This window comes from Mus musculus, chromosome 13 (genome assembly GCF_000001635.26).
Source record: "Mus musculus strain C57BL/6J chromosome 13, GRCm38.p6 C57BL/6J".
NCBI classification, from domain to species: Eukaryota; Metazoa; Chordata; class Mammalia; order Rodentia; family Muridae; genus Mus; species Mus musculus.
In genome coordinates, this window is record NC_000079.6 from 84,531,122 (window position 1) to 85,107,837 (window position 576,716).

Genomic DNA, 576,716 nt, shown 5'->3' on the forward strand with positions numbered 1-576,716 from the left:
TCAAATCCAGAGGGGCAAGGGGCGCAACTAAATAAAAGAAATGAATGTGAGAGAGTGATTAGAAGGGAAGCAAGGGTGGAAAGGACATTGCTCAGTAGTATGTAGCTTACCTAAATTCCCTGTGTTTAGTATCTAGAAATACCACAAAAATCTGGTGTGTGTATATGTACATAATATATGTATGAATCACTCTGTCAAAATAGAATGCAATTAATTATAATAATGTAATGCACATCTGTGAATTATTTCATGTACTATATAATATACGTGATCCACTTAATGAATTGCTATTATTAACTAAGATATAGCCATTTCTTCTTATTATACTTTCTATCATTTTTTTTTCTCCAGAAAATATGCAGGCATTAAAAGGCAGTTAGACTAAGTTTTCCAATCAGGCCCATCATTGCAGTACATACATAACCCTGCTGAGGGCTCTGCAGATATCAGATTGGGGCTCAAAAAAACCGTCAGACAGTAGCACCTGAAGCTACGTGTGACATCATCTGACCTGACTGTTCCTTCTAATTCTTTATTCACTTCTCAGTGATCTGATCATTTAAACCTTTTTATGTTTATTTCAACATCCTAAAACAAATTTCTCTTCCTTGAGAGATTTAAATTCTTTCTAGAATTGTTTGAAATATTTTAAAAGGAAAGTACCCCAGATTCACTATTTTATCTTGTCCATCATTAATAATATTCTTTAGATTCTCCTGGAATTTTTCTTACAAAATAATCCTCCTTTCCATAAATGAAGCATTTTTTCTCTTATTGGAAATACATTTTTATACAATATATTCTGATTATGATTTGGACTGACTCAACTTTTCCCAGTTTCTCCTCACCTTTCTTCTCATCAGGATCTATATAACCTTTCTGTCTTTCATTAGAAAACAAACCATAATCTAAGTAATAGTAATAAAATAAAATCAGGTGAAAAAAAATAGGACAAATCAAACAAGCAAAAGGGAAAGAGCCTAAGGAAAAGTATGAGAAATACATATAGAAAAGGAGACATGTATGTCCTCTGACACAGAAAACACATACAAACAGAGAATAAATATGTAAAAGACCTGTAAAGTTAAAAATGCACTGATAGAACTTTCTGAGAGAAGGCACTTCCAAACATGCTACTGAGTTCACTAAGTACCACTGCTGGGCTGGGGCCTACCCTACAAAGTGGTTTGTTTCCCCAGCGAGACTGCTTTGGAGAAAAGGCATTTTTCTATGAACTATCAACTGGAGATTTATTCCAGGTTAGGAATGGGGGCATGTATAGACTTCTGTCATTTCAAGGACCTCATCTGGTGCAAACCTGTGTATACTGCCATAGTCTCTGACAACTTATATGTGCGCCAGCCCAGTTGCATCTAGAATGCCTTGGGTATTTTTTTTTTATTCTCCATATCTTTTGTCCCTCCCTCCGTCTCTCTCTCTCTCTCTCTCTCTCTCTCTCTCTCTCTCTCTTTCTTTCTTTTGATTTTTTATTATTAGATACTTTATTTACATTGCAAATTTTATCCCCTTTCCACATTTCCCCTCTGAAATCCCCCTATCCCATTCCCCTCCCCTTGCTCACTAACCCACCCACTCCTGCTTCCCTGTCCTGGCGTTCCCCTACACTGGGACATCTAGTCTTCACAAGACCAAGGGCCTCTCCTCTCATTGATGTCCCACAACGCCATCCCCTGCTCCATATGCGGCTGGAGACATGGTTCCCTCCATGTGTACCCTTTGGTTGGTAGTTTAGTCCCTTGGAGCTCTGGGGGTACTGGTTGGTTCATATTGTTGTTCCTCCTATGGGGCTGACCCTTCTGTCTCTTATGCTCTTTTCTTGATCTATGAGTATAGAAGACTGTCATTAGGAGTCATTTTACTTTTCTTTTAACAGATCAGTGTTATTTGGACTGCCCCTAAGTCTCTGACCTATCTAGGCTTGGCTTCTTGGTGGTGTCAGATATGGGTTTCATGTCATGGAATAGGCCTCAAATCAAGTAACCTGGTTGGTTACTCCTTCAAGCCTTGTGCCAGGGTTGCACCAGTCTTTCAGGTAGGTCATGATTGTAGATCTAAAGGTTTGTAGTTGAGTTGGCCTTTCCTTTTCTCCTTTTTGGTAGCATGCATATCACCTACCAGTACCATAAACATTAGGTGAGCACTAGCTCATCTTCTCTATAGTCAATTAGCTGTGTAGGTATTGTTTTCAGCAACAGGTATTATTATAAGTATGTGGAGAGAACTCAATATCCTTGATAATTGCCTGGGTTGTTTCAGGATTCTTGTGTGAGCCATTTAACCAACAACCCAATTAAATGTAACTCATTCTTAGTACAGGAAGCTTCATATGATGGCAAAAGTTGTACAGTTGGGTTTCTGTCTCTCCCATTATTTGGAGATTTCATGTAGATAGACTTGATGTATGTATATGAAGAGAAGGGTATGGAACAGGGGAACTAGGGAATAAAAATGGGAAGGTACAGTGAAAACTATGAATAATTTTAGGAGTAGTATGGAATCCTCTTGTTTGATCCTCCTATCCCAGTCCCTCCTGCCTTTGTCCATCTATAGCTGTCCATTCTGTTTCACTTCCTAGAGAGATCTATTTATCCTTTCACCTTAGCCCCTTAATCACTGCCTTACCCCCATGTTATATGGTCTGTAGATTGCTTATCAATGACTTAGAAGCTAACAGTCACATATAAGTAAATACATACCATATTTGTCTTTCTGGGTCTAGGTGACTTCAATCAGAATGATTTTTATTCCTACCTCCATTCATTTCCTTTCAGTTTCATGATGGCCATTCAACTTTTCACCCCAACCAGCAATGGATGAGTGCTTCCCTTACTCCATATCCTTGCCAGCATAATCTGTCATTTGTTGTGTTGATCTTGGCTATTCTAAATGGGTGTAAGGTGACATCTCAAAGTAGTTCTTATTTTCACTTCCTGGTGACTAAGGATGTTGAACATTTCTTTAAATGAGTCTCAGCATTTATATTTTTACTTTTGAGAAGTCTCTGTTTGAATATATACCCTATTTTTAATTGGAGTATTTATTTTCTTGATGTTTAACTTCTTGAGTTCTTTATGTGTTTTGGATTTCAGACATCTATTGGATGTGGAGGTGATAAAAATATTTTATTCTGAGGCTGCTGATTTACCCCAATGCTGTTATTCTTTACCATACAGAAGCTTTTCAGTTTCACGAGGTCCTATTTATTATTGGTTGTTTTTAGTGCCTGTGCTATCAGTTTTTTGTTCAGAAAGTCTTTTCCCATGCCAATGAATTCAAGGCTATTACCCCACTTACTCATCTATCAGATTCAGTGTAGTTGGCTTTATGTTCTTTATGTTGAGGTTTTTAATCAATTTTGATTGAATTTTGTGCAAAATTATAACTACATGTCTACTTGGACTCTTTCACATGCAGTTGTCCAGTTTGACAAAAAACATTAGTTAACAATATTGTGTTTTGTTCTAGTATATTTGTCTTCGTTATAAAAACGAACAAACAGGTATTCATAGGTGTATGGATTCATGTTTAGTTCTTAAATTCTAGTTCATTGATCAATATGTCTATATTTGAGTCAATACCAGGGAGTTTTTATTGTTACAGCTCTGTAATATAGGTTGAGGTCAGAATGGTGATGCTGTCAGCACATCTTGTATTATTCTGGATTCTTTTAAAATTTAATTATTCTGAGTTTTTTGTGTTTCCCTAGGACGTTGAAAATTGTGTGCTGTCACTCACGCTGCTGCTGAAGCTTCCTGTGAGTCAGTTTTGCTCCTGTAATTTATATCTTACCCATATTACAGTAAATACCTCCAATAAAACTCATTAGATTACCAAATTGGACTGGAATGGTATCTGTACTTTGGTCTGTTGTGGGGTTTCTATTTGGGGTGAGTATTATGACTCCCTAGGAAATCCCTGTTACATAATAAGCTCCAGCCAGATGTTACTTCTTTATAATATTCAGCAGCAGCAGCAGCTAAAACTAAAGGATACCCCGGGTCTCATCACTAGTGATCTTGTTTTCCTTCCTTCATTTTAAAGTTTTATTTTATGTTTGTGTATTTGTGTATATGAGTGTTTGCGTGTATGAATGTGTACCTGGTGCCCACAGAGCTCAGAAGACAGAGGTTATTACTCTGGAACATGTAGGTACTGGAAACTATAGCTGGGTCCTTTGCAAAAATAATAAGTACTCTTAACCACTGAACCATCTCACTGGCCCCAACCTGCATTTCTTATATACCACATTCATTTCTTTCACATACTATATTAGGTTTTTTTTTTTTTTCTTATTTTGTTGTTTTGACAGGACAGAGTAACACCTTTTTATGTGACACAACCTTCTGAGCCTTTTGCTTTCTTCATTGATACTTGGAGAAATAGTTGATATGTATTTATGGTATGAAAAAAATGAATGTGCTTATTAATAGCTTAAATGTAAAATGAATTCTGCTGGCATTGGAAATTATAATGTCAAGTGGAGCCAGAAATAATTGATACTCTTATAGAGCTTTACCAAACTGAAAGACAGCATGAATAAATATAAACTTGCAAGGTATAGTAAGTGCGCATTGAAAATATGCCATTTGTTTTGGATACAGGTGAGTCAGAGAAGATGTTTCAGAGAAAATAAAGTTTGAGCTATAAACAATGAGATTATATGATTTTGTGTGAGGAGCGGATGTGGCGGCAGTCCCAAAGGCACCAGGGACTGCAGCTAAGTCGTATGACTTGCACCTGACTTCCTCATATAAACCACAAACATCTTGAGGGCTGCGCAGGTGTACCAGGATACCAGTGAATCCATTTTGATGGAGATATGCCCCTGCTGCCCTGATTAGCTGAAGCTGCGTGCCTGGTGAGGTGGCGTGGCCTGCTGTGCGTGGATGGGAACTGAGAGTATAAAAGAGTGAGAGGCCCAGGGTTCGGGGGAGATATAAACAAGGGAGATATAAACAAGGGAGATATAGAGAAAGAAGAAACAGGACTGAATAAATGTGTGCAGAAGGATTTTGTTGCAGCATCGTTCTTCCTGGCCAGTTGGGCATGCGCAAGAAGTGGTGCCGAAACCCGGGACGAGAAACATCTTCAGGCATGAGCGAAGACCCCCTGCTACAGGGAGGATTCAGAACTGCCTCACGGGGAAGGAGTGGTTAATAAAGATTCCCGTAAAACAGACTGTTGAGAAGGATCTGGCGTGGATTCAGAACTCTTCAGCTGGGGAATGGTACTGATGAAGAGAAAGAAGAAAGATGAAGACTGAATAAACTGTTGTTAGAAGGACTGGTGGTCGTGTCGTTCTTGCTGGTTGAGAGCGGACGCGACAATTGGTGGCCCGTATGGGGAACCAACTCCCCCACCGAGTTCAGAACTTTCAGCAGTCAGTGGTTGCCGGCAGGGTAAGTTCACGGTGAGTGAAACTTACGACCCCAGGAGTTTGGGAAGGACCTCAGATAAAATAGAGGCAAGTATAAAGTTGCCAGGAAGCAGGCACAAAGTAAAAGAGAAACTATGGGGACAAGTTAAGGTTCCTGGTTTTGGGACAAGTTAAGGAACTATGATAACCTCAGTGTAGTGATCAATAGATCCTCGCTGTGTAGTTATGCTTTTTTCTCCCATTGACCCTTTGTGGGTAGGTCTGATAGTTTTGGTCTTGTTTGTTCTGATATATGGACTCTGTTACTGTTTGAATCTGTGTGTAGAGACAGTCAAGACAGGTCAGAAAATCCTTATAGAGCAACAAGAAAGTATGTCGGAAAAGGAGAAGGGCTTAAAAAGAAAAAGGAAAAAGAAAGGAGACACAGTGTTATCAGGTGGACAGAAAGGACAAAATAAAAGAGCAGAGGCGGAGGAGGAAGGCGAATTAGCTTCTGCGCCTCCTCCCTATGCCTCCTCAGCAGCCACCTATAGGCGGATCTTCTGTCCGGAGATTTGGAGAGAGGTTAGATTCTCCTTGCTGGGATGTCCTATTTTCACTGACCAAACAGGGCAGAGATATCATGAGCCTCTAGATTTCAAGGTAATCGGGAATTTGGCTGAGTCCGTGCGGACATACGGCTTAAATGCCTCCTATACTGTGGCTCAAGTAGAGGCCTTGAATAGACACTGCATGATGCCGTCCGATTGGGCAGGCTTGGTGAAGGCATGCCTTTCACCTGGGCAGTATTTAGATTGGAAAGCCTTCCTTATTGAATTTGCAAATGAACAGGCAGCTGCTAACGCTGTTGCAGGAAATCCAGCATGGGATAGGGATATGATGCTTGGTCAAGGTCTATTTGCACAACAACAAACAGGATATCCACTGCACGTGTTTGAGCAGGTGAGTCAGATTGCTATAAGGGCGTGGAAATCATTGCCTATCAGAGGGGAAGTTAGTGAAAACTTGACTCTCGTATTGACTCCCCAGATGGACACACAGGTGATTGAGGTTATGGTCTCATTACCAAGAGGTATTGTGTCCATCCCCCCTGGGGATCGACCAGATCAGGTGTTGACATGGGCGAGAGGGTCTGTTTATGTGTTTCCACAGGACCAGGCGGAACCTCTTTGGGTGCCGGAGAGGTTGGTGAGATGCTGCAAGAATGAGGCTCCTGATCCAGTTGCCCCTGTGGATGTGGTGGATGATCCCACAAGCACAAACGATGGAGCAGAGATGGGAAATCCTTTCGGTGTTCCAGAAGCCGATACCAGCTCGACATGACGTTCAAATTTTTCCATGCCTTTTTGATCCCTGAATTCCCCTTAAAGAGATAGCCCCCCTGACTATCTATCCCTTACTTCAGGGAAGATGAGCGGGGATGAGAGCCCTGGGATGTATGCTTGTTATAGTGTGTGTGTGTGTTGTGTGTTTGGCACATGTGTTAGGTGCAGAGTGTGTGGGCCCGCACTCTCGCCATGGTAGCGTAGGCTTTTGCTGCAGTGGAGGCAGGACAATCTCCTCAGATTCGGTTTGCCGCTCTAAAAGAAATTATGCTGCATTATGCCTTGGGGTGCGAGGCTAAGCACTGCACAGAGGATAGCTTGCTGTTGGCATCCTGTGAAAGGCATATCTGATTGCATGAAGGTTCAGTGTCCTAGTTCCCTTCCCCCAGGAAAAACGACATGGGAGCTGGCCAAGACCTCTCTGGGTGATGAGCCCAAGGGATGGTTTTGTGTAGGGCCCCTATGCTTGCACACTGGGGATCAGACCTCTACCTTCACCCATGAGGCTTGCTTGCAGCAATTAAGATCTGGCCATAGATTAATCAACATCCTGGCCTTTTGATGCACCTGCCGCAAGCAAAACACAATCTCTCCAGGTGTGGCTTGGCATGATAGAGAGGTAGTCAGTGATAAGACTCCCTGGGCATGTCACCAACCTAAGACAGGGATCAAACCAATGCTGTTTGTCTCCCAAGGACGGGTAAGGGGCATGGCGGTGGGGGTGGGGGTGGGGCTATCTATAAACAAGTTCTCTCTGCCAAAAAAAGAAAAAGGGATATGTGAGGAGTGGATGTGGCAGCAGTCCCAAAGGTGCCAGGGACTGCAGCTAAGTTGTATGACTTGCACCTGACTTCCTCATATAAGCCACAAACATCTTGAGAGCTGCACAGGTGTACCAGGATACTGGTGAATCCATTTTGATGGAGATATGCCCCTGCTGCCCTGATTAGCTGAAGCTGCCTGCCTGGTGAGGTGGCGTGGCCTGCTGTGCTTGGATGGGAACTGAGAGTATAAAAGAGAGGCCCAGGGTTCGGGGGAGATATAAACAAGGGAGATATAAACAAGAAGAAACAGGACTGAATAAACTTATGCAGAAGGATTTTGTTGCAGCGTCGTTCTTCCTGGCTAGTTGGGCGAGCGCAAGAATTTTGACTTAATGCAGGGTTGGGGGCACAAAGTTTGAGCCAGGTATGGACATTCAAAAGAACTCCCCTGAAATTTCTTTTCTTTTTTCTTTTTCTTTTTTTTTACAGTTTTAATTTATTGTCAATATAAATTAACTTTAAAATTATGCAATCATATATTCATTTATACATAAATATATTAAAAATATATAAATATATAATTATAAGTTCACATTTCATTTTTTTTTGTTTTTTTATTAGGTATTTATTTCATTTACATTTCCAATGCTATCCCAAAAGTCCCCCACTCGCTCCCCCACCCACTCCCACTTTTTGGCCCTGCCGTTCTGAGGCAGATAAAGTTTGCACAACCAATGGGCCTCTCTTTCCACTGATGGCCCACTAGGCCATCTTCTGATACATATGCAGCTAGAGACATGATCTCAGGGAGTACTGGGTAGTTCATATTGTTGTTCCACCTATAGGGTTGCAGATCCCTTTAGCTCCTTGGGTACTTTCTCTAGCTCCTCCATTGGGGGCCCTGTGATTCATCCAATAGCTGACTGTGAGCATCCACTTCTGTGTTTGCTAGGCCCCGGCATAGTCTTACAAGAGAGATCTATATCTGGGTCCTTTCAGCAAAATCTTGCTAGTATATGCAATGGTGTCAGCATTTGGAAGCTGATTATGGGATGGATCCCCGGATATGGCAGTCTCTAGATGGCCCATCCTTTCGTCTCAGCTCCAAACTGTGTCTTTGTAATTCCTTCCATGGGTGTTTTGTTCCCAGTTCTAAGAAGGGGCAAAGTGCCCACACTTTGGTCTTCATTCTTCTTGAGTTTCATGCGTTTAGCAAATTGTATCTTATATCTTGGGTATTCTAAGTTTCTGGGCTAATATCCACTTATCAGTGAGTACATATTCTGTGAGTTCTTTTGTGATTGGGTTAGCTCACTCAGGATGATGCCCTCAAGGTCCATCCATTTGCCTAGGAATTTCATAAATTCATTCTTTTTAATAGCTGAGTAGTATTCCATTGTGTAAATGTACCACATTTTCTGTATCCATTCCTCTGTTGAGGGGCATCTGGGTTCTTTCCAGCTTCTGGCTATTATAAATAAGGCTGCTATGAACATAGTGGAGCATGTGTCCTTCTTACCGGTTGGAACATCTTCTGGAAATATGCCCAGGAGAGGTATTGCGGGATCCTCCGGTAGAACTATGCCCAATTTTTTGAGGAACCACCAGATTGATTTCCAGAGTGGTTGTACAAGCTTGCAATCCCACCAACAATGGAGGAGTGTTCCTTTTTCTCCACATCCTCGCCAGCATCTGCTGTCACCTGAATTTTTTAAAAATTATAATATTATAATTATCTTTAATCTTTTTTTACAGTTTAGTCATTATCCTCCTCTCGGTCTATCCTCCAACAGTTCCTCATTCCTCCTTCCCCATCTCTGAGAGGATATCCCCAGTCTCCAACCCCACACCACCTTCCCCAACCCCATCGTGACAGGCCTCCGTGGGGCCTCAAATCTCTGAAAAATTAGGTGCATCTTTTCTCACTGAGGGCAGACCAGGTAGTTCTCTGCTGTGTGTGTGTCAGGGGGCTTGGACCAGCTAGTGTATGCTGCCTGGTTGGTGGCTCAGTGTCTGACATAGATCTCAAGGATCCAGGTTAATTGGATTGCTGTTCTTATTGGGTCATCTACCTCTTCAACTTCTTCCAGCCTTTCCCCAGTTCAATCACAGGGTTCACCAGCATATGTCCATTGGTTGGGTGTATATATCTGCATCTGACCCTTTCAGCTGCTTACTGTGCCTTTCAGAGGGCAGCCATGCAAGGATTCTGTCTGTAGGCATACCATAGTATCAGGATTAGTGTCAGGTCTTGGAGCCTCCCCTTGAGGTAGATCCCAAGTTGGGCTGGTCACTGGGCCTCCTTTCCCTCAGTTTCTTCTCCATTTTCTTTCCTGCAGTTCTTTAAGAAAGAAACAGTTCTGGGTCAGAGTTTTTGAGTGTGGAATGGAAACTCTATCCCTCCACTTGATGCCCTGTCTTTCTACTGGAAGTGGACTCTACAGGGTCCCTCTCTCCCCTGATGGGAATTTCATCTAAGGTCTGTCCCTTTTAATCCTGAAAATCTCTCACCTCCCAGGTCTTTCTAGAAGGTTCCCTCTACCTCTCACCTTCCACTTCCTGAGGTTGTCTGTTTCCATTCATTCTGCTGGCTTTCAGGGCTTCACTCCTGTTCCCCTCCTCCAATACCTGATCATGTTCCCTTTTCCCCTTCTCCTCTGCTCTCTCATTCCAGTTCCTCCCTCCCTCTGCCCCCTTTCTTCTCTCTCCCAAGAGGGATTGAAGCATCCTCACTTGGGCCCTTTTCCTTCTTAACCTTGAGTTCTGTGGATTATATCCTGTGTAAATTTTTGGCTAATATCCTCTTAGTCGTGAGTACATACCATGCATGTCATTTTGGGTCTGTGTTACCTCACTCAGGATTGTATATTTTTGACTTCTTTGTCAAAGATCAAGTCTCCATCAGTGTGTGGTTTTATTTCTGTGTCTTCAATTCTATTCCATTGATTAACATGTCTGTCTCTGTACCAATACCATGTAGTTTTTTACATGACTACATAGTTTTTTTTTTCTTTTCTTTTTCTAAATTAGCATGGGATTTGGATTCTACCCTTAGCTTTAGTTATATGGAACATGCATTTTGGGGATATCTATATTTCTTTTCATCTCAGCAAAGCAGATATTTTCAGCCATTTCATGGGGTGACTTTATGTGATGTCTTCATATTTTAGTGAAAGGCATGTTAACGTGTGCATGTGTGGATTTTGTTCTCTTTGTCTTTGGGATAGGTGTTTCCAAATCAAAAGTCTATATTCATATTTTAATTATTCTTTCTTCCAATTCCCTGTAGCTATAGCAAATTTAATACATTTCTACTGAGTGGTACTGAATCTTCCTGGGGAAGTCCCCCCACCCTTCAAATTACACAGATCAAGATGTCTTTGGTCTTTTGAGGTGAACCTTTCTTTCTTACCATGAGTGTGACAACATTAGTATATATCATAGGCCCAATGAACAAATATATACCAGAAAATTAAAGGCATTTGTATTTGTGTGCACATTGCAAGTTGTAGGATGTTGTAGAATTCCAGATGTTAATACTAAGGCAATGGAAAATATTTATATTTTCAACAGACTTGACAACTTAAAGACTTATAGGAGGAAGCTGGTACCTTGCACATGTGATACAGTGGCAGATTTATTTGATGAAAAAGTAGTTGAGCCATGGAAAATACAGGTTGTTTTATGGTCTTGTTTTTCCTGAGATGTGTCCTGACTCTACAGGTTTGTCATAAGCTTTTTAAAGACCAAAATAAAGACCCTAATTTATAATTAGCATTTCTTTTTGACTTGTTTTTGAAGCTTAAGTTTTCAGGAATGATAAAGAGCAATAGTAATGAGTGAGAAAAAGGAGGTGTCAGAATATTCCTTACACCTAAAGGATGATACTCCCCCGAGATACTGGCTGTCATGCACTAGATTTCTCTTTGTATCACAAATCTATGAATGAGTGGTTTAGAATTACAACAACAAAATGACACTTATTGGCTGTTGCTCTAAGCACTTTCTCTTCATTGATTCATTTAAAAGTCAATAATTATTATCGATCCAAATTTACTGTATAGATCCCAAGGCTTGGGGAAGCTAAAAAGGGAATAATTTCTCCTTAGGAGGAAAGCACGCTTGAAATATCATAATAAGATTAGAATACATTAGAGAGGCAATGGAATAGAGCAAGATATTATGGCTGTGGAATCAGACCAAATCATGTGAGAATAGCAGTTCTGCAACAATTCTTCCAAAATCCTTGAACCAATTACTTAATCTTCTGAGACTCCAGCTTACTATCTGAAAATAGGATAAAATCATGTATGTAGTTTATTTCACATGTGCAAATTCAGCCCACCTGGCTAGGAAATGGGAATGAGGATTGTTTAGGATAATCTGTCTGCTACCAACAAAATCACAGTATCTAGTGATCTGCCCTCTTTGCGTTTCTTCCATCTATCTTTCCTTTCTTCCTTCCCCTACCCCTCCCTCTCCCCTCTCTCTTTTTTTCTTTTAAGTACAATATTTAATTGGAGCTAGTTTACAGGATCAGAGGTTCAGTCTATTATCATCAAGGCAGGAACAGGGAAGCATTCCAGCAGGATTGGTGCAGGAGGAGCTGAGAATTCTACATCTGCATCTGAAGGCTTCTAGCAGAATACTGGCATCCAGACAGCAAGGATGAATGTCTTAAAGCCCATGCAGCAGTGACCCACCTACTCCAACAATCCACGGCTACTCCAGCAGGGCCACATCTTCTAATAGTGCCACTCCCTGAGCAAAGCATATACAAATTATCAGATTCTACCTTCTGGCCCCAATAGGCTTGTTTGAACATATGAGTCTATCGGGGCCATCCCTAAACATAGCATAATGCAAATTACATTTAATCCAACTTCAAAAGTTCCCATAGTCTATAGCAGTCAAAACAATGTTAAAAGTACAAAGGTAACTGTAACCCCCAGTAACTTAACTATATATATAGTTAAGTTTTATATATATAAGTTATATAACATATATATGACATATATATATAGTTAAGTTATATATATAAATAAATACATATATATATTCATATATATAATCTGTTAAATCCATTTGTTTCATAACTTCTGTAAGTTTCAATGTGTCTCTTCTTAGTTTTCTGTCCATTGATGAGAGTGGGGTATTGAAGTCTCCCACTCTTGTATGAGGTACAATGTGTGCTTTGAGCTTCAGTAGAGTTTCTTTTATGAATGTTGGTGATCTTGAATTTGGAGCAGAGATGTTCAGAAATGAGAGTTCTTCTTGGTAGACTTTCCTTTGATGAGTATGAAATGTCCTTCCTTATGCTTTTTGATAACTTTTGGTTGAAAGTTGGTTTTATTTGATATTAGAATGGCTACTCCTGCTTGTTTCTTGGGACCATTTACTTGGAAAATTGTTTTCCAGCCATTTACTCTGAGGTAGCGTGTGTCTTAGACACTGAGGTGCATTTCTTGTACACAGCAAAATGCTTGGTCCTGTTTAGGTATCCAGTCTGTTGTTTTATGTCTTTTTATTAGGAAATTGAGTCCATTTATGTTAAGAGATACTAAGGAATAGTGATTGAGGCTTCCTGTTATTTTTAATGTGATTTTTATGTTTATGTGGCTATCTTCTTTTGGGCTTGTTGAAAAAAGATTACTTTCTTCATTTTTCTAGGGTGTAGTTTCCCTCTTTGTGTTGGTGTTTCCATCTATTATCCTTTTTAGGAATGGATTTGCGGAACGATATTGTGTAAATTTGGTTTTGTCATGGAATATTTTGGTTTCTCCATCTATGGTAACTGAGAGTTTTGTTGGGCATAGTAGCCTGGACTGACATTTGTGTTCTATTAGTGTTTGTATAATATCTGCCCAGGATCTTCTAGCTTTCATAGTCGCTGGTTCTCACATCAGAATTATACGTTTGGTATAATTCTGATGAGTCTGTCTTTATATGTTACTTGACATTTTTCACTGACTAATTTTAATATTCTATCTTTGTTTTGTGCATTTGGTGTTTTGACTACTATGTGACCGGAGGAATTTCTTTTCTGGGCCAATCTATTTGGAGTTCTGTAAGTTTCTTGTATGTTAGTGGGCACATCTTTCTTTAGGTTAGAGAAGTTTTCTTCTATAATTTTGTTGAAGTTTTTTGGGAATCTTCACTCTTCTATACTTATTATCCTTGGTTTGGTCTTCTCAGTGTGTCCTGGATTTCCTGTATGTTTTGGGTTAGGAGCTGTTTGCATTTCACATTTTCTTTGACTGCTGTGTCAATGTTTTCTATGGTATCTTCTGCACCTGAGATTCTCTCTTTCATTTCTTGTATTCTGTTGGTGATGCTTGCATCTATGACTCCTGATCTCTTTCCTAGGTTGTCTATCTCCAGTGTAGTCTCCCATTGTGATTTCTTTATTGTTTCTACTTCAATTTTTAGATCCTGGATGGTTTGTTCAATTCCTTCACCTGTTTGGTTGTGTTTTCCTGTAATTCTTTAAGTGATTTTTGTGTTTCTTGTTTAAGACCTTCTATCTGTTTACCTGTGTTCTCCTGTATTTCTTTTAGGGGGTTATTTATGTCCTTCTTAAGGTTCTCTATTATCATCATCAGATATGATTTCAATCTGAATCTTGCTTTTCTGGTGTGATCATGTATCCAGGACTTGCTATAGTGGGAGAACTTGGTTCTGATGATGCCAAGTAGGCCATGGTTTCTGTTGCTTATGTTCTTGCCCTTGCCTCTTGCCATCTGGTTGTCTCTGGTGTTAGTTGGTCTTGCTGTCTCTGACTGTGACTTGTCCCTCCTGCAAGCCTCTGTGTCAGTACTGCTGGGAGACCAGCTCTTTCTGAGAGGAATTTTGGTATGGGGAGCTGTGGCACCAGATCAGCTCAGGGGCACAAACAGAAATCAGAAGGATCCTGTTCCTGGATATTCCTTGGTTCCTGTGTTCTTATGGCTCTGTGTAGGTCCCTCTTAGGCCAGGAATTTGAGCAGGAGTTGTCATCTTACTTGTGCTCACAGGTGTGTCAGCACTCCTGGGAGAACAGTTCTCTTTTGCTGGTATTTGGGTATAGAGAGATGTGGCATAGGGTTAGCTCTGGGCACAGGTGGAAACTGGAAGATTCCTGTCCCAGTCTGCTCCTTGGTTTTTGTGTCCTGAGGGCTATGGTTGCATACCTCTGAGCAGAAGTGGTGGTCTTACCTGTGCTCACAGGCTTGTCAGCACTCCTGGGAGACTAGCTCTTTCCTGGCAGTATTTGGGTATGGAGTGTTGTGGCACAGGATCAGTTCCTTTTGCAGACTGCTGGTCTCTTCTTAATCACCCACTAATTTCTTAGCTCCAGCTAACTAGTGTTAATTGTTCCAGTATTCCATTGTATTCTAGACTTTAAAACTAGAGCCACATGTTGCCAATGTGCCAACTTCTCCTGCCTACTGGGGCTAGAATATGGTCCCTTGTTTTATTACATTATCACCAGCTTTCTGTTTTTCCAACTCCTTCACTGTTGAAGCTTGACTGTCCTGGTACTTGCTCTGTAGACTTCTTCCATGTCTCTTTAAGGCAAGTCATCCAACCTAATAGCCCACATGCTACTACAAGGACACATGCTCAACTATGTTCATTTCTGTTCTGTTCATAATAGTTAGAAACTGGAAACAACCCAGATGTCCCTCAACAGAAGGGTACTACATCTACACAAGGGAGTATTACTCAATTTTTAAAAAACAAGATATTGTGAAATTGGCATGCAAATGGATGGAACTAGGCAAAATCATCCTGAGTGATGTAACCAAGAAAGGTAAATATAGTATTCATTTATATGTAAATTCTTTTGTTGTTGTTGCCCAGGGAGACTCATAGTAATTCTCAAAAAATCCATGCTATTTCCAAGACAATGGCTTGTTTTCTGCAAACTGACAGAGAGACTCTGTTGTTGCCTTTACCCTATGTTATATTGTCTTTGGTGTGGAAGGTACTCTGCAAGCAATCAGAAGAGAAATATAAACACCAAAACAGCCACAAAACCTTTGACCTATGATCTGATCTGTTCTGTCTGCAAAACATGTGAGGGAAATGGTGGCACAGAACTTGTTGGAATAGTCAACCAGTGCTTGATTTGACTTAAGGCCGAATCCTTGAGATGAAATCCATACCTTGTACTTCTTAGATGACCAAGAACCAGAGACAAGATAGCCTTGAGACCTAAGGCCAGTGCTTTATTCAGTCATTATCAGAGAAGCTTCCTCTTGCAGCAGACAGAAACAGGTGCAGAGACCCAAAGCAAGACATTATGAAGAGGGAGACGGAGATGGAAAGAGAGTCGGAGAGTGGAGAAGGGGGAGGGAGAGACTGTCATTGGAACACAAAGCTCTATATAGGATGTCTCTGCTTTATTATATTTCTCCCCTCAGAGCACAGGGAACCTAGAACTGGAGGCAGAAACAATTTAAGATAAAGAGGGGATGAAGGATACCAAGATAAGAAGAGTGTCTGAATCAACGGAGCAAAGCTGATATGAACACAGACTGAAGCAACACACACAGGGCCTTCAGATGTCTGCACCAGATCCTTCTCATATATACTATATTTTTCACTTTAGAGTTTTATGAGTCTTCTGAGTATGCGATTCTTATGCCTGCTCTTGAGAATCTTTTACCTCCTTTGGGATGCCTTGTCCAAACTTGATGTGATGGTTTTATCTTGTTAGATTTTATTTTGTGATGAAAAATATCTTCTCTTTGACTCAGCAAGTGAGTATTAATCATGCTTATTTGTCTATCAGTTCTTTGCATTTAAAGTTTATTTTGTTAGCAAGTACCAATTGTGGGCTATTGACATGGAGGTAACCAACTGTTCTTCAGTTAAATTTGAAGGTCTTACCAAAGAAGGACTCCTTGTCTGATGTCCTAATCCTGGTAAGAAATCCATGGTTTCAGAGTTCTTAAGTAGGAATTGAACATGTTTGTTTAGCTAAATCAATATAGAGCCAATCTGTCTCCTAAGTATTTTTGTTTACATCCATAGACAAGTGCTATTATTAGACTTAATCAAAGACGCCTCTTCCTGGTGAATGATGGTGACCTCACAGATTCATAGCTACACAAGGAGCTGAGAATAGGTGATGAAAAAAAGCTCATGGGACAATGAGAAGAAAAGGTAAGAATGTAAGAGTCTAGAGGTGGGGAGAAGGGCAGAGAAATGCCATCCACTGGGCAAACATATCCATTTCCATCCTTGCAGACATGCTCAGCTGCTGGACATGATGCCTGCCCTAAGTTTCCACAAGAATAACCTTCAACAGTCAAGCATGGATGGGGAACAGCTTCGGAGACCCCATCCCTAACTGCTGAACTATTTAATCAGTTCCAGGAAAGGAACAGCTATGTTCTTTATTCATGTCCTTAGTGGTGACTTCACCAGGCCCCCGTGGATAGTTCCAGTCCACTGGTTGTACACATAGCCTGGTTAAACCAAATGAGCCACAAAGCAAAGTCAAAAGTTGTAAATCTGGGAAAGGGACTAGAAGGTAGGTGGAGGAAATGCGATAAGGATGGGATAAATAAATTAAAAAAGGTTGGATCAGAGAGCAATCAGAACGTATAATGTATATGTGTGAAAATTTCAATAAAAAGCTTAATATAAAATAGAAAAAGAGAGGAAAGGAAAAAAAATAAAAGAAACAGATTTAAAAGGTAAGAAACAGAGCAGGAAAAGTGGCTTCTTTAAGGGACACTAACAATACAAAGCCCTTGATTCCCAAGACTTCTTTCTTATTTATCTGAAGCATGTCGCTGTAGAATTGTAGGCTAAAGGTTCTCTGGTTAGCAACGTTTATGATGTACTGTGAAGGGACTGGCGTATCTCCTGGAGTTTGCTGGGTGTGGTCAGGTGATAGAGAAGAGACTTGTTCCAGTTGCCCGGTGAGTTGGTGTGATGAATATAAATTCTGTGGGTAACTTTCCATTTATACCATGAGAACAACAGACTAGAGTATGAGGGGAGGGGTAAGAAACAAAGGAACAAAGTTCATTCTCTTTCCCCAGGAAGGAATTGCCTATAAATTCCAATGTGTTTATTTGATAAGAGAATTGATTTAGGGTGAATATGATATGAATTTAAAGAATCAGGAAAATAGCTAGTGGGGACATTTGTCACTGAATTTATTCTGGAATTTGGGGGGGCGTAGAAAAGAAAATATGAAAGTGTATTTTTGTTGAACCTCCATTTTCTGTTTAGCAGCATTGTGTACACCATAAATTCTTAATAGATATCTGATAATTGACTGGCTATGTTGTCATAAGCAATGAAACTAAGACCTCTGCCTTTTGCAATAACTGACAACATGGAAGACAGAATTTTCTGTTCATACTATATAGATGAAGGCAGATGACATTATGATAATTTTTAAAGGACTTGGAAGTTGGAAGCTATGTCATCTTGGGAAATATTTTAGTAGTTGAATAATCTCTTTGCTGGATAACTGGCTTTAATTTCCACAGTCAAGTTATTCCATAGTAGACTAGTGATAGTAGTTTTGATAACAGACATGTTTTTGAAGTAGTATTCAAGAAACATTACTTTTACATTTCCCTATAGAAGAAAAATATTGAAAATAAACATCCAAGGTATTCCTAAGACAGAACAAAATTGTGTGTATATTTAAATTAAAATCAGGTTGTCTTCTTTAGAATCTGTGATAAATTTTTAATATATCACAGAAAACATACCAAAATGTGAATGCTGTTCTGTACACACCTTGGGAGTCTCCCAAAGAGGAAGAGACAATTCTCATTAGTTAGGAAAGATAAGAATAGAAATATTGGATTTAAATTTGAACAAGAAGCATATGAAAGATTGGAGAAAGAATTAATAGAAAGTCGACTAGGGAATGAAACCAATTTGTAGAAGAGATGATGGGATCCAAGTCACTTGAAAATTTGATGCTACTGTTTCACAAACTAGATGAAGAAAAAGCTGAGGGAGGAGACAGACCCTGTGCTAAAAAATGAAAGTGGATAAGGTGACCCACCAATCTCTTTTAGGCCTCCATTATGATGTGTGCATCCACTATTGATCTAATGTTCTTGATAGATACTCATGATGCAGGAGAGAGAGAGAGAGAGAGAGAGAGAGAGAGAGAGAGAGAGAGAGAGAGAGAGAGAGAGAGAGAGAGAGAGAGAGAAGCAGACAGAGACAGAAAGAAAGACCGAGAGAAAGACAGAGAGAAAGAGAGAGGTGAGCAGGCCAGAAAGGGCTCAATTCATGACATGAAGAAGCCTTCATTCCTCCATGGTGGGAAGTAAGGAACTAGAGACCATGCCTTTCTAAGACAGCATGGGCATCTGCGAGTTAGGTAATGACAGATCTTCTATTAGTGTGAGAGCCATTTGTGGTTGGGCCTAGTAGCCTGGGGATCATTATGTATATTTCTCCCTATAGTGCTGTAGGAACTGATATTATAGAGAAAGAGTTTTATTCTGTCCACCAGAAAGAAATGGTTCATCATATGGTGTGTATGTTTTATCGTAGAACTTCAGAAGAAAAGTACAGGTCTAAGAAGAGCTTTGGCCACATAGTAAGTTCCAGACGAGCCTGGAGTACAATGTTAGTTCCTGTTTCAAAACTTAAAAAGCAAATGAGAGAGAAAGAGAAAAAAGTTTTAAAGTTACATAAAGTAATTCTTTAATACTAGGGTAAGTGAGTGGTCCAGGCACAGAAAGATACCAGAGTCTTACAATTTTCTCCCTTCTCTGTTTAAGAATCACTGGACTGAGTTGTCCCATGAATGGAAACCAGTTTTCCAAGGCAAATACGGTCTGGAGAGAGTAACTGAGGAGGACAGAGAATTTTCTTGACAGCTTCTACAAAGTGGTGTTATTAAAACAGTTATAAATATGATGCCAGGACATTTTTCTTCTTATGATGGCCTACTTGGGTAGGAGTTATGAGTGTCCTGTAGAAATAAATGTACGTTTTAGTGGATTTAGCTTCTTGATCATGTGAGGTGAGGTCAGTGTCAGGGACAGAACTTATATCTATCTTTCTGGACTAGGGTCATGCCCATGCATTTCTATTCTCTGTGTATTGCCTTCATCAGATGATGCCTTTCCAAAGATGTACTGGTTACCTGTACTCTGTGTGAGAAGCACCTTTGTTACCTTTGTTTAGGGCTGTTTCTAACATTTGGAGATAGATTCTTTACTGAAATAATCCAGTATGAAATTTATGAATATCTGCAATGATTTAGGAAGAAAGTTGACATCTGGAAATAGAAGAAACAAAACATTATTGGGAAATGTTGAGCACTTAGCTTAGGTAGGAGGTTATGGAACGCAAAGACAATAGCATGTAAAGAGGTAATGGCGTTCACTCAGCCATCAACTCCTTTCCATTGTTTTTAAAACTTTCTTGAATCAAAATGGAGTGAGTGTTGTACCATAATTTGAAAATATTCATTCATGGGCCCTATCACTGCATTCTTCAGGCATTTATTAATATTAAGAAGACACTAGATGTAACTGGTTGGCAGTGGTTTTCATTTTCAAAGAACTCTTTAAGGTGAGCTCTCTCATTCTTTTTAAAGATTAGACAGAACTTTCTATTTTTACCTCATTAAAGATGAATGATGTTGGTTCATTTTTGCCTAGAAATATTTGGAAGGAAATTACAAATGACATGAAAGAAAAAACAACTATTGATACAATTTAACATCACAGATATTTCTCTTTATAAAAACTATACTTTCCAGTTTCTGGAAAGAACCCAGAAGCCCCTCAACAGAGAAATGGATACAGAAAATGTGGTATATTTACACAATGGAGTACTACACAGCTATTAAAAAGAATGAATTTATGAAATTCCTAGGGAAATGGATGGACCTGGAGGGCATTATCCTGAGTGAGGTAACCCAATCACAAAGGAACTCACAAAATATGTACTCACTGATAAGTGGATAATAGCCCAGAAACTTAGGATACCCAAGATATAAGATACAATTTGCTAAACGCATGAAACTCAAGAAGAACAAAGACCAAAGTATGGACACTTTGCCCCTTCTTAGAATTGGGAACAAAACATCCATGGAAGAGTTACAGAGACAAAGTTTGGAGCTGTGACAAAAGGATGGACCATCTAGAGACTGCCATATCCGGGGATCCATCCCATAATCCGCTTCCAAATGCTGACACCATTGCATATACTAGCAAGATTTTGCTGAAAGGACCCAGATATAGCTGTCTCTTGTGAGACTATGCCGGGGCGTAGCAAACACAGAAGTGGATGCTCACAGTCAGCTATTGGATGGATCACAGGGCCCCCAATGGAGGAGCTAGAGAAAGTACCCAAGGAGCTAAAGGGATCTGCAACCCTATAGGTGGAACAACATTATGAACTAACCAGTATCCCGGAGCTCTTGACTCTAGCTGCATATATATCAAAAGATGGCCTAGTCGGCCATCAATGAAAAGAGAGGCCCATTGGACTTGCAAACTTTATATGCCCCAGTACAGGGGAACACGAGGGCCAAAACGTGGGAGGTGTGGGTAGGGGAGTGGGGGGAGGGTATGGGGGACTTTTGGGATAGCATTGGAAATGTAAATGAGGAAAATACCTAATAAAAAATATAAAAAAGAAAGAGAAGTCATAATCAATTAATTTTCAGATTTTCTCATTTTTATCAGTTCTGAATATTATAGCTCCATATATGTTTATATCCTTCAGTTTATGTGTGTTTTCAAATAACTTACCTGCTTATTTTGTATTGAGAGTGTTTAAAATCCCCTTAGTGACTTTCAATACATTGGTATCAACTATATTTATCATGGTTACAGCTATTGTCATAATTTTTCTCAGAAAGTTTATCATTGGATCTGTGTACTAAACTATCTTTATCACTCTCAAAAAAAACTATACTTAATTATTCAAGTTATGCTATTGCATATATTTGGAGAGACAAGGGTAAACATGCTTTTGGAGTCGATGTCAAGCCTGATGTGAGGGGAACATATACTGAGGATGGAGTGAGAGAGACCCTAAGAAAATGACAAGTGATGCAGAAATCCACTCTCCAGCGGAGCTTGACCTTTTGTGGATATGATCAGCCTGACAGCACTAATTGGTTTTTATGTTCAAAGCAAAAAGCTATGAGTGTCTACACATGGGGTGGAATTTAGATGATATCTCAACTGAAAATCAATGAAATGGTATCATGTCAGTCAGATATAAAAATTCTCTTTTGTTTTTTGGTCTTCCTTTGCAAGATGGATGTACATATGTTTGCATAATATATTGTTTATACAGTTAGACAGGAAATTTTTTCCTTATCAACCAATTCAATCCCCCCAAATTTCTTAATAAGTCTAAAGGATATATTGTATCACAGTAGGTATTAAGGCCAACTAATTTTAAAAGCATTCTGAGACTAAAATAAGGGTTGGGAAATGAAATGTAAGAGGGTCCTGAATTAATTTGATCTATTTAATATTCTTGTTGTATGCTTGAATCTTGAGAAATTCTGAAGAAACTTTTCTGATCACTATCCTGTTTTCACACTCAAAAAACTTTATTTTTGTCTAAAATTCCATCTTCTATCCTCATCTTGTTCTAATCCATTAAAGATAACACACTTTTCTGAAAGTTAGGCACTTTCAGAAAAACTATTCTATGGCAATTTGGATTATATCTTTAAGTTTAAATTTGTGTGTGTGTGTGTGTGTGTGTGTGTGTGTGTGTGTGTGTATTTGTGCCTGTGTGATTTTGTTGAGTATGCATGTATTTGAATGTGCACCTTGCACAATCCATACACATATCTTTAAAGAACTAAAAATTTAGTTGTAAGATTCATATATTGCAGAATGTAACACCAAGATGCAGTTCTCACAAGATTCATCCTCAGGGATGCTGCGATGACCTGCTGTTCCAGCTTCCTACTTGATATTGCCTCACCTGAGGATGTTTCCAGAGACTTGCTCTTACAAGAGCTTCAGGAGTGGCCACTGAGTCCTGGTGACCTTGGTTGATCCAGCCTTTTAGACAAATCCAGTCAGGACTTCAGATAAGCCCTGAACTGCCTAGGCATACAAAGACTGGATAATAAATGTCAAAGCTAGCTTTCTTAATTCTAAATATTTTTTCTAATTTTTTATCCCTCCCAACCCCCTAAAAAATTCTTTGCCCTAATTCATCAGGAAGATGTTGTGCAAAGTCATCCCAACTTCTTGGGTTTGGATGTATGGCTATGGTTATTTTATAAATTATAGATAAGTTATCATTTTAAGGGATAATTAGAAATGGTCATAATTTTGGCCAGGGAGTAAACTAAATAGAGAGCTTAAACTTGGGGATTTCTATCTGTCCTTTTCTCTCCTCTATCTTTTCCTTATTAGGTAAAGGGATGTGGGTTGCAAAGAAAAGAGGTGGATAGAGTAATATTATAAGAAATTAGATATATGGGGATGGATTACTAAATGTATGGCTTAACAAAATGTTTTACAGCCATAATCTTACACTGGTAGAATCTTTACATTTTGATGCAGAATTGGAATTCTATTTTATTACTTTGGTAAGAAATTACATATTAATACAGGTTGAAGGTTTTCATTGATATAAATCTTTGTATATTGATAAAAATATAAAATTAATTTTGTTACCCTTAGATAGGCATTGTGCCTATGTAATTCATTTAGGAATAAAAGGCTTAGATCCAGTCCTTCTAATAGCTGCTATCACAAACTGTTTAAGATGATTAGGTAATGCAAATTAAAGGTCAGATAGTAAACTAATGGCAATATTGGATTCTGATTTATTTACAATAAACTGTTCTCAAGATTATTCAAGGGCTGGAGAGATGGCTCAGGGGTTAAGACCACTGATTGCTCTTCTGAAGGTCCTGAGTACACATCCCAGCAACCACATGGTGAATCACATCTATCCATACTGAGATCTGATACCCTCTTCTGGAGTGTCTGAAGACAGCTACAGTATACTTATATATATTAATAAGTAAGTAAGTAAGTAAGTAAGTAAGTAAACAAATAAATAAAAATGATGTTTCAAGTATTAATAGCTAATGAATGTTTTATAATTCACTTAAATATAGATGGTCTTCAAAAACATCAGAGATTCACAAAAATGGCATTTAAAATAATTTTATTATTAAATAGCTCTTTTGACTAGGATATATGTCTACTCCTGACAGTACCCTCATCCCACTCCAAGAAGATATTGAGCATCATTATCTCCATATGGAGTTGCTCACATTGTGGCAAGCTAGCCACTGTGCAAAAATTGCTCTAATTTCATCTGCAGACAAAATACTGCCTATACGACAAATGGATGCAGGATAGTTGACTGCTAAGCTCTGCAAAGGCAGGGTAACCTTCATGATTCCTGTTTCACTTAGGTCCATCAGATACTCCAACATTATATGGAATATTGGGTACTGTCCACGCAGTCAGCGATCTCAACAATGTATCTACATTTTCGAAGCTATGTCTTTATGTTTCTGATGGGATTCAAGACCAGATAGTCATAGTCTTATAACTCAACTGAAGTTGTTTAGCATTAAGGATGTTCTAGATTCGAAAGGATGGTTTTTCAGGTGATAATACAAGTTAAAAATCCAATATAATTGAGGTACAGAATTGTAAACTCTTTAAGTTAGGATAAATGATAGAATACTTTATCTAAATTGCCAAATATGATGGACTGGATGTTATAGGTGTATATTATACCATACAATTAATGTATTTTTCACAATTGTATTCAATGCATCTTTGAGAGAAAAGAGCCTTTCTAATTGGACAAAAATACTCCTTGGGTCCTATCTCTAGCCTCTTCATTGGGGTCCCTGTGCTCAGTTCAGTGGATGGCTGTAAGCATCCACTTCTGTATGTGTCAGGCACTGGCAGAGCCTCTCAGGAGACAGCTATAATAGGCTCTGTCAGTAAGCACTTGTTGGCATCCGCAATAGTATCTGGGCTTGGTGATTGTATGTGGGATGGATTCTCAGGTGGGGCAGATTCTAGATGGTCATTCCTTCAGTCATTGCTCTGAACTTTGTCTCTGTAACTCCTTCCATGGGTATTTTGTTCCCCTCTCTAAGAAGGATTAATGTATCCACACTTTGGTGTTCCTTCTTTTGGGTTTCATATGGTTTGTGAATTCTATCATGGATATTCCGAGCTCCTGGGCTAACATCAACTTATTAGTGACTGCATAGTATATGTGTTCTTTTGTGATTGGGTTATCTCACTCAGGATGATATTTTCTAGCTCCATCCATTTGCCTAATAATTTAATAGATAAGTTATTGCTTTTAATAGATGAGTAGTTTCATTGTGTAAATGTATCACATTTTTTGTATCCATTCCTCTGTTAAGGGACATCTGGGCACTTTCCAGCTTCTGGCTATTATAAATAACTCTGCTATGAACGTAGTGGAACATGTCACTTTCCACATGTTGAAGCATCTTCTGGGTATATGCCCAGGAGTGGCATTACTGGGTCCTCAGGTAGTACTATATCCAATTATCTGAGGAACCAATAAATTGAATTCCAGAGTGGTTGTACCAGCTTGCAATCCCACCAGCAATGGAGGAGTGTTCCTCTTTCTCCACATACTCGCCAGCACTGCTGTCACCTGAGTTTTTTAATTAGCCATTCTGACTGGTGTGAGGTGGAATCTCAGGGTTTTTTGATTTGCATTTCCCTGATGACCAAGGATGTTGAACATTTCTTTAGGTGCTTCTCAGCCATTACTCAGTTGAGAATTCTATGTTTAGCTCTGTACCCCATTTTTAATAGTGTTATTTGTTTCTATGGAGTCTAATTTCTTGAGTACTTTGTATATATTGCATATTAGCACTTTATTGGGTGGGTGAAGAATGGCTAAAGACCTTTTCCCAATCTGTTGGTTTCATTTTTGTCTTTTTGACTGTGTCCTTTGCCTTAAAGAAGCTTTGCAATTTTATGAGGTCCCATTTGTCGATTCTTGATCTTATTGTACAAGCCATTGGTGTTCTGTTCAAGAATTTTCGCCTTGTGCCCATATCTTTGAGGTTTTCCCCCACTTTCTCCTCTATATGTTTCAGTGTCTCTGGTTTTATGTGAAGTTCCTTGATCCACTTAGACTTGAGCTTTGTACAAGGAGATAAGAATGGATCAATTTGCATTCTTCTACATGCTTACCACCAGTTGAGCCAGCACCATTTGTTGTAAATGCTGTCTTTTTTCCAGTGGATGGTTTTAGATCCTTTATCAAAGTTCAAGTGACCATATGTGTGTGTGTTCATTTCTGAGTCTTCAGCTCCATCCCATTGATCTTCCAACCTATCTCTGTACCAATACATGCATTTGGGTTTTTTTGTTGTTGTTTTTTGTTTTGTTGTTTTTTTTGTTTTTTTTTTAAATCACAATTGCTCTGTAGTACATCTTGAGGTCAGGGATGAAAGAAGTTCTTTTATTATTGGTAATCATTTTCGTTATCCTAGGTTTTTTGTTATTCCAGATGAATTTGCACATTGCTCTTTTTAACTTTATGAAGAATTGAGTTGGAATTTTGATGGGGATTGCATTGAATCTCTAGATTGCTTTCAGCAAGATGGCCATTTTTATTATATTAATCCTGCCAATCCATGAGCATGGGAGATTGTTCCATCTTCTGAGATCTTCTTCAATTTCTTTTTTCATAGACTTGAAGTTCTTATCATATAGATCTTTAACTTGCTTAGTTAGAGTCCCACCAAGGTATTTTATGTTATTTGTGACTATTGTGAAGGGTGTTGTGTTCCTAATTTCTTTCTCAGCCTGTTTATGCTTTTTGTAGAGGAAGCCACTGATTTCAGTTAATTTTATATCCAGCTACTTTGCTGAAGCTGTTCATCAGGTTTATGAGTTCTGTGGTGAAATTTTTGGGGGTCACTTAAGTATATGATCATCTACAGATAGTGATATTTTGACTTCTTCCTTTCCAATCTTGTAACCATTTGAACTCCTTTCATTATCTAATTGCTCTGGCTAGGACTTCAAGTATTATATTGAATAGGTAGGGAGAGAGTGTACTCGTCTATTCCCAGATTTTAATGGAATTGATTTAAGTTTCTCTCCATTTAATTTGATGTTGGCTACTGGTTTGCTGTATACTGCTTTTACTGTGTTTAGGTGTGGGCCTTGAATTCCTGGTCTTTCTAAGACATTTATCATGAATGAGTGTTAGATTTTGTCAAGTGCTTTCTCAGCTTCTAATGAGATGATCATATGGTCTTTTTCTTTCAGACTCTTTATATAGTGAATTATATTGAAGGGTTTTTGTATATTGAACCATCTCTGCATCCCTGGGATGAAGCCTACTTGATCAAGATGGATGATTATTATGTGTTCTTGGATTTGGTTTGTGAGAATTTTATTGAATATTTTTGCATCGGTACATATAAGTGAAATTGGTCTGAAGTCATTTCTTTGTTTAATCTTTGTGTGGATTAGGTATCAGTGTAATTGTGGCTTCAAGAACAAATTGGGTAGAGTACCTTCCATTTATATTTTGTGGAATTGTTTGACAAGTATTGGTATTAAGTCTTCTTTGAAGGCCTGATAGAAATCAGCACTAAACCCATCTGGCCCTGGCCATTTTTGGGTTCAGAGACTATTAATGACTCTTTCTATTTCTTTAGGCTATAAGGGACTGTTTAGATCTTTAATCTGATCCTGATTTTACTTTGGTACCTGGTATCTGTCTAGAAAATTGTCCATTTCATCCAGGTGTTCCAATTTTGATGAATGTATGTTCTTGTAGTGGGATCTTATAATTTTTGGATTTCCTTAGTTTCTGTTTTTATGTCTTTCTTTTTTATTTCTGATTTTGATAATTAGAATACTGTCTCTGTGCCCTCTTCTTAGTCTGGATAAGGATTTATCTACCTTGTTGTGTTTCTCAAAGAATCAGCTCCTGGTTTGGTTGATTCTTTGTATAGTTCTTTTTGTATAGTTATTTTCCACTTGGTTGATTTCAGCCCTGTATTTGATTATTTCTTGCTGTCTATTCCTCTTGGGTGAATTTGCTTCTTTTTGTTCTAGAGCTTTCAGGTATACTGTCAAGCTACTATTGTATCCTCTATCCAGTTTCTTTTTGGAGGCGCTCAGAGCTATGAGTTTTCCTCTTAGAACTTCTTTCATTGTGCCCCATAAGTTTATGTATATTGTGCCTTCGTTTTCATTAATCTCTAAAAAGTCTTTAATTTCTTTCTTTATTTCTTCCTTGACCAAATTATCATTGAGTGTTGCTCAGCTTTCATGTGTATGTGGGCTTTCTATTATTTATGCTCTTATTGAATATCAGCCTTAATCTGTTGTGATATGATTAGATGCATGGATTTATTTCAATCTTCTTGTATCTGTTGAGGCCTGTTTTTTTTTTTTTTTTTGTTTTGTTTTTGTTTGTTTGTTTGTTTGTTTTTTTCCGGTTATATGGTCAGTTTTGGAGAAGGTACCATGAGGTGCTGAGAAGATGGTATATCCTTTTGTTTTAGGATAAAATGTTCTATAGATATCTGTTAAAACCATTTGTTTTCATAATTTCTGGTCATTTCACTGTTTCTCTTTAGTTTCTGTTTCCATGATCTGTCCATTGATCAGAATGGAGTGTTGTAGTCTCCCCATATTATTGTGCACAGTGCAGTGTGTGCTTTGAGTAAAGTTTCTTTTATGAATGTGGATGCTCTTGCATTTGGAGCATAAGTGTTCAGAATTGGGAGTTCATCTTGTTAGATTTTACCTTTGGTGTGTATAAAGTATCTCTCCTCATCATTTGTGATATCTTTAGGTTGAAACTCATTTTTCTTTGATATTAGTATGGCTACTCCGTCTTGTTTCTTTGGACCATTTGGTAGGAAAATTGTTTTCCAGCCTTTTACTCTGAGGTGGTGTCTGTCTTTGTCACTGAGGTGGGTTTCCTGTAATCAAAAAAAAATGTTGGGTCCTGGTTCTGTAACCATTCTGCTAGTCTATTTCTTTTTATTAGGAAATTGAGTCCGTTGATATTAAGAGATATTAAGGAAAAGTAATTGTTGTTTCCAGTTATTTTTGTTGTTAGAGTTGAAATTCTATTCATGTGGCTATCTTCTTTTACATTAGTTGTGAGCCATGATATGGTTGCTGGGATTTGAACTCAGGACCTTTGGAAGGGCATTCAGTGCTCTTACCCACTAAGCCATATTGTCAGTCACTTCTTTTATGTTTTTTTTTTTTTTAAAGAAGATTACTTTCTTGCTTTCTCTAGTGTGTAGTTTCACTCCTTGTGTTGGAGTTTTCCCTTTATTATCCTTTGATTCTCTGGATTTGTGGAAAGATATTGTGTAATTTTGGTTTTGTCATGGAATACCTTGGTTTCTCCATCTATGGTAATTGAGAGTTTTGCTGCATATAGTAGCCTAGGCTGGCATTTGTGTTCTCTTAGGGTCTGTATCATGTCTGCCCAGGATCTTTTGGCTTTCATCATTTCTGGCGAGAAGTCTGGTGTAATTCTTATAGGTCTGCCTTTATATGTTACTTGATATTATTCCCTTATTTCTTTTAATATTCTTTCTTTGTTTTGACTATTATGTGACAGGAGGCATTTCTTTTCTGGTCTTAACTATTTGGAGTTCTATAGGCTTCTTATATATTCATGGACATCTATTTCTTTAGGTTAGGGCAGTTTCCTTTTATAATTTTGTTGAAGCTATTTACTGGCCATTTAAGTTGGAAATCTTTACTCTCTTCTATACCCATTATCCTTAGGTTTGGTCTTCTCATTGTGTCCTGGATTTCCTGGATGTTTTGAGTTAGGATCTTTTTCTTTTATTGTGTTTCAGTGTTTTCTATTGTATCTTCTGCACCTGAGATTCTCTCTTTTGTCTCTTGTATTCTGTTGGTGGTAGTTGCATCTGTGGCTCCTGACTTCTATCTCCAGAGTTGTCTCCTTTTGTGATTTCTTTATTGTTTCTATTTCCATTTTTAGATCCTGGATGGTCTTGTTCAACTCCTTCACAAGCTTGGTTGTGGTTTCCTGTAATTCATTAAGGAATTTTTGTGTTTCCTCTTTAAGTGTTTCTACCTGTTTACCTTTGTTCTCCTGTATTTCTTTAAGGGAGTTATTTATGTCCTTCTTAAAGTCCTCCATAATCATCATGAGAAGTGTCTTTAGATCTGTGTCTTGCTTTTCTGGTGTGGTGGTGTATCCAGGACTTGCTATGGTGGGGGAATTGGGTTCTGATGATGCCAAGTACCTTGGTTTCTGCTGCTTTTGTTCTTATGCTTGCCTCCCACCATCTGATGTCCTCACTGTATCTGATTGGAGCCTGTTCTTCATGTAATCCCAGTTCAGTCTGAACTCCTCTGATTCCAGTTTTTCTTGTGATTCTGTGACTCTGGGATCCTGTGATCCTGAGGTTCTGGGTATGTCAGAGTTCCTGGGAGTCAAGCTGCCTCTGAGACCCTGAGATTCTAGTGTGACCATGCTCCTGGGGTCCTGGTATACTGGAATCCTAAGATCCTGGGTGTGCTAAAGTACCTTGGAGTGCTACCTCCTCTTGGGGCTGTGGGACTTTCTGCTGAGTTTGCAACCAAGGTAGATGGGGACAGACTGGAAGGACTCTAATATTCTTATTAGAATTTCCTATTCTTTGGAAAAATAAGAATTATCATTGATACAGTATGAAGACTTTACCTATTCATGAGTGGGAAGTATAAGCAAATCAGCAGCTCTAGCCAGTGTCTAGAAATGAGGAACTATCTGTTGGAAGGGACCAGGAACCTTATTAGGAGAAGGCTGCAAAAACACAAGCAAAGTTATTTAATGTGTTTCAAATGGTCAAGTGAGCCTGAAACCAAGGCAAATATCAATGTGTACTAAAGCCAGTGATGTTTCTAGAGGTATCCTCCCTAAATGCTGAGTGTTGCAATGATCATAAACTATAACCAAAACTATTTCTAGCTGAACAGTGGTTTGTATTTTTTTGTTTTCTCTACCGTATGTACACTTACTTTATTTGTGATGCTACATATCTAACTGAAGAATCACTATCAACTCCTCCACCCAAGTTCCTGAATCAAATATGAATATTTGTGTTTTATTCTTTATTTTACTTTTTTCTTCTTATGATATAGCCTCTGAAGGCAGGGTCAGGACTGAGAGGACAGGGCTGAAAGAAAGTTCTGATCTACATGCTCTCAGAAAGAACAGGTTCAGATCTTAGAAGCACCTTCAGAGAGTCTTCATCCTCACATTGCATTAAGTCAAAATTTTCCATTTAAGTTTTATATCTAAATGGATAATCCCCATTTTAATCACCTCAGAGGGTCATGTTCTTCATGGCATTTTTCTTATTCTCTATTATTTGACATTTCTTTCTTTGGCTACCATGACATACATGAGCTATCTTAGAATTTCTTGAATAAATATTCACTATAATCATTTCAAGGAAGGAAATAGTAAGTCACTGCATAAAGTCCTGAATTTCTTGAGTTTAAGAACTTTTCTCTTTTATCGTGTTTCAGCAAATAACTTGGAGTTATGCATTTATTTCTTTCCTACTTTATTTTATCACAAGGAAAATATTCATGGTCTTACCTCAATGACTTTATATGCAAACTGGGAATACTTATGTTTTTCTGTTGTCATAAAAGAGTTAGAAAAATTAATGTACTTTTTATTTAGATAATATATGTACTCCACAAATTAAATATACTTTAAGTAGGAGTTATTTCTAGGATTATTATCATCCATAAGGATTTAAATAGTGGCTTGTCAAGTGAAATTCTGAAAGTTGAAATTCAAGCTAATATATTAAAACAGGCTTGAGGGGATATGAACTTGAATGTCTGTCAATGACAATTGAATACAGTGAGTAATCCAATTTACTTCAGGAAATGTGTAACCGTGGCTGGGGTAAAGAGTAGGCACAAGGATGATAGAAGGCTAACAAAGGGAATGTATAGATATTTATTGATTCCTTCAGGAAGTAGTGGGAAGGAAAGGAAGTGTTGGAAGACATTTACCAAGGGAAAATGAAAATATAAAAGACATTAGAAAGTGAGAGAATGAGAGAGAGAGAGAGAGAGAGACAGGGATAGATAGATAGATAGATAGATGATAGATAGATATTTAAAAGTAGAATAACTTAAAGAAATGAGCAAAAGTCTCACCATAAAGATGTAGATGTCCAGAAAATATCAAATGACTTTCAAACAGATGTGATTTCAAGGAGAAACAATGAGCTTTGGCAAAAAGAGACAGAAGCTTCTTAAATATCTTCATATTTAGAACCAAAGTTTTTTTTAGGAGTAAAGGGAACTGTGAAAAAGTAGGAAACCACTTAAGTTTTGTATGAATTCCAAACCCCAATAGAGTAAACTTCTGGAGAAAAGAATTAAAGGGCTCAAAAGGCTGGGTGTCCTGTCCTTTTAGAGCAAGTTGAAAATCATGGTTCCTACCTGGAGAAGGTGAAAAACATGTACAAGACTGAAGATAGTAATATCATCAATATTTCCTATTGAGAAAGTGCCAATGCATTCTGTGAATGCTGTCTCTAACTGAAAGAAACTTGTCTTGAAGTCTGGAACAGGAGGAAAGAAGACATTTACATCCTATACTAATCCAATATTATTATTACTGATATGTAAATAGTATTTAAATATTGTTATAATCACATGTGGATTTTTGATTGTGATAGTGGTATTGGTCAAAATAACATCTCTGATGTTTCTACTAGAGCCCAATGTGTAATTGAAATATTCTCTAGAGATACCCAGTTGCTCTTTGTACTATAAAAGGAGAATAAATATTTTCGTGTTTTAACACGTTTTGTGCATGAGCTAATTTAAAAGTCAAATTTTCCCTTTTAGTGAGATAAGAACAACTTTGTGTTCTTTACCAGGGGAGGTAGGGGGCCATATCAGCTTGCCCTCTGAATGCACTCAGACTTTAAAGGAATTCATGTGATGTTTTGGATGAGCTATGTAAAATGGGGGTGGTGCTTTAGACTTACAAAGAAAGACTGTATAAATTCCATAATTTTATCAATTTTTAGAAAACTGATTGTTTAGGGCTAACTTCAAAGGAGAAAGGTTTCTGAAATCCTTGTGCAATGTCTGTTGGCAAAGTCATGAGCTGTACATGGCAATAGTAAGCAGGTCACTTATTTATTCAATGTGATTTTTTTTTTTACATGAAACAACAAAGAGGAGTAGTCTTGCTTACAATAGAGCAAAGTACTGGGGAACTACCATTATCTAACTAGCACCCATTAAAGGTGGAACTTAAAAAAAAGCAACAACAATGTTAGACCATTCTTCCCACCTCTAGAACATTTGCTAACACAAAGAGCTTTAAGTGATACTGGCTTGGAGCAGGTGCTTTTCAATTTCAAAGTAAAGCAATATTTTGATTAGAGTCTACTCATTTATCTCAGTCTGTTCTCAAAATTGTAATCCTCCTACTTCAGCCTCCCAATAACATGGATTATGTGTATATACTGCTACACTCTGAATTTCGTCTCCTCTGAGTTAAGAACTACTGATAACGAGAGAAGAAAAATACTGAGTATCTATAATCCAATGATGGTCATCATTATGGCAAGGTACAATGGAAGTTTGAAACATCGTGGACAAGCCCCTATGTAGACTAGATACAAATATTTTAGGCCAGGGAAAATGCAGATTATTTAAAGTTATTTTAGTAAGTAGTTAAAATTACATTTTGGTATAAAATTTACCATATAACTGCCTTGTCTGTAAAAATTAGTGCTTAGATAATTAATGGATAATACTATAAATTTTTTTCCTGAAAAATCTTCTAGATAAGAACATGTATTTATTTGATTTATTTGACTATATGCAGCACAAAGAACTTTAATACAGCAAACTCTACTACAGTAAGGTATGAACATATTTTTCTCCATGCTTTTAGATTTAAAAGAGAAATCATTGGATTAGAAAATTTTGTCTATTTGAGTCATAGGAAATCATTGCAAAAATGATTTGATAATTTCTCATCAAAATGACCATATATCAATAACTGGATTGAACTTGGCATTAGACTCAGGTTATTCTGGCCAGTTGCATGCTGTATTTTAGGTAGTATTATTAATGAATGCTGCCTGAGTGCTTTTAATAACAAGGGACTCAAATATATAACTTCCCTCTAGTAGTTCTAAATGGTGGCCTGGAGCCACTCCTTAATTAATATAGACTCGTACTTCAACTGTAGTTATGGGAAGGAGACTGAATGAAGACAGCACAGCCTGAGATCAGAGGTCATCAAAGGCATGTCTAATTGCACATGTATTCAGTTTTCTCCTTCTTAAAATCCCCCCTCCTTTAGTGTCATACTTCACAGTAGTTCTCAGCAGCAGGACTCTTTGCTTGTTAATACACAGCTGATTTTATTCTTAGCACATAAAATCAGTGTAACCAACATCCTTGCAGAGGCATGGAAGTGAGAAAACTGCACTTCATAGCAGAGAGGCCTGTTTGCTTTTGTAACATGAATCAATATAGAGAAATCTTTGAGGGCAGATTTTTCAAATAGCAAGCTTTTCCATGTATAATATTTTTCACAATTATATGAAACAAACATATCAAGATGAGAAGAAAGCATTCTACTCCTGCCTAGATCTTCAGTGTAAATGAATTGTTTGTGTACTTTGTTCATTAAAGACAATTGTCTCTCCACAGATCTGGAGATATAGGGGTGGGAATCATTAGTGTTGGTAGGCTTTCCAGTGTCAATTACTAGAAAATTAATTCCAAACCTATCATTAACAAGCAAAAGTTCTGTGTTTATAGTTTCCTTTTGTGTAGAATATGAGACCCAGTCTGGTGCTTAAAGGACAGGGTTGTGGGTAGAGTGCTTAGCATGTAGTTCTGAGAAGGCACAGACCCAAGGTCCTTTAGTCTGGTAACAATAGATAACTCTCTGCTATTTTTACTTAAAATTACTGTTTGAATCTTCCCAAATTCAAGGAGTCTCAATTTAAGTCTATGTGTTTAATATCTGAACTATTAACTAATGTGCCCCATTTGTGAGATAGAGAGAAGCTTTTACTCTAAGCATGTACTAGATACACATCTCCCATCATTATTCAGACAGCCAATGCCTGCAAGTGAATCAGAGATTTACAAACAATCAAAGACTGGTCTTAGGTTCTTATCAGTTTCTCAACAGATTCTAGGAGGCTTAAAACCGCTAGGCTTTCAGTCTTTCACCAAAGCAGATACAGTGCTGTTCTCTAGCTGGATTTTGCATTATTTCGGGCTGCAGTCTTTCTTTGTGGTGTCTCCACAAGAAACCGGCGATGTCTACTTTTTTATGAGTAGAATGCGTTGCATTGTTCTGAGGTTTATAATTACACATTTGTGACTTCATCCCCACCAGCCTCGCCCCATGAATACAGATAACATCTTACAAAAGGGAAGACTGGGAAGGACTCAGACAGACAGGGTGGGTGGAGAGGGAGGCTGATGTGCTCAGTGACCATCTCCTAGCAAAGCTCTGGGGCACCTATTAGAGGAATTCGGCTCTCCATGATTCTGGGGTGGCCTATGATCTAAAACACTGGCCTTCTGTTTCATTGGCTATGAATTTACCCTTGGGAAGAAGAAATACTCAACCTATGGGTTGACATTTTATTTATATCGCATCCCTTGTTGAAGCTCTCAGAAGAACCCGAGGTGTCCGTGGCAATCCTTCTCTTTATTCAGATGGTTACAGTTTAAAATTTGAATAGCTGTTTATGCTGGGAGGCTGAACACCCAATCAGTAGTCTTTGAATTGAAGCTGTATTGTTCACTCATGGAAATGCCTGTTTCATCTGTCAGCTCTCTTTTATAGTGAGCCTAATAATTTATGCTTGCTAAAGATGTTTTCTGACCTGTGATTCCATTGCCAGTTACGAAAGGGCTTTGGCAGTATTCACACTTCCTTTCGTAATAGGGGGCCAGTAAGGTACAATTTAGTGAAATTACTGCTCCAGTGCGCTAATGGCGCCCAGACTCAGACTGGGGAGGGCAGAGGGGTGAGGGTGAGGGACCTCGTCCTTTAAAGGGGGCCACTAAGACTCCGAAGAATGGTATCCTGGGAAGGAGGCTCTTTAGGAGTTATGTCCTTCCCTGGAGGTCGGCATGAACCTGAGGGGCCCTGATGGTTGAGTTAACACACCTGCAAAAATTCTACAGGGAACTTACATTGTGTCCAGCTAAAACAAAGAGATCTTATTTTGTTTCTCATATATATATATATATATATATATATATATATATATATGCACATGCATTTTACATTTTGAAGAAGTGACCATGATTCCATTATAGTGACTAATTCAAAAACTGACAGCAGTAAAAATCTTTTGTAAGGAAAGCATTCACATGTACTTTCACTACAAATTTTTCATCATATTACTGTTTAAACCATATTATAGGAAATGAAATTTCTATAAATGGGTCATGCTGCGTCATAATTATAAACCACCCAGCTCTTTAATTTATAAGCTACTGCCAGACTCATCCTGAAGAGAATTTCTCTAATCGCGAATCGAGTTATCCTCCAGGTGAAATATGTATTATTTTCCTCTTCTTTCATGAAATTTTGCTGTCATTTCTCAAGCAGAGCCTATCCTGTCTTCTGTGTACATCATTTGTGCACCCCTTTTATAGTCACTGCTTTGGAGTTTCTTGAGGTTGTGATCATGCAGTCTTGTCTCTATGTTTGTCTTTTGAAAATGACATATGAATATTGGTCAATTGATTTCAAGAATATTTTTAATAAATTTATTGTAAATTTAGAATTGTTCTCTAGCTTTTCTAATTTGTCTGCGAAGCATGTGAATAGGCAGTGATATCATTAAGTTCACTCAGAGTACAGACATTATGTATCACATGGATTAATAAAAGAAGCAAAGAAAACTATAGATAAGTTCTTCGAAAAGGAATTTCTAAGAGACCTTGAATAGTCTTGTAAAAATTGGCCAAGTTATTTGAATAAAATACTTTAAAAGTTGATTGTCAATAGCTTTTGACTTTGATTATTATTAGCCATAAAAATCTAAAATATTTCTATTGAAACTTGAGCTTGTGGTAACTTGAGCTTTGAAGTCAACAGAGGGTTTTCACACTGCGGAGCTACTTAGCCATCCCTTTCGGGGGGGCAGCTTGAGGCAAAGCTTTTGCCTTACTTGAGTGCACTAGATGAGCAAGGAGCAGAATTGTAGCTGAACACGAGGCTTGATATGAGGTCTACCCCATGGTTTCATCCATGCCTCAACTCTGCCTTTCAAGTTACTGTCATTTTACATAAATAAGCAAAATATAGTATTGGTATGTTTGAATATTGCACCTTTATAAAAACAGCACTTCATGGGTTAGAGGAATTGTGACAGCAAGACTTTTTATTTTGTAGTTGAGGAAAGAAAAACTTAGTATCTTTTTGTTGTTAATAGGATATAAAATTGATTAATGTTAACACATTTTGTTGCAATAAGAATTTTGAGATATTGATAATATTTATATTCTATGAATAAAAAAGGTGCAGAACTACTGTATCTTGAAACACACCTAAAATCTACACAAACAGATCTGCTGTTCTGCCACCCTCCCAAGTCTCCTTGACACATTTGCTACTTCTGCCCCACATTAACTACTGTAGCACAGTTAAAAGGAAAATTAATTATTCTGATAGCTTATAGCCCCCTTAAATACTTATACTAAACAGCCAGTAAGAATTGAATGAAACTATGCTTCTATCTTCAAGTTTCTTTGCCTGGTTTTCTTTTCTTGAACTGCTCTCCAGGACCACTAGACATTATTATTTAGTTTCAATTACGTGCGATTTGTCTTCCATATTTTGGATTATATTATTTGGGTTGTAGACTTAACAAAGTTTTCTATCTTTCAAATGACCAAGTGCAAAAGTCTATTAAGGAAAGTGAGAATGCAAGTCCTGAAATTCAGGAATGTGCAGGGAACAGGCACTGAAAACTTAGAGCTGAGGGATGGTTTCCAAGGCAGGTAAATTGTAAGAAGTATTTTGCTACATTGTCAGACAATGAAGGCTCTAAGGGTTGGATCACATTTTAACCAAAGCTCAGAATCAGCACATAATCTTCCAAATCCCAGAATTCTCTCTAGTAGTTATTTCTTTTAGAATTTATATGCAGAACACACACATACATACATGTATAACATGCCCCCTACTGCATAATTATTGTAGGTAGTTCTGAAGACTGTTTGTACACAAAATATATATTTTACTACTTATAGGTAAATTCTTGGTAAATATTTATTTGAACTGAATTCTAACTTGCAGATAAACACCAAGCACAGCTGTATGAAATAGTATGTTTATGAATTTTATTGACAATAAGTTTATTTTCCTGACAGATTCAAGAAATATTTAGGATCCATTCTAGTAGTGCTAGAGTTTAAGGTTTAAGACACAGGCACATTTACAGGAAGAAAGTATGTTTGGGGGAAAAACTTGGATCTCCATTTTTCTTAATAGAATGAGTATTGGCTTATTGCATGGTTGTTGTTCTGACTTACTATGTAACATTATTGTTACTGATATTTTTATGTCATCCCAAGTGAGTCTGGAAACGTGATTTCTTTCAAATATTCAAATTCAAATATACGTACTATGAAATACTATTATGTTTGCGTTTTAGCTAATCTTAATTTGGCTAACCTCATTGACTTGTTCTTGGGCTCTTCTGCCCCAACCCCAAGATGAGGATTTTGAGAAAGTTAATGTGTTAACACAGTTGTAACTGGTGTTAATGGTGAGAACCTGGTATTCTGCATTTTTTAAAACTAGTATCACACTCAACTAAAATTACTCAACTAAATTCCTTGGCTGTGGTCCCAGGGAATCCCACTTAAGCTGTTGACATAGATGGATCAGAAGTAGGTGTCAAGGAACAGCTTGTGGCTAGCTTCAGGTTATGATTTGTGAGTGCTGTGGGCTCATGTTTCCTGTCCCCACCTTTTGTTTCCTTCCTCTCACCTTCTTAGTCTCCTGTAGGGATGTAAGCACCACAGCTACTAATAAAACAATTTGGCTTTTTGTAGCAGATGGGGGCTTCCATCTGGTGTCAACATGTAGAGAGATGCCCTTGGTGCTAGTTAGTGGGGAATGTGGGAAGCAGGGTTGAACTGCTCTCCATAGCAGTGTGACCTGTGGAGAGCTGATTAATCATTACAGTTTATAGAAGCTATGTAGGTCCTCAAACCTAGCTATGACCTTGCAAAGGATGGTAGGAGCTATGAACCACAAACCTTCCCAGAAAAGAGTACCTGCTACAAGTTTGCATTGTATAAGGACTATGCTAACTTTAAATAAAGTATAAATTCTAGCCTCAGTATCCAAATAACATAAACTGACAGTCTAGTGTCAAACACACCACAGATGATTATTATTGAATGATTTTGTGAAATACAACTTTCACTGGTTCAACTGGTCAATAATGTCAAGAGTATTCAGGATAAAAGATAAGCACATTAGTTGGGGATGGAATTCAAGTTGGATGTAACACATTTTCAATATTGTTAGTAAGAATTTTTTTTTGCTTATATTACCTTTCTCCTGTGTGGCATCTGGCTTAGCTAAGTGGGGGATGTGGAATTTGGGATATTTTTCTGTTAGGTTTCAATTATCTGGAAAGCCCTGAGAGAGCAGTGTCATAGGGGGTGCTTTCCTAGATTGAAATATCTATTTTTGTAGATCTTAACATTAATTTTTGTTACCATGCTACTTCAATGCTTGTTTCTGTGGGCTCGGCACTGTGCCATGCTTTTCTGTGGAACTGATATTACTTCTCCATAAACAAAGTCCTTTGGCTATTTCTCTTTAGTCAGCTATTTGATGAAAAGATTAAAGAACAGAGCTGGATCTGAGGCCTATTCTGTAGCCTACATATATTTACATACATTCCTTCGAAAGTAAATAAGAGCTACATGAATAAAGTGTTGAGGACCTTTGAGATCCAAGGCAGCTATCTCTTCAAAGGGTGGAAGGAAGTCAGTCTGGGTCACTACAATTAAACTGACTACCCTAGTTCATTTACTATTTTAAGTGAATTTTAATTGAGTTGTGTCTCATTTTTATAAATGTTGTCTGTCTTCATTCTTGCGTGTATCAACATAAACACACATGCACACACATACACACACACATGAGAGAGAGAGAGAGACAGAGACAGAGACAGAGAGACAGAGAGAGAGAGAGGATCTACATATCAACACATTTAAGGAGAGTACTGTCTGTCCACATACCCTCAATCCAACTTATACACAGTGACAAATAATGCTATAAACATTAAAACATCCGACTCTGATAGGACACCCGTAAGACTGAGGGGGAAAAAAAAAACTTCTTTTAATGCATTTATTTTATAGACACAAAAGCTCAGCTAGTAATCAGTTTTGATAACTTTAGATGTCTGTTTCCCTGATGTAATGACTAGACTGGGGCAATAACAATACTTCATTATGCTATTCAAAGTGTATGGCAGGATTCAGTCAGAGCTAGACTGAAAACCTGGCCCACAGCTGAAAGCAGAGATGATGCATTAATCCAAAGCAACACCCCCCCCCCCACTGTTCCCCTCAGTATTCAGCCACTAATAATGGATATCATTTTTCTTCATAAAACTGGTAGTACTTGAATCAAGCACATGACAGTTAAGGTTTGTTTAGTCTTTCAAGCAGGTGATTACAGAATTGAACTTCTCAAGTGAGAAAGCCAATGGAATACAAACAGTTAAGAACACGTTTGAAGGGGGGAAAATTGTCCAGCCCCATCTGTCAAACTGTGCGTATGACATCATCAGATATTCTGCACTTGTTTGCAGCTATTCAGGCTGGCCCGCCCCGCAGTCTACGCTTTGTGTTCCAGTTTCCTTTACAGGGCCAGCGGGCTGGAAAATTACCACATGCTGTCACAGTTAGCTCAGCCAGGTCTTGTTATCATTGTTTCCAAGGAATCCATTCATTCCGTTATTTTACATATTGGGCAGACGTCCTGCCACTGAGGCTTGGGCTGCAGTAACTTGAAGGGCCAAACGTTAATGGGCCTCTATTGTTGATAGAATGGCAGTGCAATACGTGGGAAAAAATACCCAGACAGCTCCCTGACACTGGTGTAGGACCTCTAGACTTAGGGGGTAGCCTGTGAAGATCTTTTATGTAAACAAGCCTTCAATAAACAATGAATATCTCCTGTGTCAATATTCATAACCCATCAATAAAAAAATATATAAATCTTCCACTAGAAAGAGCCCAAATGTATTATGGATGATGGAGCCTTTCCTCAAGATAATCTATAGAATGTGGGCAAGCCTTCTTCTAAACACAGCTAATTTATGAGGGGAGGGAAGCATGGCTGAGGCTTTGAGGAAAGAAAGCATTTGGTTTGGACTGGCTGTGTTCTCATTGCAGGAGATAATGCAGCACAAATTTTGTGGCCTCTACTACTATTATGTTGGGATAAAGACAAGGGCCTTGGGCACTCGTTATATTTTCACTGTGTGGACGGCGATTTAAAGAAAGTTAGTGAAAACATGAGAAAAATCACCCAGGCTAAAGCTTAACTTTAGTATGAAATACGTTTTACGATAATTAAATCACAGGTAAGAATAAAGGTCATAGCAGTGAAGATCAGCAGTGCATAAAAATGAAGAAGTCTATATTGTATGAAAGATATTCAGGCTGCAGTCATGTTGCTTGCCATTATGGATGTGAAAAACTGACTTTATTCTCTCAAGATCAATCTAATCTTTTGATCAGACAGAGTTTTGGAAATGGCCCAATTCTTCTTACTAGCCTCAGAAAGAGTCCAGTTCTTCCTGGGACAAGAGAAGAGATATCAACTAGAACTGCTCATGGTCAAGGTGGGATAGCATGTGATCAAGTCGAAGAGCACTGACTTGAACTTGTATCATTTTAAATATTTTAATGATTAGTTCATCTGCAACACTTGCTAATTTGTTTTAGTGATTCTGCACAGAATTCCAAATGGTCTTATAGATATTTACATTAAAATGGTTCCCATGAAAGTCTTTTGAGGATTCAGAACTTGTGTCTCAGACTTCTGGAGTTGGAGTATCAAGTGAGAAAGGTGGGAGTGTCCTGGCTCTGAGAAACTTGTGCCATACTTAAGGTTAAAAAAAAAAAAGATAAATAAATGTTGCTCTGGCCCCAAACCAGGTTGTTTATAGTTTGTTTCTATAAAACTTATTCTAGTTCAATTAATATCATTTAAGATCTGGAAGCTAATTTTAAATGGTTTCCCTTTACATCTTCTATGAAGAACCAGTTAAGATAAATTTATAATTTTGAAACATTAATAGATGTCAGAACTAGATATTCTAAGCTAAGGCCCAGTAAACAACCACCATCATCCTGGACACCACTGGTAATGTTATTGTTGGGGTTAAAAAAGAGTGTATAAAATGTTATATTAAGGTACATATGAAAGTGTAACAATCCTTTCTCAAATGTAATATTTGATGAGACAACATCCAGAATTTTTAAAGGGGCAAATATATTTTGTAATCATTTAAAAATTTCCCCAATATTTAATTCAACTCTAAATTGGATTTTTCTGTCAGGATTTGATAAGATAAAACACATTATTGATAAAGAAACTACTTGGTGTAGCATTAGTTATCATACCTCAAGAACACTCACACTGGCAGAGTGGAAACGGCCTTTTGGATGAATCCACAGTTTTTAATAAATTAGGTTACTGAGTGACACATTAGTCCAGTAGAAATACTTTAAATTAAGTAGCCTTTTTTTTCTAAGAACATCTTACCTTAATCTAAACAAGCTCTATGTTTATCACAATAAAGTCTATGTCAAGCATGTTGCTTATCAATAAATTCAAAGTAAAATAACTTCTGACTTATAGTTCTTTAAAGCATACATTAGAAGTGACTTTTTTTTTCTTTTTTCTTTTCTTTTTTTTTTTTTTTTTTTTTTGAGACAGGGTTTCTCTGTGTAGCCCCTTTGAGAACAATCTATGAAGAGAAATGTTACACACAGTGGCTCTTCTCACAGAAAGTCAGAACTATAGCTACCTATCTCAATGTGGCTAATACTCATAATATTGATTCATAAATATTTCTGAAACTTACCTTTTAGCAAACAATCCAACAGCAGTGGTTCTCAAGCCCAATTTCCTCTTCTTTGTAACCACCTGGTTCCTATAAAGAAAATACTTTGAAGAAATCACACCAAAACAGCTTCAACTTTTTTACAACTGGGCCTTCATATCTCATTAGAAACTTCTCATAATTTAAGAATTTTCTTTCATTTTATATTAGAATCCATATAATTTAAGAGTTTGAGTTGCCTAACAAGATATGACCATGCAATCATTGCAGCAATTCTCATACCATATTAGTGAAAACAAATACTAATGTAATAGGATGCTAACAGAAAAACTCCTAATAGAACATGACAAAAGTTTACATATTTTATTTATGCATTCTGGTTTTTCTCCTCCACTTCAGCATTTTCCACTTCAGTTTATGAGGAAGTTGCATGGCTTTGCATGCTCTTGAATATCAATTAAATGATATTGTGATATAACAGCAATGCAAAAGTTAACAGCTATCATTTTGCTATTGGGCCAATATATTTCTCTGGGTCATCAAATCTTTATTTGAATGATAATGCTTTCATTAGTTTTGTTATTTATTTCAATTTAGTTTAGAAACTGAGTTGCTTGTAAAGATAATAAGAAACTCGTTGCCGTTGAGGGTTAAGGTGCAATGAGTTGAAGAAATAATACAATGATCTTAGTAATTTACTGTGTTTCTCCTACTCCAATATCCAGATAATTGAGATAAAGGTGAGCTTTGCCTTGAATTATGCAGGCAATTGCTTTGATTCTGTGCACAGATTCTCTTTCATTACATAGAGGACATTCATCCAAAGACTCTTTTTCTTTCACTTATTTCATTTGTACAGAGTTGCTAGCCATGTTCAGAAGAAAACAAGCTAGAAAGAAATACTCAAATGCCTCATCCTGACAGTCTACCAATAGCACTAAATAGTGGAGACACTGACAAAGGTCTTTTGGATCCTTCTTATACACATCGATAATTGTTTTGAGATCAAATGCAGCATCCTTCCAGGCAAGGAAAGGTCTGTCTTAATGGTAAAAATATTTTGGTCTTTTCAAAATTTGCTTGGTGAACTAAAGATATCAATAATACTTAGCAGACATAGCTAAAAGAATGGAGAATTTACTTTGTGGTGTCTGGCAGAAGACATAACACACCAACTTTGCCTATATTTATATGGTGACCTATTAAATTAAACAGAAATTTGGACAACTAAGAGCTTGGATTTCTCTCCTACCAGACGTTCATCCAGTGCACACATGGGTTATACTTTGTTGTGAATAGGATTCATATAGGACAATATCATCCTTGGAAAGTCCTATACAAAGTCCTATACAAATACATTGGAAGATATATTTATTACCTTTAACAAATACAACATAAACTGTCTTCTAGACTGCTCTTAATCAAGTAAGAATAAGAGGAAGACAGTGACTTGTGTTCAGTTGTCATACATTTAAAATACTCAGTCATTCAGTAGTGAGATATTCACATTGTGAGTGGCAGGTGGTAACTGAGACTTCATATTTTGTGGCTCGTGTTTACCTCAGGATGTCTTATCAATAAAAAGAATGGCAGGCAGAATTTTTTAATTTCTAAATTTCTCTCTGTCTCCCATTTCCATACCAACTCTATTTTTCCCCCTTTGCTGATTTGAATGAACACTCAAAAGTGAGTGTGCATGTAACTGCTTTGACTTAATTCTTTTGCCATTTTTCTGCCTTCTCCCAACATAAGCTCCCTATGGACCAGTATTAGACTCATTTGCTTACTGATGTATTCTCAGCACCTGGTTCAATGGGTAGTATGAGGCAAACACTCAGGGAATACCTGTTTCGTGAATTAATGAGTCCAACTAGTTTTGTGCTGGCAGATTCAAATGCGCTTAATAATAAAGCAGATATTGATGATAATACATACTATAGATGCAAGCACTATGGATACTCATGAAATCATTGATAATGGGGCATAAGGATATCATGTTCCAGTAGTACATTTTGAACACAGGCTGAGAGGCCATTTTGCCAGATCCTGTATAGGGTAAGTTTTATGACCTATCATGAAACTAAGAATTACTGGAGTACTGATAGCACCTAATAGGGGCCTAGCTTCTAACAATGTCATACCTAATACTCTGAGCTTATTTTCAGATAGATCTGTTGATGACTGTATACTCCTAGGAGCTTTTTTATTGCAGTCCTACCATATCCAGTGATGTAGCTTTTATCAGGAGGGAAAAAGACTATAATAAATCCTGAATTCAATCCCATGGCCCATGAGAGCAGGGTGCATGCTTATGATCCTAGAACTGGAGAGAGGGGCACATGACTCTGTCAGATTCACTGGCTAACCAGCCTAGTCTTCCTATTGGCGAGTTTCAGGTCAATGAAATATCCTGTCTCAAATGGAAAAGGCCGATATTGTCTGTAGAACTCAGTTGCTATGTCCTTTCAGATATACTACTGTTGATGAAGGAAAAAAAAATGTTGCATTCTCCAGCATTAAAAAAATCAAATAAGCCACTCTGCCTGGTCCTTGCTGCTGGGGTGGGCAGACCTCTAGTTGGTCTGCTCCCCTGAAGCCTCCATATCCTGATACATCCCTGCTGCACTCAGAACAGTTGAGGATCCATTGCTTCCAGAGAAGTTGAGGATCAGCAGCACTCAGCACAGTTGGTCAACAACTTGACAGCTCCATGGAAGACCCAACAGTCTGAAGGCCTCTCAGGAGATCTATTGCTGCCAGGGCAACAGATCAGCAGCTTCTCTGCTCCTGTGAAGAGCCTCTAGTTGGAAGGTCTCACAGGTGGTCTGATATAGCCAGGGCTGCTAGCCTACCAGGAGACCTGAAGCAATGCAAGGACAAAAGAGGCAGACCTCATACAGTCACCCAGATCAACAAACATCACGGATATCCAGATGGTAAAAGGAAAGTGCAAGACCATAAGCAACAAAAGCCAAAATACATGGGCATCATCTGAACCCAGTATTCCCACCACAGCAAGCCCTGAATACACCAACACACCTGAAAATCAGGAATCTGTCCTAAAATCCTATCTCATGAAAATTATTAATAGAGTTTTTTATTTTTTTATTTATTTATTTTTTTTGAGACAGAGTTTCTCTGGAGCCTTGTAGCCTTGGCTGTCCTGGAACTCACTTTGTAGACCAGGCTGGCCTCGAACTCAGAAATCCACCTGCCTCTGCCTCCCGAGTGCTGGGATTAAAGGTGTGCGCCACCACTCCTGGCCTAATAGAGTTTTTTAAAGGAAGATATCAATAACTCAATGAAACCAATAAAGGGAAACAGGTAAAAGGATTGAATAAAACGATCCAAGACCTAAAAATGGAAGTAGAAGTAATAAAGAAAACACAAATGGAGGCAAATCTGGAAATGGAAAACCTAGGAAAGTGGTCAGGAATCAAAGATGTAAGTATTACCAACAGAATACAAGAGATGGAAGAGATCAGGTGTAGAAGAGATTGACACAACTGTCAAGGAAAATTCAAAACACAAAAAACTCCTAACCCAAACCATCCAGGAAATTCGGGACACAATGAAAAGACCAAATCTAAAGATAATTGGAGTAGAGGAGAACAAATATTCTCAGCTTAAACGACGTGAAAATGTCTTCAACAAAATCATAGAAGAAAACTTTCCCAACCTAAAGAAGGAGGTGGACATAAAGGTACAAGAAGCATATAGAACATCAAATAAATGGGAGCAGAAAAGAAATTCCTCTCGTTACATAATTTTCAAAACACTAAATGCACAGAGCAAAGAAAGAATATTTAAAGTTGCAAGGGAAAAAGGACAAGTAACATACAATGGTAGACCTATTAGAATTACTCCAGACTTCTCAACAGAGATCATTAAAGCCAAAAGAGACTGGTCAGAGGTCATACAGACACTAAGAAAACACAAATGCCAGCCCAGGCTACTATACCCAACAAAACTCTCAATCAACATACATGGAGAAAGCAAAATATTCCAGGACAAAACCAAATTCAAACAGTATCTATCTACTAATCCAGCCTTATAGTGGATCCTGGAAGGAAAACTCCAACACAAGGAAGATAATGGCACCAATGAAAAGACAAGATATTAAGTATCTCCAAACAAAGTCAAAAACAGAAAGGTAACAAGCACATAAAACCACCTTCAAAAACAAACATGTCAGGAACCAATAGTCATCTCTCTTTAATATCTCTCAATATTAATGGACTCAACTGACCTATAAAAAGACATAAGCTAACAGACTGGATATGAAACAAGATCCAGCATTTTGTTGTATACAAGAAACACACCATAACAACAAAGACAGGCACTATATCAGAGTAAAAGGATGGGAAAGGTCTCCCAAGCAAAGGGTCCAAGGAAACAAGTAGGAGGTGCCATGCTAATATCCAATAAAATAGACTTTCAACTAAAAGTTAACAAGTATGATGAAGAAGGTCACTTCATATTCATCAAGGGGAAAGTCCACCAAGAGAAAGTCTCAATTCTGAACATCTATGCCCCAAATGCAAGATCACCCAAATTCATAAAAGAAACTTTACTAAAACTCAAAATTTACATTTAATCCCATACAATAATAAGGCAAAAAACACAGAATAGTGAAAACTGTTTTTAACAATAAAATAGCAGCTGGGGAAATAACCACCCCTGACCTCAAGCTTTACTACACAGCACTAGTGATAAAAACTGCATGGTATTGGTACTTAGACAGACATGTTGATCAATAGAATAGAATTGAAGACACAGAAAGAAAAGCACAAACTTACTGTCACTTGATCTTTGACAAAGAAACCAAAAATGTACAATGGAAAAAAGAAAGCATCTTCAATAAAAGCCCTTTATGGGATGTAGAGTTGGTAAAGATCTTTTCTCAATTTGCTGGTTGCCATTTTGTCCTATTGACAGTGATCTTTGCCTTACAGAAGCTTTGCAATTTTATGATGTCCTGTTTGTCGATTGTTGATCTTAGAGCACAAGCCATTGGCATTCTCTTAAGGAAAATTTCCCTTGTTGCCCATGTGTTTGAGGCTCTTCCCCACTTTCTCCTCTATTAGTTTGAGTGTATTTGGTTTTATGTGGAGGTTGGTTGGACTCGAGATTTGTTCAAGTCCAGTTGGACTTGAGCTTTGTACAGGGAGAAAGAATGGATTGATTTGCATTCTTCTACATTCTGACCTCCAGTTGAAGCTGGACCAATTGATGAAAATGCTGTCGTTTTTCCCACTGGATGGTTTTAGCTCCTTTGTCAAAGACCAAATAACCAGAGGTGTGTGGGTTCATTTTTGGGTATGTAATTTTGTTCCATTGATGTACCTGCCAGTCTCTGTACCAATACCATGCAGTTTTTGTGACTATTGCTCTGTAATACAGCTTGAGGTTAGGGATGGTGTTTCCCTGAAGTCCTTTTATTATTGAGAATAGTTTGCACTATCCTGAGTTTTTGTTATTCCAAGTGAATTTGCAAATTTCTTTTTCTAACTCTAAGAAGAATTGAGGTAGAATTTCGATGGGCCTTGCATTGAATCTATAGATTTCTGTAGGCAAAATGGCCATTTTTACTATCTTAATCCTGCCAATCAATGAGCATGGGAGTTCTTTTCAATTTCTGAGATCTTCTTCAATTTCTTTCTTTAGAGACTTGAAGTTCTTGTCAAACAACTCTTTCACTTGTTTGGTTAGAGTCACACCAAGTTATTTTTAATTAATTGTGACTATTGTGATGGGTGTTTATACAAAGAATCAACAAAACCAGGAGCTGGTTCTTTGAGAAAATCACCAAGATAGATTAAACCCTTAGCCAGTCTAACATAGAGACAGTATCCAAATGAACAAAATCAGAGATTAAAAGGGCGACATAACAACAGAAACCAAGGAAATACAAAAAAAATCATCAGATCCCACTACAGAAGCCTATACTCAACAAATGGACAACTTTCTAGACAGACACCAGATACCAAAATTAAATCAGGATCAGATAAACCATCTAAAGAGTTCCATAACTCTGCCTTTAATCTTTATCAGATTCTTGAAAAGCTACAACTCATTTTAGAATTTTTGAGCAACAATGCAAAGGATTAAACACCATAAAACAACTCAATTAAAAGCTAGATCATGGACTATATAAAAAGTTCTCAAATAATAATAAACAATTGGCTAAGAAACACTTAATATGTTGAATAAATATCTTTAGATATCAGGGAAATGCAAATTAAAACTACAGTGATATTCATTTTCCACAACCATGGCCAAGATAGAAAACCAAATGACAGCAGATAGAAGCATACTGGTGGGGAAAACAAGAACTTCAGTAGCACCAATTTTTAACATGAGAGTTAGGAGATTATAGATAAATTGGAGAGGCAAAACATATCTTAAAATAGTTCTAGCAAAAATATGTGTCAACCATCTAATTATTAATACAGCAGAAGTAAAGCTTCAAAGAACCATGGACTCTGTCCTTTTTCCCTTGTGTGGAATAGGAAACAATTATTTGAACAAATACATTATTTTTTATGCCTGGCTTTATATCTTAATTTGAAGGAGAACATGGTGAATTAATAAAAATAGATATTATGTTGTGGTTCTATGAAATTAGTTCCAAGTAAAGCTATGAATGAGCCAGTTGTTAAATTTGGCACTGCTGTTATATATCTTTAAAAGTATTTTTTATTTTTGAGAGTGGTTGTACAGGTTTGAAATCCCACCAGCAATGGAGGAGTCTTCTTTCTCCACATCCTCTCCAACATGTGTTGTCACCTAAAGTTTTGCTCTTAGCCATTCTGATTGGTGTAAGGTGGAATCTCAGGGTTTCTTTGCTTTGCATTTCTCTGATCACTAAGGACTTTGAACATTTCTGTAGGCACTTCTGAGCCATTCCAGATTCTTCAGTTGTGAATTCTTGGTTTAGTTCTATACCCATTTTTTTTTATTGGATTGTTTGGGGTTTTTTTGGTGATTAACTTCTTGAAATCTTTATATAATTTGGATATTATCCCTCTATTGGATGTGGGATTAGTGAAGATTTTTCCCCAATCTGTAGGTTGCCAATTGTTATATTGACTATGTCCTTTTCCTTACAGAAGCATTTAAGTTTCATGAGGTCCCATTTATCAATTCTTGATCTTAGAGTATGAGCCATTGGAGTTGTGTTTAGGAAATTTCCCCCTGTGCCCATAAGTTCAAGGCTTTTTTTCCACTTTCTGTTCTATTATATTCAGTGTATGTGGTTTTATGTTGAGGTTCTTTTATAAAGTTTGCAAGATCAAGGGGCCTCTCTTCCCAATGATGGCTGACTAGGCCATGTTCTGCTACAAATGCAGCTAGAGACATGAGCTCTAAGGGTACTGGTTAGTTCATATTGTTGTTCCTCCTATGGGATTGCAGACCCCTTCAGCTCCTCCAGTTCTTTCTCTAGCTCCTCCATTGGGGGCCCTGTGTTCCAGCAAATAGCTGACTGTGAACATCCACTTCTGTGTTTGCCAGGCACTGGCATAGCCTCAGAAGAGACAGCTATATCAGGGTCCTTTCAGCAAAATCTTGCTGGTGTATGCAATAGTGTCTGCATTTGGTTGCTGATTATGGGATGGATCCCCGGGTGAGGCAGCCTCTGGATGGTCTATCCTTTTGTCACAGCTCCAAACTTTGTCTCTGTAACTCCTTCCAGGGGTGTTTTGTTTCCAACTCTAAAAAGGGGCGAAGTGTCTACACTTGAATCTTCTTTGTCCTTGAGTTTCATATGTTTTGCAAATTGTATCTTGGGTATTCTAAGTTTCTGGGCTAATATCAACTTATCAGTGAGTGCATATCATGTGAGTTCTTCTGTGATTGGATTACCTCACTCAGGATGATCATCCATTTGCTTAGGAATTTCATAAATTCATTGTTTTTAATAGCTGAGTAGTACTCCATTGTGTAAATGTACCACATTTTCTGTATCCATTCCTCTGTTGAGGGACATCTCGGTTCTTTCCAGCTTCTGGCTATTATAAATAAGGCTGCTATGAACATAGTGGAGCATGTGTCCTTACTACCAGTTGGAACATTTTCTGGGTATATGCCCAGGAGAGGAATTGCTGGATCTTCTGGTAGTATTATGTGCAATTTTCTGAGGAACCACCAGACTGATTTCCAGAGTGGTTGTACAAGCTTGCAATCCCACCAACAATGGAGGAATGTGACTCTTTCTCCACATCCTCTCCAGCATCTGCTGTCACATGAATTTTTGAACTTAGCCATTCTGACTGGTGTGAGGTGGAATCTCAGGGTTGTTTTGATTTGCATTTCCCTGATGATTAAGGATGTTGAACATTTTTTTAAAATATTTTTTATTATTACATATTTTCCTCAATTACATTTAGAATGCTATCCCAAAAGTCCCCCATACCCTCCCCCCCACCCACTTCCCTACCCACCCATTCCCATTTTTTTTGGCCCTGGCATTCCCCTGTACTGGGGCATATAAAGTTTGCGTGTCCAATAGGCCTCTCTTTCCAGTGATGGCTTACTAGGCCATCTTTTGATACATATGCAGCTAGAGTCAAGAGCTCTGGGGTACTGGTTAGTTCATAATGTTGTTCAGGGTTGCAGATCTCTTTAGCTCCTTGGATACTTTATCTAGCTCCTCCATTGGGGGCCCTATGCTCCATCCAATAGCTGACTGTGAGCATCCACATATGTGTTTGCTAGGCCCCGGCCTAGTCTCACAAGAGACAGCTATATCAGGGTCCTTTCAGCAAACGCTTGCTAGTGTATGCAATGGTGTCATCGTTTGGAGGCTAATTATGGGATGGATCCCTGGATATAGCAGTCTCTAGATGGTCCATCTTTTTATCTCAGCTCTAAACTTTGTCTCTGTAACTCCTTCCATGGGTGATTGTTTCCAATTTTAAGAAGGGGCAGAGTGTCCACACTTTGCTCTTCGTTCTTCTTCATGTGTTTTGCAAATTGTATCTTATATCTCGGGTACACTAAGTTTCTGGGCTAAGCCATTCAGTATTCCTCAGTTGAGAATTCTTTGTTTAGCTCTGTACTCCATTTTTTAATGGGATTATTTGATTTTCAGGAGTCCTTCTTCTTGAGTTCTTTATATATATTGGATATTAGTCCCCTATCTGATTTAGGACTGGTAAAGATCCTTTCCCAATCTGTTGGTGGCCTTTTTGTCTTATTGACAGTGTCTTTTGACTTACAGAAACTTTGCAATTTTATGAGGTCCCATTTGTCAATTCTCGATCTTACAGTATAAGCCATTGGTGTTCTCTTCAGGAATTTTTCCCATGTGCCCATATCTTTGAGGCTTTCCCCCACTTTCTCCTCTATAAATTTCAGTGTCTCTGGTTTAATGTGGAGTTCTTTGATCCTCTTAGACTTGACCTTATTACAAGGAGATAATATTGGATCAATTCGAATTCTTCTATATGATAATTGCAAGTTGTGCCAGAACCATTTGTTGAAAATGCTGTCTTTTTTTCCACTGGATGGTTTTAGCTCCCTTGTCGAAGATCAAGTGACCATAGGTGTGTGGGTTCATTTCTGGGTCTTCAATTCTATTCCATTGGTCTACTTGTCTGTCACTATACCAGTACCATGCAGTTTTTATCACATTTGCTCTGTAGTAAAGCTTTAGGTCAGGCATGGTGATTCCACCAGAGGTTCTTTTATCATTGAGAACAGTTTTTGCTATCCTAGGTTTTTTGTTTTTCCAGATGAATTTGCAAATTGCCCTTTCTAATTTGTTGAAGAATTGAGTTGGAATTTTGATGGGGATTGCACTTAATCTGTAGATTGCTTTTGGCAAGATAGCCATTTTTACTATATTGATCCTGCTAATCCATGTTCATGGGAGATCTTTTTATCTTCTGAGATCTTCTTTGATTTATTTTTCCTCAGCGATTTGAAGTTCTTATCATACAGATCTTTAACTTCCTTAGTTAGAGTCACGCCAAGGTATTTTATATTATTTGTGACTATTGTGATAGGTGTTGTTTCCCTAATTTCTTTCTCAGTCTGTTTATCCTTTGTATAGAGAAAGACTATTGATTTGTTTGAGTTAATTTTATATCCAGCTATTTCACTGAAGCTGTTAATCAGGTTTAGGAATTCTCTGGTGGAATTTTGAGGGTCACTTATATATACTATCATATCATCTGCAAAAGGTGATATTTTGACTTCTTTCTTTCCAATTGTATCCCCTTGACCTCCTTTTGTTGTCTAATTGCTCTGGGTAAGACTTCAAGTACTATATTGAATAGGTAGGGAGAAAGTGGGTAGCCTTGTCTAGTCCCTGATTTTAGTGGGATTGCTTCCGCTTCTCTCCATTTACTTTGATGTTGGCTACTGGTTTGCTGTAGATTGCTTTTTTTATGTTTAGGTATGGGCCTTGATTTCCTGATCTTTCAAAGACTTTTATCACGAAAGGGTGTTGGATTTTGTCAAATGCTTTCTTAGCATCTAACAAGATGATCATGTGGTATTTGTCTCTGAGTTTGTTTATATAGTGGATTACGTTGATGGATTTCCATATATTAAACCATCCCTGCATCCCTGGAAGGAATCCTACTTGGTCATGATGGATGATTGTCTTGATGTGTTCTTGGATTCTGTTAGCAAGAATTTTATTATGAATTTTTCCATAGATATTCATAAGGAAAATTGGTCTGATGTTCAGTATCTTTATTGGGTCTTTATATGGTTTAGGTATCAGAGTAATTGTGGCATCATAAAATGAATTGGGTAGAGTACCCTCTGTTTCTGTTTTGTGGATTAGTTTGAGAAGAACTGGATTTAGGTCTTCTTTGAAGGTCTGATAGAACTCTGCACTAAACCCATCTTGTCCTGGGCGTTTTTTGGTTGGGAGACTATTAATGACTGCTTCTATTTCTTTAGGGGATATAGGACTGTTTAGGTCATTAATCTGATCCTGATTTAACTTTGGTACCTGGTATCTGTCTAGAAATTTGCCCATTTCATCCAGGTTTTCCTTTTGTAGAAGGATCTGATGGTGTTTTGGATTTCCTCAGGATCTGTTGTTATGTCTCCCTTTTCATTCCTGGTTTTGTTAATTAGGATGCTATCCCTGTGCCCTCTAGTTAGTCTGGGTAAGGATTTATCTATCTTGCTGATATTCTCAATGAACCAACTCCTGGTTTGGTTGATTCTTTGAATTGTTCTTTTTGTTTCCACTTGGTTGATTTCAGCCCCTGAGTTTGATATTTCCTGCTATCTACTCCTCTTGGGTGAACTTTCTTCCTTTCATTCTAGAACTTTTAGGTGTGCTGTCAAGCTGCTAGTGTATGTTCTCTCTAGCTTCTTTTTGGAGGCCCTCAGAGCTATGAGTTTTCCTCTTAGTAATGCTTTCTTTGTGTCCTATAAGTTTGGGTATGTTGTGGCTTCATTTTCATTAAACTCTAAAAAGTTTTTAATTTCTTTCTTTATTTCTTCCTTGACCAAGGTATCTTTGAGGAGTATGTTGTTCAGTTTCCACGTGAATGTTGGCTTTGTATTATTTATGTTGTTATTGGAGATAAGCCTTAGTCCATCATAATCTGATAGGATGAATGGGACAATTTCATTATATTATATCTGTTGAAGGCTGCTTTGTGATCAATTATATGGTCAATTTTGGAGAAGGTACCATGAGGTACCGAGAAGAATGTATATCCTTTAGTTTTAGAATAAATTTTCTGTAGATATCTGCTAAATCCATTTGTTTCCTAACTTCTGTTAGTTTCACTGTTTCTCTGTTTAGTATCTTTTTCCAGTATCTGTCCATTGATGAGAGTGGGGTGTTGAAGTCTCCCATTATTATTGTGTGAGGTGGAATGTGTGCTTTGAGCTTTACTAAAGTTTATTTAATGAATGTGGATGCCCTTGCATTTGGAGCATAGATATTCAGAATTGAGAGTTCATCTTGGAAGATTGTACCTTTGATCAGTATGAAGTGCCCCTCAATGTCTTTTTTGATAACTTTAGGTTGGAAGTCGATTTTATTCGATATTTGAATTGCTACTCCAGCTTGTTTCTTTAGACCGTTTGCTTGGAAAATTGTTTTCCAGCCTTTTACTCTGAAGTAGTGTCTGTCTTTTTCCCTGAGGTGGGTTTCCTTGTAAGCAGCAAAATGTTGGATCCTGTTTGTGTAGCCAGTCTGTTAGTCTATGTCTTTTTATTGGGGAATTGAGTTCATTGATATTAAGAGATATTAAGGAAAAGTAATTGTTGCTTCCTGTTATTTTTGTTGTTAGAGTTGGGATTCTGTTCTTGTGGCTGTCTTCTTCTAGGTTCATTGAAGGATTTCTTTCTTGCTTTTTCTAGGGTGTAGTTTCCATCCTTTTATTGGTGTTTTCCCATTATTATCCATTGAAGGACTGGATTCGTGGAAAGATATTGTGGAAATTTGGTTTTGTCATGGAATACTTTGGTTTCTCCATCTATGGTAATTGAGAGCTTTGCTGGATATAGTAGCCTGGGCTACTTTCTTAGTCTCTGGTGAGAAGTCTGAAGTAATTCTCATAGGCCTGCCTTTATATGTTACTTGACCGTTTTCTGATTATTATGCGTCGGGAGGAATTTCTTTTGTGGTCCAGTCTCTTTGGGCTTTTGTAGGCTTCTTATATGCTCATGGGCATCTCTTTCTTTAGGTATGGGACGTTTTCTTCTTGAAGATATTTGCTGGCCCTTTAAGTTGAAAATCTTCATTCTCATCTATACCTATTATCCAGGGGGTTGGTCTTCTCATTGTGTCCTGGATTTCTTGGATGTTTTGAGTTAGGATCTTTTTGCATTTTGCATTTTCTTAGATTGTTGTGTCCATGTTCCCTATGGGATCTTCTACACTTGAGATTCTCTCTTCCATTTCTTGTATTCTGTTGCTGATGCTCGCATCTATGGTTCCTGATTTCTTTCCTAGGTTTTCTGTCTCCTGTGTTGTCTCCCTTTGTGTTTTCTTTATTGTTTCTACTTCCATTTTTGGATCCTGGATGGTTTTGTTCAACTCTGTCACCTGTTTGGTAGTGTTTTCCTATAACTCTCTAAGGGATTTTTGTGTTTCTTCCTTAAATGCTTCTAGCTGTTTTCCTGCATTTCCTTCTTAAAGTCCTCCATCATCATCATGAGAAGTGACTTTATATCCATGTCTTGCTTTTCTGGTGTGATGGTATATCCAGGACTTGCTGTGGTTGGAGAGTTTGGTTCTGATGATGCCAAGTAACCTTGGTTTCTGTTTCTTCTGTTCTTATGCTTGCCTCTTGCCATCTTAAGTGCTAGCTGCCCTCAATATATCTGATTGGAGTCTGTCCTTCCTATAATCCCAGTTGATTCAGGACTCCTCAGAGTTCAGCTTTGTTTGTGATCCTTTGATTGTGGTCTCCTGTGAACCTGAGATTCTGGGTGTGACAGTTATTGTCAGTCAAGCTCCTTTGGGCCCCTGATATACTGGTATAACCCAGCTCTTGTTATCCTAGGATCCTGTTGTCCTAAAATCCTGGGCGTGTTCCAGTGCCTGGATGTGGTGTATCATTTGAGGACCGTGGAGCTGTCTGGTCTGTTCGAAACCTAAGTAAACCAGAACTGATCAAAAGGAACCCAAGCCTCTGGTCAGGAAGGGCTCTGGTGTCCTTGTTCCTGCTGTCACAGGCCCGTCACAATTGGATTGGAACAGATGTTGTGTACCACTCACCAGTGATCCTAAGATCGCATGGAGAGTCCTCTGGGGACTGTGGGGGTGTCCATAGATTCCGCTTGCCCAAAGTGACCCAGAGCTGGTGCTGATCAGAAGGGACTTGAGCCCCTGGTCGGGCCTTTTTTTTTTTTTTTTTTTTTTTGGCTTCCCTACTGCTGTCTCAGGTCCTGCTTGATTGGATTGGCTATGTTGAGGTTCTTGATCCACTTGGACTTTAACTTTGTACACGGTGATGAATATGGTTCTATTTTCTTTTTTTTTTAATTAGATATTTTCTTTATTTACATTTCAAATGCTATCCCGAAAGTTCCTTATACCCTCTTCCCCACTGCTCTGCTCCCCTACGCACCCACTCCCACTTTTTGACCCGGGCATTTCCCTGTACTGGGGCATATAAAGTTTGCAAGACCAAGGGGTCTCTCTTCCCAATGATGTAGGCCATCTTCTGCTACATATGCAGCTAGAGACATGAGCTCTGGGGTTACTGGTTAGTTCATATTGTTGTTCCACCAATGGGGTTGCCAACCCCTCCATCTCCTTGGGTACTTTCTCTAGCTCCTCTGTTGGGGGCCCTGTGTTCCATCCAATAGATGACTGGGTCTATTTTTATTCTTCTACATATAGACAGCCATTTAGACCAACACCATTTATTGAAGATGCTTTCTTTTTTCCATTGTGTATTTTTGGTGTCTTTGTCAAAGATCACGTGACAGTAAGTGTGTGGTTTTCTTTCTGTGTCTTCAATTCTATTCCATTGATCAATGTGCCTGTTTCTGTACCAATACCATGCAGTTTTTCTCACTGTTGCTCTGTAGTAAAGCTTGAGATCAGGGATGGTGATTCCCCCAGCTTTTTTTTTTTATTGTTAAGAATTATTTTCACTGTTCTGAGTTTTTTTGCCTTTCCAGATGAATTTGAGAATTTCTCTTTCCATGTCTTTAAAGAATTGTGTTGGAGTTTTGATGTGGATCGCATTGAATCTATAGATTGCCTTCGGTAGGATGGCCATTTTTACTATGTTAATTCTGCCAATCCATGAGCATGGGAGATCTCTCCACTTTCTGAGATCTTCCTCAATTTCTTTCTTTAGGGACTTGAAGTTATTCTCATACAGGTCTTTTACTTATTTGGTTACAGCTACCCCAAGATATTTTATATTATTTGTGGCTATTGTGAATAGTGTTTATAAATATAAATAAATGTATTTATCCTTTGTATAAAGGAAAGCTACTAATTTATTTGAGTTAATTTTATATCCAGCCACTTTGCTGAAATTCTTTATCAACTGGAGAAGTTCTCTGGTAGAATTTTTGGGGTCACTTATGTATATTATCATATCATCTGCAAAAAACAAATCAAAATCAAAACCTTTATTTTTTTCTTTGCCAATTAGTATTCCATGATTTCTTTTTACTGTCTTATTGTTCTAGCTAACACTTCAAGTACTATATTGGATAGATATGGGGAGAGTGGCCATCCTTGTCTTGTCCCCGATTTTAGTGGGATTGCTTCAAGTATGTCTCCATTTAATTTGACATTGCCTGGTTTGCAGTAAATTGATTTCATTATGTTTAGGTATGGACCTTCCCTTCCTGGTCTCTCTAATACTTTTAACATGAAGGGGTGTTTTATTTTGTCAAATGTTTTTCAACATCTAAAGAGATAATCATGTGACTTTTTAATTTAAGTTTGTTTATATAGTGGATTACACTAATGGATTTTCCTATATTAAACCAACCTTGCCTCCCTGAGATGAAGCCTACTTGATCTGGGTGATTGATGTTTTTAATGCGTTCTTGGATTTGGTTTCTAAGAATTTAATTGAGTATTTTTGCATCAATATTCATAAGATTGGTCTGAAATTTTCTTTCTTCATTGGGTCCTTGTGTGGTTTAGGTATCAGCGTAATTGTGGCTTCATAAAACAAGTTAGGTAGTGTTCCTTCTATTTCTATTTTCTGTAATAGTTTGAGGGAAATTGGTATCAGATCTTCTTTGGAGGTCTGGCAGAATTCTGTACTAAATCCATCTGGCCCTGGGCTTTTTTTGGTTGGGAGGTTTTTAATGACTTCTATTTCTTTGTGTGATAGGGGCCTGTTTAGATAGTTTACCTGCTCTTGATTTAAATTTGGTATGTGGTATCACTCTATAAAACTATCCATTTCATCTAGATTTTCCAGTTCTTCAGATAATTGGAAATAAATCTACCTGAAGACCCAGTTATACCACTTTTGGAAATATACCCAAAATATGCCCCACCATGCAACAGGGTCATGTGTTCCACATGGAAAATGTGGTTTATTTACACAATGGAATGATACTCAGCTATTAAGAATGAGGACACCCTAAGTTTTGCAGCAAATAGAAGGAACTAGAAAATATCATCCCGATAGGGTTCCACCGATAGGAACAACATTATGAACTAACCAGTACCCCAGAGCTCTTGACTCTAGCTGCATATGTATCAAAAGATGACCTAGTTGGCCATCACTGGAAAGAGAGGCCCATTGGTCAGGCAAACTTTATATGCCCCAGTACAGGGGAACGCCAGGGCCAAAAAATGGGAATGGGTGGGTAGGGGAGTGGGGGGGGGGTGAGGACTTTTGGGATAGCATTGGAAATGTAATTGAAGAAAATACGTAATAAAAAAAGAATAAAAAGAAAATATCATCCCGAGTGAGGTACCTCAGATCCAAAAGCACATTCAAGGTATGTACTCAGTAATAAGCGGATATTAGCCAAAACAAACAAACAAACAAACAAACAGACAAAAGCAAATACATACAGAATACCCAATATACAGTACACAGAACTCAAAAAGATCAACAAGCTGAAGTGTCCAAGTGAGGATGCCTCAGTCCTACTTGGAAGAGAGAAGAAAGTAATCACAAGTGGGGAGGGAGGGAGGGACCTGCAAGGGAAACTAGACAGGGGGGCATTGGGGGAGAAGGTAATTTTATATGGTATTAAATAAGGGAAAAGAACTGAAACCCTGAGGGACAGCTGAAAGAATGGAAACAGGCAACCTCAGGAAATAGTAGGTTGGGGGAATCCCCCAGAAAGCCCCAGAGACCTGGGAGGCAAGAGAATCTCAGGAATCAAAGGGAGGGACCTTAGATGAAATGCCCGACAGTAGTGAGAGGAAAGTTATAAAGACGACCTCCAGCAGGATGACAGGGCTTCAAGTGAGGGATGGGGTTGTCATCCCACAGTCACATCTCTGACCCATAACTGTTCCTGTCTGAAAGAATTACAGGGATGGAAATGGAGAGGAGCTCAAGGAAAAGAAGGTCCAGAGAAAGGCCCAAAGTGGGATCCAGCTCAAGGGGAGGTCCCAAGGCCTGACACTATTACTGAGGCTATGGAATGCTCACAAAAAGAATCTATCATGACTGCCTTCCGAAAGACCTAACAAGCAGGAGAAAGAGTCAGATGCAGATATTTGTACCCAACCAATGGACAGAAGTACCTGACCCCTTTTGTTGTATTAGGGAAGGCAGAAAGAAGCTGAGGAGAAGGGCAATCCTATAGAAGGACCAGCACTCTCAATCTAGACCCGTGAGACGTCTCAAACACTGTACTACCAAACAGACAGCGTTCACCAGCTTATATGAGGCCCCTAATACACACAGAGTAGAGGACTTCCAGGTCTGTGTTCATTCAGAGATGAGCCACCTAGCCCTCAAGAGAATGGAGGCCCCAGAGAGTGTAGAAGTCAGGTGGGGTGGGGGATGGGGGCATCCACATGAAGACAGGGGTGGTGGGGAGGAGGTGTGAGATGTGGAGGGTGGATTAGGGGAGCAGGGAATGGAATATGGAGTATAAAAATTAATTAATTAAAAATTAAAATACAAAAACCAAAAAAGTATTTTTTCTTGGTAATATGTTCATTTTTCAATTACTTGTCAGGCACGTTTAAGCTAATACCTTAATAGATAGTTCTGTGTCTTTTCCTTTCAAATTTAATCAGGAAACCTTCTTTTGCTGACCAAGCAATTAATAAATATTATAAATTTACTAGCATAGTTGCTTATTATATTGTTGGTACTTTCTGTGGAGGTAAAAAGTCTTAAAATTAAGAAATTACATATAGATGGAGGAATTTAGAAGTCACCATATAGTGAATATGTTTGCATGTACAGAATCATAGCAAGTATTTCTCAAATCATATCTACTTACTGTTTTATAATAACTATTCTGTGAACACTAAACACATTAAATTCATATAACAGAAATGATTCACTTGCTAATTGGAAATGAAATTTATTAATTATTATAATGGTTTTCATTTTTAAAATAATTTCATGCACAGTTTTTCATGTTATCTCAGTAACCAGGTAGGGAGGAACACACAGTTTTACATCTCAGAAATGAAAGAAAAGAGTCTCAGAAAGGTTAATAGATTTATTCAAGGTAGCCCAAAAAGTATATGTTAAAAAACAAGAAGCGAAATACATGTTTATGAAAATCTGACCTGGTAATTGTTCCATCATTGTTACTGTTAGTTAAGACAGGAAAGTGGTTGAAAAAATATATATGGCATACAGAAAGCAATAGACAGGATTTCTCAGAGGGACACCTCAGACTAAGATTCCTATATAATTAGATTTCTACAATGCAAAGCAAAAAGAGGAAGATTATATATTTAAAAAGAGGTAAAGTACCAGATTTATCTAGATAAGGATTCTCTAGTTGAAAAAAAAAACATTGTAAGCTTTATACTGGAATATGCTTGTGGTTATGGCTTTGTATGTATCTACACTAGAGCTGCAGAAATGTGAAGGAAGAAGATATAAATGAAAAGGTAGGGAGATGATAGAACAGTAAGATACAGAGAAACAAAGACATCTCTGCATTTTCCTTCCATGAAGTCAATTTTTGCTCTGCCAACAGTACCCAAATATATTACTGGGAATTCACTTCTCTCCAGTTCTATATTCATGTACACATGAATTACAAGAGGCTAAACATATCGTCTATATCACCCTCTCTAACATTCAGGGAATATTGGAGAAAAGAGAGCAGAAAGTGCAGAAGACCTGAAAGATGTGAGTGTATTATACAAGTATATCATCTGGATATGACAGCACCATTGTACCTGTGAAGTCACTGCAGATGTGTATCCAGCACACAACCTGCACTAGACTGGACCACCACAGAATGTAGAAAGGCTTATGAAGAAGTATTGATAGTTAATGGTGCTTGGATAATGGGTGTCATATTCTTTAGTAGAATAGGCAATGCTAAGTTGGTTTTGCTTTAGGAAATAAATGTTTATGCAACTAAGCCCCAGCTAAAACAAGTGTGTCACAAGCAAAGACATGAATGTAGAAGGGCATTTCTTGGAAGAACATTTAAAGTGAGGAAAGGGGAAAATCATAGAGGATAATAGGGGTTGAAAGTAACTAAAATCCATTGTATTCTTGTATGTAGATATTAAAGAATATAAAATAAATATAAAAAATTCTCAGTTAATCTCAATGCACAGGAATTATCTGGTAATTTATTTGAGCTGTAAATATAGGATGTAGAAATGCATTTATATAATTACTATAGGCATGGTGATTGTATAAAGTACATGTTTGCTACATAAACTGCAAAGTTTTACAATATCTCAACTCAATTATTGTATTTAAGAGCATTAAAAATATACTTTTCCTTATAAACTTACTATACAACTTTGAAATGTTTAATAAATCTTGTGTAAACTAGGATAATTAATTCTGTCTTCATGGAGTGCCTAAGGATTTAGTGAGTTCTGTAGGATGAGAATGTATTCAGTACACACTTGTAAAAATGTAGGTTCTTCATAATATCTACTGTCAGACAAGGATGGTGGTATATGCCTGTAAGGCAGAGGCAAGAGAACAGCATAATGTACCAGTCAATCTTAAACAATGATAGATAGATAGATAGATAGATAGATAGATAGATAGATAGATAGATAGATAGATAGACAGACAGGTAGATAGATAGATAGATAGATGATAGATAGATAGATAGATAGATAGATAGATAGATAGATAGATAGAGATAGATAGATGATAGATAGATAGATAGATAGATAGATAGATAGATAGATAGATAGATAGATAGATAGATAGATAGATAGATAGACAGAGAGACAGAGAGACAGAGAGACAGACAGAGACAGAGACAGAGAGAAGTAAATTCAGAATCACGAGGTAGGAGAATCTGGAGGTAATGACCAGTTTGACTAGCTTGGACTATGTAAAAGTTCTAGGCAGTTTAAGCTACACAGTAAGAGTTGTCAATAAACCAAAGTCTGGATAGTGTTGTTAATCCCCGAGTTGGTTACAAAGACACACACACACAAACATGTACACACACAAACATATGCAAACACACACACACAAACATAAACACAATGATATAAACTTTCTGAAGTGTTAAGATATTCTAAATGTCCTTAACAGTGTGACTTGATTTCTCTGAAGTAAATAGTAAATACTGAGCTCCATTAACAGAATTTAACACTTGAAGTAGTAGTTGTATGAGTTCTCAAATACATTAAAACAACATAAAATGTAATTGCTGGAATATTAAATATTCGTATAAAAGACTATAGGTAAATGAGACAGGCTAGATAAATTGTAGGCAATTGCTAAAATATAAACCAATTTATTTTAACATGAAATATGCAGGAAAGAGCTATAATTAGAAAATTGCCCCTTGGGGTAAAATAGCAATTTACACCCCTTAGTAACATAATTTAATGCAGCTCTAGAAGTAAAACATCTAAATTTGGTGAGCATCTTTTAAAGGATAAAGGGAAGTGTTTAATAAGGAAGGGTGAGTAAATAGTCAAACAAGACTTCTCTGTATGAAAAGAGGAATGCAAAGCGAATGGTGCCCTGAGAAGCATTTGTAACCCTGTGACAGTCTTCTCTCAGTGACTGAAATTATTGCATGGTATTTTATTATAGATGGACACCATGAAATAATCTGACTCATATTTTATTTTCAGGTGTTTATATTATATTCTTTTGATAATGTCCTTGCATTATTTATGACCAATTCTTAGGTATAGATATGAAAGTGGAGTGGTAGGTTAAAGTTTATGAATATCTTAAAAGCATTTGAAATATAGTATAAAGTTGACTTCAAGTTTCAGACTTTATGCTATATGATTTCTCTCAATCCCGTGAATATAAACATTTTGAGCACAGTTGCAAGTAACCCATAATGTTTGAAGGGTAAATGTACTCAGTGTGCTTGGACTTAGTGTTATTATAATTTATAATGGGATACTCCAGTGCAATACCTTAAAATATGGGAAGTGTCTATATTTAGTATAGAGTGGAGTGAATGCGATCAGTTCTCTAGGAAGCTTCATTAGGGATCATTCTTTTTTGTTTGTTTGTTTGTTTTGTTTTTGTTTTTGTTTTTTGTTTTTTGTTTTTTGTTTTTTTTTCGAGACAGAGTTTCTCTGTATAGCCCTGGCTGTCCTGGAACTCACTTTGTAGACCAGGCTGGCCTCAAACCCAGAAATCTGCCTGCCTCTGCCTCCCAAGTGCTGGGATTAAAGGCATGCAACACCACGCCTGGTTCATTCATTTTTGTTTTGTTTTAGTTTTGGTATGAAAATAAACACAAACTTTTTAAATATTTCAAGTTTTACCTTGGTTATCTATTCTGACACTCTTGCACTTTTGTCTGTGGCTGTTGCTGATCTCAATCTCTCCCTTTTGGGGGCAGAGTTTCTCTGAAGCCTAGGCTGGCCTCACATCAGAGTTCTTCCTCCTCTGATCATGCTCTTATTGGCATGCACCACCATGGCTAGTGATGCTCTTCTGAATTCGGAGCTAACATTTCCTAGATGTCTGCAAATCCCAAGTCATGAATGAAATATCTATGTCTATAAAAATGTTCCTACACAATATGAAAGAAACTCTTTAGAGGAGGAGTAAATGCTTGCAAACATTACTTTAGCTATATCAGGCAAAGAAGAGAAACAGACGTACTCATTTCTGGACAGTAGAATTTTCAGCAGGTTCCTTGTGTGGACTGATCTATTTTTTTAAATTCCAATCTATTTGTGAAAAAAGCTAAAAATCATTTCACATATACCCTACATTTCTTCACAAAGAAGCAAATAAACAATTAGGGATAGATTTAAAGCCATTTCTTTGATATTAAGCTTATTAATATTTTTCTATAGGTAGAATACATAAATTTCAAATAGACATTGTATCTAATGTCAATATAAAAGAGCCTTTATACACTAATGTTGATGTGAAATCTACTTTAAGCAACTGCATGACTCCAGCATGCTCATTAAATTTAAGGTAGAAAATACATATTGTATGTATACCAAAAAAAGGAGTAACCCAGTGAAGAAAGAATAGAAGTCATATGGAATTACAAAGCACAGAGAGGAAAACCAACCAAGAATCTTCAAGTATGGAGACCACACAACTGGTCATCTGAGAAGTGAAAGTAATTGGAGATGATTTTCATTGTTGCTAGAAAAGGTCTAGACATACATTTACTAATATACATATGAACTGAAGAATTTAGAAAATATTTGTAAATAAACATAGTATGTATAATGAAAATTTGAAGTTCATATTTATTATTTTCCTAATGCTTACACTAAATCAAAATTTAATTGTGTCCATAGCTATGGAAAAAATTTCTAACCTTGTTTTAATAATCTATTCAAATACAATATTTAGTACTTCTCATTACATTTTAATATAAATGTTAATTATAACCATGGCTTATAGTATAAAAGTGGTCAATGAGAGGAGCATAAAAATGAAATATTAAAATATCATTCACACATGTAAAATTTTTATGCCACCATTAAGAATTCAGATTTCAAGAAATAATCATGATAATATTAAATAAAATATAAATGCAAATATGACAAAGGTTACAACTTGAATATGAGGAAAAATACACTAGAAAAGGAGAGAATCTATCCAAAGGTGAATTTACATTTATTTAAAGCTTATATAATAGATAGTTTTAAGTAAACTAATTACTTATAATTTTGTTAGTTTTCCAAACAATATTTTTAAATTTGATATTTCCATAAGGAAAAATATCTGTCTTAAGTACAAACAAAAACTAAATACTCTTCTCTGGATGAAAGTAACTCATCTGTAAAATTATATACTACTCAAATTTCAGAGTACTCAATAAGGCAAGAAAAATTAATTTTATTTTATGGTACAGAGGTTCAAAATGAGAGCCATGCTTTGTGCTTTTGATGTGAATATTTCTCATATTGGCACCAGCAGCAGAATGTACACTACTTTGCATTTTTAGTTCATTTCTCTTAGCATTACATGACCTTATGCCTGATTTGCATAATTTAAATGATTCTTTTGAGTGGCATGCAGTTGCATAATTATTCTCTTAATTACAGTTATTAACTTGTTTGTATAATAGCAGATAATTTGAATAGATCATTTCACCTTTTACATTTTGCAGCTTCATATGCAATATAGAGAAAACTATATCCAAATGTTAAAATTATAATGGCAGACATAATGAGAACTATTGAGAGGCCTTTATAGTGATAGATTTGTCTTTCTCCTCTACATGCACAAAGGAAATACTGTTCTAGTTAAGTATGAAAATAAAGTACTATTTATCTGTTATAGTTTATGTAAGTTGTAGAAAATCATTCACCAAAAAAGCATGAATAAGTAAACAAGAGTAATGTATGATAAGTGGCTTGACAATATTAGACTGAATGCACTTTTTCTTATCTTAATAAAGAATTTTCCTTTATATGAAAAATTGAGAACCAAATAATGTATTAGTAAAATAGATCTGCTCAACTCCAGGTAAATATATAACAATCGTATTCAAATTCAAATGGATGCTGATGGTATTTTCATTCCTGCAGTTCTCTACATGCAACAATCTTTGCTTCTATTAATCCTTAAAATTAAAATTGCTATCCATTATTTTCACTCCGGATTTATTAACACAAACAGAAAGTTGTTAAAAAATGGTAGCATATATCAAGCTCTAAATTTTCATAATTATTTTCCAAGTAGACTAGTACTAAGGTTTGTGGAGACAAGGCAAATGTCAAATTTCCCACAAGGAATGGAAGATGGTTCTTTAACTTGTGATCCAGAGACTAGAGAGCTACTTCTGGGATGTTATAGCTATCTTGTCTTCCTATAATTAACTAACACTTCAAAAATATACCTGCAATTTTACATAAGGAAGCATTTGCTGTACTGCCACAATTGTAGGTGTTATAGAGGTAGTCTAGGTAAAGATGGCAGACATATGTCCTACTCACAAAGAGCTCGTGTTTCCACTTTCTAAGTGATGGGTTTGTATATGAAATTTTCCTGAAAATAAAAACAATATTAAGTCATTGTGAGCAACAAAATGTGGTATGTAGATAATTCTTTCCAAAGGACCAGGTAAGGGCAGGTGAAAGGAGTTTTGTAACAGGTGGAAGATTAAAGTTTGGCAGGAACAATTTAAAGCCCTAAGTCAAAATTAGAAAGATCCCCAGCGTAATGTTCAGCTGTGGTTTTCTGTGATGGTCTCCATTTTCTGTAAAGATGATTGTTGGGTTTTGTTTATTTATTTATTAATTTATTTTTGCTAAGGGGTGGTAGTTATGGTTTTTGTGGGTATAAGATACAATTTATTATGTAGTAAGGAATCATTATGCTATAGAAAAGTGGCAGTACGTATTCTTTTAAGATCCAATAGAACAACAATATGAACTAACCAGTACCCCCCCCAGAGCTCGTGTCTCTAGCTGCATATGTCTCAGAAGATGGCCTGATCGGCCATCAGTGGAAAGAGAGGCCCATTGGTCGTGCAGACTTTATATGCAGGAGAACGCCAGGGCCAAGAGGTGGGAGTGGGTGGGTGGGGGAGTGGGTGTGGGAGGGTGTGTGGGACTTTTGGGATAGCATTGGAAATGTAAATGAAATAAATACCCAATAGTAATTTGAATATATATATATATATATATATATATATATTTTAATAATTTAAAAAGATCCATGACCTCACTAGCCCCATGTAATGGCCTACGTTTCTGGTACTGTTATGCCCATTTTGGAAGCATTATAGAGGCCCAAAAGACCACCGAGGAGCCAATTCTGATGTAGTTACACTAGATTCTTTATTCAGGCTCGAGCTTGGGCTCACCCACCATTTCTGATGCAATGGGACAGGAGTTAGAAACCCCTTGCCCTCAGCGGGACAAGGTTTTATAGAAAATAGTGAGCAAGCAAGGGGGTGACTAGCCTGTCAAATATCTAAGTGAATGACTATTGTAAGTTGACAGGTATGTGTCTGAAGCAAAACCATGAGCAATCACAAACGCTCTGAAAGAACATCTGGAACTATCAGACTAATCCTGGTTGGCTGTTGCTAGGGAGTAACTCTGGGCTATGGGCCAGAGACAAGCTATGTGTCTCTTCCTAGAACTTGAGTGTAGCTTGGTTCAGTTGCAGGTTAAGTTCTCAGACCCTTTTTCTTTTAAAATGGAAGCCAGTTTCAAGATGGAGTAGGTTTGGTCTCTTATTTACCAGGCATGATTTTTCTCCTGTTGAGTAGGGCTTAAGGCCAATTAAACAACTGTTGGTTGCTACCAACATGTGAGTGCCACTTACTGCACCTTTTTGCATATCTTGTCATGCTAGAAACTGCTGTAGTAGTTCCTACAGGTTGCACCTAGAATGAACTGTTTTTTCTTTTCTTTATGTGCCAGTTTGAATAATATTTTCTGTAACCATGAATGATAGATTGTAGGAAAGTAATTTTCAGGTCACATCCAGCCGAAGTCTTACAAAATGTGTGCCCTAAATGTGCAGTGTCTTCAGGAAGAGAAATCCACCCTTGATCCTAGACTAAAGGCAACCAAGTCCTAGACTGTTTGGGGAGTTACTTGGACTACCCTGACCAGATGCTGAAAAAGAGATTTCTTTTGGCTAGTACTGTTTTGTTTTGTTTGCTAGTTTATAGTTCTTGCAAGGAACATTGTCAATCTAAGCAGTTTAAAGTGTGTGTGTGGTGTACATACACATATATGTTGTGGTGTATAATTTTAAGTGAATATAAAATAATGTAATTCCTCAAGGCTTTTTCAAACAATGTTGGGATTATTTGTCTCTTGTCCTGACTTCTCTTTCCGTATTGACCTCTAGAGTTTACTTCTACTCAATAAATGGTTCCTATATACATTCTTAGTTTCTGTGGCTACTCAATGCTATTCCTCACATGTAAGGATTTGAACCTATGAGCCACAAGCCACAGATGAGAGTAAGCATGTGGCATTTGCCTTTCTGTTTCTAGGTTACCTCACTCAATATATTTTCTGGGTCCATCTGTTTACCAGAAAGTGTCATGATTTCATTTTTCTTTCCAGCTGAACAGTAATTCATTGTATATAAGTACACATCTTTATCTTCCAGTCATCTGTTGAAGGACAAATTGTAAATAAAGCAGCACTGATTACGGCTGAACAAGTATCTGAATAGGATGGAGAATCCTTTGAACATATGTCAAGGTGAATCAGGTGGTAGACTGATTTTTAGTTTTCATTTTTGTTGTTGTTGGGTTTTTGTTCTTGTTTTTATGTTTGTTTGCTTGCTTTTTGAGGGTGCTTCATACTGATTTCCAGAGCAGCTGTACCAGTTTTTATTCCCATAATCAGTGAACGAGAAGCCTCTTTCTCTACAACAATCAGCATTTTTTTTTGTCAGTTGTTTCTTTGAACTTGGCCATTCTGACTAAAATCTCAAAGTTGTTTTAATTAGCATTCTCTAGTTGCTAGGGATGAAGAACACTTTTTTTGAGGTATTTCTTAGACATTTTTTATTTCTTTTATTGAGAAATATCTGTTTAGATCCATAGCCCATTTTTTAATTAGGTCATTTGCTTCCTTGACTCATGTGAATCGTGAAAATTAGTCCTCTCTCAGATGTATAGAAATCAGTAGATCATGGCAAGTTCAGCTCCAGCAGACACATCTACACCAACAACTACACCACAACTCCTATATCTTTGAAAAGATATTGAAAGGTTTTTAGAGCCATAAGAACAGGAGATTCTGTTGTAAAACTATCTTCCATAGAAATGTTTGCATAAACAGGATCGGAACAATGGCAATATCAATGAACATGGGGATATGTAAAGAGGAAAAATTCCAACCCTTAGATAAAGAACTATAGGCAACTGACTGCTGGAAAAAGGAGTTAGCCTCTTCCAGGTATGAGTCTTTTTTTTTTTTTTTTTGGTTGTCTAATGCAAACTGGACAGCCTTGAAATCATATACATACAAACAACAAAAACCAGACTTGGCAGGATATATTTACATATATATTTGTGCATATAAATGCATATGTATGTATGTTCCAATCATAAAGAAAAAGAGGCTATCAACTTGAGAGTAGGGGTATGACTGTGACTGAAAGGAAGAAGTGATGTAATCTATTTCAATTAAAAACATTAAAAACAAAAAATGAAAAGAGAACAATCAATCATTATCCTAGTCAGTACCATCAATGCTCAGTAAGACAAATCTGGTATACCTCTTACCCTCTGCTATTGCACTCCTGGTAAGTTAGGAAGCAAGCCACTTCTGTCGCTTTTGTACCTCTCCCACCTGTGCTTGTATGCCACAGTGTCCCTGCTTCTCTAAACTTAAATTAGAATCCCATTAGCTCCAAACTCAACTACTGCAATATTCTTGTAGCAGAACTCCTTTCTCACTGTTGAACCCTAATAAATCCTTCAAAAATCATTCTGGGATTAAAATGTGGCCATATTAATTTCTTGCTTAACATCACAGTCTCCTTACATTAGCTCTTATGTCAAAAACTACAGAATATCGAATACTGAACAGTTTTTGACCTACAAAGAGAGCAATCCTCTAATGCATCTGCTGAAAACTTCTATAAGTAGGTTTGAGCTAGAGATTACAGAATACCTATCTAAAATGACATTCAAGTGAAAACATTAATTATCTCATGTAAAATATTTATCTTTCAAAGTTATGCTACATAGCTTCCCGTTTGGAAGCTGTCTTATTATTTTCACTCACCTACCCTAAGTATAATTAACCATTAAATAACCTTCTTAGTAATAGCACTTATTATCAGAGATGATTGCTATCATAATATTTGTTTGTTATGTTTTTATAATAACCTAAGCAGTAACTATTTCTGGTTCATTGTGGTGTTCCTAGAGCCATCCTAAGCAAGGAGGTTGATTTTGTTCATAGTTTCAGAGTTCATCCCATGGTTGCTTGGTCAGAACACCATGGTGATAGAAACATAAGGAAGTAAAGATTTTTCATTTGAGATAGACATGAAACAGAGAGTACAACAGGGCCCAGGATCCACGTACAACTTCTGAGGAGCACCCCAATGAACTAATTCTTTCTGGTAAGTACACCTCCTCAACTTCCAAGATCCTCAAAATACAGTGCAACCAACCTGGAGGCAAAAGCATTCAGTCTGCTTTACTTGGCTTGCACTGTGGATAGCAGAAGGAAGTTCTCAGCACAGTGTATTAACTTTTTTTTTTTCAGTTTCACTTACAGTAAATAAGTAATAGTTAAAATTGTTGCCAAAAGAACTACCATTTGGTTTTAGGATTTGGCAATGTAAAGAGACATTAATACTGACTTTAGGATAAAGTTGGTTTGCTTGTTAACTAGCCATAATCAGTACAAAATTACTAGTCCTCAAAAACATTTCTTTTTTAAAAATTGTATATTTTATTTTACTTACATTTCAAATGTTCTTCCCTTTCTCGATTTCCCTTCTGTTCCCTATCACATCCCCCATTCCACTGCTTCTATGAGATTGCTCACCCACCCATCCTCCTCACTGCCCTGGAGTTCCCCTACCCAGAAACAAGGGCCTCTCCTCCCATTGATGCCAAATAAGGCATTCTCTGCTACATATGCAGCTGAAGCCATGGGTCCCTCCATGTGTACTCTTTGGTTGGTGGTTTAGTCCCTGGAAGCTCTGAGGAATCTGGTTGGTTGAAATTGTTCTTCCTATGGGGTTGCAAACCCCTTCAGCTCCTTCAGTCCTTTTCCTAACTCTTCCACTGGGATCCTCATACTCAGTCCAATGGTTAGCTTCAAGCATCTACACCTGTATTTATCAGGCTATGGTACAGCCTCTCAACATACAGCAATATCAGGCTCCTGTCAGCAAGCACTTCAACATTTCCTTTTTAAAGATCTTCTTCTTTTTTCCTTTTATTCTACTCATTCATTCATTCATTCATTCATTCATTCACTTTACATTCTGGTCACTGCCTCTTCTGTACCCTTCCTCACACAGTCCCACCTGACATGTGCCTTTACCTCCTGTGACAAGGTGCAGCCCCCTCCCCCATCCCTCTACCCTGACACATCAAGTCTGTGCAACGCTCCATGCATCCTCTCCCACTGAGGTCAGACAAGACAGCCTAGGCAGGGGAACAGATTCTACAGACAGTCAACTCTTTTAGGGACAGCCCCCTCTCCAGTTGCTGGGGGACCCACATGAAGGCATAGCTGCACATCTATTACATATGTGGTGGGGTAGGTTCATCCCACATATGATTTTTGGTTGGTAGTTCAGTCTCTGAGAGTATTCAAGGATCCAGGTTTATTGATTCTGTTGGTCTTCTTGTGGTGTTGCTATCCCCTTTGGGTCACTAAATCATTCCCCCAACTCTTCCCTAAGAGTCCCTGAGCTGGCCTTCTGGTTTCCTTCTGTGCCCAGAGCTGATCCTGTGCCACAGGGCTCCATACTAAAATAGCTTCAAGTCAAGGGAACCAAGGAGCAGCCTGGGACAGGAGCCTTCCAGTTTCCTTCTACACCCAGAGCTGATCCTGTGCCACAGGGCTACATTCACAAATACCACCAGGAGAAAGCTGGTTACCCAGGAGTGCTGAAACACCTGCAAGCACAGGTAAGCTCACCACTTCTCTTCAAATTCCTGGCCCAAGAGGGACCATCCCAGAACCATAGGAATCAGGAACCAAGAAACAGCTGGGAACATGATCCTGGTTTCTGCCTGCACCCCAGAACTGAGTCTTTGCCACAATTCTCCATACCTAAATTCTTTCCTGAGAGAACTTGTCTCCCAGGAGTACTGACACAGAGGCTTGCAAGAGGGAAGAGCCACAGTCAGTCACAGCAAGAACAGCTAATACCACAGATAACCAGATGGTAAAAGGCAATGGCAAAAATGTAAACAACAGAAACCAATGCTACTTGGCATCATCAGAACCCTGTTCTTCCAGGACAGTGAGCTCTTGTTACCCCTACACATCAGAAAATCAAGACTCTGATTTAAAATCACATTTTATGATGATGGTAGAGTACTTTAAGAAGGACATAAATAACTCCCTTAAAGAAAGACAAGAGAACACACATAAACAGCCAGAAGCCCACACAAAAATCCCTTAAAGAATTACAGGAAAACACAAGCAAACAGGTGAAGGAAATGAAAAGAGCCACCCACATTCTAAAAGTGAAAATAGAAATATTAAAGAAATCACAAAGGGAGACATCCCTGAAGATAGAAAAACCTAGAAAAAGAGATCAGGAGTCATAGATGTAAGCATCACCAAAAGACTACAAGAGATAGATCAGGTACAGAAGATACCATAGAAAACATTGACAAAACAGTAAAAGAAAATGGAAAATGCAAAAAGCTCCTAACCCAAAACATCCAGAAAATCCAGGACACAATGAGAAGACCAAACCTAAGAATAATAGGTATAGAAGAGAGTAAAGATTCCCAGCTTAAAGGGCCAGTAGATATCTTCAACAAAATTATAGAAGAAAACTTCTCTAACCTAAAAAAAGAGAGTCCCATGAGCATACAAGAAACATACAGAGCTCCAAATAGATTGGACCAGAAAAGAAATTCCTCCCATCACTTAATAATCAAAACACCAAATGCACTAAACAAAGAAAGAATATTAAAAGCAGTAAGGGAAAAAGATCAAGTATCATATAAAGGCAGACCTATCAGAATTACAACAGAATTTTCACCAGAGACTATGAAAGCTGGAAGATCCTGGGCAGATGTCATACACATCATAAGAGAACATAAATGCCAGCCTAGCAAAATTCTCAATTACCATAGATGGAGAAAACAAGATATCCCATGTCAAAAACAAATTTACAAAATATTTCTCCACAAATCCAGTCCTAAAAAGGATAATAAATGGAAATCCCCAATACAAGGAGGGAAACTACACCCTAGAAAAAGCAAGAAAGTAATCTTTCAACAAATCCAAAAGAAGATAGGTACACAAACATAATTCCACCTTTAACAACAAAAATAGCGAACAGTAACAATTATTTTTCCTTAGTATCTCTTAACATCAATGGAATCAATTCCCCAATAAAAATATATTGAGCTGCTGGCGGCTGCAACATATAGACTAACAGAAAGGATATGTAAACAGGACCCAGCATTTTTCTGCATGCAGGAAACACACCTCAGTGACAAAGACAGGCACTACCTCAGAGTAAAAGGTTGAAATACAATTTTCCAAGTAAATAGTCCAAAGAAACATGCTGGAGTAGCCATTCTAATATCAAATAAAATTGACTTTCAACCAAAAGTTATCAAAAATAGTAAGAAAGGACACTTCCTACTGTTTAAACAAAAATCTACCAAGATGAACTCTGAATTCTGAACATCTATGCTCCAAATGCAAGGATACCCACATTCATAAAAGAAACTTTACTAAAGCTCAAAGTACACATCCCAACCCACAGAATAATAGTGGGAGACTTTAATACCTCACTCTCAGCAATGGACAGAACATGGAAACAGAAACAAAACAGAGACACAATGAAACTAACAGCAGTTAGGTTGAGCCTCTCAGAGGACAGTCATGCAAACATAACAGAGTATTATTTATAGTGTTATGGACTGGTGCTTGCCCACAGGATGGGTCTTAATTTGGGTCAGTTATTGGTTGATCATTCCTTCAGGCTCTGCTCCATCTTTATCTGTTCCTTCATTTGTTGTAGACAACACAAATTTGTATCAAAATTTTTCTGAATGGGTTGGCATCCTTCTCTGTGGGCCTGGGTACCAGAGGTTTTCCATGAAGATCTCTGGCCAGGCCTAGTGTGAGGGTTCCGGGAGAAAGGAAGCGAATTCGGGCAGGGAGGAGAAGTTGCTTCCCTGCTTCAGGCTCCACCTCCTTCTCTACCATGCTGTAATTCCATGTGCCCTGCACTGAGTTGGGTCGGGCTGGTCCAACAAGAAACTGACTAGCCAGTGGGGAGTGTGGCAGGCTTAGGGAGAGCTGATCTCTCCTCAGGTATTACAGCCCTTAGGCCAAAGGCTCGAATGATGGAATAGTCCTCTCATGCCTTTTCTTCCCTGGATAGTACTTATATACAGTTTTGGAGATGATTCAGGGTTTGACAGCAGGTCTCATCAGCTTGGAAGGAGAGTTTGGGGAAACCATATTTGCATTTGCATGTGGGAGGGCTTGGTGCAGCTCCTACTTAATTGATGCCACATACATCTCTGCAGGGGGGCTTTGTTAGGTTGTAGTTGACAGGAGCCAGGTACCCAGGAGGCGTGGCTGAGCTCCTGCTGTCCAATGAAGGTGGAAATCACCACCAGCTAGCCAGCACTCTGGGGGTTCCAGACCGGTGCTCCACCAGAGCCCAGGCTATCTGTGCACAGTCCACCACACCACACTTATCTCTCCACCAGTGTTCCTGCCTAGCTACAGGAAGTGGCCTCTACAGACTCTAAATCTCCATTGCTATGAGTCTCATCTAAACTCACCGCCAAAGAATCCTGGGAGAATACTCCCAAGGTTTTTGGCATGTCCTGGAGATGCGTCTACTTCCCTACCAGCCTGCAAGCCACAAATCTCTAGTCACTCTTCTGGCCTTCTAGCCATCTTACCTGTCTCTCCCTATACCTAATCCTGATTCTCCATCCCCACCCACCCCCCATCCATTCTCCTTTCCAGTTCCCTCCCTTCATCTGCTTCCTATGACTATTTATTTGCCTATACATTTTATGATGTCTTTGTTTTTAATAGCTAAATAATATCCCATTGTGTAAATGAACCGTATGTTCTGTATCCACTCTTCAGTTGAGGGGCATCTGAAATGTTTCCAATTTCTGGCTCTTATGAATAAAGCTGCTGTGAACGTATTGTAGCATGCGTGCATGGGGGAATGGTAGAGATTCTTTTGAATATATGCCCAGGAGCAGTCCATAGCTGGTCTTTAGGTAAGTCTATTCTCAATTCTCTGAGAAATCACAAAATTGATTTTCAGAGCAGGTTATACAAGTTTGAACTGCCACCGGGAATGGAAAAGTGTTCCCCTTGCTCCACGTGCTGCCCCTTGAGTTTTTGACCTTAGTAATCTGATAGAAATAAAGTGGATTCTCAGAGTCATTTTCATTTTCATTTCCCTAATGACTAAGGATGTTGAACATTTCTTTAAGTGCTTCTCAGTCCTTCAAGATTCCTCTGTGGAGATTCTCTGTTTAGCTCTGTACCCCATCTTTAATTGGGTTATATGGTATGTTGATATCTAATTTCTTGAGATCTTTACATATTTTGGATATTAGTCCCTTGGTTGTATGTAGGGTTAGTGAAGGTAGTTTTCCAATTTGTAGGATGCTATTTTATTTTATTTACAGTTTCCTTTGCCTTACAAAGAAAGGTTTTTTTTTTTCAGTTTCATGAGGTCCTATTTATCAATTTTTGATCTTAGAGCCTGAGCCATTTGTGTTCTGTTCAGGAAATTGTCTCCAGTACCAATGCATTTAAGTGTACTTCTCACTTTCTCTTCTATGAGATTTAGTGTATCCAGTTTTATGGTGAGTTCTTTGATGCACTTGTACTTGACTTGGGTGCAAAGTGATAAATAAGAATCTATTTTCATTCTTGTACATGCAGACATCCAGTTAGACCAGAACCAGTCATTGAAGATGCTTCCTTTTTTCCCATTGTATGGTTTTATCTTTCTGTCAAAAATAAAGTGTCCATAGATATGTAGGTTTATTTCTGGGTCTTTGATATAATTTCACTGATCAACCTGCCTATCTCTGTACTAATAACATGCAGCTTTTATTACTATTGCTCTATAGTATAGCTTGAGATCAGGGATCTCATAGTTTGTTCTCAAAAGGAAGCCCTTCATTCAGAATTGTATATAATACATTTATGATTCCTAAAATAGTTTAGCATTTCTCACACTCATAGAAGTGCAGTAAAGTCATAGGTATCTGGTATCACTTATTCATTTCACCTCTCCAATTCCCTTTTCAAACTTCCTGTTTCCACCTCCCAGTTGAGAATCATTGAGGGTGAGTGCTGGAATGAACGGAATAGAGCTGAGTCTTGTCTTACAAAATAGAACACACTGGTAAAGATTTTATGTGACATATGAAGCCCAGGAGATCTCAACATTCAAGAAGCACTATACTGAACATTGCATTCCAAGGAGAAATAGCAATGAAAGGCATTTGTGTGCATATGTGCACATTTGCTCTTAGAAGCAAAGACACCAACTGAAAACTACATGATAGTCCAATAGCTAATTATTCAATCCATGGGTTTGAAAGATGGCTCTACCATATTGTATTTCCAGAGGACCCAAGTTCAGATCCCAGCACTCACATGGCTCAAAAACACCTGCAACTTCAGCTTCAGGGGTCTCATACCTTCTTCTAGACTCCAAGATCACGCTCACACTCACGTGAACATGTACATAAATACATACACAAAAGAATATTGTTAATTTAATTTCCATTGGTTACTCATGGCTTTGTTTTTTAGAAAGTTTACACAAATTTGTAGTGAACTAAAATATTGCAAACTGCAATTCTTTTTGAGGGAGATTCTCTACTCAGAGGTGTTCCATGACATTTAAGGAAGGATTTACAATCACTCAGTCTTATTACATAAGTTAGAAATTCCACAGAACATAGTGGAACATGAATCCTTGCTTTAGCTTGGAGCATCTTTTGGGTATATACCCAGGACTGGTGTAGCTGGGTCCTAGGGTAGGACTATTTCCAATTTTCTGAGGAACTTCCAACTAATTTCCACAGTGGTTATACCAGCTTGCAAACCCATCAGCAGTGAAGGAGTTTTTCTCTTTCTCCACATCCTCACCAGCATTTGCTGTCACCTGAGATTTTGATCTTAGCCAGTCTGACTGGTGTGATGTGGAATCTTAGGGTTGTTTTGATTTGCATTTCCCTGATAACTAATGATGTTGAACACTTCTTTAGGTGATTCTCAGCCATTCAGTATTCCTCAGCTGAAAATTCTGTTTAGCTCTGTATCCCATTTTTAATAGGGTTATTTGGTTCTCTGGAGTCCAATTTATTGAGTTCTTTGTACATATTGGATTTTAGCTTTCTATCAGATGTAGGATTTGTAAAGATCTTTTCCCAATCTGTAGGTTGCCATTTTGCCCTGATGGCAGTGTCCTTTGCCTGCTCCACTATGTTCATAGCACCCTTTTTTACAATAGCCAGAAGCTTGAAACAACCCAGATGTCCCTCAACAGAAAAATGGGTACAGAAAATGTAGTATATTTACCCAACAGAGTACTACTCAGCTATTAAAAATAAGGACGTCATGAAATTCACAGGGAAATAGATGGAACTAGAAAATATCCCGAGTGAGCCACAAAAGAATACAAATGGTATGTACTCACTGATAAGTGGATATTAGGCAAAAAGCTTGGAATACCCACAATACAACTTATAGACCATATGAAGTTCAAGAAGAAGGAAGACCAAAGTGTGGATGCTTCAGTCCTACTTAGAAGGGGGAACAAAATAATAATGGGAGATAAGAGTGTGGGAGGGACTTGGAAGTAAGGGAAGACGGGGAGAGGAAAAATCGGAGGGAAGGATCAGGTGTGGGAGGAGATGGGGTGAGGTACAGAGTGTCAGGAAACCTGACAGAGGTATGTAACAATGTGGGATGGGGAAGTGGGGGAGCCAACAGAAAGTCCCAGCCTCCAAGAAACAAGAGACTCCCAGGCCCCAACAGGGATGACATTAGATGAAATACCCAGCAATGGGGAGAGAGAACTTGTAGAGTTCATTTTCAAAGGTTAGGTACAGCTCCCAGTTGAGGGATGAAGCTTTCCAAGCGTCTCAAACATTTTAACCCAGAAATTCGCCTGTCTAAAGGAAATACTGGGACAAAATGTGGAGCAGAGACAGAAGGAAAGGTCATCCAGAAACTGTCCCACCTGGGGATCCATTCCATATGCAGCCACCAAACTCTCCAGTATTGCTGATGCCAAGAAGTGCTTGCTGACAATAGCCATCAGCTGTCTCCTGAGAGGCTCTTCCAGAGTCTGACAAACACAGATGCAGATGATTGCAGCTAACCATTGGACTGAGCACAGGACCCCAATGGAAGAGTTAGGGGAAACACTGAAGGAGCTGAAGGGTTTTGCAACCCATAGGAAGATCAACAATATCAACCAACTGGACAACCCCCCCCACCCCACCCCCACACACACTAGAGCTCCCAGGGACTAAACTGCCAACCAAAGAGTACACATGGAAGGACCCATGGCTCCACTGCATATAGAGCAGAGGATGGTCTTGTTGAGCATCAATGGGAGGGGAGGCCCTTGGGCCTGTGAAGACTTGATGCCCAGTTAGGGGAATGCTAGGACAGTGAGGCAGGAGTGGGGCGGGGGGAGAACCCTCATAGAAGCAGTGGGGAGGAAAGTAGGATAGGGGATTTGTAGAGGGGAAACAATGAAGAAGGATAGCATTTGAAATTTAAATAAATAAAATAGCCAATAAAAATTAAAAAAAAATAATTTCCACAGAATAATAATTTCTCAACAAATGTCTGTCTCTTCTCTATATTTTCAAATAAGGAACAAGCAGAAATGGCATTAGTATATAACTAGAACTTGCACAAGAGTCTCCTGAACTGCTCATGATGTGGTCTGGGAGGCTGCAGAGTCAGATACAGTTACCAGGATGTATCATATCATAGGACATAGAAGCCTGGACAGTGGAGCTGAAACAAACACATGCACACAGTCATGTGGAGCACACAGGAGCTGTTTTGGTCAAGGCTGAAGTCATTCCTAAAATTCAAATTGTCAATACAGGTATAGCAGGAGTAACTCTAGGTAGAATCAGCAGTGGGTAGTAAAAGTGTTCATGGAGAACATAGACATAAAGTTCAGTTCTAAGTCAGTTGCAGGATAGTATTAATACAGAGGAGTTTTGATAGCAAGGGTTCCTATTTTCTCTCGAGTATTGTCATTAAGTCCTTCCAGAGTGGCCTCCTGGGAAACCTACAGAAGAAGCTGGAAATGAAGAAGTAGAGCTATTAGTTACCATTAACTGCAAAGACTGCAGCCCAGACAGACTTCTGAAAACGTCTTCACCCCACTTCTATCTCTCAACACACTCCCACTCTTTTGCCCTCTATCACACACTTTTCTGAGTTTCTCACTCCACGAATGAGAGTCCTCCAAGAACCTTCATGCACACACAGGTATTTACTGACTCTTCTAAACAAGGACACATTGACACTGTTAACCAGCAACCTGCCTGTTTTTTATTTTACTTTTAGCTCATTTCTGACTAGCTCTTTGCTCACTCCTAACCACCAGCTTGCTCAGTTCACCAATATACCCAGTGTACTCTTGGACTCACATACTTTCCACATTACTTATATTTTCCTTTTTTTTAAACAAGTGTTTTTAATTGTGAGCGCTCTAAATATATAAGCTTCAAGTGGTCAGTGAATCTCTTGAAATTATAATGAAAATTTGTCTAAATTTCTCAATATAAACTGTTCAGATGACAACATTCATGATTTTCATCAAGGCTAGTAATATAAATGAAGGACTCAATTTATGACAGCTACTGATTCTTTGGCTTCCTTCCACTTTCTTTCATGTGAACAATAGTCCCTTGACTACAATCTCTAACAGAATCTAGGCTGCACTTTACAGTTTACAGAATTCTTTATAGGTTCTTTTGTGTTCATAGTTCTATTTGATGTCCATAGCATTCCTGAGCGAGGGCAGATCTTATCATATCCACTTACAGATGAGGACAGTCACATTCAAGATAACAAGCAGCCAACAAATAAGCAGGGTGGGGACTACCATCCATGTATCCCAACTATCTGAAAGCAAGGGGCTACACTCTGCATACTTATTTGTTTGGGATTCTTCTCTGGACTGCATTAATATTTTGTCTGTTTTGCATTGGTTTTGATTATATAGAAATGTTTGGTGTGTTTTAGCATAAGGACATATGCTTTTAATCTTAGCACCTGGCAGACAAGGCATGCAGAGCTCTGACAACTGGAGGCTTACTTGGTCTACATTGTGAGTCTTAGGCTGTTTAGGAGGGCAATATAGTAAGACCTCATCGATGAAGCAAAAACAAGAAGAAGTCTGGAAGTAAAGAAAAAAGGTTGTTGTTGTGTGTTTGTGTTCCAGAATATCTCTATTTTCACATGGAGAATGGCTGTATGAAATGTTCATATTTTTGAGACTCAGAAGTACTTTAGTATACATTAAAATTCACTCATTTAAAAGATTCAGAAAGCCAACGATTTAGGAAATTAAATGTGGTACTGTTTTAAATTTCCTGAATGACCTTATACAAAACAGTTCATCTTTTTTTTTTCCTCAATTAATATGTGAGACAAAGTTCGAACATTATTTCAGATGAGTAAAGTAACATTTAATTCATAGTACACTTAAAATTTACATAGACTATGTGAATAAAAATGTTTCCAATGCCATTTTGAATAGGTCAATATTTTCTGAACTAACTTAATAACAGTAAAAAGGTCTTGTGTATACGAAATTGAATGTGTAATTCACTCCTTGGTTAGACCGTTTATTAAAAAGTCACATTTTTTCTGCATTTCTGGTTGATTATTTCTCTCACTAAATTTACTGTCTCATCAAGGCAGTATTTGTTCATTTGGAGAATCATTTAGCATGGATTGTACTATGGGGACCTGAGATGGAACTTTTCCTACTTAAGAAAATAGCCACTCTGTATTTAGATTCCTGTAGGGGACACTTCAGGAGAGTGATGTTGCTATCTCATGCCTACAAATTCCTCATCTGGGTCTGGAGTCATTGCTATATCTGTTCATTCAAGATAGCAGCGGCACTTAGCAATTCAACAATTCAACACGATGTAAGTTGGCTCATCAACAAAGCCGGTACCCTCTGGGGGTTGGAACAACACTTCCTGTGTTTGACTCTGCTTGCTCGGAAGTTGTTTTAAGTCCAGCACTGCTGGTGAAGTTTCCCCTGGTGCACTGAATGCTCATGCCATGTCAAAAGGCCTTGACCTTTTCACTCATAGAACAAAGGGACTGGAAACAAATTATGCTCAGAGAACTGGTCAAAGGATAACAACTCCAACATGAAAGAAAACAAAGAGCCTGACCTCCTACACAAGCCATGAATACAATTTCTGAACTTGAAGTATAATCTTAATAGGACACTCTCCTTCACCAAAATTTATTAAGTATAATATGTGCATATGCCTCAGTGTGCTCTGAAACCTCCTACTTCTGCCCTGCCTCGGCTGTTTTTGCAGAACACAATGGACTAACTCCTGCTCGCTCTACTCCTCTGTCTGGCTGGAATGATTCCCATCTATGAGCTGTCCACCAAAGCAATGAGTCTTTGGAGACAGTGACTCATCAGCAAATTCTGCTCCTCCTTGCTAAGAGTATATTTAGTGTGAAAGTCTGGAGGATGTGACATAGCCAAATACATGAAGGGACAGAATTTGAGTGGGAGGGAGAGGACAAGGCTAAAATAGAACTGTAAGAAGCCACAGAATTGCAGCCTAGCCTAGCTTTCCCAGCAATGTGGCTGCAGCAACACCTACAGTTCCCTGCCAAGAATGGCATGCCACATTAATGCCATAAAAATTAGAAAATAAGAGCATTCTGGTGAATCCCTTTGAACAAAGAGAAACATTCTCTTTAAAATATTCCTAAGATACAAATAAAAATAAAATAATTGTGTGCTTTGTTGTGGTTCCCAACAGATAGAAACATACTTTTTCCTCATGCAAGTGCAATTAGGCAGCACCAACCAAGGGGCTAGCTGTGTAGAAATCTTTATTAAGTGGAACCACTGTAGATCAGATGTTTATGATGGAGTTTCAACAGAAAACCCAGTATAAATTTGTTACACTATCAGGAACCACTCTCCTCTTCATTCCCTGAGCTTAATTCTGTAACAGAACCTTTCACCTTAATTAATTAACCCATTGTTTATATGTACAAACACATGCATGGAAAATTTTCTATGATCTTAGGTTTTTATAGTCTTAGGTTTTTATGGTCTTAGGTCCTAGGCTTCTGAGCTCAAGTCAGCATTGGACAGCAGTGGTCATCAAGGATCCACGGCACATGGGACCCAAGTACATCTTTTTCTCATTTATTATGAAGTAAAGGTTTGTTAAAAAGTAATTAAATAATGTTTATTGTATAGTTTTTGATAATTGGAGAATATTCATTGTACAATATAATGGGTTTACTTGTGACTATATATGTATATACATTTATATATATATATATGTATATGTATGTATGTCATGCTCTCTGTTCATCACCTACCTTCCTCCTACCTTTGCCTCACAGTGATCTCTTTCCTCTTCTCAAACTGTCCCTGACCACTTTATATCTTCCTTTAATATTTTCTTCAGTGTATATTCTTTGTACAAAATGCTGTTTCTTATCTTGATCTTTATTTAGTGTTTCAAAATCAACCAAATCTCACTTTTGTTGTGCATGCTAGTTTCAAACACAGGATCTTCCAACGTCTACCTCTTAAATTCAGGGATTACACATTTGTAGCTACATGGGAACCACACGTAGCTTGGCTTTCTATCTTACTTTTTTCTTAAACAAAAACAAAACTCTGCTTTCCTCCCACTATTATCCACTTTTCTTAAATGATCATGACACTGAATTAAAGATTATACTAAAAAACATTCTGTAAATATCTTCAGAAAAGTTCATTATTTTCTGTGCTTTAATAATTCAAAGCCATTAGACTCAAAGTTTGTGTTCCTTTTTGAAAAGCTATTGAGGTTATTGTTTTTATGTGTATGTAATCTTTATTTATTTTATGTCTTGGTAAATCAATAGCAAAAGGAAAATCATCCATAATATATTTAAATAAATATTTAACTAAATAAGATTTTTAAAAAGAGTTAGGTAACACCCCATTTTTAGCCAAATAAATGAGGTGAGAAAAATAAAAACCCACAAAATGTTTGCAATGGTTCCACTAAAGTTTAAATATTTCTGGCAGGAGAGCAAGTTGATTCCATTTTCTCCCCTAACTCTACATTTATGTGTATATATACAACACTATTCTATAAGACTATGTGCTCTATATCCTGTGTAAGAACATGTGTATGTATATAAGCACTTATGTAAACACACATATATTTATATGTTTGAGCAAATACTTTCACTGTTAGAAGCTTGTCTTACTTTAATAATTCTTCATTTTGAGTAAGACCATAGACTAGACATTAAGATGTTTTTCCTAGCATTATTTATTTATTTATTTATTTATTTTTACTTTTTACTTTTTAAATTTTTATTTTATTTTTTATTTTTTATTTTTATTTTTGAACTATAATAAGCAAATAAATGATTATAAAGAAAAGTCTAAGCATATTTTCAGTTTTTAATGTGCTTGGTAGAATGTTACTTGGACAATGAATAATGGTTTGACCAAGATATTATAGCATGAAAGATGGTTAAGATATGATGTCACCATTATTCAATCAAAAAAACTATGTGTACAGAAAAAAAAAAAACACTTGAAGAAAATCATAAAGTTTTCAAGGTTTTCCTGCTACTGTGAGTGTTTCTCCACAAAACTTTTTATGTCATCAGTTTTTTATTAGTGTTTAAATAACTTTTTGAGACATATTTAAACAAATATACCATTCCCTATTCTCAATTCATCCATGAACATTGATTGTAGTGTTTCTGGGGGCTTTCATACTTTCATACATGGTAGTCATTTGGACCAGTACGGCTCCAGTGTCTTCCAAGCTTTGGAAGAATGTTTAAAGTTTTTACCAGTAACACCTAAGGGGGAAAATCATTTTTTCTTGCGCGCGCCTGACTAGCCAGCAAGAATGACGCTACAACAGGATCCTTCCACACACGTTTATTGGGAGAGCTTGATTGCAGAGGTGAAGAGACCCCAAGCCCAGAACTGGTGCTGCTTATATAGGCCTAGGAGAGGCGTGTCTCACACCCGGATTGGTTATGCATGGGTTATGCTTACCACCTCATTTACATGTCTACATCTGATTGGTTAACTTGTCTCTCATCTGATTGGTTAACTTGTCTCTCATCTGATTGGTTAACTTGTCTCTCATCTGATTGGTTCATTCTCAAAACATCATCTTGGCAAAAAAAACTTTACTGCCTATGTATGTGTGGTGGCCAGCCGTAACCAGCACCACCCTGCAACGGCACATGTGGCTTCCCACAATTTTTGAACATTTGACATCTCTTTATTTGCATCATTGTAGAAAATTCTTGAATCCCATTAAACAACAAATACTACTTGGTAAGTAAGTTAAAAATCCAATCCTCATCTGTTTTCTTCAGACAAAAATATGAGAAATAAGAATAATGCTTTATGAAATTCGATACCACTGTAAGGAAAGGGCAAAAATAAAATGGAAATATAATGTTTACCCTTATTATAAAACTTAGTGGTTTTTTTTTTAACTTCCATTTTACTTTCTCTGTTAGGCCATAGTGTATATCCAGGGCTTATATTTAACACAGACAAATGATATCTGAGCAATTATGATTATGAGTGTTGTGTTAACAACTACCGCTGTTCTATCAAAACTGTGAGCAGAGCATGAGTATTAATTAATGGGACACATTGCCAGGTGGGGCAAGTTGAGAGAGTATTCACTAAGCTGTCAAAACAGGAGCTGAATTCTATAGAATGGGTGTTCACATACCTGACAGAAATCGGTCCTGAAACTTTGCTTTTCCGTTGTTTTGCCCAGAAACAACATTACCCAACTTCTCACCTGTAATCTTTCAGGAGCTCAGAATAATGGTGTTCAGAGCAGGAAAACCAAAGATATTTTAGTACCTTGGGGATCAACAAAGCCATAGTGAATTGTTGTACAAGGGGGTTGTGCAGGGAGGGCTGAGACTCTTCATGGAAATGGTCTTACTTACAAGATTAAAGGCCTTAGGAAGAAAGTATGCTTTGGGGGATAATTGTGTCAAGTATTTCAGTAAAATAGTATTTTAAGTTATAATTCTGAAGATGTAATTTTTATTGAAACATGGGTTTAAAATTTATATGTGAAAAAGATATTACATAGTTTACACGAAGAATGTAAAAATCTTTAAAGAAAGTAAGTTATATTAGTCAAAATTATTTGTCAGTGAATGTGGTGAGGAATCACTTTAAAGTAGATAAAAGAGCAGTCAGGGTACCTTGATTTTTCCAAACTATCTCACAAGGGACACATAAGGCACAAGCTCAGTTTCTGTGACTTAAACATATGACAGTGTCATCATAACCCAGGATAGGGCTCATGGAGGTTTACACTCTGACAAACACCTAAAAGTGTGCTGTTTAAAACAACAAGGACGATGCTTTCAAAGTTCTTTTGGTTTTATTTATTTTTACTTTATATTAATGAGTGTTTTGCTTGTAAGTGTACATGTATAATTGCCGTGAGCCTGATGGCTACTGAGGCCACACACAGTGGCACCAGATACCCTGGAACTGGACCCTCACGTGGTTATGAGTGCTGGGAACTGAACCGTGGACTGGTGTCTAAGCAGGATGAACTCTCGGCTACTTAGCCATGTCTCCCACCCAAGAACCGTCTTTTTCACTGTCTTGAATTTTTACAGGAAGCTCTAAGGTTAGTTACCTCTTGGTGATAAGAGCATTGACCTTTTGTGACACGTCTGTCAGAACACCAGAAACACGGGCTATATTAGTAAATTATAACAGAAGAAATACAGACCGTTAGCATACACGGGGAGATGGTTTGCTTGAGTACTAATTGTAACTTATAAGATATTCTGGTTTTGAAAATAAGAATAAAATATGCATGTAAAATGTATTGTGTCATGCTTACCATTTTTAAAATATGCAGCTAAATGATTAAGAAAAACCCCCAACCATATCTGTGTGTTCAATAACCAGCACCACCCATCTTAAGTGTTTCCTGTCATAAAACTGAAACTGTGTTCGCTGAGTATGCCTTCTTTTTCCTTATCCTTTAGAATTCACTGTTCATTCTGCTCTATGGTTATACACTTTTTGGTACATTTAAGGAGTTAGTCCAAGTAGAACAACCAAAGGTTTGTCTCTTTCTCTTTCTCTTGTTTCTTTTACTTAGTACAATGCCCTCAAAGCTCATCTATGTTGTTTCATATACCAGAAATTGGTGCACATGTGGATTCCTTTACCATTTCAATTAGCAGATGAGTGTTGCTTCTATAGAGGCATACAAATTTTTTTTAAATATTCTTCTTTTAATTTTTGTATTTGTGTACTCAGAAGTAGAGTTGTGTAATATGGTAGTTCTAATTTTAAAAAACAAAATACTGCCTCCCACTGGGACTGCAGCACTTTCTATTTCCAAGAGCTCTAAAGGTAACTTGTACATTTCTAGCACAAATCACAGAGGAAAGAATATCTGGCACAATAAAATGCACCTAAATATCAATGAAGGTGAAATAGTATAACATATTTTGTTCATGTTATGAATAATTCCACTGCCACTGGCATGAAACTTAGATTATATGTATCAACAAAAAAAGTAGCTATGGAATACAACTGAGTTTCCAAAATAACATTGCGTAACAGCCTATGTAAATATTGTGTATTTATGTCTATAAGTGCATGCAACTTTGTACATACCTATGCTCTAGGTACAAGTACATCATGGCATTTTACATTGTTTTTCTATTATTTAGTATATTAAAATGTCAATAGATCATTTACAAAACATAATGCTATAAAATAAGGCATGTATTTATTGATATGTTAAGTACACTAAAAACTTTTGCTGCCTAGATCTTAAATCTCCAAATTGGAGCTGAAGTTGAACAGATCATTAGTGTTCATAAATCGCCTACCAAGCCTCAGTACATTGGTAGGGCTAGGATGAAAGCTAGCATTCGACAGATCTACATACTTTCCAGGTACTCACAGATTCATGGATGACATACACCTCTAAATGATCATTATAAATAAATGGGATGGATGCAGCAAAACTGAAATGAAAAGAACTCAAAGAATATTGAACAAGCATTAACAGGATGGGAGCTGGAAATCCAGAACTTATACAAGATAGGTAAATATTAAATATTATAGGCAAGTGAGAAGGCAGAATTTGTGGGAGAAGAAGAATGGGGAACAAAAGAACGGGTGGGGCTCACTGTGATTAAAAGTGAGGCGGAATGAGTTGGCTAAATGGAAGCAAAGTACTTCCAGGACTAGAATTTGGTCTTGATGCCCTGTTTGACCCAGGCATAAGTAGAACACAGTTCTATAAGGGTCTGTCTTCTCTTGGACTTGTTTTTATGAACTGATCCAGATGCCCGAATATACCTGTTTCTCATTGGCTTCTCTACCACTCTGCTCCTGGTATATTTTGATTCATGAGTAAAATAAAGAGTGACTGGGAGATCCACTTTGTTGTCTTTGTAGACAGATAGCTTTGCACATCTAATGGCTTTGCATTCCCACAAACTGTCATTTCACTGGAGTAGTCATCATAGGATGGACAGAGGGGAATGCTGCCTGAGAGCTGTCAATTTCTACATCAGTGGTTGCTAAGACAAGCATTGCTGTATATACCATAATTCTTCATTAAAAGTAGCAGATCCACATTCTTCTTGTGGAATGTTATTGCAGTACATATCAAAGTGAGAAGCTGTTTAGAATTTCCATTAAAATAGGAATTAGAAGACTGGCCTCAGTGAGATACTTGAAAATTACAAGTGGAAAGAAAATTAGGCTGATGTGCAAGTAACTTCAAAACCTAATCAGCAGAAATGCTGTTAGATACAGTTTTTCTTTGCACATAGACATGATTCAGCAGCTTTCTTCCCCAGCTCTGTCAACAGTTTTGAACTAGTAGTGATTTTGTTGTTTGTGATTTTTGGGTTTTTTTTTTTTTTTTGAGTTTTACCCTTGACAGGCATTGCTAATTGTAGCACCTGGAAGAGTGGTCTTCAAACATAGACAGAGTTCCACTCTACTTATTTGGAATAATTTTCATTTATGGCTTATTCAGAAAATTTAACTGACTGTTGTTCCACATTAGGAAAGCAACAGAGAGAAATGTCTGATTGCAAAACACTTGGCAATATAAAGTGCTGTGCAAATGCTACTTAATAATAACCCTCTAATGTCTCCAAAAGTGGATGGCTAATGTGCTATTTTAGAAATTTGAGACAATAGACAAACAAGAAAAAATTAAAATTATTTAACGTAAACTGTACACTTAGCTTTCACTGAGATAATTTTTATATATACTTACTGGACAATATATGAAACTTATTATAAAATATAAAAAAAAATGGATGGACAGCTAAAGGGAATACTCCAGCCTTTAGTGAGTTCTTCAAGTCTTTAAGTGACTCTGATAATGAACACAGAAAGTAAATTAGATCACTTTATTTAGTGACTCCCTCCAAGGGAGAGGTCTAGTTTAAGGAGGAAGTCTCAAGGTTTTGGCCTTAAATTGATGTGACAGTTTAATGCAGATGACCTTGGCTTCAGCCACCCTTCTAACATAAGATACATGATTTTATATGGGTAGTATGACTTCTCTGAAATAAACAACTAAATGTAACCTCTACAATGTAGGATTATGACGAAAGTGCACTGAAAGGGACACACAGAAGCTATTGGTTGGACACTGATTCCAGACTGTGGTCTTTTACTTACAGGATGCTAGGTCTCCTTGCTCAGTGCTTAGATGATTTGTCATCTGTGTCTCCAGTTCTTCATCTCATGGCAGATGGATAGCAGCCAAGGAGAAAAGGGTTCAATTCCCAGAACTCTCTGGAAATACTTCAAGCTAAAGTCTTTTCCTAGAGTTTGACAATCTCAGTCTACAACCCAAGGCTTACAGAAAATCTTCAGCAGAGATTATTGCTTATTTATCTAGTATTTTAAAGTATGTTTAGAATAAAATACTTATATTTTCAGAATGTGTTAATACTTTTAATAGTGTGAGATATGCATAAATAGATATTTTTCATAGATGTATTTTCTCCTATAGACAAATTTTGAAAGAAAACCTTACTTGGAAATAATTTGATACTTACAAAAAAATGCAAAAATAAAAAGAATTCAAAGGACACTCATAAAAATTTTGCCCAGAATCACCTGTGCAAACATGTTTTTCACATTATTTTATATTTTTATCTCTATCTATCTATCTATCTATCTATCTATCTATCTATCTATCTATCTATCTATCTACATATCCACTTAGAATATAATTCTCTAAACCATCTGCAAAGGGGTAAATTATATACCACATGGCTTTTTATCCACAATTATTTCAATATATATTTCTTAATAGGTATTCTCCCTTATGTATCAAGAGTGCAACAATTAACACTGTTTAATAGATTATTGGTACAGTATTTTAACTCTCTTGTCACTTTCCAATTTTAAAAAAATTTTTTACACTTTCTCTTTCAGTATAAAGTACAAATCAAATAATGCTTATATGTTTTGTGGATTTTATTTTTTGAAAGGCTTTTTAAATTAACAACTTTTTTGAACCTTGTTTAATCTTTTTTTTTTTTTTTTTGTAGTATTAGGAAGAGGACCCAGTGTCTTCTAGTACAATGGGCAACCATGCTCCCACTGCAGCATCTCCAGCCCTAATATCACTTTTTATTTTGAGACAGGATGTCATTAAGTTGCCCAGATAGTCCTTGAACTTGAAATCCTTCTGTTTTCGCCTCTCAAAAAGCTGCTATCATAGGTAAATGCTTTCAGAACATTGTTAACCCTTTACCTGGCACTAAAAATTAGAACTTTTCTCAGTATCATAGTTTGACTAAGAATGACTCCAATAGGCGCATATATTTGAAGGCTTAGTCATCATGGGTGCCACTTCCTTGAGGTGTGGCCTTCTTGGAGGAAGTGTATCACTTGGGGTGGGCTTTTGGGTTTCAAGTGCTCAAACAGACCCAGTGATTCTATCTTCCTGATACTTATAGTTCTAAGTGTCCCCCACTCTCTCTTTCTGCTGCTGTGCTCATGATGTAGAGCTCTCAGCTTCTTCTACAGCAGCATGTCTGTCTGTGTGCCACCATGTTTTCTGCCATGATGATAATGGGCTGAAATAAGCATACCTCAATTAAATGCATTATTTTATAAGAGTTGCTGTCTGCATGACATCTCTGCATGACAATAGAACACTGACTAAGAAACATACCTGTTTCTTCATGAAACTTCAGACACAATTGATGTATTCCTTGTAAAAACAATGCTTTTCCTACTTTGTTTCCTCAGGTAATAGCATCTAGGATATGTGATGCTGGTTTGTCCCTGTTGGTGGCAGTAGCTTTAATCATATGTCAAGGACTTCCATTTCTTTCCCTTCTGCTTGGTGTTTTTCGTTTCTGTGATATTAAATAGGAATTTGTGGCACTCAGGAGGTGGCTCAGCAGGTAACGGAGATTGCTGCTAAGCCCATTGGCCTTACCTCAATCCCCAGAACCTCATGGTAGAAGAAGAGACCCAGTGCAAGTTGCCCATTCTCTGCTTTCCTCGTGTGCACAATGGTACATGTGCACCTGCTCTTAATAAATAAATCAAGTGTAATAGGTCTTAAAGGAATTTATATGGCCTGATTTTGAGACAAAAGTAAGTATATTTCTCTTTGTTAAAACTTTCTCCTGGTTGGAACATTTTCAGATGAATTTTGTCTGACCTGTGCTTTGATATGAAGGTTATAAATGCCATTTATTTATTTCTGCACTTTTTGTACCTTTCTGATTTGCTAACTGGCATTTGCCATTAACTATATGTATTTTTTTCACAAACAAAATAGCTTTACTTAGAAACATATATACCTACAGTAACATAGATATTTTTGTTGATGTGCAAGATGTCTTCTTGTTGATTATAAAGAGCTCATACATGAAGCCAGAGAGCAAAGATTACTATATGTATTTCTAATTAATTTATTAATTATTGATCTTGGATCATGAATCTACCTTTGCAATATTTTAAAATACATACTATTCTCAATTATTTTATTTACAAATTTTCTCTGATTATGATGAATTGGAACATTTTCATGTATACTTCTCTGTTCTGTGTGACTTATTGTCATAATTTTTTAATATTTCTGTTCTGCATAATGATTACAGTTCAGCCCTGTAATAAGATACTGGCTTGAGGACACTAAGACAGATAAGCTGGAGGTTTTGTTTGTTTGTTTTTTGCTTTTGTGGGTCTATGTCTTGAGGCACTGTGTGTGCATGTGTGAATGCACATGTGGGTGTTGTTTTTGTTGTTAATTCAAAGATGAACTCTGACAATGGAATAACAGAAACTTGGTGATCACCTGTCCAACCCAATGATCATAAAAATATACCCTAAATATAAATCTTTAGTAAAATTAATTTAATGTCAGGATCTCTTGCAGAAAAATTTCAACTTAATGTTAGTTATATGACAAGTTCATAAAAATTTGGATCCATTTGTTTATAATTTAAATATAATTTTAATTTGGATCCATTTTGCCTGCCTTAAGATGTCATAAATGAATCAGAAATACAGTCTGACTCTTATCTTTTCTGACGTGCAGTTTGATGTTCGGAGACAATGTAGTATATGAGTTTATGGGTCATAGGTTTTCAATACATAGACATAATGTGACAGTGCTTAAATCCTGATCCTTAAATTATTAAACTTTAATAATTAGGCTAATAATATTTTATTCTACATTTAGTGTAAGGCCATGTGTTCCGTCAGGGATGGCCATGAACTATGAAATGGTTACCATAGGCTTATTTCTGAGTTACAGAATGCCATTTTGAGACAAATTAAGCATCCCCATGAATTGGACAGGATGTATCAAAATAAAAGGTAAACTATAGTCACTTGTCCACTATTTTCAGTGTGAAATCTCCCTAGACAATAAACCAAATAAAGTATGAGAGTTTTTTCTGGAAAAAGATGTCCCTTGGTTAAATGGCATGAAGCTGCCTTTAAGTACACAAATAAGTCACGGAACCCCTTTTCACATGTATGTGGGTTAAAGATGGAAAAGCAGTTAAAGGGTCAATGATTAAAAAAAACCCCAATGAGTTAAAAATATAATTAGTGAGAGAATTTCTCTAACTTGAGAGTATTATGCAAATTATTATTATAATGATTAAATCCTGACATATGACCATTAAAATGAACTAACATTTTTCTTAACAATGAATATGTCATGCTCTCCACTAGAGATGCATGCAGTCAGAGGGTTCATGCTGGAACAACCTTCCATACAATGGAGGCAGAGGGACCCCATAAATATGTTCACCTGTCACTATATAGGAGTCTTGGTTTGCAGCAAGTGTAGACATAAATATTAAGGCCTTATATTCATAGGCCTATACATTATATACAACATCATAGTATTTTATTGTATTTTTATAAAAAAAAAACACTCGTTTGTGAAATTTAAGAGCATTGGCCTTGCCAGCTAACTGTGCTATATGGAATGGAAGCTTCAGTACAGTTGTGCCTAAACACAACAGGTAAGTGGGCCAGGACTCACCGTGGTCCCTTTATTTATTCCTACCAGTTTTGTAAATCTAAATCTAAGTCCAGCCTTGTGCTGTGGTCTGCTGTGGGCTGACGATTGTGTAGCAACCCGCAAACGAATGGGAAAACGCCAGACTCCATCTGCTTCCATGAGGAAAGGAAAAGCTGCAGAGGCAGAATTAAGTTTTTAAGCTTAATGATAGTACATACCTGCTATTTTTATTTTGTCTAAAATTGGAAATTTATCTTTTTACTAAACTGTCTTTAAAGTTTAAAACAAATTCATCGGAAAGTATCAAAATAAGATTGGATGCGAGACACCTAAGAATCCAACAAAGAGCTTTTTTTCTCACCTACTGAAGCTCACCTGAGAGAATATTGGGACATATGGATTCCTTGAGAACTGTGGTTTTCTGAGTTTGCACCATGGCTGGCCCACTGTTTTTTGTTGTTGTTGTTGTTGTTTTTTGTTTTTTGGGGTTTTTTTTTGTTTGTTTGTTTTTTTGTTTCCTTTTCTGCTCCAATGCATGGTTTCCCGGGAACAGACAGGCACCTGCTCCTGTTGGGAGGGATGCCCTTGGCTTCTGTTTTGTACAGGCTGTGTTTGTAACAGTCACTTAGCAACCTGTTTTCCACTCCATGCTTTTCAACCTCCCCTATGTGCTTCCCACACTGATTTTGACTTTCATCTCTGAAGTCTACCAGCGCTGTTTGCTGTATTTTAAATGCCGGTATGGCTGGGTGACAATCTCTAGAAAGATGTGCGCAACGTTCCCAGGTTTTATATTATAGATTTGACATGTCATTGGTTGTCAGACATAGACCAGTGTGACTTCCAACTCAGTTCTTCGACATTTCAAGTTGAAGCAGGCAGGAAAATGACACCTGGGGAATTGTACTTTGTGATTAATATCCCCACATCAGCTTTCTTCCTATGAAAAGAGGGAGGGAAAAAGACAGGTGCAATCTTACACAAATACACACACACACACACACACACACACACACACACACACACACAGGGTTTTTTTTTTTTTTTTAAGCAATTCAATGGAAAGTTATTCCAGCTGCCAAGAAGTGTAAGGCACAATGTTCAAAATTCGCTAGGTCCCTCAAATGTGTTAAAAAGGAAGAGGTCACATCTCAATCTAATGTAGCTCACGTCCTCCTAGTTTAACTTTGCTTTGCCTCATCTCCGTTTCCTTATGTGATGTTGTTAAGCCAGGCAAGAGACCTCTAGCAGTTTGGCAGTGGGTGGGGGGGGGGGAAGCCATTTTCAGTATAATGGCCGTATTTCAGTTAACATGTTGTCAGTCTTTAATGACTAGTGGTGTAACAGCTGGTTTTGATGTAATTTCTTTTGAGACCACTAGATTACAAGCAGTTTATTGCATTCTTCCTCTCTGACTGCTCCCTGGATACAACCCAAAGTCAAAAGGTTAAAGGTCTAAAGCCATAATCTGAAGGATTTGTCATCATTTAGCAGGTCACTTGTTGCTATGTACTATGCAAACTGGGAATTTTTAGTTAGCTTGTCAGAATTGCTTAGTAATATTTTTTCTATTCCAGCTTGAAGGAATTGAGAATATTCAGCTAGAGACACATTCTCAGAAATCAAAGATTGCATTTGAACTTGTATATATGTGATAGTCTTTATATAGATGGAAGAATTTTTTTTAATAAGTTAACTTTTACCAAGAGGATCTGAGGGTGGGAATTTAATTTTTACAAGCTTGAATAAAATGGCATTGATCTTTGATGGAGCTATAGGCACCATATCCAAAAGGAAAAGTGAGAGACACAAAGGAATGGATCAGGCGACTTGAGGCGTGCTAAAGGTCATGGGCCCTATTGTTGGCCTTTCAGCCTGTCAGCAAGTGACAGTCCAGCTATGCTCTACCAGTTAAGGAACTCCTTTGTTTAGGAAGGAGCTGTTCTTTGAAGGCTGGACTTGGCAAAAGAGAAAAACAAAACAAAACAAAACTCTAGTGTAAAGTACACAAAGCAGGAAACTTTTTCCTTCCCAGCACCCAAGGCAGATTTTTTTTTTTGGAAAGAGGTTGACATGGTGTGCAACAGTGTGAAATGTGAAAGATACAGTGCTGACTCCTGTTGGGTGGGGTTTGCATTAGTTAGTTTAGAATATAAACTTTTAAACATGAAAAATTGCTATAAATAAAATTTTCGAAATTATTCTAGGCAGGTAGCAATCTTCCTAGTCAATCCATGGCTCATCCTCATCACTGGGAATGTTCCTCAAGATGGTGACACAACAGGTCACTAATCCTTTTCTGTGCATCTGTTGCCCTCTAGGGACTCCAGCATGCAAAGGAACAAGAGATGCAGCCCATTTGCAGGAATCAAATAGCCATTGGCTTTTCTTCCTGTCAGTCAAAGGGGATATTGGCTTCTATGCTTATAATCATATATTTATCATTTCAGATCTGAATGAGATTAATTTAATAATTCACTCAGAATTACTTTCCCAAATCTGAGCTAGATGGTAAACATTACTACCTGTCTTGAATATTTTCTACTTAATTCTGTAATTTTGAAAGTTAAAGAAACATACTATAATTTTGAAGTCAGTCTTTGAAATTTTGGAATCATGATTTTTATAGTAGGGCTTTCATAGAGAAAGTCTGGCAATACCCATAACTAACAGAAATACGTATGGAGAAAAAAAATGTTCCAGTAGTAATGGTCATACCAAAAAAAAAAAAAAAAAAAAAAAAAAAAAAAAAAAAAAACAAATAAAAAAAAAAAACAAGCTAGCTTTCTCTCTTACTTTTTTCTCTCCACCCCTCCCACTCTCTTTTCCTTTGCCTCTCCATTTTCATCTGCCCCTTACTCCTATCTTTCCTTTTTGGTGTGTGTGTGTGTGTGTGTGTGTGTGTGTGTGTGTGTGCGTGTGTATGTGTGTGTCTCTGTGTGTGTAACCCAGGTAACTCAGGTTGGCCTTGATACTAGAGATGTTGCCTTAGACCTGGCAACTGAAGAAATTACTGGCATGAGGCACTGCCTTTGGTTTTCTGTGTTTCTTTCTTTTTAAATTAGTCAATCTATTGTTTTTTTTAAAAAAGATTTATTATTTTATGTATATGAGTATACCGTCACTATCTTCAGACACACCAAACAGGATCCCATTATAGGTAGTTATGAGCCACCGTGTGGTTGCTGGGAATTGAACTCAGGATCTCTGGAAAAACACTCTGCTCTTACCCACTGAGCTATCTCTCCAACCCCATCTGCATTCCTTCCTTCCTCCCTCCCTCCCTCCCTCCCTCTCTTCCTTCTTCCCTCCTTCCCTCCCTCCCTCCCTTCTGTCTGTCTCTCTTTCTTTCTTTCTTTCTTTCTTTCTTTCTTTCTTTCTTTCTTTCTTTCTTTCTTTCTTTCTTTCTTTCTTTCTTTTGAGACAGGGTTTCTCTGTGTAGCTCTGGCTGTCCTAGAACTCACTCTGTAGACCAGGCTTGCCTTGAACTCAGAAATCTGACTGACTCTGCCTCCCAAGTGCTGGGACTAAAGGTGTCCACCACCACAGTCTGGCTCTGCATTTCTTAAAATAGTTTTCTGTCATGTTTTAGAATTCTGTTAAAGTTATATAAATCAACTATTGTTTTTGTGCATTGTAAACTAATCAGTCCTCCACAGGAAAAATAATAAACTATTTTGATTAGACGTATTTTCGGCTATGCTAACACTTCCTTCTCGGCCACAGCTGGCTATCTGGGCATTTGGAACTATGGAGAGTACTGAATAGTTGGTACTTGATCTTAAGAGTCAAGCAAGACAACTGAGCCAAAGTCATGGTGAACTGGAGTTACAGTGAAAGAAAAAATGACATGTAAAAAAAGATGTCATGTAAAGAAAAGATGCACAGTGAAGTCAACTTTCCTGAGAAACACTGAAGTAAGACCAAGAGGGCCTGCTGTGTTAAAGTAAATGGTAACTCACATTAAATAGGTCTGCTGAAAATATGTAGATGGGCTAAGCTAAGCAGAGAGCCCAGGGACTCACTATCCCATCCTGGCAGCTCTGGTGTTAGAGGTGGCTGTGGCTGAGTCTGGCTGTTATTCAGGTGCTAGGGATTTCATCTTAGGTCCTCATGGTTGGACAGTGAGCAATGGCTAAGCCATTTCCCCAGTCTCCATATTGCTTAAAATATTGAAGACTGTTGGCTCAGTTGTATTTATGAAAATCAAAGTGGTAGATAAACAATTTTAAAACAAAATCTAACCATACGTAATCACTTTAAAATATAAAGAATTACTCAAATATGAGGAATCACTACTATCTTTGTGAATATACTATGAACTGTACTATGGCCTTGACCTCTACTTCATTGTCCTGAATGCTGACTGCTTGATATTCACTTATTTTCCCCTCTCTGTTTCTTCTGAATTCTTTAATCCTTGCATTGCTGCTGTATATTTATTCATTTCTATCTTATCCCACTTTAGTTTTATTTTCTCTATATTGACTATATTATAAAGGACATGCAAGTTTAGGGTTGGTAAATCTTGTCAGGGAATGTGCTCACAACATATAACCTTCTATATCAGATTCTGTTTTTGTTTGTTTTAAAACTTGAAGCATGATTTGTCTAATATGTGTAATATTATACTATCTTCCTTGGCTTATTAATATTCTGGGGGCATTTTAAATATTCTTTCTGTTTTCTAATTTGCCTTTCTGTGCCATAATAATATGTTGCACAGAATATGAATATTGTGTACAGTTGTGTGATCAGTCTGGTTATGGTCTGAATACCTGTGTTCCTCTAAAATTCATGTGTTGAAACTACTTACCAATGAGAAAGCTTTCAAAAGGTAGTTTTTACTAATAAGAAGGTGAGGGATGTGGCACTCCTTTCAGCAGGATTGTGCTCTTACTCAGCCCTCAAAAGTGGCTTTATCTTTTCTGCTATGTGAGGACAAATGTAAACACCTTCCATCTGTCTGATGCTGTATCTGTGAATATCTTACTCTTGGATTTCTCTGCCTCCAGAATCGTTTGAAGTAAGGATGCAGGTGTTCCAAAATGCCAGGTTCATGCAGCATATTCAACTTCAGTATCCAGCTTTGAACGAGTCCACAGTCGTTAATTTTGACATGGTCTGAATCTTGATAACAGAACTTACAAAAATTACTCCTTGGTTTCACATTCTCAGTTAACAGTGAAACTAATCCTGTTGTCAAGGATTGCCCTCATTGCTGATTTTGAAGAATTTCTGGTTTTTTTTGTTGTTGTTGTTGTTTTGTTTTGTTTTTTTGTTTTTTTAGAGCTCAGTAATATATTTAAGAAAAATATATTTTATATGGCAACTATATGGATTAGAATGTGTTTTTCATAATTATTTATCCTCAGTGGAGTCTCATTGAGTATATTAATCCCTCATAAAGGCAGGTCCCATGCCCAGCAGTAGACAACCAAAGCAAAACAAACACAATGATTCTTTTGTAGACTGTTGGTCTCACATTGCTTTGTTTGGGCATTTTTAAAAATCTTACTACCCTTTTCCTTTTACATTATGGTTTCCAATTTTGTGTTTTTACGTGTTTTCTTCATATATGTTCTGTGTGCTTATTTCCTGAAAAAAAGAAAAGAAGAAGAGAAAAAGATGAAGGGAAAGAAGTGGGAGGAGGAAGAGGAGGAAGAGGAGGAGAAGATAAAGAAGAAGATGAAGGAGAAGTAGGAGAAGGAGAAGACAAAGGAGAAGGAGAAGACAAAGAAGAAGACGATGAAGGGAAAGAAGTAGGAGAAGGAGGAGAAGGGGAAGAAGAGGAGGAGGAAGAGGAAGAAGAAGAAGCTATATTATCTTTGCCTGTTTATTTTTTGAAGAAATAGAGAAAGAAATAGTATGTAGTTGAGTAGGTAGGCACACACACAGACACACACACACACACACACACACACACACACACACACACACAAACAGAGAGAGAGAGAGAGAGAGAGAGAGAGAAAGAACTGGGAAAATCTTGTAATAATGGGAGATGTGGGGATGGAATCTTCACAGGATTTTGAGGTGGGAATTAATTTGTATGCACTATATTTATTCATTATTAGTGAAATAACTTCTAATATTTTACAGTGCTAAAATCTCTATAATATCCTAGTAGATGGGGATATATGCATGCACATACACACTACTTGGCTGCCTTATGAATGTCAACAGCATGTAGCTAAAAAAAACTTTCAATTAGTAGAGAATCACATGGAGTGATCATTTATGTACAGTTTTTACTTAGAACTTTTTGTAATAAGTAGAGATAATTTGCATCTCTCTTTTCATCAAATATTTTTATTTGGTATGAACTTTTCTTCTCCCTGGTTACCCAAACTATTTTATCTCATTTTTTTCTGTTATTATTATTTATAAAATTGTACTTTAAATCTTCATCTCTTCCTTGTTAATATTTTATTTGTTACTGTCTTTGAACTAGAGCTTTGAGCTGTTGTGATTTAAAAAGTCAGCAAGAGTACATATAGGACCATTTAGACTCAATGGGATTGCTTAGGAGTTTCAGTGGGTTTAGCTACTCAGTGATCATATCAGCTCTGTAAGGAGTAGCTATATGCACTGTACATGCTCACTTCCTCTTCACTGTTCACACTCCTGTCTAGGCCTCCCACGGTAGCTACTGCTGTAAACATAGGCTGGAGTGAATCCACTTAGAAGGTACATTGCCATATTGCTTCCCTTTTCAGCTGCAAAAGATGATGTGGTCTGTTAGTGAGGGTCAGTAATGCAGAGCATTTGTTATTGGTCACTGCGAGTACAGAGACAGGGTGTGGTAGGTTTATCTCCCAAATGGTGGTTCTATAGATCATTGTCTCTTACTTTGAATTTAGATAAAAACTCTTGTTTTGTCCTCTCAAGTTTCTAAGAAAATCATTGCAGTGGCTGATTTATCTTCCTTTCAGTGCTATAAACCTTCTTTAAGATTTTAAATTAATTTTGGTCATGACTCTAGCCTTTAATGCCTGGTCCACCTCTCAGACCTAAATGGGATGTTTTTGTGGAATCTCTCCCCTCAAGGCTCAGTTATCTGTATGGAAGTGGTATAAGGTAAAAAGATTGTAAGAGCCAGATGTGCTGATGATTTCAAGAAAACAGAGACATTCAGACACAAAAGGGCTGATACGTGTATCAGTTAGCAGAGACTAACAGTATGTACTAAACCTATACAAGTTCAAACCTAACAAAATCCCAGGTCTGAGAAGAGGAAGTATACACAAAATCTCACACCCACCCAGGAAGCAGTTTGTAATTGATATCTGTTGTGAAAAGGGAAATGAGTTTTCTTCAATAGAATGTCACTGGTTATAACAACCATAGTCTAGGTCAGGCCCTAAGACCAAGAGTAGTTGGCCAACACAAAACACACTCCACAGGGTTTTTTTGTGGGATTTTTTTGTTGTTTGTTTTCTTTGTTTTGGGGAGGAGGTGTTTTGATATCTCTCTCTCTCTCTCTCTCTCTCTCTCTCTCTCTCTCTCTCTCATGGTTAGGCTTAATGAGAGAAAGAGAGAGAGAGGAGGGAGAGAGAAAGAGAGAGAGGAATAGAGAGATCTGCGAATAGTTGAGGGAGAGGAAGGATTACAATCAAAATATATAAGAAAAGTTTTTATTAAAAATAAATTTAAAAAACAATAGCAAAGTATGGCGGATATGAGTTGAGCTGTCACCACTCACAGATGGTCTTCAGGATCAGGTGGGCATTGAAATGAAGTGCATTATGCCTTACAATCTATGCCTTCTTTCCCTCTACAAGTATAGTCATTGTTCTTACTCAACAAATAATCCAATTTACTGTCATAACCAATGTCCTAGTGAATGTATTTGAGACATTGTGGGTATGGAAAAATAGTACTAAAATAAACGAAGTTATTTCATGCTTAGAAGCTCTGAAATATAAGTATACAATAATACAAATACACAAGGGTACATCATCTATATAAATTGACATATTGTGTGGTTAAAAAAAACCTCCATGAAATGGAATTGATTTTAAAACAAAGATGGAGAATATGCTTTTATTTTTCTGTATACTTTTATCTTTTCTAATATTACTGCTTACATTTTCTCTAAACAAAAAAAGTGAAAACTTTATCTCTCACATAGGAAATAAAAAACATTATTTTTGTATAAAAGAACTCAACATATAAAGGCATTTTTAAAAAGAAAACATTTTAAATGAGACTGTCTATAATTACAATAGCATAAATATTTATCTTTTTATATTCATAGCTGAGTTCTAATGCACAGCGTTTGGAACTTTGAAAGGTAATTATATTTACCTGTGTTGTGAGAGTAGGGAATCGGTGACAAGATGGATACCATTAAAAGAACAAGAAGTGGGCAGAGCCCACTCAGCCCAGTGCCATTTCACCACGCAGTGAAAGGCAGCCATCTGTTAATGAGAAGAATCTTCTCCAGACTCGAAATGTTCCAGTTTTAAATTCTGGACCTTTGAGACAGTCAAAAACATGAGGAATGAGTGTGTTTCAAAACTGGATTTTGTTCTAGCAATCTAAGTTAGACAATAAGTTATATGCAAGGAGTGTAAACGTATGTTTTAGCATTTATCCAAGGAATTACAGAATCCCTTCAAAACATGAAGATCTTTATGATGTCTTATTGAAGTACACTAGTTTTCTTTTCTTTTCCTACTAAATATCTTAAAGAAAAAAATTACTAGAGCCCCATGGTTTCCTTTAGTTCCTTTTACAAACATGAATTATTCAGACTACTGTTGCAAATGAATCAGAAGCAACTTTTTGCTTCTCTGTTCATTTCTGAATAATCGTGCACACATACAAGGATGATGGGAGTGGTACAAAATACCCAATCCATACTGACACCCTGAATATCAATAGGAGTAATAACACAACCTTTCCCTTTCCTTTGGTTAGGATTTATCACCTGCATACCATCATCATGCATCATATTGCCAGGGTGGATTAGTCAGGGAGAAAAGCAGTAGTTGCTATGGCAAGCCTCTTCATTTGAATGGTTATACTTGAGTGTATTTTTCATGGCTTTGTGGAAAAGAAGATGTAGGTAGGGAAGGAAGCAGAAAGACAGTTGTAATTCTTACTAGTGTTATTTCCCAGTTTGGTACAAATGCAAGGCTTGCTGTGTTGAGTTGGAGAATTTTATCTTCTTTCCATTCAGTTGTACATTTACTTGCTTTTAATTTGATTAGATGCCGATAAGGTTAGTGGCATGTGGGCAAAGTGTAAAACATCTCATTTGTAGCAGTTACCAATTTTTGTTATTCTTCTAGGGAGGCAGAACTAAAATACCAATTTGAGGTGACCAAATTGTAGGAAGGTGGCATTGAAAGATGAACAAAATCAGATTTTACTAGCTGGGTTAGCACTGACTCCAGCCATCTTGGAACATAAGCATTTACAGGGAAATGATTTTGTGTAGTTTATTTGTATAACTACATAAGCTACAGAATTTATGTGTGATACATTTGTTATATAATGCTCAGTAAAAATGGAACACTTAATATCTTAATCTTCCTGTGTCCAAAAGTGATGATCAGTTTCTTAGCCATCATGAAATTTTATATGAATTGTTGTATTTTAGATATTGGTTGCTACCTTCAGAGCTTGTATCTTGAAGGCTTGCTCTATAGCTGGTGGTACCATCAAGAGGTAATGAGATTAGGAAGGATTTAACTACATCAATGGGTGAAAGCATTGATGAATTCACTCTGAATTGGCCAATGGAATACTCCTTCTAGAGGGAGGGAGTAGAGGAGTGGCTGAGTGCCTTTGAAGGATATGACCAGTCCTAGTTCCTTCCTCTCTTTCTGGCACGTATTCGTCATGAGCCATGCTCCATTCACTGTATACTCCTGATGCCATGGTTCCTGCCTTACTTCAGGTTGATAGTAATACAGTCAACTTTACCATGACCCAAACCCATTGAAATTGTGAGCCCAAATAAGTCTTTCCTTTTTCCTTTCTTTCAGTTTATCAGATGGTTTAAATTTATTGACTTTTTTTTTGTTCTTTAATCTTTTTTTGCAGTCCATACTTTATCCCCCTCCTGATCCACCCTCTGGCTGTTCCACATCCCACACCTTCTTTCCCCCATCTGCCTCCACCACACATCTCCAAGAGGATGTCCCACCACCACCACACCTCCCCACTCCACGAGGCCCCAAGTCTCTCAAGGGTTAAGTGCACTTGCTCTGACTGAGTCCAGAACGAGAGGTCCTCTCATGTATGTGTGTGTGTGTGTGTGGGGGGGGGTGCTCATATCAGCTTGTGTATGCTGCCTGGTTGGTGGCTCCATATCTGAGAGATTATGGGGGTTCAGGTTAGTTAAGACTGCTGGTCTTTCCATGGGGTCACCCTCCTCCTCAGCTTCTTCCAGCTTTTCCCTAGTTCAACCACAGAAGTCATCATCTTCTGTCCACTGGTTGGATGTAAATATCTGCATCTGATTCTTTCAGTTGCTTGTTGGGCCTTTTGAAGGGTAGTCATGATAAGCCTGTTTGTAAGCACAACACACATTAGTAATAGTGGCAGGCCTTGGGGCCTCCTCCTGAGCAGGACCTCAATTTGTGCCTTTCACTGGACCTCCTTTTCCTCAGCTCTTCTCCATTTTTGTTCCTATAGTTCTTTCAGACAGGATTTTTGACTGTCGGATGGCATCCTCATCCCTCCACTTAATGCCATGTCTAATGGAGAGATCTCCCATGTTCATGGATTGGCAGAGTTAACATAATAAAAATGGCCATCCTACCAAAAGCAATCTACAGACTCAACATCAGGCTGACCTCAAACTCAGAAATCCGCCTGCCTCTGCCTCCCAAGTGCTGGTATTAAAGGCATGCGAAACCACACCCAGCTGCGGAAACAATTCTTAATAATAAAAAAGTATCCACCCATTGGTCTTCCCTCTTCTTGATTTTCTTGTGTTTTGCAAATTGTATCTTGGGTAGGGGAGCAGGGCGGGGGAGGGTATAGGGAACTTCCGGGATAGTATTTGAAATGTATATAAAGAAAATATCTAATAAAAAATAAATTAAAAAAAAGGAAAAAAAAGAGTTGTTTTGGTCATGGTGTCTCTAAAAACAAAATAAAAATAAAAAATAAAGAACTTCTACCAGGCATGGTGGCACACACCTTTAATCCCAGCACTTGGGAGGCAGAGGCAGGCAGATTTTTGAGTTTGAGGCCAGTCTGGTCTACAAAGTGAGTTCCAGGTCAGCCAGGGCTATACAGAGAAACCGTGTCTTGAAAAAAAAAAAAAAAAGAAAGAAAGAAAGAAAGAAAGAAAGAAAGAAAGAAAGAAAGAAAGAAAGAAAGAAAGAAAGAAAGAAAGAAAGAAAGAAAAGAAAAGAACTTCTGAGGGAATCACCATCCCTGACTTCAAGTTATACTACAGGGCAACAGTGACAAAAACTGCATGGCATTGGTACAGAGACAGTCAATCACTGGAATAGAATTAAAGAACCAAAAGTAAACCCAAACACCTATGGAAACTTGATCTTTGAAAAGAAGCCAAAAACATACAATAGAAAAAACAGTATCTTCAATAAATGGTGCTGGTCTAACTGGCTATCTATATGTAGAAAAAAATCAAAATAGATCCATATTTGTCACCATGCATGAAGCTCAAGTCCAAGTAGATCATGAACTTCAACATAAAACCAGGTACACTGAACCTGGTTCAGAAAGTGGGAAGGAGCATGAAACTCATTGGCACAGGGAGAAACTTCCTAAACAGAACTCCAATGGCTCTGGCTCTAAGGTCAAGAATTGATAAATGGGAGCTCATGAAACTGGAAAGCTTCTGTAAGGCAAAGGATATAGTGAATAGGACAAATCAGCAACCTACAGATTGGGAAAAATCTTCCCTTCTTAAAGTTGATTTTCTCAGGCATTATCTCACAGTAACATACAACTAGATTCTAAGCCTATTATTAATATTTATATTTTAACCATATGAGATGTTTAAGTAAACCTTCAAAAAGTTAACTCCCCCCAAAAAATTTCACTCTTCTTATTTTCCTGTATCTAGTCTTATGCACAGCAGCTTCTACAATTCACTGATAATTCAGTCTGATTATTTCTGTACTAACTCACAGCAGTGCCTTCAACTCACTGACAATCCCCACTCTTAAACTGAGCATCTGTAGAATCAATTGTCAAGTAAATTCACAAAAGATATGAAATAAGTTTTTAAATAATTGTCTATGGTAGATTTTCACTGATACGCGGGGTTCCATTTTGCAGATAAATTTTGCATAGGGACCTAAACAATATTTCTGATGTTCTTGGCGCTATTCAAGATTCTGTGACACAGAAGTGAGCAAGGAAGGTAAATCTGTCGATCTTACCATGGCTTACATTTGGAGGCTGGGATCAACAACAAGCAGATTACACAGTGGAATGCATAGAGATCATGGAGGCGGATATAAAAGAAGTTGGGAAATAGAAATTATAAATGTGAGAATGTCATTTTAGGTGGACAGACCGATACTGCAGCCGCAGCGAACAGTAAGCATCCTGGGTCTTGATCTTTGTCTTGCCCTAGTCTATGAAGAAGTCTACAGACAAATCCACATATCCAAAGCTAGAAAAACAGAATATTTCTCAAGCTCTTGAATAGGCATGTCTTTAGTCTGAGGCTACAGAGGAAAAAAAAAACACACATTAATGATGTGTTCCAGAGATAGTTTGTGAACAGTACAATCTATAATGAGGTGGCAGAGAAGTTTTCTTTGTATTCAGAAGAAAGGCCCAGGGACAAGCAGGTCAGCAGTGACAAAGGGGAGAAGCAAGCCTATATTTTCCCTTGCATCTTTCTTCTTTGCTAATTAAAACAAAATGAAAAGGCTAAATTGTTGGAGATTCCATGTAAAGATTTTAGGATAATGAGTTGGAAATTGGTCCTAGATGTTGGGACAGGTTATTGAAAATTGTGACATGCTTTCTCCATTTTCTGACTAAAGAAATTCCCAGAGATGTACAGAAAACTACTACAAACTCTCATGTCAGTTGAGGCGAAGATGAAAATGTACACAAGGTAGAGAAATGGCTACAAAGTTTGGAAATATTTTGGTAAGATGTAACTTCTCCAGATCTATCACTTACATATTAAGAATAATTAAAATGAGTCACTGTATTTATAAAGCTTTGCTTACCACTAACTAGAGAATAGTTATTGCCATGAATAGATAACATACATGACTCGATAAGTTTTGTCTTTGATTTCAAACATTGCAATGATTTCCACAATGAAGCAAATGTTGAGATGAGTATGAGCTGGAGATTTGGTGAGATATGAAACAGGCCTAGGAATCTATTTTATGCTGGAGGTTCAGTACCTGGGAATTCCAGTTGACTTCAGGGTGTTCATTTAGGCTAGTCAAGGAATGGACACATGTCATATGAGTGACTCACAAGGAGTTAAAACTTACTTCATATTCAATGTACAGAGAGGGACACTCCAAACCAGTAACAATTGAGAGAGGAAATTTATCAAAATACACAAAAGCCTTTTTATTTTTCTCTTTGACCAGAGTTTGGCAGCGTGCCTGTTTTCATGGGAGACTCTTGCTTATGATCTTTCCAGGACACAATATGCTACTTTTCTTTTTAACTTTACAAGTTTAATATGAAAATATATTTACAGAACTACTTATACTTTATCTTATTTTCATAACAATGCTTACTAAAATAAATCAGAAAAAATATTCTTTGATTTTTGCTTTTTAAAACACCATGGAATCCTAGGAACTGTGGATGTAGTGATAGAAATAAAAGACTATAAAAGGGAAAATTTTCAGTTCCATAGAAATTTGGGGAAATACACTCAGAGTACTTTGAGATAAATAATATTAGATCATTTGGAATTATCTATCATAGAGCATATCCCTCTCTCTGGTGGTTAGAACATCACCAAGCATGTGTTGGTTTACATAATGAGCAAGATTAAAATAACTTCTAAGAGTCCACATGCTGTCAAATTTGCTGCTATTTTTCCATATGAAGCAAATCTCAGACATTTATTCTCCATAAAATAGGTAAAAAAAAAATCAAAAGCCCTCTAATTGGTAGAAATTCTCAGGGCAGGTCTATAAAGTTCATTAGTGCTCAGACATTTAATAAGCAAATGTCTGCTCAGGGACACCAAATGGCCTCAGTTCCTATTGAACACAAGTCTCTTTTCAAACCATTGATGTGAAATGATTCTATTGACACTAGCTTTTGAAGAAAAACTTTAGTTGAAGGGAACTATGTCCAACATTTATCTCTATTGGTGGATTTTTTTTCATCTTATTTATTCTTCTTTTATTTTGTATGTGAGAAGGAAAAAACAAAGTCAGATCAAACACGCCTATGGAACAAAGCACCAGGATTCACACCAGTGTGCTAGGAATGGGAAGATTTTGCTCCCATTCGCTCTGAAAGGCTCTGATGAATTTTCCCATACCCTATGCACAGGAACAACAGTGGATGCCTCCTCCACTGGAGCACGATGTCTAAGAAATGCATCTCTCACTTCATTTCCAGTGTCCATGCTTTCCTGGACATGTACCTTAAGCTTCTTTTTCTCTTTCAGTTCCTTTCATTGCCAAAACGAAAGGTAACTTTGGGAGTGAACATGAGTAGTGAAACTTAGCTCTGGAGACAAGCAGTAACTTTTCATTTCAGAGTTTTGAAAATAGCTGGTTCTAAATTGTTTAGACGGACTGTTTTTACTTTGTTATGTCATGATATCAGTTGAGTAGAGACGGCCTTCTAGACGTTGCACAGTTTCTCGTCTCTTTGAAGTCAATGCTCACTACATCTCTACTCTCTGCTGGTCCTTTAATCAGTGTCCAGTCTGTCTGATGAGAATAGCCCCAGGATGGAGCCCGAGACCAAGCCATGGGCAGCACCCCTTTGTCCTACTCACATGGATGGGACATGATTCCACAGGATTAGCCAACAATTATATGCTCTGAACTGATCAATTCAGTCAATTTACTGTGCAAAGTAAATTGATCCTTCAGAACAAAGGTTTCTGTCAGCAGGGAGCTACCTGAGAAAGCAGCATGCCTGTGTAAACAGTTCTGTCCTTCTCCCAGTGTGGAGTGGCCCCACGCCATATGGTGCCACTATGAACTTATTAGCTGACGGATTAACTGATCTCTGCATTTGGGATCCCCAGTTTCCAGCTGTGAGAATGATTGATGGGCTAACTACTGCTCCAGTCTTGGAAGTTATTTCCTCCATTTAACAGAGTCAAGAAGACAGAAAATTGCCCCCTTTGTAAATGCTAATCTCACCACTCCTTCGAACACCCAACATAGCAATTTATTCAAGGCAAAGTCTTAAAATTGGTATAGTGCACATCAAATGCATACTAATTAGCAATTTCTTTTGAAGGCTCCATCACTTATTAAGGGTCTCCTTTTCCATATGTTCATCATGCCCCACTTCACCCTTTAATTACAAAACAGCACTTTCAACTAATTGCGAGAAGGTATATTGTGCCTGGAATCTGTATTACACACTATACCTTCTGATGCCTAATTTAGGGTCACATGGAAGGCAGACAGATAAGCAGGCGGAAAAGCTCAGAACCATCATCTGCAATTTTAGGCATATTTGGGCATTGTCAGGATGAATGTTTCATCTACAATGGTGTCTAGGACACTCTTCAGTGGACACTGTGCAGAAGAATGGGGTGAATATTAGGTTAACAATTGGGATCTTTTCCAGATTACAAAGATTATTGGATTGGATTATTTAATCCAACAGAATGATATTACATTTGTTACTTTACAATTTCTTCAATCCCAAATGTTGAAAAAAAACTTTTAAGTCCAATAAGCAGTCTTTTAAGTATAATAGCTGGATTATAGAAGGAAGAATTTTGCAAAATACACTGGAAGGATGCTCAAAAGAAATATTTCCTGTTGTATAATGGTGATGTTTTTCTTTATTAAACCACAGTTCTTATGCAATCTAAATGATCCTAATGGCTATCCCAATTATTGGTCTGCCACATACAGTCTGCCAATGTCACCTTCATCGCAATGCTGAGTGCTAAAGAATGGGACCTTTCTCTTGCTCCTTTTATGTAGTAGTCCCTGAAGAGACTCTGGTAATAATTCTTCCTTCTTAATGTTGGTCCTGAAAGCATTGGTGCAAGTTTAGGCTTCACGAATACTCAGGCTGCAAAATGATGATAGAATCAAAAAAAACTTGATTCATGGTGGTCGAAGATCAGGTGAAGTGTGACCCACACTCCAAAGGAAGTTCATTTTTCATAAGCTCCACAAACTTGATGTCATCACACACACCAGCAAATCAGTCAGGCCCAACCATCCTAAGTTAAGATCATTTCAAGTTAGTTTTCAAAACTGTTCCTAATTGTGAACTAATAGATGGGAGACATAAAAAGAGTGTAAATGGCAAAAAAGTCCCATTTTTTATGGAAAGAAAATTTAAGGACTTTTGAACAGATTTGGGATGTTTGCTGCCTCTAGCCACACAGCCTTTTCAAATCTGAGTTTCATCTCTATATAATAATCATTATTGCTTACTACTAATATTTTATTTTCTAAGTTCTCAAGTTTAGAATTGTCTTACTTGAGATTATGTTCCCAACTGTTATTGACCTAGGATTTTGTTGCAGGGTTTTTGAGGCTGTAATTTGGGGATGATTTGCTTTTGATTCTCAGCTTTACAATCTGGGACTCCTGGTGGCAGTCAGAATTCACTTCAGAGCTTTAGACTAAGTCTGGCTGGCTGGTTTATGAGTCTGCTAGGAAGCAAAGCTGAGGTCTGCTTCCTGCACTTACAGGCTGGGTTGGCATCTATAGTTTATCAACTATCAGCAATACACTCTTCATTCTTATTTTTCTTTTCCCTGAAGAGAACATAAAAAGTTTACTTAATATTTTTATAGAATTTTAAAACATAACCCCAAAATTCATATGAAAGCACAAAAGACCCCAAATACAATTTCGAGTAGCAAGAATGAAGTTGGAAGTACCACAATGCCAGAATTTAAGGCATATTGCATAGCTATAATAATAAAGACAGCCTGGTACTTGTAATAAAGATAAATACAGGCCCATGAATCAAATACTCAGAATTAAACCTATAGCCAATTGCTTTGCAACAAAGGAACAGCATATACCAGAGAACAGAAGGTATGTTCAATGAGTGATGCTTGGAAAATGACAGCCATGTGCAGCTTCACAGCAGTAACAGAATATTCACACAGCACAACAGGTGCTAATAGGGATACAGAGGAAAAGCAAGTCCTACCCACTGTAGGTGAGAATAGAAAATTACTATAGAAGTTACAGGGAACAATATAAAGTTCCTTGCAAAACCAAAAATTGGATCAATCACAAAGTCCAGGAATTTTACTTCTGGACATATATTCAAAGGAAATGAAATCATACCAGAGAGATATAAGCACACCCATATTTATTGTAAAACTATTTAGAATAACTAGGACATAGAACTATCTTGGGTGCCAAATGGCAGATGTCTTGATAAATAAAATATATTATATGTTTTATATATATATATATATATATATACATATATATATATATATATATATATATGGGAATATTATACAGCCGTAAAGTAGAATGAAATCCTAGAATTTCAGAAATTTACATGAAAGTTGAGAACATTATATTAACTGAAATAAATCAGACACAAAAGCTAAATAATTATATGTCCTGCCTTAATTCTGGAAATTAAAACAAAGCTTGATCTGAATATTTAATTATAATTAACAGATGGGGAGATGTGTGTATGTAGGGGAAAAATAGATCTGACCTGTGCTCTTGCGTAGAGCTGTGTTAATATATACTACTTAAATAAAATATTTTTTGCTCTTTTTGAAACAAAGACTTGTCAATAATTGCATCTGTTTATAAAATGCATTTTGTTCATATCCTTCTTCTCTGGCTTATCCACTTCCCCCTCCTGCTTCTGCCTCCACACAAATCCTGTTCCTATTTCCAGAATATTTTCTTTTGCTTTATTTTTCTTCTATGTCCAGAGCTTTCTAAGTGAGCCTGGATGGAGATCTACAGGAGTATGAGAGACTCACAAGAAGCCACACTGCTGAAGCCAATGAGTCCAGCAACCCTCCATTCATAGCCAAAAGTTCCTGCTGGAGGGGTAGGGCCTTTGCTCAGACATGACTGACCTCTGACAGGCCCAACATATACAAACAGAGCTATGATTTCAATATTATAATAGCTGCTTCTTAATAGTGCCCAAAAGATGACACAGCGGTGCCCTCCTCTCTACCTTATAGTCTTTCCTCATTTTCTGAAATGTCCTGAGAGGGGATGGATGGTCCCTCTTAGAGCTGAACACTAAGCAGTGATTTATTTTAAGCATCATGTGTCTCTGCATTCACTGATGGTCAATGTAAAAAGCAGCTTCTCTGAGTAAGGCTAAAAGCAATATTTAAGAGGCGATTGGATGCCATGTCTATTTAATAGTACAGGAGCAGCAAGTAACAGCCTGTGGCCTTGGCAGCCATGGGCTTTGATCAAGTTATGGTGACACTGGCTATGAATTTAACAACATTGTCATCAAAACAGAGGAAAGATGAAAAATACCTTATAATAGTCTCTCAATCAGAGTAAATTATGAAAAGTTGTCTTAAAATCAATGATTATCCTGCTTCATTGTAGTGGGACAATCACTGATTTTAAGATAACTTTCAAAATTGTGTTGCTTTTTTTAATCAACAATGAGTTTCAATGTTGATGTTTTGAAATGCAATGGGAAATTTATGCAAACTTGGTGTGAAAGAATGGTGGGCATATTTATCAAATCCTGGTATCAAAGGGAGCCAGTGGTATAAATGTGGCAAATATTGTGAAAGAAGAATGATGTCATCATTTTCTTCGGACTTTTATGTATTTCGTGTCAGCAAGTTTCTATGCAGTTGAAGTCCTATACATATGTAAACAGACCTTCAAATGTATTGATTCATTCAGTAGTAACTTTATTTGAGTTTTGAGGATCTGACCTTAATAAATGCCTATAGTATAAAGGGAATCATAATATTTTACAATTAGGTTGGATATATTCTGTTGGGATAGTAAAGAGGCAAGTCCCAATTTTCACTTTGAAATTAAATTTAAAATCCTACCTCTGATCTGATTATCTAGGCTAATTGAAATTTTCAACCCAAAATAGAAGCCACATGTGGTGCCTCATGCCTATAATCTCCCATAAAGCTGAGGCAGGAGAATCACCAGGACTTTGAAGCCAGCTTGGGCTGTAGAGTGGTTTACATTTTTTTCCTGGAGAATAAAGTATTATTTTTTAAGAATCAGACTAATTTTTTTTTTCTTATACCTTCTCTTCCCTGATTAAAGTAAATCTACTAGACTAGCGTTAAGAAGCCCATTTTTTCACTCTATATAAAATGACTCTTCACTGGTCACATACTAGCAATGATAAAGCACTCACACTGTGGTTTTTAAAGTTGCTGTTTGGTAAACCGCTCCCTCACCCTGATGGAATTTGTATTTTGGAGAGTTGACTATAAGTTAATGTGTCTGTCTTGTCTGAAAAACAAAAGGTTTCAATGAGTATGAGAAAAGGAGGTATCCCAACCTAGTAGAGACCTGGCTTTTTACTATCAAATAAGCACAGGTACCCTGAGGACATCCAGGTATACGCCAGCCTTACACACTAGTCTGAGCTGTAGAGTCTGACTCTTGAAATCTTACCTCTCTGAGGAGGACAGGCCATCTCCTCTCCCCTTCCCACCTTTCTAAACCCCACAGTGACTGGTTTGCAGAGAGATGACCATGAATCTTATGCAGGCCCCTTTCCAAAGTGTTATATGTGATCCTCTGTCACTTCCCTCATGTATATGCAGCTGCGTGGTGGCGACAGGAGATATGCACGAGTCACTAGATAAGGAATCACTCCCTTGAAACTTAGAGCGAAGTCTTTATCTTGGGAAGCTTGGTGAGTACTCACCAACTTATTAGGTATCTTAGGATGCACAAAAAGCATTAGCATTAGCATTTTATCTTTTATGAGTTCTGAAAAGCTAAACCTCACATTTCCTTAAGAGACATTTCTTCCTGTTGTGTGAAACTGTTTCTGAGGAGAAATGAACAAATGTTGTACCAATGACACATCAAAATGGGGTTACCTAAATTCCAGCTTGGTGAAATGAGTTTCACTGGGGTTACTTGTAAGAATCTGGATGATGGGTTACTTACAGCAGTAGAAATTATAGCACATCACTAAAGCCCACCCCAGCATGGGTGGCAGCTTAGAAGACCTGGAAATCTAGTGTTCACGCCACACTTGCAGGCAGCTTAGCAGGTTGGAGTATCTCTTTCAGGCCACTAGGCTGTTCCCTGTTTATGTATTGCTACTATCGTGAACTTCTATGCAGCCTAGCTTATCTGATAGCATCCCTTATTACTGCTTATACATGCTTGAAGAGGGAGGAGCCTGATGAATCCTGTCGGCTTCAGGTACTTCTGAAACCTTTGAGTTTACTTCCTAAGCTTAAGGAACTCCCATGCAGGGTAAGATGTTTCACCTCTCCCCAGATTTCTTTATAACCATCTCTCTGAGATGAAAGGTATCAGTTTAGAGGAAACTGATATTTTAAGAGTTCCTTTAAGTATCTGGACTGCTTAATTTCTAAGCTTTATCAATCCTTACCTGCCTTTGTGAGACTAGAAATCCCTCCCCCTCAACTAAGTTTCTAATGTGGTATGCGAAGTATAACAGTCAGAGTTTTCCAAATTGAGAGCATAAAGTTCATATGCGAGATTTTTACTTGAAAACGGAGAATCACTTTCAACAACTAACATATTTCTTATAAATACGCCGTAATAACTGGAGAAAGGAAGAGAGATGGCAGAACAATCAAATGTTGATCTTGTATTGTCATTCTAGGGATAAGGATCAGTGTACAACCAGCAAGTGGCCAACCAAAGTCCTTCCTACCTAGAAAAAATAGGACAATGCTTTCAAAGCAGTGCCAATAGAATTGTTTAGATGGAAGATAAACAATCCCAAGAACAAGCAAATCAGAAATGTATCTTAATTTATAAACAAGTATATTATCAATTTAAAAAACAATTTTATAAGATTACAGCATTTTGATTTCAGTGGTAACTTTTACAATTTATTCCATAAACTTCTAAAAATAACACATATAATGTGGCATAAAGTGTGATGGGCAGTCATGGAAACCCCAGCTGCTCTTATTGGAGACACTGATGGCATCATGCCATTCTCACAGGATTATTCTGCAGTTATTCTAACGTTTTTTTTTCTTTTGAGAGAGCATTGTTCTTTATTCACCCTTTTAAATATTTGCTCTGACATAATTCAAATGAATAGAGACACCCTTTATTCACTTGGATCAAAGTCAGCATAGGCAAAGTTTTAGGTCAACTCTCACACATTTTGTTTACAGCCGGGATAGGGGAAAGAAGCAGGGAAACCATACCTTTTTATTCAAAACTCTCCTTAAAGTACTTCAGATACTCTTCCTTTTCCTCTTCCTTTTTTTTTTTTTTTTAAATAATGGCCCCTGAATCATTGGTCCATATGACATGTTAAGATTTGGATCAAGCTTAGACGGCTGAGTTTAAAGTTCAAAAATTACTGTTTAAAATAGAAACTTGGAGACTATCGTCTACAGTGGTAAAATCTGTGACTGTGGTCAGGTGAGTGGTGAAGAAACAGTATTAGGGATGCAATTTAAGTTGTGTGTGCAAGGAAGAGAGGTGAGGGGTCATTTATGCTGAGCTACATTGCCACTATTTAAAATTCAATTCTTTCCTTAATCATCTGTAGGCATTTGATATTCAGTTGTAACTTGGTGTGATCAGACCTACTTCTGATTTCTCATAATTACTAATGCTTGGAGATGTACTTATTCCTAGCTACCTTATCAGCATTCAAATCAACTGGACATTTCTAAAGTGCCTAACGTTGTATCAGGTGCTTAGCACAATGTGCTAATAACAATAATGTTTCTTCTTTCTCTCTCCCTGTGTCTATCTCTGAGTCTCTCCCTCTCTTCCCCCCTCCCTTCCTTCCTGTCCTCTTTCCCTCCCTCCCTCTTTGTCTGCAGACTAAAGCCAAAGAGGAGTTGTGACATATACCTGAGATATTCAAATTTCTGCCTGAAGGTCAGTTGGATCGGCCAACATATGTTGCTGATTTTGCGACATAAAAGCCATCTGGAAAGAATAGGCCAGTGAAATGCTGCTCTCTGTTTTCTTAAATTCAGTTGTAGCCAAATGTTTACAGAGTGATCTGAAGAGTTTTGTGTTTTCTTGATATGGGTCTTATTAAAGCTTGGCAAACCCTTACAAGCCTATCAACAACCCACCAGGCATTTAATGTCACTATTCGAATACTTGGATTTTTATGTTTATTGAACAATCTTTAATTGGAAGCCCAAGGACCTTTTCTGAACAGTTGCCCACATTGCTACATGAAAGTATGGCATGCATACTCAGCTTGAAATGGCAGTGGCAGCTGAGGAGAAACAATGCCTGTGTAAGCCTAGGAGAGGGCAGGGAAGCAGGCCACCATTGAGATATCTGGAGAAGTGGCCTCAATGTGGGTGCTTTATGGCACAGAGAAAAAAGAAAGTATATAAACCAAGCAGTCAGTATGTTTCCATTTTGTAATGTTTTCACTTTTAAACCCAAAATACTAGCACATTGAGGAAGTGCTATTCATAAGCCAGGGTGTGTCACCTACACTAGGGTTGTGTGTCACATGCACGTCTGTTAACTATGTAGCACATTTGAAAAGGAAAAAAAATAATATGGTAGCAGTTTCCTCTCTAGTATCCAGAGTAACAGTGCCAGGTTTGTCATAACTGTTTTCAATGATTAAAACCTCAAAGAATTTCCTGTGCATTTACAGTAAACTGCCAAGTCTTACAGTCATGCTTCAAATCCTTCTGCCCTATAGCTCTGTCCTGTGCCCCTAGTCCTAATTAAAGTGCTAGAGTCTCGGCTCTGAAGCCATATCATATGGTTCAAATTCCAGTTCTATTCTTTACCAACCCACTTCGTTTCAGTTTGTTTTTATGCTTTTCGCTCTGTGAAACAATAATGAAAATAGGATTCATCCTATGTGATTGCTTTGGAGAATAAGTGAGTTGATTGTGAATGCTTTACCACAAGTTCTCTTTCTGGTGAGAGTCATGCTTTGTACATGCTTAAAAACACATTGAACAACCCAGTCCACCAACAATATTACATACTTTGTCATTCTCATTGTCTGTTGATCTCTCTAGAGTTCTTTTAAGCCCCCTGCATTGAATCTTACTCACCTTTTTTGAGGGTACAGTTCAGTTCTTTATTTAAAAGCTTAGACTTTTCTTCTTGAGGCAGATGGAATGTCACTCTGAGCTCAGGCTGGCCTCCAGCTCATGGCAGTCCTTTTCCTTAGCCTCTCTACTCAGTTGTTCAGTCATGGTAAGTTTCTCTATGGTGCTTTTTAGACTGCTTCAGGTTTACTTTACAAAACAAAACTATATCTCACTTGACAATCTTTTGTTTTTTAATCATAAACCAGTTTTAATTGCTAATATGGCAATGTGGGTTGCACTTACCTGGACAAGTTATTTGTTCTTTACCTTTTTTGCAGCTGAACTTGAAATAAATATTTAGTAAACTGGATTGAGTGGAATTCACAAACGTTGCCCTAGTCCTTCCCCCCACACCCCAATGATCCTTGGGGATAGAGGCTGAGAAGGCACAGAAACAAGGACTCAGACTCCTGGAGCCAGGTGAAGAACAGAAGCAGGAACAAAAGCAGACTCCTTTATTGTTACGATGGAGAATGCCTTTATCCCCTCCTCCCACTTCCTGTCCTCTTGGTCTGGGAAACAGATGGCACCAGTAGATTGGCTGCCCCATCACAGGCTCTGTCTTTATTTATCTCCAGGTGTCAGGCAGGTTCTGGATTAGTAAATGTGGAAGTGCCTGCTGCACATTTGTGGGGCATTGTAGGCCACTTAGTGAGAACATGCTGACTCACTCCTACTATACACAAAGTTATATTTTTTCTCTGTTAATATTTGCCACAATAATAGTTAAAAATATTTTAAAAGAAAGAGGTTTAGAAGGGAACAAACTGGAAAAATGTGAGGGATAAAATTTAAAAGTGTAGCTGCCCAACCCACAGTAGATTTTGCATCGTTTTTTAATTTCTATTTCATGTTTAAAATGTATTTACCAGTGAGAAAGCCAGATAGAAAACCGAACCAGTGCTTGAACTCCCATTTTCTATCATTATTCTGGTTTAAGTCATTCTAAAAGTTCTTTTACTTAAAAATCAAGTCCATCTTTCATTCTCTGATCCATTCAACCTCTACCCTATCTTCTACATCATCATCCCCTTTCAAATTCTTCTTCTTCTTCTTCTTCTTCTTCTTCTTCTTCTTCTTCTTCTTCTTCTTCTTCTTCTTCTTCTTCTTCTTCTTCTTCTTCTTCTTCTTCTTCTCCTGCTCCTTCTCCTGCTCTTCCTCCTCCTTCTTCTCCTTCTCCTCCTTCTCCTTCTCCTCCTCCTCCTTCTCCTCCTCCTCCTCTCCCCCGTCCTCCTCCTCCTCCTCCTCCTCCTCCTTCTTCTTCTTCTTCTTCCTCTTCTTCTCTACTTAGTCCATAAGTGCTGCCAGCATGTGTTATATGTATGGTGTAGGGCATCTACTGCAGTATAGATAGCTTCTTAGGGACCACATCCTTGAGGACCCATCCCCCAGAAGTTATCATTTGCCAGTAGCTCCTCAGCCAGTGATGGAGCTCTGTGTCCATCTGCCCTCTCTATGCTAGTATTTTGTCTAACATGTTCTAGCAGGGGTCCTGGGTATGTTATCACAACTACTGTGAGTTCATACATGCAACTGGCAAACCTTTAATAACAAGCTGTGTTGTATCCTGAAAACTCTTCTCACTATGACCTTCTCCTGCCTTTGATTGGCCCCCACAATCTCTCCATCTCAATCTTCTAGGATACCTGATGCTTGAGAGAATAAATGTGAGCAATTTAGGGTTGAGCATCCTATACTTTGATCATTTGTGATTCTCCATGTTATTCATCATCTACCGCTCAAAGAAGCTTTTATACAGAGGGCATGAGAGGCATTAATCTGTGGGTATAATAATAAATAATTAGGAGTCAGGTTACTACATCTCTCTGGCAGAATAATACTAGGTTCTCCCCTAGTTTCTATGACCTATCTTGTCAAAGTTTCTTGCTCTTAATAATCAACAAACATAGTTTTGTATTGTGACGTAATCAAGAACAATGACAATAGCTGGTAATGTTTCAGGTCTATAAGGCCTCATTGGCAAACAACTTCAGGACAGGTAACCCATTTCTGGTACCAAGACTTTATTTGATAATCTGTGATAACTAGGAGCAGGGCTATCTCCCATTATAGATTAAGTCCTTTGACATTGTTTTTAACGTGTATTGTTGTGGGATTATTTGTAATATTGTACATTTTGTAATTTTTTTCAGATTTGTTGACCATTGCTGAGAACTAGGATTAAATAGAGAAGTAGGTTGCTTCCCAATTTCATGAGAAATTGCTCTAGATAACTCTGCATCTAAATTATAATTTTCAGAATGGATAGTTCATTACCTTTTGATTTTTAAAAAACAGTGACCCTATTCTTAAATTTTTATATTAGACTAGTTTGTGTATATTCATAGTCCTTAGATGTTCAGATTTTATGCCAATTATTTCAGATTTATAATGAATCTGTCAACATTCCATTTTTTATATAGTGATCATTCTCAGCTAACTTACCAAAATCTCAGGCCATATTTATCAAAGATGACCTAATTATAGCAGCTATCATTTTGATGCTATTAAAATCATCTATGAAAATTAGCCTTTAGCAACTATATTTGCATTTCTATGTTTAGTTTAGAACATAGCTGGATGGTTTATCTAAAGTTTGAAGTAAACTACAGTAATACACACAGTGGGGACTTCAGTTGGATTTAGTTGACTTTTCTCAACATGTGAAAAATCTCTGTTCCTTTTTGTTGAAATTCCATACTGTTTAGATTCTCCTCTCATGTCTTCCATTGTGCTTTTCCTGAACCCAAGCTCTCCATTCCATCTTATATATAGTGCTTGAGATGATTCTTCTAGTGATTTCAAATTTTATCTCTGGTAGATCACTCTGAAATATTCATGTCTGCGTTCAAAATTCCAATGAGTTTCTCCCAAAGCCTGCTGTCCCCATCTTAGATGACATGACTACATTCTTTTTTTCCTTATTTATTTTTATTCATAACATTTTTCTTCTTCACAAAGGACCTGCAATATGACATGACTACATTCTAAGTTGAGCACATTTTGCAGTGTATCCATCATGCCCAGAGAATAATTTTCGCTTATTACCTTACTGTTTTCCTCTCACTCTTCAGGAAACCAGCACCTCCATTGGCTTCTCTCCCCTGATTCCAGGTCCACCATATCACTCACAATTTGATTATCTTTATATTTGCAGTCTACCATTCCTTCTGGCATGTCTCCTTATATGTCTACCATTAGATTGGCCCTGGAGACCAATGTCTACACTGGATAATGGCTGCTTGAACTGATAAATGAGTGTTCTTGCCTCAGTTTCTTTACTCCTTCAGTATATTCTAGAGTAACACTCTTTTTTAAATTATCTATTCCTTCAGTTGCGTCGATTGAACACTTTCACTGCTTTTACTCATGCACTTTTGCAGTGTTTCCCAGGTTTAACTTCACGAATAATAATATTATTATTATTGATCTGTGGTATGACAGAAACTTTAACCTCAAGAACAGATTATCTCATCAATTATCATGAACAATGTCTACAAAAAGTGATTATACTCCTAAATATCAGATAAGTATCAGCTGTGCCCAATCCATGTAGGTTGTTTTCTCCTAAACCATAGATCATGTGGTAAAATTTATATTCTGGACTCTGGAATGGAGCCTTTTTATAATATGTTCTAAATTTCTCCAGAAGAGTATTACTATTTGTATCTCTTATATAAAATTTTTCCACTTGTAATCCTCCATCTACAAATATGCATGATGCTATGTTTTTCCTTTTCCTTATAGAATTAGTTAGCTATAATAGAGTGCACCTTTACTCCTTTTTAATGGGGAAACAGAATAAACATAAAGCTTGGCCTTAATGCACACAACAAGCAGTTTGCTGTGCTTGGGAACTCTTTAGGGACCTGTATCTGCTTACCAACAATGACTCTGAATTCTGATGAATTGGAAGAGGTTGTAATTGTGGAGCAGATAGGATCTGAGGTGAGACATTCTAGCTTTGCCTTTGGAGGGAGTTTGTTTTGTGTGTGTGTGTGTCTGTGTGTGTGTGTGTGTGTGTGTGTGTGTGTCTGTGTGTGTGTGTCTGTGTGTGTGTGTGGGTGTGTCTGTGGTCTGTGTGTGTGTGTGTGTGTGTGTGTGTGTGTGTTTGGTATTTTTTTTTGGAAAAATGGAAAGTGACCATAATATATTTGTACTAAACACCAGATTACTGATCTTTAAAATGTGTTTTGTAAAATTTTAACTTGCACAACTTTGAGTTGTGCTTCACTTTGTTACATGGAATGAGAATACGCTGCCTCCAAAGTGACTGAGGTCGACAGAAAGTAGATGAATCTTCAAGACCAATCTGAGTATTCTTTGGACTTCATATTTTCCTTTTTCTACCTGCTGTTTCTAACAGTTTTTGGCTGCACCTCATATCCAGAACAGATTTGCTCTTCAACGTTCATGAATACCACCTAAAAGAAGTGATTATGCTCCTAAATATCAGATAAGTATCAGCTGGGCCCAATCCATGTGTGTGTGTTTTTTCACAATGCTAAATATCACAAATGTTAAAACGTAAGAGACATTTTTATGGAGGCAGATTAGATTTTCTCACATAGATACATCCTTCCTGCAGGAGACACCTTGCTCAGAGAACACAAAGAGCACCCACTTCGGATGAATCTATGCTCAAGGGCAGGCCAGTCACAGATGTTTAGTAAGAAGTAAAGGTCTGGTAACCCAATTGTATCACATCTAGTTCCACAAGCCAGTCTTTACCTGAACTTAGCCTCTGAACATTCTGAATAATCCTGAAGCATTTTAAAGAAGCAAAGATGACTTGAAGTTATTTTATGCCAAACTGGAGCTATGTTTTCCATTCTCTTCTAAATGAAGATCACTAACCATATCTGATAAATGTGTGCTTACAGAAGAGTACTTAGGTGAACAAGACGTTTGAAGATCTTCACCTTTTTGCAGCAAACCCAACTGCCTTCTGGTTGATTCCTGTGATAATCAATCAACCCTAATCAATTATCTGGGTGAAGAACTTGAATGTTTGGTTCCATTATCAATTGGCAGCCTAAATTTGGGTGTATGGTAAAGCAATTCATGACTCAGGATTGCTGACCCAAACCACTCATCTTACCACTGGGAAGAAAAAAAAACATAGAAAGAATCAGGGCTCTCACAGCCCCACCTGAGAGCATGTCCACAATAGAATAAATCTCCGACTAGGCCCCAACCCTTGAAGTTTCCACCATTTTGTCAGTTGTGTCAAAATGATGGCCCATTTTTTTCTTTTTTTAAACACATAAGTCTTTAGGGGGTTAGATATTCTGGACCTAAACAGTAACTATAGTTATATTTGTGAATTGTTCCAGCCAAATAATTTTTCAAAAAGTGCAAAGAAAGTGTCAATGGTAGGCCAAGTTATGATCCAACTCAAATGTCTCTGTTTTCTAATCCCTGGGACCGGTGATCTTATGATATAATTATAATCACAGGCCTTGAGCTAGGGAAAAGCTCTGAATGGTCAGTGTGCAACCAATCTAACCTCCAGATCCATAAAGAAATGATCTGTCATTAAGGAAAGCAAGATTGAATGCCATTGCAGAAAGGGGCCATGGTCTAAAACACAGAAACTTTCTCAAGCTGTGAAGGGCAAGGAAACAATCTTATCTCTGGAGTCCTGGGGGGCTGGGGGTTGAGGAGACAGCTTCTTGTCCAAAAACACTATAAAATTCCAAATTTATGTTGTAGTAACAACTCAGTTTTGTTTACATAGACAACCAAAAGGCACTCATATGACATTTTTCTCCAGAGGAACATGGGAAGAACACAAATTGATGTTTTTCTCTTTTCTTTCTTTCTTTCTTTCTTTCTTTCTTTCTTTCTTTCTTTCTTTTTTTTTTAAGTTATTTACTTGTTTTTTTTTTTCAGTCCAGATATTATTCCCCCCTACCCCGGTCTACCCTCCAACTCTTTGACATCCCATACCTCCTCCCCACCCCTGTCTCCACAAGGATGTCCACATAACCAACCCCTACCCCAACTGACCTCTAAACTCTCTGGGGCCTCCAGTCTCTTGAAGTTTAGATGCATCATATCTGATTGAACACAGACCCATCAGTCCTTTACTGTATATGTGTTAGGGACCTCATATCAGCTGGTGTATGCTGCCTTTTTGGTGACTCAGTATTTGAGTGATCTTGGAGGTCCAGATTAATTGAGGCTGCTGGTCCACAAGACTTTCCCACTTTTTCTTCTATTAGATTCAGTATATCTGGTTTTATGTTGAGTTTCTTGATCCACTTGGACTTAAGCTTTGTGCAAGAAAAAAAAAATATGTGTCTATTTTAATTTTTCTACATACAGACAGCCAGTTAGACCCGCACTATTTATTGAAGATGCTTTCTTTTTTCCATTGTGTATTTTTGTCATCTTTGTCAAAGATCAAGTCTCCATATGTGTGAGGTTTTCTTTATGTATCTTCAATACTATTCCATTGATCAATGTGTCTGTTCCTGTATCAATACCATGCAGTTTTTACCACTATTGCTCTGTAGTACAGCTTGAGGTGAGGGATGGTGATTCCCCCCAGCCGTTCATCTATCTATCTATCTATCTATCTGTCTGTCTGTCTGTCTGTCTGTCTGTCTATCTATCTATCTATCTATCTATCTATCTATCTATCTATCTATCTATTTTGTTTTGTTTTGTTTTGTTTTTTTTTCGAGACAGGGTTTCTCTGTGTAGCCCTGGATGTCATGGAACTCTCACTCTGTAGACCAGGCCGGCCTGGAACTCAGAAATCTGCCTGCGCTGCCTCCCAAGTACTGCGATTAAAGGTGTGCGCCACCTCCACTCGGACTCCTTCATTTATTTTTAAAAATAGTTTTGGCTATTCTGTTTTTTGTTGTTGTTGTTTTGTTTTGTTTTGTTTTTTGTTTTGTTTTGTTTGTTTTTTGTTTGTTTTGGTTTTTTTGGCTTTTCCCTTTCCATATAAGTTTGAGAATTACTCTTCCATGTCTTTGAGGCATTGTTTTGGGATTTTGATGGGAATTACATTGAATATGTAGATTGCCTTTGGTAGGATGATCTTTTTTACTGTATGATTTCTTCCAATCCATGAGCATGGGAGATTTCTCCATTTTCTGAGATCTTTTTCAATTTTTTTTCTTGAGAGACTTGAAGTTATTGTCATTCAGGTCTTTCACTTATTTGGTTAGTTACACCAAGATATTTTACATTATGTGTGGCTATTGTGAAGGGAGTTGTTTTCTTAATTTTTTTCTTCTCCTGAATATCATTTGTATAAAGGAAGGCTACTGATTTATTTGAGTTAATTTTATATCCAGCCACTTTGCTGAAGTTGTTTATCAGTGGAGAAGTTTTCTGGTAGAATTTTTGGGGTCGCTTATGTATAATATCATCTGCAAGTAGTAATATCTTTATTTCTTCTTTGCCAATTTGTATCCCCTTGGACTCTTTTTATTGTCTTATATTTCTAGTTAGCACTTCGAATACTATATTGAATAGATTTAGGGAGAGTGGACATCCTTGTCTTGTCCCTGATTTCCATGGGATTGCTTCAAGTATGTCTCCATTTAATTTGATATTGGCTGTTGGTTTGCATTAAATTGCTTTAATTATGTTTAGGTATGGGCCTTGAATTCCTGATGTATTTAATACTTTTAATATGATGAGATGTTGTATTTTGTCAAATGTTTTTTCTGCATCTTGTTTATATAGTGGATTACATTAATGGATTTTCATATATTAAACCAATCTTGTATCCCTAGGATTAAGCTCACTTGATTGTGGTGAATGATCATTTTGATATGTTCTTGGATTTGGTTTGCAAGAATTTTATTGAGTATTTTTGTGTCAATATTTGTAAGCGAGGTTAGTCTGAAGTTTTCTTTTTTTTTTTTTTTTTTGGTTGGGTCCTTATGTGGTTTAGGTATCAGAGTAATTGTGGCTTCATGGAACAAGGTAGGCAGGTAGTGTTCCTTCGGTTTCTATTTTATGGAATAGTTTGAGGAATATTGATAACAGATTTTCATTGAATTCTTCACTAAATTTATCTGGCCCTGGGTGGTTTTTTTTCTTTTCTTTTCTTTTCTTTTCTTTTCTTTTTTTCTTTTCTTTTCTCTTCTTCTTCTTTCTTCTTCTTCTTCTTCTTCTTCTTCTTCTTCTTCTTCTTCTTCTTCTTCTTCTTCTTCTTCTTCTTCTTCTTCTTCTTCTTCTCCTTCTCCTTCTCCTTCTCCTTCTCCTTCTCCTTCTCCTTCTCCTTCTCCTTCTCCTTCTCCTTCTCCTTCTCCTTCTCCTTCTCCTTCTCCTTCTCCTTCTCCTCCTCCTCCTCCTCCCCCCCTTGTCCTTCTCCCCCCCCTCCTTCTTCTTCTTTTTAAGTTGGGAGGCTTATAAAGACTTCTTCTATTTCCTTTTGCGATATGGACCTGTTTAGATAGTTTGCATGCTCTTGATTTAACTTTGGTATGTAGTATCTGTCTAGAAAACCATCCATTTCATCTAGATTTTCAAGTTCTGTTGAGTATAGCCTTTCATAGTTGAGTCTGAGGAGTTTTTTAATTTCCTCCATTTTGGTTATTATGTCTCCCTTTTCACTTCTGATTTTGTTAATTTGGATACTGCCTCTGGGCTCTTTAGTTAGTTTGGGTACAGTATCTATCTTGTTGATTCTTTCAAAGAACCAGTTTTTGGTTTTGTTAACTCTTTGTATTGTTCGCTTCCTTTTTATTTGGATACTTTCGGCCCTGAGTTTGACTATTTCCTGCTGGGTGAGTTTACTTCTTTTTGTTCTAAAGCTTTCAGGTGTGTGGTTAAGTTATTAGTGTAAGATCTCTCCAGTTTCTTTACCAAGGCACTTAGTGCTATGAACTTTCCTCTTAGCATTGCTTTCATTGTGTCCCATAAATTTGGATATGATGTGTCAACATTTTCCTTAAATTCTAGGAAGTCTTTAATTTCTTTCTTTATTTCTTCCCTTACCAAGTTATCATTGAGCAGAAAGTTGTTCAGTTTCCTTGTGTAAGTGGACTTTCTGTTGTATTAACTGTTATTGAAAACCAGTCTTAGGCCATGGTGATCTTATAGGATGCATGGGATTATTTCAGTCTTCTTGTATTGGTTGAGGATTGTTTTGTGACCTATTATATGGTCAGTTTTGGAGAATGCCCCATGAGGTGCAGAGAAGAAGGTGTATTCTTTCATTTTAGGGTGAAATGTTCTGTAGATTTCTGTTAAATCCTTTCAGTTCAAAATCTCTATCAGTTTCACTGTGAATCTGTTTAGTTTGTTTCAATGATCTGTACATTTGTGAGAGTGGGGTGTTGACATTTCCCAATATTATTGGGTGGGAGTCAATGTGTGTTTTGAGCTTTAGTAAAGTTTCTTTTATGAATGAGGGTGCCCTTGCATAGATGTTCAAATTTGATACTTTCTCTTGCTTGATTTTCCCCTTGATGAATATGAATTGTCCTTCCTTATCATGCTTGATAAGTTTTGATTGAAAGTCTATTTTATTGGAAATTAGGATGGCAACTCCAGCTTGTTTCCTAACCATTTGCTTAGAAGACCGTTTTCCATCCTTTCACTCTGAGATAATAGCTGCCTTTGTTATTGATGTGTATTTCTTGTATGTAGCTTAATGTTGGATCTTGTTGGCGTATCCAGTATGTTAGCTTATGTCTTTTTATAGGTGACTTGAATCGATTAATGTTGAGAGATATTAAAGAGAGATGACTGTTAGTTCCTGATATACTTGTTTTTGTAGTTGCTTTATGTGGTTGTGGTTCTCTCCTTTTGGCTTTGATGTGAGATGTTTTATATCTTGTCCTTTCTTTGGTGCAAGTAGCTTCCTTGTATTGGAGTTTTCCTTCTAGGATCTTCTGTAGGGCTGGATTGGTAGATAGATAGTGTTTGAATTTGGTTTTGTCCTGGAATATTTTGGTTACTCCATCTATGTTGATTGAGAGTTTTGTTGGGTACAGTAGCCTGGGCTGTCATTTTGTTCTCTTTGGGTCTGTATGACATATGTCCAGGATCTTTTGATTTTTATAGTCTCTGATGAGATGTCTGGTATAATTCTGATAGGTCTGCCTATGTATGTTACTTGACCTTTTTCCTTATTGCTTTTATTATTCTTTCTTTGTTCTGTGAGTTTAGTGTTTTGATTATTATGTGATGAGAGGATTTTCTCTTTTGGTCTCATTTATTTAGTCTTCTCTAGGTTTCTTGTACTTTTATGGCCATCTCTTCCTTTAAGTTGGGGAAGTTTTCTTTTTATTTATTTACTTATTTATTTATTTTTTTAAAAATTAGGTACTTTCTTCATTCACAGCTCCAGTGCTATCCCAAAAGTCCCCCACATCCTCCCCTACCCACTTCCACTTCTGAGCCCTGGCGTTCCCCTGCACTGAGGCATATAAAGTCTGCACAATCAATGGGCCTCTCTTTCCACTGATGGCAGACCAGGCCATCCTCTGATACATATACAGCTTTAGACACGAGCTCCAGGGGGGCCCTGGTTAGTTCATATTGTTGTTCCACCCATAGGGTTGCAGATCCCCTCAGCTCCTTGGGTACTCTCTTTAGTTCCTCCATTGGGGGCCCTGTGATCCATCCAATAGCTGACTGTGAGCATCCACTTCTGTGTTTGCCAGGCCCCAGCATAGTCTCACAAGAGACAGCTATATCACGGTCCTTTCAGCAAAATCCCTCTAGTGTATGCAATCCTGTCAGTGTTTAGAGGCTAATTACAGGATGGATCCCCAGATATGGCATCCCGCTCTCAATTCTAAGAAGGGGCAAAGCGTCCACACCCTGGTCTTTGTTCCTCCTGAGTCTCCTGTGCTTCACAAATTTTATCATACATCTTGGGTATTCTAAGTTTCTGGGCTAATATCCACTTATCAGTGAGTACATATCATGTGAGTTCTTTTGTGATTGGGTTACCTCACTCAGGATGATGCCCTCCAAGTCCAACCATTTGCCTAGGAATTTCATAAATTCATTCTTTTTAATAGCTGAGTAGTACTCCATTGTGTAAATGTACCTCATTTTCTGTATTCATTCCTCTGTTGAGGGGCATCTGGGTTCTTTCCAGCTTCTGGCTATTACAAATAAGGCTGTAATGAACATAGTTGAGCACGTGTCCTTCTTACCGCTTGGAACATTTTCTGGATATATGCCCAGGAGAGGTATTGCGGGATCCTCCCGTAGTACTATGTCCAATTTTCTGAGGAACCACCAGACTGATTTCCAGAGTGGTTGTACAAGCTTGCAATTCCACCAACAATGGAGGAGTGTTCCTCTTTCTCCACATCCTCGCCAGCATCTGCTGTCACCTGAATTTTTCATCTTAGCCATTCTGGCTGGTGTGAGGTAGAATCTCAGAGTTGTTTTGATTTGCATTTCCCTGTTGATTAAGGATACTGAACATTTTTTCAGGTGCTTCTCAGCCATTTGGTATTCTTCAGGTGAGAATTCTTTGTTTAGCTCTATAACCCATTATTTAATGGGGTTATTTGATTTTCTGGAGTCCACCTTCTTGAGTTTTTTATATATATTGGATATTAGTCCCATATTTGATTTAGGATATGTAAAGATCCTTTCCCAATCTGTTGGTGGCCTTTTTGTCTTATTGAAGGTGTCTTTTGCCTCACAGAAGCTTTGAAATTTTATGAGGTCCCATTTGTCAATTCTGATCTTACAGCACAAGCCATTGCTGTTCTATTCAGGAAATTTTCCCCTGTGCCCATATCTTCGAGGCTTTCTCCCACTTTCTCCTCTCTAAGTTTCACTGTCTCTGGTTTTATGTGGAGTTCCTTGATCCACTTAGATTTGACCTTAGTACAAGGAGATAGGAATGGATCAATTCGCATTCTTCTAAATGATAGCTACCAGTTGTGCCAGCACCATTTGTTGAAAATGCTGGTTTTTTTTTCCCCCACTGGATGTTTTTAGCTCCCTTGTCAAAGATCAAGTGACCATAGGTGTGTGGGTTCATTTCTGGGTCTTCAATTCTATTCCATTGGTCTACTTGTCTGTCGCTATACCAGTACTATGTCGTTTTTATCACTATTGCTCTGTAGTATAGCTTTAGGTCAGGCATGGTGATTCCACCAGAGGTACTTTTATCCTTGAGAAGAGTTTTTGCTATCCTAGGTTTTTTTGTTATTCCAGATGAATCTGCCGATTGCCCTTTCTAATTCCTTGAAATATTGAGTTGGAATTTTGATGGGGATTTAATTGAATCTGTAGATTGCTTTTTGGCAAGATAGCAATTTTTACAATGTTGATCCTGCCCATCCATGAGCATGTGAAATCTTTCCATCTTCTGAGATCTTCTTTAATTTCTTTCTTCAGAAACTTGAAGTTCTTATCATACAGATCTTTCACTTCCTTAGTTAGAGTCACGCCAAAGTATTTTATATGATTTGTGACTAGTGAGAAAGGTGTTGTTTCCCTAATTTCTTTCTCAGCCTGTTTATCCTTTGTATAGAGAAAGGCCACTGATTTGTTTGAGTTAATTTTATATCCAGCTACTTCACTGAAGCTGTTTATCAGGTTTAGGAGTTCTCTGGTGGGATTTTTAGGGTCACTTATATATATACTATCTTCTATGGTTTTGTTGAAGACGTTTTTATGTCCTTTGAGCTGGGAATTCTTCTCTACTCTGATTATTCTTAGGTTTGAACTTTTCATTGCATCCTGAATTTCCTGGATGTTTTGAGTTAGGAGTTTTTTAATGTTTTGAATTTTTTTGACAGTTCTGTCAATTTCTTCTATGGTATCTTCTTCACCTGAGGTTCTCTTTTCTATCTTTTGTACTTTGTTGGTGAAACTTACATCTATAATTCCTGACCTCTTAACTGTACACCTAAATGCTCTAGAACAAAAAAAAAGCTAAGAAACCCAAGAGGAGTTGATGGCTGGAAACAAACTCACAGTTGAATTCAATAAGATTGAAACAAAGAGAACAATACAAAAAATCAATAAAACCAAATCTTTGTTCTTTGGGAAAATCAACAAAATATACAAATTCTTATTCAAACTTAGTAAAAGGTATAGAGAAAATATACAAATTAACAAAATCAGAAACAAAAAAGTGGATTTAACAACAGACACCAAGGAAATCCAAAATATCATCAGGTCATTCTTCAAAAACTTATACTCTATAAAACTGGAAAATCTAAAAGAAATGAATAATTTTTCACAGATACCACTTATCAAAGTTAAATTAAGATCAGATAAACAATTTAAATAGACCTGTAATCCCTAAAGAAGTAGTCATTAAAATCTCCTAACCTCATAATGCCCAGGGCAAATGAATTTTAGCCCAGAATTAGACTTTCTAAGAAAAGCCAATGCCAATAAATCTAAATTATTTCACAAAATGGCAACACCCTGACATCCAAACCACACAGAAAGAAATCTATGAACAAATTTTCCCCATGAGTGTAGATGCAAAAGTACTTAACAAAATACTTGCAAACCAAATCTAAGAGCACATAAAAAGAATCATGTACTATAATCAAGTAGGCTTTATCCTTGAGATGCAGGGATAGTTCAACATAGAGAAATCTGTCAATGTAACCCACCATATAAACAACCTGAAAGAAAAAAAATATATGATCATCTCATTAGATACTGAAAAATACTTTGACCAAATCCAAAACCGTTCATGGTAAAAGTCATGGAGAGATCAGGAATACAAGGGACATAGCTAACCAAAATAAAGGCAATATATAGCAGGCATATAGCCTATATCAAATTAAATGTATAAAAACTCAAAGCAATTCTATTAGCATCAGAAATAAGAGAAGGCTATCAACTCTCTTTGTATCTATTCAATAAATATAGTACTTGAAGTTCTAACTAGAGCACTAAGACAAATAAAGGAGATCAAGGGAATACAAACTGGAAAAGAAAAAGTCAAAGTATCACTATCTGCAGATGATATGGAGCATACATAATTAGCCCCCAAAATTCTACCAGAGAACTTCTACAGCTGATAAACTTCGTCAGCAATGTGACTGGATACAAAAGAAATAAGTAGCCTTCCTTTGTACAAACAATAAATGAGCTAAGAAAGTATCCTTTACAATAGCCATGAATAATATAAAATACCTTGGTGTAACTCTAACCAACAAGTGAAAGACCTATATAATATGAACTTCAAGATGTTGAAGAGACAAATTGAAGAGTATATGATAAGATGGAAAAAAATCTCCCATGCTCATGGGTCAGTAGAGTTAACAGTGATAATAGCTACCTTACCAAAAGCAATCTAGAGATTCAATGGAATCTCCATCAAAATTACAGCACAATTATTTTCAGACCTTGAAAGAAAAATAGTCAACATCATGTGGACAAACAAAAAACCCAGGAGAGCTAAAAACAACTCTGTAAAATAAAAGAACACCCAGAGGTATCACTATCCTTAATTTCAAGTTGTCTCACAGTGTTATAGTAATTGAAACCACATGATATTGGCATAAAAACAGAGAAATTGAACAATGCAAGCTCATTGAAGACTCAAAAGTAAACACAAACACCTATGGATACTTGATTTTTGACAAAGAAGCCAAAAGTATAAATGAAAAAAGGAAAGCTGGTCCATCTGGATATCTGCATGTAGAAGAAAGCAATTAGAGCCATATGTACCACCTTGCACAAAACTCAAGTCCAAGTGGATCAAAGACCTCAACATAAATCCAGATACACCAAGCCTGATAAAAATGGTGAGGATAGCTTTGTACGCATTGATAGAAGATACAACATTCTGAATATAACACCAACAGTGCAGGTGCTATGATTAATAATAATAAATGTTACCTCATGAAACTTCAAATATTTTGTAAGGCAAAGGAAAACATCAATAGGACAAAATGACAGCCTACAGAATAGGAAAAGACTTTCACCTATTCTACATCTGACAGAAACCTAATATCTAAAATACATAAAGAACTCAAGAAACTGGACATCAAAAAAAAAAATAATCCAACTAAAGAAATTGGGTAAAGATCTAAAAGAGAAGTCTCAACATAGCAATCTCAAATGACCCAGAAACACTTACAGAAATATTTATCATCCTTAGCCATCATGAAAATGCAAATTAAAATACTCTGAGATTATATCTTACACCTGTCAGAATAGCTAAGATCAAAAACGCAAGTGACAGTTCATTCTTGTGATGATGTGGAACAAGGGGAACACCTGTCCACTGTTGGTGGAAGTGCAAACTTGTATAGCCATTTTGGAAATCAATGTGGTGGTTTCTCAGAAAATTTGGAATTGATCTACCTCAAGACACATCTATACCACTCCTGGCTGTATACACAAAGGATGATCCATCTTACTACAAGGACACTTTATCAACTATATTCATAGAAATTTTGTTCATATTAGCCAGAAACTGGAAACAACATAAATATCGCAGAGTTAAAGAATGGATAGAGAAAATATGGTATATTTACACAATGGATTATTATTCAGCTGCTTAAAAAATGACATCATGAGATTTGCAGGGAAATGGACAGAACTAGAAAAACATTCTGAGTGAGGTAACACAAGACACAGAAAGTAAACATGGTATGTACTCACTTAGTAGATATTAACTGTAAAGTAAAAGACAATCATGTTATAGTTCAAAGACACAGAGAGGACAAGTAATAAAGAGGACTGAAAATGGGAAGGGGTAATATAATAGATTTTGGGGGTGGAATGGAGGGTGGGTGGGGTGAGAACTGGAGGGATGAGGTGGGGGGAGGACGGAGTGATAGAGTACTAGGACAGACAACTAGAATGAGGGAGCATCTCTAGGAAGAGGTAGAAATCTAATTCAATGATTAACTCCCTGCAATCTACAAGGTTGATCCTAACAAAGACTCCTAGCAATGGCAGACACAGAGGCTGAACTGGCCATCTGCAAACAGGAAAGTCTCCAGTGGAGGAATTGGGATACCAACCCAGCCACATAATCTTTGACCTACAATTTGTCCTGTCTTCAAGATGTTCTGCGGTAAAGTAAAATTGCGGGAGTGGTCAACCAATGACTGGTCGAGTTTGAGACCCATGCCATGACACTCAACCAGGACTTAGAGGCTGGATAGCCAGAGACCCAGAATAAAAAATGATTTGTAATGGTACTCTGCCTAGCCCAATTGTCATTAGGAAGTCTATGCGTAGCAACTGATAGAACCAGATGCAAAGACCCACAGGCAAACACTAGGTGGAGCTCAGGGGATCCTGAAGAGGGAAGGAAGGATTGTAGGAGCCAGAGGGGTCAGGGATAGCACAAGAAAATACATAGAATCAACCAAACTAGGCTCACAGGGCCTCACAGAGACTGAACTGACCATCAGAGAGCCTGCATGGACTGACCTAGACTCTCTGCATATATGTTACATTTGTGTAGCTTGATTCTCTTGTGAGACTCTATATAGTGGAGTCAGGGACTGTGTCTGACTCTTTGACTGTATTTGGAACCATTTCCTCCTACAGAGTTGACTCATCCCGCCTCAATTCAGGATGAGATGCCTAGGCTTAACTGCAGTTTTATATGCCATGGTTTCTCAGTATCTGTTGCAGACCTGCCCTTTTCTGAAAAGAAACAGAAAGCAAGGGTGGGTGGGCAGATGGAAAGGGAGGCGGGGGAAGGAACTTGGAGAAAAGCAGTGAGTAGTACATGTGTCTATATATAGAAAATAAATAAATAAACATATATATGTTTTTAAATATGAAACTCTAGTAATCAAAACGTCAAAGGTCTTAGCACAGCTCTAGAACTTCATAATAATCCTAAAATAGTTATTTAATTTCATGGATAGAGTTTTCTATGATAGCTCCAATGTTTATCTCACCAGATTTATATTTTAGCGAAGGAAGTTAGATTTAAGAGATTTTTATTGGTATATATTCATTGTACAAAATGTTGGATTTTATGAATAATTTCTTTTAGAACTATATATTTGGACCATATTTATTCTATCCCCTCTCCTTTCTTCCTTTCCTTCTTTTCCTTTATCCTCCGCCTTGCCTCTTATCTACCCCCCCCCCCACTTCTGCTAGTCTTCCTTCTGCTTTCATGGCACATTCCATGAATGTACAGTCCTGTAATAAGCATGAATATATTATGCCTCTGTAGTATGTTGACTTAGACTCCCACAGTGAGTGGGATAGCTGGATCATACAGCAACTCTGATTTTGTTTTTTAACATACTTCCAAATTGAGTCAAAGGTTACAAATCAACTGATCAATCAAATGGAAGCTATACGCAAAAGCTGGTGTAGGTAATCTCATATCTGAAATAGCAAACTTCAAATCAAAACTAGCCAGAGGAAATACAGAAGGCCACTAGATATAAATAAAGAGAATAATTTATAAAATGATGTGTCATGTCCATCACAAATGCATTTCTTATTGATTTGCCACGTTGAGATGTGACCTTGTGTATCATAGTAGCAGAAATTCAAGTTCCTCTAAACTTTTACAAGATATTTGCAATGACAAAAAAAGTGATAATATGGTTATCATAATCATAAAATTTTAAAATAATATCATTTATCCAACATGGAAAACAGATTCACTTTAAAATCATGGTTCAGATCAAAGATAAATGGGTAGTAAAATACATAGTTAAGGGGCTGGGAGGATGGGTCTGTGGTGAGGAGCTCTGGCAGAGCCCCTGAGTTCAGTTCCCAGCAGGGAAGTTGGGCAGCTTATAGCTACCTGTAACTCTAGATAGTGTGATCTTACACCTTTTTCTGGACTTTGAGAGCCCCTGCATCATACAAATACATATACATGCACACACAAATGCATGCATGCACACACACAAAAACTGTGTAGCTAAAGTGTCTTCCTGTAGTCTATTAACTCTGCTTGGAAACTCACCACTGTATTAGTCAGGGTTCTCTAGAGTCACAGAACTTATGGATAGTCTCTAGATAGTAAAGGAATTTATTGATGACTTACAGTCGGCAGCCCAATTCCCAACAATTGTTCAGTCGCAGCTGTGAATGGAAGTCCAAGGATCTAGCAGTTACTCAGTCTCACGCAGCAAGCAGGCGAAGGAGCAAGAGCAAGAGCTAGACTCCCTTCTTCCAATGTCCTTATATTGTCTCCAGCAGAAGGTGTAGCCCAGATTAAAGGTGTGTTCCACCACACCTTTAATCCCAGATGAAAGGTGTAGCCCAGATTAAAGGTGTGTTCCTTAAACTCCGAGATTCAATCTTCTGGAATCCATAGCCACTATGGCTCAAGATCTCCATACCAAGATCCAGATAAGGATCTCCAAGCCTCCAGATAAGGGTCACTGGTGAGCCTTCCAATTCTGGATTGTAGTTCATTCCAAATATAGTCAAGTTGACAACCAGGAATAGCCACTACAACCACCAATGATTTTAGCTCCAAAAATGTAATTTCAAAAATAATATCTTTTCCATCGAGTTCTATTCCTTTAAGTGTTTCTAAGGATGGTAAGTACAAAATAGTAAGAACAAATTTTTATACAGCTTAGCTTTATATTAACTTTACTGAAAAAAAAATCATTCATAGTTGGTACCAAATCATGAAATATCCATGTGTACCTTCTGTATAGGGTACTGTCAGTGATGTGTTCTCCCACTTACATCCTATAGTGCTTCAATCTTCTTTGATAATGCCTTTTCAAATTACAGTCTTTCTGTGGCAATAGGAGATAATATAGTAATGAAGTTATTTTTTCCTCTGTGTTTATTGCACTGCTTAAAGGATACACAAAAGAAATAAAAATGCTATTTATTATGTAATGATAAATATAGCTTAATTGATTTTATATATTATTTAAATCATTCATACATTGCTTCCTCTACATTTTTCTGTTTTTTTAAAGTCTTCAAGAGTTTGAAGTACTCTACATAGATGCATACAGTTCTGTTGTGTTGCTTAACTGACAGAGTTCATCAGATAATTTTCACATTGTATAATCTGCACCACAGTATTTAGAAATCTAACTTTAGTTACTATCTCACACTGTTGTGGATAGCTTTGGGGCTAATTATATTTGAAGTTAATTCTGTTCTCCTTTGAGTGGCTGAGAACAAGCAATGAGTCAGTACTCGTGATTTCCTGTAAACCTGTTTCCCATCTTAATTTGTAAAATAAAGGAGAGCTGATGATTGGGCAGATAAAAGGGAAGGTGGAGCAGAAGGTAGAGGGAGAGGAAGGAGAAAATGGAAAAGGATGCAGAGGAAGAGGAAGAAGAAAAGCAGAGCAGAAGCACATGGCCTGGAGAAACTGCAAGTTCTAAGGGGTCTCATAGATGGAGTAGATGGTAGTGTAGCAGTAGATCTGCCCAATCTAGGAGCACAGCATGTATTGATATTAGTTGAGTTCTGTTTTCATTGCCTAGGCATATTTGGGTTGGAGATTTACCACAACGTCATACTCTTTTGTTTGAATGATATTTGAAATTTCTTAATTTTTCTAAATTCTTCACACTTGGTAATTATATCATTAATTTTTTATAATGCAAAGCAAATCAACCCTTGTATCTTCCCACTTTTTATTCTCAGCAATCTTGATTGCTGTGATTCACTGAGATTTTTTTATTTGCATGTACCTAATAACTAATGATGTTAAAGTCTTCTTGTGTTTATCAGCTCTTGGTTAAGCCTATTTACAGAAATCTGCATTCTTATCTATTGTATTCAATTATCTGTTATTGAATATGTATATACATATTTGTATGTATACATCCCACTCAAAAGTCCATTATCATATGTATTATTTGTAAATACTTTCATTCCTTTTAAAGGCCAGCGTTCAATGGTATTTTTGTACTATATTACAATATTTTTGTAATATTGACAAAATTTCACACATTTATTTTTTGCTGTCATTGCTGTGCGTTTGTTATACTATAAGAATTTAGTAATATATGGTCATGAAAATTTTCTTCTGTATTTTCCTCTGAAAGTTTGATTGTCAGTTGGCTTTAAGGCTTCTCTTTATTTCAAGTTACGTTTTGGTATCATGAAACGAAGGGTTTAACTCATTCCTCTGGTAGCAGATCACATTGTCTAATTATCTGGTCATTACTTATTGAAAAAACTATATTTTCTGACAAGTCTCGGCTCCACTGAGGGTAAAAAAGCCAAAGACAAACTACTTTTTTAAAAAAGAAAATTTCTCTCTTTATCTGTCTGTCTGTCTGTCTGTCTGTCTATCTATCTATCTATCTATCTATCTATCTATCTATCTATCTAACTAATTATTGGATATTTTCTTTATTTACATTTTAAATGTTTTCCCCTTTCCAGGTCTTCCATTCTTAACCCCCTAGTCCATCTTCCTCCCCCTGCCTCTATGAGGGTGCTCCCCTAATCACCCACTCCCGTCCTCCCTCCCTGGCATTCCCCTACACTGGGGCATCAAACACCCTTAGACCCAAGGGCCTCTCCTCCCACTGATGTCTAACAAGGCCATCCTCTGCCACATACGTAGCCAGTGCCATGGGTCCCTACATGTGTACTGATAGGTTGGTGGTCCAGTCCCCAGGGAACTCTGGAGGGTTTGGGCTGTTGACAATGTTGCTCTTTCCATGCAGCTGCAAAACCCTCAGCTCTTTCAGTCCCTTCTCCAACTCCTCCATTGGAGACCCTCGAGCTTATTCCAGTGGCTGTGAGCTTCCAACTCTGTATATCTGGCTCTGGCAGAACCTCTCAGGAGAGAGCTATTACCAGTTCCTGTCAGCAAGGACTTCCCAGCATCCAGAATAGTGTCCTGATTTGGTGGCTGTATATAGGATGGATGCCCAGGTGGGGCAGTCTCTGAATGACCTTACCTCTAGTCTCTGCTCCACACATTATCTCCATATTTCCTCCTGTGAATATTTTGTTCATCCTTCTAAAAAGCACTGAAGCATCCACATTTTAGTCTTCCTTTTTCTTAAGCTTCATATGGTCTGTGAATTAAATCTTGGGTATTTCGAACTTTTGGACTAATAACCACTTACCAATGAGGACATACTGTGTTTGTTCCTTTGTGACCGAGTCACCTCATTCAGGATATTCTCAAGTTCCATCCATTTGCCTGCAAATTTCATGAAGTCATTTTTTTTAATTGCTAAATAGTATTTGATTGTGTAAATGTACCACAATTTCTGAATCCATTCCTCTATTGAAGGATATCTGGGTTACTTCCATCTCCAGGCTATTATAAATATGGCTGCTCATATCTTCAAGGCTTTTCCCCACTTTCTCCTCTATAAGTTTCAGTGTCTCTGGTTTTATGTGAAGTTCCTTGATCCACTTTGATTTGACCTTAGTACAAGGAGATAAGTATGGATCAATGCGCATTCTTCTACATGGTAACAACCAGTTGTGCCAGCACCAATTGTTGAAAATGCTGTCTTTCTTCCACTGGATGGTTTTAGCTCCCTTGTCGAAGATCAAGTGACCATAGGTGTGTGGGTTCATTTCTGGGTCTTCAATTCTATTCCATTGGTCTACTGGTCTGTCTCTATACCAATACCATGCAGTTTTTATCACAATTGCTCTGTAGTAAAGCTATAGGTCAGGCATGGTGATTCCACCAGAGGTTCTTTTATCCTTGAGAAGACTTTTTGCTATCCTAGGTTTTTTGTTATTCCAGATGAATTTGCAAATTGCTCCTTCTAATTCGTTGAAGAATTGAGTTGGAATTTTGATGGGGATTGCATTGAATCTGTAGATTGCTTTTGGCAAGATAGCCATTTTTACGATGTTGATCCTGCCAATCCATGAGCATGGGAGATCTTTCCATCTTCTGAGATCTTCTTTAATTTCTTTCTTCAGAGATTTGAAGTTTAGCCTTGAAGATATGGGCACAGGGGAAAAATTCCTGAACAGAACAGCAATGGCTTGTGCTGTAAGATCGAGAATTGACAAATGGGACCTAATGAAACTCCAAAGTTTCTGCAAGGCAAAAGACACTGTCTATAAGACAAAAAGACCACCAACAGACTGGGAAAGGATCTTTACCTATCCTAAATCAGATAGGGGACTAATATCCAACATATATAAAGAACTCAAGAAGGTGGACCTCAGAAAATCAAATAACCCCCTTAAAAAATGGGGCTCAGAACTGAACAAAGAATTCTCACCTGAGGAATACCGAATGGCAGAGAAGCACCTGAAAAAATGTTCAACATCCTTAATCATCAGGGAAATGCAAATCAAAACAACCCTGAGATTCCACCTCACACCAGTCAGAATGGCTAAGATCAAAAATTCAGGTGACAGCAGATGCTGGCGTGGATGTGGAGAAAGAGGAACACTCCTCCATTGTTGGTGGGATTGCAGGCTTGTACAACCACTCTGGAAATCCATCTGGCGGTTCCTCAGAAAATTGGACATAGTACTACCGGAGGATCCAGCAATACCTCTCCTGGGCATATATCCAGAAGATGCCCCAACTGGTAAGAAGGACACATGCTCCACTATGTTCATAGCAGCCTTATTTATAATAGCCAGAAGCTGGAAAGAACCCAGATGCCCCTCAACAAAGGAATGGATACAGAAAATGTGGTACATCTACACAATGGAGTACTACTCAGCTATTAAAAAGAATGAATTTATGAAATTCCTAGGCAAATGGATGGACCTGGAGGGCATCATCCTGAGTAAGGTAACACATTCACAAAGGAACTCACACAATATGTACTCACTGATAAGTGGATATTAGCCTAAAACCTAGGATACCCAAGATATAAGATACAATTTCCTAAACACATGAAACTCAAGAAAAATGAAGACTGAAGTGTGGACACTATGCCCCTCCTTAGAAGTGGGAACAAAACACCCTTGGAAGGAGTTACAGAGACAAAGTTTGGAGCTGAGATGAAAGGATGGTCCATGTAGAGACTTCCATATCCAGGGATCCACCCCATAATCAGCATCCAAACGCTGACACCATTGCATACACTAGCAAGATTTTATTGAAAGGACCCAGATGTAGCTGTCTCTTGTGAGACTATGCCGGGGCCTAGCAAACACAGAAGTGGATGCTCACAGTCAGCTAATGGATGGATCACAGGGCTCCCAATGGAGGAGCTAGAGAAAGTAGCCAAGGAGCTAAAGGGATCTGCAACCCTATAGGTGGAACAACATTATGAACTAACCAGTACCCCGGAGCTCTTGACTCTAGCTGCATATGTATCAAAAGATGGCATAGTCGGCCATCACTGGAAAGAGAGGCCCATTGGACCCGCAAACTTTATATGCCCCAGTACAGGGGAACGCCAGGGCCAAAAAGGGGGAGTGGGTGGGTAGGGGATTGGGGGTGGGTGGGTATGGGGGACTTTTGGTATAGCATTGGAAATGTAAATGAGCTAAATACCTAATAAAAAATGGAAAAAAATATGGCTGCTATGAACATAGTGGATCATGTGTCCTTTTTACATGTTGGAGCATGTTCTGGGTGTATGCCCAGGAGTGGTATAGCTGGGTCCTCAGGTAGTACTATGTCCAATTTTCAGAGGAACTACCAGAATGATTTCCAGAGTGGTTGAACCAGTTTGCAATCCCACCAGCAACAGAGGAGTGTTCCCCTTTCTCTACATTCTCAAAGGCATCTGCTGTCACCAGAATCTTTGATCTTAGCCATACTAACTGGTGTGAGGTGGAATCTTAGGTTGTTTTGATTTGTATTTCTCTGATAACTAAGGATGTTGAACATTTCTTTAGGTGTTTCTGAGCCCTTTAAGTTTCCTCAATTGGGAATTCTCTGTTTAGCTCCGTTCCCCATTTTTTAATAGGGTTATTTGGTTCTCTGGAGTCTAACTTGTTAAGTTTTTTGTATATATTGATATTAGCCCTCTGTCTGATGTAGGATTGGTGAAGAACCTTTCCCAACCTGTTGTTTGCCATTTTGTGCTATTGACAGTGTCCTTTGCCTTACAGAATCTTTGCAATTTCATGAGGTCATATTTGTCAACTCTTGAGCTGAGAGCTTAAGCCATTGGTGTTCTGTTTAGGAATTTTTTCCCCTATGCCCTTCTGTTAGAGACTTTTCCCCACTTTCTCTTCTACTAGATTCAGTGTATCTGGTTTCATGTGGAGGTCCTTGATCCACTTGTACTTGAGCTTTGTACAGGGAGATAAGAATGGATTCATTTGTTTTTTTTTTTTTTTTCTACATGTTGACTGCCAGTTGAACCAGCACCATTTGCTGAAAATGTGGTCTTTTTTCCAGTGGATAGTTTTCACTCCTTTGTCAAACCAAGTGACAAGTATGTGGGCTCATTTCTGGGTCTTTAATTCTATTCCATTGACCTATCTGCCTGTCTCTATACTAAAACCCTGCAGGTTTTATTGTGATTGCTCTGTAGTACAGCTTGAGGTCAGGGATGCTGATTCCCCAGAAGTTCTTTTATTGTTGGGAAGAGTTTTCACTACCCTGGGTTCTTTGTTATTCCAATTGAATTTGAGAATTGCTCTTTCTAACTCTATGAAGATTTGAGTTGGAATTTTTATAGGGATTTGCATTGAATCATTGATTGCTTTGGGCAAGGTGGCCATTTTTGCTATATTAACCCTGCCAATCCACGAGCATGGGAGATCTTTCCATCTTTTGAGGTCTTCTATTTCTTTCTTCAGAGATGTGAAGTTGTTGTCATACAGATCTTTCACTTTTTGGATAGAGTCAAACCAAAACACTTTATATTGTTTGTGACTATTTTGAAGGGTGTCATTTCCCTAATTTCTTTCTCAGCCTGTTTATCCTTTGAGCATAGAAATGCTATTGATTTGTTTGAGTTAATTTTGTATGCAGTCACTTTGCTGACATTGTCAGTTGTAGGAGTTTTCTGGTAGAATTTTTGTGGTCACTTTATATTATCACATCACCTGCAAATAGTGATATTTTCACTTCTTGCCTTCCAATTTTAACTTACTTTTGCTGTCTAATTGCTCTAGCTACAACTTCAATAACTATATTGAAGAGATAGGTAGAGAGAGGGCAGCCTTTTCTAGCCTCTGATTTTAGTGGGATTGCTACAAGTTTCTCTCTACTTAGTTTGATGTTGGCCACAGGTTTGCTGAGTATTGTATTTTACTGTATTTAGGTATGGGCCTTGAATTTCTGATTTTCCATGACTTTTACCGTGAAGGAATATTGAATTTCGTCAAATAATTTTTCAGCACATAATGAGATTATCATGTGTTTTTTTTTTCTTTGAGTTTGTCTATACACTGGATTACGTTGATGGATTTTCATATACTGAACATTCACTACATCCCTGGGATGAAGCCTACTTGATCATGATGGATAATTGGTTTGCTGTGTTCTTGGATATGCTTTACAAGAATTTTATTAAGTATTTTGCATCAATATTCATCATGGAAATCGGTTTGAAGTTCTCTTTCTTTGTTGGGTCTTTGTGTGGTTTTGGTATCATCATAACTGTGGCTTCATAGACTGAATTGGGTAGTGTTCCTTCTGTTTCTATTTTGATGAATAGTTTGAAAAGTATTGGTATCAGGTCTTCTTTAAAGGTCTCATAGAACTCTGCCCTAAACCCATCTGTTCCAGGGCTTTTTATTGGTTTGGAGACTTTTAATGACTGGTTCTATTTCTTTGGGGTTATGACACTGTTTAAATGGTTTATCTGATTGTTGTTTTACTTTGGCACCTGGCATCAGTGTAGAAAATTGTCCATTTCATCCATATTTTCCAGTTGTGTTGCATAGAGGCTTTTCAAGTAGGAACTGGTGTTTTTTAAAAAAAATTTCCTTAGTTTCTGTTGTTATATCTCCCTTTTCATTTCTGATTTTGTTAATTTGGATACTGTCTCTGTGCCCTCTGGTTAGTCTGGCAACAGGTTTATCTATTTTGTTGATTTTCTCAAAGAACCAGCTCCTGGTTTGGTTGATTCTCTATATAATTCTTTTTGTTTCTACTTGGTTGATTTCAGCCCCGAGTTTGATTATTGCCTGCCATCTACTCCTCTTGGGTGTATTTGCTTCTTTTTGTTCTAGAGTTTTAAGGTGTGCTGTTAAGCTGCTAGTGTATGCTCTCTCCAGTTTCTTTTTGGAAGTACTCAGAACTAAGAGTTTTCTTCTTAGCACTGCTTTCATTGTGTCCCATAAGTATGGGTATGTTGTTCTTTCATTTTCATTAAATTCTAAAAAGTCTTTAATTTCTTTCTTTATTTCTTCCTTGAGCAAGTTATCATTGAGTAGAGCATTGTTCAGCTTCCATGTGTATGTAGGCTTTCTGGTGCCTTTGTTGCTATTGAAGACCAACCTTAATCCATAGTAATATGATAAGAGGCCTGGGATTATTTTAGTCTTCATATATCTGTTGAACTCTGTTTTGTGACCAATAATATGGTCAGTTTTGTAGAAGGTACCATGAGGTGCTGAGAATAAGGTATATTCTATTAATTTAGGGTCAAATGTTCTATAGGTATCTGTTAAATCCATTTGGTCCTTAACTTCTGTTAGTTTCACTTGTGTCTCTGTTTAGTTTGTGTTTCCATGATCTGTCCATTGCTGAGAGTGAGGTGTTGAAGTCTCCCACTATTATTGTGTGAGGTGAAATGTGTGCTTCGAGCTTTGGCAAAGTTTCTTTTATGAATGTGAGTGCCCTTACATTTGGAGCATAGGTGTTCAGAATTGATAGTTCTTAGTAAATATTTCCATTGATGAGTATGACAGTTTTTTTTCCTTATCTTTTTGGATGACTTTTAGTTGAAAATCAATTTTATCTGATATTAGAATGGCTACGCCAGCTTGTTTCTTAGGACCATTTGTATGGAAAATTGTTTTCTAGCCCTTTATTCTGTATTATTGTTTGTCTTTGACATTGAGGTGCTTTTTTTGCATGAAACTAAAATGATGGGTCCTGTTTATATATCCAGACTGTTAGTGTATGTCTTTTTATTGGGGAATTGAGTTCCCTGATGTTAAAAGGTATTCCTGTTATTTTTGTGTTTATGTGGCATTCTTCTTTTGGGGTTTTTGAAAAAAAGCTTACCTACTTTCTTTTTTTAGGGTATAGTTTCCCTCCTTGTGTTGGTGTTTTCCATCTCTTATCTTCTGTAGGGCTGGATTTATGGAACAATATTGTGTAAATTTTGTTTTGTCATGGAATATCTTGGTTTCCCCACCTATGTTAATGGAGAGTTTTGCTGGGTATAGTAGTCTTGGCTGGCATTGTGTTCTCTTAGGGTCTTTATGACATCTGCCCAGGATCTTCTAGCTTTTATAGTCTCTGGTGAGAAATTTGCTGTAATGTTACTTGACTTTTTTCCTTTACTACTTTTAATATTTTTTCTCTGTTTTGTACATTTGGTGTTTGGGAGGGATATCTTTTCTAGTCCAGTCTATTTGGAGTTCTGTAGGCTTCTTTTCTATTTATGTGCATCTGTTTCTTTGACTAGGGAAGCTTTCTTCTACAATTTTGTTGAAGATATTTACTGACCCTTTAATTTGGGAATCTTCACTCTCTTCTATACTATTATCCTTAAGTTAGGTCTTCTCATTGTGTCCTGAATTTCCTGGATGTTTTGGGTTATAAGTTTTTTGCATTTTGCATTTTCTTTGACTGTTGTGTCAATGTTTTTTATGGTATCTTCTGCACCTGAGATTCTCTCCTTCTATCTCTTGTATTCTGTTGGTGATGTTTGCATCTATGACTCCTGATTTCTTTCCTAGGTTTTCTCGAAGGTTGTCTCTTTTGTGATTTCTTTATTGTTTCTATTTCCATTTTTAGATCCTGGATAGTTTTGTTCAGTTCCTTCACCTGTTTGTTTGTATTTTCCTGTAATTCCTTAAGGGATGTTTGTGCTTCCTCTTGAAGGGCTTCTAACATGAGATGTGATTTAAAATCAGGTCTTGTTTTTCTGGTGTGTTGAGATAACCAAGGGCTTGCTGTGGTGGGAGAACTGGGTTCTGTTGCTTCCAATTAGCTTTAGTTTCTATTATGACCTTGCCTTTTATCACCTGGTTATCTCTGGTGTTAGCTGGTTTTTCTGTATCTGTGGTTTGTCCCTCCTGGAAGCCACTGTGTTCTCCTTGGAGATCAGTTCTCTCTGGGAGGTTTGGGCATGGAGAGCTGTGGTCAGCTCTGGGGTGTAGACAGAAACCAGAAGGATCCTGTTCTAGGCCCTTCCTCCTGTGTCCCTCTTGGGCTAGGAATTTGAAGAGAAGTGGTGATCTCACCTGAGCTCACAGTCTTGTCCATACTCCTGGGAGCCTAGTTCTCTCCTGGAACTATTTGGGTGTGGAGTCCTGTGGCACAGGATTGGCTCTGGGTGCAGACAGAAACTGGAAGCTTTAGTTTGGTTTTTAATTGGCATAATCTCTCATTATTTTCTCAACCTTGAACTATCACTTGTCCTCCTCTTTAACACAGCAAAAGAACATCTAATGGGGATCCATGCACGGACCATTCATCTCTGGAATGCTTTAGCCATGGCCAGTGCCTGTCTGTAGTCTATAGTCCAATTCCCCAACAATAGTCAGCAGCAGCTTTGAATGAAAGTCCAAGGATCTAGCGGTTGCTCAGTTCCACCGTGTAAGCAGGCAACGAAGAGAAAGCAGACAAACTACTTTTTTGATGACGTTTTCTGACATCATTGTACAGATATCAGTCAACTACACACACACAGACACACACACACACACACACACACTAAATGTTTCTAGATTCTTCATTCTATTCTGTGATCTGCATGTCTATGGCACCTCTTTATCTCAGACTTCTCATTACTCCAACTTTAAATTCTTCACTTCCTTTATGAAGTTTTCACACACATATTTTATGACTTTAGGGTAATAATGTGTAGAAGCAATTGTTGACTTTAATTCTTATGACATATTCATGTATACATGAAATCTATTTCTGCATATTGTTATTTTTTCTGCTTTATGCTAAACTTGGAATTTTAAAACAAATTCTAATAGTATATTTGAACATGTATCTGTGCTCTGGGAGTCACTATTTCGAAGATCATCCCATCTGTACACAGAAGCAGTTCTACTGTTTCTTCATAATACAGACTTGTTGGGTTTATTTTCTTATTGAATTCTATGGGTAGAGCCTCTACTATAATTTTTAACTGTGCAAGGATCACCAGTGTATTGTTACTAATTCTGAAGAAAAATATTTAGAATTTCGTCATAAAATATGGCATCAATAGAAATTTGTGGGTACTTTTTATTATAAAAGGAAAGTTAACCTTCAATTTTTTTATTAGAAATGGGTTTTTGATTTTGTCAGTTTTTGTTAATTTTTAAGACAATGGACCCTTGAGAAATCACAGTTGTAAAGAAGGCAAACTCTATGAAAGACTTGTTTGGCATGTTGAGATATTTGAACTGTATTGTAGCAGGTAAAAGGAAGACCCTTTTCACAAAAAGAATGATATGACTATATCAGATATGACTATCTCATTGTGTGTATGTATATGTGTATTTATATGCATATATACATATATATACACACTACACACACACACACACACACACATATATATATATACAGAGAGAGAGAGAGAGGAAGTGAGACTCACTATATAGCCCTGGCTGTCAGGCCATGGACTCACAAAAGTGGCAGAATTAAATGTGTGTGACACTAAACCTTGTCATATAGCTATATTTTCCATTAAAATATTTTCATACAGTATTCAGGTGTGCTGGGTAAATCTGGATACAGAAGATCATTTTGGATGTCACTAGAATGTAGTAGTTTTGGTTCATGTAATGAAGTGATACAGATACAGTAAATATGGACATACTTGATTGAAATCTAGAGCTACTAATAGCATAAAATTAAGATGACTTGGAGGCACAGAATTTGTTATCTTTAATTTGAAAAGGAGGATTTTCTTTTGTTGCTATCAGACAGACTTGAGTCTGTTTCTGCTGTAGAAAGGACCAGCCATAAAGAGAGGGACAAAATGTCAAATAAGGCAGTTGGCAAAGCAGAGGAATCATTGAGATGAGGAACAGAGAGTAGAGTTCATTATTCTCAGATGAGAGGCATTTCCTCTATGTCAAGCAGGCACTGAGTGCACATTTGAGACTTAGAAGAAGCCTAGACTCCATTTTCAAGGCCTTAGGGAAGGGAGTGACAAGTATAGAACAAGATGGATATGTCACTTCCACTGGAAAATTACTTGAGTGCCTGCCTGCTTAGCAGTGCTCATCCTTGTAGCGCTCTTGTATGGAAACATCTCTGTCTTTGTTAAATATGTGATGCTCTGAGAGGAACACAGTGAGACCTACATAGGGAAGAGACAGCCTAAGGAAAGAAGAGACAGCCTGAATACCACTAAAATACATAAGAAAAGGTCACAGGAGAGTAGCAAAGTGGGAATGTAAATTTAAAAGATTACCAATGACTGTTAATGCTACTATTAACTGTTGGAAATTATTCCTTTTGGTGATGCAAGTCTTTGCTACTATAGGGCATCACCATGCAGCTATTGGTTGCCCAGATGTGAGAGCAGAAAAGGTGATGACTAGATCCAAGGTTGGGGTTTTGTTAACTTATAGCAATAGCAGGCCATAGAAATCTGTGGTTAGAACGGGAAGGGAATAATTAAAAACTTTACTGAATCCTCTCTTATAGGTCTTGACAAGAGGCAGAGAGGATGGAAACATGAATAATTCATATCATAAATTGGAGGAAGACATGCTTGGAGACAGGGCCAAGGTTTGTGTTTGGTTCTGGTTGATTGTACTGTCTAGATTAATACACACTATATAGAATTAATAACATACACATGAAGACAGTACTCTATTCCAAATTTCAGATGAAAAAATAACATCTTAGAAATTTTGAGTAACTTGTGTAAAGTCTTATGTAGATATTAACAAAAACAACAAAATGTGTCATAGTCATTTCCTGTAGCAGGCATTGATATAGAATGTTATATTCTATATATTTTACTTTATCTTACTTTATTATTATTTCATACTAGGGATTGACCTGGAGCTCTCCACTATTTAGAAAAGTGATCTATCATTGAGTATAGATCTCAGCCCACAGTCAAAGTTTTAAAAGCTTATAAAATTATTTGAAATTATTATCACAACATTAGAGAGGAAACACAAACATTTTAGTAGTTATTTAGCAGTTTTATTGTGCAGCAAGTTCTAGGACCTAGAGTACATGTCAAAACTGGTTTACCATAGCTACTGTTTCTAAAAGCCTCTTGGTTTTGCCCATGAGAAGTAAACCTGATTTAAGGACTTTTAAAAGACATTATATTTAAGACTTTTTGAAAATCTGTCTTCCAAGAATATTAATCAAGATCTCAATCTGTGCAAAAGTAAATTTAGACAAAATGACATAGAAGAAATAGAACTGAATGAAATTCATATTATATCAACTGAAAATAAAACACACCATTTGAACCAGATACATGTAAAAGTAGAAAAAAAATAGAAAGAGAAGGAGATGATCAAATGTTAGGACTCTGTGGAGAGAGTCTTGGTTACTTTTTTCCTACCCATGACTTTATAGTCACTTCTTCCAACTGAGTAAAATGGGCACTTTGGGTTCTTTGTGAGAATGATTACATTTTTCTTACGGTGTCAGCTAAAATATAAGCATTTTGCAGGCAGGAATTCACAGCAGAAGCTTTTCCCATTATTGTTCCCTTGAATATCTGAAATGAATGCTCGTTTGATTATTATCCTTTTCAGTAGTCAACACAGCCTATGATAGTTCTTCCATTGATCCCAGGCCTGATATTTCTTTCTCCTCAATAGTCACTTCTACAATTCCTGATCTGTGAAAAGGACCTAAGGAAACCGTTCACCTGTCTCTTGACTGACTCATTACAACATAATTGTGCTGGAAGAAATTCACAGGAGGATGACAATTAGCTGTGAGTTTCTGTATAAATCTGTATTTGTTCCAAATAGTGACCACAATGATGACTTTATAAATAAAATGCAGAAATGAAAAAGAAGAAAGAAAAAAGAAATAAATGGAATGCACAAAATACCATAAATGCATTATTTTTTCTTATCAACAGTTTAAGGAAAGAAAAATCTGTATGGCTGTTGATGGAATTTAGAAACTTTCACCCATAAGTTCATTGTATCTCCCTCAGCTTCAGTCTCTTGTCAGTGCCACACCATCTTCAAAGAATCACCACAATAACCAAGCCCTCCAAATAATGATAGTAGTCTGTAGGAATAATCGGTCATGATGCTTTATAGTAAACCAGCTCATGATATCTCTTCATTTAGAAAACATACACCTTTAGAAACAGACACTAAGGCTATATTTGCTAGACATTCGATGCTAAGATCAGTGCAAACAGTTAAGTCAATGGAGCCTACTTAGCGTTTGACAAAGATGTTATTGGATAGTTGATCCCCAGTGGACTGAATGAATGGCTGCAGCACGGAGTCAGAAAAGTTTTTCACTAGCGTAAGTGCAAAGATACTGCACATGTACAACACATGTAAGCAGTCTATTGTAAATCAAAACGACCAAAGCATAGGAGCAAAATACCCTAATATCAAAGTTATTGCAAAGGTCACAAATAAATGAAATATGTAATTGTCCAAGTATTGCCTTTTTTAACAAAACATTTGGTGACTTTTATGGAAGATTAGTATATGATTTGCATGAAGTGGAAAAGACAGTAGATTTTTCTTCGTATGTTTACACAAACATACCATGCACACAGGGAGCTCACGAGACTAACCTCAAACTCTTAAAACTCTTCCTGTTTCAGGTTATTGAATGCTAGCATTATAAGCATGAGCCAACGTGCCAGGCTCAAGAGTAGGAAGGTCTTTATTTCCTTTAGTGTATATATAACACAGTCTTGTAACCCATTCTGATTTGTAGAATTTTAGTTCTAATATACTCTTATAATTAATTTTAATGTATCATAATAAAATTATTTTACAAATCTAACACATGGACAGGATCAGTATGGAGCTATCTATTATTTGGGCAGCATTGAGCTTTGAAGATAAGAAGATGGATATAACTTCCTGAAGGATGTACATGTTCCACTATCCCAAGGGGCCACCTCTGCATACCCTGTCTTAACTGATACCCATCTGGCTTCATTTATTCCTGGGTGGCCATTGGAATTTAAGGTTTTTGATTAAATGGAATAAACAAATAACCTGGGTATTTATTTTTGCAATACCAAAGTGTACAGTGCATGGCAAGCCCTCTTTTTATATTATAAGTAAATGCCAGGGATGCTAGAACTACAGTTTGGGATTTCAGAGCATTCTGTCAGTAACATAATCTAAATGGGGACGATTTTCACAATTCCCTCAAATGCTTAAATAAGTAGGAAAAAAGAATAGGGGGGAAAGAGTAAAAGACCACAGGGTATTCAATTAGGCAGAAAGAATTTCTGTCACCCTGACAGAAGAAGGGAAAGGGGGCACAGTGTCAGGTAGGAGGCTTTCTACTCACTGACCAAGTGATTGACCAGAAAGCTCCTGTGATCTGGAGCTGGCAGCAGCACATCTCCCCATTTGCACATGCATGGAAACACTTTTTGTTGAAGCTCCTTGAAAAGACTTAGTGTTTATTGTTTACCTGTCATTCTGTGAAGCCACACACAGACCGTTTAGGTTACACCTAATGACAGTTTCTCATTCATTGTATACTTTAACATTTCTTTCTATTTAGCTCTTGTTATGGTTTAACAACGCCTTTCATTTATTGGAATTGTAGACAAGTTTGAAATGTGAGTGCACTGGTAAGACAAACACACTTCATTACCTTTCCTCTCCTGTTGTGCAGCCTTTTGTGAAACCTGCCAGCAGATACTGATGCTTAGGAAGGGGCAGAGAGGGAGACATGCCTTCAGAACACCCATGCACTGCATTGGTATTTCTTTGAAAAGCATCTTCTAGTGAGATAAGGTACATCAGATGGAGGCTCTAAGTGGTTTGCCAAGTTACATGGTGATAATGGGATCTTTAACAAGAATGTTCTTGAAAATCTAAAGTCTCTGAGGAAATAAAGACTCAGCCTCTCCTCCTCTCTGGTGATTTACCCAACTATATAGCTTTTTAATCTTGAAGACGGTAAGAGAGCACTCTGTATTTTATCCAAACACAAATGAACTAAAACAAGGCATTAGAAGAATGGCTTTGCTACTCATACTCTTGGTATAGGACATTACTGCAAGATAACTAAAGAAATGTTTGTGTGCCTGCCTTCAGAAATGTTTGACATTCTTGATCCCTTATTATATTCCGCTATGGATGTGGGGAAAAAGATGCCACATGTTTAGTGTCCAGACAGAGGTCATGATACCCAAACAATAAATGCAAATATACTTCAGGGACAACCTGACATGACTGATAGTGGAAAATTGTTACCATCAAGATGGGAAATAATGAAAGTGAAGGGAAGGTACATTTAGCTAAGTTAGTTCTGATTATCAGCAGGAATTTGTAGAGTAGCCACGGCTTTCCTGACTACCTGCTATGTTACAGCATAGAGGAACAACCTTGTCTAAAAAGCACATTAGAAGATGCAAACATAGAGGACAAGGAAGGGGCATGATGAATTAAAGAGAGCTTAAGAGAGAAACTTGAGGGCCACAAGTCCAAGGTGAGGCAAAAAGGGAAGAAGGTGTTTTGTTCAAAGCTAGTTAAAACTACTGTCTAGATGAAAATAAAAATAACAAATGATCTCTGCTCTATTGCATGAGACTAATTTGAAATATATAATATATTAAAGTTTTCATTATCTTTTTTCCCTTTTTAATATGTGTGTGAGCATGTGTACACTTGGTATGTGTGTGTATCTATATCTATATCATCTATATCTATATCTATATCTATATCTATATCTATATCTATATCTATATCTATATCTATGCATGTGGAGCTAAGAGGTTGACTTCAGGTGTAATTGTTCAGGCATGATTCACCATTTAAAATTTTTCTCATGCTTCCTGTTTCCATCTGCACCCAAAGCTGACCCTGTGCCACCGGTCTCCATACATAAATCCCACTGGGAGAGAGCTGTTCTCCTAGGAGTGCTGACACACCTGAGAGCACAGGTGAGACCACCATTTCTGCTCAAATTCCTGGCCCAAGAGGGACCCATCCAGAGTCATCAGGACACAAGAACCAAGGAACAGGCATGGACAGGAGCTTTCCAGTTTCCTTCTGCACCCTTAGAAGGACATAAATAGTACCCTTAAAGACATACAGGAGAACACACGTATACAGGTAGAAGCCCTTCAAGAAGAAACACAAAAATCCCTCAAAGAATTACAGGAAAACACAATCAAACAGGCAAAGGGCATGAACAAAACCATCCAAGCTCTAAAAGTGGAAAGAGAAACACTAAAGAAATCACAAAGGGAGACTACACTGGAGATAGAAAACCTAGAAAAGAGATCAGGAGTCATAGATGCAAGCATCACTAACAGAATACAAGAGATAGAAGAGAGAATCTCAGGTGAAGAAGATATCATAGAAAACATTAACAAAACAGTCAAAGAAAATGCAAAATACAAAAACATCCAGCAAATCCAGGACACAATGAGAAGACCAAACCTAAGGATAATAGCTACAGAAGAGAGTGAAGATTCCCAAATTAAAGGGTCAGTAAATATCTTCAACAAAATTATAGACGAAAACTTCCCCAACCTAAAGAAAGAGAGGCCCATAATCATGCAAAAGCCTACAGGACACCAAATAGATTGGACCAGAAATGAAATTCCTCTGGTCACATAATAATCAAAACGCCAAATGCACAAAACAAAGACAGAATATTAAAAGCATAAAGGGTCAAGTAACACATAAAGGGAGAGCTATCAGATTTACACTAGACTTCTCACCAGAGACTATGAAAGCTAGAAGATCCTGGGCAGATATCATACATACCTTAAGAAAACACAAATGCCAGCCGAGGCTACTATACCCAGCAAAACTCTCAATTAACATAGGTGGAGAAACCAAGATATTCCATGACAAAACCAAATTTATACAATATCTCTCCACAATTCTAGCCTTACAAAGGATAATAGGTTGAAAACTCCAACAGAAGGAGGGAAACTACACCCTAGAAGAAGCAAGAAAGTAATCATCTTTCAACAAACCCAAAAGGAGATAGCTACACAAAACATAATTCCACCTCTAACAATAAAAATAACAGGAAGTAATAATAATTATTCCTTAATATCTCTTAACATCAATGGACTCAATTCCTTAATAGAAAGACATAGACTAACCAACTGGTTATGTAAACAGGATCCAACATTTTTCTGCATACCAGTCCTACATCCAATAGAGAGGTAATATCCAATATATACAAAGAATTCTAGAAGTTAGACTCCAGAGAACCAAATAACTGTATCAAAAACTGGAGAAGAGAGCTAAACAGAGAATTCCTAACTAAGGAAACTCAAATGGCTGTAAAGTACCAAAAGTTCAACATCCTTAATCAGCAAGGAAATGCAAATCAAAACCATCCTGAGATTCCACCTCACACCAGTCAGAATGGCTAAGATAAAAAACTCAAGTGACAGCAGATGCTGGCAAAAACGTGGAGAAACACTCCACCATTGGTGATATGGTTGCAAGCTGGTAAAACCACTTTGGAAATCAGTCTGGCAGTTCCTCAGAAAACTGGACCTATTACCACCTGAGGACCCAGCTATAACACTCCTGGGCATATACTCAGAAGATACTCCAACATGTAATAAGGACACATTTTCCACTATGTTCATAGTAGCCATATTTATAATACCCAGAAACTAGAAAAAAACCAAATGTCCTTCAACAGAAGAATGATACAGAAAATGTTGTACATTTACACATTTGAGTACTACTTAACTGTTAAAAACAATGACTTTACAAAATTCCCAGGCAAATGAATAGATCTAGATAATATTATCCTGAGTGAGGTAACTCAGTCACAAATCCTATGTACTCACTGATAAGTGGATATTAGGCAAAGAGAGTGAAATAACCATGATACACCTCACAGACCACATGAAGATCAAGAGGAAGAATATCAGAGTGATGTTTCAACAGAGGTACGTAGCAATGGGGGATGGGGAACTGGGGGTAGCAACAAGAAAGTCCCAGATGCCAGGAAAGCAAGAGCCTCCTAGGACCCCATGGGTCTGACATTAGCTGAATACCTCACAAAGCGAAGGAGAACCTGTGTAGACCATATCCAGAGGTTAGGCATGGCCCCCGAGTTGAGGGATGGGGCCAACCACCCATCTCCAAAATTTTAATCCAGAATTTGTTCCTGTCTAAAGGAAATATAGGGACAAAGAGTGGAATAGAGACTGAAGGAAAGGCCGTTCGGAGACTGCCTCACCTGGGGATCCATCCCACATGCAGACACCAAACACTATTGCTGATGCCCAAGAAGTGCTTATTGACAGGAGCCTTACACAGCTGTCTCCTGAGAGGCTTTGCCAGATCCCAACGAATACAAATGCACATGCTCATAGCCAATCATCAGACTGAGCACAGGTACCCCAATGGAGGAGTTAGGGGAAGGACTGAAGGAACTGAAGGGGCTTTATCTGTCATCAATGGGAAAGGAGGCCTTTGGTCCTGTGAATGTGTGATGCCCCAGTGTAGAGCAATGCCTGGCTGGTGAGGTGGGAGTGGGTGAGTGGGTGGGGGAGCACCCTCAGAGAAGCAGAATAAAAGGAATGGGATAGTGGGTTTGCAGAGGGGAAACTCGGAAAGGGAATAACATTTGAAATGTAAACAAACAAAATATCCAATTTAAAAAAGGAGAGAGAGAGAGGAAAAAAAAATACCTACATCATGTTGGCCTACAGGTGGAGAAATTTTCTTGATCAATGACAGATGAGAGAAAGTACAGGCCACTGTTGGAGATGCTGCCACTGGACAAGTGAACTTGGGTTTTATAGTTTGAAAAACAAGGGCAAGCTGAGGGAGACATGAGATCAACCTAGTAAACAGAGTTCCTCCATGTCTTCTGCTTCAGTTCCTGCCTGTGGTTCCTATCTTAAGTATTAGACTTGTAGAAGTTTAGATTTGCTTTTGTCTGACTGTAACTGGTCCCTGGTTCCCCTCTCTTGAAATAAGAGATAGCTTGGTTTTCATTGTGCAAGAAGTATCAGTTGAGAAACTTTAGACTTTTAAAGTGATATTGGATATTAAAGAATTGAAATTTAAAGTTGAATTTTTAAAGGCCATGGGGCTTTTACAAGTTGGACTGCAGTTTATATTGTGGTATGAGTATTAGCAACAAGTCTTGCGGGTAAACAGAGAAGGAAAAAGTTATGATTTAATAGGGATGTGCTTTTGTGTCATGGTAACAAGGTGTCAACTATGTTAGTCATCTTTTTGTCAATTTGACAAAAACAAAGGTGATTCAAGAAGAGAGAACCTCAATCATGAAAATACATCCATCACATTGGCCTCTAGGTAGGTCTCTAGGACATTTTCCCTCAATTATGACTGATGTGTAATGTACCCAGCATACAGTAGGTGGTGCCATAACCGAGCAGGTAGACTTGGATGTATAAGAAAGCAACCTGAACAAGCATGGGGTGCAAGCCAGTAAGCAGCAGTAGTACTCAATGGTCTCTGCTTCAGTTCCTGACTCCACATTCTTTCATTAAGTGCCTTCTCTGACGTCTCATCTTCTCATGATAGAATATAAGCTGTAAAATGAAGAAAACCCCTCCCCCCCAAAAAACCCACCAAATTTTGTTCATTTATTTGTTGAGAAAAAGTCTCTCATGAGCCTGGGGTCCACCAAGTAGGCGGGGCCAGCTGGCCAGTGAGCTCCAAGGATCTGTCTGACTCTACCTTCCCAAGTTAGGAATTATGAGTGCACTTGCTTTCTAGACCAGCTTCTTTGTGTGAGTTCTAGGGGTAGGGTTCGACTGGGGTCATTATGCTTAAAAGACAAATGGCTTACTAACTAAGCTGTCTCCTCACACAAGCTATGTTTTCATTGTTCTTCCTTTGCTTTTGCTTTTTTTTTTTTTTAATGTTTGTTTCTTTGTCATTTCAATGAAATTACAGGATGCTTAGACATACTTTTTATATTTTCGTAGTTTTTGAAGATTAAAAAATCAGTTTAAATAAAAGTTCTTTAATATGAGCTTATGTTCTTACAAGTTTGCATACTGGAGAGTGATTGTAGAAAACAATCTGTCTGATAAATGCAGTAAAATCGCCACCACATAATGAAGGAATTACTCACTGTGGTGAAGATGATCAATGGAAAAATGCTGATTGAAGACAGAGAAGTTGAACCAAACAAAATCCTCTTGTTGTATGCCAGAGAAGCTGTGGCAAAGGGAAGTCTAACATGACTTTCTAAAGAGACCCCTGCTGTATCCAAAGATGAGTCCATCTGAATGTCTGTCAGGTCAACAGACTGGGAAACCAGAATACCAGACTACTAGGTTGCAGCCAGATAACAGCCATTCTACTCTACACCTTGACTTTTCATCTTCAGTTGCCAGCAACCCAAAAGGGACTGGATAATGGTTGAGGGTAAGGTGAGTACAGAAGTTGGGTGGCTCGAGAGTTGCAGGTTGATTAGGAGTCTTCCTTTAGAATGATAGCTGAATGATTCCTTATTGTCTTAACCTTTTGAGGCTATGTGATTGTTTAAATGTAACCAAGCTCTATAGCTTAAGATAAATATGAGATGTTTTTGTTGTTGTGCTGAGAATGATTTTCACACAGTGCCCTTCATAAGTTTTTTTTTACAAGCTATTTATGTAAAAAATTATAAGCAGCATAAAATTACATTTAATTATATATCATGTGTTTTAGCATATTAGCTACAAAGGCAACTAAAAGAGAACTGTCTATACATTGATTTAGACAAAGGGCATCTAAAAAGTAGCTGAATGATCTAGGAGATGATATACTGACATCAAAGGACCTGGTGAATTAAGCAGTTTGTAGGTTTCCATGTGGTCCAAAGATGGTAGTCAAAAGTACTTAATTTTCTTCTGTTTCTTGTCTAACTAGAAAGAGCTTCTTTCTCCTGGCATATTCAATAGGAACCCCCATTTTCAACATTCTGCAGTCCACCTATGAAACTATCTGTGGACAGGAACATTGACTGCTGAACACAGCTCAGATGTCCAAGAACAATATCTCATTCCCTGGAGCCATGTAGGCACAAAAAGGATATAAGTAAATGATAAATGAATCCCAGATACATAGCAACAATGCCTGCACAAATCCTCACAGAAGTTTTGGAGATGAGATAATAATACCCTATTTTTGACATGACAAAATTTTCCTGTGACAGTTTGTGTGTAATGATTTGAGGTTCCAATCCATAGCCTTTCTAACTACATCTTATTTTACTACATACCTATGATACTACATCATCAGATAAGGTTATCCGACCTACTACAAGATTTTCTGGCTCACATTATTTGTGTTGTAGAAGAACATAGTAAGAAGTATAAGACCTCAAAAGGATAAATAAATAACTTCGTCTTCTAGGAACTGAATCTCTTATAAAACATAGATGAAAGGAGTTTTATCTGAAATGTGGAAACTTTAACAAGGTTCTTTCATTCTGCTTGTGGAAAACTCAGAAGAAATACATGAATCTCTAGGGCAAAGCTCTTGTTGATCTTAGTTAAAGTTGTCTAATAATCTCAAAGGCCACATGTCACAGTTATACTTTATTATTTAATTCTGTTTGGACTGCATGTGGCAAGGTGTACAGCTTGATATGTCAAAAAGGAGGTTTCTTAACTGCCAAACTGACTGGAGAACTCAAGAGCTCTTAGCATCATGAATGGAACCTATTACTTGAAAGAAAATATATTGCTGCAGGAATTTTACACTAGCACATTAGAACAAATTGTTGTCTTGGGCACTGTAGTTAAGTAAGAGTGCTTGGCTGTTAGAATAGATATTCCAGGGCAATGAGCTCAGGAACACCCACTGCTGTAGGCCTATACCTTGATGAGACTCCTTTGGGGGAAAAGTAACAGAACAAATTAAGCTCATGGTATAATGGCATATCCTCTAACCCACTTCTTATTTTAGAAATGCTTAAAATTATTAATTTACCTAAATACCATGGGAGACAGATGCTCAACATTTTGCTAATTGCCCAAAGAGTTGTATTCTAAAGCTGGAAACCCCAGGTGGTCCTACCTCAATTCTGAATGGCAAGAGAAGTGCTGTGGCTGTTCCCTTCAATTACCCAGCAGAACTCAGAAAAAGGGAGAGATGTTTGATCACTTTTTAACTACCTAGATCGCCATTACTTCTTCAGGATCATGTCAAACAAGATTCAAACTGACTGGCTGAACAATGTCAGCAGGGCTTTTAGAAAAAAAAAATCAGAAATGATTCTTTTATATTTAACAACCTCCTCGCAGCTAAGTTTCTGAATTGACACTTAAGTGAGGGTATGGGAGCCTATAACATAAATAGAATTTCAAGGCTTAGTTTAGTTAAATCTCTTTCAAGTAGAGTCTCATTTCTTACTTTTAAATCCCCCTTTTCTTCCCAATAAGAAAGATTAGGAAGAAAGAGGCATGGCTGCAGTGTCATAACTCCTATATAAATGTTATTATGAATATTGTTCATTTAAATCTGAAAAACTGGAAAAATTGTAGATATAAAACTCTGCAGAAAATGGAGATTTTTGTCCTGCATCTATAGGCAAGCTGCAACTACCTTGAAATGTAAAAGTCTTCAGGAACTCAAAGTCTTTAGGGCCTCTAAAACTAATGCCCTTTTAGAGACACTGACATATTTACTGAAAAATATAACACCAAAAATAAAGTTCTTTGCCTTGCTTTACACCCTGGAGTGTGATAAATTTTGTGGGCAGTGGAATAAGCCAGTCCTTGGTTCCTGAGAGGATTAAGCTCAGCATCAAATGTCATTGCAATTTTAGTACTCAATCTTTTGGCCTTTGGAGTAACCATTTGTTTTGTAGAGTACATGATGTAAACTCCTCTGAAATGTTATTAATACATTTAGCCACTTCCTATAATTATTTCAATCATGTAAAGAACATTCTTGTTTTCAAAGATTGCCATTCCGGTAAGGAACAATTTACAGCCAACATGTAACTCAACAGGAAGCCAAGAGAGCAATCACCAGGGGAATGAGATACTCGGGCTTCTCCAAACTACCACATAAAAGGATTTCTTGGGAGCTAAATTCAGTAACAAAAGGACATAGGATTAGTCATACTGGGTTGGATGCCTTAGCCCACTATTCTTTCCCTGGAAAGGAAGTGCCTAATATTCTATAGAAAATAGGGAGGTTTTGCAATATATTTGGGGATATATTCTACCAGTTCCTTTTTTTTTTTAAAGGGGAAGGATTGTTTGTAACATTTCTGTATAGAGAAAAATGGAAATGCATATACTGAATTCAAAGTTCTAAAAGTAGCCAATATTTAAGTTCTATGTCTGTGAATATGGAATTCCTGTGCACAAGGAATGATCGGGTCTTTTACCTTTCTAATTATGTCTGTATTTATTTTGTATTTCACAAATCCATGAGAAATTTGGCAGCATAAATTTTAAAAATATAAACATCTCTAAAACAATGTTTGGAACAAATGATCCTTTCAGTACCAGGAACATGGAAGGCCATGCCAGTGAGCTTCCCGCTCAGCCCTGGGATGGCCTTGCCCACAGCCTTTGGCAGCACCAGTGCATGCAGGGTTGGTGTTTTGGGCAGCTCCGCAGCCGTCACGCCACAGCTTTCCAGAGGGGCCATCCACAGTCTTCTGAGTGTCAGTGATGGCAGGGACCATGGTCATGATCCCTTCCGTGATGCCAAAGTTGTCATGGATGACCTTGGCCGGGGGGGGGGGCGGGGGCTAAGCAGTTGGTGGTGCAGGATGCATTGCTAACAATCTTGAGTGAGTTGTCATATTTCTCGTGGTTCACACCCATCACAACCATGTGGGGCATCATCAGAAGGGGCAGAGGTGATGACCCTTGTGGACCCACCCTTCAAGTGGGCCCCGGCCTTCTCCATGTGGTGAAGATGCCAGTAAGTAGACTCTGTGATATACTCAGCACCAGCATCACCCCATTTGATGTTAGCGGAGTCTCGCTCCTGGAAGATGGTGATGGGCTTCCCATTGATGACAAGCTTCCCATTCTCGGCCTTGACTGTACCATTGAATTTGCCGTGGGTGGAGTCATACTGGAACATGTAGACCATGTAGTTGAGGTCAATGAAGGGGTCTTTGATAGCAACAATCTCCACTTTGCCAAGTGGAGAGCAGAAGGCAGCCCTGGTAACCAGGTACCCAATACGGCCAAATCCATTCACACTGACCTTCACCATTTTGTCTACTGGATGAGGCTGGTACTGCACAAGAAGATGTGGCTGTCTCTGGGACAGGGAGGAGCAGAGAGCCTGCTGTGTTAACTCTTAATCCATAATGGACATACCCATTCTTCAAGATGTCTTAAAATAATAATCATTTCTTTCAGCAAAATCTCCAATTTGTTTTTCTAAACACTTGTTATTTTCACCATTAACAAAATTTTAAATTAGAGTGTTTTGTTTGTTTGTTTTGCTTTTAGTTTTGTTTTTACTTATTTGTTATGCCATCTAATTATTTGAACTCTGTACCTTACTTGGCAGGATTATATTTTAGACGAAATGGTCAAGCAGAAAGTATTGGGTATTCATCCAGTGTCCACAAAGGCCAGGGAGTTCGGGGACTGATCTACAGTGCAGCATTTGGAAGCTGACAGGCATGCCAGAGAATAGATAAACTTATTCATTGGCTCCTAAACAGAGCCTGATGAGTGATATAAGGGAAGACAAAGACAAAATGTAAATAAAAATCTTAAGCTTGAGGATTTTAAAACTGTCCAGGTTTTAAGGAGTAAAGTGAGCCTTCCAGAGTACCATGAAACTTGAGTTTTGACAGATAAATAGTATTCACATAATATCACAACATTTCTAACCTTTTTGATGTGTATGTAATTAAGTTTAACAAATTTTGCAATCCAATGCCTCTTTGGAAATGGCAGATTCAGATGTGCTAGGAAATTAGCTTATCAGACAATCCCTGGTGAGACCATCACAATTATTGTCTCTCCAGTTCTGTGATTAAGAGGCACATGTAAACCAGGGTTGACTCTGCTGAGTATTGATGTGTGAGTAGAAAAGCAACACCAAATTAGTATCTTTGTGGACATTTCACAAATCTAAGTGACCTCCTTGACACTGAAATGAGACCCCATAAACACATGAATACTGATAGACTAATGTTACATGGTCTCTTCATTGCAAACTGCAGGGTTAATTCTCATCTAGTTATATACTCTTAGACACTGAGTAAAGTTTAGAAACAGCCAAATGCTATCACTCAATACATGAATAAACTCAGAGACTAACTAATTCTTCCGAGGTCACAGTAACTTAGCTCAGACTAGAAATAAATCTTTACCAACTTGTCACAATGAAGTCAAAATAAAAAGAAACTTGTTTTAAGGTTACTGAGTATCTTAGGCTGGGCTCATTCAAAATCAGAGCCTAACATAAAAGTTTTCAGAGTTTATTTTAGAAGAGGATTCCAGAGAATAGTCATTCAGGCAAGAGAAAGTAAATCAAGACGAGAGAGAAATCCAATGCAAAGTACTTAATAAGTTGCTCATCCTATCTTGTACCAACGGAGGAGATGGTAGGAGCCTGTGCTCTCTGAGATAAGAGAATCTTTATGTAGTATGCCTACAAACCTAAAAAGCACTCAGCCACTGTCTCTCATTAGTGCTCATAAGCATTAATTGCTTAGAATCCATAGTGTGCATGCCAGAGCATGGCATAGATTCCTACCATGTGCTGTCTAAGAAATCCACAAAAATGGAGTGAGGCTTGGGCTTTAGATAAGGTCCCATCTGGATGTATCTTTGGGAAGTTCATGCAAACTGGCCATAGAATATCTTGCCCAAATATCTCTTCAGAAAGAAGCTGAAAACACAGGATGTGCAATTGGGGGGTGAGTGAAGAAGCTTCATGCAGTGAAAATAATGAAAATTTTGCTTGTGATTCCCCCTTTACAGGCCTCTGCCCACTCCCTGCAAAGCAAGTTTCTGTGGAATCAGTGTTCTAACATTTCCCAGGCTGCACTCCACGGACTAGTGCTACCCTTTCCTTCTCCTGGTAAGTTAGCTTTCTGTACAGGAAGTAAACATGACCACCAATGCTTCTCCAGGTCTCCTCTTTCAGCTTCATCTCAAGATCAAGAAGGAACATGGAATACATGATTGCAGTAGAGAAGAAATGTAATACATGGTGAGCAAAGCCGGAACCCTTGTTAAGCTAGCTCTGCATTTTGACTTTTGACTATTTTCTCTTAATACGAGCCCACCAGGAGGGATGTAACTCCAAATCAACACTGTAGTGTTCTTTCCACAAATTTAGATTACTTCTAAGACCAGAGATTGAGACCTCGAAGTACAGGAATATGACACAACAGTGGAGCAATACTATTTTTCCACTTTTACTATTCACCTCAAGGTTACCTTTACTTTGTTTTATGAAAAACTATGAAGGTATGGGCAATATGAAATAATATTAAGTACAAATATTTTAACTATAGCTTAATATTTTTATTTAAACCAAGAATCATTGCTGGGTTTTTTGTTTTGTTTCATTTTGTTTTGTTTTGTTTTTTTTTGTTTTGTTTTGTTTTGTTTTGTTTTGTCTTCCAGTAGTGTTTTTATTTACTAAAGTTATTTGCTTCATAAAATAGAACTCACCTAGAGATGACAAGAGTTTTGAAACTAAGTCTTCAAATATGAAAAATGTGTTGGTGTATGTTTTCTCTTTCATAAGAAAACTGATGATGAAGACAGATTTTAGTACTTAATCCATCTGTGTGAATTGCCATCTAAATAGTTCATCACCTGAGAAGAAATATCTATATCTCTATAGATATAGATATACACACATATGTGTATATTTATATACATACCCACAAAACCACACATACACATACATATACATATGCGCTTTTACTAAGTGCCATACCCTATGCTCCATGTTCACTCCCACATCCTCAGAATCACTCTGTGGGGGCTGAAGCTTTTCTCTCTTTTCCAAGGAAAGAACATGTGCGCTAGTTTATAACAGCTCATAAGTAACAGATCTGGGATTCATTCCAGGTAGTCTGGTTATGGAGTCTGCTTCTCTAACCTATTTACTACACAACCTTTGTGTTGACTTTTGAAATTGGTTGTAATGACACCATGCTGAGCTACTGTGTTAAAAGGGGGAAAATGTTTTTCAAATTAGTTTTTGATTGCAGACTAACTTTTTTTTTTGGTTTGAGTTATCCTGACCACTGCTTTTGCTATTTATATAGATTTGACATCTGTTAGGAATGTCATGTTAGTACGTGCCCTTTCCACACTCTGAGAGCTCTTGTGCTAATTTCATTTGTATTTTTCATAGTCATGAATACTACAGGGCAGACTTTTGACAAAGTAAACAAACAGGAAACACTGAGCATAAACAGCAGTAACCTGATCATTAGTAATTAAAGTACACTCTCTCACACACACACATGGAAGAGAGAGAGAGACAGAGACAGAGAGAGAGTGAGAGAGAGAGAGATTTAATATTTTTCTATCTGAACATAAGATAGAAATAAGCATTTTAGCATATTTTCTATTGTTATAACAATTTCTCTTCAACTTGTTAGATTTGAAGTGCCTTTTGACCTCATATTTTGTAGATTAAATTTAAGTATTGTCTATTCCATTGAGGATTATTATTCAAAAATGTCCTGAAGAAACCAACATAAATTTAAGTGGTGGTCTACCAGAAAAATACTATTGTCTCTTCTTTACTCTGTGTAATATCACCATGGAAAGATCTGGACATGTACTTATGAGTGTTGTTTTTATTTAGAATAGGTGTTTTCTTTTACATTTTCATCTGTAATTCTGTCTCTTGCAAACATTGGACCCACGTGAGATGAAATGTGTTATATTTTGCTATCATCAGTTCTACCTTGATTGAACACAGTGCATCCAGGTAGTTCAGCAACTATGCCAGGAGGTTTGTACATATGATTGTGTTTACAAGTTTAATGGGAAGACAGATCTACATTCTTTAGCATTAATCAGATGTCAAGTTTCAAACAAGCAGGCAAAAGTGATGGAGAAGCCAAAGGTTGAAAGTGAGAATGTAGAGTTGGGTGTTGGAGTGAAAAAGGGGGTGGGGGGAGGGGAAGCTGTGTCCCTCATCCCTAATGGCTAAGGCCTTCCTAACTATATGAATATTTTCCCTGAAAGAATGTTTCCTGGGTTATAAAAAATCTACTGGAGTCCAGTCTTTTGGGGATTTTGAGGATGAAATTTAAATTATCATAGTCTTGCACCAAATTTGGCATTATCCCAGTTGAAACGAAAGTACTTGAATTTAAAAAGATTTTATTTTTGGTTGTGAAGTGGGAGCAATTTATTACAGGTTGTTCTTTGCACTACAGCTCAGGAGGAACAAAAAGATAAAAAGGACTATATCTAATGAAGCAAAAATATCCTTTACTGGTTAGTGTTTTAAGAGCTAAATGACAATCTGTATCTCACTTTTCACAGTCAGGGCAAGAGACTGAGAATCAAAACTGTAAAATGTCACTTTGCTCTGAAATCTGAGTGCTGCTAGTTAGGTGTGTTGGATGCCAATGTGTTCTCCACTGGATCAACACAGATCACATGGCAGCCCTTGATCAGCCTGTTTAATAGCTTCAGGAGAGATGGGGGCAGACAGTTAGAAGCCAGATTCAGCATCAAAATAGCTACCAAAGTGCAATTAAGAAATCTGCAGGTTTATGATTATAAAAGATCCCCAAAGTAACGTCTGTGTTTGTGGATCACACTACCAAAATTTTATCTCAGAACACTGGGTATTAATAAGACTAGATGTTCATTACAAAAAGATACCAAACAATTTTACATAAATAGATTATTTTGTTCTAGATAACTGAATGTTTTAGAATGGAAAAAGGAAAGATTAGTGTGCCACAACATTCTCTGGATTTGGGTTCTTTTTATCCTGTAACCTAACCACCATTTGAAAATTTGAAGTTTGGGTTGTATGATATATCATCTTGCCAATAGCCATATAAGCCAGTGTCCAAGAGAAGTAAAATTTCAACATATTGGAGATGACAGAGAATTTACATAAATCACTTCTACTTACATCCCATCAGCTCCAACTTGTCAACATAGCACATCGATGTGTAACCAAAATGCATTTTCTAACTAGGAATTTACATAAGAGGCCTAGAATTATGTTGACACGTAAATTATACAAATTATTTCTCATTGTTACCATTATTAAAATATTTTTATTTCAATTTCTATTTCCCAGGAAATTTATCTCACAGGAATGTGGTATCATCTAAGCTTGGATACCTGACCTTTTCTGCTATCTCTGTTACTGCTGTCTTCCTACTTGCCCTGATCTATTTAACGTAGACACTTTACATCATCTTTTATTTCCATCCCATAGACTGTGTCTCCAACACACCAGGGATATCATCTATCTGCAGGTAGCTTGAAACACTATCCTCTAGTCTAAGAGCCGCTTCACCACTGCCATCCACATGTAAGTCACCATCATTTTTTCCTCATCCTTGTCTCTCTTTTATCTCAAAGCAATTTTCACCCCCACAGAGGATGGAATGTATGGTTATCTATGTCTTTATTCATTTTGTTTCATGTGTATGTCCATGCTCTTGATGGAGTTCATATGTATTACATGTATGAAGGTGCCTGGAGATGTCAGAAGAATGTGCCAGATCATCTGGCACATCGTAGGCAGCTGTGTTTCACAATGTGAAAGAACATTACTCAGGTTCTGTGTAAGGTAGTGACTGCTCATAACCATCGAGTCATATCTCTAGCCTTGAAATAGACATGGCACAAAACCATAAACTTCTCATGGCTTCACATAACACATAAACAAATATTTGTCCATCTTGGTAATGAGAGTGAGTATCTACCTGCCATGGAAGTGTGTCTCATTAACCCATAGACATTCTCAGACCAGCCACCTTTCAACCAAATTCTTCTAAAATCCAGATTATAAAATAAGAAACTGGAACATTCTTCCACCTTCTACAATCTGCACAAATTATCACAAATCAACACTCCTATGGAGACTAGTGTCATCTTTGGGTTACTTCAAGGTAAAAGAGTAACTCTAAAGGAATTGTGTGTCCGATGCAGACTACTTTGAAATGAAAGTTAATATCAAGGTTAAAGATAATGAGATAGAGTTTCTTTATAAGACATATATCTTATAAAGCAGGTCTTTTAAAAAAGTATTATTAATGTGTTGAAAATAACCACTTATTTGGGCTAATAGACACTTTCAAATATCAAGTAAAACATTTATTTTGTGTATTTTTAAATTGGAATGTAACTAACTAGCTACTAACTAACTAGTTACCCTAGTAACTAACTAGGTAAGAGTCACCAATTTAGGAAGGGACGTACAAGTCAGCCTTGCTTGGGAAGTAGTAAGTCAGTCCCTAACCTGACACACAGTCGCTGCCCTTCCTAATTCCTTCTTGTGCTAAAAGGCAGGAAGAAGTAAAACACAGTGATGTGCTTTTACCTTTACTCTCTGTTTGCTTTAATTTGTCATTTGAATAAAACCCAAACAGAAACTTAGACATTTTAATTCGGGATTTCAGATACAAATCTAAGCCAAGGAAGTTTGCATAAATAGTTAGGTTGTTGATTTTACCACATAGAGTGGAATGTGGAACAAATTTTGTAGACGCTTTCATCTTGGTTGACATGCTTACTTTGTCACTATCCATTAAATAACATCTACTTGGGTTAGTAAGTAATTTTTTTTAGGTCTTCCTCTGCATATAGATCTTTGGACCACAGGAAACTTGCATTTGTAATTGTGAAGACTAGCTAGACAAGAAGTTTTCTCAGTTTCTCTATTGCTGAGAATCATAGAAATAAACAAACCCTTTCCATTATAAGTTATATATAATGAAAGTGAAACAATTTCCCTTCCTGCCTAGATCATCAGTGTGACAACATTGCTGGTTACTCTCCCCAAAGTCATCCTTGATGGGGAGAGGAGCAGAACTGGAGACAAGCTTGCTTCTAGAATATGAGGAGGAATTAGCAGAAGGCTTTGGATCTTCACTCAAGATTCTGTATGGGACTACACCTGGACAGTAGTGGCTGAAACAGAGCAGATTGTAGGAATCTGTACAAAGTCAATGGTAAGATCTGCACCTTCTTTACTGGACTTCTGTGTTTAAGGTAGCATGGTTCATTAAAAAGTAAATAAAAGCAAATAAAAAATCATTGTGTAACAGAGTAGGTTTCTTAGTAAATAGAAGCAAAAGATTCCATTTAATTACCACCCATTTTTTTTTCCCCCACTAAAACACCCATCTTGAAATTGTGCTGTTTTCTCAGCCAATCACCTTAAAATTGTGGAGTCTAATTTAGATAGTTTCCTTCTGAACACAGTGTTAACACGCAGTCAGGTACAGGACTGACTTGTCCCTGCTGTTTTCACTATCCCACTGTTGCTGTGTCTTTATTATGCTAAGAAATGTCAATGCTACCATTGGCAGCATGGTGATGATGATGGGGTGGGGGGAGAGAGAGAGAGAGAGAGAGAGAGAGAGAGAGAGAGAGAGAGAGAGAGAGAGAGAGAGAAGAGGTGAGGAGAGGGAAAGTGTACATGAGTGCAAATGTGTGTGTGAGAGAGAGCATATCTCTCTCCCTGCCCCGTTTGTGTGTGTGTGTGTATGTGTGTGTGTGTGTGTGTGTGTGTGTGTGTGTGTTAAAATAAAAAAGATACAAACTCTCGGTGCTCAGGTGAAAAGTCTCATGAGCCATCACCCTGTATTTACTTTACTTCCTCAGAATAAAGGGGACCTAAAAACCCTGGAAATCCCTGACCCTGTTTACCTTCCTGCACACATCACTCTTCTGTGTCAGAAACAAATCATTTTCCATTATAATTTAGAACTACCCAGATCCCTAAATGAACCTGAGATTTTTAGCAACTCAGCAAAAATTTTATTTGCAAAGCACATGCCTGCTAGCTTTTGAGATTGCAGTTCCTCTTCATATGAATGCTGGCAATATTTCATTGTGGGGGTCAATTATGGTCATTTACCATGATGACATAATAACAACAGCAAAAAATGTGAAAGCGAAAGTAGGGTTATTATTACTGTTTGGAAAGTCTGTGTTCCCGATGTTCCTGCCAGGAGAGAGAAAAGCTGGAGTTCAGAGATAGCTGACAACACAGCCAGCCATTTAAATCACCACCGGATTGATCAATTTGCAAGACTGGGATGTAAGAAGAGGCTGAAGCCAGCATTTCAGTGGAAGGCTGCTTCCTTCACCTTGAACTGCAAGTCTTTTCCTTCTTGGCATGTCACATAGAAACACCCCCTGCACCCTATCTCCACTCTAAAGGAAAAGAAATACAGAGAATGCATTTGCCCATAGAGATGGGCCAACAGCCAGTGTCATTCTCTGATATATAGCAAAGGAGGAATTTATTTCCAACTAGTAGAGGTTTGGGGGTGGCGGTGGGGGTATAAAACTGTATAGCTTCAACCCTATGAAATAAGGTTAGTAAAATACATAAACTCTGAAACAGCACTGTGAAGTATGCCTGCAGTCAACTGCAATTCACCAATGGCTTTGTGATAGATATCCTAGCACCTGGCTGTGTTTTTTTGTCAGCTGTGACCTGTGTGTGCCTTTCAGCAAAGTTTGCCTTCCCAAAACCCTTCTTTTTCCCCACCTGGGCAGAGGTTTTGTGCTAGTACAGCCTTGAGCTTGCTGATTGTGGGGGGAGGGGTGGGAGGGATGCTAGCACAGATCTTCTGAGTGATAGCAGTCTGGTAGCCAGCATCTGCATGAGACAAAAGCATGCTACTTGTCCAGTGAAAAATACAGCAGCAGTTGAATAGAGCAAAAGGTAATAAAAAAATGCAGCTTTAAAAAAATCAGCTCCGATGTATTTTTTTTAATTAAATGGAGAAAAAAATCAAAGTAGGCAGAAATTCCTTTAAAAACAAAACAAAACAAAAAAAAAAAAAAAAAACCCACCGCATAGTCCTGTCGGTGTGATGTTGAACAAGTGCCATTAATCAAGAGCTGTGTTATTCATCAGACACAGTGATGCACTTGAATTGTTACTTTAGTATCATTGTTCCAAGCCTCTGCAACAGCTTTAAAGAAGAGGGGGAAAATTTACAGTTATGGTTTACAGCGAGGGTTGTGAAAGAACTTTCCTACTATTAGCCAAATGTTAAACACGGTGATAATAGTAATAATACCTTGTATTTATACAGGGACTGTCTCTGAGAAACCCAGAGTACTCAACAAACAGTAGTGTTTTCCCTGTCAACAACATCCTTCAGAAGAAAGCTGGAAGGAGGTATTATTATCTCGCCTTGCCATCAAGCCGATGATAGTCCCTTGTGTTTACCGTTATCACTGATGTGTGCTGTAGAGGACATGGCAGACAAGCAGGAGGGTGGGAAATTGTGTGTGGTGGGAGTGAAGAGTTTTGTGAATCCTTTGAAAAGAAACTGAGCTAACATGAATGCTTTGCTCTAGAGTGAGTGGTTTTGAGAGATGTGAAAAAATTGCAAATCATTAACTACTTTTACTGAACATCGGAAATAAATCACAGCATAGCCTAATCAGAACTATACCCTAGAAACTTAATTTGGCATATAAACGCGTGGCCCATTGAGGGAGGAAGGGTGTCCAGGATCTGGAAGATGTGCGGACACCTTAAGGCTAGATTGCTGCAAGTTTGAGTGGTCTGTTCCTTATCCTGCCTGCCTTCTAACAGCTGGTTGGGCCAGGACTGAGCCTATCAAATGCCTTCTCCTGGACCTTTTGAAATGACTTGTGGAGAGTTTAGTGACTGATTATCTGAAGAAGGTAGGTTTGTGAAAACTCTATTTGGACTATCTGAAAACAGAACATGAAAACAAAGCGTAAAAAGGGAAGACAGAAAAAGGTACTATTGCTGCCTGTAATGAGAGCCATTTCTGGTTTTGTGTGGCCGATACTGAGATCTGTCTAATGAATATCCATAAAGTCAAATGTTCCTTAATTCATGACTACATGTTCTCTAACCAAAGTAGGAGAGCTGTGTGCCCCTGCATAGCTCATAGCTATTACAGGTTGTTCTTCCTAAGAGAGGACCTTTAGTTACGCTTTAATTAAACTTATAACTTAACTCTAAAAAGGATACTATTGTGTTTTATTTGCCCTTTCCTCCACACTTTACTCTTTAGTTCTGATCCTATTTTATAATTGTACACTCACTGAAAAGTTAACATTAGTGATACTTTAGAGAAGCAACTTGAAAACACTTGGAAAAGATGAGCTTTCTTTGTGAATTGCATCCACCAGTAAGATAGATCTAGTAAAAGCCTTGCCATTTGCATCTTGGGCCAGCTCTTCCCTGATCTGAGAACATATCAGTTGGTTGCCAGTCAGTCAGTCCTGAAGACATATATACAAATATCACTATCCAGACTATATTTGCATATATGCATCCCATGATACTTAGTGGAAAAAAAGATGAAGGAAATGGGTGTATGGGAAAAATTGGAGGGAGGAAAAGGAAAGGAGAGTGACGTAATTATATTACAATCTCAAAAATAAAAGTATCAAGCTCTCAGTACAGAAAAAAAATGAGTTTTCTCTACTCTCAGAGATGAATTTCTAATGTTTCATGCTCAATATCATAATTCAATACCTGTGAGAAAATGATGGCCTTGAATTTTGATAGTACTTAATTTTTTCAATTCTTAAATTTTAAATTAAGTCTAAAAATAAATCTAAATAAGATCAGAAGTCCCTGTACATTCTGAAACAAACATAACAGAAATGTCTCCAACTCCTTCAAAGTGAAATTTTTCCAGCATAAAAACAAAAAACCAATGACCCAGAAGATCATAGGATTTCAGTGGCAGTAGAGTGACTTTTTAATACACTCTCATTTTACAGAGCTCTAGGAGTAGTATATGGAATTCATACTCTAGGATGAACACTGCTGGTCCCACTGCTAGGCAGAGCACCTGCATCCCCAGTAGTATCAACAGTTTATGTATGTCAACTGGCAACAATTAACCTCAGAGTCTCCTTCCAGATTCTCACAGCACAGAGCATCCCAACCTTAGAATTGCAACCACTCAGGTCCTCATTCAAAGAACCTGAAATTCAAACAAGGCATTTCTACATTAGTCATGGCATATAACTCTTTAGCATGGGTCTGAATTTATTCATATTTCTCAAATTTTACTGTGTTGATATATTTAGAGCCCAATTTCCTTAAGGGAATCTCTTTAAAATTATGAGTGGAATATTATTATTTATATATGCATTCATTTATTCATTCACTCACTGACTTACTCGATTGAAATGAGTCCTGGTGATGCAGAGTACCTCCCTGTGTCCTGATGAGGTGGAGCACCTCCTGTGTTCTGATGAGGTGGAGCACCTCCTGTGTGAAGCAGAACACCTCCAGGTCCCTCTCACTCAGACTCCCTAATCTCTATTAACAACTCATATTTGTGATGCAGAACTTCATGTTTCCTTTCTGGTCTGGGAAATGTCCTTTCTTTTCAGGCATCATGGTATTTGGGACTAATTCTAACCTCACTGTCTTAGGGTTTTACTGCTGTGAACAGAAACCATGACCAAGGCAAGTCTTATAAAAAACAAACAACATTTAATTGGGGCTGGCTTACAGGTTCAGAGGTTCAGTCCATTATCATCAAGGTGGGAGCATGGCAGCATTCAGGTAGGCATGGCACAGGCAGAGCTGAGAGTTCTAACCTTCATTCAAAGGCTGCTAGTGGAAAACTGACTTCCAGGCACCTAGGGTGAGAGTATTAAGCCCATACCTACAATGACACACCTACTCCAACCAGGTCACACCTACTTGAACAAGGCCATACCTCCAAATGGTGCCGTTCCCTCGTCCAAGAATTTAAAAACCATCACACTCACTATCAAGGCATAACAAGATCCCTACTGAAGTCACGTATCTTTTCTAATTTATTGTATTTATTTTAGATTCACCTATTATTTCACAATTTCATTCACATTTATAAAATATTTTGATCATATTCTTATCATCTCATCTCCTTCTCCTCCTACAAAACTCCAGTTTATTTCATTCTCTTTCTAAATTAATGTTCTTTTTTGTGGCCTACTACATTTACTTAGCATTATTAATTAAATAGCATAGATATAGATATATAGAGATACATAGATTAGATATAGATGTGCTCCTTTTCTGTATCCTTCACAAATACTGATTAAAGGCTCAGTGGAGCTTTACCCACGAAGGAAGTTGATAGCTCTGATCCTGTGAATGAAGTCACTGCTGCTAGGAGTACATGAGTTTAACAGGCATGTTGTGTACAGAAGAGAGTGCTTCATGACACTCTGCATCCTCTAGCTCCTACATGTTTCAGCCCCTCTTCTGTGATGTTCACTGAGTGCTGCAGGAGGAGATATAGACATCCTGTGTCCTGATCACTCAATAATTACTCATACTCAGCACTCTGACCAGTTATAACCAGCATTAATCACCACCCACTGCAAATAGCTCGTTCTCTGACAAAGGCAGAGTAACGCTGATGGCATAGTTGGCTTCTGTCTGGACACTTGTATTCTTTCCCTGCCACTGCCATGTCCTCTATGATGAGACATCTGAGATCTTATTTCTTTCTTCTATCTCAATAAGACAAGAACTAAACTCTTTCAAGTTCATGAAATTAGGCTTCCCTCTGTCTTCTAGGTTTCATAGCTATTCAGAATGTCCTAACATGTTAGGACACATAAAAGTTTTCTGATATTATGTCACTGTGTATATTCAAAGATCACCTAACAATTAAAGGATTAGTTTTATATTGTTTAAAGTATACTACCCAGAAAGGAAAACAAGAAAACATTTTTGTGTCTATTCATCAAAAACCAAGGAAGGCACCAGTTTATCAGAGAAGATGGCTTAGTGTCCCCCAAATAATCATTTAGGCATTGCCCAATTAGGTCAACAAAACCATCTAAGCCAGAAGTGATGGAATTGTACACAAATAAATTCATATGAAACTTTGAATTTCTATGCGATTGAAAATTTTTTTCTGAACAGATATCATTGGGAGAAAGAAAGAAGAAAAAACGTCATGCCTACATAGCAATGCCCTCAAATAGCCTTTGCCTACTGTTTAGTTGTGAAAGACCTAGTTATGGTTTATGGGCAGAAGTTTTTCACAGATCCATACTAAGTGAGAATGGCACATGCATTATTCTCCACACTCAGGAGACAAAGAACACACAATATCTTTCTGTTCAAGACCATATGGTCTATGTAGTGAATTTCAAGACAACCAGGACTGTGTAGAGGACCCTGTGCAATACAAGAAACATAGCAACACAGGAACATAATGAAATAGAAAAAAAATAATGGCTTGTAATGTGTCCCAAGTTATGGTGTTAAGAGGTAGTCCTGAGCCAGGCAGTGGTGGCACATGCCTTTAATCCCAGTACTTGCAAAGCAGACGCAGGAGTATTTCTGAGTTCAAGGCCAGCCTGGTCTACAGAGTGAGTTCCAGGACAGCTAGGACTATACAGAGAAACCCTGTCTCGAAAAAACAAAAACAAAAACACAAAACAAAAACCAACCAACCAACAAACAAACAAACAAAAAGAGTTAGTCCTGACTGTGCCACATATCCTAAAGTAGCTTACCTTCAGCCTGCTCTGTATGCCACATAACCTAGACTACTTTCAGCCTGCTCTTTGTGCTACATATCCTAGTCTATTAGTTTAGATTAAGCCTGTGCTCTGTATGCCACATATCCTAGATTACTAGCTTAGGTTCAGCCTGTGCTCTGTGTGCTGTACATCCTAGTCTACTAGCTTAGATAAAACCTGTGCTCCGTATACTACATATCCTAATCTACTAGCTTAGGTTCTGTCTCTGTATCATTGCTTTTCATTCCTTTTCTAATCACCAGAAACTGTCCCAAATCACATTTTCCCTCTTGGACTTCTCAGATTCTGACAATGTTTTATACTGTTTTAAACTCTTCTCAATAATGAACAAGTTACATTAATGCCATTGTTATCCTAACTTTGGCTCTCTTAGTTGAAGAAGTTTGCTTGAAAATGAGCTGGTGGTAAATAGGGCTATCAGAAGTGTTAGAAAATTTGAAGTGTTAGAAAATTTAGGAGGCTATAAATTCCTACGGTATGAGAAATGCAGCTGTGAGGATTGGCTTGAAGAACAAAGCAAGTCTGCAGCAGTACATAGAGACATGATTGGGGGGTTAGAAATGTAAATATGACCATAGTGTCAGTATATGACAGCCATGTGTTAGACCTGCAGACTCAGAGTTTTCTTGTCCAAAGGAAAGAGTTGTCAATGGGAAAAAGCAATATACACATTTTATGAAAAGAGTTCAAATAATTAAAGAACAAAGTAAAGAAATGGGGACAGTTATGAGGAAATAGTAGGTGATGATCTGACAAGGAAGTGCATTGCACTTAGTATATTCTATTAAATTGAGCAACTAATCTCATATAAGTATTAATTACTTTCCTATTGCTGGGAAGGGATACCATGTCCAAGGTAACTTATAGAAGAATTTGCTCATTGGGTAATAAAAGTTTCAGAGAATTAGAGTCAACGACCATCATAATAGGAAGCATGAAAGCAAGTAGGCTGGCAAGGTGCTGAAGCAATAGCTTAGAGCTTACAAACATTCAAAATGTAAGCATAAGGGACCTGTGTTTCAAACAACCACAATATGTGAATTTGTATAAAAGCTTAAGTTAAATGAAGTATAATATAGATAAAATGCAGTAAAAGACTCCTTGAGTTCGTCATAAAACCAAGTACTAATGAAAATAAATGAGATACCTTAAAAGTGTATTATATTTAAAATATTATTGGTAGAAACTATTTTTGCTTCCCTGAACATTATCTATTACTTGTTACTACAGTGCTAACCTCATCACAAATTAACTCATAATAATAAAAATTGTCAGTAGTTTTATTGTGTGTGGCATCAAGTAAGACATTGTTCTTCCTATGTGGCAGTTCAAAACATAACTTAGAAGGACTATTATTTTCTTTTTTAACTTCATGTGTGTCTGTGGTTTATCAAGAATTTTAATATCCCAAAGGTCAAAGATACATGGCCCATTGATATGCAGGTCCTGATATTTATATATTGTAATGTGTTGGGACCCATATTTCTTTCAGCAACATCATCTAGTTAGAAAGGGCAAAGTATACAGAATTATGAATAAGTTTATCTCTTTTATTCCTACTTTTTATCTGAAGAAAAGAGTGAAAAATGCATTAAGTATTTTAGAGCAGAGGAGAGTGAACTGCTCTCTTATTCTTTGAGGCTGACACTAACTACTTGATATTAAGGACTCTTATTTTCATTATTTCAATAATTATTGCTTAATTTGAAACAAGTTCCCCTTTATTCTAGGCTGCAGCAGCAGCTATGATCATTAGGGAATGATTAGAAATGGCCTAGAATCTTCATTCTTCTGCATTGCTTTTACACATTCTTTACACATTCTTCTTTAAATAAGAAAGAATCATCTAAGGATTATTTATCCAAATAATTCTCAATAGATATTATTGACTTGTTGACATGAAACATCAAAGCCACACAGACTACTAAAATATGTATTTCTAAGACTTGCATACCTTTGTATCATTAAGCTAGACCCCATAAAATGAGGGCTGGAGATCTGGGACAAAGTAGGTTTAAAGGAAGAGCCAGACTGTGAACACCATAGATGTGCTACACTGGTTTACCATGTGGGCCATTGGCTGTCAGGTGGTCAGGTTCCCTCTGCCAGGTCCATTTTGAAAGGTGCTTTTTGGAAATATAGAACACTGTTTCACAAAAGATGGAATTATCACAAAGTCAGATGGAATTATCACAAACTCAGCTCTCTAAGAACAGTACCTACTAGCATGCACCCAGCAAACTTTTGTTTATTTGTTTTATTATATTATGTTATTTTTTGTTTGAATTTCACCTATTATTATCATCATCACTATTGCTATCACTGTCACAATTAATATCATCATTATATACTGCATATGTCTGTTTGTATCCTGAAAAAGTGAACTTTACAGTGTGGATTTGGATGGTTTGGGAAGCAGGAAAGATCAGGGAAAAGACGGGGGAAGTAAACCATAATCAAAATATATTGTAATAAAAAAATCTATTTTTAATAAAGAAATAAAAGAAAGAAACATTGTAAATAACATTTTTAAAAAGTAATTTTCTGGCTTGAGACAGTTTTTCGTTCTAGGAAATCTATGGCAATATCAGCTCAAATCTATTAAGATATAAATATAATTCTTAAAAAGCTTATAAAACTTGTGGTGAGAGCACACTTTCAATTTAAGTCTTGCTTCTTCTCCTTTACCAATTTGACCCCAAGAAACATTTCATTTTATCTAAATCCCAATTCATCATTAAAAGATCACAGTTGTTTTCAAAAATGACTTATCAATATGTTTTATAAATTCTGAAATGACAAAATATTTTTAGCAATGTCAGATCTATATAATTATTATCTATCCTTAGTATATTACTATTTACAAACAATAACACTGAATCATGCCAAATATTATTTAAACATTCTCTCCAGTCATCTTTGGTTTGCTCCACTATTTTCAGTTTTAAATAACACTGAAATACTCATCTTACTACATTTGTATGTAGGAGCTACCTGTGGTTACTAAAACTTTAAGTATACTTGTATAATTAATATTCTTAACCATGAACAAAATATTTTTGAAAAAAATGTGTACTTTTGACCATGTCCCTGTCCACACCGAAGCCTTCCTCACCAGAGGCCAAGCCAGATCCTTGAAAACCAGGTAAGCCACCACCTCCTCCATCACCCCCACAACTCCACTCCCACCTACACCCCAACCCACCTACACTGCCATCCCCCATCTACTCGCCCACTCCTCAACACATGCACTCATCTACACTCCTGCTAAATGATAATCAAAACACAAAATGTACAAAAGAACAACAAAAATTATTAAAAGCTGCAAAGGAAAAAGGCCAGATAGTATATAAAGCCAGACATTTAGAATTGCACCAGAGTTTTCAATAAAGCCTTAAAAGCTCTAAGGCTCTGGGTAAATGTCTTGTAGACTCTAAGAGATCACAGATGCCAGGCCAGACTACAATCTTCAGCAAAATTTTCAATCACCATAGATGGAGAAAACAAGATATTTAATGGCAAAATCAAATTTAAACAGTATCTATCCACAAAATCAACTCTATGGAAAGTAGTATAAGGACAACTCCTACCCAAGGAGTTTAACTACACATGAAAATGTGGGCAAAAAATAATGTCACACCAACATAACCCAAAGAAGGAACACATACACACACAAAACCAATATCACTACCAATTACAACAAAATATCAAGAATTAACAATAATTGGTCATTAGTATGTCTCAAAATCAGTGGACTCAGTTCTCTAATAAAAAGACCTAGGATAAAAGAATGGATGTAAAATCAGGATCCATTATTCTGTTGTATACAAGAAATACACCTCAATATCAAAGATAAATATTACCTCTGAATAAAAGATTGGAAAAAGACTTTGCAAGCAAATGACACAAGAAGCAAGCTGGTATATCTCCTCTAATATCTAATAAAATCGATCTCAAACAAAAATTAACCAAAAGAGATAGGGAAAGACACTTAACACTCATTAACCCACTAAGACAACATTTTAATTTTCTACATATATGTTCCCAATGCAAGGGCACCCACATTTGTAAAAGAAACATTACTGCAGTTTAAATCATAACATCAGTCCTCACACATGAATAGGGGGAGACTTCAATATCCTACTCTCACTAATGGACAGATCAACCAGACATAAACTAGTGGAGAAGTAATGGAGCCAACAAATATTATGAATGAAATGGACCTAACAGATAACCACAGAACATTTCACCCAAACACAAAAGGACATACCTTCTTCACAGGACTTCACAGGACATTCTCCAAAATGGATGACATGCTAGATCACAAAGCAGTTCTTAACACAAGAAAATTGGATGTTTACTCTGCATCCTGCCAGACCATTGGAGAAGGAACAGAAAAGCCCTGCTGCCAGTGTGATGACCACGTCCACATAAACATCATTAAACAGCAAGTGGGGCTACACAGCTAAGCAACTATTGCATGAGGGACAAACTAAAGCCTACCTAAGAGCCTAGACATTGGTGACGCAGACAACAACAGCCACTGAGAAACTGCCACTTGGAGGACACACTTGCTTAAATGGGATGCAGGTGGAGGGTATAAAGGGCATTCTTGAGAATTAATAACTAAGTTTGCATTCTCACTTGCTCTCATACTCTGTGTCATTGATTACATGCCTTCTTATCCACTGCTTCAAGGGGCACACCTGGCAGAACTGAGGCAACATCATACAACATGTTAAAGTTGGATTACAACAATGACAAAAACAACAGAGTCTAAAACTCATGAAAACTCAACAACTCTACATGGAATGAATATTGGGTCAAGGCAGAAATACAAAAGATAAAAAGTCTTACTAAAATTTAATGAAAATTAATGCATGACATTTCCAAACTTCTCGGACAAAGCAGTGTTAACAGGAACATTCACAAAATTAAGTGCCTTCATAATAAAAATCAGAGATAGTGAATTCTAGAAACTTAACAGCACACCTGAAAGCTCTAGAACAAAAAAGAAGTATACACATCCAATAGGAAGAAACAGCAGGATTTAGTCAAACTGAGGGCTGAAATCAATAAAATGGAAACAAATAGAACAATACAAAGAATCAATGAAACAAAGACTTGGCTCTTTGAAAAACTCAACAAGATAAACTAACCACTATCCAAATTAATAGACACACAAAGAGTATTCATATTAATAAAATCAGAAACAAGAAGCATGAAATAACAATAGATACCATAACCTTTATTCCTCAAAATTGGAAAATATAAATTAAATGGACAATTTTCTCCTTTGAAAGCACTTACCAAAGTTAAATCAAGATCTGATTAAGAATTTAAATAGAAAAAGAAAATGCAAAATGTAAAAAGATCCTAACTCAAAACATCCAGGCAATCCAGGACACAATGAGAAGACCAAACCTACAGATAATAGGTATAGATGAGAATGAAGATTATCAACTTAAAGGGCCAGTAAATATCTTCAACAAAATTATAGAAGAAAACTTCAATAAAGAAATCTAAAGAAAGGGATGTCCATACACACACAAGAAGCCTACATGACTCCAAATAGACTGGACCAGAAAAGAAATTCCTCCCAAAGCATAATAATCAAAACCCACAATGACTAAATAAGGATAGAATATTAAAAGCAATAAGGGGAAAAGGTCAAGTAACATAAAGGCAGACCTATCAGAATTACACCAGCCTTCTCACCAGAGACTATGAAAGCCAGAAGATCCTGGACAGATATTATACAGACCCTAAGAGAACACAAATGTCAGCCCAGGCTACTATACCCTGCAAAATTCTCAATTACCATAGATGGAGAAACCAAAGTATTCCATGACAAACCAAATTCACACAATATCTTTCCATGAATCCAGCCCTTCAAAGGATAACAAAGGGAAAACTCCAACAGAAGGAAGGAAACTATGCCCTAGAAAAAGCAAGAAAGTAATCCTTCAACAAACCTAAAAGAAGATAGCCGCAACGAACATAATCCCAACTCTAACAACAAAAATAACAGGAAGTAACAATTACTTTTCCTTAATATCTCTTAATATCAATGGACTAAATTTCCCATTAAAAAAGACATAGACTGACAGACTGGCTACATAAATGGAACCCATCATTTTGTCACATACAGGAAACCCACGTCAGGGACAAAGACAGACACTACCTCAAAGTAAAATGCTGGAAAACAATTTTTCAAGCAAATGGTCCAAAGAAAGAAGATGGAGTAGCCATTCTAATATCAAATAAAATTGACTTTTAACCCAAAGTAAAAAAGACAAGAAGGGGCACTTCATACTCATCAAAGGTAAAATCTTACAAGATGAACTCTCAATTTTTAATATCTATGCTCCAAATGCAAGAGCAGCCACATCCATTAAAGAAATGTTAGTAAAGCTCAAAGCACACATTAATAGTGGGAAATTTTAACAACCTACTCTCATCAATGGACACATCCTGGAAACAGAAACTAAATAAAGACACAATGAAACTAACAGAAGTTATGAAACAAATGGATTTAACAGATATCTATAGAACATTTCACCCTAAAACAAAAGGATATACCTTCTTCTCGCCCCTCATGGTAACTTCTTCAAAGTTGACCTTATAACTGGTCAACAAAACAGGCCTCAACAAATACAAAAATATTGAAATTATCCCATGCACCCTATTAGATCACCATGGACTAAGGCTGACCTTCAATAACAACATAAATAATAGAAAGCTAACATTGACATGAAAGCTGAACAAAACTCTAGTCAATGATAACTTGGTCAAAGAAGAAATAAAGAAATTAAAGAATTTTTAGAGTTTAATTAAAATGAAGCCACAACATACCCAAACTCATGGGACACAATGAAAGCAGTCCTAAGAGGAAAACTCATAGCTCTGTGTGCCTCCAAGAAGAAATTAGAGAGAGCACACACTAGCAGCTTGACAGAACACCTAAAATCTCTAGAAAAAATGGAAGCATATTCATCCAAGAGTAGTAGACAGCAGGAAATAAACAAACTCAGGGATGAAATCAGCCAAGTGGAAACAAACAAACAAACAAACAACAACAACAACAGCATCAACAAGCTATACAAAGAATCAACCAAATCAGTAGTTGGTTTTTTGAGAAAGTCAACAAGATAGATAAACCCTTAGCCAGACTAACTATAGGGCATGGGGAGAGTATCCTACTTAACAAAATCAGAAATGAAAAGGGGGACATAACAACAGAACACAAAGAAATCCAAAGCATCATCAGATCCTACTATAAAAGGCTATACTCAACAATCAGGAAAACCTGGATTATATGGACAAATTCCTAGGCAGATACCAGGTACCAAAGTTAAATCAGGATGAGATTAATGATCTATACAGCCCCATTTTCCCTCAAAAAATAGAAGCAGTCATCAATTGTTTCCCAACCAAAAAAAAAAAAAGCCCAGGACCAGAAGGGTTTAGTTCTATTAGACCATCAAAGAAAACTTAATTCCAATTCTCCTCAAACTATTTCACAAAATAGAAACAGAAGGTACTCTACTCAATTCATTCTATGAAGCCACAATTACTCTGATACCTAAACTACACAAGGACCCAACAAAGAAAGAGAACTTCAGACCAATTTTCCTTATGAATATTGATGCAAAATACTCAAGAAAATTCTCACAAACCGAATCCAAGAACACATCAAAATGATCATCCATCGTGACCAAGTAGACTTCATCCCAGGGATGCAGGGATGGTTTAATATATTGAAATCCATCAACGTAATCCACTAAATAAACAAACGCAAAGATAAAAACCATATGATCATCTCATTAGATGCTGAGAAAGCATTTGACAAAATCCAACACCCCTTCATGAAAAAAGTCTTGGAAAGATCAGGAATTCAAGGCCCATACCTAAACATAATAAAAGCAATATACAGCAAACAATAGCTAACATCAAACTAAATGGAGAGAAACTTGAAGCAATCACACTAAAATTAGGGACTAGACAAGGCTGCCCACTTTTTCCCTACCTATTTAATATAGTACTTGAAGTCCTAACTAGAGTAATTAGACAACAAAAGGAGATCAAGGGGTACAAATTGGAAAGGAAGAAGTCAAAATATCACTATTTGCAGATGATATAATAGAATATATAACTTACCATGAAAATTACACCAGAGAACTCCTAAACCTGATAAACAGCTTAAGTACAGTAGCTATATATAAAATTAACTCAAACTAATCAGTGGCCTTTCTCTAATCAAAGGGTAAACAGGCTGACAATGAAATTAGGGAAACAACACCCTTCACAATAGTCACAAATAATATAAAATACCTCAGTGTGACTCTAACTAAGCAAGTGAAAGATCTCTAAGATAAGAATTTCAAGTCTCTGAAGAAAGAAATTGAAAAAGATCTCAGAAGATGGAAAGATCTCCCATGCTCATGAATTGGCAGGATCAATATATTAAAAATGGCTACCTTGCCAAAAGCAATCTAAGATTCAATGCAATCCCCATCAAAAGTCCAACTCAATTGTTCACTGAGTTAGAAACTACAATTTGGAAATTCACCTGGAATAACAAAAAACTTAGGATAGCAAAAACTATTCTAAAGAATAAAAGAACCTCTGGTAGAATCACCATCTCTGACCTCAAGTTGTACTACAAAGAAATCGTAATTAAAAACTGCATGGTATTAGTACAGAAACAGGCAGGTAGATCTATGGAATAGAATTGAAGACCTGGAAATGAACCCACACACCTATGGTCACTTCGTCATCTTTGACAGGGGAGCTAAAACCATCCAGTGGAAAAAAGGCAGCATTTTCAACAAATGGTGCTGGCTCACCTGGCCATTATTATGTAGAAGAATTCGAATTGATTCGTCCTTATCTCCTTGTACAAAGTTCAAGTCTAAGTGGATAAAGGAACTTCACATAAAACCAGAGACTCTGAAACTTATAGAGGAGAAAGTGGTGAAAAGCCTTGAATATATTGATACAGGGGAAATTTTCCTGAACAGAACAGCAATGGCTTGGGCTGTAAGATTGAGAATTGACAAATGGGACCTTATAAAATTGCAAAGTTTTTGTAAGGCAAAAGACACTGTCAATAAGACAAAAAGGCCGCCAAAAGATTTGGAAAGAATCTTTACCAATCCTAAATCAGATGGGGGACTAATATTCAATATATACAAAGAACTCAAGAAGCTGGACTCCAGAAAATCAAATAAATCTATTAAAAAATGAGTTACAGAGCTAAACAAAGAATTCCAAACTGAGGAATTGTGAATGGATGAGAAGAATCTGAATAAATATTCAACATCCTTAATCATCAGGGAAATGCAAATCAAAAGAACCCTGAGATTCCACCTCACACCAGTCAGAATGGCTAAGATCAAAAACTCAAGTGACAGCAGATGCTGGGGAGGACGTGGAGAAAGAGGAACACTCCATTATTGGTGGGATTGCAAGATGGTACAATCATTCTGGAAATCAGTCTGGCAGTTCCTCAGAAAAATTGGACATAGTACTACAGGAAGATCCAGCAATACCTCTCCTGGGAATATACCTAGAAAATGTTCCAACTTGTAATAAGGACATATGCTCCACTATGTTCATAGCAGTCTTATTTATAATAGCCAGAAGCTGGAAAGAATCCAGATGTCCCTCAACAGAAGAATGGATACAGAAAATGTGGTACATTTACACAATTTAATACTACTCAGCTATTAAAAACAATGAATTTATGAAATTCTTAGGCAAATGGATGGATCTGGAAGATATCATCCTGAGTGAGGTAACCCAATCACAAAAGAACACACATCAAATGCACTCACTGATAAGTGAATATTATCCCAGAAACTTAGAATACCGAAAATACAATTTGCAGAACACATGAAACTCAAGAAGAAGGAAGACCAAAGTGTGGATCCTACATTCCTTCTTAGAATGGGGAACAAAATACACCTGGAAGGAGTTACAGAGTCAAAGTTGGTAGCAAAACCTGAAGGAAGGACCATGAAGAGACTGCCCCACTCAGGGATCCACCCCATAAACAACCACCAAACCCAGACACTAGGCAGATGCCAACAAGAGCCTGCTGATAGGAACCTGATATAGCTGTCTCCTATGAGGCTTTGCCAGTGCCTGGCAAGTACAGAAGTGGATGCTCACAGTCATCTATTAGATGGAGCACAGGGTCCCGAATGAAGGAGCCAGAGTTATTCTTAGGGAGTTGAAGGGATCTGAAGCCCCCATAGAAGGAACATCAATATGAACCTATTAGTATCTTCAGAGCTCCTTGGAACTATACTACCAATCAAAGAAAATGTATGGTGGAACTTGTGGCTCTAGCTATATATGTAGCAGAGGATGGCCTCATTGATCATCAATGGGAGGAGAGGACCTTGGTCCTGTGAAGGCTCTATGCCCCAGTATAGGGGAATGCCAGGACCAGGATTGGGAGTGGGTCAGTTGGGGAGCATGGGGAGAGGGGAAGGGATAGGGTATTTTCAGAAGGAAAACCAGGAAATAGGATAACATTTTAAATATAAATAAAGAAAATATCTAATAAAAAAGTATTTAAATAGACCTATAACCCCCAAGGACATAGAAATAGTCAATAAATTCTCCCTCAAATAAAATAGCCAAGGGACAGGTGGTTTTACTGCAGAATAATTCTACCAGACCTTCAAAGAAGAGATACTACTGATATTTGTAGGGAGTTCATTTTGATGCTTTTATTTAATTGGGAAACTGTGTTTACTGATGCAAAAGGCCCTTGCCCTCAATTCACTTTTGATTTATCAATAAGATTGCCAGTAGCCAATGGCTAGCATGGGGTGAGAATCTGATAGTTGCATGTGTAAGACACAGTGAGAATCAGGAGGAATGAGGGAGTAGAAGGGGACTTGGTAGCTTAGGAAATAAAGCCAACCATCCATGTGAGATATTGGGATACTGGCCACTGACCACTTTCCAGACTAAGATTTAGGGGTGCCCAGTCACTGAGTTAGCCAAGGCATTTTATGAGTAACTGATGTGTGTGTATGTGTATGTGCATGTGGTGTGTGTGTGTGTGTGTGTGTGTGTGTGTGCATGTGGTGTGTGTGTGTGTGTGTGTGTGTGTGTGTGTGTTTCTTTTCTACTCACAGATCTGAGATAGCTCCAAGGTTGTTGGATGCATGCAACCTTCCAGGAGTACTAAGTGGGCAGTCAAACCACCTACACCAAATACTCCTCAAACTATTCCACAAGATAGAAACAGAAGGATCATTTCCTACTTTTTTTTTTTTTTATGAGGCCACGGGCAACCTAATACCCAAACCACAAAAAGACTCTAATACTCAACAATGAAAAGGAATTACAGATCAATTTCCCTCAAGAACATAAACTCAAAAACAATAAATTATTGCAAACTGAATGCAATAACACACCAAAAAGATAATTTACAGTGATCAAGTAGGTTTCAGTTGCAGGATGATACAACATACAGAAATCTGTCAATGTAATCCACCATATAAACAAACAAATTAAAAAAAATAAAATGAAAACAAAAACACATGATCATCTTACTAGATGCTGAAAAAAGCCTTTCACAGAAAGGCACCAGCACACCTTCATAAGAAAAGTTTTAGAGACATCAGGGATACAAAGGACATACCTAAATATAATAAATTTACAGAATAAACTTACAGCAAGTCTATAGCAAACATCAAATTAAATAAAGAGAAACTCAAACCAATTCCACTTCAACCAAAGACAAGACAAGGGCTGTCCACTCTCTTCTCATCTATTCAACATAGTACATGAAGTCCTAGCTAGAGAAATAAGGCAAATGAAGTAGATCAAGGGAATACAGATTGAAAAGAAATAAGTCAAAATATCACTGTTCACAGGTTATGTGATAGTATATATACTGACCCCCCAAATTCTACCAGGGAACACCTAAACCAGATAAACACTTTCAGCAAAGTGGCTAGATACATGATTTTAAAAAACCAGTAGCACTCTTATATATAAAAGACAAAGGAGCTGAGAAATAAATGAGGGAAACATCACCCTTCACAATAGCCACAAATAATATAAAATATCTGAGGTTAATGCCAACCAAGCAAGTGAAAGACCTGTATGATGAAAACTTCAAGTCTCTGAAGAACAAAATTGGAGAAAATATTTCATCTTATCAATCAGCATTTTAAAATGGCCATCCTACCAAAAGCAATCTTCAGATTGAACTCAATCCACATCAAAATTCCAACACAATTCTTTAAACACCCTGAAAGAACAAACAGTTAAAACAAGCCTGTACAATAGAAGAACTTCCATAGGTATCAGAATTCCTGATTTCAAATTGCACTTCAGAGCTATAGTAATAGAGCTGCATTTTATTGGCATAAAACCAGAAAGGTTGTCAGTAGAATTGAAAAAGTCACAGATATAAATCCACAATCTGAGTTTTGATAAAGAAGCCAAAGCTATAAAATTTTAAAAATAAAGCATCTTAAACAAATGGTGCTGTTATACCTGGTTGCTGGTATGTAGAAGAATCCAAATAAATCCATATCTATCACTTTGCAAACAGCCCAAACCCAAGTAGATTAAAAACCTCAACATAAAACCAGATACACTGAACCTGATACAAGATAGAGTGGGGAATAGTTTTGAATGCATTGGCACATGAGACAACTTCCCGAACAAAACACCAATAGCACAGGCACTAACTTCAAAAATTAATAAAAGGGATATTATGAAACTAAAAAGCTTCTGTAAGGCTCAAAACAACGTTGGTCTCAGAGAATAGACAAAATATTTAGATGACAGTTTGGTACATATTCATTTAGCAAAACAATGTTATCAAATTCCTCTGAGTTGACCTGTGCAGTCATAGGTTTTTGACCAGATTTACAGTGTCAAGCATGTATTTTACTCCATGGAACATGCCTTAATTAGATAGTAGTTGGTTACCCCATAACAGTTATATCACTATTGCATTAGTAGATAAGTGTGTATTTCTTTTCTTTTTCTTTCTTCTTCTTCTTCTTCTTCTTCTTCTTCTTCTTCTTCTTCTTCTTCTTCTTCTTCTTCTTCTTCTTCTTCTTCTTCTTCTTCTTCTTCTTCTTTTTTGTTTTTTTTTTTTGTTGTTTTTTTTGGGGGGGTTGGGATTTTGGTTTTGAGTTTTGGTTTTGGTTTTTGGTTTTTGGTTTTTGGTTTTTGGTTTTTGGTTGTTTTTGGTTTAAGACAGGGTTTCTCTGTATAGCTCTGGCTGTCCTGGAACTCACTCTGTATACCAGGCTGGCATTGAACTCAGAAATCCACCTACCTCTGCCTCCCAAGTGCTAGGATTAAAGGCATGTGCCACCACTGCCCAGCTCTTTGTATTTTTTAAAAATAATCAACTGACTATAAAATATGAAATGAAATCCAAAGAATTTCATTTACTCAAAATGTTAAAAATACAATTTAAAATAATTTTAAGCCTTATTTTCCACCTACAGTAACAAGATAACTATATAAGGCAAAAAAGAGAAAGAGAGAGAAGGGAAGAAAGAAAGGAAAGAAAAAAGGAAAGAAAAATGAAGTAGAATCAACCCTGAAATAGATTCACATATCAACTATCACTTCACTTGCATCAAAGATGCTGAAGCACTTGAGGATGAGAACTATACTCAATAAATCAGGCTAAAGCACCATACATGGAAAGTATCATTTCAACCTGGACTGCACATCTGAGGCACAATTTAACTCAAAATTGATTTCATAACAAAAACTTTAAGTGCAAATATCTAGAAGAAAATATAAAAGAAGAGCTAGGTGGTGATTTCTTATATGTGGTGTAGAGTGTGCACAAACTTGAAATATGGGATTCTGTAACTGAGTGGAGGAATGTTCAACCACTACATATACTAGGACCTGAGGTTTATCCTACAACATTTCAAAAACAAAATTATTTTTTGTTACTAATTAAATTAATTTTTCATTTTCTAAGTATATTGCTTTTGAATTGGAGAAGAAAAAGAAAGAATTTCTATGAATAATGGAGGTGCTGACTGTCTTAACTGTGATCATAACCAATTGATTGGAAATAAAATGAAAACTTTTTCTACAGGCTACAAGAATACTTGGAAAACAAATCTGATTATTATACAGACTGTATAAGAATCCTCCATATTATAAAGTCAGACCAAGTATGTATAGGCATGTGTGTGTATGTAGGATAAAGACCCAAATTGAATACATCCTTTAATACATAAAATGTATGTGAGTGGACATCAGGAAAAGAGTTAACAATTGGTACTGAGGCCAATCTGCCATCTACACTCAGGAGCTGAGGCTGTCCCACAGCCTGCTGTTCATAGGTCCCACCAGGAGAGAGATGTTCTTTAAGGAGTGCTTTCACTCTGATGCTCAGAGGTGAGATAGCCACTTTCCATACAATAACTGTCTGGAGCAGGGTAACAAGGAACACGTAGGGCACAGGAACAGTAGAGCTGCTGGAACAGGATCCTTCCAGTCACCATATGCACCTAGAGCTTGGGCTGAAACACACCCCTCTGTATACAAGTTTCACCAGGAGAGAGTTGGTCTCCCAGGAATGCTGTCACAGGTTGACAGACACATAGAAAGGAAAAGCTCCAACCAGAGACAGCAAGACGATCTAACACCAGAGATAACCAGATGGCAAGAGGCAAATACAAGAATGTTACCAACAGAAACCAAGGCTACTTAGCATCACCAGAACCCAGCTCTCCCAACACAGCAAGTTCTAGATACTATATCATGCAAGAAAAGCAAGATTCCAATTTAAAATCACTTCTCATGATGATGAGAGAGGACCTTAAGAAGGACATAAATAACTCTCTTAAATACAGGAGAGCTCAAATAAACAGCTATAGCCCTTCAAAAGTAATCAGAAAAATTCCTTAAAGAATCCCAGGAAAACACAAAAAACAGGTGAAGGAATTGAGCAAAACCACCCAGTATCTAAAAATGAAAGTAGAAACAATAAAGTAATGACCAAGGTAGACAATCCTGGAGATAGAAAGCATAGGAACGATATCAGGAGTCATATGTGCAAGCATCGCCAACAGAATACATGAGACAGAAGACAGAATCCCAGGTGCAGAAGATACCGTAGAAAACATTAACAAACAGTAAAAGAATACAAAAAGTTAAATACAAAAAGCTCCTAACCCAAAACATCCAGGAAATCCAGGACACAATGAGATGACCAAACCTAAGGATAATAGGTATAAAAGAGAACAAAGATTCCCAAATTAAAGGGCCAGTAAATATCTTCAAAAAAATTATAGAAGAAAACTTCATTAACCTAAAGAAAGAGATGCCCATGAACATACAGGAAGACTACAGAACATTAAATACATTGGACCAGAAAATAAATTTCTCCTGTGATATAATAATCAAAACACCAAATGCACAAAACAAAGAAAGAATATTAAAAGCAGTAAGGGAAATTTTCAAGTAACATATAAAAGCAGACCTAGTAGAATTACACCAGACTTCTCACCAGAGATGATGAAAGCCAGAAGATCCTGGGCAGATGTCATACAAACCATAAAAGAACACAAATGCAAGCCCAGGCTACCATACCCAGCAAAACTCTCAATTACCATACGTGAAGGGACCAAGATATTCCATAACAAAAGCAAATTTACACACTATTTCTCCATAAATCCAGTCCTTTACAGAATAATAAAAAGAAAACTTCAACATAAGGAACGAAATGACACTCTAGAAAAATCAAGGAAATATCTTCTTTTAAGAAATGAAAAAGAAGAGAGGAAAGGAGTCCGCCCGGCGCGAGAGCGCTTTGCCTGAGCATGAGCAGCAGACATCTTGGTTCTGGGACCCAGCCGAGAGTATTATGCACAGGTGAGAGTATGGAATACAGAAGCTAAAAGCTTCTGGGACAGGCAGGAGCCACAGAGCTTCTAAGGCAGCCCCCTTTTCGGGCCCCAAACAGCTGGCCACTTTCCCAGCCAGAGGATAGGGGTCTGCCCGGTCCAGAGCGCTTGGCCTGAGCATCGGCTGCAGACATCTTGGTTCCAGGACTCCTCCGAGAGGATTCTGCACAGGTGAGAGTGTAGAATACAGAAGCTAACAGCTTCTGGGACAGGCCAAAGCAACTCAGCTTCAGGACAGGTCCTGTTTTGGGCCTTCGTCTTCTGCCAGGAGGGAGGTCCTAAAGACAGATAGCTGTGCACCTTTCCTCTAAGAGGAGAGCTTGCTTACAGAGAGTGCTCTGACCACTGAAACTCAGAGGAGAGAGCTTGTCTCCCAGGTCTGCTGATAGAGACTAACAGAATCACCCGAGGAAAAAGCTCTAACCAGAGACAACTATAACAACTAGCTCCAGAGATTACCAGATGGCGAAAGGCAAATGTAAGAATCCTACTAACAGAAATCAAGACCACTCACCATCATCAGAACGCAGCACTCCCAACCCAACTAGGCCTGGGCACCCAAAAACAACCAAAAATCTAGACCCAGATTTAAAAACATATCTCATGTCCTAGCAAGAAGGACTTTAATAACTCACTTAAAGAAATACAGGAGAACACTGCCAAAGAATTACAAGTCCTTAAAGAAAAACAGGAAAACACACCAAACAGGTAGAAGTCCTTAAAGAAAAACAGGAAAACACATCCAAACAGGTAATGGAAATGAACAAAACCGAACTAGACCTAAAAAGGGAAGTAGACACAATAAAGAAAATCTAAAGTGAGGCAACGCTGGAGATAGAAACCCTAGGAAAGTAATCTGGAACCATAGATGAGAGCATCAGCAACAGAATACAAGAGATGGAAGAGAGAATCTCAGGTGCAGAAGATTCCATAGAGAACATCAGTACAACAATCAAAGAAAATACAAAACGCAAAAGGATCCTAACTCAAAACATCCAGGAAATCCAGGACACAATGAGAAGACCAAACCTAAAGATAATAGGAGTTGATGAGAGTGAAGATTTTCAACGCAAAGGACCAGCAAATATCTTCAACAAAATTATAGAAGAAAACTTCCCAAACCTAAAGAAAGAAATGCCCATGAACATACAAGAAGCCTACAGAACTCCAAATAGACTGGACCAGAAAAGAAATTCCTCCCAACACATAATAATCAGAACAACAAATGCACTAAATAAAGATAGAATATTAAAAGCAGTAAGGGAGAAAGGTCAAGTAACATATAAAGGCAGGCCTATCAGAATTACACCAGACTTTTCACCAGATACTATGAAAGCCAGAAGAGCCAGGACAGATGTTATACAGACAATATGAGAACACAAATGCCAGCCCAGGCTACTATACCCAGCCAAACTCTCAATTACCATAGATGGAGAAATCAAAGTATTCCATGACAAAACCAAATTCACACATTATCTTTCCACAAATCCAGCCCTTCAAGGGATAATAACAGAAAAAACCCAATATAAGGTCGGAAATACAAGGACCAATACAAGGCCCTAGAAAAAGCAAGAAAGTAATCCCTCAACAAATTAAAAGAAGACAGCCACAAGAACAGAATGCCAACTCTAACAACAAAAGTAAAAGGAAGCAACAATTACTTTTCCTTAATATCTATTAATATCAACGGAGTCAATTCCCCAATAAAAAGACTTAGACTAAGAGACTGGCTACACAAACAGGACCCAACATTCTGCTGCTTACAGGAAACCCATCTCAGGGAAAAAGACAGACAATACCTCAGAGTAAAAGGCTGGAAAACAATATTCCAAGCAAATGGTCTGAAGAAAAAGCTGGAGTAGCCATTCTAATATCGAATAAAATCGACTTCCAACCCAAAGTTATCAAAAAAGACAAGGAGGGACACTTCATACTCATCAAAGGTAAAATCCTCCAAGAGCAACTCTCAATTCTGAATATCTATGCTCCAAATGCAAAGGCAGCCACATTCATTAAAGACACTTTAGTAAAGCTCAAAGCACACATTGCACCTCACGCAATAATAGTGGGAGACTTCAACACACCACTTTCATCAATGGACAGATCGTGGAAACAGAAACTAAACAGGGACACAGTGAAACTAGCAGAAGTTATGAAACAAATGGACTTAACAGATATCTACAGAACATTTTATCCTAAAACAAAAGGATATAGCTTCTTCTCAGTACCTCATGCGACCTTCTCCAAAATTGACCATATAATTGGTCACAAAACAGGCCTCAACAGATACAAAAATATTGAAATTGTCCCATGCATCCTATCAGACCACCATGGACTAAGGCTGATCTTCAATAACAACAGAAATAATGGAAAGCTAACATTCACGTGGAAATTGAACAACACTCTTCTCAATGATACCTTGATCAAGGAAGGAATAAATAAAGAAATTAAAGACTTTTTAGAGTTTAATGAAAATGAAGCCACAACATACCCAAACCTATGGGACACAATGAAAGCATTTCTAAGAGGGAAACTCATAGCTCTGAGTGCCTCCAAAAAGAAACTGGAGAGAGCACACACTAGCAGATTGACAACACATCTAAAAGCTCTAGAAAAAAGGAAGAAAATTCACCCAAGAGGAGTAGACAGCAGGAAATAATCAAACTCAGGGGTGAAATAAACCAAGTGGAAACAAGAAGAACTATTCAAATTAACCAAACGCGGACTTGGTTCTTTGAGAAAATCAACAAGATAGATAAACCCTTAGCTAGACTCACTAGAGGGCACAGGGACAACATCCTAATTAAAGATCAGAAATGAAAAGGGAGACATAACAACAGATCCTGAAGAAATCCAAAACACCATCAGATCCTTCTACAAAAGGCTATATTCAACAAAACTGGAAAACCTGGACGAAATGGACATATTTATAGACAGATACCAGGTACCAAAGTTAAATCGGGATCAAGTTAATGATCTAAACAGTCCCATATTCCCTAAATAATTAGAAGCAGTCATTAATAGTCTCCCAGCCAAAAAAAGGCCAGGACCAGATGGGTTTAGTGCAGAGTTCTACCAGATCTTCAAAGAAGATCTAATTCCACTTCTGCAGAGACTATTCCACAAAATAGAAGTAGAAGGAACTCTACCCAACTCATTCTATGAAGCCACAATTACTCTGATACCTAAACCACAGAAAGATCCAACAAAGATAGAGAACTTCAAACCAATTTCCCTTATGAATATTGATGCAAAAATCCTCAATAAAATTCTCGATAACTGAATCCAAGAACACATTAAAGCAATCATCCATCCTGACTATGTAGTTTTTATTCCATGGATGCAAGGATGGTTTAATATACATACATACATCAACTTAATCCATTATATAAACAAACTCAAAGACAAAAAACACATGATCATCTTATTAGATGAGGAAAAAGCATTCAACAAGATTCAACACCCATTCATGATAAAAGTCTTGGAAAGATCAGGAATTCAAGGCCTATACCTAAACATGATAAAAGCAATCTACAGCAAACCAGTAGCCAACATCAAAGTAAATGGTGAGAAGCTTGAAGCAATCCCACTAAAATCAGGGACTAGATAAGACTGTCCACTCTCTCCATACCTATTCAACATTGTACTAGAAGTCCTAGCCAGAGCAATTCGACAACAAAAGGAGATCAAGGGGATACAAATTGGAAAAGAGGAAGTCAAAATATCACTTTTTGCAGATGATATGATAGTATATACAAGTGACCCTAAAAATTCCACCAGAGAACTCCTAAACCTGATAAACAGCTTCGGTGAAGTAGCTGGATATAAAATTAACTCAAACAAGTCAATGGTCTTTCTCTACACAAACAATAAATAGGCTGAGAAAGAAATTAGGGAAACAACACCCTTCTCAATAGTCACAAATAATATAAAATATCTTGGCGTGACTCTAACTAAGGAAGTGAAAGATCTGTATGATAAAAACTTCAAGTCTCTGAAGAAAGAAATTAAAGACATCTCAGAAGATGTAAAGATCTCCCATGCTCATGGATTGGCAGGATCAACACTGTAAAAATGGCTATCTTGCCAAAAGCAATCTACAGATTCAATGCAATCCCCATCAAAATTCCAACTCAATTCTTCAACGAATTAGAAGGAGCAATTTGCAAATTCATCTGGAATAACAAAATACCTAGGATAGCAAAAACTCTTCTCAAGGATAAAAGAACCTCTGGTGGAATCACCATGCCTGACCTAAAGCTTTACTACAGAACAATTGTGATAAAAACTGCATGGTACTGGTATAGTGACAGACAAGTAGTCCAATGGAATAGAATTGAAGACCCAGAAATGAACCCACACACCTATGGACACTTGATCTTCGACAAGGGAGCTAAAACCATCCAGTGGAAGAAAGACAGCATTTTCAACAATTGGTGCTGGCACAACTGGTTGTTATCATGTAGAAGAATTTGAACCCATCCATTCCTATCTCCTTGTACTAAGGCCAAATCTAAGTGGATCAAGGAACTCCACATAAAACCAGAGACACTGAAACTTATAGAGAAGAAAGTAGGGAAAAGCCTCGAAGATATGGGTAGAGGGGGAAAAATTCCTGAATAGAACAGCAATGGCTTTCTATGTCCTTTATGGACCTCATAAAATTGCAAAGCTTCTGCAAGGCAAAAGACACCTTCAATAAGACACAAATGGCCACCAACAGATTGGGAAAGGATCTTTACCTATCCTAAATCAGATAGGGGACTAATATCCAATATATATTAAGAACTCAAGAAGGTGTACTCCAGAAAATCAAATAACCCCATTAAAAAATGGGGCTCAGAAATGAACAAAGAATTCTCACGTAAGGAATATCGAATGGCAGAGAAGCACCTGAAAAAATGTTCAACATCCTTAATCATCAGGGAAATGCAAATCCGAACAACCCTGAGATTCCACCTCACACCAGTCAGAATGGCTAAGATCAAAAATTCAGGTGACCGCAGATGCTGGCGAGGATGTGGAGAAAGGGGAACACTCCTCCATTGTTGTTGGGATTGCAACCACTCTGGAAATCAATTTGGCAGTACCTTAGAAAATTGGACATAGTACTACCGGAGGATCCAGCAATACCTCTCCAGGGCATATATCCAGAAGATGTCCCAACCGGTAAGAAGAACACATGCTCCACTATGTTCATAGCAGCCTTATTTATAATAGCCAGAAGTTGGAAAGAACCCAGATGCCCCTCAACAGAGGAATGGATACAGAAAATGTGGTACATTTACACAATGGAGTACTACTCAGCTATTAAAAAGAATGAATTCATGAAATTCCTAGCCAAATGGATGGACCTGGAGGGCATCATCCTGAGTGAATTAACACAATCACAAAGAAACTCACACAATATGTACTCACTGATAAGTGGATATTAACCCAAAACTTAGGATACCCAAGGTATAAAATACAATTTGCTAAACGCATGAAACTCAAGAAGAATGAAAACCAAAATGTGGACACTGTGCCCCTTCTTAGAATTGGGAACAAAACACCCATGGAAGGAGTTACAGAGACAAAGTTTGGAGCTGAGAAGAAAGGATGGACCATCTAGAGACTGCCATATCCAGGGATCCACCCCATAATCAGCTTCCAAGCACTGACACCATTGCATACACTAGCAAGATTTTGCTGAAAGGACCCAGATATAGCTGTCTCTTGTGAGACTATGCCGGGGTCTAGCAAACACAGAAGTGGATGCTCACAGTCAGCTATTGGATGGATCACAGGGCTCCCAATGGAGGAGCTAGAGAAAGTACCCAAGGAGCTAAAAGGATCTGCAACCCTATAGGTAGAACAACATTATGAACTAACCAGTATTCAAGAGCTCTTGACTCTAGCTGCATATGTATCAAAAGATGGCCTAGTTGGCCATCACTGGAAAGAGAGGCCCATTGGACACACAAACTTTATATGCCCCAGAACAGGGGAAAGCCAGGGCCAAAAAAATGGGAATGGGTGGGTAGGGAAGTGGGGGGGGGGGAGAGGGTATGGGGGACTTTTGGGATAGCATTGGAAATGTATTTGAGGAAAATACACAATAAAAATATTAAAAATTAAAAAAAAAAACGAAATGAAAAAGAACATAGCCTCACAAACATACTTCCACCTCTAACAACAACAACCCCCCAAAAAAGAAGAAGCAAAAATCATTTTTTCTTAAAATTTCTTAATATCAATGGACTCACTTCCCCACTAGAAACACATAGACCAACAGACTGAATACATTCATGACCCAACATTTTGCAGCATAAAGTAATCCTACCTCAGTGAAAAAGACAGACAATACCTCAGAGTAAAAAGCTGGAAAAAAATTCTCCTAGAAAATGGTCTCAAGAAACAAACTGCAGTAGCCTTTCTAATATTGAATACAATCGAATTTTCAATCTAAAGTTATCAAAAAAGATAAGGAAAAATACTGATGAAAGAAAAATTCTAACCAGATGAACTCTCAATTCTGAGTAGCTATGCTCCTAATGCAAGGGCACCAACATTCATAAAGGAAATTTTACTAAAGCTCAAAGCACACATTGCACCTCACACAATAATAGTGGGAGTCGTCAACACCCCATTCTCAGCAATGGACAGATCATGGAAACAGAAACTAAACAGAGACACAGTGAAACCAACAGAAGTAATGAACCAAATGGATCTAACAGATATTTATAGAACATTTCATTCTAAAGCAAAAGAATATACCTTCTTCTCAGAACCTCATGGCACCTTCTCCAAAACTGACCACATAATTTGTCAAAAAACAGACCTCAATAGATACAAAAAGATTGGAATAATCTCCTGCACCCTATCAGATCTCCACAGACTAAAGCTACTCTTAAATTCCAACAAAAACAGTGGAAGACACACATACACATGGAAGCTAAACAATATTCTACTTAATGATAATTGGTCAAGGAAGAAATAAACAAAGAAATTAAAGGCTTTTTAGAATTTAATGAAAATGAAGACATATCATACCAAAACCGATGGAACACAATAAAAGCAGTGGTAAGTGGAAAACTAATAACTGTAAGTGCCTCCAAAAAGAAATTGGAGGAAGCAGACACTAGTAGCTTGACAGCACACTTGAAAGCTCTAGAAGAGAAAGAAGCAAATACACCCACGAGGAGTAGATGGCAGGAAATAATGAAACTCAGGGATGAAATAAACCAATTAGAAACAAAAAGAACTATATAGAGAATTAACAAAACCAGGAGCTGGTTCATTGAGAAAATAAAAAAGATTGATAAATCCACAGCCAGTCTAACCAGAGGGCATGAGAAATAATCAAATGGTGGAGGCAAGCATACAACATAAGCAACAAAAAACAAGGTTATTTGGTATCATCAGAACCCGGTTCTCCCACCATGACAAGTCCTAGATACACCAGCACACCAGAAATGCAAAATTCAGATCTAAAATCACATCTCATGATGCTGGTAGAGGATTTTAAGAAGGACAATAACTCCTTTAAAGAAATACAGGAGAACCCAGCTAAACAGGTAGAAGTCCATAAAAGAGGAAACACAAAATACTTTAATGAATTACAGGAAAACACAAACAGGTGAAGGAATTGAACAAAGCCATCCAAAATTTAAAAATGAAACTAGAAACAATAAAGAAAACACAAAGAGAGACAACTCTGGAGATAGAAATCCTAGGAAAGAAATCAGGAGACATAAATGCAAGCATTACCAACAAAATACAAGAGATAGAGGAGAGAATCTCAGGTGCAGAAGATTCCATAGAAAACATGGACACAACAAATAAAGAAAATGCAAAATGTAAAAAGATCCTAACACAAAACATCCAGGAAATCCAGGACACAATGAGAAGACCAAACCTAGAGATAATAGATGAGAATGAAGATTATCAACTTAAAGGGCCAGTAAATATCTTCAACAAAATTATAGAAGAAAACTTCATTAACCTAAAGAAAGAGATGCCCATACACATACAAGAAGCCTACATGACTCCAAATAGAAATTCCTCCCAAAGCATAATAATCAAAACCCACAATGCACTAAATAAGGATAGAATATTAAAAGCAATAAGGGGTAAAGGTCAAGTAACATATAAAGGCAGACCTATCAGAATTACACCAGCCTTCTCACCAGAGACTATGAAAGCCAGAAGATCCTGGACAGATGTTATACAGACCCTAAGAGAACACAAATGCCAGCTACTATACCCAGCAAAACTCTCAATTACCATAGATCAAGAAAACAAAGTATTCCATAACAAAACCAAATTCACACAATATCTTTCCATGAATCCATCCCTTTAAAGTTTAATAAAGGGAAAACTCCAACACCAGGAGTGAAACTATGCCCTAGAAAAAGCAAGAAAGTATTCCTTCCTTCGACAAATCTTAGAGAATAGCCAGAAGGACAGAATCCCAACCCTAATAACAAAAATAAGAGGAAGCCACAATTACTTTTCCTTAATATCTTTTAATATCAATGAACTCAATTCCCCAATAAAAAGACGGACTAATAGACTGGCTATGTAAACAGTACCCAACATTTTGCTTTATACAGGAAACAAACCTCAGGGACAAATACAGACACAACCAGAGTAAAAGGTTGGAAAACAATTCTCCAAGTAAATGGTCCCAAGAAACAAACTGGAGTAACCATTCTAATATCAAATAAAATCAACTTTCAACCTAAAGTTATAAAAAAAGACAAGGAGGGGCACTTCATACTCATCAAGGGTAAAATATACCAAGATGAACTCTCAATTCTGAACATCTATGCTCCAAATGTAAGGGCATCTACAATCATTAAAGAAACTTTAGTAAAGTTCAAAACACACATTACATTTCACACAATTAATAATGGGAGACTTCAACACCCCACTCTCATCAATGGACAGATCCTAAAAACAGAAACAAAACAGAGACACAGTGAAACTAACACAAGTTATGAAACAAATGGATTTAAAAGATATATAGATATCTGTATAACTGTTAAATCCTAAAACAAAAGATATACCTCTTTCTCAGCACCTCATGGTACCTTTTCCAAAACTGACCACATAAGTGGTCAAAAAATAGGCCTCAATAGATACAAGAAGATTGGAATAATCTCCTGCACCCTATAAGATCACCACAGACTCAAGCTACTTTTAAATTCCAACAAAAACAACTGAAGATACACATATACCTGGAAGCTGAACAACATTCTACTCAATGATACCTTGTTCAAGGAAGAAATAAAAAAAGAAATTAAAGACTTCTTAGACTTTAATGAAAATGAAGCCACAACATATCCAAGCTTATGGGACACAATGAAAGCAGTGTTAAGAAGAAAACTCATAGCTCTGAGTGCCTCCAAAAAAAAAAAAATTGGAGAGAGCATACACTAGCAGCTTGACAACAAACTTAAAAGCTCTAGAACAAAAGGAAGAAAATTCATGCAAGAGGAGTAGATGGCAAGAACTAATCAAACTCTGGGATGAAATCAACAAAGTGGAAACAAAAAGAACTATTAAAAAAAACAGGAGCTGGTTCTTTGAGAAAACCAACATGATAGATAAACCCTTATCCAGACTAACTAGAAGGTACAGGGACAGTATTCTAATTAACAAAAGGGAGACATAACAACAGAATCTGAGGAAATCCAAAAAAAAAAAAAATCATCAAATCTTACTACAAAAGTTTATACTCAACAAAACTGTAACACCTGGATGATATGGACAATTTTCTAGACAGATACCAGTTACCAAATTTATACCAGGATTTAATTAATAATCTAAACAGTCCCATATCCCCTAAGGAAATAGAAGCAGTCATTAATAATCTCCTAACCAAAAAAAGCCCAGGACCAGATGGGTTTAGTGCAGAGTTCTATTAGACCTTCAAAGAAGGCTTAATTCCAATTCTCCTCAAGCTATTCCACAAAACAGAAACAGTATGTACACTACCCAATTCATTCAATGAAACCACTATTACTCTGATACTTAAACCACACAAAGACCCAACAAAGAAAGAGAACTTCAGACCAATTTCTCTTATGAATATTGATGCAAAAATACTCAATAAAATCCTCGTAAAATCAATCCAAGAACACATCAAATGATCATTCAACACGATCAAGTAGGCTTCATCCAAGGGATGCAGGAATGAATGCATGTATGGTTCAATATATGGAAATCCATCAACGTAACCCACTATATAAACAAATTAAAAGACAAAAACCACAAGATCATCTCATTAGATGCTGAGAAAGCATTTGACAAAATAAATCCAACACCCATTCATAATAAAAGTCTTGGAAAAATCAGGAATTTAAGGCCCCTACTTAAACATAATAAAAGCAATATAAAGCAAACCAGTAGCCAACATCAAACTAAATGGATAGAAACTTGAAGCAATCCCACTAAAATCAGGGAGTAGACAAGGCTGCCCACTCTGCCCCTAACTGTTCAATATAGTATTCGAAGTCCTAGCCAGAGCAATTCAACAACAAAAGGAGGTCAAAGGGTTACAAATTGCAAAGGAAGAAGTCAAAATATCACTATTTTCAGAAGATATGATAGTATATAAAAGTGACCCCATAAATGCCATAGAGAACTCCTAAACCTGATAAACAACTTCAACGAGGAAGCTGGATATAAAATTAACTCCAAAAAATCATTGGCCTTTCTCTACACAATGGATAAACAGTCTGAGAAAGAAATTAGAGAAACAATACCCTTCATAATAGTCACAAATAATGTAAAATATCTTGGTGTGACTCTAAGTAAAGAAGTGAAAGATGTGTATCATAAGAACTTCAAGTCTCTGAAGAAAGAAATCAAAGATCTCAGAAGATGGAAAGATCACCCATGCTCATAGTTTGGCAGGATTCATACAGTAAAATTGGCTATCTTGCCAAAAGCAATATACAAATTCAATGTAATCCCCAACAAAATTCCAACTCAGTTCTTCACAGGGTTAGAAATGAAAATTTGCAAATTCATCTGGAATAAAAAAATACCTAGGATAACAAAAACTATTCTCAACAGTAAAAGAACCTCTGGTGGAATCACCATCTCTGACCTCAAACTGTACTAAAAAGAAATTGTGATAAAAATTGCATGGTACTGGTACAGCAACAGACAGGTAGATCAATGGAATAGAAATGAAGACCCAGAAATGAACCCACACACTTATGGTCACTTGATCTTTGACAAGGGAGCTAAAACCATACAGTGGAAAAAAGACAGCACTTTCAACAAATGGTACTGGCTCACCTGACAATTATCATGTAGAAGAATGCGAATTGATCCATTGTTATCTCCTTGTACAAAGCTCAAGTCTAAATGGATCAAGGACCTTCACATAACACCAGAGACTCTAAAACTTATAGAGGAGAAAGTGGGGAAGAGCCTCGAACATATGAACAAAGGGGGAAAATTCCTGAACAGAAAGCCAATGGCTTGGGCTGTAAGATCAAAAAACAACAAATGGGCTCTCATAAAATTGCAAAGCTTCTGTAAGGCAAAGGACACTGTCAAAAAGACAAAAAGGCCACCAACAGATTGGGAAAAGATCTTTACCAATCCTAAATCCAATAAGGAGTTAATATCCAATATATATAAAGAACTCAAGAAGTTGGACTACTGAAAATCAAATAACCATATTAAAGAAATGGGGTACAGAGCTAAACAAAGAATTCTCAACCAAGGAATATCGAATGACTGAGAAGCACCTAAAACTGTTCAACATCCTAAATCATCAGGGAAATGCAAATCAAAACAATCCTGAGATTTCACCTCACACCAGTCAGAATGGCTAAGATCAAAAACTCAGGTAACAGCAGATGCTGGCAAGAATGTGAAGGAGGAACACTCCTCCATGGCTGGTAGGATTACAAGCTGGTACAACCACTCTGGAAATCAGTTTGAAAGTTCCTCAAAAAATTGAACATATTACTACCAGAAAATCCAGCAGTAGCACTCCTGGGCATATACCCAGAAGATGATCCACCTTGTAATAAGGATACATGCTCCACTATGTTCATAGCAGCTTTATTTATATTAGCTAGAAGCTGATGTCCCTCAACAGAGGAATTGATACAGGAAATGTGGAACTCTTACACAATGCAGTACTACTCGACTATTAAAAACAATGAACTTACGAAATTCTTAGGCAAATGGATGAATCTGGAGGGTATCATCCTGAGTGAGGTAACCCAATCATAGAAAAACTCACATCATATGCACTCACTGATAAGTGGATATTAGCCCAGAAACTCAGAATACCCAAGATCCAATTTGCAAAACACATGAAACTCAAGAAGAAGGAAGACCAAAGTGTGGATTCTTTAACCCTTCTTAGAAGGGGGAACAAAATACCCATGGAAGAAGTTACAGATACAAAGTTTGGAGCAGACTGAAGGAATGACCATCCAGAGACTGCTCCACCCGGGGATCCATCCCATAAACAATCACCAAACCCAGACACTATTGCAGATGACAGCACGATTTTGCTGACAGCAGCCTGATATAGCTGTCTCCTGTGAGGCTCTGCCAGTGCCTGGCAAATACAGATGTGGATGCTCACAGCCATCCGTTGAACAGAACACCAGGTCCCCAATGATGGAGCTAGAGAAAGTACTCAAGGAGCTGAAGGAGTCTGAAGCCCTATAGGAGGAACAACAATATGAACTAACTGGTACCCCCAGAGCTCCATGGGACTAAACCACCAATCAAAGAAAACACATGGTGGGACTCATGTGTCTAGCTACATAAGTAGTAGAGGATGGCTGTGATGGTTTGTATATTCTTGGACCAAGGAGTGACACCATTTGGAGGTGTGGCCTTGTTGAAATAGGTGTGACCTGGTTGGAGTAGGTGTGTCACTGTGGGTGTGGGCACAAGATCCACACCCTAGTTGCCTAGAAGTCAGTCTTCCACTAGCAGCCTTTGGATGAAGATGTAGAACTCTCATGCCTGCCTGGATACTGCCATGCTCCCACCTTGATGATAATGAACTGAACATCTGAACCTGTAAGCCAGCCCCAATTAAATGTTGTTTTTATAAGACTTGCCTTGGTCATGGTGTCTGTTCACAGCAGTAAAACCCTAACTAATACAATGGCCTAGTTGGCCATCAATGGGAGGAGAGGTCCTAGGTCTTGGGCAGATTCTATGTCCCAGTATAGGCCAGGAAACAGGAGTGGATGGTTTGGGTAGCAGTGGGGAGAGTGGAGGGTATAGGGGATTTTCAGAGAATAAACTAAGAAAGGGGATAACATTTGAAATGTAAATAATGAAAATATCTAATAAAAAATGTAAAAGAAAAAAAAAGACACCAAAGGAAACTTGCTTTGTAAATTATGCCCATGGACAGGGAAATATTTTCTGGAAATAAAGGTAAAAACATGATTATACTATCTAGAAAATCTTGGATGTGTTTTAATTAAAAGAAAAACTTTCTTTTTTTTTAATTCTAAAATAGAGAATATTTATTATCACAAGTTGCATAAAAACACAGCATTTATAAAAACAATTTTATAGAAAAATAATTGACTACATTGTGATAATTGTGAGACACCACACTATTGCTGTAAAAAAACCTTTCATTCTGATAAAAGTCATTTTAAATTCTGTTCCTTACCATTTACTCTTTTTATTAAATTATCTGCAGTTATAAATAAAATAACATTTAGTTTGCTAAGGAATGGGTAGCACTAGTTGTTAAACTCAAAAGTGATCTATAGCAGGCAAAAATACTTCGGAATCCTAGATCTAATTAATTATATTTACAGCAAACAGTAACTATATCTGCACATTCTAATTATACTTTATCTGTGATACTTGAATAGATTGATTTAAATAGCACAGATAGAAAGGGAATTGTTAATAAAGAGAATGTGGAACAAACCATATGTCTTGATGTAAAAACTGTAGAAAAACAAGCATTTTACATTAAAGGAATTACATATATATATGTAATTACACACACATGTGTCACTTTACTCAATAAGTAAGACACTACTTTAAAATTATTTACTCTTCTTTCTGGAGGAATAATATTTTTAGTGTATTATTTAGCGTGTTTTGTAAGTTTCTTACGCCTGTTCGCAACCGGCCAGGAAAGACGCAACAAACCGGAATCTTCTGCGGCAAAAGCTTTATTGCTTACATCTTCAGGAGCAAGAGAGGAAGAGCGCGGCAAAGAGAGGCAGAGAGGAAGAGAAAGAGAGGCAGAGAGAGGGGCAGAGAGGGAGAGAGGCAGAGAGTAGAGGAAGAGAGCAGAGGAAAAGACGAAGAGAAAGAGATAGAAGAGACGAAGAGACGAAGAGAGGGAGTGCCAGAACCCCGTCCCTTTTAAGGAGAATTATCCTCCGCCTAGGATGTGTCATTCCCTGATTGGCTGCAGCCCATCGGCCCAGTTGTCATCACGAGAAAGGCAGAGCACATGGCGGGAAAACTGCCCCTGCACATGTGCAGATTATTTACTACTTAGAACACAGCTGTCAGCGCCATCTTGTAATGGCAAATGTGAGTGCAGCTCCCCACATAAGTTCAGTTTTTTTCTCCCTACAAATGTTAGTAATAAGTTACTAAATGTAAATGGTAGTTTTAAGGCAATAACAAATGCTGGCTAGCAGCTTGTGCATGGGCCTGTGTTTTTACCTGGAGAGGAGCTTATTTGTACCTCAGACATGTTCCACATCATATGTGTGGAGAAGTCTTCACTGTCCAAGGGGTTGACTTAACAGTTGTGTCCTCGTGGGTGTACTGTTTAAATAGCTGACAGAATAGAAGGAACAGTAAAACTTAGCTAGGAAATCAGGTGCAAATATAGCATAGCTCTCATTTGTGCCTAAGCTACTGGTAACAAACACAGAATTAACTTAGCATGTTTTGCTTTTTTAAAGAATTGAAATTTTATAGTTCATCTGATTGTTCTAAATTTCATGTCCCCAAACCACTTTTCCAGTAATTAGAATATTCCTGTTATGGGAAATATATGTGAGTTCAAGTCTATGACACCAATTTAAAAACTAGATAGAACGGTCTGCTCCTCATGGCAGTGAACACAAATACAGTTAGTTTAACTCCAGCTTTAAGTTTAAATTTTTAATTTATAATTGGGGTCCTAGAAATCCACAGGTCACATGTTTTGTTGAAAGCAGACATTATACATTTCATTCATCTCTAGGTGAAACTCTTGGTTTATAAATATGTGTCTAACAGTGTTTTCATGCATATGAACATTGTTCATTAAAATCACCCCCACTTTGTCTTCCAGATAACTCTGAGGAAGAGGAGGTAGAAAGGTTGTGAGAAGCAATATGGCAGGAAGATGGAACAAGACTGATGCTCATGCAAACTTAGAGGGAGTGTAGCAGCATGCACAGCCAGATATGGTTCTAATGCTGTAAGGGGACAGAGACACAAGCCTGTAAACCCAGAAGCCATCTCCAATTGATAACCACTCACAAAGGAAGAGTCAAGCTTCTCCAAGGGAGTCTCACTGGGTATACAAACCGTAAGTGTCAGATCCATGCTGAGCAGTAGATGGGAAACATGGAAATATGTTTGGCTGTTCATTTGTTTTTGTTGTTGTTATATCACAGTGCATTGGGCACTTAAAAAAAAAAAGAAAAACAACTTACAGATCTTTTGCTTACATATAGAAAAAATCTAATTTTGTGTTTATGCATTTTCTGTGTTTGTGACTGTGTGCGTTTCAGTGTCTGTATGTGTTTCTTGTACTTTTTCTTTGTCTCTTTTTTACCTGTTAGCTTGTTTTTCTCATTCTTATTTTAGATGCCTGTTTGAATTTTAATAAAGGAAAGGATTTTTTTAATTTGTTTTCATTTGTTTGTTTGTTTATTTTTGGGTGGCTGGGGAAGTGGGGAGGATGTGAGAGGATTAAAGGGAGGGAAAACTATAATCATAATATATTATAAGAACAAAGCTTTTTTTGAATTGAAAAATAAAAAAGTCCCTTTTAGCTGGGGAAATAATGGTCCAGCAATAAAGATATAGAGATTCAAGGGCAGGTTGGAATATTATAGTGGAAATGTAACTTACATTTGCCAGATGTTATTGTCATCTCAGAAGCTTACTTCTGAATAATCTCATACTTTCTAATTCTTTTTGAACTTTGCCTGGCTGTATCAACTCAGCTTTTTAGGCTCAAAGTCCTCTCCAATCTCACTGAATCAGTCTGACTCCTCTCAGCTTCTCACTGAATTGCTCTGCCTGGCCTCAAACTAACTCTGGCAGTTTGTTCTGCTTCTATGGCTCCTTCTTCTCTGGCTTCGGCTGCCTCTACTGACCTGCATTGCATGAACTACACAAATGGAATGAAACTCAGGAACAAACTTAACTGAACCCCATGATCTGCACTGACTGAACTGATTTAACTCTGTCTCTGTCTCTGTATCTCTGTATCTCTGTCTCTCTGTCTCTGTTTCTGTCTGTCTCTGTCTCTCTGTCTGTTTCTCTGTCTGTCTCTCTGTCTGCCTCTCTGTCTGTCTCTCTCTCTCTCTCTCTCTTGCTCTTAACTAGTTTTTCTTTACTGTATGTTCTTATGAGAGTTGGACATATCCTACTTCTAACTCATTCTGTCAAATCTTTTTCTGATTTATCACTTTGTCTACCCCTCAGTTAATTGTCATATTCAAACATGGCTGCTTCTTTTTTTTCTTCCTTTTCCTTCTTAAATTTTATTTATTTATTCACTTTATATCCCAATTAAAGCTCCCCATCCTTTCTTCTGAGTTCCACCCTTAGAAATCCCTCCTCTATTCCTTCCTTTCCCTCTTCTCAGAGGAGAAGTCCCTCTTGCATACCACTCAACCCTGGGACATCCAGTCGCAGTAATCCTCAGCACATCCTTTCTGACTGAGGTCCAACTAGTTAGTCTTGTTAGGAAAATGGGATCCAATGGCAAGTAACAGAGTCAGAGACAGACTCCATTCCTATTGTTAGGGATGCAAGTGAAGACCAGGTTACACATCTGCTACAAATGTGTAAGGGACCTAGATTCAGACCCTGCATGTTCTTTGATTGGTGGCTCAGTATTCCTGAGCCCTCATGGGTCCATGTTAGTTGACTCTGTAGGTCTTTTTGTAGTTTCTTTGACCCCTCTAGCTTACTCAATTCTATCCCCAACTCGTCTACAAGACTTGCTGCCCAACACCACCAGATGTTTGACTGTGGATCTCTGCATGTTTCCATCTACTGCTGGATGAAATTTCTTAGGAGACAGGTATGATAGGCTCCTGTCTACAGGCATAACAGAGTATGGTTGATAGTGTGAGGGATTAGCTCTCTGACATGAGATGTGTCTCAAGTTTGACCTGACATGGTTGGCTGTTCCTTCGATCTCTGTTTCATCTTTATCCCTGCACATCTTGTAGGCATGACAAATTTTGGGTTGAAGGTTTTGTGGGTGTGTTGATGTCTCTCTCTCCACTGCAGGTTCTGCCTGACTACAGGAGGTGGCCAATTCAGTCTCCATATCCCCACCTGGTAGGAATTTCAGCTAGGGTCACCCCACAGACTCTCTAGAACCCCCCCTGTTCCAGGTTTCTAGCTAGCCCAGGAGATGTCCCCATCAATTGTAGCTCTCACTCCCAGCCTTCCCCCAAGTCCCCCCTCCCCACACCTGATTTTTATCCCCATTCCTCTCCTCACCCTGTCTTCCATCTAGTTCCATTCCTCTATTCACTTCTGAAGTCAATTTTGCTTTTCTGTTCTGAGTGAGATTCACAAATCCTCCCTTGCTACCTCCTTATTACTTAATTCCTTTGGGCCTGTTGATTGTAGCATGGTTATCCTGTACCTTATGGCTAATGTCCAATTATGAGTGGTCATTATGTGAGTTCATACTATTCATGTCTTTCTGGGTCATGTTTACTTCATTCAGCCTGATATATTTTAGTTTCAACCATTTGTCTGTAAATTTCATGATATTTATGTTTTAATAGCAGAATAGTATTCCATTGTATAGATATATGGCTTTTTTTTTTTGATCCATTCTATAGCTGAGGGACATTTAGGTTGTTTCCAGTTTTTGGCTACTAAGAATAAAACTGCTAGGAAAATAGTTGAGCAAGTGCCTTTGCAGTATAGTGGGGCATCTTTTGGGTATATAGACTCTTTCTTTCTACAAAGTAACTTTACTTTCATTGTTTTGGATTAAAGATATATGTACTGAGGGCATGTTTGTATTTCGGCCAGAGGGATTTAAGGTGTGTCATTCCAGCTAGATCACATAGACCTAGGACTTTGGATGTAATCCCTTGCCAGAACAATCTCGTTGCTAGATTAAGTCCTCTGCAAGAGAACATTAGACTAATTCTTTAGTCAAAAGAAAATGTTATTTGAGAGAAAATATTCTAAAAGCAGTCCTTTTCAGATGCAAGCAGATTACCTGACCTACAGAGGCAGCAGTGAGGTGTGAGTCTTAGAATCAACCTAAGAAGCTGGTGTGTGTCTAGAGTGGCCCTGTTCCATGTACCAGGTAGTCATCTTGCTTCAGTATTGGATATAATTACATATTTTTCCAGGGTGATGATGGAAGACAAACACATGAACCTTCTGAGTATCATTGCTAATACCCGCTCCACTAAAACAAACAAACAAACATACCATTCTGGCTATTATTGAGCTTCTGAAAACCAGGGTAGAATCCTTGTCAGCAGCCTATCAGATATACTATTTGAAAACTCACATTTTGTCCCCAGAAATCTGCATTTATTGTCATCTTTTAGAAATGTGATCATTGTTTTTGTTTTGGAGACAGGCTGGCCTCAAACTTAACTTGTCATCCTCCTGCCTTAGCCTCTCAAATGCTGGAACACTGCTTAAATTGTCTCTGATCTATGACAAAAATTGGCTTTTATTTCTGGAGTCAGTCTCTTTTCTAGTACTTAAGTTCTTATAGTAAATGTATTATCTCATTTAATTATCACTGTACAGTGGGCTACACTGTTCCCTTTTTATGAAACTTGCTCATGGTGCCACAGTGCGACTGGAAAAGATAGAAGCTATGGAATCTGTTTAAGCATTGTGATGTCTATGCTATTTAAAGAATTGTATTTATTGATGCCTTTCTTTGTTGTGCTATCCCTTTCCTCGAAAATCAGTTGCCCAGAAAGACTTAAAGGATGGTCTTTCAGCTTTGCATGGATCTATACATCTAGACACAGACACTCTAGCAGCAGCTGAGGAGGAACACTGTAAGTCCTGTAAGTTTCTGCCTACTCTGGGTGACCTACAAAAACAAGAAAAAGAGGAGAGAAAGAAATGGTAGACTATGCTGGGGCCTAGCAAACACAGAAGTGGATGCTCACAGTCAGCTAATGGATGGATCACAGGGCCCCCAATGGAGGAGCTAGAGAAAGTACCCAAGGAGCTAACGGGATCTGCAACCCTATAGGTGGAACAACATTACGAACTAACCAGTACCCCGGAGCTCTTGACTCTAGCTGCATATGTATCAAAAGATGGCCTAGTCGGCCATCACTGCAAAGAGAGGCCCATTGGACATGCAAACTGTATATGCCCCAGTACAGGGGAACGCCAGGGCCAAAAAAAATGGGAATGAGTGGGTAGGGAAGTATGGGGAGGGTATGGGGAACTTTTGGGATAGCATTGGAAATGTAATTGAGGAAAATATGTAATAAAAATAAATAAGTAAATAAATAAATAAATAAATAAATAAATGAAAAAAGAAAGAAAAAAGAAATGGTAGAGGTAAAGGTAGAGGTAGAGGTAGAACGAGAGGGAGGGGGAGAGGTAGAGGTAGGACAAGGGGAAAGGGGAGGGGGAGGGGGAGAGGGAGAGGGAGATTTACTATAATTTTTAGCTTTTTTTCGTGTTCACATTTTTTTCTTTGTTTTAAGGTCACCTTCCTTTGCCTCTAAATTTGAATAAAAGTCAAAAAAGGGAGAAATGGCTCAGTAACTAAAAGCACAGAGGACCAGAGTTTAGATCCCAGTCCCTACAACCAGGCAGCTCCAGGAGGATCCAAGCATCTGTTTCCCTAATTTCACCTATACGCACATGTAAAATCCACACATGGACATGCACATATGCATGTAATTTTTAATAAAAAAATCAAGCTTGGGAAACTGACCTAGAAAGTATTTTGATGGCCCATTCAGGGCTGGTAGGATGGACAGATGGACAGAGTGATGTTTCTAAATTATATGGATTATCCCAGCACCCACCCCCCTCCTTGAAGGGATAAAATAGAACCACTATAGAATAGCTGCTCAGTGGTGAGGTTTAGTAGAGGCAGGGCATGGATAGATAAGGATAAACTTGAAAGCCTTCAATTTAGGGCAAGAAGAAGGAAATTATACAATCCCCACTGGGTTAGACTTCCATAGTAAGGACTATTATCTTTTATATTTTTTCTTGAGTTTGGTTTTACACTTAAATGTTTGCAAATTTTAATTTAATAAACTGTAATAAAAATTTGAAATGATAAACCTGTTACTTCCTGCAAGTTTAATAGATCCCCAGAATTTCTATTACATTACAAAGTCAAATAGCAGTTATTTGAACTTCATAGCCAATAAGTCATCATGAACCATTAATTTTTCTCAAATACAGAACAAATAATTGAAAGGCTAGACTAATGCACAATTTGAAGCACAAAGCAATTGGTATTTTAATATCTTTATTTAAGAAAGCTGTCTTACTTTAATTAAAATAATTTAACATCATTAACATTTTGTTCCTCAAAATAGTCAATGTAAGTGCTGTCTTTATTTAAAGATTAGGAAAATAAAACAGGTTATGTTTTATTCAGGATCTTGAACTAAACCAATAGGGGGAAATCCAGTTTTTTACTAAGAAAATTAAATGAAAATTGAGACGATCATACATATAATAAAAATCTCAAACGGCCAAGTTTTTCATTGATTGCATTTTGTTCAAATGAAGCCTCCTTTTTCTTAAGAGCAAATTCCTAAAGTAGGTATTTTTCTCTCTTTAAGAGTGGCATTATTTAATCACAGAACAAGCAAGATAGCTTGGGAGTGACTCACGCAACATTCCTTTTGGTACATCTATTTAAAGAAAGTCATCAAGGAGAAAAATCGCAGTATGGCAGCTGTGTTAATGACTGATGAAAATATAAAGTAGAGGAGTTCTTCTGTACACAATTAATCCTTAGGGAAACATATTAAGTAGCTTGATTTGATAACTATATTTTTCAGGATTTTTCTAAAATGAATTCTAATGTCCAATGATTAAATCTATACCCTAAAGCAGTTTTTAAAATGAATAAAATCATCTTAACTTCTATTTATTAGTAAATTGACTTTCCAAGAAATACAAGTTTTTGAACAGAGAAATACAGAAATTTGATGTAGAAATAGCGGAAGCATGAGTGCTAGTTGCCCTTAACAAGAGATAACAAGCCTAGCCTCCTTGTTTCTGATATGCATTACAAAACATAATAGTGCATCAATGTCCTGTGGAAACTATGTCTTAGCCTTAAATTACAGAGATCTGGTGACATTCACTTAGTCTTAACTTCCCATAAGCTATTTGAGAAACAGTATGCTCTCTCTCCTCTATCTCTTCCCTTCTTACTTTTCTGATTCCTCCTTTCTTTTTCCCTTCCTCTTCACCTTTTTTCTTTATGTCTTTCCCTTGAGAGGCTTGTGACTCTTGAGTAAATCTGAGCACATCATGGAGGTCAGGATTTAGTGAAATGCTGTGCTGGTGCCTACCAGCTGCTGTTGTCAGTATCAGAGATGGGAACTGACACCTTTGTGAATAAAATATAGAACATACACTCATAGATGAGATGAGGTTAAAGGCAACTTATATTAAGTCTTATGAGCTGAATCTTTTCCATGGGACCCACAGTGGAAAGAGAAAGCTCACCTCCACAAGCATACTGTGTGCATCACTGTGACACACACACACACACACACACACACACACACACACACACACACACACTCACTCACTCACTCACACACAGACACAATTTAAAATTTTTAAGTAAAAAATAGAATATTGTAAATCAACTAGGTTAATTGCTTTAAATGTAATCCACTGAAGTGAATTAGCTGAGAAACAAAGTAGGTAGATACTGACTTCCATTTTTTTCCTTCACTATGTGGAAAAATGTAATTATGAAAGTTAAGAAGCATAACTGCTGACTGTGGATCCAAGGCTAGTCTTCCTTTGCCACCTCAAAGGATACTCATGTGGAGCTTAATAACATCACATGGTCTAAATTTGTCTAGGATAGTGTCCTAGATGACAAGTTAGATGCCAGTCATAGGCATAGAGTCAAATGTAACTATGTGTGTAGTCGATAGAATATACTATTAATAACTTAATATCTGGTCATTTATATAAGAGTTTTTATTGCATAGAATTTCTTCGGTGCCCTTATATAAATACTGACACATAAGACTCTATTCCTGACATATACTATCTTGATAAAGTCTAGGTTAGATTGAGTAAAATGTTCATTTAAGAAAATATAATATATGGTGTGACTAAGAGCATTTGATGGCACCAAAAAATTATAGAAAAGGGTTTGGTTTCCAAACAAAAATAATATAGTCCATTATTGCTCTTGCTGCCAATTATAAGTAGGGGAATGCTTGGTTTTCTATTGATCATTTAAAACAGAGCACAAAGTAATGACAACACTATTCATATTTGATCAAGAACAAGGCCTTTCACAAACAATACCTTTTTTATTTTCCCTTTATTGCCCAGATATGAGCTAGTATTAACTAGAAAAATCATTCTACATTCTTCAGATGGAAAATGATTCTGCACAATAGAACCAGATGCTGTAACTTGCTCTCAAGTGTTCAGGTGCCTAGGTTATTATTGACAATATAATGATTGGCCTATAAACAAATGTTATTTGCCTCATTTATTCAAAAATATAGCATTCACTATTCCAATTCCATTTCACAGTGTCCAGAATGGAAGGATAAGAAGACAAGAGCCCAGTACATTTTATATTCAGAATGGCTATGACATACTTTGAAACCATGCCAAGATAACTGAGAATAATTCTGGAATCTGTCTGCAGTATTATGGTGTCCAAACATTCTTCTTAAGAGAGAAAGATGCCTTTTGGTCACTGGCCTCTTGTCCCTTTGTCCTTGTCACTAGACTGAGTTTTCTAAGATCATGTTTATTCATGTCTTAAATTTAATACAAGCAGCAAATAATTGCCATGTAGCTATGTACAGGGGATCATGGAAAGTACAACTATATTAATAGCACATGTGCATTGCCTGGACTAACAATAGACCTTTACCTAAAAGGGGATGGGTGAGTGCATACTGACCAAGATACAAACATGGAAGCTGCCTTCCCTGGAAATGTGGCCATCAAGTAAAAATGGGTCTCTGTCATTGAAAGAGACCAGAGCAAATAATTCAGCAGCAGGTGATCATGGTCTCTAACAACAGATAGAGATGTCTACTAGACATTTCTGTGACTTGACAATCAGCCAGCAAGTGTATACATTCCATCTCTTCTGGGTTTGACACCTATTCAAAGATAAGTTTAGTCCCAAATATCTTTAATAAGAGCGAGAGCGAGAGCGAGAGCGAGAGCGAGAGAGAGAGAGAGAGAGAGAGAGAGAGAGAGAGAATCATTCTGACAAAACTGTTATGAACAAAGACAAGAATGGTTGAACAGATCTCAGAAGTCACTTGGTCATGCAGAGGTAAAATAATAAGAGCTAATGGGAGTGAGGATAACTTTCTGGAAGGGAAGGCTAAGGATTCACATATCAGCTGTTCTTCAACCATCAAGGTCCAGACAGGACCTACAATTTCGATAAAAAAGAATAGGCACAATCTACTAATATTTTACTGAAAGAGGAACAATTCAGAAATTTAACGTTATGTTCCAAAGCACACTGGTGGTAACTATCAGAAACACGTGTCCAACTGACTGACATTTCTCAGATATTCAAGCTTGTACTTCCTTGGAAGTTTTAATGTCAAAAAATGTTTCCAATGGAGTTTCTGCAACACCTACTTTGCCCAAACAAAATTTCATTCGAAATATGTGGCAGTTAAAAAGGAACAAAAATGTTAGGATTGTATTTTATAAAAAGTTACAAGCTGATCTCAGACATTAGATTTTTAAGCTAAAAATGTCTCTTGTGAGGGACCATTGTGATAGCCCAGCTGATAAAGGAGCTTGCCACCAAGTCTGATGACTTGAATTTATTCCCTGGAACCTAAATGGTAGAATGAGAAGACATATTCCAAAATGACCTACAAACACACACACACATACAGACACACACACACACACACACAAACACACACACACACACACACACACACCTGCACATGTGTACACATAGATAGAAATGATTTTGCATATCTTTATAGCCCCACAAATAAAAAATATGCAGTTATGTTACCATAAGGACAGTCTAATGTGGTCCTTTGAGAGCCTCTTCCTAACACTTGTGTATAATACACTATAGGCCTTATTTGACTTTATCATATAGTGTGTGTGTGTGTGTGTGTGTGTGTGTGTATGTGTGTGTGTGTGTTTCTGTCCTTGTGCATGTGTACATGTGTGTTCACTCACCAAGGCTGAGATGCAGGCAGAGGTCAAAGGACAATTTGCAAAAGTCAATCCTTTCTTTTCATCATGTGGATCAAAACTCAGGTTGCCAGGTCTGGCTCAAGTCCATTGTCTGCTCTCTAGCCCTGAAGCCATGTTTTAAATACAGTAGTGATGAATAGTTGCTAAACTATTGTAAAAGTAAACAAATATCAAGGAAATCTGAAGAAAGATCAAAAGGGAGGTCTGGAAAACTTTGCAACTGGACCAATTTGATGCACATGGAACTGATGGGAATAAGGAAGGAAATATGGGTGGGTACGCTGCCATAGACAGGGCCAGGTGAATGCCCTGTACACATACTTGTCACAGAAAGAGGAATCCTAAGGAAATCCTGCTCCAAATCATCATGTTCTATTCTCTGATTTTGTCAGTTGCTTCTGCATATTAGAAAAATAGCTGTAAATCTCTCTGCTGCTTAAAACCTGCTCAGTGGTCCAGAATTTCTTCAAAAATATATGTTGCCCCTGAAGTCCATCAGCTGTAGTGATTAGAAATGAAAGTTTTATTTATTCTTTAATCTTTTTTTACAGTCCAGACTTTATCTCCCTCCAGTTCCACCCTCTGACTGTTCTACATCCCATACCTCCTACCCCCTCCTCAGTCTTCAAGAGGATATTCCCACTCCCCCCGACCCCACCAGCCCTTTCCACTCCCTGTGGCCTCAATTCTCTTGAGGGTTATGGGTTGTTTCCACACCATGAGCCATTAACTTGATTCAACAATGGATTCTTTTTTAATGTATTTATTTTTCATATATGCATATGTAGATGTACCAAGCATTCAATCCCCTGGAACTGAAGTCACATATGGTTGTGAAGCACCTCATAGGTGATGGGAATTGAACCTGGATCCTCTGCAATAGCACAAGTGCTTTTAACCACTATCTATCTATCTATCTATCTATCTATCTATCTATCTATCTATCTATCTATCTAGGCCCTCTTGGAGCTTTTTCAAATACCTTATTTATTTTACTTTCATACATCACATCCTAATTGCAGTTTCTCCTTCTTCCTTTCCTGGAAGTCACCCCCTCCCCCAGTTATCTCCTCGTTTTCCCTTCTGAATATGGCAGGCTCGTAGAGGGCTCAACCAAACATCGCATATAAAGTTTCAATAAGACTAGGCACTTTCCCTCACGTTGAGGCTGGCTGAAGTATCATGGTAGAACAAAAAGGGCCCCAAAAGCAAGCAAAAGAGTCAGAGACAGCTCTAGTATATTCTTATCTAAGGTAAAAGGATCAAAGTGACTGCAGAGACAGGGCATAGCTTCTTTAATAAAAATTTGAGGACAAACTCATTTAAAAAGTTATTGAAGAAGCAAAGCTGGAAAGAACTAATCCCTAAAATCTAAGCCATAATATATACATATATAAAGACTGTCCAAAGAACAATAACAAACAAAAGTTCCAGAGCAGCAAAATTTGACTTTTCCTGTTAGAGAAACACAGTGCTTTAGTGGGAACCCATAGTTGATCTTAAAAGCCTTCAGTAAAACAATGTAATACATAAGCGAAAAATCAGCTGCCACACAAAAGACAGTGCATCCATCCATCAACCCGAAAGCCATGACGTTCCTGGCATGTGCTCAGCACAGCCTCACTCATGGTCATGGTGTTTATAGTTTCACTTCGGGCGTCTTTTGATGGTTAGGAATGGCAAGAAATTGCACTGAGGTTAATGCTGTAAAACACCATCACTGTTCAGAGAAATGTGTCCACTTTTATTTTGCTCCTACAGTAAGATCACGAAGATCAGACTCACTCACCAGGTTTTGTACCAAGATTCCCAAGTCCCCAAGCTTCCATTGCCTGGTCTAGATAGAAAATATACATATCAAATGTATCAAGAATCTATTTCACTGTGATAGCTTACACCCAGCAAACAGTAACAGCGTTTCAGGAAGAAAAATACATTACATAAACATTTGGTCTTTATTAATAATAGGCAAATTCATTAGAAAGATTGAGGAAAACAAGTTTTGAAAAGTTCATATTTCCACTCTATTATAAATGTTACCCAATTTCAGAAAAAAATACTTATATAAACTATCATTAAAACTAACTGGTAGCCAAGCAGTGGTGGTGCACGCCTTTAATCCCAGCACTCTGGAGGCAGAGGCAAGCGTATTTCTGAGTTCGAGGCCAGCCTGGTCGACAGAGTGAGTTCCAGGACAGCCAGGGCTACACAGAGAAACCCTGTCTTGAAAAAACCAAAACCAAAACCAAACAAACAAACTAACTAACTGTTAACTGATCTTATTTATATATTTTAAAATATAATTTGCTGACCAAGATAACACTAGTATGAACATTATTTTTGTCTGTTGCTTATTTACTTATTGCGGTATAGGAGGTCAGAATCTGGACTTTGTCCATGATAGGTAAGCATATTCCCATTGAGCTATGCCTCCAGGTCATGTAGTTTATTCTTTTAAAAGGCTTTGAATATGAATATATATATATATATATATATATATATATTATATTTCCTATTTTTATAGTGTAAACCTCTATGCTATAGACCCAATTTCAATAACTTTGAGATAACATAATTAACAATATAATTTATGTGTTTAGATTTACTGTCATCTGAAGAATATTAACTACTATTCAGCATGATAATCTTGATCAGAAACTTTGTTTGTTAATATAAACAAAGAGAATTTGTTTTTCACTGGGCCCAAACCCAAGGGGAGTGTGTCAATTTGCTATGAGAATTCAAGTTTTGATCCATGCAGAACTTCAAAAGATGGAGTGTATGGTCTTAGAAAGAAAGTTCATCATGTGACAACAGAGCTGTGAGTATGGGTGTGAGTAATAACCCATCAATCATCAAAATCAAATACTTCCAATGGTCATCTACTGTACATCACCACTTAAAAGATGTTACCATTGCTCAAAACAGCTTTGAATGTCTCTTTTGATAGCCGTCTCCCGAAGCTACCACCATTCTTTTTGAACTTTTTTGTAGACATAAAATCTTTATCCAACAGAGGAAAACTGATTTGAGGAGACATGTAAAGTTTGGTGAACTCAGATATTCCAGCCCTAGATTTCAAAACTACACAATGTTACAAAGTAGAAATATTGAATTGCTAGCAAACTGGCTTTGAAAACAATTTCAAAAGATTTTCACAACTTTTTTGAACAATAAAATAAGGAGAAGGGATGAAACTAGATAAAACACACAAACTCACAATGGTGACTCTTTAAAAACTCATTAATTTGTAACAAGAGACAGAAAAAAATGTGCTGGTGACTAGCTTTACTCTTAGATTCCTCACTGGGACCTAGGACTGTAGCATACAGGGTTAAAGACTATTTAACTACTCAAATGTTCCCTTTAAGCAAAGGGCTACACCTCAGAATTGCTGTAATAGATGTTTCCAATTTACCTGTGCTAAATGAGAAAATCAATGTGTACTTTATAAATATATTTTGATCATGAAGTGGGTCTTATAATGTCAAAAGAGAACCTTCTGCTTGTATTCACAGAATCCTCCGCAGTTGTGATGAAACTGTAAGAGTTCTGCTGGGCGCTTATTTCTATCCCAGTGAATCTCTGAGAGACTCCAGCTGCTCATCCAAACATTTTCATCTGAAGACTCCAAAGAGAAAGCAAAACAATCTTTAAATCTAAGTGAAATAGAATATTAGGTGTTCTTTCCTAGAAACTAAATTTACTTATATTTTCAAAGAGTAGAATAAAGAGACAAGGCCAGTCTGGAAAGATAACCTTCACATGAAGAAAGCTTAATGTACATCCATCAACTTCAGAAACGACAATTGAAACTTATCATCAAGATTTTCTCCACTGCCACTACCACAAATAAGCAAACACTCTTATGAGATAGAAATGTTGAAAAGAGATGAGTAAAATATTGACGTCAAGTAAAAAAAAACTAAACAAAAAAAAACCCCAGAAAAACAAAAACAAAAACAAAAAAAAAAACAATGTTTATCTAATTTAGCAAAAAAAGTCTCTTTATAACAGTATTCCATCAAATTAAGTGAGAATTAGCTCTTCCCACACTCTAATAACATGAACTTGACAAATATCACTGGGAAAAATCATATTTAATCCAACAGAAACTATTTGTGGACTAGATGCTAATAGCAGTTAGAAATTTATGATTTTTATTATTCAGTTTGAAACAACTATTCAATTTTTAATTTGACATTGGATACACAGCAGGCTTTAAGGTGATGTTTCCCTAGAAGAGGAGAATAATACTTTATAAGTATATACATCACTATAATCATACAAGTTGGCCTTCTAAAAGAGATTAGTAAAATAGAGAAAACCTACTTTTTTATCATTTTGATCAATGAGTCATATAAGCAAAAATAAGCTTCATGTGGCTATGGAAGGGAAAGTCTGACTTCAGTGTTTGCGTCAATTTAAAATAGCTGAGTAAAATGGGAAGCAAGTTTCTTTTCAATATAGGTCTAATTCAGACTGGAATAATTTATAGTATGTTAGCTGTTATGATGCAAGCACAAAGAGTTTAAGCTAACTACCAGAAGTGACTAGCAGACCTTCTTTGTATTGTATGTAATTTGATCACCAAAGTCTACACAACACAATAACAGGGCAGAATTAAATTTCAATATTAAGGGTTCTGATAGGGATTGGAATTTTCATTATTATTTAATGCTGAAACCAAGATAGTTTCTGACATCGCTGAAACTTAAATATAATAGATGAAAATGTATTCAGGTCCAATCTTTCTGTGCACACAGAAGCATGGGCACAGGGCACATCCTAAATAAATATAGTAATTCTCACATACAAAGAAGGGCAGTGAAAAGTGCCAATAAGCTTGCTATTGGGAAATCTACTCCCCAAATTGAATTATTTTACTATAGTTTTTCCACTAAAAGTAAAAATTAAAATTGCAACATTTCTTGAAGTGGAAAAATAGGAAATGTATTTAATTAATGTATTTAAGAAGATTTAATTGAAAAGAATGTATTTGAAGTGAAATTCTGGTTATCTTACATTATACCTACTTGCTAGAAACAAGGAAGTCTAATAGTGTAATCTAGTGAGGTATTTAAAAAATAGATGTTTCAATTAAAAAAGTATTGCTATTTTTTTGTGGAAACACAAGTCAACAAAGAAATTAAATGAATCAGGGCGTGTATAACAAAAATCATAAGACACGTATTTGAAGGCATTAAATATAGTTAAAATTAGATTAGTAGTACATTTGTCACCTAACTAAATGTAGTCTGTATCAACTAACTTAGGAAAGCTGGAGAGATTTTGAACTGGCTGGCAGCATTTATAGAAATGTATGCAGAGAGTCATACTTTAAAAAATAATTAGCCTCTAACACATGACTTGGAAACTGTTTTGCAAGTCAACATGGTTTAATATAAGAGTTGGATACACTGACTTTAAAGCAGTAGCTTTAACTTTCAAATGCTTAATTTTCACTCAGAGTATTAGGAAGATGTGAGAATCAAAACAGGAAAGGAAGATTTATAAATCATAATATTAATGCCAAGTGTTTAAAGCTATTAAAAGTATATAAGTCCTAACTTCAAAAGTTAAACTTACAATTTCAGGAAACCCATGAGAGGAAAATATTGATAAACAGTAAGAGAGTTTTCAGTAAATCCTATGTAATTAAATAATAAAACTTAATCCAGAGATGCAATTAAAATTTAATTGAGGAAAAACAATACGAAGAAAGGAAAAATTTTCCCAAACACACTAGTTTTGTCTTTGTCTTACTTTCTATAGTTATTGTACCGGTCTGAGAAGCTTTTCTTTCTGTGTATATTTAGAATTGAAATCCTAAGCCAGGTCTTAAATAAAATAATCAAAGCTTTAGTGTTTATGCTTTATAATTTTTCTAGGAAATATTTTCATCAAAAACAAAGGGGATACTAATATTCTTTCAACAGAGTAACTGAGTTCATGGAGTTAACCGTGGTATTTAGAGTTCTATTTTCATCTCACACAAGCTTTGTTTCTGTAGTTTTCGCATGCAGTCAGAGTCGCTGCAGATATTAAATATCCTTTCTGTAAGTGCCATGATGCTACTCCAAACAGGTTTCTGAACTGAATATTATTTAACTTTGATAGTAAACTATTAATTTGGTATCTTTTCATCTAAGGAAATCTTTTAGTTATGACACTTCCTTTTTATTTTCTCTTTCTTTCTTTCTTTCTTTCTTTCTTTCTTTCTTTCTTTCTTTTTTTCTTTTCTTTCCTTCTTTTTTCTTTTCTTTTGTAAGTATGTAATGACAATTTCTTACACAAATGGTGGGTTTTTTTTTTTTTGCACCTGAATATTTTCTTTCCTTTTTCTTCACACATCCCACATCTTCCCTTTTTTATTTATGGAGGATTATAAAATTATTGAATCATATAGCTACCCAGAGCAAATGTTCTTACCTGTAGTCAAGAAAAATGAAACCCTTTATCAGATTCAATCTATTTAAAGTAAACAGTTTTAGTCTGGGTAAGGCCTGTCGACAAGGAGCAGAAGTTATAGCTTGGCACAGAAGTTTAATTTTTGTTTGGAAATTTTTTGGTAGAATGTTTTTCTAAAATGCAGTCTGCTGGCTTATTATTTTTTTAAAGGCTGACAGTTAATTAGCACTGAGTCTTATTACAGAAGTCTCCTGTTAAGCAGACATATTCTAGTTCTACTGAAGTGATTGTCATCAAGGGGTTGTTTGCTGTGGTGCTCACAGATGGCAGAAAAGACAGCCTAGGAACGCAAACAGCCTGATAATCAAGATAGCCTTAAAATATGGGTGAATTTTCAACTCTGGTTCTGGTAGCAATCGCTTTTCAAATATCTTGGGTTGTTATGTCCAAGTGGTTTACTTTAAAGCAGTCTTGTCATCAAAGGGGTCCCAGAGTCAAGAATAATTATGATAATTACCTAGAATTGCACCCCCAAATAATCATCATAATACTGAATCTTAACCAAGTACAATATTGTTTGTGCAATACACTGCTACATTCAAAAAGATGAAGTGCTAGACAGCTAAGATCTATTCTTGTCTGACAAAGCAACTATAATTGTATGACTTTCTGGGATAATGGTTTAAACAAAAGTAAATAGTAAAAAAAAATGCAACCCCCCCAAAAAAAAGGATTGGAAAGCTTAGCTGTGTTTAGTGCCCATTGATGAGAGCAGTGTTCTCTGATCCATGCTGCTATTGTTGGGTTTAGTTTGGCCCCCTCTCAATCAATATCTAACAGGGCATGATTTAATAAGGGTTTATAATCTCCAAAAGTGGGGGGGGGGGGGCAGGGTGGTTGTGGTATTGTCATTCATCAAAGGGGGCCTTTCAGGTTTCTTTGCTTTCACCTGCTGGGACCCATTTGGTCTCTTTCAAAGAGAATGCAATGACAAAATGAATGAGAAATGCTAGAATAAGAGTCCCTTATTCTGCCCAATAGTATAATCAATGGGTACTTGTAATCCCTATTGTACTGCACAGAGGTAGTTGTAAGACAATTAAATCTCGCTTCTCAGGCAAATGATTTTGGTAGTTAACCTGAAACAGCCAACAATATTGAAGAGAATGAATGCATTTGAAGCAATGATGTAATGGGATCCTGCCTGACCAGCAAAACATGCGTGCCTACTGACATGTGCATGCATGTATGTGTGTGTGCTTATCACAGTTGCTCCGTGTGCACATGGTTCATGAGTCATAGTATGACATGGTAAGCGGAAATAATTTCAAACAGTTTCACAACCTGTCTTTTAAATTTCTATTTTCAATAATTTAAAAATATTCATATTTCTGCAGTATTATACACTTTAAAATGTAGTTTCATAAACAGAAAACATTTACATAGTTAACATCAGTTTGATATGACAACCAATTTAGTTTTAATTTCATTTGCATCAGCTAAATTCAATTTCTCTTTCCCTCCATGCAGTTTCTGCTTAAATGTCAATGGGAACCTGTATTCTTCTGAAGGGATGCTCATTTTAACCTGTGTTACTTGTCCACTATCAATCAGATGCAATTCATATTTTATTTCCAGTATTATCCTTCAAGAAATCTTGTGGTTTAGCCTTTTTAGGAAAGAATAAAACCATGGACCATGATAAAATTGCAAATCACAAATTCTAAAAGATTTGTGAAGAAAATTATCCCATTATTGAGAAATGGCAGTGACTATTGAAAAATATAAAGGCAAAATAGTCAGAGTGGAGATAGCTGCATCAGATATGCGACAATGAATTTAGTTCAGAATCACATACGATGCACATATTTAATCTTTTAAATGTATTTAATTTCTCTTCTATTATGTAGAAGATATCCATAACCTATTACCCAAGTTGTCTCAGGAGCCTCAGTTGGCCTTTGTTTACAGTAACACAAAAGTCGTTTCTGGAGCACAGTACCTGTCACTAAACACACATGTGAAAAGAGAACTTTTATATGTAGAGGTGCATATTTCCTTCTCTAAAGGAATTTTTATTTTGATCTAGCAACTGAAATGTAACTGATGTATGTCTAGGCATAGGTATATGTATATTTTTCTGTGTTATATAGACATGTAGCTTCCTAATATGTAAGTAAAATAAGCTCTCTGTGTATGCCATTCCATATAATTTCCTTGGTAATCTAGAAACACTGAATACCAACTCTGACTATAAATGAACTAGAAACTTAGCCTCATAAAACTGCTAAGAGGTAATATTTGGTATTTCTAGGTCCTTTTAGGTTTTTTCTCCTGTGCTCCAATCATAGGGAAATAAAGAAAACTTCTAAAAAAAATAAGATTGACCTGAATAAAACAATGTATTCACACATAATGCTGCTTTTAGTGAGGAGTAAAGTGCCCAACTCTTCTGGATACTTCCAAATGAGTCCAGCTAATTGGGGTAACCCAAGCCAATGGCCATTTGAAAGACTGAAGGTCAGGTGTTTTATTGCTGGGATAGTATTCAAAAACATGACTGTCAGTGGTGAACGAAGAATTATGTCAAGAGCATTCAGCATTACTGCCACTAAAGAGAGAGGAGGGGAAAAACATTGTGAAGAAAAACATATCATTTTCTAAATGAGTGAGGAAGGAGCGGGGGAATAATGTGGTCTTCAGCTGTTGGTTTATTAGATTTCCATTCCGGTGATCCACATCTGCCTTAGGCAGAAATAGTTTGACTTTTAATACAGTTGCATTCAACTACGTTGGTTTCTTATAGAGTGAAAAACATGCAGATGAGGTTTATTCTTTGAGGTTGTTTGTTTCCCTATCTCCTCTTCTGTTTTCCTGCTTCTATAGCAAATCTGAGCATTGTTGTCTGATTTGCCATGGAACAGTGAACATTGCTTTTCCTAGCCAAATCACCCAGTGTTAAGTGCTATGTGATACAGATCAATAGGGCATCTACAGCTGTACAAAAAGGGCAATGTTGTTTCTATTAACCATTTTCAATAAGAGTGTGGCCTAGTGGTTAAAGGATTAAATTGGGTGTTGTGGCCTTTGATGTCTTGAATTCTATTTCTACCTAAGATATTGGATTCTTGATGATGCTGTTAGGAGAGTTCTTTTTCACTTTGCCCCATAAGAATATACTCAAGAGTTATGTACATGAGGCATAAATCTCATGTGATCAATCAGTGTTGAAATCTGGAAAAGTGATGAGAGAATCTGAAACACATTTGATGACATCTAATTTATGCTGTTTCAAATATTCAATTCAATTAGTTGCTCACATTGTATCTCACACATTTTTTATGTTTCATCCTTCTCTCCCATCATGTTTTCTGAATCTGAGCCCATTTGCAACACATTACATTCGTATGTGCATGAATGCATGAATGCATGAATGCACACACACACACATGTCCACACAGACATACACACACAGGCATGCATGCAGAAACATACATACACACAGGTATGTATGTATGTGCACATGTGCACATGACGCACATAACACAGAGGCAAGGGCTTCTCTTTACTTCCACAACAAGCCATATTTTGCTTCATGTGAGCCTCCTGTATCAGACATTTTCATCAAGTATGATGCAGAATATAGCCTAGGGAAAGAGGGTACGGTTTGATGTCATTACCATAGCCAGGCGCAAACGGTCCGTTCTAAAGACTAGTCACACACAGTAACCTTTCACTACATGTTGGAGCCCAGCCCTGTGTGAGTGTATTTATATGAAGTTACTTCGGAACATAGATCCATGTGAGAGAAAGGGAAAGAACTGGAGCCATATAAAAGGTTTATAGAGTTTAATATTAACTCCAGTTGGCCTTTAAAGGTAGGACAGGCCTTCATACCATGTTTTCAGCCAGAGTTCTGAGTTCCAGTTGTTCAGCTCATCCTTACCCTCCTATTTCCTCTCCTCTTTTCTTCTTCCCCGATCCTTCCTGGATCATGTTGCACATTTACAAACCATTCACTCAAAATGAAAGGCAAAAGAAAAAATCCTCCTTACGGGAATAACCCAGTACTTGGGAGGCAGTGTTTGTGACCTGATTAGACACTGTTAGACACTGGTCTCTGCAAGAGCAGAGAGGCAGTGCTATAGTCACTGGGAACTGCTGAGGAAGGTGTGGTGTGGTGTGTGTGTGTGTGTGTGTGTGTGTGTGTGTGCTCTCAGCTGGGCTTCATAGCCACTCAGCTTGACCCAGATGCCTGGGTAAAGCATTGTGAGAAGATGAAAACTTTGTGAGGAAATTTGGAAAGCAGAATTCATATACTGATAAATTAATTTTCTTAATGTGGGGGAAAATTGATTTAAATTTCAATGACGAAATTGAATGGCGTTACCAGCAAAAAGTTAGAATTCCTTAACTAAGTCAATGATGAAAACTTTTTAAAACAATATCACTTTTATGCTTCACAAACTAAAGATAAGTATTTCAGTCGTCCAAAGCTGTCAGCTGTGTTCCCTGTTGCTCCTATGCTTTGTACGGCCTCCTTGAAAGATTTATTCCTAACTTGTCCCAACTGAAGATCTTTATTGTAAAAACGTGACTCGAATGTATGGCTTCCTGAATTTAAAAAGGGTGATGCATAGTTTATTTTTCTTTCTTTAAAGGAGCACATCATTTTAAATAGTTCCAAAATTATTATTAGGTCCCTGTTAGCCAACTTTTAGGATCTTTAATGGTTTCCTAGGTTTTCCCTCGTGGGCTAGAGTAAAAATCAAGTGTCAGCAATTTAGGAGCTTAGTTCTGGGCAAGCATGACTCTGCTCTTTACTGTTTACTATTTAAAATCCTGGAGGTGACACTGATCTTTAATTCGAAAATTCAATTATTAAATGGTTTAGATTCAAAGAATTGTTTGCCTAAAAAGCCAACTCTATTTTGAAGAGGGGGCGAATATAAAGCATGTTTCAGAAAGCAAAATAAAACGTATTTTAAAAGCTAACTTCTATTAATCAAAGGAGAGCCTGGAAGATAGATTTTAAGATTGTATTTATACAAGCACCTGTTAGTGCTACAGAAAAGGAATTGAGGATGCATAGCTAACTCTGTTCAGTGTTCTTCCAAGTAAATTTGAATTTGGACTTTACTGCATTTAGATAAAAATGCACTTACAAAATGTTTTTCTATATTTATCTCTGGCTGTTTTGTATAAAATAATATCGCAAATTATATCCATTTTTGAATGCCAAAAGAATAAGCCAGAGTATTACTCTGTGTCATTGAAACTACCTCTCATCTACCACAAACACTCGGAAGTGTCTCTGCTTTGTGGAATAGTTAGAATAATTCATTTACATACAAGTTGAAAAGAACTTTTGGGGGGCAGGGTTACTTTACAGGGCAGAGATCAAACCAAGAGCCCAGAGAGTTTGCTAGGCAGAGAATCCACTTCATTCTCAGTCAGAGTTAAACATTTTTTGAAATGTTTTCAAAAAGGTTTCCATTAAAATCATTTTGATCCCTTGTGGAGCAATGTCCCTCCCAAAACCTGTAAGAAGCAGGTATTTTTCTGCAAGAGCTCAAATAGAACCAAATGAGCAGTTCCTCAAGGTAAAAGCTCACCCAGTCTGTTTCCAAGCAGAGCAACCGCATGCTGATCACCATCTTCGATGGTCAATAGTGAGAAGCAAAATGTGCTATGGTATCAGTCTTGTATGCCTATCACACTGACAGCCTAAGAGGGGAATCTCAGTTCTGGATGTATAGGGGTCCTGTTTTCTGATTTTTGTCTCTGATTTTCTATTGATCAGTCGCAACTCACTATGTTAAAACAATCCTAAGAACTTGGGGTTTATATCCAAACTAAAAGTGATATAATCAAATATAAGAGAAATTGAAGACATAACTTATTAACCGTGCCGTACGTTAACACCACAAATGAAGTGGAATTTTCTCAAACTAGAGACACCCAGAGAGCATACTGCACACAACATTGCCTGTGCAGAAAGTTTTACCACCATGGGACCCCTTGATTCCCCTCATATTTACATTTTAAAGAGCTATGATTATATCATTGGATCTTTGTTTTACTAAATATTTTATATAGATGTCTTCTTAGAATCTGTAGTTTTGATAAATTTATAAAAATCAAAGCTAAGAAAATATGTCCAACAAATTATCTTATTCTCAGATACTATACACGGGATAAAAAGCTTTACAAAGGTGGATACTGAAAACAGCCCCCCCAAACTTCAGATCTGTGAGATTTTAAACTGACATGATTTCATATCTATCAAAATTGTAAAGCCATTAGAAGTAAAATTAAATGTGTAGGTTATATAGTAGTATCAGTAGTACATGAAATAAATTATGCACTTCAGTTTGTCAATGCGCAGTATCATTTTTGATCCCATGTAAATCTGCTATGAGACGTTTAAAGGAATATCAAAAATATACCCCAACCACAACAGATTTGTCATTCATGCGCTGTTGAGCATGGAGGCCTAATTTACCCTTTTGCCATTATTTTAAATTAAGGCACTTATCCAAAGATCAAAACATCGTCTACAATGGACATTTTGTGAAGGCAGATAGTGATAACATCTGAAGGGATATGGTAATTGTTCCTGTTGTGGACGAACAGGGAGAGATATTTGATATGTATCTTGGGAAACAGGAAATGTTCCACATATAAAACTACAACTGCAAGTGTGGAGGGAAAGACGAAAGCGGCCCAGTGACCAGGCAAAAACTTTAAACGTATTTGCGAAGCAAGAACAAAGACATGCGTTGCCTGGCTGGTAGAAAGTGTTAAAGGGGATTGTCTCCTTTGCCACGGCTGTTTGAAATCCAGCATTTCATATTAGTCCTTAATGACAGACCCTAACAGCATAAGTGAAGAAAAACCAAGAGAAATTTTGATGAAAAAAAAAAAAAATCAAGAAAAAGAAATATGACTGCAAATGTGCAAACTTTGTCTGCAGTTGTTGCAGGCACAGTGGTGAAGGGACTGCTCTGTCCACCTATTAAGGTAGACCGCATAACAAATAGCACACTATCCCCCAAAGGGAAGAGAGTAAAGTTCTCAGGAAACCCCAGCAAACACTGACATGATTTTTATTATTCCAAATTTAATCCGACATTTTCTAAGTGTGTGTGGAAGGAGGACAGAATACTCCCTTTGTGTCCTGGAAAGTGTCATGCGACACAAAAAGATCTTTCTCAAAGAAAAGGCATCTTACATGATTAACACTGAGCTCCCAGCTTGAAAAGAATAAACCCCCAATGTCGCGCAGTGCAGGACGGCTGAGCAGGTCCAATACAGTGCTTTCATGCCATCTAGTGGTCATCTGAGAAGTCTCCCCGAGACCCGGGGATCTCAAGCAACTGGTAAAGAGGAGTAGCCATCCTCACCACCTCCACCACCACCATCACCACCATCACAACCATCACCACCATCACCACCATCACCACCATCACCACCCAAAAAAGAAAGAAAAGTAAAGAAACACGAGGTTGAAAAAACATATAAATAATTTAGGACACAAAAAAAATCTCATCAGCTTCAATAACCTGGCTAAATTTTTGATACCGTTTTAATTTGAGTGGAATTTGTTTCTTCTGGTCCTCTCTTTTCCTCCTTTTTTCTTTCCTCAATTCTTTTTCAAGTTTCCTTTTGTTTTCAGTCTACTTTCCGTTAGATTACACTTAGAAAAGAAACACAGATGCATGTTTTAATCATTAGTTTCTGAAAGAATTAAAACGTCACTTGCTTTCATACCTTGGTTTGGGTATTTTGAGACTTTTCTTTTAAATAAACCATCTCCCCACCACTCATATAAAATGTCAAGAAGCAAGACGGTACATAACTGAATTCCTCGGTAATAACTACATTCCTCCTTCTTGGAAAGGCACAGTACCTAAAATGTTCTCGACTTCTCTTCTGATGTCGGCCGCCCTATAAGCAGTCCTCAGAGTATTGAACTTTGAATTTTTTGAAAGCTAAAGTATTTTTCCCATTTTGCAAAATAGTTTTAAAATGTCATTATATGCATCTATGTCCAGGTGTGCTCTTTATACTTTGCCTAATAAATCATTTTCAAATACTGTAGCACAATTGGTTTCCTTTTCTAGTTGAGATTTATTTCTAAAGCTTAGGAATTCTTTTATTTCTCATTGATTCATACATTTTTATATTAGTTTTATTGTTTCTAAGGATTTGCCTTTTAAGGACACAAAAAGCTGATTTCTAATTGTGTAAAATAAATCTTTGATTTCAGTCAGCAACTAGTGTTTTTATCCGGGAAAGCCTCAGCCTTTTCTTTCTTTCTCTCTTTCTTTCTTTCTTTCTTTCTTTCTTTCTTTCTTTCTTTCTTTCTTTCTTTCTTTCTCTCTCTCTCTCTCTCTATCTCTCTCTTTCTTTTTCATAAAACAGTATATTTCGAAGGCTTCATGACATAAGAACAATACAGATTTTATAGTGGTTAGAGATCAGTAAGAAATACAAAGTGGAGTGGTGCTCAAATGCTGGTCCAGGCTTTAAATTAAAACAGATATTTATTTAAAAGAATTTAATAAACTAACAAAGTACTTGCAAATATTTCAAGTAATATTGCAGCAGAAAATAATTTTGTTGCTTATTTTTCCTCACTTTTGTCTTGCAAACGTGGGCGTACATACACTGGAATATTCAATGTCAATGATTCCATCATAGACAGAAATTAAAAGCATAAATGTAACATTTTCTGATGCATTTGCCATAGTTGTAGTCTCTATCAATGTGCATATTTTCATTTTGTAACTTAAACAAAGGTGCATATATTTTAAAGTAGATGTTCACCTCAAAACTAAGATTTAATTTTCAAACTATGTAGCAAATATAGTATATAGTACAAATATGCATAAAGATGCCAAATCTAGATTTTCACCTTCTAAAAGACTATAGAGCAAAAATTATGTCACTTAAAATGCTATTTTCCTCTTTTATCTCCATCTTGAATGGCAACATAATCTTAATCACAAAATATTTGCTGATTATATCTATATATTCTATATCTATGCATATCTATAAATTCAAGAAATGCTTGCTGATTATATCTATCTATTATATTATTTCTAATGATTGATGTTTTAGATTACTTTTAAATATAACTTTCTCATGGAACCTGGCCATTTAAAAACTATGTTCATTTTTGACATTTTTCTAATAACTGGTACAGACACAATTCTCCTTTATTCTCTATGTAAGCAGAACTAACTCATAACATCAGTGAAAGAGCGTGAGGAGGGATGCGGGAGGGATGCATGTGAGTGGTGTGGTGTGCATGTATCCAAGTGTCACAATGGGATGCATTACTTTGTTCGCTAAAAAGTCTCTTTCTATATAATAACTACTGACTTAATGTAAACATACTTCAAATCTAGCAGGTTTCTATCTTTTGAAGAGGATAATATTACAATAATAATATGAAGTGGGATAATGAAGATTCTTAAAATAATCACTTTAAAAAAACCTTGGCAGGTCAGAAACTTCTCTGTTGACTAAAATAATAGAGTGTGTGTTTTTTTTTTTTATTTCTACAAGTGGGTTCATATAAATGAAAAGGAAAAATAGAGTTCCAGAAGCTTTGAAATCATATCGACGTAAGATGCTACTTTCTGATAAAGATAAATTCAAGAGAGCTTTACATATTCATTGATTAAAGAAAAAGCAGAACTCAGGGAGGTTCTAGTGCAAAGAAAAAAGCATATGGGCGTCACGCCCGTCGCTGTCTGGGAACAGGACTGAATTTTGATTAGAACAGGAGGCTATAATTGGAGTGATAATCTTTTACACTGTTTTTAATTGTAATCAGTGCAGATGTTTGCAGCTTTCCGATAGGAAAACAGTGATGGAAAATATGTATAGCTGATAATTTTTAAAGCGGTAAGTTTCTCAACTTGGCTCATTTTAAAAGATATATTTGATACTCAGAATTACTGAAGAGCAGGAAATTCACAAGTATTAAAAAAGCAAATGAAAATCAACCAGTTGCCACCACCTGGAGTATATATATATTTCAGAAATACTAAGCTTAAGTACAAAATTTTCTTTCTTCCCTCAGTATTCGTTTTGTATGAAGAGATGTCAACAAAGAATCTTCTATCAGATTGGAGAAATGGATACTTTAAACAATGACTGAACTGTGTTTGATAAAGAAAAGATCGAAATCTTGATAATTTAACCTTCCTTTTTCACTGATGAGATTTTTTTAAGTTCATTCTTTAGGTGCTAGAATTAAATCCAGATGAAAATAATTTTACACAAATGTTACACTTTCTTTTTATTTTTTCTTTCTTGTTACTTACAGTAAGTTTATATCAAGAAGATAGATAGATGATAGATACATAGAATTTTTAACATGGACACAGATTTGTGAATTTTTGAGTTTTTTAATCTGGAGTTTTTAATGCAATTAATTGACTTTTGACATTCACATTATATACTGGAGGGAGGACCGTCTGTGTTTTATGGAAGAGTGACTTGCAATTTCATAAACACAAATCAATGGCGCCCTTGCCTCCCTTTGAGTAGGAGTGTGTTTGGTGTACAGAAATCTCTTAATGACATTGGTCTGTTGTACTTCAGCGAAAGCTGTCCATAGAGGCAGGCATTCCAGGTCGAGGTTCCTTTCTCAGTTTTCCTGGGCTGAGTTTTTTTTTTTTTTTTTTTTTTTTTTGGCTTCACAACAAGGCTGCAGCAACACCCTATTCTGTCTCTATAGTGAAACAGAAGGAGGAGAACCATACTGTACACAGCAGCATCTTCTGTATTTAACACAATACACATTCTCAAGATACAATAGGGCATTCTTGAAGAACAGTGAGATTTAAACATTAGAAGATTAATTTTCTCCAAGAATCCTAGGGGAAACTCTAATTTTTCTTTGTATAAACATAATAGTTTAAATTGCTGAGAGAGAGAGAAAGAGAGAGAGAGAGAGAGAGAGAGAGAGAGAGAGAAGCAGTTACGACCCTCTAGTAGTTAATGTCTATATTAAGACTAAGGATGAAGAAATTTAGGAACTATTTCTCTTTTTACAATGCTAGACCTCAGATTCCAAATAAAAATATTCTGGTTGCATGAGAAATTGAATCATTCGAAGAGCGTTTATGAATTTTACAAGGGAAGCTGCAATTGTCTTTGGACTGATTATGACCATTTTGATAATAATAGATGCTACTCAATGCTACCTAATCTCACTCACTGTTTTCTTATTACTGATATTTAGAACAAATCCACCAAATAAGAACCAAGTATACTTCACATGTAAAGATGGAGCTTGAAAAACTTGCCAGTGTCACTTACACTGGTTACTAGGCTATCAAACGGCAAAATAAATGTGGATCTGTGTCTTCCTGTATCATTCACACATCTCTTCCCTGTGTCTTATTTATTAATAATCATCAAGATTGTGCCTTTATTGTAGGCAAAATTTATTCTGTGTTCTCTACCTGTATCATTTGATTACTGAGCCTGTGATTTTTTTTCTCAATATTTCTTTCGTTAAATTGCATGTTAAAATGTTACTAATGATACACTTACAACATTTAACCAGGTATGTAAAGAAAACACAAGTTCTGGTTAAAATAACATTAACAATTCAAACAAACCAGATCAAATATAATACTAAAAAAGACTCAAATGGATGTTTTTGGACATTTTTTGTTTTTGCCCTATTCTATATGATTCTTCCATTTTATGACTGCCATGTCATAAAATGGTCTCCTCACTCACATCAGGCATTCTTGTTACCTGAATGTTCTTGGACTACCTCTTTCTTCTTCCTACCTCAACAAGAAGATGCAAGGTCTGGCAGAGCTTATTTGCTTCTGCTGTGACTGGGCTCAGACTTTCTTCAAGGTCTAGTACAACACTCACACTGGCCTCTCAGTCTGGCTTTGTCACCCTCACTGGACTGTCTTAGCACTATAAAGCATAAATTCCTACACACCAAAGTTTACAAACAGCTTCATTTCACTTCATTTCATTTCATATACCTGCTTCTTTCTTTAGTCACATCTAAAGGCTTTGAAACCTTTTTTTTTATTTCTAAAATATGGATTTATGAACATCTTCCATATCTATTAATATTTATATGAAGTCCTTCCAGTGTATCTCCTAAGCATAGATCCTCTGTTCAAGAGCCAGGAATGAGCCAGGGGGTTGACAACTCATCAAATCCATTTTCCAGTCTTAGAATGGGAACCAAAAACACTCCACTGTTACCAATCACCATGGCATTGCACTAAACGTTCACAAAATGCTGTTTGCTTAACATTTTCTGGATTGGTCTAGAGCCCAGAAATCTCTCTTATTATAATTTTATATCTATGTGAACATTCTATTATATTGCTCAAATGCTGAAGTGTGGAATATTTGTCCACAGTGAAAACTGACATTTTCTAGGCAAGATCTCACACTCAACATGCTAGGGATTTACAGTTAAAAAATTTAATTATATATATATATATATATATATATATATATACCTTTTACATAGAATTGTAGTTTAATTTTTGTTTTAAATGAAACAAAACAAAACAAAACACTGCATTGTGTTTCTTGCATTCTAAATTCATCTGGAACTGACCAATGACTTTTCTCTTCAGACTAGGCATCTTTTATTCCATTTGGGCCAGTATCCAAGTCCTTGCTATGTCTCAGGAAGACTCCCCCAGCCCACTGCAAGCATTCATTGTCTGCCTTCTATGTGTAAGCACTGAAGCGTTACTTCAGTAACACTTGATCTCAGCCTTACATTTTAAGCCATTTACAGGAAAGCTGAGTCATTCACCTGAGTTCTGGGTGTTAGTCACTGTGTGATGAGATACTCTGAAGCAAGTTACTTTTAGATATTTCAAAGTGATTTTCAAGGCAGTAAGAATATTCCATTATAAATTGTGAGCACATATATGCACATAATATAATTATACAGAGTGGCAACAGCATGTGTTGTTATATAAAATATCTTACCTATCACATTTTTTCAAAAGGTTAGATACATAGATAGATAATATATATCTTTTTTTAGTGAGATACACAAGGTGTTCTATCTGTATAAGAGAAAAAAAAACAGTTTACATGTAGAAGGCTTTGCCTAGTTGAGACGATTGGCTTTTAAAGCATGTCTTAGGGCTTGTCTTCTCTTGTTAGCTTTTGGTCTTGTGATATCCTGATGTGAGAGATGCCCAGCTCTGGAGAGAATACCGATGGGGACGGTCTTCAGATGCTGGGCCTAACAACTAGAAAGCTGAATAAGGGTGAAAAGGAATAAAACGATCTTACTGTGTCTAAGCACTGTCACAACCCTGGAGACGCTGAACCTGCTTTGAACAAAGTTCTGACCTGCATCAATACATATTTCTTCACTAAGTCAATCTTTTCTTAAGAATGAACGGGGGTGGGAGGGGGGGTGAGGCATGGAGGCACCGGCCTTTAACCCTAGTGCTGAAGTGGTAGAGGCAGATAGACCTCTATGAGTCCCTGGCCAGCAAGGTCTACATAATGAGTTCCAGAACAGTCAGGGCTACATAGTGAGACCATGTCTCAACCAACCAACCAATCAACCAACCAACCAACCAATCAATCAAACAAATATTGAGCTGGGCCTTGAAAAAAAGCTCAGTGTGTCAAATGTTAGTCTTGTAAATTTGAAGAAAACAGTTTTAAGGAGCCAGGCTCATGGTTATGAGCATTTACTTCTCTTGTAGAGGACATGCGTTCAACTCGAAACACCTGCACGAGGTAGTTTACACCCATGTAACTTCAGTTCAGGGGTATTATGGTGAATCCCTTTTCTATCTTCTGTGGCCACTAGACACATAGATGGGGCACATATGTAACATACAGACAGTCATTCAAATACATACAATAAGCATTAATAGCCTTATAAAAGGTGGGTTTGGGATTGCTTGGAGTGCAGTCCAAGCCCTGGAGAGTCAGAAATAGAAGAATCCCTGGGGCTTACTGAACAGTGAACCTAGCCAATCATGAGCTCTATACTTAGCAGGAAGCTTTGTCTCAAGAAACAAGATAGAGGATGATTAAGGGAGACACATATGTCTAACATTTAGCCCCCACCCCCTCACATCACACACACACACACACACACACACACACACACACACACACGAAAAAAATTATTATATATATAATTTCTTGTAGTTGTGTGTCAGATTTACCTCTGGAAATGTGAGAAAAGACAGAAAGTTTCAGTAAAGGTACAGTTCTCATAAGCCCACCTGCCACCATCATCTAGAGGAGCTTTTATCAAGACATAATAGAATGCTAGAGAACTAATTATAGTATCATTTTTCAAACATGACACTCTGTAGAGTTCATATTAATTTATTCCTTCAATAAGTGTTTTATGAATGCAAACTTGATGAAAGTCACTGAACTATGTGTTAAAGATGAGAGAAGGAAAGTGTGAAATCAAAGCCCTGCCCACCAGTGTCTTCCTGTCCAATTAGAGAAAACTCATAATGTAAAAACTGTATCTGAGTAACACAAGGGGTGTGATTGAGTGAATGGTGTGGGCCTTAGGATTGCAAGACAGAAGAGCTAACGAATATATTAGAAAGAGGTGAGATTTCAGTCAGCCTCTGAGAAGTGAGGAGAATAGAGACCTAAATAAGTTTTGGATCAGAAATGTGCTTTTGTTTCAAAGTGGGATACCCAGGCCTCTAAAGAATGTCTATTCTGGCAGGAAATGCATTAAGAAGGCAGATGGCAGTATCACTGGTGGAGACGTTTGCAGAGGTAAGTCTTATCTGATGAGTTCTAAGCTGAAACATAGAGGCTTTGTATGTCTAGGAAAATATCCGAACCCTAAGGTCTCAATATAATACACTTTGGTTATGAGGGTAACAGGACATACGTTACAAGATTATTTGGAAGAGTAGGTGAGGAGACTCTTTTTTCTTTTTCTTTCTTTTTTTCTTTTCCTTAATTTTTTATGTTTTATTTTATTATTTTTGTGCTCAGTACAGTCCCTGGTACAGTTATGCCACTCTATAAATGTCAGGAGCTAGCAGCAGCAGAATCCTGGAAGATGCATTTCAGTGCTGAAAGAGGAAGTTTGAACTTGACTGTGGACTGAAGTGAGCATCATCAGGCTGTGTTTGTTAGTGGTTCTAACATATATAAAGTTTTTTTTCCAGGGCTAGACTAATGGGTGTTAACATTCACTTGGAGAATGGGATGGAGAAAAAGAGAGAGGACAGCTGGGAGGTGATTTGCATATGGGTAAGGTGTGAAGAACTGGATGTCTTCATGGAAACATTTTAGAAAGGAAAATCTTGGGAAATCATTATCAATTTGCTACAACATACTGAATCATAACCCGGATGGGCATAAGCATCTTTGTTTACCTGGCAAAGACTATAGAGCTTCTCAAAGATAAAGATGTTCAGCTGCAAAACTGAATGTACTTTCAAGGGATCCTTCAAAGCCTTGTTTTGGAAAGGCAGAGGACAGACACAATAATCAAAACAGAATAAGGCAAATAAACTGAGTCGATCATTTTATATTTACAATATTGAATGGTTTGTTTATAACATGTAAAATTTGCAATTTTAGTTTTCCCCATAGAGTATTGTAATATTTTTTTATCTGGACTTACAGGAATCATTTGTCCTTTGATCTGTTTCCTTTAACCAGTGCTCCCATGTCCTCTCCTGCATGACTGCCAAGTGCAGGACATCCTACTCAGTTCTATATTGTTGGATCACAACTATAGTGTCTGGAGACTTGATGTGTAAACCTCCTGTAGTAATCCAAAGATCACTTAATAAAAAGTGTTTATGAATTTTTTCCACCTTCAAAATTTAAATCGGTTTGGGAATTTTGTCTTTGCTGCTTCTTACATTCAATTCTAAAGCCATGGAAGGCACATAGGGTCTACATCATCAACCTCACCTTCATCCTCCATTGATAGACCCTTCTGCCCAGCTATTTCTACATCATTGTATAATCAAGATGCTAAACAAGAGCCCAAGATCACCAAATTGATGTATCCACCCTTTCCATACGAATCACTGAGAAACCAGAGGCAGAGATTTTATATTCTCCTGCTATCAGCCTTGGCATTCCCTGTAGATGCTCTAAGTATCCCCCAATGGCTCCTTTATCATGCCCTATATGTTTACACAAACTGCTTTAAACTTCATTCTGACAGACAAGAAACATATGGTGGTTGTATCTTTGTTTAAAACTGTATATGTATAACAGAGGATATGAAGCTAAATTTCTGCTAGTAATAAAACCATTTTCTCTGCATCCTGTTAGTCCTGAAAGGAACCTCAAATAACTACTTACCAAGATTTTACTAGCAGTTCTGAAAGGCAAAGGTGGAATAGTGTCATTCATTTTTGAAATTCTTAATTACATGGATGTGCCTTTTAAGTTGTAGCAATTCTCACTGTGAATTTAATTCCTCTAAAGATAGACATAAGCATTAGAAAATGGCACTGCAGTATCTTAGGGCCCCAGAAAATGCTATCCTCATCACAAGGACAATGTGATTACTCTGAGACTTGATAAAGATTTAGGTTTTACCCTAACAGTTTGTCTAAGACTTGGATTGACAGTATCAACAGTTTCTTCAACTTCTTTAGAGATTTTAATTGGCGTATTTTTAAATGTTTTTCCTTTGTGGATACAGCTTTATTTCAATAATGATTGATGCATGGTACTCTCCTTTGAGTTCAAAGGTAACACAGAACTTGATCAAGATACAATTTAACCGAACTAACCAGTTTAAGTTTAAAAGTAACATTTGGACTTAAGATAAACCAAGCCTAATGTCTGGCATCTTAGACTCTTTGTGTCTCATTGGCCTTGGAGCAAGCATAGCCTGTAGAGACCAACAGACCCTGGCTGGCCCTGAAGTCTGAGTATTGTGCTCTCTGAATGCTGAATTCCTCACTTAGCATCATTGATGTCATTTTATTCTATAAAATTAGAATTGAAGTATCTTCCTAATTTTTAAGGTAATTGCCAAATGAAATAAAGAGTAAAAACTATATCTAGTGAACAAGGAATTAGTATTTTAATATTAAGGAATTGGTATCTTTTAAAGGTTAGTATTCTGAGGTAGAATTTTTTTTTGATGAGTCACCACCTCTTTTTCATTCACTGACTCTTCCCTTGTACGCCTATTTTTCCCCAGACTTTTCACTCTTGTTCTCTGTCATCTTTTCTGGATAAAGCATTGGAACTATTTCTTTTTCAGAACTGGTTAAAATTAGATAGAATGCAATATCAAATAGCAAGAAGCCTTAAAGAGTATGTATAAAATTCTAAAGAAACCCCTTTAGGCATGTGGGCTCCATCCAGGGACTTGTGTTTTATAAATGGGTTTGATAGAAGTCTGTGAGTAGAAGTATGTGAATTAACATTTAACATTTACACAAACTAAGTAAACATGGTGGTGTTAAAGGGAGCCTCTGCCTGCTTCCCCTTCCCATGCTTACAAAGGAGGCTTTGCTCTACTAAAATCTTAATGTCACAATAGCAGCCATGCAAACTTTGTGCATCTTCTAACTCCCAGGCTGGGCATGAACTTGGCATCATGAAGCTGAGTAGCTAGGGAGTTGGGAAGACAGTTAGAATGGGACTCTTCCTTGAGTTTAGAGACAAGGTGTGTACGTGGTGGGTGCCACTGTACCTGGTTTCCTTTCCTGTCAGTTTTGGGGTCACCAAGGTTTGGTTTGGTTTAGTCATCATGTGAGCTAAGTACAATGCTAATTAGTGTGGTTTTTCTGCACTGCTTGCTTTCCTACACTAAGGTTCTTTGATCTTCTACATCTGAAGCTTAGTTAGTCATCTGCTCACCAGCAAGGAGAGAGAGCATGCATCATTGAAAGAGGAGAACATAACTTCATGTGAATTAATGAAGATAACTGTTGCAAGCCAACAGACTAATGAAGGATAACAGAGAGCAGTTTTGTTCAGCAGTTATTTTTATATTGAAGTTAGTTATGAGCAAGAATGGCTAGAGCAAGCCATCTTCCAGGTTTCTCCAAAGGATTGCAGAGACATTTATTCCATTACTTCTCTTAAAAACTACTGTAACAGATAGTTAAATTGATGTGCTTATTTCAAGAGAAAAAATATAATTTTATAGTTTGTTGGGATCATTTTCTGCAGAGAACACAGTCTCCATGCATGAGTTCCAGCTGTGTCTGAGGGGGAAAAGGCTTCTTGGACCATTACCTATCATTGCTCAACAACAGAGTAATTAACTGGGCAAATACAGATAGAGTTAGTGGATCTACATGTACAGTAACTGGGCAATAGAAGCTTGCACACTCTTTTCCTGAGAATGACGTGCCACTAGTTTGATATACTTGTGGGCTGTGTTAGTGGTTTTCATGTTGACTTTACCCATTCCAGATGGTTTTGTTAACTTTCATGAACTTACCTGTTGTCTATCACAAAAGATTTAGAAATTGTCAAATTTGGACTTTGTGTCTACTTTTAAAGGAATAGATTTCCGTCTTAGCCCTGTGAATTAGCAGTTTTATAAATGATATAATAATCGCACTAAAATGGTTTAAATCATCATAAGGATTGTGTCTTCTAAAAAGGTAAGTTTTAAAGGTCTTATTTATTAAAGTGTTATCTATGCCTTCTAATCATTGTATAATACTAATATTATAACTTACATTTGCATTTAAATATAATAAATGGAATAAAAATATATCACTTGCTTTCAATAAAGTGATGAATGTTAGGTCATTGTCCCCTTGTAACAGTTCATTATAAAATACAGAAAATGAGTTTATAACTGTTTATTTTAACATCAAAGAAGAGATATAGCCAGGCGTGGTGGCGCACGCCTTTAATCCCAGCACTCCGAAGGTAGAGGCAGGCGGATTTCTGAGTTCGAGGCCAGCCTGGTCTACAAAGTGAGTTCCAGGATAGCCAGGGGTATACAGAGAAACCCTGTCTTGAAAAAAAAAAGAAGAAGAAGAAGAAGAAGAAGAAGAAGAAGAAGAAGAAGAAGAAGAAGAAGAAGAAGAAGAAGAAGAAGAAGAAGAAGAAGAAGAAATATATTTAAAGGGGGAAGTATTTGTTCTAATTACTGTTTTATAAAGTAACTCTTCTAGTGGCTAATAAGAATTTAGGCTATAATTTAGACAGAACTCAATTTCCCACTATCTTCACTTCTCAGGAGGATAAAATGATGATGGTGATGGTGATGATAATGAAGAAGGAGGAAGAGGAGGAGGAAAAGGAGGAGGAGAAGGAGGAGGAGGAAGAGGAGGAGGAGAATTTGGCTCTGATTATATTTTAATCCAGATAACAGGACTCACTCTCTTAATTCAGACTTTCTGGTAAGGCTCAGATTGTCACAATGTATAGCTTTCTTTCCTTTGATAAGGTCAGTTTGCCAAAAAGAACAAAATACATATGAGTAATACATTACTCAACCTCTTGTATACTTACATCTATTTTTCTTACAGGTCTCACTATTCAGAAAGGTACAGACATTGCACCGTGATAAAAAGGGTCATTTAAAAGGCTTCACAGAGGCTCTGTACTGTGAAGGATTGAATTCTCACTTGAATGCCTACATTTTCACGTCTTTTTTTTTTTTCTCTCAAAAATATTCCCTTTGAATGGCAGACTGCAATTGGGTAGGTTTTTTTTTTTTTCTTTAAGTCACTGACCAGGAATATATAATATTAAAAGTCATTTGTCCTGGAGGAAGAACATAGCTCACTGAGAGCTATGAGGTAGTTATTAAAGAAGTTATATAACTTTTCTTTTCACATTGGAGGGTTGCTTTTGACAAGAGCCTCAAGTTCAGTCAAAGTGGAACATGAAGGTGTATGACTTGCAAAGGATAGACAATTTAAATAATGTATGAAATCATTAGCCCAAAAGCCATCCACTGGGTAATTTTTCATGATCATTTGGAATGTGTACTTTTATCAGCACACAGTACTGACTCCAGTTTGGTTCATCTATCTGATTCCTGTGACATTTGATCACAATTATTTGAAATATGTTCATGGCTAATTTGTAAAACCTTTCAACTTTTCTTAGCACTTTTTTGTCTTCCCTAAATACATTTCAAAGAAGAAGACAGAAATCTTTTAAATAAACACAGTAAAACATCTAACATTAGTTACTAAATTCTCTATGGAGTTAATGTTAATTCAATTGAATGCATCAAATATTTCTTGATCTCCTACTGTAAGTAAGGGATTATACCAGGATTATGAAAAGGTATAAAAATAAATAAAACATCTTTATCTTGAAATTTTCTACCATCTTGGAAAAGGCATATGAATTTCAGCAATAATAAAGGGCAGAAAATGATGAGTTAGATCAGGAAGTTACAAACTTTTTGTCAAACTCTATGAGTGAGATTTGTTTGACATGACTTAAGGAAGACCATAGAGAATAACATGATTAAATACAATTTTAAAAGGATTTGTTTATTCTTTGGGGGTAGCAGTGAAAGATAGGCAGGAATAATATGATAGAAATGATTCATCCTAGACAGAAAGATGGCAAGAGATAAAAATCGAGGCAGGAAAATAGAAGCTTTTGTCTGTGCTAGAGGGTTGCTGGGCTGGCCTGGGCTGGCCTGGGCTGGCCTGGGCTGGCCTGGGCTGGGCTGGGCTGGGCTGGGTGTAACCTAGCATGCTTGAGAAAGACGTGGAAATCAAACTGTGGACCTAAGCCAACACTTGATGGGTTTGCTAACACCTTGGCTGTGATTCTACAGGCCACAGGCAATTTTTGAGCCAGAGAGTATCTATCAGGATTGTGGTTTGTATGACTTATAAAATATTGCTCCTTTCCTCTCATGCATAATTTATCTGTTTTTTCCTTTACAACTAAAGGTTTTTCTTGAACTTTAATTCTATTTTTTCTCTCCTGTCAGAACTACAGGAGAATGCAGAAATCACCAAAAATACATTGTATACACAATTATTCATGTCCATTTGGGAACCAGACTATATTGTTAAGAAACTCCATAGTAACTATAATGGTTCTGTGAATCTAAGTCTAGTGAAAATTGCATAATGTTATGTTATAAAAATACTTAGAATTACTTCTGAGCTGTATGGGAATCCAGAAGAAATTTGCCTTCACTTGAAAGCAGAAGGATGTCTTGTTCATATTCCACAGCAAAAATAATGGAAAGATTATTTCGTGGGCTTTTGAATGCCTACCTAAATAAGAGTCATTTATTTATAAACTTTTTGGGGGGAATGCTATAAGGACAAAAGTACTTGGTTCAGTTCATAAAGAGTGAGTGGTTCTCAAATAAAGCATTCTGTAGGTTTCACTGACCAACTCAAATTTATTTCCTCTCTAACATACTCACAGCTAATCAATAGGCACCTGCATTTTACAAACTTAAGCTGTAGTTAATGGAAACAAAGATAAATGTGGTCCCTTCTAGATCTTACATTACTATTGCTATTGTTATTAAAGATGAGACAAAAGCAAGTATATTTTTTAATGACACTTTTGAAACAGAGGGTAAAGAATCAATACCAACTGTGAATTTCATCTCAAAGTAGGTTTTAGATAAAACAGATTACTGTACATGATATCAGTACAATTGGAAAATGAGCCCAAGTTAATCTGATGGAGAAACAGGTCAGTTGTGTGTAGTGTACACAGGTGAATACCAGATCTTAATTTGTTCTATTCATTAAATAGCATATAAATTTAATGCAATAAATTGCCAATTAGCTATTATGACAGTTATAACACACATTCTGACATGAAATATTTGAATCATTTCCATGGTTAGAGTAGGCAGATGTAATGGAGAAGAGGGAGGACAATGGGATGATAAACCTATATCTCTATCTTTCATTCGTATGTAAAAGTGAAGAAGTGTCCATATTTGAGTATATATGGCACTAGTCATTGTTATCTTAAGACAAATAAACCATTTCGGTTTACTTAAACATGAGAGTAATATCATTAGTTTAGAAGCTGCTCCTTGACTTGGGACTGTTGACATCATCTCACAATAATTTATATCCTATTGTATTGAAATTGAAATCTAGTAAAGAATATAGTTGAGACTCTTGTGAATGCAATATAATGACAGATAATGTAGAAGCAAAAATGTTAGATAACTCATTATGTCTCAAATCTCATAGTCTTCTTCATTCTGGTGTTCAGCAGAAACTAAACTAAGCATTCTTAAATCTACTTAAATTCTCTATTAATTCTGCTTCATGAGGAATATAGTTCTACTAATTGTTTATGTTTATTTAAATCTCCAAATCATGTGGTCAGGCTGGGAATACCTAGTATTTAGTCATTTTTGTTAAAAAGTTTGTGACTTTCAAACTTTCTTGTCATTCATAAGTTCAGAGAATTTAATCCATGTTCTTGTCTATTCTCTTCCTAGATGATGGTTGATGCAACTCATGCTGTCCTGGTGTCTTCTGTAGGATGAGATTTCCTTTATTTCCCAATGTTTTGTTCCTGCCTCTGACTGCTTCCTGTTTTTTGTTTGTTTGTTTGTTTGTTTCATTTTCTATCCATTTCCATATTTGTCTTTCTCTTTGAGTAGGTTGTTGTCTTATTGGAGTATTGGAGTGCTGCCACAGAAATCCTTATTTTCTGGTATGGTGTGTGTGTGTGTGTGTGTGTGTGTGTGTGTGTGTGTGTTGGATTCACAGGGTAGTATGGTAAAACTGGAGTTACAGTTAGCATTTTTAGTGGATTCTTGACTTACAGTATGTTTCCCTTCATGTTCCTTAGACATTCACTGCTTCATTTTGGATCTAGGAAAATAAATGATTGGGTATGGAATTCCATGATAAAACTTCATATTTTTACCTTCAGATTTAGGAAACTCATTTCTAGTTCATTTAGACTAGCTCTAAAATGTATGGTCTAGAATATGCAAATGTGATAACAAATAATAATTACTGATTAAGTAGGTATTTTGTACAATGTTCCCTGTCAGAAATATATGAAATATAAATCATGAGGCTACTGTCATTTATGTAGGCATTACAATTTATATAAATAAAAACAAATGATATAAAGGCATAAGAATACTAAAAGTGTCATGATAAACCGTTATTTTGTATGCTAATTTAAAATTGTTTTTAAAATGAAGATATTGTTTGTGTACTGGTTAGTTTTGTGTCAACTTGACACAGCTGGAGTTATCACAGAAAAAGGAGCTTCAGTTGAGGAAATGCCTCCATGAGATACAACTGTAAGGCATTTTCTCAATTAGTGATCAAGGGGGAAAGGCCCCTTGTGGGTGTGACCATCTCTGGGCTAGTAATCTTGGTTCTGTAAGAGAGCAGGCTGAGTAAGCCAGGGGAAGCAAGCCAGTAAGGAGCATCCCTCCATGTCCTCTGCATCAGCTCCTGCTTCCTGTCCTGCTTGAGTTCTAGTCCTGACTTCCTTGGTGATGAACAGCAGTATGGAAGTGTAAGCTGAATAAACCCTTTCCTCCCCAACTTGCTTCTTGGTCATGATGTTTGTGCAGGAATAGAAACCCTTACTAAGACAGTTTGCAAGACATTTTTTATCAATAGTTAATTTTAAATGAATACTAAGGCATGTTGCAAGAGTCTGCAAGTGCAACTGTATGAATTTGTAGGTCAGCAGAATATCTGAGTATCCACAAGAAACTGCCTTGGGAAAACCTGAGTCCATAAGAAACAAGGTCAATAAGGAAAATATGAATCCCATAGCTGGAAGTTATCTGAGTTCTTGCCTAGAAAAAGAGAGAAAGTCTTGGGAAGAGTTTAGCTCCTAACCACAGGGCAGCTGCAAATTCCTGGCTCAGGAATGGGCAGGGGCAGCCTTCATGCTTTGCATGCTGTAATTTGAGAAGCAATACCAGAGGGTACGCTTCGGATCCCTAACTTGGAAACAAGATGAAGAAAGACACCAAGTGGGTATAAAAGGGGGTGTGTGACTGAATGAAAGAGCCTTCTTACAGTGTTACCTGGGGAAGAGAGAGGGGGATCATGCAGGAAGCAGCACAGTGGCTTAACTGAGGCCTCCCTCTCCCTGAATTGGTTTCACAATTAGTATCCTGGATCACTGTTCTCGATTTAATCTCTTTGACCACAGAAAACATCGAATACTAAACATAGGGCTTCTACATTGACTTATAACTTTCATTTTAGGATTTTTACTGTGCACTGAAAGATGAAACACATGATAGAGGAGAGAACATTTTAGTCCATGTAATATCTCTATATTCTAGCATCCTGACTGAATTCAATTTAATGAGATAATTAGTGGAATAATTTGTCCTAGTCTTAATTATATACAAATTTCCATTCACACAGTCCATGGAACCTGCGAACTCCCCTCTTTCCTCAGAAACTTGTCAAATTTCCTGTGATCCAGGAGAAAGTCCATACACAATACTTGAGTCGGAAAGCTTGCAGCCTTTTAGAAGTGACAGGCTTTACTTGCTAAGGAGATCGCTCAAGAACTAGAAGATTCTAAAACACACCCGTCAGCAAAATGACAGTGGTTTGGACAGTTTGGGAGTGATATTAGGAAATGAAAGAATTTGGTTTCATAGATAGCGGCAGCATCACAGAGGTAGGGTCTGTCAGGAGCAGCTGTGACATTACAAAATTGGGTGGATACAAGGACCTTGCTGTCTCATGCAATGGACATAGCACTCTATCATCATGAAGACCAGTTAGAAGTTCTTATGATGACTGAATAAGAGAGATTTCTAAATCCCCAGGGTTGATTAGCCCTCTATTCTCTTTTCTTTTTTAGAAAAAAAAAAGTGAAGTTGTAAGTTCCAACATGGCAATATGGTCTGGTGAGTAAGGACACTTGCTGCCATGGCTAACAAACTGAGTTTCATTCTCCAATTCCATAATGCAGAAAGAGAAGTGTCTTCCTGAAGCTGTCCCCTACACATGTTCAATTGCATGTGTGTAAAAGTATATACAGGTATGTGTGTACTAATACTAAGTACATAAACAAATAAATGTAAAATTAGATGAGTTCCCATACTCTAGGAGTTAGAGAATTAATGTCATAAGGGGTTTAAATAGTTGGTTGCCTACCCAGAATCTAGCAACTGTACAGTAGGCAAAGGCCTATGTTTTAAAATACTTCAATAAGATGGATATTTTTACAATGATGCTTCAGATGAAAAGAATAAAACTGAAAAAAGATGCCATCCATCCAGCTTTAAGCATCTTGATACATAAATGATGAAATCATGATCCAATCTTCAGTTTCAAGTTGAAATGTTCACATAAAAATACAGTTCCTCTCCAAAGTATGGTTTTAGGAGAAAGAATCAAAAGACAAGCCATCCATCCATCCATCCATCCATCCATCCATCCATCCATCCATCCATCTATCCATTCACTCAACAGCTCTAAGAACCCATTAAGATAAATGGAGTGTTTATCTGAAGGTTGGAGAAATAGTAGCCAGGAAAACTAGCCCTTACTGGTCTCTCATTTAAATGTAGTTGGTAGAATGTTACATTTTAAAATACTGTAGGGAAGTGTAGAAAGTCAAAGAAAGCAGTGGGGTAGGAGTGGGGTGCCAGAGGGTGGTATGGGTACTTTTTTACAAGTGACCAGTAAACACACTTGTGACAGTGACATTTAAGTAAAACTGCAAAGTCTGGCAAATACAGAAGTGGATGCTCACAGTCATCTATCAGATGGAACATAGGGGCCCCCAATGGAGACGCTAGAGAAAGCACCCAAGGAGCTGAAGGGGTCTGCAACCCTATAGGTGGAACAACAATATGAACTAACCAGTACCCCCAGAGCTCTTATCTCTAGCTCCATATGTAGCAGAAGATGGCCTAGTGGGCCATCACTGGGAAGAGAGGCCCCTTAGTATTGCAAACTTAGTATGCCCCAATACAGGGGAATGCCAGAGCCAAGAAGCAGGAGTGGGTGGGTAGGGGAGCAGGGCAGAGGGAGTGTATAGGGAACTTTCGGGATAGCATTTGAAATGTATATAAAGTAACTATCTAATTTTTAAAAAATACAAAAAAGAACCCTGCAAAATCACCCATGGGAGGAAGACAGTACAATAGCAACTATGCAGGGCCCAGGCAAGAACTAATGTGGTTGAGGACTGGGCGGGTTAGGGAAGGAGGAAGGGGAGAGAAATGTGCACACAAGGCTGGAGGAGGCAACCCAAGACTGCTGTCAAGGCCTGAGAGAAAATCCAGACACCAAGACCTCTGACTTGAACAGAAGGCCTAAGATCTTTGCAAAAGTAGTTTCAAATATTTTTAGCCAGTTTTGACTCTGGTTAACTAGGTACAAAGTCATTGATGTGGTTTTATAATTACTTTGTAGGTATTGGCAATAAGGCATATTTTCTCTTAAAGAACCAAGAAGAACCACTGTACAATGATTTTTTTATGTCTCCATATAAAATAAAATTAATGGTCCCTCTAGCTTAGTGTTTGTTTGAGGGGGTCATTATATTAGAGGGAAGATAATTCTCGTTTTTGATGACTAAGCAAACTGATTAAGGATAAATAACAGGTAAGCTGAAATATGATATTTAAATGGAATAAAACCAAGCATGCATGGCTTGGCTTCCTTATTTTAACTTGAAAATCTGTAGAGTTTAAAAAGAAAATCTTATTTTGTTCTTATTTGCTACCAAGGGGTGACCCTCAAGTTCTTTTCTACCTGGATATACCATGCTTTATGGGGCAGAGCAAATCTTCCAATGGGGTGAAAAAGATTTAAATAATATTCCATTCTGGTAGTATAATGTTAATTAGGAAAATGACAAATAGAAAAGTTAATTTCAATTTTACATGACCTGCTGTGTGTCTTAGCTTCTAGTTCATCCAGAGTCTGTCTTCTGCTTCTCTAGCAGAGCAGGTACTCCACTCGGGGATGCCAACTGAATCGAAATTAAATGAACTGCTCAACCACAAGTGCCTGAGGAATTGCAGAGGTAACTTTCATTAACCTTGATCTTATAGTAGAAAGCCCTTGAATGTCAATGGGGGACTAGACTCCGTTGAGCTTATATTCTTTAATATTCTATGATTAATCAAAAATGGCAATAAAACATTTATCATCAGAGAGTTATACAGAAGTTTCTTAAAATTTTGAATGGAATAAACAAATTGAGTCATTAAAATGGGTCAGAGGTCATTGTTACTAGCATCTTTGAAATTAACTGGTTTTTAAAAAGGAAATTTCAACACAGCAATGTTTCTGATATCCCTGATCAGAAATTATCAACTTTAAGGTATTTTATTTTTTAAGTTTTTGACAATTTTGTACATGTATACAATGAAATGTGATTGTATCTTTCCCACAGTTTTCCCTCATTTCCCTCATACCCCAATTCACCATGTTCCCTTCCAATGCATTTTTTATTTTTGTTTTTTTTTTTTAAACAACCCACCAAAATCAGTGCTGTTCATATACAGGTGGCATCATCTGCTACCTACTAGTTGCCATTTTCTTTATAGAAATCATGTGTAGTAATTCAGAGTCACCTGCCTCTAACCTTAGTATAGCATCTAACTCATGTTTCTCTTTCACCATTATTATGTGTCTGAAAAGTAGCTGAGGAATTCTGTACTGTACTTTATGCTCTTTGTTCTGTGCCCACTGTGGCACTAGGAAGGTGAATATTAAATATACTAAGAGGTGTGGGAAGCCACATGTGCCGTTGCAGGGTGGCTCTGGCTACCTCTGGCCACCACGCATACATAGGCAGTAAAGTTTGGTTTTTTTTTTTTTTTTTTTTTTTTTTTTTTTTTTTTGCCAAGATGAGGTTTTGAGAATTAACCAATCAGATGAGAAATAAGTTAACCAATCAGATGAGAGAGAAGTTAACCAATCAGATGTGAGACATGCAAATGAGGTGGTAAACATAACCCATGCAGAACCAATCCTGGTGTGAGACACGCCTCTCCTAGGCATATATATAATCAGCACCAGTTCTGAGCTTGGGGTCTCTTCGCCTCTGCAATCAAGCTCTCCCAATAAACGTGTGCAGAAGGATCCTGTTGCAGCGTCATTCTTGCTGGGGAGTCAGGGCGTGCGCAAGAAAGAGGAATTTCAGAATGTCCTCATCTTTCACCCACTCACCCCTGCCTTATGCATTCTTCAATAACAAGACCTCAGTGACCAGATTGCTAGGGAAGTCCACCATGAACTTCAGAATCTCGTATAGTAACCTCTGTCTCTTGTTGGCTACAGAACAACTTTACACTAGATAAGGATTAAGAAAGATCTTATGCATCCAAGCTGCAGAGGAATAAGAGATGTAAGTGTGAAGCTCCCACTCTGAGGGGTGAGTACCTGAGAGAGAACTGGACAGGAGTGAGCAAAGAAAGAAGCTTCCCAGAGTTGGCCAAGGATAGCCTTCATCTCCAAACCAGACAGTTTTAGTATATAACAAGGGATTTGGTTTAAAAAGACCAGCAAGTCATTTTATTGGTAATGGTTTTGCCCACTTTGTGAGAGAAGAAAACAAATGAGAAAAAAGTTAGATGCTTAGATGTCAGAGTAGGCAAAATCATTCCATTAACCTTTATTGCTTCTTCAGTATTGACAGAAAGCAGTGATTTATAGATGTGGACTCTATATGAGTCCACATCTATATGAGTGACTGTGTGCATATATGTGTTCACCGAGATACTTGTGTGAGTAAGATGGAGGAGGAAGAAGGGAGGCAGAGAGTTTCTTGCCCTGTGGCAAGCAGGTCTCAGGTGAAAAAACCTGGCCTTTAGTTTTCCTGAAGTGCTACCAGAGATTAGGATCTTTGTTCAGAAAACAATAATAGTTTTAGATCATGATGTCTTTTTTTTTTTAATGGCTCTTTGGTGTGTGTTATGTACTGGTACTGAAAAGTTTCTCTTACTCAGATAGATCCTGAAATACCATGTTTATTTTGTGCACAATATAAGCTGGCACAGGCAGATTATGGGCTACTTTTCATCAAGATTTTGTAGTATCCATGGCAAATATTTTCAGGACAAAATTAGAAAGAGCAAGAGGAAAACTTACCTAGCAATCCATGGGAGGAAGGAACCAAAACCAATTGCCTAACCCAGTGAGAAGCAAAAATGGCCATATAGCAGTTTGTTCTTCCAAGACTGACAACTGGGTCATCTTGATAATTATTTCAAGTCACAATCACCTTGGTATCAATAGTGAATTTTAAAAAATCCACAAACATATTGATATTAGCAATTATGCTAAATTTTGCTCTATCAATGCTGACTTATTCAAAATAATATATAATTCAAAGTCACTGCTAGTGTTAACTAATTAGATGTTATGTATTCTTTTACAAAATATGTAACAAATGGGAGGAAATTAATGGTTTGATGTTTGTTGATTTAAGTATTTTCTGTAATTATCCTAGTTTCCCTTTGGGCCTGAAAGTATGCCAGAAATATACTCTGGTGGCCTTGAGTGGGTGACAAGCTTCTGTAAAACATCATATCTATCAAACCTATCGTTTCTTTCTGGACAGGCTGAGTGTTTCCTGGATACAGAGTGGGTATCCATACTGGAACCAAACTGTTCAGAATTGCAGTATCCCTCGGCTGCTATTCACCCAGGAAACTCTGGGCAAATAATCTAAATATTCAGTGCTTTTATTCGGGTATCTATAAAATGTAGATGAAAACAACAGTACATAACTCATGGGTTGTTTTGAAAATTAAGTTATCAGCTATATTATGATTAAGAAGGCAATTGTATATATAGTTCTCCATGCTTGTATTTCTAACCAATCCATGTTGTTAGCAGACACTGGTCTTAGAAGAAACTGTAATTCCTATAGATTACTGGGCTCATTTTCTCTCATGGAAACAGCAGTGCACAAAATTCAAATTCCTATGCTCTGGCTTTCTTCTGCTCCGTTTCTTTCTAAACCCATACACACAGGGAGGTGGGTTCCTTGGTATTTATCTAAAGTTGAATTGAACAGCTCTAATGTCACCACAAATCACCTCTTCCATTAACAGTAGAATCTCCATTTAAGCAGTTCTACAGAACTAGATATCTTACCTATTCTAAAGTAAAAAGAAAAACAAAGGTGAGTTTGTTCATGCCCAAATGTCTGCATTCCCTCCCCTGTCTGTCTGTTCTGTCTGTCTGTCTGTCTGTCTGGTCTGTCTGTCTGTCTGTCTGTCTGTCTGCAATTGGCCTGTGACCATGGACAGCAGACCTCCTTCAGGCTGGGGGACATTCCTTAAAATGCAGCAACAAATGTAAAAGACAAGAAACATGCTGATCTATCATAAAAGAATGGCTGTCTTCCTTTGCATTTGCTTTACTCTAGAGCTCACTTTACCTTGCACAGCCCAGGTGGTAGCTTCGGCTGCAGAACAGGGGGACTAACCCCATTCTCACTTGGAGCTCAAGCACATCCATAACTTAGCATATTTAATTCCATAGTAAAATCATCCTATAATGTCTTGTGTTCAGTAAAAAAAAAAAATCTTAAGCAAAACTTATTTAAAACATCAACATTCAAGCATGATATAAATAGAGGTGTGGGGAATTAATTCAAGGAAATATCAACACATCTAAGAACTGACAAAAATATTCTTAGTGAAAAATAAGTTGTATACTAGTATAATTAATTTTTTATGTTTCCAAGAACCATTGTATAAACTCTGTCTCAAATTATCTACTATTTCAAAGGACACTTTAAAAAATAATTACAAGGGATTGTTGATAGGAATACTTATAAATTGGAAACATTTTCCAAGAAATCTCCAGTAAGAAAAAAAAATGTATATTTATGGGGAGATATTTTTCAGCTAACATTTAAATTTTAAATTTTGAAATCTGTATTCATTAACAGTCATCATTTGGGCCCTTTCTAACGAAGCCAGTTGGAAGTATGCAGCTTAGGCTCACTGCTCATGAGCAAACATTGCAGGAAAGCAACAGCCCTGGGGGCTCAACAGAGAGTTTGTGCCCCAGCTTCTCAGTGCATCAGTGAGTTGGACAAAGTGAAAAGGAGGTCGTCTTTCCCCTGAACTCGACCAAAGAGCACTTTCTCTGTCTGTAGCATAGGAGAAAGGAGGTCTGGAGCACATTGTTTGTCTACCATTCCATCACTTCTGCAGGTAGCATGTTGTCAATGTTTTCCACACTTATCAGTCATCTTATTTTGTCTTTCTACAGTCAACTCTCATTTTACAAAACAGAAACTGAGTCTTTTTGCAGTTGAATAATTTCCTCAAGGTCACACAATGGAAGGGAAGAAATGGTATCTGGATCTCTAAACTGTTCTTCTTTAAGTAACAGCATGAAAAGTGCATGCTTATGGAATAGCTGGGAGGATCGGACGGAGCCATCAAATTCCACATCCTCTCCGCTTGCCCAAGCTAACCATTTTATTGATATTTCTCTTGAATGATTAAAACATAAAAATTGCATTTTGCTTCTTATAACGCTTGTGATTTATGAGTTGTAAAAGACAATAAATAATAATGATAATCTCTCTAACTCTACTTCTTAGAATGAACTCGCATATCGTCTATTAGGCATTTACTTCAGTACTTCGCTTAGCACTTTCAATGTATTATTTTACATTTAAAAAGTGGCCATAAATGTTGGTATCTAGAATGCAGATGAAACTGAAACATATATTCTACTTTTAAAATAAAGATATGGACACTATTTTCTGTTTCTTTCATTTTATCCTTTATTTCAAGAAGACAGGTTTTCTATTGTCCAAATCTGGTCCACCCAGGTCTAAAGTGAACCTACAACAAAGAATATGCAGAAGGTGCTGAAAGTGGTGCAGTCAGCAGGGTTTAGCAAAGCCAGAGGCACAAAGACCATCTGAGAACTAACTGAAATCCAATTCACTTCTCTTATTTTGTTTTTCACCTGCTTGTACCAGGTGGCAAAAGCTGGCTGCACAGTATTTTTCTCAGCACTCAAACAAGTTAGCAGGCCAGCACATAGTCACCCTGGGTGAACAGGGAAAGTAATTCTGCCCTTCTCATTGGTGCAACATTAAGGGAAATGAATCTCATTCCGCTCATATTGGGGAAGTAATTTATCAGATGATTTATTTACAGTGCAGTCTGCATGACAAGTAAACAAATATGTTATTTTTGCCCACTGTAGTCAGATTTTTAAACAAGAGAAAGAGACAGAGTGAGTGTCTTTCTAAGATATGGGAGTAGGTCTGACAACAGCTTTGAAAAATAAAGGGACTCCATTACAAGGAGTTTAGCAAGAACTGATTTACATACGAGAGTAGATCTTTCATGAATGCTGTCAGCTTAGAGTGGAAAAGGGGAGGGGAAAAGGCTCCAATTGCGTGCTACCACTGTGCATGTTGATGAATCCCCAGGCACATGTTAATTAATGCCCTATTGTGTTTGGCAGACTACCAGGGACTGTGATTGTACACGGGCTGATCCTTTAAATGGAGAGCAGCTTACTCTATATTGAAAAGAAGAAGAAGAAGAAAAAAAAAAAGAATTGTATTTGTATAAGCCACAACTATTCCTTAGGAATAAGTGTTTTGCTTTTAGTACAGTTAGGAGAAGAGAACTGCCATCTATCACAATATTTTATCATTACACTCTAAAAAAATACTCAACTCCAGGAAAGTAAGAAATCACAGAAATGCCATTGTTTGTAAGAAACAAAAATGCAATTGCTTCCATTGTCTTATATGAACCATGGTCTAGATTTCACTTGAAAATACTGACAATTAATACTGGTGTCTGCCATCTTCAGTGGCTGAAGAAGAAGAATTGTACCCCAGCAATTCAAAGGATACCCTCATAATAAACATATGGAATGAGTGGGAGAAAATGTCACTTGGCTACAAAGGTAAATAGTTGGGGGAGGGTAGAATTTCAAATATCCTGGAAAAAGAATACAGCCTATAAAAATCTAATGCCAAGCTAGAGTTTTAATTTTGATCATAGGGAGAAAAAGACTTATTATTTTCTCAGCTCTCATTTCTTATTTGTTTTAATGTGCTTTTTATTACTTGTACTGTGAAGAGCTGTTGTCTGAAAGTGTAAGAGGCCTGAAAAAACAAATTGCCTCCTATTATTGCTTCTTATGAATAAAATTGACGTCTGAGAAGCTCCTGCTGTACTCTCACCCAAGAAGATACTGCAGCCTAACAATTAATTCTCTGAATCATTTAAATAAAAACAAAATTTGCCCCCAGCTGATTAAGGATCCACCTTTCCCCTAATGTCCACTGCTTTTGCCAAAATAGGCTGATGTCCTTTTCCGCTCATGCCTTAATAATTTCAGTCCTTTGGGCTTCCGCCTAAGTGGAACTCCCTTCAGATTTCCCTAGGATATGAAAGCTTCATTTATACTAGAGAGCCTTGGGCTACAAGGACAGCAGACACTGGAGACACGGGGGAAGCCCTCTCTTATAAGTGAAAAGCTTAGGTTTAATGTCTAGATGGCTTACCTGGCTTGGAATTCAGCCAGTCTAGGCTGGTCCCGCTCATTTGCTTTAACGAGAAGCCAAGCCTGCTTCTAATCTTAAATGGCTTCCCTTTCTTTTCTAATCATCTAGTCTTTTTGCCTCTAGTCTTTGAAGTAAAGCTTCAACTCCAGGAGCATTTGCTGTCTTTGGGAGAGCTTCCAACTACTATTACTCTGTTCTACCTTCTTCAAGGAGAGAACAAATAGATGAAGTCCCACCTGTGGGTTTCCCTGTCATTGCTGTCAGAACCACTGCACAATGGTGACATTCTCAGGGCTAAAGTAAGGGAGGTCCTGCCGGTCTATTTCAGAGCTGAGAGCTCTGACAGAAGCTTACCGTTATAATATTGCACAACACGGTTACAATAGATGAAGTCACTTTCAAGAGAAACCAGAGCCTGTACCCAGCCAGTACTTTGTTTAATGAGCCCAAGACAAAAATAACCGCATCTAATGGGCAGGGAGGCTTAGAGGACACAAACCGGTCTTTACAGAGTGCAACTCTGAAATACAACTTAAGTCACACTGCAAAGGGATCTCCAGGTTCTCGTTTTGATTCAAATCATCCTGCTTTGTACAATTTTCCGGACCGAATCCCAAAATTCTTCCAAAGCGAAAGCATTCTCCTCATGCTTTTCCACTTCTGCATCCTCCCTCACACAGTCTCCTGTGGAATCCACTCCAGATGCTCCAGGGGTCGGGGCAGCCAGTTGATGAGAAGTACGGTGATGGTAAAATTCACCTGTGTTCCTTTAGAGGTATAGCAAGGCAAGGACACACGGGGCCAAACATGGGTGCTTTTCATTACACCCATAACTCTGAACATGCTTCTCCAGATCCTTAGGTGGCTTGATTCATTACTGTTGACTTGGTCCATCCACTTAAACTTGTTTTCTGAAGTCTCACAGTTCTTCCATGTGTGCCAAAGCTCCGTTCCTGGACTGTATAATCAACCCATAATCACTAGACTTGATTTTATGGACACTATGGTTGTGGCAATTATTTAACTAGAGAATTATGAGTGAGCCGTAAACCTCACCCCAAACTTTCCCTTGTTGTTTTAGGACTTCCTCCTCTTCTGCTCCTGTCCTTGACTGTTTTTCAGTTCTGCTTTTTTTTTTTTTCATTTTTTTTATTAGATATTTTCTTCATTTACATTTCAAATGCTATCCCCAAAGTCCCCTAAACCCTCCCCCCGCCCTGCTCCCCAACCCACCCACTCCTGCTTCCTGACCCTGGCATTCCCCTGTACTGGGGCATATGATCTTCACAAAAACTAAGGACCTCTCCTCCCATTGATGACCGACTAGGCCATCCTCTGCTACACATGCGAATGGAGACACAGCTCTGGGGGTGTGGAGTACTGGTTAGTTCATATTGTTGTTCCTCCTAGTGGTTGCAGCCCACTTCAGCTCCTTGGGTACTTTCTCTGTCTCCTATATTGGGGGCCCCATGTTCCATCCAACAGATGACTGTGAGCATCCACTTCTGTATTTCCCAGGCACTGGCATAGCCTCACAAGAGACAGCTATATCAGGTCCTGTCAGCAAAATCTTGTCAGCATATGCAATAGTGCCTGGGTTTGGTGGTTGTATATTGGATAGATCCCGGATGGGGCAGTCTCTGGATGGTCCTTCCTTCCATCTCAGCTCTGAACTTTGTCTCTGTAACTCCTTCCATGGGTATTTTGTTCCCCATTCTAAGAAGGAACGAAGTATCCACACTTTGGTCTTCGTTCTTCTTGAGTTTCATGTGTTTTGCAAATTGTATCTGGGAAATTGTAAGTTTCTGGGCTAATATTCGCTTATAAGTGAGTGCATATCATTTGTGTTCTTTTGTAATTGGGTTACCTCACTCAGGATGATATCCTCCAGGTCCATCCTCATTCTTTTTAATAGCTGATTAGTACTCCATTGTGTAAATGTACCATATTTTCTGTATCCATTTCTCTGTTGAGAGGCATCTAGATTCTTTCCAGCTTCTGGCTGTTATAAATAAGGCTGCTATGAACATAGTGGAGCATGTGTCCTTATTTCAAGTTGGAACATCTTCTGAGTATATGCTCAGGAGAGGAATTGCTGGATCTTCGGGTAGTGATATCTCCAATTTTCTGAGGAACCACCATACTGATTTCCAGAGTGGCTTTGCCAGCTTGCAATCCTACCAGCAATGGAGGAGTGTTCCTCTTTCTCCACATCTTCATCAGCATCTGCTTTCACCTGAGTTTTTAATCTTAGCCATTGTGACTGGTGTGAGGTGGAATCTCAGGGTTGTTTTGATTTGCATTTCCCTGATGATTAAGGATGTTGAACATTTTTTCAGGTGCTTCTCAGCCATTCGGTATTCCTCAGGTGAGAATATTTTTCTGTTCTTATATTGCCCACTGCAGCTATGAGTGTATATTTCTCCAAGGAGCCATATGCTTCCTCTTTTCCAGTGCACAAATGTTTACCAGGGATTTATTTATTTATTTTATTGGATATTTTCTTTATTTACATTTCAAATCTGTTCCCCTTCCCAGGTCTCCCCTTCAGAAACCCCCATCCCACCCCTCCCCCTGCCTCTACCAGGGTTCTCCTCTACTGCCTCCTCCATTCCTGAGGCATATGCTTCTTGGTGTTAGGGTACTAGTCTTATTTATTTTTCCCATTGTCCACTATATTTTGAATTAAATCACAAAAATAACAGCAACATTTGACATTTAGTGAAACACATGTGTTTTAGGCTCTGTGCTGCAAGGCACTCACAGTGTTTAATTGAATCTTTTCCAGAATCCTGTGAAGTGGTCATTATTACTCATGTGTAACCAATGCAAATGCCAAATCTTAGAAGAATCAGAAATTTTTCTAAATTTACATAGTTCATATTTGTGAAAACAAGGTTCTAAACCAGGGCTAACGTCTGAAATTCTTAATCACGGTGTGGAGCTTTTAGTGATTTGGCTGATGAGTAAATTGGAATAAATTGCTAAAATAGCAAGCGAATTTCAATAACTCTAATAAATGTATTACATTTTCAATGTTTTTGAGTATCAAACTTATCCTGGAAATGACTTTCCTCAGTTTATGTTACATTTGGAGATTTTTTCAAACTTAGCCTTGGCAAATAAACTACCTCAAATTAAAGATTCAAATAAAATTAGATTCCACCACCAATGTTAGACAGAGAAATGCAATCGAAGAAATATTGGTGACTTATACAGAGTAGACACCCATAATCACTGTATAAAGGATATTGAGATGATGAACTATCTAATCAATGAACATTGAAAAGCAGCCTTTATAGAATATTTGTTTTCTAACAGACCAAAAATCATAGTAAGTATGCAAATGTTCATGAAAACAACTATGAGAATTCCTAGAATATATGCTTCATAGAAATCTTAGAGCCAATAGTCAAGAATATCTTTTGTTTATAATGGAGATGGCTAATTCTCCTCCACTGTTATTATGAGGCTAAATGTGGCTTGTGTGCATAGGTAATTTGACACATACTTATATCTTTTGTGGGTACCCTCCTATCTTAATCTTTAAAGAGATGGTAATAAAAAAATCTTTTTGAGACTTCATTTTCTCTAAAGTCTTTAGTTTTTGTTAATAGATCACAAACATGAGAAATTACATGTAATTTCCTGAGAATTCTTCATTCCCCTTATAGAGGAAAATGAAGAATTACCATGTTTGTGGTGTTCTTCACCTTATGTTCAGCAAAATCTTTGTTATTTAAATATCAGATACAAGATAATAAGCAATGAAAGGGATTTTATTTGACTTGTAAATTTGAAGGTCTAAGAGCGTTACCTCGACTCTAGCATTAGGCTTCCCATCATAACATGTTAGAGCAGCGGAATAAATGGCTGACTGCAGAATCTAGCTTTGCTTTGCACCAAACTGCTCTTTCAAGAATTAATTTCCTCCTTGATACTACCATTAACACCAAACTGAACAATGTTTCTTTGTCCAGCTACCTCCCACTGAGACCCACATCTTAAATGTTCAATTGTCTTTCAATATTGTCACTGCAGGGATCAACTTTCTATACAGAAACGTTGGGGGGACATACTCAAACTCTATTGAAACATACAAAGATATTTTCAAAGGAGGGCAATGTGTATGCTTCCTCCAGACTTCATAATTCTCAGGGTTGAAAGGAGAATTGTAGTTTCTAGTGGCACTTAGAAGTCTGAATTTGACCTACAGGTATATGAACTTGTCAAGATATAGTTCATGACTTTGAACTGCAACAATCTTCAGGGATCAAAGGAGGCTGAGATTCTCCATCTCTAGATCTTTAAACTTTTCTCTAAACACTCTTCATCTTACTCTGATGAAAGTCTGACTCTTCCTGATAGGAATGCCATCTGCCAGTTTCCTTTAGTAGTCTCTGGGCTTTTGTTTGTTTGTTTCTTCCTCTACAACCTTCATGTTTCTGGAACTGGGATAGGTAGCTGTCCTGATCTTCTATTGCCCCTACACATGACCCTACCTGCCATAATCACCGTGTTACTAGACCCACTAGACACTTTTTATTCCTATTATTAACAGTTAACAACATGTTGTTCACCTTGATCTTCATCTTATTCCCAGTACACAGCCATCTCCTGATTTTTCCTTCATGTCAGTGATTGTTCTTTTTTTTATATTTTCTGCTGGTTCCTCAACAAGCCCAGCAAACTAAATGGCACCCACAGATCAGCTTCTATATTTTATTTAAGTCCATCAGGTTTATCTTTTCTAGTCCCATGCTTTGGAGTGCTATCTACATGTTGATTTTCCAAGTTTACATTTCTAGACTCTTTTGATTTCTACATCCATTTAGTTAATTTTCACACAGTTAATTGACTACTCAACATTTCCAGTTGGAGCTGTAGTAGAAACCTTACATTTAGTACTGCAAATTCAGCCTTCCATGCCCCAAATTGTGCCATCTCTCAATGAATCCAGCCCTAAACCTACAAGTGATCTTTGTTTCTCTTTTGTTTTTATACTTCACACTATTTAATATACTGTGTTATTTAATTAACACACTAGAAGATCCTGCTGACTGTTCTAGGAGATACACCTCGGAAAGGATTATTTCCACGTACCTGTACTGCTGTTATCCTGGACCAAGTTACAATCCTCAATAACATTGCCATAACCATCTTCCACTGGTTTTGTGCATTTCTTGCCATATCACTCTAGTTTTAGAGCAGCAGTTAAATAGTTTTCAAAATAACAGTTAAAAACATGTAACCCCTGTGTCTAAACTCCACCATTTCTTTGTACCTGAGGACTGTCCCTTGGACTTGCAACCCTTGGCATATCTTTGCTGCCTCTCAGTACTTGTTCAAGTACCACCCCTCACAAGGAGATCAGCCCTAAACCACATCTCTGGTGAATTTTTCAATGATCCTTCCATTTGTAGCATTTTTTATATGCCTCTACTTTTCTCATTACTTCTATCACCTTAAGTACATAGTTGGGACGTTTACATTTATTTATTTATTTATTTATTTATTTATTTATTGCCAACTGCTTGTTGCTATCTCCAATGCTCACATGACAGTTTCATAAGACAACAGTTTTTTTTTTAATTTAAACACTGCTTTAGATTTAGCTTTATTGTTTTATTTTATGTGTATGTGTGTCCCCAACTGTGTGTATACGCATGATGTGGGCACAGGAAACAATAGAGGTCAGAAGATGTCAGATCTTTTGTAACTAGAGTTACAGCTTTTGGGAAGCTGCCAGGAAGGATCTGGGAGCTGAATCCGGATCCCATACAAGAGACAAATGCACTTGATGACCCAGCCATCTCTACTGCCTTAAAAACACAGAATTATTTCTTTTCTCCCCTTCAATTGACTCAAGAATCTTCAAAGTACCAGTAATATTTTGTACTTATAGTAATAATTTTTGAATAAATGTTTGATTTGTATAATATTTTACAGGACACATCATGCATTAGGGAATTTATGCCCTTAAAGCTATCCTTTGCTATGGACTAGATAATAATTTTTTTCATTATTATTTCAACAAGGAATGTGAGGCTAGAGAATTTTTGATGCCTCTTGAATTAATGTAATGATAATTTTATTATTATTGTTATTATTATTATTTTGCTTCATTGGTTACCTGGTCAGTGTTCTCAAAGATTTGGCTTAATCTGTAACTTAAAAGATTTACTGGGTTGTCCCTATTGTTTGTTGATAATAGTACACAAGCACAAAACACAGGTCACAGTCTGGAAACCAGTTACTACACTAGAAAGTTATGGCTGGGCCTTGACTCATAACAGAAAAACACATTTTTCCTTTAGCAGCAAATTTCCATAGAGCCCATGTCAGTCAATTCTTTTTGACTCACAGCCACTTGCATCCTGCATTTGGTTTGACACATTCAGATGAGGTCTTTGATCTCAGCATAACTCTGAGATGACACCTTACAGGGTGACTAAAATAATATTTTTAAGATCAGATTTTGGTAATTTGCCAGCATTTACTCACTTGACAGGAATAGCAAAGGTCTTTTGGTATCTGTGATCATAAAGTTTAATACTGTGATGACCATGTATTGCAATTAAATGTGTTAACCATATTTAAGGACCAGTTCTGTGGTTGGTGACCAAAGTCAACCTCACCATTACTTGCCAAGCCTATTTTGGAGAAACTCTCTCATTAGAAATTTGGAGCCTCTCTTCTCTAAGCTGCAGCTAGGACTTTACTCTTGACTTCAGTTGGGAAAGCATTCACGCTCTATAAAGCTTGCTTAACTGATACCAAGAAGGATTGCTCAGATGGCAAATACTCTTCACCTTTTTAAATTGATTATTTTTAAATTGGTTTTGCATTTCAAGTGTTGTCCCCCTTCCCAGTTTCTCCTCTGCAAGCCCCCATCCCATCCCCTCTTCCCTTTGCCTCTAAGAGAGTGCTCCCCGACCCATCTACTCACTATTGCCTCACCACTCTAGCTTACCCCTACGCTGGGGCATTAAACCTCCACAGGTCCAAGGGCCTCCCCTCCCATTGATGCCAAATAAAGCAATCCTCTGATACATATGTAGCTGGAGCCATGGACCCATCCATGTATATACTCTTTTAGTTGGTGTTTTAGTCCCTGGGAGCTGGGGGGGGGGGGGGTTCAGCTAGTTGATATTGTTGTTCTTCCTACGGGGTTGCAAACCCCTTCACATTTTTAAGAAGTGTTATTTGTATTCCTGGCTAGCTGTTGATTTATCAATTTTCTGTCAGTCATTGACTTAAATACTCCTCATTAAAAACCTGATATTTCTGACCAAAGGGAACAGGTCAATTAATCCCAGTAATCGAGATTGTCATCAAAGTATTAACAGTTACTGTAATTGTTTGTGGCTGGCGAAAGGAGTGTGGAAAGGCTTTTATACTTATGGGGATTGCAGGACTCAACAGGCCACAGCTCTTTTAGGTCTTTGTTGAATCTCAGTAGGATCTCAGCAACACCTAGAGAAAACTGTGTTCAAGGGCATTGTGCAGACCAAGAGATTACAAGTCAGAGAGATCAAGAAGTTCTGCTAAGGTCTGAGATATATAGACAGGTAAACAAAGATCTACAGCCATATGTCTAGATTTCCTTAAAGCTCCTGGGACAGATGTGCTGAGCTCTTTTATTTAGGCTCTCATCCACTTAGCATGTAGATACATAAACAAATGAATACAAAATAAAAGCACAATTGGAAGGGATATTACGATGAGATTTCCTAACAGATGAAAAACATGACTGGAAATATCCTGAGCCATGTCTCTCCCCTGAAAGACTCAGGATGTCTGGGTGAATTTGGGTCATTTTGGTTCGGTCCTGGTCTGTCCTTACTTCTCAAATAACGTTTCTGAGTATTCTGTTTCTGACTGTCTCCCAATGAAAGCAAAATCACAGCTCCAAATCACTAGTGTGAATCTGATGTCTTTATTGGTTTAATTTGATTATTTTGGATTGTTATTATTGTTGGTGTTGTTTTCAATGCCATTGAAGGATTTTTAGATGAAGCCCATCCTGACTTGTTCTACAAGTCAGGATCCCAACACCACTGCTCAGTTGCTTAGCTTCTGACTCCATACAAATGTAATATTTGCTTAGGCCATAGATACATTTAATTTGCAATTCTTATTTAAGATAAAATCAACACTAATAAAATTTAATGGTAGTTTAAGATGCCTTTAGGAATATGTACATAAATTCATCATATACTATATTTAGTTTTAAATCTCATTTCTTCCTTTTAAAGTCATGCTCCATTACTTTTACTCATGTACACTGAGTACAATGAAAAGATCATTGGGAAGTTAGTGGCCTTTTTTCTCTATAACTGTTATGAATTTCACAGCATCCTTTCTGGGGAAAGAATTTTCCTAGCACATAGACTTGGACATTCATCTATCATTGATAATTTGGTGGTTTCAAAAGTAAAGTTAACTGTAACCTTTTCAGTACTGTATAAACCATCTCATCTTTGTGTCTATAACACTCAGCTCTAACAACACAGGTAGTCCTGGGTAATGTCAACATTGAAGGAATGCATATGAAACACAAGCTTTAACTCATTGTAAGCATTTAGTAGTTAAAACTGATACTCAAGTGATCAATAGTAACATATACAGTTATCTTTTTCTATCAGGCTCTCCTTTGGTGGAAGGAATCAAATGGTGAAAGACATGATCCTAGTGGATACCTAGGAAAGGAAAATAGTTTGAATTAAAAATATAAAAGAAAATATTTTTTAAAAACAATATTAAAACAGAAACCCACTTTCTTATTTGGAGTAAGAAAAGACAATATAGTATTCTTAACCCAAGGCTAATTTCCGTGTGTAAATGATTATTACTCCAATGAGGTCTTTTAAATATTATTTCTTGTTGTTTTCCTTAGTCAAATTACTGAGGTAGATTTGAATATTGACACAAAGGTCATATTTTATCATTTTAATGACTTTGTTTGCTATAACTGAACTGAAGGGTCTAGTTCTTCATGTAGATCTATTTGTCTGTCCTTGAAAAAAAGTTTAAAGTAAGTCTAAGTACTTCTAATACAGATATCAAAGGAAAAGCTAGTTTAGTTATTCGCAAAGTCAGAGATTTGCTACACTTGATTTATTAAACTTCTGTAAACTATCAGGTATTAAAGCCATTTAAGGAAAGGATATTTGTGTATTAGGTGACTAAAAACCAGCATCATATTCTTGAACATATCAAAACTGAAATCTTAGAGCTAAGAGAATAGGCTGCTGTCAGGGCAGGTTGTGGGTGGTGCATCCAAGTCTCCCAAGACCTTAACCATTGTTAATGTTTTTCACTGCTACCTACTTTTAAAGAGTACAACATAACCTAAACAGATAACATTTCTCGGGCTAGTTTGTAGGAGTAGGACATCTTGCTTTGTTGTTTTAGCAACCCTGTAATATAGAGACTACATCTCTATTTTACTGATAAGTCAATTATAAATTTCTGTATTGAGAAGGAATTACTTGACAAACATCACTTTACAAAGTCAATAATCTAATACAAAGTCATTGTTCTTAGGGCTGATCTTGTTATGAACTGGAAAAAAATCATAAGCTAGTCCACAAAGTTGTATACAAAACAAAAATGTACTGATTGGCTTTAATCTTTATAGTTTCACTATAAAGATGTATAGTTTCACTATATAGATAAAGTCCAATATTTATGTAAAATTTAGAGCCTGTGTGCACCATGTGAATTTTTATCTATAGGAAACTAAAGAACAACTAATTTGTCCATTGTAAATGAGAAAATTAAGAGCAAAGAGCCAAGCATTTTCACAGAGGGATAGTTGTACAATTGAGAAAGAGTCAAGTGTCTGCCTTAAACTCTGATGTTTACTATTTTACACGCTCTGTGGAAGGAAAATGTGCCAAAGTGAAAACCTGTTGAGAGAGTCACAAACCACCACAGAGAGATGAAGTATTCATAACGCTTAGGACAGCAGTTTTCAGACGAGGGCTGTTTGATTGCGGCTGACTTCCAAAGGGTTAATAACAATACTAGTTTTCCAATAAGTCTTAGGAGAGACAAGTCACAAAAATGTGGCCTCTCCATTTGCCTGTGAAATTGGTTACTTTTTAAAATTCTGCTATGTCCTGCAAGTGAAATGTACATTTTGTTGGGCAAAATGGGAGGAAAACAATCGTGAGTGGAAATCCTCATCGCCAATGACTTGTATTTTCTCCTCTCTGGGAATCTTTTCACTGTATTATTTTAGGAGGAACTGTTTAAGCAAACAGAAAGACGTCTATAGTATATTTAGCCCTTTCCACATATCAAGTTTAACTTATTTTCCTGGCGAGAATGAGGTGGCTATAAATACCTTTACCACTTGATCCTGTAACCTTAAATGAGGGTGAAACTCCCCTTGGCACTAACAAGAATTTTGCCTGTGAATAGTTACAGAATTGAGTTCTGGACGATTAAGAAGCAATTTGATTCTTTCCCAAGAGATAGAAAATCCTGCACAATTTTCAGATGGAATACGCATACTAGCATCTTGTCCATATTCCTAATAATAACAAGAACGAAAGGGGAGAAAAGCCAGAAATTCTTGCAGGCTTTAGCAGGCTCGTTTCAAAAGCCTGTCAGCTAAACAAATAAAATGAAATGCTGGGAGGAAGAACCAGGAAATTAACTGCTGAGGGCTAGAGCTAATGAGTGGCCTGTTGCAAAGGAAGTTATGGTCATGGAACTGTGTGCACAGAATGAGAGAAAAATTAACACTATCAAATAGATTCTTATTTAATTCTGAAGTTTATTGCTTTCTGGGGGATGTGCCTCCCACCAGCTACTGAAGTTTCCCCCCAACTCTATACCCGCACCCCCAAATAAGGTGAATGAGATCAATCAAATGATGGGAACTTTGAAGCATGGTTAGGCTGCTGGGTAAAAGCATGCAAAATATGTCTGAGACTTCATTAAAAAGTGCCTACCCAACACCTTGGGTAAAATCCACAGTAGCTTGGCATTGCCGCCTCATTAGTAGCAAAATGAAGTGGACATTCCCTGAAGAGTGCCCCTGCTATACTCTGACCATTCCCATGAGTGGCTTTCTCACGCTCAGTGATTTAAAGCCTTGTGTCTATAGATCCTCTCAGCTTTAGTTAGGCAAGGATCTACTTGTTTTAGGCCATGGTGGCTCAAACAAGGGCAATTTGTTAATCCAAGACTCAGTTGGAATCTACACCGCTGATTACATGTGCTCTGTGAATCACTCCTTGCTTTATTCAAAAAATTGAAAACAAATAAATTATCAGCAACTTATCTGAAACAAACAAAAACACAAAACAACAATAACAATACCACCTAAACTGTTCTTCCAAACAAAGGCTTCTTTCGCAGTATTGAGACTTGAAGACAGTTCACAGAACAAGGCATTCTTTTCTTTTCTTTTCTTTTCTTTTCTTTTCTTTTCTTTTCTTTTCTTTTCTCTTCTCTTCTCTTCTCTTCTCTTCTCTTCTCTTCTTTTCTTTCTTTCTTTCTTTCTTTCTTTTTTTTTTTAAAGTCACTATCAGCTAGGATCTTTTTTGGGGAGGGTTACATATTTTTTCTTTTTTATTAGATATTTTCTTTATTTACATTTCAAATGCTATCCTCTTTCCTAGCTTCCTCTCCGAAAATCCCCTATACCTCCCCATCCTGCTCCCCAACCCATCCACTCCCACATCCTGGCCCTAGCATTCCCCTATTCTGGGCCATAGAATCTTTGCAAGACCAAGGGCCTCTTCTCCCATTGATGTCGACTAGGCCATCCTCCCCTACATATGCAGCTAGAGACATGAGTCCCACCATGTGATTTCTTTGATTGGTGGTTAAGTCCCAAAGAGCTCTAGGGGTATTGGTTAGTTCATATTGTTGTTCCTCCTATAGGGCTGCAGATCCCTTCAGCTCCTTGGGTACTTTCTCTAGCTCCTTCATTGGGGACCCTGTGTTCTGTCCAATAGATGACAGTGAGCATCCACCTCTGTATTTGTCAGGCACTGGCATAGCCTCACACGAGACAGCTATATCAGGGTCCTTGTCAGCAAAATCTTGTTGGCATATGCAATAGTGTCTGGGTTTGGTGGTTGTTTATGGGATGGATCCTTGGGTGGGGCAGTCTCTGGATGGTCCTTCCTTCAGTCTCAGCTCCGAACTATGTCTCTGTAATTCCTTCCATGGGTATTTTGTTCCCCATTCTAAGACGGAACGAAGTATCCACACTTTGGTCTTCCTTCTTATTGAGTTTCATGTGTTTTGCAAATTGTATCTTGGATATTGTAAGTTTCTGAGCTAATATCCTCTTATCAGTGAGTTCATATCATGTCTATTCTTTGTGATTGATTGGGTTACCTCACTCAGGATAATATCCTCCAGATCCATTCATTTGCCTAATACTTTCATAAATTCATTGTTTTTAATAGCTGAGTAGTACTCCATTGTGTAAATGTACCATATTTTCTGTATCCATTCCTCTGTTGAGGGACATCTGGGTTCTTTCCATCTTCTGGCTATTATAAATAAGGCTGCTATGAACATAGTGGAGCATGTGTCCTTATTACAAGTTGGAGCATCTTCTGGGTATATGTACAGGAGTGGTATTGCCGGATCTTCTGGTAGTACTATGTCCAATTTTTGTGGTCCTCTTTCTCCACATCCTTGCCAGCATCTGCTGTCACCTGAATTTTTTATCTTAGCCATTCTGACTGGTGTGAGGTAGAATCTCAGGGTAGAACAAGGCATTCTTGGTAGAAATCTCTTATCCGTCTACCGGAAACCACATTGAGTTAACCAGGGAACTGTAGCAAGCATGATGTGGTTCCTGTGACAAGTGGAATGGGGTCTGTCTCAGTCTCTTTTCCCTGCCATTCGATTCCCTTTTTTACTACTTGGACTGCTTGAACGGGCCTCAGTGGGAAAGGGGGTACATAGACCTGATGGGACTAGATGCCCTAGAATGGGATCATACCAATGGACGGCTCCCCTTTTTTGAGGAGAAGGGGTCACGGTAGTGGGGATGGGATTTGTAAGGGTGTCATTGTGAAGAGAGGAAGGAGGGGTTTGTGAATAAAATAATAATAATAATAATAAACAAGCTACTAAGATCTCCGAACTGTACATGTCTTCTGCCTGTATGTTCTTGATAATTGTTCTTATTAGCAAAGTAAAATTTGAGGTTGATCCCAAAACTTTTTAACAAGGTTTGACAAAAATGTCAATGGGTGAAAACCCATGAAAGTCTGAGGGATGCTTTTGTCAAATGTTCCCAGTAGGGGACAGCATCGGAGCAATGATAACACCGTTTATCAATTTCATTCTACTTGAGCTTTTACTCTTAAGCTGCTCTTTGTCATTATGGTACCAAGTAGCAAATGATGAAGTAAAAATACCCTAAGTAAAGAGTATAGACTCTGAGACTTAGCAGTAGACTGGATTCAACAGAAAGTGGTCTGAGCAGTTATCCTAGTTATAGTCTTGAGAGTTATATCAGTAACCTTCATGACAGACTTGGTGTTGGACATTGACAACATGCTATCAGCAAAGGTTATGATTCGTATGCTTGCTTCTTGCTTCAGAGTAAGCCTTTAGGAAATATAATTTATCCCGCAAAAGACAGACTGCACCTAGACAAACATGCCTCAACTTATACTATTAATTTCCAGTCAAATCTTCTCACAGTAAACACTGAGCTCTCAAGAACAAAGTCAACATCAGAACCGAGTTAGTACATGGGATAATTCAGATTATATGCTATTGAAGGGTGGGCACTTATTTCCTCTACCTATTATTAACAGCTATATATTTTAATAATTTCTTCTTGTGTTCATATCTTCGTTGTGATTTTATAAGAAGTACAATAAAATTATTGCCTAGTCTAAAGCCTAAGTAAACTGTCATTACTAAAAGCCATACATATTAAACAGACCAAGTCTTGGTGTTTTTATCTTTAGTTTCTATCTCACAGTAATGCTATGATATGTGTGTGTGTGTGTGTGTGTTTAAATCCAGAGTTTTGCAAACAGAAGACTACACTTTCCAAGAAATAATAAAGGTCTTATGGTTAATTAAATGTATGAAATAATTCATGGAACAAAATTATGCAATTTCCTGTTTGGCCCTTAGGACATCCAGTATTTTAAAATGTGTTAATACTATATTACTAGGGATATAATAGAAAACATAATACATAATATTAGGCACAGTATTTTGTCCTTAAAGAAAGGGACATATCAAGTTGCATTGTCTCCAGTTAGAATCTAGAGGTACGTATGTTGAGACTCATTAACTAACCTAAATTTCAGTGCTGTTTACATTCTCACTCGCATGGGTCCCACATGATATGACCCAGAAAAACACACACACACACACACACAGTATACTAGGATGTTCTCAGTCTGTACTACATACTTTTTTCCCCACAAATGCAAGTTCTGCATTGTTTGCTGTTTTGTCTATTGATCTTGCCTCCTAGCTGGACTATTGTACTTGGCCCTGTGAATCATAGCTAGCACTGCCTTATGTGACACACCATCTAGAAGTCTCATGAACATAGTGGATAGTAACTTGCAGCTTTGTTGACCTATCCTGAAATTAAGTTTTTTTATGTTTTAATGATATTGTTCTGTTATATCAGAATCTGATGAGGTAATCAGCTTACATTCACTAGGATGGTCTCTGGTAGAATGTCAAATATATGTTCATTTCTATAAATGATTAATATAAGTACTTCATGAATATAATTGTCATGGTAAAACTAATATTTGAATTTTTGAAAATTGAAAAAATTATATTATCTATGCTAGATATTTGTTTTTCACATCCCAGAAGCCAGTATAAAAAAAAAGTCCAAATGCTGATGGGCCATTAATTTGGTCCTATTTATTTAGGCCATTTCCAATGAGGTTCTTAATGAGACTCAGCAAATGTTTGTTCTTGACCATGCAGGTAATGTTGAAACTGTTGATTTATCAAGTATCCAGACCCCTTACCCCCACAGTTTGGCGCTGGAGCTTACAAGAGTGAATCCTGCTTCTCAGCTCTTTGTTCTGTGTCTTTCCAGCACAGATTGCATAATTTTTTTCACTACAAGAATGTTTGTACACTCTTGTTTAATGTGAAACTTATTGGTTACATTCCCTCATTTTTACTAGAATAATGAATGCTTTCTTGTATTTAGTATTTTTGCACAGATATTTAAAAATTAAGGAAAGGAAAAATACCCTTTTAAGCTCAGAAATGTTTAACATTCTGTGCCTACACCACGTGGTAGTAAATCGTGATGGAGATTCCCCCACTATACCTTTTAGGCTACTTAAAATTTCTTCCTTGGAGTTTGGTTCTTGTGCCTATAATCCTGGTTACTCAGAAAACTGAGGCAGGAGACCGCTTGAGTCTGAGTACTTGAAGCAATGCTCAGCAATACAGTCAGCTACCAAACAACAGTAACACCTTCCCACCCTCAAACAACAAGAAAATCCTCCAAATGTTTCTTCTGATTGCCTGGTGAGGAGACTGCCCATATGCAAGAAAAAGTCTCCAGAGTAATTAGTTTTGTGCTGAATTTAAAAACAACAACAAAAAACCCACCAACCTGTCAAATGCTTAGAGAAAAATGTGACTTTTAATAGACTGTGTTTTATTTGCTTCCTCAGGATCTACCACTATACATTCACAGATTCACACCACCAAACTGATTTACTTAGGGAAACCTGGAAATAACTTAGTACCTTGAAGGAGCAGCTAAATGGATGAGGGGAGCAAATTACTTCTTTGACTACTCAGAAGACATTTATCTTAGATTGTTGTGAAACCCTGACTTAGGTGATTTAGTCAAGTACCCACCTAAAGGCAGAAAACAGCAAAAAAATTATTTACCAATATCCTTTATTATGTTAACTTGATTAAAATCCGTGTATTTCAAGAAACAAGAAAAGTTGCCTTTCACTATAGAGTTTGGATCCAACGAGAGACATTTTGTTCTCAAGCAGAAAGGTCAAATAAAAAGGTAGGAGTCAGATTTCAAAGTCAAGGAGATGCCTGCACATACCTATCAAGGTTTTGACTCCCACCCTGTCCTCTCCTGGACACCATTAGGAGAACCATCAAAACTGAATTCAACTGCTATGTATTATGCATGACTGCACTGTTTACTGCACGGCATCCATCCGTGCCATTCAGTTCACCTAGATGAAATCAGGCAAAGGAGGTAAATTAAGTCTACGTTCAGAATGCCAGACTGCTGACTCTTATGAAAATTGATTTACTAGTTTATCTAATGTTTTAAAAACTCATTTTATTAAGTTGTAAATCATATCATTCAGGACCACTACATCAGAAGGTAAAATTAATGATCGCGATAAGGACATTAAAAAAAAAGCCACAGCATGGTTACATGACAACATGAAAAACATTGATGAATAGCAGCTTAGGAGCAGTGACACAGAGTTCAAATTTAATTTGAATGGTGAAGGGCATCATCTTATGGAGCAGACTGGATAAGGGTAAGTTCATATTGGCACATGGTTTGATGTCATCATGGGTGATATGGATGAGTGATACAGTGAGAAAATGCCATGTGGAATTCTGAAGGCCTGAGAAATGAAAATTTGAGGTTATCCATGAAAAACAAAAGGTTCATTTTCTTTGCCAGATAGGAAAACCAAACCAAACAAAACATAACCCTGTTTACTAATCCTTAAACGTAAAGTTGGATTTTTTTTCTTCTTCCTAGAAGGTGTCTAAAAGGAAGGCAAATTTTATAGCAGAGATATGGGGTCATGTCAACTATAGAAATTATATGACAAGTTTGGGACTTGAAGTTTTATGTCAGTAAGGTTTTACCAGAACGAAGGAAAAAGCTTCATAAAAATACAAGGTCTTTGTTGGGAATTTGAGTTCCTTTCAAACGGCAAATGGTTCCCATACTTTAGTATACCACTGTTAATGCATCTCGAGGAAGAGATGGCTTAAACAAAGGACAAAAGGATTTTTAATTTATGTCATAGGAAAGTTGAGAAACAGAAGGCAGTGCTTCTTATGTGAGATTCTAGATGAAAAGGATGAGGTTACCTCAGCAGATTGACTAGTTCATAGCATTAGCTCTTGGAACCATGCAGTGATTCCTTCCAGTCTAAGGCAGCAACTTCTAGTCATGGTGCTGTTTGGTCATTGGCTTGCCCTGCATCAGGAGATGACTTATACAATGACCAGCTAACTACATACCACCACTACTGAGCCTGAAGCCAAAGCACACAGAGGAAAGTCCCAGACTGTAGGTGGCCACAGTTTGAGAGCCTTACATAGTACATCCCTGAGTCAAGGAGTGCTGATGAAGATCAAAATGCATAATTCTGTAAGTGCAGAAAATAATAGAGAAAGAGAAATTGTCCCTCTCTAATCACCAATAACAAATCTAGAAAGTGAATTCCAACTCTCTCCCTGTGATAATAAGCCTGATCACAACAAACAACAGCCAGTTGCCTTATTTCTTTTTCAAGGAAGGGATGACGTCAGTATGTCAAGAAAGGAAAATATCTCTTTTCAGAGGGAAAAGGTGACACAGTGTAGATTAATCTGTATTCTATTAATCCACCAAACTAAATTTCAAAAGATAATATATACTAATAACGTTAAAATCAGCATAAACAAATCTGTAAAAGTAACATGATATTGAAACCATCACAATGTCAGAAACAAAACCAATCTACACGTGCAGCAGTGAAGCTGGAGAGATGCTAATCTTGAGAGCTGTGTATGTGAGTCAGGCCTCCTGCTTGATTTGAAATGAACACATTTAAGGCCCAGTGCATGTGACTCTCTCCTGGTTTATGAGTGAGACCTAGGCAAGTGTGCACTTGCCCAAGAAAAGTAGACCCCTCCAGAACTCTCCTCTGACCATTGGAAGAATCACACTCACAGCGTGAAATAATCAGATCTCGGCTCATAAAATAACCATGCTCTTACTTCTTTATTTCCTTAGAATTAAAAACTTATTTTTAATGATGAGCAAACATATCTACCTTCAAAATGGAAATGAGGTTTATAAACCTTTTATTTCTTTACATGATACATCCTGGCTCCTGACTAATCTGCAATAATAATATTTGAGGCTAGCACCTCAGTATCTAATATCGGACAAAGGAGCATGCTCAAGTCCTACAACTGTCTCAAGGGGGGTAGTCAATGGCAAACATGCATCAGCTTAACTTTTCTTCAATACAAGGGTTAGGACACATATGAAAAACAGAAATATGGAAAATAAAACTAGAAAATAATACAGGGGTATGGCATCGTGGGCTCACATATGCAGTTCCAGTACTTAGGAAGCAGGGGCAAGCAGGAACATCAGAAGTCTGAAAACAACTTGCTCAACATAGAGACACCCTGTCTCAAAAAAAAAATAGAGTATGTTAAATAAAGTTCCAAATCACAATAAAGTCTAAACACAAACAATGCTTCTGTGGGGTCAGGGGCCTGAGATAGTGTGGTGAAGCTGCGTTGACCTTGCACATTTCTTGACTTCTGCATTAAGATCTGTACTCATTAAACTCTTCTGAACTCAGTCTTAATCTCATTGCTTACAGGTTGGCCTTAGATAATAAATTCACATATCCAGGTAAATGTAAAGTTCTTATTTTATCTTTAAAATTTTAATAGATAATGAAGCATTAAAGCAGCTTTTTATTCTCCTTTATTTGTTCTCAATACTATTAATTGATGCCCACAATGCGTTAATTGGAAACAGACAAGTGATCCTGGGTAATAAACCAGAAATGGAAATTACTTTACCCAGAGACCTGTGTAAATAAACTCAGTGGCCCTGTAGCTGGTCTTCTGAAGATTGGAGTCACTGATTAGATCATCATAGAAATTAAGCTGATGACTCAGATAGAGTGGTAAGGAAGATCTGAAAGTACCCATGGACCTTTGGGTTGTAGGAGCATGGATTGTTAGCAGGAGTTGGCCCTCTAGTACATCTTACATTAAAAAGAAGAATAAACATATGTAATATGATTTTCATAGCTTTAGCAATAAAAATTAAAGGTTCAACAAAAATATAGAATAAAGTTATATATTGATGCAAAATTTATTAGCTCTACTTTATGCTTCCTGTTAGTACAAAGTGTCACACTATAAGTAGTCTAGCTTGGAATTTGTCGTCACCTTACTTAGAATGTGACTTTCTTCCTTTGGTTTAAAAGATCTTCCTTGAAGAGTGAAGGGATTCTGTCTTAGCTGTTCTTTTAGCTACATATTTTCCTAAATATGCACAAATAGACATTAGCTGTTTATAATTATCATACTTTGGCTCTATGAACATCAAAGATAATCATTACACACAGAAGACATGCTTCAGAAGGGACGCTCTGTTTGCTGCTTGCTACTCTCTCCTCAGCTTCCAGTTATTTCACAGGCAGACAATATACAACAGTGCTAGGCCTCTCAATATTCCTTCAAAAGCTGGATGATGCTGAGGGGGAAATCCACAAGGTCAGAAGAACTCATGTACCAGAATTCAAGTCTCCTGAGTACGGCTGTATGTAAAGCTGCCCATTAGCACACACAAAGGTCCTCAGTTCTTACCCTGCAGGACTGGGCAGCCAAAGTGCCTTCAGACCCTTCTCCCATAATATGTTAGTGAATGAATTCTTAAAGACAAAAGACGTCCCTACAATCTTTAATAAAGGCAGGGTTCCCAGTAAGTGTATGAAAGCAGGATAATGAATGAGTGAGCTTTTACAAAAAGAAATCTAAGTACTTTCAGCTGTTCTGAAATACAGCATAAATAGTCTATTTGGCTTTATATTTTGGTAAATGTTGTGCTAAGTCCTACAAAGGAAATAAAAATGGCCCTGTTTTCTCATGGATGAACACTATTTTCCTAGTTATAGCGCAGCAATACAATGACTAGAAGGGTCAAATAACCAGAGCCTGGGCTGCAGGGACAAGCCACTCCTTTTTCCTTTCATTGTTTGCCACATCCACAAAAGCAAACTGTGCAATCCTCTTTCCTGAAGCAAAATAAAAAATAATTCAATTCATTTATATATTGCTTATCTTATTTAAGAAATCCTCATATCTAAGGAGTTACTAAATTAATATTAAATATAAAAGAGTAAATATTTTTCCTGAATCTAATCTTTTATTAATCTGCATACATGTTATTCCAAATATATACATGTGGATTGCAACATATATATGTGCATAGAATGTATAAATGCATATATATTATACATGAATGATTTATTACAGAAATATCAGTGTTTCTAGATTACACTGCATACTTGATGAGCTGTCATTAGTGCAGAAACGATACATAGCTTTTCAACAAAAGAAAAGAATGAGGCTGCCAGAGTATGCAGTGGTTTAGGCTTTTTTTTTCTTTCTTTCTTTCTTTTTTTTTTTTTTTTCAGCATCCATCCCTGCCAATCTCTGCACTGCCAGTAGGGAAAACCATATCCATGGCAACCAACCGTACCATTCCAACCCACATCAATGACGCCTCCAATCTAAACTGTCAAATATTCTATGCACATCATGTAAAATAGGTCTCTTTCCCCTTATACCTCTGTGCATCTCGTTTCCGTGGCTACATGTTTATGCAAATGAGAATTGTCCTTTCTCTCTCAGGTTGATTGAACACTGAATTTGTTTTGCACCTTGGCAATGTAAAACCATGCTGTCTTGCCACCTGGTCTACCACATAATTGCAAAAAATTACATTATAATGATAACTGTCCCTAAATTAGCCTGATAACACCATCTACCTGCCTTGTGAGTGAAAGAAACAGTATGCAATAAAGAAGGATGTTAAAACAGAGTCGAGATAGGGGAATAATATTTAATTGGCTCTCCAGAGTCTACTAATTTTCAGAATTGGAAACCTAGTGTTTGATTTGTTCTTTTTAGTCAGTGAGAAGAAAAAATATCCTTCATAAATTCTGAATGACAAATTTGTCCATCCTTTTTTGCATGTGGTTTCAGCATCCCTGGGAATCTATAGTGTCATTTCCCCCTGGAAGAAAGGAAACACAAAACATGCTGGCCATGTGCTCTAAATTTTCACTCAGAGTCAGTTTTAGCCATAAATTTCTCTCAATCCTCATGTCTCTCTCAATCTTTTCCCCCAATCCACTCTAAATCTTGCATCAATACGCTTCTTTTAAAGTTAAGATACAGAATTTTTACAAGATGACACATATTGAAATAAAATGAAGCTCTGAATCTAGAAAGGCCCTATATGCACTCCCTTAATCATCTGCTTCCTACACAATTATGTGTAGGAATGATTCGCTGGTGGTGTTGACAGTATTTTATTTTAATTCCAGAAAAATATCAAGTGTATAGAAATGAGAAAAACAATTAACTGCTTTTGTTTAGTTAATTTAAATTATATTTTAAAAATATGATTTTAAGAATTACTTTTATGTTAACTTTTTTTTTTACAAAAAAGACAATAGTAGTAGGTAAAAAAGTAGAACATAGTAATTTTACTCTAGAGTGTAAGTGAAAAATAGAAAATACTAACCTCTTTTATAACAAATACTGCATATATGTTTTTCTTTTTCCATATTTACTACCTGTCTTCTCAAAATATCAAATCCATCCATATTGAAAAAAATGTGAAATTTCACAAGATGTTTCCCTCACATTAATTTTTTGACGTTTGTCTACATTGGACTGGAGTCACTTTTGATGAGATTAGGGAGAAACAAAGTTGTCAAACGTAGCTAAAATCAATGTCCAGTTAACCGAAGATCTGCGAATGTTTCCTGACCAAGATTTTCCATCAGCTTTCTTTCCACCTCCCTTTGTAAACTCTACATACCTATTGGGTTCAGCTGAGAGCACACGTTCTTCCTATTTCTGCCTAAAGAGGTATCAGAGTCTAACTTGATCTCTTGGCAAGCTCAGAACAGTTGGAGCATGGATGGAGGATGTTCATTTCCTGTTTGTATGATCAGTAGTAATAATGTAAACCTCAGGACAGAGTACAGGGGAAACTATGCGATCTCTCTCTCTTATGTTTTATTCTAAAAATAAACTATCTTGCTCAGTTAAAGTGAATACCAAGTCTTGATTGTCTTGAACTTGGGCAGGGGAGATATTAGACAGTAAACAGCTAATAAATATGCCTGAGGCCATGGGAAAAAAAACACCTCTATTTAAGTATTCATTATACTCAAAAAAAAAAAAAGAATCATGTCAAGTAATTTACACAGGAAATCATAATCTTTTTCTTATTGAGATTTACTTTTAATAAAGAGATTATAATTTTAAAAATAATATTTGAAAACAAAACAAAACAAAAACAATATTTGAAAGAGATGACATTCTGAATAATCTTGTTTCATTGTTGCATATACAAACATATACATGCACTCAAGCTCACACACATGCATGTGCAAAAATACACAAATACACACATGTATAAGCACACATGCACACACACACACACACACACACACAGAGATACATACAAATGTTTGCTGAGAACACTCTATGAAGATCATAACCGAATAGGAAAATAAACACATCACATAGAGGTGAGAGAAATATTTAAAATCATGATACCAGTCATCATGTCATGATTATCATACCAGTGATCTTAGCAATGGAATAAAGAGAATATACAAATATTTTGAGGAAAGATTACTGGGTTTATGTTCTTATAAAAGGGAAAGGACAGTTTGAATCAATTTACCTGAGGAAGACAAACATTAAAGAGCCAAAGTTGTTATTAACTCAACATTTTCCAAACTGAGTGTGCAATATGATCAACTCTCAGACTTAGAGAACTCTGATCTTTTAAATCGCATTACTCTAGGCACAAGAAACTTACTTTCAGAACAATAGCAGACAGCAGCAGAGTAAGAGAAGGAAGGAGACAGGGACAAAGATCTACTTCTAGCTAAGACTTAAATCTTAAAATTTTCACAACCTTCCAGAACAGTGCCACCAGGATAGCATGAAACATTAAATAATGAGTACATGGAGACAGTTCCTATTCAACTGATGGCATCATTGAAGCTTCAAGCTCAAAATAGGGCTTGGCACTCACTGTGTATCCAATAATACTTGGATACACAATGAATGAGCCAATGTGTACATCAAGGTACAAATATACCATGAACAATCTATATCACTGCTGACATTATAGTTAATAATATTTTCAATAACAATATTATGAATAATTTGATTTAACTTGTTGAACAATTAAAATAAAAGGGAAGTTGTGTTCAGAAGACAGAAGTTTAGGTTTTAATTCTAAATGTTTGATTTTATTATTACAACTTTATTTAAAATATCAAGAATATAAATATTTTAAAGGAGAAGAACCTATGGGGCAGAAATGAAAAGACAAACATTTTAAAGATATTATTGCAAGATCTTCCTTTCAGAATTGAATACCTGCTCCTGTTCATCCTAGCTACATAGCATTAGCATGCACACACACACACACACACACACACACACACACACACACACTGTAGTGATTATTAGTTTAAAGTAGGTAAGACAAATGAGGCAACTGCTACTCATGTGAACATGTTATTTCCTCACTTGTGGACTCCATACTCATATTTTCTGCCCTTATGTTTGCAAGTTATATTTCATTTCTTCCTAGTTCATATTATGCAAAAGAGAAAAGAAAAAGAAACAAAGTTAAAGGTAAAAGAGACTACTTAAGCACAGGACCCTTGGAGAGAACCAAGTTCTGATACCATGAGCTAAAATGAATCTTTACTTCCTCTTGCTGTTTATGTCACATGTTTTGCTTCTGCAACACAAAAATAACTAAAATAAATAGTGAGTAAAGGAAAGCTCTTATATTTGTGGAGCTCATGTATAATAAAAGTGACTAAAAGACAAAGAAAGAATAAAATGGGGGAGGAAAGAGAGGGAGATGGGGACATGGGACACAAGGTACAGGGCAGGAATAAAAAAGACTCCAAGAAAAGTGTTTTATAGATGCAATAAGACGGATGCACTGATTGATTCATTGATTCATGTCTGAATTTGTTAGGTATTTAATTTAACATGGTGATTACTTGATCATTATTTCTTCAGCGCTTGTCTGTTTTCAGTACTGCCCACTTCTTCACTCATGAGATGGTTCTAGGATCTGGATAGATGTCTCAGCAGTCAAGAGCATTGGCTGTTTTCCCAGAGGGCTGAGGTTATGTTTCATTCCTAGCACCCACAAAAATGTTCACATCTGCAACTCCAGTTCTAGGATAGCCTATGCCCTCTTCTGGCTTCACACACATACATATAGGCAAACACTCATAGACAAGAAATAATATTTTAAAAAGACACAATTCTGTAAGACTGGAAACATGTTCTCATGAGGAAGCAATACCTCACCCACTAGCCCCAATTCTTCAAGCCTCTTTTTAATCTTTGATCTCTTAGAATTCTTTTATCTCCATCATATCTTTTTTTATTTAATTTAATATATTTTTTTTGAGACAGGGTTTCTCTGTGTAGCCCTGACTGTCCTGCAACTCACTCTGTAGACCAGGCTGGCCTTAAACTCAGAAATTTGCCTGCCTCTGCCTCCCAAGTGCTGGGATTAAAGGCGTGCACCACCATGCCTGGCAACTAATTTAATTTTTTTTTCACTTATTCACTTTACATCCCACTCACTGCCCCTATCCCGGAAACTCCCTTCTACAGTCTTTTCCCCATTACCCGTCCTTTCTACTCTGAGTGGGTGAATACCGCCTGGGTATCCCCCAGACTCTGCCACTTAAAGTGTCTGTGTCTCCTTTTGCATTGAGGCCAGAAAGGGCAGTTCAACTAAAAATAAATAATAAATAAATAAATAAATAAATAAATAAATAAATAAATACTAAAAAAAAAAAAAAAAACATATCCCATATACAGACAACAGCTTTTGTGATAGCCCCAGCTCAAGTTGTTCGGGAGCCACATGACCCAAGCTATACATCTGCTACATATGTGCGCGGGGGTGGGGGTGGGGGTGGGGACTAGGTCCAGGCTGTGGATGTTCTTTGGTTGGTGGTTCAGACTCTGAGAGCCCAAAGGGTTCAGGTCAGTTGACTCTGTTGGTCTTCCTGTTCCTCTTTCCTTCAGGGCCTTTAATCCTTCCTCCCATTCTTCCATGAGTCCCCAAACTCCATCCACTGCTTGTCTGTATTGTCTGAGTCAGCTGCTAGATAGAGCCTCTCAGAGGACAACATGCTCCCGTAAGCAATCGTAAAAGTATAGTTAATAGTGTCAGGGATTGGTGCTCTCTCATGGGAAGGGTCTCAACTTGGGTCAGTTATGGGTTAGCCATTCCCTCACTCTACTCCATCAACTGTGCCTGTATTTCTTATAGAGAGGATAAATTTTGGTCGAAAGTTTTGTGGTTCAGTTGGTGTCTCTGTCGTTCCACTGTGATTCTTGCCTGGCTACACTAGGTTGAATCTTCAGATTCCATATCCCCAGTTTTGTGAGTCACAGCTAAGGTCATTCCATTGATTCTTGGGACCTCTTTTATCCCAGGTCTCTGTCTCATCCTGGAGATGCTCCCACGTCCTCTGCTCTCAGTTGAGAGTTTCATTCACTTTCATGGCCAAGTGGCCATTTCTCCTTTACTTCCCTGTACCTGATCCTGAACAGAACATCTCCCTGTCTATTCCCTATCCCTCCCAGTTTCCTCATTCCATCTGCCTCTTGTAACTATTTCCCCCTTTAAGTGAGACTCAAACATCCTCTCTGTTCCTTCCTTCTTGTTTAGCCTCTTTTAGGTCTGTAGAGTATAGCATGGTTCCTGTATTTTTATGACTAATATCTACCTATAAGTGAGACCATACCATGCATGTCCTTTTGGGTCAATATTACCACACTCAGGATGATAGTTTCAAGTTCCATTCATTTGCCTGCAAAATTTATAATGTCTTCTGTTTTTAATAGCTGAATAGTATTCCATTGTATAGATACACTACAACTTCTTTATCCATTCTTCAGTTGAGGGACTTCTAGGTTGTTTTAAGTTTCTGGCTATTACAAATAAAGCTACTATTGAACATAGTTGATCAAGTGTTTTGGGGGGATGTAGGAGCATCTTTTAGGTATATGGTCAGGAGTGGTATAGCTTGGTCTTGAGGTAGACTATTTCCTGTTTTCTGAGACACTGCCAAATTGATTTCCAAAGTGGTTGTTCAAATTAGCATTTTCACAGCAATGAAGGAGTGTACCCCTTGATCCACATCCTTGCCAGCATGTGCTATCTCTTGAATTTTTGTTCTTATCTATTTTGTTTCTCTGTCACACTTTAAACAGGCCTTTCTGTACTCTTTCTTTTAAGACTTCTTTATTTTATTATTTACTTGTCTTGTAGAAATTATATTTTCTAATTAATTATTTTAAAATTTTCAGTATTAGATTATATTTTAGATCCATTTATTTCTCTACAAGGGCCAACTCCACGAGAAAAATCTTCAGTTGATACTGATGGCAAAATTTCCTAGTCCTACAATGGTTAATATCAAAGCCATTAGGGCTCAGCAGCAGCGGTCGCCATCTTGGTTCCGGGACTCCGCAGAACTTAGGAAATTAGTCTGAACAGGTGAGAGGGTGCGCCAGAGAACCGGACAGCTTCTGGGACAGGCGGAAGCACAGAGCCGCTGAGGCAGCACCCTTGGCGGGCCGCAGACAGCCGGCCACCGTCCAGACCAGAGGACAGGTATCCACCTGGCTTGGGAGGCAGCCTCAGCCTCAGGAGCAGCGGTCGCCATCTTGGTTCCGGGACTTGGCAGAACTTAGGAAATTAGTCTGAACAGGTGAGAGTCTGCACCACAGAAGCTGACAGCTTCTGGGAACTGCCAAAGCAACACAGCTTCTGAGAAAGGCCCTGTTTTGGGCCTTCTTCTTTGGCACACCTTCCCTGAAAGAGAGCTTGCCAGCAGAGAGTGCTCTGAGCACTGAAACTCAGAGGAGAGAATCTGTCTCCCAGGTCTGCTGATAGACGGTAACAGAATCACCAGAAGAACAATCTCTAAACAGAGTCAACTATAACTACTAACTCCAGAGTTTACCAGATGGCGAAAGGTAAATGTAGGAATCTTACTAACAGGAACCAAGACCACTCACCATCATCAGAACCCAGCACTCCCACTTCGTCCAGTCCAGGACACCCCAACACACCCGAAAACCTAGACCTAGATTTAAAAGCATATCTCATGATGATGGTAGAGGACATCAAGAAGGACTTTAATAAATCACTTAAAGAAATACAGGAGAACACTGCTAAAGAGTTACAAGTCCTTAAAGAAAAACAGGAAAACACAATCAAACAGGTAGAAGTCCTTACAGAAAAAGAGGAAAAAACATACAAACAGGTGATGGAAATGAACAAAACCATACTAGACCTAAAAAGGGAAGTAGACATAATAAAGAAAACTCAAAGTGAGGCAACACTGGAGATAGAAACCCTAGGAAAGAAATCTGGAACCATAGATTTGAGCATCAGCAACAGAATACAAGAGATGGAAGAGAGAATCTCAGGTGCAGAAGATTCCATAGAGAACATCGGCACAACAATCAAAGAAAATGGAAAATGCAAAAAGATCCTAACTCAAAATATCCAGGAAATCCAGGACACAATGAGAAGACCAAACCTACGGATAATAGGAGTGGATGAGAATGAAGATTTTCAACTCAAAGGACCAGCAAACATCTTCAACAAAATTATTGAAGAAAACTTCCCAAATCTAAAGAAAGAGATGCCTATGAACATACAAGAAGCCTACAGAACTCCAAATAGACTGGACCAGAAAAGAAATTCCTCCCGACACATAATAATCAGAACAACAAATGCACTAAATAAAGATAGAATACTAAAAGCAGTAAGGGAAAAAGGTCAAGTAACATATAAAGGCAAGCCTATCAGAATTACACCAGATTTTTCACCAGAGACTATGAAAGCCAGAAGAGCCTGGACAGATGTTATACAGACACTAAGAGAACACAAATTCCAGCCCAGGCTACTATACCCAGCCAAACTCTCAATTACCATAGATGGAGAAACCAAAGTATTCCATGACAAAACCAAATTCACCCATTATCTCTCCACGAATCCAGCCCTTCAAAGGATAATAACAGAAAAAAAAAAAAAAGAAACCAATACAAGAATGGGAACAACGCCCTAGAAAAAACAAGAAGGTAATCCCACAACAAACCTAAAAGAAGACAGCCACAAGAACAGAATGCCAACTTTAACAACAAAAATAACAGGAAGCAACAATTACTTTTCCTTAATATCTCTTAACATCAATGGTCTCAACTCCCCAATAAAAAGGCATAGACTAACAAACTGGCTACACAAACAAGACCCAACATTTTGCTGCTTACAGGAGACACATCTCAGAGAAAAAGATAGACACTACCTCAGAATGAAAGGCTGGAAAACAATTTTCCAAGCAAATGGTATGAAGAAACAAGCTGAAGTAGCCATCCTAATATCTGATAAGATTGACTTCCAACCCAAAGTCATCAAAAAAGACAAGGAGGGGCACTTCATTCTCATCAAAGGTAAAATCCTCCAAGAGGAACTCTCAATTCTGAATATCTATGCTCCAAATACAAGGGCAGCCACATTCATTAAAGACACTTTAGTAAAGCTCAAAGCACACATTGCACCTCACACAATAATAGTGGGAGACTTCAACACACCACTTTCATCAATGGAAAGATCATGGAAACAGAAACTAAACAGGGACACAGTGAAACTAACAGAAGTGATGAAACAAATGGATCTGACAGATATCTACAGAACATTTTATCCTAAAACAAAAGGATATACCTTCTTCTCAGCACCTCATGGTACCTTCTCCAAAATTGACCACATAATAGGTCACAAAACAGGCCTCAACAGATTCAAAAATATTGAAATTGTCCCATGTATCCTATCAGATCACCATGCACTAAGGCTGATCTTCAATAACAAAATAAATAACAGAAAGCCAACATTCACGTGGAAAGTGAACAACACTCTTCTCAATGATACCTTGGTCAAGGAAGGAATAAAGAAAGAAATTAAGGACTTCTTAGAGTTCAATGAAAATGAAGCCACTTCATACCCAAACTTATGGGACACAATGAAAGCATTTCTAAGAGGAAAACGTATAGCTCTGAGTGCCTCCAAAAAGAAACTAGAGAGAGCATACATTAGCAGCTTGACAACACACCTAAATGATCTAGAACAAAAGGAAGCAAATTCACCCAAGAGGAGTAGACAGCAGGAAATAATCAAACTCAGGGGCGAAATCAACCAAGTGGAAACAAGAAGAACTACTCAGAGAATCAACCAGTTGAGGAGCTGGTTCTTTGAGAAAATCAACAAGATAGACAAACCATTAGCTAGACTCACTAGAGGGCACAAGGAAAGCATTCTAATTACCAAAATCAGAAATGAAAAGGGAGACATAACAACAGATCCTGAAGAAATCCAAAACACCATCAGATCCTTCTACAAAAGGCTATACTCAAAAAAACTGGAAAACCTGGATGAAATGCAGAAGTTTCTAGACAGATACCAGGTACCAAAGTTGAATCAAGATCAGGTTAATGATCTAAACAGCCCGATATCCCCCAAAGAAATAGAAGCAGTCATTAACAGTCTCCCAACCAAAAAAAAGCCCAGGACCAGATGGGTTTAGTGCAGAGTTCTATCAGACCTTCAAAGAAGACCTAATTCTAGTTCTTCACAAACTATTCCACAAACTAGAAACAGAAGGTACTATACCCAACTCATTCTATGAAGCCACAATTACTCTGATACCTAAACCACAAAAAGACCCCACAAAGATAGAGAACTTCAGACCAATATCCCTTATGAATATTGATGCAAAAATCCTCAATAAAATTCCTGCTAACAGAATCCAAGAACACATCAAAACAATCATCCATCCTGACCAAGTAGGTTTCATCCCTGGGATGCAGGGATGGTTCAATATATGGAAATCCATCAACGTAATCCAGTATATAAACAAAGTCAAAGACAAAAACCACATGATCGTCTCTTTAGATGCTGAGAAAGCATTTGACAAAATCCAACACCCATTCATGATAAAAGTCTTGGAAAGATCAGGAATTCAAGGCCCATACCTAAACATGATAAAAGCAATCTACAGCAATCCAGTAGCCAGCATCAAAGTAAATGGTGAGAAGCTTGAAGCAATCCCACTAAAATCAGGGACTAGACAAGGCTGTCCACTCTTTCCCTACCTATTCAACATGGTACTTGAAGTCCTAGCCAGAGCAATTAGACAACAAAAGGAGATCAAGGTGATACAAATTGGAAAGGAAGAAGTCAAATTATCACTTTTTGCAGATGATATGATAGTATATATAAGTGATCCTAAAAATTCCACCAGAGAACTCCTAAGCCTGATAAACAGCTTCAGTGAAGTAGCTGGATATAAAATTAACTCAAACAAGTCAATGGCCTTTCTCTACACAAAGGACAAACAGGCTGAGAAAGAAATTAGGGAAACAACACCCTTCTCAATAGCCACAAATAATATAAAATACCTAGGCGTGACTCTAACTAAGGAAGTGAAAGATCTCTATGACAAGAACTTCAAGTCTCTGAAGAAAGAAATTAAAGAAGATCTCAGAAGATGGAAAGATCTCCCATGCTCATGGATCGGCCGGATCAATATAGTAAAAATGGCTATCTTGCCAAAAGCAATACACAGATTCAATGCAATCCCCATCAAAATTCCAACTCAATTCTTCAACGAATTAGAAGGAGCAATTTGCAAATTCATCTGGAAAAACAAAAAACCTAGGATAGCAAAAACTCTTCTCAAGGATAAAAGAACCTCTGGTGGAATGACCATGCCCGACCTAAAGATGTACTACAGAGCAATTGTGATAAAAACTGCATGGTACTGGTATAATGACAGACAAGTAGACCAATGGAACAGAATTGAAGACCCAGAGATGAACCCACACACCTATGGTCACTTGATCTTTGACAAGGGATCTAAAACCATCCAGTGGAAAAAAGACAGCATTTTCAACAAATGGTGCTGACACAACTGGCTGTTATCATGTAGAAGATTTCGAATTGATCCACTACTATCTCCTTGTACTAAGGTCAAATCTAAGTGGATTAAGGATCTCCACATAAAACCAGAGACACTAAAACTTATAGAGGAGAAAGTAGGGAAAAGCCTCGAAGATATGGGTACAGGGGAAAAATTCCTGAATAGGACAGCAATGGCTTGTGCTGTAAGATCGAGAATCGATAAATGGGACCTCATAAAATTGCAAAGCTTCTGTAAGGCAAAAGACACCGTCAATAAGACAAAAAGACCACCAACAGATTGGGAAAGGATCTTTACCTATCCCAAATCGGACAGGGGACTAATATCCAATATATATAAAGAACTCAAGAAGGTAGACTCCATAAAATCAAATAACCCCATTAAAAAATGGGGATCAGAACTGAACAAAGATATCTCACCCGAGGAATAATGAATGGCAGAGAAGCACCTGAAAAAATGTTCAACATCTTTAATCATCAGGGAAATGCCAATTAACACAACCCTGAGATTCCACCTCACACCAGTCAGAATGGCTAAGATGAAAAATTCAGGTGACAGCAGATGCTGGCATGGATGTGGAGAAAGAGGAACACTCCTCCATTGTTGGTGGGATTACAAGCTTGTACAACCACTCTGGAAATCAGTCTGGTGGTTCCTCAGAAAATTGGACATAGTACTACCGGAAGATCCAGCAATACCTTTTCTGGGCATATATCCAGAAGATGCCCCAACCGATAAGAAGGACACATGCTCCACTATGTTCATAGCAGCCTTATTTATAATAGCCTGAAGCTGGAAAGAACCCAGATGCCCCTCAACAGAGGAATGGATACAGAAAATTTGGTACATTTACACAATGGAGTACTACTCAGCTATTAAAATGAATGAATTTATGAAATACCTAGCCAAATGGATGGACCTGGAGGGCATCATCCTGAGTGAGGTAACCCAATCACAAAGGAACTCTCACAATATGTACTCACTGATAAGTGGATATTAGCCCAGAAACTTAGGATACCCAAGATATAAGATATAATTTGCTAAAAACATTAAACTCAAGAGAACGAAGACCAAAGTGTGGACACTTTGCCCCTTCTTAGAATAGAAAACAAAACACCCATGGAAGGAGTTACAGAGACAAAATTTGGAAGTGTGACGAAAGAATGGACCATCTAGTGATTGCCATATCCAGAGATCCATCCCATGATCAGCTTCCAAACGCTGACACCATTGTATACACTAGCAAGATTTTGCTGAAAGGACCCAGATATAGATGTCTCTTGTGAGACTATGCCAGGGCCTAGCAAACACAGAAGTGGATGCTCACAGTCAGCTATTGAATGGACCACAGGGCCCGCAATGGAGGAACTAGAGAAAGCACCCAAGGAACTAAAGGGAACTGCAACCCTATAGGTGGAACAACAATATGAACTAAGCAGTACCCCGGAGCTCTTGTCTCTAACTGCATATGTATCAAAAGATGGCCTAGTCGGCCATCACTGCAGAGAGGCCCATTGGACTTGCAAACTTTATATGCCCCAGTACAGGGGAATGCCAGGGCCAAAAAGGGGGAGTGGGTGGGTAGGGGAGTTGGGGGGGTATGGGGGACTTTTGGTATAGCATTGGAAATGTAAATGAGCTAAATACCTAATAAAAAATGGAAAAAAAAGCCATTAGGTACATGTGGCTTTTGTGAACTTAGAATATGGTATGCATCAATTAAGGTTTCTATAGTCATAAAGTACACACTGAATTACAAAACATAGATAAAAGATGACAAAATTTTATATTAAAATGACTTTTGAAATAGTTACAAAATATAATACGTTATTAAAATCAATCCATGTTTCTTTTACATTTTAGGGTAGCTATCAGAGTTACAAATATAGCTCACACGGTATTTTTACTGGACACTGATGTTTAACCACTGATGTCTAATGAGCAGCAGTCTTATCCTGACCTTAGTTAGCATATGATGTATAAATTATTGGATGAGATATTGCATGTAAAAGGAAAAAAAACATACAAAGTGGCATAAACTATATAAAATGTGCTGTTGGTGAACAATATTTTCTCAAGAGATGCTGAAGATAATTAGTTTGTTACAGTCAACCAATATAGTTTTGAATGAACTCAGTTTATGCTTTCTTTTAAGTTTGTTTGTTTGTTTGTTTGTTTGTTTGTTTGTTTGTTTTTTAAGACAGGGTTTTTCTGTGTAGCCTTGGCTATCCTGGAACTTACTCTGTAGACCAGGTTGGCCTCAAACTCATAGATTTATTTGCTTCTATGTTCTGAGTGCTGGGATTAGAGGCATGTACCACCACTACCTGTCTTTAAATCAGTTCTTATAGTTTGGATTCAAGATAATCTATTTTATTTGTTACTAAGAACACACTTGGTTTTTATTTGTGTTCTTCTCATTCTTCCTACCCCTTAAGCCTTCTTTCTGGACCCCTCCCTATAAGACCTCCTTTTAATTTTATGCCCTGTATCTCCTTGCCCCTTTCTTCTTAAAAGACACACAGACACATCTTCTGTGTGTCTAAGGGAACTACAATTTTTTTTTTAATTTTTAAAAGAGTTTAACAAAATGGTGTTAAAATTCAAATTTTAGTAAACCAAAATATGTCAATGAGTCAAGGAAGATTTGAAACAAAGGATTATAACGTATTAAGCATGCAAAACAAATTATGATACTTCAAAGACTAAAATACATTGAAGCTGTGCTAAAATAGGGGATAAATAGAAGAGAGCAGGAGGTTCAGACCTGGATGAAATATAGTAACAGTATCCAGATAGCAGTATCTAATTAAGATAACATTTCCCACCAGTCAGAAGAATGTATATTTTGACTCTTTTGAATCAAATGATGGGGTATTCAGCTTAAGCTGTCAAGAATAAATTTAGACTTAAACTTATCTTAACATAGAATACATTCTAAAAATGAATTAAATATTAGTAAAAGTAATGAAATAGATGAAGAAAACTCAACATGAGGCAAAAATAAAGTATATAATAGGATAAATAGGTGAAGATGTTTCTGTTTGGAAAACACACAATCATGTGAAAAAAATACCAACTAAGAAAAAGTATAAGTATGAGTGGCCAGTGGGTTAATGAATTCTCTACAAAATTGAAATGAAATTGACATAATCAACTAGGCATAAAACGTAAATAATAAAATTATTAAATTTACTTCTTGTGATGGTTTGAAAGAGAGTACCTCCCACAGGTTCATGATTGAAGGCTTGGTTCTCTATTAATAGTATTGTTTGGAAAGAAATAGGAGGTGTGGCTTTGTTGGAGGAGATGTGACCTTGATAGAGGTGGTATGGCACTAGAGGTGGACTTTTAAGTTTCAAAAGCTCACACTAGAGTAATTCTCTCTTTTTCTATCTTTTTCTGCGTCCTCAAGATCAGCAGGTTCTTACCTCCTGCTTCATTGCCATGCCTGCCTACCTACCTGCTGTCAAACCATAATGGTGGTCATGCATAAACCCTCTCAAACCCTAGACAAACCCCCAATTAAATGCTTCTGTGGCGGCTTGAATAAGAATGGCCCCCAAAGGCAAATACATTTGAATGTGCAGCCATCACAGAGTGGCACTATTTGAAAGGATAGAGCACAAGATCTTAATGGAGGAAATGTGTCACTAGAGGTGGCCTTAGAGGTTTCAAATCCGACTGTACTCTGCCATCAGATCAGAATGTAAGCTCTCAGTTAATTCCCCAGCCCTGTCCATGCTTCCTTGCTCTCTGCCATGATGATCATGGACTAACCCTCTGAAAGTATAAGAAAATCACCAATTAAATGCTTTCTTTTATAAGAGTTTCCTTGATTGTGGTGTCTCTTCACTGCAATAGAATTGTAAGCCAGTCGTTATAGCTATGGAATATTAATAAGCAACTAATAAAAATAAAATACTATATTTTATAAAAATGATTTATAAAATATGATAAATATATTTAACCTTATTGATAATCATAGTCATAAGACTATCATGTGTGATCGTATCATTTATAATCTATTAAAGCATTTAAGAGAGGTTATTTAGGCATACTGCTGTATCAGAACACTGAGGTTCTGTTCTCAGCATTCATGTTTAGAAGCTCAGAAAAGCTTATAACTCCAGTTCTAAGCTTTCTGACATGCTTTTTCTGACATTCAAGGAAATATACAAACATAAAAACACACCACATAAAAAACAAATGGAGTTAAAGAAGAAAAATGCTCAGCATGACTGAGCATGAAATATACACTTAATGTTGTTTAAAAGAAGCAGAAATTGTCCTAAATTTGAAAGATATTATTAGAATGTTTTTCTCAAAATTTCAGGTTCCAAGGATTTTCCTCATTTACCGTATGGATTCCTAAAGATGAAGATATGAATGAACACTGAAATATCACAATTTCTGAAAACCTAGGAATAAATGAGCTACCAAATATTCACATGTAACTGAATGATATTCAGCCAATTATATGTTTCCTTTGCATCAGGATTGTCTCACAGTTATATCACCTAGTGATATTTAATTTGTGTAAGTATCTCAGTCATGATCACATCACAACAGTGCCAAATATCCATTTCTGAAAGAAGGTCTAAATTGAACTTATTGCTTGAAATCCACCCAATCATTAAAATCATGGACTTTATCCATTCATGTCTTGGTATACTAAAGACACATTACTACATGATGAAAGTAGTTATGTCAAAAGACAGCAACAAAACCCAACATCTACTCTGATCCTGCTTGAAAGATGCATATATTTCATCTGTATCACTGGAAACAACCTACAAGAATACTCAACAAAATGCTAACAGTAGTTATACTGGAAATACGGATGAAATTACTGTATGAGGTAAGGTTATGGGTACTTTTTCTTGTTTCTGTTGTGCTTTCCACTTATTTTTTGCATAAACAGAAACTAGTTGAGTGTTTTAAAGTTTGAAAAAACTATTCATATTTTGAAACATGAAACATTTTGAAAAAGAAGTGGAGTAGTGTTCCAATGTCAGAATCCAATTGTGGCATGTTTTTTACCTTTATGAGACAGTGAATTTTCAAATCCACAACATCCTTCATTTATTTATATCAATGTGGCTATAGAAACCTAGATACATCTGGTTTGACTGTTGGAAGAAAACCTTTACTGTGCCTCAGCTCAGTACCTAAGCCCAAATGAATATTCTCTCTCTCTCTCTCTCTCTCTCTCTCTCTCTCTCTCTCTCTCTCTCTCTCTCTCTCTCTCTCTCTCTCTCTCTCTCTTTCTCTCTACCTCTCTCAGAAAAAAGAGAGCAACAGCAATAACAAAAAAACCCACCTTTGCTTAATGTTTCCAAGTAAACAGAATGGTACATGGTAGTCTGGGGACATATCTCGCTCCAAGTTCACTAATGTAATATTAAGACAAGAATAAAATGTTTTAGTTATTTAAATAGATATTTGTGTGTTTTTAAAAGAACTCTTTGAGCTTGGTTGGTTGCCTTTTTCTTTCTAATTACGTTAGGAAAAATGAAGTTCACAGAATTTATATAATTTTTCTAATGTGAAGATTCAAACACAGCAACTTTTGCTATAACCCCTTGGTTGTGTTCCATCTTGACACACAGATTTTGTGTCTATTGTTGACAAAGAGAGCCATAAATAAACTTTAAAGCAATATAAACACAAAACTTTTATTATAAAATCTGATTGATAAGAAATGATGAATAATCAGTTAACGAAATTAAAACAAAACAGGTGGAACTAGACATGGTGGTGCACACCTGTAATCTTGACACCTAAGATTCTGAGACAGCAAGAAGACATAAACTCTGTGGTGTGTGTGTGTGTGTGTGTGTGTGTGTGTGTGTGTCTATTTGGAGAAAAATTTACTTAACACTTTTAAAGCAGGGGACTTTTCTAAGTTATTGAATACTATCAAGACTTCTGTTACTGGTCAAACAAAGCTAGAATAAATACACTGCGCAACCCAGTGCTTTTCTATACATTTATATGTACATGTACATACTCATATACATCCTGTATTAATTACAGATGATGTGCTACAATGTAAACAATGGATTGCAGAAAAATATATATGATAGAATTCTGTAAAGTGTATTGTTCACCTGATTCAGCTTATATTCTTCAAGCATAATAGAGACTGCCATTTTTATGTTGTCATCCAAGTGTCCAATCAGTTTGCTTCTGTAATGAGTCATGCCCTGTTCCTGCCAGCTCAAATCATTGACTTTATGTCTGTGTTGAATGTGTTAATCAGTAGTTCCTGTATACAGCTTCACCAAAAATAACAAATAAGCATAACACTTGATCATATGGCTTTACTCTTTGAAACCCAACTGTTTTATTTCCTGGGTCAATGCCAAACAATTTCTCTATTAGGAAAAATAAGGTTTCATCACTATGTGGATCTGGCATGCACTTTCTCAAGTGACTAACAAATGCAAGTTTAAGCTTGGCTTTTTATATGTATTCCAGTTATAAAGAATAGTCAATTGGGTATGTTGTGTCAGTCTGGCGGTTCCTCAGAAAATTGGACATAGTACTACCGGAGGATCCTGCAATACCTCTCCTGGGCATATATCCAGAAGATGTCCCAACCGGTAAGAAGGACACATGCTCCACTATGTTCTTAGCAGCCTTATTTATAATAGCCAGAAGCTGGAAAGAACCCAGATGCCCCTCAACAGAGGAATGGATACAAAAAATGTGGTACATTTACACAACGGAGTACTACTCAGCTATTAAAAAGAATGAATTTATGAAATTCCTAGGCAAATGGATGGACCTGGAGGGCATCATCCTGAGTGAAGTAACACAATCACAAAGGAACTCACAAAATATGTACTCACTGATAAGTGGATATTAGCCCAGAAACTTAGTATACCCGAGGTATAAGATATAATTTGCTAAACACATGAAACTCAAGAAGAACAAAGACCAAAGTGTGGACACTTTGCCCTTTCTTAGAATTGAAAACAATAACCCATGGAAGGAGTTACAGAGACAAAGTTTGGAGCTGAGACAAAAGGATGGACCACCTAGAGACTGCCATATCCAGGGATCCACCCCATAATTAGCCTCCAAACGATGACACCATTGCATACACTAGCAAGCATTTGCTGAAAGGACCCTGATATAGCTGTCTCTTGTGAGACTAGGCCGGGGCCTAGCAAACACAGAAGTGGATGCTCACAGTCAGCTATTGGATGGATCACAGGGCCCTCAATGGAGGAGCTAGAGAAAGTAACCAAGGAGCTAAAGAGATCTGCAACCCTGTAGGTGCAACAACATTATGAACTAATCAGTACCCCGGAGCTCTTGACTCTAGCTGCATATGTATCAAAAGATGGCCTAGTAAGCCATCACTGGAAAGAGAGGCCCACTGGACACACAAACTTATATATGCCTCAGTACAGGGGAACGGCAGGGCCAAAAAGTGGGAATGGGTAGGTAGGGGAGTGGGGGTGAGGTTATGGGGGACTTTTGGGATAGCATTGCAAATGTAATTGAGGAAAATATGTAATAAAAAATATATAATAAAAAAAAACAAAACAAACAAACAAACAAAAAAAGAATAGTCAAGAACTTTCTCAAGGCTAGTCAGTTTTAGTCCGTTCTTCATATTTATACAAGTTCATTTATGTATGGACCCATTTTTCAAGATACTAATTTTTAGTGAGTTCTACGCATTTGGTAAATTAAGATGGTCTAGAAAAACAGAAGAAAAGAACATTTAGCACAATAGTATAACAAATGCCTATTAAAACCTTGTCTTTTACAAATAAGTTTAAAATATACTTTGCATTTTTAATATGTGTCATTTTTTCTCTCTGTTGCCCTATAGGAATAAATATAGGAGTCAAAATATTTGGTTCAGAGCAAGCCTCACTTGAACTACTCATTCAAGAAACTAGTTATTCTCTATTTACTTACTTCTAAATCTAAAATACCTTACAATTTAGCACTGCCCTCTCCCAAAATTAGGCACTGAGAAACACCAATTTCTGTCTCATACATATCCCCACTGCCTTATCTTGAGGAAGCAATAACTCATATTCCAAGTTTTATCAATTCTTTACTGTATATGTACATAATATGTATAAACTCTATAGACATACTAAAAAGGCTCTCACATGTGGTTTTGTGTGTGTGTGTGGGTGTGTGTGTGTGTTTGGTTTGGTTTTTCGAGACAGGGTTTCTCTGTGTAGCCTTGGCTGTCCTGGAACTTACTCTGTAGACGAGGCTGGCCTCGAACTCAGAAATCCACCTGCCTCTGCCTCCCAAGTGCTGGTATTAAAGACATGCGCCACCACACCTGGCTGTGTGTGTGTGTGTGTGTGTGTGTGTGTGTGTGTGTGTGTGTGTGTGAGAGAGAGAGGGTGAGGGAGAGAGAGAGAGAGAGAGAGAGAGAGAGAGAGAGAGAGAGAGAGAGAGAGAGATTTATATAAGTTTCTAAAGACACATTTTAGTTCTGGCCTTATTAAAAGAGAGCCTTACAGAGTTGTGATTTTATAAAAGTTCTATTCTTGGGTATTTATTTTTCATTTAATAATATTATCACAAAGAGTTATTCTCAGTGTTGTTTATCACTTAATGCTATTTATTACTACTTTCATATAACAAACTACACTTTGTTAATCTTGTCTTATTTAAATGGGCATTTGAATTGTTTTCAACTATCAATTTTAGTCATTTCATGCTATTTCATTAATTTCCTTTAAATAGGTTTCTATTTGGAAATTTTAGTTGAATATAACAATATGTTATATTAATCAGAATTTGAATAAATGTTAATAACAGATACTTTACCTTACTCATGAAGAAATAAAGTTACTACATTAAATAGTATGAAAAAGACATATCCTACGTTTTATATTCTGAATGAAAACAATGTTTTAAGTACTCTACCCAATTTTATTGTTACTGATTATATAAATATTTGCATTTTGGTTTTGCAGGTCATACGATTTCAACCAACCAGTCAATCAATCAATATTGGCGTCTAAAGAAATATGATATGCCACATTTGATTTGGTAATGTTTTAATAGACACAAAGGTAAAGTATTTGAAGTTAAATGATGGCTAATAGCATAGTGAAATTCTAAGTGGATGACAGTGTCAGTGGTCATTGTTTACTCTCAGTACTGTTCTCACCTTAAAGACAGAAAGCTGGGGAATTCCTGAAGCACAATCTCAGATTGCTGACATTGCAGTTAATATTCCACTAGAATACATTGCTGCCAAAGTAATTAAATATAAAAAGCAAGCCAACAAAGACTTTTGTCTTATGGAAATTTAGAACAGTCTTTTTAAGTTTTCATAGAATTTATAGTACAAGTATATTGTGGTATCAAACATAAGCACGCATTCACCATTATTTTGAAGTTTTATGGATAATGGTCTCTTTCTCTTTTACAGTCTTGCCACTTGGATTTATTCCTCACAGTATAATTTACTCTGGATTTAGAACACCGTTAATACAGATATGCCAAACTGTACTGTCAGAATTCATACTTTCTTCATCAGTGACATTTTCTGAATAATTCTCATATATCAAAATTTTATTAATTAGTTTTGATATTTTATTTTCAACATCATCCTTTTTCTCCCTGTATTCAGTAATGCTCTTTGTTGTTTATATCATATTGTGCAAAGTAATGTACAATGCTATGTTGTACCATTTACATAAAATTCTGCTACAATTTTCATACTCTAAGAATGGTCCTATTACTTAGCTGTGGAAACATAAACAGTGAGCACACTTGCCAAGCACTCACTAACTATAGCCATTCTCTTCTCCATCACGATAACTATGGAGACAATTGATGCTCATGCTGACTTATGGTAACTAACCCTTCATGTCCCCCGGCTCCAATGCACACACGCATGCATGCACCAACAAACAGTTGAGTATGGAATAAGGAGTTTCATTATGGTTTCTTCATACATATATGTGTCATTATGCTTGGCCTTGGTGATTAACGCAAGTGACTTTACCCATCATAATTTCAAGTGACCCCCATCTTCTAGCTCACTTTGATCTCTACCTCACTTGTCTCATGATTACTGTGCCCAAATCTCTCTGCCCACCATTATAAAGTTACCAACCATTTTAGAATTGTATGAAAATTGATATTTTTGTAGGTCATTCATTATGCATATGAGTCAGAAAGTCTGTAAAACAAATCCACACTTTTACTTTTGTCTTTATTTTCTTTCCTGATCTTCCTTGGGAAAACTGAGCTTTGCTTCAGTTCTGTTAAATAGAAGTGTGGCCATAGAACATGTTTCCATTTCTCTATGTCAAAAATCTATTTCTTTGGCTGTGGAGGGATTTATGTCCACAGATTTAACAAATCACAGAGCCTCTCACTCTTTTTCCTTAGAAACTGAACTCTGGAATACCACATTTACTTAGTAAAACATTGATATGCTATATTCATCTGTCTTTACAGCCCTGGCAACATAAACATTTCCAGGAACACAGATTGGTTTTATGAGCACAAAAGATGGAAGATGAGCCCTTTAACATACCCTTCTCAATGATAAGCCTACTTTGCACTGTAACACATAATGCATTTTCTCAAGGACTTTCTGTATTGTACAGACAAAAACTGAGGGCATTTAGTAGATAAGAAAGTTGACTGACAGGAAGCTGAAATAACTACTGTGTCAACAAACGGGCAGTCCCTGGGAAGTTTTGCTCAGAGCCTTGACCTTCTCATCATTTTTTCTCTAACATTATATAGAACCTTTAAAACTCCAGACAGAATGAAGGTTTTTCCAAACATTGTTTCCTCCTTAGTTCTCTTGATGTACAAACACCTGTCAATACTAAGAGAGTATCAAGGGAAAGAATTCAATTCCATTCAAACACCACCTACAAACAGCAAAATAAATGTAGACCATTTTAAACTGCTGTATTCTGTACCTTTATACAGAATACATAAATTGTTAATTTTGAAATTAATTGTTTGCCCATTAGAATGTAGTTTTTTGTTTTCAATAAAAATCATATCTATCTTGTAGTTATGTGGTTGGAAAGTAATTTTAAAAGAATAAAAACTTATTGAATACATAATACACTCACAGCTACACCTAATACTTTTTGCATGCTATTTCACATCTTCCATGGAAGGAAACATTTCAAGCTCCAGGCTTTAGCACCAGAACCACTTAAAAAGCATACATGACACATTCTCACAATGAAAATGAAGATGACTCTGGTAAGTTAGGCAGAGAGAACTTAAAAGCAGGCTCCCAAGTCTGTGTTTCTCTAGGATAAATGACTTTTCCTAACAGCTTAAAGCACACTAGACAGCTCGCAGTATCCCTGATTTGAAAAAGAATGCTTAGTCTCTCTCCTCTGGTGGCAGCGGTGTTCCAGAGGGTGACCTCCTCTCATTCCCACATAATCTGTGCAAGAGGGGTTCCTTCTGATGTAGAACACACGGCACACACACAAGAAGCATAAGTGAAAAGGGAAGAAACATGACCGGCCAAAGGCATAGTCCACGTGAAGAATGTGTTTGTAGAAAATAGTCCATTAATCATCATAGTAAAAAGAAAAAGTGAATTTAAGTGAGAATAGTGTTTAAGTCACACTGTAATAGTCCACTAGGAACATCTACTAAAAAAAAAACTTTCTATAATTTTTATTAGTGCTTATGTCTCCCTGCGCCTCCCAGTCTAGTTTTCACTTTTTACAGCAGTCTTGAATTCTCAAAAGGTTCCAATTTCAAGAACCTCTATTATCCTTGAGAAGAGTTTTTGTTATCCTAGGTTTTTTGTTATTCCAGATGAATTTGCAGATTGCCCTTTCTAATTCGTTGAAGAATTGAGTTGAGATTTTGATGGGGATTGCATTGAATCTGTAGATTGCTTTTGGCAAGATAACCATTTTTACTATATTGATCCTGCCAACCCATGAGCATGGGAGATCTTTCCATCTTCTGAGATCTTCTTTAATTTCTTTCTTCAGAGACTTGAAGTTCTTATCATACAGATCTTTCACTTCCTTAGTTAGAGTCACGCCAAGGTATTTTATATTATTTGTGACTCTCTGGTGGAATCACCATGCCTGACCTAAAGCTGTACTACAGAGCAATTGTGATAAAAAATGCATGGTACTGGTATAGCAACAGACAAGTAGATCAATGTAATATAATTGAAGACCCAGAAAGGAACCCACACACCTATGGTCACTTGATCTTCGACAAGGGAGCTAAAACCATCCAGTGGAAGAAAGGCAGCATTTCCAACAAATGGTGCTGGCACAACTGGCTGTTATCATGTAGAAGAATGCGAATTGATCCATTACTATCTCTTTGTACTAAGGTCAAATCTAAGTGGATTAAGGAACTTACATAAAACCAGAGACACTGAAACTTATAGAGAAGAAAGTAGGGAAAAGCCTCGAAGATATGGGTACAGGGGAAAAATTCCTGAATAGAACAGCAATGGCTTTCTATGTCCTTTATGGACCTCATAAAATTGCAAAGCTTCTGCAAGGCAAAAGATACTGTCAATAAGACAAAAAATGGCCACCAACAGATTGAGAAAGGATCTTTACCTATCCTAAATCAGATAGGGGACTAATATCCAATATATATATAAAGAACTCAAGAAGGTGGACTCCAGAAAATCAAATAACCCCATTAAAAAATGGGGCTCAGACTAAACAAAGAATTCTCACCTGAAGAATACAGAATGGCTGAGAAGCACCTGAAAAAAATGTTCAACATCCTTAATCATCAGGGAAATGCAAATCAAAACAACCCTGAGATTCTACCTCACACCAGTCAGAATGGCTAAGATCAAAAATTCAGGTGACAGCAGATGCTGGCAAGGATGTGGAGAAAGAGGAACACTCCTCCATTGTTGGTGGAATTGCAAGCTTGTACAACCACTCTGGAAATCAATCTGGCGGTTCCTCAGAAAATTGGACATAGTACTTACTACCAGAGGATCCCACAATACATCTTCTGGGCATATATCCAGAAGATGTTCCAACTGGTAAGGAGGACACATGCTCCACTATGTTCATAGCAGCCTTATTTATAATAGCCAGAAGCTGGAAAGAACCCAGATGCCCCTCAACAGAGGAATGGATACAAAAAATGTGGTACATTTACACAATGGAGTACTACTCAGCTATTAAAAAGAATGAATTTATGAAATTCCTAGGCAAATGGATGGACCTGGATGGCATCATCTTGAGGTAACCCCATCAGAAAAGAACTCACAAAATATGCACTCACTGATAAGTGGATATTAGCCCAGAAATTTAGAATACCCAAGATATAAGATACAATTTGCTAAACGCATGAAACTCAAGAAGAAAGAAGACCAAAGTGTGGACACTTTGCCCCTTCTTTGAACTGGGAACAAAACACCCATGGAAGGAGTTACAGAGACAAAATTTGGAGCTCAGATGAAAGGATGGACCGTCTAGAGACTGCCATATCTGGGCATCCATTCCATAATCAGCTTCCAGACGCTGACACCATTGCCTACACTAGCAAGATTTGCTGAAAGGACCCAGATATGGCTGTCTCTTGTGAGAATATTCAGGGGGCTGGTAAACACCAAAGTGGATGCTCACAGTGAGCTATTGGATGGATCACAGGGCCCCCAATGGAGGAGCTAGAGAAAGTACCCATGGAGCTGAAAGGATCTGCAATCCTATAGGTGGAACAACAATATGAACTAACCAATATCACCCGGAGGTCATGCCTCTAGCTGCATATGAATCAGAAGATGGCCTAGTCGGCCATCAGTGGAAAGAGAGGCCCATTGGTCGTAACTTTATATGCCTCAGTACAAGGGAACACCAGGGCCAAGAAGTGGGAGTGGGTGGATAGGGGAGTTGTGGGGGAGCATGTGGGGGACTTTTGGGATAGCATTGGAAATGTAAATGAAATAAATACCCAATTTGAAAAAAAAAAAGAACCTCTAACATGTCAAAGTTTCTTTCTTTCTTTCTTTCTTTCTTTCTTTCTTTCTTTCTTATTCATTTATTGTTGATTTTTCTATTTTCTTTGGTTTGCTCTTATTTTCTTATTTACCTAGTTTCTTAAAGTAAAATTTTATGTTAAAAACAAGTCTGTGAGCATAGGAAAAACCACAACTGCTGCTCAGAGGGTCCCACCTGTAACCCTCAGGACACAGGAACCAAGGAGCCGCCTGGGACAGGAGCCTTCTGATTTCCTTATGTGCCCGAAACTGCATACACAAATACCACCAGGAGAGAGCTGGACTCCCAGAAGTGCCAACACAACTGGGAACACAGGTAAGACCACCACTTTTCTTCAAATTCCTGGTTCAAGAGTGACTCTGCCAGAGCCATTAGGAAAGAGGAACAGCTGGGGACAAGATCCTTCTGTTTTCTGTCTGCACTCCAGAGCTGACACTGTACCACAGCACCTGATTCCTAAATTCCTCCCTGAGAGAACTGATCTCCCAGGAGGACTGACACAAACACTTGCAGGAGAGACAAGCCACAGTCAAAGACAGTAAGATCAGCTAACACCAGAGATAAACAGATGGCAAGAGAAAGGGCAAGAACATAAGCAGCAGAAACCAAGGCTATTTGGCATCATCAGAACCCAGTTCTCCCATCACAGTGAGCCTTGGATATACCAAAACACCAGAAAAACAAGACTCTGATTTTAAATCACAACTCATGATGATTATGATAGAGAACTTTAAGAAAAACATAAATAACACCCTTAAAGAAATACAGGAGAACACAGATAAAGAGGTAGAAGCCACTAAAGAATAACCACAAAAATCTACTAAAGAATTAAAGGAAACACAACCAAACAGCTGAAGTAATTGAACAAAACCATCCAGGGTTTTCTAAAAATGGCAATAGAAGCAGTAAAGAATTAACAAAGGGAGACAACCTGGAGATAGAAAACCAAGGAAAAAAATAAGGAGTCATAGATATAAGCATCACCTACAGAATACAAAGATAGAAGAGGAGAATCTCAGCTGCAGATGATACCATAGACAACTTTGACACAACAGTCAAAGAAAATGCAAAATGCAAAAAGCTCCTAACCCAAAACATCCAGGAAATCCAGGACACAATGAGAAGATGATAGGTATAGAAGAGAGTGAAGATTACCAACTTAAAGGGCCAGTAAATATCTTCAACAAAATTATAGAAGAAAACTTCCCTGACCTAAAGAAAGAGATGTCCATAAATATACAATAATCCTATAGAATTTCAAATAGAAAATTTGACCAGAAAAGAAATTCCTCCCATCACATAATAGTCAAAACACCAAATGCACAAAACAAAGAAAGAATATTAAAAGCAGTAAGGGAAAAAGGTCAAGCAACATATAAAGGCAGACCTATCAGAATTACACCAGACTTCTCACCAGAGAGTATAAAAGCCAGAAGATTCTGGAGAGATGTCATACAGACCCTAAGAGAACACAATTGCCAGCCCAGGCTACCCAACAAAAGTCTGAATTAACATAGATGGAGACACCAAGATATTCCATGACAAAACCAAATTTACACAATATCTTTCCAATAATCAGCCATAGAAAGGATAATAAATGGAAAACACCAACACGAGGAGGGAAACTACACCCTAGAAAAAGGAAGAGAGTAATCTTCTTTAAACAAACCCAAAAGAAGATAGCCACACAAACATAAAAATAACAGGAATCAACAATCACTATTTCTTATTATCTCTTAACATCAATGGACTAAATTCCCCAATGAAAAGACATAGACTAACAGACTGAATATGCAAACTGGACCCAGAATTTTGCTGCATACAGGAAATGTACCTCAATGTCAAAGACAGACACTACCTCAGATTAAAGGGCTGAAAAACAATTTCCAAAGCAAATGGTCCCAAGAAACATGCTGGAGTATCATTATAATATCAGATAAAATTGACTTTCAACCAAAAGTCACCAAAAAAAGATACGGAAGGACACTTCATACTCATCAACGGAAAAATCTACCAAGAAGAAATCTCAATTCGAAACATCTCTGCTCCAAATGCAAGGGTACCCACATTCATAAAGAAAACTTTACTAAAGCTCAAAGCACACATTGCACCTCACACAATAATAGTGGGAGACTTCAACACCCCACTCCCATTAATGGACAGGTCATGGAAACAGAAGCTAAACAGAGACACAGTGAAAATAGCAGAAGTGATGAACCAAATGGATCTAACAAAGAACATTTCATCCTAAATCAAAAGAATATACCTTTTTCTCAGCACTTCATGGTACCTTCTCCAAAACTGACCATATAATCAATCTCAAAACAGATCTCAACAGATATAAGAAGATTCAAATAATCCCATGCCTCCTCTCAGATCACTACAGATTAAGGCTGGTCTTCAACAGCAGCAAAACCAACAGAAAGCCCACATACAGATGGAAGCTGAACAACACCTTACTCAATAATAACTTGATCAAGAAAGAAATAAAGGCTTTTTAGAATTTTATGAAAATGAAGACACATCATGCCAAAATTTATGGAACACAATGAAAACAGTGCTAAGAGGAAAACTCATAGATTTGAGTGCCTCCAAAAACAAACTGGAGAGAACATATAACAGCAGTTTAACAGCACATCTGAAAGCTCTAAAACAAAAAGAAGCAAATACACCCAAGAGAAGTAGACATCATGAAATAATCAAACTCAGGGCTCAAATCAACTAAGTAAAAACAAAAAGAACTATACAAAGAATCAACAAAACCAAGAGCTGGTTCTTTGAGAAAATCAACAAATGGAAAAACCCTTAGCCAGAATAGCCAGAGGGCACAAAGACAGTATGCAAAATTAACAAACTCATTAATAAAAATGGAGATAAAACAACAGAAACTGAAGAAATCAAAAAAAAAAAAAAACATTCTATGATACTATAAAAGCCTATATTCAACAAAGCTGGAAAATCTGGATGAAATAGACAATTTTCTAGACAGATACCAAACAACAAAGTTAAATCAGCATCAGATAAACCATCTAAACAGCCCATAACCCTAAAGAAATAGAAGCACTCATACAAAGTCTACCAACCAAAAAGAGCCCAGGACCAGGTAGGTTTAGTGTAGAATTCTATCAGTCTTTCAGCGAAGATTTAATACCAATATTCTGCAAACTATTCCAATAAATAGAAACAGGAGAAATACTACCCAATTCATTCTATGAAGCCACAGTAATGTTGACACAAAAACCACACAAAGACCCAACAAAGAAAGAGAGCTTCAGACCAATGTTCCTTATGAATATTGATGCAAATATACTCAATAAAATTCTTGTAAACTGAATCAAAGAACACATCAAAATGATCAATCACCCAGATCAAGTAGGGTTCATTCCAGGGATTCAGGGATGGATGGTTCAATATAAGGAAATCCATCAATTTAATCCACTACATAAACAAACTCAAAGGAAAAAAAAACCCACAGGATCATTTCATTAGATGCTGAAAAAGCAGCTGACATAATTCAACACCCCTTTATGATAAAAATCTTGGAAATATCAGGAATTCAAGGCCCATACTTAAACGTAGTAGAAGTAATATACAGAAAACCAATAGCCAACATCAAACTAAATGGAGAGGAACTTGAAGCAATCCCACTAAAATCAGGGACTAGACAAGGCTACCCATTGTCTTTCTTCCTATTCATTATAGTACTTGAAGTCCTAGTCAGAGCAATTAGAAAACAAAAGGAGGTCAAAGGGATACAAATTGTTAAGGAAGAAATCAAAATTTCACTATTTGCAGATGATATGATAGTATATTCAGTGACCCTAAAATCTCTATCAGAGAATTCCTATAGCTGGTAAACAACTTCAGCAAAGTGGCCAGATATCAAATTTACTCAAACAAATCAGTAGCCTTCCTATACTCAGGCTGAGAAAGAAAATAGGGAAATGACACCCTTCTTAACAGCAATATAATGTATCTTGGTGTGACTCTAACGAAACAAGTGAAAGATCTGTATGACAAGAACTTCAAGTCTCTGAAGAAAGAAATCAGAGAGTACTCAGAAGAGGGAAAGATCTACCATTCTTGGGGATTGGCAGAATTAATATAGTAAATTGGCCATCTTGCCAAAAGCAATATACAGATTAAATGCAATCTCCATTAAAATTTCAACTCAATTCTTCATAGAGTTAGAAAGAGCAAGTCTCAAATTCATTTAGAATAACAACAACAACAACAACAACAACAAACCCAGGATAGTGAAAACTACTCTCAACAGTAAAAGAATTTCTGGAGGGAATCAACATTCCTGACCTCAAACTGTACTACAGAGCAATCATGGTAAAACCTGCATGGTACTGGTACAGCGACAGACAGGTAGATCAATGGAATAGAACTGAAGACCCAGAAATGAACCCACACACCTATGGTCACTTGATAATTAACAAAGAAGCTAAAACCATCCACTGGGAAAAAGACAGCATTTTCAACAAATGGTGCTGGTTCAACTGGTGGTCAACATGCACAGGAATGCAAATTGATCCATTTTATCTCTGTGAACAAAGCTTAAGTCCAAATTGATCAAGGACCTCCACATAAAACCAGATACACTGAATCTAGTGTAAAGAAAATTGGGACTCGAGCCCCGTGCTACCTTGCCAGCAGAGTCTTGCCCAACACCCGCAAGGGCCCACACGGGACTCCCCACGGGACCCTAAGACCTCTGGTGAGTGGAACACAGCGCCTGTCCCAATCCAATCGCGGGGAACTTGAGACTGTGGTACATAGGGAAGCAGGCTACCCGGGCCTGATCTGGGGCACAAGTCCCTTCCGCTCGACTCGAGCCCCGGGCTTCCTTGCCAGCAGAGTCTTGCCCAACACCCGCAAGGGCCCACACGGGACTCCCCACGGGATCCTAAGACCTCTGGTGAGTGGAACACAGCGCCTGCCCCAATCCAATCGCGGGGAACTTGAGACTGTGGTACATAGGGAAGCAGGCTACCCGGGCCTGATCTGGGGCACAAGTCCCTTCCGCTCGACTCGAGACTCGAGCCCCGGGCTACCTTGCCAGCAGAGTCTTGCCCAACACCCACAAGGGCCCACACGGGACTCCCCACGGGACCCTAAGACCTCTGGTGAGTGGAACACAGCGCCTGCCCCAATCCAATCGCGGGGAACTTGAGACTGCGGTACATAGGGAAGCAGGCTACCCGGGCTTGATCTGGGGAACAAACCCCTTCCGCTCCACTCGAGCCCCGGGCTACCTTGCCAGCTGAGTCGCCTGACACCCGCAAGGGCCCACACAGGATTCCACACGTGATCCTAAGACCTCTAGTGAGTGGAACACAACTTCTGCCAGGAGTCTGGTTCGAACACCAGATATCTGGGTACCTGCCTTGCAAGAAGAGAGCTTGCCTGCAGAGAATACTCTGCCCACTGAAACTAAGGAGAGTGCTACCCTACAGGTCTGCTCATAGAGGCTAACAGAGTCACCTGAAGAACAAGCTCTTAACAGTGACAACTAAAACAGCTAGCTTCAGAGATTACCAGATGGCGAAAGGCAAACGTAAGAATCCTACTAACAGAAATCAAGACCACTCACCATCATCAGAACGCAGCACTCCCACCCCACCTAGTCCTGGGCACCCCAACACAACCGAAAATCTAGACCCAGATTTAAAAACATTTCTCATGATGATGATAGAGGACATCAAGAAGGACTTTCATAAGTCACTTAAAGAATTACAGGAGAGCACTGCTAAAGAGTTACAGGCCCTTAAAGAAAAGCAGGAAAACACAGCCAAACAGGTAGAAATCATTAAAGAAAAACAGGAAAACACATCCAAACAGGTGATGGAAATGAACAAAACCATACTAGAACTAAAAGGGGAAGTAGACACAATAAAGAAAACCCAAAGCGAGGCAACGCTGGAGATAGAAACCCTAGGAAAGAGATCTGGAACCATAGATGCGAGCATCAGCAACAGAATACAAGAAATGGAAGAGAGAATCTCAGGTGCAGAAGATTCCATAGAGAACATCGACACAACAGTCAAAGAAAATACAAAATGCAAAAGGATCCTAACTCAAAACATCCAGGTAATCCAGGACACAATGAGAAGACCAAACCTACGGATAATAGGAATTGATGAGAATGAAGATTTTCAACTTAAAGGGCCAGCTAATATCTTCAACAAAATAATAGAAGAAAACTTCCCAAACATAAAAAAAGAGATGCCCATGATCATACAAGAAGCCTACAGAACTCCAAATAGACTGGACCAGAAAAGAAATTCCTCCCGACACATAATAATCAGAATAACAAATGCACTAAATAAAGATAGAATATTAAAAGCAGTAAGGGAGAAAGGTCAAGTAACATATAAAGGAAGGCCTATCAGAATTACACCAGACTTTTCACCAGAGACTATGAAAGCCAGAAGAGCCTGGACAGATGTTATACAGACACTAAGAGAACACAAATGCCAGCCCAGGCTACTATACCCGGCCAAACTCTCAATTACCATAGATGGAGAAACCAAAGTATTCCACAACAAAACCAAGTTCACACAATATCTTTCCACGAATCCAGCCCTTCAAAGGATAATAACAGAAAAGAAGCAATACAAGGATGGAAATCACGCCCTAGAACAACCAAGAAAGTAATCATTCAACAAACCAAAAAGAAGACAGCCACAAGAACAGAATGCCAACTCTAACAACAAAAATAAAAGGGAGCAACAATTACTTTTCCTTAATATCTCTTAATATCAATGGACTCAATTCCCCAATAAAAAGACATAGACTAACAGACTGGCTACACAAACAGGACCCAACATTCTGCTGCTTACAGGAAACCCATCTCAGGGAAAAAGACAGACACTACCTCAGAGTGAAAGGCTGGAAAACAATTTTCCAAGCAAATGGACTGAAGAAACAAGCTGGAGTAGCCATTTTAATATCAGATAAAATCGACTTCCAACCCAAAGTTATCAAAAAAGACAAGGAGGGACACTTCATACTCATCAAAGGTAAAATCCTCCAAGAGGAACTCTCAATTCTGAATATCTACGCACCAAATGCAAGGGCAGCCACATTCATTAGAGATACTTTAGTAAAGCTCAAAGCATACATTGCACCTCACACAATAATAGTGGGAGACTTCAACACACCACTTTCTTCAAAGGACAGATCGTGGAAACAGAAACTAAACAGGGACACACTGAAACTAACAGAAGTTATGAAACAAATGGACCTGACAGATATCTACAGAACATTTTATCCTAAAACAAAAGGATATACCTTCTTCTCAGCACCTCACGGGACCTTCTCCAAAATTGACCATATAATTGGTCACAAAACAGGCCTCAATAGATACAAAAATATTGAAATTGTCCCATGTATCCTATCAGACCACCATGGCCTAAGACTGATCTTCAATAACAACATAAATAATGGAAAGCCAACATTCACGTGGAAACTGAATAACACTCTTCTCAATGATACCTTGGTCAAGGAAGGAATAAAGAAAGAAATTAAAGACTCTTTAGAGTTTAATGAAAATGAAGCCACAACGTACCCAAACCTATGGGACACAATGAAAGCATTTCTAAGAGGGAAACTCATAGCTCTGAGTGCCTCCAAGAAGAAACAGGAGACAGCACATACTAGCAGCTTGACAACACATCTAAAAGCCCTAGAAAAAAAGGAAGCAAATTCACCCAAGAGGAGTAGACGGCAGGAAATAATCAAACTCAGGGGTGAAATCAACCAAGTGGAAACAAGAAGAACTATTCAAAGAATTAACCAAACGAGGAGTTGGTTCTTTGAGAAAATCAACAAGATAGATAAACCCTTAGCTAGACTCACTAAAGGGCACAGGGACAAAATCCTAATTAACAAAATCAGAAATGAAAAGGGAGACATAACAACAGATCCTGAAGAAATCCAAAACACCATCAGATCCTTCTACAAAAGGCTATACTCAACAAAACTGGAAAACCTGGACGAAATGGACAAATTTCTGGACAGATACCAGGTACCAAAGTTGAATCAGGATCAAGTTGACCATCTAAACAGTCCCATATCACCTAAAGAAATAGAAGCAGTTATTAATAGTCTCCCAACAAAAAAAGCCCAGGACCAGATGGGTTTAGTGCAGAGTTCTATCAGACCTTCAAAGAAGATCTAATTCCAATTCTGCACAAACTATTTCACAAAATAGAAGTAGAAGGTACTCTACCCACTCATTTTATGAAGCCACTATTACTCTGATACCTAAACCACAGAAAGATCCAACAAAGATAGAGAACTTCAGACCAATTTCTCTTATGAATATCGATGCAAAAATCCTCAATAAAATTCTCGCTAACCGAATCCAAGAACACATTAAAGCAATCATCCATCCTGACCAAGTAGGTTTTATTCCAGGGATGCAGGGATGGTTTAATATACGAAAATCCATCAATGTAATCCATTATATAAACAAACTCAAAGACAAAAACCACATGATCATCTCGTTAGATGCAGAAAAAGCATTTGACAAGATCCAACACCCATTCATGATAAAAGTTTTGGAAAGATCAGGAATTCAAGGCCCATACCTAAACATGATAAAAGCAATCTACAGCAAACCAGTAGCCAACATCAAAGTAAATGGAGAGAAGCTGGAAGCAATCCCACTAAAATCAGGGACTAGACAAGGCTGCCCACTTTCTCCCTACCTTTTCAACATAGTACTTGAAGTATTAGCCAGAGCAATTCGACAACAAAAGGAGATCAAGGGGATACAAATTGGAAAAGAGGAAGTCAAAATATCACTTTTTGCAGATGATATGATAGTATATACATAAGTGACCCTAAAAATTCTACCAGAGAACTCCTAAACCTGATAAACAGCTTCGGTGAAGTAGCTGGATATAAAATAAACTCAAACAAGTCAATGGCCTTTCTCTATACAAAGAATAAACAGGCTGAGAAAGAAATTAGGGAAACAACACCCTTCTCAATAGTCACAAATAATATAAAATACCTTGGCGTGACTCTAACTAAGGAAGTGAAAGATCTGTATGATAAAAACTTCAAATCTCTGAAGAAAGAAATTAAGGAAGATCTCAGAAGATGGAAAGATCTCCCATGCTCATGGATTGGCAGGATCAACATTGTAAAAATGGCTATCTTGCCAAAAGCAATCTACAGATTCAATGCAATCCCCATCAAAATCCCAACTCAATTCTTCAACGAATTGGAAGGAGCAATTTGCAAATTTGTCTGGAATAATAAAAAACCTAGGATAGCAAAAAGTCTTCTCAAGGATAAAAGAACTTCTGGCGGAATCACCATGCCAGACCTAAAGCTTTACTACAGAGCAATTGTGATAAAAACTGCATGGTACTGGTATAGAGACAGACAAGTAGACCAATGGAATAGAATTGAAGACCCAGAAATGAACCCACACACCTATGGTCACTTGATCTTCGACAAGGGAGCTAAAACCATCCAGTGGAAGAAAGACAGCATTTTCAACAATTGGTGCTGGCACAACTGGTTGTTATCGTGTAGAAGAATGCGAATCGATCCATACTTATCTCCTTGTACTAAGGTCAAATCTAAGTGGATCAAGGAACTTCACATAAAACCAGAGACACTGAAACTTATAGAGGAGAAAGTGGGGAAAAGCCTTGAAGATATGGGCACAGGGGAAAAATTCCTGAACAGAACAGCAATGGCTTGTGCTGTAAGATCGAGAATCGACAAATGGGACCTAATGAAACTCCAAAGTTTCTGCAAGGCAAAAGACACCGTCAATAAGACAAAAAGACCACCAACAGATTGGGAAAGGATCTTTACCTATCCTAAATCAGATAGGGGACTAATATCCAACATATATAAAGAACTCAAGAAGGTGGACTTCAGAAAATCAAATAACCCCATTAAAAAATGGGGCTCAGAACTGAACAAAGAATTCTCACCTGAGGAATACCGAATGGCAGAGAAGCACTTGAAAAAATGTTCAACATCTTTAATCATCAGGGAAATGCAAATCAAAACAACCCTGAGATTCCACCTCACACCAGTCAGAATGGCTAAGATCAAAAATTCAGGTGACAGCAGATGCTGGCGTGGATGTGGAGAAAGAGGAACACTCCTCCATTGTTGGTGGGAGTGCAGGCTTGTACAACCACTCTGGAAATCAGTCTGGCGGTTCCTCAGAAAACTGGACATAGTACTACCGGAGGATCCAGCAATACCTCTCCTGGGCATATATCCAGAAGATGCCCCAACAGGTAAGAAGGACACATGCTCCACTATGTTCATAGCAGCCTTATTTATAATAGCCAGAAGCTGGAAAGAACCTAGATGCCCCTCAACAGAGGAATGGATACAGAAAATGTGGTACATCTACACAATGGAGTACTACTCAGCTATTAAAAAGAATGAATTTATGAAATTCCTAGCCAAATGGATGGAGGGCATCATCCTGAGTGAGGTAACACATTCACAAAGAAACTCACACAATATGTATTCACTGATAAGTGGATATTAGCCCCAAACCTAGGATACCCAAGATATAAGATATAATTTGCTAAACACATGAAACTCAAGAAGAATGAAGACTGAAGTGTGGACACTATGCCCCTCCTTAGATTTGGGAACAAAACACCCATGGAAGGAGTTACAGAGACAAAGTTTGGAGCTGAGATGAAAGGATGGACCATGTAGAGACTGCCATATCCAGGGATCCACCCCATAATCAGCATCCAAACGCTGACACCATTGCATACACTAGCAAGATTTTATTGAAAGGACCCAGATGTAGTTGTCTCTTGTGAGACTATGCCGGGGCCTAGCAAACACAGAAGTGGATGCTCACAGTCAGCTAATGGATGGATCATAGGGCTCCCAATGGAGGAGCTAGAGAAAGTAGCCAAGGAGCTAAAGGGATCTGCAACCCTATAGGTGGAACAACATTATGAACTAACCAGTACCCCGGAGCTCTTGACTCTAGCTGCATATATATCAAAAGATGGCCTAGTCGGCCATCACTGGAAAGAGAGGCCCATTGGACTTGCAAACTTTATATGCCCCAGTACAGGGGAACACCAGGGCCAAAAAGGGGGAGTGGGTGGGCAGGGGAGTGGGGGTGGGTGCATATGGGGGACTTTTGGTATAGAATTGGAAATGTAAATAAAAAAAAAATAAAAAAAAAAATAAAAGCCAGAGCTTGCATGAGGAAAAAAAAAAAAAAAGAAAAAAAAGAAAATTGGGAATAACTCTCGAATACATGGCCACAGGGGAAATATTCCTAAACAGAACACCAATGGATTAACCTCTAAGTTCAAGAATTGACAAATGAGACCTCATAAAATTGCAAAGCTTCTGTAAAGCAAAACACTGTCAATAAGATAAAACAGCAATCAACAGATTGGAAAAAGATCTTCACCAATCATACATTTGATAGAGGACTTATATCCAATATATACAAAGAACTCAAGTAGCTAGACTCCAGAGAACCAAATAACCCTATTAAAAATGGGAACAGAGCTAAACAGAGAATTCTCAACTGAAGAAACTTGAATGGCTGAAAAACACCTAAAGAAATGTTCAACGTCCTTAGACATCAGGGAAATTCAAGTAAAAACAACCTTGAAATTTCACCTCACACCAGTCAAAATGGCTAAGATGAAAAACTCAGGTAGCAGCAGAAACACTCTTCCATTGCTGATGGGATTGCAATCTGGTACAACCAATCTGGAAATCAGTCTGGCAGTTCCTCAGAAAATTGGACATAGTACTATCTGAGGACCCAGCTATACCATTCCTGGGCATATATACCCAGAAGATGCTCCAACATGTAATAAGGACACATGTTCCACTATGTTCATAGCAGCCATATTTATAATAGCCAGAATCTGGAAAGGACCCAGATGTTCCTCAACAGATCAAGGAGAACATGTGGTACATTTACACAATGGAATACTATTCAGGGACTAAGAACAATGACTGCGTGAAATTATCAGTCAAATGTATGGAACTTGGAATATCATCCTGTGTGAAATGACTCAGTCACAAAGGAACAGTGTATGTACTCACTGATAAGTGGATATTAACCCAAAAGTTCAGACTACCCAAGATTCAGTTCACAGACCATATGAAGCCTAAGAAGAAGGAAGACCAAAATGTCGATGCTTCAGTGCTTTTTAGAAGGGTGAACAAAATACTCACAGGAGGATATATGGAGACAAAATATGGACCAGAGACTGATGGAAAGGCAATTAGAGACTGCCCCACCTGGGGATCCATCCCATATACAGCCACCAAACCCAGACGTTTTGGTGGATGTAGGGAAATGCTTGCTGATGGACGCCTGATATGGCTGACTCCTGAGAGGCTCTGCCAGACTCTGAGAAATACAGAGGCAGAAGCTGGCAGGCAACCTTTGAAGTGAATTCAGAGGTCCTTGATGAAGGAGTTGAAGAAGAGACTGAAGGATCTGGGGGGATTTGCAGCCCCATGGAGGGAGCAACAATGTCAACATGCCAGAGCCCCAGAGCTCCAGGGGACTGGACCAACGACCAAAGAATACACATGGAGGGACCCATGGCTCGGGCCACATATGTGGCCGAGGATGGCCTTGTTGGACATCAGTGGGAGGAGAGGCCCTTGGCTTGAGGGTTTTTGATGCCCCAGTGTAAGGGAATGACAGAGAGGCAGGAAGGGAGTAGATGGGTAGGGGAACCCCTTCATAGAGGTAGGGGGAAAGAGATGGAATAGGGAGTTTCTGAAAGGGAGACCTGGAAAGGGGAAAACATTTGAAATATATATATATATAAAAAATTTCCAATCAACACCCAAAAATCTTATATTGCCGATTTGAGATCTTACCTGACACAGGTCTACGAGGATACACTCTTTCTGAATTGCCCTTGTACTTACTTTTGATTTCTTTATGATTTTTTTCTTCATTCAGTTAAATGCACTTTTAAAATTTCCTTTTGTGATTCCTTTTTAAATCCATGGAAAATAAAAGTTGCATAGTTTAATTTCTAATTATTAACACATTTTCATGAACTGATTTATCACCAAGTTCTAATTTTTTTAAGTTTTGGATGGTAAAATTTTTAATTTTTTTATTTTCTTGTACTCCAGATTTTATTCCCCCACCTCATTCCACCCTCTGACTGTTCCATATCCTATACCTCTTCCCCATCCCCCTCTCTCCAAGAGGATTTCCATTCTCTCCAGTCCCCACCCCTTCTAACCTTTAAACTTCCTGGAGCCTCCAGTCTCTTAAGGATTAGGGGCATCATCTCTGATTGAACACAGACCCAGCAGTCCTCTGTTGTATATGTGTTAGGAGCCTCATATCAGCTGGTGTATGCTGCCTGGTTGGTTGTCCAGTGTTTGAGAGATCTCGGGGGTCCAGATTAATTGAAACTGATGGTCCTCCTACAGGATCACCCTCCTCCACAGCTTCTTTCAGCATTTCCCTAACTCAACCACAGGAGTCAGCAGCTTCTGTCCACTGGTTGGGTGCAAATATCTTCATCTGACTCTTTCGTGTGCTTGTTGAGTTTTCCTGAGTGCGGTCGTGCTAGGTCCCTTTTTGTGAGTACTCTATAGCCTTAGTAATAGTTTCAGGCTTTGGGACCTCCCCTTCAGCTGGATCCCACTTTGGACCTGTAACTGAACCTTCTTTTTCTCAGGCTCCTCTCCATTTCCATCCCTGCAATTCTTTCAGACAGTAACAATTATGAGTCAGAGATGTGACGGTAGGATGGCTACCCCAATCCTCCCTTGATGCCTTGTCTTTCTGCTGGAGGTGAGCTCTACAGGTTCCCTCTTTCCATTATAGGGCATTTCATCTAAGGCGCCTCTCTGAATCCTGAGTGTCTTTCACCTCTTACATCTCTAGTGCATTCTGGGTCCCCCCAACCTCCTTCCTCCTGATGTTGCCTGTTTCCATTCTTTCTGCTGGCCCTCAGGGCTTTAGTCCTTTTCACTCACCCAATACCATATCAGGTTCCCCTCTCCCACCCAACCTGCCACATCTAGTCCACTTTCCCTCCCAGGTTCCTCCCTACCCTCCCCACTTGTAATTGCTTTCTTCTCCCTCTCAAGTGGGACTGAGGGATTCTCACTTGGGCCCTTTAGCTTGTTGACCTTTTTGAGTTGTGTGGACTGTATCATGGGTATTCTCTTTCTTCTTCTTCTTCTTCTTCTTCTTCTTCTTCTTCTTCTTCTTCTTCTTCTTCTTCTTCTTCTTCTTCTTCTTCTTCTTCTTCTTCTTCTTCTCTTCCTCCTCCTCCTACCCACCCCCTCCCATTCCCCTTCTCCTTCTCTTTCTTCTTCTTTCTTTCTTTATTTTTTTGACTAGTATCCACTTTTTAGTGAGTAGATACTATGCATGTCCTTTTGGGTCTGAGTTATCTCACTCAGGATCATATTTTCTAGTTCCATCCATTTGCCTGCAAAACGCAGGGTGTCCTCATTCTTAATAGCTGAGTAGTATTCCACTGTGTAAATGAACCACATTTTCTGTACCCATTCTTCTGTCCTAGGACATCTGGGTTGTTTCCAGCTCCTGGCTATCACAGATAAGGCCACTATGAACATAGTGGAACATGTGCCCTGTGGCACAGTAAGGCATCTTTTAGGTATATTCACAAGAGTGGTATTGCTCAGTCTTCAGGTAGATCTATCTGCAATTTTTCTGAGGAATCTCCAGATTGATTTCCAGAATGGTTGTACCAGTTTGCAATTCCACCAGCAATGGAGAAGTGTTCTCTACATCCTTGCCAACATGTGCTGTCACCTGAGGTTTTGACCTTAGCCATTCTATTGGTGTAAGGTGGGATGTCATGGTCGTTTTGATTTGCATTTCTCTGATCACTAAGAACTTTGAAGATTTCTTTAGATGATTCTCAGCCATTCTAGAAATTCCTCTGTTGCAAATTCTCAGTTTAGTTCTATACCCCATTTTTTGAATGGGTTCTTTGTTTTTGTTTTTTGTTTTGTTGTTGTTGTTTGATTTTTTGATTTTTTGTTTTTGTTGTTGGTGGTGGTGGTGGTTAGCTTCTTGAGTTCTTTATATAGTTTGGATATTATGCCTCTATCAGATATTGGGTTAGTGAAGTTTTTTCCCTGTAGGTTGCTGATTTGTCTTTTTATCTATATTCTTTGCCTTACAGAAACTTTCCAGTTTCATGAGGTCCCATTTATTAACTCTTGATCTTGGAGATAAATGGCATGAGCCATTGGAGATCTGTTTAGGAAATTTCTCCCTGTGCCAATGAGTTCAAGGCTCTTTCCTACTTTCTCTTCTATGAGATTCAGTGTATCTGGTTTTATATTGAGGTCCTTGATCCACTTGGTGTCTGTCTGTAACACTAAGATTGTGTGTTAGAGACAGAAAGTATAGCTGACTTAGAGAATCCCTGGTTCAATAAAGATGTTAGCTCAAGATATAAGCTAGAGGTGGAGAAGCAGACAGGATAGCCCACGCCTTCAACCTGAACACTTGACTTCAGAGCAAACCAATATTGGTGAGTCTTAGGCCAGCGCAGAGTGAAACCTAGTCTCAAAATAGAGGAGGAAGAAGAGAAGAAGAGGAGAAAGAGAAAGAGGAGAGTAAAGTAAGGAAGGAATGAAGGATAAAGAAAGAGAAAGAAAAGAGTAATAGAGGGAGACTTCAGCATTGATCTTTGGCCTCCACATATGTGAATACACACATACACTATATCTGTCTAATTTAGATAGATGATAGATAGATAGATGACAGAGAGATGATAGAATGATTGATTGATAGATAGATAGATAGATAGATAGATAGATAGATAGATAGATAGATAGATAGATATCTTCCTGTTTTTAGGAAGATTCCTGTGTTCTGTTCATCTGGATGTTTTAGAAACTTCATGTCACTTATAATTTCTTTTATGACCAAACAATGGTGTTGCATTATTCACAACAACACAGTGTATTCCTTTTCATGTTTCCTCCCTATATTTTTGTTTGTGCCAATTAAAGATTGAAAAAATAATATCTGGTGGCATTTCCTGAGAGAGAGGAGAGACTGATTTTGTCAGTTTGGTTACTATACAACAATATCCACTAGCGATATCACTGGTAGACTAAAAAAAAACCCAACATAGACTGAACATGTATAATCTAAAAATCGGAAATTCCAAAGTCAAGGTCTGAAACTCTGTGAACCTTAACACAATGCCACAGATAGAATATTCCACTCCTGATCACATCTGTCAAAGGACATGTGCACTAAAAATAGTGTGTGAGTTTCTGAAGCCTATGAGTATAAGACTTATGCAAAAACATAAATGAACATGAAGTTTGGATGTCAATCTCATCCCCAAGATATCTCATTATGCTCAAGAAAATATTCAGAATCTGAAGTCCTCACCACTTCTGGTTCCAAGCATTTTGAATTTCAACAAGTAGTGGTAATTTGAAGTCTCTCCAATCCACTATTAAGATTCTCACATTTTTATCTCTATCAGTTGTATGAAATTACATTTCAATATTTTCTGAAATAAATTGAGCCTTAGAAATTCTCTCCTGTTCTCAGATTTAGACTTGTGAATACCTAGTGACTTACAAAACTGTGTCCATTTTATTTTGCATTTTGGAAGCTATTAACTCAAAGTTGAAGAGAGAATTTATTCATCCACTCATGGTTTTTAACCATGTTTACTGTATACAAGAAGTACATACAGGATATAGAGCTTCAAACCAGACTGAACTATGGCTTACATCCCACTGCAGAGGAGAATAACAGAGAAAAAAAGTCTTAGTATAACTGTGAACAGTTGCTCATTGGTTGTGAAGTTTAGATATCACCTAAACCTTACTCATTGTTTCTACTTCATCAAACTACTGTTATTATTGCCTGATGCATACATATCAGTATATATATATATATCGATAACATTTCCTTCTTGCTTGTAGTATTAGTCTTATTCCAAAAGAATACAAATAAAATCATACTTTAAAAGTCCAAATGACGTTAACAGGGCATAAAAACTAGAATTATTTTCCAAGTGCGGTTGTATTGGTCTAATTTATACACATTTCAAAATGCTGCTCCCCTTATAAAATTAACATGGTTAATGTGGTCATCAGCACCAATGTACAAAGCTCTCAGGAGCAGAGCTGCTCAGTACCATGACTGCTTCACTGCTCATGTTCAGTTGTGCACTGCTGTGTGTGAGTAATGCAAGCAGAAATCCATATAATGCTGGCTTCTTTATTAAATCTCCTCTGAGCTTATAAAAACAATCCACATTTTTGAAAAGCAATATATATCTGCATCTAGGAACTATTTAAAGAATGCACTTTGTAAACACAACCACAGTAGTACTTATCATGTCACAGAAAATGTTTATTTCCTGTCTATACTTGTGGTACTTCTATGTCCCAGCATAAAATAAAGTATGAAATACATACAAAATGGGAATTGTATAGTAGAGATCTATTGATTGCAGTTTATACCTCTGATTCTAGGTAATGTAATCTGCTGTATCCATGGGATATCTATGTTTCCAGGAAACGAAATGGAGCCCTGCATTGACTCCTGCTGAAGGTATCAAAACTCTGTTTTCACTCACCCTTAACAATGCTTGACTTTCACGTTGTAAAAATTTCACAATTTGTAGTGTATTTCAACATTCCTTTTCTAAAATAAAGTAAAAGATTTTCCTTTTTATACAACTAAAACAAGGATTTTGTTTCCCTAGTACAGTTTTATCTCATGTTCTACTCCCCAGGTTTAACTTTGGGTCACATCAGTTCAAGTTATGAATTTTATCACTTATAACACTATACAAACACTGGAGGTACCTGAGTCCATGTCATGGACTAACTAATAATGTGATCCTTTAGGAAGATCAAGAATTCAAAGCCCATACCTAAACATAATAAAAGCAATATACAGTAAACCAGTAGACAACATCAAACTAAATGGAGAGAAGCTGAAAGCAATCCCAATAAGATCAGGGAGTATACAAGGCTGCCTACTTTCTCCCTACCTATTCAATATAGTACCTGAAGTTCTAACCAGAGCAATTAGACAACAACAGGAGATCAAAGGGATAAAAATTGGAAAGGAAGAAGTCAAAATATCACTATTTTCAACAAGTCCCTTCTGGTCCACTCAAGCACCGGGGTGCCTTGCCAGCGGAGTCTCGCGACACCCGCAAGGACCCACACAGGATTCCCCACGGGATCCTAAGACCTCTGGTGAGTGGAACACAGCGTCTGCCCCAATCCAATCGCGCGGAACCTGAGACTGCATTAACTAGGGAAACAGACGACCCAGCCTGACCTGGGGCACAAGTCCCTTCTGGTCTACTAGAGCACCAGGGTACCTTGCCAGCGAAGTCTCCCGACACCCACAAGGGCCCACACAGGATTCCCCACGGGATCCTAAGACCTCTGGTGAGTGGAACACAACTTCTGCCAGGAGGCAGGTTCGAACACCAGATATCTGGGCACCTTCCCTGCAAGAAGAGAGCTTGCCTGCAGAGAATACTCTGCCCACTGAAACTAAGGAGAGAGCTAGCCTCCCAGGTCTGCTTAGAGAGGCTAACAGAGTCACCTGAGGAACAAGCTCTAACCAGAGACAACTATAACAGCTAGCTTCAGAGATTACCAGATGGTGAAAGGCAAACGTAAGAATCCTACTAACAGAAATCAAGACCACTCACCATCATCAGAACGCAGCACTGCCACCCCACCTTACCTGGGCACCCCAATACAACCGAAAATCTAGACCCAGATTTAAAAACATTTCTCGTGATGATGGTAGAGGACATCAAGAAGGACTTTAATAACTCACTTAAAGAAATACAGGAGAGCACTGCTAAAGAGTTACAGGTCCTTAAAGAAAAACAGTAAAACACATCCAAAGAGGTGATGGAAATGAACAAAACCATACTAGAACTAAAAAGGGAAGTAGACACAATAAAGAAAACCCAAAGCGAGGCAACGCTGGAGATAGAAACCCTAGGAAAGAGATCTGGAACCATAGATGAGAGCATCAGCAACAGAATACAAGAGATGGAAGAGAGAATCTCAGGTGCAGAAGATTCCATAGAGAACATCAGCACAACAATCAAAGAAAATACAAAACGCAAAAGGATCCTAACTCAAAACATCCAGGAAATCCAGGACACAATGAGAAGACCAAACCTACAGATAATAGGAGTTGATGAGAATGAAGATTTTCAACTTAAAGGGCCAGCAAATATCTTCAACAAAATAATAGAAGAAAACTTCCCAAACATAAAAAAAGAGATGCCCATGATCATAAAAGAAGCCTACAGAACTCCAAATAGACTGGACCAGAAAAGAAATTCCACCTGAAATATAATAATCAGAAAAACAAATGCACTAAATAAAGATAGAATATTAAAAGTAGTAAGGGAGAAAGGTCAAGTAACATATAAAGGTAGGCCTATCAGAATTACACCAGACTTTTCACCAGAGACTATGAAAGCCAGAAGAGCCTGGACAGATGTTATACAGGCACTAAAAGATCACAAATGCCAGCCCAGGCTACTATAGCCGGCCAAACTCTCAATTACCATAGATGGAGAAACCAAAGGATTCCATGACAAAAACACATTCACACATTATCTTCCCAAGATTCCAGCCCTTCAAAGGATAATAACAGAAAAAAAAAAAAAAAAAAACAATACAAGGACAGAAATCACACCCTAGAAAAAACAAGAAATTAATCCCTCAAAGAACCAAATAGAAGACTGCCACAAGAAAAGAATGCCAACTCTAACAACAAAAATAAAAGGAAGTAACAATTACTTTTCCTTAATATCTCTTAATATCAATGGACTCAATTCCCCAATAAATAGACATAGACTAACAGAATGGCTACACAAACAGGACCCAACATTCTGCTGCTTACAGGAAACCCATCTCAGGGAAAAAGACAGACACTACCTCAGAGTGAAAGGCTGGAAAACAATTTTCCAAGCAAATGGTCTGAAGAAACAAGCTGGAGTAGCCATTCTGATATCGAATAAAATTGACTTCCAACCCAAAGTTATCAAAAAAGACAAAGAGGGACACTTCATACTCATCAAAGGTAAAATCCTCCAAGAGGAACTCTCAATTCTGAATATCTATGCCCCAAATGCAAGGGTAGCCACATTCATTAAAAACACTTTAGTAAAGCTCAAAGCACACATTGCACCTCACACAATAATAGTGGGAGACTTCAACACACCACTTTCATCAATAGACAGATCGTGGAAACAGAAACTAAACAGGGACACAGTGAAACTAACACAAGTTATGAAACAAATGGACTTAACAGATATCTACAGAACATTTTATCCTAAAACAAAAGGATATACCTTCTTCTCAGCACCTCACAGGACCTTCTCCAAATTTGACCATATAATTGGTCATAAAACAGGCCTCAACAGATACAAAAATATTGAAATTGTCCCATGCATCCTATCAGACCACCATGGACTAAGGCTGATCTTCAATAACAACAGAAATAATGGAAAGCCAACTTTCACGTGGAAACTGAATAACACTCTTCTCAATGATACCTTGGTCAAGGATGGAATAAAGAAAGAAATTAAAGACTTTTTAGAGTTTAATGAAAATGAAGCCACTACATACCCAAAACTATGGGACACAATGAAAGCATTTCTAAGAGGGAAACTCATAGCTTTGAGTGCCTCCAAGAAGAAACTGGAGAGAGCACACACTAGCAGCTTGACAACACATCTAAAAGCTCTAGAAAAAAAGGAAGCAAATTCACCCAAGAGGAGTAGAAGGCAGGAAATAATCAAACTCAGGGGTGAAATCAACCAAGTGGAAACAAGAAGAACTATTCAAAGAATTAACCAAACGAGGAGTTGGTTCTTTGAGAAAATCAACAAGATAGATAAACCCTTAGCTAGACTCACTAGAGGGCACAGGGACAAAATCCTACTTAACAAAATCAGAAATGAAAAGGGAGACATAACAATAGATCCTGAAGAAATCCAAAACAGCATCAGATCCTTCTACAAAAGGCTATACTCAACAAAACTGGAAAACCTGGACGAAATGGACAAATTTCTGGACAGATACCAGGTACCAAAGTTGAATCAGGATCAAGTTGACCATCTAAACAGTCCCATATTCCCTAAAGAAGTAGAAGCAGTTATTAATATTCTCCCAGCCAAAAAAGACCCAGGACCAGAAGGGTTTGTTTAGTGCAGAGTTCTATCAGACCTCCAAAGAAGATCTAATTCCAGTTCTGCACAAACTATTTCACAAAATAGAAGTAGAAGGTACTCTACCCAACTCATTTTATGAAGCCACTATTACTCTGATACCTAAAACACAGAAAGATCCAATAAAGATAGAGAACTTCAGACCAATTTCTCTTATGAATATCGATGCAAAAATACTGAATGAAATTCTTGCTAACCGAATCCAAGAACACATTAAAGCAATCATCCATCCTGACCAAGTAGGTTTTATTCCAGGGATGCAGGGATGGTTTAATATACGAAAATCCATCAATGTAATCCATTATATAAACAAACTCAAAGACAAAAACCACATGATCATCTCGTTAGATGCAGAAAAAGCATTTGACAAGATCCAACACCCATTCATGATAAAAGTTTTGGAAAGATCAGGAATTCAAGGCCCATACCTAAACATGATAAAAGCAATCTACAGCAAACCAGTAGCCAACATCAAAGTAAATGGAGAGAAGCTGGAAGCAATCCCACTAAAATCAGGGACTAGACAAGGCTGCCCACTTTCTCCCTACCTTTTCAACATAGTACTTGAAGTATTAGCCAGAGCAATTCGACAACAAAAGGAGATCAAGGGGATACAAATTGGAAAAGAGGAAGTCAAAATATCACTTTTTGCAGATGATATGATAGTATATATAAGTGACCCTAAAAATTCTACCAGAGAACTCCTAAACCTGATAAACAGCTTCAGTGAAGTAGCTGGATATAAAATAAACTCAAACAAGTCAATGGCCTTTCTCTATACAAAGAATAAACAGGCTGAGAAAGAAATTAGGGAAACAACACACTTCTCAATAGTCACAAATAATATAAAATATCTTGGCGTGACTCTAACTAAGGAGGTGAAAGATCTGTATGATAAAAACTTCAAATCTCTGAAGAAAGAAATTAAAGAAGATCTCAGAAGATGGAAAGATCTCCCATGCTCATGGATTGGCAGGATCAACATTGTAAAAATGGCTATCTTGCCAAAAGCAATCTACAGATTCAATGCAATCCCCATCAAAATTCCAACTCAATTCTTCAACGAATTGGAAGGAGCAATTTGCAAATTTGTCTGGAATAACAAAAAACCTAGGATAGCAAAAAGTCTTCTCAAGGATAAAAGAACTTCTGGCGGAATCACCATGCCAGACCTAAAGCTTTACTACAGAGCAATTGTAATAAAAACTGCATGGTACTGGTATAGAGACAGACAAGTAGACCAATGGAATAGAATTGAAGATCCAGAAATGAACCCACACACCTATGGTCACTTGATCTTCGACAAGGGAGCTAAAACCATCCAGTGGAAGAAAGACAGCATTTTCAACAATTGGTGCTGGCACAACTGGTTGTTATCGTGTAGAAGAATGCGAATCGATCCATACTTATCTCCTTGTACTAAGGTCAAATCTAAGTGGATCAAGGAACTTCACATAAAACCAGAGACACTGAAACTTATAGAGGAGAAAGTGGGGAAAAGCCTTGAAGATATGGGCACAGGGGAAAAATTCCTGAACAGAACAGCAATGGCTTGTGCTGTAAGATCGAGAATCGACAAATGGGACCTAATGAAACTCCAAAGTTTCTGCAAGGCAAAAGACACCGTCAATAAGACAAAAAGACCACCAACAGATTGGGAAAGGATCTTTACCTATCCTAAATCAGATAGGGGACTAATATCCAACATATATAAAGAACTCAAGAAGGTGGACTTCAGAAAATCAAATAACCCCATTAAAAAATGGGGCTCAGAACTGAACAAAGAATTCTCACCTGAGGAATACCGAATGGCAGAGAAGCACTTGAAAAAATGTTCAACATCCTTAATCATCAGGGAAATGCAAATCAAAACAACCCTGAGATTCCACCTCACACCAGTCAGAATAGCTAAGATCAAAAATTCAGGTGACAGCAGATGCTGGCGAGGATGTGGAGAAAGAGGAACACTCCTCCATTGTTGGTGGGAGTGCAGGCTTGTACAACCACTCTGGAAATCAGTCTGGCGGTTCCTCAGAAAACTGGACATAGTACTACCGGAGGATCCAGCAATACCTCTCCTGGGCATATATCCAGAAGATGCCCCAACAGGTAAGAAGGACACATGCTCCACTATGTTCATAGCAGCCTTATTTATAATAGCCAGAAGCTGGAAAGAACCTAGATGCCCCTCAACAGAGGAATGGATACAGAAAATGTGGTACATCTACACAATGGAGTACTACTCAGCTATTAAAAAGAATGAATTTATGAAATTCCTAGCCAAATGGATGGACCTGGAGGGCATCATCCTGAGTGAGGTAACACATTCACAAAGAAACTCACACAATATGTATTCACTGATAAGTGAATATTAGCCCCAAACCTAGGATACCCAAGATATAAGATATAATTTGCTAAACACATGAAACTCAAGAAGAATGAAGACTGAAGTGTGGACACTATGCCCCTCCTTAGATTTGGGAACAAAACACCCATGGAAGGAGTTACAGAGACAAAGTTTGGAGCTGAGATGAAAGGATGGACCATGTAGAGACTGCCATATCCAGGGATCCACCCCATAATCAGCATCCAAACGCTGACACCATTGCATACACTAGCAAGATTTTATTGAAAGGACCCAGATGTAGCTGTCTCTTGTGAGACTATGCCGGGGCCCAGCAAACACAGAAGTGGATGCTCACAGTCAGCTAATGGATGGATCATAGGGCTCCCAATGGAGGAGCTAGAGAAAGTAGCCAAGGAGCTAAAGGGATCTGCAACCCTATAGGTGGAACAACATTATGAGCTAACCAGTACCCCGGAGCTCTTGACTCTAGCTGCATATATATCAAAAGATGGCCTAGTCGGCCATCACTGGAAAGATAGGCCCATTGGACTTGCAAACTTTATATGCCCCAGTACAGGGGAATTCCAGGGCCAAAAAGGGGGAGTGGGTGGGCAGGGGAGTGGGGGTGGGTGGATATGGGGGACTTTTGGTATAGCATTGGAAATGTAAATGAGTTAAATACCTAATAAAAAATGGAAAAAAAAAAAAGTCTTGGAAAGATCAGGAATCAAGGCCCATACCTAAACATGATAAAAGCAATCTACAGCAAACCAGTAGCCAACATCAAAGTAAATGGAGAGAAGCTGGAAGCAATCTCACTAAAATCAGGGACTAGACAAGGCTGCCCACTTTCTCCCTACCTCTTCAACATAGTACTTGAAAAACTAGCCAGAGCAATTCGACAACAAAAGGAGATCAAGGGGATACAAATTGGAAAAGAGGAAGTCAAAATATCACTTTTTGCAGATGATATGATAGTATATATAAGTGACCCTAAAAATTCCACCAGAGAACTCCTAAACCTGATAAACAGCTTTGGTGAAGTAGCTGGATATAAAATTAACTTAAACAAGTCAATTGCCTTTCTCTTCACATAAGGATAAACAGGTTGAGAAAGAAATTAGGGAAACAACACCCTTCTCAATAGTCACAAATAATATAAAATATCTTGGTGTGATTCTAACTAAGGAAGTGAAAGATCTGTATGATAAAAACTTCAAGTCTCTGAAGAAAGAAATTAAAGAAGATCTCAGAAGATGGAAAGATCTCCCATGCTCATGGATTGGCAGGATCAACATTGTAAAAATGGCTATCTTGCCAAAAGCAATCTACAGATTCAATGCAATCCCCATCAAAATTCCAACTCAATTCTTCAATGAATTAGAAAGAGCAATCTGAAAATTCATCTGGAATAACAAAAAACCTAGGATAGCAAAAACTCTTCTCAAGGATAAAAGAACCTCTGGTGGAATCACCATGCCTGACCTAAAGCTTTACTACAGAGCAATTGTGGTAAAAATGGCATGGTACTGTTATACTGGCAGACAAGTAGACCAATGAAATAGAATTGAAGACCCAGAAATGAACCCACACACCTATGGTCACTTGATCTTTGACAAGGGAGCTAAAACCATCCAGTGGAAAAAAGACAGCATTTTCAACAAATGGTGCTGGCACAACTGGTTGTTATCATGTAGAAGAATGCGAATCGATCCATACCTATCTCCTTGTACTAAGGTCAAATCTGAGTGGATCAAGGAACTTCATATAAAATCAGAGACACTGAAACTTATAGAGGAGAAAGTGGGGAAAAGCCTTGAAGATATGGGCACAGGGGAAAAATTCCTGAATAGAACAGCAATGGCTTGTGCTGTAAGATCAAGAATTGACAAATGGGACCTCATGAATCTCCAAAGCTTCTGCAAGGCCTAAGACACTGTCAATAAGACAAAAAGACCACCAACAGATTGGGAAAGGATCTTTACCTATCCTAAATCAGATAGGGGACTAATATCCAACATATATAAAGAACTCAAGAAGATGGACTTCAGAAAATCAAATAACCCCATTAAAAAATGGGGCTCAGAACTGAACAAAGAATTCTCACCCGAGGAATAACGAATGGCAGAGAAGCACCTGAAAAAAATGTTCAACATCTTTAATCATCAGGGAAATGCAAATTAAAATAACCCTGAGATTCCACCTCACACCAGTCAGAATGGCTAAGATCAAAAATTCAGGTGACAGCAGATGCTGGCAAGGATGTGGAGAAAGAGGAACACTCCTCCATTGTCAGTAGAATTGAAAGCTTGTACAACCACTCTGGAAATCAGTTTGGCCGTTCCTCAGAAAATTGGACATAGTACTACCAGAGGATCCCGCAATACCTCTCCTGGGCATATATCCAGAAGATGTCCCAACCGGTAAGAAGGACACATGCTCGACTATGTTCATAGCAGCCTTGTTTATAATATCCTAGTGACCACAGGTGTGTGGGTTCATTTCTGGGTCTTCAATTCTATTCCATTGGTCTACTTCTCTGTCTCCATACCAGTACCATGCAGTTTTTATCACAATTGCTCTGTAGTAAAGCTTTAGGTCAGGCATGGTGATTCCACCAGAGGTTCTTTTATCCTTGAGAAGGCTTTTTGCTATCCTAGGTTTTTTGTTATTCCAGATGAATTTGCAAATTGCTCCTTCTAATTCGTTGAAGAATTGAGTTGGAATTTTGATGGGGATTGCATTGAATCTGTAGATTGCTTTTGGCAAGATAGCCATTTTTACAATGTTGATCCTGCCAATCCATGAGCATGGGAGATCTTTCCATCTTCTGAGATCTTCTTTAATTTCTTTCTTCAGAGATTTGAAGTTTTTATCATACAGATCTTTCACTTCCTTAGTTAGAGTCACACCAAGATATTTTATATTATTTGTGTCTATTGAGAAGGGTGTTGTTTCCCTAATTTCTTTCTCAGCCTGTTTATTCTTTGTATAGAGAAAGGCCATTGACTTGTTTGAGTTTATTTTATATCCAAAAGCTAGAAAGAACCCAGATGCCCCTCAACAGAGGAATGGATACAGAAAATGTGGTACATTTACATAATGCAGTACTACTCAGCTATTAAAAAGAATGAATTTATGAAATTCCTAGCCAAATGGATGGACCTGGAGGGCATCATCCTGAGTAAGGTAACACATCCACAAAGGAACTCACACAATATGTACTCACTGATAAGTGGATATTAGCCCATAACCTAGGATACCCAAGATATAAGATACAATTTGCTAAACACATGAAACTCAAGAAGAATGAAGACTGAAGTGTAGACACTATGCCCCTCCTTAGAATTGGGATCAAAACAGCCATGGACGTAGTTACAGAGACAAAGTTTGGAGCTGAGACGAAAGGATGGACCATCTAAATACTGCCATATCCAGGGATCCACCCCATAATCAGCTTCCAAAAGCTGACACCATTGCATACACTAGCAAGATTTTGTTGAAAGGACCCAGATGTAGCTGTCTCTTGTGAGACTATGCCGGGGCCTAGCAAACACAGAAGTGGATGCTCACAGTCAGCTATTGGATGGATCACAGGGCTCCCAATGGAGGAGCTAGAGAAAGTACCCAAGGTGCTAAAGCGATCTGCAACCCTATAGGTGGAACAACATTATGAACTAACCAGTACCCTGGAGCTCTTGACTCTAGCTGCATATGTATGAAAAGATGGCCTAGTTGGCCATCACTGGACAGAGAGGCCCATTGGACATGCAAACTGTATATGCCCCAGTACAGGGGAACGCCAGGGCCAAAAAAAAAATGGGAATGGGTGGGTAGCAAGTGGGGGGAGGGTATGGGGGACTTTTGGGATAGCATTGGAAATGTAATTGAGGAAAATATGTAATAAAAATATTAAGAAAAAGAAAAAAAAAGAAAAACAATATCACTATTTTCAGATGATATGATAGTATATGTAAGTGACCCTAAAAATTCTACTAGAGAACTCCTAAACCTGATAAACAGCTTCAGTGCAGTAGCTGGATATAAAATTAACTCAAACAAATCAGTGGCCTTTCTCTATACAAAGGATAAACAGACTGAGAAAGAAATTAGGGAAACAACTCCCTTCACAATCGTCACAGATAATATAAAATACCTTGTTGTGACTCTAACTAAGGAAGTGAAAGATCTGTATGATAAGAACTTCAAGTTTCTGAAAAGAAAGCTCAAAGTAGATAAAACACTAACAAGCAGAAGGGGACACAAAATCCCAACCTTAACTAGTAAGCTGTTTACAAATTATACTTACTGGAAAAGGAAAAGCAATCAGTTCTCTCCAGTAGAATAATGCTGGTATATCAACCACACGCAAGGGCATGCACGACCCATGCACAGGAGTAGCTGACCAACAATAAATTGACTTTATGCATTTTGTTTTGTTTTGTTTTGTTTTGTTTTGATACTTTTTGTCTCTGTGTTTTCTTTTATTCATGGTTTTGTTGGTTTTAAGAAGATATCAAATATATGATCTCATTCTATATTGATCAGTAGAGTAAAATTTATATCTGAATTTTCCCTAAGATGCCAAAGCAAGAACAACCTGCTTGAGGTAGACATCTAAAAAGAATTCTAGTTTGTTTCAAGTTTAAGTTATCTGACTAAATCCCTGCTCTTATTTCCTATACAATGAGTAGAAATGAGAAACCTCATGTGAAATCACTTATGGTTTAGGGGATAAAATTTAACTAAAATAATTCCTTTGGTGCTAAATACCCTCAAAACAACTGGAGCTGTTATTTATTTATTTATGTATTTATTTATTTATTTATTTGCAATAAAAGGCTTTCCTGAGACTGTGAATTCTCATTCTTTGCATGTACACTCTGCAATTTTCCTGGAAGAACATTTTTATAAATATCAAAGTCACTTTAAAATAAAATTAATTTTGATAAATAAATACAGTATATGCATATATCTTCATCCATGCTGAAACTGGCTTGAGTAGACATTAAACATTAAATTAAAACTTACACATTTAAATTAAAAATAAGTAACTATCCTGACATAAGGTTAGCAAGTCACCATTTTAACTGATGCAAAAACAGTTTTAAAAATCATTATGAAGCAACTGAAGTTAGAAGTACAGTATTAAATCTTGTTTTAAATAAATAATTTAGTAGAGAATAGAATGTACCCTAACTGGGTTTAAGAATACATTTTGGATAAAAGATATGGGTACATATTTAAGACACTAGGATTACTGGGCTGGTGCATAGGAATCCGACATCTTCCTCAATATAGGATTAGTGCCTTGGAACTGATTTGTTGGGAAAGATTTTTTTAAAAACAAGAATGCAATTTGAAGATCATAAAAAATGAGATAGAATATATATTTGTGTATATAATGATATCAACATCATCAAACCAGAACATAATATTTTAGTATTTGCATAAGTAGAGGAAATACCTTATTCAAAATGTAAAATTGTTCAAATATAATATAAACAGATATTTATAAATTTTGGTATGTGAGCCATTTTGATGAAGCTCAAGAGAAGACTTCCTGTCATACTGTTTTTGAACACATACAATTTCAAATACTTCAATGGGAAGCAATTACATTAAAATGTCATTCTAAAGACAAAATTGGAGAGAGGAAGACAAAGTGGATAAAGTTCTTGCTGTACACATGTAGGGACCAGAGTTCAAACACAAGTATATACACTATAAAGCAGGCATGGTAGTGGGCGTCTTTAACCCCCAGACTTTTCGGAAAGATGTGAACAGAGACAGATGGGCCCCAGAGACCTTTGGATCAGCCAGGAAATACAAACATGTAGACTTACTGAGACTCTTTCTCAGAAATAAGAGTAGGCAGCAATAGAGGAAGACATCTATTGACTGTATCTGACCTCCATTCACTAATTTGTATGGGCATATACACTTATTCAACACACACAAATGCAGATGTCTCCAAATATAAATGTTAAAACACTGTGGGACTCAATAAAGTGGTCTCTGCATTAAGCATTAAAAACTAACCTATATAAACATATTTATTACTGCCATAATTTTTAATCTTCATGAGTATGAACTAAATTCCAGGTACCTGTAGTAGCAAGCACATGACACAAAACAACCTGTGTTCGGTATTGACCATCTTCCTAGTTTGATGTTGAAAATGCTAAATTCTAGGTAAAGCATTCTACATTCCTAGACTCCTGAGATCAATGAACAGATATCTTAGAGTTCTCTGGGCTTCAAGTTAAGAGTTATTGTAATAAAACTTTATTTATAGCTCCTGTTATCATTTTTAAAATTCTTCTTTTAAATCAGCTTTAAATGTATTCTTTGAGATTTTCATACATGTTTATACACTGTCTCTTGGTCATAATCACTTCTAGTGCCTTTCTAAATTCCTGTTTACAAAAGAGACAAAGGCCTAAGATTCAGTAGCCAGGTAAAATGGACCTCAAGGGATATCGCAGGGGTGAGCAGTATTCAGTAAATGCTTTGCAAAGTCTCCAACGTAGTTTCAATTCCATTTATTCAAAAGAGAAGAACATGAAGAGATGTACTTAAGAGTTTAACTGTCCAGGCATGGAAATGGCTGATCACACTGACTCAGAGCTCATCTCATGAACACACCTATCTGCAACTGAGAATAACAAACAGGTGAGAGCTGTGCACAAGAGAAGGGAGATTACACAGAAATATTTGGAGGCATCAGTGGCCTGGAATACTGACCTACAACTGTACAATACCCAGAATAAGATGTCCTGGCCTAGGAGTTTTTATTTTAATGAGTACAAGTAGTTCTACAATACCAAACCAAACCTTCACTTCATTTTAATGATTACATGTAATCAGGTGACGCTTATAGAGACAAAAGCGTTACTGTTGTAAGTAAAACCTTTTAAAACCTACATGAAGAACAGATTCTTCAAGTTGCATCAAGTCTTTAAAAACTTTTAAAACACCAGGACCCATTAATTTAATTTCTGTGGATGTTTTCCTTAGGAATAGAACACATGTTCATGAAAAATTATTTCTAGAACCTTAATGTAAATAAAAGTACGATTATTTAATCGTTGTCTTAAACGAATTACAGCAAATAAAACTTCAATCTAGCAATCATTGAATCCTACCCATATAATACATTATTGTAAAAGCCTCATTAAATAATACCTTAAATCTCTTGTCTTCTTAATATATTTCAGTAATAGTTACAATAGTGTTCCACGCCCTAATTCCTCACAATGCCTTCCATCTATTCACCTAATTTGTATGTAAAGAAGCTGAATTTTGATTAAGGCTGACTGCATTGTTAACAGTTACTGAGCTACAGTTCATCTCTGCTCATCAAACATTCTTTAAAAATTTTTATTTGTTAAGAATTTTATACATAAATGTATTGTTATTGGTTATCTCCACTGTACAATAATTCTTCAACTCCTTCAGATATGCATCCACCTCGTTCCACCTCTACCTGTATGTCTTCTTTTCTCTACATATAATTTCTGGTGAAGCCAGTAAAAACTGAACTTTCCAGACATTCCCCTCACTTGCAATTCTTTACTCTCTTCCCAAGTCTCTCAAATTCATTAACCCCATTATGTCTATACCTACACAGTAGCATTGCATAGAATGGTTAGGAATTAGAAAGATGGATTTTACACCTAATTCTTATGGATGTTCAGTCGAATTCATTGGTATCTGAAATTGTTGTCTGTGCTGGAAAAATAGGAGCTAATACTGTGTTTTATTTCATAGAGCCTTTCTTGAATTAAACTATATAGCTCATAAGATCATGTTAAAGGTGTAAAATTCAGAATTATATATATACTAAATTCACACCTGTACATAAAAAATCTGGTAATTTTATGTGATGATTGATAAGTATAATAAAAAGAATTGTAGGATAAACCAAACTCAGCTGTGGCTAAGATGGAAAAGAAGAGAAATATGAAAGAGTGCATCTTCAAATTTTATCTTTGATTTGGGGAATATTACACAATGAACTTAGGTTATTCAGTATTTATGATCTGCTGGTTATTAATCTAAGGTGTTTCTCTCACATATTCTTAAGTGCCAATCTATGAAGCAAGGACAATAATTATCTTCACTTCATGAATAATAAAATAGACTATCAGAGTACCATATAGTTTATAAATAACTTATTGTATAACCAGTACAGCCTGAATCATCATGAAGATCTAACCTAAAAGGAAAATGTGGAACCCTTTGCTCAAAGATTTTTAATATTTTGAAGACACTAGAGCATTAAAAGAAATGTGCATCCCCCTTTAACCACAGAGCACCAGGCCCCTGCACAGGTTACACACCGGTACCAGAAAGCCTACTCTGCCTCCTTTAGTTTGCGCCTCAAATCTTTAGAATATGTTTTCCCTACTTGAGGAAGTTATTAGATGGTGAGGTTTCTGGAGGGCACCAGAGTCCTTGTGTGGTTATCAATTGCCCTGAACTGCTCCTTTTCATACCTGGGTGGTAACACATCTGCTCACTGACAGAATTTAGATGTTCAGTCCCACCTCTCTCACACAGTTTCTGTGAGATATCAAAGTATTGTGAAGATTTGACACTCCCTACTGAGTACCTGTCTGAAAATAGAAAATGACTGGAAGAAAAAGAAGCCCTTGCTGTGCACCAGGAACTACAGCTGAACACCAGTTAGCCCCCTGTGGCTCCTTTCCCCATATGATCTAATGGCAAGTATCATTGCATGAGATTAACACTGAGCTAAGGTAACCCCTAGATGACAAGAAATATTAGAACTACAAACCAAAACAGGCTTTTGTTGTCGTCATTGTTGTTTGCTTTTACTTTTTACAATAAATGTAAGGATACACCTTAATACTGAAGCTACTACCATAACTAGAACATAGAGCTGCTGAATAAAAATGCTTCTTCACACTGAAACACACTAACTATGAGCATGGCCAAGTAGCATGAAGTGAAGACATTTTCTGAAGGATACTTCTGTTATTCCCAAGAACAAGCGACTACACAGATTGACTATTACCATCCTTGCATGATACATGATTGGGACTTGTGTATCATTTTATTATAAATAAAAGTGCAGAGTAGTATAATCTGGTTTTATCGCAAAGGTTAGCTTCCATTCTAACAGTTCACTTTGTGCTTGGGTAGTGCTGGAAGCGGGTGCGGGTGCAGGTGCATGGGCCAAATGTTTACTGCCTTGCCTGAGCATGCGCAGTGAGGCTGCATGCGTGGGCTGTCTGCCAGGCTGGACTGTTCTCGAGATCCAAACCTGTCAGCCTATCGGTGACCGACCTGAGCTCGTGCCTGGAGCATGTGTGAATTCTGATTGGATGAGGTGGGATGGAGCTAGATGAGGTCAGTTGGTGGGAGTATAGGAGGTTTTGTTGTTTAGCCTTTGCCCTAAGTAGAAGCTAGTTGTAGTAAGAGAAGCTGTTGTAAGGGGAGTTGTAAGTAATGCTGCAAGAGGTAGTAGAAGAAGCTGCTGGGGAAGAGAGCTGTAAAGGAAAAAGCCCGAAGTAAAGAGGTTGCTGCGTGAACCCGCCTTGGTGTCCATGTAGTTCCTGTCGCCAAAGGCTCGAAGGACCTGTAACAGGGTAAAGTTTGAACAACAACAACAACAAAATGGTTGTCACTGGTCTTTTATGTTAGCCATAGTAAAAATATTTGCACCTTGTGTGTACTTTTTTTTTTTTTAATTTTCACATCAACAGGAACAGAGCATTGAAAATACTTATAAACTCCATAGGATAAATTCGTCATTAGAGACAGCATAGATGATGTCAAATGGGTGTCACATTTTCATTGACTACTTGTGGCATTTTAAAACAAAAAAATAAGCAAACTTCTGAAATAAGAATTCTGATTCTGAACTTAGTATAAATGTTTTTCATGTATATATTTTAATTCTTCTTTCATATATTACAACCTGACCACAGTTTTCCTTCCATCACCTGCCCCACTCACCCAGTCTGTGCCTCAGATCTCCCATTTCCTCTCAGAAAAGTGCAGGACTCCCAGGGACACAATCCAAACACAGTGTAAAAACCTACAATAAGACCGGACACATACCATCACATGAGTGCTGGACAAGGCAACTCAGTAGTAGGAAAATGGTGCCATAAGTAGGTACCAGAGTCAGGGACAGCCCCTGCTCCCACTCTTAGGATTCCTATAAGAATACCAAGTTACTTAGCCATAACACATATGAAGAGGACCTAGCTCAGATGCCTACAGTCTCCCTGATCTCTGTGAGTCCCCATGAGTCAGTTGAGTCTGTGAGCCATGTTCTTTTGGTGTGTCCCTGATCCCTCTCATCCAATTCTCCCTCTCCCTCATCCTCTCCATCACCTTCCCCTCCCTGCCCCCCTAAGACACACAAACATTCTCTCTTCTCTCTCTCTCTCTCTCTCTCTCTCTCTCTCTCTCTCTCTCTCTCTCTCTCTGAAGAGGAAGCAGAAGCAGCAGCAGAAGAGGAAGAGGAAGAAGAAAGAAGGAGAAGAAGAAGAAGAAGAAGAAGAAGAAGAAGAAGAAGAAGAAGAAGAAGAAGAAGAAGACGACGAAGAAGAAGAAGAAGGAAGAAAGAAAGAAAAAGAGAAAGAAAGAAAGAAAGAAAGAAAGAAAGAAAGAAAGAAAGAAAGAAAGAAAGAAAGAAAGAAAGAAAGAAAGAAAGAAAGAAAAGATTCAGGTAGGTTCTATTTCCAGACTTTTCTGCAGGCAGGACAAACTGTAGGTCGAAGATTTTGCTGCTGGTTCGCTATCCCAGTCCCTCCACTTGAGGATTTCCTGGTTACAGAGATGACCAGTTCAGGCTCCCTTTCCCCCAGTGCTAGGAGGCTTTGCTAGAGTGCTAGAGTTACTCTCATAAATTCCGTGGATTTTCCATTGAACTGTTATAGTATTCCACACCTCCCCTAAAACCCCTTCAATTCTAGTAGTTTCTCCTTTCCTCCACACTCTCCCCTCTACCTGATCCTTCTCCTTTCCACCTGATCCCTCCTATACTTATCCCCACCTTCCCCAATTCCGCTGGTAAAATCTATTTTATTTCCCTTTCCTGGGGCTATCCTTGCATCCTTCTTTCTTAGCTTCTCTAGGTCTGTGGACTGTAGGATGATTTCCTTTACTGCAAATATCCTTTTATAAGTTAGTAATAGTCTTTCTGGATCTGGATTACCTCATTCAGGATAATTTTTTTCTAATTCCATCCATTTGCTTGTAAATTTCATGATGTCATCATTTTTAACAGCTGAGTAATACACCATTGTATAAATGTACTATATTTTCCTTATCCATTCTTTGGTTGAGGGACATCTAGGTTGTTTACCGATTTTTGGCCATTATAAATAAAACTGTTAGGAACATAGTTCAGTAAATGTCCTTGTAATAGGATGGACTGTCCTTTCAGGATTTGCCCAGGAGTGGTATAGCTGGGTCTTGAGGTAGGACAATTTCCATTTTTCTGAGTAACTGGTTTATTAACTTCTAAAGTGGTATAAGTTTGTGCTCCCATAAGCCATGGAAGAGAGTTTCCCTTGCTTCACATCTTCAGCAGCATGAGCTGTCACTTGTCTTTTTGGTCTTAGTCATTGTAGCAGGTGCAAGGTAGAATCTCCAATTTGTTTTAATTTGCATTTCCCTGATGGCTAAGGATGTTGAACATTTCTTTAAGCACTTCTCATCCATTATATATTCCTCTGTTGAGAATTCTGTATATATCTGTACACTACTTTTAAAAGTGGATTGTTTAGTTTGTCTAGTTTCTTGAGTTCTTTATATATTTTGGATATTAGCCCTCTGTCAGATGTGAAGTTGGTGAAAATCCTTTCCCATTCTGTGAGCTGCAGTTTTGTTTTATTGACAATTTTCTTTGCCTTACAGAAGCTTTTCAGTTTCATGAGGCTCAGTTTATTAATTGGTGAGCTTAGTGCCTAGTCTCTTGGTGTCCTGTTCAGGAAGTTGTCTTAAAGTGGAAGTTTCTGGTTATGTCATATGATGCAGACTCCTGTGGTGTTTTGCTGAGGCAAGTCTTATGGGAGGACACATGATGTTTAGAGAGAGTATAAATAGGACTGAATGGACAGTGGAGGGGCATTTGCACAGATAGATATGGAGCTTCTGTTGGTTTTGAGTATTGGCTGATCTTCACTTCACTGAGAGAGGCAAGGCAGAGAATGCCTGGCATTCTGGCTGGTCCTGATCATTCCTAATGATTTGTCCCAATTCAGCAGAGGCCTGGTAGTTTCTGCTGCCTCTTAGCACCATTGCTAATCTGTGTTTGGTGGCACTTTTGAACTGGATTCTTGGTACCTTAACACTACTAAAGTGGACTGCTGGTATCCTGAATAATGGAGATTAGAATCACCCAAAAAAAAAAAAAACACTTGCACAGTCCTTGTCCTAGTTATCATTTTTTTCTCCTACCCCTTTGGACGATGGGGTAGGAGAGGAATCGAAGCATTTGAGAACCCTTATTAAAGTAGTTTTTGAAAAATCTAAGCCTATGTTGTCTCATGTATCAATTTGTCCAAGGCTCTCCCCAACTTTCTGTTCTATTAAATTTAGTATGTCTGGCTTTACATTAAGGTCTTTGATCAACTTGAGGGTTTTGCAGGGTGATAGATATGAATTCATTTGCATTCTTCTACATAGTGACATCCAATATACCAGCACCATTTGTTGAAGACGCTTTCTTTTTCCATTGTCTATTTCTAGAGTCTTTATCAAAATCCAGGTATCCATAGGCGTGTGGATTTACATTTAGGCCTTTGGTTGGATTCCATTGATCAACCAGCTGGTTTTTAGCCAATGCCATGCAGTTTTTACAGCTATGGTTCTGAAGTAGAGATTGAAATCAGGGATGGGGATATCTCTGGAAGTTCTTTTGTTGTACATGATTGTTTTACCTATCTTGAGATTTTATTTATTTGTTTATTTATTTATTTATTTTTGCTATATGAGGTCGAGTATTGTTCTTTCAAGGTCTATAAAGAATTGTCTTGGAGTTTTGATGTGGATTACTAGATTCTGTAGATTGCTTTTGGTAGAATAACCATTTTTATTCTTCAATCCTACAGATACATGAGCATGGAAGATCTTTCCAACTTCTGTAATCTTCTTAAATTTTTTTTCTTCAAAGACATGAAGTATTTATTATAAATTTATTATAAATAAATCAACTAAGTCTTTCACTTAGTTGACAAAGTTAACCCAAGGTATTTTATATTGCTTGTGAGTATTTTAAGGGTCTTCCTTCCAGGATTTCTGTCTCAGCCCATTGATTATTTTCCTTTTGTTTACTATTCACTTTACATTTTTATCAAAGCACTCCTCCCTCCTCTCCTTTCAGTCCCATCCTCACACCCCTCCCCTTCTCCTATGAGAAGAGAAGCTCCACCCAGTAGGTACCAAAAGCCCTGGCACATCAAGTTGCATTAGGACTAAACACACCCTCACTCGAGTGAGGCCAGCAAGGCAGCTCAAATAGTGAAAAGGGATACAAATGGAGGCAACAGAATCAGAGTCATCCTCCCACCACTTGTTAGGGGACTCACATGGAGACCATGCTATGTATATGCTATATATGTGTAGGCAGCCTAGTTACAGATCTCTTTGGTTGGTGGTCCAGTCTCTTTGAAACCCATGGGCCCAGGTAATTTGACTCTGTTGACCTTCTTGTGGTGCCCTTGATCCCTATGGCCCCATCAATTCTTTCTCCTATTTTTTCTCCAAACTCTCCCAGCAATATCCAATGTTCAGTTGAGCAACTCAGTATCTGCTTTTATCAGCTATTGGATGAAGCCTCTCAGAGAACAGTTAAGCTAGACACCTGTCTGCAAGCATAGAGGAGTATCGTTAACAATGTCAGGGCATTGACTCTCCCATGTGATGAGTTTTAGGTTGTACCAGTCATTGGCTGCCCATCCCCTCAATCTCTGGTCCATTTTATCCCTGTACATCGTGTAGGCAGGACAAATTTTGGATGGAATAATTTGGGGGTCAGTTGGTGCCTCCTCCATACACTGGAAGTTGGGACTGATTACATAAGGTGAGCAAATCAGCCTCTATGCCACCCACTGCTAGGTGTGTCATCTTGGGCCATCCACACAGATTCCCAGAAGGCTGCACCAACCCAGAGTTGCCCCAACAACATTTTCCCTTCTCTCTCCTAGCCATTTAAATGTCTTCCCTCTTCCCACACTTGATCACCACTCCTGTTCAGTTCGCCAAACCCTCTACTCCCCAGTTTCCTCCATCTATCCACCTCTGGTGTCTATTTTATTTCCCCTTCTGAATAAGATTCAAGCATCTTCCTTGTTACTTAGCTTCTTTGTATCTATGGAATGTAGCATGGTTATCCTGTACTTTATGGTTAATTTCCACTTATAAGTGAGTACATACCATGAGCATCTTTCCCAGATTTCTGAGAAACCTCCATATTAACTTCCAAAATGGCTGTACAAGTTTGCACTCCCACCAGCAATAGAGGAGTCTCCTCTGCTTCACCGAAGGTGGTTATCAGGTGTAGCAGTTTCCTGGTAGAATTTTTGGTGTCAGTTATGTATACTATCATAACTATCTGCAAATAGTGAAACTTTGACATCTTCCTTTCCAATTGATGTTACCTTTATTTCCTTCAGTTGTAAAATTCTAGCTTCAGCTAGAACTTCAACTACTCTATTGAACAGATAGATATGGAGAGAGTGGACAGCTTTTGTCCTATTCCTGATTTTAGTGAAATTGCTTTGAGTTTCTCTCCATTTTATTTTATGTTGGCTTTCAATTAGCTGTATATCCTTGATTAAGGTTAGGTATAGCCTTTGTATCCTTAATCTCTCCAAGACTTTTATCGTGAAAGGTGTTGGATTTTAGCAAAGTTTTTTTTTTGTTTGTTTGTTTGTTTTTGTAGTAGTTTTGTCTTTGTTTTATTTTAATCTAATGAGATGATCATATGGGTTTTCTTTTTCTTATTCAGTTTGTTTATATGGTAAATTACATTGACAGATTTTTTTTTTTGTATGTTGAACCATCCCTACATTTCTGGGATGGTACCTGGTTAATCATGATGAATAATATTTTTGATGTGTTTTTGGATTCGCTTTGTGAATATTTCATTCAGTATTTTTGCATCAATGTTTATGAGAAAAATTTGTCTGTAATTCTCTTTCTTGTGTGTTTCTTTGTGTGGCTTGGGCACTAAAACCATCTAGTCCTTGGCTTTTTGGTTCAGAGATTTTAAATGACTGCTTCTATTTCTTTAGGAGTTATAGATTTAATTAAATTGTTTATCTACTTTTAATTTAACTTTGGTAAATGGTTTCTATTCATATAACTGTTAATTTCTTCTAGGTTTTCCAATTTTGAGGAGTACAAATTTTTGAAGTATAATCAACTGATTCTTTTGATTTTCTTGATATCTGTTGTTATACTCCCTTTTGTTTCTGATTTTGTTAATTAGAATATTCTTTTCAATGTTGTTTAGTTAGTTTGGATAGGGGTTTCTCTATCTTGTTGATTTTCTCAAAGAAACAACTTGCTGACTCATAGATTCTTTGTTTCTATTTTATTGATTTTAGCCCTCAGTTTGATTATTTCCTGTCTTCTACTCCTCTTGGGCATGTTTGTGTCTTTAATTTTCTAGAGCTTTCAGGTGTGTGGTTAACTTGCTAGTATTAGATCTCTCAAATTTCATTATGAAGATACTTAGTGCTATGTAATTTCCTTTTAGCACTGTTTTTATTTTATCCATCAGTTTGGATATGTTGTGCATTAAATTTCATTGAATTCTAGAAAGTCTTTAAATTATTTTTCTTTATTTCTGTCTTAAACTAGTACTTGTTCAATAGGGATCAGTTGGCATAATGTTTTTGTATAACTGTATAAAGATTATTCTTGTATCCTTCAAGTGCTGATTTCTCTGCTACCATATCTTGTTGCAATCTGGACATGGCATTACAATGCTTATTCTATTGTCTCCTGTTTCAAGTTTGTGTAGACATTACTTGCCATTCATTCTCTGACTTTTGAATAAAAAGCTGGCCAGACAGTGACTGGGCAGAAGAAATAATAGGGTAGAACTTCTACTCACTAGGAGAGGGGAGACAGAGGGCAGAGGAAACAACGATTCACTAAGAGAAAGGGGTCCCAGACACATCATGGCAGAGCACACATGAAGCCCAGAGAGCCAGGCAATAATAAATGCAAATACCAGTGGGATTTTAGCTGGCAGGTACCCATATTAATTGAGGGAGGGAAATACTGCAAGTTTTTAAAATGCATTTACATGGAATTATTCAGTTTCCATGGATTTGAAAGCTTTCTTTGTTTTTTTTTTTTTTTTTTTTTTTTTTGTTGTTGTTGTTGTTGTTGATATCCAGCTTTAATCTCTGGTGGTCTGGCCAAATACTTGGGCTTATCTTACACGCGTTCTCGCGACCGGCCAGGAAAGACGCAACAAACCGGAATCTTCTGCGGCAAAACTTTATTGCTTCATCTTCAGGAGCAAGAGTGCAAGAGAGCAAGAGCTCTATTGCTTACATCTTTAGGAGCCAGAGCGCAAGAGCGCAAGAGAGCAAGAGCAAGAGCAAGAGCAAGAGAGAGAATGGCGAAACCCCGTCCCTTTTAAGGAGAATTATCCTCTGCCTAGGACGTGTCACTCCCTGATTGGCTGCAGCCCATCGGCCGAGTTGTCGTCACGGGGAAGGCAGAGCACATGGGGTGGGGAACTACCCTTGGCACATGCGCAGATTATTTGTTTACCACTTAGAACACAGGATGTCAGTGCCATCTTGCAACGGCGAATGTGAGGGCGGCTTCCCACAGGCTTATTTCCATATTCTTTGATATATTTAGATTTGCTTTGAGACTGAGTGTGTGGTCAATTTTTGATATAATCTATTGTGTTTGGGTGAAATGTTCTGTAGATATCTGGTAGGAGCATTTGATTTATAACAACTGTTAGTTCCATTATTTCTCTGTTTAATTTTTTTTTAAGGACAATCTGTCCATTGCTGAGAGTTGGGTAGTAAAGTTTCCCACTAATAATTTGTGTCATTTGATGTGTGATGTAAGCTTTAGAAATATTTCTTTTATGAATGTCGGTGTGTTTGAGGCATAGATATTAAGAACTGAGACATTGTCTTGGTGGACTCTTTTCCTTTGACGGGTATAAAATATTGTTTTCCATCTCTTTTGATTAGTTTTGTTTTGAAACCGATTTTGCTAGATATTAGAATAGCTGTAACAGATTGTTTCTGGGTTCATTTGGTTGGAAAATCGTTTTCCAACCCTTTATGCTCAGCTAATGCATATATTTGGTGTTGAGGTATATGTATTTCTTGTATGCAGCAGAAGATGGAACCTGTTTTCCTATTCATTTTGTTATCCTGTGCCTTTTAATTATGGAGTTGAACCTATTGATAATGAGAGATATTAATACCAAAGACCGCTAATTTCTGTTATTTTGTTTTGGGTCATACTAGTGTGATGTAGTGTGTGTGTGTGTGTGTGTGTGTGTGCGTGTGCGTGTGCGTGTGCGTGTGCGTGTGCGTGTGCATGTGCGTTTCCCTTCTTTGAGTTTTGCTGGTGTGAAAGTATTTATTGCTTGTTTTTGTAGCTATGTTTAACCTCTTTGGTTGGAGTTTTCATTCTAGCACTTTTGGTAGGGCTGGATTTGTAGATAGACATTATTTAAATGTGATTTGTCATGAAATATATTGTTTTCTCCAGTTATGATGATTGAAGGTTTTGCTGGTTATAGTAGTCTATACTGACATTTATGGTCTCTTAGAGTCTATCTTAGTCTACCCAGGCCATTCTGACTGTTAGAGTCTGTTGAGAAGTCAGGTGTAATTCTAATAGGCCTGCCTTTATATGTTACTTAGCCTTTTTCATTGGAAACTTTTTAATATTTTTGTTGTTATTATTGTTCTATATGTTTAGTATTCTGATCATTATGTGAGATGGGGGCTTTCTTTTCTATTCCAATCTATTTGATGTTCTATAAGCTTTTTGTTCCTTTACAGAAATGTCCTTCAGGTTAGGAAATTTTTCTTCTGTGGTTTTGTTAAATGTATTTTCTGGGGTTTTGAGCTGGTCTATTTCTACTTCTGTCTGTATTATTTGTAGGCTTTTTTAAAAAATATAATATCCCAGATTTCCAAGATGTTTTGTATCAAAAATGTTTTATATTTAGCATTTTCTTTAGTCAAAGGGCTGATTTTTGACCAACTTATTCTGTCAAAATCAATATCTGAGATTCTCTTTTCCATCTGTTGTATTCATTTGGCAATGCTTATATCTGTGGTTTCTTTTCATTTACCTAGATTTTCCACTTCCAGAATTCCTCTCAGTTTATGTTTTCTTTCATGCTTATATTTCCATTTTCAGATCTCAAAATATTTTCCTTTACCTGTTTATTTATTTTCTTTTCTTTTGTGGGGCGGGGCATTATTTAAGAGATTTATTGCTTTCCTCTGATTTGTTGTTTTCCTTATCTCAATTTCTTTAAGAGTTTAAAATAATTTCCTCTTTAAGGACTTCCATGAGCTTCAGAATGTTGGTTTTAAGCTCATTTTCTTGTCTTCCATCTGCCTTGAAATATTCAGGCCTTGCTGTCATAGGATAGGTGGGCTCTGATAATGAAAACAAAAATTAAACAATACATTTCCACTAACCTAACCTTGCAGAGGATACTAGAAGTAAAACTCCAACTCAATGATGCTAACTACACTAAAGAAAAATAAATAATTTCTCACCATTAAAACCAAAAGAACACATACACACACACACATACACACACACACACTACCACCACAAATATCAAAATAACAGGAAGTAACAATCATTGGTTATTAATATCTCTCAACATCAGTGGACTTAATTCCCCAGTGAAAAGACACAGGCTAACCGAAAGGATGTGTAAACAGGATCCATTATTCTGTTGTGTACATGAAGCATATCTCAGGAGCATAGATAATATCTCAGAATAAAGGGCTGTAAAATGGTTTTCCAAGCAAGCAGACCTAAGAAATAAGCTGGTGTAGTCATTCTAGTATATAATAAAATAGACTTTCAACTGAAAGTAATCGAAAGAAACAGGGAAGGACACTTCATATTCTTCAAAGGAAAAATTTACCAAGAGGACATTTCAGTTCTGAAATTCTATGCCCCAAATGCAAGAATATCACATTCATAAAAGAGTCATTACTAAAATTTAAATCACACATTGAGCCCCACACATTAACAGTGGGAGATTTCAACACTTCCCTTTTACCAATGGACAGGCCATTGTGACAGAAACTAGATAGATAAATAATGAAACTAACAGTGGTTTTGATGAAAATGGACCTAACAGATATTTATAGAACATAGATATACACAAAAGAGTATACCATTCTTAGATCCTCACATAACTTTCTCCAAAATTGACCATATAATCAGTCACAAAGCAAGCCTCAACAGATCCAAGAAGATTGAAATTACCCTGTGCATCTTATCAGATCACCATGGATTAAAGCTGGACTTTAGCAACAACAGAAACAGTAGAAATCCTACATATTGGTAGAAATTGAACAACTCTCTTCTCAATGATCTCTGGGTCAGGGAAGAAATAAGTAAATTAGAGTTTCTAGAATTCCATGAAAATGAGGGCACCACATACCCAAATTTATGGGACACTATAAAAGCAATGCTAAGAGGAATGTTCATAGCACTAAGTGTTCCCATGAAGAAATTGGAGAATTTTCACACTAATGAATTAAAAGTATACTTGAAGACTCTAAAGAAAAGAAGCAAATATACTCAAGATGAGTAGACTGCAGGAAATAAACTCAGGAAAGAAATCAATCAATTAGAAACAAAGAGAACAATACAAATAATGAAATCAAGAACTGGTTCTTTGAGAAAATCAACAAGATAAGCAAATCCTTAACCAAACTAACTAAAAGGCAGAGTACCAAAATTAGCAAAAGCAGAAATGAAAAGTGAGACTTAACAATGGACACTGAGGAAATTCAAAGAGTCATTAGATTTTGCTTCAAAAGCCTGTACTCTAGAATTTGGAAAATCCGATTGAAATGGTCGATCAATATAATAGATTCTAAGACCCTCAAATAAATCACACACCTGTGGACTCTTGATTTTTGACAAAGAAGCCAAACCATACAATGGAAAAGGAAGAGTATCTTCAACAAAAGCTGCTGGTCAAACTAAATGTCTGCATGTAGAAGGTTGTAAATAAATCCATATTTATCACCCTGCACAAAACTCAAGTCCAAATGGATCAAAGACCTCAAAGTAAAACCAGATACAGAAAATCTAACATAAAAGAAAGTGTACTTGAACTTACCAGTACAAGGAGAGAACTTCTTTAAAAAGAACACCAATGGCTCAGGTACTAAGGCAACAATCAATAAATGAGATCTTACTCAATTGAAAAGACTTCTGGAAGTCAAAGGACACTATCATTAGGATAAAATAACATCCTACAGCTTAGGAAAAGACCTTCACCAACCCTTGATCTGACAGAGGTCTAATAACCAAAATATATAAAGAAGTCAAGAAATTAGAAACCAACAACCAAATAGTACAATTTAAAAGTGGGGTACAGAGATAAACAGAGAACCTTCCACAAAGGAATCGAGAATGTCCAAGAGGCACCTAAATACATGTTGAGTGTCCTTAGCCATCAGGGAAGAGCAAATCAAAATGACCCTGAGATTCAACCTACACCCATCAGAATGGCTAAGATCAAAAACTCAAGAAACAGCACATGCTGACAAAATTGTGGAGAAAGAGGAACACTCCTCCACTGGTGGGAGTACAAACCTGTACAACCATGCTGGAAATCAATTTGGCAGTTTCTCCGAAAATTGGGACTACTTCTACTTTAAGACTCACCTATACTACTCCTGAGCATATAACCAAAAGATGCTCCACCATTCCACAAGGAGACTTGCTCAATTATGTTCACAGCAACCATATTTGTAATAGCTGAAAATTGGAAATAACCCAGATGTCCCTCAGCCCAAAAATGGATGAAGAAAATATGGTTCATTTACACAATGGAATACTACTCAGGCATTAAAAACAAGGATATCATGAATTTTACAGGCAAATGGATGAAAGTGGAAAATGTCATCCTAAGGGAAAATGTCATCCCAGTCACAAAAGAACACATATGGTATGTACTCACTGATAAGTGTATATTAGCTAAAAAGTACAGGAAAAACCATGCTATAATCAACAAAACCAAATAAACCAAATAACAAGGATGGCCCAAGGTAGGATGGTTGAATTTTCTAGGAAGGGGAAACAAAACATATATCAGAGGTCAATGGAAGGATGGAACTGGGTGGGATTGGAGATGGAGCATGGAGTGGGGGGATCAATTGTAGGGAGAGTAGGGGAAAGAGAAAGAAAATTGGAGGTGGAAGGAGCAATCTCTAGGAGGAGTCAGGGACCTGGGGTGTGTGTAGAGTCCTAGGAGGTATATAGGGGTGACTTTAGCTGTGACTCCTAACAGTGGGGGATATGGAGCCTAAATTGGCCACTTCCTCTAGCCAATAAGGACTTCTAGGGGAGGGTTAAGAACAGTAACTAATACACAATACCTTTTACCCAAAATGTGTCCTGTCTGGGGATAAAGATAAAGCAGAAACAAAGAGAATAACCATCAATGACTGCCTCATATTGAATCCTATCTCATGGACAATAATCAATCTCTGACTCTATTAGTGGTACTTTGCTATGCTTGTAGACAGGAACCTAGCATAACTGTTCTCTGAGAGCCTCCACCCGGCAGCCAATGGAAAGAGAGACAGAGACCCACATCAAAACATTGGACTGAGATTGATAGTTGTATGGAAGAGTTGGGAGAAGGACTGAGGGACCTGAAGAGGGCAGGGTCTCCACAAGAAAGACCAACAGAGTCAACTAATCAGGACCTTTGGGATTCCAAGAGCCTGAATTACCAACCAAAGAGAGAGCACTGGCTGAACCTAATCCCCAGCATATATGTAGCATACGAATAGCTTGGACTTCATGTGGGTACCCCAAAAACTGGAGCAGGGGCTGCCCCTGAGGTTGTTGCTGGCCAGCCTTGGTTCACCTTGTCTGGCCTCAGTGGGAGAACATGTGCCTAGTCCTGCAGAGACTTGATGTTTGGGATAGGGAATATTGTAGGGGACTAACTCCCAGAGGGGACTTCCTTAGCAAAGGAGAAGGAAAGGGTGGAATGTGAAGGAGGAGCTGCATGAGTGGATATTGTGTGGAAAGTGCAGGTGATATGGGGATGTAATGTAAATAAATAAATTCAATAAAAATTTGTCCATGCTTATTCTACCAATAAGTTATTCCATCTTTTTATGTGCAGCATTATATAATATGGGCATATCATAACTTAAAACATTTTATTAACATGTAATGATTTTGCAAAAAGGATTTACTGTAATACTTCCATACATGCACACAAAACATACAAATCCCATGCACTGATGCTTCTGTCCCCATCTCTCCCTCCCTGCCACACTTTTAGTCCCCAGTAATGACACCTCCTACTTTAGAATGGCTTCTGCTGCTTCCACATAGAGAGTAAAAGTGATACTTATCAACTTGTATCTGGCTGTTTCACCTAACAAAATGTCCTCTACTTCTATCCATTTTGCTACAAATGATAGTATTTCATCCTCATTATATTTGAATAATATTCCATTGTGATACTATGCCATGTTTTCTTTGTCCATTTTCTTGTTAGTGGGCACTTAGACTGGTTTGTTTTTCACCTTCGCAAGAATAATTGACACGTAAACAGAAACATGCAGATATCTCTTTTGTGTGCTGACTTCATTTCCTTTACATATAGAACCAAAAGTGACATCACTAGATCGTATCTAATTTTAGCCTATCAGGGAACCCCCCATAGTGCCTTCCACAGCCTGTATTAATGTATATTCCAAACCAACAGTGCATGAATCCATTAACTTCAAATCTTCTTCAGCATATTTTAAACAATTTATTTAATTTTTTAGTAATAATAATTCTAATTGGGGGAAAGATGGCATTTAAGCGTAGCTATGATAATATGACCATGATGACTAAATACACACACACACATGTACGGTATGTATGTTTTATTCATTTTTGGCTACTTATAGTTATTGTTTCAAGAAATATATATCCAAATAAATAACCTATATATTAATTAAATCACTTATCTTGATGTTAAATATTCAGTGTTCCTTCTATATTCAGGATATCACCGCTTTTTTGAATATCTGGCAAATACTTTCCACTATTCTGTAGGGTATCTTTTTCCTATTCTGGTTAATTCCTTTGTTGTCCAAAAGCTTTTTAGTTTAATGTAATTCTACTTTGTTAATTTTGCTGTTTTCTGAGAGGCTTTGCTTCCCCACTGCAACTTCAGAGTGGTAGATACTTCATTTAAATCTTTGATTTTCACTGATTTAGTTTTAGAATGAGGTAAGAGATAAGGTGCCAAGTTTCCATCTACTGCATGGAAACATCCAGTTTTTCTAGCTTTACTGGCAGAGGAAGTTGCTTTTGCTTTGATGTTATGTTTAGAGCACCCCTGCCAAGAATTAGTTTGCTATAGATGTTTGGGTTTGTTTTAATTTAGATCACTTCTCTTATTCCATTATTAAGCTGTTTAGTGATCTGACTTCATTCTGGTATTATGATGCTTCCATTTTTTTTCTTTTTGTCAAGAATGCTTTAGTTACTGAAGTCTCGTGCTTTCATGTGAAATTTTAGGGTTGTGCTTTCTATATCTGTGATGAATATTACTGGTATTTTGATAGGGATGGATTGAATCTGTAGATTGCATTGTTTAGTGCGGGTATTTTTAAAACATTAATTCTTCCCATCTGTGAAATGGGTAATTCAGACTTGACCTTTATCGGCAGGTTATTTTCAGTGACAGGGTCGTGAGAAGGAAGGCCCAAGGTTTCAGAAATAAGGAAGATACAACTGGTGGACTCAGGAGATCTTTACAAACTATGTCTTAGGACAAGCAAGCTTAATAAGACCTACAAAATCTTACATATTTTTCCATGGGAGATTGAAACACTGAGACAAAGTTACACAGGGGACAACACAGGTTATCTTAAAGACATTGTATACCAAGCACACAACAGCCTTGAAAGTGAAACCCATGTGCTTGTTATGTTGGAAGAATTTGGTTCTCAGAAGCTGAAGGTGAAGCTCCTTCCAGAGCCCTGATCCAGGACATTACTGGCTCTGCAAAGCATATTCCTGACTTTAGAGAGAAACTATGGTTCTCAACTTTATGGCAAGGCCTCAGGGAAAGTCCTGGATCAACCCAGCCCTCAACATATACTACCTTCCAATGTCTTCAATGTCTTCATTCAGTACTTTCAATTTTAAATTATAGACAACTTCCATTTTTAGATATTTATTTCAGGCAATTGAAGGAGTATTGGGAATATTTCACTTGAGAAAATACCCCTATAGAATTGGGAGGGAGGCAAGGGAAATTTCTTAATTAGGGACAGATGTGGTGGGAAGTGCCTATTGTGGGTGCTTCCATCATTAGCACCTCTGTCCTGTGTTTTATAAGAAATCAGGCTAAGGAAGCCATGAATAGCAAGTCAGTAAGCAGGACCCCCCCTCCCCTATGGCCTCTGCATCAGCTCCTGCTAGGTTCCTGCTATGTTTGAGTTCCTGTCTTAACTTTCATTAATGATGAACCATGAAAGTGTAAGCCAAACAACCATTTCCTCTCCCAATTGCTTTGTCCATAGTTATTTATTTTAGCAACAGTAACACTTAGACATCCTACAACACATCTGTCATCAAGCCACTCAAGTACACACACAAGAAATCATGTATAATTGCATACACTTACATTGCTATCTCTTTTTTTCTTTATTGGTTATTTTGTTTATTTACATTTCAAATGTTATCCCCCCTCCAAGTTCCCACCCTGAAAACTTTCCCACTCCACCCCCCTCCCCTGCCTCCAGGAGGGTGCTCCTCCCACCCACCCACTCTTGCCTCAGCCCCTTATAATTCCGCTAAGATGGGGCATCAAGCCTTCACAGGACCCAGGGCTTCCCCTCCCATTGATGTCAGGCAAGGCCATCCTCTGCCACATATACTGCTGGAGTTGTAGGTCCCTCCATGTGTACTCTTTGGTTGGTGGTTTAGTCCCTGGGAGGTCTGAGGGGTCTGGTTTGTTGATATTGCTGTTCCTTCCATGGGATTACAAACCCCTTGAGCTCTTTCAGTCCTTCCTACAACTCCTCCATTGGCTTTCCAATGCTCAGTCCAATATTTGGCTGAAAGCATCCACATCTGCATCCATAAGACTCTGACAGAGCCTCACAGGAACCATCTAAATCAGATTCCTGTCAGCAAGCACTTCCCTGCATCAGCAAGTATCTGGGATTTTTTTTCCAATTTTTCATTAGATATTTTCTTCATTTGCATTTCAAATGCTATCCCGAATGTCCCCTATACCCTCTCCCCCACCCTGCTCCCCTACCCACCCACGCCCACTTCTTGGCCCTGGCATTCCCCTGTACTGGGGCATATAAAGTTTGCAAGACCAAGGGGCCTTTCTTCCCAATGATGGCCTTTCTTCCCAATGATGACGAGAAGAAATGCCATCTTCTGCTACATATGCAGCTAGAGACATGAACTCTGGAGGTACTGGTTAGTTCATATTGTTGTTTCAACTATAGGGTTACAGACCCCTTCAGCTCCTTGGATACTTTCCCTAGCTCCTCCATTGGGAAACCTGTTTTCCATCCAATAGATGACTGAGAGCATCCACTTCTGTATTTGCCAGGCACTGGCATAGCATCACACAAGACAGCTATATCAGGGTCCTTTCAGCAAAATCATGCTGGCATGTGCAATAGTGTCTGCATTTGGTGGCTGATTATGGGATGAATTATGAGGGGGTAGGGTAGTCTCTGGATGGGCCATCCTTTTGTCTTAGCTCCAAATTTTGTCTCTGTAACTCATTCCATGGGTATTTTGTTTCCTATTCTAAGGAGGAATGAAGTATCCACATGTTGGTCTTCCGTCTTGATTTTCTTGTGTTTTGCCAATTGTATCTTGGGTATTCTAAGTTTCTGGGCTAATATTCACTTATCAGTGAGTGCATATCAAGTAACTTCTTTTGTGATTGAGTTACCTCACTCAGGATGATATCCTCTAGATACATCCATTTGCCCAAGAATTTCATAAATTCATTGTTTTTAATAGCTGAGTAGTACTCCATTGTGTAAATGTACCACATTTTCTGTTTCCATTCCTCTGTTGAGGGGCAGCTGGGTTCTTTCCAGCTACTGGCTATTATAAATAAGGCTGCTATGAACATAGTAGAGCATGTGTCCTTATTACCAGTTGGAACATCTTCTGGGTATATGCCGAGGAGAGGAATTGTTGGATCTTCCAGTAGTACTGTGTCCAATTTCCTAAGGTACCACCAGACTGACTTCCAGAGTGGTTGTACAAGCTTGCAATCCCACCAACAATGGAGGAGTGTTCCTCTTTCTCCTCATCCTTGCCTCTGTTCATCTGCTGTCACCTGAATTTTTGATCTTAGCCATTCTGACTGGTGTGAGATGGAATTTCAGGGTTGTTTTGATTTGCATTTCCCTGATGATTAAGGATGTTGACATTTTTCCAAGTGCTTCTCAGCCCTTCGGTATTCCCCAGTCCAAGGAGCTGAGGGGATCTGCAACCCTATGGGTGGAACAACAATATGAAGTAACCAGTGCCCCCCGGAGCTCGTGTCTCTAGCTGCAGATGTATCAGAGGATGGCCTGGTCGGCCATCAATGGAAAGAGAGGCCCATTGGATGTGCAGAGTTTATATGCCTCAGTGCAGGGGAACACCAGGGCCGGGGGGGGGGGGGGGACTTTTGGTATAGTACTAGAGATGTGAATGAAGAAAGTACCTAATTAAAAGAAAAATAAAGTAAAATAAAAAATAGGGTGTAGTTAGAGCCTTGCAAGAGGAACGCTTCTTTCAATTAATCCAGATCAGAGAGAAAAGAGTTTTGTAATACTCAACTTTATATTGATGGCATGTAATTACTCTTACCTGGACCATGATCTCATAAACAATACTTTAAAATTTTGTTTCATTTATATTTATTTGCTACATTAAATCATATGAATATATTTCAGCAATATTTTCATATGTGTAAATGTAAGTAAATATGCTCAACACATTGTATTTTTTATTGTATGTTTTGATTCAGCAGAGAAAAATAATCTTCTATATGACATTTAATCATACATTGCTACTGGATAGTTTAGTAACATCTTACAGTATTGCCCAAAAAGTTCCATAAGTGTTCAAATTTTTTTCATAATTTTTCTGTCAGTAATTTTGATGTTGGAAAGTGTGGAGACAGACTTTGGAAGTGTTAAAAAATTAGAAACAATCAACAAGTTTTGACTAAATCTGTAAATCAACCATAATATGTTAATCATAGTAATAGATTTAATAATTCTTTTCATTTGTTATGCACACAATTCATACATAAATAATTAGAATTTTCCTTCTTGCAAAAAAAAGAGAGAATTCTTTGTTTAGCTCTGTACCCCATTTTTAATGGGGATATTTGAATTTCTGGAATCCAGCTTCTTGAGCTCTATTTATATATTGGATATTAATCCCCTATCAGATTTAGGATTGGTAAAAATCCTTTCCCAATCTGTTGGCAGCCTTTTTGTCTTATTGACAGTGTCTTTTGCCTTACAGAAGCTTATCAATTTTAAGAGGGTCCATTTGTCAATTCTAGATCTTATAACACAAGTTATTGCTGTTCTGTTCAGGAATGTTTCCCCTGTGCCCATATCTTCCAGGCTTTTCCCCACTTTCTCTTCCATAAAATTCAGTGTCTCTGGTTTTATGTGGAGGTCTTGCTTTGTACAAGGAGATAAGAATGGATCAATTCACATTCTTCTACATGATAACCACCAGTTGTGCCAGCACCATTTGTTGAAAATGCTGTCTTTTTTTTTTCCACTGGATAGTTTTAGCTCCCTTGTCAAAGATCAAGTGACCATAGGTGTGTGGGTTCATTTCTGGGTTTTCAATTCTATTCCACTGATCTACCTCTCTGTCGATGTACCAGTACCATGCAGTTTTTATCAGATATTGCTCTGTAGTACAGCTTGAGGTCAGGCATGGTGATTCCACAAGTGGTTGTTTTATTGTTGAGAATAGTTTTTGCTGTACTGGGTTATTTGTTATTCCCAAAGAATTTGAAATTACCCTTCTAACTCAGTGAAGAATTGAGTTGGAATCTTGATGGAGATTGCATTGAATCTGTAGATTGCTTTTGGCAAGATAGCCATTTTTACTATATTTATCCTGCCCATCCATGAGCATGGGAGATTTTTCCGTCTTCTGAGATCTTCTTCAATTTCTTTCTTCAGAGACTTGAAGTTCTTATCATAAAGATCTTTCACTTCCTTAGTTAGACTCACACCAAGGTATTGTTTATTTTTTGTGACTTTTGTGTTGGATGTTGTTTCCCTAATTTCTTTCTCCTCCTGTTTATCCTTTGTGTGAAGAAAGGCCACTGATTTGTTTGAGTTAATTTTATATCCAGCTACTGCACTGAAGCTGTTTATCAGGTTTAGGAGTTCTCTGGTGGAATTTTTAGGGTCACTTATACATACTATCATATCATCTGCAAATAGTGATATTTTGACTTCTTCCTTTCTAATTTGTATTACCTTGATCTGCTGTTGTTGTCTAATTGCTCTGGGTAGGACTTCTAGTACTATATTGAATAGGTAGGGATAAAGTGGGCAGCCTTGTCTAGTCCCTGATTTTAGTGGGATTCCTTCAAGTTTCTCTCCATTTAGTTTGATGTTGGCTTCTGGTTTTCTATATGTTGCTTTTGTTATGTTTAGGTATGAGACTTGAATTCCTGACCTTTCCGTGACTTTTATAATGAAGGGGTGTTGGATTTTGTCAAATGCTTTCTCAACATCTAATGGGATGATCATTTGATTTTTGTCTTTGAGTTGGTTGATAGAGTTGATTAAGTTGATAGTTTTCTGTATATTAAACCATCCCTGCATCCCTGGGATGAAGCCTACTTGGTTATGATGGACAATCATTTTGATGTGTTCTTGGATTTGATTTGCAAGGACTTTATTGAGTAATTTTCCATGGATATTCATAAGGCAAATTGGTCTTAAGTTGTCTTTCTTTGTTGGATCTTTGTGTGGCTTAGGTATCAGAGTAATTGTGGCTTCATAGAATGAATTGGGTAGAGAACCTTCTGTTTCTATTTTGTGGAATAGTTTGAGGAGAATTGGAATTAGGTCCTCTTTGAAGGTCTGATAGAACTTTGCACTAAACCCATCTGGTCCTGGACTTTTTTGGGTTGGGAGACTATTACTGACTGCTTCTATTTCTTTAGGTGAAATGGGATTGTTAAAATCGTTAATCTGATCCTGATTTTACTTTGGTACCTGATATCTGTCTAGAAATTTGTACATTCCATCCAGGTGTTCCAGTTTTGTTGAGTATAGCCTTTTGTAGTAGGATCTGATGATGTTTTGGATTCCTCATGTTCTGTTGTTATGTCTCCTTTTTTATTTCTGATTTTGTTAATTAGGATGCTGTCCCTGTGCCCTCTAGTTAGTCTGGCTGATGGTTTATCTATCTTGTTGATTTTCTCAAAGAACCAGCTCCTTGTTTGGTTGATTCTTTGAATAGTTCTTTTTATTTCTACTTGGTTGTTTTTCACCCCTGAGTTTGATAGTTCCTGTCGTCTAATCCTCTTGGGATAATTTGCTTCCTTTCGTTCTAGAACTTCTAGGTGTGCTGTCAAGTTGATAGTGTATGCTCTCTCTACTTTCTTTTTGGAGGCACTCAAGGCTATGAGTTTTCCTCCTATGACTGCTTTCATTGTGTCCAATAAGTTTGGGTATGTTGTGCCTTCATTTTCATTAAACTCTAAAAGGTCTTTAATTTCTTTCTTTATTTCTTTCTTGACCAAGGTATCATTGAGTAGAGTGTTGTTCAGTTTCCATGTGAATGTTGGCTTTCTATTATTTATGCTGTTACTGAAGATCAGCCTTAGTCCATGGTGATCTGATAGGATGCATGGGATAATTTCAATATTTTTCTATCTGTTGAGGCCTGTTTTGTGACCTATTATATGGTCAGTTTTGCAGGAGGTACCATGAGGTGCTGAGAAGAAGGTGTATCCTTTGGTTTTAGGATAAAATGTTCTATAGATATCTCTTAAATCCATTTGTTTCATAACTCTTGTTAGTGTCCATGTGTCTATGTTTAGTTTCTGTTTCCAGGATCTGTCCGTTGGTGAGAGTGGGGTGTTGAAGTCTCCCACTATTATTGTGTGAGGTGCAGTGTGTGCTTTGAGCTTTACTAAAGTTTCTTTAATGAATGTGGGTGTCCTTCTATTTGGAGCATAGATATTTAGAATTGAGAGTTTGAAGTCTGGAGTAATTCTAATGGGAGTAAAATCTAATAGTTTGTAGATTTTACCTTTGATGAATATCAAGTGCTGCTCCTTATCTTTTTTGATAACTTTTTGATAGAATTGAAGTCAATTTTATTCGATATTAGAATGGCTACTCTACCTTGTTTGTTCAGACCATTTGCTTGAAAGATTGTTTTCCATCCTTTTACTCTGAGGTAGTGTCTGTCTTTGTCCCTGAGATGGGTTTCCTGCAAGCAGCAAAATTTTTGGTCCAGTTTATGTAGCCAGTCTATTAGTCTATGTCTTTTTATTGGGGGAATTGAGTCCATTGATGTTAAGAGAAATTAAAGAAAAGTAATTGTTGCTTCCTGTTATTTTTGTTATTAAAGTTGGGATTCTGTTCTTGTGGCTGTCTTCTTTTAGGTTTGTTGAGGATTGCTTTCTTGCTTTTTCTAGGTTGTAGTTTCCATCCTTGTGTTGGTGTTTTCCCATTATTATCCTTTGAGGGGCTGGATTCTTGGAAAGATATTTTATAAATTTTGTTTTGTCATGGAATACTTTGTTTTCCCCATCTATGGTAATTGAGAATCTTGCTGGGTATAGTAGCCTGTGTTGGCATTTGTCTTCTCTTAGTGTCTGTATAACATCTACCCAGGATCTTCTGGCTTTTATAGTCTCTAGTGAGAAGTCTGGAGTAATTCTAATAGGCTTACCTTTATGTTACTTGACATTTTTCCCTTACTGCTTTTAATATTCTATGTTTATTTAGTGCATTCGTTGTCCTGATTATTATGTGTCAGGAGGAATTTCTTTTCTGATCCAGTTTATTTGGAGTTCTGTAGGCTTCTTGTATGTTCATGGGCATCTCTTTCTTTAGGTTTGGAAAGTTTTCTTCTATAATTTTGTTGAAGATATTTGCTGGCCCCTTAAGGTAAAAATCTTTAATCTCATCTACTCCTATTATCAAGAGGTTTGGTCTTCTCATTGTGTCCTGGATTTCCTGGATGTTTTGAGTTAGGATCTTTTTGCATTTTGTATTTTCTTTGATTGCACCTGAGATTCTCTCTTCTATCTCGTGTATTCTCTTGCTGATGCTCATGTCTATGGTTACTGATTTCTTTCCTAGGGTTTCTATCTCCAGAGTTGTCTCCTTTAGGGCTTTCTTCATTGTTTCTACTTCCATTTTTAGATCTTGGATGATTTTGTTCAATTCCAACACCTGTTTGGTTGTGTTTTTCTGTAATTCTTTAAGGGATTTTGTGTTTCTTCTTTAAGAACTTCTAACCTGCTAAACAGTGTTTGCCTGTAGTTCTTTAAGGACTTGTACCTGTTTACAGTGTTCTCCTGTATTTCCTTGAGGAATTGTTTTATGTTTCCTCTTTAAGGGCTTCTACCTGTTTAGCAGTGTTCTCCTGTATTACTTTAAGTGAGTTATTAATGCCCTTCTTAAAATCTTCTACCACCATCATGAGATATGATTTTAAATCCACGTCTTTCTTTTCGGGTGTATTGTGGTACTCAGGACGCACTGTGGTCGGTGTACTGGGTTCTGATGGTGCCCAGTGTTCTTCGTTTCTGTTAGTAAGATTCTTACATTTGCCTTTAACCATCTGGTAATCTCTGGTGTTAATGTTCAAACTGTCTCTGGCTGGAGCTTGATCCTCCTGTGATTCTGTTAGCCTCTGTCAGCACTCCTGGGATTCCAGCTCTCACCTGAGTCCCAGTGGTCAGAGCACTCTGTGCATTTAAGCTCTCCTCTTGTAGGGCAGGTGTCCAGAAGTCTGGAGCTCTGATTCACCTCCTGAGTCCTGGGGTCAGAGCCCTCCCTGTAGGCTGACTCTTCTCTGGCAAGGAAGGTGCCAAGCAGTCTGGGTCTCATCTCTGCCTCCTGGGTGAGAATGAAGGCCCAACGGGACCCTGCCTAAGAAGCTCTGTTGCTTCTGTCACCCAGGTGCTCTCCGATGATCAGGAGGTCCTGGGTGTGCTAGGGGTCCTGTGGCATGGTGAGTCCTTTGGGGCCCTCAACACCCTCAGCAGGGTTCACGCAGAAGATGGCAGGGCTGGCCCTGACTGGAACACTCTTGTTGGGCGGGGTTCCCCTGTTGCTGTTCCTGCTGGCACAAGACCCTCCGCGATTCTTTGGAGCTGACATTGTGTTCTACTCACCTGTGATCCCGAGGTGATCCCGTGGAGAGTACTCTAGGGCCCCTGGCCAAGTGTCTGGGTTTTGTGGCTGCACATGGGATGGACCCCCAGGTGGGGCAGTCCCTGGGTGGCCCCTTCCTCAGTTTTTGTTCAACTCCTTGTCCCTGCATTTCCTTTAGACAGGAGCAATTCTGGGTTAAAATTTTGTAAAGGGTGGATGGCCCCATCCCTCAACTGAGGACATTGCCTAACCTCTATATATGGTCTCTACAGTTTCTTTCTCCCCTTTGTTTGGTATTTCAACTAAAGTCATCCAGTTGGGTCCTGGGAGCCTCTTGCTTTTCTGGAATCTGGGACTTTGTGGTGGCTAGCCCTGTTTCCCATCCACCATTGCTATACACCTCTGTTCAATTTCCTGACCTTCTGTATATCTTGCCTGTCTCCTCCCACACCCAATCCTGTCCCCACTATTCTCCTTCCTCTCTTCCTTCAAAGTACCCCCAACCCCATCATCAACCTTCCTAACCTAAAAACGTTGTTGTTTTTAATGGCTGAGTAGTACTCCAATGTGTACCACATTTTCTGTATCCAGTCTTCTTTTGAGGTACATCAGAAAATTGGACATAGTACTACCTGAAGATCCAGCTATACCATTCTTAGGCATATTCCCAAAAGATGCCCTAACATAAAACAAGGACACATGCTCCACTATTTTCATAGAAGCCTTATTTATAATAGCCAGATGCTGGATAAATTAGTATCTTATTGTTTACTTTATAATATTCACAAAAAGAAGGTACAGATCTTTTTAAAATATAGGAGTCAGAAGCAAATACCCACACCTCAATGACATGCTTAGAAATATGTTAACTTTCTTTAAATTAGTTTATCATCAGCAACCACAAAATTGATATTCCTAAAATTTAAATATGACTTAATATTCTAGGATCGATTACATGTTTAAACTAATTAGATGCTATTTAATTTTAGAACAATAATTGTTCTTTTTGTGGCTATACATGTTACAAATAAGTTCAAGGAAACTATAGGTAAATATTAAAAAGGAAAAAAATTCAGAAACTCAATTTCAATTAGTGTGAGTCTGTCTAGTGATAGGCTGAGTTGTGTGTGGTAAAACCAACTGTACTTCGATTATGACCACATTTTATCCATTCAATATATTTGCAGAGTTTCAAAACTTTATATTTAAAACACTTCAGTACATCTTAATTAAAGTATACTTAAATCACTTTTAACTCTTCTCTTTTCTCCCTCTAGACTCTCCCAGATCCCCTCCCTATAAGCCCTTCCATGTTTCCCCTCCTACTCACAGACTGATAACATCTTCTATCCCTAATCTTAATCTTACCCATTAATGCTACACAAGGCTTTAAAACTTTGAAAAAGACTGTGCCTCTTTTGAAAGCTTGAAAGAATGAGGGTAGCATTTTTATTGATTAAAAAATGGACAAGTTTCAGTAAGGAGCATTCTCAATAGAGACCAGGCTCCAGCCCTCACAGCTTTAGCTTCTTGTTCCTAGATGAAGGTTCAGGGTCTCATTTTTAATGTAATCAACAATTGTTATTATATACTGTATTAATATATAATTATATGTTCCTTCCCCAAATATCCCTTTATAAATTGGATTATAGCATAAAAACTTACTCCTAATTATTAATTTCATGATTAGTATAAAATAATCTTAGATTTATATAATTCTTACAAATAGGAGAGATTCTAAAACACCCTGAGAAAGTTCATTTTGCTTGAATTTCAAAACAGGTTGGTATTTCTTCCCTTTAATGAACTGTTTTCCTGTGTGGCAATTTAGACACACCCTTTTACTAACACTGGGAGAAGAGTGTGGAAGTACCAAAGGAACAGAAGTACAGTCCATATTTGGCTTTACTTGTGCCAGATATTATTGATCTTGCTTCTTTGCCCTGAGAAATGAAGAACAATGTTAAGTGCATGTCAAAGTTGGTCAAACACTGAGTTATTTTTAGACACAAGAGCTGACTGACAACCACTGGTTACAGCTGTTACATTGTTCTGCCTGGTAAACCTGCCAGCATCACTCAAATTAACAGGTTGAAAACTAATCTCATGTGATGTTATATGAAATGCTTCATCTGTAGAGGTTCCCCACACAGCCATTTGTAATGGGAATAGGGAATAAATGTTTGAGTTTTTCCAAGTCATATATGTTAGGTTACTTCATTCATTAGTTCACTTTGGGTTTTTAATTTCTATTATTGCAAAAAAGTATTTAATCCCTATTGTGCAAAACAAAACAAAACAAAGTAAAACAATGCAAAACAAAACAAAAAATAACCCTAAACCAACAACTTTGTACAATGCAATACTATATCTTGCCCTTTCAGACTTGTTTTTATGCGATATATATGCAGGCTATATTCTGCCTGTATCATGCACTGACTCATCTCTCACTATAAGATAAGGTATATTCCGTGTAGTCATCCCCAGTTAAATTAACAATAAATACCCTTAAAATCCTAAACTTGCTGATTATAAAAAGGTTGGCCAAACTCACAAACCTGATGGGAAAGTGGGATGATGAGTGATTATCTGTGTAACACAATCATGTCTATAGATGAGATGCCCAAACTGTCAACTCTTACCTCTTACCTCCTGTCAGAATCTATTGACAACATGCTTAATCACCAAGTTTCTGCATTTGAGAAGCTTCACTCATTTTTCTGTTTTTTTTTTTTTTAATGTCTTACTTCTACCTTTCAAGCCAGCCACAAAGCTGTCAATTTTCTGATATACTTTTCTTTCTCTGGATGTCTACATTTGTGATGGTTCCTGATAATTCAAATAAGATATAGCTAGCACCATACTCTAAGAAAATCCTTTCAGTTTCACCTATCAAGTTTAATAAATTTTTAAATGTCTTTTTTCTTGGTATAATTAAACTTGTCAGTTGCCAGAGGACATAGTGAAAGTCTGAGGTAAGATAAAGACAAACATTCAACATTTTAAAACATGGAATTCAGCTCTTTTACATTGTTTACAAAATAATGATCTTCATGAAAGCATCATTTGTTTCTTCTGTCTCCGTTTCTTATTTATCCATTTACATGCATTCTTAGTCAATGGTAAGAAGAACTTACAGAGGGTGCTAAGGCTCTATCATCCCCTGACAGATCTTTCAGGTAGGAAGCCGCCTGCTTCTAGGAAGGTTGTGATTTCACAGGTTTAAATAAGAGTATTGCAATATCTCAGTTTGCTAAAGGGTTACTCTGAGATTCCATCAGTTCTATATATTGACTGAAATAAACAATGCTTAGTATTCCCAGAACTGGTATGTTTCTATTAATATGATAAACACTATATTAGTCATTTTTTTTTTGTGAAGAAACACCATAACCAAGGCAACTTATTTTTTAAAAAATCATTTAAAATGATTTGTAGGGTTGCTTATACCTTCAGAGGGTGACTCCATGGTCATCATAAGAGTAAGTATGACAGCAGACAGGCAGGCATGACACTGGAAAAGTATTTGAGACCTTATATTTTGAGAGGACAACCCAGACAGAGAGAGAGAATGGGAGGGAGGGAGATAGATAAATGATAGATAGATAGATAGATAGATAGATAGATAGATAGATAGATAGATAGAAGAAGTAACCTAAATGGCATAGGCAGCTGGGATTGGTGGCTCATGCCATTAATCCTGGCACCAGACAGGCCAGCCTTATCTACATAGTGAGTTGTTCCAGGACAGACCGAGGAGACTCAGTCCCCACCAAAACTAGAAAAACAAAAGCAAAACAAAACAAAAATGATGTGGACTTTTGAAATCTCAAAGACCAGTGCCATTGACAGACCTCCTCCAACAAGGGTGCAATTTCTCCAACAAGGCATATCTCATAATCCTTACTAATCAGTCTTACCAAGTGGAAACTAAACATTACATAGATTAGCCTATGGGGTATTTCTCGTTCAAACCACCTCAAAAACAACTTGAGGAGGAAAGGGTTTGTTTGACTTGCATGTTTTAATTGCAACCCACTATGGAAACAAGGACAGGAACCATGGGAGGAGCAGAGGCAGAGACCATGGCAGATGGTCTAGTTTTCTACTTCTCTACTGGCTTGTTCCCCTTGCGTTGCTCAGCCTGCTTTATTATACAATCCTGTACTAATTGCCCAGAGTTGGCGCTGTCCATAGTGAGATTGGCCCTTGCACAATATGTAATCATGGAAATGCTCCTACAGGCTTGCCTACAGGGGAGCTAATGGAAGCAGTCCCTCAGCTAGGTTCTGTCTCTCCAGATAACTAAGCCTCTTATGCTGACCAAACAAACAAACAAACAACAACAAAATACCAGCCATTGTACATCTTCAATGAAATAGTACTTACATCTTCCACAACGTCAGCATGTCTTCCCAGTTCTATGTACTGAATATTTTCTGAGTTTGTCCATTTTCACTTCTCAATGCTATCTATTTCTACACCTATATTTTATCTGTCTCATTTTTTTGTACTAAAGCTTTTAAATCCCCTGACCTTTATCTAGTAGCTGGAAGAATAATTTAATTTGGAAATATGAGAATGCATTGTCCTGATTAAACTTTGCAGCAACTTGCATTTTCCATAAAGTAAAATAAAATTCTGACTTTCACCTCTTGTTATCTCCGTTAATTATGTATTTATTCTGTCTGTATATTACTCTATTAAAAAAAAACTCTATCAAAAAAAATGTAACAGAGGAAGGATTTATTTTGACTTACAGTACCTGAGGATTACAGTACATCAGGACAGAAAAGGGAAAAGGCAGGGAAGACTTGGCAGGAGCAGTAGACCGTTTGGTCACCCTTCATCCACACTCAGAACACAGAGAGAAGAGCAACAAGGATGGGCAATTGCACTTCAAGTCCTTCTCCGAGTGATATACTCTCTGTACTGCAACCTTTCTATCAGCCAGGGACTAAATGTTCAAATATGCAGTGCATTTCTTGGTTGTTTACACAGACAGGGTTTCTCTGTGTAGCCCTGGCTGTCCTGGAACTCACTCTGTAGACCAGGCTGGCCTTGAACTCAGAAAGCCACCTGCCTCTGCCTCCTGAGTGCTGGGAATAAAGCTGTGCACCACCACTGCCTGGCTAGATATGCAAGGCATTTCACCCTGGAACAATAACAGTGGCTTATACCTAGACCTTATCCCAGTCACCTTCTCTCCTCTTGTCTTAATTTTTTTAAAACATTTTATTCTTTTTTTCCCTAGAACTTTATCAAACACTTTCACAATTTATGTTGTGCTCACTTTCCAAGTGAAGATGTGAACTCATTACAATGTAGCCGTTTGCTTATATGCTCCTGTTTCAACTGCCTGCTATCACCTCCAGATTAGATTAGAATCAAATACACAGCAAGTTCAGGATGGATTTATTAGATAAATGCATGTGCCACAAAAGAAATCATTAAATTCTCTCTTAATTGCATGCTAAAAATGTTCATGTAAATCAAAATAAATGATCAAAAACATGTTGTTAAAATGTATTTAGCACACAAGAGGAACACTTTCAAATTTATAATCACTCTCATATAAATTACAACACCATTTTAAATTTTTTTCTATACTAGGATACCTGCATCATTTAATCACTTAGTAAATGAATGGTTTAATGAGTATCTTATCTAACTCAGGGCATGGGGACTTAGAAAACATGGAAATATGCTGTTTTTACCTGCAGGGTAATTGTACTGAAGACAGGAGATACTCATGAACAATGGAATTTATTAAAGTCACTTAAAGAGTGGATTTTGTGATATATAAGAGGGAGAAAAAGAATACAAGGTAGTGAAGCAGAGCATAAAGCAGACATATGTCTTCTTAAAGACATATATAAAAACTTATATACCCCATATCACTGAGATAGGGATTGGACTGGCCACTGATTTCAAAAACTGCATAGAACATTTATCCAGGATTTTTCTTTAGCACAGTTTTTATTGAAAAATATTTTTCATATAAAGCATGCTGATCATGCTTTCCCCATACCCCCAGATCATCCCTACCTTCCCACTCATCCAATGCTACACACTCTCTCTCTTAAAACAAACAAAACCAAGAAACATGTACATGTAAACTTCCATTAAAACATTAAATCTGAAACCATAATATACAAACAAACGACCAATTAGACAAAATATGTAGAAGACAAAGTTAAACAAAAGGTCTAAAAAAAAATACCAACTCTTTTGGGTTACCTATATACTTCTGAGTATATAACCTACCCTCAAGTGTGGTTAATAAACCAATGAAACATCTGTATATAAACTATTTTTTCTTTCCAAGTACATTACAATTTGAAGGTAGCTACTTGATTAGGAGTAGGAGCCTGTGTCTACTTCCCCCTCCCTAAACTAGGATCCCATCTGACTTGAACCTGCACAGTTACCATTCATTCAGCCACAATCTTTATGAGTTCATACATGCATCGTTCATGTTGTGTCTGGAGAGTGCTACTTCTTAGTATCTTCTATTCCCTCTAGCTCTTATAATATTTCTGTCTTCTCTTCAGCATAGCTTTCTGAGCCCAGAGGGAAGAGCTTTGGTGAAGACATAACATTTAGGACTGATTTCTACAAAGCCATTCTCTGTACACTGTTCAGTTGTAAGTCTCTGTGTTAGCTCCAAGCTACTGCAAGAAGTCTCTTTGACAATAGCTGAGCAAAACACTGATTTATTGGTACAGCAGAATATTATTAAGAGTCATGGTATTGCTGTGTTCCATTTAGAAGTGCAATAGAATTTGATTTTCCCCTAAGCCCATGGCCTATCCAGCTTCAGGTTCTTGGCCACCCTAGCAGTATCAAGTATGGGTTTTATTTCAAGAAGTGGGAATAAATGTGATCAAATATCAGTTATGCCACATCATGTATGCCACTATTGCTCCAGCATATTTAACAGGTATCTCACTAGTTTTGTAGCTGGGTTAATGACTACCCTTCTACTGGTGTGCAGAATGGTGGAGCACTGTGATTGTTAGTGACTGTTGGTGAGGCCTCTAGGGAGGCACCAGCTTGATCATTCCACATTCTTTGAGATTTTCAAGTATTCTCTTCAGCAATAGACTTTTTAGGTATGACTTTAAAAAAAACTGAAAATACTTCTCCAGTAAAGATCTTTGTAGAACTAATGTAGTAGGAACAAATGGATAATTTAGCTGAAAAGAAGCAAATATAGACTTGAATACAGTATTCTGTAAATTTGCATTTGTATTAAAAGTTACATATTTTCTTTAAATATATAAATACCTGTCAAAATTATGAAAACATTGATAAATTGCAAATAATAGATGCAATAATATGAGCAATGTTTTTAATTATCATGCAGACAAGATTGAGTGAGAAACAAAGTTTCTTAAAATTATAAAGTCACTGAAATGTTTACCAGAGAACCAAACTCCTTTCATCTCAGAATATAGTGTTGAACATCAAGGGATCTCATGACTTCTGAATGGCTGCTTCAGCTTCACTCATCAGGCACATGTTCTGGGCAGTAGAGAGAGAAAGGAGTTAGAGCAGAAGACTGTGCCCTGTAGCTAAAGGACTTTCCTAGAAAACTCAGTTAACTCCCTGCTGTCTATATCTTACGTAGTAACTCGATGTGAGAGGGAAGCTAGGAAGTAGTTTTAGTATCAGTGCTTTGACACCAAATACCACTGAGTTTCCTTTTTTAAGGAAAAAGAAATGAGAGACAACTGAGTTTATCACACAAATGTTCACAAACTACCATCAATGAAGAAATAACTAAAGTGGGACATCTATGAAAATAAATTATATTCATTTCTATCACTGTTATATCCCCAAAACCTGTCACAATGCCTAGATTCCAATAATTTATTCAGTACCAAACACATTAATAAACCAGTTCGTGGTGTCATGATTGGTGTGAGCTTTAATTGACATTTACCTAGATAGGGTGTGTGAGATTTTTCTGTCACAGACTATTTCTCCTCAAACATCTAGTACATCATTACATGAGTCTCATCTATACAACTATACTCCAATTAATATCAGTTTTATACTTTCTCATGTGAAGATCAATAGGCTAATAACATATTGCTCAAAGATTTTTATTTCAAAAAATCAACATGTGTACCAGTTATATCTGTATAAAAAAGGAACTTCTGTTGCTACTTCCCAATGGGTATATATTGGCAAATTACATCATGCCAATAGGCTATGGTTTCTATCTTTGTATGCAATTTACTTTTAGATTTAGTGATTTTGATAGAAAAGAACAAGTATGTCATGTTTACTCAAGGGTTATGGGTCACACTTTCCTTCTACACTTTGAACTCGAATGTCCAGAAAAATTCTAAATATTTAAAGCTTGGATCCTGAGGATTCTAGAGCCCACCCATAAAAGGAAACTGGGATATTGGGACAACACCACTGAAGGAGATAGAGAACTCTGATATCTTTCTTTTCCTTCTCTCCTCTCCTCTCCTCTCCTCTCCTCTCCTCTCCTCTCCTCCCCTCCCCTCCCCTCCCCTTCCCTCCCCTCCCCTCCCCTCCCCTCCTCTCCTCTCTCTCTCTCTCTCTCAAGTTCCCAGTCTATGTTACATAAATGTATTCTCTCACTAATGGTTCTACCATGATGCATTTCAACAGGCACAAATCTATGGACTACCCAAATAAGCCCAAATAAGCATTTTTGTCTTTAAATTGATCAACCCAAGAATTGTGTAAAAGTAGTGGAAAACTGACTAATATTTACCAGGAGTTGAACTTTAAAAAATAATTGTGTTAAATAATGCTGTTTTTACTCCATTTTTTGACCAACAATTCAAGAAAAAGTAAGTGACAGATATCTTGAAAATTTAATCTTCTTTTGCCTCCACTTCGATTCTAAACTATGTACTTATAGTTGTGAGATATATATATATATAATATATATATATATAATACTTCCAATTTGAGGGGTGTTTTGCTATACTCTTTACAATTTATGAATTTTAAATTATAAAGATTTGAATAATATACAGCTAGTATATGTGTAATGATGCATTCTAGGACCTGAAAATAAAATTTGCAATGGTTCAAAGTTATAGTATGTTACCCATAGAAACTGTATATATTTATGTATATGTATACACACACACACACACACACACACACACACATATATATATATGTATATATATATACATATATATAATAAATTTAAACTTGTCATTTCATGAATTTAGAAGCAAGAAAGTAATGAAGAAGCTAAGCAATTTCTAGTAAGTGGAAAAACATGGAAAAAGAGGGAACTTAAATTTAAAAGATATATACATGTACAACACATGTATGAACATGTACAACACATGTATGAACATGTAGCATAAACATCAGGTATGGAGATGTTGCATGGGTCAAGGGAATGTGAGAAATCCAAAAGCAAATTTAAAGAAGCATGTTGACATATTCATTTATGCCATGAGTTTTCTGTGAGGTACTAGCTGATGGAAAGACCAAGTTCTCTGTTTTATTAAAAATATCAGCATTTTTCTTACTCAAAAATCCTAAGGTTAAAAAATTAATTGAAGAAATCATAAATGTCTACTCATTGGTAGATTAAAACATATTTTAAGTCTCATGCATTATTGATTTTGAAATTTTAAGTACATTTATTTGGCAGATAGAAGTTATTGTGTAGGTATTGTTTACAACTTTAATATATTTTCAGTGAGCTGTATGAGCTAACTTTAAAGATGAAAATGAGCACTCAATCCACTGCCCTCACATTTGCAGTGATTCCCGGAGCCTACCATAACCTTGCTCTGTATGCAGCGAGTGAATGGATAAACCCAGCAAGAATAGGTGACAAGTCTATTTAAAAGAAAACGGGATGTGTTTGTAGCAAGTTAAAACAATACAGTGCCTGACTTTGATGAATTCATGGGACCCTTTTAACATGAAGTGAATTCAAGTTCATAGTTCAAGTCCTGTACATCGTGATTATCATAGGAATCACGTAATTTTATTTCAAGTTTTGAGCAGAAAACAAACAAGAAACATGGAACAATTGCCTAGTACTTACACAACAAATACTCAACTATCTATTCACATTTAATTTTCTTTTAAAATGCAAATTGAATAATCCCAGTATGATTCTACGTTTGATATAATGGCACTCATATAGGCCTGGTGGCTTAGGTCTGAATCCTTTTTACTTAGGAGGCTAATTTAAAAAGATCATAGGAAATTCCAGGACAGCCTGGGCTACATAACATAATTACAATAACATTACATGATCAATATTAGCAGGAGGTTTCCACATGACCTATATGAAATTTGAAATTAGACAAATCCAAACATACTAATTTTGTGGCCTTGAATAAGCTGTTGATAATTTATACATGAACTTGTTGGTATGCAATCATGCAAGTGTGTGTGGGCACACACACACACACACTCACCTCATTGAGATTATGAAAATTAAATGAAATGATTAATATAAAATATTGGCATTATGTCAGAACAGTTCAATTCAATAAATGTGCAGTGTTGATTGTACCACATGTCTAGAGCTACATGAGCATGTCAAAACATTTCAGGCCATTTTATCTAATCTGTTCTTAAGATCACAGAAAATATGTATGTGATCAGGGGAGTTCAAAATGTAACATGAATGAAAAATGTTAATTAGCAGTAATAGTCATTTTATGAGTTGTGACAGAAAGGAAGAATTAGGAAGTTTGTGGTTCTGAAACCACTAACGTTGTAGTAGACAAAAGCTGATCTGGGGACTAGGACTTTATGTAGTGTGAGGAGAAGTATGGCATGTAGAGGAAACTGTCACTATAGAAACTCATTCACTCTGAGTCCTGTTCCTGGGACCTTTGTAGTATTTTGTTTTAAATTTAAGCAAAGGGTAAAATACTGTTGAGCATGACAGAATTTTATTCTATCAGTTTGACTTCTGTGGCAAGGAATCACATCCAATGTAAGATATGGCTGGAATTCAGACACTCTACACACCTTTAATTCCTCTAGCTGGAATACAGGCAGGCTCTTACCACATACCTTTAATACCAAACAATGATTTCTAACTAATAGGCAGACAAAATGATGAATCAGAGAAAGATTTGGCAAAATGAATCAGAGATCCAGGACACATCCAGCTTTCATAAGAACAGACAAGAAAGAGAGGCTCCTCCAGAGAAGCTGGGTTGAGTAAGTTTGTTTTAGAGGAGTTAGAGCCAGAACAACTCAGTTGAACCAGACATCCAGACTTCAGAAAGAACTAGAAAGGGTGAGTTTATTCAGCAGTAAATCTTGAAGTCTGAAACATTCTAGGCCTAGGTTAGCAGATGGAGATTGAAAGCTGAAGTCATCAAGGTCCAGACTTACAGAAGATTATATTGTATGGAGGGTAGAAGCTTCCAGGCCTAGTCTTAGGGATAGTTTTTACAGAGAAGAAAACACTCTGGGCTCAACCCAAGCCATGTATCCAGACTGCTTGGATATGGCTCACATCTCATCCCTTCCTCAGAAGAAATAACATTTAAGTTTACATGAGTGTCACTTATCAGTTTAGAGATATCATGAGTATGAAGATAAGGACCATACTGTCTATCATCTCATTGCATATTATGGCAATTACTGACAGCTATTGGTTTTGCATTTTTAACTTTAAAATATTTGAGAATTTCAGACATGTATACTGGATTTGCATTTTTTCCATCTCTATCTCCATCCAAATACTCCCATGTCTCCCCAAACCACAAATTAATGACTTTTTCTTTAGATGTTGTTGTTACAATATATGTACAACTACATGCCCTATCCGTATTTAAAGATGATATGGTATTATCCATGAACTCCCAAATTTTCCAGTAGGAAACTTCTAGAAATAATCCACACTTTCAGCAAAGTGACAGGATCCAAAATGAACTCACAAAAATCAGTAGCCTTTTCCTGTATCAATAACAAACATGCTGAGAAAGAGATCGTGGAAATACTACCACTTATAATAACCTCTTAAAATCTAGTACAAATCTTACCACTTACAGTATTATGGGGATTCTGGTTGATCATAAAAACAAAGTCTCCTTTTTGTTCTTCAGTGGGTGCGAGGTTATGCTCACAGTGTGTTAGGTGTCCCTTTCTTGAATACCTAGTAAAAGTGAATATCTGCTTGTTGAATATGGATTTATAATGCTTTGAGAAGTGTTTTTTTTTAAAAAAACTGTTTGTTCTTGGATTTCTTTCTTTATTTTTCAACATAGTATTTTAATTGGTCCTTTGGGAATTTTACATCATGTATCCTGATCATACACATTTTCAATTCTTCTGTGACCTCCATCCCATACCCCCCAAAATGAAAATTTAAATTTAAAAAAGAGGAAGAGGAGGAGGAGGAGGAGGAAAACAAGTCCAATATGTGTTATCTATATATTCTCTGACCTGTCTCTTAAATAGAACTGTGTTGTTCCCCTCCTGCACCACCTGAAGCCATCTTTTGTGAAGACTTCTTCAGCATCCTATCACACTGTTTAAGAGTTCTCGTTGAGAGTTTCCTGTTTTGGATTCTACTTTTTGGGGATTTGGGGGTGGGGTGGAGGGAGGGATGAAGGTTGAGGTTATCAGGGAAGCCTTTTATGTCCCTCTCTCTCAACTATGCCATCATGGATTTCACTGAAAATGTAATTCTCTTGCTCTTTACAGTCAATGATAGCCGAGATTAGATGCTTCCACATTGTTTCTGTAAGTAGAACACACCACTAACATGGTCCCTGGCTGCAGTAGGACCATGAGCCCAGAAAAGTTCCTTGGAGGCAGCCTGAATAGAGGAGGACATTACTTTGAAGCTCAGATGGCTCTGCAGACCCTGGTAAGCAGCACAACCCACACATAAACATGGCTTCAGGCTGCAGCCCAGACCATAAACATCTGGTGGTCTTTGGTGACAGCATGGACCAGGGACATCAACATACACCTCAGCTGAAGTAGGAACTCAGACCCAGATTTGGTCCTTGGAGGTAGTACAGCCAGAACATGACCGCAGGTAGCAGACTCACATCAGCCTGGTCCTAACACCGTCCATCTCCAGGTCTACCTCTCTCAGTGCAAGTACTGCTTCATTTGACTATTTTCCCTTTTTCTCCATTTACATATTTGTTCCTTGTAGTGGTGCTGTCATCCATGCCCTGATTTCTTGAGACAGATTTTTCACTATGTAGTCCAGACAGCTACCAAACTGTCATCATCCTGCTTCAGCCTCCTAAGTACTAGGATTATGAGCCAGTACCTCCATGCATACCTTTTTTTTTTCTTTTTTGTAGTACTTTTACATATGTGGGTCTTAATCTGAGGTTCTTAAGTGGTTTTGATTTAAAATTTTAGATATATTTGGAACCCAAATCTCTTGTGAATACCATGATTAGCCTTCTTTTGTTTTTATTAGTTCTGTTTCACCCCACTCCCTGGGCATTTCTGTGAATTGTTTTTATATTAAAATAATTGTCACCTATTATTTCTTCCTATTTATTCATACCTAAATCTGTTGTTTTCAATATTAAAATTATCTCAATTAGGAGTCAGTAAGCAAAGATTAGCATTTCCAGTGAAGAGTAAAAAGACGATGTATATGAAGGCCTAAAGTTCTGCTTTGTCTTTGTTAATACAGAGAAATAAAGTATAAAAATTTTGACACATAAATATTTCTATGCAAACTAAATTTTTATCCTGACCATCCCCTAACAGATTGGCTCCTGTGAGCTTCAGTACTTACAGAAAGTTGTTATGATTCATTCTTCGCAGAAAGAACAGAAAGATAAATGACATTAGGTGTTTGATTTATGAAATATAAATACTGGTAATATAATACTGTATTTTATAAATAAAATATAACTTTTTTCAGAAAAAATACTTATATTCTTCTAAGACCTCATCTGTGGTTTGAGTCTATTGTAGGCTCTTCTATCATGTAACTCAAATCTACTGTAAGATAAAATTGCTATCAGGTTGCACAAATGTATTATAAGTTAATTATAAGTAAAGCCCCTCAAAAATCTTGATATTGCTACCTCTAAAATATAATTTGTTGTCTCAGACATATCAAGAAGCAACCATTATGGAGACAATATTCTCTTTCCCAGTGAAATCAAATCCTCTCTGGGGCATATTATAAGACTTATTAAAGTAGTCTGTTGGTAGGCAAAATTTTTCGCACTGTGACCAGAAGACTTCAAAATTGGTGGCAAAGGAATTTGGATAGTCTCAGAGAAAAAGAATCATAAGACTGGTTATTTGAAGTTCAGCTTAATGGTCTAATTTCATGTGAAAATATAGGCACAAGCTCAGACATATTTTGAAACAAGTATCTGGGAACTGGATATTGAACTAAACAATTTACAGACCTTGGAGTCAGTAGAAAATTACTCTTGAAGCCACGCTAAAAAGAAAATGTGAAATTGATCACATTGGAATAAAAATAACCAGGGCCAGAAAAACTATTTTCAACATGTATGATTTGTTTATAATTATTTTATATATCTTAGAACATGGATACCACATAGTACCATTTAAATAATTACTTTCTTCTTTGAAAAATTATGTTAAACTTTAAGTAAATAAATGAGCTAGAAACTTTATTAGTATGCAAAGTCAGTATACTGTGAATCAAAAGTGTAGGGGGTCTGTAGCTGAAAAATCTGATGTTACAGATGTCAGTCAAGGTTATTATGTTCCTCTAGACAATAACTTTAACAAGATGCATTCTTCAAAACATTCTAGCTTTAAAAAATATTTGCATTAATCTCTAGTAGTTCTATTGCGTAGGGTAGTTGGCACATTTCCTTAGTTAGGTCTCCCCATCTACTGGTCGAGGGCAACTGCACATATGCACACTCTTCCTCAAGCAAATGCAACCAGTGAGGAAGGAGGAAAAGCTGGGAACCCTATGACACTGGGAGCATCCATTTATTAACCAATAGTTTCACTCGGTTTGATTTTAAACTACAGCAGGAATCTCATTTCACTACAACAATTTTCATACAATGTGCCAGAATCCTGGAATAATTTTCTATTAGTTCTGTTTGACTTTGAGATAATTTTACCATGAGTGGCCCACTCGCAAATATCAACTATAAAGGAAGAAAAGAAGGAAGAACAAACAAAAGAACAGTAAAATCTCAACCAGTTGGAAATGTCAATCTTGTTCCTCAGTGTCAGGTTACCTCTCTCTCTCTCTCTCCTCTGTCTCTGACTCTCTCTCTCAATCTCTCCCTCCTCTTTCTCTCCCTATATTTTATTAATATATTTATGAAACATAAAATCTATGTAAAATTTTACTATGTGTTATATATAATAAAGCTTATTAATTAAATTAATTTATTATATATAACAATGAGTACTTATATATGTATATAGACATACACACACACACATATATATACACACACACACACACACATATATATATAGAGAGAGAGAGAGACAAACAGACAGACAGACAGACTGACAGACAGACAGTGAGACAGAGAGACAGAGAGACAGAGAGACAGAGAGCCTCCCCATTTTTTAAAATGGGAATAAAATAATTTCATGTAATATGTGAACTTTTCATCAATATTTTGTAGGCCATCCACATCATGCATCTAATTCTTAGGACCAATTGTTTCCTGTGACATTCTGCACATTATTGAAGTTTCATTAAAAAAAAAAAAAAACCTTTCTTTGAAATATCACTGTGTAATTAGGAATTGACAGGTAAAGCTGCATTCCAAGTCTGCAGTCCACTTATAGCAATGGGACATGTTAGAGATGTAAATCCTTACACAAAGAGAGTTTCTAAATAAATAAATCAATGATTAGCATTTCATTTTACATTTCATTTTATGTTTTGTGGGCATTTTCTTAATGTCTGCAATAGAATCACTTTATAATAGAAGAATAGTACTTCTGGGATAGAAAAGTTCAAAGGTGTCCTCTAAGGACATTGTATGCAATATAGTTTTAAAACCAAACTTTCTCTTTTTTTTCCATTTTTTATTAGGTATTTAGCTCATTTACATTTCCAATGCTATACCAAAAGTCCCCCGTAGCCACCCAACCCCACTCCCCTACCCACCCACTCCCCCTTTTTGGCCCTGGCGTTCCCCTATACTGGGGCATATAAAGTTTGCGTGTCCAATGGGCCTCTCTTTCCAGTGATGGCCGACTAGGCCATCTTTTGATACATATGCAGCTAGAGTCAAGAGCTCCGGGGTACTGGTTAGTTCATAATGTTGTTCCACCTATAGGGCTGCAGATCCCTTTAGCTCCTTGGGTACTTTCTCTAGCTCCTCCATTGGGAGCCCTGTGATCCATCCATTAGCTGACTGTGAGCATCCACTTCTGTGTAAAACCAAACTTTCAAAACCAAAGAATAAATAAATATTATAAATCCTGTGAAAACTCCCAAACTGATCCTTTGAAAAGACTGGAAACAAAAAACACTTCCTAAAACATGCAACGCAACAGTGATGATGATGATAATGATGATAAAATTTAATGACAAATATACAAAATACATGAAAAAGAGTGTATTGAGTATACTATTCTTAGTTATAGTAGTTACATAGCATCATTATTGCTAACTGAAAATGTAAATAAAAGAATAATTTTCTGGAAAACTATAAATTATCTAAATACAAAAGAAAATTCAAGTTACCCAGTAATTTTATAGAATTTCATTCCATGAATAAGATGTGTCCATAAATCTAACCAGCAGAGCTGATCAATCAGAGTAAAATTCCAGTCAGGAAAACAACACTGAAAACAAGACCCTTCTTTCTTCTTCCTTGTGTTTCTCTGTGGTAATGAACATAACTAGCCAATCCATTCATAAGGTTGTCAAGCCAGACAATTTGTTCCTCTCAATGTAAATACAATTTAAGAAAACTAAAACAAAGTTTCAAGTGTATTTGCCATGTTAAGAAATGGGTTCTTGTATGATAAATGACAGAGGGCACTGGGTGGACATGTGTGCATGAAAGTGTTCAAGTCAATCACTTGCAATACCAGGCCAACTAAAATTGTGTACAATAGTCTATTGTCATTGAGAACATTAGTGTGTTCTACAGACACCTGGATTTGTTCAGGGAACCATGTGATATGAACATGTACACCTATAGTATAAGGCTTCACTTCATGCAAACTGATTTAGTTTTTACTCAAAACAAAGACACTAACTACTTGCAATTTTCTGTAATAATTAGTGGTTTTACCAATGATAAGTGCACAACCATAATTACTATGTTCTTCATTATTAAAAAATATAAACAAAAGATAAAAACAAGGGTGAGGTTATAGTACATATTAAATCTTAGTCACCAACTATATTTTGACAAAAAATTAAATAAGAAAAATGCAAATTATTTTTCCCTTTTAGACAATGCTTTGTGATGTAATTCTACTTGTAGAATGATTTCTACCCAAAAGTTACACAAATGCTAACAAATAAAGTGAGAGATGGCAAGGTAACTCATGTCTAGGAGGAATCTTTTACCAAAACAGAAGGTAAATTTTATGGCAACTCACTAGATCTTTATTTTTTTACATCCTTTACATATATATCCTTTAAGAAATTTTACTAATTGACATGAATAACTATAAACAGAAAAAGATAAAAGAACTCAATGTATCACCTTAAATTATACATTCCATATCTGTCCAATCAAAAACAGTTGGATTAAAAAAATTCCATTTAAAAAAATTTTGTATACCTAAAATAGAATTATAAATGAAATTATAGAGCTATAGACAGATAGGTTCGTCTTGTGAAATTATAGTTTACTCATTTTTGGTTTGGAAAGTAATTTGGACTATTTTAAACCAAGTGAAACGAAAAAATCCATTGGCTATATTTATCCACTTATATGGAAGCTATTAAATAAGAGGATATTGCTTAAACAATGTTCTTTAGTGGAATGATTCCAAATCTACAGTTTTGATCTGGTATGATAAAGATTCTATGATGTTTATTACAGTTGTAAACATTTAGTGGTTGATAGTTAAACAGAATCCTTACTGAATTCTGAAACTTTTAAATAAACATAGCACACTACAAATGTGAGATTTAAATTACCACTCATAGTTACATGTAGCACATGACCACTGATATGATCGCATGAAATTCTTAGATAAATTTGTCATTTCTTCTCTTTTTAAACAACTTGTCTTTGAATTCCTTAAATATGTTTTTGTTAATTATTTCAACAACAGATAGCAAAATGAAATGAAAATATGTTCACATACATTTACTGTGAATGAGGGAGTATTATATATGTGTGCTTTATAAATACTGATAATGCAAATCTAGCAAATTTAAAAGAGAAAAAGTGAAAATAAAAACACACCCTCACTTAACTACAAAATAATTCAAACAGAAAAAATAGAAAGTATCCCAGTTGTGTCATTAAATAAATAGAAAGCAAATTTGTCTTTATATTCAGAACCATATAGAACTCAAATATTTGCAAACTATTAATTAAAAGTTCATGAAGTACGTTAAACTCTCAACAGTTATTTCAAGGAAACATTAAAATTTTCATATGAAATATGCAAATGCTGAGAGAATTTCCTCTGTATTTATTCATTCCTAACGATGCTTTTGATACTTTTGTACCTGTAATGTGTAGGAAGTATGGTGACTGTAGACTTTCATAGTTCATTACACACAATGATCATGCATTTCTTAATATATAGCCCAAAATGTTAAATTGAGCTACAATACACTATAGAGTAAAAAAAAAAACAAAAATGGAGTATGCTAAAAAAAATTCCACTGTAATGCTATAATACCTGCAATATTTTAGAGTCACAAACATTTGCAGTGAGAATCTTTACAAGTGAGGAATCTGACATGAGAAAAGCAAGCAGCAAATATTCACTTGACTAACAAAGAATTGCTTGATCCTGTATTTCACATCTCCACAAGCATACAAAGAGGCATGACTTATTTTTAGTAAATTATGGCAGTGAGTTACGCCCTAATACCCAAATTAATTATCCTGGCCATTCTTGATTAATAATTCTTATGTTACCAATGTATTGCAAAAAAGAAAAAAAAACTAGTAATTTTTAAAATCTGTAGGTGGGCTGCGAGAAAACTATAAATAACATATTCAACAAGAAATAATTTGTCAGGTCATATATGCTCATTATATGCATATCTTTTACCGTAATTGCTTGTGACACTTTTAAATAGATGAAACAGTCTCAAAGTTATCATTCAAAGAGGAGATTTTGATAAAGAAAATAGATGGATCCTAGCAATGGAGCTGTTCAGAGCTCCATATGCATACATGTGACAGTTTCTTATTTACATGTCGCTCATGTTTATGCATGTTCAGAAGACTACAGCTGCTACCCCATTCTCCAGAAATCACAGACTCCGGTTAAGTCTATAAACAGCCACATTTGAGCTTGTAATGTATTTATCATGAAAAACTTGAAGCTCTAATGGAAGAGGAGGGGGTAGCGGTACAATTTGCTTTGAAAAGATAACGGGCATTTTTTCAAAAACAAATACTGTATATTTAATTCAGCTTTTTTAGGTGCTTTCATGTTATAGGAATTCTGCTGGTGATGAAAAGAGCATCCAGCCAATCAAATAGAGTATCCTTGTGCCATCTAAAGTAGAAGCCTAGTGTTTAAAATAACCCTGATGAATTATTCATAGAACTGATGTTTATGCAAATTAGAGAATCATGCATCCACCTGACCACCAGAGAAGAAAACACACACACACACACACACACACACACACACACACACGGTGTGGAGGGGGAACCACCATGCTTTTAGCATTCTCCAGAATCTACGTAATCAAATGATAATGTTCTTTCATTAAATACATCAAGGAATTACAATCCTTACCTGGTTAGTTTGTAGAGCTTTCAGATTTTCTGGATGAAATAACTGACTGTGCATGCAACCAATAAAACTGAACTGAAAAGCTGATTAAGGGCACTTACTTAATGCAAAGCCACTCACTGAATATTCATTTGCTGTCCGTGTTTATGCAAATTAAAGTAAAGCAAGTCCAAAGGGATTGGTTGCCATAGCCCACAAATACTGTGTACAGCAGAAAATATAGAGATGAGTTACAAATAAATCTCGAAATTCATAGCTTTGAAGTCACAAAGAAAAATAGTAAAATATTAAAGGCTAGGTGAAGTACAGCTTTAAATTGTCTTATTTAATCATATTACTTTAGTACTACTGGCTATTTTATAACATAATGCTCTATAATTACCTTAATGTCAAAAGATAGCACCATTTGTGTTTGTCAGCTTTGTTTATCCCACAAACATTTATCTGAATAGATTTTTGAAGCATAGGAGAGCAAGAGGAAACAATTATAATAAAAATATAATAACTAAATACAAGGCTACTGTGTCCTGGTGTCTGATCCCTTCAGATTTGATCCTTTGGTGTTTATATCCAGCACAAGTAACTAAAACTGCCGGCATGATGTTGAGCTTCTGATGCCTTGATGCTTACAGGTATCTGCAACATTGGAGATAGTCTATTGTGTGTTCAACGAAATATTGTTAAACATTTGGCCAAAAAGGTTTCCAAAGAAAGCAGCCTTAAATTCCAACAATTTTCTTTTTGAGAATTCAAATGCAACACTATTTTCTGAAAGACATGTTGAAAAACATTCAATGTCCCAATAAAAAATAAATTATGTGTGTTCACAAAATCATATTTATGTATATATATGTACATATATATAAATGTGTGTTTATGTATGTGTGTGGTATATATATATATATATATATATATATATATATATACATATATATATATATATATGAAAATGGAAGTAGGCTATTTGGAAAGAGAAAAGGAACTTTCAAGTGGAGGTAGGGAGATATAACAGGGTAATAGGGAGTGAATATGGGTAAGATACATCTATCTAAACAAAAATATAATGAAACCCATTAAATTTGTTTACACAACAAATATATTCTAGTAAAACAGTTTTAAAAATGTGAATTTTTACAGCTATTTGAGAACTCATCCCATGTATTGAGATGGGCCATAGTATATAAACGATATGCAGGGCTACAGAGATCCAGTCTCGGTACTTAAGAACACTGACTGCCCTTGTGGAGACTGGAGTTTGACTCCCAAAACCAACATTATGGTGCTCACAGCCACCTACAACTAACTTTAGCTCCAGGAGATCTGACACTTCCCACTGGCACACCCATGCAACTGCACTCACATGTATACCTAAACCCCAACGCAGAGCACCCATGCATGAATGTAATCAAAATTCATATTTAAAAATTAAAATAGCTAATGGATGCTTTCAGGTTTGGCAAAAAAATGTAAAAATACCATGGATCTTCTTCACCTTCCATTTATTGAGTTAAAGTGAAAATTGTTAAAGATGTTGGAATATATCCAATAAGCTTTTTGTACATTTTCTAGTTCATAGTTTCAAAACTTATGCTATAATAAGATGATATAATAAGATCTACACTTGCTCTACTTATCAACACTATAAGGACTAGTCCCAACCTAAACATTTTTTAACTAGAAAAAGACTTCTTTGTTGAACTTATTTTTGTCTGATTACAGCTCTCATGGCTGCAGATAACTTTTGTTTTCAGGTGCTCTTTGGATTTTCACGAGAGTACTCCTCACGGTATACATTTATGTTCATAGATACAGGTCCCTAAAAGACATTTGTTCATTGGAAGTTATGTGTTCTCACGAAGACTCTTGCTATTCTCCAGAACTGGACTAGAAACAATGACACTATCATATCCAGAATTAACATTGTACTGGGTTTTTACCAGTATTTAGGAACTGTATTTCTATTATTGCCTACTGATTATTTCTTTGTTAATTATTACATCCACATATACCCATTATAAAATGTACAGTAAAATTAATGAATTACAAGTAATAAATCTCCTTTTCTTATCACACAATTCATTTTAATTGACTTACTATATAATACAGAAGATAGATTGGTCATTCGTTAAAGGTTTTAATTAAAGAATCTTAAATTAAAAACTTCTAGGAAACAATGATAAGCCAATATGCAAACAGTTGACATTTATTAAGCTACCTTATCTCTATAAATTTGTACTTTTTGAAAAGAATCAATTTTAAACATCAAAACATTTCTAGTGTTCAGATTAAAATTGAAACACATTTCTATAAAGGCCACTCATTGTCTGATTAAGCTTGCCTTGCTTTTGGTTGCAGCAAAACTAAGGCTTGCTTGAGAAAGGCATTTCAATATTCAAAGAAAATGTACCTAACACACACATAATCTGCTAGAGGGAAATGTAAGTGGATATCATTAATGTCACCCTTTGTCCAATTCCTGATATCATTAGTGGGATTTCTAGCCTTTGCTTGAGTTGCATCTCTTAAACTCTGGACCCTGTCCAACTCTGGGGTATTTCTGACAATTTTAAAATATTTATAAGCAAAATCCAAACTGCCCTAGGCCATGGCTCCCTCAGATCTCTTTTCCTACATCTGTTCAAGATGAGACCAGCTTAGTCAGTGGTGTGAGTTCTGTAAAAATATCAAAATAGCCTAGTTCAGATGAAATAAATGAATGCTTCTAAGACTTATAACTACTTGAATTATGGATTCATAATTTCCAGATGCATAACCTATCCAGATTCTTTTTTTGTGTGAACCTGACAAAATCCTAAATGGATATTAGTACAATCTTAATAGGGTTTAATGAAGAGATTAAGTTGAGCAGATTTTTTTATTTACATTAGAAGTCTTAGAATGATATTTTCCCTCTTGAAGGAAGAAACTTTTTTAGTGAAGCCCACAGTTAAGAGACTTTTAATTGTAAAGACTTGGATTTTTAAAGAGATGGATATTTTAAAGAGATTGAAAATTTAAGAATATGTAAAGACTGTGAGACATTTAAAGTTATTTAGACCTTGGGGATGAATAAGAATGTAAGGGTTGAGGCTTACTAGTGATGTGTTTGTGTGTCAAGTTGACAAGGGGTCAATTGTACTGGCTAGTTTTGTGTCAACTTGACACAGCTGGAGTTATCTCAGAGAAAGGAGCTTCAGTTGAGGAAATGCCTCCATGAGATACAACTGTAAGGCATTTTCTCAATTAGTGATCAAGGGGAAAAGGCCCCTTGTGGGTGGGACCATCTCTGGGCTGGTACTCTTGGTTCTATAAGAGAGTAGGCTGAGCAAGCCAGAGGAAGCAAGCCAGTAAGGAACATCCCTCCATGGCCTCTGCATCAGCTCCTGCTTCCTGACCTGCTTGAGTTCTAGTCCTGACTTCCTTGGTGATGAACAACAGAATGGAAGGGTAAGCCAAATAAACCCTTTCCTCCCCCCAACCCCCCCAAAAAAGAAACTCTTATGAAGCCAACTCTTTGAGATTTATGCTATCAAAAAAGGCAAATGAATATTTATAGACAATCAAACTTTCATCAATCATTAAATGGAAATTATAATCTATTTTTAAATAAAAACTTATTTTCTATAAAAGTTTTTAATTGACACTACTTACTAATATTCAATATCAGATTATACATATATACAAAATATATAAGCTTATATAGTGGTGTGTGTGTGTATAATTTTACAAATGGCGTCACATTTCTGTGTTGACATTCTCATAGAGAAGCAAACCACTTGGAGCCAAGTGAAAAATGTGCATCACAGTGTGTTCCAGGCCAGAAGCCTCACTAGAACAACTCTCTGTCTGTCTGTTTAGTATGTCCATATTTGGATGAGAGCTATGAAATATGAAATAGCCTAATTTTTAAAACCTTTCTAATCCACAGCATGTCTGACTTTTATTTTTAATTCATTTTTAACTTGTCACACAAAGAGTTTCATCATGTAACTTTAATAAATGCACTCCAATGTACATGGTTTTTCTTTATCTGCTCTCTCAGTGTTCGCTCCAGTCCTTTAATGTCCCTGTCACTGGCCTTTTTCCCTCCAGATAGTCCCTTCTTCTGCTTTCATGTTTCCTGTATTCTGTCACCCTCTGCCTCTTCTCTCTTCTGCCTTAAACTATCTTGCTCCCCTCTTATGATCCCTTTCTAGTTTTATCTCTCATACACATGCACACACACACAAGTGTGTTCACATTCACACAAATGTATGGAATATTTGGAGTCCTGTATGTTTTGTCTGATGGGTTCATGTTTGGGAGCGCATTGTATATGTAATCTAGAATGAATAGTATTCTGCACAGAATGCAGACTACCAGTAGTTTCGGGTTGTTTTAAAATTGACCTTTGGATAATTCTGTTTAGGCCAAACATTTTATGGTATGTTTTAAAAGTGTATCAATATCTTTAATGAAAAAATGAAATAAAAAATTTACTGATATTTTACAGTTTAGTTTCTTATAGGAAATTTAAATACACACACATTAGCTGGTTCAAATATCCATTTATTAAGAGCTCCAAGGATAAGGACCAAGTTAAATTTACTTCTTGGTTTACTTTCAAACACTTATATTTCCTAGTAATTTTTGTCACAGTTCACAGTACTTTAGCTCTTCTCCTGGGTAGAAGCAGAAAAGAAAATCCTTGTGAAACACTCTTGTTGTCCACCTGCTCCTTTCTTTCCTGTGGACAGAGCTCAAAGAGAAAACCAGTGCCATAGGAATCAGCAGAATTAACGTTTAAAATCAACTTTGGTTTAATTGCTTCCAACACATGTGTACTTACTGTAGCGCTATGCACAATAGCTAAGTTATAAAACCATGTAGGTGTCCCATAACACAGAAATGGATAGGCAGATGTGGTTTATGTATAGTGTGGAGGTTTTTGCAACCATAAAGGAGAATTAAGTCATGTCATTTGCAATAAAAAGACTGTAACTGTATATATCAATTTATGTAAATTAAATCAGTACCAAACAGACAAATATCCCATGCTTTCTCTCATTTGTGGGAAGTAAATTATGGATATTTTAAATTACATGTACTGTTAACATGCAAGCCGATAACAAGCTGAGGAACAAAGGAAAGTAGTGAGAGTGGGAGGGGAAGCCTATGAAGTGAGAGAGTATAGAGCATTGGAAAAATATGCTCAAAATACTTTATATATACAAAATGGCCTTATGTACTCTTATGTAATAATAAAAACAAACGTACAAAAAAATCTTCTCTTTTTAAGTGACATTTACTGTTCCTATTTTGTTTCACAGAACCTCTGACCATTTTTAAATCTTTGAAACTATGTTATTTTTCACTAAATATAGATTGGTCATTCATTCTAGATGATCTTTTTCCTTTCACATGATAGTAAATGCCACTTTGTCTGATATCAACAGTATTCTGCTACAGAAATGTCTGTCTCCCAAGTTTTCCATTGTTACCTCAGCTAATAGGAGATAATCCAGTAGGACAACAAACTAATGAACTCTTCTGGCACAGACAGTAAAAGGTTTGTACACATTGTGGGTGTATACACACACACATACACACACACACATATGCACATATGTGCACTCAAATGATGAGATGTCAAAAGTTTACAAATAATTCAGATCTACAGTAGTATCTCTGACCCTCCTTATAAAAATTCATACCTATTCATTTTAGGAAATTAGTTTGAAGAGCTTCTCAAAATGTATACTGGTTTAATGAGCAAGTAATTATTTTAGACTAGAGAAAAGTGCTCATCCTCCCCCATATCTACCTCTCACAATTCCCCTTTAGGACAGTTGTCTAAAGTTGATTTTTAGCTTATATTCTGTCAGTTTTCATAACCACAATCTCTTTAAAATATTCAGTAGCATATTGACTACTCAGTTTGGGGGATTTGGGTGTTTGAGTATCTTAAGCAAATGGGAGAGTTCACATAATCTCCAAGTGTTAGAAGGAATGGATGATTATCCTTATAAAAATTTTGGGCTTTTTTTCCTGCATTTTTAGATCATTAGGTGATTGGCTCATTTCTAAAATGACAGTTAAAAAGTGGTCTCTCAGAGTTAAGACAGATTTCATATCTGATTCTGAGTGTCTCAGATCATTTCAGTTGTCTCTGGAGGCCTCTTTCATTTTCTTCATCTATCTAGTAGTAGGAATAGCACATTTACCCATTCCTTGTGATGGGGTTTTAGTAATGCATTCTATAAAATTAAAACATCAGGAATTCCAAATACACAAATTCTAATTCTACCTCCAAAAACATTGTTCTCAAGACCTGCCTTCAGCATCTGAAGGGCTCAGGTCTCAACCACATTATAGGTGACTTGAAGAAGTGAAGATTTCCAAAGATTCATACCAGGCAGTCATCTTTCTTTCTTTCTTTTTTTATTTATTTATTTATTTATTTATTTTTTTTTTTTTTAGGTATTCTTTTTTTTTTCCCATTTTTTATTAGGTATTTAACTCATTTACATTTCCAATGCTATACCAAAAGTCCCCCATACCCACCCACCCCCACTCCCCTGCCCACCCACTCCCCCTTTTTGGCCCTGGTGTTCCCCTGTACTGGGGCATATAAAGTTTGCAAGTCCAATGGGCCTCTCTTTCCAGTGATGGCCGACTAGGCCATCTTTTGATATATATGCAGCTAGAGTCAAGAGCTCCGGGGTATTGGTTAGTTCATAATGTTGTTCCACCTATAGGGTTGCAGATCCCTTTAGCTCCTTGGCTACTTTCTCTAGCTCCGCCATTGGGAGCCCTATGATCCATCGATTAGCTGACTGTGAGCATCCACTTCTGTGTTTGCTAGGCCCCGGCATAGTCTCACAAGAGACAGCTACATCTGGGTCCTTTCAATAAAATCTTGCTAGTGTATGCAATGGTGTCAGCGTTTGGATGCTGATTATGGGGTGGATCCCTGGATATGGCAGTCTCTACATGGTCCATCCTTTCATCTCAGCTCCAAACTTTGTCTCTGTAACTCCTTCCATGGGTGTTTGCTTGATCTCAAAATGTTCTCTACGTGTCTCCATTAAAGAACACAGGTCTTGGTTCCAGGACCCCGCCGAGTGTATTCTGCACAGGCCCCAGACATCCAGCCACTTCCCGGCCAGAGGAAAGGGGTCCGCCTGGCTCGGGAGTGCTTTGCCTGAGCATCGGCAGCAGACATCTTGGTTCCAGGACCCCGCCAAGTGTATTCTGCACAGGTGAGAGTACGGAATACAAAAGCTAAAAGCTTCTGGGGCAGGCGGGAGCCACAGAGCTTCTAAGGCAGCCCCCTTTTCGGACCCCAGACAGCTGGCCACTTTCCCGGCCAGAGGATAGGGGTCCACCCAGACCAGGAGCACTTGGCCTGAGCATCAGCTGCAGACATCATGGTTCCAGGACTCCTCTGAGAATACTCTGCACAGGTGAGAGTGTAGAATACAGAAGCTAACAGCTTCTGGGACAGGCCAAAGCAACTCAGCTTCGGGACAGGTCCTGTTTTGGGCCTTCGTCTTCGGCCAGGAAGGAGGTCCTAAGGCCAGATATCTGTGCACCTTTCCTGTAAGAGAGGAGCTTGCCTGAAGAGAGTGCTGTGACCACTGAAACTCAGAGGAGAGAGCTAGTCTCCCAGGTCTGCTGATAGAAACTAACAGAATCACCTGAGGAACAAGCTCTAACTAGAGACAACTATAACAACTAGCTCCAGAGATTACGAGATGGCGAAAGGTGAACGTAAGAATCCTACTAACAGAAATCAAGACCACTCACCATCATCAGAACACAGCACTTCCACCCCACCTAGTCCTGGGCACCCCAACACAACCGAAAAGCTAGACCCGGATTTAAAAGCATATCTCATGATGATGGTAGAAAACATAAAGAAGGACTTTCATAACTCACTTAAAGAAATAGAGGAGAACACTGCTAAAGAGTTACAAGTCCTTAAAGAAAAACAGGAAAACACAACCAAACAGGTAGAAGTCCTTAAAGAAAAACAGGAAAACACATCAAAACAGGTGATGGAAATGAACAAAACCATACTAGACCTAAAAAGGGAAGTAGACACAATAAAGAAAAGCCAAAGTAAGGCAACACTGGAGATAGAAAACCTAGGAAAGAAATCTGGAACCATAGATGCGAGCATAAGCAAGAGAATACAAGAGATGGAAGAGAGAATCTTAGGTGCAGAAGATTCCATAGAGAACATCGACACAACAGTCAAAGAAAATACAAAATGCAAAAGGTTCCTAACTCAAAACATCCGGAAATACAGCACACAATGAGAAAACCAAACCTATGCATAATAGGAGTTGATGAGAATGAAGATTTTCAACTTAAAGGGCCAGCAAATATCTTCAACAAAATTATAGAAGAAAACTTCCCAAACCTAAAGAAAGAGATGCCCATGAACATACAAGAAACCTACAGAACTCCAAATAGTCTGGACCAGAAAAGAAATTCCTCCCGACACATAATAATCAGAACAACAAATGCACTAAATGAAGAGAGAATATTAAAAGCAGTAAGGGAGAAAGGTCAAGTAACATATAAAGGCAGGCCTATCAGAATTACACCAGACTCTTCACCAGAGACTATGAAAGCCAGAAGATCCTGGACAGATGTTATACAGACACTAAGAGAACACAAATGCCAGCCCAGGCTACTATATCCCACCAAACTCTCAAGTTCCATAGATGGAGAAACCAAAGTATTTCACGACAAAACCAAATTCACAAATTATCTTTCCACGAATCCAGCCCTTCAAAGGATAATAACAGAAAAAAACCAATACAAGGACGGAAATCATGCCCTAGAAAAAGCAAGAAAGTAATCCCTCAACAAGCCAAAAAGAAGACAGCCACAAGAACAGAATGCCAACTCTAACAACAAAAATAAAAGGAAGCAACAATTACTTTTCCTTAATATCTCTTAATATCAATGGACTCAAGTCCCTAATAAAAAGACATAGACTAACAGACTGGCTACCCAAACAGGACCCAACATTCTGCTGCTTACAGGAAACCCATCTCAGGGAAAAAGACAGACACTACCTCAGAGTGAAAGGCTGGAAAACAAGTTTCCAAGCAAATGGTCTGAAGAAACAAGCTGAAGTAGCCTTCTAATATAGAATAAAATCGACTTCCAACCCAAAGTTATCAAAAAAGACAAGGAGGTACACTTCATACACATCAAAGGTAAAATCCTCCAAGAGGAACTCTCAATTCTGAATATCTATGCTCCAAATACAGGGGCAGCCATATTCATTAAAGACACTTTAGTAAAGCTCAAAGCACACATTGCACCTCACACAATAATAGTGGGAGACTTCAACACACCACTTTCATCAATGGACAGTTCGTGGAAACAGAAACTAAACAGGGACACAGTGAAACTAACAGAAGTTATGAAACAAATGGACTTAACAGATATCTACAGAACATTTTATCCTAAAACAATAGGATATACCTTCTTCTCAGCACCTCCCGGGACCTTCTCCAAAATTGACCATATAATTGGTCACAAAACAGGCCTCAACAGATACAAAAATATTGAAATTGTCCCATGCATCCTATCAGACCACCATGGACTAAGGCTGATCTTCAATAACAACAGAAATAATGGAAAGCCAACATTCACGTGGAAATTGAACAACACTCTTCTCAATGATACCTTGATCAAGGAAGGAATAAATAAAGAAATTAAAGACTTTTTAGAGTTTAATGAAAATGAAGCCACAACATACCCAAACCTATGGGACACAATGAAAGCATTTCTAAGAGGGAAACTCATAGCTCTGAGTGCCTCCAAGAAGAAACGGGAGAGAGCACACACTAGCAGCTTGAAAACACATCTAAAAGCTCTAGAAAAAAAGGAAGAAAATTCACCCAAGATGAGTAGATGGCAGGAAATAATCAAACTCAGGGGCAAAATCAACCAATTGGAAACAAGTAGGACTATTCAAAGAATCAACCATATTAGGAGTTGGTTCTTTAAGAAAATCAACTAAATAAATAAATCCTTAGCCAAACTCATTAGAGGGCACAGGGACAGCATCCTAATTAACAAAATCAGAAATGAAAAGGGACATATAACAACAGATCCTGAAGAAATCCAAAACACCATCAGATCCTTCTACAAAAGGCTATACTCAACAAAACTGGAAAACCTGGATGAAATGGAAAATTTTCTAGACAGATAGATACCAAGTACCAAAGTTAAATCAGGATCAAGTTAACAATCTAAACAGTCCCATATCCCCTAAAGAAATAGAAGCAGTCATTAATTGTCTCCCAGCCAAAAAAGCCCAGGACCACATGAGTTTAATGCAGAGTTCTACCAGACCTTCAAAGAAGATCTAATTCCAGTTCTGCACAAACTATTCCACAAAATAGAAGTAGAAGGAACTCTACCCAACTCATTCTATGAAGCCACAATTACACTGATACCTGAACCACAGAAAGATCCAACAAAGATAGAGAACTTCAGACCAATTTCCCTTATGAAAAGCGATGCAAAAATCCTCAATAAAATTCTCGCTAACCAAATCCAAGAGCACATTAAAGCAATCATCCATCCTGACCAAGTAGGTTTTATTCCAGGGATGCAGGGATGGTTTAATATACGGAAATCCATCAACATAATCCATTATATAAACAAACTCAAAGACAAAAACCACATGATCATCTCGTTAGATGCTGAGAAAGCATTTGACAAAATCCAACACCCATTCATGATAAAAGTCTTGGAAAGATCAGGAATTCAAGACCCATACCTAAACATGATAAAAGCAATCTACTGCAAACCAGTAGCCAACATCAAAGTAAATGGTGAGAAGCTTGAAGCAATCCCACTAAAATCAGGGACTAGACAAGGCTGTCCACTCTCTCCATACCTATTCAACATTGTACTTGAAGTCCTAGCCAGAGCAATTCGACAACAAAAGGAGATCAAGGGGATACAAATTGGAAAAGATGATGTCAAAATATCACTTTTTGCAGATGATATGATAGTATATATAAGTGACCCTAAAAATTCCACCAGAGAACTCCTAAACCTGACAAACAACTTCAATGAACTAGATATAAAATTAACTCACACAAATAAATGGCCTTTCTCTACACAAAGAATAAACAGGCTGAGAAAGAAATTAAGGAAGCAACACCCTTCTCAATAGTCATAAATAATATAAAATATCTTGGCGTGACTCTAACTAAGGAAGTGAAAGATCTGTATGATAAGAACTTCAAGTCTCTGAAGAAAGAAATTAAAGAAGATCTCAGAAGATGGAAAGATCTCCCATGCTCATGGATTGGAAGGATCAACATTGTAAAAATGGCTATCTTGCCAAAAGCAATCTACAGATTCAATGCAATCCCCATCAAAATTCCAACTCAATTCTTCAACGAATTAGAAAGAGCAATCTGCAAATTCGTCTGGAATAACAAAAAAATGTAGGATAGCAAAAACTCTTCTCAAGGATAAAAGAACCTCTGGTGGAATCACCATGCCTGACCTAAAGTTTACTACAGAGCAATTGTGATAAAAACTGCATGGTACTGGTATAGTGACAGACAATTAGACCAATGGAATAGAATTGAAGACCCAGAAATGAACCCACACACCTATGGTCACTTGATCTTCGACAAGGAAGATAAAATTATCCAGTGGTAGAAAGACGGCATTTTCAACAAATGGTGCTGGCACAAGTGGTTGTTATCATGTAGAAGAATGCGAATCGATCCATTCCTATCTCCTTGTACTAAGGTCAAATCTAAGTGGATCAAGGAACTTCACATAAAACCAGAGACACTGAAACTTATAGAGGAGAAAGTGGGGAAAATCCTTGAAGATATGGGCACAGGGGAAAAATTCCTGAATAGAACAGCATTGGCTTGCGCTGTAAGATCTAGAATTGACAAATGGGACCTCATAAAACTGCAAAGCTTTTGAAAGGCAAAAGACACCGTCAATAAGACAAAAAGACCACCAACAGATTGGGAAAGGATCTTTACCTATCCTAAATCAGATAGGGGACTAATATCCAATATATATAAAGAACTCAAGAAGGTGGACTCCAGAATATCAAATAACCCCATTAAAAAATGGGGCTCAGAACTGAACAAAGAATTCTCACCTGAGGAACACCGAATAGCAGAGAAGCACCTGAAAAAATGTTCAACATCCTTAATCATCAGGGAAATGCAGATCAAAACAACTCTGAGATTCCACCTCACAGCATTTAGAATGGCTAAGATCAAAAATTTAGTTGACAGCAGATGCTGGCGAGGATGTGGAGAAAGAGGAGAACTCCTCCATTATTGGTGGGATTGCAAGCTCTCTGGAAATCAGTCTGGTGGTTCCTTAGAAAATTGGACATAGTACTACCTAAGGATCCAGCAATACCTCTCCTGGGCATATATACAGAAGATGTCCCAACCGGTAAGAAGGATACATACTCCACTATGTTCATAGCAGCCTTATTTATAATAGACAGAAGCTGGAAAGAACCCAGATGCCCCTCAACAGAGGAATGGATAAAGAAAATGTGGTACATTTACACAATGGAGTACTACTCAGCTATTAAAAAGAATGAATTTATGAAATTCCTAGCCAAATGGATGGACCTGGAGGGCATCATCCTGAGTAAGGTAACCCAATCACAAAAGAACTCAAATGAAATGTACTCACTGATAAGTGGATATTAGCCCAAAACTTAGGATACCCAAGATATAAGATACAATTTGCTAAATGCATAAAACTCAAGAAGAGTGAAGACTAAAGTGTGGACACTGTGCCCCTTCTTAGAATTGGGAACAAAACACCCATGGAAGGAATTACAGAGACAAAGTTTGGAGCTTTGACGAAAGGATGGACCATCTAGAGACTGCCATATCCAGGGATCCACCTCATAATCAGCTTCCAAACGCTGACACCATTGCATACACTAGCAAGATTTTGCTGAAAGGACCCTGATATAGCTGTCTCTTGTGAGACTATGCCGGGGCCTAGCAAACACAGAAGTGGATGCTCACAGTCAGCTATTGGATGGATCACAGGGCCCTCAATGGAGGAGCTAGAGAAAGTACCCAAGGAGCTAAAGGGATCTGCAACCCTATAGCTGGAACAACAATATGAACTAACCAGTACCTCGGAGCTCTTGACTCTAGCTGCATATGTATCAAAAGATGGCCTAGTCGACCATCACTGGAAAGAGAGGCCCATTGGACACACAAACTTTATATGCCCCAGTACAGGGGAACGCCAGGGCCAAAAAAAAATGGGAATGGGTGGGTAGGGCAGTGGGGGGGCGAGGGTATGGGGGACTTTTGGGATAGCATTGGAAACGTAATTAAGGAGAATACGTAATATATATACATAAAGAACACAGGTCTTCTCCAGCTGGACTATCCTTTTCTATTTCACTTTTTTTCCTCCTGGAACCATCATGATGAAATACAGAGAATTTTACTTACCTTATTACATGATGCCTTTCTCTCTCACCCAGCCAGTTCCATGGTATTTAGCAAATATGTACTTGTAGGTCCTCTGTGAACATGTGAAGTGAACCTGCTGTTGACTTGTTGCTAGAAATCTCTAGGAGTTTATGAAGAGATCCTTTGCTGTAAAACCTTGCTTTCTAAAACCTGCTTTTCATGCAGCAAGTATCTATCCTGTGATGTCAAATACAATTGGTACCTACAGATTGGCTTTCGAACAAACTAGGAACATTTTAAAAGAAAACAGAAATTAAGGGAGGAAATAAAATATATTTAATGGTTATAAAATATAGAGTTCAATTTATCTGGGGAGGGTTATCTGTACCTTGTAAACCTCCCCATATGAATTATCTGTTGGATTTAGCTTTACATGTCTTTAGTGTTTGTTCTTAGCATGCTTGCATTTTGAAATGTGTTATTAGCAATTTTTCCCTTTTTATCATTATCCTTCAAAATCCCCTTTAATCCTCCTTCTCTTGAAATATGTTTACTATATTGTGATAAAATACTTTTCATGTTTCATGTCTGAATGTATCAGGTAATCTTCATAGTCACACATGGTAGCCAAAGTTACTGTCTTTAATATAAAAACAAAGAACCAGGTACTCAAAGAAGTCTTCTCAGGGACAATGGGGTTTTGTTTGTTTGTTTGTTTTTGAGAAGTAATTCATCTCTTGCACAATCTTTTTTATTAGATATTTTCTTTATTTACATTTCAAATTTTGTCCCCTTTTCTAGTTCCTCCTCCAAAAATCCCCTATCCCCTCCTCCTCTCTCTGCTCCCCGACCCACCCACTCCTGCTTCCTGGCCCCGGCATTCCCCTATACTGGGGCACAGAACCTTCACAGGACCAAGGGCCTCTCCTCCCATTGATGACTGACCAGGCCATCCTCTGCTACATATTCAGCTAGAGCCATGAGTCTCTCTGTGTGTTTTCTTTGATTGGTGGTTTAGTCCAAGGAGCTCTAGGGATACTGGTTAGTTGATATTGTTGGTCCTCCTATGGGGCTGCAAACCCCTTCAGCTCCTTGGGTACTTTCTCTAGCTCCTTCATTGAGCACCCTATGCTCTGTCCAATGGATGGCTGTGAGCATCCACTTCTGTATTTTTCAGGCACTGTCAGCAAGCTCTTGTTGACATCCGCATTAATGTCTGGGTTTGGTGGAAGTTTATGGGATGGATCCATAGGTGGGGCAGTCTCTGGATGGTCATTCCTTCAGGCTCTGCTCTGAATTTTGTCTCTGTAACTCCTTCCCTGGGTATTTTGTTCCCCATTCTAAGAAGAATTGAAGTATCCACACTTTGGTCTTCTTTCTTCTTGAGATTCTTGTGTTTTGCAAATTGTATCTTGGGTATTCTGAGCTTCTGGACTAATATCCACTTATCAGTGAATACATATCATGTGTGTTCTTACCAATCCTAAGTCCAATAGAGGGCTAATATCCAATATATGCAAAGAACTCAAGAAAGACTCCAGAAAACCAAATAACCCTATTTTTAAAAGGGACAATGTTTTTTTTAATTCATGCATTATATATGTAAATTTTATATTCTTAGCCATTATAAGAACCATCCTCATTATCATTATATTTGAAAACTAGTAGTTTTAATCTTTAAATATTTTAGATATATTCCTACTAACAATATAAAATAAGAGTTCTAATCAAATGCAAAATATTAAAAAAAAGCCATTTGGCTTTAACATAGTCTCAACAGTTCTAACAGTGAAAAAATAATCTAGCTATACAGATCATACTTTCAGCAAAATGGTAATAAATGTAACAACTAGAATGAAAACATTTCTCAAGTGTTTGTTCAACTGGAACTTTAAAAGACATTTAAAAATAACTCATGATCTAAAATTAGTCAGCTTGAAGTGAACAAAGCCAGACACAGAAAAAGAAGTGTCACATATTTTCTCTACTTTGTAGATTTTGAAGACAGAAATAAAAAATTCAAGCTAAAAATAATAGATGAACAACTAGGGTAAAGTAAGGACACCAGGGAGAGAGGAGGATAAGAGAGGGTCACAGGAGGGTGAGTGTGAGCAAGGAAGCAATATATGCATGTATGGAGAAAGCACTGTAAAATCTATTTGTATGAACAATTAATATGCATTAGTAACTATAAAATGAAGGCCTTAAAAGAAAAATCAGAGAGTAATGGTGTTGCAGCCACACATGTTAACTTCTTCAGAATCAATAACACTTATTTATATGAATCGAGAAGAGTGAGATATAAATAACTATAGAAATAATGGACTTGATTTTGTCTGATGCTCTGTTCAAAGAGCAGATGCATGTAATTCAAAGAGCTAGTTTCTGTTAGTTTTGCTGCTCCTCAAGATTAAATTCACTGCATTGCCTAATGAACAGACTATATGTTTTAAAAGATGGATTATGGTTTTCCATTTTTGACAAAAGAAAAAAATCATAGGAGGTACTTTCAACCAAAGAAGTTAGTGAAGCCAATCAGAGGAGGGCTTATCATGAAGCTAACCAAGCTGAGTTTTTGGGTTCCTTTTTCATTTTGCCTTGTAAGGCAAATATCCAGTTTTGTATTATTTTTCTGAAGGAAGAAGCCATAAGACATAAAGATTAGACATTCACAAAACATGTCACCCACCAAAAATCAACGAATGAGTTCAAGTTGACAGTGAAGCAAAATTATATCAAGATCAAGCAGAACTTTCAGAGGCAGGTGATAACAGTCTTTGAGGCTGGTTCCTCTATTTCTGAAGAGATTTTCAAATCTAGAAGGAAGATGCAGAAAGTGAGAAGAACTTTGAAAGCTAATCTAAGACAGAACAACCAAACTGGAATCCAGAGCTTGGTTGGCATGGTGGAGTTCTTCTTAAGTAAAGTGCCCTGCCCTCAAGCTCTAGCAGTGTACATTAACAGGGGAATGGTGGACAGAAAGCCACCCAATGTATGTAAGAACTGCAGCAGTCATGCTGTAAGTAAGCTGGGTTGTAGGAAATCCCAGAGTTTGAAACTCACTTAGGGAAAGTTGTTTTAGCCATGCCCCCAAAATGCTGTGCAAGAGCAAAATAGAATCACCTCTGAAGGCAGACCACCAAATTAGGCTTTACATCATTTCTGTAGTTAATTTTAAAATGCAATTTGCTGAACACACACAGAGAGAAAAGGGAGAAGACAACAACACAAACAATTATCACAACAACAAAAAAAAATGAGTTCTACAACTTAAAGGAACTCCCATGCACAGTCTATACAACAAATGTGCTTCCTATGTTCTTGGAATCAAAAGCATGATTTGTAAATGTTAGCTAAGAGCTGGAAATTATAAAAAATAAAAAAAATAACATAATAACTAGAAATTCTAAGGCCAAAGTGCATAGGTGAATACTAAGAAAGCTCTGAATTGAGTCATGGCAAATGACACATACAAAAAGAGAACAGTCAGAACAAATCATCTGCTGTAGCCTACATGACTTCCAGACGATTGCAAATACTCACCGATGGGAAATTATCCTTACATTTATTTATTACTACAATTTCATGGAGAAACTCCCTCTCCTTCACTACCAATTCTAATTGGGAACTACCATGACATAGGGTTTCCATGGTGTATTAAAATACAATAATGTAAAACAACTTGGCGAGGAAGAGGTTTATGTAATCTTACAGTTTGTAATGCATCATCCAGAGAAGTCAGCACAGGAACTCAAGGCAGGAACCTAGAGCCAAGAACTGACAAGAGGTTGCTGAGGAGTTGCTTTGTACTGGCTTGTTCCCTGTGCCTTGCTTAGTCTGCTTTCTTTCTTTTTTTCTTTTTCCAGAGTTGAGGACCGAACCCATGGCCTTGCTCTTGCTAAATCCCCAACCCCTTAGTCTGCTTTCTTGATGGACGTATCCAGTTCCATCAGTCCAGGGGTTGGCACTACCCACAATGGACTGGGCATTTCCATATCCAATACTAATTCAAAAACCACTCTAAAGGATTGCCTACACACTAAACTTATAAAGACAATTTTCTCAGTTGAGAGTTTCTTTTCTGAAATGACTCGAACTTGTGTCAAGTGGCATACAACTGGCCAGGACACTCAGAATACTTTGATAGAATCATATGTTTTCAAGAATTTACTCAAATATAGTCAACAATGACCAACAGTGTCCTGCATCTTTATCTGTCACCTACCATAGAGTAGAACAGGATACAACTAGAAATGTGAAACGTAGAAGCATACAATCTTTCATAAGCAGTTTGGGGCTGGCTAGATGGCTCAGAATATGCCCCCCACCACAATTAAATGCACACACACACACACACACACACACACACCTAGATAAGTAAAAATGTAATTGAAACAAAAAGAATGTGATTTTGCCTTATGAAACTGTCTAACAACAAATTATTTGCCTCATTAAAGAACTAGCATAAGAACACTTAGAAAATAATTAACTGTCTTTATTTTTTTTTCCATTTTTTATTAGGTATTTAACTCATTTACATTTCCAATGCTATACCAAAAGTCCCCCATATTCACCCACCCCCACTCCCCTGCCCACCCACTCCCCCTTTTTGGCCCTGGTGTTCCCCTGTACTGGGGCATATAAAGTTTGCAAGTCCAATGGGCCTCTCTTTCCAGTGATGGCCGACTAGGCCATCTTTTGATATATATGCAGCTAGAGTCAAGAGCTCCGGGGTACTGGTTAGTTCATAATGTTGTTCCACCTATAGGGTTGCAGATCCCTTTAGCTCCTTGGCTACTTTCTCTAGCTCCTCCATTGGGAGCCCTATGATCCATCCATTAGCTGACTGTGAGCAAACTGTCTTTATTAACATTCAGAAAAAAACATTTTTTAAAATATAAAATTTACCTGCTACTAGCTAGTTTTCTGCTTTCTTGCCTGTACAGAGTGGTCTTTCAGTTTTAAATTCACTGAACATCTCCATTGTGTGATATCTCCATAATGTTAGAGATAATGTTGACTTCTCTTCAATGTTGAAAGTCTCAAATTTTTTTCTATATGCATTCATGTCAAATTTAGCCTCTTATTATTTTAATTCACATTTTCACTAATTAAATTTTTGACAAATGCTTAGAGTATATCACATTTCCTCCTTTACCTTACAGTCACTCCTGTTAACCTCACCACTTCCATACAGGTCTCTTTCCAAGACTCCTGCCTTTTGTTTTGTTCTGTGGTCCACTGATGTACATTGTACCATTTGTGTGGTCTTAGGTTTGGAACTATCCTATTGAGCTTGGCAGACTAATCATTTGGTACTGTGAAGGCAATGACTGTACCTCCTGAAGAATCCTTCAGTTGACATAATTCAGCAGGGATAAGGGATAGGTCCATTGTCCATCACAGACCCATGACTGGCTAATAAGTGATTATCTTGTGAAGACCCATTACAGACAAGTGAAAGTGTCATGAGGTATGTTTGCAATAGCTGTATCATTACCCTGACAATAGTATTTCCCATTACTCTTCCTTTCTCCCAGCTCTCACATACTTTCTATCTCTAATGTAGTGTTCCCTATGCATTCCTAGTGATAATGTAAGTGCCCAGCTTAGGGTTGTACGAATTTGCCATTTATTCTCATCAACTGGAGAAGCCATGAGTATTCACTACCATTCCATACAGGAAGATGCTTCTATGACTAATAGAAAGAATAATAATGTCTTTAGATGTTGCCATTAATAAGACAGTTTGGTGCTATGCCAATTCAACTAAACAAAAGTAGAGAATCCCATCTAGGCTCTATGAGTTCATTATGAGTTTTTTGTGGGATTTTAGTATCAGGAATATATTCCCTCTAGCAGATCATGCTTCATACTAGTTTAAGAGTAAATAGTTATCCAAACAATAGTCATGCCAACCTTGTGCCAGTGAGAGCATCTTGCTTCATAAGATGGCATTTTAGTTTGCAGTGGTTACAGCTGAGTAACAGCCCTTAAGCCTTGTCTGCCATAGCAGCCTTCTGGTACCATGAAAGTTATGCAACAAAGATAACTTTTCCATCTTGCTTTCTCTATATTTTATAAACAACATGTGCAGTGTCTTTAGAAGTAGAGCCTTATCTAGTTCTGCTTGGGCAAACAATGGTAATGATAATAGTATCTGAGGTCTTTCTTAACAATTCACAGAAAGTGTCTGTGGTGTTTTGAAAGAAAAATGCCCCCTATTGGATCAGGCATTTGCCTGTTTGGTCCAGTTTGTGGTACTATTTAGGGAGGTTTAATATGTTGCTCTGCTGGAAGGAGTCAGTCATTGAGGATGGTCTTTGAGATTTTTGTTTGATAAACAGTAGCTTCTGGGAATAGCATTATCCAGTGATGTAGAGTATCTCACCTCTAACTTTTAACTTTTATTTTTAGTGGAATTAAAAATTAGTGGGTATTCATATAGCTTTCTCCTAGATCTTTCACTTTGATTAGTCTGCCCAGCCCCACAGTCTCCTCACCCATTCTCTCTTCTCCTCTGTATTCCTAACTCTCATTCCATTCTTGATTAAACTTTTCTACCCTTTTTATTCTCCTGCTCTATTTCATACAACTGTGTTCTACTAGACATTCCTTTTCTTCAATTATTCCTTTATTGTCTCCTGGTTGCTACAAGTGGTCTAAGTTAAGCATATGAAATTGAAGGTTTGTAGTTAGCATCCACATGTGAGAGATATATTAGTCAGTGTTCTCTAGAGTAGGAGAACTTATAGAATTAATCTCTTTTTCACAAACACACACACACGCACAAATATATATATATGACCAGCTGAGACATCCAGGCTTGTAGAATGAGCAGCTTCTGGATTCTTGGATTTTCCATTCATTGCCTACCATTGTTTGATAAGTTGGACTATCCCTCAAGATCTGGAACAAAGGCATATGCCTTCCTATCTTTTTTTTTCAATTGTTTTACTGGATATTTTCTTCATTTACATTTCAAATGCTATCCCTAAAGTCCCCTATACTCTCCCCCCCACCCTGCTCCCCTTCACACTCACTCCTACTTCTTGGCCCTGGGGTTCCCCTGTACGGGGGCATATAAAGTTTGCAAGACCAAGGGACCTCTCTTCCTACAAATTAAATGCAATCCCCATCAAAATTCCAACTCAATTCTTCACTGAGTTAGAAAGGGAAATTTGCAAATTCATCTGAAATAACAAATAACTTAGGATAGAAAAAACTGTTCTCAGCAGTAAAAGAACCTCTGTTGGAATCACCATGCCTGACCTCAAGCTCTACTACAGAACAATCTTGATAAAAACTGGTATAAGGACAGACAAGTAGACCAATGGAATAGAATTGAAGACCCAGAAATGAACCCACACACCTATGGTCACTTGATCTTTGACAAGGGAGCTAAAACCATCCAGTGGAGAAAAGACAGCGTTTTCAACAAATGGTGCCGGCAAAACTGGTGGTTATCATGTAGAAGAATGCAAATGGATCCATTCTTATCTCCATGCCTTCCTATCTTAAAGGTCCAGACTAGAAGAGGATTCACTTACTTTCAACTAAGCAAAAAGAAAATCCCCCATCAGTACACCCTCATTTTCTGGACTGTTGTTGATTTCAGATGTATTCAAGTTAACAACCAAGGGCAGTCATAACAAGACAAACCATGCAGAATTTTTATGAATGACTAGTTCTCCTTAATTCATGTAGTGTAGAATATTACAACAAGAAAAATAAGTGCAGGATGTGTGGGAAGTTTCAGTATGGTCTCCATACTTCTCTGTATATCTAAACATTTAAGGTTTTGTTTTATTTATACTCATGTGACTCTTGAGTGTGAGTGTGTGTGTGTGTGTGTGTGTGTGGAGAGAGAGAGAGAGAGAGAGAGAGAGAGAGAGAGAGAGAGAGAGAGAATGGACACATGTGAGGACAGTAAACAGTGTATGCAGATCCAGAGAGGGACTACTTGATCACTGGGAGCTGCTATTAAAGGTGGTGGTGAGCCACCTGATATGAGTCCTGAAAACCAAACTCAGGTTGTCAGGAAAACTAGTACATATTCTTAATCACTTAGTAAACTCTCCATCCACAAATCTAAGCATATAAAAAAGAAATAATTTTATTTTAAAACAGACTTTATTGCCTATGTAAATATCAGGTAGATGAAAGCAAAAAACCCACTTGGGTGCTGTGTAGTATTGCAATACAGCAGAGTTTAACTATGCACCCATTCTCCATGTACCTCAGTCCATGGGGGACTGCTTTTATCACTTTGATTAACAAAATATTCCAAAAGACAAGAATTTCTTTTGTGTGTGTGTGTGTGTGTGTGTGTGTGTGTGTGTGTGTGTGTGTGTCTTAATTATTAATTAATTTCTTTATTTTTCTTTTATTATTTTTCTTATTTATTTGTTTATTTATTTTAAACTCCAGATTTTATTCACCTCCCTGTCCACCCTCCTACTCTTCCACATCCCATACCTCATCCCTGCCCCCTGTCTCCACAAGAATGTCCCCACCCCCAACTCCCACTCCACCAGACCTCTAAACTCCCTGGGGCCTCCAGTCTCTTGAGAGTTAGGTCCATATTTTCTGACTAAACCCAGACCTGGCAGTCTTCAGTTGTATATGTGTTAGGGACCTCATTACAGTTGGCGTATGCTGTCTGGTTGGTTGTCCAGTATCTGAGAGATCTCCAGGGACCAGTTTAATTGATATTGCTGGTCCTTCTACAGGGTCACACTCCTCCTCAGCTTCTTCCAGCTTTCCTGTAATTCAACCACAGGAATTGAACCACAGGGGTCAGCAGCTTCTGTGTGTTGGTTGGGTGCAAATACCTACATCTGACTTGTTCAGCTGCTTGTTGGGTCTTTCAGAGTGCAGTCATGATAGGGCCCTTTTTGTGAGTGCTTCATAGCCTCAGTAGTAGTGTCAGGTCTTGGGGCCTTCCCTTGATCTGGATCCCACTTTGGGCCTGTCTCTCAACCTTCTCCATCCCTGACCTCAAGCTTTACTACAGACTAGAATTTCTTTTATTGTTGTTTGTAGAACATGATTTTAATGTTTGCAACTGTTGATATTCAACAACCAGAATAGTTATTTTAAGATATGCTTCATCGTTTTCTTCTTCATATAGTTCATATTGTTGTTCCACCTATAGGGCTGCAGACCCCTTCAGCTCCTTGGGTATGTTCTCTAGCTCCTCCATTGAGGGCCCTGTGTTCCATCCAATAGCTGACTGTGAGCATCCACTTCTGTGTTTGCCAGGCACTGGCATAGCCTCACAAAAGACAGCTATATCAGGGTCCTTTCAGCAAAATCTTGCTGGTGTATGCAATAGTGTCTGCATTTGGTGGCTGATTATGGGATGGACCCCTGGGTGGAGCAGTCTCTGGATGGTCCATCCTTTCATCCCAGATCCATAATTTGTCTCTGTAACTCCTTCCATGGGTGTTTTGTTCCCAATTCTAGGAAGGGGCGAAGTGTCCACACTTTGGTCTTCGTTCTTCTTGAGTTTCATGTGTTTTGCAAATTGTATCTTGGGTATTTTAAGTTTCTGGGCTAATATCAACTTATCACTGAGTGCATATCATGTGAGTTCTTCTGTGATTGGATTACCTCACTCAGGATGATCATCCATTTGCTTAGGAATTTCATAAATTCATTGTTTTTAATAGCTGAGTAGTACTCCATTGTACTACATTTTCTGTATCCATTCCTCTGTTGAGGGACATCTGGGTTCTTATCAGGTGAGTTCTTTTGTGATTGGGTTACCTCATTCAGGATGATATCCTCCAGATCCATCCATTTGCCTAGGAATTTCATAAATTCATTGTTTTTAATAGCTGAGTAGTACTCCATTCTATAAATGTACTACATTTTCTGTATCTATTCCTCTGTTGAGGGACATCTGGGTTCTTTCCAACATCTGGCTATTATAAATAAGGCTGCTATGAACATAGTGGAGCAGGTTTCCTTATTACCAGTTGGAACATCTTCTGGATATATGCCCAGGAGAGGTATTGCTGGATCCTCCGGTAGTACTATGTCCAATTTTCTGAGGAACTACCAGACCGATTTCCAGAGTGGTTGTACAAGCTTGCAATCCCACAACAATGAAGGGCTTCTAGATGTTTACCTGTGTTTTCTTGGATTTCTTTAAGGGAGTTATTTATGTCCTTCTTAAAGTCCTCTATCACCATCATGAGAAGTGATTTTAGATCTGAATCTTGCTTTTCCGGTGTGATGGTGTATCCAGGACTTGCCATGGTGGGAGAACTGGGTTCTGATGATGCCAAATAACCTTGCTTTTTGTTGCTTATGTTCTTATGCTTGCCTCCCACCGTTTGATTATCTCTAGTGCTTCCTGCCTCGCTATATCTGACTGGAGGCTGTCCTTCCTGCGATCCTGGTTGTGTCAGAACTCCTCCAAGTTCAGCTGTCTCTGTGATCGTGTGATCCTGTGATCCTGTGATTCTGGGATTCTGGGATTCTGGGATCCTGAGATCCTGAGATCCCGGGTGTGTCAAAGTTCCTGGGAGTCAAGCTGCCTCTGAGAATCCTGGGATCCTGGGATCCTCTGGACCTGGCCATGTTAGAGTGCCTGAGAGTGGAGCTTCTTCTGGGTGTTGTGGGATTGGCTGCAGAGTTAGCGCCCAAGATCTGCTCAGAGCATGGGATCAGACCGGAAGGAACCTGTGCCACTGGTCAGGTGTAGTTCCTTGCATCCTGCTGGTCACAGTTACTCCTGGTGTTGGCAAAGATGTTGTGTCCTCCTCACTGCTGATGCTATCTATGATCCTAACTGAGTTAGAGCACTTGGAAGTGGAACTTCTTCTGGGGGTTGTGGAACTGATTGTGGAGTTCATTAGACTAGAATATCTTAATGTTTACAACTTCAATTTAGTAAAAAGTCTCTGAACTTCATATGTAATTAGTAGGACACTGATCTACTAATGTGGCCAATGAAGCATGTGTTGACAGCTTGGTTTAATCAAATCCCAGTTTCCCTGAACGTGCAGTACCGCACTAGGATGAACCAGTAAAATTGATTCTGCAGAAGACACTAACTTATCTTCAGCTTCTACCCTATCTTACTTTATTTTGGTTTTACCTTCGAGCACATCCTTGATGAATTCCTATGATTTGAGATCTTAGTATTAACACTGGAAACACTTAGTATTATCCCTATGCTTCTACTGGCTGTTTTCATCAGAGCACATCTACAGCCTTCTGCAGTAAACTTCAACATTCCCAGTGCAAGGATTCAAGAATCTCAAGACACCTGTATCTAACCCAACGACACATTCACCGTTAGATCTGTTCCTGTTCAGATATTTTGTTTGCATTATTTACTTAGTATGTGAAATCACCCCTGTGTCTTAGTATCTTCCATTCAAATCCTGAAGTAATGACCCACAGAGGTGTTGCTTCCTAAAACCAACTAAATTTGTCCTGACACAGAAAGTAAAAAAATGTCTGAGTAATTCATACACAAGGATTATTAAATTGGAAAAGTAAGTGAACTTGAATTTTAAAAGTTGCTACTTTTTGAATGTTCAAGGATAAATACAAGTTGCAGTTGCAGCTAGTCTCTACTGCTAAGGTAATCTAAGTACAGCTCCGAGTGATTTGATCATTTAAAAATAAGTATTAGCACTGACTAATTGTACAGGTCTTTATGACTGTTTTGAGCACCATTCCATATCCTACTGCATTGTGCCTTTCTTGCTGAGAGAACATTCACATTTTACTCTTCCGAGTTCAAACCTTGGTTTAAGAAGAAACATAATTAAGAACTGAGCTGAAATAACTTTGGATTCAATTTTACCCAAACTGATTTTTTCCTGTTTTAATTGCTCCCTAATTTCTCTATTATTGCTGTGTGTCCTAAAATAAGTTTTCCATCTGCTCTTTCCATGTTTGATTGCCATGTTGGTTCCCTTTGAAACTGCTAAACAAGCAGCTTTTCTAATCACAGTTTGTGGCTGTGCTCACTCTGCATACAAAAAAAGCTTCCTGCATTAAAATAAAGAATAGATTGAATACAATGAGATAATTCTGCTTGTGACCAGAGATTGCACTCAGCAGTTTTAATTCTACATCGCACTGGGTAAGCAATTAAAAGAGATCAGAAGGGTTATTCCTCTCCTCTCCAAACTTCTTCACATTTCACCAGATTCCTCAGGGTTTTCATTTGAAAGTTATGCTTCATGTTTGCTTTTAAAATGAGCATTACTACTTATTCAGTCATGAGTGAAGATTCCTATTGAAGGATAAATGTGGCCATGTGAATTCGCTCTTATGGAATATGCTAACATTAGTGTGTTTGTAGTAACAACACTATTTAATAAATGCACTCATATGTAAAAGAGATAAAGAACATGTCAAATTATAAAAATTAGTAATTATGAACACATTCTTTAATGGCAAATTTAATATTGTATAGAACCTTATAGAAAAATGAAATAGCTTGGCCTATAAGGCACCCATGATCATTGATTTTTAAACTAAGATTTTGACCGTACAAATGCAATAATCGTTCAATTCTTCAATTCAGGGACAGTCATATCTCTGTGAATTTGAAACTAACCTGGCTTATGTAATGAATTTCAGGCCTGAAAAGGTTGCAGAAGACCTTGTCTAACATATCAGAAAACAAAAAACAAATTCAATAGTCAATACAAAATAAACAAGCCTTCCTGTCAGGATAGTGGGTTAGAAATTTTGGGCTCAGTGATTTCCCTTCATACTACAAAGATAATAAACTCATCACAAGAAATTATCCCTAGGTAGTAAGCAGAGATATATACAAAAGCATATATCCAGGGTGGCATTCCAGGGCTATTACATTAACCCATTGTGAATGATTTAATTGTTCAATAAGATTTAATTGGTTTTATAGACCCATGTGTGGAGAATAATTTAAAATTTAAAAAATCACTTTAGAAAACACATGAACTCTGTAAACATTCATATGCGAATAATGCTATACATTAATAAGGCTATAATTTGTTAATATATAAAATTTGTAATACATAAAGATTATGTACATAAAAATTATGATGACATTAATGAAAAATTATATTGTTCTATAGAACTATAGGTACGTTAAAATTTATCCTATTTCTGTATATTTTCTAGCTTTCTACAATGGTAACATTGTTTTTAATTACAGAAAAGCTTCAAAGAGTATCTTTAAGAATTTTTATGTCATAAATCAGTACTTTATGTGCCTTCAGAGATATGGTTGGACAACAGCTTAATTCATCAACAGCACTAGTGTGGAAGGAAAATATGGACATACAACCTTAAGCGAGAGCAATATGCCTGGATGAAGTCAGGAGTTTGTAGTATTGCTTCAATTTTAGAGTTGTTCTCAAGCAAGAGAGTGGTAGGGGTTACCTTTTCACCTCTTGCTTTAAACAGAAATGTGTGTGTGCAACCTGAATCTTTGGGATATTTCTGTACTTGGGGCCTGTCAATCCCTCACCTTTCCAGAACACTAAATCAATAAAGTGAATTATTTTTAAGAATAACGAAACAGAGAAAATGTGATCCATAAATTGACTTCTTTGTTCTGGCAATTGACTAAGTGACACTTAGTCATCTCTAAGTGCCTGGAGAAAATAAAAGGCATTTCTTTGTGAGGCTGATGAACAATTAGGCGATTGTGAAGCGTTGAACTTCAGAGTGCAGAATGCACTGGAATATTATTTTTTTTCTTTTTTTATTTTTGGAAAAAAAAATGCTTGAAGCAGATATTTTACTCCCCGCCTCCTATTTTCTAGCTTTTAAAATAATGATGAGCACTTGCTCTGGCTAAGAGGGAGGCATAGGAGCCATGGTTCAAGGAACGAAGTTGTTTCTCTGAGTCCTGCGGGGCACTGTTGGGCAGGGGGTGGGATGCTGCCAGGCTTTTTAACTTTGTTCAAAGTTCATGCAGTCTGTTAAGTACATCCTCATTCCACTCCCAGTAACAACAGCGAGAGGTTTATTCTGGGGATTACAGGGCACTGTTGTTTGCAATATGCACTTTTTTTCAAATGCCACTGGGATGGTTACAGGGAGTTCTTTCTGAAACCACATTTCTTTTTTTTTCCATTTTTTATTAGGTATTTAGCTCATTTACATTTCCAATGCTATACCAAAAGTCCCCCATACCCACCCACCCCCACTCCCCTACCCACCCACTCCCCCTTTTTGGCCCTGGCGTTCCCCTGTACTGGGGCATATAAAGTTTGCAAGTCCAATGGGCCTCTCTTTGCAGTGATGGCCGACTAGGCCATCTTTTGATACATATGCAACTAGAGACAAGAGCTCCGGGGTACTGGTTAGTTCATATTGTTGTTCCACCTATAGGGTTGCAGTTCCCTTTAGTTCCTTGGGTGCTTTCTCTAGTTCCTCCATTGGGGGCCCTGTGGTCCATTCAATAGCTGACTGTGAGCATCCACTTCTGTGTTTGCTAGGCCCTGGTATAGTCTCACAAGAGACAACTATATCTGGGTCCTTTCAGCAAAATCTTGCTAGTGTATGCAATGGTGTCAGCGTTTGGAAGCTGATCATGGGATGGATCTCTGGATATGGCAATCACTAGATGGTCCATCCTTTCGTCACACTTCCAAATTTTGTCTCTGTAACTCCTTCCATGGGTGTTTTGTTTCCTATTCTAAGAAGGGGCAAAGTGTCCAAACTTTGGGCTTCGTTGTCTTGAGTTTAATGTGTTTAGCAAATTGTATCTTATATCTTGGGTATCCTAAGTTTCTGGGCTAATATCCACTTATCAGTGAGTACATATTGTGAAAGTTCCTTTGTGATTGGGTTACCTTACTCAGGATAATGCCCTCCAGGTCCATCCATTTAGCTAGGAATTTCATAAATTCATTCTTTTTAATAGCTGAGTAGTACTCCATTGTGTAAATGTACCACATTTTCTGTATCCATTCCTCTGTTGAGGGGCATCTGGGTTCTTTCCAGCTTCTCAAAGGCTCTGAAAGGTGTCAGTCATAAGAATGACCTTTGGTTACTTCAGAACTGCCTGTCTCTTTATTGATAAGGCAAACTCTGTGCTATGGGATCACACGGAACTAAGTATTTGTTTTCCTTCATCACTTACTTGATGTATTCACATCTATAATGTTTGCATAATGATGTAACATCAATGCTTTGGTTCTTATTTTCAGCACTTGGCCCATATACCTACTAGACAAATGTATGCATTTTTAGGGCTTACTGACATGTAAAACTATTAGCAAATTAAAATCTGTACCAAAATTTATTTACTGGTAAAAATAAAGAGAGAATAGACAGAATATAATAAAAAGATAAATTCACTACAAATGTTATTTGCTCACATATGGATCAAATTCACAGTAAATTCAGTGAGTTCTAAGCAACCCACAGGGTGCAGGCAACTGAATACATGCTAAAAGGTACAGCAACCCATTGGAGGAGCTACAGAAAGTACCCAAGGAGCTAAAGAGGTCTCCAACCCTATAGGTGGAACAACATTATGAACTAACCAGTACCCTCGGAGCTCGTGTCACTAGCTGCATATGTATCAGAAGATGGCCTAGTCGACCATCATTAGGAATAGAGGCCCATTGGTCTTGCAAACTTTATATGCCTCAGTACAGGGGAATGCAAGGGCCAAGAAGTGGGAGTGGGTGGGTAGGGGAGTGTGTGTGTGGGAGGGGGGGTCTGGGGGACTTTTGGGATAGCATTCGAAATGTAAATGAAGAAAATACCCAATTAAAAATAAATTTAAATTAAAAAAAAAAGAAAAAAGAGAAATGGAAAAAAATACTTAAAGAACACAGAAGATGGAACGGCAGATGGCTCAGAGAGTAAGAGCATGTGCTACCAAGCCTGAAAATCTGAGTTCAGTACTCAGGGCTCACATGGTAACAGGAGAGATTGGATATATACAAGCTGTAGCCATCAGATTTCCATAAATCCACCATGATTGGATATACATGTGTACATTCATATATACACATAAACAAATATAATTTTAAAAAGAGAAATAATCAATGTAACTACCAAATGGCTGTGTTAACATAGTTTTTTTCTCTCTTTACTGGCCTGAAGGTAAATATAGCTTGACATCAACTAATGTGATCTGGATAGGCAGAAAGGGAAACATCCTGATGAAATTCTCTATTTTTGCTATGAACATTGAAAAATGAACACTTTTATCAAATGTGTAGTGCTGCAGAGACAGCTTAGTGGATAAAAGCTCTGACTGCTCTTCTAGAAGACTTGGGTTTCCAGCACCCACACAGAAGCTCACAACCATCTGCTACTCCAGTTCTAGAGGATTGGATGTCCTCTTCCCACCTTCTCGGGTGCTGCATGCACATGTGTCAGGAAAAGCATCTACCACACATATAAAATAAAAATGAAAAAGACTGAGGGCAAACCATGCTTTTATTTTGTGTGGATTTTTTTGTGTGTGTTCTGTCTTCATTTTTATCAATCATAACAGAAATTGTGGAGTGGAAGCTGCTCAAGCACCAACAAAAGAGTGCTGCTATAATCCAGAGAACTTCTAAGAACATGGGGACCATATCATGGTGCATAGTCTGGTTCGTTCTTTCTTTCTCTCTCTTTCTATCTACTTCTCTCTATCTTTTTCTATCTCAATTGCTTTATTTCTTATCCTTCCTCCCACCCTCCCTCTCCCCTTCTCTCTCTCTTTTTCTCTCTCCCTGTCTGTGTTCACCCTTTTTTTTCTCTCCTCTCCCTCTCCCTTTCCCTTTCTTCCCCATCCCTCTGTTTCCATTTCTCCCTCTCTTCCATCCTCCTCCTCTCCCTGGACAAAAGAAATGAATGGTAGAATTATGGAACCTAATCTCCATCTTTTGCCCAGAAAAGCAGGAGTGTTGGTGCTTATGGTGATTAGAAATGATTGGAAAGATTGAAAATAGAAGGAATCCCAAAGAAGCAATCTTGTAAAGTTGGTCATGTACACAACACAGGGCTCATTCCTTAACTACATATGTGAATATGATCCTTGAATACCATAGAAAGAGGTCAGAACTCAACGTTTAATCATGGCCCAGGTTTTAGATCAACAACTAGTATACATTTCGCATCTAGGATTATCATTGCAAATAATTTAAAGCCAAAAGTTACATTGAAACTGCCACAGACTTACCCCTTCTGGGTGTCCTATCTGCACGGAACGGGTTCTGGTTGTAGGTGGGCAAAAGAGTAGGTGAAAGTGAGGAGTGACAAACAGACTCAACACAAGGGAGAGTGGATCTGAATGTAATTTGTCAAATCTAGCATCAAACTTTTTATACAGAAGAAAATAAGAAAGTTAGGTGAGACACCGGCAAGGTACAATGAGGTTACTGGATTCTTAAATAAAACAGAGGAATGCAAACATGGAAGGACTGGCAGGAACCAACTTGGATAAAATTCAATGTTAACAGCTGGGAGCAAAAAGCAGCCCCACCTAAGGTCATCTTAATCTTAGAAGCCAGGGGCAAGGACTTCGTGCCCTTGCCGTAGTTCCTATTCTAGTCTATTGTATAGTTAGTCTACCTTCACCCTAGGCCATTGTAAATACTTGTGTATGGGTGTAACTCATCTATCTATAGTTCTAAGTATCTACTCTGGTTCCTCCTTAGATCACAAACTTCTTTCTTCCTAGATAGTGGTAAATTCCTGCATAGGGCAGTGACTTAGCTATTTATGCCCAGGGTTGGCTCAAGGACTGCCTAGAATCTAACTTAGCTATATGTCAAAAATTCAATCCTTAGAAGCACTTATAATAAGGCAATATTAAGGGAAAGCACACAGGTCCATTTACCAACCAAAGCAAAGACATTGGAGTATTCGTTATACAGGATGCCGCGGTTCCAGGATACTGTTTCAGTGAACTTTTCACCTCGGGACTGTGGAGAGCCAGTACGTGCTGCGAGCAATCGCATGTGTGCCGCCAGTAATCTCTGAGGAGAGCCGTGTGTGCCGCGAGCAATCGCCATTATAAGATGGCGCGGGCCTCCGCTGTGCCTAACTAGTAAACAAGCCTTGTACGCAGGTGCAAGAGTGAATTCACTCCTAGTCACTCCCATTCTCGGGGTGTAATAGTGGGGTGATGGGCAAGCAACGAATCGGGAGCTGTCACGCCATATCAGGTGCTGAAACGTCACGCTGCGGGTTATAAAAGCAGCGCCATTTTCCCGGTTCGGGATCTTCCTGAGAAGCAAGCAATAAAGCTTTTGCCGCGGAAGATTCTGGTTTGTTGCGTCTTTCTTGCCGGTCGAGTGGGACGCAATACTGGACAGCGCCCAGGTTTTGGGGGCCTGTCACACTTTTCACTACTGGAATGCACGTAGCATGAAACCACACACACAAAAGTGAAACTAATAGGCAGTGCTCTACAGAGCTAATTTCCTGATAAAACAACAACCATAGGAAACAATCACAATCTAAACAACATGATATTTTCATGACAGAGTACTCTATAGCTTCACAGCACAATGCTGAAGAGAGCCAAATTACTCAGCAAATAACATATCAGAAACACTTTTTACAGAAATGCTCCATAGTAACTTTACCAAAATAATTCTGATATACTTTATTAACCATAATAATCGAGTTCTGAGAGAATAAAAAGAACTTAAAAAATTGGAAGATAAAAATCTGAATAGTGAAATAGTAGCTATTTGAATCGTAGTATCTTTAATATGGTGGTTATACATTTTTCTTAAAATACCTCTTACTTTTGAAGAGACTGAATCTTTGCCAAACCTTGAACACAGTTTATAATATATCCTGAGATTATTTATGACCATGTAGTTAACCTTCTAGCCTACTGGTACTCTACCTATTTAAGTTTAACCTGCCTTTGAGAGGACAAAGTAACCACCTTACTACGTTTTGATTGTCCATGTAATCAACTTTCACAACCTAAGCAAAATGTTTCACTTTAACCTTAAATGATGTGTTCTTCAATGCCCCAAACCAGAATAATATATGTATAGTGTATGTTATGGCAATTATCTGCTGAATGCAGCCAATAGGATGATAAAAACCTTGAACAAAAAATGCCTGGTAAATATCAAAAGACACATGAATATAGATCCAAAGTAAGTAATATTTGATTGTAACTTAAAGGGCTGGTTTGGGTCTGTGAAATAACTTCCTCCCATATAAAACTTGGTTAAAATGTTCTATAAAAGGGATTTCTCATTTTTTTCCTGTACCAATTTTTCTGTGTTGTTCAGTAAATACAGAGCAATGCTCTTTGTTAGAGACAGGCACAAGAGATAGGCAAGGATAGATCATACAAACACACACACACACACACACACACACACACACACCAAAAGGATACAGACAACAAACTACAGACAGCTGAAAACCACAGGGAGAGAATCTAAGAATTCAAACTTGGGTCTGTGCTTAATAATCTACTCCAAGAGAATCTCCTTAATATGTTGTTGTTGTTGTTGATGATGATGATGATGTCTATTTTTTACTGAGACATCAATGTACCATATATGGTGCCCTGCTAAAGTTTCTTTAATGTGTAGTTAACACAAGAGTGAAAACTGATACAAATGAAATCAAAATGTCCATGAATTAGCACAAAACATGATTGAAGTTATGGGGAAAATTCATGATGGAAGTGTTGTACCTGATCAGGAAGTGTTCACAAACCCCAAAAGACCACCAAGAAGCTGATTCTGATGCAATCACACTAAGGTCTTTATCCAAGCTTTCACTTGAGCTCACTAGCAACCTTGACATAGCAGGATGGAGGGCAGGATAGAAGGAGAGTGCAGGCAGAGGTAAGTGGTCTCATATCCGTTGGCTTTTTGTTAGCAAAAATCTACCTGTTGTCTGGAGAGAAAGGGTTTAAGGCAAAAAGGAGGGACCTCTAGGAAGGCTTGCCAGACTAACACATAAGGCCCTTGGTCTGGGTGGCCAAGTTTGGGTTTAAAAGAAATGGTCTTCTCAATCCCTTGGACCAATCCCTGGTCAAAGGATTCCTTCAGGCGTCAGCTGGGGTTGAAGGCAGGCCATTCTGACCTACAAAATGTGGTTAGTTATCTTTTCAATGTCGACAGAATCTGTCCCCTAGTCTTAATATCCTTAAAATGACTAAGATGCAATTCCAGTGTAGTTGAAAGCACCTGTCCTGTGTTAGCATCTGTCAAAGTCAAAGTCACCCAGTATCAAGAAAGATAAGAGTAAACACCACAACAGAAACAACAAATAGAAATGTAAGGGTCTTGGTTCCTCAACTCTCTGCCACAGGACACGGCCCCTTGGGGAGGTGGGACACCACAGGAGTTGACTGCACTTATCCCTCGCTATACCAGGGCAGGTGCTGTGCTGTAGGGAAGCCCCTGGATGCCACTCCTGGAGGGTGGGCACAGGACAGCCGGAGCTGGCTCGAGGGTCCCTGGGCCTGCAAAGAGGCTGGATCTGTCTGGTTCTCAAGCTCTCAGACACCCAGGTGAGCTGCTGGAAGCAGGGAAAGATCTGAGAATGGAGTGCGGGCCTTCGGGAGCTGGATCTAGCTGAGGAACAGGGGTGGAGGGAGTAGGGAAAAGGGGAAAGCGTTGGCTGTTCCCATTGTGATTGTCCTTTGCTTAACTGCAGGCTTGGGCTTGACTTGAGCTTGGTTGTGGTTGTGGTTGTGGTTGTGGTTGTGGTTGTGGTTGTGGTTGTGGTTGTGGTTGTGGTTGTGGCTGAGAGCACAGAAAGGCCTACAGACTAGATGTTGACTCTATAGGCGAAGGCCTTCTCCATGCCTTCCCAGGGCAGATCCCGATGAAAAGCTACAGTCCATGGTTTTCAGACATTTATTGTCATGGCAGAAAGTGGATGTGTAAAACCTACCCCACTTCTTAGGGTTGGCCTGAGATTAAATACTTTTTTCAGGGAGGAATGTCTGGAAAAGAAAGCTTATTCACTAAGCCTTCCAGGTCTCATTAAAATGGAGATCTCTGTCTCAAGCCTATGTGACCTGTAGTCAGGTCCTCTACATGTGGAGGACCTTAGGTTATTGCCTATTTATGTGACTGATGGTCACAAATATGGGGGGCTGTTGCTAGAAACAGGGGCCTGGTGCCCAGGAGCAGCAAAGCTACTATAGTCCCTTCGGGGTCTCCGGGGCTTCTAGCCTTAGCTCAACCGAGGGCTATGCTACATTTTAAGGATCTACACATAAACATGAGATTTGTCCTCCTCTCTGTCAGAAGGAAACAAAAAAAATCAGACAGAAGGTGCTCACAGTTCCCTGAGCCTGCGCTCAACCCAAATTGAGACACCTAAGTTTCCCTATTGGGGCCTGGAAAGTTTTCCAGCCCCATGTGACTGTGACTTTCCAGGGCATCCACCTAGTTACTTTGACTATGAAAAACAATTTTTTAGGCCTCTTTTCAGAACAGAATTACTGCAGACCCTGATGCAGCAAGACAGGAGGGTGAAGCCCTGAGCCCTCAACTGGACAAGGTTTTATAGGAAATGCTGAGCAAGTAAGGGAGTATCCAGCCTGGCAAGCATCTAATTAAATGACTATTTTAAGTTGACAGGTGGATGCTTTGAAGCAAAACCATGAAGAATCCCAAAGCTCTGAAAGTACATCTGGAACTACCAGACTAATCCTGATTGGCTGTTGCTAGGGAGTAGTTAGGGAGTAACTCTGGGTTATGGGCCAGAGACAAGCTATGTGGTTCTTCCTGGAACTTGGGTGCAGCTTGTGTTCATCTATAGGTGAAGTTCTCAGGTCCTTTTTCTTTTAAAATGGAAGCCGGTCCCAAGATGGAGTATGTTTGGCCTCTCAGAAGTGAAGGAACATTCAGGGAATCTTCTATGTACTTGAATACAGAGTGGTAGAAATTATCCTCTGAATAACAGAAAAATATTTTCAGAAACTAGAGATACAGACACTAGTGGGTCAGCCCTATGATGTTTTGTGCTATGTTAAACATACCTAGAAGCAGTCAGAACAAAATACATGCAAAATGAATTTTTGAGTATATAATGAGGTAAACTTCCAAAATTAGAGAAAAAAAAGTACAGAAATAGAGTTTCAAAATTTTTGATGAAGTGCTACTTATAGCTCCAGTGTTTGGCCAAAGTTTCACTATAGGTTCAAAGCCACCCTTAACACCATAATGAGATCTTTCTTAAAACACAAGAACAAAACAAAATATGCATATGACATGACACAGTTATGAGAATGTCTGTAAACTGAAGAGGAAGAGTCTTGAAAGTAATGATGCAAAAATAAATAAATAAATAAATAAATAAATAAATAAATAAATAAATTTAACTGGTTTCTCATGCTAACCCATGAAAACCAGAAAGAAACAGAGCAACACATAAAGTGTTGAAAAATAAATATAAACAATAAACTGTAGATCTGCAGAAGCTTTCATTTAGGATAAAAGGTGAAATAACAGCTTCATAGGAGGAAAGTTTTTAAAAATCTGCAAAATGTCATAAATGAAAATAGGTGTTAATGAAAATACATAAAATAATTCTTTTAGTTAAAATCTAAAGCATGAAGAGGAAATTTTAAGTAAATATTCTAAAATAAAAAGCATCAAAATTAATGAGAAACAGCCGAGCAGTGGCTGAAATAGTAAGTGCTCACACAGAGAGGAATGGTCTCCATCTGCTCTATGTTTCCAACTGAAGAGACAGGAGGAAGAGGAAAATAAACTGAGAAACCTACAGAAGACAGAGACTACAAAAGTAAATGATATCAGTCCAAACAGACATCAAAGAGTTGAAATGACAAAGATCAATAAAAACAGAAATATTTAAATAACTTACAGAAAAGTCCTATAAAACCAATAAATATCTAGCAAGCTAACAAAAGCAGAAGGAAGGAAAACGACATTGACGCAAGGACAGAGCAGGTGAGGGAGTAGAATTGAAGAGAGAGGGTGGAAAGAAAGGAAAGAGCAACCATGAAGGAGAAAGAAAGAGAAAGAGGACATGAATCATCAATGTACTATCATTTCAGATCTAGAGATATAAAAGAATGATGAGTACTGTTTTATACAACCAAGTTTGACGATTTGAAAGTCTTGAACAAATTCACTAAGAGCCACAAACTCTAAACGTTCACACATTTTAAAAAGGATTATTTTATCCATAGTCACTGGAGAAATAAACATCATAGTTAGAGAGAAATAATTTTGTCTCCAGTATGAATAGTATGAATACTATATATTTACTTCAGAAACTACAAGACATTTCTTATTCATTAAAATATCCAATACAGTGTTCATCCCAGACTAAAGCTATAATTATAAGAAGTGATATTCATATATTAATAACTTTTCTGAGCATATATACAATAATTCTCAATATCTGTAACAGAATGGAGTAATGTGTGAAAAGTAAGATAACCAAATCCAACCTACCTTATAAAACAATACTAGTTATATATTTTACATTCATACAGTAGAATACATTATACTAGCAAATTAAGAACAAAATGAATATTAATATGCAATTTGTATAGAAAATGAATTTGACAAAAATTTGACATGTATTCTTGACAGTAAGAACAAATTACAAATAGAGTGTAGATTTCTTAACCTGCCAAAGGTATTTACAAATAAAGTCATAGTTAATGCCCAAATTAGGTGTAAAACACTAAAAAGTTTCCATTAATACTAAAATAAGGCAAAGACATTTGCTATTTTTAATCTTAATTGATATTACATTATAGGTATCATCCAAGACAACCAGAAAAATGTTTAAAATCACAGAGACCGTAAGCAAATGAAATTGTTCATTCTCACTCATAATAGGACTGTCTACTATTTTATATGATCTACAAAGAAATAAACAGTAGAAACAATAAAGAAATCACAAAAGGAGACAACTGTGGATACAGAAATCCTAAGAAAGCAATCAGGAGTCATAGATGCAAGCATCACCAACAGAATACAAGAGATAGAAGAGAGAATCTCAGGTGCAGAAGATTCCATTAAAAACATGGACACAACAATCAAAGAAAATGCAAAATGCAAAAAGATCCTAACTCAAAACATCCAGAAAATCCAGGACACAATGAGAAGACCAAAAATAAGGATAATAGGTATGGATGAGAATGAAGATTTTCAACTTAAAGGACCAGTATATTTCTTCAATAAAATTATAAAAGAAAACTTTCCTAACCTAAAGAAAGAGATGCCCATGAACATACAAGAAGCCTACAGACCTCCTAATAGTTTGCACCAGAAAAGAAATTCCTCCCAACATATAATAATCACAACAACAAATGCACTAAATAAAGATAGAATGTTAAAAACAGTAAGGGAAAAAGGTCAAGTAACATATAAAGGCAGACCTATTAGAATTACACCAGACTTCTCACCAGAGATTACGAAATCCAGAAGGTCTTGGACAAATGTTATACAGAACCTAAGAGAACACAAATGCCAGCCCAGGCCACTATACCCAGCAAAACTCTCAATTACCATACATGGAGAAACCAAAGAATTCCATGGCAAAACCAAATTCACACACTATCTTTCCACGAATCCAGCCTTCACTGAATAATAAAGGGAAAACTCCAACACAAGGATGGAAACTATACCCTAGAAGAAGCAAGAAAGTAATCCTTCAACAAATCTAAAAGAAGATAGCCACAAGAACATAACCCCAACTCTAACAACAAAAATAACAGGAAGCAACAATCACTATTGCTTAATATCTCTTAATATCAATGGACTCAGGTCTACAATAAAAAGACATAGACTAACAGACTGGCTACATAAACAGGACCCAACATTTTGCTGCATACAGGAAACCCACTTCAGGGACAAAGACAGACACTACCTCAGAGTAAAAGACTGGAAAACAATTTTCCAAGCAACTGGACCTAGGAAACAAGATGGAGTAGCCATTCTAATATTGAATAAAAATCAACTTTCAACCAAAAGTTATCAAAGTAAAAGTCTACCAAGATAAATTCTCAATTCTGAACATCTATGCTCCAAATGCCAGGACACCCACATTCATAAAAGAAACTTTACTAAAGCTCAAAGCACACATTTCACTGCACACAATAATAGTGAGAGACTTCAACACCCCACTCTCAGCAATGGACAGATAATGGAAACAAACTAAACAGAGACACAGTACCAAATGGTTTTAACATATATTATAGAACATTTCATCCTAAAAACAAAAGAATATGCCATTTTCTCAGCACCTCATGGTATCACAAAACTGTCCTTAACTAGTACAAGAAGATTGAAATAATCCCACGCATCCTATCAGATCACCACAGACCAAGGCTGGTCTTCAATAACAACAAAAACTACAGAAAGCCCACATACACATGGAAGCTGAACAACACCCCACTTAATGATAACTTGATCAAGGAAGAAATAATGAGATTAAAGACTCTTTAGAATTTAATGAAAATGAGGGCACAACATACCCAGACTTATGGAATATAATGAAAGCAGTGCTAAGAGGAAAACTCATAGCTCTGAGTGTCTCCAAAAAGAAACTCGTGAGAGCATACACTAGCAACTTAACAGCACACCTGAAAGCTCTAGAACAAAGAGAAGCAAATACACCCAAGAGGGGTAGATGGCAGATAATAATCAAACTCAGTGCTGAAATAACCAAGTAGAAACAAAAAGAACTATGCAAAGAATCAACAAAACTAGGAGCTAGTTCTTTGTGAAAGCCTGTCCTTCCTTCCTTCCTTCCTTCCTTCCTTCCTTCCTTCCTTCCTTCCTTCCTTCCTTCCTTCCTTTCTCTCTCTCTCTCTCTCTCTCTCTCTCTCTCTCTCTCTCTCTCTCTCTCTCTCTCTCCCCTCCCTCCCTCCCTCCCTCCCTCCCTCCCTCCCTTCCTTCCTTCCTTCCTTCCTTCCTTCCTTTCTTCCTTTCTTTCCTTTATTCTTTCTTTTTTATCAAATATAGTCCAACAGGACTGAAAAAAGAAACTTTAAAAACTGAAAAAGGAAACTTTAGTTGAGAAAATGTCTTCATCAGATTGTCTAGCAGGAAAAGATCATTGAGTATATTTTTGACTGGTGATTTTCTATTGCAAGTGTCATCCCTGAACAGCTGAAATAAGAACCCAGTGTGCACAAGATAGTGATTCTATTCCTTCATAATCTCTGCTTCAGTGCCTGACTCCAAGTTCATGTTTGATTTCCTGTCCTGAGCACCATTCATAATGTACTGTAAGATATAAGATGAAATAAACTCTTTCCTCAAGAAAAGAAAAGAGAAAGAAAGGAAGGAAGGAAGGAAGGAAGGAAGGAAGGAAGGAAGGAAGGAAGGAAGGAAGGAAGGGAAAGAAAAAAATTGGATGATTCCTTCAGCATTCTGAATACTAGCAATTTTCAAACCGTAAATCTACAAGGAAAACCGCATTCATTGTGAATATAAAATTAAGTTAGTTATTTTCTTTCCCCTTTTTTTTTTTTTTTTGTTTTGTTTTGGTTTTTCGAGACAGGTTTTCTCTGTATAGCCCTGGCTGTCCTGGAACTCACTTTATAGACCAGGCTGGCCTTGAACTCAGAAATCCGCCTGCCTCTGCCTCCCGGGTGCTGGGATTAAAGGCATGCGCCACCACACCCGGCATTAAGTTATTTTCAAAAGATGAAATACCTTGAAATGATTAGCCTATATACTTTGTCAGTGATCTTGTGGGAAATACTCTCCCACCAAACACAGCAAATAGTAATTGAAATCCAGCTTTGAGAACAAGGACTAGATGATGAAACTCAAACTTTTTAGGATTAAAAGAGAAACTGTAAGTAGTTCAATAAAGATAAATATCCCAGTGTTTTAAAAAAAGGACAAACAACCTATGGGAGCCTACTTAACTTACTAGAACAGTCACCTCAGAGCATTTGTCACTGTAACTATAGGTGTGGCATCATGACAGGGAATATCAAAAGTGATTCAGGGGGCTTGAGCAGGAGCGTAATCCAAAAGAACATGGTGATTGTGATAAAAACTGCATGGTACTGGTATAGAGACAGACAGGTAGACCAATGGAATAGAATTGAAGACCCAGAAATGAACCCACACACCTATGGTCACTTGATCTTCGACAAGGGAGATAAAACCATCCAGTGGAAAAAAGACAGCATTTTCAACAAATGGTGCTGGCACAACTGGCGGTTATCATGTAGAAGAATGCGAATTGATCCATTCCTATCTTCTTGTACTAAAGTCAAGTCTAAGTGGATTAAGGAACTCCACATAAAACCAGAGACACTGAAACTTATAGAGGAGAAAGTAGGGGAAAGCCTCGAAGATATGGGTAGAGGGGGAAAAATTCCTGAATAGAACAGCAATGGCTTGTGCTGTAAGATCGAGAATCAACACATGGGACCTCATAAAATTGCAAAGCTTCTGCAAGGCAAGAGACACCGTCAATAAGACAAAAAGACCACCAACAGATTGGGAAAGGATCTTTACCTATCCTAAATCAGATAGGGGACTAATATCCAACATATATAAAGAACTCAAGAAGGTGGACTTCAGAAAATCAAATAACCCCATTAAAAAATGGGGCTCAGAGCTGAACAAAGAATTCTCACCTGAGGAATACCGAATGGCAGAGAAGCACCTGAAAAAATGTTCAACATCCTTAATCATCAGGGAAATGCAAATCAAAACAACCCTGAGATTCCACCTCACACCAGTCAGAATGGCTAAGATCAAAAATTCAGGTGACAGCAGATGCTGGCGTGGATGTGGAGAAAGAGGAACACTCCTCCATTGTTGGTGGGAGTGCAGGCTTGTACAACCACTCTGGAAATCAGTCTGGCGGTTCCTCAGAAAACTGGACATAGTACTACCGGAGGATCCAGCAATACCTCTCCTGGGCATATATCCAGAAGATGCCCCAACTGGTAAGAAGGACACATGCTCCACTATGTTCATAGCAGCCTTATTTATAATAGCCAGAAGCTGGAAAGAACCCAGATGCCCCTCAACAAAGGAATGAATACAGAAAATGTGGTACATCTACACAATGGAGTACTACTCAGCTATTAAAAAGAATGAATTTATGAAATTCCTAGCCAAATGAATGGACATGGAGGGCATCATCCTGAGTGAGGTAACACATTCACAAAGGAACTCACACAATATGTACTCACTGATAAGTGGATATTAGCCCAAAACCTAGGATACCCAAGATATAAGATACAATTTCCTAAACACATGAAACTCAAGAAGAATGAAGACTGAAGTGTGGACACTATGTCCCTCCTTAGAATTGGGAACAAAACACCCTTGGAAGGAGTTACAGAGACAAAGTTTGGAGCTGAGATGAAAGGATGGACCATGTAGAGACTGCCATATCCAGGGATCCACCCCATAATCAGCATCCAAACGTTGACACCATTGCATACACTAGCAAGATTTTATCAAAAGGACCCAGATGTAGCTGTCTCTTGTGAGACTATGCCGGGGCCTAGCAAACACAGAAGTGGATGCTCACAGTCAGCTAATGGATGGATCACAGGGCTCCCAATGGAGGAGCTAGAGAAAGTACCCAAGGAGCTAAAGGGATCTGCAACCCTATAGGTGGAACAACAATATGAACTAACCAGTACCCTGGAGCTCTTGACTCTAGCTGCATATGTATCAAAAGATGGCCTAGTCAGCCATCACTGGAAAGAGAGGCCCATTGGACATGCAAACTTTATATGCCCCAGTACAGGGGAATGCCAGGGCCAAAAAGGGGGAGTGGGTGGGTAGGGGAGTGGGGGTGGGTGGGTATGGGGGACTTTTGGTATAGCATTGGAAATGTAAAAGAGCTAAATACCTAATAAAAAATGGGGAAAAAAAAGAAAATAACATTTCCCAGAAAAAAAAAAAAAAAAAGAACATGGTGGGAAGTAAGGAAGGGAGAAAATGGGGGTCACTTCTCGCAGGGGATGGTATGCATATTTGAATAGTCAATGAATCTGAAATGAACAAGGAAGACACAAGAAGAGCTCATCTCAACTCCCTACTGATGGAATGGTTAAACAGCTGCTAAGAACAAGGGGCCATGGATTAGGAGGGAAAGATAAGCAAGTGATGCACATAGAAATTTTAGTGTATGCTATTTCAAACCACCAGATTGGTGGGCCATATGAGATATCCTGGACTTATAGAGAGACTAATGTAGATTTTAAAGATGAAAGGACCAAATGGATCTCCATCTACAGGATAGATTAGAAAAGTAGACTTAAAGGGGAAGGCTTTTAATTGCAGGTGGTGCCCTAAAATAGGTAGGAAGAGTGAAACCTGAAAGAAAAAACAGAATCAAGGCAGCTCGATATTAAGTGTGCTAGAGAAGTTATGGGTCTGAACCCATCACCGTGTCAGATAAATGTAAGATCACATGCTTGATTTCATTCACCATGACTCTCTACTGATCCACTGAAATCAGAATGTCAATGTAGCAAAATTAGTGGTATAGGCAAAAAAGGTAACCTTTTGTCCTGGACAATAATGCTGTTTATTCTCTGGGTTGAATATTGAGGAATATTTTCTAAAGAGATGGGGAACAAATAGGAATGCTATTGCAAGAGAAAGAGAATCATATGGTTGGGAAGAATGTCTTGAGATTTGAAACAGAGCCCCTCCTTAAAATTAGCTGCTTGTTAAATAACCTGGGAATGCTGTTATTTTCCATCAGGTGGATACGCACTTGGTTTACCAGTGAACCATGCCATGCAGCTGGCCTGGGAAATCCCAGGGTGCAGTAACTCAACAGGTACTGTGAGTCCTGAGGGATCATACCAACTGCCAGGTTCTGCGCTTTGATGGTGGTTCTCCACCAGAAGACATCTCCATGTGAGTCAGAGAGGCCTGGTGGGCATCCTCTAACTCTTACCTGGTCCATACTCCTTCTCTGCTTCCTGAATCACTGTTCAACAAAGGAAACCCTGAGCTTTCTCTTCTCCCTTATCCGGCTGCAGTAGCAGGAAGGAGGCTCTTGATCCTCTCCCTCATTTTCTGGAATTGTGAATACAAAGGTAGAGAGGGAAGAATCATGGCAAGAAAGAAAGATGCGATTACAAACAAATAAACAAACAAAAAACCCAACAACAACAAAACAAAAAACAAGAACAAAATACAAGCTTTGAAGCATTCAGATCATAATTTATTTTCTGTATCCCAAACTATGATGTTACACATGCAAATCATGATATTTAAAAAAAAAAAGCATTTTCCCCTTGGTAACAAAAAAAATAATCAGAGCTAAGTCAGATATTTGACTATTGCAACTAGGAAATGAAAGCTTTTGTCTGGAAGATTCTTAACTACTTAAAACTTTGTTTCATCCCTTAATGGCCTGTTTTACAAGGCAGGTCACATCCCCAATTTAATCATCATTACCCAAGGCTTATTCACTTAATAATCTCTTCTTCAACTTATTTATTTGTCATAGAGGTAGGTTATATCACAGTTCTGATGGCTTCATAATCAATGAAAGGAAACCCTGATATTTATCTTGTCCCCAGAACAAATTAGTATTTTAGATGTGTGGAATGTTATCATTTTTATTTATGTAAATTATTAGAAACTTTTTAAAGATTTGACATTTCCCTTTAGATTATGATTATAATCATCAAGGTAGTTTAAAATAGGAATCAAAATAGAAATATCACGAGGCCATTAACATTATCAGTTTAATAAATATTCCTTTTAGCACAAACTAGAATTAAATACCGGAATTTTTTTCTGTTTCACCTGGATACGTTCAGCCCTATGTGCAAAATGTTAGTCAATTTAAAAAGTAACTTTATTTTCTATTCGCAGCATAACATAAAACCATTTAGAGATGTGGAGCTCGTCTGCCTGACTAGGAAAAGCAAGACAATTTACACGAGGTCTTGTGCTGATGAAAACCATATATGCTCTTTGCACTGTGTGTCACATTGCATCTTTTTTTGTGTGTGACAGCACTGGACTCAGAAATTAAGCACAGCAGGAAGGAACCTCTTGCATAGATTCAAAATACATGTCCTGACATTAAAGCCAGCCTGCGTTAAGAAGGGGAGAGTTGGAGAGGCCCTCTACGGTCGTTAGAGGATACTAAACTGAAGTCAGTGATTCTCCCCTTTAAAGAATGCTCAGAGGGATCTTGCCAGCAGCAAGCCTGGTGTGTTGCAGACACATTCCTACTGGAATGCAGACAAGACTATTTCCAGTATTGCAAACCAAAATTTCCTGACATTAAAACAAAAGTCATTTCCACGATACTATGTAAAGTTGGTCTGCGTCCTTATAGCCAATCTCAGTGTGGTCATTCATTCACGGGGCTTCTGAACTCCACCTCCCCCATTTGTTGGCATTATTGGCCAGCGATCCACAAGAGCAGAAAGAACCACAGTCGTTATGGCAATTTTTCTAGAATTTTTGCTCATCTAATTGTTTATATTTAATTTCTTTTAAGCAATAGGTTCTAGGGTTCACTTTTCATTTTCATGTGTGTGCATGTTAGAAGGCACCTATGCACATCTTTGTCCCTGAAGGTCAGAGAGGAAGTAACATTGCTTGGAGCTGGAGTTACAGGTACTTATTGCAACCAGAAGGGGGTGCTGTGGACTGTATCATGCTTCTTTGTAAGATAGGTAAGTACTTGTAATGGCTGAACTAGGCAGGTCCCATTAATAATTTGTTTATCTCCATAATTTCGTACAGCTTTTATTATTGGATATTCAAGTCATTATATACAGTGTCATTAACTAGAAATTCCCTTTTTGTTGTTACAAGGTACTTTTATATTTTTTTTCCTTAAAAGTTGTATTGCAATATCCATCCATCACTACCTCCTGTGATCAACTAACTACCTGTAGTGCCTCCATTCCATCACCCTCCCGACTTCATGCTGTCTTGTCATTTTTCATTCTTTGGAATATGGCTACTGGCAGGTTACTCACGCCCCCACGGGTACCCACAGACCCATGGACCCATTCAGCAGCACTAGTCAGATTTAGTGGGTTATTGATAACAAGAACTTGCCAAAAAATTTTTTAACAAGTGGAATTTTGACTTATCAAAAGCTCCAATTTATTTCTATAAGAGGCTTATTTTGCTCCCTTGACACAGAGTCTTACTTGGTACCTAAGCTGTCCCAGAAAATGGTTTGTTTGCTCTAAATTTTAAAATGTATGGGGCTGGAGACATGGCTCTTCCAGAGGTCCTGAGTTCAACTCCCAGCAACCACATGGTGGTTCACAACCATCTGTAATAGGATCAGATGTCCTCTTCTGGTGTGTCTGAAGACAGCAACAGTGAAAATTATACATAAAATGTATTAGCACAAAATTGTTCAAAGTATTAGAACCTTGAGTCTAAACAATAAAGCCTATTTTTTTTCAAGGTCAAAATATTTTGAGTGGAAAGTACACTGGTTGTCTGTGTTCTTTTTTATTTTTTTTAATATTTTTTTTAATTAGGTACTTTCTTCATTCACATCTCCAGTGCTATCCCAAAAGTCCCCCACACCCTCGCCACCCACTCCCCCACCCACTCACTCCCACTTCCCGGCCCTGGCGTTCCCCTGCACTGAGGCATATAAAGTCTGCTTGGCCAATGGGCCTCTCTTTCCACTGATGGCCTACTAGGCCATCTTCTGATACATATGCAGCTAGAGACACGAGCTCCAGGGGGTACTGGTTAGTTCATATTGTCGTTCCACCCATAGGGTTGCAGATCCCCTCAGTTCCTTGGTTACTCTCTCTAGCTCCTCTGTAAACTTATCCAGTCCCAAATTCTATGTGTTGCAGTGAATTATAGTTAGCATAGCCCTCTAACGCCAAGGAGCTCTTGTAGGTTCTATGCTTTCACTATCAACTACATATGTATGTACTCACGCATCACAAAAAAAAAAAAAAAAAAAACAACAAAACAAACCAAAAAAAGGGGGGGGGGGACAACAGAGTTGAAACCAGAAAAATAGCCAATTAGCTTTAGGACATCTTTCACAACATGTGTCTTTCTGTCTGCATTCCCCCTCTCTCGTTATCTAATGCTCTTTTGGCCACCTTCTACATGTTCTAGTGTCTTAGGGTTTTTATTGGTGAGGTGAAACACCATGACAAAGAAACTTGGGGAAAAAGAGTTTATTTGCCTTCCACTTTTCTATCAATTTTTCTTCTAATAAGCAGCAAGTATCTTACATTTCAGACTCTTGTTTCACTTCTTATGTAATTTTGATTTTAAGGTCATTTAAAAATTATATTTTGGTTCTTTGAGGCAGGATCTCATGTAGCCAAGCTTGTGTCAAATTTACTATGTACCCAAGGATGCCTTTGATGTTCTGACTCTCCTATTTGTCTTCCACATGCTGGGAACCCAGTGTAAAACCCCACATCTAGACTATATGAGCTTTAAGAGCAAAGCTATTGTTTTCCATTCTGTTAAAGACACAGTGGAATATATAAGGGCAATAGTGATACAAGTGGACAAGAAGGAAATAAGCCAAGTTGACAGCTTGGTATCAATAAATGATAAGAATTAAAACTGAAAGTCACACACACACATATTTATACACACATATGTGTCTAAAATCCTTACTCTCATGTCATCATCTACAGTGTGTTTAGTTCTGATTATAACATCTTTTTGTCAAAATAAGATGCTATACTATGCTATACTATATTAAATATGTATATTAGTTGCTTGATCCAAATGACATAAATATTAAAATATCAACAATCAATTTGAAAGTTTGTAATTATACATACACAGGAGCATTTTCCCTAAATAAAACACTTGTGTGTGTACACACAGCAATAGCCTGTGAACCATTTACAAAGACTGACTTCCATCTGGCATCGATGCACATAGACTTGTCTCTTCTAGATATCCTTCCCACTGTTCGTCAACAGATGCCTCAGGCATTTGGTGGCACAGAGCAAAAGGGAGAGAAATATCCACCCATACTTCAATATTTGGCAGATTAAAGCACCTACCATCTAAAATATAGTTTTTTTAAAAGTCTAAATACAGCTGAAAATCTGTTACATAATTATGGGGGGGGAAAGGAAGAAAGATGTAACAACTACATTTTTGCATGGAAATATTTAGCTGTTCTGGGTGATATGCAGGCTGAACAGAGGGTCAGCTTTAAGGACCAGAGTTTCTCACTGTTGCTATTCACTTGTCACAGTAGTTATTAGACTCATACCTACTAGGTGTTCTTGCTGTTTTACTAGCCTTTGAAAATTTAAATTATCTAGAAGCAAAAGAGAAGTAAAAGGCTAGAAAAACTGAAAAATTAAACTTTTAAAAGACGTGTTTTTTGCCTGGTGATCATCAGTCAAGCACCTAATAATAAAATAAATATAGATTTTTCTTCTCCAGATAAACAGTCATTACTTTCATCTTACAGTGAACACACAGTAAGTGGGAGAACAGTGCACTCAGTGCACTTCATGATCATGTGTAAATGATTTACCCTGCCAATCCAAAGGAGTAATAAACCTGTGTAGCCCAGGGCTGGAGCTGTCTGTGTGCTTGACCAGGTGTGGTTCTGTACATACACAGCCACCTGTTTTCTGGATCACAATGTAAGTGCAGAAGAATACCTGGCTGTGGGTTTCTATCAAATATCAGGACAATTCAAAAGCTTGTTTAGTTTTAACAGTGTTGTCATTTGAATCAGTGCACAGCAAAATGACAATGCAGAACTTTAATAATCTGTAAGTTGAGTGATAACAAGTGATAGCTGTAAAAATAATAAATACAAAGAAAGAAAAGCGAAAAGCAAAAGTGCTGGATACTAAGAGTTTCACATGCTTGCTGAGGCATGTACATATATGTACACATAATACACACCACACATTAAAATAGATCTGGCCTATTAAGAAAAAAAAAAGTATGTCCTGAAATCGGTACTATTACACTTCTATAGTGGTATCCAAAAGTCAGTAATGGCACTTCAAAGAGCCTGTGAGAAACAGAAAACACAAGTTTGGAAAGTGACATGACGTTTGTGTGGCACACCTGTTTTAAGTTGCAGAAGTCAGCTGTGCATGGATGTGTCTGGCTACAACATGAATTCACATTGGTGGAAAACAGCTGCATATCACTTGGAAACATTTTTTTTCAAAACTGAAATTTCTTCAATGGAAAAATAGAGCCATCTTCATAAGTGAGAATTCTTTATTATCTATAGGCTATTTCCCATATAACTTAAGTTTTAAAATGCAGTTTTATGGTCTAGGAATTGTCTGTTCTTAAAATAAAAAACCCTAAAAAACTAAAAAAAAAAAATCTGCAATGAATAGATTCCTTTTAAGATACACTTTACAATTTGATAGTGGGAACTGTTCTTTATCACTAACAAAGCAGGGGAGGGAAGATAAAGTAAGGACAGAGGGGGAAAAATTAAGTTTTTTTTTAACTGAAAAAATAACTCCCCTTTGAAGTATTTGTTGCTGCTTCCATCAGTAATTAAGATCACTGAGTTTGCAAAGAGCCCCCAGAGGCTGTCCTTACAGCTCCCAGCCTTTCTTTCTTCACAGGTTTGTTCATATTGTGTTGCAATCCACTCTTCTTTCTATATAAGAAGATGAGCTCTCTCAGTTCGATTAGAATTAGAATTCTTTCCCTTGGGTTTTTGAGACTGAAGATCACAAATATGCCAAGGTTTCCAAGGAGATATATGAGGATATGGAAATGGATTACCTTAGGAAAACTAAAGGAACAAACTCAGATCTCAAAGTAGCAGTCCCTAGTGCTCAAGTGGTCTATGGTTACTATAGTCTGTCCTTTCTAGAAAAGATAGCTAAAATAGGAAGACCTTAAGATATGAAATGGTGCGATCAACATTTGTCCTCGTCTACCATCTATCACCGTGTTCATTATTGCATGCAGCATCGATGAAAGAAACTGAGAGGCAGACAGAAAGCATGAATGCTAAAATATAATCTATGAATTTCTACTGAAAAATGAATCTGGCTGCAGTATAAGGATGGTTCCTCCACAAAGACCCACAATGTGCTTTGTTTACCAGCTGCAAAAATAATTTGCATTCCAACTAAGGTGAATTTAGGCAGGGAAATTGTGGCTGAAAGTTATACTTCACTGTACTGTACTACACTGTACTGCACTATGCTATGCTAACCTACTTATGGTTTGTAAGTCTATCAAGCACTTAGTATTTTACAGTTCCTTATCTTCTATACCTACCATCCTACTGAAAACTTTCATGTGATTTGTGACATTGCTCAGCAAAGTAACTGTTTATTTTCAATAGGCTAGTCTTCCAGGGCATTGCTGAATAGATACATGCTGTTAAATATCTAAATGTCTCTTCTCATTCTCCATAGCTCATCACTGTCGAGCTATGTCAAGTAGTCTACTGTCTGCTAGGCTCTGCACTGTGGAAGATGATGCCGATTAGTCGACTATTATCAGCCAAACCTACTCCACAAAAAACATATTATCTTAAATTATATAAAAAGAACAAAATAGTCCAATTAAGAGATAAAAGAAATAAATTTTGTTCTTTAAATTATGATCCACTGCATTTTTCTAAACTACACAATAAATTATGGATTGGTAGAACAGGAGCTTTGTGTTGATTGAACTGATATGGAGATCCATAACACCATCACCTAAAAATAGACTCTGGCTTCTCTTCAAAAGGAACACTCAAGGATGCACTGGGGTTTGGGGTAACTATTATGCTATTGCATGTAATTACCTCAAGGCCAAAGCTGTCCCAACAAAATTGCCAGTTTTGAAAGTTTATATGGTAATGTTGTTTTATACATTAGTGTTAATGTGACATTTTCTGATTGACATTTTCTGATTTTTCAAAAACAAATGTACTGACTGACAGAAATATATTTTTAATAGTATATAGGAGATTACCTATAGAACTTTTCAGTTACTTGTTAGTTAAAAACTCAGTTGACTTGAACATTTCATGTTAACACTTGTCTATATGCTTGCCCCTCTTTATCCTTATCTTTTCTATTTAAAAATAAAAATGAGTTTTACATGAAGAAATAAATACTTTGATTAATGAGATGATCAATATATTTTAATAAATATTTCAGAACAAGTAACACATTATTTGGTGTTTAACTATTATACAATGTCCATTTTTAAATGAATACAAAACATCCATGCTTCCAGACAGTTTATATATTCATTACCATCATAAACATCAGATAGGATTTAAATTATATGGGACCTGAGAAAAGTTGAAGCAAATCAAGTGAAGAACACACAGTATCATTTGGATTGAATCAGACTTAGATAAAATGATAAAAGGTTTTCCGGAGTTTAAAAACTTTTCTGTGGAAAATCAAATAACCCCATTAAAAAATGGGGCTCAGAACTGAACAAAGAATTCTCACCTGAGGAATACCGAATGGTGGAGAAGCACCTGAAAAAATGTTCAACATCCTTAATCATCAGGGAAATGCAAATCAAAACAACCCTGAGATTCCACCTCACACCAGTCAGAATGGCTAAGATCAAAAATTCAGGTGACAGCAGATGCTGGCGTGGATGTGGAGAAAGAGGAACACTCCTCCATTGTTGGTGGGATTGCAGGCTTGTACAACCACTCTGGAAATCAGTCTGGGGGTTCCTCAGAAAATTGGACATAGTACTACCGGAGGATCCAGCAATACCTCTCCTGGGCATATATCCAGAAGATGCCCCAACTGGTAAGAAGGACACATGCTCCACTATGTTCATAGCAGCCTTATTTATAATAGCCAGAAGCTGGAAAGAACCCAGATGCCCCTCAACAGAGGAATGGATACAGAAAATGTGGTACATCTACACAATGGAGTACTACTCAGCTATTAAAAAGAATGAATTTATGAAATTCCTAGCCAAATGGATGGACCTGGAGGGCATCATCCTGAGTGAGGTAACACATTCACAAAGGAACTCACACAATATGTACTCACTGATAAGTGGATATTAGCCCCAAACCTAGGATACCCAAGATATAAGATACAATTTGCTAAACACATGAAACTCAAGAAGAATGAAGACTGAAGTGTGGACACTATGCCCCTCCTTAGAATTGGGAACAAAACACCCATGGAAGGAGTTACAAAGACAAAGTTTGGAGCTGAGATGAAAGGATGGACCATGTAGAGACTGCCATATCCAGGGATCCACCCCATAATCAGCATCCAAACGCTGACACCATTGCATATACTAGCAAGATTATATCGAAAGGATCCAGATGTAGCTGTCTCTTGTGAGACTATGCTGGGGCCTAGCAAACACAGAAGTGGATGCTCACAGTCAGCTAATGGATGGATCACAGGGCTCCCAATGGAGGAGCTAGAGAAAGTACCCAAGGAGCTAAAGGGATCTGCAACCCTATAGGTGGAACAACATTATGAACTAACCAGTACCCCGGAGCTCTTGACTCTAGCTGCATATGTATCAAAAGATGGCCTAGTCGGCCATCACTGGAAAGAGAGGCCCATTGGACACGCAAACTTTATATGCCCCAGTACAGGGGAACGCCAGGGCCAAAAGGTGGAGTGGGTGGGTAGGGGAGTGGGGGTGGGTGGGTATGGGGGACTTTTGGTATAGCATTGGAAATGTAAAAGAGCTAAATACCTAATAAAAATGGAAAAAAAAGAAAAAAAAACTTTTCTGTGCACGAACTTCTTGAGGGACTCAGATGTTATGCAATTGTCTACAGTTTACAAAGAATTATAGGCCTCAGTACTATCCATCTTCAACATATAACTTGGCTTTACTAGAAGATACATTAATCACAAATTAGATTTACCTTGAAATTTTTATTTATGACAATAAAAAGGCATTTGTTATCAATATTACAAACATGAAACAGGATAAAATCATTATCAAAAGAGAGTAAGACTTGTAGCCCTAAGCATATTAAGCCTAAATCTCAAGCATAGTTGTTGCATATATGTTCAATATGACAGTGTTAAGACTTGTAAATTTTGTGTATATGTACACATGTTAGGATAATTCTTCTGATCTTTGATCATTTGAGTAAGAAAATTAACAAACTTTCAGTTGCATCAGATAGAATTATGTTAAAGGAATAATGTCATTGTATTATCAACAAACTACAACATTCATTAATAACTTGCTTGATATAAACAATGACCATATAGGAAAAAGAATATTTTTTTCATCTATAGCTATTTCTGTATTTAAATGTGGCTATGAGTATTTTAAAAATATTACAAAGCTACTGCGTTTAAATTTTATTCAATAAACATCAGCTACAATAATTTCCCTACTTTTAGTTACCTCAGAAACTATGTTACATGATTTAAAAGCTAATGTCCTATAATTGTTTCACTTTCTTTTAATGGACTTAGAGTTATATACAGAAATTGAATGAACATGGAAACCAAATCTATAGTAATATGAATAACAATAAACCCAAATAATATGATAGGATAGAGGAAACACCCCTGCTTTGATGGTGGGAGTGCAAACGTGTACAACCACTATAGAAATCAATATGGTGGTTCCTCAGAAAACTGTCTGTCAATCTACTTCAAGACCCAGCTGTATCACTCTTGGGCATATACCCAAAATGAAGACACTTGATGAGCTGTGTTCAGAGAAGCTTTATTCATAATTGCAAGAAACTGGAAACCACTGGGATGTGCCTTAACCGGTATATTTACACAATGTACTATTACTCAGATGTTTAAAAACTGATACCATGAAATTTGCATCGTGAGTGAGATAATCTAGACCCAGAAAGACATATATCATATGTACTCCCTCATAAATGGATATTAGCTGTTAAGTAAATGATGATCATGCTACAATCCAAAGAGCAAGAAAAGATAGGTAAAGAGGGGAACTATAAGGGAAAGCATGGATCTCCCTGGAAAGAGAAAATAGAAAAGACTTTTCAGGTTAAGTTGGGACAAATGGGAATAGGAGTAGGAGAGATTAGACACAGGGGTTGTGAGGAAAATGTATGGGAAGAAACAACTGAAATTGGAGGGCATTTGGGGGGACAATGGGGAAATGCAGTGCAATAGAGTTCGAGAGAGGACTCCTAGGAATGAAAGATTTGGAGCCTGAACAGGACATCTTCTGTAGCCAGGCAACTTCTAGTGATATGACTGGGACACAAACCCAGCAATGAAACCTTCAGCCTGTAATATATCCTTCCTGCAAGATGTACTGGGTCAATAAATGCACAGAACTTGTGTGAGGGGTCAATTGAGGCTCATGCAAGAAAAGACATCTCATTCCTGACACTGCAAGGATGACCAGGAACCAGAATCTATATAGCCCACAGACCTAGGATTTTAAAAAAATCAATAAAATGATTCCTAATGATAGTCTGCTATACTCATGATCAGTGCCTAGTCTAACCGTTATCCAAGGGCTCCTTGGGCAGCTGATAGTTGCATGCAGAAATCCATAGCCAAACATCAAGCAGACAGAAAGCCCTAAGTGGAAATCTCTATCAGGTCTCTCATCTTGGAGCTTGGAGAAGATCACAAATGAAGAAAGGGAGGAGGAATTGTAGGAGCAAAGGGGTTGAGGATGCCAGGAGATCATAGCCCAAGAATCAACTAAACAGGGCTCATACCTGCTCAGAGACGTTATGGCTGTGTTTTGTGGCACTCTCAACTGTGGGAGAGAGGGTATCTCTGACTCTTTCAACTTCTCCTGGGACCATTTTCCTCTTACTGGCTTGCCTCACCCAGGCCTGTTAGGAGAGTTTGACTAGACCTATTGCCTCTTCTTATACTGTGTTCAGCTAATATCCCTGGGAGAGCTATTCTTTTCTGAAGAAACAGAGGAGTAGTGGATCTGGAGGAGTTGGAGGAAGGGGAACTGGAAGGCGTAGAGGGAGAGGAAATTTCAGTCAGAATATATTGTATAATATATTGGGAAAACATTCAATGAAATATAATACAATATCAAATGCAATTTTAGGTGTTTTTACCCCATTTATGTATGTATGCACATATATACATATGTGTGCACTCATGCCACAATGTGTGTGTTTAGATCAGAGGACAACTTGTAGAAGCTAGTCCTCTCTTTCTACCATGTGGATCCCAGAGATTGACTCAGATCACCAGACTTGATATCAAAGTCATTTATCTGCTTAGTCACCTCACAATTCTTATGAAATAAAGGCAAGAATTGAAATAAAAAATCCTCAATGTACAATTATATCAATTTTTATTTCAATGTTTTTTAATCAAAAACAGGACCCAAAGAGAGAAAATCTAAATTTAAAATGTGGATATCATTGAACACTAAAGTTTAAGAAGTTACTTAAAGTAAAGGCTTATAAAAGGTTCATTCTTTAGAGATCATGTGCATATGAAAACAGAAATTATTTACTGCAGAGAACATTATTTACTGCTAATAGAGACAGAATGACCAGAGAGTGCTTGCCAATGTTTTAGACCTTACTATTTCTAAGCTATAGTTGTTTATTCACCATGTAAGTTAGCTCAGTTATTTCCTGACTTTCATATACTGTTAAAAACTCATTTCTTAGGATCATCAGTTGGACTAAATAAAGTTTGAGACCTTTTTTTAAATTGAGAAGAAATAAGGCAAAGAATCTCAGAGTTCACATGACTGAAAATAATAGAATCCTTTGAATAATACAAATTATCTTCTCTTTATCGACTAAAAAATATTGATCATTAAAAAATAATTTCCACAGAACACTGTTGGTGTGCATAACTTGATTGTAACAAGCTTCTGAAGAGTGAAAGAAGAGCCAAGTGCCTTAACAGTTTAGAACAGTGGTTCTAAATCTGTGGGTCTCAACTACTTTGTCAAACCTCTAACTCTAAATGTATTTATGCTATGACTCATAACAGTAGCAAAATTACAATTATGAAGTAACAATGATAATAATTATAGTTGTGGGTCATCATTTTATGAAGAATCACAGAGTCACAGCATTTGGGAAATTGAAAACAGTTGATTTAGAGGCTCTTAAGAAAGGAATTCCGATAGATAAACCCTTAGCTAGACTCACTAAAGGGCACAGGGACAAAATCCTAATTAACAAAATCAGAAATGAAAAGGGAGACATAACAACAGATCCTGAAGAAATCCAAAACACCATCAGATCCTTCTACAAAAGGCTATACTCAACAAAACTGGAAAACCTGGACGAAATGGACAAATTTCTGGACAGATACCAGGTACCAAAGTTGAATCAGGATCAAGTTGACCATCTAAACAGTCCCATATCACCTAAAGAAATAGAAGCAGTTATTAATAGTCTCCCAACCAAAAAAAGCCCAGGACCAGATGGGTTTAGTGCAGAGTTCTATCAGACCTTCAAAGAAGATCTAATTCCAATTCTGCACAAACTATTTCACAAAATAGAAGTAGAAGGTACTCTACCTAACTCGTTTTATGAAGCCACTATTACTCTGATACCTAAACCACAGAAAGATCCAACAAAGATAGAGAACTTCAGACCAATTTCTCTTATGAATATCGATGCAAAAATCCTCAATAAAATTCTCGCTAACCGAATCCAAGAACACATTAAAGCAATCATCCATCCTGACCAAGTAGGTTTTATTCCAGGGATGCAGGGATGGTTTAATATACGAAAATCCATCAATGTAATCCATTATATAAACAAACTCAAAGACAAAAACCACGTGATCATCTCGTTAGATGCAGAAAAAGCATTTGACAAGATCCAACACCCATTCATGATAAAAGTTTTGGAAAGATCAGGAATTCAAGGCCCATACCTAAACATGATAAAAGCAATCTACAGCAAACCAGTAGCCAACATCAAAGTAAATGGAGAGAAGCTGGAAGCAATCCCACTAAAATCAGGGACTAGACAAGGCTGCCCACTTTCTCCCTACCTTTTCAACATAGTACTTGAAGTATTAGCCAGAGCAATTCGACAACAAAAGGAGATCAAGGGGATACAAATTGGAAAAGAGGAAGTCAAAATATCACTTTTTGCAGATGATATGATAGTATATACATAAGTGACCCTAAAAATTCTACCAGAGAACTCCTAAACCTGATAAACAGCTTCGGTGAAGTAGCTGGATATAAAATAAACTCAAACAAGTCAATGGCCTTTCTCTATACAAAGAATAAACAGGCTGAGAAAGAAATTAGGGAAACAACACCCTTCTCAATAGTCACAAATAATATAAAATATCTTGGCGTGACTCTAACTAAGGAGGTGAAAGATCTGTATGATAAAAACTTCAAATCTCTGAAGAAAGAAATTAAAGAAGATCTCAGAAGATGGAAAGATCTCCCATGCTCATGGATTGGCAGGATCAACATTGTAAAAATGGCTATCTTGCCAAAAGCAATCTACAGATTCAATGCAATCCCCATCAAAATTCCAACTCAATTCTTCAACGAATCGGAAGGAGCAATTTGCAAATTTGTCTGGAATAACAAAAAACCTAGGATAGCAAAAAGTCTTCTCAAGGATAAAAGAACTTCTGGCGGAATCACCATGCCAGACCTAAAGCTTTACTACAGAGCAATTGTAATAAAAACTGCATGGTACTGGTATAGAGACAGACAAGTAGACCAATGGAATAGAATTGAAGATCCAGAAATGAACCCACACACCTATGGTCACTTGATCTTCGACAAGGGAGCTAAAACCATCCAGTGGAAGAAAGACAGCATTTTCAACAATTGGTGCTGGCACAACTGGTTGTTATCGTGTAGAAGAATGCGAATAGATCCATACTTATCTCCTTGTACTAAGGTCAAATCTAAGTGGATCAAGGAACTTCACATAAACCAGAGACACTGAAACTTATAGAGGAGAAAGTGGGGAAAAGCCTTGAAGATATGGGCACAGGGGAAAAATTCCTGAACAGAACAGCAATGGCTTGTGCTGTAAGATCGAGAATCGACAAATGGGACCTACTGAAACTCCAAAGTTTCTGCAAGGCAAAAGACACCGTCAATAAGACAAAAAGACCACCAACAGATTGGGAAAGGATCTTTACCTATCCTAAATCAGATAGGGGACTAATATCCAACATATATAAAGAACTCAAGAAGGTGGACTTCAGAAAATCAAATAACCCCATTAAAAAATGGGGCTCAGAACTGAACAAAGAATTCTCACCTGAGGAATACCGAATGGCAGAGAAGCACTTGAAAAAATGTTCAACATCCTTAATCATCAGGGAAATGCAAATCAAAACAACCCTGAGATTCCACCTCACACCAGTCAGAATGGCTAAGATCAAAAATTCAGGTGACAGCAGACGCTGGCGAGGATGTGGAGAAAGAGGAACACTCCTCCATTGTTGGTGGGAGTGCAGGCTTGTACAACCACTCTGGAAATCAGTCTGGCGGTTCCTCAGAAAACTGGACATAGTACTACCGGAGGATCCAGCAATACCTCTCCTGGGCATATATCCAGAAGATGCCCCAACAGGTAAGAAGGACACATGCTCCACTATGTTCATAGCAGCCTTATTTATAATAGCCAGAAGCTGGAAAGAACCTAGATGCCCCTCAACAGAGGAATGGATACAGAAAATGTGGTACATCTACACAATGGAGTACTACTCAGCTATTAAAAAGAATGAATTTATGAAATTCCTAGCCAAATGGATGGACCTGGAGGGCATCATCCTGAGTGAGGTAACACATTCACAAAGAAACTCACACAATATGTATTCACTGATAATTGGATATTAGCCCCAAACCTAGGATACCCAAGATATAAGATATAATTTGCTAAACACATGAAACTCAAGGAGAATGAAGACTGAAGTGTGGACACTATGCACCTCCTTAGATTTGGGAACAAAACACCCATGGAAGGAGTTACAGAGACGGAGTTTGGAGCTGAGATGAAAGGATGGACCATGTAGAGACTGCCATATCCAGGGATCCACCCCATAATCAGCATCCAAACGCTGACACCATTGCATATACTAGCAAGATTTTATTGAAAGGACGCAGATGTAGCTGTCTCTTGTGAGACTATGCCGGGGCCCAGCAAACACAGAAGTGGATGCTCACAGTCAGCTAATGGATGGATCATAGGGCTCCCAATGGAGGAGCTAGAGAAAGTAGCCAAGGAGCTAAAGGGATCTGCAACCCTATAGGTGGAACAACATTATGAGCTAACCAGTACCCCGGAGCTCTTGACTCTAGCTGCATATATATCAAAAGATGGCCTAGTCGGCCATCACTGGAAAGAGAGGCCCATTGGACTTGCAAACTTTATATGCCCCAGTACAGGGGAATACCAGGGCCAAAAAGGGGGAGTGGGTGGGCAGGGGAGTGGGGGTGGGTGGATATGGGGGACTTTTGGTATAGCATTGGAAATGTAAATGAGTTAAATACCTAATAAAAAATGGAAAAAAAAAAAAAGAAAGGAATTCCAAGATGAGAATATCAGAAAGGTTACCTCTAGAGAGCTTGTCAAAGTTCATCGTTAAGCAATCATATCAGCAATAAAGACTCACCTTTCAACTTTTGATGTTGACCAAAAGACAAAGATCCCCTAGGTGAAACTGATCTGAATCACTCTTTCCATGTGTAGTAGCTTTTATGGTACCCACAAACACCATGCAAGTTTTCAAAGGAGTCATGCAACCAACAGTTCAACCCAACTATGACACCAATGCATCATATCAATGACCAACATGGCATGATAATCTTAAAGGTGCAGTAGTAACTTGCATATCATGGTGGTAGCCTATAGTTCTCTAATCAAACTTGATTAGAAAAAGTACTCAATGAAGGAAAACATAGCTAGCACTGGGAACCTAGCTAACTACTCAGTGCTAGTGAATTTGTGGTTTCTGGAGGCGAATCTAGAATCATTAATTTACAAAACCAGCAAAATCTCTAACAACAGTCTGTAAACATTTGACCTTATATTGACAGATAAGTATAGTCTTCAAGGAAACTTCTTTGTGTAATAGGTAAAGACCACTACAAAAAACTATAACCAATAAAATGCAGAGTTGTGGAACCCAGTCCCAATGAATACATCTGTAAAGTACATACCTGTGGGTAGGGAACATTGAGAAGGGGATGTAAAGACTGTAAGAACTAGAGGACTGGGAGGGGGTTACTATGTTCTGTTCTAACAATAACAGAAGCTTCACCCATAAAAATCTCACCAAATGCCAAAAGGTGAGCTAACAAGGATGACAGCCATGGGCATGACAACTGAGTGGAGAACATCGCACAGGTCTCAACCCTACACAAAGGACTACAGGATCTGTGGAAAACTGCAAGTGGGAAAAGTACTCTTCTGTAGGGAAGCACATAACAATTGATTGTCCTGTGTCAAATGGTCAGCTCTGAAACCACACATAGAAGCCTCATTAAAGGACGGAGAAGGTTATATTTAAGAATGTATGTATGCTATATATATATACACATACATGCATACATACATACAACAACTATTAATGAAAAAGGAGGCCAAGAATTTGAAAAAAAAAAAGAGGGATGAGTTTGTGGGAATGTGTAGAGGAAATAAAAGTAAGGAAGAAATGTTGAAATTAGATTATAATCTTTAAAACAATAAACAGTAATATTCACAGTTTGAATCACTTAGGCACCCCACACACCATAAGGAATGTCACAGTAAGAACACTTGGTATTCCATAACTGTAGAATAATTGTTCCCTAACTGTATGTGAATTAACACAACTCGGTTCAGAGTCTCTCCAAGTTTACAACACAGAGTACACAGCATAAACTTCTAGACTGCCACATTTAGCATCGGCCTGCTCTGTATCAAATGTGTACTGAAGAACTTCAACAGGAAGAGTACACATGGGGCAGATTCTATCTACTCTCCTACATACAAATTAATTTTTTCACATGTTAATGGCACAGTAACTATTTATTTCTGTATTTTCAAAAATACAAAGAGAACAAGGAGAGTATAGGAGACAGGTTGGAAGGAAAGTGGTAATGATATAATAACATTAAAATTTTTAAAATTTATATATATATAACTGAATTTCTACTCACTTTTAATCTATTATCATCTGAGGCAGATTAATGTTCACAAGTTTTTCACATTAAGATAAGAATATGAATTCTAATTGAATTTTTGAAATCCTTTATCTTCAAGTAACATAAAGATCTTTTCTTTTAAAATACAATCACATGTTAATGAGTCATGTATACTACTTTTGATGACATCTTCTAGAAGACAGTTACCTTTTAAAAAATGAAAATATTTACTAGGTTTATAACTTAGGAATTTTTCCTAAGTGTGTGTGCCTATACCCATTTGTAAAGAAGGTGACATAGACAATCTTTGATAGTTTTTTTCTTCTTCTTCTTTTTTTTTTTTTTCAAGAAAACCAAGATCCTCAGGGCCACTGTTCTCATAAAAAATGACAAAGTGATGTACCGGGTTTATTCAGCTCTGAAGGCAAGAGTCTCTGTTTCCTCTCAGGAGAGCAATGCTTTTAATGACTCAGGAGACAGGGTTGTTATTTGGAAATCAACAAACAGAGTCTGAATTGACAGTGGCCTCTTTGTGTTTTACCTTTTAATGGGAACTAATATTTTCTCCACTTTTTCATTTTTCCCACCTACAAATAAGCTGCTATAAAGAGTGAGTTGTAATGCTTATCCCATTCACTTCTGTACTCAAAGTAGCAAAGCTGACGTGCCAAGTCCCTAGACTAACCCTTTATTTGGAGACAGAGACTTTTTTCAGAATAAATAAAACCAGAAATTCCATCTTAATAAGGCAAGTGTAGCCCTCTGCTGCTGTTCCCACTACTGATAAATGATCACTGTGTGCATCAATTTAGTCCTTCTTGGAATGGAAAATAACTCTGGCTTCTATCTGAAGCAATAGAGAGATCACTAGGAATACACCTCCTCAGAAAATAGAAACAAATGAACAAAGATATATGTACTGTATAATATGATCCTCTGTAGAAATACTCAGCTAGGAAAACTTAGAAACAGTCACAAAAGTATTTCAAAACTGGTAAGACAATAATCTAATAGGTTTTTTAAATGATATTTATTTACACAATGCAACTTTAGCTCTATAAGGGCTTTTTTTTTTTTTTTTTTTTTTTAGTGCAACAGCCTGTTATTTTTTTATTCTTTCAGACTCAGACTTCTCAGGAAATTATGAGTCCATACAGCTGAAAAGTATCAATTTTCAAAGATGTAGCTGTAGAGATTCTTTTTTTTTCTACCATGGTACATAATTGAGGCATAACTAATAAATGAAAAAGAATGTAATTTCATCCACTCCTGAGGGACAATGTTGCTTGCTCTTTTAAAGACAAAATATTGACTGTTGATAATAATTCCACTTTTGTTATTTGTATAAGTTGTTCATTAGAAAACAAGTGATAAACTTAAGGGAGGAAGTGTGTTTGTCATATTAGAAGAAAGTGAAAATAGAATCAATGCCAGAGTTAATTCTGAATTCCCTCATGAATAAATAAGGCCCATAGTGCAGTCTCTAATGTTTTGGAGGCAAACTGAAGCCACTTATAGCAGGAATACCTGGAGTGAATGCTAATAACTCATATTTCTAGACCTCATCTTAGATGTAAGAATTGCATTTTATGGAATCTGAATTTTATGTATTCCCTTAGAATTTCCTGTGCTTGAGCTGCGGAAATTGTTCAGCAGGTAAAGATGCTAATGACAAGCATAAGGACCTGAATTCCTTCTCTGTGTCCCACATAGTAGCTGAGGATGGAGTCCCATAAATTTTCCTCTAACTCCCAAATGTGCACTCTCTCCCTCTCCCTCTCATCATCTCTCTTCCTCTCCTTCTCCCACTCTCCCAACTCTCTCACAGACACATGCATACATGCACACAGAGAAAATGTAACAAATATTAATCATTTTCAATAACCGTATCTATGATATCATTAATATTTTTAACTTATACACAATACATATGGCTAAATTCACAAGCTGTCTGACTTTATTTATATGCAAGAAAATTAATTTATTCTCATGACTTTTAGAAACAATATTGAACAAGATGTAGACTGTGAATCAAAGCTACAGAGCCTTGCACATGCCCAGAGAACTCTCCTAAGAAAATATAGGAAAGTGGAAATATAACTGATACACAAGTGGGAAAGGATCAATGTTTTAAATAAATAAATAACATCTCTGTTAGCCGATATTTCTACAAGTCTGTGCTTATTGTACAAAATTAAGCTCTCTCAAGGACACCCACTTACAATGATGTCTTTGACAAATCCAAGATACAGACTTATTCATGGGAGACCCTGAAGTGCTTTGATCGTATGTGGCATCCCAGGCAGTCCCAGAAAAATTGTAAAACTAGACATTTGAGCATTTTCTGAACGTATATTAAAGGAAAAACGAGCCACGGGAATTACAAGTGAGCGAAGGGAACACTGAGGGCGTCTGGGCATGAAGTTGGGGTTGCATATTGGGGCGGTCTACTCTGTGCTCACTCAGAAAACATAAATACTCTCTGGACAACTCGTCTTATTTTGTTTGTCAAAGTTCAGCAGCTCGTTTTAAATCTGGATAGCACCTCAGTACTGGAGTTGTTTCAGAAGAGAGGCCCCAAGCTTCTTTGTATAGACTCCAGGCTGTGAAATCTGGAAAGGGCTGTGCTGCGGGGTACAGTCAGAACGAAGTTCCCTGTGGCTGGGCAGTGTATTAGCTTTCATTCACGACTTACTTTCACACCAGGAAAACTTGGAGGAGGTTAATCATGCATGGCCTTTGTTCCTGGACATTATTCCCAAGCGGCTTCAGATGATGCTCTTTTACACGGTGTTATTCTGCTTTCCTGTTTAACTCCCTGCCATGTTACACTTCTGATTTGTGTCCTCACTGTAGTGTTAAATTCCATGAAGGGATAAATTAGTTTCTTGTGGCTCCCACAACAAATAGCCACATTTAGATGCAGAAGACAAAAAGACCTACTCTTTCACCATTCTGGGGGACTCAAGTTCTTAGTTCCATGTCCTTCCCGAGGCTGTGGGGAGAATCCTTCCTTGCCTCTTCCAGGTCCTGACAGCAGACATACCTCCTGTCATTACAGGGTTCATAGGCATACCCTTTCACCTCTGTCTCAACTTTCATATGACTTTCTTCCTGCATGTACACTTCTGTTTCTTCATCTTATATAAAGAGCTGCTATCTGAGTGAGCAGTTTTATACCTATAATTTCAACATCAAAAATGGTGTAGCAGGAGATTTGCTGTGAGCTGGAAACCAGACTAAGCAGGAGACAGACTTTAAAAAAAACAAAGGACAAAACTTTCATTGAATTTATGGCCCATCCTAATCCAGGAAGTTTCTATGTCAAGACACTCTGCTGGATTATTTCTGTAGAAACCTTTTTTGTTCTAGTAGTTGTTAGCATTTCTTCTTTCGCATCAATATTCATAAGGGAAATTGGTCTAAAGTTCTCTATCTTTGTTGGGTAATTCTGTGGTTTAGGTATCAGAGTAATTGTGGCTTCATAGAATGAGTTGGCTAGAGTACATTCTGCTTCTATTTTGTGGAATAGTTTGTGCAGAACTGGAATTAGATCTTCTTTGAAGGTCTGATAGAATTCTGCACTAAACCCATCTGGTCCTGGGCTTTTTTTGGTTGGGAGACTGTTGACTGCTTTATTGCTTTAGGGGATATGGGACTGTTTAGATCATTAACTTGATACTGATTTAACGTTGGTACCTGGTATCTGTCTAGAAATTTGTCCATTTAATACAGGTTTTCCAGTTTTGTTTAGTATAGCCTTTTATAGAAGGATTTGATGGTGTTTTGGATTTTTCCAAGATCTGTTGTTATGTCTCCCTTTTCATTTCTGATTTTGTTATTTAGAATGCTGTCCCTATGCCCTCTAGTGAGTCTGGCTAAGGTTTTATCTATCTTGTTGATTTTCTCAAAGAACCAGCTCCTCATTTGGTTGATTCTTTGAATAGTTCTTCTTATTCCACTTGGTTGATTTTGCCCCTGAGTTTGATTATTTCCTGCCGTCTACTCCTCTTGGGTGAACTTGCTTCCTTTTTTCTAGAGCTTTTAGGTGTGTTGTCAAGCTGCTAGTGTGTGCTCTCTCCCGTTTCTTCTTGGAGGCACTCAGAGCTATGAGTTTCCCTCTTAGAAATGCTTTCATTGTGTCCCATAGGTTTGGGTATGTTGCGGCTTCATTTTCATTAAACTCTAAAAAGCCCTTAATTTCTTTCTTTATTCCTTCCTTGACCAAAGTATCATTGAGAAGAGTGTTGCTCATTTTCCACGTGAATGTTGGCTTTCCATTATTTATGTTGTTATTAAAGATCAGCCATAGTCCGTGGTGGTCTGATAGGATGCATGGGACAATTTCAATATTTTTGTATCTGTTGATGCCTGTTCTGTGACCAGTGATATGGTCAATTATTATTGGTTATTATATGGTCAATTATATGGTTGTGATTATTATTTGGAGAAGGCACCATGAGGTGCTTCGAAGAAGATATATTCTTTTGTTTTAGGATAAAATGTTCTGTAGATATCTGTTAAGTCCATTTGTTTCATAACTTCTGTTAGTTTCACTGTGTTCCTGTTTAGTTTCTGTTTCCACGAACTGTCCATTGATGAAAGTGGTGTGGTGAAGGCTCCCACTATTATTGCGTGAGGTGCAATGTGTGCTTTGAGCTTTACTAAAGTTTCTTTAATGAATGTGGCTGCCCTTGCATTTGAAGCATAGATATTCAGAATTGATAGTTACTCTTGGAGGATTTTACCTTTGATGAGTATGAAGTGCCCCTTCTTGTCTTTTTTGATAACTTTAGGTTGGAAGTCGATTTTATTCTATATTAGAAGGCTACTCCAGCTTGTTTCTTCAGACCATTTGCTTGGAAACTTGTTTTCCAGCCTTTCACTCTGAGGTAGTGTCTGTCTTTTTCCCTGAGATGGGTTTCCTGTAAGCAGCAGAATGTTGGGTCCTGTTTGTGTAGCCAGTCTGTTAGTCTATGTCTTTTTATTAGGGACTTGAGTCCATTGATATTAAGAGATATTAAGGAAAAGTAATTGTTGCTTCCTATTATTTTTGTTTTTAGAGTTAGTATTCTGTTCTTGTGGCTGTATTTTTTGGTTTGTTGAGGGATTACATTCTTACTTTTTCTAGGGCGAGGTTTCTGTCCTTGTATTGGTTTTTTTTTGTTATTATCCTTTGAAGGGCTGGATTCATGGAAAGATAATGTGTGAATTTGGTTTTGTGGTGAAATACTCTGGTTTCTCCATCTATGGTAATTGAGAGTTTGGCTGGGTATAGTAGCCTGGGCTGGCATTTGTTTTCTCTTAGTGTCTGTATAACATCTGTCCAGGATCTTTTCGCTTTCATAGTCTCTGGTGAAAAGTCTGGTGTAATTCTGATAGGCCTGCCTTTATATGTTACTTGACCTTTTTCCCTTACTGCTTTTAGTATTCTATCTTTATTTAGTGCTGTTGTTCTGATTATTATGTGTCGGGAGAAATTTCTTTTCTGGTCCAGTCTATTTGGAGTTCTGTAGGCTTCTGTTATGTTCATGGGCATCTCTTTCTTTAGGTTTGGGAAGTTTTCTTCTAAAATTTTGTTGAAGATATTTGCTGGCCCTTTAAGTTGAAAATCTTCATTCTCATCTAATCCTATTATGCATAGGTTTGGTCTTCTCATTTTGTCCTGGACTTCCTGGATGTTTTGAGTTAGGATCTTTTTGCATTTTTGTATTTTCTTTGATTGTTGTGCCGATGTTCTCTATGGAATCTTCTGCACCTGAGATTCTCTTTTCCATCTCCTGTATTCTGTTGCTGATGCTTGCATCTATGGTTCCAGATTTCCTTCCTAGGGTTTCTATCTCAAGCTTTGCCTCACTTTGGGTTTTCTTTATTGTGTCTACTTCCCTTTTTAGGTCTTGGATGGTTTTATTCAATTCCATCACCTGTTTGGTCGTGTTTTCCTGCAATTCTTTAAGGGATTTTTGTGCTTCCTCTTTAAGGTCTTCTACCTGTTTAGCAGTGTTCTCCTGTATATCTTTAAGTGAGTTATTAAAGTCATTCTTTATGTCTTCTACTATCATCATGAGATATGCTTTTAAATCAGGGACTATCTTTTCAGGTGTGTTGAGGTGCCCAGGACTGGGTGGGGTGGGAGTGCTGCGTTCTGATGATAGTGAGTGGTCTTGGTTTCTGTTAGTTATATTCTTACGTTTGCCTTTCACCATCTGGTAATCTCTGGATTTAGTTGTTATAGTTGTCTCTGGTTAGAGCTTGTTCCTCAGGTGATTATGTTAGCCTCTATCAGCAGACCTGGGAGACTAGCTCTCTTCTGAGATTCAGTGTTCAGAGTACTCTCTGCAGGCAAGCTCTCCTATTGTGTGAAGGTGCCCAGTTATCTTGTGTTCGAACCTGCCTCCTGGCAGAAGTTGTGATCCACTCACTAGAGGTCCTAAGATCCTGTGGAGAGTCCTGTGGGGACCTTGTGGGTGCCTGCAGACTCCAAGCCCAAGGCACCTCAGTGCTGGCGTGGACTGGTAGGGACTTGTGACCCTGATAAGGCCGGGTTTTCTGATACCCTAATTAGTGCAGTCTCAGGGCCTGTGCGATTGGATTGGAGCAGAAGCTGTGTTCCACTCACCAGAGGTCTTAAGATCCCATGGAGGGTCCTGTGGGTACCTTGGGGGTGTCCGCAGACTCCGTGCCAAAGGTACCCTGGTGCTGGTGTGGATCGGAAGGGACTTGTGACCCTGATCAGGTCGGGATTTCTGAGGAGGTAGCTTTTGTAGCCTCTGAAATCATTGATACACTCAATCCTTTATGTATAAAGGACTGGCTTTAATACTTCTATTTGTTTTTAAAGTTAAATGATTTATTAGCATATTGAACCTTCCAGAAAATATTGCTTTGTGGTCTGTTGGGAAGCAGTAAAGGAAGTGCTTGTACTTAGTCAGTATTGACAGTGTGCACTTCTAAATCCCAGCCCAGGTGTTTAACCCTCATCTTCATAGCTGCAGAATATGGTACTGGATTAGGTGGGTGGGTCAGCCCTGCTACTCGTTTTCAACACTGAAGCTCAAGTCATTCCATGGTTTTCACTTTAATAAAACTCAAGCAAGTGGTGAGCTCTCAGCTGTGGTGAGCTCTGAGCTCTCTAAATGAAGTCTCTTCCCACAGGAGCAGTGCCTAAGGAACCTTTGGTCCCCACTTCCTTGGTGGTGGAGGAAGGGCAGGAAAGCTGTGAGGCACAAACAGTCTTTATTGGGTTCACACCAGGAGTCCATTGGTCTTGAGGACCTCTATGAAATTGCAGATTTTCTTCTCCAGATTCTTTTTTGCCTATTGAAGTAGCCTCAAAAGCTGCTTCTTCTTCCAATAGTGGATTTGGCCTTTTCTTTCCATCTCTCCTCTAGAGTGGCTGTCACTGCCTGGAACTTCAACATGACCTCATAAGCCAGATGCACCAGGTAAGCAAACTTTCTGGTAGGCTTCAGACAAACAACCTTGAGGGCAGCAGGGACCACCATCCACTTTTTCTTGTCATGAGATGGAGGGATCCCATCCAACACCTTCAGGCGCTGCAGGGCAGCCTGGCCTTTCTTCGTCTTGTGGGGTAGCATGCCTCACACAGAGTTCCAAAAAATGGGACTTGGGGCTCAGAAGTGGTAGAGATCTTGAGAGGGATTGGTATTCATCTGCTTTTGGAGAAAAGCCAGATACTTTAACTTGTTTCTGTAGAAATGTTTAGAAATGTTAATGCCTTCACAGTGTACAATAACCACCTTCAGGTCCAACAGTACCTGCTTGACCACATGCCTCCAGAAGGCCTAGAAGATGGCCTTGGCCACCCAATACTAGAACCTGCCCCTCCACCATCTTCAGCAGCCATTTGGGTGACAAGAGAGATAATCTAGGATGTTTTATATTGTTTTAATATGGGTCGATCATGAAATTTTGACCCATATATTCATTTTAATCAATTTGACCATTAATTTACTCTGTTTTTCTCTCTGAATCTCAGAACTTCTATGCCCCATAAGGAAATGAGCTATTGATAGATATCTAGGTGGTCCAGAGTGCATGCTGCCAAGAGAGTTGTGGATTCTTTTCCCCCTTGTGCCCTAGTAACTTACTGATCAATAGTCATATTTACAGAATTTTAATGATGTTCTAAGTGGCTCTTATGATTATAAGGTGACACATATTTAAAGGCATGTTAAAAGTCAAAAATCTTTCAAGTTATTTTTCTTATCATCTTAGTGTCCTTAAGCCTATATAGTCTCTTTTGAATCCACTGTTCAGATATCACTCTCCCAAGCCTATGCCCACATAATAATGTTAGATCTAATGCTCATTATCCTCCCTTTGTTTTTCTTAATTTTTTTATTTCTATTTTGCAGTTTCATCTCCCTCCCCTCCTCTCTGTCATTCTTCTTCCCACCTTCACACCCTTCCACTACTCCTTTTCTTCTCTTCAGAAAGTGTTGGGGGGGGGGTGGCTCCCTGTTGAGGCTAGATGAGGAGGAAAGAGTCCCAAAGTCAGGCAACAGAGGCAGAAACAGTCCCTGCTCCCATTGTTAGGAGTCCCAGATGAAGACCAAACTACATAACTATAACTAACATATGTACAGAAGGCCTAAGTCAGTCTCATGCATGCTTTCTGGCTGGTGATTCAGTCTCTATGCATCCCTGTGGATGCAGGTTAGTTGATTTGTAAGTTTTCCTGTGTTTGACCTCTGACACCTACAATCCTTCTTCCCCCTCTTCTGCATAATTCCCCAAGCTCTGCCCAATGGTTGGCTTTGGGTCTCTGCATCTGTTTCTATCAGTTGTTGGGTGAAGCCTCTCTGATGGTGATTGTGGAGGCTCTGTCTGCAAGTATAGCAAGATATTCTTTGCAATGCCAGGGGTGGCCTCCCTCTCACAGCATGGGATTTAAGCTAGACCAATAATTTGTTGATCATGTTCTCAATTTCTGCTTTTATTTCCTCCTGTCCATCTTTTAGGCAAAGTGAGTTATAGGTAGGTTTTGTTGCTGGGTTGATATTCCAAACCCTCCATTGCAAGTCTTGCCTGATTTTAGGAAATGGCAATTTCAGACTGTGTATCCCTCATTGCTAGGGTCACTCTTACAGATTCCTGGGTGTTTCCAATGCCCTAGATTGTCCCTCCCATTCCAGTTGTCTCTCCTAATACTCTCTCCCTCTGCCTTCCCTGAACTTGATCCCTCCTGTTTCCATCCCCTTCCACTATACACCCACTGTGTCTATTCTAACCCCCTTCAATGAGGTTCATTAGTTCTTGCCCCTTGTAAGCCCTCTTTAAAATGTAGCTTCTTTGGGTCTGTAGGTTGTAGGATGCTTATTCTTTACTTTCTTCCTACTATTCATTTATGAGCACACATGATGTTTTGTCTGGGTTACTTCACTTCATATGATCTTTTCTAGCTCCATCTATTTGTCTATAAATTTTATGATATCATTGTTTTCAACAGCTGAGTTATACTTCATTGTGTGTATGTACCATATTTTCTTTGCCAATTCACCAGGTAAGGGAATTCTAAATTGTTTTCAGTTTCTGGTGGTTATGAATAAAGTTGCTATAAACATAGTTGAGCAAGTGTCTTTGTGGTATGATGGACTGTCCTTTGTCTTTATGCCTAGGAGTGGTAGCACTTGGTCTTAAGGGTTGAACTATTTCCAATTATTTGAGAAACAAGCAAATTTGCTTACAAAGTGAGAGTACAAGCTTGCACTCCGCCCATCAATGGATGAGTGTTCTCCTAGGTCCACATTCTCACCAGCATGAGATTGAAAATTTGACCTTTGCCATTCTGACACATATAAAATAGAATCTCATAGTTATTTGCTTTGCATTTCTCTGATGACTAAGGATGTTGCACATTTCTTTTGGACATTGAAGATTCTTCTGTCAAGAATTCTGTTTAAATCTGCACCTCATTTTTAATTGAATTATTTGGCTTGCTAATATCTACTTTCATTTTTTATCTAAGATTTTTTTATAATTGGGTATTTATTTCATTTACATTTCCAATGCTATCCCAAAAGTCCCCCACACCCTCCCACACCCACTTCCCCACCCACCCACTCCCACTTCTTGGCCCTGGCGTTTCCCTGTACTGAGGCATATAAAGTCTGCACGACCAATGGGCCTCTCTTTCCACTGATGGCCAACCAGGCCATCTTCTGATACATATGCAGGTAGAGACACGAGCTCTGAGAGGGGTACTAGTTAGTTCATATTGTTGCTCCACCTATAGGGTTGTAGATCCCCCCAGCTCCCTGGATACTTCCTCCAGCTCCCCCATTGGGGGCCCTGTGATCCATCCAATAGCTGACTGTGAGCATCCACTTCTGTGTTTGCTACTCCCCAGCATAGTCTCACATGAGACAGCTATATCAGGGTGCTTTCAGCAAAATCTTGCTAGTGTATGCAATGGTGTCAGCATTTGGAGGCTGATTATAGAATGGATCTCTGGGTATGGCAGCCACTAGATGGTCCACCCTTTCACCTCAGCTCCAAACTCTGTCTCTGTAGCTCCTTCCATGGGTGCCTTGCTCTCAATTCCAAGAAGGGGCAAAGTATCCACACCTTGATCTTCGTTCTTCCTGAGCTTCATCTGTTTCACAAATTGTATCTTATATCTTGGGTATTCTAAGGTTCTGGGCTAATATCCACTTATCAGTGAGTACATATCATGTGAGGTTTTTGTGATGGAGTTATCTCACTCAGGATGATGCCCTCCAGGTCCATCCATTTGCCTAGGAATTTCATAAATTCATTCTTTTTAATATCTGAGTAGTACTCCATTGTGTAAATGTACCACATTTTCTGTATGCATTCCTCTGTTGAGGGACATCTGGGTTCTTTCCAGCTTCTGACTATTATAAATAAGGCTGCTATGACCATGGTGGAGCAGGTGTCCTTCTTACCTGGATAGATGCCCAGGAGAAGTATTGCAGGATCCTCCAGTAGTACTATGTCCAATTTTTAGAGGAACTGACAGCCTGATTTCCAGAGTGGTTGTACAAGCTTGCAATCCCACCAACAATGGAGGAGTGTTCCTCTTTCTCCACATCCACGCCAGCATCTGCTGTCACCTGAAATTTTTATCTTAACCATTCTGACTGGTGTGAGGTGGAATCTCAGGGTTGTTTTGATTTGCATTTCCTTGATGATTAAGGATGCTGAACATTTTTTCAGGTGCTTCTCAAACATTCAGTATTCCTCAGGTGAGAAGTCTTTGTTTAGCCCTGAGCCCCATTTTTTAATGTGGTTATTTGATTTTCTGGAGTCCACCTTCTTGAGTTCTTTATATATATTGGACATTAGTCCCCTATCTGATTTAGGATAGGTAAAGATCCTTTCCCAATCTGTTGGTGGCCTTTTTGTCTTATTAACAGTGAGTTTTGCCTTGCAGAAGCTTGGCAATTTTATGAGGTCCCATTTGTTGATTCTCGATCTTACAACACAAGCCACTGCTATTCTATAAAGGAATTTTACTCCTGTGCCCATATCTTCGAGGCTTTTCCCCGCTTTCTCCTCTAAAAGTTTCACTGTCTCTGGATTTATGTGGAGTTCCTTAATCCACTTAGATTTGACCTTACTACAAGGAGATAGGAATTGATCAATTCCCATTCTTCTACATGATAACTGCCAGTTGTGACAGTACTATTTGTTGAAAATGCTGTCTTTTTTCCACTGGATGGTTTTAGCTCCCTTGTCAAAGATCAAGTGACTGTAGGTGTGTGGGTTCATCTCTGGATCTTCAATTCTATTCCATTGGTCTACTTGTCTGTCGCTATACCATTACCATGCAGATTTTATCACAATTGCTCTGTGGTACAGCTTTAAGTCAGGCATAGTGATTCCTCCAGAGGTTCCTTTATACTTAAGAAGAGTTTCTGCTACCCTAGGTTTTTTGTTATTCCAAATGAGTTTGCAGATTGCCCTTTCCAATTCATTGAAGAATTTAGTTGGAATTTTGCATCGATATTCATAAGAGAAATTGGTGTAAAGTTCTCTATCTTTGTTGGGTCATTCTGTGATTTAGGTATTAGATTAATTGTGGCTTCATAGAATGAGTTGGCTAGAGTACATTCTGCTTCTATTTTGTAGAATAGTTTGTGAAGAACTGGAATTAGATCTTCTTTGAAGGTCTGATAGAACTCTGCACTAAACCCATGTAGTCCTGGGCTTTTTTTGGTTGGGAGAATATTAATGACTGCTTCTATTTCTTTAGGGGATATAGGACTGTTTAAATCATTAATCTGATCCTTATTTAACTTTCATACCTGGTATCTGTCTAGAAAATTGTCCATTTAATCCAGGTTCTCCAGTTTTGTTGAGTATAGCCTTTTGTAGAAGGATCTGATGGTGTTTTGGATTTCTTCTAGATCTGTTATTATGTCTCCCTTTTCATTTCTGATTTTGTTATTTAGAATGCTGTCCCTGTGTCCTTCAGTGAGTCTGGCTAAGGGTTTATCTATCTTGTGGATTTTCTCAAAGAACCAGCTCCTCATTTGGTTGATTCTTTGAATAGTTCTTCTTGTTCCACTTGGTTGATTTTGCCCCTGAGTTTGATTATTTCCTGCCATCTACTCCTCTTGGGTGAATTTGCTTCAGTTTGTTCTAGAGATTGTATGTGTGTTGTCAAGCTGCTAATGTGTGCTCTCTCTAGTTTCTTTTTGGAGGCACTCAGAGCTATGAATTTTCCTCTTAGAAATGCTTTCATTGTGTTCCTTAACTTTGGGTATGTGGTGGCTTCATTTTCATTAAACTCTAAAAAGTCCTTAATTTCTTTCTTTATTCCTTCCTTGATCAAGATATCACTGAGAAGAGTGGTGTTCAGTTTCCACGTGAATGTTGGCTTTCTATTATTTATGTTGTTATTGAAGATCAGCCTTAGTTCACTGTGATCTGATAGGGTGCATGGGACAATTTCAATATTTTTGTATCTGTTGAGGCCTGTTTTTTGACCAATTTTATGGTCAACTTTGGAGAAGGTACCATGAGGTGCTGAGAAGAAGGTATATCCTTTTGTTTTAGGATAAAAATGTTCTGTAAATATCTGTCAGATCCATTTGTTTCATAACTTCTGTTAGTTTCACTGTGTCACTGTTTTGTTTCTGTTTTCATGATCTGTCCATTGATGAAAGTGGTGCGTTGAAGTCTCCCACTATTATTGTGTGAGGTGCAATGTGTGCTTTGAGCTTTACTAAAGTTTCTTTAATGAATGTGGCTGCCCTGGTATTTGGAGCATAGATATTCAGAATTGAGAGTTCCTCTTGGAGGATTTTACCTTTGATGAGTATGAAGTGCCAGCTTGTTTCTTCAGACCATTTGCTTGGAAAATTGTTTTCCAGCCTTTCACTCTGAGGTAATGTCTGTCTTTTTCCCTGAGATGGGTTTCCTGTAAGCAGCAGAATGTTGGGTCCTGTTTGTGTAGCCCGTCTGTTAGTCTATGTCTTTTTATTGGGGAGTTGAGTCCATTGATATTAAGAGGTATTAAGGAAAAGTAATTGTTGCTTCCTATTATTTTTGTTGTTAAAGTTGGAATTCTGTTCTTGTGGCTGTCTTTTTTCTTGAAGGATTACCTTCTTGCTTTTTCTAGGATGTGGTTTCCATCCTTGCATTGCTTTTTTTTTTCTGTTATTATCCTTTTAAGGGCTGGATTAGTGGAAAGATAATGTGTGAATTTGGTTTTGTCGTGGAATACTTTGGTTTCTCCAGCTATGATAATTGTAAGTTTGGCTGGGTATAGTAGCCTGGGCTGGAATTTGTGTTCTCTTAGTGTCTGTTTAACATCTGTCCAGGATCTTTTCGCTTTCATAGTCTCTGGTGAAAAATCTGGTGCAATTCTGATAGGCCTGCCTTTATATGTTACTTGACATTTTTTCCCTTACTGCTTTTAATATTCTATCTTTATTTAGTGTATTTGTTGTTCTGATTATTATGTGTTGGGAGGAATTTCTTTTCTGGTCCAGTCTATTTGGAGTTCTGTAGGCTTCTTGTATGTTCATGGGCATGTCATTCTTTAGGTTTGGGAAGTTTTCTTCCATAATTTTGTTGAAGATATTTTCTGGCCCTTTAAGTTGAAAATCTTCATTCTCATCTACTCCTATTATTCGTAGGTTTCGTCTTCTCATTGTGTCCTTGATTTCCTGGATGTTTTGAGTTAGGATCTTTTTGCATTTTGCATTGTCTTTGATTGTTGTGCCGATGTTCCCTATGGAATCTTCTGCACCTGAGATTCTCTCTTCCTTCTCTTATATTCTGTTGCTGATGCTCACATCTATGGTTCCAGATTTCTTTCCTAGGGTTTCTATCTCCAGCTTTGCCTCATTTTGTTTTTTTTTTTTTTTTTTTAATTTCTTCCCCTTCCCATTTTAGGTCTAGTATGGTTTTGTTCATTTCCATCACCTGTTTGGATGTGTTTTCCTCTTTTTCTTTAAGGACTTGTAACTCTTTGGCAGTGTTCTCCTATATTTCTTTAAGTGAGTTATTAAAGTCCTTCTTGATGTCCTCTACCATCATCATGAGATATGCCTTTAAATCTGGGTATAGCTTTTTGTGTGTGTTCGGGTACCCAGGACTAGCTGAGTCGGGAGTGCTAGGTTCTGATGATGGTGAATGGTCTTGGTTTCTGTTAGTAAGATTCTTATGTCTGCCTTTCATCATCTGGTAATCTCTGGAGTCAGTTGTTATAGTTGTCTCTGGTTAGAGCTTGTTCCTTTGATGATTCTGTTAGCCTCTACCAGTAGACCTGGGAGACTAGCTCTCTCCTGAGTTTCAGTTTTTAGAGCACTCTCTGCAGGCAAGCTCTCCTCTTGCAGAGAAGGTGCACAGATAGCTGTTGTTCGGATTTGCCTCCTGGCAGAAGATGAATGCCCAAAACAGGGCCTGTCCCAGAAGCTGTTAGCTTCTGTAGTCCACACTCTCACCTGTGCAGACTAGTCTTGGTGGGATCCGGGAAGAAAGATGGCTCCCTTGGATGCTCAGGCAAAGCCCTCCTGGGGGAGGTGGACACCTCTCCTCTCGCAGGGAAGGTGCACGGATGTCTGAAGCCTGTGCAGACTAGTCTTAGCAGGATCCGGGAACCAAGATGTCTCAGGCAGATGCTCTGGCATTGGCCTCCTGGGCCGGGTGGATGCCTCTCCTCTGGCAGGGAAGGTGCAGGGATGTCTGGAGCACGAAACAGGGTCTGCCACAGGAGCTCCGTGGCTCCTGCCTGTCCCAGAAGCTCTTAGCTTCTGTAGTCCACACTCTCACCTATGCAGACTAGTCTTGGTGGGATCTTGGAAGCTAATATCTACTTCCTTTAGTTCTTTATATATTTTAAATATCAGCCCTCTCTCAGGTGTGATACTGGTAAAGATCATTTTCCATTCTGTAGACTGCCATATTGCCTTTTTAATCAACCTGTCTGGTTTAATACTAATACTATCCTGTTTTTATTACTATTGTTCTGTAATATATAGCTTGAAATCAGGGATAGTAATACCTCCAGAATATCTTTTATTATGCAGAATTGTTTTAGCTCCTACTTTTTGTTTATTTTGTTTTTCCATATGAAGTTGAGTACTGTTTTTCAAGGTCTGTATAGAATTGTATTGGAATTTTGTTGGGGATTGTGTTGAATATTGCTTCTGGTAAAAAGGCCATTTTTACTATGTTTATCGTAGTGATCCATGAGCATGGGACATCTTTCTGTCTTCTTGTACATTCTTCTATTTCCTTCTTCAAAGAATCCATGTTCTTACCATATAGTTCTTTCACTTGCTTGGTTAAGGTTACACCAAAATATTCTATATTATTTGTAGTTATTCTGAAGTGTATTGTTTCATGATTTCTTTCTTAGCCCATTTATTATTTGTATATTGAAGAATGATTGGGTTTTTTTTTTTTAGTTAATTTTATATTTAGCTACTTCTCTGAAGATGTTTATCAGCTGTAGGAGTTCCCTAGTAGAATTTTTGGGTTACTTATAGGTAGTATCATATCAATTTTTGATAGCAATGCTTTGACTTTTTCATTTCCAACTTGTATCTCCTTGATCTCCTTTGGTTGTCTTATATTTCTGTAGGTAAAATAGTCATGGACTCTATGATACTTTGTTTTTCTGTAGGAAGGCTTGGGATGTACTTAGCAAGATTATATGAATCTGATTTTTACCAAGGGTTTAATTGCCAATAAGACTTTCTGGAAAGAAGTTTTTCTGCAAAGTCCAACTGATTAGAACTGCAGTGATATGTAGAGATTGGAATGTTACAAGTTTAGAAGAAAATTACTTTACCTCTGGCTAGTTTCAGCACCTTGAACTTGTCCACATCTATGTTAGATCTAACATTCTGTAACTGAAAAAATCAAATATTTGGACTCTTATTAACTTACTTGAATCCAACTTCCACGTAGCCAAAATCTAAGATTGTAATTAGTATCTGAAGCACAGTGGGGAGCTTCTCTCATCTTCCTGTAAATATCCGTTTACTGTTTCCATCAACATATTTTAAAACTGTCTTGATTTATGGGTTCTTTGTTCTATAACACTTCATGAAACTGTTTCTATATTGCATCGTGAAATATGAGGCAACCTAGATTTGTATTTTCAGGCCATAGTCACAAATATTTGACTTTGTCTCTTATTCCTATTAAGGTGAGAGCTATGGAATGGTTTGGTTTTTTGTTTTGTTTTGTTTTGTTTTGTTTTGTTTGTTTTGTTTTGTGTCAGCAAAGCTATAAAACCAGTGAGTTTGTCCATCCTGTCTAAATTGGTTGAGAATCACTGCTTGGATACTACAACTAACAAAAAGACTTACTAAGCTTTTCTACTTCTGTGAGACCAAAGAAGTAGGCATAACAGGAATTCCAGAGTATTCTAGCCTTCTAGAAGTGGCGCTGATTAAGCAACAGAGGGCTCAATCTTCATTTCAATTGTGTGCTAAATGCTAAAAATTTTGTTGAAGCAGCTGTTAGTATTGGCCAATGGTTCTTACCTGGGAGATAGAGGAATGCCATTTTGCCCACCAGGTGACATTGGCTAATGTCTGAACACATATTTGATTCTTATAGCAATTGTTAATAATGGCAACTTAGGCTTTTAGTAAATGGAAGGCAGTGATACAGTTAAGTATCTTTCAATGTACAGAACATATACCAACAACAAAACGGTAGTTATGAAGAAATTTAGACGCCATCGCATAAGCTTTTGTACTACAAATGTCAGACATGAAGAGTCTCTGAAGAATTGTTTTGGAAAAAGAAGGTAGAATTTTCAAAACATTAGCACAAAGGACCAGGTGTCCGCCCAGCCCAGGAGGCTTTTGCCTCAGGATCCGCGAGAGCCATCTTGGTTCCAGGACTCCGCAGAAAGTAGTCTGCACAGGTGAGAGTGTAGACTACAGAAGCTAACAGCTTCTGGGAAGGCAAGAGCCAAAGAGTCCATTCATTTACTTGTTAAAAATTGTCCTCTAAATAAGAAAGAATCATCACTGCAAATTAGCAGATACTAGTTGAGTAATAAAAGTTTACTAAGAGGCATGATGAAACTTAGAGCGAAAGTCATGTTCAAGAAAAACAACTGTCAGAGACAGTAGCAAGAGAAGGTCACCATTTAAAGATGTATTTCCAAATGCAGTATGAAACACAGGTAGAAAATGAAAGCAAATGAAAATAAAACAAAGACAGCAAAGCTCTGTCTAATGGAGGAGTTTTGTTCCTTTACATTGGCTGTGGATTCAATGGATAATTTTTGATTTACCCTTCAAATCGCTGTAATAGGAAGATACATGGTGTTTGTCTTACTGAGGCAACAATATTTAGGGGAGATAATAAGACCTAAGTTCTGTACATATTAAAGCCAAATTGGACATGTTTAACTGAGGAGTTTTAACCACAGCTTCTTACCATGCTGATCCTCGTACAAACTAAATGGAAGTGGGTTGGATGCTTTCCTATGGTGAAATGCCCCCTAAAGTACACACTCAGTTAAAAGTAGTTAAGGAAAAATATGTTCAAACTAGACTGCCTAGATTGTAGGTCCTGTTTGAAATAAATTCATAAAAACTTCAGGTTTTTATTTGTCAGGACAGTTTTCTTTAAAAACTGGCTTTAAACACAAACATCAATTCTATATTCAGCATTCATTCTTTTAAATGGTCCTCCATGAACTATTTTTCTAATACTCAACAAAAGTGAAGAAGTTTCAATAGGTAAAAAAGACTTCCTATTGCCAGCAAGCAGAGAAAAGGACATTTCCATGAGAGGAGGCCTGCCATGGAAGTATTTTTCACAAAGCATCTTCCATAGTACAAACAGGCAAAGACTGAGGTACAGAGATATGCATATAACAATGTACAATGTCTGGTAATAAACAAACCTGTTTCATTGTAATATGAAATCTTTTAGCTTTCTGCCTGGATGATGTTGTATAAGGCCACAATAATCAACAATTTCAGCATGCTCAGTAGATGCAAAAGCCCAAATATATCAGCAATTTTTTAAGAAAGTGCAAAATGCCAAACAAATCAAGAATTCATTAACTAGAGATAGCACTGACATTTCCCATGGCTTTTGGAAAACTGAAACATTCATTCCTGAGTCTTTATCCAGAGAACAAGTGCTCTTTGATAGATCTATTAGTATGATTTTTGTTTTGACTTCTTAAAAATCATCATCTGATGTTCATACTACCATCAATGTTTACTTGAACCTGGCAGGAGACACACAAGGTGGTAGACTAAGCATATCTTATTATATCCAATTCCTAGTTATTGCTTTTTCTATGGCCACAAACTATAAAATATTAATATTACCTTTAACTTCTTTTTTGTTCTGCTTTTATTATACAAAGAAAATGCACTAACTCCATGGGTCTAAAACATCCACAGCCTGGAATGTCAGAAAGGCTAAAATGGTGGCTTGAGTGGTAATTGCTCTACAAAACGTTCTCTGTTCTCTAACTCATACTGGAGCAAATAAAGTAAGGAAGAGGCAGGTTAAGAGAGCATCAAGGTGGCCAAACAGCCTGATTTCTCTCTCACATCTCAAAGCTTTCATTAAGATGTGCATCATGATGCTGACTTCAGTAGCAAAGCATTTCTTTTTTCATATCTGACCAAAGAAGCCAATACTCTCCACTTGTGTCAGGTAACCTTTTCTTGCTCACAGTAAGTGCTCACATGTGAATGAGATTGACCACTGGGCATTGTACTTTTGCATTCCAGTAAGGTGAGATCCCCCTGTGATAAAACTGCATCCTACTTATTAAAGCTGGCAGGGTAGAAGAACCTATTCTCTTTTTGCTTATTTTCTTAGTGAGCTTAATATGAAAGCTATCTATACACATTTTTAAAAGTGTGCATTGATATTAAAACTCCCTTCATGATTTCTGAAAGCATTTGGGGATAAAAAATTACTAATAGACAACAAAAATAAACATTTTAAAATAGAAAGCAAGCACGCAGATTCACACACACAGCATATTAAAGCAAGTAAACTTATCTATATTGTTGGTTTTGGAAAAACATCTGATTTGGAGAAAAACCAAACAGCAACCAATGTAGAAGGAGACCATGAACTTGAAAGAGAACAAGAAATGGAATAGGAGTGGTTTAAAGGAAGGGAATAGAAGATGGAAATGATGCATTTATAATCCCAGAAAAGTAAAAATAAAAGAAATAACATCAATCCTTCCGGTCCCCGCCAACACCAGGGTAGCTTGGGTGTGGAGACTGCTGACACCCGCAAGCTACCCACAGGACCCTCCACAGGATATTAAGACCTCTGGCGAGTAGAACACAGCTGCTACTCCAATCCAATCGCATGAGACTTGAGACTGCATTAATTAGGGAAGCAAAAAAGCCGGACTGATCAGGGGCATAAGTCCATTTCAGTCCCCGCCAGCACAGAGGTAGCTTGGGCATGGAGTCTGCTGACACCTGCAAGGTACCCACAGGACCCGCCATGGGATCTTAAAATTTCTGGTGAGTGGAACACAGCTGCTGCTCTGATCCAATCTTGCGAGACCTGAGACTGCATTAATTAGAGAAGCAGAAAACCCTGCCTGATCAAGGACACAAGTCTCTTCCAGTCCCCGCCAGCACTGGGGTAGCTTGGGCGCGGAGTCTGCAGACACCCTCAAGGTATACACAGGACCCTCCACGGGATCTTAAGACCTCTGTGAGTGGATCACAACTTCTGCCAGGAGGCAGGTTCGAACACCAGATATCTGGGCACCTTCCCTGCAAGAGGAGAGCTTGCCTGCAGAGAGTACTCTGAACACTGAAACTCAGGAGAGAGCTAGTCTCCAAGGTCTGCTGATAGAGGCTAACATAAACACCTAAGGAAAAGATCTAACCGGAGGCAACTACAACAACTAACGCCAGAGATTACCAGATGGCAAAAGGCAAATCTTACTAACAGAAACCAAGACCACTCACCATCATCAGAACCCAGCAACCCCACTTCGCCCAGTCCAGCGCACCCCAACACACCCAAAAAGCTAGACCCTGATTTAAAAGCATATCTCATGATGACGGTAGAGGACATCAAGAAGGACTTTAATAACTCACTTAAAGAAATACAGGAGAACACTGCTAAACAGGTAGAAGACCTTAAAGAGGAAGCACAAAAATCCCTTAAAGAATTGCAGGTAAACACAACCAACCAGGTGATGGAATTGAATAAAACCATCCAAGACCTAAAAAGGGAAGTGGGAAGTAGACACAATAAAGAAAACCCAAAGTGAGGCAACACTGGACATAGAAAACCTAGGAAAGAAATCTGAAACCATAGATGCAAGCATCAGCAACAGAATACAAGACATGGAATAGAGAATCTCAGGTGCAGAAGATTCCATAGAGAACATTGGCACACCAATAAAAAGAAAATACAAAATCCAAAGAGATCCTAACTCAAAACATCCAGGAAATCCAGGACAAAATGAGAAATCCAAACCTACTGTTAATAGGAGTAGATGAGAATGAAGATTTTCAACTTAAAAGGCCAGCAAATATCTTCAACAAAATTTTAGAAGAAAACTTCCCAAACCTAAAGAAAGAGATGCCCATGAACATACAAGAAGCCTACAGAAATCCAAATAGACTAGACCAGAAAAAAAATTCCTCCCAACACATAATAGTCAGAACAACAAATGCACTAAATAAAGATGAAATAATGAAAACAGGAAGGGAAAATGGTCAAGTAACATATAAAGGCAGGCCTATCAGAATTGCACCAGACTTTTCACCACAGACAATGAAAGCCAGAAGAGCCTGGACAGATGCTATACAGACCCTAAGAGAACACAAATGCCAGCCCAGGCTACTATACCCAGCCAAACTCTCAATTACCATAGATGGAGAAACCAAAGTATTCCACGACAAAACCAAATTCACACATTATCTTTCCATGAATCCAGCCCTTCAAAGGATAATAACAGAAAAAAAAACACAAAAAAAAACCAATACAAGGACAGAAACCACATCCTAGCAAAAGCAAGAAAGTAATCCCTCAACAAACCAAAAAGAAGATAGTCAGAAGAATAGAATGCCAACTCTAACAACAAAAATAATAGGAACCAACAATTACTTTTCCTTAATATCTCTTAATATCAATGGACTCAAGTCCCTAATAAAAAGACATAGACTAACAGACTGGCTACACAAACAGGACCCAACATTCTGCTGCTTACAGGAAACCCATCTCAGGGAAAAAGACAGACACTACCTCAGAGTGAAAGGCTGGAAAACAATTTTCCAAGCAAATGGTCTGAAGAAACAAGGTGGAGTAGCCATTCTAATATAGAATAAAATCGACTTCCAACCTAAAGTTATCAAAAAAGACAAGGAAGGAAACTTCATATTCATCAAAGGTAAAATCCTTCCAGAGGAACTCTTAATTCTGAATATCTATGCTCCAAATGCAAGGGCAGCCACATTCATTAAAGAAACTTTAGTAAAGCTCAAAGCACACATTGCACCTCACACAATAATAGTGGGAGACTTCAACACACCACTTTCATCAATGGAAAGATCGTGGAAACAGAAACTAAACAGGGACACAGTGAAACTAACATAAGTGATGAAACAAATGGACTTAACAGATATCTACAAAACATTTTATCCTAAAACCAAAGGATATAGCTTCTTCTAAGCACCTCAAGGTACCTTCTCCAAAGTTGACCATATAATTGGTCAGAAAACAGGCCTCAGCAGATACAAAAATATTGAAATCATCCCATACATCCTATCAGACCACCATGGATTAAGGATAATCTTCAATAACAACAGAAATAATGGAAAGCCAACATTCACGTGGAAAATGAACAACACTCTTCTCAATGATACCTTGGTCAAGGAAGAAATAAAGAAAGAAATTAAGGACTTTTTAGAGTTTAATGAAAATGAAGCCACAACATACGCAAACCTATGGGACACAATGAAAGCATTTCTAAGAGGGAAACTCATAGCTCAAAGTGCCTCCAAAAAGAAACTAGAGAGAGCACACATTAGCAGCTTGACAACCCACCTAAAAGCTCTAGAAAAAAAGGAAGCAAATTCAAAAAAGAGAAGTAGACAGCAGGAAATATTCAAACTCAGGGGCAAAATCAACCAAGTGGAAACAAGAAGAACTATTCAAAGAATCAACCAATCGAGGAGCTGGTTCTTTCAGAAAATCAACAAGATAGATAAACCCTTAGCCAGACTCACCAGAGGGCACAGAGACAGCATTCTAATTAACAAAATCAGAAATGAAAAGGGAGACATAACAACAGATCCTGAAGAAATCCAAAACACCATTAGATCCTTCTACAAAAGGCTATACTTAACAAAACTGGAAAACCTGGATGAAATAGACAAATTTCTGGACAGATACCAGGTACCAAAGTTAAACCAGGATCAAGTTAACAATCAAAACAGTCCCATATCCCCTAAAGAAATTGAAGCAGTCATTAATAGTCTCCCAACCAAAAAAAAAAAAAATCCCAGGACCAGATGGGTTTAGTACAGAGTTCTACCAGACCTTCAAAGAAGATCTAATTCCAGTTCTGCACAAACTATTCCACAAAATAGAAGAAGATACTCTACCCAACTCATTCTATGAAGCCACAATTACTCTGATACCTAAACCACAGAAAGATCCAACAAAGATAGAGAACTTCAGACCAATTTCCCTTATGAATATCGATGCAAAAATACTCAATAAAATTCTCACTAACTGAATCCAGGAACACATTAAAACAATCATCCATCCTGACCAAGTAGGTTTTATTCCAGGGATGCAGGGATGGTTTAATATACAGAAATCCATCAATGTAATCTATTATATAAACAAACTCAAAGCCAAAAACCACATGATCATCTCGTTAGATGCAGAGAAAGCATTTGACAAAATCCAACACCCATTCATGATAAAAGTCTTGGAAAGATCAGGAATTCAATGCCCATAGATAAACATGATAAAAGCAATCTACAGCAAACCAGTAGCCAACATCAAAGTAAATGGTGAGAAGCTGGAAGCAGTCATTAAAATCAGGGACTGGACAAGGCTGCCCACTTTCTCCCTACCTATTCCACATTGTACTTGAAGTCCTAGCCAGAGCAATTTGACAACAAATGGAGATCAAGGGGATACAAATTGGAAAAGAGGAAGTCAAAATATCACTTTTTGCAGATGATATGATAGTATATATAAGTGACCCTAAAAATTCTACCAGAGAACCCCTAAACATGATAAACAGCTTCAATGAAGTAGCTGGATATAAAATTAACTGAAACAAGTCAATGGCCTTTCTCTACACAAAGAGTAAATAGGCTGAGAAAGAAATTAGGGAAACAACACCCTTCTCAATAGTCACAAATAATATAAAATACCTTGGCCTGAATCTAACTAAGTAAGTGAAAGATCTTTATGATAAGAACTTCAAGTCTCTGAAGAAAGAAATTAAAGAAGATTTCAGAAGATGGAAAGATCTCCCATGCTCATGGATTGGCAGGATCAACATTGTAAAAATGGCTATCTTGCCAAAAGCAATCTACAGATTCAATGCAATACCCATCAAAATTCCAAATCAATTCTTCAACGAATTAGAAAGAGCAATCTGCAAATTCATCTGGAATAACAACAAACCTAGGATAACAAAAGCTCTTTTCAAGGATAAAAGAACCTCTGGTGGAATCACCATGCCTGACCTAAAGCTTTACTACAGAGCAATTGTGATACAATGGCATGGTACTTGTAGAGCGACAGACAAGTAGACCAATGGAATAGAATTGAAGACCCAGAAATGAACCCACACACCTATGGTCGCTTGATCTTCAACAAGGGAGCTAAAACCATCTCGTGGAAAAAAGACAGCATTTTCAACAAATGCTGCTGGAACAACTGGTGTTTATCATGTGAAAGAATGTGAATGGATCCATTCCTATCTCCCTGTACTAAGGTCAAATCTAAGTGGATCAAGGCGCTCCACATAAAACCAGCGACACTGAAACTTATAGAGGAGAAAGTGGGGAAAAGCCTTGAAGATATGGGCACAGGGGGAAAATTCCTGAATAGAACAGCAATGGCTTGTGCTGTAAGTTTGAGAATTGACAAATGGGACCTCATGAAACTGCAAAGCTTCTGTAAGGCAAAAGACACCGTCAATAAGACAAAAAGGCCACCAAAAGATTGGGAAAGGATCTTTCCCTATCCTAAATCAGATAGAGGACTAATATGCAATATATATAAAGAACTCAAGAAGGTAGACTCCAGAAAAATCAAATAATCCCATTAAAAAATGGGGCTCAGAGCTAAATAAAGAATTCTCACCTGAGGAATACCGAATAGCTGAGAAACACCTGAAAAAATGTTCAGCATCCTTAATCATCAGGGAAATGCAAATAAAAACAACCCTGAGATCCCATCTCACACCAGTCAGAATAGCTAAGATCAAGAATTCAGGTGACAGCAGATGCTTGTGAGGATGTGGAGAAAGAGGAACACTCCTCCATTGTTGGTGGGATTGCAGGCTTGTGCAACCACTCTGGAAATCAGTCTGGCAGTTTCTCAGAAAATTGGACATGGTACTACCGGAGGATCCCGCAATACCTCTCCTGGGCATATACCCAGAAGATGTTCCAACTAGTAAGAAAGAAACATGCTCCACTATGTTCACAGCAGCCTTATTTATAATAGCCAGAAGCTGGAAAGAACCCAGATGCCCCTCAACAGAGGAATGTATACAGAAAATGTGGTACATTTACACAATGGAGTACTACTCAGCTATTAAAAAATGAATTTATGAAATTCCTAGGCAAATGGTTGGACCTCGAGGGCATTACCTGAGTGCGGTAACCCAATAACAAAAGAACTCAAATGATATGTACTCACTGATAAGTGGACATTAGCCCAAAAACTTAGAATACCCAAGATATAAGTTACAATTTGCAAAACACATGAAACTGAAGAAGAACGAAGACCAAAGTGTGGACACTTTGCCCCTTCTTAAAATTGGGTAGAAAACACCCATGGAAGAAGTTACAGAGACAAAGTTTGGAGCTGAGACAAAAGGATGGACCATCTAGATATTGCCATATCTAGGGATCCATCCCATAAGCAGCCTCCAAACGCTGACACCATTGCATACACTAGCAAGATTTTGCTGAAAGGACCCTGATATAGCTGTCTCTTATGAGACTTTGCTGGGGCCTAGCAAACACATAAGTGAATGCTCACAGTCAGCTATTGGTTGGATCACAGGGCCCCCAATGGAGGAGTTAGAGAAAATACCCAAGAAGCTGAAGGGATCTGCAACCCTATGTGTGGAACAACGTTATGAACTAACCAGTATCCTGGAGCTCTTGACTCTAGCTGCATGTGTATCAAAAGATAACCTAGTCAGCCATCACTGGAAAGAGAGGCCCATTGGACTTGCAACTTTATATGCCCCAGTACAGAGGAATGCCAGGGCCAAAATGTGGGAGTAGTTAGGGGAGTGGGGGGAAGGGTATCGGGACTTTTGGGATAGCATTGGAAATGTAAATGTGGAAAATACCTAATTTAAAAAAAAAGGCTTTCATCAGATTTCCTTTAACAACACAGAAGGAAAAAAAAAAAGAAAAGAAAAGAAATAACACCAAAAGAGAAGAACATGGTCCATCTAAAACTGTAGGTTTCTGCTGGGCTCTACTTGATGAGTAGTCTTCTACTCAGTTCAATAAGGTATTAATTCACCTTTTTATATATTGAAATCTATAGTACATTGGAACTGATCATGTAAAGATTTCTAAGCTAGGCACTCTACTAGTCATGATGTTGCAGAGATGCCGTGACTACTTCAACTCTTATATAGGAAAACATTTAATTAGGGCTGGCTTACAGTTAAGGAATTTAGTCTATTATTATCAAGAAGCATAATGGTGTGAAGGCAGATATGATCCTAGAGAAGGAGCTGAGGGTTCTACATCTTGATCCACAAAGTATCAGGAAGACAATTGACTTGAAATTCTGAGACCTCAAATCCCAGCCCCTAGATACCTCCTCCAATCAAGCCATATCTACTCAAATGCCATTAAACCTGCTTAGTCTGTATAATGATATTGTATGTATATTTGTATATGTATTTTCTGTGCTGATTGTTTGATGTTAAACAAATGGTAGTGATTCCCTGTAGAAAAGTCTTTCTTATTTTCTCAGTATTCCTTAGTTCCTATGGTTCTTCATGTATAGTTGAGTCCTCATAGACTTTCCACCATCCACTTAGCATGTCTATCCTTGTTCAGCTCATGTTTAAATAGTCATGTTAGCAATACTTTACTGGAGTAGGTCTGGGAGACACAGTCTCACTCCGAATTCCCTGGTCTTCTGGCTCTTATAATCTTTTCACCCCTCTTCAAAAATGATTCCTGAGCTTTGGTGAAGAGTTGTTTTATAGATATATACCTTTGGAGTGAGCTGTATAGCTGCATTTTGGTTGATTGTACTTCTCTATACTGGTCCCCATCTGCTTCAAAAGCAAGGTTTTTGTTGTTGTTGTTTTGTTTTTTGTTTTGTTTTTATGGGGTTTTTTTGTTTTTTGTTTTGTTTTGTTTTTTAAGAGGAGTGAGGTCCACATCTACTACAAAGACAAGTTTCCTTGAGGAGGGCTGAGTACTGCATTTATCTGTGAGTATAAGAACAAATATTGATAATGTAGTTAGTGATTGTCCTGGTTTAGTAAAATGTTAATTATAGGTTCTCTTTGAAGAACCATGAATGCACTAGCCTAAGTTTTCAACAGCAGTCATGATTTGCCTCTTATTGACCAGGTCTTATGTGTAATTAGAGAGCTGTTGGTTACTGCCAAGGTATGTATGTCACTACTACATCCTTGCAATTATCATGCTATACTGGTCATTGATGTGATTCATTAAATATTATAGCTGTGTTGACTTTTGTGTTCCTGACTCCTTTGAATTTGTACATAGCACATTACTGTACCATGAAAAACAATCTCCAAGGAGGAAGCTTTTCTGGACTTTGAACCTGGCTTCTAAAATTCATATTCATGGTATCTTTAGCAAATAGGGTCTTACCTCCACCTGTGGACACAAGTAAAGATAACTAGCAATAGCCGAAAATGTTTTGAGAATCTCCTGGATAACCCTATGAATTCAAGAGAGGCCTTCCCATATTCAGTGTTGGGGTTTTTGTTAGTCTTTGGCTCTTTGCAAAAGCATTGTCACCCCAGATGGAAATTTTTCATTTCAACTGTATATGAATGTTTATATACAAACTTATGTGCATTACAGGTTTGTATTAGTTAAAGAGTAATATTATGATTCCTTATCATGTTTTAAAAAATTCTTACTATTATTTAATTCTCCTTCTTCTGGACTAGCTCTCTTCCCTAATTAGCACCCCTTCTTCCACATTTCTTTCATCAGATCACCTGCATCCTGCTATGTTCCTCTGTATTGCTCTCTGACACACTTTATCAATGTCCCCCTTTACTTTTCTGGTTCCTTTAATTAATCCAGGATACATATTCATATCTGAAGATTTTGATTGCAAAGTTTTCAATAAGAAAAAGTATGTGACTTTGACTTCCTGAATTACCTCATTCAATATTATCTTTTCTGGTTTTATCAGTTTAACTGAAAAATTAATGATTTCATTTTTCCTTACAGATAAATAATATCCATAGTGCATATGAACTATGCTTTCATTATCCTTGCTATGGTTGAAGAACATATAGGTTTCCATTTCTTAGCTATTGTAAACAGAGGAACAATAAACATGTCTGAGCGAGTGTTTGTAGAATAGGATATCAAGACCTTTGGGTATATGCCAAAGAGTGGTATACCTGGGGCATATAGTAGATATATTTTTAGCTTTTTGAGAATTCTCCACACTAATGTACAGTTTCTGGCTTTTGAAAACTTTCTATTGATGTCCTACAGGCATTTTTTCTGTTTTGAATAAATCATGTATCTTGTTTTAAATCTTTGTTTTTTTCTTTGTACACCCTAGATAGCAAACTTCTGTGATATATGGCTCTTTTTCTCCATGTGGGCATCATGCAGTTTTTCTGGAACAATTTGTTGAAGATGCTTTCTTTTCTCTAGCTTGTGTTTTTGAAAACTTAGTTAAATATTAAATGACTCAAGTTATGAGTAGTCATTTGGGGGTATTTGAACACTCACTGTGGGACACAGGCTAGATGGTAAGAGTTGAGGAATATATGTGGAGGAAGAGATCAGGTAGAGCCATTGATGAGTGTAGACCTGCACATAGAAAGGATGTGTAGGGCTAGACTGGGTATGGCAGTTGGATGTGCTCATGACTCTCATTTGCTAACTAGTACCAACTGGCTTCTAAAGGTACTGAGAATGTGTTTATTATCTCTATGCAAATGAAAATGAGTACACATTCTCAAGGAGAGAATCAAGATTCAAGCATAGATTATTTTTATATATCTCACTTATTTTAACAGTAGATTAAATAGCCAAATAATAGAATCAGCCTGGTCAGTTAGTAGATGAATGGATAAAGAAGATGTGATATATTCATATTTTTCTGCCATAAGAAGAAATTGCAAGAGAATTGATGTAAATGGAGGTCATTATATTAAGCAAAGTAAGTCAGAGTTAGAAAAATATATGTCACATTTCCTAGATTTTTACATAGGGAGAGAGAGAGAGAGAGAGAGAGAGAGAGAGAGAGAGATGGGAGAAAGGGGGTGAGAATGAATATGAAGAAATTATACAATGTGTCAGTACTATGAACAATTAATATGTACACATGTCATCAAAATGGCAAAAGTTTGATTTCCATACAAAAACACACCTTATTCAGTTTTGGGATGGATTGCATCACAAAACATCACTTAGAACAACCTATTTGGCTATTATTGAAGAAAATTCTAGCAGTTACATGTCCTTCTTTTCTTGTATCATGACAAAAAGATGAAAGATCCATTGTAATGAGCCTCATTCAAGAAACAAAAGGGGGAGATGAAGACAGTATAAAGACACCATGACGTTTTCTAGAAAGTAACTGTGAATTAAAAAGATATGGTTCAGACAGCTGTGCTACCCAGAAGGACCCAGGTTAAGACACACAACCAGTTACTGAGGCAAAGGGTCTATGTCCCAGGTCAGAAAAAGCAATACATCTATAAACCTGTAATATGACTTATCTGACTTATGAATCAAGGGTATTTTGAGGAATTCTTGTTTCTTTAAGCTATACATCTTCTTATAGCAAATGCAGTGCAATGAGAAAAATAATTCTCTAGGTGAATGAATTGCTCCCAGATGTGACCATCTTTTTATGCCAAAGGCCAAAGAAGAACTAAAGAGCTGTGGAAAAAAATCAGAATAACACAATGCTGCTTGAAAGATTCAATATTATTTACCAACAAAGGTGTTAAGACTTGCCAGCAGTCAGGCTTCATATTTGGCCTTTTGAAATGTATTGAAATGGAAACCAACATGATGGGGTGCAGCTTATAGAACCATCTGACACTGAAGCTGTTCTTGATTTCTCAATACTGATAACAAATATATCTTAGGCAAAAACCCAATTCAAATAACTGCATTTAAATGAAAAAGTTGAAAGAGCCAACTCCTACGATCATAATGTATACACAAGAATTACCTTTCTTACTTGTATGAAACCGAAAGATTTTCTTACCTTTTGATTCTGATCTGTTTCTGTATCTCTTTTCTGATTGACAAGGTGATGAGAAAGCAATCCTTTCTGTAGGCATTGTCTAAGTTTTCAGTAATTCATAGTTTTAAGATCCAACGAGAACTGATTCATGAAAGGCCAAATAGTTGCGGAAACCTACAAAAGTATTCATAAAGACAACAGGTAAGTTCTTACAGTGGATACAGTATAATATTTCAACAGGGATCATATTACATTTTAGAAAATAACTGCAAGTTTTAAAATTCTTCATAGAACAATATCCTTAGTTATTATTCCTTTATAATGTTAATTGCTAAATATAAAATGTAAATATTTGTATAGTTGTAGGATATAACATTTTATGTAATCCTTCAACTATGAATATCATCTAGTGCAACAAACATTTTTCTAATAACGTATTCTGGTTTGAATAAACCCTGACATTATTACTGATATCATGGTGTGCTTGCAGACAGGAGCCTACCTCTGAGAGGCTATTCCAGCAGCTGACTGAGTCAGATTCAGATACTTATAGCCAACTATTAGACTTAGGTCAAGAATCTGTATGGAAGAGTTAGGGAAAGAATTTAAGGAGCTGAAGGGTAGGGCAATCCCATAGGAAGAACAACAATATTAGCTAACCTGGACCCCTCAGAGCTCCCAGAGAGTGGGCCACCAACCAAAGAGCACACACGGACTGGTCCATGGCCCTGGTACACATGTATCAGAGGACTGCCAGGTCTGGCCTCAGAGAGAAAGAATGCACCTAATCCTGTAGAGACTTGATGCTCCAGTGAGGGGGGATTCTGGGAGAATAAGGTGAGGATGTGGGGTTAAGGAGGTTGGTAGGGGAGTGAGAGAGCACTCTCTCAAGCAAAAACGGGATGGCATATGGGATGAACAACTCTGGGAGGGTAGACCAAGAAGGGGGACAGCACTTGGAATGTAAATAAAATAATTTAATAAAAAATGGCCCCCATAGGTCTATAGGGAGTGGCAGTATTAGAGTATTAGGGAGGTGTGGCCATGTTGGAGTAGGTATGACTTTTTTGAAGGAAGTGTATCACTAGAGGATGGCCTTTGAGATCTCAGAAGCTCTAAAACAGGCCTAGGAGTTCACAGTTTATCCAGATGTTATCATGTTTGCTTACATGAGGCCATGCTTTCTGCCACGATAATAAGGCACTGAATCTCTGAAGCTATGAGCTAATTCCAATGAAATGTTTTCCAAGAGTTGTAGTAGTCATGCTGTTTCTTCACAACAATAGAAACCTTACTAAGATAGTAACTAAGTATCACTTTATTATTAGTCATTTATATTTATCTAGCATTTTGATTGCTAATAATCAAAGTAATGTTTCCCCAATTTTTAAATTGTTTTAATGTTCTGAGAGAGAGAAAGTGAGAGAGAGAGAGCTGTAGCAGAATTTTTCCTGTCCAGTCGCTTTAAATATTAATGCAATGAGAAACCTGTGATTGGACAGGGAAAAAGGAGGTGGAGCAAAATTTGCAGAGAGAGAGAGATGGAGAAGACAGGGAAGAGAAGGAAGCGAGATGGGGGACAAACAGGATGATTCAGATTCCACGTGGTTTTAATAGCCACAGGTAGATATAATATTGTATAAGAATAGAATAATTGGGGTAACTTGTCTAATCTAGGTGGGCAGCTTTTATCACTATCAATTCGCCCTGAATTTATTGTGTGAGCATCTTGTATATTGATAATTTATTGATATATAAATCTGATTGATTAATTATAAGCTTCTAGAGTTTTGATTTTACCTGGTTGCCGGGAAATGTAACAGCTAGCTGTGAGGTGGGCAGTCTTTACATGGGGCTGGCATGGCAAAAACCCACCAAGGGAACTTGAAAGCTCCAGACCAGAGAGTCTGCTAAGATGAGAACACACAGCTGGAGCCATGTGGCCTTCTGGTGCCCAGTGTAGGGCAGCAACATGCCGTTCTTTTTTAATATTTCCCACAACAAAGAGCTTTCTATTTTAGTCTTATTTTAGAAAACTAATTTTTCGTTAGAGGTCATTTTTAATTCCAAAAGTTAATGTATTAACAAATTACACAGACCCTCCTTAAAATGCAGCTTTTGCTTCAGGATTGCAGAGACTCAACACTTGTTTTAATTATAGCTTTCATATTTTAAATTTTAAATATATTATGATAGTTGATCTCCATTATCAACTTGGTGACATGTAGTACCACTTGAGAGACAGGCCTCTGCTTTGCCTGTGGGAGTTATCTTCATTGGGCTAATTATGGTCAGAAGACCTGTGATTGTGTATGGTACCTTTTCCCAGGCTGAGATAAATTAGATAGATAATAAATCAGATCAGATAGATAGATAGATAGATAGATAGATAGATAGATAGATAGATAGATAGATAGATAGATAGATAGATAATAGATTATACATAGTTGTTAAATAAAGACACATGTTAATTTAAGTTGAAAAGTTTACAAAAAGCCAATGGCAATAATATAAACCAAAATCCAAAATATTAAATTAGTTGCTATTTTGATACAAGATTGTTTAATATCTTTTTTTAAGATTTATTTTATACACAGGACCAATTAGAAAGTCAGCAGAAAAAAAAAAGCATCAAATCTCATTCAGATCACTATCAAAAAGATCTGCAATTACTAAGCGCTCCAGAACACAACACGTGAACCTGTTACAACTATCACTACTTCAATTTGTCAGAAATATTATTATGTTGTTCTGAGTTTATTAGGCAAATACACTCTACTAAATCTGCATCATAACACATACAAATAACGAACTATAAAGAAAATAAAATTATAACAAAACAACAAACAAAGTTTTTGCTATTTACAGCCTTGCGCATAGGTCTCCTCATTGGTCCATAATCTGTCTCTCTGGTCAAAGAGAGAATATCTGTTCAAGAGTGATCCTGGATCATTGAGTTGGCAATGTCGTGGAGATGTTGCATCTACAAGGACAAGTCTATAACTTAATCAGAAGGCAGCAGAAGACTTGTAGCTTGAGCTATGGAGACCTCAATGACCACTGTCACAGTGATACACATCCACTATCAAGGCAACACCTACACTAATATATCCACACCTCCTATTAGTGCCACTCTCTTTAGGTCATGCATCCAAACACATGAGTCTATGAGGGCAAACCTATTCAAACCACCATATTCCACTCACTGGCCCCCAAAGACTTTTAGCCATAACATAAAGGAAAACGCATTTGGTTCACCTTCAAAAATGCCCATAGTCTGTAAAAGTACAAAGTTCAAAGTCCCTTCTGAGATTCATGTAATTGCTTAAATATAATGCCTTATAAAATTAAAATAAAAAACAAATCACAAAGTTCTAACATTAAATGGCACAGGACATACATTATCATTCCAAAATGTAGGGAAGGGAGCACCAGAGAGGAAATAAATACTGGACCAAAGCAAGACCAAAATCCAGCTGAGCAAACTCCAAACACTTCATTTCCATTTTTAAAGTCAAAGGGCTCTTCAGATTTCCAACTTTCTTCAGCTTTGTTGACTGCAACACACTTTTTTCTCTTGGGCTTGCTCCACTCCCTGATAGCAGCTTTCCTTGGCAGGTATCCCATGACTCTAGTATCTCAAACCTCTTGCGAACTCCAGGGCAATCCAGGCTTCTCCTCACACAATGGTCTCTCTGGCCGTATATGAAGGAACACCTGTGCCATATACCAGGCTTCAGTGGCTTTCCATGGTCAAAAACAGGGATTCTATTACCATATTTTTTCTATACTTGACTCTAAAGCGTGGATCACATGGCCAAAGCTGTCAAGTTCTTCTGCTTGCTGAAGATAGAACATGGCCTCTTTCAAATATATCTTCATCAAGTTTCTGTTATCAATGGTTTCCTTCATTGCCTAAACTTGGCTATCCGGGAACTTGCTCTGTAGACCAGAGTGACCTTGAACTTCTGAATGCTGAGACTAATGCCTTTTTTGCTGGAATTAATGGCCTATATGAACATGACTGAACCTAAATTATTCACAACATGAAAACTTAGCTGGTAGGATTTTGCCCTGAGGTCCTCAATCCCCTTATTCCATTTAATATAGCTTTATTTCACATCAGGTACCCATTGAATACTTGAGCCTATATTTTGTTTGTTTGTTTTTTCCTTGCTCAACTTTCTCTATTTCATCAAATTCTCTCCATAAAAGTGAACCACAAGATAGTGTCTATACACAGATATTTTGAGGTCTTTCTTTGCCAGTGTAATTAACCTAAATATCTTCACCTTAGCCTCAAGTATACTATTAGAACAAGGGAAGAAAGCAGCCACATTCTTCACCAAAATATCACAGGAATGATCTCTAGGCTTCATATTAAAATTCTCCTCCTCTGAAACCTCTTGGGTCTGCTCCCATAGTTGAAATTCCTCTCAGCATCTCTGTCTTCCATGTTTCTACTACTATGTCCCATTAGGCCCAAATAAAACTTTTTACTACTTTTCGTTTTTTTAAAACCTGGATACTGTCTTTATCTACACTTCAAATGTTATCCCCTTTCCCAGCCCCCACCCCAAAACCTCATATCCCATGCCTGTCCCCCCTGCTTCTATGAGGGTGTTCACCTATGCATTTCCACCTCTCTGGCCTGGCATTCTCCTACATGAGAGCATTGAGCTTTCACAGGACCAAGGACCTCTCCTCCCATTGATGCCTGACAAGGCCATCCTCTGCTACACATGCAGCTGGAGCTATGGGTCTCTCCATGTGTACTCTTTGGTTGGTGGTTTAGTCCCTGGGAGCTCTGGAGTGGGGAGTTTCTGGTTGGTTGATATTGTTGTTTTTCCTAAGGGATTGCAAACTCCTTCAGCTCCTTCAGTCCTTTCTCTAACTCCTTCACTGGGGACCCCATGCTCAGACCAATGGTTGGCTGTGAGTATCTACCTCTGTACTTTTCAAACTCTGATAGGGCCTCTCAGAAAAAATCTCTATCAGTCTCTTGTCAGCATGCACTTCTTGGGTTTGGGTCTAGGTTTGGCAAATGTATCTGGGATGGCTCCCCAGGTGGGACTGTCTCTGGATAGCCTTTCCTTAAGTCTCTACAATTTCTCTCTGTACTTGCTCCCATGAGTATTTTGTTCCCCATCCTAATAGGAACAAAAGCATCCACACTTTATTCTTCCTTCATTTGGGCATCATGTGGTCTGAGAATAGTAATTTGAGTATTCTGAGCATTTGGGCTAATATCCATTTATCAGTGAGTGTTGTTGTGTGTTGTTTTGTGATTGGGTTACCTCATTCAGGAAACTATATTCTAGTTCCATTCATTTGGCTAAGAATTTCATGAAGTCATTGTTTTTAATTGCTGAGTAGTACTCCATTGTGTAAATGTATCACATTTTCTGTATCCATTCCTCTGTTGAGGGACATCTGGGTACTTTTCAGCTTCTATTATAAATATGGCTGCTATGAACATAGTGGAGCATGTGTCCTTATTACATGTTGGAGCATCTTCTGGGTATATGCCCAGGACTGGTATGGTTGGGGCCTCAGGTAGTACTATGTCAAATTTTCTGAGGAACCACCAGACTGATTCCAGAGTGGTTGTAACAGCTTGCAGTCCCACCAGCAATCGAGGAGTGTACCTCTTTCTCCACATCCTCAGCAGCATCTGCTGTCACCTGGACTTTTGATCTTAGCCATTCTGACTGGTGTGAGGTGGAATCTCAGGGTTGCTTTGATGTGCATTTCCCTGATGATTAAGGATGTTGAACATTTTTTAGGTGCTTCTCAGCCACTCAGTATTCCTCAATTGAGAATTCTTTGATTAGCTCTGTACTTCATTTTTAATACGGTTATTTGGTTCTTTGGATTCTAACTTCCTGAGTTCTTTGTATATATTGAAAATTAGCCATCTATCAGATATAGAGTTGTTAAATATCTTTTCCCGATTTGTGGATTGCTGTTTTGTCCTACTGACAGTGTCCTTTGCCTTAAAGAAGCTTTGCAATTTTATGAGGTCCCATTTGTCTATTTTTTATCTTAGAGCATAGACATTGGTGTTATGTTCAGGAAATCGTCTCCTGTGCCCATGTGTTAAAGTTCTTCCCCACTTTGTTTTCTATTAGTTTCATTGTATCTGATTTTATGTGGAGGTCCTTGATCCACTTGAACTTGAGCTTTGTACAAGGAGATAAGAATGGCTCAAATTCGACAATCACTCAAGTCAAGTAGCTTTGACCATAGCAGAAAATCTGTATCCAAAAATCGTGCCTACAATTCATTCCTTGGCACAGCAGAACTGTCAATTCTTAGGTAGTCTTCTATGGAGGTAAAATCCTTTGATGTGAGGGACATTCAAGTACAGCCTTATTACAATGAACTCCAATATGCAAAAGTTATTCTTATTTTGTGTTTGTACCACAGTTATAGCCAAAATTTTAAGCTCTACTTAAAAACAAACAAAGAAACAAAAAGACTTTAACTATTTATGTTCAATAAAAAACTAATAGTGATAAAAATATTTTAAAATATCATACAGTTAATATATTTGAAGTTACTTAAAATTTATACGGAGAAAACCGTATGTATTTTCAGAATTGCTGTAGACAAACATCTATGTAAAACTGTTCAATTGAGATTTTCTATCTGGGGTCTCTCTGAGTCAGGTCCGCACAGGAGAGCATGCAGCAGTCTGCAGAAGCAACAAAGCTTCTTGGACAGAGTCTCTTTTGGCCTTTATCCTTAGCCAGGAGGCAGAACGGGAAGAGAGCTTGCCTACAGGGAGTGCTCAGAATGCCTGGGAATCAGGAGAGAACTGGTCTCGAAAGAGCTCTGACAGAGGCTAACAGACTCACAGGAGGAACAAGCTCCAGCCAGAGACAGCTAGAACTTCTAACACCAAAGATTACCAGATGGTGAAAGGCAAATGTAAGAATCTTACCAACAGAAACCAGGACCTCTTGATATCATCAGAACCCAGTACTCCCAACACAGCAAGTCCTGAATACCCCCAACTACCGGAAAAGCAAGATTTGGATTTAAAATTATATCACAGAATGCTGATAAAGGAATTTAAGAAGGACATTAATAACTCCCTTAAAGAAATACAGGAGAACATAGCTAAACAGGTAGAAGTCTTTAAAGAGGAAACACAAAAACATCCAGGAAATCCAGAACACAATGAGAAGACCAAACCTAAGGATAATAGGTATAGTAAATATCTTCAACAAAATTATAGAAGAAAACTTCCCCAACCTAAAGAAAGAGATGCCCATGAACATAAAAGAAGCCTACAGAACTCCAAGTAGTTTGGACCAAGAAAATGAATTCATACAGTCAAATAATAATCAAAACATCAAATGCACAAAAACAAAGAAAGAATATTAAAAGCAGTAAGGGGAAAAGGTCAAGTAACATATAAAGACAGACCTATGAGAATTGCACATGACATCTACCCAGAGACTAAGAAAGCCAGAAGATTCTGATGACATGTCATATAGATCCTAAAGAGACAACAAATGCCAGCCCTGGCTACTATACCCAGCAAAATGCTCAATTACCATAGATGGAGAAAACAAGGTATTCCATGAAAAACCAAATTTACACAATATCTTTCCACAAATCCAGCACTTCAAAGGATAATATATGTAAAACTCAAACACAAGGAGGGAAACTATGCTCTAATAAAAGGAAGAAAGTAATCTTTCAACAAACCTAAAAGAAGATAGCCAGATGAACAAAATTCCTACTCTAACAACAAAAATAACAGGAAGCAACAATGACTATTCCTTAAAAAAATGTCTTTCTTGGAAACATGTTGTGTAAATTTGGTTATGTCATGGAATACCTTGGTTTCTCCATCTATGGTAATTGGGTTGGCATTTGTTTTCTCTTAGGTTCTGTGTGACATATCCCCAGGATCTTCTGGCTTTCATAGTCTCTGGGGAGAAGTCATGTGTAATTTACATAGGTTTGCCTTTATATGTTACTTGACCTTTTTCCCTTACTGCTTTTAATATTCTTCCTTTGTTTAGTGCATTTGGTGTTTTGATTATTATGTGTCGGAAGGAATTTATTTTCTGGTCCAAACTATTTGGAGTTCTGTAGTCGTCTTGTATGTCCATGGGCATCTCTTTCTTTAGGTTGGGAAAGCTTTCTTCTATAATTTTCTTGAAGATATTTACTGGCCCTTTAAGTTGTAAATCTTCTTTCTCGTCTATACCTATTATCCTTAGGTTTTAGTCTTCTCATGTATCCTGTTTTTCCTGGATGTTTTGGGTTAGGACCTTCTTGCATTTCGCATTTTGATTGTTGTGTCAATGTTTTCTATGGTATCTTCTGCACCTCAGATTCTCTCTTCTATCTCTTGTATTCTTGTTATTCTTGCATATGTGGCTCCTGATTTCTTTCCTAGGTTTTCTATCTCAGAGTTGTCTCCCTTTATGATTTCTTTATTGTTTCTCCTTCCATTTGAGATCCTGGATGGTTTTGTTCAATTCCTTCATCTGATTCAATGTGTTCTCCTGTATTTCTTTAAGGGAGTTATTTATGTCCTTCTTATAGTCCTCCATCATCCTCATAAGAAGTGACTTTAGATCTGTATCTTGCTTTTCTGGTGTGATGGTGTATCCAGGACTTGCTATGATGGCAGAGTTATGTTCTGATCATGCCAAGTAATCTTGGTTTCTGTTGTTTCTGTTCTTATGCTTACATCCTGCCATCTCATTATCTCTTGTGCTCCCTGCCCTTGATATATCCAATTGGATCCTGTCCTTTCTGTAATCCCAGTTGAGTCAGATTTTCTCAGAGTCCAGCTTTCTTTGTGATCCTGTGATTCTGGGATCCTGTGATGATGAAATTCTGGGTGTGCCAGTGTTCTTGACAGTCAAGCTTCCTCTGAGACCCTGAGATCCTTGTGTAACCAAGCTCCTGAGATCCCAAAATCCTGGGATCCTAAGATCCTGGGTGTGTTAGAGTGCTTAGAAATGATACCTCCTCTGGGGACCATGGTTTCCACTGAGTTGGAAACCAAGCTAGACCAGCACCGACTGGAAGAAACCTGAGCCACTGGTATGCCAGGATCCCTGTGTCTGTGCTCCAGCTGTCCCCAGGCACCACCGGTTCTGTTAGAACAGATGTTGTATTCCACTCACCAGTGACCCTAAGAGCATGGATGTGCTAGGGCGCCTGTGGGGTGGAGAGTCTTCTGGAGACCTTAGGACTGTCCGCCGATTTGGGGCCCAAAGTCCCCAGAGCTGGTGCCAACTGGAAGGAACTGATAAATTGAAATTATGTATCTTTTCTCATCATAATGCAATAAAACTTAAATCAAAGGGAAAAAAAAAAGAATAGATCATTTTGCATTCTTTTACATGTTGACTATCAGGTGAACCAGCACCATTTGTTGAAAATCCTATCTTTTTCCACTGGATGGTTTTTGCTACTTTGTCAAATGCCAAGTGATGATATGTGTGTGAGTTAATTTCTGGGTCTTCAGTTTTATCCCATTGATCTACCTGCCTATCTGTGTACCAATACCATAAATATTTTCTCACTACTGCTCTGTAATATAGCTTGAGGTCAGGGATGGTGATTTCCCTCAGACTTTCTTTTATTGTTGAGAATAGTTTTTGCTGTCCTGGGTTGTTTTTTGGTTTTTGGTTTTGGGTTTTGGGTTTTTGGGTTTTTGGGCTTGTTATTGGTTTTTGTTTTTTGTTTTTGTTTTGTTTTTGTTTGTTTTGTTTTTTGTTTTGGGGGGTTTTTTTATTCCAAATGAATTTGCAAATTCATCTTTCTAACTTTATGAAGAATTGAGTGGGAATTTTGAATCTGCCGATTGCCTTTGGGAAGATGGGCATTTTTATTATATTAATCCTGTCAACCCATGAGCATGGGAGATCTTTCCATCTTCTGAGATCTTCTTTGATTTCTTTCTTCAGAGACTTGAAGTTCTTGTCATACAGATCTTTCACTTGTTTGGTTAGTCACACCAAGGAATTTTATATTATATGTGACTATTTTGAAGGATGTTGTTTGCCTAATATCTTTCTCAGCTTATTTATCCTTTGAGTAGAGGAGGGCTACTGATTTGTTTGAGCTAATTTTATATTTGGCCACTTTGCTGAAGTTGTTTATAAGGTTTAGGAGTTCTCTGATGGAATTTTGGGATCACTTAAGTATATTACCATATCATCTGCAAATAGTGATATTTTGACTTCTCCCTTTACAATTTGGATCCCTTTGTCCTTTTGTTTTCTAGTTGCTCTGGCTAGGACTTCAAGTACTATAATGAATAGGTAGAAAAACAGTGAGCAGCCTTGACTAGTCCCTGATGTTAGTGGGATTACTTCAAGTTTCTCCCCTTTTAGTTTGATGTTGACTACTGGTTTGCTGTATATTGCTTGTACTGTTTAAGTGTGGGCCTTGAATTCCTGATCTTTCCAAAACTTTTACCATGAAAGGGTGTTGAGTTTTGTCAAATATTTTTCTGCATCTAATTAGATGATCATATGGTTTTTTTCTTTGAGTTTGTTTATATAGTGGATTACATTGATGGATTTCCATATATTGAACCACCCTGCATCCCTGGGATGAAGTCTACTTGATCATGCAGAAGGATCATTTTAATCTGTTCTTGAATTTGGGTTGCAAGAATTTCATTGAGTATTTTTTTCCATTTGTATTCATAAGGGAAATTGGTGCAAGTTTCTCTTTCTTTCCAGGGTCTTTGTGTTGTTATGTATGAGAGTAATTGTGGTTTCATTGAATGCATTGGGTAGAGTTCCTTCTGCTTCTATTTTGTGGAATAGTTTGAAGAGTATTGGTATTAGGCCTTCTTTGAAGGTCTGATAAAACTCTGCACTAATGCCATCTTGTCCTTGGACTTCTTTGTTTGAGACTTTTAGTGACTGCTTCTATTTCTTTAGATGTTATGGGACAGTTTAGATAGTTTATCTGTGGCTGATTTAACTTTGGTTCCTGGTGTCTCTCTAGAAAATTGTCCATTTCATCGAGATTTTCCAGTTTTGTAGAGTATAGGTTTTTGTAGTAGGATTTGGCATTTTTTTAAATTTCCTCAGTTTCTGTTGTTATGTCTCCCTTTTCATTTCTGATTTAGTTAATTTGGATACTGTCTCTGTGCACTCTGGTTAGTCTGGTGAAGGGTTTATCTATCTTGTTGATTTTCTCAAAGAACCAGCTCCTGGTTTTGTTGATTCTTTGTATAGTTCCTTTTGCTTCTACTTGGTTGATTTCAGCCCTGATTTGATTATTTTCTGCCATCTACTCCCCTTGGTTGTATTTGCTTCTCTTTGTTCGAGAGTTTTCAGATGTGCTATCAAGCTGCTAGTGTATGCTTTCCCCAGTTTCTTTTTGAAGGTACTTAGAGCTATGAGTTTTCTCTTAGCATTACGTTCATTGTCTCAAATAAGTTTTGCCTTCATTTTCATTATATTCTAAAAAATCTTTAATTTCTTTATTTCTTCCTTCACCAAGTTATCAATGAGTAGACTGTTCTTCAGCTTCCATGTGTATGTGGGCTTTCTATTATTTTTTTTATTATTGAAGACCAGCCCTAATCTGTAGTATTCTGATAGGATACATAGGATTATTTAAATCTTCTTGTATCTGTAGAAACTTGTTTCATAACCAGTTATATGGTCAATTTTGGAGAAGGTACCATGACGTGCTAAGAAGGCATATTCTTTTGATTTAGTATGAATTGTTCTATAGATAACTGTTAAACCCATTTGTTTCATAACTTTTTTAGTTTCACTGTGTCTCTGTTTAGTTTGTGTTTCTATGATCTGTCTGTTGATGATAGTAGGGTATTGAAGTCTACCACTATTATTGTGTAAAATCCAATCTGTGTTTTGACCTTCAGTAAAGTTTCTTTTATGTGTGCTAGTGCTCTTCCATTTGGAATATAGATGTTCAGAATTGAGAGTTCTTCTTGGTAGATTTTTCCTTTGTTGTGTATGAAGTACCCTTTCTTATCATTTTTGATAACTTTTGCCTGAAAGTCTACTTTATTTGATATTGGAATGGCTACTCCAGCTTGTTTCTTGGGACCATTTGCTTGGAAATTTTTTCTAGACTTTTACTCTGACGTAGTGTCTGTCTTTATCACTGGGATTTGTTTTCTTTACACAGCAAAATGCTGGGACCTGTTTATGTGTGCAGTATGTTAGTCTATGTCTTTGGGGAGAGGGAGATATTAAGTCGATTGATATTAAGAGATATTAAGAAAAACTGATTGTTGCTTCTTATTTTTGTTCTTAGAGATGGAATTATGTTTGTGTAACTGTCTTCTTTTGGGTTTGTTGAAAGAAGATTACTGTCTTGCTTTTTCTAGGGTGTAGTTTCCATCCTTGTGTTGGAGTTTTACATCTATTATTCTTTGTGGGGCTTGATTTGTGGAAATATATTGTGTAATTTTTTTGTCATGAAATATCTTAGTTTCTCCATCTATGGTAATTGAGAATTTTGCTAGGTATAGTAGCCTGGGATGGCATTTTTGTTCTCTTAGGTTCTGCATGATATCTCCCCAGTATTTTTTGGCTTTTATAATCTCTGGTGAGAAGTCTGTTATAATTCTGATATGTCTGCCTTTATATGCTACTTGATCTTCTTCTCTTACTGCTTTTAATATTTTTTCATTGCTTTGTGCATTTGGTATTTTGATTATAATCTGATGGTAGGAATTTTTCTTCTAGCCCTGTCTTTTTGGAATTTTGTAGGCTTCTTGTATGTTCATCTCTTTATTAAGGTTAGAGAAGTTTTCTTCTATAATTTTGTTGAAGATATTTTCTGGCCCTTTAAGTTGGGAATTTCACTCTCTTCTATACCTACTATTGTTTTCTTTGGTCTTCTCATTGTGCTTAACCTGTGTTTTACCTGTTTAACTTGTGTTATCTTGTATTTCTTTAAAGGAGTCATTTATGTCCTTCTTAAGTTCTTCTATCATCATCATGAGAAGTGATTTTAAATTGGAATCTTGCTTTTCTTGCATGATGGCGTGTCTAGAACTTGCTGTTGTGGGAGAACTGGGCTCTGGTGATGCTAAGTAGCCTTAGTTATTATTGCTTATGCTCTTGTGCTTTCCTTTAACCATCTGGTGCTACCTGCCCTTGCTTTCTTTGACTGGAGCCTGTCTGTCCTGTGATCCTGGTTGTGTCAGAACTCCTCAGTTGCCTCTGTGATCTTGTGATTTTGGGATCTTGTGATCGTGAGATCCTAGATGTGTCAGAACTCCTGGGTGTCAAGCTGTCTCTGGGATCCTGAAATCCTGCTGTGACCAAGCTTCTGAGATACTGTGGCATCAGAGCTCCTTGAAGTCAAGCTTTCGCTGGGTGTTGCAAGGGTTGGTGGGGAGCCAGAGCCCTACGTTTCCTCCAGGCATGGATGCAAGCTGGAAGGAACCTGTGCCTGTGGCTAGGCTGGGATTTTGTTTCCCTGTTCTTGTGGGGGTTCCAGTTACATTGCATGTAGGGAAAGGCATTGTGGTCTCAGTTGTCATCTTGAGTGTGTCAAAACTCCAGTGCTCCTGGGTGTGTCTGATCTCTTGGGAGCTGAGATTCCTCTCTGATCCTGTGATCTTGTGATCCTGGGTGTTTCAGAGCACCTGAGAGTTGGGCTCCCTTTGGGTGTTTTAAGATTGGGTGCAGAGCCAGCGCCTCAGGTCTACTGGTGCAAGTTCAAACTGGAAGGAATCCATGCCACTGTTTGTTTGTGGGGTTTCTGTGTCCCTGAATGCCGGGGACCCAATTACTCTGGGAGTTGGGGCAGATGTTGCAGCCTCCTCACCTCTGATCTTGTGCATGTTAGAGTACCTGGGAGTTGAGCTTCTTCTGGGTGGTGTGGGACTGGGTGAGGAGCCAGTGCCCAAGGTCTGCTAGTGGCACAGTGTTTAGACTGGAAGGTCCACTGCTTTTCCTAATCCAAAGTTCCAAAATCCACATTTCTGCAAAAAGAAAAAAAAAAAAAAGGCATGGTCAGGCCTATCACAGCAATACTTAGTCCCTGTTACCAACTTCTGTCTTAGTCATGCTTGTATTGCTGTGAAGAAGTATCATGACCATGGCAACTCTTATAAAGAAAAAACATTTAAGTGGTGCTGTCTTACAGTTTCATAAGCTGTCTATTTTCATCATGTTGGGTAGCATGGATGCAGGCAAACAGTAATGGTTCTGGAGAAGGAGCTGTGAGTTCCACATCTTGATCCAATGGCAGCAGAAAGGGACTGAGTGTATTTTGAGTATAGGAGACCTTAAATTCTGGCACCACAGTAATACACTTCCTCCAACAAGACCACACCTCCTAATAATACCACTCCCTATGGGCCAAGTATTCAATTGCATGGATTGATGGGAGCTATACATATTCAAACCACCATAATATCTATTGAATAAATAACAATTCCATTCAAATATCCAGTCCCATCATAATTTTGTCCCCTTCTTATTAAGAGAAGTAAGCAGCCATCACAGAACATAGCTATTTTCACACATAGTTTATACTAGAGACTTTGAAACTTAATTGTCAAAAATTTATTGCCTCTTTTCCAACTGTCTGGTGCCTTTTTATGGCAAGTGTGCTTGGGGAGTCTGAGAATACAGACGAGGACCTCCTATTAGTTCAATACAGCAGAAAATTATCCTATCTGGTTTATAGACTACAGTAAGAGACATGCCATTAATATAACACAATGAATGGTTACATTTTAAGGAGAAAATTTTCAAGCTAAAGTACTGTTAGAACTACAATGAGTGCACTACTTGCTGGAAACATTTTTGATAAATAAATACTAAGTAGAACATCTGTCATCTTCTATTTCTGTCATTTGATTGATATAGTTCAGAAAGGATCACATAAAGCTGACAGAAAAAAATGTTTAAAAAATATATCAAATGGATGTCTGCCAACATGACAGGCTAAACTGATTTAAATAAATATTCTCTGATTACAAGCACATAGGCTGGATGTTATATGACAAATTACTTTCAAATGCATCGATAAATTCAAAATATGAGAGAGACACAGAAACACCTACTAGCCATCAGACATAAGAGAGTAATAAAAGAATAATTGAAACTTTTCAGGTAAATAGATATATCTAACTAACTATAGGTCCCAGGGTTATGAAGACAGGAGAGTTAATGATGATGTGAGGGAGAATATTAACACAAGCTCTAGGACATGAATGACTTCAACCATTACCTTGCATCTGCTGACAATTCTCACATCTATTTCTATAAACAAATCCTCAATATGAGCTCTTCTATTTCTTATGCTTTACCTCTGTGAATAGCCAGCATCTAATCCATTATGCTAGTTAGAGTGAGCTTCATGTAGCTGTATACAGGAATGGAGTACATGGGATCAAGGCAGAGTATAAAATTCCAAAATTGATGCAGAAGGAAAATGGCTCTGAATAAGTTTCAGGAGTTAGGCTAAGTGGAAGGCTTGCTACAGAGACATTCAGAGTGGTTAAAGGAAAGGCAGCACTGAAGAGAACTGAATAATACCAAAGGTAAACAGGATGAGGCAGCATGTGCACCAGAGATAAATTACATCAAATCTTGAAATTACTGCTGGTAAATAAAGTCTATCAGTATTCTGCTATCTTCAAATATATTAAGAATAATAAAAATGGTCATAATTAATATATGTATGTATGCATATCTATATACACATATCCTCATATCTACCAAAGCAGTGAACACCACAGACAGGCACTAGAACATTGTTTTAAATGGATATCAGGCTAACAAGATGGCTCAGTGAGTAAAGGCACCTGCCACCAAGCCTGATAATGCAAGTGGAATTCTACATGGTGGAAAGAGAGAACCAATTTTTTAAAAGGAAAGTTCAGATTTGTCTGGAATATACTGTTAGGCTTAAAAGCTTCAAGAACAATGAGTTCATGCCAAAAATACCATACAAAGCCAGGAATCAGATGCAAGGAATATCAAATGGTCAAATCCTGAGAAGTGTAACCTTCAAATAATAATGCTGGAAATATATTGTGGCCTACTGTATAAGATGGGAAATCATAGGTTAGGTTGATGAATGAATAAATTAAAGGTTTTAGAAAAATATTTATCCAGCATTATTCACACACCCCCAAATCATACCCCAAATACTTACTAATTACACAGTTAAAAGATTAACTTTAATATGTATATCTTTGTGGTATCATGTAGCTCAATTGATACAAGACTTGCCTAGCATACTTACAGCCTTGGGTTCAATCCCCCAGAACCACATAAAACTGAATACAATAGCACCTGTCTGCAATACTAGCATTTTGGAGGAGAAAGCAAGAGGATCAGAAACTAGAGATCATCTTTGGCTACATAGTGAGTCCCATGCCAGCTTGAGCTACTTTAGGCCCTGCAGCAAGAATGTATTTGATATCCTGGGAAACATCACTTTATTAAAGGATCAAAAGGAATATCCACAGTGTCAGGACAAATCAAGACTTGCTCATCACTGTGTTTGATACAGTGGCAAGAACACTGATGCATTGTGTGATACTTTTGTCAAAGAAGTCCAGAGTGAATCTGTTTCTGAGAAAACATCACATTAAAAAATACATTCTCCTGTAGTCTTTCCAGGCGTTAAGGTCATGAAAGCCATAAAAAGATCCATAAGTAAGCCAGATGAATGATATCCCACAACCAAAAGCACATGTGATTCTGAAATGTAGCTTTTACACTGAAGGCATCATCTGACAATAACTGTTGAAACTTTATTGGCTTCTGAAGATTATGCATAAATTATCAATATCAATTTCTTATTATTTAATATGGCATTATGATCATATCAAAAATAAGTAAATTTGAAATGTACACAAGGGTATTTTGATTTAAGGATAGGATAAATAGGAAATAATTCTCAGATGGTTTGAGGAAAAAAATTAATCTTTAATTTTTTTTCCTTTTTATGCTTTTACTTCACTTTACTTCAAGGTTTTTTTAAACATACACAGTAAGACATTGTTTATTACATGTCAGTATTTCATGGGCATAAATGGGACAATTTCAAAGATATTCATATAACCTAAAACTACTTAACACAAGGAATGACAGAAAAAAATAAGAGCACATCTACATCAAATTTCACTAACTGAATTTCAGAATGACACTATGAGAGCCATAAAGGCAAGCTGGAGGCACATGAAGGCTATATAACTTGCCCAAATCCTAAAGGAAGTATTAAAGATAGGCTTGTGTTTACACAATTTACTTATAACATTTCTAGACAATTAGACAATAATTGATTCACAATAACTTTACTCTGGGATATACGTTAATACTGCCTATATTCATTTGAAGATTCTTTGTTTTTTTTTTACAGACTTAATTTGCATTTATATCTGAGTACCCTATCTGCATGTATGCCTTCATGCCAGGAGATGGCATCACATCACATTATAGATGATTGTAAGCCATTATGTGGTTGCTGGGAATTGAACTCAGGACTTTTGGAAGAGCAGCCAGTGCCCTTGATTGCTGAGCCATCTCTCCAGTCCATCATGATCTTATTAAACTATTAAGTCAAATTTAAATACAGGATGTTTGTCAATGTTAAGATGCTTCCTTCCTTTGAAAAGGAGTCACAGAAAAACTCCCTTCTCAAAGACTACAAATGCAGCAGTGAGAGAACAGGATAACTCATTGGAGAAGTGTTTTTAGCACAGCTGCCTCAGGAGCTCGCTTTCTGCTCTGTGGTTTCCATACTGGTAGAGCATGGTCACATTCACAGACAAGCTTGATTTCAGGAGAAGACAACCTGGAAGCTATTCTCTCAAAACAGTGGGAAAACTTTAGAGGACAGTCTTGAATGAGTAGTGAAAGAACAACAGTCAAAATCACTTAGGCCTTCAATGGAAACTGAAAAAAAAGGCAGAAAACAAAATCAGTTCTACTCAGAAATCAAATATTCGAAGTTACTTGCATTTCAAATACAGCCCCACTTTGAGTGATTCATAACCTGCCTGTCCTATGTATGTGCATAAGAGGAGACAATTACTTCTCCTTCCATCTTTATCTCTCCCAATTTAATTACCCTGAAAAAATTTTAAACTACTTAAAGTTTTTAACTGGAAATTAACTTTTAGTTTATAAACATTCTGACAAATAGAATATTAATTTTTTAAAAAAATTGTTCATAGGAAAAAAAGATTAAAATAGATGAGACTAAACATGTAGAATAGATCCATTAACATATACACAATGGGAAAAACATATAGTCTGTTAAAGAAAAGAATTATTGAATTGTTAGGAAACACTTTTAAAATTATTAAAATGAAGAAGAAAAATTTCCAAGGTGGTATACAGAAAATGATACTGAAACACTGTAATTAAACTGTCAGCACTATTCTGGTCAGGTTCTAAACTATGCTATCCCTTCCACAATGTTAAAACCCACATGAATGCCCTGTTATTTGACAAATTAGTGCCTCCTGGACAGTTTCTGCTATAGCTGTTTGCCTTGCTGTAAACTTCTTTTGGTCATATGCTTCTGGTTCATCCCACCTAAGGGCAACCTCCTTATCCTCTTTTCCTCTCCTCCTGATGACTTCCTGATATCACCTACTTGATCTCTAGTGCTGCCTTCCTCTCCCTCCTGCCCAGTCGCAGGCTCTAGCCTTCTATTAATGAATCAGAAATTATTGGGGAGCATTCTTTTCAGCACAATGGTCAATATAATGCCCATGTCCAGACTGAAACCTGCTCTTGGGCACATAACTCAGCACCTGAATACACAGTGCACAAGACCAAGCTAAACACAGAATAGTTATGAAGGGCTCTACATAAAAGAAATCCTTCTAATGAAGCAGGCTAACACATTCTCTGAAGGGTTCATCTAACTGGAATGAATGTGATGTATCACTCTACACCAACATATAAGCTATAATTAACAGTTTACATGGATGGACAGACACATGAAATCAAACAACTGGAAAATCTCTAGGAATGCAGAGTACAGAGGTATTTGTGGCCCAAGTGTTCACAATGACCAGCAGTAGAACACTTCTATAAACAAGTGTCCCCAATCTGATGACACTAGTTCACATCTTTATCACCTAATTTATTGCTCGGCAAGATCATAGTAGAGTAGGCATATCAAAAGTAGAAGAGACTTCTATAACCAAATATGGCTTTAGCCAGTTGTTGGTCTATGTACTGATAGGTCTACTTTCTGAAAAGCAACTGGCCTGCCATTTTATAAATGGAATAGGTTTCTTTGTAAAATGAAATAGTCAATTAACTATTCTCACTGAGATAGGAATTGTTAATATATCCTTGTATTTACTGTTGTCAAGGTTTCTGCAAAAATTAGCATCCGTAGCATTTAATGTGACAAAATGAGTTTTGTGGCTAGGCTAATGTCCCAGTCCCACTGCTAGGACCATTGTCTAGTTATAGAAGATCTCCATATCCTCTATTATAAAGAGAGTTTGCTAGAGTCACTTTCATAGACTCCAGGGAAATTCTACTGCATAGAAATCTATATCATCCCCCAGATGCCACCAATTCTAGTCATCTCGCCCAGAAATCAATCTCTCCATCCCTCCATCCCCAACCTGAACCCTCCCATTCCTATCCCCACTTTCCTCCAATCCACCCACAAATCTATTTTTCCTTCTCAGAGAGTTTCCTAGGTCCCACACACATTGAGACCTCTTTGTTACTTAGGCTTTATGGATAAATTTTGTAGCATGATTATCCTTTACTTAATAGTTAGTGTCCACTTACAAGTGATTATATGCTATGTTTGTCTTTCTGGGGCTAGGTTACCTCACTCATGATGATTTTTTTCTAGTTTCATCCATCTGATTTCAAATTTCATGAAGTCATTATTTTTAACAGATGAGCAATACTCCACTGTGTAAATACGTAAGTACTGAACATTTTTTAATCCATTCTTTGGTTAAGGGACTTCTAGGTTGTTTCCAGTTTCTGGCTGTTATGAGCAAAGCAAATATGTGCTGGGATAATGATGACATAGAACTGTGAGAGTGGCCAATAAATGACTAGTCCAACTTGAGGGTCACATCATATGATGGAGCTTATGCCTATCACTGTTAGATGGCCAGGAACCAGAGGCTAGTTAGCCCAGAGATCCACAATAGAACTGAATATGACTAGCAAAAAAGAGAGGGAGAGAGAGAGAGAGAGAGAGAGAGAGAGAGAGAGAGAGAGAGAGAGAGAGAAAGAAAAGAAGGAGGAGGAGGAGGGGTGGGGGAGGGGAGGAGGAGGAAGAGGAGGAGGAATAGGAGGAGGAGGAGGAGGAGGAGGAGGAAAGGAGGGAGGTATGGAACAAGGAAGGGTAGGAAGGAAAAGAAAGAATAAGAGAAAGGAAAAAGAAAGAAAAAGAAACAACAGTCAATGAAATGATTCATAATTATATTCTGGTACACTCATACAACAGTACCTAGCTCAATTTTCATGAGAAACACATCAACCAACAAATGATAAGAGCAGATGCACAGATATACAGCCAAATACCAGGACAACTCCAAAAGTGATGGGGAGGAAAGATTCTAGTAGCCAGAGAAGTTGAGGACACCAGGTGAACAAACACAACCCACATAAATAACTAAGCTATGCTCATAGGGGCTCATAGAGACTGAAGTGAACATCACAGACTCTGTCTAGGTCTCAGCTAAGGCCTCTGTATATATGTTAATATTATACATTTGGTGCTCTTATGGAACCCCTAACAGTGGAATTTGAGAGTACATCTGACTCTTCTGCTTGTGCTTGAGTCTTTATCCAGCCTTCATGTGAGAGTTTGTGCCTAGTCTTATTGTAATTTGTTACGCTATGTTCGATTAATATTCCTGAGAGGCCTGCTCCTCTTTTGTTTTTGTTTGCTTGTTTGTTTTAAGGTAAATGGAGGAAGGATGGATCTAGGGGAGAAGGGAGGTGTATGTGGGAATGGGAGGAAAGGAAGTAGGGAAAACTGTAGTGTATTTTATGTAAAGAATGAAAATAAAATTAAATAATGATATAGTGTATAAGTCCAAATGAGGAATCAATTTGTAAATGTTGCTTTTAAAGATGATAATTACACCACTTCCCATTTCCTTTCTTTCCTCCAGAACCTCCCAATGCCCCCCTACTTGCTCTTTCTTCAAAACTATGGCCTCTATTTTGAGTCAGTTGTTGTGATACAGTGTGTCAGTGATCATGGGACATATCCTTCTTACCATCACTTTAAAGTTCTGTTAAATCACTGCAATAGCTATTCTTTAAAATCCTTTAAAACCTTGTTAACTGGCAAGTTCTTAAATTCCTGGGGCAATGTCCTCAAGGATACAGTTTATATTCTGTCTATTAACAATGCATGGTGTTATCTAAGAGCCACAATGTATGGGTCCAAGGACAAAGGCAGGAAATGGGAATAAATTCAGTTACTTCTGTTTTACTAATAAATTAGTAAATGTTCTTTATCTTGTCCTACACGATTGGCTTTGCTTATCTTAAATGAAATGTTTCATTAAGGGTCATAGTAATAGTTTACTCAACCTGAACATTGAAACTGTCACATGACCATTTTTAGCTGCTATCCTATTAAATTAACAGGCAAAGAAAAAGATTACAGTATTACGAATAGGTGGATACCTACTGAGGATGTGGGGAATCTGGATTGCTAATGTAATAGAAGTAAGAAGGGGATTGTCCAGAATGCAAGAGATGTCCCTGCTGACAATGCCTCATATTGTAGGGTTAAATACTTCATGTTAAAGGCAACAGGCAGCTAAAGATTTCAACAGAAGAATTGCCACTAACCGCCTAAGCCATTCTGGAAGAAAGATTTTGGTAACACTCCCAGGTAAGAAGCTCAAACCAATTAAGATTAAAAAAGGGGGGGGGGGCATGGAATTTCAAATGAGTGCAGTGCAGTAAATTTGCTTTATTAAGTTGGTTGGTTGTCATGTATAGGTTTGCCATTTGACTGGGCTTTAAGAACACGTTCCAGCATTCAACATCATGAGTGTTTCCAGTTACAGCAGCCAGACAACCACTTATAGGAGACTGAGAAGGCAGAATGAGGAAGTAGTCTAGTTTTTCCTAGTCCAAAGCTAGACATACTACTTCAACCTTGGGTGAATTTTCAACAATCCCCCACTCCACTTTATATTTACAGATCTTCCAACATTTACCAAATCTTGTATCTCAGCTTCTCAGAGTTTCAGAATAGAAAGAAATGCAGATTTTTAGTAAAAACCTCTCCAGTAGGTCATATATACAAGGAAAATCAAAGGTTTAAGGTGGGATGAGGCAGTGAGAATGAAAAATGTGAGAGGTTTCCATCAGTCACATTTTTTTCAGTTATTCATTTTTTTCTTGATTATTTTCTTTATTTACGTTTCAAATGTTTCCCCTTTCCAAATCTCCCCTTCAGAAACCCTATATTCTGTCTCCCATCCCCCTGCCTCTGCTCCCCACCCACCCACACTCTCCCAGTCTTCCTGCCATGGCATTCCCCTACACTGGGGTATTAAACACCCTAGGGCCTCTCCTCTCACTGATGGCCAATAAAGCCATATTCTGCCACATATGCAGTCAGCTCCACGGGTCACTCCATGTGTATTCTTTGTTTGTTGGTCCAGTCCCCAGGAGCTCTAGGGGGTCTGGACTATTGACACTTTTTCTCCCTCTAAAGGGCTGCAAACCCTCTCAGCTATTTCAATCCCTTCATCCAGTTCCTCCATCAGGGACCCCAAGCTCAGTCCAATAGTTGGCTGTGAGCTTCTACCTCTGTATTTGTCAGGCTCTGGCAGAACCTCTCAGGAGACACCTCTATCAGGTTCCTGTCAACAAGTACTTCCCAGAATCCACAATAGCATCCTGGTTTTGTGAGTGTATATAGGATGAATCCCCAGGCAGAAAAGTAAGTCTCTGGATGCCATTTCCTTCAGTCTCTGCTTCACACTTTGTCTCCATATTTCCTCCTGTGAGTATTTTGTTCATCCTTCTAAAAAGCTCTGAAGCACCTGCATTTTGGTCTTCCTTCTTCTTAGGCTTCCAATGGTCTATGAATTGAATATTGGGTACTCTAAACTTTTGGGTTAATATCCACTTATCAGCTAGTAAATACCATGTTTATTCCTTTGTGACTGAGTCACCTCACTCAGTATATTTTCGAATCCCACACATTTGCCTGGGAATTTCATGAAGACATTGTTTTTAGTGGCTGAGTAATACTCCATTGTGTAAATGTACCACATTTTTTGTACCCCTACTTCTGTTGAGGGACATATGGGCTGCTTCTAGCTTCTGCCTATTATAAATATGTCTGCTATGAACATAGTGAAGCATGTGACCTTATTACATGTTGGGGCATCTTCTGGGTATATGCCCAGGAGTGGTATAGCTGGGTCATCAAGTAGTACTATGTCCAATTTTCGGGGGAACTGCCAAGCTGATTTTCAGAGTGGTTGCACCAGCTTGCAAACCCACCAGAAATGGAGAAGTGTTCCTCTTTCTCCACATCCTCACTAGCATCTGCTGTCACCTGAGTTTCTGCTCTTAGCCATTCTGACTGGTGTGAGGTGGAATCTCAGTGTCATTATGATTTTCATTCCCCTGATGACTAAGAATGGTGAACATTTCTTTAGGTGTTTCTGAGTCCTTCGAGTTTCCTCAGTTGAGAATTCTCAGTTTAGCTCTGTTCCCCAATTTCAATAGTGTTATTTGTTTCTCTAGAATTTACTTTCTTGAGTTCTTTGTATATATTGGATACTAGCCAATTATCAGAAGTAGAAATGGTAAAGAAGCTTCCCCAATGTATTGGTTGCCATTTTGTTCTATTGACAGTGTCCTTTGCAATTTTATGAGGTCCCATTTGTCAATTCTTGACCTTACAGCATAAGCCATTGGTGTTCTGTTCAGGAATTTTTTTTCCCATGTGCCCATATTCTCAAGGCTTTTCCCCACTTTCTCCTCTATAAGTTTCAGTATCTCTTGTTTTATGTCACCTTCTTTGATCCACTTAAACTTGAGCTTTGTACAAGGAGATAAGAATGGACCAATTCGCACTCATCTACATAATAACTGCCAGTTGTGCCAGCACCATTTGTGGAAAATGCTGTCTTTTTTTCCACTGGATTGTTTTAGTTCCTTTGTCAAAGATCAAGTGACCATAGGTGTGTGAGTAAATTTTTGGGTCTTCAATTCTATTCCATTGATCTACCTGTCTCTCACTGTACCAATACCATGCAGTTATTATCCCTATTGCTCTGTAGTACAGCTTGAGGTATGGGAGGCTGATTCCCCAAGTTCTTTTATTGTTGAGGATAGTTTTCACTATCCTGGGTTTTTTGTTATTCCAGATGAATTTGAGAATTGCTCTTTCTAACTCTAAGAAAAATTGAGTTGGGATTTTGAGGGGAATTGCATTGAATCTGTAGATTGCTTTTGGCTAGATGACCATTTTTACTATATTAGTTCTGCCAATCTACAAGCATGGGAGTTCTTTCCATTTTATGAGATCTTCTTCACTTTCTTTCTTCAGAGACTTGATATTCTTGTTGTACAGATCTTTCACTTGTTTGGTTACAGTCACACCAAGATACATTATATTGTTTGTGACTATGGTGAAGGGTGTCATTTCCCTAATTTCTTCCTCAGCCTGTTTATCCTTTGAGTATAGGAAGGCTATTGGGATGTTTGAGTTAATTTTATATCCAGCCATACTGCTGCAGTTGTTTATCAGCTGTAGAAGCTCTCTGGTGGACTTTGGAGTCACTTAAGTATACTATCATATCATCTGCAAAGAGTGATATTTTGACTTCTTCCTTTCCAATTTGTATCCCTTTAACCTCCTTTTGTTCTCTAATTGCTCTAGCTAGAATTTCAAGTACTATATTGAATACATAGGGAAAGAGAGGGCAGTCTTGTCTAGTCCCTGATTTTAGTGGGACTGCTTCAAGTTTTTCTTCATTTAGTTTGATGCAAACTACTGGTTTGTTGTATATTGCTTTTACTGTGTTTAGGTACGGGCCTTGAATTCCTTACCTTTCCATGAAGGGATGTTGGATTTTGTCAAATCTTTTGTCAGTATCAAATGAAGTAATCGTGTTTTTTTTTTTCTTTGAGTTTGTTTATGCAGTGGATTGTTTTGGTGGATTTCCGTATATTGCACAATCCCTGCATCCCTGGTATGAAGCCTACTTAATTGCGGTGAATGATCAATGTGATGTTTTCTTGGATTTGGTTTGTAAGAATTTTATTGAGTATTTTTACATCAATATTCATAGGGGAAATTGGTCTGAAGTTCTCTCTCTCTCTCTCTTTGAGGGAGAGGAACAGCATTTTATGTGTGGATATGCATGTACTTACATATGTTTTAAAAAAGCTTGAAATAGCACAGAATAATAATATCATAGTGGCTGTCTTGGTGGGAATGAAATCAAAGTCTACAAAGTATTTTCCTTGAGATTTCTGTATTTCTACCAGTTTTTAAAACCACTACATTTTTATTTTATGTACTTACTTATTTTATGTATGTGCATCTTCTTGGAAACCTTTAAACACTGAATTACTATCATCATTTTTTCAAGGCACTTACTCTGTGGCCTGAGTTGGCCCTGAGCTCCTAGTTCTCCCACCTCAACCTCCTAAGTTGGGGTTAGTAGGTTTGTAACACCACACCTGGTTTCTACTATATAGTCATGTTCTCTTTCCTGAGTCCCACACTTCCTTTTTTTTTTTTTTAATTTTGTATTGGATGTTTTCTTCATTTACATTTCAAATGCTATCCCCAAAGTCCCCAATACCCTCCCCCCACCCTGCTCCCCTACCCACTCACTCCCACTTCTTGGCCCTGGCATTCCCCTATACTGGGGCATATAAAGTTTGCAAGACCAATGGGCCTCTCTTCCCAATGATGGCTGACTAGGCCATCTTCTGCTACATATGCAGCTAGAGACACGACCTCTGGGGTACTGGTTAGTTCATATTGTTGTTACACCTATAGGGTTGCAGACCCCTTCAGCTCCTTGGGTTGAAATTCTCTTTCTTTTTTGGGTCTTTGTGTGTTTTAGGAGTCAGCATAATTGTGGCTTCATAGAATGGATTGGGTAGTGTTTCTTCTGTTTCTATTTTGTGGAACAGTCTGAAGAGTATTGGTATTAGGACTTCTTTGAATGTCTGATAGATTTCTGCACTAAACCCATTTGGTTCTGTGCTTTTTTTTTTTTTTTTTTTTTTTGGGTTGGGAGACTTTTGATGACTGCTTCTCTTTCTTTAGGGGCTATGGGACTGTTTAGGTGGTTTGTTTGATCTTGATTTAACCTTGGTATTTGGTATCTGTCTAGAAAATTATCCATTTCATCCAGATTTTCCAGTTGTGTTGAGTATAGGCTTTTTAGTAGGGTCTGATTTTTTTTTAATTTCCTCAGTTTCTATTGTTATATCTCCCTTTTCATTTCTGATTTTGTTAATTTGGATACTGTATCTGTGCACTCTGGTTAGTCTGGCTAATGATTTATCTATCTTGTTGATATTCTCAAAGAACCAGTTCCTGGTTTTGTTGATTCTTTGTATAGTTCATTTTGTTTCTACTTGGTTGATTTTAGCCCTGAGTTTGATTATTTCCTGCCATCTACTCCTCCTGGGTAAATTTGCTTTTTTTTTTGTTCTAGAACTTTCAGGTGTGCTGTTAAGCTGCTAGTGTGTGCTCGCTCCAGTTTCTTTTTGGAGGCACTGAGAGCTATGAGTTTTCCTCTTAGCACTGGTTTCCTTATGTCACAGGAGTTTGGTTATATTGTACCTTCATTTTCATTAAATTCTAAAAAGCTTTTAATTTCTTTTTTATTTCTTTCTTGACCAGGTTACCAGTAAGTAGTGTATCCTTCACCTTCCCTGTATATGTGGGATTTCTGTTGTTTTTGTTGCTATTGAAGACAAGCCTTAATCTGTAGTAATCTGATAGGAGGCATGGGATTATTTCAATTTTCTTACATCTGTTGGGGCCTGTTTTGTGGCCAATTATATGGTCAGTTTTGGTGAGGTACCATGAGGTTCTAGAGAAGGAGGATATTCTTTAGATCTAGGATGAACTGATCGATAGATATCTGTTACATCCATTTATTCTATAACCTCTGTTAGTTTCACTGTGTCTCTGTTAAGTTTCCCTAATCTGTCCATTGATGAGCAATCATTTTTTTTTCTGGACAAATTCTGGCTGTATGTCCTTTGCTTTTTGCAAAGTAGAAAAGAAATATCAAAATAAGACCATTTTTATAGTTTGTGCAATATTTTATAATCTAAGCACCACAATAATTTCCTCTGTATATATTCTCAATTGTTTGGCCTGTCTGATGAAACCCTTTTTTTTTTTTATACAAAAATGTTTTATTTGCTGTTCATATTTCTTCTTCTCATACTGAGCCCCTGACCCAAAACCCAGCCAGCTTCTAAGGCATCTGGTTCTTGAATGTGGGGCACTATGAAAATGACTAGACATTGTAAAAGTGGGAGTCCCCCCGCTCCCACCAGAAACAGAAGTTGGAAGAAGCTTTCTTGCCTGGCTGAAGCTACAGAAGCTTCCCAAGGTGGTCCCTTAAGTCAGAGGGTCCTCCCCACTGGATGGATGTGAGGAAGAAATAACATGTCTTTCAGAGGCCTGGAGCTGAACCAGTAGTCTCTTAAGACAGAGCTCAGAAGTAAGGGGTGGGTGTGTGTGTGTGTGTGTGTGCCTGTCTGTGTGTGTGACAGAGTGTGTGTGTGTGTGTGTGTGTGTGTGTGTGTGTGTGTGTGTGTGTGTGTGCATGCCTGTCTGTGTGTGTGAGAGTGTATGTGTGTGTGTGTCTGTGTGTGCTCATTGCAGTTTTAAGGTGCTAACCAGGAAGAGGTTGGCCTAGTGGAACTGAGATGTGAATGTAGGGATAGAACAGGAAAAGAGAGGATGTGTTTTGAGCAGGGCCACCTGTGAAGAACAGTTATAGCCCTTATGGGAGTGGTCATTACAACTACCAGGAAGAGGAAAAAGAGAGTCCTGTCCTCTCCTAGACAAAGGACAAATGACACAATAAACACTTTTGGTCTGAGAGTGCCAGAAAAGGGCACTCATTGGCACAGAAAAGGGCAAACAGCCCTCATCTGCCAGACACGGGCTTGGTTACCTCACAGACCACCACAGCCCACTCTGGGTACCATCAGCCCTGTCTCTGCCATTCCTGCCCTAGTACAAGCTCTGTCGGAGACTAACACTGCCAGTCAGACTCTGATTGGTGGGCAGAAGCAAGGGTCCTGAAGTGCAGGGTCCTGATTCTGACATGAGGCCTACCAATCGCTGTATTCAACTTGTTTCCATGGCCTGGCTGCTTCTAGCCAGACATACACAGCTCTTCAAGGCAGACACTTGGCCCACAGACTCTGTCAGATGAGACCCAGAGGTATGCTCTCAGGAAGAGCCATAGACAGATGTACATTTGTCTTTCCCATCCTAGGACCTGCCCTGCAGGCTCAGAAGTCCGAGTCTGCATCCAATATCTCAGCCTCCATTAGGTTAGTGCGAGAATGAATGGATCCCAGCCCCTGGAGGCGGCCCTGAGCCCAGACCCGGGGGGCTGAGGCACCAGGGAGAAATGGATCTTGATGGGGACTAGGCTCTGGGCAGAAGGGGTTGGAGACAAGAGTCCAGGCTCCCTGTCGGCAGGACTCCCCTGTTCCCCAGGCGTTTGCAGCTACCAGGCACTTCTGCTGAGGCAGCTGAGGCAGCCGAGGAACTGCACTGGTGGCAGGAACAGGAGCAGAGTAGTGAAGCTCAGGGGCTGGCCCCAAGGGGCACACCTCCTTCTTCCTCTTGATTAATAAAGAAGAAAATCTGCTACTCATGACTTGGAAGGGAAAGTAAATCTTTTAAGGCAATACATTTTATCTCCCTATACAAAGAGAATTGGGGAGTACAATATGATATATGTATGTATGTAATTTAATATATATGCATATATATGCATACTAGTATACCAGAGTTAGTAGAAGATCAAATAAAGAGGTCCAATGACCCATCTAAGTCCTTCCTCGAGTCCCTGATGTGGTGGTGATAAGGTTTATATAGATGACAAGGGCTATGCATAATACTTATCCCTGGTCAAGTGTAATCCAGCCCATCATTGAACTGTCATTGTCAACTCCTCTCACACAGGCAACAGTTTTTGGGATAGCCACCTCTCTGATTGTTCAGAACCCACATGAAAACAAAGCTGCACATCTGATACATATGTGTGGGAGGCCTTGGTCCTGCTCATGTATGTTCTTTGGTTGGTAGCTCAGTCTCTGAGAAATGCAAGCATCCAGGTTAGTTGACTCTGTTGGTCTTCCTGTGGAGTTCCCATTCCTTTCAGGCCTCCAATCCTTCCTCTTATTCTTCTGTAAGAGTCCCCAAGCTCCATCGCTGTTTGGCTGTGGGTCTTTGCATCTGTCTGAGTCAACTGCTGGTTGGAGCTTCTCAAGGGCAGCCATGCTAGGCTCTTGTCCACAAGCATAACAGAGTACCATTAATATTGTCAAGAATTGGTGCTTTTCTGTGGGTTCATTATTGGTTGGCCATTTCCTCTGTCTTAACTCTGTCCCCCTGAGCCTGCACAGCATTTCTTACATGCAGGATAAATTTTGGAGCAAAAGTTTTGTGGGTGGGCTGATGTCCCTATCCCTCCATTTGGGTTCCTGCCTGGCTACAGGAGGTAGCCTCTTCAGGTTTCATATCCCCAATGCTGTGAGTTACAACTAAGGTCTTAAGTTCCCTTTGTCAGGGTATTTTTTGCAGCAATAGGAAAATAAATAAGATACAGCAATACAAAGATTGTCTCTTTGCCTGAAGAGAATGAAACCCATGCATTCTCTGATCTATAGATTCTATGGATTAGACTGAAGCCAGACTACTGTCTAGACCACATTGTCTGTTCTCTGCTTTATCCTCCTTTTTTTTCCTCATTTTCTCTAGCTCATTTCCCAATAAATCCCTTAAATAACAATCTCCAATTCATTTATTGAAAAAAATGTCCACACACAATCTATTTTGATAATTTTATCTCCCTTAACTCCTCCCAGATCCTTCCTACCAAACTTCATATTCTCTCTCTCTCTCTCTCTCTCTCTCTCTCTCTCTCTCTCTCTCTCTCTCTCTCTTTCTTGCGCACAAGCACACTCAAACTCCTTACTGACAAATTCCTATATCTATAGAACAGTGCCTTGTTCAGTCACCATTAGGAAAGCTTCTTGAAGTAGATAACAAAATTCCACAACTAGACAAAGAGTGAGAGGACCTTGGAGCACTCATACCTAAATGGATGTCTTCAGCAAACCCTGCAGAAGGAGAGACAGAAAGGTTGTAAGAGTCAGAGGTAGTAGATGACTCCAAGGAAACATTGTCTTCCAGACACAACAGGACTGGTGCATATATGAAATAAAGGCAAGTTAGCAGTATAAACAAGACCTCCAAGGTTTCAAAAAAGACAAAATAATGTATCTTAAGATATACTTTCAAAACTGCTAAGTTGGGTGCTTATTTGAATATTCTGTTTAAACAAATGCTAAAATAAATTAAAATCCAAACTTTGAATCCTGACTGGAGCTTAGGTTTCACTGTTTAGCACATATCTTACTTTCTGAGGTTGAACTAAGCCTCATAGAAACAAGACAGTAAATTTAAAACTCAAACATAATCAAGTTGTGATCCACAAAACCATATCAACATGATGAATCTTGGGAAACATGAGAGTCTTATATGATAGTCTCTTGTCTGATATCAAGAGTGAGAGACTAGAGAAAGGGGTAGTTGATTCCACAAGGCTTTCTGTTCTAGAGTCTGGCACTTGGGAGCATAGCATGATGAAACTCCTTACTTTAAAACAAGAGGGACTTTGGTATATATGTTGTAGAGCAACTATAGTAATCTGATTAACATTTCAGTCAATCCATGCTGTCATTTCCTTGTCATTTGAGCATCTGCTTTTCTAGCAATTGTTACTTGGTTATATATGTTTTTTCAGCAGGAGTAAACATCTGACTATGGAGTTGACTTTCTTTTGTGTAGGCAAAAATAGCTCTATTGTTTTCAAGTATTTAAAGCTATAACAACACTGATTCAGAGTTGGTCTGTTTCTTATACTGTGTACTAACAAATGAAATAATATAATAAAATTACTTTGATTTCAATTTGTTTTCTCTATATCCCAGTCAAACACCACTGTTATGACTAGTTTTAATTTACACAAAACTTCAATTGTGCAATCTTTATAATTATTATTTAAGTAAATATTGCATTTTTCTTGGACACTGATTTAGGGAATTCTTGTTAGAAGCCATCAAGAAATGGTATGCAAGAAAGAACTGGATTCAGGTGCATGAATTTATTTGGAGAATCATGCTATTATATTATAGATCTTTAGTCGACTTTCACTACTGCTTGCTCCTTCAGCCTCCAGAAGAATATATGTTTGTCTTCAAAGAGTAGAGTGAAAGTAAATAATGGTACTGTAACCATTATAAAAACAAAAGTCCAGAATGTGAGTTATCTCAAGTCTATTGGTCTATGTTACTATATAAGATATAAGATAAAAGTTTGCAAATGACAAAATATAATATCTGTGTATTTTGTATATGCATATTATATATGTATATATAATATATATAATGTTTGTGAATATAAACAAAAAACATAAAAAAGTCAGTGAAATACACTTATTATAGTTAAATGCAGGGGGTTAGGTGTAAAAATTTATCTACTAGAGTCAAATGAATAAGCTCACTCCTTCCTTCCTTGGTGTGTCTCTCATAATGTACACATATGGTGTAGTGCTGGCTTTCATTGTTAGAAATTCTGAAGTAACATTCATCACCTTATTCTTATTAAAAATGAAACACTGAATTTTCATTTAATTGGTTAACACAAAAGTGATTTTACAATGCTTCTTAAAACTGAGTTGTAAGTTAATAATGTTATTAATTAATAGTAAATATATGCAGATACTTATTAAAGCATAAAGCCATGTGTCTTTGTTTACATACATGTACGTATTTTTGAAAAAAAATCACCCTTATAGCACTTACATTAAAATGGAAATTAAAGTCTGCGTGTCCAATGGGCCTCTCTTTCCAGTGATGGCCGACTAGGCCATCTTTTGATACATATGCAGCTAGAGTCAAGAGCTCAGGGGTACTGGTTAGTTCATAATGTTGGATAAATATATATATATATATATATTGTTGGATAAATATATATATATATAAGTGGATATATATATATATGCATATGTGTATATATATATACACATACATATATATACACATATGCATGATGTTTTAAAAATAGCAACCATGAGAAAGAGCTACATACTAAAACTGAAAAATGTAAACAACATAGAATAAAAGTAAAAGTTATAGACTTAAATGTCTTTATTGGAAAACAAAGTATATTAATATCAAGGTAATTAAACTTTTAATTGAGTCAACTGGTATGAATATTAGCTATATAAAAAGGAAAACACTAACAGCTAATAAATATAGTAGAATAGTTTCAATAAATATAAAAACACCATAAGTATTTGCAAAATTTTATGTATTATATATTAATAAGTATAAAACACAAGAAGTAATTATTTGAATAGATTACTTTCTTAGTCAAAGCTTTCTTGCTGTGAAGAGACATCCTGACCATAGTAAATTTTATAAAAGGAAAGCATTTAATTATAGAAGATTTACAATTCAGATGGTTAGTCCATTGTCATCATAGTGCGAAGCATTGCAACATGCAGGCAGACATTATACATTGTGTCAGAGAAGGAGCTTAGAGTTCTATATCGAGATCCTCAGGTAGCAGGAAGAGAGATACAACAGGCCTGGCTTGAGCATTTAGAATCCAAAAGTCCACCCCCCAAAAACAAACTTCCTCAGACAAGGCCACAACCTCCTAATCTCTGTGAAAAGCACCATTCCCTAATGATCAAGAATTCAAACATATGAATCTATGATTGTCATTCCTATTCAAACCATCACAATTAGTAATGTGAAAAGACAAGAAGCATGAAAAGTGCATACATTAATTTCAATCAGAACTGCAAATTAGAACAAGAAGATTAATATTTTTCCCAACAGACAGGAAAATATATTGCTGTTAACTTAAGAAAGGGAAGTTCTCTTTATCCCCTTTCCCCAGTATTCATGCTATCCAATGAATAAAGGAAGAAAAATAGGAAAAGTGTGAAATGCCACCACATTTTCATAAGATCTAAAAAAGGCAAAAGAAACCAATGACTAGAATTCCGACTCAACGAAGACAAATCATGTATCAACTCCTGGAATTAACTCAATCACTATAAATTCAGATGCCAAAAAAAAAAAAAAAAAACACATTAACATCCAAGACAATATGCCTCCACTAGAACCCAGTAATCCTACTACAGTAAGCCCTGAGAAATGTAATGTAGCTGAAACACAAGACAAGGATTTCAAAATAGTGATTATGAATATGTACAAAGAACATAAAGAGAATGTAAGCAAATCCTTCAAAGAAGTGTGTTGTATGAAATATTTAAAAAGCAATCCTTACTATGCTGGCAGTGCACCAGTGGGCAGGCTTTCTGACCCAGAGCTCCTGTGGTGGGTCATTGCCATGCCAGCCACATGCTTCCAAATTCCCGTGGCTGTCTGGGGTACCCTGCCACCATACCTTTTCTAGGGAACTCAATTGAGTCACTGCATGAAAGAAAACACCACACAATCTTAGGTTAGAATCAAAAGGGAACAAAATTACTGGGCACAACAACTAGCATCCTAATGTGTAAGGCATTCTAAGTTAAATTCTCCAGTAGCAGATCCCAAAGGATCTACCACCTGAACGGGGGCCACTACCTTCATTTTGAATTTGATCAACTCCCTGTCCAAAAAGAAGTATCTGTCTCCTGTCTCCTCTCTTCCTCTTACTGACACAGAAGTCCTGCCTACTTCTTGCCCAGTGATTGGTCTCCTGAAATCTTAATTCATAAGGGGGGGGGGTCTGTCACACAAATGTATAAAAATACAAACAGTAAAATGAAATGATGAAAAAGTTGGAAAGTCAAACAAAAACCTCTGAGTTAAGCTTTACCAATTAAAAAAAAAAGGAAGAGAGAATCTTACTCATTCAAGACAAGGTAAAAGAAATAGACATCTCAGTTAAAAAAAAATCTTAAAAGTAATCTAGGTATAAAACATCCAGGAAATCTGGTACACTATGCAAGGACCAAATCTAGGAATAATAGAAGTTGCAGAGGAGAAAAATCCCAAAGCAAAGGCATAGAAATATTTTTTTAACAAAAATCATGCAAGAAAATATTCCAACCATAAAGAAGAAGGTAGCAATCAAGTGTAAGAAGCATACAACAGCAAATAGACAGGACAAGAAAAGAAATTCCCCACTAACATAGCAGTGAGAACACTAAGCATATAGGATGCAGAAAATATGTTAAAAGTTGCAATGAAAAAAAAAAGCAACAAATACAAATGAGACCCTCAGAATAATATGGCTTCTCAGTGGAGACTATGAAAGTCAGAAGATCCTTGATGAATATTTTACAAAGTCTAGGAGACCACATATGCCAACCCAGATTACTATACCCAGCAAAATTATTAGTTATAGAAGGTGTGAGAAAGAAAAGCATTCAAAACAAACAATCAAACAAATTTAAGCAACATCAGTCCACAAATACGGTGTACAGAAAACACTACAAGAAAAACTCTAATTTGCAGCAAATAACCACACCCAAGAAGACACACACTGTGATGGTTTGTATATTCTTGGACCAGGGAGTGGCACCATTTGGAGGTGTGGCCTTGTTGGAATAGGTGTGACCTGGTTGGAATAGGTGTGTCACTGTGGGTGTGGGCTTAAGACCCTCACCCTAGTTGCCTGAAAGTCAGTCTTCCACTATCAGCCTTTGGATGAAGATGTAGAACTCTCAGCTCTTCCTGTGCCATGCCTGCCTAGATGCTGCCATGCTCCTACCTTTATGATAATAGACTAAACCTCTGAATCTGTAGGCCAGCCTCAATTAAATGATGTTTTTTATTAGACATGTCTTGGTCATGGTGTCTTTTCACAGCAGTAAAACCCTAACTAAGATACACACTCACACACAAATAATTCTAGGAGGGTAAATGAAAAGTGGAGGGCTATTCCACATAACAAAATAACAGGAATCAGTTATTACTGGTTATTGTTAACTCTCAATATTAGTGGTCACAATTCCCTAATAAAAAGACACGGACAAAAAAGATTAATTTAGAAAATAATATCCATCTTTCTGCTGCACCAAAAGACACACCTCTCCATTAAGGATAGACATCACCTCTGGGTAAAATGATATACAAAAAACAAATGTAAACAAAAGTCATGCCAGTGTAACCACTTTAATATCTAACATAATACACTGCAATGCAAAAATAAAATGAAGAGACAGGGAATGACATAGACATTATGTACTCATTAAAAGAAATAATTCTCCAATAGGATATTTCAATTTTAAATATTTATCCATCCAAACACAAGAGCATCTAAATTCAGAAAAGAGACATTTCTACAGCTAAAATCACACATTCACCCCTCACACAGTGATAGAAGATGACATTTATAGCTCAACCTCCCCTATAGACAGGTCATCCAGAAAAAAACTAAACCGAAAAATGATGGATTTAAACAAAGTCATAAATAAAAAAGACCTAGCAGATAATTTCAGAACATTTCACCCATACACAATTGGATATACCATCTTCTCAGTGCGAAACTATCTCCAAAATTGACCAAATACTTGGACACAAAAGCGGGTTTTAACTGAAGTAAAATAATTAAAAAAAAAAAAAAGAAAGAAAGAAAAAGAAAAGAAAGAAAGAAAAAAGAAAACTTCATCTGAATACCACTGAGTAAAGCTGGATATCATCAACAACCAAAAGTACACAGACTCATGGAAAATGAACAACTTGATATGAAATGAAATTTGTCAAGAAAAAAATGACAAAGGAAATTTTGACATTTTAGAATTTAATGAAACAAAACATGCCTGATCCAATGGGACAAATGAAGACAGTTCTGATAGGCAAGTACATACCACTGAGTGTGTACATTAAAATGGAGAGACCCACATAGCAACTTAGTTGTACACCAGAAAATTAAAGAACAAACAGAAGAAATAATACTCCAAAAATGTTAACAGCAAGAAATAATCAAACTCGGGACAATATCAGTAAAATAAATAATAATAATAATAATAATAATAAAGAATGAATGAAATAAAGAGTTGTAAGTTTGATAAAGTTTTAGCCAAATTAATTAATTAATAAAATTATAGGTAAAAATAGGACATCACAACAAACACCAAGGAAATTCAGAGAACTATGTGAACATACTGTATTCCAACAGCCGGGCTTCTGACCTGCCAGGTCGCATGGCCTGCCCAGCTGGTGGGGAAATAATGCGGGTAGGAGATCCGCATCCCGCCAGAGTTCTACTGCTCTGGGCAGGCTGAAATGGGGGACTGCCACACACTCTACGCAGCCCAGGTGGTGTCTGGCTGTGGGAAGCCACAGAACCCCAGTCCACGGGGGTAGATAGGGAGCAATCCAGGGTCTCTGGGCATCGTGGAGGCCAGAGTTGACTGGTTCTCAGTCTTGGACTTCCCAGATGTTGCTCTATGTCGTGGAAGCACTGAGAATGGACTCTCAGATGGACTCTGGTCTGGGGGGACGAAGGAAGAGTAGAGGGAGAGGCCTGGCAGTTTACCACAGGATGAAAGAATCTGACTAGCTCAGGCTGCTACCTCAGAAGGTGGCTTGGGCTGGCTGACAGCCATGGCTGGAGCACAGGAAGGCCTTATGGTAGGAGATTAGACACGGCTCTTTAGAGAAAAGCCCACTCTGTTCCCCCAACACAGCAAGTCTCAATGAGCAGAGATGGTCCATGGTATTAGAGCTTTATTGTAGAAAAGCATAGAAAAAGAGAGAAGATAGAAAAGGAGAGGCCATGTGGGGGGGGGGTGATGGGACGGGGAGGAGAGCTAGAGATGAGACTAAGAAAGGTAAGAGCTTAAGAGAGCAAGGAGGGGCCAAGCAGCCCCTTATATAGTGGGCTGGGCTATCTTGCAGTTGCAGGGTAGCTGAGCGGAAAAGAATACCTGGTTATTGTCAGGCAACTGTGAGGGTGGAGTCTAGTCAGAATGCCAGGAGCTTGGGACATGACTAATAGTCACAGGGCTATGGAGTTGGGGGGCTCCGAGATGTCAGGCACCTATATCTGTCTGGGAGAATGGCTCACTTCCCACGTGTAGAGTTTCTACTGGGTCTCCAGAGTAAGTCTCACTCGACCAGAAAACAGGTTGCCTTTCAAGGTCCTACTTCCAACCAACTGAAAAACCTAAAAAAGTGAAAGAAATTCTTCTTAATCAGGACCAAGTAAAGTTAAATCAAAATCAAATAAACAACACAATCCTTAGTGATATAGAAGCAATAATTAAAAGTCTCCCAACCAAAAAAAAAAATCCCAAGGCCATATGTACTCAGTACAGAATTCTACCAGATCTTCAAAGAAATTAATGCCAATACCCCTCCTATTATTTCACAAAATAGAAGTTAGAGGAACATTGTCTAATTCTGTTTTCAAAGCCAATATTACCCTATAAGCTAAATGATACAAAGACCCAACAAAGAAAGAAAATTATAGACCAACATCCCTTATAAACATAGATGTAAAAGTTCACAGTAAAATATTTGCAAACCAAATCCAAGAACACATCAAAAGGATTTTCCACTATAACCAAGTAGGCTTCATCCCAAAGTGGCAGGAATGGTACAACACATGTAAATTAATAAACATAATCTTCCATATAAAGAGACTGAAAGATAATAACTACATAATCATCTCATTGGATACAGAAAGGTTTTGACATAATCCAATGTCCCTTCTTGATAAAAGTCCAGAAAAAAACTAGGGATGCAAGGGACACATCTCAATAAAATAGAGGCAATGTACTGTAAGGCAACAGCTCAGATAACTACAAACAATGAGAAACTCAAAGCATTTTTACTACAATCAAGGACAAGACAGGGATGTCCTCTCTCTCCCTCTTCTCTCTGTCTCTCTCTGTGTCTCTCTCTCTGTCTCTCTCTCTGTCTCTGTCTCTCTCTGTATCTCTCTCTCTCTCTTCCTCTCTCTCTCTCTCTCTCTGTGTATCTATTCAATATAATACTTGAAGTCTTAGAGCAATAGAAACTGAAGGAGATCAATGAATTACAGTAAGAGGAAAAGCAGTCAATGTATCTTTTATGTTCAGATGAAATAATTTACAAGTAAAAGGACTCTAAAAATCACAACAAGAAACTTTTATAGTGTATAAACACTTGGATTAAAGTATTGGTGTACAAAATTAACACAAAAACCCAGTAGCATCTGTATATAGAAATGACAAGCAAACTGAGAAAGAAAGCAGAAATATAGTGCCTTTCACAATTGTTTCAACCTTGGGATAACTCCAACCAAATAAGTGAAAGACTTGTATGAGAAAACTTTAAGACACTGGGGGTCGGGGTTGGGAATTGAAGAAGAAATACCTCCCATGATTATGGACCAATATGATAAATAGAATAAAAATGTCAACTCTACTAAAGGCAGTCTACGTATTTTAATGCAATTTCCAACAAAATTCTTCACATAAATAGAAAAAATAATTAAGAATCAGTTTCATGTGGAAGCACAATTCTAGGATAGCTAAAACAATCCTGAATAATGATGAATTGCTGGAGGTAACATCATCCCCAATTTCAAGATATCCAACAGAGATGTGGTAATACAAACATCTTGATACAATTGTATTGAAGACACAGACTAAGTCCATGTACCTATGGATGCCTTAGTTTTGACTAAAAAACCAAAAGTAAATACTGGAAAAAAAAAAAAAAGACAGCCTGTTCAGTATACGGTGCAGAACAACCTGTATAGCTGTATGTATAACAATATAAATAGATAAATAATCACACTCTGAACAAAATTCTACTCTAAGTGGATCAACATCAGACTAAATACCCTGGATCTGTTAAAAGCGAAAATGCTTAATCTCCCTGGAACAGAAAAGGACTGGGATGGACGACACAGGAACTAAGAACAACAATTAATAAATGTGATATAATGAGGCTGCAAAGTTTCTATGTCCTAAATAAAGCCATCATTCAAGCAAAGTATCTGGCAACAGAATGAAAAAAAAATTATTTTATTTTATTTTTGGGGGGTGGGGGTGGAGTTTCGAGACAGGGTTTCTCTGTATAGCCCTGGCTGTCCTGGAACTCACTTTGTAGACCAGGCTGGCCTTGAACCCAAAAAATTCACCTGCCTCTACCTCCCAAGTGCTGGGATTAAAGGCATGCACCACCACCGCTGAAAAAAAAAAATTTTTATTGTGCCCTTCCCCCAGCCTTGAGTTGGCTAATCAAGTCTCTAATGGCTGGAGCCCAGCACCTGGCCTCACTGCATTTGTATCTTTCTGCCTGAGCCTTGAGGAACTGACTGCCTACTGAGCTTACTTTGCAACTCAATCCAGCTGAAACAAAGCAACTGAATCCAGCTGGAACAAAGGATGGGCCTTTGGGTTTTTCCCTATATATTCAGAGTTAAAAATTTAAACATCGAACCATGATCAGAGTTTTGTCTTGGCTAGTTATTTCTCTCTTCTGACCATCCCATTCCATCCCCAGCTCTCCTTCCAAGTGTATTCGGTTCTCCATGGCTGATGGATGGCTACAGGTGGCACCTCCCATACACCCAATGTCCAGATTTTGTGTCTGATCATTGCTAATTTGCAGCTGAATTGAGTACCTGGGACATCTTCACAGACAACCTTAATCCTGTTGTTTTTAACTTTTGACTTTGTATCTTAAGCAGATTGATTGCCTTCACATTAGATCACCTTCATCAAAGTTCAGTTATTCACGATGGCAGTTATTTATTGGTATGAAGAAATGCATTGAGTGCATAATCATATTTACGTCGGGGCTTTGGGCTGAATGGGGAAAAAGGTGTGCTAACAAAGGCCAATGGTCAGAGACTGGCAACTAGGGTTCTTGAGATCCTACCAACCTGAAACAGAGGCAGCACCAAAAGGCTGTGTTTGTTCATAACAAACACTAAACCGTGTTTGTTCAAATAAACATAGCCAAGCTGCAAGTGTACTTAAAGACGAGTAAGAAGGATTATAGACCCAGACCTAAGACAGGTCCAGTTGACAGCCACCATATTTCCCAGACAGGATCATGGTGCATAAGTAAATGTTGTTCTTTCTATCCAGTTTATTTTTAAAAAATAAAAAAGGGGGAACTGTGCCCTTTCCCGAGCCTTGAGCTGGCTAAACAAGTCTCTGATAGCTGTAGCCCAGTGCAGGGCCTCAGGGCATTTGTATCTTCCTGCCTGAGCCATGAGGAACTCACTACCTACTGAGCTAAACAAAGCAACAGAATCCACCTGGAACAAAGGATGAGCCTTTGGTTTTTCCCCCTATATATTCAGAGTTAAAAAAATTTAAATATCAAGCCATGATCAGAATTTTGTCTTGGCTCATTATTTCTCTCATCTGCCCATCCCATTACATCCCCAGTTCTCCTTTCAGGTATACCTGGTTCTCCATGGCTGACAGATGGCTACAGGGCATCTTCCCATCTGATAAAGAGTTAGTTATCATAGACCATATAAAGAATAAAAGCACTGAACATCAAGAAAAAAATCAAGGAGTTCTGGATACATGCAGGGCAACAGGTAAGGGACCCTCCCAACAACCACAGCACCTGGAAACCCCAAGGATCCCAGTGAACATGAGATCCAACACTCCCACCCCATGCCCTCCCCAGACTCCACTGCTGATTCTGAACTCTGCCTTCCACCAGGGCAGATCAGTACCTTGAATGCTCCTGTAATGACCCCACCATCTGAAAGCCCCCCAGGAGAACAGTTGTGCACAGGGCAACAGATCATAAGCTTGTCTGCTCCTTTGAAGACCCCACAGTATGAAGGTGTAGGGGGAAGTGCTGATTTCCTAATTTGTTCTTGATTTGGTCAGTAAAGAAGGCTAACAGACTGGATACAAAAATAGGATCCAGCATTTTGGAGCATACAAGAAACACACCTCAATAACAAAGACAGCCACTTCCTCAGACTAAAAGGCTGGGACAAAGTCTTCTAAGCAAATAGTCACAAGAAAAAAGTGGGAGTTGACATCCCAATATTCAATGAAATAGATTTTCAACCAAAAGTTATCAAGCAAGATGTGGAAAGAAACTTTATATTCATCAAAAGAAAAATCTACCAAGAGAAAGTCTCAATTTTGAACATCTATGCCCCAAATGCAAGGGCACCCACTTCATAAAAGAAGCTTTACTAAAGCTCAAAACACATTGAACCCCATACAATAATAGTGGGTGAGAGTGTTCTGATCTTGTTAATTTGGATATGGTCTCTGGAACCATTAGTTAGTCTGGCTAGGGGTTTATCTATCTTTCTGATTTTCTCAAAGAACCAGCTGTAAATCAACTATTTGATCGAATAGTTGGTTAACAAAATCAACACCACACTCTCAAAAATGTAGAGATCATTGGATCAGAAACTAAACAGAGACACAGTGAAACTAATAGAGGTTAAAAACTAAATGTATTTAACAGATATATACAGAACATTTCACCTGAAACAAAAGAATGTATTTTCTTTTCAGCACTTCTGGTACCTTCTCCAAAACTGACCATATAACTGATCACAAAACAAGCCTCAACTGATTCAAGAAGATGAAATCCTATCAGATGCATCCTATCAGATCACCATGGAGTAAGTCTAGTTTTCAATAACAATGAAAACAACAAAAAGCCCTCATACCCATGGAAACAGAACAACTCTCTACTCAATGATAACTTAGGGTGAAAGACCCCCGAAGGGAGACCCTCACTCAAGCCTCGGGATGTGGCACGGACCCAAGAGAGACGCAGAGACCGAAATGGCGTACACACAAAGCTATTTAATAAAGCGGGGGTGGGGGGGGGGGAAGCCAGCGCGCTGGGGCCGAGACTCGTACACCTCTGCATAGGGTAGAGGAGTCTCCACCACGACTCAAATTTTTCACAAGCTTTTAAAGGCAAAAACCACAAACTGGGAGGGGGAATGGGGAGGGAATAGGGGAAGTTTAACAACCACAAGTTTACTCAACCAAAGAGTCATCCCTATGTTTGGCAATACACCTGGCCTGTTGAAACATTCTGTGGTTGTTCCAGAAAATGTTTTTCTCAAGTATGTTTTCCAGATGGGAGGGGGTGGGCTCCGAGGTGAAAAGTTCATGTTCTCACAAGAGGCCAGTAATTTTCTATTCTTCAAGGGAAGAAATAAAGAAAGAAATCAAAGACTTCCTGGAATCCAATGAAATTGGTGACATGGCATACCCAAACTTATGGGACACTGAAAGCAGTATTAAGAGGAAAATTCATAGCACTAGTGCCCTGGTAATGAAATTGGAAAGATCCTACACTAGAAACTAAACAGAATACCTGAACGCTCTAGAACAAAAAGAAGCAAACATACCCAAGAGGAGTTTAGGAAGGTAATAGTCAAACTCAGGACTAAAAACAACCAAATATAAACAAATAAAACAACACAAAGAATAAAAAATTTAAAAAAACAAGCTTGTTCTTTGAGAAAATCAAAAAGATAGATAAACCCCTAGCCAGACTAACTAATGGTCCCAGAGACCATATCCAAATTAAAAAGTCAGAAGTGAAAAGGGAGACATAATATAATATGAGAAAATTCAAACAATCATCAGATCCTACTACAAAAACCTATACTCAACAAAACTGGAATATCTAGATGAAATGGATGATTTTCTAGACAGACACCACATACCAAAGTTAAATGAAGAGTAGATAAACTGAGCGGTCGCCATCTTGGTTCCGGGACACAGCAGAACTTAGAAAATTAGTCTGAACAGGTTAGAGGGTGCGCCAGAGAACCGGACAGCTTCTGGGACGGGCGGAAGCACAGAGCCGCTGAGGCAGTACCCTTTGCAGGCTGCAGACAGCCGGCCACCGTCCAGACCAGAGGACAGGTGTCCGCCTGGCTCGGGAGGCGGCCTCAGCCTCAGGAGCAGCGGTCGCCATCTTGGTTCCAGGACTCCCTGGAACTTAGGAATTTAGTCTGCACAGGTGAGAGTCTGCACCACAGAAGCTGACAGCTTCTGGGAACTGCCAAAGCAACACAGCTTCTGAGAGAGGCCCTGTTTTGGGCCTTCTTCTTCGACCAGGAGGAGGTCCAAAAACAAGATATCTGCGCACCTTCCCTGTAAGAGAGCTTGCCAGCAGAGAGTGCTCTGAGCACTGAAACTCAGAGGAGAGAATCTGTCTCCCAGGTCTGCTGAGAGACGGTAACAGAATCACCAGAAGAACAATCTCTAAACAGAGTCAACTATAACTACTAACTCAAGAGATTACCAGATGGCGAAAGGTAAACGTAGGAATCCTACTAACAGGAACCAAGACCACTCACCATCATCAGAACCCAGCACTCCCACTTCGCCCAGTCCAGGGCACCCCAACACACCCAAAAACCTAGACCTAGATTTAAAAGCATATCTCATGATGATGGTAGAGGACATCAAGAAGGACTTTAATAAATCACTTAAAGAAATACAGGAGAACACTGCTAAAGAGTTACAAGTCCTTAAAGAAAAACAGGAAAACACAATCAAACAGGTAGAAGTCCTTACAGAAAAAGAGGAAAAAACATACAAACAGGTGATGGAAATGAACAAAACCATACTAGACCTAAAAAGGGAAGTAGAAACAATAAAAAAAACTCAAAGTGAGGCAACACTGGAGATAGAAACCCTAGGAAAGAAATCTGGAACCATAGATTTGAGCATCAGCAACAGAATACAAGAGATGGAAGAGAGAATCTCAGGTGCAGAAGATTCCATAGAGAACATCGGCACAACAATCAAAGAAAATGGAAAATGCAAAAAGATCCTAACTCAAAATATCCAGGAAATCCAGGACACAATGAGAAGACCAAACCTACGGATAATAGGAGTGGATGAGAATGAAGATTTTCAACTCAAAGGACCAGCAAACATCTTCAACAAAATTATTGAAGAAAACTTCCCAAATATAAAGAAAGAGATACCTATGAACATACAAGAAGCCTACAGAACTCCAAATAGACTGGACCAGAAAAGAAATTCCTCCCGACACATAATAATCAGAACAACAAATGCACTAAATAAAGATAGAATACTAAAAGCAGTAAGGGAAAAAGGTCAAGTAACATACAAAGGCAAGCCTATCAGAATTACACCAGATTTTTCACCAGAGACTATGAAAGCCAGAAGAGCCTGGACAGATGTTATACAGACACTAAGAGAACACAAATTCCAGCCCAGGCTACTTTACCCAGCCAAACTCTCAATTACCATAGATGGAGAAACCAAAGTATTCCACGACAAAACCAAATTCACACATTATCTCTCCACGAATCCAGCCCTTCAAAGGTTAATAACAGAAAAAAAAACCAATACAAGAACGGGAACAATGCCCTAGAAAAAACAAGAAGGTAATCCCTCAACAAACCTAAAAGAAGACAGCCACAAGAACAGAATGCCAACTTTAACAACAAAAATAACAGGAAGCAACAATTACTTTTCCTTAATATCTCTTAACATCAATGGTCTCAACTCCCCAATAAAAAGACATAGACTAACAAACTGGCTACACAAACAAGACCCAACATTTTGCTGTTTACAGGAGACACATCTCAGAGAAAAAGATAGACACTACCTCAGAATAAAAGGCTGGAAAACAATTTTCCAAGCAAATGGTATGAAGAAACAAGCTGGAGTAGCCATCCTAGTATCTGATAAGATTGACTTCCAACCCAAAGTCAAAAAAGACAAGGAGGGGCACTTCGTTCTCATCAAAGGTAAAATCCTCCAAGAGGAACTCTCAATTCTGAATATCTATGCTCCAAATACAAGGGCAGCCACATCCATTAAAGAAACTTTAGTAAAGCTCAAAGCACACATTGCACCTCACACAATAATAGTGGGAGACTTCAACACACCACTTTCACCAAAGGACAGATCATGGAAACAGAAACTAAACAGGGACACACTGAAACTAACAGAAGTGATGAAACAAATGGATCTGACAGATATCTACAGAACATTTTATCCTAAAACAAAAGGATATACCTTCTTCTCAGCACCTCATGGTACCTTCTCCAAAATTGACCACATAATAGGTCACAAAACAGGCCTCAACAGATTCAAAAATATTGAAATTGTCCCATGTATCCTATCAGATCACCATGAACTAAGGCTGATCTTCAATAACAAAAAAAAATAACAGAAAGCCAACACTCACGTGGAAACTGAACAACACTCTTCTCAATGATACCTTGGTCAAGGAAGGAATAAAGAAAGAAATTAAAGACTTTTTAGAGTTTAATGAAAATGAAGCCACAACGTACCCAAACCTTTGGGACACAATGAAAGCATTTCTAAGAGGGAAACTCATAGCTCTGAGTGCCTCCATGAAGAAACGGGAGAGAGCACATACTAGCAGCTTGACAACACATCTAAAAGCTCTAGAAAAAAAGGAAGCAAATTCACCCAAGAGGAGTAGACGGCAGGAAATAATCAAACTCAGGGGTGAAATCAACCAAGTGGAAACAAGAAGAACTATTCAAAGAATTAACCAAACGAGGAGTTGGTTCTTTGAGAAAATCAACAAGATAGATAAACCCTTAGCTAGACTCACTAGAGGGCACAGGGACAAAATCCTAATTAACAAAATCAGAACTGAAAAGGGAGACATAACAACAGATCCTGAAGAAATCCAAAACACCATCAGATCCTTCTACAAAAGGCTATACTCAACAAAACTGGAAAACCTGGACGAAATGGACAAATTTCTGGACAGATACCAGGTACCAAAGTTGAATCAGGATCAAGTTGACCTTCTAAACAGTCCCATATCCCCTAAAGAAATAGAAGCAGTTATAAATAGTCTCCCAGCCAAAAAAAGCCCAGGACCAGACGGGTATAGTCTAGAGTTCTTCAGACCTTCAAAGAAGATCTAATTCCAGTTCTGCACAAACTTTTTCACAAGATAGAAGTAGAAAGTACTCTACCCAACTCATTTTATGAAGCCACTATTACTCTGATACCTAAACCACAGAAAGATTCAACAAAGATAGAGAACTTCAGACCAATTTCTCTTATGAATATCGATGCAAAAATCCTCAATAAAATTCTCGCTAACCGAATCCAAGAACACATTAAAGCAATCATCCATCCTGACCAAGTAGGTTTTATTCCAGGGATGCAGGGATGGTTTAATATACGAAAATCCATCAATGTAATCCACTATTTAAACAAACTCAAAGACAAAAACCACGTGATCATCTCGTTAGATGCAGAAAAAGCATTTGATAAGATCCAACACCCATTCATGATAAAAGTTCTGGAAAGATCAGGAATTCAAGGCCCATATCTAAACATGATAAAAGCAATCTACAGCAAACCAGGAGCCAACATCAAAGTAAATGAAGAGAAGCTGGAAGCAATCCCACTAAAATCAGGGACTAGACAAGGCTGCCCACTTTCTCCCTACCTTTTCAACATAGTACTTGAAGTATTAGCCAGAGCAATTCGACAACAAAAGGAGATCAAGGGGATACAAATTGGAAAAGAGGAAGTCAAAATATCACTTTTTGCAGATGATATGATAGTATATACATAAGTGACCCTAAAAATTCTACCAGAGAACTCCTAAACCTGATAAACAGCTTCGGTGAAGTAGCTGGATATAAAATAAACTCAAACAAGTCAATGGCCTTTCTCTATACAAAGAATAAACAGGCTGAGAAAGAAATTAGGGAAACAACACCCTTCTCAATAGTCACAAATAATATAAAATATCTTGGCGTGACTCTAACTAAGGAGGTGAAAGATCTGTATGATAAAAACTTCAAATCTCTGAAGAAAGAAATTAAAGAAGATCTCAGAAGATGGAAAGATCTCCCATGCTCATGGATTGGCAGGATCAACATTGTAAAAATGGCTATCTTGCCAAAAGCAATCTACAGATTCAATGCAATCCCCATCAAAATTCCAACTCAATTCTTCAACGAATTAGAAGGAGCAATTTGCAAATTCATCTGGAATAACAAAAAACCTAGGATAGCAAAAACTCTTCTCAAGGATAAAAGAACCTCTGGTGGAATCACCATGCCTGACCTAAAGCTTTAGTACAGAGCAATTGTGGTAAAAACTGCATGGTACTGGTATAGACACAGACAAGTAGACCAATGGAATAGAATTGAAGACCCAGAAATGAACCCACACACCTATGGTCACTTGATCTTCGACAAGGGAGCTAAAACCATCCAGTGGAAGAAAGACAGCATTTTCAACAATTGGTGCTGGCACAACTGGTTGTTATCATGTAGAAGAATGCGAATCGATCCATACTTATCTCCTTGTACTAAGGTCAAATCTAAATGGATCAAAGAACTTCACATAAAACCAGAGACACTGAAACTTATAGAGGAGAAAGTGGGGAAAAGCCTTGAAGATATGGGCACAGGGGAAAAATTCCTGAATAGAACAGCAATGGCTTGTGCTGTAAGATCGAGAATTGACAAATGGGACCTAATGAAACTCCAAAGTTTCTGCAAGGCAAAAGACACCGTCAATAAGACAAAGAGACCACCAACAGATTGGGAAAGGATCTTTACCTATCCTAAATCAGATAGGGGACTAATATCCAACATATATAAAGAACTCAAGAAGGTGGACTTCAGAAAATCAAATAACCCCATTAAAAAATGGGGCTCAGAGCTGAACAAAGAATTCTCACCTGAGGAATACCGAATGGCAGAGAAGCACCTGAAAAAATGTTCAACATCCTTAATCATCAGGGAAATGCAAATCAAAACAACCCTGAGATTCCACCTCACACCAGTCAGAATGTCTAAGATCAAAAATTCAGGTGACAGCAGATGCTGGCGTGGATGTGGAGAAAGAGGAACACTCCTCCATTGTTAGTGGGATTGCAGGCTTGTACAACCACTCTGGAAATCCGTCTGGCATTTCCTCAGAAAATTGGACATAGTACTACCGGAGGTTCCAGCAATACCTCTCCTGGGCATATATCCAGAAGATGCCCCAACTGGTAAGAAGGACACATGCTCCACTATGTTCATAGCAGCCTTATTTATAATAGCCAGAAGCTGGAAAGAACCCAGATGCCCCTCAACAGAGGAATGGATACAGAAAATGTGGTACATCTACACAATGGAGTACTACTCAGCTATTAAAAAGAATGAATTTATGAAATTCCTAGCCAAATGGATGGACCTGGAGGGCATCATCCTGAGTGAGGTAACACATTCACAAAGGAACTCACACAATATGTACTCACTGATAAGTGGATATTAGCCCAAAACCTAGAATACCCAAGATATAAGATACAATTTCCTAAACACATGAAACTCAAGAAAAATGAAGACTGAAGTGTGGACACTATGCCCCTCCTTAGAAGTGGGAACAAAACACCCTTGGAAGGAGTTACAGAGACAAGGTTTGGAGCTGAGATGAAAGGATGGACCATGTAGAGACTGCCTTATCCAGGGATCCACCCCATAATCAGCATCCAAACGCTGACACCATTGCATACACTAGCAAGATTTTATCGAAAGGACCCAGATGTAGCTGTCTCTTGTGAGACTATGCCGGGGCCTAGCAAACACAGAAGTGGATGCCCACAGTCAGCTAATGGATGGATCACAGGGCTCCCAATGGAGGAGCTAGAGAAAGTACCCAAGGAGCTAAAGGGATCTGCAACCCTATAGGTGGATCAACATTATGAACTAACCAGTACCCCGGAGCTCTTGACTCTAGCTGCATATATATCAAAAGATGGCCTAGTCAGCCATCACTGGAAAGAGAGGCCCATTGGACACACAAACTTTATATGCCCCAGAACAGGGGAACGCCAGGGCCAAAAAGGGGGAGTGAGCGGGTAGGGGAGTGGGGGTGGGTGGGTATGGGGGACTTTTGGTATAGTATTGGAAATGTAAATGAGCTAAATACCTAATGAAAAATGGAAAGAAAAAACAAAAAAAAACAAAAACAAAAACAAAAAAAAAAGAGTAGATAAACTATCTAAATGATCCCACATCCTGTAAGAAAAAAGAAGAATTCATTAAAAACCTCCCAACCAAATAAAAAAGTCCAAAGCCAGGTTATACTAGTACAGTATTCTACCAGATCTTCAAAGAGGATAGCAATACTCCTCAAACTATTCCATAAAATAGAAACAGATAGAACACTACCTAATTCATTCTATGGAGCCACAATTACTCTCATACCTAAACCACATAAGGATCCAACCAAAAAAAAAAAAATCAGACTAATTTCTCTTATGAAAATCAATGCAAAAATACTCAATAAAATTTTCACATACCAAATCTAAGAACACATCAAAACAGTCATTCACCATGATCAAGTAGGATTCATCCCAGAGATACAAGGTTGATTCAATATATGAAAGTCCGTTAATGTAACCCACTATATAACAGTCTCAAAGAAAAAAAAATCACATGATTACTTAATTAGATGCTAAAAAAGCATTTGACAAAATACAGTACCCCTTCACATTAAAAGTATTAGAGAAATCTGGGATTTGAGGCTCATACTGAAAAGCAATTTACAGAAAACTAACAGCCAATATCAAATTAAATGGAGAGATACATGAAAATATCCCTCTAGAACCAATGATAAGACTAGAATGCCTACTCTCTCCATATCTATTCAGTATTGTACTTCAAGTTCTAACTAGAGCAATAAGACAACCAAAGGAGATCAAGTAGATACAAATTATCAAAGAAGTTAAGATATCACTATTCGCAGATGATATGATAGTATACATAAGCAACCCCAAAAACTCTACCAGAGAACTTCTACAACTGATAAACTACTTCAGCATAGTGGCTAGATATAAAATTAACTTAAACTGATTAGTAGCCTTCCTTTATACAAATGATAAATGGGCTGAGAAAGAAAATAGGGAAACAACACCCTTCACAATAGTCACAGATAATATAAAATACCTTGGGGCAACTCTAACCAAACAAGGAAAAGATTTGTATGATGAGAAGTTCAAGTCTCTCAAGAAAGAAATCAAAGAATATCTCAGAAAATGGAGATATCTCCCATGCTCATGGATTGGCAGAATTAACATAGTAAAAATAGCGATCCTACCAAAAGCAATCTACAGATTCAATGCAATCCCCATCAAAATTCTAACACAGTTCTTCAAAGACATGGAAAGAAAAATTCTCAAGTTTCATATGGAAAAAGAAAAACACAGGATAGCAAAAACAATTCTTAACAATAAAAGAACTTCTAAGGGAATCATCATCCCTGACTTCAAGCTACCCTGCAGAGCAATAGTGGTACAAACTTCATGGTATTGGTACAGAGACAGACACATTGATCAATGGAATAGAATTGAAGGCCAAGAAATAAAATTCATATTTGTCACCTTGCACAAAGCTCAAGTCCAAGTGCATCAAAGACCTTAGCATAAAACCAGATACACTGAATCTACTAGAAGAGAAAGTGGGAAAGAGCTTCAAACTCATTGGCATGAAGTAGGATTGGATTTCCTAAACAAAACTCCAATGGCTCATTGTCTAAGATCAAGAATTGATAAGTGGGTCCTCATGGAATTGAAAAGCTTCTGTAAATCAAAGGACATAGTCAATAGGACATATCAGCAACCTACAGATTGGGGGGAAAAATCTTCACTAGCCCCAAATCTGATAGACGGCTAATATCCAAAATATATAAAGAACTCAAGATGGTAACCTCCAAAAAGACAAACCAATAAAAATGGGATATAGAACTAAACAGAGAATTCACAACAGAGAAATCTCGAATGGATGAGGATCACTTAAAGAAATGTTCAAAGTCCTTAGTGATCATGGCAGTGCAAATCAAAATGACTCTGAGTTTACACTTTTCAAAAACAATATGGCTAAAATCAGAAATTAAGGTGACAGCACATCTTGGCAAGAATGTGGAGAAAGAGGAACATTCCTCCATGGTGGTGGGATTGTAAACTGCTACAATCACTTTGGAAATCAATCTGGAGTTTGCTCAGAAAATTGGAAATAGATCTACCTGAGACCCAGCTATACCACTCTTGGGCATATTCCCAGAAGATTTCCCACAATGCCACAGAGACAAGTGCTCTATTTTGTTCATACTGGCCTTATTTGTGATATCTAGAAGCTGGAAACAATCCAGATGCCCCACAAAGAAAGAATGAATACATAAACTGATTCATTTACACAATGGAATAATATTCAGCTATTAAAAATGAAGACATCATGAATTTTGCAGGCAAATGAATGGAACTAGAAAATATTCTGAGGTAACTCAGACCCAAAAGGACATGTGTGACATGTACACACTGATAAGTGGATATTAGCCCCCAAAGTAAAAAATACCCAGGATAAAAGCCACCAAACTCAAGAATGTTAACAAGCCAAAGATCTCAAGTGAGAATGCCTCCATCTCACTTAGGAGGGAGAAGAAAGCAATCACAGGGGGGATGGGGAGAGAGGAACCTCAATGGGAGTGGGGACAGGGAGAGGAAAAGGGAAACATGATCAGGTATTGGGGGGACAAGAGTGAAGCCCTGAGGACAAACAGAAAGAATAGAAACAGGCAACCTTGAGAGGTAGGAGGTAAGGGGACCCTCCAGAATGTACCAGAGACCTAGGAGATGAGAGACTCTCAGGACTCAAAGGGAGGGACCTTAGATGAATGCCCAGTGGGAAGAGGGAACTTGTAGAATCCACCTCCAGTAGAAAGACAGGGCATCAAGTGGAGGGATGAAGTTGCCATCCCATAGTCAAAAACTCTGACCCAAAATTGTTCTTGTCTAAAAGGACTGCAGGGACAAAAATGGAGACGAGAGTGGGGGAAAGGTGTTTCGATGACTGGCCAAAATTAGGAGCCAGCTCAAGGGGATGTTGTGATTACTGATTCTATGGTGTCCAATTACTGACACAATTACTGATTCTGTGGTGTGTTTACAGACAGAAGCCTAACACCGTTGCCATCCATGAGGCCCACCAAGCAGCTTAATGAATCAGAAGCAGATACTTATACCCAACCAATGGACAGAAGCCAGAGGTGCCTGTGGTTAAATTAGGTAAAGACTGGAAGAAGCTGAGGAGGAAAGTGACTCCATAGGAAGACCAGCAGTCTCAACTATCCTGGACCCCAGAGATTTCTCAGATACTGAGCCACCAACCAGGTAGCATACATCAGCTGATACAAGGCCCGTGACACATATACAGCAGAGGACTGTCTGGTCTGGCCTAAATGAGAGAAAATTCATGTAACCCTAGAGAAACTTGAGGCCTCAGAGAGTGGGGAGGCCTGTTGGGGAATATATCCCCTAGGAAATGGCAGGGGGCTGGGGGGAATTGTATGAGGAACTGTCAGAGGGCTGACCTGTGGGGGAATAATGACTGGACTGTAAATAGAAAGTTTAAATATAATTAAATTACATTTAAAAAGAAAGAAAACAAAGAATCTAAAAAAATAGAGTAGAGAATGAAGCAGAGAGTTCTCAAGAGATGAAACACAACTTGCTGAGAAGCACTTTTAAAAGGGTTCATCTAGAAAATAAAATTTAAAACTGTTTTGAAATTTTATCATACAATAGTCAATGAAAGCTCATGCTGGCAATAATGTAGAGAAAGGGTAACATTTATTCAATGCAGTTGTGAGGCAAATTTATACAGCCACTATGGAAAACAGTGTGGCAGATTTCCGGGAAGCTGGAATGAGCCTACCTCGAGATCCAGTTAAATCACTGTAGCACATTTTTGGTTTTGTGAGACAGTGTTTCATTGTGTAGCCTAGGTGTTTTTTGAATGCCCTCTGTAGATCAGCTTTCAGGTTGGTTTTGAACTCACATAGATCTGCCTGCCTCTGCCTCCCAAGTGTTGGGATTAGTGGCATGTGTATATACACACATGTTCCTAAATAAAACCACTACCCAGCACTTACTATTATCTTTAAGTTTATAATTGAATTATATTTCTATTTTCCCTTTCCTCCCTCCAAGCCCTCCCATGTACCATGCCCTACTCTCCTTAAAACACATGCCCTTTCTTGCATGTGTATATACACACATATTCCTAAATAAAACCTGTTAAATCCATATACTGCTATCTATAAAGTTTTCAGAGCTGACTATTCAGCATAAGGCAACTAATTTGTTTGTCCTTCTGTGATGGTTTGAATAAGTTTGGCACCCATACACTCATATGTTTGAATGCTTGTTCCATAGGGAATGGCATTATTGGGAGGTACAGCCTTGTTGGAGGAAGTGTGTCACTGTTGGGGAGAGCTTTGTGGTCTCCCATGCTCAAGTTTTCACTAGTGTGGAGGCTAGCTAGGCTCCTCCTTGCTGCCTGAGGACCAAGATGCAGAACTCTCAGTACCTTTATCAGCACCATATCTGTCTGGATGCTGCCATGCTTCCTGCCATGATTATAATGTATTAAACCCCTGAAACCATAAGCCAGCCCCAGTTAAAAATTTTTTCTTTATATGATTTGCCTTGGTCTTGGTGTCTCTTCCCAGCAATGAAACCTTAACTAAGACACCTTCTCCAAGAAAGGCCATCTATCCATTCCCAATTTGTCATGTCCATTGGTGTCATCTTTGCTAAGCTCTCACTTGGACAGTCATGTTGGTGAGTCTTTTTTCACATACTTTCTGACATCACTACGTAAGTTAGCTCATGAGCCTTTTGTATCTGGGTACTACAATCCATATAACCACAGAAATTAGGTACTAAAAAGAGGACAAGAAGGGAAACAAAAATCTCTCAGTGAAGGAGAAATAGAATATATAGGTGGAGAGAGACAATCAGGAGACTGGAGTAGTAGGATTAAGTGGGGAAGGGTAAAGAAGAGAAACAATGCAGGAAGAAACAAGTAATACTGTAGGCTATTTAACGGGCCATATAAAAATGTATCATATTAAAGTTAATGTCAACACAGGACAGTGCTACAACGATTTCTGTAAGCAGCCTGGATGAGCTCAGATCCTGCCTGTGTGAGTTCAGAACTTCTCTGTGAAACGAATGTAATTATAATGTCATCTTACAAGATTCTTTTCAGCATAGTGTGAGTTCAAATACATAAAATTTCTTTGAATCAGTCAATAACCAGAATATTTAAGGAACTAAAAACACATACAAAAATAGTTTATGTTGTCAAGAGAGGATCATTTTCAGAGAAAGTAGTTGATATTCTCAAATTAGGAATGGATAAAAAGGCTGAATGGAACTGAAAAGGCAGAAATTCAAACAATTGAGTGTTGGATCTTCAAATTAATAAGTAGATGCACCAAAAACCTGAAATACTTAAAATAAATATAAAAATAGAAGTTTTGAGAATATAGTTTAATTTGTATGAGCTGGATAAAAGGAGATAATTTAAAAATAAAAATGTTTGCTGTGTTTGTAGCAATGCAAACAAAATTAATCAGTGAACAAAAGTCTCAAAGGACTAGTGGAATAGAGGTGCCAGAAAATAGTGGAGAGGGGACAGACAGAAAGGAAGCAGCAGCAAATGTTAGGAACAGATTAGCAGATCCAATGTTCCAAAACAATTAAAATTATCATAAAATTATGACTCTAGAACTTGACATAGCCTTAGCATCATACATAGTGATTCTTCTATAGATATACAAGGAAGCAACTGGTACCGTGGTAGTTTATGGAATGATTATGCTTATCACACTGAATAATAAATGGGGTTATTAAATGACAGGAGGAAAATTCAGGTGCTTGGAACTGTTGAGGAAAGGTTAAAAGACTCGTGAGGATACAGACGAAAGTTGAATCCAGATGTGGAAGCTTAAGGAACAGTGTAATAAATCAGTCAGTTACAATAAACTGAAAATTTCCTGAGGAAACCAGTATAGGACACAATAGAATTGATAAAATGTTTCATTTATATAAAACTTAAGAATTGTAGACAGTCATTACTTTTTAAGTACTATCATTTCTATTAGAATGTTGGTAGTATTTTAAATACCAAGTATCTCCTCTGCTTTTGAAATACAAGTGATCAACAGTTCTGTTGATTCTTAAATGTTATAGCCAATTTTCATCTAAAACTCAGACAACAGGCAGGGAGAGGAGTCCACAAGCAGCATCTAAGCAACCTTAGGTAAAGCCAATATTATTCTGGTCTGCAGTGTTCTAAACCCCTTAGTAGTGATGATACAGAAGAAGAGTTAGGTGTGAAGAGTGAGATGAGTAGCATATAGAATGGGAAATGTAGGTGCGATTATCTTCCAACATATCCTGACATGTGTTTCCCAAGCTGACAACTGCCCTAGAGGGACTTCCTTGTTCAGCAGATATTTGAAAAGAAGACACATGAAGAATGGAAGGAAACATTACCAAACATGCTCAAATATGTTTAGGAAGAAAATGGACTCCATCGAAATGTGTGCTGACCCAGACACTAGTACAGCTAGATCTCATTAAGTAAACTCAATAAGCTAAAATGTTGCTTAGTATGAATAAAACAGACCATTGACTGATGTTTCTCAACTGTTAAAAATTTTAGAATATTCAATGTGCCTTGTATCTATGTGCATTTAATTGTATCAAATTCTAAAAAATTTCCCAAAAGGAGAAAACAAAACTATGCAAATGCAGATCAGCTCGCACATCTGCTGCCCCAAAGGCCTAGCATAGGCAAGGATGTTGGTAGCTTTATAAGTTGAATTATGTATTTTGGGGAGTAGAATTGTTTCAATGCAGAAGTTTCTATACCACAAGTATCTTGACTAAATTAAAACTACTTTCTTGTCCTGTTACCTATATATTCAAAGATTGGTTTATAAAATACATTTGGATATTACTGCCATTTTTCTCTGTAATAGAGTAAAAATTTTGCCAGGCTTTATATTTTTTGATATCTAATTAAACCTGATATAGTGGAGAATTTATCAGTGTGCTTTTTTTTTATATTTCATTTATGGATATGGACAGCCACCCATTTTTTTCATGCATATGTTTGATGATCAAATATATCAGCGTAATTTAAATAAATTTAAGCTCTATAAATCCCACTGGAAACAAGACCACAAATGGAAACAAGAAAAAGGGCATGCCCAATAATACTAAAATGCAACCAATTTAAAACACAAAGGAAATACATTTCTGTAGAGTGTCTAATAAATCTATATCATTCACTCCTTCAGGGTTTTAGTCAGGCAAATACCCCAGCAACTTTCAAGGGAAAAAACATGTATTTATAGCTTAGGAACAAAATATTTTTAGCAAGGATGCTGTGTGGACTATCAAATGATGTGCTTTAGTTTTTGTTCAAAGAACCATCCCAACAACATTTGATGGATTAAACCTTCTTGACAGGAAATGTATCAAAATAAAAATACCTTTATATTTAGAGTCTTTGTTTACTTCGTTCTTTTATTTCAATGCTAGGCCTATTTCAGTTAACCCTGAGGTTACAGATATGGCCAAAATCTTTGATTATCTTTAAACTGATAGCATCAGAAGTCAATGATTGTATATACAAAATGAGCCAACTTTATAGAAGCATAAGTATGTTTCAATAAAATTACAAGGCTAAGAAACAAAAGCAAGAAGAGATGAACACTAGAAGAACTAGAAGAAAGACATAACAAAATAGAAAAGAGCTTAACTGGAAACAGAATTATACTAGACCAATTAGAGGCAAAAAGAATACATTTTTTTTTCTAGTAAAACAGGCCCTTGTCTATTCTTAATTATTTCTAACCTTTCTTAACACAAAAATATTTTATGTGCTATCACACACACACACACACACACACACACACACACACACACACACACACACACCTTAAATTACCAAAGAACAAAGAAAGGTCAATATGACCTTTGCTTGATCTCAGGGTACCTCTTTAAATAACTCTGATGTTTGAGAAATGCAATATCCATTTTGTTTCCCCTTCTGAATAAAATTCATACATCCTCTTTGGGGATGTCGTTATTACCCAGTTTCTTTGAGCCTGTGGCTTTTAGAATGGTTAGCCTGCACTTTAAAGTTAACGTCCAATTGTAAGTGAGTACAAACCATACATGTCTATCTGGGTCTGTATTAACTTATTCAGAATGTTAGGTTCAAGTTCCATTTATTTGCCTGCAAGAGTAAGACAGGTGAGCTTGAGCTAGGAGAGCATCAGAAGGTGGGCTCAGAGAGGTAATTTAGACAAAGAGATATCAATAGAACAAGAAGGCCTTTGGGGGCCAAATGGGAAGGTATGGACAGAGCTCCCAATATCATACTTGAGTTGTAAAAGCTTTATCTTGATTTGCATGTAAATTAATTGATGTTCTTTGTGAGAAAATAGAGTATATGGATAGACAAAAATTATTGGAACTGAGGCAGAAGTTAAATCCATGAATGTTGATAGGAATGTTCAAGGAATTACTGTGAGACAAGAAATAATGCAGGGGCAGTGATGGCAGCCTGCTGGAACCTTAAAAACAATGACCAACCTAAGAAAACTCATTCAAGTCATGAAGTATGAAAAAAAAGGCACAAAAAGTAAATATTACTAAGTTTTACTGCTGACCCAAATAAACTTAAAACCAATGAATTTGGACTAATCCTATTTGGAGCTGATAAGCACATGTTTATAGAGCTCACTTGACAGTACTTATTCTCTAGGTGCACTAAAAAGGCTGATCTTAAGAATTGATTTAGGATCCTGTGCAACAGCACTCCATACACAAATACCACTAGGAGAGAACAAAATATCCAGGTGAGCTGACAAGCCTGTGAGCACAGGTAAGACCACCACTTCTGCTCTGAGTGACCCACCCAGAGGCCTCAGGACACAGCGACAGAGAAGCAGCTTGATCATTCCAGTTTCTGTCTGCACCCTGAGATGATGTTGTGCCACAGCACTCCATACCCTAATACCTTCTGGAGAGAACTGGTCTCCCAGGAGTGCCTACACACCTGTGAGCACAGGTAAACCCCACACTTCTGCTCAAATTTCTGGCCCACGAGGGACCCACACAATGCCACCAAAACATAGAAACCAACAACCAGCAAGGGACAAGATCCTTCCAGTTTCTGTCTGCACCCCGGAGCTGACACTGTGCCACAGCTCCCAATGCCCAAATTTCTCCTAGAGAGAACTGGTATCCCAAGAGTACTGACACACAGGTTTTCAGGAGGGACAGTCTACACTCAGAGACTGCAAGACCAGCTAACACCAGAGATAACCAGATGGCAAGAGTCAAGGGCAAGAACATAAGCAACAGAAACCAAGGTTACTTGTCATCTTCAGAACAGAGTTCTCCCACCACAGCAAGTCATGGATACTCCAACACACAAGAAAAGCAAGACTCAGGTTGGTTAGATGGCTCATTGGGTAAGAACACTGACTTCTCTTCTGAAGGTCCTGAGTTCAAATCCCAGCAACCACAGGAAGGCTCACAACCATCTGCACAGCTACAGTGTATTCAAATAAATATATAAATCTTTTAAGAAAGAAAGAAAGAAAGAAAGAAAGAAAGAAAGAAAGAAAGAAAGAAAGAAAGAAAGAAAGAAAAGCAAGACTCTGATTTAAAATTGTATCTCACTCTCATGATGATGATAGAGGACTTTAAGAAGGACATAAATCACTCCCTTAAAGAAATACAGGAGAACACAGGTAAACAGCTAGAAGACCTTAAAGAGGAAACACAAAAACCTGTTAAAGAATTACAGGAAAATACAACCACACAAAACCTTCCAGGATCTAAAAATAGAAGTAGAAACAATAAAGAAATCACAAAGGGAAATGACCCTGGAGATAGAAAACCTAGGAAAGAGATCAGGAGCCATAGACATAAGCATCACTAGCAGAATATAGGAGATAGAAGAATCTCAGGTGCAGAAATTACCACAGAAAACACTGACACAACAGTCAAAGAAAATGCAAAATGCGAAAAGATCCTAATACAAAACATCCAGGAAATCCAGGACACAATGAGAACACCAAACCTAAGGATAATAGGTTCAGAAGAGAGTGAAGATTCCCAACTTAAAGGGCCAGTATATATCTTCAACAGAATTAAAGAAGAAAACTACCCTAACCTAAAGAAAGAGATGCTCATAAACATACAAGAGGCCTACAGAACTCCAAATAGTTTGAACCTCAGAAATCCCTCCATCACATAATTGTCAAAACACCAAATACACAAAACAAAGAAAGAATATTAAAAGCAGTAAGAGAAAAAGGTCAAGTAAAATATAAAGCCAGACCTATCAGAATTACATCATTCTTCTCGACAGAGACTATGAAATCTAGAAGATCCTGGGCAGATGTTATACAAACTCTAAGAGAACACAAATGCCAGCCCAGACTACAATACTGAGCAAAAGTCTTAATTAACATAGATGAATAAACCAAGATAGTCCATGACAAAACCGAATTTACACAAAATCTTTCCACAAATCCAGCACTACAAATGATAATAGATGGTAAATGACAATACAGCAAGGGAAATTACACCCTACAAAAAGTAAGAAAGTAATCTTCTTTCAACAAACCCAAAAGAAGATAGCCACAGAAACATAAAAATAACATTAAAAATAACAGGAAGCAACTATCACTACTCCTTATCATCTCAACATAAATGGACTCAATTCCCCAATTTAAAAAAAAAAAACAGACTAATATTCTGGGTATGTAAACAGGAAATGTGCTTCATTTGATGCATACAGCTAATGTGCTTCAGTGTCAAAGAAAGACACTACTTCAGTGGATAGAGCTGGAAAACAAATTTCCAAGCAAATAGTCCCAAGAAACAAGCTTGAATAGCCATTCTAATAACCAATAAAAGTAACTTTCGACCAAAAGTGACCAAAAATGATAAGAAATCACACTTTATACCCACCAAAGGTAAAATCTACCAAGAAGAACACTCAATTCTGAACATCTATGCTCCAAATGCAAGGGCAGCCACATTCAGTAAAGCTCAAAGCACACATTGCACCTCACACAATAATAGTAGAAGACTTCAACACCCCACACTCAGCAATGGAAAGATCATGGAAACACAAACTAAACAGAGATACATTAAAACTAACAGAAATTATGGATCAAATGGATTTAACAGATATCTATAGAACATTTCATCCTAAAACAAAAGAAGATACCTTCTTTGCATCACCTCAAGGTACCTTCTCCAAATTTGCCAATATAATTGGTCACAAAACACACCTCAACAGATACAAGAAGATTGAAATAATTCCATGCATCCTATCAGATCAAAACAGACTAAGGCTGGTCTTCAATAGCAACAAAAACAACAGAAAGCCCTAAAACTCATGAAAGCTGAACAAGTCTCTACTTAATGATAACTTGGTCAAGGAAGAAATAAAGAAATTTAAAACTTTTTCAAATTTAATGAAAATGAAAGCACACCATACCAAAATTTGTGGGACACAATGAAAACCGTGCTAGGAGGAAATCTCATAGCTCTAATTGCCTCCGAAAAGGAACTGGAGAGAGCATACAGTAACAGTTTGATAGTACAACTGAAAGCTCTAGAACAAAAAGAAGCAAATGCACCCAAGAGGAGTAGACTGCAGGAAATAATCAAACACAGGGCTGAAATCAACCAAGTAGAAACAAAAAGAACTATACAAAAATACAAAAACAAAAACAGAAACAAAAAACAAAACAAACAAACAAACAAACAACAAACAAACAAAAAACTAGGAGCTAGTTCTTTGAGAAAATCAACAAGATAGATAAACCCTTAGCCAGACTAACCAGAGGGCACAGAGACAGTATCCAAATAAACAAAATCAGAAATGAAAAGGGAGATATAACAACAGAAACTGAGGAAATTAAAAAATAATCATTAGATACTACAAAAAAGCCTATATTCAACAAACTGGAAAATATGGATGAAATGGACAATTTTCTAGACAGATGCCAAATACCAAAGATAAATCAGTATCAGATAAACCATCTAAGCCGACCCTTAACCCCTAAAGAAATAGAAGCAGTCATTAAACATCTTCAACCACAAAAAGCCCAGGACCAGATGGGTTTAGTGCAAAGTTCTATCAGACCTTAAAAGAAGACTTAATACCAATACTCTTCAAACTATTCTGAAAAATAAAAACAGAAGGAACACTACCCAACTCATCCTATGAAGCCACAATTATGCTCAGTAATCTTCCTTGGAGATGGAAAGGTTTCATTGTAATCATAAACTTTTCACAATTTCCATTCATAGAGGACTTCTATCGTTTTTAGTATTCCAAATAGAATTTTTAAATGTTTGAGTGCATATTACTTTTAGCTTCAGAAGATACCATATATGTTTAAGAGGCATTTAACTATTATAAATTATTTTGATGACTTAAAATGTCAATATTGAATTGTACATTTTAAAATAAATTTTGTTAATTTAATAAAAAAGAGAAAACATGATTTAAGATTCTGGTTTTTCTAAGCAGGCATGATAAGTGGTAGCTTAGACACTGATAAATATAAATAATATTCAGCCATGTGAGTCTGCCATTCAAAGTAAATAAATCAAGAGGACAAATAATGTGTAACAGTAGTAATCAAGAAATGTTATGTGATTAAGGTATGAAGAGCAGATACAGTAGAGTCAGGATTAAAACTAAGAACAGAAAGATGTTTAATGGAAAAATTTATTGTTTAAATTTTACTTTTTATTACAAAATTAATAGAATATAAATATGTAAAACACAATGAAAAATTGATGTCTTTGTTTAGGGTACTTGCCCTGTACAGTGTTATTTCATAAAATAGATTTGATCATTTAAGTTTCGTTCTGTTTTTTAAACTCCAAGTTCAAAGATTGTGTCCAAGATTTTTTTTGTAGTTAGAGCTGTTTAAGTATATGCCTTTGACCACTTGGAGAAACCAAAGTAGGGAACCTACACTCAGCTTATAAAATTCTTCCTCCTTAAAGCTCATTACATGTTGAATGTGAGCATTTTACTCAAAATCACATAGCTTTAGAGAGTCTGGGTATCATAAAGGAAAGCAGTATTACTATTAAACTAACAAGTATGATTGGATGTGTTTTGTTTTGTTTTTTTTCTTGCTGAGCACTCTGAATTGAACATTTACACTCATTTAGTAACATCAAAGAATATCACATACAGAATAAAAATGCAGTATTCAAGTAAAATATATTGTTTACTACTAAATGAAACCATAAAGATAAACATAACTCTGATTTTAAGCATGGGTAGAGTACTTCTCACAAAAGACAATAGCTAGGTGACCTAGCTCCCTCCAGTCCTGTTCCACTTCTTATGGCTTTTTTCCCCTTAAATCAAGGTATGCCATGAATAACATCTCTTTTCACACAAATGCTGAAGTAAATTGTCTCACCTTCTTTTAGGCACACTACACAAATTTCAGTTTGTTTCTATCCCCTTAAATTCAGAAAAAAGGTATTTGTCTTTGTTTTTATCTTGATTCTATTTTGCTAGTGCTTAAGTTTTGCTGTCAATGAATACTCACTACTTTAAAGTTTTGCCAAAAAAAAAAAAAAAACAGCAACAACAACAACAACAACAAAACATCCCATTACATAATAACCCCAAGATTTTGTATTCATAAATCGCCAAGTTTATCTTTCTAGTATATTTTAATTAGGTATTTTCTTCATTTATATTTCCAATGCTATCCCATCTTCTGATACATATGCAGCTAGAGACATGAGCTTTGGGGGAGGGGAAGTACTGGGGGGGGTGGTACTGGTTAGTTCATATTGTTGTTCCTCCTATAGGGTTGCAGACCCCTTTAGCACCTTGGGTACTTTCTCTAGCTCCTCCATTGGGGACGCTGTGATCCATCCAATAGCTGACTGTGAGCATCCACTTCTGTGTTTATTAGGCCCGGGCATAGCCTCACAAGAGACAGCTATATCTGGGTTCTTTCAGCAAAACCTTGCTACTGTATACCATGGTGTCAGCCTTTGGAGGCTGATTATGGCATGGATCCCCGGATATGGCAGTCTCTAGATGGTCCATCCTTTCATCTCAGGTCCAAACTTTAACTCTGTAAATCCTTCTATGGGTGTTTTGTTCCCAGTTCTAAAAAGGAGCAAAGTGTCCACACTTTGGTCTTCGTTCTTCTTGAGTTTCATGTGTTTTGCAAATTGTATCTTATATCTGGGGTATTCTAAGTTTCTGGGCTAATACCCACTTATCAGTGACTACATATCATGTGAGATCTTTTGTGATTGGGTTACCTCACTCAAGATGATGCCCTCCAGGTCCATCCATTTGCCTAGGAATTTCATAAATTCATTCTTTTTAATAGCTGAGTAGTAATCCATTGTGTAAATGTACCACATTTTCTGTATCCATTCCTCTGTTGAGGGGCATCTGGGTTCTTTCCAGCTTCTGGCTATTATAAATAAGGCTGCTATGAACATAGTGGAGCATGTGTCCTTCTTACGGTTGGAACATCTGGATATATGCCCAGGAGAGGTATTGCGGGATCTTCTGATAGTACTATGTCCAGTTTTCTAAGAAACCACCAGACTTATTTCCAGAGTGGTTGTACAAGCTTGCAATCCCACGAACAATGGAGGAGTATTCCTTTCTCCACATCCTCACGAGCATCTGCTGTCACCTGAATTTTTGATCTTAGCCATTCTGACTGGTATGAGGTGGAATCTCAGGGTTGTTTTGATTTGCATTTCCCTGATGATTAAGAATGCTGAACATTTTTTCAGGTGCTTCGCAGACATTCATTATTCCTCAGGTGAGAATTCTTTGTTCAGCTCTGAGCCCCATTTTTTTAATGTGGTTATTTGGTTTTCTGGAGTCTGCCTTCTTGAGTTCCTTATATATATTGGATATTAGTCCCTTATCTGATTTAGGATAGGTAAAGATCCTTTCACAATCTGTTGGTGGCCTTTTTGTCTTATTGACGGTGTCTTTTACCTTCCAGAAGCTTTGCAATTTTATGAGGTCCCATTTGTCGATTCTCGATCTTACAGCACAAGTCATTGCTGTTCTATTCAGGAATTTTTCCCCTGTGCCCATATCTCTGAGACTTTTGCCCACTTTCTCCTCTATAAGTTTCACTGTCTCTGGTTTTAGTGGAGTTCCTTGATCCACTTAGACTTGACTTTAGTACAAGGAGATAGAAATGTATCAGTTCTCATTCTTCTACATGACAACCACCACTTGTGCCAGCACCATTTGTTGAAAATGCTGTCTTTCTTCCACTGGATGGTTTTAGATCCCTTGTCAAAGATCAAGTGACCATACATGTGTAGGTTCATTTCTGGGTCTTTGATTCTATTCCATTGGTCTACTTGTCTGTCGCTATACCAGTACCATGAACTTTTTATCACAATTGCTCTGTAGTACACCTTTGGGTAGGCATGGTGATTCCCCCAGAGGTTATTTTTTCATCAAGAAGATTTTTTGCTATCCCAGGATTTTTGTTATCCAGATAAATTTGCAGATTGCTCTTTCTAATTCGTTGAAGAATTGATTTGGAATTTTGATGGGGATTGCATTGAATCTGTAGATTGCTTTTGGCAAGATAGCCATTTTTACAATGTTGATCCTGCCAATCCATGAGCATGGGAGATCTTTCCATCTTCTGAGATCTTCTTTAATTTCTTTCTTCAGAGACTTGAAGTTCTTATCATACAGATCTTTCACTTCCTTAGTTAGAGTCACGCCAAGGAATTTTATATTATTTGTGACTATTGAGAAGGGTGTTGTTTCCCTAATTTCTTTCTCAGCCTGTTTATCCTTTGTGTACAGAAAGGAGATTGACTTGTTTGAGTTAATTTTATATCCAGCTACTTCATTGAAGCTGTTTATCAGGCTTACGAGTTCTCTGGTGGAAATTTTAGGGTCATTTATATGTACTATCATATCATCTGCAAAAAGTGATATTTTGACTTCTTCCTTTCCAATTTGTATCCCCTTGATCTCCTTAAGTTGTCTAATTGCTCTGGCTAGGACTTCAAGTACAATGTTGAATAGGTAGGGAGAGAGTGGACAGCCTTGTCTAGTCCCTGATTTTAGTGGGATTGCTTCCGGCTTCTCACCATTTACTTTGATGTTGGCTATTGGTTTGCTGTAGATTGCTTTTATCATGTTTAGGTATGGGCCTTGAATTCCTGATCTTTCCAAGACTTTTATCATGAATGGGTGTTGGATTTTGTCAAATGCTTTCTCCGCATCTAATGAGATGATCATGTGGTTTTTGTCTTTGAGTTTGTTTATATACTGGATTACGTTGATGGATTTCCGTATATTGAATCATCCATGCATCCCAGGCATGAAACCTACTTGGTCAGGATGGATGATTGTTTTGATGTATTCTTGGCTTCGGTTAGGGAGAACTTTATTGAGGATTTTTGCATCGATATTCATAAGGGAAATTGGTCTGAAGTTCTCTATCTTTGTTGGATCTTTCTGTGGTTTAGGTATCAGAGTCATTGTGGCTTCATAGAATGAGTTGGGTAGAGTACCTTATGTTTCTATTTTGTGGAATAGTTTGTGAAGAACTGGGATTTGATCTTCTTTGAAGGTCTGATAGAACTCTGCACTAAACCCATCTGATCCTGGGCTATTCTTGGTTGGGAGACTATTAATGACTGCTTCTATTTCTTTGAGGGATATCGGAATGTTTAGATCATTAACCTGATCTTGATTTAACTTTGGTACCTGGTATCTGTCTAAAAACTTGTCCATTTCATCCAGGTTCTCCAGTTTTGTTGAATATAGCCTTTTGTAGAAGGATCTGATGGTGTTTTGGATTTCTTCAGGATCTGTTGTTATGTCTCCCTTTTCATTTCTGATTTTGGTAATTAGGATGCTTTCCCTATGCCCTCTAGTGAGTCTGGCTAAGGGTTTATCTATCTTGTTGATTTTCTCAAAGAACCAGCTCCTCAATTTGTTGATTCTTTGAATAGTTCTTCTTGTTTCCACTTGGTTGATTTCGCCCCTGAGTTTGATTACTCCTGCCATCTACTCCTCTTGGGTTAATTTGCTTCCTTTTGTTCTAGAGCTTTTAGGTGTGTTGTCAAGCTGCTAATGTGTGCTCTCTCTAGTTTCTTTTTCGAGGCACTCAGAGCTCTAAGGTTTCCACTTAGAAATGCTTTCATTGTATCCCATAAGTTTGGGTATGTTGTGGCTTCATTTTCATTATACTCTAAAACGACCTTAATTTCTTTCTTTTTTCCTTTTTTGACCAAGATAACATTGAGAAGAGTGTTGTTCAGTTTCCACATGAATGTTGGCTTTCTATTATTTATGTTGTTATTGAACATTGAGCCTTAGTCCATGGTGATCTGATAGGATGCATGAGACAATGTCAATATTTTTGTATCTATTGAGGATTGTTTTGTGACCAATTGTATGGTCAATTTTGGAGAAGGTACCATGAGGTGCTGAGAAAAAGGTATATCCTTTTGTTTTAGGATAAAATATTCTGTAGGTATCTGTTAGATCCATTTGTTTCATAACTTCTGTTAGTTTCACTGTGTCCCTATTTAGTTTCTGTTTCCATGATCTGTCCATTGATGAAAGTGGTGTGTTGAAGTCCCCCACTATTATTGTGTGAGGAGCAATGTGTGCTTTGAGCTTTACTAAAGTTTCTTTAATGAATGTGGCTGCCCTTGCATTTGGAGCATAGGTATTCAGAATTGAGAGTTCCTGTTTGAAGATTTTACCTTTGATGAGTATGAAGTGCCCCTCCTTGTCTTTTTTGATAACTTTGGGTTGGAATTTGATTTTATTAGGTATTAGAATGTCTACTCCAGCTTGTTTCTTCAGACCATTTGCTTGGACGTTTATTTTCCAGCCTTTCATTCTGAGGTAGTGCCTGTCTTTTTCCCTGAGATGGGTTTCCTGTAAGCAGCAAAATATTGTGTTCTGTTTGTGTGTAGCCAGTCTGTTAGTCTATGACTTCTTATTGGGGAGTTAAGTCTGTTGATATTAAGAGATATTAAGGAAAAGTAATTGTTGCTTCTTTTTATTTTTGTTTTTAAAGTTTGCATTCTATTCTTGTGGCTGTCTTTTTTTAGGTTTGTTGAAGGATTACTTTCTTGCTTTTTCTAGGCTGTGGTTTCTGTCCTTGTATTGCTTTTTTTTCTGTTATTATCCTTTGAAGGGGTTGATTCATGGAAAGATAATGTGTGAATTTGGTTTTGTCGTGGAATACTTTGGTTTCTCCATCTATGGTAATTGAAAGTTTGGCTGGGTATAGTAGCCTGGGCTGGCATTTGTGTTCTCTTAGTGTCTGTATAACATCTGTCCAGGCTCTTCTGGCTTTCATAGTCTCTGGTGAAAAGTCTGATGTAATTCTGATAGGCCTGCCTTTATATGTTACTTGACCTTTTTCCCTTACTGCTTTTAATATTCTATTTTTATTTAGTGCATTTGTTGTTCTGATTATTATTTGTCGGGAGCTATTTCTTTTCTGGTCCAGTCTATTTGGAGTTCTGTAGGCTTCTTGTATGTTCATGGGCATCTCTTTCTTTAGGTTTGGGAAGTTTTCTTCAATAATTTTGTTGAAGATAATTGCTGGCCCTTTAAGTTGAAAATCTTCATTCTCATCTACCCCTATTGTCCGTAGGTTTGGTCTTCTCATTGTGTCCTTGATTTCCTGGATGTTTTGAGTTAGGATCTTTTTTCATTTTGCATTGTCTTTGATTGTTGTGCCGATATTCTCTATGGAGTCTTCTGCACCTGAGATTCTCTCTTCCATCTCTTGTATTCTGTTGCTGATGCTCGCATCTATGGTTCCAGATTTCTTTCCTAGGGACTCTAACTCCAGCGTTGCCTCACTTTGGGTTTTCTTTATTGTGTCTACTTCCCTCTTTAGGTCTAGTATGGTTTTGTTCATTTCCTTCACCTGTTTGGATGTGTTTTCCTCTTTTTCTTTAAGGACTTCTACCTGTTTGGTTGTGTTTTCCTGTTTTTCTTTAAGAACTTGTAACTCTTTAGCAGTGTTCTCCTGTATTTTTTATGGGAGTTATTAAAGTCCTTCTTGATGTCCTCTACCATCATCATGAGATATGCTTTTAAATCTGGTTCTAGATTTTCAGGTGTGTTGTGGTGCCCAGGACTGGCTGAGGTGGGAGTGCTTCTGATGATGGTGAGTGGTCTTGGTTTCTGTTAGTATGATTCTTACATTTGCCTTTCACCATCTGGTAATCTCTGGAGTTAGTTGTTATAGTTGTCACTGTTTAGAGCTTGTTCCTCTCCTGATTCTGTTAGCCTCTATCAGAAGACCTGGGAGTCTAGCTCTCTCCTGAGTTTCAGTGGTTAGAGCACTCTCTGCAGGCAAGCTCTCCTCTTGCAGGGAAGGTGCACAGATATCTGGCATTCGGACCTGCCTCCTGGCAGAAGATGAAGGCCTGAAACAGGCTCTGTCCCAGAATCTCTGTAGCCTCTGTAGGACTACACTCTCACCTGCACAGACTAGTCTTGCCGGGATCAAGGAACCAAGATGGTTCCCCCAGGTGCTCTGGCAAAGCACTCCCGGGCAGGGCTGATACTTCTCCTCTGGCAGGGAAGTTGCCCAGATGTCTGGATCCCAAAATGAGGTCTGCCTCAGAAGCTCTGTAGCTTCTGCCTGTCCCAGAAGCTGTTAGCTTCTGTAGTCCACACTCTCACCTGTGCAGACTAGTCTTGACCAAAAGTATCAGTTTTGTAGCATTGTCAATACTAAAAAAATTTGTAATCCTTAATGGTAAGATTCCCTAAAGCAAATCTAGCAATACACTCTTTTTTTCAATTTTAAAATAAATAAGCATTTGTTGTATCAAATAGAGATTTCATCAAAAGAAAGTTTCAATGAAAACTAAATTAAGTGTTAAATAAACTAGGGGACTGGAGAGATGTCTGAGTGGTTAAGAGCACTGTCTCTGCTCTTGCCGAGGTCCTGAGTTCAATTCCCAGCAACCATGTGGTGGGTCACAATCATCTATAGATAAATAACCTAAAATAGTTGGAGAAGATAGTCTCATACATAACTTTGTGAATAAAGTCTACCAATGTGTTAAAATGGGGAGTTAAAAGAAACATCATACAATAGGGGAAGAAGAGAGAAAAGGGAACAGTCTTGGAAATGCATTAAATAATAATAAAAAAAGAGAGAGAAAGCAGAAAAGCAAATTTAAATGTAAAATTTCTACCTCTGGAAGCAAAATGTTCTCCAAATAATAATATTCAAAGTGTTTTTAAAAAAGCAAACAAACAAGGAAACTAGCAAGCACACAAAATAAATTTTTATTAAAGTTATATTTACATGCCATTGTATTGCTTTGTATGTGATGAATTTCCACTTAGTAGAAATGTTTAATCCCACATGCATCACTTGATTGTTTATTTCATATATTCATATAGACAAGCTTGCAGATAAACTGTAGTCAGTCTCCAATGTAGAAAACTTATCACATGTGTGAATTAATCGCTGCTCAATTCTGTTCAAGTCAATACAGTTAATATGTTAAGTTCTTATATTTCCTGAATGCAAATGTATTTAATGAGTGTTTTAGCATTACCAATTTGCCTCAAGTATAATTGAGATATCAAAACTCTAATAGTTGTATCTGAGTGCTCAGATTTATGCAAATAGAAAATGATTTTTGCAGCATGCTTTAAAAATAAAAATAAATAAATGAAATATCTGATTGTGATTACTATTTTGTAGATTCAGACATTTTTAATGTATTCTTTCTTTAAAAAAATAGAACAACAACTAGAAACAATAATCACAGGTGAATCTTTGGAACATTGAATGCTTAGAAAATATAATATTTTACATACAAACACACACAAAACACAACACAATACACACACACACACACACACACACAGACACACACACACACGTGAAAGAATAATGTCCATTCTTTTCACTCTTCCCACCTCTTCTATGTTCCAAGAAACTGTGAGTAATGAAAGCAGGGCAAAGCCAATCAAATGGGTGTGTATACTAGTGCACTGAGAGTTGAAGGCTCTGCGTTGAAAATAAGGTTCATGCATTATTCATAGGCTATGCATGTTTATGTAAATTACCAAAGTCGGAAGTGTATATGAAACCAGAATCTGAGTTAAAATGATGATGTTATAATATACTGCTGGACCTATATCTTACCAATTCAACATACCCCATTATACTATTCTTGAAAATTACATCTTATGCAAGTTCACACTAGAAATGTAATAAAAATTTGAGGCTTACATACATTGCATAGTTTTCAACATTGCTTTCAAATTCAATATACTATTAAACACTGAAACTTAATAATATATAATTCAGACAGCCTAGGAGTAAGGATGTACACAGAAGCACCTGTGAGTGTTACATGAGAGAGGTGAGAAAAGGTGTGCCTAGAAATGTAAATCTATGAAGGTTTTAATGTACAGGGATTTCCACTTTGCAAGAAGAAAAGGCAAACCCTTCTTTCTATGGACGTATAGCTAGAAAATCTTGGAAGCAGTGTATTTGGGGGATGTCACCTCCTACCTAGTGAGAAACAGTGAAGGAGTCACTGGCTAACAAGACTCAGCTCACACTCATCTTCTGGGTTACAGTGTTCCTTTGAATCAGTCATTGTGGGCTGCCAGCATAGATGAGCTCATTTGCATAAGCTCTCCACCTCCTGGTCAGCTCTGAAAATCTTGGCCGCCTTGCACTGAATTCGCAAGGGAGCATTTATCCAAAAAAAAATAAATAAATAAAATAATATATAAAGGTTCTAAAGAAAACATCACAGCTGAATTAAGTCCAATGCACCTGAAATACATTGCTCTGTTATCTTTTAAATTGTTACAAATATAGAAGGCATTTTAGAGTCATTTCTGTGTATTCCTTTCCTAATGTACTACGTGAACCATTTTTCACACATATTAACACACCATATGCAAATGACGTTTAATGTGTTTTATTCACAGAGAGCATTTACAAATCATTTTGTGTATGGGGGAAGCAGTTGCTTCACTTCTGCATGCACAACTGAAATAGGAGGAGTGTATATCACTACGTTTTGAAATGAGAGAAAATTTAAATGGAATGAAGAAAGCTCACAGATGCCATAATGGAAATTGTCTATGTTCCTAATTCACCTATTAGTGCCTTTTTCTCGCTTCATAGACTTTCAAAATCTGGATGGTGAATTTTCTTTCTGTAAAAAATTTTAAGCTCTTGTCATTTGAAACAATTATCCCTTCCATTATTCATGCGTACATCCATACACACTGTTCCTCTTAGAAATCAAAAGAAAAGCTCAGAACAGCAAACACTTTTAGGTGAATTAAAATCTGAACTTAAACATTTGTGCCCCCCATACTCCTTCAGAAACAGAGAGTGATTTTGCACACATCTAATCATCATGTATTTATTCATGGCATTTTAAAACTTCCAATTTACTTACAGCAGAATTTATTTATTTTAAATAATTTATACACTAACATAAAAGCACTTAGATGTTAAAAAATGTAGAACAGATTAAATATAGAAGGCATATTAAAATTCTGTTTTATATAAAATATTAACCAGAAATGAACATCTGTAATTGTTAGAAAATTAATATGTGCAGCATGTCTTTATCTTCTAATTTATAGAAACAGGGTGTCTAAATAGTTATTATTTTCTTTCAATGTATAGAGTGACTAGGAAAAAATGCTGGCAATTTTTATTCTGTGAATGGTGTTTCACTATAGCATGAAGCTGTATCTAATTTGCGTACAGCATCATTGAAATGCAGTCTGTGACATGCAAATCATCAACAACATTGGGAATGCACACAGCCACTATACCTCCTCATACAAATAGACACTGCCACTTACGGATCACAGAGAGTGCTGCTACTGCAACTCAGAGCTATTCAAACACATCACGCTGCTGGAATTTGAATGTGGTTTACAAGCAAGGCTTTACTCATTAGAAGGAGTATTTTTCTTCTGTTGTGCAAACAAAAGAAGGTTTTGTTACAAACATATTCAATAGAAATAGCAATCTTTTATCTGCACCATCAGTTTCTCTTAAAGAAAAGAAAACATACAGTACAAAACTAAAATATGTAATTATTTGATGGTTAGTGCTGTGCATTCTTTATAGTAGGAAGGTAATAAAGCCTTCTTTAAATTTTAGAATAAGAGAACCAAATGTAGATACAATTCTCTAATCTTTCAGCAATGACTTAGTAGTTTCCATGGGGACATGAATATACAAATGTAAACTCAAGAGGGGCAGCTTTTACCCCATTTGCTAGGAATAAAAAGCAAAAGTGAATTTTATTTTCAATCACCTGGGTAATTATCTCTATGTGGCTTATATCTCACTGATTGGCTTCTCTTCTCCAAGTCATCTTTGCATTTAGGAGACAAGCCACTTATTTTTTGTACATTCTGGGAGACTTGTTATTTGAATTTAGATAATAAGTCATTATTATTATTTCATTTTAGAAAATAAAAGTTTTCTTGACAGCAAAAAATAATGAAATAGTTATAGATCTTTGTGAGAAATAAGCTTTCAATAGTAAGAGATATTCCTCCAAATATTTTGAAAGAGGACACATGAATGGATTTAAAATTTTATGTCTGCCCTCTGGGACTATTGGCAGCAGATTGTTTCTATACATTATGTGTCAAGACTTGTCTATTGAGACATATACAATAGGAAATCACTGCAATATAATTTAAAATTATCTTACTATGTTTCCATTATACCCTCATGTCACTTCATTCTCATCAGGCTTCATCAAACATCTTACTTTCTATTTAGTGAAAATACAATAGCCAGTAATGGATGATAAAGGGGAGATCAGTCAAATGTGGACAATGTTGGCTAAGAGGACTGAAATGAAGAATGTTCCTGGTCATATAACTGTTTCCAACTGTGTTCTAGTTTAAGGAAATGTTCAACATGATGCTCATTGCTGAACTCAGTCACATGTCTCATAGAGATGGTATTTCTCAGACATCAGTAAGTTAGAAGGGTTAGTAACACCTTTGAATCAAAGACCAGGATTAAAGTGACCTCAATAAATTGAAGACATAGCATGCACCACATTAAAATATGAATTACTCACAATTCCTGCTGAGGGAAATATAGAATTCATCATTTGTTTGTTTATCCATTCATCAAATGCTTGTTAAATGCCTACTATGTGCCAACTACAAATTAAATATCCTTTAACACAGACACATTTGTAATTTGAATGTCTACTCCTTCCTTCCTTACATGTCTTGCTCCTTTTAGAAAATCAGTTGATTTCAAAGTTGGATGCTTCTATATTAAGCATAATTGATAGACTTAGAACAGAGTCAACGGGTCAAAAAATCCAGCATGCTAAAATATGTATTATGGTTATACACACACAAATCAAAGTAAAACTTATAATTAAATTTGGGTTATTACAGGTTTAAAATAAAAGCACTTAAAATATATTTTGTTGGTTCAATTTTTGTATTCCAAAGACATATTTAGAAAGCCAGCATGCTACATAAAATCTAATTCTGCTGAGGTCTCACCTGCACTTTCATTCTGGTTGTCTGGAGTAAGTATGATTATGAAAACTGGCTTGAATGGAACATTTTACAGCTGCTATGTCAGCATAATTATTACTCTATCTATCTTCTCTGGTTAGAAATGACCAATTTATAAAAAAAACAATAATCTAAAACTTTTACCCTTGATCTTGGGATCCCAAGTCCCTTCCCCTCCACTAGGGTTAAATAAGACATCAACCTTTCAGACCATGGACAGGTCACTGGAAAGCATGTGGGACATGAATATCAAAATATTTATTCAGGATAAATTAGGGAGTTGAAGTTAAATAAATTTCATATTTATGTAGATAATAAGGAGTTAATAGACAAGAATCCATTAAAGCTGTCACATTTGGACATCAAATCCTAACTAGCTACTAACCTAACAATTCATCTGAACAAAACAACTTCTTATAGGTGCTTATAAATTGAAGACCATGTTACAAAGACTATTCCAAAGCAGACAGAATGACAATAGCCATTAGGACCATGCCCATACATGAATAATATAAACATGCATGTGGAACTGAATTTTTATTACCCTTTATCACCACTCCTTTAAAATATATAATGTATATTTTATAACCATTACTTTATAACTGTTATACCTGTATTATAGACCCTGTGTTTGTCTCCTCTTACTTTTGTAGCCTTAGGTGTGTGGAGATAAAGAGTTAAATTTTTAAACAGCCATTGATATGCTCTCTGAAGCAATTATTCCTTCTGTCAGAAAGAGATAAATGTACTACCACAAGACATTACAAATGTGCTCTTCCATACTCTAATACAAATTACTGTCAGGCCACACCACTTAAAGCCTTCTCTCTCTTATTTAGTAAAGCCAATTTCTTGTGGGTTTTACATATAAAGAAGAAAATATATCTCACTCTGATGATTGTTGAACACAATTTTTTAACAATTTTTAACCGGTTTTAGACAACATTGACTGCTTATTAATACCTAGAGCCATTCAACACTGAGCTTCACAGACACGATTGAACAAGCTGGTGAAAAAGGGAGCCTATGGTGTCAGGTGAGTTTGCTAACATATATTAGGGCTACAGAAGCAAGCTCGTCTACAAGGGAATTCAGTTAACTCTAATTCCAAACAAGCCTCTGTGAAGAATTTACTGCAAATAGTAGTAGTGATAATAATAATGAGCTCTGGGTTCACATCAATTACAGTCTCCTCCCCAAAAGGAATTATCTCAGGGTCAATCTGAACATATCAGTCTGTCCAGAGATCATGCAAACATAGCTCTTCAAAAGTAATGATGTGCTTTTTAATTAAATGTTTCATTATCTACTTTTTGTGGGAGGAATGTGCCAAAGTTCTGTACTTAGTTCTTCCTAGCTATGTGCTTATTAATAAATAACTTGATCTCCCTGCTCAAATTGGTATGATTGTGAATTAAAACAAAAATGTAGACTATGACTACATGGGGACTTTGTTTTGTAACTAAAGTCATTGATGATTTAAAAAAAATAGTCACCTATTTTTAGCATCTTAGCATCTGGTAAGGAGAGAATTATTATTCTTAATTTGCAACCAAACTCAGTATCTGTTCCTCCAGCCATACCTGCAAATGTTATTTTATAAATCTCACATCATTTTAGGACTACTCAGTTGGTGAATCTGTAATATGGAAAGCCAACAGGAAATACAACTACCAAGATAAGTGACAGTTTTTCTTGGACCCCTCAAACCTACAACCCCTTGTCTTCAGGTTTCAATTCCAAGGCTTCCTGGGCCCCTCCGACCTAAAATTCCTTGTCTACAGGTTTCAATTTCAAGGTGTACAGCTCTTCATTCATCCTATGCTGTCCTAGTTCTCTATGTCTACCCCAGTTGCATGCTCCATAAGACAGTTGTCAAAAATGCCTAGATCTTTTTCAAAGACAAACATTGCTTTTTGGCCTAAAAAGTTCCCTTTCATGTTTGTCATAATTGTTGCCCCTCAAGTTCAGCTTTCCTGGTCCTTTATTTTCAATGTCTTTTACCATGGATTACCTAAGCAGTCAACATTTCTCATAATATTGTACACAACTAGATTGATCTGTTTAGTAACAAATATTTAGCATTTTTACATAGTTTGCTTATTTTGCCCAGTACAAATAACTTTGTCTAAAAGCAGGGCCAATGTTTTTATTGCATATGGGCAGGGTGATTAGACTCTTAAGTGGTTTCACACAGCCACTTGGAACTCCTCTCCTAAAGGCAGATGTCTGAGTGGGAAACAACATCACAAGCAACAGAGGAAGCTGATATTCCAGAGGACTACACATGCACAAATATACACAAACAAGAAATTATTCATTAATGCACATGAAAAATGGAATTTAAAATCTAAAGATGAGGGAAATTGATCTTAGCTCTTGAGAATTACTATGCTCAATAAAATCCTAAACCTTCCCGACTTTGGGATCTGGTGGTTAGTAATTAAATGGGTGACAGAAGGTCTCAGGATCTCTCAATAGCAAATGATTGGCCCATGAGAAAACACTAACAGATACAGACAGCTGGGAGTCTGACAGCAACCAACCATGTCTCTGTCTAATCACCATATAACGATGAGAATAAGTTCATACTCTTGTCCATGCACCACAGTTTTCTACCAAGCAATTAGTGGTTGAGTTCAAATGGACAGTTAATGATCATCAAAAATTTGAACGTATTCTAGCATAATGACTCAAATAAACAAAGAAAGCTAGAGATATTGCAAACACATGGCTCTGGGTTTGGGGAAGAGAAAGAGAAAGAATGCACCTAGGAAGGAGGAAGAAAGGAAAAAAGGCTTAGACTAAGCAGTCAAGCAATGGATATAATCTCCCCTTCAGAAAATAAAGAAGTGATATTGGATCTGATAAGAGTGAAGATGAAGAGAAAGTAGCTGAATTGAAGGAGAAAAGGTCACAACAACAGCAATAGCAATGGAAATGTTATTTTGAGATTTTAAAATGCTGAAATTTTAATTAGAAAAGTTCAAAATTCCATGCAGTTGACAAACCTGACAAACGTGGAAGGAAAATACATAAGATGGAAGACAAAGAAAAATAGTTTTGGAGACAAACAAGCAAAAAAAAAATCAACAAACTGAAAAACAAACAAAATAAAAATGTGTCAGCTTAATCAGGTTGACAGAGAAAACAAGGGACACAATCAAAAACATCATCTGCAAAAGATTTCATCTGGCAGATAGGACAGTCAAACACCCATAACACACACTGAGATAAAGCAGTCCAGGTCACATTGTCAAAAAACATCAGTCTCCAGCAAAATAGAAACCTTTACAGACTTTATTGTTTAAAAAAAAAAATTCGTCTCATGAATAAAGTCAAGAACTGTGGGCGTGGAGCATAGCTTTGTGGTAGTTTACTTGCCTAATATGTGCAAAGCCCTAGAAAAAAAAATAGTCACAATTATAAAAAATTATACAATGTTTCTAAAAAGAAAGTCGAACCCATAGCAATGGGTAAGTATTCGTAAAACTTCTGGAGAAAAGTATCAATTATTTACTCAACCACATTGTTACTCAGTTTTGGGGCAAAATAAATTTGTAGTTATATATTCTGAAAAATGTAAAATAATTAGCTTCTATTAACTCTTTCCAAATGAGTTACTCTAGGATATAAACCATCAACATACTAAGAGTCCACCAACAAAGAAGAATACATAGAAAGGGGAAAAGAAATATCACTGATATGTGGGAGATTTCTGGTAGATGAGAAGACTCAAAGAGCCACAGTGTGGATGCAAACAGAAAAGTTGTAGGACCACACAAAGAGAATCTTAGAAACACATGGAAGTGAGAGATTTTTCCAATTCATAGAAGTTACCAAAAAGGAAAGTTACACATTAGTCAAGAGTTTCAAATTAAGTGACTTCTGGAAACAATGCAAAGTAAAAAGAGAAAAAGAAAAGGAAAAAGAAAAAGAAAAAGAAAAAGAAAAAGAAAAAGAAAAAGAAAAGTCTCTGAACTTATTGAATATACCAATTTATTTTAATTCCTCTATCCCCAATATTAATTCACTCTGGACTTGATAAGTTATTTGAATAGTAACTTCACGACAGTGAGCTTTCAAAACAATGCTCTAGGACAAGCACCACTACTATTGTGATTTTGCTGGGTTACAGTGTTTGGCATCTAGGAATTATTTATAAACATTATTGTATAGATGAATGCATGTGTTTGGACCTGAGTATATAATCTAGATTCTCAGAAAACCTGAAACAAGATATCTCTTCTCAGACTATGGGTCAAAGTACAAATAATGATCTTCTATCTTTACTCATATATATGAAAGTATGATGAACCAAAGCAACTTGATGAGGAAAGGGTTATTTCATCTAGGAACTTTCAGGTCACATCCCATCACTGAGAGAAGGCAAAACAAGAATTTGAGGCAAGAACTTGGAGACAGTAACTAAAGCAGAGGCCATGAAAAATGTTCCTTATTAGCTTCCACTCATGGCATCCTCGGTTTGCTTTCTTATACCACCCAGGACCACCTTCCGAAAGGTAAAACTGTACACGATGGGAAGGGCATGCTCACTCTAGTCATTAATCCAAAAAAAAAAAAAAAAAAGTCCCCAAAATTTGCCTACAACAATATGGAATACAGACAATTCCTCAACTGGCATTCTTTTTTTTTTTCTTTCCATTTTTTATTAGGTATTTAGCTCATTTACATTTCCAATGCTATACCAAAAGTCCCCCATACCCACCCACCCCCACTCCCCTACCCGCCCACTCTCCCTTTTTGGCCCTGGCATTCCCCTGTTCTGGGGCATATAAAGTTTGTGTGTCCAATGGGCCTCTCTTTCCAGTGATGGCCGACTAGGCCATCCTTTGATACATATGCAGCTAGAGTCAAGAGCTCCGGGGTACTGGTTAGTTCATAATGTTGATCCACCTATAGGGTTGCAGATCCCTTTAGCTCCTTGGGTACTTTCTCTAGCTCCTCCATTGGGAGCCCTGTGATCCATCCATTAGCTGACTGTGGGCATCCACTTCTGTTCAACTGGCATTCTTTCTTCCCAAATAACTCTATCTTGCATCAACTTGACAACCAACAAACTACCATCAATTTGGAATTTGTAACAGTATTAAGCAGTAAATAGTGCTTTTAAATTCATCAGTATTGTAATATATTCTTTGTAAAAACTTGTCAGATACTCTATAAGTTTAAATTTACTTTAAAAAATTATAGCCTTAGACAACTGTTTGGTCCACATAATTAATTCAGGGAAGAGAAATGAGGATATCGGTGAAAGAAAACATGTCCAACAAAAAGACCATGCAAAGATTGATTTACTTTTTGATTGTAGGTCTGGATGACTGTATCCTACTGGTACTGAATGTGTATTGAACCTTGGGGCTATTTTTCTATGATACAACAAAATGTTGTCCTTACCCACAAGCTTCCAGTGATCAAAAAACAGGAGTAGTAGGTGGCTAATCCTTTTACACTTTCAGCTTTTGCATCAGAGAAAAGGATCCAGCCCTAGAGGCATGCCATGAGACTATGGCAGAGACATGCCAGGCAGAAAACTAGAGGCAAGTGGTACATCTCAGGTGAAAAGACCCAGAAGATGTAAGAGTAACATGAGAGATGTCCAGCATGGGTACTTACTTCAGACCATGCTTATTAATGAAGAGGTCAAGACTCTTAGCTGGTCTGCTCCAGTGAAGACACCATATCCTGACACACCCTAGAGGAACCACAAAACTCAGACGATCCACTGCACTCAGAGCACTTGAGGATCCACTGCACTCAGAGTAGTTGTGGATCAGTTGCACTCAGAGCAGTTGGACAACACTGAAGACTCAACAGTCTGAGGCCTCCCAGGAGATCTAATGCACCCAGGGCAACAGATTAGTAGCTTCTCTGTCCCTGTGAAGAGGCCCCAGTTGAAAGGCCCCACAGGTGATCTGCTACAGCCAAGGCTGCAGGCCTACCAGGAGACCTGATGAAACCCAGGGACAAAAGAGGTAGACTCCAGACAGTCACCCAGAGCAACAAACACCAGGGATATCCAGATGGTGAAAGGCAAGCACAAGACTATAAGCAACAGAAGCCAAAATATGTGGGCATCATCAGAACCCAATTCTCCCATCACCGCTAGCCATGAATAAAACAACACGCCTGAATATCAGAAAGCTGACCTAAAATCATGTCTCATGAAAATAATAGAGTCCTTTAAGGAGGATATCAATAACTCACTGAAAGTAATACACTAAAACACAGCTAAACAGGTGAAGAAATTGAACAAAGCTATCCAAAACCTAAAAGTGGAAGTATAAACAATAAAGAAAACACAAATGGAGGCAAGCCTGGAAATAGAAAACCTAGAAAAGAAGTCAGGAATTACAGAGGTAAATATCACCAAGGGAATATAAGATATAGAAGAGAGAATCTCAGGTGTGGAAGATACCGTAGAAGATAATGTCACAACTGTCAAAGAAAATTCAAAACATAAAAAACTCCTAACCCAAAACATCCAAGAAATTCAGGACACAATGAAAAGACCAAATCTAAGAGTAATCAGAATAAAGGAGAACAAAGATTCCCAGCTCAAAGGACCTGAAAATGTCCTCAACAAAATCATAGAAGAAAACTTCCCCAACCTAAAGAAAGAAATCATAAAGGTAAAAGAGGCCTATAGAACACCAAGTAAATGGGGACAGAAAGGAAAATTCTCTCATCACAAAATAATAAAAAAAAACTAAATGCAAAGAACAAAGAAAGAATATTAAAAGCCAAGGGAAAAAGGCCAAGTAACATAAAAAGGTAGTCCTATCAGAATTACACCAGACTTCTCAGTTGAGACTATGAAAGCAAGAGAGCCTGGCCAAAGTTCATGCCGACTCAAAGAGAACATCATCCCAACCTACTATAACCAGCAAAATTCTCAATCAACATAGATGGAGAAACCAAAATATTCCAAAACAAAACCAAATTCAAACAGTATGAATCTACCAATCCAACCCTACAGAGGGTCCTAGAAGGAAAACTTGAACACAAGGAAGGTACCTGCACCAAGGAAAGGAAAAGATATTAAGCATGTCACAACAAAGTCAAAAGGAGAGAACCACAAGCACATAAAGCCCCCTACAAAAACAAACATATCAGGAACCAACAGTCATCTCTCTTTAATATCTCTCAATATAACGGACTCGACTCACCTATAAAAAGACATAAGCTAACAGACTGGATATGCAAGTAAGATGCATTTTGCTGCATACAGGAAACACACATCAATAACAAAAACAGGCACTATCTCAGAGTAAAAGGATGGGAAAAGATCTTCCAAACACATGATCCCAAGAAGCAAGCAGGAAATGCTATCCTAATATCCAATAAAATAGACTTTCAATGAAAAGTTATCAAGCATGATGAAGGACACTTCACATTCATCAAGGGGAAAATCGACCAAGAGAAAGTCTCTCAAAACATCTATGCCCAAAATGGAAAAGCATCCACATTCTTAAAAATTGAATTCCACATAATAATAGTGGGAGACTTTAATACCACACTGTACTGGCTAGTTTTGTGTCAACTTGACACAGCTGGAGTTATCACAGAGAAAGGAGCTTCAGTTGAGGAAGTGCCTCCATGAGATCCAACTGTAAGGCATTTCCTCAATTAGTGATCAAGGGGAAAAGGCCCCTTGTGGGTCAGATCATCTCTGGGCTTGTAGTCTTGGGTTCTATAAGAGAGCAGGCTGAGCAAGCCAGGAGGAGCAAATCAGTAAAGAACATCCCTCCATGGCCTCTGCATCAGCTCCTGCTTCCTGACCTGTTCGAGTTCCAGTCCTGACTTCCTTGGTAATAAACAGCAGTATGGAATTGTAAGCTGAATAAACCCTTTCCTCCCCAACTTGTGTCTTGGTCATGATGTTTGTGCAGGAATAGAAACCCTGACTAAGACACACACTCTTGCCAATAGACAGGTTATTGAAACAGAAACTAAACAGAGACACAGTGAAACAAAGAGAAGTTATGAACTAGTTATATTTAACAGGTTTCTACAGAACATTTCACTCTAAAACAAAAGAATACACCTTCTTCTCAGCATCTCATGGTACCTTCTCCAAAACTGACCATATAATTGGTCAGAAAACAGCGATCAACCAATACAAGACGATTGAAATAATACCATGCATCCCATCAGATCATCATGGCCTAAGACTGTTCTTAAAAAAAACAGCAAAAACTACAGAAATCCCACATATACATGAGAACTGAACAACTCTTGAATCAATGATAACTTGGCCAAGGAAGAAATAAAGAAAGAAATTAAAGACTTCCTATAATTTAATGAAAATGTTGACACATCATACCCAGGCTTTTAGGACACAATGAAAGCAGTGCTAAGAGGAAAGTTCACAGCTCTAACTAAGTGCTTTCAATCTTGCAAAGATTATATGACACAGTACAGGAGAATGCCAGGGCCAGGAAGCAGGATTGGGTGGGTTGGGGAGCAGGGCAGCTGGGGGAGGGTATAGGGGACTTTTGGAAAAGAAACTAGGAAAGGGGATAACATTTGAAATGTAAATGAAAAAATTATCTAATTAAAAAATAAGTTAAAGCTCTGATTAATAAAAAACAAAGCAAAAACAAACAAAAAACAGCACACCTGAAAGCTCTAGTACAAAAAGAAGCAAACTCACCTAAGAGGAGTAGAAGGCAGGAAATAGTCAAACTCAGGGCTGAAATCAAACAAATAGGAAGAAAGAAAACAATACAAAGAATCAACAAAATCAGAAGCTGGTTCTTTGGGAAAAATCAACATGATAGATAAACCCCTAGCCAAACTAACTAAAGGGTCCAGAGGCAGTATCCAAATTATGACAATCAGAAATAAAAAGGGAGACATAACAACAGAAATGTAAGAAATTCAAAAAAATCATCAGATCCTTCTATAAAAGACTGTACTCAACAAAACTGAAAAATCAATATGAAGTGGATGGTTTTCTAGAGAGATAGCACATACCAAAGTTAAGCCAAGAGCAGGTAAACTAACCTAAACAGGTCCATATCCCATAAAGAAATAGAAAAAGTCATTAAAAACCTCCCCCCCTCCCAAAATACCCAGGGCCAGATGGATTTAGTGCAGAATTGTACCAGACCTTCAAAGAAGATTCGATGCCAATATTCCTCAAAGTATTCCATAAAATACAAACAAAAGGAACACTACCTAATTCATTCTATGAAGCCCCAATTACTCTGACTCCTAAACCAGTCAAGGTCCCAACCATAAAAGAGGACTTCAAAACAATCTTGCTTATGAATATCAATGCAAAAACATTCAATAAAATTCTTGCAAATGGAATTCAAGAACAAATCAAAACCATCATTCACCATGATCACATAGACTTCATCCCAGGGATGCAAGGTTGGTTTAATATACAAAAAATCCATTAACGCAATCCACTGTGTAAACAAACTCAAAGGAAAAAAATGGCACAATCATCTCATTAGTTGCAGAGAAAACATTTGACAAAATATAACAACCTGTCATGTTAAAAATATTAGAGAGATCAGGAATTCAAGGCTCATACCTAAACATAATGAAAGCAATTAAGGCAAACCAACAGCCAATGTCAAATTAAATAGAAACATACTTGAATCAATCCCACTGAAATCGGGGACAAGACAAGGATGTCCAGTCTCCCCTTTCAATTCCCAGCTATCCAATGTAGTACGCAAAGTGCCAGCTAGAACAGTAAGACAACAGAAAGAGATCAAGAAGATACAAATTGGCAAAGAAGAAATAATTGTATCACTCTTTGCAGATGATATGATAGTATACATAAGTGACCCCCAAAATTCTACCAGAAAACTTCTCCAGCTGATAAACAACTTCAGCAAAGTGACAGGATATAAAATTAACTCAAATAAATCAGTAGCCTTCCCTTATACAAATGATAAACAGGCTGAGAAAGAAGTTAGGGAAACAACTCCCTTCACAATAGCCACAAATAAGATAAATAATCATGGGCTAACTAACCAAACAAGCGAAAGACCTCTATGACAATAACTTCAAGTCTCTCAAGAAAGAAATCGAAGACCTCAGAAAATGGAGAGATCTCCCATGCTCATGGATTTGCAGAATTAACAGTAAAAAATGGCCATCCTACTAAAGGCAATCTATAGATGCAATCCCCATCAAAATCCCAACACAATTCTTCAAAGACATGGAAAGAGCAATTACCAAGTACATCCGGAAAGGCAAAAAACCCAGAATAGCAAGAACAATTCTTAACAATAAAAGAATGGCTGGGGTAATCACCATCCCTGACATCAAGATTTACTAGAGAGTAATAGTGATTAAAAAAAAAAAAAAAAAAAAAAAAAAAAAGCATGGCATTGGTACAGAGACAGACATGTTGGTCAATGGAATAGAATTGAAGACCCAGAAGTAAAACCACACACTTACCGTCATTTGATCTTTGACAAAGAAGCAAAAAATATACAATGGAAAAAAGAAAGCATCTTCAATAAATGGTGCTGGTCTAACTTGCTGTCTGTAGGTAGAAAAATGAAAATAGACCATATTTGTCACTTTGCACAAAGCTCAAGTCCAAGTGGATCAAGGACCTCAATATAAAACCAGATACACTGAATCTACTAGAAGAGGAAGTGGGGAACAGCCTGGAACTCTTTGGCACAGGGGGAAATTTCCTAAATAAAACTCCAAATGCTCTCGCTCTAAGATCAAGAATTGATAAATGGGACCTCATGAAATTGGAAAGCTTCTGTAAAGCAACAGATGTAGTCAATAAGACAAATCAGCTAACCCCACATCCAATAGAGGGCTAATATCCAAAATATATAAAGAACTCAAGAAGCCAACTACCAAAATACCAAACAACGCAATCAAAAAATGGGATATAGAACTAAACCTAAATTTCACAACTGAAGAATATCTAATGGCTGTGAAGCACCTAAAGGAATGTTGAAAGTCTTTAGTGATCAAAGAAATGCAAAACAAAACAACCCTGAGATTCCACCTTACACCAATCAGAATGGCTAAGATCAAAACCTCAGGTGACAACACATGTTGGAGAGGATGTGGAAAAAGAGGAACATTCCTCCATTGCTGGTGGAATTGCAAACTTGTATAACCACTCTGAAATCAATCTGGAGGTTCCTCAGAAAATTGGAAATAGATCTACCTGAAGACTCAGCTGTACCACTCTTGGGAATATACCCAAAAAATATTCCACCATACCACAAGGGAATGTGTTCCACTATGTTCATATTGGCCTTATTTGTAATAGCCAGAAGCTGGAAACAACCCAGATTTCCCACAACAGATACAGATACAGAAATGGATACAGAAAATGTGGTTCATTTACACAATGGAATACTACTGAGCTATTAAGAATTAGGACATCCTGACTTTTGCAGGCAAATGGGTGGAACAAGAAGATATCATCTTAAGTGAGGTAACTCTGACCCAAAAGGATATGCATGGCATGTACTCACTAATAAGTGGATGTTAGCCAAAAAAGAAAAGAAATGTACAGAACACCCAAGATATAGTCCACAGAATTCAAAGGTCAACAAGCTGAAGTTCCCAAGTGAGGGTGTCTCAGTGCCACTTGGGAGAGAGAAGAAAGCTATCACAAGTGGGGAGGGGATGAGAGACCTGGGAAGGAAAGTGATGTGGTGGGAGGGGAAACTGATCAGGTATTGGGTGAGGAAAAAGAAAGAAAGCGCTGAGGGCATGCAGAAAGAATGGAAACAGCAACTTCAGAAGGTCGGAGGTTGGGGGGACTCTCCAGAATGCACTGGAGACTCGGGAGATGATAGACTCTCAGTACTCAAAGGGAGGGACCTTAAATGAAATGCCCAACAGTAGGGAGAGGGAATTTATAGAACCTATCTCCAACAGGAAGACAAGGCATTAAGTGAGTGAGGGGAGAGCCATCCCACAGTCACAACTCTGACCCATAATTGTTCCTGTCTTAAAGAATTACAGGAGTGAAAATGGAGAGAAACCTGAGGAAAAGAAGGTCCAGCAACAGACCCAAAGTGGAATCCAGCTTAAGGGGAGTTCCCAAGGCCTGACACTATTACCGAGGCTATGGTGTGCTCACAAAAAGAGTCCTACCATGACTGTACTCTGAAAGACCCAGCAAGCAGCTGAAAGAGTCAGATGCAGATATTTCCACCTAAACAATGGACAGAAGCAGCTGACCCCTTGGTTGAATTAGGGAAGGCTGAAAGCAGCTGAGGAGAATGATGACCCTGTAGGAGGACCAGCAGTCTCAATTAATCTGAACCCCCGAGATCTCTCAAACACTGGACTACCAAACAGGCAATATACACTAGCAGATATGAGGACCCCGACACACATATACAGCAGAAACTGCTGGGTCTGGGTTCATTCAGAGATGATGCACCTAACCCTCATGAGACTGGAGGCCCCAGGAAGTTTAGAGGTCAGGTGGCGTGGAGGGTGCGGGCATCTAGGAAGAGACATGCGGGTCGGTAGGAGATATAGGATGTGGAGTAAAATATGGAGTGTAAATAAAAATCAATAAATAAAAATAAATAAATGTTTTAAAAAGTGAAGAGTTCAAGGCTCAGAGAGAAAGGATGAAAATGCTAATGCTTTAGGCATCTTAGTATTTTATTTTAAAAATAGCTTAGAGTCAGGAGGGGTGTAGAGCCAGTATGTAATATGGAACCTCTCCATGTTTTTTTAATGTTAAGATGAATATAAATGTGAACAGATGAAAAAAGCAGAAAGTGTAGATCAGTAATTAAAAACAGGACTGGAATGTGGATTTGCTGTTAAAGTGTGCATAGTATTCTAGAGAAGATCCATATTCACTTCCCTGCAACCATGTCAAGCAGCTTACAATTGTAACCTCAGTCTCAGGGTTATCCTATGGTTTCTGACTTCCATGGGTACATGTATTCATAAAACACACACACACAGAGACACACACACAGAGACACACACATGTACCTGTTTAACAAACAAAAATCAATCTTAAAAAACAATACTAAGTAAAATGACGGCATTCATTCAATGCAGAGAGCCTGAGTTCTGGGATTTGATAGGAAAAGAGGATATAATAAATGCCAAGGTTTGAATCGAGGCATCACAGAAGTTGGAACACTTCTGTGCCAGAACAGAACAGGCCTCAGAGAATGAACATATCCTGCTGAGTAGGAAGAAGAACAGTGTGAGCTTAGCATTGATGTAAGGGCTGCTGCCCACCCACAAGCTCTCGAACGTGAAGAGTTCCACCTGCAGCCACTGTGGACAATCTCATTATTTTCTATCATACAGTATCACATACCCAAGTATTCAAACCAAATAACTGCTTAGCTTAGTGGCCAAAAAAATATGCGAGCATAAAAGGTGGGGAGAGATTTAAATTTATAGGTCTATCCAGAATTTTGTAATTTGAAGTTACTGGATCAATCAAATTTATTTTGTGCACATATGCAAATTTGTAACCTTGCACTATAATCTTAGTTTTTTTTTTTTTTTTTTTTTTTTGGCATTTTGCAAGTCTTTTCTGATCAAGCTACCTAGTGACTTGCTTCTTTTTAGATGCAACAATGGCACCAGGAGTAGGCACTGGATCAAGGCACACAGCCTAATTAATTGCACCAATTAGTCCTGCCTGCAAGGCTGCATTTTGTGATATGGTCTTTTGTCATAAGATAATCAACTCCAATGAGGAACTTATTCCTTTTCTACTTTTTGCTCTCAATTATTTTTTAAATCAGTATTTTTTATTTTTTATTTTTAGTTTTTGTAGTTTTTTATTAATCATTTCATTCATTTACATTTTAAATTATATCCTCCTTCCAGGTTACCCCTCTACAAACCCCCCATCCCCTCTCTCCCCCAAACTTTTCCCTCTATGAGGGTGTTCCTCTGACTACTCCCATCTCACCTCTCTAGCATCTGCCTATGCTGGGACATCAAGCCTCCACAGGACCACAGGACCACATCTCCACCACCACCCCCAACACACACACACTGATGCCAAATCAGGCAATCCTACATATGCAGCTGGAGCAATGGATTCCTCCATGTATACTCTTTGTTTAGTATTTTAGTACCTGGGAGTTCTGAGTGGTCCAGTTAATTGATATTATTCTTCCTATGAGGTTGCAATCCCTTTCAGCTCCTTCGATCCTTCCCCTAACTTTTACATTGGGGTCCCCTGGATCATTCTAATGGTTGGCTGTAAGTATGTGCATCTGTATTGGTCAGGTGCTGGTAGAACCTCTCAGGGAACAGTCATACCAGGCTCCTGTCAACAATAGTGTGGTGGTTTGGTGTCTGCAGATGGAATGGATCACTAGGAGGGGTAGTCTCTGGATGGCCATTACTTCAGTCTCTCTTCCATTTTTTGTCCCTGTTTTCCTTTGGAGAAAAGGAAAATTTTGAGATGGATGGTGGCCCCATCCCTCAACTGGAGACTATGCCTATCTACTGGGGGTGGTCTCTACAGGTTCTATCTCCTCTTTGTTGGGTATTTGGGCTAATGCCATCGCTGTTGACACCTGGCACCTAGAATTTCTAGTGGCTACACCCAACTCCCCATCCCCCACTATTACATATTTCTATTCAATTTCCTGACCTTCTCTACTTCACTCCTGTCCCTTCCAATACCTGAATCTGTACTCCCTTTCCCCTCCCCCTCCTCTCTCCCTCTCAGTTTCCTCCCTCCCTCTTCCTCCTGTGATTATTTTGTTCCCCTTCTAGGTGGGATTGAAGCATCTACATGCTGGTCTTCCCTCTTAAGCTTCATATGATTTGTGTGTTTTATTGTGGATATTTCAGGCTTATTTCCTAATATCTACTTATCAGTAATACATACCTTGTGTGTTGTTTTGAGTCTGAGTTATCTCACTCAGGATGATATTTTCTAGTTTCATCCATCTGCCTGTGAAATTCATGAAGCCATTGTTTTTAGTAGCTGAGTAGTACTCCATTTTGTAAATGTACTACATTTTCTGTATCCATTCTTCTTTTGAGGGAAAACTGGGTTGTTTCCAGATTCTGGCTACTATAAACAAGACTAGTATAAACATAGTGGAGGATGTGCCCTTTTTATACATTGAAGCATCCTGTGGGTATAAGAGGCTGGTGAAACGGCTTAGAGGTTAAGAACACTGGCTGCTCTTCCAGAGTTCCTGAGTTCAATTCCCAGTACTCACATGGTGGCTCAATCATTGTTTTAAAGGATTTATCATTTTATTGGCCATTCAAATGGACCAGTTTTTTTTTTCCTTGCTAGTTTTCCTAATTTTTTTTTACCATTTTCTTTAAGAATGCAATAATTATAAAAAGTAAGAGATTTCATTATGATGTTGCTACACATTTATAAAGTACCTTGATGATAGTCTCTCTCTATATTCTTTCTTATCCTACCTACCCTTTCCTAGAAATTCACTCCTGCTAAAATTAAAAAGAAAATCAGGATAAAATCCAAGAGAAGTAGAGTAAATCCACTGCTCCCTTTTAAAGGAAAGTACTTTAATGCTTAGGAAGTGGGAAGTAGCATAAATACACATAAACTATGTGATCTGAGCCCAGACATTGAGTGATAGAGGCTTTAGTGTGCTTCAGTGCTTTGGGCCCAATCACAGCCCCACCTCTAAATACCTGACCTTCTTCAATGTATATATCATATAGCTGTTTTGTGTTTTCAAGTACAGTAAAGAAAACATAAGAAATAAGTATATGAATAAAGTAAGTGAGGGATAGCAGAGTGTTCTGTTAGGAGCACAGGAAATAGGTTAAGTATTATAGTACAGAATTTGGAAGCTTTAAGACAATTCAGGATTTTTTGTTTGTTTGTTTTATTTGTTTCTTTGTTTTTATTTGAAAAACTGCCAAGATCAGGAGTACACAAAACTTTTGTTTGTTTTTTTTCTACCCCAAGATATTTTATATAAAATATAATGGTGGTGTGCAGTAATGTGGACATTTTACCAGTCTTGCTGTCTGTCTAGGAGAGATATGTTTACCTTCCACATTGTAATTCAAGTGATATCAAATGGAATCACTTTCCCTTGCTCTAAGTAAGAATTTCTCTGTGTTTGAATGGCCTTACTTTCAATCGTCACATTTATAAAACAGAGAACTTGTTACCTGGAATTGAGTCAATAGACATTCCCTGGAATGAATGAAAGACAATTCCTGGCCATGAATGAAAGATATTTGCAGTAATCCCTTATGAACTGGCAATGAATCAAAATTTACTTAGATGGGAAGCAACCAAACAAAACACAGTGAATATCCAATGTTATATGCATGCACTACTTAATTACTAAAATCAACTTAAATTGGTACTTAATCACACTAAACTATTACAATGCTAAAGATGTTGTATTTTATATTATATATCACCAATATTTTAAACTAATGTATTAAAATAAAATACTTTATTTAAAATGAGAAACCAATTAATTTATTTCTCTTAAAATTATGAGTTTTATAACAAATGGATTGTGAAGTTAACTTACTAATTAGGACCTCAAAAGAGAAAATAAGATATTTCTGACCAAGTTCTCTAAAACTAACAGCATAGAGAAGGAATACGAATTTGAGGCTATAACCATTGTCTTTAGGATGCACTTTACATAAACCATCATCACTACGTCTTCTTTTACTGGTCTTTATTAATGTTATGAAGAGAGCTAAAACAAATGACCAAGTAAAAAGAAGAAGAGACAGGTGGTAATGAGGAAGAGAAAATTCAATTTTAAACATCGCAAAATCCTTAACCACAGTGAATCCTTTGCTAAGACACAGTGGCATGAAAGTTATTAATGTCTTTAAAGTAAAAGAAAACAATCTGTTGGCATAACAGATAATAAACCAAATAATGTTGCTTATGTTGCTAACACCATTGTTAGGATATCCCTCAGACTGAGATCTATTCATTCCTATTTATGGTGGCTTTTTTTTTTTTTTTTACAAGAGATCAGGAAAGCATAGGTACTATGTCTAAAACATATTTCCTTTGTTGGGTATTTAGCCAAAATACTCAACAAAGGGGAGATAGAACCTGTGGAGACCTCTTCCAATAAATAGGCATGGCCCTCAGTTGAGGGATGCAACCACATACCCACCTCAAAAATTTTAACTCAGAATTGTTCCTGTCAAAAGAAAATGCAGGGACAAAAAAATTAAGCAGAGACTGAAGGAAAGGCCATCCAGAGACCACCCCACCTTGGGATCCATCCCATCTGCAGACACCAAACCCTGACACTATTGCTGATGATGCCAAGAAGTGCTTGCTGACAGAAGCCTGGTATAGCTTTCCTCTGAGAGGCTCTGCCAGCACCTGACTAACACAGATGAAGATACAGCCAATCATTGGACTGAACCCTGGGGACCTAGTGGAAAATTGAAGGGGAAGGACTAAAGGAGCTGAAGGGGGCTGCAACCCCATAGGAAGAACAACAATATCAACTAACCGGACCTTCTCAGAGCTCCCAGGGACCACCAACCAAAGAGTACACATGAATGGATCCATGGCTCCAGCTACATACGTAGCAGAGGACTGCCTGATCTGGCATCAGTAGGGGGCAGGAATGGGCAAGGGAGAGGCCCTTCCTCCTGTGGAGGCTTGATGCCCCAGCATGGGGGGATACTAGAGTGGTGAGGCAGGAGTGTGTGAGTGATTGGAGGAGCACCCTCATGGAGAGAAAAGGGAGGGAGAAGAGAGGGGATTGGATGGGGGCTTTGTGGAGGGGTAACTAGGAAGGAGGATATAATTTGAAATGTAAATAAATTTAAAAAAAACAATTCAAAAAAAGAAAAAAGCATTTCCATTTTGATTAATGGTTTAATGGTTTGTAAAATGACCTAATGTTTCGTTTTCTTTTCCTGTTGCTTTGATAAAACACTCTGACAAAAGTAATGTGAAGGGAAGAGAGGTTATCTTTGCTCACAGTTCAAGTACAGTCCATCGTGGAAGGGAGGTCAAAGCAGCCAGAGCTTGAAACAACTGGCCACATCCCATCCACATTGTCCATAAGAACAATGAACACATAAACCCTTGTATTCAAGTTATTTTCATGATATCCTCCCCAGGAAGGTGGTGCTGCCCACAGTTAAAATGGATCTTCCTACACCAATTAGTGTCATTGAAACTATCCCCTAAATGCATTTTCAGAGATGTGTTTCCAAAGTGATTCTAGGTCCTGACAAGTTGGCATTTAACACTAACCACCACAAGCACCCTTTTATATCATGCAGGGCACTAAATTACATATATATACATACTGAAGTGAGGAATTAACTCAAGTAAATTCCTAGTTATGGGGTACATAATAGGCCTCTGATGCTTCCCTAGCTGCTCTGTAAGGCTGTCTTTACACTTTCTCTTTCTCTCTACCTAAAACAAACCTGGCTCCTAGTTTCATGGTCTGTGTCAAATATTGAGCAAGAATCATCAATTAAAGCTGACAAGTGATAAGAAGGCACCAACTGCTAGGCAGTTGTAAAAGCAGCAGGCCTGCTTCCCTCCCCCCACCCCAAAAAATGGCAGACAGAGGCTGTGCTTTGAATAAGATGATACTTTTCTAAAAGATTATTTGTAATAAAAGGTTTTCTTCCTCTTCATAAAGAATATAAAACACAAACATATGAGAAAACCATGAGGATTCCTCCAGTCTTGTATGTCTGTCACATGCTGACCCAAGTCCAAAGACAGAAATAAAAATCTTTGATTAAGGTACACATGATAAAGGCTTTCCTTAGCTTTCCCCACACTTACTTTCTCTTTACAGAGATAACAAATGAAAGCATCATGGCTATATGCATCAGCTCTGCTCCAAGTTATTCATTAGAAGAAATTTCCCACTGGGGCTTGCCTTCCCTTCTTTCATCACCCTCCCTTGTTGGTGAGATACATGTTTGACACAGCCTTTTGGGAATGTCTTTAAATTTTAAAATACACATACTCCTTGATCCTGACACTTGTATGAATATTTCTGTAGAACTGATTTTGAGAAAGAAAACTCAGCCCTGACATACAGAAATTGGCCTGGTGCTTATAGGTAAGCCATGCTGCTGCTACTTGCTGACCTGACATCCACAAGGGGTGTGTTGGACAGAGACCTCTCCTGGAACACCAACATCAGACCGTTAATTTAAAACTGTGATGAAAGGAGAGTAAAGTGAAGCAAAACTAGAAAACAGAGAACACTTCATGAACCTTTTCCCAAATCACCCAGCTGAAACCTACAACCTTTTGTCCTTCCTAGTTACTGGAATGGTCCCATGTGACCACATGTTGAGAGTAGTCTCTATTATTACAACTGGTAATATGGTAATATTTGTAAATACTACAAACTATTTGTGCATGAATATAAAAACAGTCTAATATGTAACAACATACTTGTTCTGTGAAACGATATCTTATTTTAGATTATAAATAATTATAGTTCCTTCTCTCCCTCCAAACCTGCTTATGTACCCTTCCCTATGCTCCATCGAGTCCATGGACTCTTTTCCACTAATTGTTATTGCATATACATTTATATTACCAAATATAACCTGTAAGCCATTTTAATACCTAAGAAAAATCTAGACACACTCTTTTGGTAAGGAAGATATAGGGAATCCTAAAGGGAAAATGCCTAAGACTTGCTATAATGTTGGAAAAAATAATAAGTAAAGTAAATATCAATTTCAAAGAATAAGATGCTTTCTATTAAATGAAATCAAACAAGTTTGTGTTTCTGTAAAATATTCTGGAAGAAGGTACACCAATCCCATAACAGCTGCATCAGAAGGTATAGAATGTATACTTTTTTTTTAATAAAAGTATACTTTCTTCATAGACTATATCCTGATTTGAAGATCCCCTTCTCTCTACTCCTTTCATATCCTCCTTCTCCCTCTCCCATCCAGATCCACTCCCCTTCTATCACTCATTTAAAAAAAAATAGGCTTCTAAGAAATGCCAACAAAACATAATGAAATAAAACATAATAAGTTAAAACAAAAATCATCCTACTGAATTTGGACAAAGGAAATTTTAAAAAAAGAAAAAGAAAAATAGCCTGAAACCAGGCACAAGAATTATAGACCCACATATTCACACACTCAGGAGTTCTATAAAAATACTATACTGAAAGCTATAATATATATGCAAATAACCTGATGCAGACCCATGCTTGATCCTGTGCTCACAGCTTCAGTCACTGTGAGTTCATAAGAGCTTTATTCAGTTGATTCAGAGGGCCTGTTCTCCTGGTGTCTTCTACCCCTTCTGACTCTTGCAATCTTTCTGCCTCCTCTTCTGTGGGGTTCTCTGAGCTCTGAGGGATGAGAATTGAAGGAGACATCTTTTTTAGAGATGGGTGCTTCAAGGTTTCTCCTTGTGTGCATGGCCTGGCTGTGGGTCTATATATTTGTTTGTGTGTATTGCTGTACGAGGAAGGTTCTCTGGTGATGTTTGAATGTAGGGCAAGTGGACCCTGCCACCAAACAGAAGAACTGGAAAGGTTGAGCAGGGTCAGAACTCAGAATTGAGAATGGCAGGAGTGAAGCCAGCTCCCTGTCAAGCTCTACTTGTTCTGTAACACATAACCATGACACCCTGAGAGGACCATGACAATCAGTCATGAAGTATAAAAGTCTAGAGTTCTCCATGCTAACGCAGTATCTAGATAGGCCCCAGGTATTCCTTCTCAGAAAAGGGTATTTAATCCCTAGTTTACACTGAGTAAGGTGTCATTGGCATTCACATCTGCCATGAAATAAAGGTTTGGACAAGCACAGGTCACTGTGAGAGGCAGGGCGGTGCCTTCTCCATAACTACTCACGCCTAAATCTACTAGACAAGGTCTTTCTCCCAGCTCCTCTGTACTCTCAGTACTCACTTGAAACCAAAGCACAACCAGTCCCCATCCTGGACTCAGCCTTCCCCTTCCTGTCTGGTGCATACACACCATGAAGGGGAAGCACAGTCGATGAATCCCCATTCCCAATTTGCAGTGGTATCCCAACTGTGTCTGGGTACACAGGAGAGTGGGAAGCACAGCAATCATCCTAGATCCTCTGTTTCCCTTCTGAGAAAATATAGACTAAGGATCCCCATTATGGACTATGTTCTGCCTCTCTGTGTGGCTTGTCAATGGCACTCTTGAGGTGCTCTGGCCACCCTAGTGTTGAGGCAGACATGTAACCCAGCAGTCAAATGGGTCACAGACTTATTACTATCGCAGAATATCATAAGGAGTCATTTTGTTATTACTTTTTTAGACCAGTAATATTTAGCTTAACTATAGTTCTTTAAACTATCTACTTTTTTTGTTCTTGGCTATGCAAGGAGTATCAGATATACTGGTACTCAGTATAACATCCCATGGGATAGGTCTAAAGATAAATTGGACATTGGTTGGTTACTCCCACAAGCTTTGTGCTAGCATTGCCCTAGCATATGTTGTAGGGAAGACAAAATATTGATTGTAGGTCAAAGGTTTTGTAGCTGGGTTGGTGGTTATGTGTTGTTGTTGTTGTTGTTATTGTTGTTGTTTGGTTGTTTTTGTTTTTGTTTTTTTAGACTTAAGAGTACCTTCCCATAGCAAAATCACTAGAAAGTAGGCTCCAAGGAACCAGCTGGATTTCACATGTTCAATGAGTTTGGCCATTGTGCTCAATAAGGACAATCTCAGTTTGCAGAGAGCAACACTTCATCTTAGCAACAGCCAGAGTTGTTTGGGAATTTTCATTGGATACCCTTGGCCAATAACTCAATTGAATACAACTTGCCTTGCTATGAGAGATGGCCAGTTGAGACTTGTATCCTCCATTACTAAAAGTCCTTCATAGATTCCAGGAAGTTTCTGTCTCACTAGGTTTCCACTCCAGCTACGAAATATCCCCCAGTTCCAACCATATCTCTCCAAACTTTCTCCCTACACTCCATCTTTTCTCAGCCTGATGCTCAACACCACTCCCACCCCCACATGCTCCCAGGCCACTATTAAAATCCATTCTATTTCCCCTACCAGGAGATTCATGCATTACCCCTCCCTCCACAGGACCCCTCTTTTTTTACTTAACATTCCTTGGTCTATAGATTGCAGTATAAATATCACTGATAGCTTGGATAACAGCTAATAATCACGAAGTGAGTACATACCATATTATTCTTTCTAGGTGTGGTTTACTTATTCAGGAAGATTTTTTTTCTAGTTCTATCCATTTGCCTTCAAATTTCATGTTGTCTTTTACAGCAGATAAGAAATAATTATTTATGAACATTCACCCCATTTTCTGTAACCATTCTTCTCTTGAAGAACATCTAAGTTGTTTCCAATTTCCCCTGTTATAAATAAACCAGCAATAAACATGAATGATCAATACTTTTATGGTAGTATGAAGCATTTGTTAAGTATATTCCCAAGAATATTGTAACTATATCTTGAGGAAGATTGATCCCCATCTTTCTGGGGAACCACGATACTGATTTCCATAGTGGCTGAATAAGTTTGTGCTCCCACCAGCAATAGAGGAGTATTCCCCTTGTTCCACATCCTCCCCAGCATGTGCTGTTTTTGTGTTTTTGATCTTCGCCATTCTGACAGGTGTAAGATGGAATCTCAAAGGAGTTTTTATTTGCATTTCTCTGATGGGTAGGAATATTGATCATTTCTTTAAGTGCTTCTCAGGCATTTATGTTTTCTTCTTTGAAAATTTTCTGATTAGACCTGTACCCCATTTTTATTTTTTATATCTACTTTTTGTGGGTTCTTTATATATTTTAGATATTAATCCTCTATTAGATGTAGAATTTGTAAAAAAAAAAAAAAAAAAAAAAAAAAAAAAAAAAAAAAAACTATTCCCACTATAGTTGTGGGATATTTGATCATACAGTGAACCTTGTGTTATTTGCTGGAAAAGTCTAGTACTAGTTGTGGTGTGGCTCTTCCTGTTTATTGCTAATGGGATTAAATAAAATCAACCATAGGCCAAGAGGTAAAGCAAGCAATCAGTTGATAGAGAGTAAACATAGGAAAAAACAAAGAGAGTAAGAGTAAGTCAGGAGAGATAGAGAGATGCATAGGATGTAGAAGGGAGAGACATTCATTTTGAGACAATGGAGAAGGGGAATTTTTCTTTTGGAACATCAGCTGTGGAAAAAGGTCAACTGAGTGTTTTTTCTTCCTCTCTGAGATACCAGGCTTTAACCCCAGCATCTCCCCCCCTGCCCCCCCAGTGTTTATTGGAAAAATCAAACATTTAAGATTCTATTAAAAACAACAGAATACATAGGCTGTTGTTTTGTCCAAACGATAGTGTCCTTTGCAGGGTTTCGATTACAGGCTAGGAGTCACAGGTAGGAATCATCAGAGGAGAGGGAGGAAGAGACAGAGAGAGGAGGAAGCCAACATGATAAGAGATAAACAATGAGCATGTAGCCAAGAGAAGTACATTTTGAGGACAGGCTGACAAAGCAAAAAGGCAGCCCAGGTATATTCAAACAGCAAGTAACTTGGATAGCACAGCTGGGAATCAGCCAGTCTAGCACATAGAAAAAAATAGACTATGTATTTGTGCTAAGTTATTTAAATAAACTGAAAGGATTCCATCTCGATTGCTGGAGAGTTGGCCAGGGTGATAATAAAAAATTAGATAGGGGTTGCAGCTCAAGGTTTCTGCTCAACTGCAACCCCTGAGCTTGGGAAAACACATGGGGATGGGGACCCTTACCTGACATGAACCAGGCAGCAGAGCTAAGTCTCTGTAGACCACCAGAACGAACTGGCAAAGAATCATCTCCCACAGCAGCTTAATTGCAGCTTTGATCAAGCCTCCCCATCCCTGGCCTCTGCTGTACCTTTGGCCCTCCGCGGGAGTAGAGACCACCATTCCCTCACCACTGAAACCTGTCGGAGATCTTCTTCGCAATCTCTTCCTGAGAAGAAGAACCACAGAATGAGCTACTCAGCATGATGACATGTTCTGTGTGAAACTATTTCAGCTCGTGGTGGAAGATGGTTGGCTCAGAGATTCAACCTTAAAATCATCCTGATCAGCTTCAAGCAGTGTCTAACTGATGAGGGAGAGGTGCTGCTGGACCACTATATTGGAGCTGGAAGGGGTTTGTAGAATTTCTGAACAGCTTGGAGGCTGTCTTCTCATTCATTTCCAAGAATGTGGTCTCAAGGCTGTAGATAATGGAGCTTCTGAGAAGCAACCCACAGTTTGAACACTACACTAGCTTACAATCCATGGTAGTGAAAGATCCTGGCAGAATGTAAAAGGACACAGAAGCCCTGAAATTGGCAAGATAGACGTCAGTGTTAGCAGAACTAACTTCACTAATTTAGAAAAATAGAGGTACACAATGCTCTGGCCACTCCTTGAACCTGTGTGTCTGCCAATGTTCTGACCAGGTGTGTGCCCATTGCTGCAACTTCATTAGACTCTTTCCTTGTACCCCTCCCATACCCATTTCTTGAGAATAGACATTGTTTAGATCTGGAAATCCCCTAATCCCCTCCCCTTCTCCTTTCCCCCCTGAGGGCCTATAAAAACTGGGAACTCTTTCCCCTTGAGGTCGACTTCTCTACCCCTGCGTGGAATATGAGTCATCCCCAGAGCTCTGGCTTTCCCGAATAAAGCCTCATGTGGTTTGCAACAAGCTCGGTCTGTCGTGAGTTCTTGGGTGTCCACTATTGTCCTGAGGCCTGAGCGAGGGGCTCCTCCTGGAGTCTTTCAGTAGCCTATGAGGTGAGCAATAAGCTGGTGGTCATAGATCGCTACTCCCGTCCCCTGACACCCTAACTCAGGCTGCCAGACCAAGCTGTTCCTATATAGTGCTCTGCATTGGCTCTGGCTGGCCTGCATGCCAGCTCTGAAGATGCTTGTACCTCTACACTCTGATGAGGCTACACTGGCTGCCTATCACTCCTGGATAGTACGTCAAGTTGTCACTGTCGCCTTCTGTGCCTTCCGCTCATGTGAGATATGCCTTGAGGCCATAAATGTTGGGTTCTCTGAGCAAGCAGTGAAGATGCTGGGAGAGATCCTGCAAACTTTGAGGCATATCTCTTTCCTTAAGAACTGTGATATATGTAGTATTTCTAACATAAATAAATTATACCTACATGATTGGTTATAGCACTCTGGGATGGGCCAAAAAAATTAAATCTCATTTACAAAACTAATTGGAGAACAAAGCCAAGCTTATGGCCAAGGCATTTTTAAATAAATTTAAGCCTGCATGTTATTTGGAAACTAGAGCACTGGTGGAAAAGTTGAGGTTAAAAATGGTGCACTGAGCATGGTGCTAGAAATCCAAGCTTAGAGCCTGAAAAACCTAGATAGAAGACGATTTCCTATCCAAGGAGTAGGAAACCACAGAGGCAGTGCTAAGGGTGGCTCTTAAAAATCCCTGCTGAATAGAAAATATGTTTTTTCTCCCAGAGCCTCGGGGTACAGTAGCTTTCTGAGGCATCTCTCAAGTATGGCATGGTTCCAGAGAAGGGTCCAAAGTGCAGGAGAGAAAGCTAGGTGGCCAGGGAACATGTAGGCAGCAAGGTGCGTGGGGTGTATGTGCATACTTACCATGCATGTGTTCATGGGCCAGGAGCCCCACATACAGTGTAGCCAAGCTAACCATGGGGAAAGGCTGTGCTTCACCAGTATCTGGGACACACAGAGAAAAATGAAAATGAAAAACACGGCAAAAGAGGCCACTTGGACCCTTATCAATATACAAATAATTATATGTTCAATAATGGTTACAATTTTATATATCCTCTTTAAGTGAGATCAGAATAAAGCATTCTTAGAAGAAAATATTTTAAAAAATTAAGTGCTAGATTGAAGGCCATCAGACAGAGACTCGAGGACTCTTTAACTCAGCATAAAGAATCTTCAGAAGAATCCAATCTGGAACATACAACAACAGCAAAAAGGTAGTTCCTGATAAGAAGAACCCACAACAGCAAAAGCGTAGTTCCTGATAAGAAGAACCCACAACAGCAAAAGCGTAGTTCCTGATAAGAAGAACCCACAACAGCAAAAGCGTAGTTCCAGATAAGAAGAACCCACAACAGCAAAAGCGTAATTCCTGATAAGAAGAACCCACAAAGGCTTGAGGAACGAGAATGACAAACCACAGAGATGCCATATACTGAGTTGAAAATACAGATTCGGTTTAGTGATGCTACAGTAGAGCAATGTCATAGGATAGATTATGTGTTTTATTTTGTAGATTGGCAAATTAAGATATGTACATATGTTAATACATCATACAATCAGTACTTACTTGGGAATTCAATGAACAACTGCTTTAAGTTCTGAAAAGGCTGATTTTGAGATTGCACATTTACTAGAAATGATGACAATCTTGAAAATGCCTTTGATTATTAAAGCTGATGATAGTCCAACATATATATCCAATAAAACGCAATAATTTCTTAAGCATTGTGGCATAAAAAATGCTACAGATATACCTTAACAACCCAACATGTCAAACAGTTGTAGAGCGATCTAACATGGAAGAGACTGGAGATAAGGAATCTCTCAGAGATAGATTAAGTAATACTTTATTGACTTGAAATATTTTACAAGTCAATGAGACAGCACAGCTACTAAAAAGCACTGGATTTTAGAAAGGACTGCTTCATTAGATCAGTACAAATATGTGATAACTTTAGAATGAAGGGAAGGAAATGTGTTGCATTGGAGAAGAGGTTTTGTCTTAGTTTTAACAGGAAAAGAAAAGGTATGGATCTATCAAAATTAATAAAAATTAGATTTGATCTGGGAGATCGCTTGACGATCTAGGCCACACCCATGTAAAGTGTATGCTGATTCCTCTACATGGGAATATCTCTGAGACTGGCTGACACATGAAAATGCTGCCACCGGTCAATAAACTGCTCTTGCTTCAATTGGTGACAGTAGGCTGTCCAAGCTCTGGACAAGCAGGGAAGTTGACAGCTAAGCTTCTCCAAAATATAGTAAGTAGTTCTTCATAATTTCTGTTTTACAGAAAAGTCTATCAAATGCATTAGGCGAAAATGCTGAAGATAATGCTCCAATGACTCGGGAATTTTGGGTAACTGTCCAGGCAGCCAGCTGTCTCTGTCATTTTTATATTTTTGAAAGCTGCTTGCTCTGCATACTGGAACACTTGCCTCTCTGGCATTGTGGGACATCCTTTGGGTATATGCCCAAGAGTGGTATAGCTGGTTCTTCACGTAGATCTACTTCCAATTTTCTGAAGAACCTCCAGGTTGATTTCCAAAGAGGTTGTACATGTTTGCAATCCCACCAGTAATGGAGAAGTGTTCTTCTTTCTCTACATATTTGCCAACATATGTTGTCACCTGAGGTTTTGATCTCTGCAAGGTGTGTTGGAGTTCATCAAAAGACCCTTACTCACAAGGACCACAGAGACCATCACCACTGCTGAAAAACGCATGAGGATTTTTATTGAGCCAACAGGTTGGGGACTTCCATCTCAGCACGCAGGCCAGAGGAGAGACCCAGAACAAAGAACACATTTTTTTATACCTTTGTAAGGGGCAGATTTGAGCAACAGGGTTCTCATTGGTGTAGCAAGTAGCCCTTTCAGGCATTGGTTGGTTTGTATAGTGACTAAGTAACCCTTTGGCTTAGTGATTCAGTTTGTTCGCCCCCATGGTGGGTTATTATGATTTGGTCAGCAAAGCAATAGTACATTTTGAACTTATGGATCAGCTATTAACATCACAGCTATTAACATCACAGGGAATCCTAGCAAGGTCAGGGCAGTCTGTAGTCTTTCTCAGAATTCATTGTGGGTCGGGATAGGGGGATTACTCTGGGAGCTGCCATCTTGTTATGGTTATTTCTCTGAGAACAGCTAATATGATTTTGGTAGCTGCAGGCTTAATCATTTTGACCGCTAAAACTATGTTTTTACATTTGTTTAGTCAGCCAGCTTTCTTATCTGACTCTGCACTTGGCCTGCTAGTACAGTTTGGAGAGCCCTTTTCTAAGGGGGAAGGTACTGGGAGGTCTTGAATTCATTTTGGATACTACAGGTGCAATCTCAGGGTTGTTTTGATTTGCATTACGCTAATCACTAAGTACTTGAAACATTTCTTTAAGTGCTTTTCAGCCATTTGAGATTCTTCTGTAGTGGATTCTCGGCTTAGTTCTATACCCCATTTTTTTTGATTGGGTTGTTTGGTATTTTGATGCTTAGCTTCTTGAGTTCTTTATGTATTCTGGATATTAGCCCTCTAATGGATGTGGGATTGGTGAAGATTTTTTTTCCAATCTGTAGGTTGCTGATTTGTCTTATTGACTACATCTGTGCTTTATAGAAGCTTTCCAGTTTCATGAGGTCCCATTTATCAATTCTTGATCTTAGAGTGTGAATAATTGGAGTTCTATTTAGGAAATATTCCCCTGTGCCAAAGAGTTCCAGGCTCTTCCCCACTTTCTCTTCTAGTAGATTCAGTGTATCTAGTTTTATGTTGAGGTCCTGATCCACTTTGACTTGAGCTTTGAGCAATGTGACAAATATGGGTCTATTTTCATTTTTCTACATACAGACAGCCAGTTAGACCAGCACCATATATTGAAGATACATTCTTTTTTCCATTGTATATTTTTTGCTTCTTTGTTAAAAATCAACTGACAGTGTGTGGTTTTACTTCTGGATCTTCAATTCTATTCCATTGGTCAACATGTCTGTCTCTGTACCAATACCATTCAGTTATTATTATTATTATTATTATTATTATTATTATTATTATTACTATTATTATTTTTACTATTATTATTTTTACTATTATTATTATTATTATTATTATTTATTACTATTGCTTTGTAGTAAAGCTTGAGGTCAGGGATGGGGATTTCCCCAGCACTTGGGAGGCAGAGGCAGGCAGATTTCTGAATTCGAGGCCAGCCTGGTTTTCAAAGTGAGTTCCAGGACAGCCAGGGCTACACAGAGAAACCCTGTCTCTAAATAAATTAATAAACAAACAAATAAATAAATAAACAAACAAGCTAGAACAACAGATTTGATTTGCAATACTAAAATAAACATGAATATTGTCAGCAAGATATGTCTAATATGTCAATGGAGCACATCCTTAAAATTAACACAGTCTTGGAGGCTGATTAAGCATTGCTCCTGTATTCAATGGTGATTGGAAAGCTATTTTAAATTGTACTCAAGATTATCTTGTGAAGAAGTAGGCTGTCTCTGATCAGACTAGGCAAGCGCCAGAAACAGCTGTACTTTCTGTTCCTTTCCTTACTTTCCAACCATGTCTTTTTAGTTCCAACCCTGGAAGTCAGGGCTTCAGTCCTTTTCCCTCACCCAATAGAAGATCATACTCTCCTCTACCCCCCACTGCACTCCACTCTAAGCCAACCCCCACCCACCCATTTTCCCTCCCGAGTCCCTCCCTCCTTCCCCACTTGTGATTGCTTTCTTATCTCTCCCAAGTGGGACTGAGGCATCCTTACTTGTACACTTCAGCTTGCAGAGCCTTTGAATTCTGTGGACTGTATCTTGTGTATTCTGTATGGGATTTTTCTTTTTCCTTTTCCTTTTTTTTTCTTTTGTTAATATCCATGTATTAGTGAATACATACCATGCATAGCATTTTGGGTCTGAATTATCACACTCAGGATGATATTTTCTAGTTCCATCTATTGGCCTACAAAAGTCAGAATGTCCTCATTCTTAATACCTGAGTAGAATTCCATTGTGTAAATGAGACACATTTTCTGTATCCATTCTTCTGTTGTGGAACGTGTAGGTTGTTTCCAGCTTCTGGATATCACAAATAAGGCTGCTATGAACATAGTGGAACATATGCCCCAGTGGCATGGTGGGACATAGCTGGGTCTTCAGGTAGATGGATTGTCAGAATTACCATAGTAAAAATGGCCATCCTACCAAAGGCAATCTATAGATTCAATGCAATACCCATCAAAATCCCAACACAATTCTTCAGAGACTGGAAAGAGCAATTCTCAAATTCATCTGGAAAAGCAAAACAAACAAACAAAAAACAAAACAGAAGAGTGAAAACAACTCTTAACAATAAAAGTACAGCTGGGGGGAATCACCATCCGTGACCTCAAGCTTTACTACTGAGCAATAGTGAAAAAATAAAAAATAAAAATAAACCAAACTGCGTGGTATTGGTACAGAGACAGACATGTTGATCAATGGAATAGAATTGAAAACCCAGAAATAAAACCACACACTTACCATCATTTGATCTTTAACAAAGAAGCAAAAATTATACAATGGAAAAAAAGAACGTGTCTTCAATATATGATGCTGGTCTAACTGGCTGTCTGTATGTAGAAAAATGAAAATAGACCCATATTTGTCACCTTGTAAAAAGCTCAACTCCAAGTAGATCAAGGTCCTCAACATAAAACCAGATACATTGAATCTACTAGAAGAGAAAGTGGGAAAGAACCTGTAACTCATTGGCACAGGGGGGAAATTTCCTAAACAGAACTTCAATGGCTCATGCTCTAAAATCAAGAATTGATAAATGGGACCTCATAAAACTGGAAACCTTCAGTAAGGCAAAAGACATAGTCGACAAGACAAATCAGCAGCTTACTGATTGGAAAAAAAAATCTTTACCAACCCCACATCCAATAGAGGGCTAGTATCCAAAGTATATAAAGAACTCAAGAACTTAATCACCAAAAAAATCAAACAACCCAATCAAAAAAAAATGTGGTATAGAACTAAACTAAGAATTCACAAAGGCGGAATCTCAAATGGTTGAGAAACACCTAAAGAAATGTTTAAAGTCCTTAGTGATCAAAGAAATGCAAATCAAAACAACCCTGAGATTCCACCTTACACCAGTCAGAATGGCTAAGATCCAAACCTCAGGTGACAACACATGTTGGAGAGGATGTGAAGAAAGAGGAACACTCCTCCATTGCTGGTAGGATTGCAAACTGGTACAACTACTCTGGAAATCAATCTGAAGGTTCCTCATATAATTGGAAATATGTCTACTTGAGTTATATTTTAAACTGAAGCATTTGTCTTTTTCTAATGACTTCTATGTATTTCTCTCTACAACCCCACTAAATGATCTGAAAATTTTACTACTATTGGGAGAATCATAAAACAAGATATCTAAACTTAGAGCTTGGTGTGTTTAAATTATGTTAAAAGTTGGATCATATAAACTGATTTGGGGAATGAAAACTTGGGCATCCTAGTTTGGGCAGTGGATAACTTGTGATCCTTTGACTTTCACTACATACTCAATACTCCAATTTTCTCAACACTTGTCCTTGATTCTATAATGTATTCTGTAACAATTGCTACTGCTCTTTAAGCATCCTGAATCTCAGCATCAAACTCGATTCTTTATGATTTATCATATCAGCTAATGTGTGCCAGTATGCTTTTGCTATTCAATTTCTGTACTGGTGCTTGATATTAGGAAAAATAAGTAGCATCTGAATTATATCCCAAGACTAAAGATATAGTAGTCCTGCTTTCTTAAAATGCAGATTGGCTGGAGTTATTAGAGGTCAGCATATACAGGTCCTCAGAACACGGGGCCTTCAGAGACAATCATCTTTAAATTGGAAGTGACATTTTCATTTGCACACTGTCTCCTTGAATCCTTGCTGTTATGGTTTGAGTTGTAGCATCTTTCAAAACCTTGTGTGTTAATAGATTAAATGGCAGCTGACGGGCTTTTAGAAAGTGATTGGATCTTGAGGGCTTTGACCTAATGGATGGATTAATTCCTTGATGGATTCATGATACAATGGCATTATTGGGAAGTAGTAGAAATTCAGAGGTGATCTTAGATAGGGAAAATAGGTTACTGGGTGTCTTCAGTCATTTGTCACAGTGACAAAAAAACCTAAATAATGTACTTACTAATGAGGAGATAACTACATTGAATTGTGAAGTGAAAACTCTTACAATAGGGAAAGAATCTTATGATTTATAGTCTTGCGTCTTGAAAACTAAACTTCATAAGTTATGGTGCTTTTTCAAATTATATAAATCAACTACTGAACTTTATGGGATTATCTCTGTGACTCGGCACAAGTTAAGCTTTTCTAAGACTAACAGCAGTACATAGTAATCTTGTATTTGTGGTTTCACTTTCTGGCATTCAGTCAACTATACTCAACTATGGTCCAAAAATGCAAAACAAAAACCTCAAGAAATATATAATACAGTTTAGAATTGCACTCCACCCTCAATAATTCAACAAAATCTCATAACATTTTTAACTGTTCCAACCAGGACCTGAATCTTTTTTTTTTTTTTTTTTTTTTTGTCCTGTGTACATGCATTGTGTGTGTTACAGGGCTGTTAGTCACTTAGAGCAGTTTCATGTTTTTTAGATAAACTTTTATGGTTTCACAGTGCTTATGTTAAAGTGACTAACTTTCACTTAAAAATAGCCACAACTGCAAAAGCAGTGATGTTGAAACTCTTGCTATAGAGTATTCTAGTTTTTCTAGTAAAAATCTTTGATTTGTACCATAAGTTCCATGGCAAAGTGAATATGCAAATACTTTATATTCACAGAGTCCTTCTGATGAGTTTTAGTTATGATTTACTCCTAAGACACATCCAGTTGTTACCACATCCACTTTGATGCAGCACCCCCTGAACAGCTCTGTTGTAAAAAGTATTAGACTGATAAAAATGTTACAAGCTTATGTATTGTAGTGATGTAATGTCAAGGAAGTGTTCATGAACCCCCAAAGACTAGTCAGGAGCTTATTGGATACAGTCACATCAGTTGTCTCATTGCTGTAGCTAAGAAATAAAATACTATATTGAATAGGTATGAAAAGAGGGGACATTATTGTGGGGGAGTGGGTGTGGCAATAGTCCCAAGATGGCACCTGGGACTGCAGCCAAGTCTTATGACTTGCACCTGACTTCCTCATACACCTGAAAATAAGCCACGTCCATCGTGAGAGCTGCGCAGGCGCACCATGACGCAAGATCAGGCCATTTGACGAGGGCCAATGAAATGAGATTACGCCGACTGGGCTGATGGGGCATGGTTAAGGGGTTATATAAGGGATTGCGATTGGGGGCTAGAGAGATTCCTGCTTGCATGTTGAAAGGTTCCTGAATAAACTGCTTTGAGAAGAACGCTGTGTCTTCGCTCTTTTCTGCTGGTCAGAGACAGAAGCGACACATTATTGTCTTGTTCCTGATTTTAGTAGTTATTCTTTGAACTCTGTTTATGACGATGTTGGCAATGGATTTGCTATAAATTACTGTTATTTTGCTGTGTATGTGCCTTGTATTCCTAGTCTCTCCAGGACTTTTATTATGAATTTTGGATGTTGTCAAAGACCTTTTCTGCATCTAATGGGATGATCTATGATTATATACATGAGGTTGTAAAGAGATTATACACACCCATAAAAACACAGAAAACAAATAATATGACATCATCAATATCAAAAGAAGGGAAACATATACACAGGCACGCATGCTTGCTTATGTATGTGTGCATGCGCATGCACACACACACACAAAGAGAGAGAGAGAGAGAGAAAGAGAGAGAGAGAGAGAGAGAGAAACTACCACCACCATCACTACCTCCATCACCACCATCCCCTACAAAAACAAAATAATAGAAATTAACAATCATTGTTTATTGATATCTCCCAATAGCAAAGGCCTCAATTACCCAATAAAAAGACACAGATTAATAGAAAGGATGTGGAAATAGGATTAATAGTTTACTGCACACAAAAACACATATCAACATCAAAAATAGACATTACCTCAGAGTAAAGGGTTGGAAAAAGATATTCCAAGCAAATGGATCTAAAAGAGCAAGATGATATTTTAATATTTAAAAAAGAATTCATATCAAAATTAATTTAAAAAATGGGGAAGGATACTCCATATACATCAAAGAAAACATCCACCAAAATGGCATTTTAACTCTCAATATCTATGTCCCAAAGACAAGGGCACCTACCATAATAGAAGAAACACTACTACAGTTTAAATAATAAGCTGACCCTCACATACTGATATTGGGAAACTTCAGTATCCCACTCTAACCAGTGGTCAAGTCATCTAGACAAAAACTAAACAGAGAAATGCTGGAGCTAAGTGATATTATAAACCAAATGAACCTAACTTTCTACCCAAATACAAAAGAAATACCTTCTCCTCAGTACCTCAATGGAACATTCTCCAAAATTGACCACATACTCAGAAACAAAGCAAGACTCAACAGATAGAAGAAAATTGAAACAACCCACAACATCTTATCAGACTACCACAGATTAAACCTGGGTTTCAACAATAACAGAAACAGCAGAAAGTCTACATACTCATAGAAACTGAAAAACTCTCTACTGAATGAAAAATAGACCATCATAAATAGTTTAATTAAAGATTTTCTAGAAACAAATGAAATAGAGTAGAATAGAATGAAAATGTATACACAACATACTCAAACTTATAGGACACAATGAAAGTGGCTCTAAGAGGAAAGGTCATACCACTAAGTGTATACCTTAAAAATTTTGTAAAAAAAAGACATCAAATGCTAATGCTAACAAAAAGAAGAAGAAGAGGAAAAGGAAGAGGAAGAGGGAGAAGGAGAAGGAGAAGGAGAAGGAGAAGGAGAAGGAGAAGGAGAAGGAGAAGGAGAAGGAGAAGGAGAAGGAGAAGGAGAAGAAGAAGAAGAAGAAGAAGAAGAAGAAGAAGAAGAAGAAGAAGAAGAAGAAGAAGAAGAAGAAGAAGAAGAAGAAGAAGAAGAAGAAGAAGAAGAAAGGAAAACCAATAGAAGCAGCAAGAAATTATGAAACTGAAGGCTGAAATTTTTAAAAAGAAAGAAAGAAAAAGAACAATACAAAGAACTGACGAAACAAAGCATTGGTTTTCATGAAAAATCAACAAGCTAGAAAACCCCTTATCCAAACTAGTTAAAAGATCGAGGGAAAATATTCAAGTTAGTAAAATTAGAAACCAAAGGCAGCTATAACAACAGACACCCAGGAAATCCAAAGAATCATTAGGTTATATTTTAAATACCTGTACTCCACAAAAGTGGAACATCTAAAACAAACGAATAATTTTCTTGATAGATATGACAAAGTTAAATCAAGATCACACAAACAATCTAAATATACCTATAATTCCTAGAGAAATAAAAGCAGTCAGTAAAAATTTCATAATCAAAAAAATCCAAGGCAAGACAATTTTACTGCAGAATTCTATCAGGCTTTCAAAGAAGAGTTAATGCCAATACTCCTCAAATTATTCCACAAAAGAGAAACAGAAGAAACATTATTTAATTCATTTTAATCAGCCCACAGTTACCCTGGTCTTCAAACTACATAAAGACTCAACAAAGAAAGAGAATTATAGACCACTCTCCGTTATGAAGATAAATGTAAAAATACAAACATACAATGACAGCAACAAAAACAAAACACCATTACTAAACATCACAGAGATGCAGGGGTGGTTCATAAACAGAAATCTGTCAATGTAATCTACCACATAAACAAACTGAAAGAAAAATAAAACATTTGATCATCTCATTAAATGCCAAAAAGCCTTTGACAAAATCCAGCACCTCTTCATGATAATTACTGGAGAGGTTAGGGATAACATAGTACATACCTAAACATAATCAAGGCAACATTCAGCAATCCTATAGGCAACACAAACTAAATAGAGAAAAACTCCAATTCCAATAAAATTAGGAATAAGAAAGACGTCTAAATCTGTCCATATCTATTCAATGTGTAGTTGAAGTTTTAGCTAGAGCAATAAGACAAATTAAGGAGCACAAGGGGGCACAAATTAAAAAAGAAGTAAAAGTATCATTATCTGTACATGATATGACAGTATACATAACTTACCCTAAAATTTTGACAAAAGAACTCCTACAGCTGATTAACACTTTCAGCAAAGTTGCTAGCTACAAGATTAATTTTTAAAACTGACTGATCGTTCTATATACAAATAATAAATGGAATGAGAAAGAAATTAGAAAAACAACACCTTTCAAAATAGGATCAAATAAGAAAAAGTATCTTGAGTTAACTCTAATCAAGCAAGTCAAAGACTGGTTTGTGAAAACTTAAAGTCTTTATAGAAAGAAATTGGAGGAGATATCAGAAAAGGCCTCCCATGTTTATGGGTTGGCAGAATTACATAGTAAAAATGCCCATTTTATAAAAAAAAACAATTACCAACAAAATTCTAACACAATTCTTTACAGACCTTGGAAAGCTAATTCTCAATTTTTATATGGAAAAATGAAAAACTCAGGATAGCTAAAACAATCCTGAGTGATAAAAGCACTACTGAAGGTGTCACTACCTCTTGTTTCAAGTTGTACTATGAAAGTATAGCACAAAAAGCATTCACTTTAATTAATGGAATGGAATTGAAGACCCAGACATAAATTCATGCACACCTGATTTTTTTTATAAAGAAGGTATAAATATACCCTGAAAAAAACACATCTTTAACAAAGGGTGCTACTCTAACTGGAGGTCTGTATATAAAAGAATGCAAATAAACCATATTCATCATACTGCAAAATACTCAAATTCAATTTGATCAAAAACCTCAACATAAATCCAGACACACTGAACCTAATAGAAAAAGAAGTGGAGAGTAAACTTGAATGTACTGGTCCAGGAGACAACTTTTTTAACAGAACACCATATGCATAGGAACTAAAATCAGCAATTAATAAATAAAACCTTATGAAATGGAAAAACTTATGTAAGGCATGAAATGCCATCAATAGGACAAATGAACAGCCTAGTATCAATTCTACATCCAATATAGGGCTAATATCCAAAATATTATTAAGAACTCAATAAACTAGACATCAAAAAAATCATCCTGAAAATATCAACCTGAGTGAAATAACTCAATCACAAAAGAACACACATAGTATGCATTCACTAATAAGTGGATATTTGCCCAAAAGCTCAGAATACCCAAGATACAAACAATTCACAGACCACATGAAGCTCAAGAAGAAGGAAGAACAAAGTGTGGGTGCTTTAGTCCTTCTTAGAAAGGGGAGCAAAATACTCACTGGAGCAAATATGGAGACAAAGTGTGGAGCAGAGGCTGACAGAAAGGCCATCCAAAGACTGCCCCACCTGGGGATCTATCCCATATACAGTCACCAAACCCAGACACTATTGTGGGTACCAAGAAGTGCATGCTAACAGGACCTGTCTCCTGAGAGGCTCTGTCAGAGCCTGACAAATACAGAGGTGGATGCTTGCAGACAATCATTGCACTGAGCATAGCGTCCCCAATGGGGACCCCAATAGAAGCATTAGAGAAAGGACTTAGGAGCTGAAGGGGTTTGTAACCCCTTAGGAAGAACAATAATATCAACGAACCAGAACTCCTCCCCCCAGAGCTCCCAGGGACTAAACCACCAACCAAGTATGCATGGAGGAACCCATGGTTCCAGCCACATATATAGCAGAGGATGGCC

General features: G+C 37.7%; 2 long non-coding RNA genes and 2 pseudogenes across 6 annotated transcripts, besides 1 other annotated feature; 1 reads left to right on the plus strand and 3 right to left on the minus strand.

Annotated features, from left to right (window-relative positions):
- Positions 1-42,644: 42,644 nt before the first annotated feature.
- Positions 42,645-375,070, minus strand: Gm34196. 5 transcript variants are annotated; one of them, XR_873709.2, is made up of 4 exons: positions 374,943-375,046; positions 362,476-362,576; positions 101,461-101,630; positions 79,181-80,756 (listed from the first exon to the last, which is right to left on the minus strand). It is a non-coding gene; the product is annotated as a predicted gene, 34196 (long non-coding RNA). The 5 variants fall into 5 exon arrangements; XR_382705.1 differs by lacking the exons at positions 79,181-80,756; positions 101,461-101,630 and adding an exon at positions 42,645-42,708; XR_873708.1 differs by lacking the exon at positions 79,181-80,756 and having other exon boundaries at positions 100,782-101,630.
- On the plus strand, positions 144,290-168,551 carry Gm34246. Its single transcript, XR_382707.4, has 7 exons — positions 144,290-147,215; positions 148,277-148,395; positions 151,481-151,566; positions 161,551-161,650; positions 165,008-165,103; positions 166,542-166,748; positions 167,754-168,551. It is a non-coding gene; the product is annotated as a predicted gene, 34246 (long non-coding RNA).
- Positions 250,664-254,845: an enhancer, noted in NCBI's record as "VISTA enhancer mm1334". NCBI's record gives its function as "enhancer in: forebrain[5/10]" and the evidence as "EXISTENCE:transgenic organism evidence [ECO:0001131][PMID:17130149]".
- A 67,517-nt stretch (positions 375,071-442,587) lies between the features above and the next one.
- On the minus strand, positions 442,588-443,196 carry Gm4059 (annotated as a pseudogene).
- Positions 443,197-493,040: 49,844 nt separating this feature from the next.
- Gm4066 (predicted pseudogene 4066) lies at positions 493,041-494,315 on the minus strand (annotated as a pseudogene).